The following is a 498,882-nucleotide window of genomic DNA, read 5'->3' as shown; positions in this document are numbered from 1 at the left end:
ATTAACTACTTTCTTATCAAACTCCATTGCTGTAAGCATGTGAAAAATAGGGTATAATTTAGTCAGCACATGTAACATACAGGATACCTCCCTCACTAACATTAGGTAAAACTTACTATGCAAATCATAGTTTTATAAATTTAATTACCCATTTGTACCATAGTACATTTCTTGCTGGACAAAGCTTCTATGATGGAGTGAAATATGTTGGAAGCAGAAAAAAAACTCTGTGCTCTCTTTTTAAAAAATAAAGAGGAAATTTGCACTGAAATAAATGCTTCATAAACATGCATTAAGAGGGATTTACTCAATGAAAAGATTTCTGAGGAAAAAGTTAAGAAATATGAACATGTCTTAATATGTGCTTATTATAATGCATAGTGCACTCCCAGGGTTATAGACACTTGTAATATATAGCATTTGCAAGTATCTAGAAGAAATTACTACATCAAAAGGAATATAATTGGGCAATTACGAAGCATTTTGAAAGACTGAACTTTTATGACACTGTTCCTTTGAATGCTCTTGTGCTGTTCTTGGAATGAACATTTTACAGGTCTTCTTTGACTTTCTAATGCTCCTTTATGAGGCTTCTGAAAAAATCCCTCCACCCTTCAGGTTTCCCCATCTAATCAGAATATCATGCTCTCCCTGCATAGCCAATATTTATTATGAACAGATAACTACAATCACCAAATTTCTCATGGAACAGACAAGTTCAGTTTGACAGGCCACCTCTCATGACTTCAAATGGACAAATACCATTTAGAAAAAAATACACAGGAAGAGACATCAGAGGCTTCCTTCCTTCACCTAATGGGACCATGGTGCCTACGCTCCATGGGGAAGTCTGTAATAGCTTTGAAGGCTTAACTAACAGGCTACTTATTCTATATTTTCCACATCAGCTGCTTAAATATTTAATCTGTTAACACCTCTTAATGATATTGCTGACTGCTGAAGGTTTAGCTTTCTGAAGCACTTACTGCTGCCCAGCACCCTGCTGCACAAGTCCAAGTGGAATCCTGTGGGAAGCCAGCAACCAAGGAGTTAAAGCTGGGGATGAGGAGAGTACACACAATAATTGTAACTAGCTCTCGTTTAGGCCTGCTTAACGAGCACAGCAGATCATTTGTGACACAACCTCAAGCAAGGAAAAAACCCCAAATGAATCTGATGCATTCCTATATGGCATGGCTGAGCAGAGGGGCTTTAGCAAGTTTAAGGCGAAATATGAGAAGGCAAATTGGGTTAAACAGCTTAGATGGCAGCTGTTCTTGTCCCTGAAAAGAAAATGTGTTCAATTATTCATGTACAGCTTAAACTAACAATGAAGCCAGCTTCAACAGAGAAATTCTTCTGCATTATTCATACCATGGAGAGGGCAGAGTCTCTGCAATGAGGTGTTTTTGCAAATGGATGAAGCCTACAAATGGTTCAGAAGTTGGGCTTGTTCATAAACTCAGTGGAGAGAGAGTACGTGTGTGTTATTTAAATATAACAAAAAAAAAATTCCACTGAATACCCCTGGGAGCGAATAGATAAAGCTTACATCATCTGGAAGCTAGAGAGGCTTAGAAACATTATTGAGGCAAATTTGAAACCATCACAGAATGGTTTAGATTGGAAGGGATCTTAAAGCTGATGTGGCTCTAATCCCCTTTCCATGAGCACACCTTACATTAGACCAGATTGCTCAAAATCCAGTCCAACACTTCCAGGGATGTGGCATTGACAACTTCTCTGGACAACCTGTTCCAGTGCCTCTGCACCCTCACCGTAAAAAATTTCTTCCTAATATCTAATCTAAAACAACCTTCTTTCAGTTTAAAGCCATTCCTCCTTGTTCTACCTCCTTGTCCTGCCATTCTGATAGGTTCCTCTTCAGCTCTCTTGCAGTTCCCTTTAGGCACTGGAAGGTGCTGTAAATTCTCCCTGGAGCCTTCTCTTCTCCAGGCTAACAACTGCAATTCTCTCAGCCTTTCCTCATAAGGGAGGTGTTTCATCCCCCTGACCATCTTCATGGCCTTTGGGCTCATTTGAGCAGGTCCATGTCCTTCTAAAGTCGGATGCAGCACTCTGGGCTGTCACCAGGGCAAAGCAGAGGGGCAGAATCCCCTCCCTCCACCTGTCAGCTGCACCTCCTCAGATGCAGCCCAGGATCGTATCAGCAAGCATCACCGGGAGGAAGCAATGAACTTCACACCTCAGGTGTCTGGTCATTGTATCTGTTGTTCTGCAGGACACACCAGAGAAAAATCTATTTAATGTAGTGGTTATTGCCTCACAACAGGTCTTCTGTGGTCACTTAACTGAAGGGCCAGGAGTTCTCAGTTTCTCCAAAGACTCCAGCTAGCCTTCAGGCCAGCTTCAGTGGACAGCTGCACATCTTTGCTATGACTCAAGGAACTCCAACAGCTGAGTTCTTCTAGCTGTCAGCAGCTGGAGAAACTGCTCAGGTCTCTGAACTCAGGGGGTAGTCAAGGTGGTGCACCAGCAAAGTAAATCCTCAGAGGTTATTTTGTGAGTAGGAATTTTAAAGAAGTCTGAAAGCATCACACCACTTGCTCATGACAGCAGAGCAGAGCTGTCCTGCAACAATTACAGGATCCTATTTGATGGGAGCACCACACAATCCTGAGGCCTTCATCACTCCATCACCCAGAGTAGAACCTGCACCTATCACAGTCATCCCTTCCATTCCTCTTTGAACTTGCTGTTCTTCAGAGTAACATCCTACATGGATGCACTCATTAGACCTCAAAGTTCCTGACAAAAGTTGTCTGGTTTAGCCACAGAGTGTAACAGAGAATGGGCTGGAGAAACACAGGAGGACTCTGAGCAGGCCAGATTGAGCTCTGCTCCACAGGCAAATGCTCAGAGTCCTGTCAGCAGAGCTGAGACGACAGTTTTCAGGGAACCCCAGATGATATTCCTCCATGTGGTGTAGACTGAGATGGCTTCCTTTCATTCCATTTTTCCAAACACCATCATAACTCTGCATGAGAAACCCTCCATTTCTAGTCTGATGAAAGCAGCAGTACTACAAAACCTGATCAGTAAATCCCACCACTCTTTGCAAGCCAATACAGCCTCCCTGGGATATGCCATTCCATTTATTTATAACCATAGGTGTGCAAACTCAGCTACAGATATGGATCTGAGACAAGCAAGGAGCTCTGAAGTCCAGAAAGGAAAGAAATGTGGATGAAAACAGACCACTGACTGCAGTCATGTGGGACTGAGCACCAACACAGCCCTCGAGGTGCATGGAGAAATGTGTCCTATCATAAATAGGTATCCAAACCAGTGAGCTCACAAAAGCTTACTTGCCACTCCCACGGAGAGAGAATAGTGACAACCTGTAATGACATATCAGACCACAGATGAGAGCAGCTCCCTTTGGTACTTCATGTTCTATGAAAGACCAGTGCCAGAGACAGTGTAGGCCTGTAATCCAGAGTGGAAATTGTAAGCCGACCTCCTGCAGCCAGTGCATAGCCAAGGCACAGCAGAAACCTTGCACGGCCTCCTCTGCAATACTCAGCTCCAGGGAACACCCTGTGCACGTTTTAGTGACTGGTCACCATGCAAAACCCATTTATCTCATCTCAGCCTCATCCATGTCACACAGTCCCCTACTCCTACTCAGTTCCTGCACAACTACACTTGTACCAACCCTGAAGTTGCTCTTCTAGAATCGCTTTATTTCAGAGGTTGAAGTTCGCCCTCTGCAGAGCAGACCTAAAATGTCTGTAGAAATCTCTGCATCCAGCCCAAGCCCAGTCTTTGGGATGCAAAGCACTCTGAGAGTGAGAGCCAGGATTTTAATCAAGATTTAAGTCCCAGACCTCATGCCCTCCCTGCAATTAGTCACTCCATTAACCAATTATCCTCACTGTTGGGAGCTGGAACTCGACTTTTAGCCAGATTTTGTCTCACTTCAGGTGCCAACCACTGTGCATCATAATTTTCTCTTGGGTTAGAGAGCCATCTAGCAGTGGACTGATCACCTTGCAGATTCCCACAGCACATTAATCCTTTTTCATACAAGCTTACTAAGCATGGATTTTGCTACATACATTTTCCTGAATTAACATCAAACATTTTCTGAACTTTCCTGACCTCCTCCACCACCAGTTATCCTTTTGGAAATGTAGGCAAAACAGACTGATGAAAGAAAAGCATTCAGGGACTTAATAAGAGGTGACAGCATTACTGCTTTACAGGTTATTATTTTACTGACTTGTTAATTGCTGGATTGCTGCTCACTACCCAAACCAATTGACTTTCAGAGCTTTATGCATTTTCACATGATATGTTCCCACCTCACCACACAGTAGATTGATCTTTCACTATGTTCTTCATTGGAATCACAGTATTGTGGATGGGTTTTCAACATTACACCCGAAGTTTGTGCAAGGTATTTTACGGAAAGTGTTATATTGCCAAGAGGAACCCAAGCTAAACATAGCAACATCCTGTCTTTGCTTGTGTAGTGCAGGAAAGAGCACACCCTTCCCTCAAGGGCTTCTGGACCTGATTTCTCCTCCCCACCAGCCTTGGCACAAAGCACAGCACTGAAACACAGTGGCAGAGCATGACGTGTCTGGAACAGAGGTTTTCATCCCCCAGCAGAACACACACTTGTTTTAGCAGCATGACTACAATAGCAGGAGAGTAAGCACCAGAGAAACAGGAAAAGGTGAAGGAAAATAGGTCAGGATCAAGAACAGGGCTGAGCCCTGGTGCAGTAAGAACATGGTCAAATACATGCCAGTTTTGCAGATGTATTTGTCAGACAAGTGGCAGGTCCCATTCTGGCTTTTTTCCCCAATCTTTGAACGTACTGATTGATGCAGGTAACCCCAGACTTACATGAGCCAGCATATGTCCTTGGGCATTTAAGAGCTATTTCTGACAATACACCAGTCCTCAGGCAGGCAGAGACCTGATATGAACAGCAAAGCAGAGGGCAGTGCAGCTCTTCCCCTCCTGGGGCTCCATCCTCTCCCACATCCCTGCTTCCTCCACTACCACAGACAACACGAGCTGGCAACGCTGCCACGGAGGAGAAGGGGACTGCAGAAAAGTAAACTCATTATGGCCCCACAGGCAGAAGGTCAGACTCAGACTTGTGATAAGCACGCAAGGCACAAGTCTGGGCTGCTCTAATTTCAACTTTATTATTTATTTTAACCAAGAAAGATTCTAGGCCTTGAATTTTTTACGGACCAAACTGATATTATGATGGAAGATCACGAAGCTGCTTGTTTTCCCGGATTAGCTCATTGTTTTCCCAGGATTAGCGATCCGGAGGCACCATCTAGTGGTGTCTAGAAAACGCAGTCTCTCGCTTAGTTGCAGGTTCTGAGACTTGCAGAAAACTGGTGTCATCTGCACCCTCCACCTCCTCCAAGACAGGGAAGGAAACCTAGCACAGGATAGACAGGAAGCCCTGCAGAAAGAGGTTTGACAAGCCATTACTCACCAGAGTCACAGACAGGCTCTAGACTAAACTAAGCTTCATAAAAAGATGAATAAAAAGACTCAGCTGTGTGTTCGCTTGAGGGAGCACAGCACAGGGGTGCTGCTCCTGGACCCTGACCTGGCTCCAGAGCCACAAATGGTGCTCCTGGACACAAGATCTCCATTAGGCTTCCAAATAAAGTGACATTTTCATACCAGATCCTGACATCAAAACCCAGGTGGTTTTGTCAGAAGGAGCAACTCCATTTGATAATGTGGCCATTTAATGCAGAATTCAGTATGAAGACCATATGATTCCTACAGTTTTCTCCTTTAACAGCTACTTGTATTCCTCATCCTATCTGTCTTCAGGAAAGCCAAACAAAGCAGATGCTGATAGAAAGTAAGAAACTACGCCTCACCTAATTATTAGTATTTGCAATTTATATTTAGTTATAGGCAGTCAAACAAGTTACCTTTTTCTTGCATTCAAAGCACTCTAGACAATAGGCTTTTTAGTCCCCATTGCATTTGCCTTTTATAGCCATGAGTATTTCACATACAAGCCTTTTTGAGCTGAAGCAAACATACTGCTCTATAATCACATGACCCTGCACAGTACTGGAAACAAAGTTTTCACACATATTTGTTTAGATATGGCGTTCTCATATCACCCAGGGACAATAATGCCCAGCTTCTTTCAGTAATGCTTGAGCCAAGAAAAGGATGAAGAATTTTCTTGCAGGCATTTGCCTCACTTTGTGTCTCATTGCAGAGTTGAGCAGGTTTTGTGTATTTACATCTCTGACTTCACCACTTTTCCCCTCTCAGTGGTTTAACTTTTTCTGGCACTGACATTTTGTACATTGAGCTACCAGCACTGTACTCTGGCCCTTACTCTCCATACAAAGAAGAAAGCAGCTCCTTTACTCCTTATACTGTCTCCCTAGAGACATTTTCATCTTGTAGACATATTTATTTAAAGAATATAAAATAAACAATATTTCCTCACCTGTAACAATGAATATAAATTTTTCATTTATTTTCAGCGTTCTCTGCAGATTCTGCACTCTCCCAGGTTCATCATGCTTTTGTCAAGAGACCTTCCAAAATTACTGAACTATCTGGGAGCCACTACAGCCACACTTTGACCTGTTTTGGGTCAGACTGGCCTCCCTACCAGAGCCTGCAAGGAGCCCTTCAGTGTCAGCCCCTGGGATCAGCAAGGGCAGGATCAGAGCACAGTCAGACTGGGAGGAGCAGAGATTCTGCATGGTGCCAGTGTGAGAGCTGAGCCCAGGGACTGGCTCCAAACTCCAGACAGGAGGAGGACAGACTATGGAATGGGAGCTTACAACTCCATCTTTGGCTTGTTGACAGGTATTAACATGCCTTCATCTCCACTCTAGCAAGGACCATGGTTATACTGGGAGCCCTCTTGTGGTATTAAACTGTGGTCAAAAGCAGGACTACTTCAGTAACTGTGGGTGTCCAAAATAATAAACAGCTATACAGGGCTTAATTGTTAAATTCAGACTGAAAATTACCCTAACCCCAAAACTGAAAAAAAACCCAAATCCTGCAGGTGTTTTCTTTAAGATGGCAAAGAGCAGGTCCAGGATTGCCCCCCACCCCCTGCAAAGGAGTTGAAATAGTTGGGCTGATTCTGTCTGGAGTATATTCAGGAAGAGGCAGGTACCCACAACAGAAAACAGCAGCTTAAACAACCTATTGATGCTGAAAGCAACAGAAGACATGCAGATAGGAACATCAAGAAAACTTAACAATAGCTGTTATTTCCTGCACAACCTGTAATTAGATACTAGGGCAGTACCTTATACATACTTGAGATCCAAGCCAGAATACATTTTGCTTATTTTTCCATCTCTGCATTCCCATTTAGGCTCCTTGTGTTGATGCCTGCCAGCTTTCTGACAAAGCAATATATCTGTGGCTGATAGTGGATAGGAACCATTGTGAAATATATTTGCTTCAAAACCAAAATGCTATTAATTTCTTTCTCTAAATAAGTGCTGAGAACAGTAAGGTTTAATTTCCTGCCTCCCCCTTTTGCTGACTTCTCTTATTAACCTCAATTTATTTTTTCACCTCAGCCTGCAAGAGAGCTTTACAAACCATGGTGTTATTTCAACACTTATTTTTCATTCTGATGCCTGGCTTGGGAAGACATCAAATGGAGTATTCTACATTTGCTTTAAAAACAAAACAAAACAAAACAAAACAAAACAAAACACCCTTTTTTGATGCCTAAGCACATCCTGAGAAGTTTCACTTCAGACAGCCATTTTTGGATACCATCCCCTAGAAAAGTTCAGACTCTTATGTCCAATGGATAACAATGGCCCTTCTTGGATGTCAAGAAACACAGCTCCTGTTTCAGGACATATTTTCAGTCCTGCTGTCCAACCCTGCAGTAGGGAAGCCCCAGAAGGTGAGTGTGGGCAAGGGCTGCTCCTGTGCACAGCCCACAGTGCCCTTGGCATTTGCACATGAGGGCAAAGGGAGAATCTGGCTGGAACGTTCTTGTACCTGCCTATCCCCAGTTGGGATGCTGGGCTGAAAGTGCCTCGGGGACTCCGCACGACATCATATTGCCAGGTTAGTGACAGCAAAATGGCATCAACACTCACAGGCCACTGCTTGGGAAAGCAGCTGGTGTACAGGCTGGGAGGAAACCCCCTCTATATCCCCTCCAAAACAGCAGGCATCAGGCTGTCTCTCATTTCTTCTACATCTTTTAACAACTCACTTTGGGTAACGTAGGCTTGAAAGGGAGAATTTAACCAGCTGATCAAGTGGTACTTCTTGTTGGCTGAAGGCTATCAGATGAGACAAGATAATACAGTGCTATGGTAATGCAAGCACTTATTTTGTGTCTGAGTCATGAAACCATTTTACCTGTCTTGGGTCTCTCAGAGAGTTGGTACAGCAGAAAAATGCTAAAAGGCATCTGAAAAAGTCACTGCACCTAGAAAAAACTGTGGTGCTGTTTTGGGGTAGTAGCAGAGAGCACAGCAGGATCTAACTTGAGATTCAGCTCATATCCTGCTAAAAAGCCAGTGAGCATATACAAGATCTGACTGAGCATTTTCCCTCTTTATGTGACCTAGTGTCAACTACAAAGTTCAGGGAAGCACGCCATGGCAGTGAAGATGGATATTTCCAGACAAGTAATAACAGTACAGAAGAGCCCCTCAGTGCCTTCACTAAAAATCAGTGGATCTGTGCCTACACTGGGCCATAAGCTTTCATGTAACACTAAAAACCCAGAACTACCAAAAGCAAGTGAAGTCTATGTTGAAGGACAACGCTGCTCTCTCCCAATTCTAAGAAAATAAAATCAGTTTTAAAGTTGCTTCACACTTCATGGAACAAATCTGCAGTCAGACTCCGACCCAAGAGCTCTGCATGACCCACAGAGGCCCAGAAGGGCAGAGGGGCAAAGTTTGGAAGTTGCCTCTGCAACAGATTTGTTCAGCCCTCCTGCCCAGACCAGAGCAGAAAAGTTTCTCAGGGCCAGGCTTGATGGGATTTTGAACATCTCAAAGGGTAGAGACTCCACAACCTGTCTGGGCAATCTGTTCCAGTGGCCAACCACCCTCACAACAAAAGAGTAGGGTAGGTTGGGGTGGGGTAGAGTAGAGTAGAGTAGGGAAGAGTAGGGTAGGGTAGGGTAGGGTAGGGTAGAGTAGAGTGTTTTTCTGTTGAATTCTTAAGGTGTTTCTTATTGTGAGGTTATAGCGGTTAGTTCCATGTACCCCATTCAGTTTCCCCAATGGTTTCGCCCTGAAGTTGTTTACTACTGTTTTCCCTCCTAATCTTACCTCAGTCCCCATGTCAATCTCCCTTACACCTCCCTGATTTCCAGACCCTTCCCTGCCAATCCTTGAAGTACTGCCCTCTTCCCTTGTTCATCAAATGTAACCCCACCCCTTTCTCTAGAACCTTCCTTGTCTATCACCTTTCTCTCAAAGTGCCATTGGTGTGCCAAGCCTGATCCCCTCCCATGTTATCCGCTATTGGATACCTAGAATCTGATCCCCACCTACGTTCCTTCCCTGCTGTTTTGCTATGTATTATCCTCTAGTACTCTCCCCTGTTCTTTAATTGCTCTTACCTTGTTGGAGCTTGTCTTGAACTTCCTCGGAGATTAAACCCTCTTGAGAACTTATGCAAGTGGCCCCTTTTGTCTCCTTTGTTCTGGCTTCCTCGGCTCGGGATTCCTATCAGCAGCTGCCCAGAGCAGCTTTGATGCCTCTGGGAATTGGGCAGCCCTGCTGTGCTGCCCCCAGACCGGGCCGAGCGGTGGATAGGGGGCAGCTGCTCTTGGCACGGGCCAGGAGGTGAGGGCTAGCCAGAGGATCACCAAGAGACTGCCCATGTCAGTAGTTTGGAAAGTAGCAATGCTCATGTAGTCCAGTGGCAGGATGTGGGCCATGTGTCTCACCTGACACATGCTGATCTCTGCTGTGATGAAGCAGTTGCAGGGCTGCCTGTAGAAAAGGCTGGGTACAGCCAGAGTAAGCTTTGATGAGACCTCCTGGCAGGCTTCATCTGTGACACAACTTCTGTTGAGGCACCATCACCGAGTTCTGGATGTGATTATTTTGATGAATAACGTTCATACATCACCTCCCTGCTAGAATTTAATGGACATAAGGAACAGAACATGGAAGAAATCTGTGCTGTGCAGTGACCCAAAGATATATGGAGGCCTACTTACAAGCTCAGGTGAAAAATGGAAGAATAATAACACCTATTTCACAAGGTATTTGACTTATAGGCCTATAACTCTTAAATCTTGGCAAACGTGCTCCAGAATGATCTGGAAATATGAGAAATTTACTGCACAGTAAGCATTCTCCCCCTAATGAAAGCAGCAGGGCTTCCCACTCCTCCTATTGCCTCCTCCTGCCATTCATCACTGAGCAGGGAAAAGACAGAACTCCAAAGCTCATAGGTGGAAATACAATCCTCACAGCAGGTTTTACACCTCAATGAACCCCTATTTCAGCAAGGGCTGCTTTACACCATCAGCCTATCCATCAGTCCAGTTCACATGATAGAGGGTGCAAAGAATAGGGATGAGACAGGATGTCAAGAAAGGTCTGTTTCTGAGGAGGTGTGAAGGAGGAGTAATTTGGGTAAAGCAGTTTGTAACTGTGCTGCAGGACTGTTCTTGGCTGGGGGCTGAGGTGACACATACCCCAATTACTCATGCTAGCCTAAAGCACGGGACATGAAGCCCTGTTCCTTTTGCTGCTGCTGCTACCACCACTGGCTCCTCAAAGGGGCTCCAGACACTGCTTAGGGATGGCACCCAACCAGGCTGGCTGGGTCTAGAGAGGACAAAGATCTGTGCTGGGAGATAGCCAAAGAAAGTGGTCTGAAAAAGCTTTCTGCAGGCATTTAGAGATGGAAAAACTATAGGTACCTCTTCGGAAATTGGAACCGGTAAAAGTGAGATGTGAGGCCATAGTGAGAGGAACAGAGCGAAAAGGTGAGTGAGTGCAGGCAGAATGAAGATTTGTTTGCTCTGAATTAATGAAGTATTTTGTCTACACAGAGCCAAAGGACTATAAAGTTTCAGTCTGCACTTGTTTTTAACGCTTATTATTTCTTGCCTTTATAGCAAGAGGCCTTTATAGCTTGACAGCAGAAATAAAGCAGTCTACCAGAAAACAAGCGAGGCGTGAACTGCGATAAGAACAAGGGGAGATCTGTTTACCAGGCAGGATGAAAATATAAGTAATTAGCTTACCAACAGGCAGGGACTGCTCAATCAAAAGGCAACATGATGCACAGAAGACCTTTACTGATGGACACAGAAGAAACTATTTCAAGGAGATCAAATTTAAACTCAGCTAACAGGAATTTAATGATGCTGTCATTAGTAATTCAGATAGCTCTTACAAAAGACATCACTTCCATTATCCAAACTTTTCCAAACCATTTTACTATTCATGAACTATTCATCTGGCCCTTTGCAGTGAACCCCAGGCTGACTGAAGATGCTACTGGTTAATGAACATCCTGTTCAGACTTACTGTGGATGAGAGACGGCCTTAGGCAGAGTCACAAAAGCAACACTGTGATCTTAAAAAGGATTTTTTCAGCTGAAAAAGAAGTGTGGATGAAGGTCAAAACACAGGTCAGGATGTAGAAGTTCAGAGACTCTCTGTTTTGATCTACCAACATTCTGTTTGATGCTCAGTCGAGTATTATCTCCACATGTATTCATTTCAAAGGCTGAAATAATGGTAATAGTTACTTAATTCAAAAGGCCACTGTCATGACTAATCACAAAAAAATGTTTATAGAACACTGTCAAATTCTTGGGCATAACACATCACACAAATGCGAATTATTGTTTATAATCACAGAGAAAAGACTATGTTAAAAATATCAAGGTTGCAAATTCAAGCATTAGAAAGCTGGAGATTTTCAAAACTAAGGGTATAGATAAAATCTTAGTTTGACTTCTCTATTTGCATGTACAATCATAGAATCATTAAGGCCAGAAAAAACCTCCAAAATCATGAAATTCAACCTTTGACTGAATATCATCATGCCAACTAAACCATATTGTGAAGTGCCGCATCTACTCGTTTTTTGAGCACTTCCAGGGATGGTGACACTGCCACTTCCCTGGAGAGCACGTTGCAGTGTTTAATCACTCTTTCAGTGCAGAACCTTTCCTAATTTCTCTAAGCTTGAACCACCCCAGTACAACTTGAGGCCATTTCTCCTTGTTCTGTCAATACTTGCCTGGGAGAAGCCGGCTGCCGCCTGGCTACAACAGCCTCCTTTCAGGGAGCTGTGGAGAGTGATCACATTCCCCTTGAGTCTCCTTTTTCCAGACTAAACACCCCCAGCTCCCTCAGCTGCTCCCCTGAGAAACTGACAAAAGCCTAAATAGCCACAACTCCCAAAGCTTTCAATAGACATTTATTTACGGGTGTGTGATAAAAAACAATGCTAGAATTATCCACCCTGGAGAGTGTAGGTTACACCTATGGAAAACAGCACAACATTCATTCAGTGTTATGTGCAATGACTGGTAGCACTTTGGTGTTCAGCTTTGTTAGAATTTGTTTTTACTACCTCATCCTGATGTTGCTTTTCCTTCTATTGGATCACTTCTTTTGCCTTGTTTGTAGCATCCCGTACTGCTGCTTCTTGATTTCTGTATTTCTGCTTCTACTCCTTTCATCCCTTCTGGTTGTCCTTCCTTCTTTTTCTCTCTGATTTTTCCTCACGCACACTTCCAGTTTTTCCTCAAAAAACCTTTCTCCTCTGTTTTCCTCATATGCATTTAATCATTACTGTGTTATCTTACTGTCATCACTGCAAGAGCCCCATGAATGCCCTTCCACTTCCACAGCCCAATACTTTCAGCTAAAAACCAATTTACTGGCAAGAACTGAGGCAACAGATTAGCATAACTTTGATTACAAACTGCTCCATGAAACTGAGAGAAAATCCAAACTAAGAGAGGCACAAACAACAGATATCAGAGGCCAAGAGAGTTTGTGATTACCACAGTGCTCAGTGAAGCATCTTCCTGCAGCCTAAATGACTCTGTGGCAGCCTGTGCAAACTACAAGGAGGCTGCCCAGAGCTCTGCCTCCTCTTCCTCCTCAATAAGATTTCTGTATGGAATTACCCAGAAGAAAATTAGGCTCCTAGAGAAGAAATACATCTCAAAATTGGGCATGCAGTGAGCGAACTTGATAAGAAATATTGCAGGGGAAATGAAATTTCAAAGAGAGAAATGGATTAGTGATAAACCTCTCACACCTGAGCAAATTTTTCATGTCAATTAAGCTTGGGATAGGTCTATTAGGTTTCATAGGAGTTACAACACTGTACATTAGATCTGAATTGTCCTATGGTATTTTAAATATTATCCCCTCTTCCCTGCCCTGTTCTCCCTACAGCATGAAAGTGTCTGTCTAAAGGACAAGAGTCACATTTGCACGACCCAAGTAAGAGGATTCAAAGTGTGCTAATGATCCAAGCTGTTGCATTTGGCATTTTGAAAGGGCAATGCTAGGATCTGAGATTATGGGCACAAAGACAGATTTAAGCAAATCAAATTCTCACAACTATTCCCATATAGGCCACTTACTTGAATTACAATGTTTCCAGAGGTGACATTTCCCTATAGCATTTGGAGCAAAAGGACATGCCTTCCTAAGACAACTTTTTCTTTGTCATCCTGAAATGATGTGCACGCCCAGGACAGAGGGATAGAGAGCCCACTGTGATAAATGAAGTGAAACTTCAGTTAAAAACATCAGGTGGTTTCACATAGAATTAAACATTCCTGTTTTGAGAAGACTACTGAATTTTGTGCAGGCAGAGAAATCAAACTGGGTCTGAGATAAAGCATTTATTACACTGGGCCACCTGCAGAATTATCCAGGAACAACAAATGCAATTTAGATTCACAGCCTGTCTTGGCTTACTTACTCCAGGCATGCAAGTCACTGGAGAGCAGCACAAAGCATATTTACATTCCCAGTCTTATACGCCCTTCAGCCAAGCCCACTGCAGAACTCTTGTCTTTCAATCATGAGTAAAGTTTCTGTCAATTGCACGAGCTAACCCAGCTGTGCTATGTATAGTTTTATTTGGTCTGGCTGTGGAGATAGGAATTAGTTCATTTGGCTGGTTGAAAATCCTGATTGGCTCAGTCTCCCCAAGAGCATTTCCACAATAACCTGTAAAACATGCGGCAATCACTGCTTAAAGTACCTGTGGCTTTCTGGTGTCTGCAGATAATCCAGCCATCCAAGATGTAAATTATATAAACAGCTTGGGACACCCTGATCTGGAGAGATGTGCTGTTCCTGTGCCACCATGTATGCGAGATGGACACAGGCAGAGGGACCAAACCTGATCCCCTTTACTTTTTGAGCGTGAGGAAACTGAGACAAGGCTCTGCAAAGTCTTCCCTGGTCAGCACATCCCGAACCCCATTTCCAAGTGCTTCCTTATTCCCACAAAAAAGGCTCCAGGGTACTGGTTCTCATAGGACTTGGCCAAAAAAACTCAGTCTTCTTCCTTTGCTCCATCACAAGAAGCAGGAGCACAAACTCCCCTGGTTACCTCATCCCAGAAACATCCTCCTCATCCTGGCACAGAACTTTCCAAAGGTTAGTAGGTATGGGATTGCCACCCCATGGTGGGAACAACTCCCAAAGGCCTTACCATCAGAACTTCTGTCCCCCGGCCCGAGTGAGTGGGGAGTGAAGGAAGCATTGTGCCCTGTGAACTGTCCTGCACAAGCACAAAAGCTCAGAAGCTTATTTCACCACCCCCATGCTCCAGGCCGGGCTTCCCAAGCTACCAGTTAGTTATGTGAGAGAAAGCAGACCCAGGCTCCCAGAGGAACAGATGTTCAGTCCTTGGGTCCTTTGCTAAGGATGTCTCTTGCTTTAATGTTATCTCCAACAATAATGTCAGTCTGACATATTACTGACCCTATTCCAAGTGTTTCCAATGAGTCCTCAGAGATTTTGCTACCTGGTACAGACTTTCACCTTGTTTGAGTTGTTAAACCAGTTGTGACTGCTGTGAGGTAGTCAGGAAGGTGACTGATACTTTCCAGGAGTCTCTAGTGGCAGAACAGTGGCTATAATTAACCAAAACTTGTTTTCCCTCCCTCTGCCTCTTGCCCTCAGAGTGCACACAGCAACACATATCCTAAGTGTGCACTGAAGTGTGACTCCAGATAAAACAATGTTCTCTGCTGAAAACAAAACCAACCCCAAATGTAAAACAGGCAAAAAAAGTTTCAGATAAAACAATCAAAAAAAAAAAGATCAGACCCATGATTTCCCCAACAGCATTATTTTCTGCTCCCCAAGGAACAGCTGTTTTCAGACTAGATTAGGATCACTCTATTGATGACCCTTCAGAATAAAGTTTCAGGGCAGCAGTTTCTCAAGTTGTACACGATTTACCATCTATATTTTTGTTGTTGCCAAGCATCCTTGCAAGTGCAGAATAACACTGCTCATTCTTGCTCAGCCTGAGAGGGATCTCCCATCTCCAGGCATCCTTGTCACACAGACAGTCATGGAAGGGAAGCTAAGCTGAGAGCAGTGCAGAAACAGCAAAATGCAATGCCTGAAATGTAATATGGAAAAAAGCACTAAAGACTCTTCTTAGGGTTGTTTGGGATGTGAGCTTTATTCTTATTTAATGGGATGCCTCTAAAGGCAATGGACCTGTGCTTATCAGGGAATAGTGTCCCAGGAACTTAGGCAAGAGCAGAAAAAGTCATTAACCAGTACACTGTAAGTAAGTGAAACAGGAAAATCTTTCAGGTTACTGATTCTTTCCCTCCAAAGAGCTCCTGCCCTGTTCATCCAGCATTTTACACTGCAGTGCTTAAAATTTGCTAGATGACTTATTAAAAAAACTTGCTAGTATTTCTACACAGTTCCAAAGATGTTCTTTACACAGAGGGGCAATAACTTTTGTATTGAGAGAGGGATGAGGAAGACAAGGCCACAACTACCCCCACAGGAGAAAAGTAAGTGGGAAAAGGTGTCATTTACCAAGGGGTGAAGTTGTACCCTGCCCATCTGCCACCAGAGGAGCAGGAAAGCACAACTGCTCTTAGGCTATGTATCATAAAGAGGGAAGGAGAGACTGAAGAGCAGGACAAGAAAGCTGGCAAAGTCTCCCTGTATGCCCATCATCACCCACGCGGGGCAGCAGCCAGCAGAGGGCAATGCCAGCCCACATACACACCACTCCAAAAGCAAACAGGGTGGCCCTGTCTGCCAACCAGTGTCCCAACACTATCTGAAAAGTGTGAATTAAATAGGATATTTCCCCTTTGCAGACCTGTGGCACTCTAGCAGTGATTGTGCTTGCCCGTTTACTGATGCAGCCCTGAGCAGCTCTGTGTGCCATGGCATGGGGAAACAGGGACCTGAAAGTGCGTGTCTGGCCTATTCAATACAAAACCTTTTTATTTTTCATCAGTCCCACAGCTTTGGGGAGAAATTGGCTTTCCTGAGTCACTTGCTATGTACAATGGTCTGAGCTGTTATCCACTGCCTTTCAGCTGTGAGGCAGGTAAATGATAAGCAGTTTTGTGCTACTTGATTTCTCTGTACTTTAAAGTATGCCTGGTTGAGCCTCTGACACTGGACTGTGCAGCCTGACATCCTCAATGGTGCCAAGCAGAACTGCAGTCCCTGCTAACACAGCACAGAACAGAAGTGGGTGTAACTCACTCACCTAGAAGCTACATCCATGGTCCTTCTTTCAGGCTACTGCCTCTCCTGTCAGCTGTCCCCCAAAGCAAAGCAGTCAAGTTTTGTATTGTTGCAAGGGTTTTCAGGCATTACATAATAAAATATTGCCTGTGTATGACCAGAAGCTTCAGGTCATGGCAATATGGAATGCTTTATGTAGTGACAGGAAGAGAGCACAGCTAGGAGAGACAAGGGCAGGAGAGCTGGGGTGCAGGGAGAGCACGTGGAAGAGCAGGCGAGTGCCTGGGCTTGCTGAACTCTCACAAGGAGCTGGGACTGAGGTGCCAACAGAAAGGAAATTCAGGCAGGTACTTGGGCAGAGTACGGCAGTGATGGGTGAGAGCTGCAGGAATTTCTCTATGAGTTATGCTGCCTTCTCAAGGCGTGGTGACCTGGTTCTTAGTCCGGCATGGTGGCCCTAACCCCAGGGTCCATATGTTCCTGACACCAACGTGGTGGACAGCAAATGGCGTTTATTGAGGGGTCACAAGGGTTTTTATAGCTTGGGCAGTCAGTGTCATTTCCTTCTGCTCACGTCCGGCTGGGTGCGGCCGGGCACGGAGCAGAGGTCTGACTGCAGGGGGGGATGTCCTGACTGACCGTACAGCCCAATTTCTTCTGCATGCAGATCCCTAACTCTCCACAGAGCTGGATGTGTTTAAATGAATCAAATAATTGTTTGGCCTGGAAAGGAGCTTAAAAGGTGTTTAGAATTAGTTCAAACCCCCCTGCCATGGTTTGGCACACCTTCCACTAGATCAGGTTGTTCAAAGCCCCATCCATACTGGCTCTGAACACTTCCAGTGATGGGGCATCCACAGCTTCTCTGTGCAGCCTGTTCCGGTGTCTCACCACCCTCACAGTTTGCAACCAAACCTCAACTTGCTTCAGATAACTCAGCTCTATAATGGGCTAAGCCCTCTTTCCCATTAAGGACTCTGTACAAAGGATGAATGTTCAGAGAACACAAAATACTACAGCCTTTAGCACAGGGTTTCAGCATTTGCTTCTTGTCTTGATCCCATCTGAACTCTGCAGTTGGGATAGGTACAGGAATGAGGGACCTACAAAGTCCCTCTCCACAATACCTCTATCTTGGCAGTCAGCAGACCACTGCTTCTTGGAAAATGTGGCATGGCATCTCTTCCCCAAAAGGAGAGACCCAGTCAAGCATGTCTCATCTTGTCACAACACATGAACATGCACAGCCCTGCACCTCTCTCTTCTAGTCAAAGTCAAGCAAAGATGTGACAGGCTGAAATATTTTCCCTGTCAATAACCAAATGCTCCAGTTCCTTTGCCTTCAGCTTTGCAACAGCTTATAAAGCAAACTGCATTGAGTGCTGGAATCTGCAGTAGAATCCCAGTCAATTTTTTTCCACAAAACAGCTGGGTTAAAAATCTTTGACTAACATGATTTCCCTGCCATACTAATCACTTTTCTGAATCAAACCAATGAACCATCCAATTTAAATCTGTTTCTCATGAAACAGACATTTTACAAAGATTCAGGTGTGATAAATAACCACAAAACTCGAGACGCTGAGCTGAAAGGGGCCTCCAGCTCCCAGTTCCTGCCTTTCCTGACAGCCAGAGATGTGAAGAAAGCAGTCATCCAGCTCAGGGTCAGGGCTGTGACAGCTCCTCAGTGTGCTGGGAAAGGGCAGATAAACTGCTGGGTCTCTGTTGTGTTGTGTTGTAGCTGAGGGGAGTAGATGAAGCACAACAGCAGAAGGACTTTTAAAGGCTGCAGCTGAAAATTAAGCATCTTGTTATTTTAAAGGATGTTTGAAGTTAAAGTTCTGTGCCTCACACTCCGCCGCAATGAACAGAACAGGTGGACTGTTTCTAAAAAACTTCTTCACTGCAGGGGGAATACAATGAAATTAAGCCAGACTACACACAGGCAGATGTTCCTACAGCAAGGCAATTCCCAGACAGAGAAGTTCTGATCCATGAACCGCCTCAATGCATGTACGGTACCAAACCCCCCATCTGTGCTGGAGAAGAAAAGCATCATGCTGCTGTGCTGATGGGTTCACTGGATGGGAACACAGTGACACAGGCTTGTGCCACTGCTCTCTCCCTTCCTAGAAATCCCAGGGAAAACATGGAGCCTCACTGAAATAACCCAAGGTTTTCCACACTCTCTGCCAGCCAGCAGCACCTCAGAGGGACATTGTGTAAAAACCACCTCTGTGAGTGCAGTAGCACACAGAGCAAGGAGGAATTTGCCATGAGAGTTGTCCCCAGCTTGAAATGTCCTGTGGTTTGTAGGCTTGCAGCTTACCCAAATAAGAACACACAGCCTCACCACCTCAGCAGCCACTGCATAATGGGAAACACAAAGAGAAGTGAAGAAAGGCTGAAGACAGTGTCACTAAAACAAGAAATGAGCTCCAAGGCAGAATGCTACTTTAGGCTTGAGAACAGGCAGTGTAAGGTTCAAACAAATTTAATAGAGGAATAAATAAATGCTGTCAGTACAAAGTGACATTTCTGGTCCTTGAAAGCTGTCTCTGCTGTTTGATGGAGCACTGTGGCAGCCCTCTGAGTATGATGCTTATACATTACTACAACTGTTATTTGGAACTGAGCTGACTGATTTGTGTTCGGGGAGCATCTCATCTGTGTTTCCTTTTGCTGACCCTCTGAGGACTGACAGACACACACCTATGATGGGCCTGCAGTCTCAGTCAGTGGTTTGCTTGTCAGTGCCTCAATGTTGCTTTGTTCCTTCAAGATTCCCTTATGGTTAGCCCAGGCAATCCTGATGGACAAACCCAACTTCACAAACTTCCTCCAGATTACTACAAACGAGCACATCAGTAAAATATACAGCAGTAGTACAGATCTCCCAATTTCTTCACCACAAACCTAAGTAAAGGTTTCACACTTGTTGCAAACATTGCCCATCCTGAGAAGGTAATGAGCAGATGTGTGGGTATGCACATGTGCTCCCCCAGAAAAGAGAGAGTAACCAGGTGAAGAAAGGACAAGGACTTGGGTGTCTCTAGGAGCAGTGATGAGACTTAACAGGGCCATAACAGGTGGGCTGCTTCCTGAAAACAACATGAAGGAGCTCTTCTCGGGAAGAAATACATGAGAGCTCTCCAGTGCAAGACAAATCCAAGGGCATGATAAAGGAAAGGCAACTGTATATGGATTCTCACACTTGCCTATGCAGTTCAGGAAAGAGGAACAATTGCTTCTAAGAAATGTTGTTATGCCCTGAAGCAGAGGATGAATTGAACCCATTAGAGTTGTTCAATCTTCTCTCTGGTGGCCACTTCAAAACAGTGGCTTTTGTTTAGCAAAATGTGTACAGCAGTTATAATTGCAAAATTAACCTTCAAAATCAGAAACCAGCATAACTGAAGGAGCTGTATCAGCAAAAGCTTGGAACAAGAACTCTGAGGGGTTGTTGCCATTTACCACCTGAAATTGCCAGCTCTGGAGCCAGACTGGGGGGTAAATGTCAGCAAAATGCTATTTTTTTTCCTGGTATACAAAGACTGATATTCAGTGACCAGCTGATACCTGTGGTTTCACCACAGGCAGTACTTGGGTTTGTACAACTGACATCCCCTTCTCAGCTTTGCTGTGAATAACCTATGCTTTTATTTATGCTGCAACACAAAATTACCAAGGCTCAAGGTTTTAGGACATCCCAGCATCTGGGTTATGAAATCCACACTTTGGTGGGTGAATGAGGTTTTTATTTTCGTTTTCCACGCAGGCTCTGGGTACCTTGCCATACAAGTCAAGGTAGAGCATGTGACTCATACTTACCATGACGCAACATTATTCTTTAGGCATAATTTGGGCAGGGGGAGAAAGGAGGGAAACCGTAGACTCTGCTGCTGTGTGGCAGGAAAATAAAGGAACTGTAATCAGATTTGGTCTGTGAAAACCTGAGATGGAAACTCAAGTGGCAAATTAGGGAGATATATAGCCCTCTTTCATGCCACTTGAATGGCTAAATGTGTGGCAGAATTCTCATCAACATCTCCATCGTCACACCTGGCTCTTGAGCAGCGTAACGTACCCTGAGGCAGCAAGCACACACACATCCCACATCTGTCTGTCCCTCCCAGTCACCAGCTAACTCCTCTTTTAAAACAGCTTGAAGATGAGTGTAGTTACACAAAACCCACCAGAAATCACACAGACAGAGAGAGAACCTGCAGGAGAGTCGGCATGGAATGAATGCCCCATCACTACTTCAGTCTTGGGAACTCAACTTCCTCCTTCTGATGAAATGTAACTTTTGAGCCCAGGCTGAACACACTGTAATCTGCCCTACTGCACCTGTCCTGGATATTAATAACCAACATAAATCCTAAAGGAAGCACTGTTCTTTACTTCTGATTTGTCAGAGGTGGAGGGATTGGAAGGGTTGTGGGTAATATGGAAATGGCATAGGCAGAGGATCCCTTCTGGGAGCCTGATTATTGAAAAGCGGCTGCTATTTACACAGTTAATGCCATTCACTTCCTGCACCTGCTCAATCATTCATTTCCCAGTGCAAGCCAGCTTTGCCTTGCTGCAAAGTCAGGGAATTTAGGGGAGGTACACCTGCAGGTTTTCCTTTTCTCTACAATGACTGCAGAGTTGAGCTTATAAAATTCCCATTTGTACATTTTCAGTCCTTCATCTTCCTTTTTTGCCAATTCTTTTCCCACCCACTTATATGTGTATATGCTTTTCCAAGTATTTATGTTTCTGATAATGAATCCTCTTTTTCTAACTCCTGTTGGACTCGCAGCCCATTCATGTACTCCTAAAATACCTATTTCATTCTGCAGTTGTCCAAAAACACCCTAAAAATTCAGCTAGCTTCCCCACTTACACTAGTTTTTCTTCATATTCTATCCAGTCTTTGAGAGTTGCTCCATGTCCTACATCCAGGGACATCCAATTTTTTATGATGTCCCTATGAATGTAAATTCTGTGTTGTCATCCCCAGCAAACACACTTATAATTGAATCTACTTTAAATTCTGATTTAAAAGAAGACCAGAACAAACCACAAAGAATGATGCAGCTGACCTTTCTTCCCATTCTTGCCCCAGTCTCCTTTCTTGATAATGAATGTCTGCAGAGGCTGTAGGCCACCAAGGAGAAAGGAAGCAGGAAGGGAGAGAGCTGTAGCCCCATGGTTCTGCCTATTAGTGCTTAAGGATACACCAGCTGTAAATCACATTAGGGGAGGGGCAGTTGCAGCTCTGAGCACCTGAAAAGCCCATCAGCAAGGGTTAAGGAAGAAAAGTGAAGGCTTCTGGGTTTTGATTGGTTTTTTTCCATTATCAGGAGAAGGACTCCTATTTAATGTAAAATCCATGCTGCCACACAGCACATAAAGCCTTTGCAATATAAACTGTTAGACTTACTGCCATGCTGGTGGTGAGCTGTCATCCATTGCAGAGGATCCATCTGCTTGTTGTCATGCTTACACAGGAACTGAATAAGCTGCCCCCATCTGCCAAAGTTTTGGCTTTCATTGCAGAGAGACAACAGCAGGAAGGAGGTCAAGGTCAAGTAAAGCAGATAAACATGATTAACTCGGAGCAGATGATGACTCACCTGTCTTCAGTGGGAACAGCCTGGTACTAATGTGTCTGATTGAACCAGGGTTGGTGGGATAAACCAACTTAAAGGGAATGACAGTGCAAAAATTAAAAAGTAATAAAAAGCTTGAAGTTGAAAGCAAAACAGCTCATGACCTCTTTCTTTTTGTTCCCATCTGAAGAAACAACGGTATGCGAAGAAACAACGGTATGCTCTTAAAATCAGCACATGTCAAGTCAGATGCTGGAAAGGAATTGAGAGGATTTTTTCACAATTTTATTGCACAATTGAAAATTAACCTGTTTTTTTTTTCAATATTTACAAGCCATTTACTTTGCACACACAATCTAAACAGCATTTTCCCCAGTAAAATTGTCACCTAGAAAACTTACACACGAACTGAAGTTTATGTGTAAATTAAGTGGTTTGTGTTTAATGCAAATTGCCTCAGTCTGGAGGGGGAGGTGCTTGGGAGATGAGATGGCATAAGGAAAGAAGACACATATTCTTTTCTCTTTCCTGAAACCTTACTTAAAAATCTTTCCCCATGCTGGGGAGAGAAACAGAAGAGTTGAAGCAGAAGGACAGCCAGTCAGGTAATATATTGGGAAATTCAAGGTGCTGAGTTAGAAAGTCAGAATCTTCAATGCCACAAGCCTAGCTCACCCTAAAGGTCATGGCACTCCAGTTTTCCCCTGGAGAATGTAGAATCACCTTGGCCATGAGAGAAAAAGAATGAGGTTTGAGTCTTAAGAAGAAACACACATGGAAAGCCATTGTTGGGGGATTTTACCCCTTTCTGAGTTTCTTACCTGCACTGTTGGAAATGTGCTGGCTGACACACTGCCACAGACCTGGCACAACCCAACCACCAATGCCAGGGGTAATATTTTATCCACCATTATGAAGCCCACGGTTTTGGGCTGAAAATGAGTGCTTTTCTGCTGTTAGCACAAACTGTCTGTCACAACATGCAGCACAGTCTCTGGAGTGCACAAATCACCCTCCTCCCGTGGCTGATCCACCCACACCTTTTCTGTCACATGAATTGTTGTTCTCAAGTTTGTCAGCTAATATTGAGTACAAGGCCTTGTAGCACTTACTGCTTAGTTTCCAGAGGATTTTGACACCTGCAATCTTAAATGAGTATGTGGCAACTCTAAAACTGATGCTCACTACCAGCACTGTAACTCTTTCTGCTACTCACAGAGCAAGGGGTGAAGTGGTGCTGAAGTGAACTGAAATGCCTCTTCTGAAGTCCTGTTCATTCCATTGACTCTCAAAGGAAACAAAGGGGACTGCGAGGGATGTCAGTCACCAGAAAAGGCTGCCCAGGAAGCGTCACCATCCCTGGAAGTATCTAAAAGATGAGTAGGTGTAACACTTAGGGACATGGTTTAGTGGTGGACTTGGCAGTGTTAGGTTAATGGTTGGACTTGGTCATAGATTTCTTTTCCAACCTAAATGATTCCATGACTCTATGGAATCATTTTGGCTTTGACCCATGGCTCCCACACCATGGGTCTCAAGACAGCTGCCAAGTTGTATGGTCTGAATCAGGGCCTGAATGGTTGTAGCTGGGCACCTAAGAACTAAGGATTCTGGCATTGTGAGATTCATCTGGTATTCAGATCACTTTGGCACTACCTTTCATCAGGTTTTGGGTACCCTAGGGAGGAGAAGTGATGAAGTTTTGTTTTTGCATTAATGGCATTTGAAGCCTAAGTATTCTCTCTCCTCTCCCCTCTCTTTTTTTTATGTTATTGATAGTTTAAGGCAGCCAGTAATGGAGAGGTATCTTTTCTCTGTGTAATAGTTATAATCAGATCTCAGCACTGTGGATGTTGTATATATTGTCTTTAAAATGCCTGTCAACACCAACCTAAGGTAGGATTTAGGGCTGCAGCAGATGGGAACAAGGAGAAAAAGTGGAAAATGCAAGAATGGGCTGGCTGAAGAAGGATCCTGAAATGGAACCCTACAGAAATAGGGAAATTTGTAAATACTGGAAACCCGTGCTAAAATTCCTGGCTTGAGTAGATTACTAACCCTCATAGTGCTGCTGATTCCAGCCACACAGGACTATTTACAATTACGCTCTTTCTCTCAAAACAGTATTTTCCTGGAAGGTCCATGGATGTAGTAGACAGAAAACTTTGAACAAAATGAGTATGTTAAAAATAAACCAAAACATAGTGAACCCATTTTTACAGCTTTAAAATGATGAATTTTTTATCAGGTGTAGCTTGAAGATTAAAATTGAAAAAAAAGACCCTGCAGAATAAATTTGTGTGAAGGTTTAGCTGCCATATGAGAAACACTGCTCAGTACTGAAATCATGCAGTGGTCTGGTATGAGCCAGTAGACTTTCATACTTATTGGAAGAGACACAACTAAGGTAGAAATAAAACCTGTGATAGCACAAACTAATAAAAAAATCCCCCAGGCCACAGGAAAGACTTTCCCTGCACTAACATGGAGGACAACTCAATGGCCCCTCAGTTCTGTTCTTCTCCACAGACAATGCTGTAATGTTTTCAAGTCTGTCAGATGCAGAAGAAAGCTGCAACATATTAAAATAAATAAAACAATCACAGAATGTTCTGAGTTGGAAAAGATCCACAAGGATCACCAGGTCCAACTCCTGGCCCTGGACAGGACCATCCCCAAGAGTCACACCTTGTGCCTGAGAATATTGTCGAAATGCTTTTTGATCTTTCTCAGGCTTGGTGCTGTGACCACTTCCCTGGGGAGCTGTTCCAGTGCCCAACCACCCTCTGGGTGAAGAACTTTTCCTGAGATCAAACCTAAACCTCCCCCGACACAAATTCAGGCCATTCCCTGGGTTCTGTCACTGGTCACCAGAGAGACGAGATCAGGGTCTGCCCCTCCTCTTTCCCTCATGAGGAAGTTTTAATTGCAGTGAGGTCTCCCCCCAAGTTCCTTTTTTTCCAGGTTGAAAAAGCCAAATTATCTCAGACACCTCCTCTGGCTTCCCCTCTAAACCCTTCAGCATTTTCTGGACCTTTATTATACTGTGGCTCCCAAGCCTGGCCCCAGCCCTGGAGGCGAGGCAAAGCAGAGCAGGACAATCCCTCCCTGGCCTGGCTGGCTGTGCTGGGCCTGATGCCCCCCAGGACAGGGCTGGCCCTCCTGGCTGCCAGGCACTGCTGGCTCACGTTCAACTTTGAATACAAATATCTAAATTGAATAACATGAATAAAAATATTTTGCAAACTTTTAATTTCACTTATGAAAATGGAAATGAAAGCACTAAAATTTAGAAAAATATTTATGCCTTGAGTGATGTGATTCAGAGTTGTTTTTTAGTACATGTATTTTTTTTTTTGCTCTATGAAGCGTAAAGAGAAAGATGATGATAGTGCCTGTATTCTCTGCATTTACGACAGAAGCTGGAAGGTTAACTTGGTGGATATTTTATATTGATGACTCTCTGTGAATGTCAGTCCTTGTGGGTCTTTACAGTACTCAATAGCTTTTTTATTTTTTTAAATTGCCGTTGCTGTTCTTTGAAGAAGACTTAACAGTGAAAATTACAAGATGTAAACTCTCTGTGAGCCATTTGAACCTGTATGGAAATATTCATTGATGGTATGGATGGAAAACATAATTTTGCTTATCTGTCTATTCTCTTCTCAACACAGCAGAAGCTTACTGCCTGGCCTGAACACTGAGTCTCAGGTCAGCTGGATTAATTGGTGCTAATATAATTAATAAACACTGAGCAAGGTGTCAAGGGAAAATACACACATCTCTTGTTCTCATTCTGGACCAGCAAACTGCTGAGTCCCATCTTTTCCTTACCCCAAGCCGCCTCTGTCACTCACAGCAAGTGTACATGAAAAATGCAGAAGAGCTCGGTGAAATCTGTCATCAGAATAAGAGATTTCATACTGCACCCACTATTGCCATCTACAAACAGTGCCAGGTGGTGGTGCCCCTTCCTTCCTGCTGCTGATGGTGAGGTCTGACTGGATGAAGAGTTCATGGATCAATCTGCATTGGACAGCTCTTCCTTCCCTTACAGCATCACTGGAGAGCACTGCTGGAACAAGAGTTCCACAGGCAGATCGAAAGAAATTCTATGAACCTCACTAACTCTAGATTTGCCCCAACCATTGACCTCAGTGCTGACAATTCAAGAACAGCTGGATAGTCAAGACTCCTACTGTTATCAAGCTTCTATTAGCTTTATTCTTTTTTTCCTTTTTCTTAAGGGCACCAAAAGATCAGTGTGGGAATCCAAAGAATTGGAACAAATTAAATATCTTTGAGCTGTGAAGGGTTACTGTCAGTGCTTTCAAGAACTTTACAATCCATAGAATTTACTGCAGGTGGGATGCATTGGCCAGTGTTTGTTAAGAAATGCCACAAATCCAGAATGGGGTTAGTCCAGCCCACACATCCTATGACCAGATCTTCTGGGACTTCAAAATGCTTCTGTCTTCCTCATTCCTCTGAAAATCTGGCTACTTAAAACAAACCCATCATATCCCCACCTGCAATTATTTATTTCATATTTCTTTGCTTACCTGACAGACTGCTCATAGTCCTTAGAGTGGTCCCAGTGATGGAGCGGACATGCTTGGACAGAGCTGGGATTCATCACTCTTGCAAGTTCAGCTGTTAGGATTTGTAGCCTGGGGGTGAGTGCTACAAGGCCTCTGAATGTGTGATTTCCATCAGCTTCATAGGATACCCTCCACACGAGAAAAGCCTGCAGAACAGAACTGCAGGTGTTCTGCTCTGAGAGCACGGGGGATAATTGATTTTCCTAAATCAGTTTATACCTATCCTTTGGGGAAAGAAAAAAAGTCTGTCTTTGCTCAGAATCAAGACTGCTATCACATTATGAAAACCTCAATGAAAGAAGAAGTAAAAAGGAGTATCATACACCCAGCTGCTTCATTTGCCCAAATATTATGCATTCTCTGCAAAGAAAGAAAGATAACTCCCTCAAAAAAACCTGAATGAAGAATTGTGCACAGACCACATCCTACTATATATGTGTGAGAGGACAGATACAAGTTTTATGAGCAAATCACCAACACCACCACCAACTTGAAATTTCAGATCTTCTAACTTTCATGTGATTGAATTTGCAGCCTTATCACAAGACTTGGGATGTAATTGTTAATGCTGAAAATTCACACTTCCACTGAGTCTCAATTAGGTTGCCATAACACTCACAAATAGGCTAAGCTTGGCTTGAATTACCTGGCCTAATATGTTTGGGGACCTCTTCTTGAACATACCTGGTAAGGGTGTCTAAATCCCTGGTCAGAGAATTACCCTCAGGTCAGAACTGTTTCTTTGGCAATGAAATTTTGTGTCTTGTGGCAGTGGACCATGGAGCTCTCAAATGCAGCCTTTCCTACCTGTGCCTGTGCAGTGACTTCCACAAATTCATGCTGCAGAGATTTAAGACATTTTAACCCTACAGAAATAGTAATGTGCTAGAAGTCAGCAAGCTCCTCTTACAATATGAGGAGAAGCCACACACAATGACTGACCAAATACAGACTCCAAGCCTGAGTTCAGATTGTTTTCATCCTCACACTTTCAGTGACCTAACACTTCCACTGGAGTAGCCACTAACACGTCTGAACAAATATGTTCATATGAATGACCACATAAATAAATATTTGGCTGGCTTTCTAATTCCCAGATTATTTTTTTCAACTCAACATAATAATTCTCTGTAAACAAACCCCAAATCCCAAGTAAGGGTAAGAGGAAAACGTTCCAGCCAACTGACACATACACAGCTCCTTTTGAAATTGTCAAGGACTTCATGTTCTGTTCTGGGAGTGTATAACTACTCATAAAACCAAACTCTTATAAAAGCAAGATTTTTCTAAATCCAGGTTTGTAAGCATTTCCTGAGCAATTATTTGCTGTGCACAGCCAGCAGCTTTTCCAAGCAATTTCATATCGTGAAACAATATACAATCTTCAAATAACCCACAATACACCTAAGTGTTTGGATGTAAACACACCATCTAAATATACATTATTAATTACTAATCCTCAAATGTAAAAATTATTTCATTGGGCTATTAATGCTTCTACATTTTCAGCGCTGCAGTGGAAATACCTGATTATTGGCTGGCATTTTCTACTAGCGACTTATTTGTTCTAGTTTCACCTAGTGGAGTTGCAAAAACTTAGCTGCTTTTTTTTCCCCTAATATTGAAATATGTTTTGAGCTAACAATGATACATTCTCTTTCTAGCACTCCCACCACTGAAAGTGTTAGACCTGGTTGAAGTTCATAAATAATGACACTCACCCCACTTGCTGAGCTTGCTGTGTTCTGCTGCTGCTGCCCTGAAACCTGAGGAACACCCATACAGTATCTGGCAGAGTAGGAGGCAATGTCCTGAGCAATGCCTAAGAGTAATATCTCTGCTGATTTGCCAGGACTCCCAGTGCTTCTGGCCATTAATCTTTCTCAGCTGAAAACAGATGGGGCTATTAGGCAGGCTGGAGTAATGGGGGAAACTGGCAAGACAGAGAAGGAAATGCATTATCTTCTGGGTAGAGCTGCACATAAAAATGAGAACATTAAAAATGTATTTTTCATATTTAATTGGACGATGTATGATTATACCTACCAGAAAATGATGTGCAATGTGCTTTGTGCAGGGCATTTATAAAACTGTTCAGCTGTGCTAGGGCCTTATTTTCCCCTGTGGAGAGAAACAGCAGCTACAGTTTTGATGAGGTTTTTGTGCTTTTCCCTCTAACACACAGCTTACTCTGCTGCCACAGCTACTGCAAATAACACTACAAAGTGCCTCTGCTGGTTGCAGTAAAAGAAAAATGCAGCTTACAATTTACCAACAAACCACATGAAGCCAAGCAGGTAAAAAATCAGTACTTTAGGAGTAATGGGAGCATATGTAAGATTCAGTCTAACTAAGGCGATGGAACTGCAGGTACAGCTGCTGATTCCTTTATGCCATGGCATCTAGGATAATGATTACAAACAGAAAAAATAAAAATAGCAAATTATGAAGTGGGACCAGATTGTTTACATAGGAAAACTAGCAAGGCTGGAAGGAATTACTACAGCTAGGACTTGGGAAAAAACCTAATAGATACTAAGAACTATCCCAGAGAAACAGAGACATTTTCTGTGTAGGCAAATGGTAGATGATCCTTCGAGAGAAAGTGATGTGATGGAAACTACAGCCAAACTTTTGAAGATGTGTGTATATATCTCCATACATAGATATATCTACTGTGACAACAGAGAAAAATCATGGAAACATATCATAAGGGTATGATAAGGTATCAATTTAGTGTTTCATCCAAAACTTGGGCTTGCAGAGCCTGTTACATCACAGGAAGAAGCATGAAAACAAAAATAGGAGGACTAGGTGCCAGGCAGCAGGTTATTATTTGGAATAATAATTATGTCTGATAGTGGTGGGATGTCAAAAGGTGCTGGAAAATGCACAGTTCTGGCTTTGGGATTTGAAAAGTTTACAATGACTCCTAAATGTCAATGTTTTGTAGTGGAGAGGGAAAAGGGAGATACAGAAGGGAGATACAGAGCCCAATTTCTGTAATACTTTATTTCTGATCCCCTAATTAGGAAATTAGAAAAATTTCACATTTAGGAAAGTGAAGAGGAAAATACCCTCAAAACCTAGTAGGGTGACATTCAAGGTAAATTTAAAAAACAAAAGCATGATTTTCTTTTTAAAGAATCAATGGCTCTAAAAAAATGGACTAGAAAAGCTGAAATCCTCAGATTAAAATAGAAAGGGCTCTGATAAGACAGCCATGGAGTATGGTACCCCTTGGATGAATGGAAGACAATGATAAGGAAATGTTGATATGACTAAATGGGTAATTTTAGAAGTTATTCAGGCCAAATAGGAAACTTTCAGAGAATGGTAATAAAACTGTGTAAAGCTGAAAGGAAGGTATGTAACAGTTGAGATGAAGTTTGAGAAAGCTAAGAGGGAATCTGAAGAGCAAACAGTAGGAAGTTAAAACTGAAAATGAACATTTGCTCAGTACACCAAAAGCAGAAAGTAGAGATAATGGGCAGGCCACCCCAAACAAGTAGAAGAAACAATTAAAGACAATAAAGACATTGCCAAGAATCTAAATGATTTATTTGCATCAGTCTTCACTGAGAGGGTGCTGGAGTGGTATCTAAACGAGAGACTCACACTTTCCAAATATCAAAGATAAGGAGAGGTCATAGATTGAAGACTCAAGAGAGAAGTTGCTGGAACAAATCAATAAATCAAAGGCATTACGTTACCAGGTTTATCTGCTACTTCTGGAAGATTTCAGGAGAAAACTGAGAATTAAGTAACAAAGTTCCTAGCAAATACTTACTACAGCAGAGGACTGGAAGACAGCCAGTGTTATAACTGAGTTCGGAATTTTTTTTGTTGTCGGTGGTGGATTTTTTCATGGTGTTGGAGGAGCCCTGTCAGTTACAGACAGATAAAAACCCCCAAGACCCATACGTCTCAAATTATGAAGCACAGAAACAAATATGACATGACAGATACAAGTTAGTATAAGGACAAAAGAAAGGACTCTTTGTACCTACTACCAATCTCTGAGCAGGTTACACCAGCCAGCACACCTAAGCCTGCCCAGGAGGTCCCAAGACTCAACCTACAGGCAAGTAGCAAATCATTACATCCCTGCTCCCCCATCCTTCACCATTGAAAAGAGAATAATGAGAAGAATGCTTATAATGGAACAGCCAAATAATGGTTATGCTGCTGTAGGGCAATCCAGCCTACCCTTGGGCAATGTTGTAAAGCCAAGGAGAAATGTACATCTGGAATGCATATGGAACATAATGGTGGCCACACTGAAGCTCTGACTGGAGATTTCTTGTAGGTACAATGAATGGTAGCCTCTCTTAGATCAGCTTTTGGGATCTTTCTGCACACTGGCTAATCAACAGTCCCTGTGCTGCAGGGTTCTTCTCATTCTCAATCAGTACAATGACCTCTGCATTTAATCGTTATACAGGACTTGGGGAGTTAAGACTTTGATGTTTTTAAAAGAATGTATCTTGGCCAGCACTGAGCACTAATATCACTTCTTCCCAGCTCTCTCCAGCTTTTTATGTAAATCTTTACATAAAGCCATTAAGAACAGAGAAAAAAGCTCTTTGGAAAATTATGCAGAGATATATTCTTATGCAGCCAACACTCCCAGGGGAAAAAGTGAAAACTACACAGAGCCTCCCGCCCCTTTTTATTTCTTGTCAAAGACATTGCCTTTTTTGGCTTTTCTTATATATACACAGAATGATGAACTGATATTTGTAGTTTAAATGTCTGGTTTAACTGCGTGGTTTCCACCGTATCAGAAATCTCTCACAAAATGTCAGGTTAGAAATAAAACCAAGCTCTAGAGGGATGAGGTGGGGAGGAAAGTAGAAGGTCCAGTGGCTGAAAAGCAAAATGGAAAAACGTGAGCAGAACGCAATATGGATCCATTTCCCAGCTCAGGCAGTGGTATTGGTACATGTGGTTGTTTGGGGTTTGGGGCAGGAGACAGACACATTTCTCACTGAGTTGTTTCTGCTTTCTCTATTAACATTGCAACAGAAATTACAAATAGCCCTGAAAGGGGTAGTGCACCTCATCTCTTCCTCCCATGTAAACACAACATTAATACTGAAGATAAAGAAAATGGCAAAAAGTCCAATGTCTTGTTTTCTGCATTTTGCTTGTTAGGTTCCTGTTCGCCCTCCAGCAAATTCCTGTGTGTACCGATGTTGTGAACTTGACCAGTCCACGTTCAAGCAAACACTCACTCAGATTCCCAACACATTCTTTTCTCCCCGTCCAATGGGGAGTTTATTCCTAACAGTTCTGCTCCTTTTAATTATAAACTCCTTTAACGAAGTAGTTCTGAGACCTTGCAGCAGGCAGCAGGAGAGCACCAAGGCTACTAGTTGCCTTTTACTCGTTTATATTCACTGTTCAGCAAAGAAGTCCACTTAAAGCCTAAGGCCCAGAGCCTTCACGGATGGGCAGCACTGAAATGAGCCTACAAATCAGTATTCCCCTGGTACAATGTGCCTTATAGGTAAAATCCAATTCCTGCCTAAAAGAGATAAAGGGTTAGAGCCAGGCCCTTTATCTTATGAGACACATGTGAACAAGTTGCTCTGATGAAAACAGACTTTAAACTGACAAGTTCTGTTCACTTTCTGGCAGAGCTACTGATCTTCTTTACTGGACCACCAAAACAGAAGATGGCAAAGAAACACAAGGGAGATATTTCCTTGGCAAGGAAAGGAGCAGCATTTAGGACTGGGGCCAAGGCAGGGTGGAATATAGGGGATTTTCCTGATAAAACAATTAATTTGAGAAAAAAAAGATCAACCAATATAATGTATACAACTGAGCCAGTAACACACCTTCTCAGGAGTGCAGTATTGTATAAGTGTCCCCTGTGTTTTCAAGGCTAATTCAGACCTTTGGCTCATCCTGCATTAACAAGGTCATCCATTGTTAACAGGGCCCCTGTGAAAGTTCACAGGTGAAAGTTCCCTTTTAAAGTAGTGCAGATTTGAAATTCACAGGACAGCGACCCGAAGATCTTCCTTTACAGATAAAAAGCATGTCAAATTATTAAATAGCAACATGAAATCCTATATTCTGAAGGTCTGTCTGTGCTCTGCAGTCAAGAGAGCGGAGTGCAATCCCAGCCCCTGCCCAGTCCCACCTTGGGTGGCTCAGAGGGCGCCTGGCCGGCCCCGCTCACATGTGCCTCACGAACGCTGAAGCCGACAGAGCCGGGGCAGTCGGGGAAGGGATGAACGAGCATCGTCCGAAGATATGTCACTTCAAATTTCTACTGTTAGAACTTCCAAGTATGATATAAAACCAGAAAGTATTTCTCAGTTTGGAGTTCGAAGGCCAGGCCCCAAACGCGGAGCGGCTCTTGCCTCAGTGTCCCTGTTGGCCAGGCAGGGGCCCCACGCTGCTAACTGTTGTTCTCTGCCGTCAGGTATTTGAGGGCCGCGAAGCCGTAGTGGCGCGACATGTCCTGCTGGAACTCCTCCTTGAGTGTCTTGAGACAGATGCGGTATTGCTTGTTGGAGCGGAACTTGGTGATGTCGAAGCTGGGCGCGTGCGGCATGTGGATCATGTAGGCGTTGGGCAGCACCGTGAACTCGTACTCCTGTGGGACAAAGACACGGCTGTGAGGGGGACCCCAGCCTCCCACAAGGCTCCTCCTCAGCCAAACGTGCTCCAGCGCCGAACGGCGCCGTTTGTGCCTCAGGAACAGCAAACCCATCAGGGATCTCAAACAAACTGCCTTTGTTTTTTCAAGTAGCTTTTTCTTGGTTTTTTGAAAGATCTATGTAATCTTTTTGTGAAATCAGAGTTTTTGGGGTTGGAAGGCACCTTTAAAGACTATCTAGAGCAACCTCCCTGCAACGAGCAGGGACATCTTCAACTAGATCAGGTTGCCAGAGCCCCATGCAATCTGTCCTTGCATGTTTCCAGCAAGGCGGGGTCCATATCCCCTCTGGATAATCTCCTCCAGTGTTTTCCACCCTCATGGTAAAAAAAAAACCCAGCTATTTTAAAACATTTTACCCCATATAAGCCAAATAATGGGGAAATAGTACAAAAGGCACACCTGAAGCCATGTCTGCCACACAGATTTTTCAGCAGTGTGATTGCAACAACACAGCTGCGAGTACACAGCTAGAGTCTTACGTGTCCATGCAAAAACATGGCTTTGCCCCTAAAATTTATTTTGCTTGGGATAATGGAATAAGCTACATTTACAAAGGCAAAACTGCATGGCATATGTTGCTTTGCCTATCTGCTAAGATACTTATGGAGACAAAACTGTCCAAAATTATTTATAAACCTGAAATAAGGGGAGAATATGGTGTCATTTATAGGCAATGTGTGAAAATGAACCCGCTAATTCCATATGCTTTGAGACATTTTTACTCAAATTAAGTTCTTCCTAACAAAGTTTGAGATACTGTGTTAACTCTCCTTCTCCTGTAAAACTACTTCACTTATTCTCTTTATATCTGACCAAGTTCTTTGACAATTTTTGTTATTAAAAAAATGATGGTTGATTTAAGTCTCCATTATTCCTGTAAGATTCTTTCAATTTTTACAGGTAAATATATGAAGATTAGAGCAAAGCTCAAAAGCCTGATTCTTAGACAAGCTGAAAGTTCACTAGTGTAGGATATGCAACAAGCAGGTATCTTCTGCAAGGAACTAGGTAAGAGATATGAACCTTGTTATTCTGTAGCCAAATGAAGTACCCTAATCACTTTTTTCATATGGAATTTCAAGAAGTCAGATTTGTATTGGATGCAAATGATAAAGAAACTTTGAAGCCTGCACAGGCAATTTCCTATTTTCTCACACGGTTTCTATCTGCAGATGTTGTTGGATGGACTCCTTAACCCATTAACAAAAGAAACTAGCCAGGGAAGGAACAGCCACAGAGCATGCTGCCTTTACAGGAAGTGGTGCAAAATACCCCCTGGCTTGTAATTCCCAGTCACTTGTAGATTTAGGACTCCGTAGAGAGACAAAGAATATCTGCTGCAGAAAGGCAGAGTACTCCAAAATATTTTAATAGAGATTTATGGGAAAAAAAACACACGTGTGCTGATAAACCTGAGTGTTTCACCTGTATGTGCAGCTAAGTGCAGATGCAGCTCCTGTTTCCCTATAAGAATTCCTGCACCCTGACAGACAGTGCTAAAGTGGTAAATCTTGGTGCCAATTTACAGTGTTGTCATATACAGGAATGGGATCCTCTGAGATTCTGTTTGGGATGAAAAATGTATAGCAAGAGCAAAATAATCTGATGCTCACATGCAGAATTCATGCACCTGGAAGATGCTTAGGACTAATGGGGAACCAAATGTGAAACCAAAGGCTGGCACCATGGAGTGAGGAGAGCTGATAAATTACAAACTACAGAAAATTACTCTAAAGAACCTTAAAACTACGGGCTGGAGCTGCAGAGGAAGATGCATTCCCCTCATACAACCTTTTCTTTGTTCTCTGTTTGCATCTCAAGGCTGTAATACTGCAGGTCAGGGACTGTCTACACTCTGCAGTGCTAACTCTTCAGCACAGCAGTGTTCTCATTCCTCTGAATGGCCTTCAGACACATAAAGCCTTTCAAAAAACTGGGAGTGTACTGCTAATAATCCCCTTTGAAATATGCTGGGCTAGGGTCCTGGAAAATGGGACACTTACAGTCTAGCACAGTCACTGGAAAGGTAGGGAAAGGTTTCCTAATGACCTCGCCCTACTACATGGAAGCCTCTGTTGAGAAGGCAATGCACTTGCAGGAACCTCCGTCCCTAGCTCCTAGATTACAAATTCTTTAGATGGAGACTAGCATTATCTGTGCATTTGTACAGCATCCAGCTCAGTGGACACCTGCATGCTCCCAGAATAACAATGATGATTATCTCCATGCCATGTCCTGCTCTGAGGGATGGCAGTGGCACAGGTTCTTGGAAAGGGATCTGGAACAGACCTCTTGACAGACACTGCAGTCATGAGGAGCAGCGAAATAACTGAGAAGCTGCTCTGCCTGCTGGTAATGAAGCCAGCCTAGCAGCTGGCAGCAACCTGATCTGTGCACACCCCAAAGCAGAGGAATGCCACAGGGGAGGTAGCTGTGCCATCCCACGTCTCCTCTAGGCTCATTTGTGGGAGAACTTGCCAATATCGAAATTGCTACAGAGGAAAAAGAAGCTTCTTTTAAATATGATACTGTGCTCAAGGCTGGAAGAGTGAGAAGAACAATTTCCCAGAGTTAATTCCAACCCAATAGTCATTTAAAATAATTGCACTATGATCAACTTTGAAAACTGTTTCTATTTCCCATGTGTGAATCTCTGTGCTGAGCAGACACCTCTGAACAGAAGAGTTAAATCCTGAATGCTACATAAGAACTGCCACTGGGAACATAAGCCTTGTTACCCATATTAACAAATAATAAACCATTAGCCTGGCACTCTCCACAACTGATGGTTAATTAATTAGTGCTTGGAAAGTGCACTAGAAAATCACAGTGCTATAGCGAAGTATTATTAACATTGATATAAGGGAAAATGTTTTTTCTAGTCTGTAATAATTTTTTGTCATGTAAGTAGGTAGAAATTTGTTGGGAATGACCTTGGCAAACAGAGGGCAAGTGGCTGCCAGCCCAAGGTGACCATGTGGTTTTGTAAGCAGAAGTAGAAAATATCCTTCCCACACATGCCTGCACACAAATACACTGTAGCCCACACCCCAGAGACACAATCTCCCACTAACTTGCTCCAAGCCTTGAGCTGCTCTGCTTCACATAAACTGGTAAGACTTGAGCAAAGAAGGATCTGCTCTATTCCAGATTGATAGCAGAAGCTATCACAGGAGGATAAAGATCACCAAAACTGATTTTTTTGGTTAGCATGAAATGCTACTAGTTCAAACACTGGGATTGAAACCAAACTGAAAAAAAACTACAACAAACCCAAACTAAAAAGAAATGCCATGACCCAGACCTTACTGATGAGCACAGTGGGTAGCTCCTCATCCAAGAACAGCAGGGGGATGCAAATCCTGCCATTTCAGTGAGCAGCAGCACTGGGCTCCCATGGAGCCATAGTTACTGCCAGTCTCTAAGATTTAGGTTGGCAGCAGGGACCTTGGCAACTCTGAGAGCTCTGGTGCCAGTATGGGACTCCTGAGCTTTCTCTGCATCCTTATTATTATAAATTCTGCCCAGCAGCTTCATCCCAAGTCACAGATCCAAGAAGCAGGTAGCCCAAGGCTCAAGTACCTGGATCCTTTAGAGTGAGCACCACAGCCCCAGACTTTGGAAATGTAAAGACCATCTTTGCAGAAATGTGCTGTAAATTCCAGCCAGAAATTAAAGATGCTTGCCCTGAATTCAACTGAAGATTAGTTTTTGAATTGCAAATTAGCATTTGGGACTCACAAACCTCAATTTAATGGAAAAAATCCAGCTAGGTCTACATGTTCCTCAATAAGTGATGGGATTGGCAACAACTGCTTCAATGCTTTGGTCAGGAGGAAAGCACTACAGGGATTGTGCCTCTGCAAAACAATGGATTTCTTAAAACTGACAAATAAATGAACTCAGACTCAGCTCTTCATTTAATATTTGACAAGCATTAAACAGAGAGTTCCCAACTCAAGAAGTGCTCATTAAGAAGCTCAGTAAGGCCAGATGAACACTTTGGTGATGCAAAGCGTGATGCCTTCCTTCAGGACCCAGCCTTGGTTGGAACAACCCTGCTGCAGAGCCCTAGTGAGATACTCATGTGTCACCTCCTCACCTGTGCATCCAGTTCCATGATGTGAGCTACTTTGTTCCAGCCAAATCCCACAAAGCGCCTGTCATACTCCGGGCAGTCCTTCCTGACGACGACGTATGGCTCAAAGTCTGCTTCCCACTCCACGCGGTAGGGAGTGGTGGCCGTTCGCCACTTGGCAAAATTTGTTGGCGCGTGCCCTTTCGTCCAGACGTGGTACCTGAAACAGACATAAACGGCAGGGACGTGGGGAGGCAATTAGATAGAAAGCATCCTGGCAAGGAAACAAAATATTACCTGTTAGCTCAAAAATAAGGACATTAGCTTACAGTTCACATCATCATTTTCAGGACGCGTCGGAGGCAATTTCTAGGACTATTTCCAGCATGCCTCCCGGAGCTCAATGCTTAAACACATCTAGTTGGTGAAGGATAGTGTGAAAACAGTACCTCATGCTAATGTGAGAAACCATTACACAGTACCCTGTCAGTTCATCTGCACTACAAGGGCTGTGTCTTATTCCTAGCAACCAAGCAGCTGCATCGGTTGGTGCTCTAAAATCGGTGTGGAAATCTGCAGCTCAGACAAAGTCCCTAAAATTAGCTATTTCCCCACCATGGTGGTATTCATGATCTGTTTTATAGGCAATTTTATAATTTGCATGAGAGACACCTGCAGCTCTGGAGAGATGTTCTATGTTATTAATTATGGTTATTACTATGGCAGGAACCAAGCTGCATAATTACATTAATAAGTAAAATATTACATAAAGGCTTTCTGCTCTAAGTTCTACATTGTGGGGAGTACTCCTGTGATCTTCAGTAAGGTAATCAATTTGATTTACAGAAGAAGATCCTTTTATATTTGGCTAATCTAGTTTAGGTCACAGCAGGTCTCCTCCTAGCACAGCTTGAATGCACCCCATTAGTGCCAGGGTCAATGATTCTCTCGCCCACTTATTCTAACACTTTCCAAAAATCAATGAGACAAGCTCTTTCTGCAGAGTCACAGATTAATTAATGAAACAAAGGAATAGCAGGTATCTGTATTACAACACTGAGATAGATAGGCAACAGAAGGGACAAAACAAATATCCTGCCAATTTGTAAAGTAAGGTACATTGAATTCACAGGGATGACTCACATGCTAAAAGTGAAGGGATTTGAGCATTAAATATTGCAAAATTACAGCATGATGTAATGCTTAAATCCCAGAAATTCTCAAAACATTGTAAGCCATTGCTAAAAACAGGAATATAAAATCACAGCCTAGGAGTTTTCTTTTGGACATATTTGTATGGCTTGTAACAGGAGAATCAGAGGTGTTCATCTTTGCTGACTCTCTCTTTAGGGGAAATGCAGGAAGACTGAATTATTAGCATGGCATTGGGGTCACAAGTAATGCATGGTCCTTTGAATGCTGCATTTCTAAACTGTAAATAGGTTTTACTACTCTCAGATATCTCACTTAGGGACCAGGAGAAACAAAACCCTTTTGTATTAAAAAACAGTGAAATAATGACAATGACAGTGAAATAATTCTCCAGAGATTATTAGCAAGCAGTGCCAGATTCACAAAGATGCTTATAACCCTTAATGCTCTTTGGAATCATTGCCAAAAAGCCTATCCCTTTTCTTGGCCTCTTTTGGAGATGAGTGGCTAACCTAGCCAGTCATGAATGTGCAGCTATCTATGCTGGAAATAAACCACAACCCAACAGTCACAATGTGGGGTTTAAAATTACATAAGATTGTGGAGGGTGCTGTATCTTCTAAAATCCTACCTCCGGCATTTTGAAATTAATTATGATAATAATAATAATAATGACTGCTAAACACTTTTGAAGTGATTTGTATCTTCAAAGCCCGTACAAACTTTGGTTAATTGAGAAATTCGTGCAGAGAAGCAGCCAAATGCTGCTGTTATTCTAGTAACACTCTCCCACTGATTTAAACAGGGGGTAACAAGATGCTAACCATAAAAATAATTCAATTTCTTTCCACCCTTTTTGGAAGTATCAGTGTAAGCACCTATAGCAGCTCAAGTATAACCTCTGTAGATCAAGACAGCCAACTAGCAGGGCAAAATAAATAACTGGGAAGAGACAATAAAGGGAAAATATGGAACTGGGGTTGCAGAGACAAAAAAAAAACCCAAAAAAACAACCAACCAAAAAACCAAAAAACCCAGAAAGGAAGGAGTAGATTTGATAGTACAAAACCAAATAACAACAGAAATTTTTTACTTACCTCTTCAGACTGATTGATGTGAGTAGAAGGAAAGAGAAAGGCAAAAGGACAGCTAAGGTCCTGACAAAGAGGTAGATGAATATTGGATGCTCAAATGAGGTGTACACACAATAGTGATGGAGGAGTAATTAGACTGAAAACAATCTAATTGTGAGAACATTAAAAGAATTGTGAGAGCATTATTGGATTACATGTGTACAGACAATATATATGGGTTCATACACAGATAATCTGCTGGAACTAGGTCTTGGTCAATGGCTGATTACATGAGCTGTACTGCAAAGAAAGAGAAGCAGACACCATTCTGTGGAGGTCCATAGAGAGGAAGCTCCCATCAAAGGATGAGTCATTCCAGCAGACTTTACTATCGGTGATGCAGTTGTGAGAAGAGGTTCACTGTCTATATTGGTATTCCATCTCACAGGACAAGTGAATAAATGCAATTTTCTGTTCAGGCCCTTCTCACTCAAGACTTAAATACACATTGAATTTTAAGGCCACACTCAATCTGACAATCCCTGGAGTACTTTATGAAAATTGGGAACAACATATTTTTCACTATGCTTGCATTTTTGACAAATCCAAACCAAGTAATTCAATCTCCCTAAAATCACAATGAGTTTCTTTCCCACGGTTCATGGAAAACAACTCGAACACACCACATCCCCTCCTCCTCCACTTTGGATCCAATGCTTCATTTTACTTGTGTTCCTGATTGCTTTTATTTAAAATAAGATTTCATTTTGCTAAAGTTAACAAAATGAAGTAGTTATTCTTCTCAGATTAGTCTTCCTCCCTGCCTCCTCTAAGTTTCCCGCTTTAGTGAGATGAGTGAAAGAAGAACTTTCCCACTTCTGTTCCCAGATGCTTCAACATTTTGCTGGATTGTGGATGCAATCAGTTAATTAGTTAATCAGTTGTTGGTTTTTATGTTTTCTCACTACGCTGATGTGTCTCCTGCCAGCTGTGGTTTCCCCTGTGCCTGTGTGTGTGTTTGTATTACATTTGTGCCCATCAGCTCCTAGCCAGGCCCTGAGCAGGCACATCCTTGGGAGCACACTCCCAGCCAGCAGCTGCCAGGGGAGCCAGCGAGCTGGCACAGAGCCCCTGCTGTGGCACAGGGCTTCACACAGCACACCTTGCCAGCCACAGATGCTCACTTGCCTTCTCTTTTCTTCTGCTGCTGACTGAGGGATGTAATTGAGAGCCGTTGTGTACTTCTTAGCTGCCCAGAGGTAGAAAAGGTCACCATTTCAAAAAGAGGTGACAAAAGCAATTTCAGTGAGGGAAAGATTGTAATCTACCATGTGGTGTGAGGGACTGGGATGCTGCAGGCACTCTCAGCAATCACTGTCACACCAGTCCTCCCCAGCTCACTCCCACCTGCTCAGCAGCAAATTGCAGCATTATTAAAGCACCTTGAAGGTGGAGGTGGAAATTCTCAGCCCAGAGCTGAGAGCCCAGATGTTTTGTGGCTGTCTACAGATTTGAGCAATGAAATGAGCCAAAACAAACTGTGGAAGCATTTGTAAAATGTATCCTACATTAATATGTACACCAGCTACAGACTGTATGTCCTTCAAGTCTTACTTAACCTTGCTTTGGAAAAACTCCCACTGGTGTTAAAGACATTTTTGCCTGAGTGAGACTTGAGAAAGGATTTGCAAATCCAGCTGTGTATGTAACACACCAACATGCTGTTTAGCTTGGAGATGAAATCTGTAGTGGAAGGCCACCACTGTGCAGCTGACTGCTGACATATGAAAATCCTGAGGGTGTTATTTTCCACTGGAAAGACTTTTTCTCTCAACTATGGAAGAGGAAACTATTTTTTATAAGATCTCTTGTTAATTTTTATGTCTTTTGTATGTTAAAGAATGATGGCAGAGGGAAAAGTACTTGCTTTATCAGTATCCTTAAGTAACTTTCCAGAGGCATGCCTTTCTCAGTCACCTCAAGTCTCTGTTTCAAGGCAGTTACTGGTAGAATTCTGACACTGATCAGAATTATGTTTTTCAGACTCACACAGGCTGTCTGCTATGGTATGTGCATGCAACCACATGAGGGAAGGGTGGCTGCTGCAACAAGAGAGGTGTGTAATACAGGGAATGAGAAAAGTGTGAGGAAAGCTCTAAAGTAAGAGAAGGATGAGAGAGGTATGATATGGAGCTCCTCCAGCCATGGATAGTGCCTAGCTTTTTCATAGCTTTCATCTCAGATCTCAAAATACTGCAAAAAGGAGAGGTGAACATTGTTACCTGTATTTCAGAGAAGGGGAACAGAGATGTAAGAAAGCAAAGTGATTCGTGTGGCACCTCTCAGCAGGGGAGCAGTGGAGCTGAGAAGAGAACGCAAGTCTCCTAAGCCCCCTCTCTGTGCAACATCATAAGGCCATATTGTACTCTTCCCATTGCTGAGATGCTTTACAAATGTCTCCTAATCAGACCTTACCACACACACCCAAGAGATGGTTAACCCCTGCTAGCTGCATTTTAAAACTGAGGAGTCTGGCAGGTAATAGAAGTGACTTGTTCACAGCCACAAAAGAAGTCTGCTTCAGAGAGGAGTTCCAAATTTAGGTGTTCTTTGCTTCTTAGCCTCTAGTCAGAGTACTCTCTTACCCCTGCATGGAGGAACTCTAGGTATTTAAGCAGCTGTTTCACACTTTAAAAGAGCATAAGACAAGCCTGTGTTTGTTTTTCCAGTAAGGAAGAGAACCAATGGGCAGAGATACATTACTTTTGGTCACATGAGAAGACACAGCTACACAGATAGTATTTGGCAGCCAAAAAGTAAATTACACGCACTTGAGTGTAATGGTCACGCTTGATTTTTTGTAGCGCAATAAAAAATGATGAAAATAAAACAAATTCGATTTAACAACTGAAGTCCTTCAGTAGAGGACTGCAATACAAGATAAAATGCTGAGCTTAAAGACAGAATATATCCACATGGTTCTGTTCACTGCCTCTCTTCGAAAAGGGAAAAAAATTCCAATGAGTTTCTTAATGCAGCTGACAGTGAAAGAGAAGAACCAAATATTCAGAAGCACATAAAAACCAGAGGTAATTACCACAGGTTAAAGAGTACTTTCCATTACCTGAATGTAAAGAGGGTTCCCATGTCCAACATAGATAACAGCTCTGCTTTTGACTTGGGGAAGGAGAGGCGGTAGCGCAGGGTCTCAAAGGCAGGTACAATCAGAGCTTTCTTGGTGTTAGCTAGGTCCAGCTGGATGACAGACTTCCTGGCAAAAGAGAAACAACAAATAAAAGCAGGAAAATTTTCAAATGAGCAAATCACTGAGCTTTTCAAGATAAAGTGCAAAAAATGGGTAGTTAGGATACTATAAATGTAACTATGGCCCATATCTTTTCCTACAGGTGTTTCAAATTTTCTCCTTTTGGTCTGCTGCTCTAAGAGCAGGGAGAGCAACAGAATTCCAAATGAGCTTGTGTGTTTGACTGACCAATGCTGATCAGACTGCTAGCAGCAGAGAAGTGCTCTACACTTGAATGGACTGGGATGCCTCTCTTTTTCCTTCTTTTTGCTGCAAGTTGTTCAGTGCAGAGACTGTTTCTGTGTGTGAGTGTGTGTGCACATATGAATTTCACACAGGGCTCTTTTCCAGGCAGGGGCCTTGGGATGACTGTTGCAGCAGAGGAGCAGCTTAGCAATCTCTCATCCTGCCTGCCAGAGGTGTTCAGCCTATTTTCTTCTAACAAACTAAAATTCAAAGAAAAAGAAGTTACTTTTCCATCTCCCAACTGAATCTTACTATACCTGTCATTAGAAATAACTCTGTCTCAATTTTTATTTCATTATCTCCATATTTCATACCAGAAATATGCCTCTCTCTCCCTGTCAAAGTCAGTTCCCTTTAACAGGATTCACTGTCCTGACTTTTATGTTACTGCAACAAGCAATCAAGGAGAATGTTGACAAGCAGCAAACTCTCTACAGCCTTTTAAGTTGAAGGAATTGGGATCACTGTCCTAATAACAGAAGAACCAAACAAACAATTTTTCTAAGCCCAGAATACCTAGAATTCATTTATGCTGCTGTCACAGAAAATGAAGATGAGCACAACTACTTCATAAAATCTGAATTTTAGGAAATTCATACCACCCTATAGGCCTGTTCTATATTAAGCAATCTGTTCTCAGCTCCTTACTGCAAAGTTTGCATTGTTTAAAGAGCCCCTGACACATTCCAGTTAACTTTTCACAAATGAAGGATTTTAACAGCATCTTATCATAAATAGTTTTTTACTTTCTTCTTGTAGCTTCTCCCTCACCATCACTAGAGGCCAAGATACCTGCATGTCAATAGACGCATCCTTCACAACCAGTGGTTGTGACCTTCCAAAGCTGTTAAGCAGTGCCAGTATACAGTCTTTATGATGCTTTCAAATGTTTCTTCTCTTTCACACTTCTGAGAGCAGGGGATACTAATACAGTTTCTTTACCAAAATCTAAGTCTTTCTGGTCTCTGTGCAATCTATCAGCCTTGAGCAGTACAGTTTTGGGGATTCAGTTCTAGGAAGGAGCAGGTAACATTTGTAGTGATGCTCATCCTTTGGGCTCTGCAAGGGAACAGCAGCTTCCATTTATGGCTGTTACTATAACTTTGTTTTATGGAGAGCTCAAAAGGCCCAGGCAAAATTCAAGGCCTTGCTGTGCTTGCACTGAGTAGGAAACAATCCTGCCCACCAAAGTTTACAATCTGAAGCTGACCAAAGCTGCAGCAGGCACAGGTATCAAGCACAAGTAACAGCAGAAACTTTCAGACAGAGCAACTAGTGATGAATGTAGTGCTGAATGTGACTTATTCTCTAATATATGGGATATAACCACAAAAATGCTGTTGATACCAGCGATCCTTTCTGCACATTCTCTGCTGCTCCTGTCACCTCCAAATTTCATACAGTTGTCAATGCCTGAACAATTAGAAGGAAAAAATGATAGTACCTGCATGAAGAAATCAAAAAGCAGAGGGAAAAAACTGACAGAACAGCCTGAAATCACTTGCACTGACAAGAGGTCAACATGAAGAGTGAGGTAAGTGAAGAGAAACAGAGGTCTGGAAACAAGATACTTGAGGTGCGTTCAGGCAACCACAGAGATATGGAGATACTTCCAAAGTGAAAAAAATTAGCAGGATATTCTCTGCAGAAATATTTTCAAGAGATGCATGAAATATTTCATGAAGTGCATGTTGGTAAGGTCGGTTGACCTTGGCTGGACATCAAGTGCCCACCAAGCTGCTCTCAGCCCTCCTTCTCTGCTGGGTATGGGAGAGAAAATAAGATGGAAAACAACTTGTATGTTGAGATAAGGCAGTTTGCTAAAACAAAACCAAAAGGCTGAGTATGCACCAACAAAGAGAGAAATAGAAGATTTTATTTTCTCCTTCCCATCAAGTGATGTCTGGCCACTTCGGGAAGCAGGGCTTCAGCACACATAGTGGTTGTTGCAGAAGGCAAGCATTCTAAAATAACAGATGTCCTGCCTTCCTCTTCCTTTTCTCAGCTTTTATATCTATCTGAGCTGACACCATTTGGCATGGATTCTCTCTGTTCAGTTTGGCTCAGCTGCATTAGTTGTGTCCTCTCCCAGGATCTTGCCCACTCCCAGATGGGGGGCAGAATGAGGGAGAGGCAGCACTTGATGCTGTGCCCGCACTGCTCAGCAGTAGCCAAAACACTGGTGTGTCAGCAGCACCTTCCCAGCTACCAAGGCAAAGCACAGCACTGTGAGGGATGCTACCATCACACGGGGATAGACCTCCAGCTCAGCCACAACCAGTGCAGGTGGTAAGGTCAAAGTGGAGAGCTCTCCAAAATGAAGTTGGGAGTTGAGGCACTCAGACAAGAAGCCCAGCAGCACTGATCTCTGAGTAGAATCACCTGCCCTTGAGGTGGACTCTGTGACATAAAAGACTGATGCAAAGGGAAGAAGAAATCACTGCTGACATCCAGATGTTGAACTTCAGAGACAAAGGACAACAGAAGCCATTTAAACTGTGATAATGGCAGGGAGGACTTGTTAGAGAAAAAAACACCTTCCATTTTCTTCTCATAACTTGGCTAGTGGTCTGCTCCTTGGACAACCAGCTGAAATTCTAACTTCTTCCTACTGAAAGCAAATCTACCTTTTCAATTTTCTGTTGGGTGACTTTTTCTCCTGTTTTGAGTGGAGGTGCTATTTGTTGGTTGGCTGGTTCTGTTACCATTTGGGAATAAGAAAATTTTGTTGATGCTGCCAGATATCTGGAATATAACGTAGGGAATACATTTGCTTATTTTGCAAGCTAGCACTGGGTAAACTAGGTAATTCTTGCACTATCCTGATGAGGACTGTTTTTTTGGATTCAGCAGTATTGATTCAGTATCCACTTTCCTTTATTATCCTTTTCCCCCTAACCCTAAAACAAGGATTTATGACTATGAAGAGCTAGCTCTCTTTGTGCTAGTGTTGTCCAGGAAACCATTTCCCAGCTATCTTTGTGTTCAGACTTATGTGTGTCATTCTGACACGGTGAAGGTTGGGTTAAATTTAAAATCTAATCAACAGTATTTTTCACAAAGCAGTGAAGAAATGAATCCTAAATCACAAGAGTCTCCTCACAGGTTGAATGAACTCCAGCATGCTGATATCAGCCTTCTAATCTGCATTGTTATTTTCAAAAATTAACACAGAATTCTCATCCTCATATAAGTAGACAGAAAGATCATTCCCATTTTTGGAGGATAGAGAAGCTCAGACAGAGAAAAGCAAGCAACCTAATCCTAAAGGACTACACTCAGAAAAAAAAAAGAGTCTATCATCAGGATTTGGAAAGTAGTTGGTTGCAAGTTACAAATATGTCAGTCATTGAACTTGTGGTCAGAACTGGAGAGTTGCCAACCACTGTTTAATTCATTTGAATGCTCTTCCTCTCTGCAGAAAACACAAATTCATAGACTACAAAGGCAACCAAAACAAAAATCCCAACAGACACAATCTGAACTATCTCCCTAGCTGAGATGCTGAAAAATAAGCAGAACTACTTCACAACTCATGATGTCGGGGATGGATACAAAACCCACGGATGGAGCTGGGATGCTGGGTCCCAATTCATGCTAAATGTGTCACTGGAAGCCAAGGGCACATTTTACACAAATGTGTCAGGAAAGAACTTCAATGCTAGCTGTGACAGCTGTAGATAAGCAGCCTGTCTCACTGTGTTGTGTTACAAGTCACTGTAGGATGACCCAAGCACCTTACTTGCAGCAACCAGAAGAAGACTTTACCTCTGGGGCACTGACAAGGTGACCTCAGTAACTACTGGTAAACAGGAAATCTTTAAATGCTACATTTCCTTCTGTACTTCACAGAGGACTAAAGCAGGACTAAAAGGGTGTTTGATGGAGACAAAAACATTGAAATGGTTTTACTTAGCAGCTATGAAAAAGCTCAATTAGCACAAATCTAAGTGCAAAGCAACAGATAAACAAAGGGATAAGTAACCATCAGCTCCATCAGCTTCTCCTTCAAAACTGTTTGTAACCTTTATCATATGACACCTTCAAAATAAGTTGAAAATATTTTTCAAAATTTCTTTCTTTTCGAGAATATATGATCTGCAGAGACATAATATGCAATATATGTAAATCAGCAAACTTTCAGTTGAGTAGGACTTTCCTGGCTTATTCTGTACAGTGATGCCCAAAATACCACACTATTTCCATTTGTTTATGGTTGTTCTATCTGAGGAAATGAGGATAAAAATGTTTTATGTCTCTCTAACAAACAATTGCTGCCATTCAGACAGATAGCACTAATCAGCTATTTGCAGAGGCACTGGGAACAGTCAATGCAGAAACACACAGGGTATCCATATTTAAAATAATCTCAATGCAACTCCCTGCTACTTTGCTTAGAAAAATCGTTACAGAAAAAGCTACAAAAGCATCTAGTCCACATGCAAAAGAAAAAAACAAAAACAAAACAAAACCAAATAACCCATCCAATCACTTTTTTAAGGGCTGCTAGTAGCAGATTAGCAACTTCAGTATTTCCAGGCAAGAGAGACTCTCAGTCAGAGCTGAGGTGGTATAGGCCTTAAAAAAGGTTGGCAGGGTAACACAAAGTCTCAGAGGCAGCAGCCCTCAGAGAGCATCTCTGCTTTTTTCTAAAACATCACCAATGCACCGTCATGGTGCACTTAGTTCTGTAATACAGTATCACCTTATGAGAATTATTTCTATGGTTGTAATATCTGAAGGAAATGGTGGTACTTCATTCTGCCTTCTCTCCTCTCTTCTTTCTTTAATTGCTGGCTCCCATCCGTGCACTGCGAAGCAGCACGAGAGAACAAATTCCTTATCTAGCACTCAATGCCAGTATCAACAGCTGCCATCCTTACTGTGTCCAGCACTGATCTGAAAAAATGTACCACTGTGCAACACTAACAGAAGAATAGAGAAATGACGAATAACTCTTCATCCACATATCTGGAGATAGCTAATGTGGGCAAGGAACAGGATAATTTTGGAGTGCTCCTAGCACAACTTGAAAAGACTTCAACAAAGTAAGAGGAAAGCAAGCTTACACAGTGTGCTAATACTTCACTGACACAACTGAAATTCAGCATCTTGAAAGTCATAGAATAGTTCATCTAGCCCTTTTTTTTTTTTCAAGCAGCTTTTTCTTGGTTTTTTGAAAGATCTTCTTTCTCTTTTTGTAAAATCATAGAATTTTTTGGGTTGGAAGGCACCTTTAGAGATAATCTAGACCAACCTCCCTGCAGTGAGCAGGGACATCTTCAACTAGATCAGGTTGCTCAGAGCCCCATCCAGCCTGACCTTGAAAATTTACAGGGATGTGATACCCACCACCTGTCTGGGCAACCTGTACCAGCATTTTGACATCCTCATTGCAAAAAAACTTACTCCTTGCATCTCATCTAAATCTCCTCTCTGTTAGTTTAAAAACTTATCCTTGTCCTATCTCAAGAGGTTCAGACTAAAAAAGTTTGTCCCCATCTTTCTTATTAAGCTCCCTTGATATACTGGAAGGCCATAATAAGGCCTCCCTGGAGCCTTCACTTCTCCAGGCTGAACACCTTAACTCTCTGACCCCTTCCTCATAGAAGAGGTAGTTCACCTCTCTGAATAGTGAGTTTGGCCCTGTAAATGTCTTACAGAGTTAAGCCTGAAAGAAAGAAACTCCTCCCTAAGTTCATGATACCAGAAGGCATATTTTCCTTTACACTCCAAAGCCCCAGGCTTATGAACTGACAGGGAACACCTACAGGCAGGCCCTCACTGGAACACTTTGATCAACTTTTACCAAATTAGAATGGAGATGAAAAGCTAAACTGGTCAGGATAAAGGAACTGACATCCTCCTGTCTGGCCACAGGGTGTCCTCCTTGCTCTATGCTTTGGCCTCAGATGACCAGCCTCTGCAGGGCAGAAAGGTCTTAATTAAAAAAAGCTGTTAATGGATCAGAAGTCTGTAGTTTGCTCAGCCCAACGTGCTCACATGCAGTATGATACAATACACACTGATGTTACTCCTCCCAGTTTCCTTATGACAATTACTTTGCCTTGACAGGTGCTGGCATTGCAGTCATATTTTTGAGCTGGTTAGACTCTTTTCAAGATAAGGAACTGAATTAAGAGTGTGTCACACAGAGAACAAGTTCAATACTGCTCTGCATGTTTTTCTGTCACTGGCATTAAGAACCAGAGATGTTTAGAGAAACTGCCTGTTTCACATCTCTGCTAATAAGCGACGCTCTTGGACATTTAATAATACTTAACCCATTTCAATTTTCAAATTGGTTCCTCTGCAGCCCTGAGATTATTCTAATGACTAACAAGGCTCACATTCAGACCTGGATTTTTTCTTTCATAACTATTTTGCTTTACTTTCCAGTTACAGTCCCTTCTTCTACTCTAAAAATTCTTGCTCTTTGCTGGGCATTGTCACACTTCGGATCATTATACGCTTTTGTTTTCAGATCTGCTCAAACTGCTTTGTTTTGGGAATATGTGAGAAGGGTAGTGAAGAGGGGGAGTGCAGAGGCTGAAATGGTGGGTGGCAGTGGGAATTCCCTCACTGTCCATTACCTGAGGTACTCGTAGAGTCCATACATGGGCAGGAAGTCGATGTCGGACAGAAACATGTATGGTGTGCTGATGTGCTTCATGGCCACGTTCCTGAGCAGGTTCACAGGGTAGAACTGCCCCTCCTTGTACACGATGTGGTAGCCAACGTTGTGGCGGCTCATCAGGACCTCCGAGCCCTGAGCGTAGCGCAGGAACTGCTGGGCTTCTGCGTCGGAAAGGTACAGTGCCAGGCTGATGGGACCTTCCCAGTGCTTGCAGATGGCTTCAAGCATCTGGAGCCTGGAAGAGGAAGGGTGAGAGTAAGAAAAAGCTATTTCCCTGTCTGGGACTCTGTGTCTGTGTTCACCTGACCAAATGCAGAGATCTTTCTCTAAGTGAGACAGATTGGGGATGCTTTATATGCTGTGGAAAGCAGTAAATATTTCTACAGTGTAATTCATTATTTAAGATCGTAAAGTAGAGGTCTCCTCCTGGACAGATGGACTGCACCCTGGATACACCAATCTCACTAAATCCAATGTAGCCTAAGATGGCCCTAGATCAGATACCTAAAGCACCATCATTTTCTGTCTAAAGCTTTGATGCCACAGGAAAACTCACATGGATAACAGGACTTATCTAGTGGGAGCTTGAGCAATTGCAAGGATCTGTTCATGTGGATCTGCTTATAGGATAGAGGGCTCATAAACTTCAACTCTGTCTGGTGCCCAATTCGCATTTCAGGTCAAGCTACTCCCACACAGTAACACACTACAGTGCTCTTCAACAAGCTTGTGGAGGACAGAGGTGTATGGACCCACAGATCATTTTACCTCCTGTCAGGAAAACCTTCCCCAAATTTTTGCGAGGCAGTTAGTCAGGTCTTAAAGGCTGTTAAAAGAGACAGGTCAATGGGATACTGCCTTAGGTGAAAATGGGCAATAACTAGAAGAAGGCTTGCTGTCAGGAAAAAGGACAGAAGGGGTGACACATTGATAGAAATGGGATTTACTATTAGTAGGGAGTAAGGAGAGGAGGAAGGACAGACATGGCATTGCTGTGGAATATCAAAAGAAGATTTCAGAGAAAACCATCATTAAAAGTACTAACTTGTGTATGTTCACACTGTCTCAAATTTCATTAAATAATTTCTTAAACAGATTGTATTGATGTATATTTTTTAAAAATTCCTGTAGTTACAATACTATTGATGAAAATGACAAGGAAAGATTTCATTTGCAAACATAAATCAAACCCAACTTGGTCAAAATCATTTAAACATTTTGGGTAATTTATTGCCTAGAGATTGAGATGTGTCACCCAAAAGTACCACAAGGACTGATTACAAAGCCTCTTGATTTAATATGGAGGGAAATGACCTATGCAGCGTAGCCAGATATTCTATTAAAATCTGGGAAGAGTAGATGATGCAAAATTAGTATCTTCACTCTGTTTGAAAGCCACATTACTGAATTTTTCCTATTAATATTATACAAAATGAAAGATTTCTGCATTAATAATGCATTTCTGCATTATCATAATCTGAGAAAATATTTTCCCCCTCCTACTATCTCCTGAAGATTTGCAAAAAAAAAAGAATATACTCATACCAGTAAACACAGTCTGCCTTCTGAATGATTGTGATGATACCAATATGATACAATCATTTTTTTTTTAGATATGAGATACTACCTTACTAGTCTACACTTGGTACATAATTTTCTTTTTATCTGTTATTGAAACAAAGGCTATTATCAGCCTGAAACATACAGCTGAATTTGAAACACAAATCAATATAAACATATCTAAAAGGTATGTAAGGGGTCCAGAATTTTGATTACCCAAATAATAAATAGGGGGAAAATACATTTTTTTGCCTCTTTCCAACATAATACAAATCTGCTAATCAGGAGACTCCAATCTGTCAGCAAATTTAGGGCATCAATTTAAAAATGGAAAACTTGCCTAGTAAAAAATGCAGCAAAATGCCTTCTAAGGACTCCATGCAGTGGACTAATGGCATATATAACTTATTTAAACAGCACACCTGCTAATGCAAACCTTTTCATGATACTGAAGTGGAAACTGGCTTCTGGTGGTACAAGTTCCCAGCTGGACACCTTAGTACCCTTCAGAATACTCCATTTTACTGTGTTGTTCTCATTGACAGGCTCTACTTCCATAAATATGCTACAGGGACTGCTAGGTGATCCTCCATAATCTGCTCTCTATAAGTTGTTATGTCTCTTTTGACCACAAAACTTAGAATTATGAGTTTCTAAGCACAACATGACCAATTTATTTTGGTTTTTTTTTTTTTAGTGGACTTGAGGAATGTGTTCTCTTAAGGACTCTAGAGAAAACAAATGTACTGCTGTATTGCATAATAATGAGACCATAATTCAGTTAGTAAATTTTTTAAAGGTCTGTTCAGCTAAGTGAATTTTGCTGGAAATCAATTGTTTTATGAGATTCTTTATTTTTATTTTTCTTCTTAAAAATACTCAACTGATTTCCAGCTCATTCTCAGATTCTCAGATTTCACGCAGTGTATTGCTAATCATGTCTTTCCTTTTCCCTATTCTGACCTCGCATTTTTTTAAGTCCTACTCTGATTTCTGACCCTCAGGTGCACACTGAGCCTTTAAAAAGCCTGCTTAGCCAAAACATGTGCATGAAAATCACACTGAAGCAACCAAGCCATTATTCAAGGAAATGTCACATCACTGCAATAAATGACAACTACCCAATAATGAACAACCCTCAATGAAGTCTGTCTCAAAGTTTCCACCTAAAACAATAATGTTAGCTTGCAGAATGCATCCCTCTCTTCCATTCCTCAAGCCTACAGGACAGGTAAACCTAAATCTGTCATGACAGTCATGTCAGTCTCACCTCCAACAGGACAAGGGGAACTGCTGGAGTTGTTTTTTTGCTTTTCCTCATCTCCAATAATAATTTCAAAGAATAATTCAGGAATGTAGCGTACAGCATGTTGTTTATGTCCATGTCACCTTACATCTGAGACACTCTTCTTAAATGCCTATAGTTGTGCCAGAGGTGTTTAATAAAAGTGGTTTAAAGAAGATGGAAAAAGATAAGGCAGTAACTGAAAGATGTGAAAGGAAACAAAGCAGCTAAGCAGTTCTTTGGTAGGTTATTATTTATTGATTTTAGCTGAAAGAAAGTATTTCCAACTCAAATCAATAATTTATAGCAACACACCAGTGAAGTAGGGAACATTTTTCCTGCACAGAACCAGGACGGCTCTTCTTCCTGAATAAAAATGTGTGGTTCTGTCTATCAATAAAAACATGTGCCCCAGTGAGGATCCAGAAAGGGAAACAGATGCTCAGACGTTGCATCAGTGCCAGTGAATCAGCACTGAGCCCCAGCTCATTCTTTTTAATTAAATTCTGGGGGGAAAAATATACCATGTGCACACACCGGCTTTACTAATTTACTGTGGCACTCACTCAGGGTCTGGTTCAATTTTTTTCTTTATTTTTTTACTCAAAAGTTTGTGAACACTTAAGAAATGTTTCCTCAATTAAAAATCAATAGAACAGACTCTGATGTGCAGAGCACATCATAACACAAAGTGCAGTGCCAAGGCACCACTGGAACAGAATACCCCTTATTCATTTTTGTTTATTTTAAAAACAGGCTGTAAATGTTTTGTTTGTCTCAGTTCCTGTAACCCTCCTGGAAAACTGCTGACCTTCTACTAGTGTAGCAGTGCTGTTATTCACATGCCCTGTCGTATTCTGTATGTGCTCTGCTCAAGGAAATGATGAGTTTCTGAATAATACTCAACGAGTTCTGATTTGTTTTGTAACTCACTATGATGGCAGTAACTACAAAGTTTGGACTAGATTTGAACTGAGAAGCTGGAGAAAAAAAAGAGAGAGCTGGCAATTACAAAATTTCACAAAACTGGCTGATCCAGACTGCACTTCCTGGAAAATTTCTTCTGCAGAAAAAGCTGAAAAATTTCAGCTAATTGCAATGGTGGGAATCAGAAAGGTATATGTGGAACTTGTCATGAAATGGATTTCTTTTTCCCCAAATTAAATACTAAATATCCCAAATTAAATTCCACTTCACCTAAGAACTAAAAGCCCAAATGTTCTTCTGAGAATCAACATTTGGATAAAGATGCAATGACTGCTCAGATGGAAATTCTTTATTTCACACTAGCACAGTAAAAAAAAAAAGGTACAATTTTCAACTTCCTAATTTGAAACTAGAATATTTAGTTCTGATTCTTACTGTAAGAAAAATCAGTAATTGAAATTTTCTGCAAGGAAAATGCCAATGAAAGCAAAGCTAACATCTTCTAGTGCAGAAAAACACACGCAAAAACTTGGGTCAGCTACAACTGCTTGCCTAATTCTATTACAAACATCTGATTTTTCCTAAGTTACTGCAAAACTCCATGGACCAATAAAGCCTGACAATCCCAACAAAGAACAACTTTCTCAGCTCCAGGAGTCACCCTCTCATGAACTCTACTCAGGTAGAGTTCAGCACAGTGTGTGCACTGCACAGACAACATCTAGGTTTCCATGGACATGCATTTTTCCTCTCTCTCCAAAGCACTCCAGAGTCAGATTTCCCTGTAATAAAAAGCTGTCTCACAGTCCCAGATGAAGAAGAGGTGTTCCCCACCTGTCCATGGACAGCTGTGCCACCAGTGTCACATCGGTGTTGTCGGCAGCAGGCTCGTACTCGTAATGCAGAAAGTAGAGATGAGTGCGATGGACGGTGAAGCGCTCCCGACGGAATTCATAGCACAGGTCGTCCTCGTCCAGCTCCGAAAGCTGCTTCTGGAGCTGCAGGCAAAGAGAGGAAGCAACATTGTTTCCTTGCAATTATTTTAGCACATCAGAGAACCAGGAGCCTGGGAAATTGCAGAATGATGCAAAGAGGAATGGAATACACAGAGTAGCAGGGTTTTCCTGAGGTTTCCCTTGTTACTGCACAAGAAATTAGAAGGAAGGGCTTGCAGGTAAATTCATAACGCAGACAGGACACTCTATTATGGTCTATATATTCTCTATATTACCTGTATTACATACTTTCAAGATCCAGTGACCAATCCCAGGTTGAATAATCATCAAGTCCAGGAGTTAATATTCCAATGTTTTGCATAATTTCATCCTTACTAGAAACAGTGTTTTACACCAGTCACAGACATTCTTCACTAGCCAACACTCAGCAGCAGATTCAGCACTGAGAGATTCCCAGTCTGCTGCCTCTGCTGGAGAACAGTAACTGCTGCTACCAGCACGGACGGAGAGCTGGAAATGTAACATCTCTAACTGATCATTACTCCTTCTCTTGAGATTTATGTTCTTTCCACTGCAGAGGTGCCAGAAGTAAGCCTTTAAATGGGATTTATGCTTCTGGACACCTAGTTTGAGAAATCTGGAGGGTGGTAGATAGCTTCCTGGCTCCCTTGGAAACCAAGCCTCTTCAAAGACAAAATGGGCATCTCAAAGCAATCTAATCCCAAGTCTCTTAGACAGGTAGCTTTAAGAGAATAAACTTTAGCTCTAGAGAAAGGTAGAAGTGAAAAACTGACCAATTGTCTATGCACCACTATGACCAATTCCATTCCCAAACTAATTATTTTTGGGGTTGGACTAGATGATCATTGAAAGGTTCCTTCCAAATCAAACTATTCTATGATTATATAATTCTCTGATTTTAAAGCCAAACATCTAGCTAGGATATTGAAAATGCATTAATTTTAAAGAAAAAAACAGTCACACCTGCAATAAAATGTTACGAAGATGAAAATTTTTTATGGCTTTAACATGTGAAATTCAGTTCAGTATCTATTGCTCTAAAATGTAGGTTACAGATAAAGTATCATTTTTGTATCTGATTTCTTAAAAGCATCCTGTGAGAACAATAGCCAATTAGTAAAACATTCATCAGCAAATGAGAAAAATTATATAGCAATTTTACAAATTTTGATAAAAATCACAGTGTACCTCAAAACTATTTAGTTAAAAAGGTTATTGAATTATAGACATCTTTTTCTCTTGCTCAGAATGAATAAAGTAGTAGTTTCCCCATCTTCAAGAAAAAAGAAAAAGGAAAATGTAGGTATTTTCTGTTCTGTGTTAAGAAGAGCTGTTGTTCTTGGAACTATAAGCATAATGGTTGCCATCCACAGCAATACTTACAACTGACTGTTTTCCTGTGAAGGCTGATGGAATAATTCCTGATATTTTCCTGTACATCACTCTATAATCTTCTTCTGAATAATGGAAATACCTACTTTGATTTCAATGAGTTTTGGATAAGGCTGTCATTCTTCTCTGCTATTGTTCTGCACAGATCTTAAAACACCCCTCAAGAGGGACTGCTATTAGAAAGATGAGAGTCTGAATCTTTACAAATCTTTACTCAGGCAAAACTTCTATTGATATCAAGATCTCTTTTAGGTGGAATAGAAATCAGGAGTTCTTTTACGTATCCTCGGAGTTTCATTCTTTCTGCTTTACAAACCATCATTCAGCTGTTCCTGCACTCTGTTTTCAAAATCACATTCAAATAATATTTGAATTAAACTCAATATTTACAACAATGACTAGAAAGCATCTTATATTTTTCTGTTTCTTCCTTGAAAAGGAACATTAGTGTTCCCTTAAAAGAACTATTAAAAAGATTATTGAAATTTTGAAATTTAAATAGTTAAAACAACACAATGCACATTTTAGGGGTACCTTACTATCCTTCTGAATGTACAAATGACCAGGCCAGAAGGTTTTAATTGCACAGCAGTTATTAATCAGGCAGTCACCAAATAATTATCAGATTGCATTTGGCTTGAAAGCTAAGAGGCTAAAATATTTAATTATGAGTTCAAGAATAACATTTGGAGCTAAATTACAGCTTTGTTCACTATTGAACCCTGGGTGAGAGAAGAGGAGGAGACATAGCTTCTGAAAAGTCCCACCTTTTTAATGGTGAAATTCACCAAATCACAAAGTTGGTGATGGAGGTGAAGGAGAGAACATAAAATTTCTCTAATATAGTCTTTTCTACTGCACACATATTATGTGGATCCATTATTTAAAGACAAAGAACTCTTAGCTTGGTTTGAAGTTTGCTCCCACACTGTCTTCTTGAAAAGATGCGTTTATAATAGGAATGCTGACAGATCTATGCAAACAGATGCTTAAATACAGTGCTCAATCAAAATAAGGACTTGAATATCAGCTGGATTTGATAAAATCTATTGTGGATTTTTTCCCATTATGGATGCATCCATTACATTGATAATGATATGCCTAACCCAGCAAAAGTTTCTCAGCTGTAGAGAAACAGCATGTACTCTCATAAGCAAGTACCCTGCTAAGCAAGACTGTGAGCTTCTAGAAGGGTTTCAATGCTAAGGCTACTTGCCACTTAGCATGTGGGAAATGTCACCCCCAGGAAACATTCTCGCAGCTGAAAAATACTGTCAGACTGTGTGGGGTAGATACTGTCCTAGCAAACACTGTTGTGGGAAACAACACCTGCCTTCATTAGCATCATGGTACTACTTGGTTCAGAAATAAAAATGAACTCTGGCTCAGAACTTGGTTCAAAAAATAAAAATTAATTATGATATGCATAAGGCCCAAACAAAGAGACAAATACATAAAAGAAATAAGGGCTATATTATTTCTCTGGGACACCAGATGTGGCAGGGGATCAGGCTCCATCTCAGGAAAAGTAGTCTTTGAAGCTAGGCTAGTCAGACAAATAACTTAGCCTTGATCTTCCAGGTCTACTTGTCTAACACATTTCTATAAGATGAGGTGTTTTGTATCCCTGTGACAGATGGCGGACCTGTATGATACATGGCAACACAACTTGTACCTTTCACTGGCAAACTGGTGACTCTGCTCATGAATCTTCCTTCCTAAGGCTGTTCCTAATGTAAGCAAATCTGTCATTGGCTTAGTTTTTTTCCTAAACTGCTGTGTCACTGAAACAATTCACTTCCCACCAAAACCCAGGACTTCATATCAGATAAGACAGATTAAAAATTCAAGATCAGAAGTATTTTCTGAGGGATTATTTATTAAAAAAAGATCAAAGCCCACCAACAAACAATGTCATGTGTCTACAGGCCAGTTAGATCTTGGGGAAAGGGATAATGTAGGCTCTCTCATCAAGTGTTTAAGTTGAGGTGAGATGACACTAGGCTCAATATCACACTAACACCACAAGAACTGAGCAGCTTAGACAGAAACTCAGAACTTTCAGATCATCTTTCCTTTTCCCAGATGTGTGCAGTTAAGTTTCATAGCACAAAATCAACTCAGCCACTGAAATGAAAACTGACACCAGCCCAGGATGCAACAAAATCCTGGTTATAAACTGCAGCAGTTTCTTTTTCTCCTGTGTAGCTCTCCAGTTCCCACCAGTAGGCAATCTGGATTGCAACATTTAGCATTTTGAAGGGTGTGAATTAACAGTTGCCTTTAGCATGGCATAAACAAAACAGATGATGATGTAGAGAGGAAAAAGCATTCACTGAGAGTTGTTTTGGATGACCTACATAAAGTCCTTCTGGCCTCTCCAATGATCAGTAATAAAAGCCAGACTAATCCCACGTCAATTAAACTTTTATTCCTCCCACACCATAAAATTTTGTACATTTGCTATGGGTCAAATTGAGCCTTCTGTGAAACAAAGCTGTGCTAAAGATAAAGAGGATAGTTCCTGAGCAAACCCACCTGGCAGGAGGAATTTTGCTGCAGTGTGTGAAAACCACTAATACTCCTGCTAAATGGAAGTGATGGCTTATCCTGATTTCAAATATTCAGCACAACTGAGAATGCAATTTTTAGGCATGTGGAGTATCTCAGACAGTTCTGTATATATCAAGTACTGCTCCCCTTGATCTCAGCTGCAGATGTCACATTTGGGAGTACTCTTCATCTCCTTTCCCCAGACTCTTGACAAACATTATTGGCTGAGCTGTTCCCAGACACCCTTGCAGCACACTGTCTTGTCAGGTAGGTCACCTTGCTTTTGTTGACCAGATCAGTCTTTGACCCATTCCTCCTTGTGTGGTAAGTTTTATGGGTCTAAGTCAGTCCCAGTCCTGTGTCTCATCCCATGCTCCCTATTCAAGCAGTCTGCCAGCTCCTTATACCTGTAAGTACCCAACTGTCCTTTCCTCTTCTTGGTACACTCTCCTTTCTGCCTTTGACCTGGGTTACATCTCTTTTGTATGTGAATCTGGATTTTTTCTCCTCCCTACTGTGTGGTCATCGCTGAGGGCAATGGATGTCCCTCAGAGCAGAGACACAATACAGGTCCCTGCTCTCATCTCTACTGTCCAGTCAGAACCTGGCATAGAGGATTCAGAGGAAATAATCACAGAAAACACCACTCTTTGTCCAGGTCACCTGCCTGCAGCATGCCCAACCCTGCTGTGTAACTGGGATATGTATAATCTGGTCAGATGTATCCATGCACATTCCTAATAAAGAGTCTCCAGAGACCTGAGCTTCCTGAAAGTCAAAGAAAACACTACTGGCAATGTGTAAGCCATAATTTTTCTGCATTATAGTTTGCCTAATTTGTCACCAGGCTTGCAAAAGACAGCTCCTTCTCTTAGGTATGGAGTATTTTCATGAAGAGGTCATCAGAACTTTTGGTGTGGACAAACCTCAAAGCTTCCCCCCATGTCAAAAAAAATGTGAGAAAAGAAAAAAAGGGCATAACAACATGACAAAAAAAAAAAAATCCCAGTCCATGTGCTCCTCCCCTTAATAATATTATCAACAGTTGAAAGCAGTATAATGGCAACTTTCAGGCAAGTAACAGGATGCCAGCTCAGCATTTAATAACAATAACAGTTACAATAATAGAAACAACACAGCTGGGGCAGTCAGGATTTCACCTCAAAACTGCCATATACCATCTGTTATTACTAGAGAATATGACATCACAAAATAGTAACTTTAAATTGCGGTTCTACAAATGAGGCTGTACTCTTGAAATTCAGCAGGAGCAAAGGGTACTCAAAGCATCAGTCAGACTGCGAGTTCAGGGCTGTGATACTGACTTGGAAGCTTCATCTGCATGCAATTATAGTCACTCAGAAATTGCTGATTTATTAGTTCTGTTTATACTGTGTGGTACCTTGGTAGAATCTCCCTCTTTTCTGGCGAATACTATTAGTTGGCATGCACAGCCTTTTGCTCATATTAGGAATCTTTGGTTTTGCACAAAAGAAGTAACAAAGTAAAAACACACTTAGTATGTAAGTACACATCTAAGCAAGTGTGTTAAGGGACAGCTGGAGTTTTTTTTACACTGTTTCTTTGTATTGCTGATTTGAAAATTTGAGAAGAAAAACATGCAGACATTTTTTTTTCTCCTGTGTTTCCTGAAAGTCTTCTGTAATGGGATTCTACTGTCTTTTCCTTAAACTGAGCAGAATCAGTGATACACTTCCCACTGATCTTGCCCTGGGGTTTTGGATCAGGACACAGGCTTCACTAACAGGGATGCTCCATTCAACCTTCAGATACTTTGGCAGAAGTACCTGGTGAGAAGCTGTCTGCAGGAAAGAAGTTTTATAAGAATGCTGAAAGGTTGAGTGTGTGCCTTGGTCTAAAATCAGGCTGACAGTAACTATCTCATAGAGTAACTATAGAGATTGGCTGGAAGATCCTGTTGAAATATTCTGGGCTTTACAGTAGGTCCTTTAGAATAAAATGCTGGATATAAGCATTAAAATTCAATTGAAAATGTCCAAATGTGAGATTATTATATTATTATTTGAGATTGCCTTTTTGGATTTCTCAAAAATCTTCCACATTGCATCCAAATAACAAAGAGGGTATGGAAATGGAGAAATAGCATGGAATGAGTAGGATAGAGTGACTACGGACACGCTCTAAGGCCCACTCAAGTCAATGACTGTGCTTACAGGAGGGTTTGGTTCCTATTCTGGATTTTCCACCCAGAATCTGCACAGAAGACAAAGGGATGACTGTAATACCAACTTACAGAGAAGACTCTGCTTTGCATGACCTCACTCAAGCACGTATTGAACAAGGGTACTCTTAGCACATGGCAGGCTCCTGCTCCCAGCCTGCTCCTGCCACACAGAGGTCTTGTAGCTTGACTACTTTCAACAAAGGATGAAGCACTCATGTACACATAGACAAACATACATGCGTTTTTACATAAACAGATATATTATCCCATTCAGTGGGGTTTTTTTTGCCTCCAGTATTTCAGTTTCTGAGCCCTGTCTGCTCTATCCACTCCTTTGCAGTGCTTTGGAACCTAGTAAGAGTCCAGTCTGGTGAAACTGAAGATCAGCATCTGATTAAATCAGAACTATGCAGTACATTATCTGAAGATGGCCTTCAGACCTCTTAAAATTCACTCTGTGGTATTATACTTTCATAGCTAACATTAGAAAAAGAAAATAACTGGTACTTCCACATGTATATAGACATAATATATATTTAAGCATACATGTATTCACATGCATACACAGAGGAAGGGTGAGAGAGATTGAAGTGAGATCCAATTACCTTTTAAAGTAATGCCCCTTTACATCTCTCTGGCCACTGTTAAGAGGCCTTAAAAAGGGATGATATGTAATTTACATTCATTTTAAGGCCATCTCTGTACTGATGAGAAGTGCAAAGGGGCCTTAGAGAAACAGAATCAGCCCAGCGGTCCCCACTGCCACACTTCCTTTTCCTGTTCTACAGATATTTGCATTACAAATGGAATGCCTTAATTACAGGTTGAATTGTAAATAAAACATCACTACAAATATTAAGCTGTACAAAACCAGTGGCTGGTATATTGGAACAAGACCTTAAGGGTATCTTTTGACACAGCCAGACTGTGAGTGAGACTCACACCAAACCATTGCTTCTTCCACAGCAGGGCTCAGTGCATTTAGTGTTCAAGTAATTCTCTCCAATTATAAACAGCAGAGCTGTTTTGACAATTTTTCCACTGCTCCACAGTGCACAGAAGCACAGGCAGCTCAGGGAGCACCTTCTGCCCATGTACACTGCCTAAAGTAAGAAAGATGTGTTGTGTTTGGGGGTGCCAGCCTCAATTCAGGAAAAAAAAAAGGAAAAATAATAGGAAAAGATAACTTAATCAGCAATTCCTGCCTCATACATACCTGACTTAACAAAAACGGTAGCCTTTCATGTAACATACAAGCTTATGAATTCTAATGGAAGTCTATGAATGCATCTTAGACTGAAGGCTCACCTGGACCAGCATCCTCTCTCCAGCTGTGAGCTGGCTGCCTAGGGAGTGTAAAAGTGAGGATTTCTCAAAACTCTAACCTAGACCTCAACTTGTGGCTCAACGACTTCCAGCACCAAAGCTTAAAAGCTCCTGATTGATTTGCTTTCTGAGAAGAGTAACTTTTGAGGACATGTATACTTTTAGAAACATTACTTCCTGCTCAAAGCTTCATCACACTGTGAGTGAAATGTCTTTGTTCTGAACCTGCTACTTGCTGTTTCCACTTCATGCCCCCTAATTCTTGTACAGGGAGAAATGACAGTGCTTTCCTCCTCACCTTACAAGATGCTCTGCTTCTGAAGATAGTCCTGCAATAGATCACAGGAATGTGCTGTATTTAACAGGACACCTGTGACACTGTATATGCTACAGCAGATAGAGCAAGAGTTGTTTCCAAGTGTAATCCTGTTCTTAGGGTCTCAGAACTTCAAAGCTGAAACTTGCTTGCTACGTTCTACAATAAAAGGACATAGTCAAGTCTAGAGGGGAGTTTATATAAAGGGCAGCTAATACAAATGTCTTCTCCTAAGTGAGGACTCTGAAGTCTTCTGAAGTTGGATTTTTTCCTACTTCAGATTGTGTTGATAGAAGGCTGTTAACTTTTTGGTGCCTCTTGGCAAATTGGGAATCACATATATTTGTATGCCTAGCTTGTTCTTTTCCAGTATCTTAAAAAAAAAAATATATATATATATATGATTTATAAATGGAGGAATGAGTTACATTTCTTTTTCAGTCACAAACCATATCATATACCATATTGCATTCTACTTGTCTTGAATAAGAAACAGGCTTGAACAGTTAGTCATTTCCAGTGTCTGTCAACCAGATACAAGTTCAGTAAAATGTGCTGTTTTAAACTTTAGGGACTGCCATTTACAGCAAGGACTTGCATTTGCTCTGCACTGCTCCCAAGGAACTTGTTGTCTGAATAAATCTGTTTATTAAGGATTTATAGAGCTCTGAAAAATACAGCAAGAAGTCTGTGACTGCATTCATGCTCTTTGAACCCACACAACACATTGTGAATTCAGTACAATTTTAACCTGCATTCTCCAAGTGTTATAAGAGGTGTGTATTGTTGTCTTTCTTTTAATGTCTCAGTCAGCTTTTCTCTTCCTGTTCTACCCTCTACCCTGTCTCTTGTATCTTGATGTCTCCAAGGGCGAGGCTCTTAGTGGTCTTTTATCACATTGAGTTCACTTGATTGTCTAAAAGGCTCTTGCAGAGGATTTTCTTCCTCCATGTGCCTTTGCTTTGCTGGTGCACTTGTCCCCCCTCTCTCTCATTCTCTCTCTTGCTCTTCCTCACCTCCTTGTCTCTCCCAGTTAAGCCCCACTCCCTTCACAAGACAATGAGATGGTAAAATAAAGTGTCTGGGAAGCTGTGCCTTGGGTTAAAACATATCTATCCAATCTCTTAGTACTGTATCTAAAAATATGGGAATGGCATCTCCTGTGGTCATTTTATTCACATGCTAAATGGAAACACTACCAGCCTCAATGATGATATTGATTGTCAATTACCTCTTAATTGCTAATGTGCACATGATACTGGCTTTGCTTAATTGATTTTTATGTAGACAACGTTGCATATTTTAAAAATATTTTTTTCCTGAATAAACTGTTACAGATTCCTTTTTATTTCCTTTCAGATTATGTAGGCAAAATTGGCACTTGGTCTACAAATCTCCAGAAACCATATTATACACAAAGAGTTCATATACATCTGGGTATAAACATTTCAGTTAACAGTTTTTTACTTTGGAATTATATGTACTAATGCAGAGGCATACACATACACGTACATCTGTGGGTAAACATCCTTGATTTCAATCATTTTCAAAAGATTTGCTTAGTCTGAAAGGTTCTGATTGCAGATTTTATGCAGACACACATAAATACTGCTTTGATTGGTTAAGGGATATAAAAAACCTGCAGTCTCACAGCCTCTGTGTACCTTGAAGCCTTTGCTCATTCTGCAGTCTGCAGCACAGCAAAAATTCACAGACCTAAATATCAGTCGTCTTGGTATTTTCCTTTCTTCTTCATTATTTGTGCATTAGTATCTACCAGACAAAACTGACATCACTGTATATTGAACAAATATACAGCAAGAAACAAGACCTCCTGGAAAGTTATAGGTCTGCCATACTGAATCCAAAACAGAGCCCTGGCTACGAAGGCAAAAAAATTAACTCTATCCCAGCTGAAATCACGACAGGATTTAAGGGTGAAACTGCCTAATGGAATAAGAGCCCAAATCCTCATTTTCAGCTTGTGATGTTGGGAATTTTAAAAGGGCAAAGAAGACAAAAAAAAGCAGCAAAACCCAGGGTAAAGACGGGATTAATACAATGGTTTTACAGGTGAGGAACTGAGGCACAGAGAGATTAAATGATTTGCACAGTGCCTTTCGGGGTGCTGAGTATTGCCTTTAATTCTCCTGAGTTCCACTGCCCTGCACTACCCCCACAACCAACTCTGAGTCTGCAGAAATCCTGTGCCTCGTCTGAACCACCCTTTGTATCACCAAGCCTTAGACATCCCACTTACATTCTCACTGTTAACATCTGCTTCACTGGGGCAGCCAAAGAGTTCCCGTCTCAGCAAATTCCCATCATATTCCAGGAATGTCAGGTAGAGGTTGCGGAAAAACTCCACATGCTTGTTTTTCACTCGCAGCTTCTTCGGTGAGTTCCAGTGAATCACCTCAGAGGGAAAAAAGAGAAAAGACATCCTGCTGTTAGAATACAGATTTGCTTTATCTGCTCTTTTTATGCGTGTTCAGTGTGCTGCCCTCTTAAAAACAGAAGAAAAAAACCCCCCAAACTACCCACACTTCCTTCTGTCTTTTTATAGGGAAAGCTTTGCTGTGTATTCCACAAGTAATTGTACACTCTGGAGGTGATGTGCTTGCAAACTCTTCTGTGGTATCACCTGCACATTCTCAACATACTCTATGTTGAGAACAGCACCATGTAAGTGCTTCCACAACTCTCATCATGGAGCTGATAGTTTGTGGACTCTGCTGAAGAAGACAGAATGACAAGGAACACAGTGATGTAGGTATTAAACATTAATCTCAGATTTCCACATGACTGTTTCTGCTAATGAAACTGATTCCCTGTTTCAGGCCAGGCAGCCTCTTTCCTAGTTAGATACTGAGAAGAAGCAGCTTGAAATTAATTCCCATACCCATTTAAATAGTTCAAAAAGGACTGAATTTAATCTAACTTCCTTTTTGCCATTGCTTAATTTAAACAAGACTGATCTCTGTTGGATTAACACAACACAGCAATGCAGTAGAACTTCTCACCCTCTGAGTTCCAATTTCTAGCAGATATTTATCCTCTGCTAATGGGAGATGACTGTGGCCTAGACTTAAACTCTAATGCTGGCATAAAGGGCCTGATCCTCATTTGCATTGAGGCAACTTTGCAATGCTGTCAGTGTGAATGGGAATAGGACCCTAAGGAAAAACCAAGAGGGAGTTGATACAGGCTTGCAGGAATGATTTCATTTTACAAGGCTATATTTTAGACGTAAGAAAGAAATCGCGGAATACTTTGTATTCAGTTTTATTCCTGTGACTTCTAAAGAGGTTAAAACCAGGAGTCTCCCTTCGGAATGTTTCCAAGCTCGAAGCTCTGGAAGTTCTCTGAATCCATTAAGTTAATTGTGTGAAGACACCGTGTCACTCACACACAGCACAGAGCTGCAGCACCACGGTCAGCTTTGCTCTGAACATCATGGCTCACGGAGGGACACGCCGAGCTGAGGCCCTGCACACACAGCAGGAGCAGCCTGGGGAAGATGAATGCAGCTCCCTTGGTGTCAGCAACACAGCTCCACAGGAACAGGAGTTCTCTGAAACCATGGTATTTGTTGCCCAGTGAGTGGACTGGATGAGGAAAGAACAGGACACAGCCTGAATTCTGCCTGGACTACAGCAAACAACAGGTCACTCCACTGAGAGTTTATACTGCCCTAAAAGCTATAGCACTCTATTCTACCCACCCAAAACCCACAAAACATCTGCTGATAAGAAAAGCTTTATCCATTACTGGGATTTCACTGCTAAGCCTTAGGATGTCAGAAAACCATACAACTCTTGAAGAAAAACATCTGTAGGGAAAGAAGATAATTTCAGATATTGGCAAATTGCTTTTCCCAGTTATAGGAGCACCTTAAATAAAGATTATGATGCATCCACACACTGCATGAATTTGGGAAATTATTTGGACCAACTTACTTGGTGTAGATATTTGTCCAAGGAATGCTACATTCTTTGCTGGTTTTACACTTGTCCTGATGTTCAGAAGCATAGCATAACTGTGCAGAAACATGTTGCTACATCATGTGATGAAAATACACCACATAAATGAAAAGAGCTTTGGGTAAGTAAGGGCATAAACTTAGGATAACGGACTTTTTCCACTGAAAAATGGATCATCAAAATCTCCTTTCTTTGAAAAGAACTTGACATATTTCCTCCATTGTATTTAACTGCAGCAAAAGGCATTAATGCTTGAAAAAAATCTCTGCAACTGAATCCTACCTCAGGGAAATGGGCACATGTAACAGAAGCACAGGGCTGAAGGAACCTAAAGAGCTATTTAACAGTTTTACAGGGTACCAGCATGCATTTTTACAAGCAGGCATAGAATGGAAACTGTCTGCTGGTAACTTGTACTTATTTAAGAGTGGATCAAAGAAAGCTAAGAAGCTGGCAAATGGGACAAAAATGCTTGCTAGAAAAATCTTTTGTGTGCTTTCCTTACTGCTCCTACTCTTCATGTGTTTCCTTTTGGATACTGTCGTGGTTTGAGAGGAAGTGAGTTTTTTGGGATGCTGTGGTCAAGCCAATAGGTGCTCAGATTTGAATATTGGCACCTGGTGTGGCCACTGGGGACATGGAACACAGGGGTTAAAAGCAGAAAACTCCCAGGAAAACCTCTCTTGGGTTCTGGTAGGGAAAGAATTCCAGCTGCTGGCTGGGCGGGGGCGGGGAAGCCATGTGGCCGGGTGAGGTGGGCCTGGGCCCTGAGGACGGAAGGGTGGAGGGGCACCAAGAGACATCGGGCAGCCACCCCCCCCTCCGCAGGAGAGACAGAGAGAGAGAAAGAGAGAGAGAGAGAGAGAGAGAGAGAGAGCGCCGGTGTCTGTGCCGGTGCCACCTTGAAATTTTATAGCAGGTTGGCTGAGGAGAAGGGGGGAATGCGGCGAGAAGGTGCCCAGCAAGGCAGCCGTGGAAGTTCTGCACAGGCAGAGCCTGAGATTTTTAACCCTTTTCTTGGATGATGGAAACCTTACAAATGCTAATCCTCCTGGAGCTGAATGAGAATAGAGATAGAGATGAGATAAGAGGAAATGAGCCACGAGGGAAGTGGAGAAGTATCTTAGGTGGGAGGAGATGATGGAGTGGCCTTTGGCTGGACTTTCTTGTATAGCCATGGACAGAACCACTTTTCCGGTGACACAGAGACTGCATTTGGGGGGAGGCAATGGCTCGGAGCCAAGAGAGTTCAGTGTTGTTATGTGAAGGAGTATGTGAACAGAGGTGACAGGTGAGGAGGGTGGTTGGTGCCCTCGATCTTCAGTGGAGGAGAAGATCTCTGTTCTTGAGACCCCTCAGCCCCAGGGGGTGAAATTTGCGGGGGACAGGTGTCCCAAAAGTGAGAGACTGGGCTCTTTTTGGAACTGGACAAAGCATCCTTAAAAGAAGCAGCTCTGGTCCATGTGCAGTGGTGAGAGCACTGGGCATGGAAAGAAGATGTCATGACAGCAAATGATCTCTAGGTGGTGCCATGAGTGACATAGAAACACACAAGGTTTCAACTGTGTTTCCTGGGGAAGCCTATGGCACAAGAGGGACTCCTCTCCTCTTGATGAACTGAGAATTGATTATCTGAAGGGTGGTGATGGACTGGAAGTTGGTGATATGAGGGATGGATGTATTAGAAATTTGGTGGGGAGAGGAGGAATGTTTTTGGAAGGTTTTCATTCTTTCTTTGTGTTTCTTTTTACATGTAGCTGTAGGTTAATAAAGTTTTCTCTTCTTTATTCCTAAGCTGAAGCCTACTTTGCTCTATTCCTGGTCACATCTCACAGCAGACACCAGGGAGAATGTACTTTCATGGGGGCACTGGCATTGTGCCAGCGTCAAACTGTGACAGATACTCACAAGCATCCTCATCTTCACAAGCATCCTAATGCTGCTGAGCACTCTGAGCACCCAGAGATCTGGGACCATGAACACAGACATGGCTAATGACAATAACCTCAGAAACTGTCACAGGTACTGCAGGAAATTCCCATCAATACACAGAGTGTGACATCACAGCCAGGCCTTTGCTGATGCCTCTGCCCAGTTTTGTGGGAGATGATTTCAAACCCAGACAACTGCAGTTGTCAGTGCAGAGGCTCTTTGCTGCTCTGCTTCAGGATCTGTTGTGTGCGTAAGCTGGCAAGTGTCAAGGGCTTAGCTGGTGGCTCAGATCTGATCAGATTTGAAATGTGTCAGGGTGCTGCATGTACTCTGATGTCAGGAGCCTGGAGTGAACTGAATGGAGCTGATGACTATCTAAACAAGCTGATTTTTTAATCAAAAAGGACAGCACATGCCAATGTGTGCTAATAGGATGTGCTAAAGAACACCAAGGAACTATCCAACCATCTGGATGACCTGAGGTAGAAAAACCACAAAACAGGTCTAGCAAAAAAGCAGGCTGCTTTTCAAATGTAACACAATTAGACAAATAGTATGTGATATACCAAAGCATAAAAAAGAACAGCAAGTTACAAAAAGCAATAAGACTTTTCACCTTGATATAAAACACTACATCCAAAGACCATATTCTTTTTTATGTCAGCCCACAAACTCACATTCAGTTCTGGCTGTCTGATATGGTCTATTGCACCATCAGCTACAGCAGAATTTGTGCAGGCCAAGACACTCTTGTAGACTGTCATGGGCATCAGTGAGGTATACAATAAAGATTGCACAGGTAAAGCTATGGCTACTGCATTAAAGACTTTATTGTGCACAACAGTAAATTGATTGGAGAAATAAAAAAGATCAGTTGGCAAGAGACTACAGGGAAATCAGAAGGAGAAAAAAACCCACTTTGTTTGAAGACTGTTATCTCCACATTAAAAAGAGAAAGTGAATCTAGAAACTGAGAATCTCATTACTCCAATATCCCTCTTCCAAGACTGAATAGCACCATAATACTGTGTTTATTTCTTCTTCTAGTTTCTAAGTTATTTCAAAGCAAAGGAAGTTGCATCTAGAAATATAAAATTCCACTGCCATTATCTGGGTAGACACCTCAGGAACAATGCTAGCCTTCAGGCTGACCTGCAGAGCCTTCCCACTCTTGATCACAGCCTCCTGAGGACTATGAGAAAATACACTTCCTTAATCTTCATTTAGCAATTTAAGTACTGAAAGATCAGAACTTTAAATTCCACATCTATTTAACACTTGGTTAGTTGTCATTAAGCAATGTGGCACTATCTACATTTCTGTTAATACCACACTAGTTAATCAGCAGCCATTACCACTCCCTGATTACACACAGCCAGCCTCCTGGAACACTTCCATACATTTGTGGCCTAAACCAGGCTAACTACACCCATAGTTCCCATTTATTCCCCAGGTTCTGACCCAAGGCACTCAGTGAATGACTCAGTGGGAGCCTCATGGACTGGCAGTGGGATCTGAGATGGGAGGGAAGAAAGGATGTTATATGCTGGAGGAGTCTAGGAAGGCTCAAAAACAGTTATCTGGATGGAAATACACTGAGAACAAAAATCCCAGCAAACTTCCTTACATTACCATCTGCATTTAGTCTCTGGGAAGATTAAATATTTCAAACACGATGTTCAAACCATGAAACAATAAACACGAATACATTATTTCTATAGGTACCTTTAACCATTTCTTCCCCTGAAGCGTTTTCTCTCTCAAAAAGAAGTATTTAGCCAAATGTTTCCTTAACCACAATCTCTTCCATTATTTCACCCAAAGAGACATCTTGATAATTTCTTGCTCTGCTTCAGCCCTTCCAGAATCAGAGAGCAAAGGATATCCTGTATAATTATATACCTGCTTTCCAGGCTGAAGGGCAAGAAATAAGAATAAATTAAGCTTAAATTTAAGCTTAAAGAAATTAATTTTTCCAAGGCACTGAACAGATATCCTTAATTAAGCCCATGAGCGCTTCACAGTTTAGGTAAACAAGTGGTATTTTGTAAACAGGAAGCTTTTCTGCTAAGAAACTGGACTCCTTACTTAGGCAACCAGACTCTTCTCATTGAATCAATAGGAGTTAAACATTTGGCCAATCTTCACAGTAAAGCCACCTATATATGTCACTTTAATGCCATCTCAATAGGCTTTTTTAGAAGCTTAAATATGACCCAAACCACAGTGCAAATATCCACCACATGTGTAACTTATGCCATGATTAGAAATGTCTGGAAACTTTATTTTTTAAAGTGTGTTTTATCAGAAATAAATGGTTTAATAAAAGAACCAATTTCTTCAGAAAGGTTCATATACTTCATAAGAATGCCATTACAGAGATTTTAATGTAATATTCTAAACCACCTAAGTGGAAGAGACTCGAGTTGGAGTAGCCAGCAACCCTAATTTGGATGTGGGACTCAAATCCCTGACCTGCCTAGTTTGGTGCCCATGGTCCCAGGGATTACTTTAGTCCCCTGCTTACTGCCACTGCTGTATGGCACTAAGCTGACAGACTGCCCCTGCCTTGTGCTTTTCAAAGGTCATTATTTGTCCTCTGAAGGATTCTTCAACTTCTTTTCCTTCAGCTCCTGTGCCAGTGTTTAATGAGAGGCCTCGTGCCTGCAAGAACACCCCTATAAAAAGCCCATGGTGCTTCCTGTGTAACAGGACAGAAACATCTGACTGGCTCCAATGTTCACTCAAAGGAGGGGTTTTGTTTAACCCTCTTGAGCCCTCACTCCTCTCACTGCAGCTCTTCCTGCGTTGGCATTAAAGGGTGCAAGGCTGCAGAATGCCAGAAGTGCTGCAGATTAGAGCAGAAGTGCTTGGACAGCATGGGGCAGCTCAGGGAGTGGAACACAAAGATGTGAAATGGGTCATGTCTGAGGCAGAGCTGAAATGATGTATTACAGTAATGGAAAAGAAGCTGTTTAAACTTCTGTAAGCAATATCACAAAGTCATCCTTGTGTGGAGGACATTCCCAGGGAGGACACAGCAAAACACAGAACACAAGTTCCCAATGAGGAATTTATAAAATTCATGATTTATCTATCTGCTGATTTAGTATCAGCTGTATTCAAAACCAGTTTGAAAAGCCATCAATAGGTTGTAAAGCATTTTTCAATGTTAAAAGTGTGTGTAAATTCTAATAATTTGATACATTCCTATTGAAGAGTCCAGCATCTGATTCCTGTGATTGTGAATTACCAGATTGTCTGCATGTAAATAGCATCTGTATCCTTGACAACCAGACTTTATGACTGACTCATTCAGTGAGGTCATGATTCATTGTCAGAGGTATCAAAATTCAGTACTTTCTTTCACAGTACTTTTCCTGCCATTAGGTTTGTGCCAAATCATAGTAACTGAGATTTCCTTACAGACAGGAACAAAGTACTGACCAAGAAGTAAGCAAAGGCAGGGACTAATCCAGCAAAAGCAATACATAAATGAACCTCAGATTCAGACCAATCCCCCGGGAAAAGGAAAAAAATCAGTAAAATGGATAGAGATGCAATTTAATGTGGTCTAAAAAGAGAAAAAGGTGATCAGAATCCTCTTCAGGCAATATGAAATATTCAGCTGCTCCCTAGGCCTTGCATAAATGTGAGCAAAGCAGCAAAGTGTCTGAACGCACATGCACACAGAGATCCCCGAACAGCCCTGGGGGTCCAAGCTTACTTGACACAATTCTGTGTATAAGAGATGACAAATCCTCAACTCCCATGGCCTTTGAGGCCAGATGGAATCAAATCAGCACCTTTTCAGTCTGACAGGAGGAATGCATTCTGTTTTGGGTGAAGAATCCTTGACTGGGTCAGCTTTACCTTTTGAATTTAAATCTTGTCCGGTTTTCGGCTGTTTGAAGGGCCTGGAAAGGCCCGGGGTGGCCTTGGGGCAGCCCGCGTATCAAAGGACGAGAAGAGGCTTCAGTTCTTCTTTCGGTCTCTGTGTTTATTAATTGTTTATCTAAAAGATTTTCTTTCGGCCCGACCGAGGTCTGCTCAGCAGCCAGCCATGAGCACACTCCCCTCCCCTCCGGACAGTCACCTATCTTTATACCCAAAGTTGCGTGTACAATATTTATCATTTTTCCCCAATACCTTTCACCCTTATTGCCCGGTGCACTTTTAGTAATGACCAATCCCAAAGTGCCACCATCACCACAGAAGATGGAGGAGAAGAAGAAGAAGAAGAAGGACAGGACACGCCCCAATTCCTCCATCTTACTTCTCTAAACCCCCCTGTACAGAAATCCTAAACCCTGTGTTTCACCCTCTAATTAACTAATCCCTTCACCATTCACCCCGGTGAAATCCTCCTATCCTCATACAAGTGTCGTCTCCTGTGTAGGATCAAAGTCCAGCCACCAGACACTTCTGGCAACATTCCAGGACTCCCGAGCCCCCCAGGGGTGGTCTCGGTGATTCGGCACCTCAGTCCTGAGGTGCTGAGATCCCACAAAATCTCTCCATTCACTTCCTTCTTTTCTATGCCATTCTTCTTTATCCTCCAGTGCAAACTTCAAAATCTGTCTTTCTTTCCCTCTTACCCTCAAGGTTTGTTTTACCTTGTTTCTCATTCCAGTCTTAGCATGCAATAAAGAATGTGCCAAATCTGTTGTGTTGTACCATTTATATTAAATGCCATGGAACTGATGAACTCGGGTGATTTTAAGAGTGAAATTTTTAACTTGGAGTAATGACATTTGTTAAGTTTTTGTGAGACTCAGATACCTAACCAGCTGGCTTCTTTACAGAACTAGAATTTTTATTATTTTCATAATGCAAATTCACAACTTTAATTGGTCTATGCCTTTTTTTTTTTAAATTGTATGAAGAATTTTAAACAGTGATGCCTGAGGGTCAGTTCTTTAACTGCTCAATATGGGAAAAGCTTTATTGAAACCATGGGGTTTTATGTGCACTAGATAAGGCTCTGAACTCTCTTTCAAGGCAAAGAATTTCAGCCCTAATTTAGTTTGTAGGGGATAATTTTAGTAGTGTGAATAAGTCCAGTTTAGCTGAAGAAATTGCTTATGTGTCTGCACCCCTTGTTGGGTTAAAATACTTCAGGCCAGAAAATCAGCGGAGAGCATAGCACATCTTAGACTTCACTGCCCATGCTGTAATGGAACTGACAGTGTGACACGATATACAGCAACAATGACCAAGCCTGAATTACAGCTGTAAAGATAAATTTGTTAATTGACAAGAAAGAAAGGATTTAATTTGTTTTTAAAATACTGTCAAATGCTTACTTGTAGGTGTTACATATGAGTTAGATGTCCCACACCTGAAGCAGATGAGTTAACACAGTCACTGGACTCAGAAGATCAGACATCTGCTCTGAGGTGAGCTCCAGCCTCCAAATCCACTCATAAAGATGACACTTTGGCTGCCTACATCCAGATGTACAGCAAGGTGTACATCTCAATCCCTGAAAGCACCTTACAGTTATCCTGCCTGCCCATCAGCTGCCTTGCCAAGAGGATATCTCCTGTAGATCTGTGTTTTATCTGCCACTCCTACATGGATACTGCAGAGTCCCTATGGTGATTCAAAACATGTTTAGGCAATGGAACCAAACTCTTGATCCTTGTTACCAGCTTCAGTATCTTTTCCTCATGTAAATGGTTGTGTCTTTACCTTGTGCTGAGTCCAATCTGAGTGTCTCAATAACATAAATTAATCTCAGCATCTAATTCACACCAAAATACTGTGATATGTCACAGGTGGGAGGTGTATTTTTCCGAAGTACATATTTTAGGAAACATTTTCCCTGTTACACATCTTTCTTTCTGTTTCAGGCCCTGCAATCACTGTCAAACATGATTCTCAACATGAATGCAGTACTAAAATCTCTATCAGTACTTTATTTCAAGGCATAAAACCATGATGCTTTTAAAGTGCCTCTGTTGATCCTGCCCTACAAACAGGTATTATAAACGATTTAGTGACTAGTGTACTGACAGTACAGTGATCTAACTTTAAAAGCTGTCCTTTAAGGATCACACCTGAATAGACAGTTGTGAATAATTTATATATGAAATTCAATCAATGATGGCCAGTTTTGACAGGTCATTTAACCCATGTAGAACTTTTGTCTCTTGGAAGCACATCTTTTGCAAGTGTGTTGAGAGTGATTGATTTTCTATATTCATCCTGCATCTGGTGCTCATATTGAACACTCCTGCTCTTACTCTACAAATTGCTACAAGGGAAAACTTTGTTAGATTTAGGATATATGCTGTACAAAGAGGGTGGCCAAACTCTGCAACATGGGGCCCAGGGAGCATGTGAAACCTCGGTGTTTGGAGACTCGACACTCATCTGTACAAGGTGCTGAGCAGCTGGGTCTATCTATGTTGGTCCTGCATTAAGTGGGGTTTGGATAGTCTCCAGAGAGCCCTTGCAACCTCTTCCATAGTTTTGTGCCTTTGGTTTTTTTTTAAACCTCATTTTCATTCTCATAACTTGAGTCCAAATATGCAAACCTTAACTGAATTCTAAAATCAGTCACTGATACCTAATATTTACTATGTTCTGATGCCACCAGTCTGCTCTGATGGAATCTACTGCTGCACAATCTTACTCTACACCTGGACAAAGCTCAATCAAGCTTCAATTCTGAACTCTGCATGCTACATTTGAATCTCTGAGTTCAGTCTTTCAAAATGGCCAGGACACAATTGATACTTACCATTCACTTACCCATATCTATTAAAATTCATCCTGCTTTAATACTCTACTTGTTAATAGTGAAAAATGTGCTAATAAAATCACACTATAGCTTCATTTAATTAAATCAATAGGTTTTTAATCAGTCTTCTTTTTTTCAGGACAAAACATGGAAAAATGAGTGGCAACATGACTGGGTAAAGTGTGTGCAAAGGCTAAATATGAAGCGAGTAAGGTCTTTACATTTCTCCTAATGCATTTCTAGCTAGGGTCTGCCCAATCCTCTCTGAATTTCACTCTGTTAAATGGTGTTCAGCAAAGAGTTTCAAGCTTGTCCAGTACAAAAAGGAAAGGTTTTGTCTTCTTTGTCTAGGAAGATCTAAGACCTGGGAAAGCAATAAGAATTCAGTAGTAAGCTGCACTGGCACAGGTGGCAGGTGCAAAATGTAAGAAGGCAAAGCACTTCTTTAACACCTTGCCAAACCCCAAAGCAGCATCTATATTTGAATTTTCTAATAGTAGTCAGAATGCACAAAACCAAAGTCACACTTCCTTTCCCCGTTTCGGTGTCTATATAAACCGTATGTGTTAGTTTCCCCCCTACTTAAGGCAGTTCATCTTTCTCTGGCAGCAGTCCTTCATTCTCTGTCCCAGAGGATACCTCCTGTGCAACATACCTTCAGGTCAGACACATCTCTGTAGCACTGCTCAGAACGGGTGTGATCAGAAAGCTGCACATTCCAGAAACATGGGAGCTGGTAGACAAGGAAGGGATTTTGTTTGATGACTGCATTGAAGATATCCTAGCAGAAAAAAAAAACCAGAGAAACATTTGGGTATGTTGTTTCTACTGTGTGAGGTGATCTCAACTCCTCCCCCAGCTGACTCTCCTTCTCCCCTCACAGGCAGAAATTCCATGGGGGTGAAAGGTGAAGTCTGTAAACCTTTCTCCATAATTCTGTTGCCTTGGAGGGCGCTGTTAATCTAAGGGGTGATGTATAGATCCACACAAGAGGAAAAAGCTCTCCTGACACACAGAGCTAAGGCACTCCAGCAAAATTTTCTAACATTCATCTTGTACTGCTGGCATGAGGTGTGGCTGCTGTTCTAGTCACCAGGGAGAGTAACAGGCAGTAAAGACACAGTGCTGCTGGCACTGAATACTGCACCACTTTTTAACAAAGGCCAGGAAAGTGAATCTGGCAGCTATGTTGCTTCAAGGTGAATTAGTAGACATGACTTTAGGTAGAACTTTATTGTTGCAACAAGTACCACAGGTACTTTATGGAGAAGGCATGGAGGACAGGTTGCAGAGCAGCCTACACCATGAGGGACAGAAAGTCTTGCCATAAGCAGTCATTCTGTTGGAGAAGTTAAAAGGACAATCTGAGGGTAAGGTATTAAGGGAAGACTCAAGCAGCCCTTCTCTGTTCTGCAAAATTCTGTCACATGCAGGTATTAGACAGCAACTCAGGACCTGACTCAAAACACTGTGAAATTGCAAGAATCTTTTAAATGAACCTCAGGATCACCCTGCAAAGATGCTGTACAGAGTGCACATCTCCACGAGAGCATGCTTCCTTTGTGGTGACTGGTCAGCAGCCAGAGGTAGCTCAGAAGGAGAACAAATATCTAAATATGATGCTGTATTGAGTTAACATGTTCAAGCTGATGAGCAAGAATAATTGGTTCAAGTCTAGTATTACATCCTGTTTCTGGATCTAAATTGAGAGTTGGCAAGAAGCACAAATTGAAAAACTGTATTTCTATGTTTAGGCACACTGTTTCTTCTCCAGGCCTCAGCCTCCTATCTGTGGCAGGGAGACAGCAGCACTTTTGTCTTTACAGGGCTGTTGTGGCAAGGAGTACATTAAAAGACATCTGGGACTCATCTGCCAGAAACAGTAAAGAAATCTCAGGAGAGTCTTAAAACTAAAATCTGATTAGACAATAACCAGTGGGAAAAGACACAGTTTATTTGGACTTCTGGTGCCTGGAGGGTTCTGTGTTAAAGAAGGGAGGACAGAAAAAGAAAGCTTAAAACCCCCTTTTGTCCCTCATATGAATCATCTGAGCAGAGGAGGTAAAAAGGTCAGTGTAGTAAGAGGAACCAAACCTTGTGACTAAATCTCCATTCTCTTCCACATTTTGCCCAGAATGATTCAACAGATGGTGACTACAGGCACAACAGCTTTCCCTTGCCTTTCCCCACATCTCATCCCCTCTCCCTTTCTTTCCTTCCTCAACCCATGGCTCAGTGGCTGTGCCCCAGTCCTGCAGTGTCCCGCTCACCTGGTCAGCCAGTGAAGTGGACAGCATGCTCATCAGCTCCCGCTCCGCCGTCAGTCTCCACATCTGCTCCCACTTCATCTTCCGCAATTTATCGAGGAGCAGCAAGATCACCCCTGAAGGGAAACACGGGGCAGAGATAAAGGGAACCCATGGTGTCACGTGCCAGCCAAGGCCCACCCTGCCCATGTGCTGATGCACCAGCTAAAACACAACATAAAGTTACCTGACACACCTGACTGCAACCCTTGAAACTTCTCTGAGGAACAAATTATCAATGCTGGTTGCAACCTAGACCTTGAGAAGGCCTGCCATTGAGGCACCAAGTGTGCACAGAACAGGATCCTCAAACTGGAAATTTTAAATTGGAAGAAAGATACCTCAGCATTCATTGTATTCCTCAGTTGCTTTTTGGCTGGCCAGAATTCCTAGTGTACAAGAAGGGAGAACAGCGGAAACAATGAAGCTGGATTGAAACCCCAGCAAAACCTTTCCTACAGTGTCTTAGAAAAATCTGCTTGAGAAATGAATTGGGAAAGGCTCAGATAAGAGTGCTGTCATGGGGAATGAATGCAGACTGAAGGACCACAAAGAAGGAGTACTGATAAACAGCAGGCTGACAGAAACCACCTAGTAAAATCAATGATGGGTTCTGTGTTGTTTCATATCTTCATTAGTGGAGGGAGGAAGTAAACAGAACAGTAATGACATCTGCAAATGACATTTAACAAGAGGCCTTACAAAAGAATATCACGGCAACTGTAGAGAACCATAGCAGCTACACAGAAGAATACGAAATGACAAAAAGCAGGCACAGGGAAATGCTGCCTCAGGAGTCCAAGTTGATAAAACTAAAAGTAATGAGAAAAAGAAAGGAAATGTAGTCTGAATGCTTAAGAAAAACTCTCCTAAAACCGCTGCAGTGAAATAAACTAAAAATGGCAGACAAACTACTTTATTTCACGAGTCTTTCAAATCAGACTATACCAGGATTAGAAAATGTGCCTGGAAAAGTGCTGCTCTGGATGGGAGAGGACATAGGTGTTCCAGTTGCTTCCTATATTTTGTTCCTATGACATGGAAAGTTTCTTTCTAGTAAAACCTGGCACTGCTATGAATAAAAAGAAAATCTCTCCTGGCAGTGCATTTTGTGGCCTATTTCAGTTGTGTTTTCCATTCAGTCCATCTGGTTCCCAAGGATGCTGGAACCCGTGCTGGAGGGATCCCCTTTCATCTTCAGTCAACCTTTCTGCTTCCAGCTGTTGGATTGGGAAGGGATGCATTGTCACAACATGCTACAGTTCATTTATGCCAGTGTGTTCGTCTTCTCTCCAGCATAAGGAAAGCCTATTTTGGAGCATGTAGTGTGCATGCATGAGCTTCTAAGAGAGCCATTATACATTGTCTGAAATTCTACATCAGTGTGAAACAGGTTCCTTGTGCTGCAGCAATAAACTGGGTGGGAGATCTCCTCTCCAGCAAAGGATTTTTTCCAGCTGGCAAGAACCGTCAGCTTTGCAGTTAAATGCAACTGAGAAGGTTTTTTATTAAGAAAAATAAAGAATAATGGTTAGATAACTGTAATAGAATAGTTTATAGACAATAGGCTGATTTTTCTTAATTTCTCTAAGCCTCCAGTCTGAGGAAGAAAAGGGGAAATATTTTAATATGTGCAGTATTCTCTTTTTTTTTTTTTGACTTCCACTCTCATCCTAGCAGCAGATTATGGCATTGCAGCTAACAAGATTATGCTGTCCTGAGGGGCTATCATGGTAGCAGCTGAGAGTAGAAGAGGCAGATGGAGTGAAAAAACTGGAATATATGTGAGAAAGGATGTACTAAATTATAATGCAATTATGGCTACTGAAAATATTCACAAAGTTTTACTGTTTCACCATCAAAACTAATTTCAATGTGATTTCTATTTCAATTCACCTGCAGGCTTGAGTTTAACACCTTTGTACAGTTTCTATTTAGGCTTTTAATTTACTGCTGCCAGAGAATACTTATAGCAAGTTTAAGAATTACTCATTAGTATTAGTGAGAATAAGATATTTCAACTAAGAGGAGAATTTAATACTATTCACTTAGTGTTACTGAGTCCAAAAGCAAAACAAAAGCATGTGTTTTGGGAACTTTTAAAACAGTTCACACAGAGGAAAAATTACTTTTTTCAGAACAGTGAATTTCAGGTTCTTGTCTATATTGTTGTGTTGCCAAAAGCAAACATAACAAATGAACTAACTTCAATCTACACAATTAGTTTGCAGGCAAAGTGTCTGAAATAAGGAAAGGAAAATATTTGCCTCAGGATTTGCTTCCCTCAGAGTCAAATTGAGTGAAATCTCAGACTAAATTCAAGATGACATACAGCTGAACATAAGGGGAAAAGGGACTCGCTCTCATCTGCTGTGCTGGGGGAAGAAGAAACTGGAGGAAAAACAAGAAATGAAAGGAATATTTTATTAACATCTGGCCCCAGGCAGCAGGACTTCTGATCTTTGAGAAGTGCAGCATCTTCCTGCCCTAACCTACCTGAGAAAAACAGAAGGAAAGCTTGGCAGCCAACAAAGAAAAAGAGAGAAGTGGCAACCCAAACATCTCATGAGTATTAAACAAATTATGATTAGCCACAGAGCACCCTATTTTCCTTCTCCTGAGGAAATAGTTCAGGCATATCCAGAGATGTAAATATCTCAAAGATCTAGGAGAAAAAGAATGCTTTATTACTAAATTTGTGGAAAACATCCTAGTCTTGTTATAACTTGAATGGCATTTCTCTCCTGCTGCTTGATGAGATTTTGCTTGAACTACCAAAATTTGACAGATTCTGAACTGCTCAAACAGGCAAACAAACAAGAAAGCAAACAAACAAACAAAGCAGTTTCTCAAAAATGTCATTTAAGGACACACAAAAAACCCAGCTCTAAAACCAAAATAAAAAAACTCCCCCTAAGCATGAAAAAAAAAAAATTGGTGAATAAATTGAATAAAACAGGACAATAAACCTGAATTAACATATTTGGATTAGAATGTTTCAGTTGGAAAACACTGCAAAATATTTTTGGTACATTTTAAAGCTTAATTTACTTGAAAATAAGTTTAATCTCAAAATTGATACAAATTAAAAATCTTATAGAAAATTATTACAAGATCGGAAAAGGAAAATAAATTTTCTATTTTGGGTCTAACCAATCTTTTGGAGTCACCTTTTCCATCCTTATCCCATTTTTTGATTCAATCTAAACCAACTTTTTTGTTCTTCCAATGTTTTCATTAATGGTTTCCAGAGATGCTTTAAGGCATGTCAGCAAATTTGTTCTTCTTTTTTGTTTGCTTTTGTTAATCTGCTCCAGAACAAAATATTTTATTTAATTTTTCTGAACAGTAAATTGAAAGTCTGCAGAAAGATCAGCCATTTCCCTTGGAATACTACCAAGCATCCCCACCTCTTGCTTCTGGAACAAAGACAACAGCTACTCCTGAAATTCAGAGAGGAACATATAGTAGAGCTGGAAGTAATAAACAACATTTTAAGACAAAACAGAATCACTTAGAGATGTTATAGTGAAACTGGACAAGCTTTCAAACTCAATCAATTTATTACAATGGGCCTTTCAAAGTGCCTGAAAAAAACACTCAGTGTTGTGGGGGAAGAAAATGTAACTCCTAAGAAATAATTTTCTGTAGGATCTTGCCTGTTCCTTTTGGGTGGAACAGGATGCCTTTGTGAGCCTTGAGGCAATGCCATCTTATATGAGTAGTACCTCAGAATCCATCCCTGTCAGGTTTTTAAAAATTCTTCTTGAAATCAGGCCTGCAATACTGAACCAGCCAGACAAATAACAAGCAGATATCATCATAATATCCAAAACAGACAGGTAAGACACGCTTCAAAATCTATCATAAAGCAATAGTGAGTTTTAAAAAAATTACTGGGATTTTGCCATAGCTAAGCAGCACACCAACACCAAACCGCTGAGTCTGAGAGAAATAATGAACTTACTGAGTCTGAGAGAAAACATGTTAAACAGGCCTGAAATTATGCAGATTTTGCAATAAATATCTGACCCAGACATTTAGGGCAGTAATTTACCATGTTTTGTGAATCAGATTTGGCACCCAAAATTTGAACTCTGTGTTAAGTGCTGTGGAAGAGCTGTGTAGCTCTGCTGTCCTAGGAGAGGCTCCATGATAGTGCTGATTGCTGAGTACTCTAGCAAATACTTGCAACTTCTTTTCATTCTCATTTATTGTACTTGAAGTCAATGGAAACTGTCCCAGTGTGCAGTGTTAGGGGTGTGACTATGGCTTTGCTGGTCAGGGCTCCAAGGACCAGTTTTGGTAAGGACTGCATTTGGAATCCACTGAGCCACAGCTCCACAGCACTGACTGCGGCCTCTCTTTTCCACCCACAGTGGAAAACAGCAAACAGAAAAACCTAAGTATATGGCTGTTAGGGATTAAAACATTAAATTAAAGTTAGAATTCCAAAACAAGCCACTGCACACGTTTTAAAATGTACATCTTTGTGTGGATGAAATTCACAGCATTTATCTCACTTGGTTTATGGACTATCTGTTGCTCATAATCTGACCAGCCATATCATTACTGTAATAAAGCCGTATTTTTCTATAGCTTTTAACATGATGTGACTGAAAGGACTTGTCATTCTAGCACATTTCTGGAGCATCCTGATACATTATTTAACTATGAATTTCATGCACCAGTCTTTTTTTCTCAAAAAAGCTTTTCACAATCTAAAATACCCAAACTAATAAAAAACTCACACGGATGTACAATGTGTTCATTGAGAATAAATGATGATCCACATTGGAACTTTTCTCTCAGAAAACTGAACAGGGCTGAGAAGCTGTTTTGAAAGGAAGTGAGCGTCCCTCCAGGCACGGTGACAGAATGCAATAGCCCTCGTTTTCTCTGCACATGTATTAAAAGTGAAAGTTGTCATAGAGGGCAATTTGAAATGTTGTGCAGTCACTCTGTTGGGAGGCTGGTTCCTCCTGAAGCATTATAAACATTTTGTTTACACTTCCTGATGACCATTTAATGAAATAGAAAACTTTTACTTTCTTTATTCTCTTCTTCCCAAGTATGCTACTTTTCCTTAGGCCAAATTAAGATGAATGTTTTACTCAAGCATATTTCTAACTTCTTATTATAGAGCTGCTCACTGTAGCTCAGAATGTCCCAGTTTTCTGATTCTTTACTGCTTAGATGCTATTCTTCCTGGGCAATGTGGAAGAAGATAAACATGTTTTCTATCTTCTATTTAATGACTTCCACTTCTGGGGGAATTTCTCCGACTTTCTTTAAGCCCCAAAGCTGCTACAGAGGAATTTCCTTGATTCCAGAGTCCAGAAGGTCTGGAGGAGAGGAAACACGAGCCATAAGACTTTTTGCAGGTCTATGGAGGAATACCTCTGCTACTTAGAGACCATCCTGCTCAGTAACGCTCTATCCTCTTATTTCCCAGAGTCTTGTGAGACGAACTAACAATTCCACAGGCCTTTCAGAGGTCAGCAAAGAAAAATCTTCTCTAGACCTGAAGAAACTGGCCTTCTCTCACACAGATCCCTAGCATATAAAACCCCAAGCAGTAAAAATTCACACACTTAGCAGCCCAAATTGCTGAAAAGATTCACCTAACATGGAAAACAACATGGCTGGAAAATAACAGAAATATTAGAAAAGTAAAAAATGGAAATTAGGGGTTATTCCCAGCTGCTGTACTTGTTTGGGCATCAAGGAAGACATTAAGGATAGTAACCTTTCTCAAAACCCTGTATCTTGAACCTTGTGCAAAGGGTTGTTGGAGACAAAAACCATCTGTGAAGAAGCTCCTTACATGGCTTTTTTTTTGTGATCCTTTGAATATATAGCACAGAGAAATTACATTTTAGAGCCAAAAAAGAAATATTCCAGGGAGTTCTCATTTGGTAAACTATGGAAATGGCTTCTAAGAAGGGAAAAAGCCCTGTAAGAGGCACATCATTAAAATCTCATAAAATGCAAAAGACTGGGAAAGTTTTTGCTGAGCACTTTTACACCTCAGAGAACACATTCTAACCTCAGACCTGCAAAGGGAGAGAGGAGGGAGGTTTCAGCCTTTATACACTGCATCACCATGGCAGTGGCCATAAGAAGTGGAGATCTGTCTCAAGGACATCTCACAGCACAGCCATGCACGAGGATGAGCTGACACATCTCTGCACGTGTCTGAAACACGTCATGAAGGTGCCGAAAGGGGCCACTAGCTAAAAGATGGCCAGGTACACATCTTATTATAAATTATTTTGAAATGTGAGATTTAAAATGAAAAGTGATACTGGGGGGGAGGGGTGTGAATGTCGAAAATTTTTACAAAGTTTTAAAGAACTTTTCTTCTCTTCAATACTAAAGCTGCAGTAAATTCTTACACACAAGATTAACTATGGCTTCATTTGCCTGTGTGCTTAGGTGGCTTCAACAGAAAAAAAACCTCCTGATTCAATATTTATTTAGGTGATAAAGTCAGAAAGGATAATTTTTCATTCTGGCATAACAGAGGTCATAGGATTTTTCAAAATCAGTTATGGGCCTACTAGAGCATAACTTCTAGAAAAAAAAATCAGTCTCTATTTAAAAATTTACAACAATGGACAGTCTACCACAAACTTTGATAAGTTATTCCAATGCGTAATTACCCTGATGCAGGGTGCTTCCCTTATTCTAATTTGAACATCTCTTTGAACCTTCAGTCATTTGATCTTGCTGAACCTTTGCTAAATTGGCAAGCCCTCTATTAAGAAATGTTATTTTCTCCTCTGAATATTAATAACCAAGGATCAAATTATCCTTTGACTTGCTCCCAGATAAGCTCCTGGAACCATTTTTCCAAACTTCATGGGAAATTTTCCAGTATCATTGCTGAATTTTGCAAATTTTTGAGTGGTCATCTTTGACCTGTGAAGCTTAGCCCTGGACAAGTATATTAAAACATATACAGTCCAAGAAGTGATGCCCAGCAGGCAGAGCACCAAAGCCCTTGTTGTAGTGTGTGTGCAGCTGGGGGTGAGCATGCTCTGCTCAGGGCCTGGCTCTGTCCTGAGCACGCCCTGCTGGCCACATCCATCCTGCACAGCACTTGTCTCTGAGGTCTGGTTATGCTCCTTCCGTTGTCAGACAGAATGATAATCCTGTTTGCATTTCTCAGTGTGGATGACATTATGAGAGAGCCATGTCACAGTTTTCTAGACTGCGGTGTTTTTAGCAAGGAACAGAGGGTCTGTGTTGTGTGTGCTGGAGAATGTCATCAGGGCATGTGAAATATTAAGGTTCTGATGCCACACTTGAGGATTAGAAAGAGGTGCCAAATGGAGCGTAGTCCTATCCATGCTACCTTCCAGAAATACTTCCTGAAGTGAACAATGAAAAAAATTCCACTAATTTTTTTTTTTTTTTAATGAAAGACAGTTTGGTTCCTGAGAAAGACAGGGTACAACTAATTTCTGTGTCCTGTGGATAAAGAGGGAGACAAAAGTGAAGAATGAACTGGGCAGCTAAGTTACCTGGCAGTGTAGACATCAGGTGTGACAGGAGTAAGAAGCCTCCATTCCATACAAAACAAATGCCTCTCCTGTACTCATACTTGAAATTACTCTACTTGTACATCCAATGATCACACAAAGTATTTTGTCAATCATAACAAACCTGGAGTTCATCCAATTACCCATCCTGGGTATGGATGATTGTCATGCATCTCTTAATTCTTCCTGAACATAGAATTCTTCATGTCAGAGCCTCAAAACACAGAATTGTGAGTGAGTGAGTGTCACAACTCTACAAAAAGCCAGAGGAACTGGACTTTGGGTGAGCTGTGCTGAAGAGGAATCACAGAATAATACAGATTGTACAGGGTTACTGTGAGGGAGGTCCAGTCATTGCATCTCGGTGTGCAGGCATGTTTCGAAAAAGGGATCACACAAAACTGGTTTTTATGGATAAAAACTGAGGAGGTTTGTTGAAATTTGCTGGCTATTTACCCCGTTGAAAGCAAGTATGTCTTCCAAAAGTAATTTATCTGAGACTCTCCACCAAAGAACCACCCACCTTTAAAAGAAAAAATAATCTGTTTCTTAATCCTTAGCTCTTGAAAATCAGCTTAAGTCTCTTTAATGCAAGAGTCAGGCATTTATATCAGATCTGGACCTTATCCATGATACTTATCTATGTTTTATTCTTCCACAGAAAGCAGCAAAAAGCGAATGGTAACAGAGACCACTGCTTTAAATTATGTTTGGCTTTTTGGTTTTGATCCTCTCAGAGGCATCATATTCAATAGGGGTCAAAATACCAACAATTTTACAAGGTTTCCACCTGGGACTATGTGAAGAGGAAAAATGCACCCTGTACAGGTGCTAATTATTTTGGTTGGCTTTTAATCTTAACAGTATCTGCCTTATACTTTCCATCACGGTGGAGAAGAGCTTGCAAAAGCAGTTTCTAATATTAAGAGTAGTCCACAAGGCTAATTGTAACAATGGGCACAGTGAGCAAGAACCTGTCAGCTTTTCTGGGTCTGGTGTTCACTCAACACCTGACCAACAAAGGAGGAGATGTGGTTCAGGGCTGAATGACCTGAAAGGTATTTCTTTCTATTTCTATAGGATGACAAAGAGGTTTGGAGTTTCATATTCAGGTAAAAGCAGAAAACTTCCTCCTGCCTCCCCCCCCTCCCCTTAATGGGCAGTTTATTGACTGAGTGAGATTCAGGAGGAATAGAACATTCTAAGAAATGGATTAGGGGAATGAAAGCAGCAGCACACAATGAACAAGCCTGGAAATTAACTGCAGCATTTAAAAAAAAAAGCCCAGGAAACATAATCCTTCCTGCACAACCACTTATTTTCTAGTAACAGAGAGAAGGATTAGGTTCCCAACAGAAATACAGGGATTTGCTTAAGGAGCTGTTTATCATGCTCATATAACCAAACTGAGGTACAGTTTGGGTAAGGAGATTGCAAAGTTGGACTGCCAAGCTTGGAGGGTTGTGTTCAGCAATAAAGCACCCAGGTGGTGGCCAGTTACAGAGGGCATTCCACAGGAGCTGGTACTGAGCCTGATACTGTTAAGCATTCAGGATAATGATCTGGAAATGGAACAGAATGTGTCCTAGGCAATGTAACACATGACACCACATGGTGGGCTGTGGCCCAATTCCCTGGGGATGGGCAGCTACACAGGGTCCTTGGCTGGACAAGTGGGTAAAAGAAAGCTCCTAAAATTCAACAGAAAGTCCTGAAAAGGACTATTTCTGAATGGAGAGTACATGCTGGAGGTCAGGTGGATAGAAAGGAGATTTCCAGGAGAAGTTCTAAGGGATTGGGTGGACAGCAAGTTGAACATGAGCCAGCAGTGTGACCTTGGGGCAATATTCCATATGTTGAGCTAGATCAGCCCTCAGGTCATGGGAGGTGATACCACTCTTGGCTCAGCACATTTAAGACACATGTGAAGCACTGTTTTGGATTCCTCAGTCAAATAAATACCCTGATACGCTGAAGTAAATCCATCAGAGAGCAACTCAAATGGTCATAGGCCTGGCACGCATAAGGATAAGCTGGGAGAACTGGCCTTCTTCAGCCTGGGGAAGAGAAGACTGAGGGATCTCCTGTTGCTTTCTAAAACTACTTAATGGAACAATAATTTTCTAACAGATGCACAGAGACAGAATGAGAGATAATAGTCACATACTGCAGGAAAAGAAAATCTAATTACATAATATGAATTTTTACTTTTATTTTTCACTGAATAGAAAAATAGTGGCTAAATACAGGAACAGGCTGCTCTGAGAGGTATCCATGAAGACACTTGAAACTCAGCTGGAAAAGGCCCTGAGCAACCTGAGCTGATTTTCAATGGGAAGAGTACCAAAAGACTTTGGGAGATCTTTTCTGATCTAAATTGCCTATAATTCAAGAATTCTACTTGGGGAAAACTTCTCTTTTCACTGTCTGTGACTTTCTTGAGTACAACTGTATAGAGATGATCTGCATTTGGAGTGTACTGCAGCACTCCTTCCTCCTCTGAGCTCACTTTGACAAAGACTGGTGCAGAAGGGAAGGCAGAGGAGCTACAGCACGAGCAATTAAAGCCAGGACATGGCTGAACATAAAGACAAAACAATGAGGAAAGGCAAGAAATGAGCTGCTTCTTCTGAGATTTGTGTGTAATCCACAAGATTTGCAGATTCTTCTCTTTTGAAGTCTCTTGGTATTTTTTTAAAGAGGAAAGGTTTGTCCTGAACTTAGTTTGCCCAAACACAAAATGCTAGGTTGCCCTAGCACCTAAGAGATCCTAAGAGGATCCAACTATGACCAAATCCAACTGGTTTTGTTAGCACACTATTAGTGGAATGACTTTGACACGCGGTAGAAAGACATCTTAGTCTCTCTGCTCCTTTCTGTGACAAGCTCCCTATTAAGAGTCCAAAGATGGAGTCCAACTGTGATGCCTCTTTTCTTTGTTTCGGGACTGTGGCTAAAACTGCTGCCTCTGTCTCTACAGAAAGGAACTGTCTTTCCACAATCACTTTTATGAGCACAATGAGAACCTGGAAAGTGAACTTGCACTTCAGAAGAAAACGTACTGGTTTTACTATCACTATGCATTTGTCTGGGCTTCTCCCATCATATAATAGAAGGTTTTGTTCTCACTGTAGACACCTCAATGCCTTTACTAAGCTTTTATGTGCAAGTCTTTCATCCAAATTTAACCTGCTAATCATTGTCCCTCTACAATAAAGAGGGCACTTCAGACTGCTGGACAACATAATTACTGATCAAGGTATGTATGTTCACATAAAGAACTGCCTTGATCAAGCTAAAAATAAAACACTTCAAAATGATTTTTTAAATCATTACATTGGAATGGTACATCTAAATGCCTGATTTATGTACATTACATGGAGAACTTTACAGTATGGACTCAGGTCAGATCAATAAAACTCCCAAAACAAAGACAGTTTAATCAACTAAAAAGAAATAAATTTTATTTACTCCTATACAACTAGAATCTGGTATAGACTGTCAAAATGCCATCTTTTTTAATCACAGGTTTCCTACAAGATAAATGTTTTCAGTGTTTCAAAACAAGTCTGGTGGTGTTTTTTAGATACAGTTTTTGCAGGGGCTGAGACATGAAATTGCTAAGGAGTAGAGGAGGTATCTGAGAGAATGCCATGAACAGTAGACTAAGTCAGCCACAGTAATGCCTTTACTACATGGATAGGCCTCTCAAACTAGAGACCTCATTTTCAAAATCAAAGACATACTGACCCTCATTTCAGAAATGTCAAACATGCTGTAAACAAGTTCTCAGTACATCACATGCTTTAGAAAGTGCATGAGAAAGACCTGAAATGAAGATATTCTTTGAGGATAGTCAGCTTTAAGATAGTTTATTTTTAAGTGCAAGCTACAGATTATAGACAACAAAGATAGGCATGTGGTCATCAAAAAGCAGAATTATTGCTTTAGCGTCCCACCTTTGACACAAACAGACTGATATTTCCTGTTGAGACTAAAAGCAACGAGAGGCTGGCATTCCTAAACTGCTACCTGGACAATGTGCACAGTATTTGTACTTCGAAGGCACCTTTACATGTATGAAGCTCATGTGTATCACCATGCTTTGCATTGAGAACAGTATTTACTGAGTAAACTCATGGTGTCTTAAAAGAAGAAAAATCTAATCCAAAAAACTGGCACAGTGTGAACCTAAGTAGATGAAGAAAGTGCTGCTTTTTGACTTGTCATTGGTTTTTTAATCATTAAAATACATTTTTCATCTGTTTGCAAAGGCTCCAAAGGTACTTTGACCCAACCCTAATGACAGCTCTTCTGTTACCACACATGACTTATGTTCGGATTAATGGCAGACAGGAATATTGCAATGGCGTTAGAGGGGGCATGGCTAGGCTTGGTCAGGCCACCATGGTGGGTTTAAAAGGTTCTATAAACCATGACTTTTCTGACTTCTTCATTCACTAAGACAATTTGACAGCATCCTCCTCTCCCAAGCAGCCAACATACTTGAGTACAATTACCACAATGTCATGAGCAGAAGCCTGTGGAGCTTGGTGGAAAGCTGCTACTAGGTTTCTGAAGCAGGACCACAGGCAGTGCCATGACTACCAACAGCCCACTCTGCACTGCTTCCCAGTCATTTGTTTTCTGCACTGAAGATGCACAACATCATCATGAAGGAGCACAAGATGTGATCCAGGCTTATTTCATATAAACAGTCTGTTCTATGCTTGTCTTTCACCATTCAAATTTGTTAAATATAATGCAAAAATGACGTAACATATGCTTTCAATTTCCAATTCCACTGGTTCTTTTTTTCAGGGAAACAATAAAGAAGAGAGATTAATTCTAGCACTCTTCCAGTCATTACAAACACAGGAGTAATAAAGGCACAGTACACATGTAGCCTAGTAATCGTTAGGTGCTAGCCATTCCCTTCTGTTCCCAATCCACAAATCTGGTAATGTCACATTTCCCAGTGTGGGAGTATGAATTCTCAGCTCAAGCTGTTGAGACACATCCTTATAGTTTCTGGTGGCTCCACTGAGCCAGTGCATTTCAGTTGAGCCTCAAATCTTCAGTGTGGGCTTCTGTAGTCGAGGAGTCTGAAATCCCCAGGGCCAAAGTTTTTTAAAATTACCCCCAGCACCCAAATTATAGATTTATCCCAAAGCTCCATTTGGCAGGCATGGGGTCCATTCTCAGCTGAGGGAAGTTGGCTCTGTTGCACTAAAGCCAGAGAAGCCAGGGGTGAATCACCCCCCTGAAGGAGTGGTCAGAAGACTTAACAGTCACCAGAGACTGCTTTTAAAAGCTATTCTCCACCATGATGGAAAGTACAAGATAGACAAAAAGTACTAAAAAATACTAAAAGCTTTTATGTTAGAATTTCTTTTATAAGATGCTTTTTTTCTGAGGACTAAGATGACTGTTACTCCCGAAATGAACATCAAACTACACAGTGCAACTCTGAAGCTGTCAGTTTAACATCTGTACAAAGAAAAATCATAGTGTAGCAATACTTTCAAAAGCACAGTTTAGTCAGTTTAAGATAATATAGTTACATAGCAAGAAATTGTGCTTGAATTAGTGTATGAGGAATCTGGAAGAGTTAACTCAGCGCAGACAATCAGCATGGAGTGGATGATACATGATTAGGGCATTTGATTAAGCAGCTTACTGAGTGTTTGCCAGTGGAGTACAGAAAAAAACTTGGAAGCTTTTGTGGTACAGAAGGAATTGTGTTTAAAATGCTTGAGGAAGAGAACGTTATCACAAATAAAGAATGGTTCTAACTAAGAACACCTTAAACACTAATGAAATCATCTGACTTTGGGTTTGGTCTGGTTTTTCAACAATTATATTATCATCGACTAAAGTATGACTTGGATTATCTGCCTGTGCAAATGAGGAAGAATGAAAAACAACCAAATAAAATCTTTCCTTGAAAATCTGTACTGGCCGTCAGGAGATCTGTCCTGGGCATACAAGGAAGAGAGGAGTGCAAAAGCTTACTGGGTTTAAAGAACCAGCGAAGAAGGAACAAACATATCCTTGCCTTTAATACACCTGCCTTCTGGGACTCTCCCAACCTATATGTTGTCCAGAGAGGCTCAGGCATAGAAAGATAAGAGTGAAAGAGAAATTATCTTCAGAAACTGTGAGGAGCAGTAGAACACTTTTGACTTTGAGAGGTGCTTCAAAATCAAATCTGCCAGGGTTAGGTCTGGCTGAAGAGGCTCACATAAAAATCTCTTTTCTTAGGATTGTATCCTAGGTCTGTAGTAAATACTCTCCCAAGAGCAAGAGCAAAGTCTGTCTGAGAGCCTCCCCATGATCCAGCTCTGTTTAGCTCATTAAAGTTTCAGGGGTTTGGGGGCCCTTTCGGAGTTCCTAAGTACAGCTCTAGGCACTGATTTCCATGCCTTCCCCCTCCTGGACTGCTGCCTTCATGAGTGTTTTGCTTAGAGATACTGCCCCTCTTTTTGGAGTCCCCCTGCTTTAGTTTTCTGAATCCTCCTTGGCCACACCGTTGCGTTCAGTGTCGATTATTTTTATTTACTGAACCCATTACACAAGAGCCAGTCTCATCTTCCCTGAGAAATGTATACCTCCAGTCTCTGCTAGATTACTGAGGCAAACAATTAATTCAATCAAGGAATTTATATTAAAGGGTGTTGATTCTGTCAATAACCTTGTTTCCTACTTCTCAGAGGTTGCTCTGTTTCACTCAGTGACCTCTTGTTCCACATCCTTGAAAAAACAACATTCCACTTCTTATGATCACTTGTCAATCTTCCATACATTATCTACCTTCTGGTTTTCTTTCTAAAAAAAGAGTTTTTATAAGTACAAGGTAAGTTGTGTGAAGAAAGAAATTGTGAGGAAAATAAATCTTGTGCAGGATTATGGGATTTTGCATGGCTTGATAGATATGTATTAATACAAGAATAAACACATGCAGTGTATGTGAAGGACTGCAGATATTTGATTATTTTTGCTTTCAGTGTTAGGTTTATGTGATACTGACATTTGGTATTCCTATAAACCATTTGGACGAGTAAGTTAAGACAACATAAGTTAAAGCCTTACAGATTTTTTTTTAACGTTAGCATTTTAGATATAAATATATGTATTTTATACTACCCACCATACATTACTGCATTATTCTGATCTTATGTGGTTGTGCCAGATTCTCTCTGCCAGCATTAGAATGGCAGAAAGGAAAAAGCAAAAATACAGCAGAAAGAAGGTAGCTATAGAAGGTGGTCATTTCTCAGTAGAACAAAAGATACTGTTTTGTGGTGTAACAGTGAACTGAATTGACACCAACAAGTTCAACTTTGTATAACACAAGCTTTCAGATTTCAGGAAAAATCCATGAAACTTATCTCTGTCTCATGCTTTGAGGGGGCTGGGGAACAGGGATGGGCAGACCTAGCCTTTCTATTTGCAATTCTGCCAAAAAAGAGTTAGGAAACAAACCTATTCTGCCAACATCTTGTTTCCACACCAATCTGTGCTCTGTTAGGCTATTCTTTTGAACATTTCCAGAGAACAGAGATGCTCTGCAGAGGCTAAACTGCACATTCACAAAAACTAGTGGGATTCCCACAAATATACATATGAATATAGAAATACAGATGACCCAACACACAACTTGTTCAATCCTTTTTCTAGTTAGTCTGTTTAATTTAATCCAATCTATTTCTGTGAAGCAAAATCACTTTTATGGTGAGTAATTTCCTGATAGTTCAGGGATATTTAAATGGACTCATCTGTTCCAAATGGAGGCTTCACCATCTGTTCTGCCCTTTTATTACAAAGAGAGAGAGAGAACTGAACTCACTGCATCAGCATTTAAAGGCCTGCAATGAAATGATTTAGGTGTATGTGTGTGTTCTGTATGCACCTGGTATGTTTTCTCACATACCAAACACACAGTGGGAAGATCTGTCTCTTGTAACCTAATAAATTCTCTGATCTAGTGCCTTTATTCCTTTCTCATGGCAGCAGAAACTGAAGGCCAGTAGCTTGCATTTTCTTAGGACAATTATGACCCAGTTGGTGTTCTGCAGGGGTTATTTGGCTCACATTTTGTGATACCATTTATTTCTCTACATAAAACTATCAACTCCTATTCACTCCCTCTTGCTGGGCCTATATACAAGTCACAAGTCATTGTGGACAGAAATCTTGTAGGAGATGTGCTGAGGACCTGTCAGATTGCTGAAAAACTCTGGTCCTCCCCAAGAATATCACACAATCTTTTCTAACACCATTTAGAGAAGACCAGAAATTCCAAAATGCATTACATTGCATCATTTTTCCTTTTCAGAAAGACAAATTTAGCTGTAGCTTAGGAAGGGAGGTGCCAGTTACGGCACCTCATACTCTCTGTACCAGGAGACTGACTGCAGATGTTAATTCAATGCAAACCCTCAGGTCCTACCTGTGTTGTAGCCTCTCCCAAGCGCTGGCCAGGGCCGATGGTTCTTCCAGAGATTGCCCAAATACCAATCACTCTGGTTCTCCACCAAGCCAAGAACTTGCTGCCCTGGAAAATGAGCAAATTGCAAGAATATCATAAGATATAAGACAGTCAATAAATGGAAAAAACACAGGAAATCTGGAGAGGGACAACCAGTGGAAGGAGAAGGCAGAAGATGGGGTGCTGCCTTCCTTCCTTCCATGCCTTCAGAAGAAGCCAGCTTATGTAACAGACAAGCAGGCCTGGAACAGAAATTCAGCATGGCTCATTTCTTCCCTGGCTAGCCTGAGTAATTAAACGCTGTGGGAACCTTTGTCATGCTGACAGAAATATGTCATCCAGACAAATCTGAATGCTGCTTGATTTTGGAATACAATGATGGAGAATTAAGTGTTGGTAAAATGATCATCTAATATGAAGATCTGTTCATACTCTGATGGAGATAACATAATTGAAGAATAAGGCTCAATGTCACAAAAAGTGACTGAGAAAAAAGAGTGACACATCCCTTTTGCTTCAAAAAATACTGGATTTGAAAAGTTTACCTACATAAGAAAGCTGCACTGTTTTAATTTAAGAGAGTAATTTAGAAGTCATTTGGGTGAGCCTGTGTAGAATGCTGCATAGAAATTACGACTTCAGTTTTATTTCAGTTTATCTTGCATTGATTAGCAGCTGGCTTCAGCTAGAGTAAAATGTATTTTAAATCAAATGTGTCTAGAAGGTTTGCACTGCTTAAAAATCAACCGAGAAATGAATGTTTGTATAGATAAGGACTTAATTATGTATCCTAAAATGTGGTGTATAAAATGTAAATAAGAGAAGTGATTGAAAGGATGCTGTGGTAATGGAGGATGGAGGGAAGGGGAGGACTGCATTTGGATCTAGTCAGAGAAAGTAAAAGGAATGGTGCTTTGAAAGAGGGACATGCTCAGTGAGGGCACTGAGACTAGTACTGGAAATTATTTTGCAATCTTTTGAGAAAGCAATTAAGCATCATGCTTTGAAGGCTCATTTTCAAATCCCAGCTAAGCTTGTAAAATTGTGTGTATTGTCACAGCAGTGCACTGCAAGCCTGAAATGACCATTGTATGTTGCTTACATAAAACCACAGCTATTTCAGTATGGTCCAACACAAAGGTTGGGCTGAGAACGAGACACAGAGACAGATATGATTAACTCAATTTTATAACTGGTTTGAAAGGTGATTGCAATACACTCTCCTGTGGTATCTGCAATTCAGTGGAATGTCAGTAACCTCAATGTGTCTTGAATGCTGTTTCAAAGAGTGTAAGCAGCAGTGATTGGTCAATGCATATAAAAAAACCAATCAGAACACTAGGAAATTTTTCAATAAGTGAATGGAAATCAATCTAAAAATAACTTTGAGAGATTAACAAATCCACTCCACACCACTCTAGCATCATCCTAATGACAACATAATACTCCTCACCTTATTTTCCAGTGATGTATCTCCTATTCCCTTACATATTTATTATACAGTATATACAATTTTTCATGTTAGATCCCATAAATAAATTTTAAAGAAGGTGGAAAAGCTAGGAGAGAGCAAAAGGATCATATCAAACCCAATAGTGCTACTGAAAACTGGTAATACTAACAGAGTGCAATGCACAAGCAAGTGAAGGCAATCACAAGCCAGAGGCAAACACATCCTAAGCAGCTCTGTTCATACAGATAAATGACAGCATCTCTCAACCTGTGAGACACATGGGACACTCTGGACAGCACATCAGACTTCACAAGCCATATACTGTGAGGAAATATGAAAGGGATCTCAACTGGCTGAAAGGAGCCTAAGGCAAAAAGAGGCCGAAGGACACAATTTAAGCCAACACTTGCTGACTCCCAGCTGGAAGTCTGCCTGTTTATAGCCACTCCCTTACAGCTGAAGTAGAATAAATCAAGATAAGAAACACTGGCTAATAAGGGATGAAGAGAAATAAAAAACCCAAACCAATAGAAAATACAGGTGCAGCTGGGCTGGAATGGGTTGGCATAGTTGGTAGGAAGAGACTGACCCTGTCCATAATCTAACAGCACATTTCACAACCCAGCAGTCCACCGATCCTTCTCAGGATAGTACAGCTACCAGCAAAAGAAATGTCAGAATTCCATTTGCAACTAGCAGATACCAAACTTCTTTACCACGGAGCATCAATCTGCTTTCATTATTTTAGCCTCATGGATTTCCCAACATGCTACAGACTTCAGCCTTTAAACCAATGGATAAGGAAAAATGAACAAACCTTAATGCTTGTCAATGGTTTTCATTTCCCACGTACCCGTCCAAAATCTCAGTTCCAGTAACTTACCCCTGAAATACTTTTTTCTCAATTATTATTTCTCATGCCAAGATAAACTAAAAAAGGTTCAGGAAATTATGTTGGCATGTATTTACTGTAGCTGTATAATTTCTTTCTGTATTTTCCCTTTATTTTTGATGACACCAGAAAAAACCTCACTTTCACCAGTACTCCTTGAGGTTTCGTATGGGACACAGACAAAGGCAGAAATGAACATCATGTAAGCTTTAAGGCTCAGATACATGGATCAGATAATGCGACTTACTGCGTATCAACTGAGCTGGAAAAACTGCCTGTACATGCCCTCTTAGCTTGTCACAAACACACAGTAAAATGTATGAGCTAACATGCTCTGGTGTGCTCTTGCAATGGCCTGGGAACGTGCACACATTCACACACTGTCCTAGGGTAGAGCATTATGCAACTTGTCAGGCTGTTGTAACTCTTACTGGTGCATAAAAGCCTATTAGGCAGATGTGATAGCTTGTCTCCCAAGCCACCTTGGAGAAAATTATGGAGATATGCTTTCCATCTTCTCTAGTTATATTTCTATTTTCTCTAGGCTGGAATAGTGTTGCTGTCTTGCTAAAGAATAAATTTTATTTCCCTTTACATTGTCTCTGTGATCTTGATTTAAGGCAGAAGTAATCCAGAAAATAGAACTTCAGCTGCATAGTAAATATTAATGTTTCCAAAAAGGTTTTCATTCTGAATCAATACAGAAAAAAAGAAAATCAGAAATATTTTCTGGAAGACATTCCCCAAATATTTTGATCTGAAGATATAAAAATAACATCTAAGAATGTAGAACCATCCTCATGTTACATATAATAAAGATGCATAATATATACTCTATAGACTACATATATAGATACATTATGTGTCTCAAAGTACAAACAAAAAAAAAATCCCAAGTTTCATCCTTCCAATTGCAGCCAACTAAAAATTCACTAAAAAGCTTTCACTCAGTGTTTTAATGCAATTTTGTTCTTTAAAGAGTCATTGTGAGAATATCTGTCCAGTACCAGCTATTTCATTTAGTTATTTACTTTTTCAAGTGCATCACAAAGTTACAGACATGAGGCACGTTGAACAGCTCTCTGAGCACAGCCAGCCTGTCCCTCTGCCACCCTTTGTGCCTCCCCTGCAAGGTGCTCACACTTCTGTAGGAAATATCACCAGGTTCACTTCACCTCTGATCTTACATCAGTCTGAATTCAGCTTTTCTGGGCAGCATAGACTAGAGGTCCCTCCCAGCACGGCCTTTTGGAAAAGGCAAGCATAAAGGAGTTATGTGAGCTATTCTTCCAGCAGATGAGAACACGGTGCCTGCTGTAATGGATTTGAACCTTTCAGCATTCTGAGCTGCTGGTTTCTTCTTCCTAAGAGTTATTATAATAAAATACCACAACTAACAGAAAAAGCTCTATCATTTTCTGTTCTGGTCCTGCAGTTATGATTAAGTGCACTCCTCTCACTCTCTGTTACTCCAGGCACAAGTTAGCTTATGAAAATTAAGCTGTCTTTCTTACTTCTTCATACATCACCACTAACAGCCAGACAAGAGAAAACAAGGCAATGATTCTGGCATGACCACTGTGAAAAATTACCAGGCAGGAAGAATTACAGCTGGATTGCTGGGAATGGGGCTGTGTGCTGCCTGGCCATGGGTTGAGACTTCTCCAGAAAGCAGCTGCAGCTACAGCATTTTGCACAGAACAGCTGCCTGACAGCTCCCTCACAATGAGAAGCTTGGCTGTTGCTGGGAAGAGGTTTCCATGGAAAAACAGACACTTCTGAAGCTGACAACTCAGTGCCATTAATTCTGCTTTTGCTTCACAGATTTTTGGTGGCTAATGGAGGGGAAAGCATTATGCTGTAACTCAGAACCTGAAGGGGACTCCAGACCTTAACTCAGCTCCCAGCTGTGACACCAAATACTTGGGTGACATTGAACAGCCCCTTGCTCAGTTCTTCCTGAAAAAAACTTTACCCCTCTTCCATTTTGCTTGTCTCACATGCTGCAAATGTAAGTCCTCAGAGTTAGTAAGTGTATGCTACTTTCTACAGGAAGGGTAAGAGCAGCAGCACATGGCCAGGCTGAAGCTCCATCCAGCACAGAGCTGTCTCCAGCAGCAGGGAGGAGCAGCTGTGCAACACGGAGCATAACAGCTTCATGGTGCCTCTTCTTAATAGGGGTCCTCTGCATACAGTGACTCATGGCACATGACACATCTGAAGGAGTATCAGCTATTTTCCATGTTGGGTCTGGTATCTGCTGCTTTTTCTTGGTGCCAGTCTCAGTGCCTGTGAATAATATTTTCCTATTCTGCCCTATTTTTTCCCATTTTTAGAGGATTTAATCTTCTTTGCAGTCTATGGTACACAGGACCTTAACCTGAGCTCTTGCATTGATGTATTTTGATATAAAAACCAATAAAAATAGTAGTAAAAAATTACAGTTATTACAGGTACTTTCAACATCTTCCTTAGTGGAAGTTTTGTTTTTCTTTTAAACCTATAGTGGCTTTTACATGACTCCACTGCAATTAAAGTAAGCACTGGACCTACTGCTAACAGTTAAGTGTGAATTGCACTCTCTCAGGACATCAGACTGTTTCCAGAAAGGGGAAAATAAGAAGGCAAAAATAAAGGGGAAGGAAGGGCTGGAGTGTCACCTGATTTCCCATGGCCAAAGGATGAGCTGGTATCACTGAAAAGATTGAGCTCACTTCTCCTGGTTGTTGGATTTGCAGGGTTTATTTGTATTTGGTAGAAGCCTTCAAAGTTAAAATCAAGTGCAAAGTAGTTTTCAGCCTCTAAAAACATAAGTAAGAAATTTCTACACTGTGGAGACTCTTGAAATAGAACAGAGCAGAACTCTGTCTTGCTACTTCTAACTACTCTAACAGCCATGGTTTAGAAAATTAGGAATTTAATACAGACATGAATGCTGGAGCTACAGCCAGATACTGCCAGAGCAGTGCAGGTCTTCAGTGTAAGCTGAAAGAGGAGAAGGACTCAACAAAAATTTAAGATTCAAGCTTGGCAGGATTCAGAACTGCAGCATTCTGCTCCCAAAATGAGACATAGAAATAGAGAATAAAAAACTGACAGAAGGGAAAAGGGGAAAACTTACATCTTCGCAATGCTGGCAATATTCTAAATTGGCCAGTACCAAGCCTGATGAACACTGTCAGGACTAGCTGAATCTATACTGGTTGGATCTATACTGGTGCAATAAAGCAGAGTTATTTTCTGCATGATTCAGAGTTAAAATCTTTGATTAATGCCCTTTGTTTCTTTTCTGCTTCTCCTGATTTCTTTTTCTTTAGCCTTTAAACACCTGCCTAACAAACACTTCCTTTCTGAAATGTGTGAGGCCACATCCTTAGCTGGTTTAAATCAGCATGATTTCAATGAAATTAGTGTATTAAGCTGACCAATAGCGGTTGAAGGTGTTGCACTGCATATTAAATCTTGCCTGAGTGACCCTTTCTTGATGGCCTTCCTGCCCCTGACCATATATTGGTTCATACAAAATAAGTGGCTTCCACAATATTTCACTTCTCCTGCCACATCTCTCATCCACCTCTTCAGAACACTGTCAAGCTCAAGTTCCTCATCCTCACTATCACTGCCCTTTGCAATGCTTGCGCTGTCTATATAAATGCATGTTTTTTCCTGCTTCCAGGCTCATTTCTCTCTTTACTGCCATGTCCTCTCTCATTCCTAAAAGAGACTCTGTCTTCTCATGCAACAAATGCCCTGACTTACCTCTGAAAATTGATTTCAAGCACAAAATCCCTCAGGACTTTCCTCCAAAATTTTCTTTAGAAATTTTATCATGAGTCCAATGTATAATACACACATAAAATTTTGTGGGTGCTCTATAACACAAGTGTGCCAGACCCTAAAAACACAGTCTGACACGGTCTCATACACTTGTATGGTACAGGATACAGTGTGTTCAGCAGAACTGAGTGCTTTAACCTCTGGTGTGCATTTATTTCAGAGGTGTGCAAACATAAGACAGACATATGCATTACATTTGTATGTACATATTCACATGCACATATATAAATACATGCATAAATATGTGCAGATAATTGTGTGCAAATATATAGTCTCTGCTGTGAAGAACTTCATTATTACACATGGAAATGTGAAGTTTTATGGAAAAATTCCCCCTGCAAAAGTTAAACTTTTTTGCTTGATATCTCATTTGCATTTAGTACATTGCTGTCCCCCAGCAACCATTTCTCCTTCTTAGTGGACTAAATAGTCACTGAGAGAAACTGCACGGACAGTTATCAAGGGCCAGGTTGGATGAGAAGGGGGCCAAGGAGAAGCTCATGGAAGGTACAGCAGGACTGGCTCAGAAGGGGAGAGGATGGCTCCACAGGAGCACCATGTGCACACTACACTGGTACCAGGAGGAGAGGATACAGGCAGTGAATACCTGCTAAGAATGGATGGTAGACAAATAAGGCAGATTTAGATACAATAAATCAAGGGCAGAGAAAGTCAAGATGAGCCAGGTTGATTCAATGGAAGAGAAAAGAGCAAGTGAAAGGAATAAAGGCAAACTCTGGCAAGGCAGAAACAAGGATGTAAAGCAATGTTATCAGCTGACTTCTGGGATGTACTCAGAGATGGTGAGGTGACAAGCACAAAAGAAGGGAAAGCAAATCAGACTGGAGAAGAAAAACAACTTGGCAGGAGTCTATACAGAGAGAAACATGACAAACATTTTGTATGTGGTAGGAGGGAGGATTCAATAGGCATACATAAAAGGTGATCAAGAGGATGAAGCATACAGAACTGGATTGAGAAAGGTTGGGGTGAAGACCTAGATCTGATTCATCTTCATAAGGAAAGATGAAAGAATGAAATCAATCAAGAGAAGAAAATATATTGGGTTTCTGCTCATCTTCTAGTGTCCTCCAAGGAGCTTGTTAGAAAAATTAAGAGGACAGTGAGAAGTCCAGCAAACCCCAGCAAAGCTAGTAAATCTATCATTAATGTTTACAGCACTTTCATCTGCAGAATTTCAGTGAAATGGATTCTCAGCAGCTGAGTACAAGAGGGTAAGCATAGGAAAAAAGCCTTTCATTTTGCAACAAAATGTTTTTGAGGTTTTCTGTGGTCCCTTCCAATCTGGACCCATTCCGTGACATGCCCAACTCATTGCCATGAAATGCGCTCTCGAATGGAGTCTGGAGAAGAATGAAATGGTTGTGCAATTGTAAGCTTGAGCAGAAGAGAGACCCATACCAGCTACACGGGCTGCTGAGCCAATCCTTCCTCACCTCTGTTTTTATGTTACTGTTTGTAGTACAAATAGTCCCAGCAGTAAAACTGCCATCTAATTAACAATAGATATCTAACAAGCAATAGGAGACGTCACACAAACCATTTCCAGCTGGTAAATACTTGGATAACCAGGCTGCAGGAGGTCAGCAAGATGTACCCACTGCTCTGACACCTTACTTTTTTTACTAACACCAATGGCTTTTCCTTTATCATGGTCTCCTTTTAATTTTTTTATTTATTCAATGTAAAACTCCACACTCTTGTAAAATTGAAAACTTCTTTCTCTGAAAGCAGCAAAATATCCTTGTGAACAAAGTCAATTCAAATCCACCCCTTCTAATATTCAGGCACTGATTTGAAAGAAAGGGTCCAGAGTTTCAGGAATAGGCAAGGTTTTAAAACCACTGCTTGAACTTGGGCTATGAAGGAATAAGTGATCGCTGAACAAAAAAATGCTTTCTTTTTTGTTTTTGCTGCCAAAGATAACGCAATAAAACTGTGAAGAGCAGGAAAGTAACTATCCATGCACTATGACTCTGCCTGTCTTAAGTGCATCAATTCTATACAGAGGATAAGGTCCTGATAGGCACATTTTTGTTGGCACAAAGCCCATCTGTGAAACGTGTCTCAGTCACGGGGAGCCGAGCAGCAGGACGCAGTGTGTGATCAATAAGGCTCTGATCTGATGCCTTTCAGTAGCAGCACTTCATTAAGGAGAACTTACAGCAGGAGAAACTGAGGCTCATGGTGATGGAATGACACTTCCACGGTCACTGGGGAGGTGAGTGGTGATCTAGGAACAGGTGCCAGGACTTGTGAGACCCAGAGCACCGATTTTAGACACTGAGAAACTGTCCCTAATGAGAGCCTAGTGCCTAAGCTGTCACTGCCAGTAATCACTCAGAAATCCCCACTCAGCTCACCTTCGAGCAGCTGTCAGCTCACTGGGTCCACTGATGGCTGAGTTTTTCCCTGCCACATCTTTGAATGCTACGTGCTGCCCTGACATAGATTTACTTTGGGTACATCCCTTGGGATTCCAGGCATGTCTCATCACTTTCCTCTTGATGTTCAGGCAGCTGCATTTTTCAGTAGTGATGTTAGGTGAATGATCTTAACTCATATTTGCGCCCGGTAACAGAGGTTCAAAGCTGTCTCTTTGTCCCTCATTTTCACCACATCACTGCATCACTACTCTTCATCAGGTTTCAGTGATTGTTGTCTGAAGTTGTTGGAATAGCAAACTTCTTTGCAAGCAAGGAATTAGAGAAAGAGAGTTAGAGCTTCTTAATATTCCAAAAACTGTTCAAAGAAACTGTGCACAGCTTCCTACTTAAATCCTTTTGGGCAGTTATCATGTATCAACAGCAAGATATTAGCCCCCTTTTCTTTTTATTTAAAAGGAATAAATCTTTTAAATTGATTAACACACCAAGAATGTTTTTAAGCAAGAAATTAGTGTATGTATCATAAGTACTTTCCCCAAGAATCAGAAAAATCCAAAATGCAGAAGCAGAGGCAGATGCCCAAGATGTACAATATGAAAAGGGTTGGTTTTCTAGTGACAATTAAAAAAATCAAAACAAATCAGAAAAAAATATAGAAAAGGGCTGTAGCTATCTGCTCAATGTGAAAAAGGTTGCCAAGTTATAATTTGTTGTGTTGAAATCCAACAAGGTTGACATTATTTTTCCCCTCTGTTGGGTTCAGTTCTGTTAAAAAATAAACAAGCTTTGCATTTCCCTTTGGCTATGTGGCTTTATCAACCTCTGCAAATTCTTCTAGATGAAAATTCAGGAGTTGTCCCTTCAGTAGACACAGACTGCAATAAGATGATGCTACCTGCCTAGCACTTCTTGCCAATGATCCAATGATATTAAGCGCACTCACTACACTGACAATTGGTTTGTGTAAACAGCTCACTTTATCCTTTTAATTACTGGCTTCAAGACAGGTTAGAGCTCACAAACACTACTGCTTGGAATTATTTATGCATCAGGAGTATGAGAGAGTAAGGTGAAACAACAAAAATTTGTTCACGCCTAATGATTAAGCACAATTAAACCTGTATCAGAAATAGGACAGAGCTCTGACACCAAACAACAACTTGCTGTTTTGCATCTTGAGCCTGCAGAGTATGAGATGCTTCTGCCAGATGCTATAAAACAGTGGCTGTTTCAGATATTTCATGCTTTAGTGATGAGCTCAGGAGTCTTGGGATCTGTTCCTTGTTCTTATGTTGACTGTCTGTGCAATCAGACAGGTCACCTCTTCAGTGAGCTGCAGCCTCCCTAAATAGGATCCTGCACTCAGGCAGTGGAAAAGAAGAAAACAAACTGGAAAACAGAAGTGTTGTAAGTAATTTTCTGAGCAAGAGATGGACTACTGCAAATAGCTATTAAATGTGCAGAGAATTTGCCTTAAATTTGAAAACAACCATCCTTTCTCTATGTTCTCTCTCTTCCAATCTGTACTCTGGAGAGATCTGGATTTAAAGGGTAAAGTGGTTGAGATGTTCTCTTGCTGAAAATATGTTTACTTGTGAACCCAACTTGAAACCATACATTGCATTGGCTGGCTCAGCTTTGCCAGCATGTCCAATACTACAGAGTCATGATGGGTGCAAAGGTAAAATTACAAAGCCATCTTGAGCTCACATTGAGCTCAGTACCTTCAGCTCTAAGAATAAATTGTGCAGGATGCCTTGTGGATTGCTAGCAAGCATTAGCTAGTTTACTTTCTTAGTTTATGGCTGTTTACTACACATATGACACATTTTGCTTGCATGACTACAAAATGGTCAGTATTCCTGATGCAGAATCTAGTAAGGCTTGGAAAAAACAATAAACCCCCATTCTTCAGTCTTTTGCAGATCACTCTGTGGATAATACCAGTGGTTTTCAGATGTTTAACACTAGTCTGTCTCAGGACTGATATTTCCTTTTTGGCTCTGTTTATTGGCTTAGTAATGAGTGATTCCTGCTGTTCTGAAGAATCTTCAAGCAAAGAGGAAGAAGGCCATCTCAACTAAGTAAAGGGATAAAAATTAGTGTTATGAAAATCAGCTTAAGTTCTCTCTCCCTCTCTGTTGTTTAATTATTTAGTTAGTGCAGGTCAGGGTTTAATTACGACAAACAGATGAAAAATGTGAGGCCAATAGAGCACAGGAAATAAAGAATTTTATCACACAGCCCTGAGTCAGAGAGTCTTTCAAGTGTTGCAAAAGAGTTGAAGTCCAAAGGCAAAGAGGTGAGAGATTAGCAGAAGGCACCAGTTTCACTTAATAGATCTGTTGGTGATAACAGGAAGAAAGGGCAAGACTTTCCACTGAAACACAACAAGTCCCATAATGTATTCTGCACATCATATCGTTCAAGCCTCTAATATTTCATTCATTGATTTTATTGTCAAATGAAAAGGCGCTTGCTCCAAATGGCATTTAGTGAGACAGATGGGGAGAGACCCAGAGTTCATTACTGGGAGTTTGCTCACTGGGTAACGTTGACATTATATGATAAAGAGCAAGAAGAAGGCAGAAGTCTACTGGTCCTGATGTTTAGAAAGGTCTTTCTGGTTCTCCTCCTGGAAGCTGAAGGGCTTTGCACCTGGTCAGACTGCAGACTGCCTCATGTCATCTGCATCCATGAAAATGCATCACTCCAACTTGTCACACAGGCCCTCCCTCCCTCTTCTGGCTGAGTGCTCCTTCCCCTACATTAGTATGGAAAACAGCATACTAGCACTCCACAAACCCCACAAACTCATCCCCTGTAATGAGATCAACTTGTGTGGACCTTCTAAAAGGTTATGTGCAGGAGAGGCAAGATGTATAATGGATTTACGCTGAAAATAGCTAGCATTTGCTGGGCTTCAGCAAAACAACAGCATCTGCAGGCAGGCACAGCAGCAGAACTTTTAAATGCTCGAGTGGTTAAAAATAAGGTGCCTACCAGCATCTTGGAAAAACTTTTGTAAACTTCTTTATTAACCCTGTATAGAAATTCCACCTAGATTTAAATTTAAACAACAGTATCCCTTTTTTAATCCCAGTCTACTTTTACTGTTTTTTTTAAAGTGACTTTTATAGAAAGGTTTAGTACTCGTGTTCATTCAAAAATACTAAAGAATCAAAAGGATCATCTCAATTACTGGAAAACCCTCATATTTCCACAGTAAAATGAGAGTGATGCATGAAAGAGTTATGAATTCTGAGGACATCAAGAAGCAGGAAGCCAAGTGTGCAATGGCAGCAGGAAAGCATGCAAAGGGCAGGGAGCTCTGGTATCCGCTAATCCCCTAAATCCCTACTAATGCATGAAGTGTAAGCAATGTCTGCTTTATGAAGTAGTAAAATGCTGCTATGAATTTTGAATCTATCTTGCATCTCAATAAATTTTGCAATCAAAAGGGTAAAAACATCAAGTCAAACAGCAGTAAATTTCTATTTACTCATTTTCCTGTTCACCTGTTTAAGGATGAGATGGAAAACAAAATTAAAACTGAAATCTCTAAAATGGACATAGCTAACTCTCCCTCATAAGCACAAATGTCAGATAGCACACTGTACCTGCTCTTAAAAAAGGGAATAAATACATGGGGTAAGTATGAGAAAATTATTCACAGCCTATCTGTATCATAAGCCTCTTCTGTGATAAAGAAGAAATAAATTTCAAAACAGAGGGCTTCCCTCTCAGTCTTTCTTGGGTAGGAAAAAAGGAAATCCCTCACGCATCAGATAATCGCATGTCAGACTAGACACTTTATTGGCTCATAGTTCCATGTAGTGGAAACTGATGTCACCTTCTGTCAGTCATGCTGCATAGCCATTAAGCCATAATAAATACAAATTACAATAGAAACATATTAAATATTTTAGCAAATTAAAAATGGATTGCCTTTCAAGTACTAAAAACCAACAAGAAGTTTATATATGCATTTGCAGATTAGAAAGACAGTAAGTAACAAAAAAAAAATACAGCGATATAGAAGATAATTTTGGCTGCATATTAGGAAGATCAGTAAGACCCAGTTAAATGTAGTGATGAAATCTTTACTTCCATTGGATTTAACACTGTGAGGATTCAGACCTAGGTCACATAAATGCTGCAGAAGCAAGCACACTAATTTGAGAAATTACCATCCCACAGCAGGAGTTCCTGCCCACCCAGTTAATTTCAGTGTCCAGCTATCTGGGTTAGCTGCAGCCCTCTCCACTGCTCCTCCACAATGGCTGCATGGAGAGTGAGAGGGACAGTAAGTCCCCATAAAGCCTGCTCATTTAGCTCATGGAAAAATACTGAAGAGATGATAGCAATAATTTCTTAAATCACTCCAAACAAAATTGTCAGGACATCAGTTTATGGCTCCAAAAGCATCCAGTAAATGGGACATTTACAGATAATCTGTTCTAATCTCTAAAAAAGGTAAATCCCTTGGGAGCACTGAGGGCAGATTTGTGCAAGGCTCCCTTCAGTATCTCACTTCAGTTTCCACCTCTGTCCTTTTAGAAGGCAGAACTGATATTTCTTTTCCATGATTCTTTTCTGGAGGTGCACAAACATTGTACTAACTTATAAAATCCAATTGTGTAGTCCCAGACAGACCTGCCTAGGATGTACTCTTCACAAACAACAGATAATGTAGGTGGTTCTGAGTAACTCTTGCAGTATCATCTGTGCACAGATTTATTTCTTTTTCAAGTCTATCCTTATTAACTCATATTTTAATCCATCCAGTTTCAGTCACCTTCTGTTACAGTGTCATAAGTGACCCCCGGGTCATTTCTTAGCCCCACACTTCATTAGCACTACTTTTAGCTTGGACCTACACTTGCTTCCTGTAATTCCCTAAGTGTTTTCAGAAACAAAGTTCTTCTTTACAAGTATGTTTTCTGTCTAATTTGTAATATTTTCTCTCTGTGTTCAATGCTGTAAGATATGGATGGTCAATTGTGCTTGGCAAACTGAAATAAGAAATGCAAGGATCATTTTCAGTGGCACTTACTTACTCAAAGTAACAAAAAGGAGCAGAACACAAGACCCCCTCTATAACACATGAAATGCTAGTTTCTGTCCTTCTAGAGTAAGACATGACTTTATGATTGAATTTAAAGCTCTTAATCTGTCACTTAGCCCATCAGTTGCATGAGGAAACAAACTCCAAGGCATAGATCAGATTCTGGGACAACCTTCCAGTTTTTATCACCACATGAAGAGCAACTGAGCTCCCACCTTTTCCATGAAAGAAAAATAAGAAATTTTGTATTTAAGCTTACAAGATCAATGCTGCAAGGAAGTGAATTGTAAGAGTATGTCTGTGCTAAAAGAAAGAAATATTTATGTGAAATGTGACTTAAGACACAAAAGCATTAAAAAGAGGTCATTATCTGTTTTGGAAGTGGAGAAAAGACTTATATATCATTATCAGATTCTGACCAGCTCTAGAAACTGAAAAGTACTGATGTTATTTCATTTCATGACAGATGGGGAGGTTCACCCCTCAGAAAGATTGGAGGGCTGACTCAAAAGCAATTATAAATTATAACTAATTTGAAGGATTTTTTCCCTCCTCTTTTCCTCCAAGTCGTCTAAGCTAATTTTGTAGCTAACGCAAGGACAGATCTGAGAGAGTAATTATCGAGCAGGTATGACAGGATTAAGTAAACGCTCTATGACAAGACAATACTGAACTTCTCTCACTGAACCACTACACAAATTGTTTGTGGCCAGGATTAAAGTATTTAATTAAATCATCTTTGTGTAGATGAAACATGAAAATAATTTTCTAAATTGCTGCAAGAGAGAAAAACACTTCCCTTCATTTGCTTCTTACAATCTATTGAGTCTGTAGTTCAAAACCAAAATGATCAAAACAGCAGTGACTCACTGGCAAGAGCATTAGGATAATTCGAACTACCTTGAAAGTTATCTCCTTGCATACTTTTCTCCTCCAGCCAAGATGGTTGCAACACCAGGCAAATGCACCACTGGAGAAAAAGACAGCTTCCAGACCAGAAAAGTACTGTCCCTCCACGATATGAGAGGTTTACACACAGGAATTCTTCTTAAAGTAAAGCTGCCAGTCACTTCAATGAGCTCTTACTCAACATTAGCATTCTGCTAGAGGACTCTGAGGGAGAAAAGGGATTGTAATGTTCTTGTTTCACAGAAACAATGGAAAATAAGGAAACCTTCCTTCTTAAGAAAAGACTAAGTTCGTGTAGAACAAAGGATTTTTTGACCCCTGAAATCAACAAGGGGAAAACCCACCAAATTTAAGACATAGATTCTTCCTGAGATGTATTTTCTGCAGTACCAGAAGGGAGAACCAGCCCTGGGGGGTTGCTCAGTTAAGGCCAGAAGGTCCAAAATATTCTCTGTCTCTCAAGGTCTCCATCAGAAACTATGAGACACAGCAAACCTAGGAGAGAGAACTGATAGACAGGTACCTAGTGTTTCTATGGACTGCACTGAAGAACATCTGAAGTCACGGTTGAGCTGGGAGAGAAATTTTAAGGTTTCCATAAAAAAGTGTTTAAAGTCACATTTAGAAAACTGTTTTGAGTAATGAATACCTGAACTTGGTTGCACTTCATTTGGCTGCAGAATTGAATAGAATAATCTACTGGTGGATAAAATGCAAGGATTTGGACTTAATTCTCTAGCCACTGTCAACTAGGATGGAATGACTTCAAGCTATTTCTTTCTATTTCGACCAGTATCTTCGCTGGAAGAAATACCAGTGGGGAAGAACTGTGTTGATTATTAATGCAAATCCTTACTATCTCCCTTCAGAAGAGAAAGGTGTTGTCATTTTTCATACTGGATGTCTACTTCTTACAGCAGAAAGCAAATCAATCCTTTTTCTTTCCTTTTAATTGCAAGACATAACAAAAAAAAATTTACAAAACCATTACAGATGCATCAAAGAATAAAGTATTGTGAGTTGATTTTTAGGTCTAAGAAACCTTGTCATAACTGCTTCAAATGATAACAAAGATGAAAAATCTACCTACTGCTAAACTTTATTATTCCCTGTGCTGCATGGATGGTAAAATAAATAATTTTCTGAAGGGAAAAAGAAGGAAAGTTAGATAAAACAAATATTACAAATTTTTATAATAATTTCTTTTAAACTCTACTGTTTCAGAAACAGCCTATGGATTCTTTGCTCTCAAAAACAGCAAAACCAGTTAATAAATGTGAATAGTCATTAAATGAACAGTCTGTGTGAATATATGTGCAATAAAAAACCAAGACCAACACTCAGTGAGTTTTTGTTCACACAACTATACACATGCATATGTCCTTGCGCAGCAGAAACTAGATCAACCCTTCTGAACAATGTTAACAAACAAGGAGTCTCTTTTAATAATTCTAATAATTTCTGGATTTACTCTATTAGCAAGTCACTGTGAATGAGAGAGAAACTAACACTATAAATATGCCTGTAACAACAACATGTACTAGGGAGCGGGGGGAAATATGGAAACAAGCATATGAAACTGCTAATGGAATAATAATAATATAATTCTACCTAAGAATTATAGAGTGAAGGTCTCTTGTAAGCTCCAAGGTGTATGATACTGCACATATTAAAATATTTCCACAGTATAATCCAAAAATGATTTAAATACTTACAGCAGCTTTCATAAAAAGTCTGATGTATTTCTTCTGGACCACTTAACCATCATGAGCTGCTGCCTAATTTCCTTTCCCATCATTACTTACTGTCAATAAATGCATGTGTGTTAAAATTAATTTTTCTCCTTTGTAATTAGTCTTGGTCTACCTGCCTGACATATTAACTGATTCAAAAATCTCATATTTGTGACATCAAATGATTTCCATGGTGACAGATTGAGACATATTCCTGAATAAGAGTGGTAAGTGGGTCATATTTGACTGGGAAGGGGAGAAAATTTCCTACTTTCCTTTATATATGTTTGCTTTGATTAGGCTAATCAGTAACTACAGGAAGACACGACTGTGGTACAGTTAATTTGCTGGGGAGCTGATAATCACAGAGGCTTGTGAGGAAGTTTTTAAGGTTATTGTGGGTAATAAAGACTTTAAGAATACGTCAATCACTTCTTGAAGATTAACTAATTTGATTCATAACTTCAGGCTTAGTTCAGTACATAACTTAGTTCACTGATTTTTAATTTTTTTTTAGTGGACTGTTCTAAAGAATGTGCCACTTTACAGCCATGTTGCAGTAGCTTTGAACATTAAGTTCAATCTGGACTTGACACTAGAAAATCTCTGGTCCCTGCCTCTTTGCACAAGGAATTTGCTCTCTTCTCAGATTTATTTCCATTTATCAGCTTCAATTTGCACTGTAGACCATACTTGAGCAATGGAACTGTATCTTATGTCTCTGGGTCTGCATTAAAATTTGATGTGTTCTGCTGCACAGATATGTGTGTCCTTGGATGATATCTGTCAAGGGTGCTCCAGTGAACACCAGTACTGTCAAGTCCTCAAAACTTGCCAGCACTTCTGGCTTTAAAGGGCAACTGAATAAAATATACTTAACAGAGTGGTCTTAAACATCAGCAATAGCACCTACTGTGAGTTCTGATAAAGTGATCCAGTGGTGGGACTCTGTGTGACAGGGAATGAAGACCCTCCATTTGACCCTCACAAATTGACCTGAAGGAGTAAATATTCAGACACAGCAAGCAGGCATGACTCTTTCATCTCAAGTGGAGCCATTCCAACTTGCAGCAGGTTAGAATTTGGCTCGGTAAATTTATACTACAGAAGAATGAAGTGTTTTTCATGTATTTTTTGGGTTTTATATATTTTCTCATAAAAACACCAGCTGCTGGTCTTTGCTGCTGATTAGCAACCTCCCACTTTCCCATTCCAGGCAAGTCGGTGAGGAAAGTTGTCAGACCAAGAACAGAATTGCTGGCAAGGCACCCTCTGGCCAAGGCACGCTCCATGGAGCACATGCTGTGTAGGAGAGGCTTTGCCATTTGGGAAGCTGGGCCTCATGAATTCTAATCTAGAATAGCCCAAGTTTAGCTCCTTAGAAGAGCAAGCTAAACTAAAACAAACAACTTTCACTTTTCAAGTGAAAAAGAAACCAACCTGATTTTGGAAATGCTACCAGCATGGATGTATATATTGCTGTTTGATCACTGAGAGTACATCCAATGTGATGTTTTCATGGGGAGGAACTCTGCAAGTAGAAAGCACCAGAATCATGTGTGGCCCTAGATGTTCAATTTCACAGAAAATGGTAGTACTTGTCCTCTAAAAGTGTCTGACAGCAATCATTCAGGTGTAGTGAAAATGGCACCTCAGAAACCACAATGAAACCAAACAGCTATGACTTCACGTATTCACAGTAAATCTTTAGCAATTATTCCACTGAGGATAAACATAAGATAAATCAGAGGGAACTATCAATTCTCAGTGTAAAAAGGGCTCAGTGAGGAAAGTATTTATTCCTGTGAGGAATTTATTTGGACGGGGGAGCTTATCCAGAGCTAGGGCCTCTACACACACATATACCCCTTGGAATGACTAGGCAAGACAGAATGGGATGGAGAAAGGAACCCACAAACAGAACCCAGACTGCAGAGGCAGCAAAGTGCCCACTTATGTCTGTGGCAGAGCTGGGAAACAGAGCTCAGATCCCTGCTGTTCCACTTGGTGAAACTGCTCTTCTCCTACTCAATCCCTCTATGGAGTTTTATCCACTTATTTCACGAGCAACAAAGTTTGCCAATACACTGTGACAATGTTAATGTTTAAAAATCATGAACGTTTTTCCTTGTTTCAACAGAAGAGTCTAAATAGCTGCTAAGATTACAAATTAGTTCATTTCTGCTTAAAGGATTAACTTTTTAGATCTTTTGCATATCAGTGAAGTTAAAAGAAAAAGAAAGACACACAATGCTTTCCCAGAGGGAGTAAAGCCACTCCCCCAGCAAAGCTGCTTTCAACTCCAAGTTCTGGTAACAAAATGGCAAAGAAAAAGCTCTCTGCACCAACTTATTAATGTCAGACAAGACCTTGGGAAGTGTTTTGTAACATGTCAGAACACAAAGAATACAGAATTCAGTAATTAGCAATCATGGAGAGATTATATTGATGTTTTATACATCCTGGTGGGTAGACAGAGGAGGGACAGCAAACAGGAATACTGAAACCACAGCACACTGGACAGTCAGGTTAATGGCAGTAGTTAAGAAGATTAATGTATACTCTAAACTGAACTCCCCTCATTGGTCAGTGCTCCATAATTTAAAAGACAATGCCAGAGCCTTCACTTCAAGGTGACAGAAAATTCTGATGATGAAAAGACACAGCTGAAAACTTACTTTTAATTAAAAAGCAAATAGACTGAAGCTCCCATGTGCCTAAAAGGAAGTAATAGCATTTCAGGAAGAGAGGGGAGGGATTATTATTTAGGTAGTTCATTTTATTAAATAAAAGAATTCAAAGAGAACAGCAACAACTTTTCCACCCTAGTATCCTCATAACATAAGATGATTATTCACTGACTTAATGAGAAAAAGTTTGAGTCTAAAGAGAAAGCAATTAAACTGACAGATTTGCTGCTACCAAGAACAGATATCCACAAAATGCAGAGCTAGGATGCATTAAATGACCAGAATAATTAATGAACGTGAATAAAGATGATGAAGAAATGGATGACAAAATTCACATCTTCCATGCAATAATACAACAGGCAGGCCAGTGACAAGCAAACTGACAGGTGCATGTTCAGATGGACACAGAGGTGACATATTCCTAATATTTATTAAAAATTGGTCAAAACAGTTATACTAACAGTTTATGACATATGAGAGCTCAAAAATTAAAGCAAAAGAGGCCAAAACTAGTTTTATATAGAAACTGGAGATTTCCAGTTAGTTTCCCTTTCTTGCTGCAAACACTTCTAACCTGCTGAAGTTTAGTTATGAAACTATTTTAGTGTTAAGAATTTATGAGTTGTGGGCAGGAGCTGTTTTTCCTAGGGATCACTGAGCTCTGCAGCCTCAGGCATGCAACATCTGCCACAGCATGTGCAGCAGTTCATCATGGTCAACTGTGACATTTTGCTGACTGCTCCATCTTTTTCCCAATTCTGAACTCAATGATCTTAAACTTCAGCCTAAATTTCAGCATCAAAGGCCTAAGAGGAAGCTAGTACTTCACATATCCTCTGCAGCTGGAAAGACCACATTTGGCAGACACTGTTCAATGAGGGGGATAAAAGACAATGCTGGTGGAGAGCAACACTTGGCCCTGAATCCATTAGCCAGGACAGGCTCTGATGTTATCTGCCCTAACTCAATGCTGTATCTCAGTGCATCATCATTTTCAATCTTGCTTAAGTCAATGAGACTACTCATGAGCTTTAACACTTCAGCCTATGATTAAGTACTTCACTAAATAAGGTCATTAAATTTAAATTGTAGATGCTTGCTAGATACTCCTGAAGGTTGTTCTCTCACCTGCAACATAATCCCTGCAGGCTGGCAAAACAAGTGGCTAAATAACATCCAAATCTGCATGTCAGCAATCCTCCCACTAAACTTAAGACACAGGAAATTGATTGATTTAAGAGAGAGCTGTGTTTACCCTACTGCTGATGTAGGGAAGAACAGAAGCATGTTATGGCTTGTAGAAAAGATTGAAACACACAGAAAAGGAAAGGTGGATGAACCTGGCACACCACAGTGTCTGGCAACCTTTTTTACTTAAAAAATCTGTTTAAGTAGCAAAAGCCTTACAACTGTGTAATGTAAGGCTTAATACAGTGTTTTGCCATTGTGTAGTTTTGCCATTTCTCAGCCGAACTATCAGTGCAACATAATATTTTGCCAGTGCAGTTAAATAGCTCAGGTACATGTGCATACATTGGCCCTCACAGAGATATATCCTAAAGGATTCCTAAAGGATTAACACTGCACTTCAAACACTACTGAGCTATTTTCACTTTTCTCTATTCAGTGTGCACACCTCAAAGCAGCCCTCTACCCTGCTTCCTACTCCCAAACAGGCCATCAATCACAATGAAGGGTATGCTAAAGCCATAATGCAGATAACAGACCATTAAAAGCTCAAATGAGACGACTAAACACGTTTCATTAATCATAGCACAATCCAGTCTTGAATCAGGAGCTACAGATTTGGCAGGTCACCAATGGAAGGCTTCTTTCTACCTGATCCTAGTGACTGGGAAAGGGAGTTGCCTTAAACCTTCTGCCCTTCCTCCTCTTCTTTGGGTGCGCATGACCTGTGAGTGTTACATGGTTGGGAAAAGACAATGAGAGAATAGAGAATAAAAAAAAGAGACCTGCTATGAAAAAAGAGTGTGAATGCTCTCCAGAGAGCCTGGACTCTCAAAGGAGCCAAAACACCCACAGCTTACACAAATTTTAGTAACAGCACTTCTGAAAAACTGGCCAAATTGTCTCCTTCTCCCTTGCAAGGGGTCTTTATTTAGGGATTTGACTGAGTATCAGAAAGAGGCGTTATCTTCCTAGGGCTCCAGACCCAGTGCTGATCTTACCAGTTTAAAAGTATAGCAGGTAAATTTTTAAAGAAAATACGGTAAAAAAGAGATGCCCCCTTTGCACCACTTCTTATTTGTACATGTCTAGTTTTCCCAGTAATTTTCTAAGCTCTTTCCAGAAAAAGTCAACAGGTTACCTGCTAGGCAACTGCCAGGTGAACAAAGCTACCTGCTGAACATATCTGGCTCTTTAACCCTCCTGATGCCACATGCCTTTGCATCATGGCTTCCAAGTGGCACATACATTTTTGGTTTGTTTTGACTCCAGAAGCAGGTTGGAAAAGGTGGCCCCAGCAGAGGTAGTTTCCTTCAACAGCAGAGACAGAAGACACTCTCAAAAAGACTCTAAAATTAATTGGAAGAGACAAGATGCCAAAACTAAAGGGCCTAACAGAATGGGCTTCAAGTTTAATCCTAGTGGACGATGTGAATCAACAAACTTCTTGCAAGGAGGCAGGATTTTTTACCTTAGTTGAACCTCACTGTGGTCATGCTGAACTCCAAGGTTTACTCTTAGAAAAGACTTTCAAATGAGCAGAGACATCAGTGGTCAACATTGGTGGATGGGTTTTACTATGGAATGCTAAAAAATGGGAAAGAAGTGTTGAATGCAGAACAAGAGCTTTCATAAGCACAGCAGCAGAGGCTTGATTATGCCAGATATTTGCTACGCTGTTTTTGAGCTCATTCTGTTCACAGAAGCATGTTATCACTTAATGTTATCATCATCACTTAGTTATGTAATCACTTAATTCCTGTATACTAAAACGACATTTTCTATTCTGATAATGTGTGTTTCAGGTAGGATTTTGGAGCACTACCAATTAAAAGTAGATTATAAACATACTTTCATATGTTAATAAACCCCTGACTCCTATTATTTGTTTTTAATGTTGCCTAATATTTTAAGATCTGCAGAACCTACAGCTCCTGCCAAATGAAAATGGGTTTAGAGGACTCAAAATGTCCCTACTGTGAAATTTCTTGAACACACTGTGCTTTGTGGCAAGGGTTGGAAACACTCCTAAGCATTGAAGAAATTAATTTCCGACATTAATTATGTTTCCCCAGTACAGTATCTTCCTTCCTCTGTGGGGTTAGGCACCAGGGCCCCGAAAATACCTTGGGAGTGTTTATTAGTATTGCACATTCTAGAAGTATCTAGTAACAGGGAAAAGTTGGTGATTACTGCTTTTTTTAAAGAGCAGGCGTTTTGCTCTTATGGCTGCTATGAAAAGCAAAGAAGTGTAATATCAATGAACCAGACAACAAACAAGAACTGGATACTTCCTTTTTTTCTTGACATCATCATTTTTAAGTAGGTCTCCTGATCTTTGAGGGTTTTACCATGGTAGACTATTCCATTTACAGCAGATTTCAGGAATTAACCTCTCGAAGTCACTATTTCAGGTTCACATATCCCTTCTTACACAGGTGTTTTTTCTCCTGTGTGCAGAAGGCTATGACGATACCTTTACTTTCTTTGGCACAGCACCTGCATATTTTTCAATGCCAGGGTTTTGCAAGAAAAGTGATATCACTTTGGTAGCCATCAAATGTTCATGCAGCTCACCAGGATACAACAAAGATGAAGAAATACTGGTCCCATACTGAGAGCTAACTGGCAGCACTTCTTGTACCCGTGTTTTGTGTTAACACCAGCGGGCAAAAAAGCACCACACAGTCCATCACTCACTTCTCCTCTCCCTCAGTGGGACTGGGAAGGAGGAAAGGTAGATTAAAAGCAAGAAAACTTGAAGGTTCAGAGTGGAAAAAAAACCAAAACCAACAAGCAATTGTTTGATAAGTGAAGTAGAGGAAGAGGGAAGGGAAGAAAACAAATCAAAATAAGTGATGCCACACAGTTACTCCTATTGGTAACTGATGCCCAGCCAGATCCTAATCAAAAGATGTCTAGTCCCCAAAAGCTGCCTCTCTTCCCTTTTAAAAGAGCATGGTGCTGAATGCCATGGAATAATAACTCTTTTGTTGGTGAGAGTCACCTGCCTGGCTGTGTCCTGTCCCAGCCTATTGAGAGCCCACCAAAGCAGGCACTGTGGGGGCAGAGTGGGAACCAGGGAAGGCCTTGATGCTGTGCAACCACAGCTCAGCAAAAGGCAGAACATGAGTGTGCCACCAGCACGGTTTTGTTACCAAAATCTAAACCCCAACACCATATGTACTGCTATGAAGACAATTATTCCAGACTTTAGAAGAGCTTCCCTGTTGTTACCTGCATACACAGCACAGATTAAATGAGACTGGTAAACAAAGGAGTCCAAGAGATGCTAAATATTTTAGCATGTTTTAAACATTTAAACACACGGGAGTGAGCTTCAGAGTTACCATGTCCTGGACATCTTGTCTTTATTTGGGTTTTGCTGCATCATGACCTCTTCAGGAGACCTGCCAGTGTTCCACGGACACAGCACCTCCTTGCAAGCAGCTGCCTCTCTTTGGAGCTCTGTCACCTTTCTCTGCCTGAGAATCTGCTAGGAGGGATTTACTGCCCTGTTCAGCCATCACAACCTACTGGACATGGGTTTCTTTTGCTTTTGCCAGATATTTCACACACCCTCAGGAAAATGTGACCCAGCTTTTGAGTAAGGAAGTGAAAAGGTTAAAGGGGGGTGGGAAAATGCAGGAAAGTATCTTGCCAGTATAAGACTGCTTGAGTCATGTAAGGTGTATCAATAATTAAACACTAAAAAGAATGAAGCAGAACAACTGTGCATTAGAGGTGCGTCCCAAATACGGGCTGGAACTAATGAGGCTTTTCTTTTTACCACCAGAGAAAGTTTATTACATGTACTTCAAAGGCAGCTGGCTTAGTGAGCAGTGGAGATGGGTCAGATACATCCTTTCCACTGACACTCAGCATAAAAGGAGAAGCATTCATAATGGAATGGCTGAACTGGCTATGAAAATAATAACCCATGACTTTGGAAAATTTTAAAGAGAGGATTAAACCCAAAAATAAAGAGAGGGAAGGGAAGAACAGCATATTAAATAAAAACAGAATCCTGTAGTTATTTCACAGCTACAAAAGGTGTGTGCTGATGCCATGCTCCTCATTCTGACCTCTGGCCAGGTCCACAAAACATGACCTGTGATACACTGGGCTGTTGAAATGCCTCTAATCTCTACAGCTGAGGCTGACCAATTATATGTTAACAAAACTGAAAGTGGGGTAAAAAGCACCTTGATTACCAGTGTAAATGCAATTACATCGAGAGCTATTGCAGACACCACCAGACCAGGAGACCTGTTATACAGGGACAACAGTGCAGATGGGGAAATTAGAAAAAAAATCATCATGCAAAAGTCACAAGTTAATAAGCCTGAGGAATGGAAACCCAGAGAGAAATACTGAACGAGGTGAGAACAGGTGGAAAGCAGTATATTAGACAATAGAGAGCTACAATCTGCTGTGCTTTTCACACGGAACTGAAAGACAGGAAATCCTTGGTTCTTGTTCCACTTGTGAGGCTGCCTGGCACTCAGCCCCTGCTCAAGTCAGACCTTCCTGCCTCTAGTGCTGAGTCTTGCCTGAACTTGTAAGGTGGAAAGTAACATGGAAAGAAAAAGTGCTGGTCCTTGCTGACAGCAGACAGCCACACCACATCTGTGTAGCACCAGATTTCTAAAATGCCCTTGTGACAGAGCTGTACACTCAGACAAATTCAGGTGTTTCTCCTGCACTCCATTGCTAAATCGCCCTGCGATTCTTCACATGAAATCACATCAGCTTGAAAGTGAGCAATTATTAACCTGCCACTGACAGAGCAATGGCATTTCAGGAACAGCACTGTGCCACTCTAACATGGTCTATAGTGTGTGGAATAAACACAGGACATCCTTAAACTACAGTTCAGATGTAAGTACACAAATTCCAAGCTATTCCAAGCTAAATCACAACTTCTCTTGCACAAGAAGTTCTCTCACCAACTTTATCCACATTTCACAATTTCCAAAATTATAGTTCCTTCATTTTTTCTTGATTTTTATCACAATTTCATGCATTTTTATTTTTCAGGAAAAATTAATCTGTTGAGCATAGATGGTACGAGTACTTCTAGCAGACTTCTGCTGGTCACTGAAGTCTCTTGTCTTCAAAAGAAACCCCACTCTATATCCCACACATGGACTGTTTTCTAATTAAAAGATGGATTCTCATGTAATTTTCCCCAATATAAATCCAAGGACAGCTTAAATGAAAGTAATGAAATTGCTCTAGATTCATTCTATGGCAAATGAGACAAGGATCTTGGCCTAATCTCATGAATGTCTCCCTTGAGATCTCCATTAGTAACACTGTTTTTTAAGTGAGAAATGCACCACATTCTTGCAAGATCTCCTGAATGAAAAAATGGTGTTTTTTAATACAACAATTCTACAGAGTTACTGTAAAATTTTGGTGAGATCTGAGGCAAAATAGTTACAACACCCTGCTATCTCAACATACCTCCTCAGCAACAGCACTAGAAATACAACTGTAACATATAATTAAGTAACTTGTTTCAGTTTGTATATATTCTAAGCCTATAAGGGAAAACTGCGATGCAACTGCACCTGTCTTCCTTCTCAAGTATCATTAGTACTAGTTTTTTACAATTTCACTCATGGCAGTTTCTGAATTCAGCTGATTTCAATACATTGCTAAGAGATACTAATCCCACTGGCAGGGCCAGAAATGGGCATTGGAATTGGTAAGGTGCTTCAAGCTTTCAGGCTAATAAAACACTTGTGACATTTCTTTATCCTGACTCATCTGAAGGAGTTTGCCTCCTCTTTGCCCTTTCACAATGGACTATGAACAAGACATCAGAGCTACAAAGCTCCTTGGAACAAGCTCATGTTTTGCCTGACAGCTAGGCCAGACAGAGGCAGTCTCTGGAGAGAGGAACAAAAAGTATCAGCTATTTTGGACATCTAAAGAAGCAAATCCCCAGTGCATTTTTGCAGAGGTGGACATGTAAGCATGATTTTTATTTTTTCTCCCCTGAAAAGCTCTCAGCATTAAATGACAGCTCTCCTATCTCTGCTTTCAACTCTAGTTGCAACTTCCTTCAGAGTTTATCACTGCTTTGTCAAGCACTGGTCACAAGGGGACAAAAATAATGAAAGGTGCTCTCCAGGTCTCAACACACTTTCCAGAGATTACTAAACTAATTTTTAGTTCTTAATTTTGACAACCTGGAAACCTTACATATTGTTAGAGAAATTATTAAACATCTTCCTATTCTACCAAGGGATAAATTAAGACTAATCACAGCTTGGGATAATGAAAATCAAATTTCTTCTACTTTAGAATCTGCCTTCCAAACCTCATCACAAGAAATTTGCATTCCCATCTGCCTTCAGTGTGAAAGCCAGAGCTACATAGCAAGGTACCTTAGGACAATATGTTCCAACCAAGTTCGTCCAAGCCTCAGTCCAGCCATGGCTCCATGCTCATTAGTGCCCAGGTTCTGTTCACGACCCAGTCACCCAGCAGAGCAAGCCTCAGACACAGGCAAATGTGGGCACAGATGACATTTCTATTGCATTAGCCAGAACACATGATTTGGAGCTTGGGCTGACTTTAGGCTTACTGTGGAAAGACGGTGTCTGATCCATGGCAAGGTTTCTCACAATAGTTAATCCATTAGTATTTTAGAAAAAAAAAGAATCAGTGACTTTATATCAGATACCACTTAGTGCTAGGCAGCTATGACATTTCCATCTCTAGTCTTTTATTTATTGTATCACTAAACAGTGACCTTCATTAGTAAGTCTGCACTTCATAATTTTCTGCCTTTTGGGGAAAGGTTTTCTACCTTTTGGGGAAAGTACAGAACTGGCTCTCTGGTGAAGTGTGCCTTCCCGTTTCAGAGAGTGTGTTTGAGCAAGAAACTGCAGATGGACCTCAGAGCTCTGTTAAAAACACATGGTGATAGGAAGACACAAAACAGGTTGTAAACCATAAGAAAGGTGAAAAATAAGGCAGCTCAAACACTGGTGTCACACTCCAATGACAAAACAGCTCTGAAGCACATGAAGAACTCTTGTTACTGAAGCACACTGATATTTAAGTGCCATTTTTGCTGCCCATGCTTAGCCAGTACCAACTGTACTGGTTAGGGCAAGGTGGTGCTGATTCTATGTTCTTTATTGCCAATATCCTGACACTCCCAGGGGAATACAGTGGCTTAGGCCAACATCTGCTTTGTTACAGGGTTTGCAAAGAGCATACTGCAACCTCCAGCCCCTTCCGCACCTTTGCTTCACTTTAAAAGGAAATCTCCCCAAATTCTCCCTCTGCACAGGTACATATGCCAGATCCAGATCTAGATTCCCCCCTAACATGATTCCTGACACTGCAATCTTGCTTCTTTACCTCTGTTTATCTCATACAGCAATTTCAAGCAAGTGAGGGAAAAAAAAGACTAGAAATCATATTGCATGGCGGTAAGTATTCACTAATTTAACTGAAACAGGTACTGATTTCAAGGCGGTACAGAAGTCCCCCTGAAGTCTGGCTACATTTTTTTCATGGAGTAGAAGTCAACATCAATGTTATAAGGAGATAAAGGAAAAGGAGAAGTAAGTATTTACAACATTTAAGCACTGATTTATTCATTTGAAAATTTTTGACTGGAAAAAGGAGTTGAAGAAGAACTAGGAGGAAATAATGTCCAGTAAATCCTGTTTAGATTAGATGGAAGACATCTGATCTGGAAACTTCAATATCATGGAGGGGCTTTCCAATACAATGAAAATTAAGGGTAATAACCATTCTAGGGTATCATTTCTCTGAACATGTTAGAGGGAGGCATACAGAAAGCAGGAAGGATATTGTCTTTCCAACTAATTACTACTCCCAGGGCTGAGTAATTCAGAATGAGGACTGGAGAATGGAGGGTCAAATGAGAGGAAGTAATAGCAGACTTGTCTGGGCTTACAGAGGGGTCAGAAACCATAAAGCATAACTGTAAAGCAATTCCTGCTGTCTCCTTGACCTTGGCAAGGGGAATTCTTGCAACATCCCAGCTGGAAACTTTTCTGTTCTTTAAAACATGCATATCACAAATGAAATTTTTTTCATCATTGATGTAATTGATTACAGGAAACTGATAGACCTGACCCTCCCCATAAAAATAGTGATCAGTAACAATCTCCACAGCTGTCTGACTGTGCTTCTCTATTCTCTTTCCAAAGAAGTTGTGTGGCTTGTCATAAGACTATGAACCTGTACTGTGCACTCTGTTTACTGGGGCAGAGTATATATCTGCAATGGGTCTGCAACTTCAATTTGAAGTTTGATAGCAAAGATGCCCAGTAATCTATCAGACCTTAGGAGAGCTGATATGCTTCAGTGGTCCACTGCTCTGGACAGTTACACAATGAGTAGATGGAGATGCAGATTAGTGGAAGGAAAAGCTCCATTACTATTCCTTTCAAAACCAAGAGGCTCTGAAGAGCACAGCCATTAAAAGTATCACACAGGAAGAGGCAAAAGTCCTCAATATAGAGAGATCACAAACAATTTAGGGACTTGCCAGGTCCCAGCCAGCACCTGAGGCTTGCAGGCCATCAGTATGCAGCCGGAGCCAGCTCTCAGCAGGAATCCCCCTCAGCTTTGTGAGAGGCTGCCTCGTTCTGCAATTCTCACTTCAGCCTCCCAACAGTCTCACGGAGCAGTCCCATGCAGGGAACTTTAAAGAAGTCCCATAATTTCACATCTACAACTATCATGGCAAGCTGTTTTTACACTAATTCCCTGGTACACAATCAAAGCCCTAAGTCCTGTTTTGTTAGGGGTTTTTTGAGTATTTACTCATGTAGACTGATTAGCCAGCCCTGCTTTAAGCTTAATACTTCTGACCTCCAAGTTAAGCAACAGGAATTTGTTTTTACTCTTTTTGTGTTCTCAGTCAACCATGATACCAGACTTTCTTCCTGGGTTTAAGCATATGCTTCATTTTTGTTGCTTCTTATGTCATTCTGACACTTTCTGAAACCTCTGTAGTGTATTGTAATATACCTGCAAAAGGCCAGCATTAAATACATTACATGAAGGAAAAAAAAAGATTCTCATAAAAACTGTCACCCACAACAGCATGTTTCTATGGTAATACAGGACTGCTTTGGGTTGTTATGGCAACTAAACCTTTAAAAGCAATAGCATAAAGCCAAAGCAAAAAAAAAAAAAAAGCCCAGAAACAGAGCTTCATCACTATTCTTCTCAATTTTATAAATAATTCTCAGTTGTCCTTCCCCCCACAAAACCTAGATTGAATGTTACAGTGATCAAAACACTTTAGGAAGATAAAGAAAACCACTTGGCTTCACAGCAATGGGTGTGTGGAGAATCTTACCACTCTTTTAAATAAAACTATGACTAGAGGTGCTTGTACATAAACAAACCTCTGGCACCATAGACAACACAAACAAAAAGGTGGCGGCAGTGACAGTAGACCAATTGCTAAGTGCAGCTAAGAGGAGATGGTAGAAGGGACAGGCCAAAATTACATTGAATTAAATGCTGTGTTAACTCCTTAATGCTACTATGTACTTCATTAGGTCCTCGGCAAGTGGTATTTTTATAGCCAGATGTCACTGCCAAGAAAATGCAGAAAAATTCTAGATATGTGTGCTTGCCTATATATAGCTTCACAGAAATTGACTGTGATATCTGGTGTTCTTAAATAATCGTAGGTTTCAAGATACACCATCTCAACTAACTTGGGATATGTTGCCACCTCTCCCTTCTCCTATTCCTTCTTCCTGCTCAGTATCCTCGCTCTATTCAATCTCCACATTGCTTTCTCCTTTATCTATCAAGTTTTATCCACTTCCCATTACTACATTTGAAAGAATTAAATGAACACAACAGCAGAATTGTCTGTGTGTGAACATCCTCTTCTAAATCTGCTGAGGTGCCTCAAAGCTGATACCCCAGAAGAGCATCCCTTTGCTGCCTTGCTTACCACTTCAGCCCTTGAGCACATCAGACCTGTCTGAGGTCACCCAACTTCTTACTTGTGACCCATAACAGGGGGTTAGAGTTGAAAGGAGAACATATTTAAAGATTGCTCTTCCAAGTATTCATACTTTTATTTAGTTAGTAAAAAAAAAAAGCTGTAAGTTCAAAGCAGGGATGTTTACATAAATCAGGCAATATAGGAACTAGACTTCTTTACTGATAGCAAGTCAGCAGCATCCTGTTCACTCCAATGTTTTATAAAGGTAGTTCTTATCAGATGAGATGCACTCTTTCGGATTTTAGAACACCAGTGCAACAAGATTCATATCATCCCTTCTTAGTAGTATGGAAATGAGCATGAACCTCCAAGTACTGTTAAACATTGGTGCCAGTATGACTGCAGCAGGTTGGCAAAGCCCTAGAGAAGTCACTTTGCACCTGCAATAATGGTATCCTGAAGCACACAGAAAGAAAAAGCATTACTGTCTATTAAGCAGAAAATGTGCAGAAGACAATGCAATGAATTAATGAAATTCAGGAAACCCTGTGCTACTTTCAGAGGCGATGTGCATTTCAGTGAGTTGCTGTGAACACAAACTGGCAGACATTTAGTGCTGATGACAGAAGAGTGGTGGCATTGAGTCAGCCAAGGACAATTCTGAAAGAGAAAAAGTACGATGGCTCACTTTGCTGTAGGGCTTCAGACCTGCTCCAAGTCACACATCTCAGCAGGGCAGAAGCAGTAAGCATGTGCTAGATCCTCAGATGGTTCATGCTCTGACACATTTGTCAACATCAACACTGAACGCTGTATCACCTCCTTTGCTATCCACCTCCACCTCTGTTCCCACCACACAAACTCCCCTGGTGTGTCAGAAAAGTACTTACTTGACAGCTCTCCCAGTCCTTAGGCAGAGAGGAAAAAACCACTGCATCCCCAAACACAAACATAAGTAGCTTCAGGATTTCACTTGGTTGTGCCAGCAGGTAATGGTTTTCAAGAATCTGTTCTGCTGACATGTTCAGTCCCAGCTCCAGAATGAATCCCAGAACCACACACACCAGAAGCAGCTGACACAGGGTTTGTGTTACACCAAAGCAAGAATACCATCAGCTTAGATTTTGAGACTCTTTTAAGTATTTAGGCAGTGCAAAGGAAAAATGAACTGGCCTGGCTTTTCACCAGAAAATGTCTAATGTGCATCTCTTTTTACTGACATGAACTTGGGCAAAATTTACTGCAACTATGGTTTTTGCACTAAAGATCCAAATTCTTTTCAGGACTATGAATTTCACTGTGACTAAATGTAGGAAATAAAATATAAATACAGAAAAGCTGTGGGGACAAAAAGATTTTGTCCCCAACTCATACTGTATGTTTATCAATCACCTTTTGGTATGCATTTAGAAGGACTAGGACAAAATTGTTTTTGTTGTTAGCAGTATCTCAAAGGACAAAAAATATTTACCTTGAGGAGTCAGAGGGAGTAATGCTCCTCTGTTTAACTGAACTGCTTGGCCCACGCTAAAGCAGCTAGAGATTACTGCACAGAACAGGGAGTGGAGCCAGTTTCAAATTCAAGTAAAATAAAGACACTTGAGAGATGCAGAGTGAAGTGGGCCATTACAGACCAAGTTATTTTTTTTCCTTTTAGCTCACTAGGATTAAAATAAGGGGTTCAAACATCCCTGATTCTCTAGATTACTTGGAAAAAAGAAGCATGCGGAGGTTCTACTTTTCCCACTAAACTGGACTGATTATTGATTTCATTTACATGTCTGACTTCTAGTTGATGTAGCTGTTCCCAGGTTTTGCTTGTGGTTCATTTGTACAGAGTCTTAGTGCAGTTATGTAATAAATTGGTTTAATTTTGTACACACATTTTCCTCTTCCCTGGCTGTGCAGAGAGCAATACCATGCACTCACCCTGCTGATGGGATAATCATGCCATTGACCTCTGGGCAATATGTGCTACCTTACAGCTTGAACCTGAGAGACAGATATTCTCTACACCACTTTACCCTATGCAAATCCATGTGCTGCCAAGGACAATATTACAGGCATAATTTGCAGCATAAAACCAAAAAGGTGAAACCTTGAATGAGAGCTTTGTAATTGGAAATGGGGCCTGAGGTCCTTAAAAATATGGATTGCTAATGCAGAACAAGGCAGGTTCAGAGAATGTGCCTGGTTTGGAGAGAGAGAAAACAGAGTATCAAGTTATTACAATGCATGTCACAGAGAGCAGTGAAAAGTGTATGTGCTTGATAGATTGCACGTGATTAGAATGAGGGCCTTAGGCAGGGAAATCTAGCTATTAAATATCATTCTTTCTTTAGTCCTATTAATACAACTATCAAACTCTAGAGTAAACTTCATTTGTTAGGTGAATGACCCATGTGTCTCTTCCGCCTGGCTTTTCCCCACATGCAGAAGTTACTTATTCGACATTAATAACTCCTGGACAGGCTGCTACTCCCTCCATATCCACTGCCTGCTCATGCACTTGCTCTGCTTTACTGTCACCCAGGGAATGCAGTGGCATTAGTATATGGGCATAATTTGCTCCACCCAACAAGACAGGCAAACATTAATGTTTGAGGTTTTTTAATAGCACTCTAAACAAAATATAATTAAATAAGTTGTAAATTGACAAGGCAGGGGTACTGAATGCACTTGAAAGGAAGCAGAAGAATGTGAACACACTAAGGGAGAAAGCAATCAGCCTAAAACATTTAGTGGTGGACAGCAACTCCTGACTGATGTCTCCTTTTTAGTTTGGATGATGGAGTTATTATTTTCCTCCTTGGTTTCTTCCCACCCCTTGTTCTCATATATTTTCCTTTTAGCACAGCCTACTGGCATCTCATTCCCAGAAATACATTTTCCTCTGCCAATAAGGAACATGCAAAGCAAAAATGCTCCTTCTGCAAGTCTGCACCCTGTGGGAGCTGGATTTTCTAGCCTCTGAGGAGGCATAGCTTTTGCTAGTCAAGGGAGATGGGGATATGCACTTTGCTCCTTTGATGCCATGCTCTGCCCTGATTTCTCTCAATAAATATTTGGAAGGCAGTTCAAAAAAGCTCTAGGTCCATTCTCCACAGCTGGAGGACTGGAGATTAATAGAATTAAAGTCTCTTTAAATCCTGAAGAAAGAGCTCAGAAGAGAAACTGTTTTTTTGCTTTAACACTGTGTGAGTCATACAATGTTTAGTTTGGGTGTTTGATACATCACAACATCTAAGCCAAAAAGACAGCTGTAGAATGAGTGGCAGGTTAACAAAGACTGGAGAACAATAATGTAGAAAAAGCACTAGACTGAGGTTGAAAAGGTAGAAAAAAGTCCTCAAAATTACAGTGTTACCAACAAAATTTTATTACAAATCTTGTAGCATGTGGAGGTTTTATTCTAAGATCTCCAGTTGTGGTATCAAAAGAGGACAGAAAATATCAGTTTTCATTTATAATTAAAACATCTCTATCTCCCATGGGAAAAAGCTTGAAAACATGACCAAAGGGCATCCCTTGGAAATCAGAAAATCAGAATGGAAAAATAAAGAACTCAAATCTTTTATTTTATTTTACAATTTACCCCACCATGAGTTATACCCTATTTCTATGCACAGTTGGCCTTTCACCTCTAAATATTTCTGCCTGATGGCAGAAACAGACAAAGAACCATTCAGCTAAAATAGAACTACAGATGTTTCAGAAACTGCAGCCATTCTATTTTGGCAGCAATTCATAATCAGAATTTTCTGATTATGTCCCTTGTCACATTAAAATCCATAAACTAGAATGTGCACATGCTGATCCATATAATAAACTCTCTCCCTTGGAGCTCATTTACTGAGGTCAACCTTCTCACATACTGGCTTCCCAATAAAGGAATATCACAGCAAAGCAAACTGCAATTAGGGGGTAAAAAAAGGAAAAAAAAGAACTTCCATGCACTCAGCTTATTTGACAAGTGTGGAGAGAGAGAAGTGTTCCTCCCTAGACCCACAGAATCAGCAAGTACCACCTCTCTGTTTGATCCCCTCCTAATTACAGTCACCAAAATTAACCCCCAATCACAGTTAAAAACTTGTCTTTTCCCCCCAAATATCCTAATCCCTTACTGTTTTTCTCTCTTTACCTAAATAAATCAGTATTCTCCTAGGTTAGCACACAGATGATGACAGATTTGTGAGACACTGGAGCACAACACCCCTCAACATATCTATCAGCTATAGCTAACTAACAGAATTCTCTATCAATGAAGCTTCAAAGATTCTGTAGCAAAAAAGAAGAATGCACCACAATATAAGAATCAAGAATGGAAATTCTTAAGCAGATAGAGCCTCCACAGGGACCTTTTCAAAGAGAAACTGTATTTCATTTGTCTAATAACCCTAGGATGAGCTATGCACTGTAGTCTAACCAATAAATACTTATACAAATCTTTCAGAAGCTAAGAGATGTTTCTTTTATGAGCAGAGACAAGTGCCATTCGGCCTTTTTAGACACTTATAAAAATTCAGATAATTTTAAGCTATTTTAATAGCTGCCTGACAATTTTATCAATGCACTCTGCTACAATATGATCCTGTTGCCTTCACAAAAAGACTGACTCATACCATGGATTTTATACACACTAAGGTGCATGTTGCTAATGCCATCCTCTTGATTAGTAAGAAAAGAAAGCCTGTTTTACTGACCAGAAGAAACAGAAAGCTCTCTGCAGGATTTAACGTGAGCACTGTGTCAGCCCGCAGAGATCCTGTCTCAAAATCATCTGGAAGCTTTAATGATTTACTCAGTGTAAACTGACAGACTTAAGTACAGAACCTGCCCAGAATCAATTCTGTGTCTCAAATCCTGCCTTGAGCCATAGGTGTCAATGAATTTTAAATTTTAATCTTGGGAACAACCGAGTATTTTACATAATCACAAGAACAGCATACCCATAAAAAGCACAGTCCTTGCAGAAGAGTCAAGGGCTATGACAGGTATAGTTTATTAAAACAGGGCATCACTGATAGAGCCAAATTGAGGGAAATTTATACAGCACCTGCTGACTCTGCCTGCCTCTCACCAGTGCCATCAGCATCTCACTTTCTGGCATGCTAAATTCACATACAAATGAAAAGTTCTGCATGCACTTGACATTACAACCTGATGTATAATACTTCTTGCAGGAATATAACTACTAAAATCCCTACACAAGATGCTTAAATATGTGAGGGTTATGATTTTTCCTTTTTTTTTCTTTTTGTTTGTTTGTTTGTTTGCGCTTTTTCCTGAAGAAGCTGCAAAAATAATATGAACCCAGACTATTACCTCAGGCTTTCTGCAGAGCAATATGCCAAAGCACCCACATGCTGAGTGTTTGCAAATTTTAAGTTTGGGATTGACTATGTGCCAGTCCCTCTTCAGCTCTGGGCACTTGATCCTGCACCAAAATCGCTGCTGACCTTATCTGGTATTTATGATGTCAGTATGGATTTTTATCATTATTTGATCTCCTGCCACAAAGCAAACAGCTTCTATAGCATGTTTTTACTCATGCAAAGTATGAACATGTGAATCTCAGTATTCCTGTCAATTTTGCCATTTCTCCTTCTTGTATGCTTGGTTAATGGAGGTCACCTTCCCAGGGAAGACTTACTTGCACAGATGAACACCAATGGTAGCTTATATTCTCTGGGTGACTTATGAGTAGAGTTATTTGAAATGCAGTAGTTGGGTATTACCCAGTCTCTGTTGTTTAAAAGCACTTAAAACATTCAGTGAGGCTAACATGCAGTAGTAGTAAGACATCACTGTTCAATAAAGCCTCTGAGTTTTGACATGTACTTAGAAATATCATAATGCCCTTTGGTACAGCATTCAATTTAACACAGAGCTCCTCAACACTGATCTCTACAGGGATTATTCAGGTCTCATTTGTGAGTCCCAGCTGTGACTCATGCACAGCAATATCCAAAAGGAACAAGGCAGACACAGGAATTGTCACCTGACAATGTAAAGCAGGAAGCGAGTCTCTTGCTACTTACACGAGGAGCACCCAGCACACAGAGACTGTGATCCAGACTGAAACGGCAACTTGTAAGACATATAATTATGATTACTGTTGTAGTCAGGTCACAAATAAATTCAATCCTGAGAATCCATATTTAACATCCAATAAAATTAAAAATCAAAACCTTGGGAAAAAAGGATCCACACTGCAGGACCAAAAGTTTGGGTGAGTAAGAATAATGAAACAATTAGCAGATGTGGCCTTTAAAAGAACTTTAAGATTGATGGCACAGAACATAGCTTTGGACTAATTTTTTTTTCTCAGAAGAGTTTGCACAGTTTCTGCAATAAAAACACACATTGGTTACTAATCCTTGTTGTCTGAAACACTCTGCAGCACTTCATCCAAGAATATACTATGATCCACAGTCCCACACTTTTGCCCTTAGGCTAGTTACTTTCTCAAGTTTAGAACTGTCAAAATCTAGTGAAAGATGAATAGGAGACATAATCAGTGTCACCTAAGTCACAGAAAATATGCATGACAGGTTATCTTCACCAGACTGGCTGCAGACTCAAACCTTTGAAGTCAATATTTTGGAGGTATATCTCAGTCCTATAGGAAAACATTCTACCTATCTATACAGCAATGGAGAATGAGGCTAAAGCAGAAATGCTCAAAACCCAGCCGAAAAGCTGAATATGACTCTTGAAAGTTATGGGTTTCCAAAGACATATTTATGCATAGAGATTGAAGTTTGTATATAAAACTATTATTAATTACACAATCCCCAACTGGCTCCTAGGAGAAACTGTTAAATGTTACATTGCTTGAGACACTGTTTCAGGCTACCAAAGAGAGGTGTGAATTTCTCCCAAAGCCTAAGGTTGCCATTTCAAAGAAGAGATTTTACATTTCTGCACTCTGCTATGGAACAGCTGGATCACTTATTCTAAGGGCATATGCAAAGTGCTTATCAGGAAAGGGCAGAAGAGCAATAATTTACAAAGAAATCCTACTGCCTTTTTTCCATCTACAGAGCGAATGGAGTAGTACCTTTACCACCTAAAATATTAAATTACTATGTAAGGGTCTGATCTTTCCAGCAACTCTTAAGATAACTGGAATAAGAACCTTTGCAGAACAAGGACTTTGGGTATTGCAGGTGCTGTTTAAAACATACTGTAGGCCCTTCCACACAGCAAATCAGACCTGGTTAGATTACAAGACAGTCCTGAATCTGAGTTTCTTCCAAGCATGGTGTCCAAGAAAAAAGGAATCTGAGCTACTGGTTTCCCTTTATCACTGTTTTTGCTGGGAAGAAAAGTCTTCCCAGGCACAGAAAGAAACACAGACCCTAGTACCTTCCCTCTGTGTGTAGCTGCAATTTGGAAAAGGATATTCTGGACTGCCTCATCAGTTATGTTGCAGCAACCTGGAGACAGAAGTTCTTGCCTTTCCTGCACTGATGTGAAAAATTCTTTAGTTTGCACAAAAAGCATTGTGGTGTAGGCAGGTTTATAATGGTGCCTTCTAGCCAGCAACTGGTTGTTGAAGTATCTCTAGAAGGAGACCCAGTGGGTCTAAAGCTGCCCTCCTAACTGGGGTTGGGTGTCATGAGAGGCTCCTTTGGAGACTAGCATTTCCCTTCATAGGAGTTTTATTGTACTTCTGTTTATGTAACATTTCAACAAACATTCTAGATTGCCCCCAAGAAATCTTCACGAACTTACCAGGGACTTCTATGAGAGAAACAAGGAAGAGATTAAAACATTAGTTTAGTAAAATATCCTTTGGAGGAATATTTGGGGCTTGTGACATGAGACAATCTTTCAATCTTTTGTAATGCAGGCAGGAGAAATAAAAAGACACTTCAGAAAAATTGAGAATCACCACAGAATTAAGCCAAACATTTACAAAGCAGTAAAAGAGTATCATATCACTCCAAATTACTTGCCCTTCCTTCCATTTCCATTGAATGACAGAAAATACAATAATTTAAGTTGAAAAAGACCTTTACATCCTACCATCAAAGTAACACTACCAAGTCCATTCCACTAAACCTCGTCCCTACATGCCACATCTACACAGCTTTGAAATGCAGCCAGGGATGGTGACAACTTCCTGGGCAGTCTGTTCCAATGCTTGTCAACCCTTTCTATTAAGAAATTTTATGCTGCTCTTCTCTGGACATGCTCCAGCACCTCGATGTCATTCTTGCAGTGAAGGGCTCAGAAATGAACATAGGACTTGAGGTGTGGCTTCACCAGTGCTGAGAACAGAGGGACAATCCCTGCCCTGCTCCTGCTGGCCATGCTATTGCAGATACAGGCCGGGATGCCATTGGCCTTCTTTGGCCACCTTGGCCCACACTGGCTCATGTTCAGCTGCTGCTGACAAGCACCCAAAGATCCTTTCCCACTGGATCTTTCCAGCCATTGGGCCCCAAACCTGTAGTGCTGCATAGGGCTGTCGTGACCCAAGTGCAGAACCTGGCACTTTGCCTTGTTGGTCTTAGCCCATAGATTCAGCCTGTCCAGATCCCTCCTGTCCAGAGCTTTCCTGCCCTCCAACAGACCAACACTCCCACTCAACTTGGTGTTGACTAAGTGCGCACCCGATCCCCCCACCCAGATCATTGACAAAGATATTAAATCAAACTGGCCTCAATACTGGGCCCTGGGAGACACCACCGGTGACTGGCTGACAAATGTACTCAGCTCCATTCACCACCACTCTCTGGGCCCAGCCATCCAGCCAGGTTTTTATCCAGAGAACACGTCTAAGCCATGGGAAGCCAGTTACTGTGAGAATGCTGTGGGAAACCATGTCAAAGGCTTTATTAAAGTTTAGGTAGACAACACCCACAGCCCTTCCCTCATCCACTAAGGAGAGCCATGTTTGTCACAGAAGGAGTTCAGGTGGGTCAAGCAGGACCTGTCTTTCACAAACCCATGCTGACAGGGCTTGATTGCCTGGTTATCCGGCACACGCTGCAGGACAGCAATCAAGGTGACCTGTTCCATCATCTTCCCTGGCCCCAAGGTCAGGCCAATAGGCCTTTAATTCCCCAGATTCTCCTTCCGTTCCTTTCTGTAAATGGACATTGCATTTATTCATCTCCAGCCCACTGGGACCTCCCTGGTTAGCAAGATCTGCTGACAGATTCAGCCAGGCACTGCCCTATGACAGTGGTCACAGGGGTCTTCAGGTGAGGGAAGAGATGAGAATGTTGACTCCATGTTCAGAAGGCTGGATTTATTATTTTATGATATATATTACATTAAAACTATACTAAAAAGAACAGAAGGAAAGGTTTCCTCAGAAGCTAGCTAAGAATAGAAAAGAATGAATAACAAAGATCTGTGGCTCAGACAGAGAGTCCAAGCCATCTGGTCTGTGGTTGGCCATTAATTGTAAACATTCAAGATGGCCCAATCACAGACACACCTGATGCATTCCACAGCAGCAGATAACCATTGTTTACATTTTGTTTCTGAGGCCTCAGCTTCTCGGAAGGGAAAAAATCCTAAAGAAAAGGATTTTCACAAAAGATGTCTGTGACACTGCCCCTGGCTGGCTCCCTCACCAGCCGGGTCAGAAAATAATTATCCACACACTCCAGGAACTTCCTGGACTGTTTCCTCTCCCCTGTGGTGTATTTCCAGCAGACCTCTGCTAAGTAAGTTCAACTTACCTCTCTGGTAAGTTCAAGCCCACCACAAGAAGAAGGGCTAGCAACTGTGAGACTTCCCAGCTGCTTACAGAATATTTCTTCTGCCTCCTCATCCCAGGTGAGCGGCCTACAACAGACTCTCACCATGGTATTTATGCTGTTGGCTCTCCCTCTGATTCTTACCCTAAATACTCAACTCTGATGTCACCATCATGGAGGTCACCTTTGCTAATGGAACTGCAGCCTATAACACGGGCTGGAGAACAAGCCTGTGCTTGGACACTTCCTCTCTCCTCTGCATTTAGGATCCTAAGTCTTCTCCCATCCCAGCTCAACGCCTGGAGCTACAACATCTACTCATTGTTTGTGCACAACTGCCTGGGAGATGAGTAGATGTAGACACTGACCAATTTATTGCCAAGATTAAAAAACTTTGGAGAAGCAGGTGATCAGCAGGAATTGAAAAGACACATGGGACAACTTACAAAATCATTCATTTGGGAGTTGTGCTATGTATGTTAAAAGGGCAGCAGCACAGGAATTCTGACTTCATGTGTAAGTTAAAGTTTTTCACAGCTCTGATCAGACAAACATTCTTGCCTAGCTTTATGGAGACTGATTTGCACAGACATTTTACATCCATTAATTATTCTTCTCCATATTTCCATATTTTCTGCCTGTATTTTCTTTCAATCTTACATCTGCCTCTGCTCCATATTCCTCTTTTTACAAGCAGTCTTTATGCTTGGTTTTATCTCCCCTGTAATAAAAGCAAGGGATCTTCATTAAAATTATGACAGAAATTATAAGCAAGGAGACAATACCCCTTATTGTCTCAACTCAGATTTTGTTCTCTTTGACCATGCAGCCCTCTATGTCCAAGTTCTGTTTATCCACATTTATTTTCCTGCTATGACATGCTATTCACTGCAGTCAGTCAAATATGGCTATTAATGGGACAGCTGCACACAGTGAGACAGTACAATAGCCCAGCTTTACTTCCTTATGCATACATTTATATTACTTAAGGTTGTCAGGGTATATGTTTGTTTACATGAAACTCAAGGTTCAGTGGAGGGAAAGGCTTGGTGAAGAGGTCTGAACAATACATGGAGGAAAAATTGTATATTCCTTAATAAAAGAAGCTTGAGAATAATCAAGCAAAAAGGTGACTGCTTCTGGCTTGCTGAAAAGACATCAGTGTATCCACAGAAGGATACACAGAATGGAAACAAATGCATGAAGAAGTAAGCACTGGAACCCAGTCCTTGACATAGAGCTGAAGATAACAGGTCCTGTCCCGGAGCTGGGTACTGAGAAAAGCAGGCCTTGTGGATTTCAGCAGGGGATAAGTACAGTAATCGTGCTCTTTCCTGGCTCCCTCCTGATGCAGTGGTGTATTTTGGCTTCTCTAAATAAATACTCCCATTTGCTTAGGCTGACTTAGCTTGAGATGATTTTGAGAGAGATGATGAAACACATCAAGGCTACACTTTTACAGGGTTGTAAACCTTTCAAGCAGGATGCTGGATTGTCTCTGCACTTACCAGCACTGCAATACATATGCTGAGGGCAAGAGGAGAACAATAGGGTATGTTTCTGACTTTGAACAGCTGGCAACACTGGAACCTGGGAGAATTAAATGGTTTTAGTGGTGTGCTAGCCAGAAAGTGCTCTGCTTTGTGACAGGGTAGTAGGGGAACTTTTTTGTAATCATCTCCTTATAGAGTTACTCTAAAAGTGTTCTTTCTCAGACTGACTATGAAATACATTTTCAAGGAGCTGTGGCAAATGGGAATAGGTAGGGAAAGCTATTTTAGGTGCTTAGAATCCAGACCCCTTTATCAACTTATTAAGAAGACCAAACAGCAACTTATTTCTATTCACATGTGTAATTCTGTTCCCTTCTTCTTCCTCCCTAGTTCAAGAATGATCCCAACTTCATTCATTTTCAGTGTTTACATGGAACAGTTAAATTGAAAGTAATAATTAAGTTTTATTAATTAAAAAAATAATAAAACCCAAGTTCTTCCAAAAGGTATTGAACAGTACATAACTACAGCACGCTCATAATTCTTTATCATCTACTGTATTGTCAGGCTCTCACCTGCCCCAAATAATCAGACCAATAAACCAAACTACATAGATAACCAGTGTTGTCAATTAATCTATACAGAACATCATTGAGAAAAGAGATCACAAAGAGAAAAATTACATTCAAACACCAAAAACTGAAAGAGTGAAAACATTTAACAAAATCTCAGCTAGCCCTTTCACCCACACTGTATTGCTTGCCTCATCATTCTCCCCCCACCCCTCAAACAAGGACAGTAAAAAAATCATTAAAATACCTTTGAACTTGTGAAAGACGGCCCATAGCTCAGCAATGTCAGTGGCAAATGTAATGTCTGTGTCGAGAACAATGACTCGCTCAAGATTGGAAGGTAGAGTCTTAGTCAGAACCAACTTCATCAGCCCGTAAATCCCAGAGTAGTGTTTGTTGGGGATCCAAGACACTTCAGACTTGACAGGAAATGGGAAGTCAGAAAGAGGAAGAAAAAATAATCTTTATTAGAAAGAGAAAATTTTCCTGAAATTAGTTACTTGTCATAGTGGAAGATCTCTGAGGTGGAAAGTAATCTAAAAGCCTGTATTTAAATTTACTTCAGAAGTGCTGAAATACACTAGTTTCTGAAAGCTTGGGGAAAAAAAGCTCTTTCAGGCAACGCCTTCACACAATATAACTACAATTAGTTGAGCCTTTCTGGTCTGGCAGAATTCATTCTGAGACATCCACGTGTCCTTATAAAACTGAAATACATTTTTAGTCTAAAACTTGAGGTGTATCATACACTACTTTAATTTCAACCAAAAAAGAAGTTGTCATCTCAAAATTTTCTCTGCATGATCTTTTCCTTACATTTTTTATAGATTTGGTGGTCAGAATTTCAAAAGGCTAATCATTTGAAATAATGGGCCAGAAAACTGCAAAAAAATTGTTTCTTACAAATGCAAATTTTCCTTATGCCTTTAAGTTTTAATCTTTAACTTAAAACTACTGTGATCACACAGACATGCTCAAAAGTAGACAAATTTACAGAAAATTGTCAACCACACTTTTTGGTTTTATGTATTGAATGTGGTAAACTCAAACATTTTCATTTCTTCACTAAGAGCTAAAAAAAATATTTGTAAAACTTGTAAAATAAAAGTTGGGAGGCTAAGTTCCGTAATGCATTGTACTCTTGACACTGGGATATTCCATGAACTGTGTTTAGTTTTCTTTCTGTGAGACTCAAGTCCTCAAATTTCAAAAGTTTCTGCTTAAAGTGGGATATTAGAAGTTTTTGAGAAGTTCCTGTTTCCCTGTCTGAAACTCCTTGTTTGTTTTAAGAGGCATGCACTACAATTCCCAGATTTTATGTTTTCCCTGGAGTAGTGCTCTCAATAACTTAAATTAGTATTTTGTCTACAAAATCTTGAGTGAAACAGATTTCAGGATTTGTCCTGGCATGTTACGCTTTGGAGAAAGTAGGCAGAAACTCAGTGTCTTCATAAAACTGAGGAGATTTATTCTGTTGCTTAACTATCTTATATCTATTCACTGCCATTGTAAATTTTATTCTATGAAATAACATTTGCACAAAAAAAAAAAATTTCCCCCAAAATCCTTAGAGAAAACCTTCTGTAAGAGAGTGAGTTCCTACATTTCAAAGCTGGAAGCAGGGTTGAAGAACGGCTAATAATAGGTGCTTAGAGCACATTTCTTTTTGAATATAAAGTAACAAGGCCTCTGATGATGTAAGCTGACCTCCTCTATTCCCTTTTAAATGGCACACAACTTTTCTCTGTATTCTCAGAATTCCTGTACCAGGGCAGAGCTCTCTCCCACTACAAAGTTCATTAAAAAGACAGAGGGAAGTAGAACACACCTTTAAGGAGAAAGACAAGAATTTCAGGGGAAAGGCGGGAAAAGCAGATTCTCATAGAATAAAACCAGAAAGTCCAAACTGAAGCATGAAGTTTTGGCTGGTTTATTGCAAACTCAATGTTTCCCAGAAATATCTTCTGTGTGTAACAGAGATAATTTCAAGTTCACACCCTCACAACTCTACTTTTTTGTGGTCCCTGCTTTCCCACTTCATGGCTTTTGGAATGGACCATCACATCATGTTGTATTTAATTTATACAAAACAGTATCTACTTTGCTTCTGCAAACCATACTCTTCTGAATCTGCCACTTGATATCCTTGTGCTAGACCAGTCATACCTGACATATTAAAAGTGTTAGACATTTACAGACTTGAGCTTGCCTTTACCCATGGCTATGTTATCTTTTTGGATGGCACGCCCTTCATTTTATTAGCTGAAATATTTCTCCAGAAAAACACCCACTGTGCTTATGCAAATAAGTTTAATAAGGTAGAGGTTCATATGTTGCATGAATAGCCTGACACAAGCAGGGAAGGTAAAAGGTGGCTGGAAAAGCAAATCACCTTCAAAGTGCAGTTATTTTCTTTGCTCTCAGGATCCCCAATTTCTAACACCATGTATCTGGTGTTAGAAACTGGGAATCCTGAGAGCAAAGGATTGCTCTCCATGTACCACCACAGGGAAGAAACCCATGCCTGGCAGTTCATTCTGATCTGGCACACAGAAGGCAAAAGCCTGCCATCCTGAATGCTGATGTCTGAAGGTACCACTTTTAAAAATGAAAGGGGCAGCCCTATTCCAAATGGTCCATCACAGCTGGCCATTGGATTTGAGGATATGTTGAAGCCTGGACACTCAATCAGTCCAATTTATCCCCAGTTTCCTCTCCTGTGATATAGAGTTGACTAAGACGCAAACAGAGATCCTAATTAGCCCCCAGCATAATTTCTTCATGGCTTTGCTATTCAAGAATAATGTAACAGTTCCAAATTCACGGTAAGGAAAACTCCTTGCGCTACAAAAGAGCTGTGAAGGCTCATTCTCTGGCTCCAACACAGGCACACTGTTGGAGCAAGTGCTTAGTCCTTATCTTGGTTTTGGCCACAACCTGGAGGTTATTCTGTACCATGTCAAAACCTTGCAGGGAGCAGGAGGAAGGGACTCTGCCTTCTGAGAAGAAGAGTGTGGCTTCTGGTCAAAAAACCCCATTTTTCTAAATATTGTCTAAATACTTTCTGTAACTTTTAATACAATTTTGTTTGCCTAGCGCAGCTAAAATGGCCCATATATGGCATGTTTGTGAATCATATGCTAACAAGCCAGATCAGAGCTGCCTTCAGAGAACAAATATTCCGAGAAGATACATCAGCAACATTAAAAAATAGAGTTAGTAAAAGAGAGTGAAACAAAACAGTGTGACATACTTTGCCATTTGTGTAATTCCTAGTTCAGCAGAAATACCACATCTTGGATCTCTAGCTCTCAAGATCTGTGATTTTGTTCATGAGAGAAAAGAAAAGCATTTTCTGACACTGATTCTTTTAAGTGAAATAGTCTACTCACTAAATGTCCTTCATCAGAATCATCTTTATTATTTTCATAATTGAAGACTGAAAACAAACTAAAATATCTAAATTTTTTGAATATAAAAATCACAAGCCCACGAGTCTGCATGCAGCATGTAACTGATCACCTGATAAATGCCAGAGAGGTGGGAGCAACAGTCCCTATATTCAGGTGTACCTCACCAGCAAGTTCTCTTCCCTAATTGTGCTGAATCTCTGGGAAAAGCTGACCAAATCACAGTTGCTGTGCACAGCCTGACTCAGCTTTCTCACACTAGCTACCACTGTATAAATGCTCATTAAGTTAGCAAAAGTGTCATTTTTAACAGAGAAGTCTCATACATGGAGCTTAAAATGTCCCCTTGACTGAGAGAGGGGAGAATGGCAGCCCATTCTCTGTGAATGAATTGTATGGTGACTACATTCCTAAGCATTTAGGTATTTTCATTTTTTAAAACACTTGAGTCAAATTGTTCACACATTACGATCACCAAGCACAACACTTGTACCAAGTCATCACAAATATACCGAGCCAGACTTTGACTCTTACACTGTACTTCTTTATGGAACTGCATGACTTTTTTATATGTTCTTTTTTTTCCCAAAAAAAGATGATGGGGAAACTTGCCCAAGCTTCCCCGGTGAATACTGACTGCTCCACAGATGTAAGTGAAGTATCTGTACAAGGACAGGTCACCTGAGCCTCTTTGAAAGGGATGGAGGCTTAGACTTGTACACTTAGCATGAACCAAGTCTGGAAAACAGGACCAGCATGAACAGAACGATAGTGACCAACACAGAAGGACAAAAACCTTTGGAGCTTCTGACACAATACTTTCTGTATTGTGTCAGATCAATTACCCACTGAGCTCAGTAGCTGGCACCATACAGTAGATGGTGGCAGGTGCCTACTGAAGAATATAAACCCAGGGGAATTCTATACCAATACTGCTCCCATATATATTTTCATCCAGCAGTGAGTTGCACCACATTTTGGAGCTACCGGTGGTATTAATGTCAGTTAATAAATTTTGGTGGGTTTTTCATCTGTGAATTAGATCAAATTAGGATACACTTTCATATTTGGCGAAAGTCCAATTCATTATACTGAATTATTATTACATTTCGATTTAAATCTCATGCTCTTAAAGGTCTTGCATACCAAGACACTTTGCAAATATGACTTTGCTGCACTCACCCTTCTCTTTTCCACATTACTAAAATCACTATAAACAGAGCAGTGAGATGAAGCACAAGGAAAGAAATTATGTATTTGCTGTCTTATCTTAATGCATGTTTACATGTACACAAAGTGAAGCATCAAAACAGTAGCCAGAGGAAAAATAAACTAAGGCTATATGGGACTGCAGGACTGTGTATGTTTCTCTTATAGTTTACCAGCTTCTCTGAAGCACTAGAGGTTGACAGAAAGCCTAATAGCCTGATTTGCTACATGCTACTTGGATTGGAAGGTGATACATAATAGTACCATTAAAAAAGGCTCTCAAAATTTTTAGCTAGCAACTGCATAAACTTAAGACTGCATTTCCTTTCTATAAATAGAAGTTTCCCCATTAAAGACTTCTGATTACTTTCCTACCAGAAGAAAATTCTATCCTAAATTTTCCTGATGAATAGGTTGTACCCAATGCATCACAAAATCACAGAACAAACTTGGAAGGTACCTCTGGGAGTCATTTGGTCCAACTTCCCCCTGACAAGCATGGCCACCCAGAGCCAGTGGCCATGTTCAGATGGCTTTTGACTATGTCCAAGGATAGGGACTCCACAGTCTCACTGAGCATCCTGAGCCACTGCTTGGTTACCCTCACAGTAAAATAATGTTTCCTGATGTTCAGAGGGCTCCTCCTGTATCTCAGTTTGTGCCCAGTGCCCCAGTGCCTGTTGTTTTGTCTCTGGGCACTCTGACAAGAGCTTGGCTCTGTCCTTTTCACACCCTCCCTCCAAGTATTTATGTACAATGATAAGATCCCCCTCCAAGCCTTCTCTTGTCTGGATGAACAGTCCCAGCTCTCTCACCTTCCCTTGCATGTGAGGTGGTTCAATTCCTTCATCATCTCAGTAGCCCTTGGCTGGATTCTCCATTATTTTCATGTCTCTCTTGTGCTAAGGTGCCCAGAACTCAGCCTGGACCCAGCCCTCCTTCTGTGGCCTCAGCAGTGCTGAGGGAAAAAGGGTCAAGTCCCTTGACCTGGTGTCAACGTTGTAACTAATGCTGTCATTGCTGCAAGAGCAAACTGGCTCTTGTTTGACCTGGTGTCCCCCAGATTCTTTTCTACTAAGCTGCTTTCCAGCAGGGAACCCTCAGCATGTCATGGCACATGGATTAGTTCCCATATGCAAAATTTTGCACTTTTTGTTGATCTTCATGACGTTCCTGTCAGATTCCCTTCTCTGTTAAATAGTATTTTTTTGCGATTTACTTAATGAAATTCCTCACTATCCCACAGAATATATAGCACCACAGAACACTCTGAGGTACAAGAAATGCCCCTTGTTCAGCGTGGTAAGATGGAATTTTGGCTGATAAAGTGCTTCCCTGGCAGCATGTCCTTAAACACTTTACCCTGGAAAAATGCAACCTCCAATACCATATTGATTTTGTCACTACATTCACTGCATCTTCCTAGGTATGCCTGGGGAAAAAAAAATCGATCAAAATAATGCAGAGCTATGACAGAGTATCCCCTTGCCCGCTCCAAACCAAAGACACCCGTGCTGCTTGCGGCCTCCACAGAAGCACCACCAGGTCAGTGCCTTGCAGGAGGAGCTGTGGGTCAGGCTGGCTGGGGGGAGGCACCAGGCTGACAATCAGCAGCCCTGAGGTGCCCCTTGCATGCCTCCTTCCTGTCTCAGAGGTGGGCTCATAAATGGCATCAAACACAACCCAATTCCATCACCATCCTGACTAATGGCTGCAGATTCCCTGTGCTGGGGAAACAGCCAGCAGCAAACAGAAGAACTAAAAAAAAAACAGAAAAGGCAGAGGGAAGAAGAAAATACAGTCTGTAGATTTTGCCTCTCCAGAGCCTTCATGCCAGGTTTTACCATTAAAAATACCTAGCATCTAGAAACAGACTGATTAAAATAAAGAGAAATGTGAATCAGGTTTTGTAATAAATGACTCAATGGAAACATGGATATCCAAAAGTAATTGGCATCTACTTGCTCTTAAACAACTTCAATACAGGCACTATCTTCCTTGAAAATTGCATCAGTCAGATGATAAACTAAGTTTGAAATCTTAAAAGAAGGCAAACAGAGTAAAACTTCCAGGCCACAGCAAAATCACAGAGTGTTTTAAATCTGCACAAGTTGTAGCTGAATTGTATCTGACACTGATCTGAAAAGCAGCGCAATCTACATGGTGAAAGAACTTGCAGCAGGAGGGATCTCTGTGAAGCAAAACCAGCCAAAGTCTTTTGTAGCTGCTGGCTACAGGCAGCCCTTACAACTAGGCATGGGGAACCATCCTGAAATTCTGATGTGTGAATCAGGTAACAATAAAAATTGTTATTTCCTCCGACTGGATAAATAACTTTCTAGACACAGCTGACAACTTGTTTTTCACAGCTTTTTCATTACTTGCTTTCATTATTTTAGTAGCTTTGCTGCTACTATGAACACTACAAGTGGCAAGATATTGGTTTTTAAATCATGTGGCCTTCATTTAAGACAAAGCTAACAGAACTGGGGCTTTCATGTCACTTCTAAACTGGAGGAAAATACTGCCACCACTTTAATGATGATCATATTCTGTGATTTGTAACATAAAGCATAAAAAGAGGGGGTAAAAAACCAATATTGATTTGCTGGCAGAGGACAGGAAGTTTTCTTTATGCATGGTTTTTCGCATCACTGTTTTTCACACAGGGAGATCTTCATCCTGCTGTGAATATATGTCATACCTCTTCCCACATTCCTGAAACTTGAGTCACAATTCCAGCAGCACTAGCAGGGCTCAGGATTAGTTCCAGGATAATCCTCCCCATTTTACATTGACTATACCTCACAATATCTAACCTCTTTGCTGGGACATGAGCAGTATCAACACCTTGTTGCAGAGACTGGGTTAGCTGGGAATCACTGAGGAAGGAGACAAATAGGTTACCATTTAAATTTGGGTAAACATTCATGCCTGTCTTTAGCACATTTTTTTTTTACAGATAACCACAATAACAATAATAAAAGAAAGAACTTAGATTGAGAAATTCTAAATCCTCATAGATCCTGAGAGGAAGAAGACTGCTGTCACCACCAATAGTTTTCTTAGAAGGAAAGCCAAAAGGAATCTCCTCGCATCTTACCTTCAGAAAATCACTGCAATTGCTCCATCCTTGTCAGGCATCCAGCAAACATTATCAGAAGAGCCTTATTTGAACAAAACCAGACTCTTCTATTAATGTTTGCTGGATAACTTGTAGCTTCCACATTGAATTTAGTTTTTTCCTGGGTGATTCACATGTTTTGATTATACTGATATTCCCCCCAATAACAAGTCCTTACTATTTATATGAATGGTTGTCAAGGAAACCAAAAATACAGCAAAGCTGGGTAACTCTTCTGGATTCAGAATTTCTGGTTTCTGGGTATTTTAAGAAATAATAACTTGCTCTAAGAAACAACTGTAAGGAGAAAGGAATTTATACATCTTTGCTAAAATTATTTTTCTATTTCTGCTGGCCTTTGAGGCTGTTCTTGCTCATCACAGAAGCACTGGTGACTTTAATAGGATTCTGCCTCATCTTTCACTTTAAGAAACAGATGGTATCTTCCACACATGTGTGCAACAAGTCTGGATACAAATAGCAGTGAGCAAAAAGGTTGAGATAGAAATGGATGATTATTTGAACCTCTGGGTCCTGGATAATGTAGAGCAAATGCAGAAACCGTGGAGCAAGCCACAACTGGAAAGGAAGATTAGATATTAAAAAGGAAGAACAAACAAAACCTCCAAAATCAGCATCAGCATACAGCAAAGGAAAATAACTGCAAATTAATTTTCATCTCTGTAGCAAAGTCCATAACACAGTCTGACTGATGTTGAGGACTTCTTTTCTTTTCTTTTCTTTTTTTATATTTTCCTTCCTAATCTCTCACCAATACACACATGCACACAAAGAGCAGACAAGTGGGAAAAACCTGATTCAAGGATGCTTCTTCAAAACAACTTCCTTAACAACAAAATTAAATGAGGGTGCCAAGAGCTAATCCATGTTTTATACGGATACAACTGCAGACATAAACTAAAACTGATGTAGGATTTTTTTTGGTCTCTGCCACTTAGGCAACAAAACTTTCAGCCATACAGCTTCTTCAGAAAAGAAAGGGCCAAAAGGTAATTCACCTACTGGGATCTTTAGGACTATCTCCCTTCGCTTAGGTATTTAGCTGGCTTTTCTCACACTTTATTTAGCCCCACAAAACTCAAATGACCAGTTTCTATTTGAGTCCTTTTCTTTACTCTCATTTGAGACTTTCTAATTTTTTTCATTGTTTCTTGCTATCTCCAAAATGCTGAATGCTCTCTTTGTTTTCCTTTCTTCATTTGTGCAAAATGAGACTGCAGAATGAAAAAGTCTGGCCGGTCTCAGTTAGTGCTGTTTCTTTGTTTCTTGTTCCTTTGAGGCCCCTGGCCTCAACCACAGCTGTTTTCAGTGCAGCAGTCAAGGGTGGAGGACCTAAAAGAGTCTGAGCATCCCGAGAGAGGTCAGTGAGAACCAGCCAAACACCAGCCTCCAGCCCCACCTCTCCAGAAGAGGGAAAAGAACAAATCTTCCCTAGAAGATAAGATAAAGCCTTTTTTTCTTGTTATTTTCTGTCAGTGAATGAGTGAAAAGAGACAAACAAGCTGAAGCAGATAAAATGGCAGGAAGCCAGAGCTTTCTGCTAAAAGCTGACTGACAGGTAGATCTGGCCAGAACTCGCCCAGTGGTGAAAACTCAGGGCTGCCCTTCTTGCTTCATCTGTATGGAAAGATAAGAAAGATCAATTGCCCGCTTTAATTGCCAGTGAACTCAATCAACAAGCTCTTTGTGCTAATTCATCAGGGAAGATACTAATCCATGAAAATATTATCACTGTCTGATGTGCTGAAGCTTTTCCACTTCAGTAACTATGCAAGTACATACACACTGGCTGCAGCCATTCCATGTTCTACACATTTCTATGCAGCTCTTGGGGTCAAAGCCCAGCAACACAACCTGCATTCTGCACATCAGGATAACAAACAGGTTTCACCAAAATGCACTATGCAGGATAAAATGCAACAGCATATCCTGCATAAACATGTTTTGATGGATAGACAAAAGCTCCAACTCAGTGACAAAAACTTACCTGAAGAGGGATTCTCTCCCTACTGAAAAATCTTTTTGTAAGGATTATCAGAGAAGGTTGCAGAAGTTACAGTGACTATTGCTAACCAAGTAATATCTGAGAAAGGAGATTGCAGGTGTAAAATACTAGTTATCATGCACAAAAACATTCCCAACAAGACACCAAGAATGTTGAGGGACTTACTTCCCACCCTTTTAAGCCTGAAAGATTCCCATCCAGTTTGTATCCATACAAAACTGTGTTTGACAGCCAGCGTTGCAAAATAAAGAATCATAGAATATATCAAGTTAGATGGGACCCATAAGAATCATTGAGTGCAACTCTCTTCTCCTCACAGGACTACCTAAAACTAATCCCTATGACTAACAGGTTCATCCATGGTCAGGCTTGAAGCCATGACCAGAGCTCACGAGCTTGGTGACACGACCCTGGGGAGCCTGGTCCAGTGACTGACCATCCTCTCAGTGAAGAACTTTCCTGATGTCCTACTGTGGTTTGTGGAAAGGATGTGGGAATGCAGCTTCCACCAGATATCTGATATCTTAACACAAAGTCAAAACACAGCAAATGCTTATGAGGAAAAGGATCCATTCTTGTATTCAGAAGAAAATCCCTACTTACTATTGGGCATCTCACCAGTAAAATCGCCTTCCTCCAGACCTAAACTTACACTGTTTCTGCCTAAAGAGTAAGAACAATAGAACTTCAACAGCTGAAAATGCTGCACCAAAAAAAGGCCATTAGTTGGTGGAACATACATCCAACTAGTGGAATAAATGCTATATCCCATAAAGAACTCTTATGTCTCTTTTTTCACCAAAAGTAAAGAATTTCCAGGAAAACAAATCAACCTCCACCCTGCAGAGTTGGAGGCCAAGTGAGTGCAACTTCTTATATAGCAATTATTGCTTCATGGGAATAAAAATTACATAAAACAATGTTCTTTTCTCTAGTGCTAAGTATTACCATCTCTCAAAACTCCTAGGGACTAAAATGCTTCAGGAATACATCTAGAATAAAAAGAATAATAAAGGATAAAAGGTATTACAATTATGAACAAGCAAAACTAACAATCACCTAGTGCAAGAAGCAGTGAATGTGATAGGGTGAAAAAGTGTTCTTTTTCTTTTTTATTAGAAAGAGCTACATTGTCTCTCCAACAATGCAGCACTAACTAGATAAACAACCTGAAGAAAATAAAGACATTGGGAAAACTGGGCTCCTTCAAAAACAAGAAACTCTGAAGTTCATGCCATCAGTCTAGTTAACTGCCCTGCTTCTGGTTAAATATCATAAAATACTTCAGATAACAGTTTGCATTAAGTGTCCATATAGCAGGCATGTTACTCTTACAACCTCCTGAAACATCTGAGGGCTAAGTCCACCAGTGGCACTCTAATTCCACGTAATCTTGGAGTTTCACCCCAAAGACCATCAGATAAAATTGCAATCAGACAGGTTAACACAGGTTCCAAATGTCTCAATAAAACAATACAGATGAAACTATTTTAAAGGCTTTCATCTGCGTCAGCTAAAAACTGTGGAATCCATCCAGCTGTGAAAGGGGTCGGATCTCAAGTAATGGAGGAATATATGGGAAAATTAACAGGGGATCAAAATACTACTCAGTTTTCATCTTTTTTTCTGAAAGGGTGAGACCTAGACACTATCAACTTAAGCTCAAAGAATGAAACTTCCACAGGATTTAAAAATTTGATCGGAACAGAGCAGAAATTACTCAAGTCAAATTACCATCAGTGGCATCTCATTAATAACCTTACTATGTATCTCAAAAAATTAATCTTTGTAGGACTGCAGATTGACCTGAAAAGTGATAACTTCACTAAAAGAAACAAAATTTCTCAATTTACAAGTCCAAATGTTCTCATACTAAGTTGACTCAAAAAAGAGGTGATGTAAATAGCATTTCATTAACAATGTTATTACCTATCCCCCCTTTAAAGCAAGTATTGAGACTAAAATCAGTCTGTACACCCTTACCTGGACTGAGATAGTTTCAGACCTATGAGAAGAGTGACTCCAGCATATGCTTGTGCTGTGCCAGGCACACAGCACGACTTTGTAATTTTCACTCCTGTGAAAACTTGTCACACAAAAAGGTGTGCCCAGACAAGGTGAACACCATTTCTGTCCACAAGTATGACTATTTCAGCCCCAGTCCTTCAGAAGACTTGGTTCCTACACTGCCTGCTGAACTGCTCCTTAGGAAGTAGCTCACATCAGATCTATTGCCCAACACTTCCCTGAATCTCAGTTGTTTCTCAGTAATAAGCCAACACCACAAATAAGCCAACATCATTTACAAATGAGGAAATCTAACCATTTCAGCTCCCAGGTTGTGAATCAAGAATATTCTTGGAGTCCTTGCAGCCTCCTGTATTTTTCAGCTTATCAATCAGACATGGAAATACATTTACTTCAGTTCTTTGTAAATCTAGAAGCAAGGCTCATTAAACATTGTGATAAAACGCTCACATCAATACTGATCGCCACTAGGAATGCCTTGAGCAGTCACTGCTTCTCTTCTGTGAGTAACTGAATGCCCTTTGACAGGGAGGTGTCCCTGTGAGCAAGTGAAGAGCCATTAAGAGCTAAGACCATCTAACAATAGCCATTATGTCTTCCCAGCTTTCTATCTGCAGGTGCCAAAGAAAGAAATTGTGCTGGAGCACAGGATGACCATTAATTCTCCCCAGCAAGCACAGGGGATATACAACCTACACCCCTCATGCAGATCAAAGTGTTCAAATAACTTCTGTATATCCAAGGTTAGGTCAGCAAAATGCTCTCATTTCTCAAAGGTGAATGATAATGCTCTGAGAAAGCAGCTGCTGTAATGGGAATGCATGGAACAAACAACAGCTGCCCAAGTTAGTTTGAGACATGTCTTTTTTAGGCTTTTCCAGGGCATGCTTTTTAATTTCTGTCAAATTGAGTAATTTTTGGAAAATCTCATGTGAAGTTATTCATCTTTTTCTCATTCTCTGCTAAAATTGCCTTCCCTGGAGGTGCAGCACATGTTGCTGCAATGAGCAATGTTGAGGAAGCTGAATGCCAAACAAAAATCCTTGCTATTGAAATGTCACAGTCAGCTACTATGATACAAATGTGGGTGATTTTAGGAGGAAGAGAGCTGGCTCCTTAGTTCTCACTCCACATATGTTACACAGAGCAGCTACACCATCTTCCTGGTGGACACAGAACAGAACGACTGTACTGCTTTTCGCTAGAATCAAGAAAAAGGTGGCACTACAGAGAGGCCCACAGCAATTAGAACTAAATTATAAAACTAAAAAAGAGCTCCAATGTTTTTTCAAAGCATCAGCAGCAGTAGGAAAGTACAAGGGGTTTACAAAGTCAGACATGAAGCTTTCTTCTCCAATAGTAGTGGAAGCACTGCACAATGTAACACAGGAGGCAGACTTCACAAAGGTTCCACTGTGCTGGGGAGTTTGAATTGCTATCTGTTTCCTGGTGAATAGTAATTTCCTCCCAAACAGTCTGAAGGAAAATATCTTGGCTTACAAAACCAAGTCTGTTAATTTCCAGTCATCTTTACTGAAAATTATTGATAAAAGACTGTTCTTTAGATGGCAGTACTGCGTTACAACCACAAGAATCTTTCATCACCTGAGACTTCAGGCCTCTAGTATTCAATATGTCCATTAGCAAAGACACAAAATCTCAATTATAAAGTAGAAATTCAAATCTAAATATAAGTCATAAAAGTTATAGAAATCTGTAAAATGTTTTGATTAGAGACTTCATTTTCCAGTATCTTGGGTTTGCATATTTAAAAAAAATAAAGAGAAGGGGACACAACAGGAAGCAGCAGCAGTTAATGCCTATCATTTCACTGACATGTGCAGTGGGCCAGTTTACAGGAAGACAGAAGGCTGGTGAAATGCAGGAGCACTGCAAACCCCCCATAACATGTGAGGGTTTTAGATCAAAACCTCAGTGCCATAGAAACACTTTACTGCTGCGTGAATGAATGTAAACATTAACAGGTGCTGGGTTTCTCTTTCTGAGTTGCATTAATAGCAATTAGATCTTGCATATGAAGTGGAAAAGAAATGAAGGAAAGTAACATACTTCTCCTTTATAACTTTGTGTGTTTGCCTCTGAGGCACACAGTGAACTTCTTAACAGATAAACAATCCTGTACTGCCCTTAAGAATACATAATCTGCAAGCAGTGCAATGCAAATACAGTCAAACCCTCACAGTCCATGATAGTTTAGGGGTCAGTCACTATTACTGTGATTATTATAGGTGGCTGCAACATTCAGTGGAACTTCTTGACTAGGAAGATGATGGAAGGCAGGAGAATGCTGACCAATTTTATTGTTCAAGGCTTTATCAACACTGCTATAGTTGTCACCCTCTTAAAATGATGTGAAAACCACCAAGCTAATAATCTGTTCACCAAATAGACTCTTATATTTTCCCAACTGCCAATCAGAATTCCTCTCTCCCATGCTCAGAAAGTGGTAGCTGCTATTCTGTTGAAATACTTGCTTGATTGTGCTTCCAACAATGGTATATTGCAATACTGCAATACATACAGCCTCATCACTACTATCACTCAATGGAAGAGCTTCTGCTGGTATCCAAAGATTTCATGGCATTTGAGTTGCTTTTAGTGGAATTTGCTGCAAAGACATTTACATACGGAGCATACTTTAAAACAACTAACTTTATTGGGATTTTGACCTACAGTAATGTTTGCATGGACAATACAATGTGTCAGACAGGACTTGCTTGCTGTCTAGATGGCAAAGGGAGTCTCCATAGCAAGGGTTCTTACAGGGTCATCTTAGCTGGATTGGCTGAGACTCCCTAAAACATGTTTCTGTACAATTTTTGTAACCCAGCTGACCCATGGTCCTACCTGACCACTGCAAGATATATTATGTGTATAGATCACCTTACCCTATGTACAAAACATTTCCCAACTATCTTAAGTATGTACAATAGACTGTCCTACATGATCATTTCTACACATGCAGGAACTGTTCCTATTGATTGTCTTACTCTTGTACAATTGATTAACTTTGCAGCAGGAACTGCCTGTGAATATCTGGGACAGCCAGATTCTTTGCCCAGGATGTTAATCGACATGCTTAAGCATACAAATTGGTCTAGCCACAGCAGGGTCTGCCTGGGGAATCTCAACAACTGTCTGAAATTCCCACCGGGACCACTCCTGGTAACAAGCTGTCAAATACTTCTTGTGCCAGCTGTTCCATCAATCACCTAGCTTCAGCTTGGGCTGCTGTCTCAAACCAGTCCTTTATCTCATCTGTGCAGAAATCAAGCCTGGGAGTTGCTGGACCACTGAGGGTATTTAAGTGCACTAGGGGTGCACACAGGCACAGCCCTGAGAACCAACTATGCTACAATCATAATTAAAGAATTAAACTTTATTTTTCTGCTTAAGTCTCATAGCCCTTGCCCATTAGCTCAGCTGGCTGGAGCATGGTGCTAATGACACCAAGGTCGTGGGTTCAATCTCTCTACAGAGCCTTCACTTAAGAGCTTGACTCAATGATCCTTGTGCATCCCTTCTAACTCAGAGTATTTTGTGATGCCTGTCTAAATGATGTCAATATCTGACCTAGTGAACTGGCTTCAAAGTTGATGAAAGTGGCTAAGAAGTAATTCACCTCATACTGCAGCAAATGCCCAAAGATAGGTGATCTTCATGCCATGCTTTACCTGAGTTTGGTTGTGCCGTATCAGACTACTGATTTTGACTGAGAGTGCAGATGTCAACATTTCTGATGGGAAATCACCTAATGCAGCACTGGTACTCAGATTTGTGGTCTGTTGTTTCGGGGAACAGTAAAAGCTGCAATATTATCTATATGTATAGCAAAGAATGGAGCTTTCCATATTTCTCTTTCAGATCAAATGTTCATCTCTTACAAAACCCTCTTCACCATCCCTTCAAGTTCATAAATCAATTGCAGCACATGTGGGCTAAACTATTTAAAGGAGATGGCTTTTCTGCTCTATCAGTGATTAAAGGACTGTGTATCTGGGCCATTTACTCACAGCAGAGCAGGCAACTGATCATTCTACATTCTGCCTTCTTTAGTTCACCTGACGTTGTCACCAGTGTGTCAAGCAACATGTGGGAAAACAAACTCACCTCATCTGTATTCCACCTATCACATACAGTACTGCCTTATCAGCTGTTCCTTCTGCTCTGGGACAGTGCAGATCACAATGAATTTAATGCCTCCATTTCCCTTGGAGTGAACTGACACAAGATTCCATGTTTAACAATGAAGTGCAGAAGCCAAGTGCTCAAACTGCACACCTTCAATAGTTTGTTCTGGAGCTTCTTCATGTAAGACTGAACTGAAAAAACCACAATACTCTGCAGCCACATATGTGCAAATCACAGCTATAATAGATGAATGTTTCACAAGTTTTTTTTGCCTTTTATTTAATGCTCAAAGACCATTTTCAGTTTCCAATTATTTTGTGGCATGCATTGTTGTATTAGATGCATCTACACATTAGGACCAAAGCTGACTAACACAACTAAAGGGATCATATAAAGTGAATTTACACTGCCAAGTAACTTTCCAGTTTGCAGTCACAGCCATATATGGCCACATAAATTCGGAAGAGTTTTGTGTGGGCCATACTGAGTAGTGCAAGAATGAAGAATGCAGCTGTGGAATAGTTCAATTTTACTGGCACCATTATCAGCAGCCCACACTTCAAGGACGCTTACTGCTGATTACTGACTGCACGTAGCAGGTTTAGTTAATGGGAGAGAGTTCCAAATCCTAACAGCTAGTGAGTTGAGGGAGAGCTTTTAAGCACCCATCCATGTTCCTTGAGGTTATTGGCAAGGCAGTGAGGAGACAGGCCAAGTTATGTTGGGGAAGGTTACAAGCATCTTAGTACAACTGGCTGTTAAAATCTTCAAACTAACTGGTTTAAAGAAATATATCCAGCAAGCTGCCATCTCAACTGTGTCTGACCCTGCTCCTGGAAATGCTGTTATTTTGGCTCAGCTCCACAGCTAAGTTTCCTCCTCTTCTATCCCATCCCTTATAACGCACCCCAAGCAAAGATATATCTTTCCTTGGCCATTCTTTCCTGTGCTCCATCTCTCTTCCAAGCAGGCTGCTGGTAATTTGGCAGCATCTGCTTCTAGGGAGAGAATGAACCTAGCCTCTTTGTGGTGCACCAGCAAGGCGAATAGCTGTGTCACCTTGCAAAAGCAAAAATAAGTCTTCTGACATGCTTAATTCACAGCAGCAAAGCAGATATGTTGGTTTGCTGGCCCTAGAAATTCTGATATAATCCATAATACCTTGTCTTCCCTTTCTTGCAGTGAAGTGTCCAGTTTTCCTCTAAAACCTGAGAGAAAACAACAGCCACAGCCAAGACTAATTTTCTGTGCCTTTCCTCAGGACACTGGTATCTCTAAGCTACACAGCATGTATTTTAAGAGCTGCAGGATATGTTAAGAAACACTGCCAAATACCAAATACTTTAGTCTCCAAATTCTGCCTTTTAAAAAATTAATATGCTACTGGAAACTGTTGCCTGAATTCTAAATAGCTACTTGAAAACAAAAAAGCATCCATATTATTTATGGAGGATCTAATATTATGTGCTCTCTTCCACTGAGCAGGAACAGGAGTAGAAGCAGGACTCTTCCCAGGTCTTAAGGGCTTAATCTAACATGCCAGCTCTGCTGCATTAGAAGGAAGAGGCTGGAAGCTCATACATATCCAATGGGAAAAAAACAAACATGAAATGAAATGTTTTCTGCAGCAGCTAAAATACGTTCCAAAACAACTGAACATCAGTGAATGAAAGCTAAGCAGAAAGTTCTCATGCCATTACTCAGTTTAAATCCTTTTAAAAGTCAGAAATTGGTATTGATTGCAGGCTTAAAAAAGAACTATGGAGGGTCATTTAAACTGAAACACAGCATATACTGTAACAGTGAATCCATAGATCACTTCAGAGAAAGACAAGCTTTCTAGTAAACATCCAGCATCAGCTCTATGTTTTCTTAACACCAGGCAGCAAAATACAGCTCCCAAGAGTGCAGGTGAAATACATGAACCTAAACCAATCATTAAATCCTCTCTAGGGGCTACATAAGAAACAAATGAGATGAGCTTCTACAGCTGTCTGTAAACAGCTCCTCTGTCGTCTTTGCTAAAACCTGCAGAATGATCTGGATATGAGCCAGCATCATTCCTGTTTTTTTTAAAACTCTGTTTATATTTATAACTCTTTGCTCTCCTTTGCCAGTGTCTATCACATTCTCCTATGCTCAGTACTATATATTGTGGTTTTTTGGCCACTGAAACCAGGGAAATTGCTTGGTATGGAAAATGATGAACTCTGAACAAGAGGGGCAAACCTGGAAAGACCTATTTAGGCATCAATACCTGCATTCAGCTAGACACTTGTCCTCAACCTAAAGCCTATGGGTTGCATGCAAGATAATCTAGTGTGGATGTAGGTCACCGGTCATATAAAAAATCAAGGCTGAGTGAAGAGGGAGGGACAAAACAGTTTTGCTCTGTAGCCTCATATCTACTCAGTGCTTTGCCTATAAATCAGAAATTGGGGATCACTGAAGTAAGCTCTCTTGATTATTATTTACTTAACTAGATTGGACCATACCCAAATGACCAGAAGGAAAACACTAAGAGGTCTGTCTTCCCCAGCTGAGAGACTAATTAAAAACCCTACAATTTGCAGAAAAGCACATGTAACATAGACACGTACAGGATTGATAGGAAAAAACCTCCTCCTTGCTATAAAGCTATAAAGAACAGAAGGGGGATCTCTGGCTAATTAGGTTAATATCACCTTATGGCTTCATGTAAAAGAAACAATGAAAAATAAAAACAGAAACAAAGTCTTTTTCTCAAGAATCACTTTTTTTCCCTTTTCCATCTCTTTCTAAAGCTTTCTGTATTCAGTATTTCACAACGCGGTGTGCTTTGAATTTCCCCTCTAGTAAGTACAGCAATTTGCTAAATTTAGGGGTTTTTTCCTTGTTTCAGGGTCCTGTTCAGAACAATCTGCTAAGTAATACAAATTACTGCCACCAACTTCAAATGCTAAAGTCTGAATATTTCATTCTACCTCAACAGGTAAAAAAAACATACAGCTCCAAATCGATGCTGTGCCTCCATGTTCTGATTTAAACTTTTTAAGTATGAAAATATAATTACTTTGAGTAAGTGATTCCCAACCCCCCCACCCCATTGACTGAACTCTTTTAACAATAATTTCTTTTGGAAGGGCATCCATACAAAAAAGATAGCCATTGTACTAATGCTACCTTGTCGAAGTGTGTGTACTTAGAGTTTCACACACCTGTGCTTGAGGAATGCAAGGCAGTTAGGTGTTTCCAGTAACAGACTTGGGTTTATTGAGCAAGATTCTTAAGATTTCACCATTGCTACTAGGAAGAAGTATCCTTAAAAAAACATAGTGTGATCAGATGGACAGCCAGAATCCTCTTGCTAGCAAGTGAAATTCTAAGCTGCTACACAAAACATTTCATTAGCTGCTCTCATTCCAGAGAACTGCACTGATTTTAGCCATTTAGCATCTTCCAGTTACGTGTAATTTGGGTTACAACCACGTCAGCTAGAATTAGTTGTCATCAGGGAGAATATTTTTAGGCAGTAGTTCCCCTGCAATTCACCAGTCAAGAGAGATGAGGAAAAAAGGGTGACATGAAATCACAAGGATATGACTGACACCTGTGTCTGTGTCTGTACCTTGAGCTCATCTGCATCATAGAAGTCTATGCGCACGGCCGGGACCATCCACGTCTGGAACAGAGTGGCCAGGATCTGTTTGGCAATTGCATCTGCGATGAGGTGGAAGTGGAGCGGGTTCCGCCTGATACAAGGAGGGAGAGGAACGCGTTAGTTCAAAGGTTTCTAATTCCTGTTCTTAAAGGACAACATCAGAATTTACGAAGTTTTATCTGTGTCTACCATGTCAAGTTTTGTGTTTGCAGCATGTCTGGTGGAGTCCTGCTCTGTGGCCAAAATGCTGAGACGCAATTTGAATACACATGACCACAACACAATACTCAATCAGTTTCTGGGTGGCTATGAACTCACAGAACCTTTGACTCCAGCAGAATGTCATGATTTATAACACCTAAGAGTCTTGTCCCATGCACCAGCTCCTTAAAAAAAGGCCAAGTTAATATGCCTTTGGGGACTTGAGCTTTAGAAATGATTGTTTCAGTTCCTAGGTGAACCTGATAATTTATCTTTGTAGTAAGAAGACTGTCCTAGGTTAAATACAACAATTTAAATTAAGTTCAATTCTGGGACCCTTGAGTTTACATAGAACTTTTCTACAAAACAATCTTGGGGAACCAACAGCTGTCCCATAGGAGCCCAAAATTAGATGTTTCATGTGAGTGCCTTCTAGCTATTCACTGGCATAGTGAACAGAATGGAAATTGCAAATCTTACCATATCCTTTTTTCCTACTGGTTAAAGAAAGGCACCAGAGTGCCTTTTACTTCAAAACACCAGATCTGGGTTCACCTCTCAAAACACCAGATCTGGGTTCACCTCTGTAATCACATGACTTAGGCTAACTGAAAAGCTTCAAAACAAGACGGGTGAAGCCAGTATCAGCAAGACTGGCAAGCTCTGACAAAGTGTATGGGTTTTTCTATACTAATGTGAACTTAGACATTATAAATACCTTGTTTAATTCCCTTAACCTCCCTCCCTTTTTGGGGGAAAATAAGCAACAAAATTTGATCTTAACTTCTGCGGTAGGAAACCTACCAGTGGAAATTACTCACTAATCTTCCATGTTTAGCCCTAGCTTAGCAACTTTCTCTGTCAGCAAAAAAGGACAGACTTTGAAAGAACTACTAAGAGGAAAATATGCTTGTTTAGACTTCAGCATGGGATCAACCTTTCTTTGATCCCTAGAGTGGAATAGTGGATTCTCATTCCTATGGAATTTGTAAAGCTAAATGAGTGTACTTGCTAATTGGTATTTTTCATCTAACAAGAGAAGTATTTAGTTTCAGATGTTGATTAAAGCAGAAGATGAGTGATGCTACTACATTCTTCAGTGTCAATGAAAAGTGAGGAAAACTATGTTAGCTCAAGCCAATATACTTCCATTACATTTTTGGGCTTACCCCAAAAAATGAAGGTTATTTTTTCTCCATTTTCTACATTAATAAAAAATGTGTGCCTTCCTTTTAATGTTTCTCTTCTTGCTTTGATGAGTAATACTGCTTCCCACTGAACAAAGTCCACAGGAAAATGTAAAAATACATATATTTGTTCATATTATTTTAACAGACCCCTCAGCAGAAAGAGGAGATTGTAGTGAGAAGCAGTGTATGACTAGATTTTGCAGATCCAACCCAGCACTCGGGGCTGCGAGTGAAGCTGCTGTATTGGCTTCAAGGACACTGTGGATCACATTATGTGCTTACAGGAAAAGCAGAAAAGGGCTGGGTAGAAGCCTTATATATGAGATAATCATGATGGCAGAATAAACCCACAGCTGATCTGCCTTAAACAATATCCAAAACACTAAGCCACAACACGCTTTTCAGAAGACAAAGGTCTCTCAATCTCCAGCTTGTCCTGGAGGGAGGAGGGGAGGGGGAAAGGCACAAGCTGCCAGGTGCTGAGTGTCCCATTACCAAGCTAAAGGGATCACAGCAATTACATTTGCTTCACTAGCCCAGCAGGAGAGTAGAAGAGGACATCCTGGCTCATGCAGATTCCGCAGTAACCAGGCACCTTGCCAAGAAAAAAATCAGGAAATAGCAGTGATCAGGAGATACATCTCATTAGTAGAGACAAGGCCAAGAGAAACAAAGTACAACACCGGTGGCTTTGGGTACTGGCAGAGCAGTATCTCAAGACAAATAAATGTTCAATATCAACATACACATCCCACATAGCTCCCTCTGCTATGGAGGGGCTGAGTCTGCGTTCTGGTAGGACTATTTCCCAGCTGGCGTTCTTCAGCAATTTCCTTCCCTTTTTTATTCTGGGTTATTTATCTTATATTCTAAAGCAGAATAAGAAGAGTAAAAATTCAGTTAAAAAAAAGGAAGCTCCGTCTTCTTTCAAATGATCATTTAGTTAAATGGAATTTATATAAAATATTTCAAGATGAAACACACTAGTTGAAAAGAAAAAATCTGACACAAAGACACTCAGATGTTCAGTAGCAGTTTATACTTATCTGAATGACCCAGAGTGTATGAAACTTATATGGGAACAAGTGGGTGACATTTACTTTAGTTCATCTCCTGCTGGGAGAAAGAAAAAAGGATAGCTGTACTCCCACACAGAAATCTCTTTCAAGTTGTTAGCCTCATGGTAAAGATTCAGCTGGAAGGAAAGTGTGTGTCAGAGGCAAGGCAAAAGATTATCACTTACAAAAATATATCCCCAAAACAGTATAGTGACCTGATGACATCTGCAACTAAATGTGCATCAGCCACAGAAAATTTTACTCCAGATGAGATTTCAGTTCTGTGAAATGTGAGGCTTAGCACGGTGCTGGATGCCAACAGTACACAGCCTCAAAGCTGGAAGACCTCCTGAAGGTAACCGGACTGGCATACACACAGATGACATCTTTCACCTCTTCTGCTGTCTGCAATATGTGAAGCCTAAAAGATATGGATTGTTTCAAAGTGTTTAAGAAACAAGTTTAGAAGCTTGAAGATCAACCAACATTCATTATAACAGAAACAGAAGAGATTCTGAAAGATGAGAAATCTTTCTCAACAGATGTATGAAAGGGATGTCATGATTATCTGACAACATGATTGAATCAGTGGCTATAAGAATTGGGGATGACGATCAGGATATTGTGAAGGATTTCCACTGAAAGCTGAATTTCATTAAACTGGGACATTTTGCTCATTTTCCACAGGGCACATCAAGAAAAATAAAACAACCACACACATAAAGGCTGGTTGTATCTTATACTGATAGAAATCCCTATACTGTACTGGGGACAGTATATTCAACTATGGAATAACATGGGTCAATAAAAGGCAACTGTGATAAACTTCTAACACAAAACTAACAGGTTTTGGAAAATCCTCAGTATTCATGTGAATTAATCTGTTTAGGAATAAAGGTTTCTAGCATCCTAGGTTTCAGAACAATGAGCCCCAGGTCTTCCAGATTCCTTACTGCAGAAGCAGGTATTGAAACAGCCATAGAATTTCTCACAAGGTCCAGAAATACTTAATCTTATTTAATTCAATTATTTTGAACATTTGAATTTCTACCAAATACAACTTTTCACAGTTTCTGCTACATGGAAAATGCTGATGCAATAATGTCTTAATTTGGTAAAATATAGTTCCAAAATATGGCTATTTCCCATTAAGTGGAAACTTAAGGTTCTAAGTACTCTGTTCAAAAACTGCAAATCTTCCTATATTAACTTATTTCCACTTATCTTAAGATCAGAACACTATATGATGAAGTAAACCATATGTAAAAAGCACACATTTACTTTCCTAAATTACTTTCCTCAAAAGTGAACAAAGGGAAATTCTAGCCAAGATTTTCAAGCATGGATGCTTAAGTATAGGTTCTTAAGCCTAAATATAGGAGTTTGAATGAATGCCCTCATTTTGAAAATTGCTGAGGTCCTATAAAATTAGGAAAATGAAAAGATGACAATTTTTTAAAAGTCAGGCCATGAATTTAGAAGTCTATTCCAAGGTACCCATTTCTCTACATTTTTTTCTTATCATGATGTCTTATTCTTGCATTTCAAAACCTCTTATTCTTCATCAGATTTATGATCTGCTTGCTCAAGCATTTGTGGTCCTTTCTTTTCAAATAGCCACTGCCATAGAGTTAAATACAGAAATCTACAATTGAGAAAGGGAGTAGTGAACCAAGGCTCACTCTTCCCTTCTGCACTATTCCACAGCTCAATTGTTAGTAATTCAAAAGGCAGCTCCTTGGCTGCTTGGTTACACAGTTCTCTCTCTGAAACAGAGAAATTTTATTTTCTAAGAATACAAAAAGGTCCGTAGTCCAGGGGGTTTATTTCCAAAACCTATACTTTATTAAGGGAAGCACAACAAGGTAATACCTCTTATATCTCTAACAAATGGTTACAAGAACTTCAAACAGGAATTATAAAAGGCAGTTTGGGAAACTTTTTCTCCTAATGCCCATATGACAATCCCGCTCTCATATGAGAAAAATTTTAATGTGAAAATCTTCAAGATGTTTTTATACCACTTCACACCCAGTATTGATGAAAATGCTCCCCAAACTATTGGAGAGAGACTAAATACACACTTGCTGCATCACTCATGGATCTTCTTGTTTAGTGTTTACTTACAGAACTTCTTTGAGAAGTACTAAGAGTAAATCATGAGCAGATTTTTTTAAACATTGCTTTCTCCATTATGCTTCTATTGTTAGGACAGCTAGAAAAAACAAAAAGTGTGTATTGTTGATGCATTCATATGGATCAGAGAAACCAGGCCACACTTTATGTGTTTTGCCAGAATAACCTCACACAAAATAGACTGACACATTAGAAAAGTTGGAAACACTGTCAGAGGCTTTGAATTCTCAAATTAACTCCATTAAGGCAAAGTGGTCTCAATGGAATATAGCCATTAGATTATATAAGCTTTAATTACCAGCCAGTGTTGACTTGTGACTTTTACTTGGAAATTACATGTCATCCTTTTAATTTAATTTAGATTTTCATTTGCTTTGTCTTATTCTACTTGTTCTGAGAAAAAAAAAAAAAGAGTTCATTATTCTTACAGCATTCTGTAACACAGCTTCATATCCTTATCTTAAAAATGCTCAGACATACACTTTAAGGTTACAAGCAGCCTTCTTAAAGCAGAGAGGCGACTTTATATTAAAAAGCATTTGTCTGGCTGTCTGGTTTTGTTTACATTTCTTCCAAAGCCCCCACACTCCTATGCCACTACTGCTGTAGTATAAATGGAGAGTTCAGCCAAAGGAGTAAATGCAGTGTCTCCTATGAAGAGGGGAAGTTAATTGTTTACAGATTGTCAGGCTGACCTAACTGCCAGAAACATGCTATAATTGTGTAAGTTTGTTTTTTATTTTGCTTCCAAATGAAACATAGTGTTAGGCACGTCTTTGAAAAAGGACACATTAAAAACCATTTTAGCTCTTACTCAAGTTAAGACTTACCCGAACCGAGAAATTATCTTTTTAACATGTAACTAGGATTGTGGGCTGTTTCTGTAGCACTCTAGGATTTGCAATTTTTAGAAATGGAGTAAAACATTGAAAAAATCACCAATATAACTTGGACCAATAGTTGCAAAAGATTCAAGGAACATTATCAACCACAGAAAACTGCTTCAATTTTGAAAAAGAAATGCAGGTGCTTTTTAGCTTACCACTATAATCACTGTTTCCAAAAGTATTTGCATTTCATTCTGCCTATTTGACCCAATATAATACATTTTTAGTGTTTAGTCTTTTGGTTTGGAACAACTAAAGTGAGGCTGCTCTAAGGACATGGTGATATGCTTGTGTTAAACTCAGATAATTTTTTTTTACCCCTGCAATGACTTTATAAAATCTGTCATAATTGGGAACTGGATGTGCAAGAAAGGAAAGTGGCAAAGTTGCAGAGTAGGACTGAGTATTCATTCTACCAGCCTCCCTCTGTGCAGTGCTGCCAATGCATATTTATCAGACTGCAAGCCCTGCACTATCCCAGCTCTGCTGAGTCTCCTCCTGAGAAGAGACTGTCAGTTATGTCAAACTGGGTGTTAAAAGCTGCTGGATTTTGTGGCTGGAGCATACATTTTTGAAAGACAAAACTGGAATCAAGCTCCTTTATCACTGGGAATGAAACACATTTCTGAATTATGGTGTTCTTATGTGGAATCAATCACACTACACCTTTCCTCTCCTTTTCCCACTCTGGAATCTGAAGATAGATGTGGTTTCTCAAATGGTCTGAACAAGTAGCTTGCCTAAGTCTCATAATATATATGGTATGACTCAAATCTTGGTGTTTTAGGCCTGTGGAGAGCTGAAATGTTCAATATGCAGGATTTGCTGTACATTCCTGCAAGAGAGGAGAGACAGCACACTCCATCTATAGAAAATCCTGTAGCTTTTATCCTTAATGACCCAGCACTCCTGCTGTTTTGAGTCTCTATTTAGTACTCTAGCTAAAGTTGGGGGTATAACAAATATGTTAATGCTCCCTGGGATTAGACTGACATGGCCTCCTTTTCTCAGAGCTTTTCTATTAGAGAAGTAGAGATTTCCTATGGAAGTAGGGAATTTAGATATATAGGTTTGTATCAAAATGCATGCTAACACATTACTAACCTGTACAGAAATGCCAAATTACTTAAATAATAACCTGTACAGAAATGCCAAAAGAAGGACATGACATCTTCATGAATTCCAGATAGATTCAGTGACATCATTGTCTTACAACAAACACCAACTGAGGTGCAGGAAGACAGGTGAGGACATTAAGCCTGGTTGCTTTGAGGGGTCAGTTGTTTCATCAGTAGATTGAATTCAGGGTGTGTCGAAGGAAAAACAAAATCTCTATGACAATAAGCTTGACAGCATATTTTTTCTGTTCTTGCAAAACTGTTAAAATTGAATGTGGTGATACTGGAAATGAAGGACCAGTAGCCTAACTTACAGATTAGGATAACAAACTTCTTGTTAAGCAAACTTCTCCATTGGAAGCATATAGATCTTTCAAACAATGGCTTTTTCGACAATGCCAGCTAGCATGTACCCCCTGGTGCATATTTAGGATTAGAAGAAGGGACATCTCCATGCCTGTTCTCACTGACGACCCTCAAGTCAGAGGTAAACTTGATGCTGACATCATGAAGCACTGACTACCTGAACCAACCACTTCCAACTCTCCTAATTCAATCCTCCTAAATGCACTATCATGACCTGTCTTCATTCTTCATTCCTATAACTAAACAGATCATACCAACCAAAAGACGCCTTTGCAATCATCACCATTTCTGAATTGCATAGTGGTCTCCCCAAGAACATCATTTGCACATGGCAACCAAAGCAAAGAAACTTAGTTCTAAATCAATATTCAGCTTAATTTGTTGTTTCTTTTTGCTTATTCTGCATCCTTCTACAGAACTGCCATTCCAAAGATAAAGATCCAAGAAAGGAGTGCTACTGAAGCATGGCCATGGAGTCATAGCATCAATTGATGCTTAAGAAGTCTGTGTTTTCTAGAAGATAAAGAAATGTCTGTCTCTGTCTCTTTTCTGAGAATATCTTCTCTTTCTAGCAAACAATTTAATACCTAGTGAGAAACCCTAGTTCTAGGCAGGAATGGACTTAGACTTGTCTTTAAGTATGTTCTGAGCAAACAAGGGAGATAGGTTATCTGGAATGTGCTCAGGTTTCATTAGCTATACTGGACTTTATCTTGACCACCTCTGCTGAGTTCAACAAATCCTTTTACATGAGCAGCAGTGCAAGCCAAAACCACTATGTTCTTGACAGAGGCAGAATCCATCAGACTTAGAAATACCAATATTAATTACCTTTTTTTGTTTAAACATTCTAATTTTTATTATTTAATAATTTAATTACATGACAGTATTGTTTATAAATTTGCTAATTGCTCAGAGGAGTGCCTTAAGTAAAACAGGGACATTTCCTTCAAAGAACAGAGAGAGGTTGTTTAAACCTTTGAGCTGTGAGATGCCTATTATTTACAGAACATTTGGAAACAGAGAGATTAAAGCCTTCTCAAAATGGATGCAAGTATTAGAATAGACAAACAGGGAGAAGCTTACCAATAGGATAACTAGTGTCACCAGAAAAATATGATTTTCCATTAAATCCCTTAGAAACAACAAAAAAAAAATACAAAACCTCCCCATATCCTTGCAATATAAACCCAGTTTACACTGAACAATTCAAACTTCTAATTGGAAATAGATACAGTTTTACCATTTACCAGAATTTTAATGTTTAGTAAAATCCCCCAAAGAGAATGACATGGATATTTACTGTATTTTTGCTTTGTTGTGTTTTTTAGCATTGTTCTTCTGGTGCTACCCCCATCTAACATGAACATGCTACTTCCCAAAAGACTTCCAAAGATTGTGTGTTGATAATGGAAGCTGCTCTCCTATTTTGATTAAACAATACTTGTGGAGTTTTTTTTCATACTGGACAAGGTGAGCATTTATATTATTTTAGGAAGCCTACCAAAAATGACAAAATGGTGTACTAAAAAAATTGTCAGGGAGTGACTACTAAGGCTTCCAGCAGGAGACTGGAGGCAAATATAAGGAGTAAAGTGTGGGAGTGGAATGCCCCACTCATGATAGACACAAGAAGATATTACCACATGACATGAACAAAAGTAATTCACTCTTGCACAAAACTGTCTTTCAAAAAAAAACAGCATATTGAAACTACCTCCCTCAATAAGTTGCTTGTACTGCAAGCATATTTTACTAGTCTATTTATCCTGTTCAAATCAAACAGTCTGATCACTTCCCCAATTTTAATCCACTTTTGGCAACATCGTGGGAAAGCATTTCTGAGAGAATTTCTAAACTGGACAATGGATACACACATATGCCCACACAGAGTTTAATGTGAATTCTCTTTTCCCGGAGTTGCTGTCTATTAAGGGAATTGGTTATTTGGTTTTCATTGTACATTTATGCCTCTCAGCTTTAGGAGCTAACTGTGCTAAAACCAGGCTGCAAAACCTTCTGTGGGACTGTCAGCAGCCATTCCAAAGCCAGAATAAAGCACCTGAATTTAATGAAACAGTGTATATACTGACTGTAACAGCAGGTTTACTTCGAAAACAAATATCAAAATTGGAATCTGGGACAGTTAAGCAACCAATGTGAATTTATCATCTACACCTGTGCCATAAACTGATACCAGAAATAGGCTAAATGAATACAACACTGTTATTACCATTATCACTATTTTACAGCATTCAGGAGTGTGTAGATGCTTTACAGTGAAGATAGATACAATCCCTATTCCCACAATGGAACAGGAGCAGCAGGTGGATCTCTGATCCCTCTTACTCACTGCAGAAAATCTTCAAGCAGGTGAAATCTATTTGAGATGATCATGAATTAAATGTTTCATTCCTTAAAAAGAGAAAGGAACCAGGGAAGGGAATCTGACCTTCTTTTGAAGTAACACAGTAAACCTACAAAAAGCTCACGTAGTAATAATCAGATACACAATATACAGGAAAAGAAAACTTCCTTTACCTGTGAAATAAGACAGACTTGACAAGTGTGACAACATCCCGACTGGCATTGTACCCTGCACAGACAATGGCAACGTGGATAGTCTGTGGGAGAAAAGGAACAAAAAGAACAAAATTAAAGCCTGCTCCTGTGCTTGTCACTTGTTAAGGAGAGCACACACATGACACTGCTGTTGTTCAGTGCTGCAATTGTTAGGGATTTGAGTGGGTGTTTTGCAGCTGTTTGCAGCCCACTTGAGGCAGTTTGCTAAAAACATCTTAATTGAGTTATAGCACCATCATCATTCCAAAGTCATTACTACCACTACATTTCATCAGATGTTTGAGTAGAATTGCATTTATTAGCTAAGACACATGTGTGCATGTATGTACACACACCCTCCCCAAGTAAGCAGCACACAAAATCCTGAGTGTGCAAACATACAGATATTTTTAATCTCCTGAACTAAAGTTTAAAATTGTATCTGATAATTAGAAGCAGGTATGATCTCAGAAGTTTTGAATTATTTCTGTCTTATGCACAGCCCCTATGGAGAGGGTGAGCAAGCTCTCATGGATGAAAGTGACTGTGACCATTGGTTTGCCAGGGTTGGATGGATCCCAGTGATGCGATGGGACTCAGGCTGCGACTACCAGCATGGGCTGTTCTGGCAGCATTAATGCCCCACAAACACATTCTTTCCACCTCATGACTCTGGTAAATTATAATTTATTCTGTGCTTTTTTACCTCCCTTTTAACATGAGGCAGAGGTTTCCTCATCTCTTCAGGAGGAAAGGGAAAATTGAAAAGGCGCTACGAGTCATTATTTAGCAGTAAGTACTAATCTGAAAAATGTTATCACATTACTCTGCTATGCTTTTAAAAAGTAGCCATTTCTGCTCCCTAGGGACAAAAAAAATTAATCCTATCAAGTTTTGACTCCAGGTTCTGTGATCTTCTGTTTCTTAGTGGTCACAGAAATGAAGCAGAGTTCACCATGCTGTCAGCACAAAGCTGCCATTGGAGACACAGCTGTGAAACTGCAGGGAAGCCTCATTTGGCTTCCATTTGAAGCTTGGTTAGCTGGTTTCTCACACACACAGCTCTCATTTTCCACAGAATGCCCACTATGCTGAGAACAAATGAGGAATTCTGTCTCCTCACGTAGCCACAGATTCCCAAAGCCTGGCTTGTAACAGAAGCACATTTACACAAGAAGTGCCATGTGCTGGGCACATCTGAAGAGCCCACAGCCCCATCCATTAAGATCCCCTGGTACAAGGCACAATTTGAATCATACAAGTGCCAAGTGGCTGTGCCACAGTGGAACATCCACATGAATCACAGCTCCCTCCAGCCCTGCTGTGCTTGACAAGCTCAGGCATATTTAAGATCTGATGTTTTAAGAGGACTTGAATTAATAAGACAACTGTCTGTCCAGAGAGGTGTGAGAAAGAATGTACTGTAGTACATTTTGGCAGCCACTCTGTGAGGTATTAGCACTTTATGTTAAAGTCAATGGGAGCCGAGCACACTCAACACTTGGTAAAAATTGATTGTGTTCCTCTCTTGTGATAAGAGGGGGGAACAGAGACTGCTTATTAATGACTTTTATTACAGCAGGAGTCTGTAATGTACTCATTGGCATGGGTTGCTGTGGGTGCACTGATTCCTGATCCTACATGAACTGCCTCCTCTCTCATTGTCACCTGGTTCCCCTCCCAGGCTTCTGGAAGACCTAAAATCCTTCCCCTCAGGAAGGCTCTATTGCCAATTAAAATCAAATTAACAGACAACAGTTTCACCCTTGCTTTAAACATTCACCTGAAAGCACTAGACCAGAAACAAACATTTTAGGGGTTTCCACAGAATAGCACTGTCATATACAGTCATCATTGTTTTATACCACCTACACTTACCAGAAAAGCTCTCAAAGCCACTCTCTCTACCTTACAACTTCCCTCCAAATCAGAATTTATTCTGTCAAGTTCTTGCCCACATCTGTTGTCCTTTTATAAATCAGTTTGTTTCAGAATTGAAAGCATGCATTCCTTGCTGTCTTCTAGTAGCTGCTGTTGCCTTGGATGCTGCTTCAGCCAGGACACAGTGAGAGCAGCACACTACGCTTCTGAATGCTCTCTTCCAGCACAGAGACACAGGCATCCATGTACCTTCTGCTCAGCCTCTCTGTGGTGTTTGATATTACATATCACTTCTATTCCTGCCTGCAATCAGTTAAACAACAGAGCAATAATCCTCAAAGAGAAGAGAAATCAAGACCTTTTCTTTCCAAGTTTTTTTTCCTGCAGCATGCTTCAAGGCTCAGTCTATTCCTCTCCTTTCCTTGATCAACTTTCCTCTCTCTTGTTGTTTAACTGTTAAACAAAGTCAGTGGAAAAACAGATAAGCCAAATGAAGTTATCAGCCGGAACTGCCTGCAGATGTTTGCATCTCAAGGGGAAAAACATTATTTCCAGTTTTCTCCACTCTTGTTCCAAATGCATGTTTGGATTGAGAGCAGCTGGCTGTACCCAGATTCTGGCAAGATATGGCTGTAATAAGCACTTGAAAGAACTTGCACCCTCCTGAGCATACTACTGTAAGCATCACCTCTCAGATTTTGAAAATTGACACTTCTCCCAAACTCCTTTTATCCATCAGCAGATGGCTGGAAGAGTGTATCCCCCATCCCACCAGAGCTGGCCACTGTGATTCACACAACCTCCAGACTGCAGCTAACACCAAGGACTAAAGCCACAGGACCAAAGAATGCTCCAACTTCCACTGCAAGTGTCAGCCTGCCTGTTTGGCTCAACATGTCCCACCAAACTTCTCACACAAGGCTCTGCATGTTACACTTGCCCCTTTACTGTTGGCATTCCATGGCAGTTTTAGATAACACTAGTTACACTCTAGCCTGGATATTTCAAAATCACTGCAGGACCAAACTGACCATTCAAAGTGTCCATCTTCCTACAATGCTCTCTTCTAAGTGAGTGATGGATGTGCTCACCATTTGTTGCAGCAGTTTGGACTCAGGTCATTCACTGGAGATGCTTTTGGATAATGTAACTCACTGCAGCAACAAATGAAATGATGATACGCCTGACGATACAGAGTCAATGAATTCTTCCTCTGTTTATACACAGAGATATGAAGAGGTAATCAAAACACTGTGGAAGTGCATCACAACATTCTCCCTACAGGCTGAGGATCAGGGACATCAACTGAACTATTTTTAATTGTAAATAGTTTAGGAAGCACTCAGGCGTAGGTGCTTCAAGGTACTTAAGGAAGCTAAGCTTCTTTAGGAAAGGGAGTTTAAGTCATAGCAAGGTATACGCTAATGTAGCTCAAAACTCTTACCTCAGCCACTACACACCAGGAAAAGCCTGCCTCTAAATGCAGTACTTCATGTTCTGGCATAATATTAATGTGAAGAAAATATCCAAAACCCAGTTCTTCTACATGAAGAACTGGGCCCCAGATCCATACTGATGAGGAGTATACAGTGCGTAGATAAGCATGCATAACTATTTTTTCTCCTTGGGCTACTTTTTGGAATGTTGAAATATTGAGTTTAAAAAACCTGTATTAGTCCTTTTAGTTAAAAATAATCTTTGGTAAGACATTTCATACCTCAGTAATTTTCCAGTAGACTTTCCATTGTAGATATTTAATCCTTCATAAATAACTGTTGAATGTGATTAAGAGATATTACAAGTATGTTACAAAATACTTGTGTTTGTTTCCAGGGGTTTTTTTCCCCAGTGGCAGATAAAATCTGCTTTACATGTGTTACACTGCTGATGTTGGTGAGGATCTGTTTTTGATGGCTGTGGAGCACTACACACTTAACCCTACTGAACAATACTGTTGAGAACAGGAACAATACAAATATGCCTCTAAAATGCTTTAAATGTTAAGTATCTTGCTAAGCCATTAAATGCTATACTGCTAATTATCAATTTCCTAATATATAACATCTTTCAAAAATATTTAGAAATACACAATTCAAGTAAATGCTCAGTTTAGGGACGCACAAGCTGGAAAGACAGTGGGATAACACTGTAAGGAAAAGGCATACAATTCTGTTAACTTCCACTGGCATTATGCTCTCCTTCTGAAGCCTGTTGTTACTTCTGACATCTGTGTAAGGACTATGCTTACTCATATTTCCAAGGTTTGTGTTCAAATGGTCTGCTCCTGGGAAGGCATGATGGGCATCTGCTCGCTCAAGGGAGAAGTCCCTTGTCTGGGGGTCTGATATTTTTTTGCAGTATAATGCTGGTCCATTTTAAAGTATCAGAAGAACTCTCCTGTGATGCAAGAGTTGAAAGCTGTGGCTGGAATGCAACAAAACCACAGCTATTTGATATAGATCACAATTACCATCACATAGATGATGCTTTATCAGAGATTTAATGTTCATTCATTGTAACTGCATTTTCAAATGTTTTAATCACCATTAAAGACCTTCCCAAATTAGATTGTGAAATGTTATCACCAGTAAATCTCTAAGAACAGACTCAATGAAATGAACAACCCATTCCTGGCACTCGTAGTCTCCACCAGAGCAAGAGTCTTCTTCCTAAGAACCTTTGTTTTTCACTACCCAATTTGTCAACTCTTGCTGTGATCTATTCCAGGGTCAGAACCTAAAAAACCCCTTTGTTTACACATCTGAAACACAGAAAAGAACCAGAGAATGAAAGGCATCAAGATGCCCCTCACACAAACAAGACAAGAATCTACACTAACAGGATAAATGATGAGACCCTTGGCAAATCTGGCAATAGGGAAGTTTCATTTTCACTTCCATTGCTATAACTGAGTTACTGACTGAATTCCTTAAGAGAAGAGTAAGAAGTTGAGATCAAAACAGCATGCAGTGAAATAGGGGGATGGCAAATAATGTGAGATTTCATATTTTATACAAGCATTGCCTCCAGCAGAGTGCTAAACCCCACTGAGCAAGCAAACTCATTGGCAAAACACATTATAAACTGTAAGGCCTCTTAAACTATCCCTACTTTAAGCTACTGTTTTTGTGTCCTAGATTGGTTGGTACATTGAACAACCAAGAACTGAGATTCAGCTCATCACTCCTTAATATAATGATAAGGGAAAAGTGAGGTTTGCTGATTGATGGTCTGATTAAAAGAAATGCCAAAAATCTCACACTGAGGAAATCAGGCCCTCATTATGTGGAGGAGGGAAAATGAAAAACAAAAACCTCCTCTTCCCTCTCCTTACAATAACATTGTTTCCTTTTTTCTACACTGTTGGACAAAGATATCCAACTGGAAAGCAGCAGTTCATTTTCAAACTGTGTTTGATATTTTCTCATTGAACAGAATTTATATTAAGTTAGGATTTCTTTTTCCTTTTGCACCAATTTTCTTTCAACTTTTATCTTCCAAGTGGCAGCAAGCAAGACAGAAGGTGATATGGTATTACCCTCTTTGTAGAAATAAACGGAGGAAGTCATTTTTGATAACTTTATCAGCTGAGATTGGCACAAGGCCTTTAAGCGAGACTTTCTGTTTTGGATCTATTCATATTTGGACCTGTCATCATTCAGACATCTCACAACTAAGTATCTGGATGACATCCACAGAAGCACTGCCATAAAATGGGGGAAACCAAACCAGACCAACCACACCAAAACGGTCTCAGAAGCAGATTGCCTGTTCCTGCAGCCAAGCACAGCACAAGTGCACGGCTCACACAAAGGACCTGCTCCCACAGCAACATCCAGATACACTCCTCAAAGTGAGTCAAAAGCACAGGCTGGCTCCGTGAACCCTGAACTGTTTCAATATAGGCACAGAAACAAAGAAATAAGGCTTTTCTAAGCACTCTGGACTCATTATTATTTAAAATACACAGGGTCAGTTCGCCACAGGTCTCTATCTGCAGAGCTGTAGCGAAGTCAGCTAGAAGCAAGGCTTTGATTTTTATATCAGGTTCGGGGACACAAGAACGAAAAAGACAAAACGCTGTGATGAAATAATAACTCAGAAGATATTCTGATGACAAATGCATTAAAGGCTTTTTTAAAAAGAATAATAAAAAATTATCCGAAAAGTTGCACGCAGCAGACTTTAAGACACTGGTTTTGGAGGAAAATGTTTCAGAGGAAGGAAATGGGGATCTGCAATGTCCTTAAGGGACCACATCTACCAAGCTTTGCTTCTGGCACGTTCCTTTGGCATATTTACCTCACACTTCTCCACCACGGGCTGCTGGCCGCACTCGGAGCTGTTCCCCGCCACAATGCCAGCCCGCAGGCTCTCGCTGTCGCCCGTGCCCTCCTCCATGGAGTAGGTCTTTGAGTGGTTGGCGCGGCGGTGCACGGGGCCCCGGGCCTGGGCCAGGCTGAGCTGCTTGCGCAGCGCGCGGTTCTCCTCCTCCACCTCCCGCACGCGCACCTCCAGGCTCGACGCCGTGTACCGAGGGCTGTGCGGCTGCGACTCCAGCGGGGACAGCGACACCGGCTTCCCATCTGCACCGCAAGGAAACAGAGCATTCTGTCAGAACACGCCAGCTGCATCTTCCTCTAACACTGGTGTTGTGAGGCAGAGATGCGCTTCACATACAGCCATGTTTTATGCACACTTGGCACTCCCAAGCCATGCTTAAGTGCACGGTAAACTTGGACAAATGCTGAATTCCACGAGCTACAGGTCCTACTAATTTTCAAATCACACCAAAAGATAAGCATGTGTTTCTTTGTTCTCATAGGGCTGCCTGCCAGTCTCTAGTCTGGGAAGACAGTCAAGAACATTAGGATTTAATTCAAAAGCAATTAATATACAGTTAAATATATTTTAGAAATGTATGCAAGATGAAATAATTTTGCTATTCCCACTTCCTCCGCAGTCAAATGACAGCATTTTGGCAACCATTTTGTGCCAAACAGTAGCCCCAGCTGATTCACATGTGTGAAACAGATGGGTTTTATTCACCAACATAGTATTATGTGCTTGCTGAAAAATAAGAGGTTCAAGGTAAAAATGTTCAATACACATGTGGCCCAAATTCTGGAAAGTATTCTGGCTTAAAAAGACTCAGTGGAATTTTCAAAAAAAAATTAAAAAGGTTCAATTCAACACCTTCAAGTAAAGTGTCTCAAAAATGTTTAATGAAAATCAAATTGAAGCAAAGCAAAACACAGTGAGAGTTATCCACAGTGTCACAATTAGGAAGAAATTCCTTTGCAGTGATGATATGTGTCTTACACTAAAGTATTTCTCTGATGTAACTTTCTACTTGCATGTATTAAATCACAAAATTATAGAACTGTAAGATTGAAAAAAATCTCTAAGGTCAATGAGTCCAACTGCTAATCCAGCACCAACATGTTCACCATTAAACCAGGCCCATATCCACATACACATTTTTTGAACACTTCCAGGGATTGTGCTTTTACCATTTGCCTGAACAGCCTATTCCAATGCCTGACCATTAGGTCATTTTTTCCTAACATTCAATAAAATCTTCTGTGGCACAACTTGAAGTCATTTCATCTCATCCTGCCACTTGTTGCCTGTAAGAAGAGGACAACCCTCACATGCCTACACTCTCATTTAAGGCAGTTTTAGAGAGCAAAAGGTCTCCCCTAAGCCTCCACATCTCCAGGGTAAGCCCCTCCAGCTCCCTCAGTGTCTCCTCATGGGACTTGTGCTCCAGACCCTTCCCCAGCTACACAGCTCTTCTCTGGATATGCTCCAGCACCTCAATACCCAGAACTGAAAGCAGGATTCAAGGTGTGACCTCATCAGTGCCAAGTACAGGGACACGACTGGTATTTAATGATTTTTCCAGCGCATACAGTCTCATTGGTTTTATCAAACAAGTAACAGCCTGAGTGGTGTATAAAATGGAAACCATGCAGTTATTGTTTATAAATTCTCCCTAAAAAGTATATTTTTTCACCTACCGACTCAAAACTATCTCCCTACTATAAAGACCTGTTCATTGCTTGTTCTTTTTCATTGTTTCACATTAACATGAATGATGAGCAGTCCTCTGAATTGACTTCATGAAAAAACTGGTAAGGAAATCAAATCCTCAATTCTAATTCACATTGTTGAGTTATAGAGGTGTACACACTTCCTGTTATGTATATAAATCATTATCTTGATTTTCATCATCATCGGGATAGAATATCTTGCATTTCTTGCAGGCTATCTTCTACAAAAATATTGTAATTTATTAATTTATCATTAGCAACGGTTATGGATAAATCTGAGACTGAAAAACAATTTGTCTCAAGACAAATTCTGGAGTTTGGCCACTGACATGTTGAAACTTGAATGCTCCAGCAAATAGTTAATTCAAAATTTAATGAGATACTTGATAAGTCTGAAAATAATGGGTGCATCAACAGAGAAATGTCAACATAAAGAACAGAGCCATGCTACAATTAGACATGCAATAGAATACTGAGTTATCTTTCTCCAGCAAGTTTGGAGGGCCTGGAACTGAAATTGTGTTATTTCTCAGCTGCTGATACTCAAATTAAGGCAACTAAGGCTCATTTGGTTGTGATTCTATTGCATCCCCATTACTGGGCAGCAAGAGTGTATTCTGTAGACACTCTCAGATAAAAAGAAAAACAGCACCTTTTCTCACCCACAGAACAACCAACCTGTGTTATCACCAGATACACAACTACACTGCAAATCTAGCCAGCCAAGGACTTCACTGGCTATCTTAACTCCTCACTTGGTGAACATCCAGCCAACACAGATACTAACTCATTGCTTCCTGCCTTAGTCACTGAATTCTGCTAGCTTCAAATAATTACCAGAAAAGGCAGCAAGGTATGGAAGTGAATCTCAGAACAACATTCATCAACATTTCAAAATATGGAAAAAAATTAAATATATATTTACCTATTCTAGAGACATAAATCATTAGATCATAAATGCTGCTTTCCCAAAATTAAAACTTTTAAAATTTTTATCTTTTAGAAAAGGATACCATTTTATACATCTGAACAATTGCAGATATAGTGACCAGAAAAGTTCAACTGTTTCTACATAGTATTTAGAAGAAATAGCATAGACTGAGAAAGGGACTGAAAGAAAATATCACCTTGCTGCCTCAGACTGAAGTTGCAGCAGCTATGAGGCCAGCCCAGTGTTTATGCAGCCTTGGCTTTAAGCGCCAGTAACTCCACTACTTTTCTCTCAGTAGCAAATATTTCTGCTGGTATGTAAAAGGAGTAAGGAAATCCTCTCAGGAATTAGCTAGCTAGACTCTTCATCTGAAATGTACAACTGTTGAAATGCACTGATTTACTACATAAATTATCTGTGTTTTATTACAAGTTGCTAAGTCCAAGATATTTTCTGAAATTATCTCTTCTGAGTTCGTACAACTGGACAAGTCATGTTTTGTTATTAATACTGCTCACTGTTCTCAGGTGTATCATGTACTAGGTATATTTTCACATCCTAGCTCTCTGCTGCAAAAGACAACATGACAATTCCAGGACCCATGTGAAATAAAATTATAAAGCCAGAAGTGAACAGAGTTTGATCTTAATACTCAGAAATAAAGTAATATTTTTAATAAATTCAGAGATCGCATAACTCATAATTTTTGCACATCTGAGGCTGGCAAGGCTGGTGGCAAGATACTATTTGATTTAGTTCTGTGTGTTTCATCTCATCTCTGAAGAAGGAGTAAGTGGATTAATGTTAGGGACCACTGACGTTTGATTGTATGTGTTGCTTGGTAGAAGAGTTAAACTGATAGCACTGCACTTCAATTTTATAGTTTTTAGCAACTGGCAGAATGCTCTGAGCTGATGTCTAGGCACTTTTTATCTAATCTAAATCAAAATAAAATAACATAACACATAACGAGGTCTGTGTGACTTTGGGACTGAAGATGTCCCAGGGTGCACTACAAGGAACATTACTGTGCTCTGAAGCAAGTAGTGTACTTTTAAATGGTGTAATAAATAATAATACAGCTATTATTTTTATTATTCATTTGGGGTTATTGCTCTATTTTTGAACTTTGGCAGTTTCAGTTTTCAACTTTAGTTGTTTTTTTTCCTGTGTCAAGACTTTTACTTCAGACTTGTGCTAATGCAACAGTACCTACAAAGAACTGCAAAATTCCACTGTCGACAAAACAAACCCAAACACAAAGTGAATAATTATTTCATGGTTGACAGCAGTCAATGACTTATTCTCACACTAGGTCCAACAATTCAGAAAACTTGACAATATGTAAGTTGTGAATTCTGTGGATTATTGAATCTTTCTACATATAGGAAATCACTTGAATTTAAGGTAACAGATTTCATTTAATACTAACTTAAGCAGAATGCCTAGGACACTGGACAAAATAAAGCAATCAGAAAGCAATCCAGCAAAATTAATTTGAAAGGAGAAGGACTGAACTGGTGGCATTTTCTTTCTTACATAGAGAACTTAAAGGACAGGCATTAAAGCCAAGTTCCTTGTTTTGTAGTTACCAGACTTGGGAGAGGTGATAGTTCTGAAAAGGACCCAGTGGCATTGGAAAGTCGCCAAGGGAAGAGGCACAGAGAAAAAAAAAACATTTATCCAAGGGTTACCTGGTTAATAGAGAAAGAAGCAGAGTGTAGGAAAGTAAAATTTTCTCAGATTCAGAGAAGAAAAATGCAGAAGCAGGCATCCCAAGTTTTCCAGACAACCCTGATATGAATTAAAATGCTTACAATTGTGTTAGGAACTGAGGCCCATAAAATTATGGAGCATGTTTTGGGAGGGGTTTTAAAAACTATACATTTTGTTTGTTAGAAGGCACAAACTACGTGTGTTTTGACATCTTGACAAGGTGTAGAGGTTTCTATATGTTTCAGCCATTACTCATACCCTGCCTAGTGGAATCCAATGCCTTTAAAACAAACTAATGGCACTGAACTCTAGGCTGCTCCTTAGGTAAGAGGAAGTTATGATGCCCAGAGACAGTGTTTCAGTCTGACTATAGATACAAGATATGCTTCCATTTCACATTTGTCAACATTTGAAAATTCACATTATCTCTGCCCACTCTGAAGCATAAGAATTTTAACCAAAAGCCAGTATTTTGCAGAAAGAAATGGGATAGCAGGCAACCATGCTCATTACTCTCCCCCTGATAAGGGCTCAAAATCATTTCAAGTTCATTGCACCATTATTTTTTGGAGAGTGGAGTGTAGAACTCCATGGACTCTAATGTAAAAAAAAAAATAAGACTGCAGTCAGGCTACAGAGACATAAAAGCCTGGTGTAAGCAGATAAACTATCCTTTCTATTCTGGAGTTCTAGCTCAGCTTTAATCACCCAACATCTTAGTACTCCATGCACTGCTGCTCAGCTGGCTGCTCTGGTAGGTCCTGGCTATCTGGGCAGCTATGAATGAAGTTCTTTCTGCTGACACTTTGGTACTTTAGATATGTGCCTCCATGAGTAGGTGCTAAGGCATCCCAAAGTACCTATTCTCACACTTATCAATTTTTTCTCTAACAACTTTTTGTGGAACACTGCAGTGTGATCTCAGCTGGAAGTAGAAAACCTTGCCTGAACAACCATTTTAACAGGGAAACATAGTCCAAGCAATTTACTTCAGGTCTGTAAGCACAGAACTTCTTCATCCTAACATGATATGAACCAATGAAAAGCTCCTGCTTTTCACATGTCAGAGGCAGAAACTTGTAACACTGAAAGATGTCACAGTAAGTGCACTGAAGGCTGATGTCCACTTGACAGATCACAAGAAGTAACAAGAAGCCTTTTCATACAGTCCAAACAAGTTTCCTCAGCTCCAAGAGAAGAACTTCTCCCCATCACTATTAAGTCCTTCTCAGGATCTGGCATGGACAACACGTGTTAAGTTACCTGTTATTACTTAGGAGAGGCTGCTTGCACTGGAGATGCCAATCAACCCATCAGGCTTGGACTCAGTCAATACTAATTGCACTTAAGAACTTCAACAATTCTTGAAGTACTAAATTTGTGTTCAATTCCACTGCTGTTAAGGGTACTTAAGAATACATTAACATGGTTTATTGAACCCAAACCTGAACCAGTCAATTCCACTGAAGGTGAGCCTTACTTAAAGAATCACGTTATTGTCTGCTATTCATATACAGGGAAATGACTTTCTGAGTGTCCTTTCCTTGAACAAAATAGCCCTCTACAAGCAGTGGATTCAGAAATTAAACATATCATACAAAAAAACCTTCACCCACAGAACACCAGACTTGCCAAGTGCATTGACTTTGCTTGGCCAATTTTGGCAGCAGAGGGGTTCCACGGGCAGCCTCTGTGTGAAGCTCCTGGAAGCTTTCCCCATGTCCTGGAGAGCCAATGCTGGATGGCTCCAACATGGACCTGTTGCTGGCCAAGGCTGAGCCCATCACAAGCAGTGGTTGCCTAAGGGCTGACCACAAAGAAGGGTAAGAAGTCACCACGCAGAAGCAATCGTAGCCAGAGGAGAGGAGTGAGAATACAGGACAGGAACAACTTTGCAGGTACCAAGGTCAGTGCAGAAGGGAGGTGCTCCAGGTTCAGAGCTAAGATCTCCCTGCAGCTGTGGGAAGACCGTGGTGAGGCTGATGTGCCACTGCAGTTCATGGAGGTCCACAGGAGGACCATATGCCAGAGCAAGTGGATGCCCAAGGGAGGCTGTAACCTTGTGGGGAAGCCCACCCTGGAGCACGCTTGCTGGTGGGACTTGTGACGCCTCCAGGGTAGGGGCATCACCCTGGAGCAGTGTGTTCCTGAAGGACTGTATCCCATGGGACAGATCCATGCTGTAGCAATTTATGAACAACTGCAGCCTATGGGAAGGACTCTCTTGAAAGAACTTTGTGGAGGGCTATGTCCCATGGGAGGGACTCCACATTGAAGTAGGGGAACAGTGTGAGGAGCAAGGAGATCACATGTGGTGAACTGACCGCAAGCCTCATTCCCTGTTTTCCTGCACCATTACAAGAAAAAAGGGAGAGAAAATCAGGAGTAAATTTAATTTGGGAAGAAGGTGGAAAATTAAGTGGGCTTTTTAGATTGAGTTTTATTTCTCACTACCCTATCTCATTTGATTGGTAATAAAAAAAATTAATTTTCCTGAGTTGAGCTCTGTTTTGCCTGTGACAGTAATTGGTGACTGACCTCCTTCTGTTCTTGTCTTGACCCATGAACTCTTCATTATATTTTCTCTCCCTGTGGAGCTGAAGAGGGAAAATGACAGTGCAGCTTTGGTACTTGGTGTCCAGCCAGGGTCAAGCATCTTCTGAAGTCAAACACTTACAAGTTTGGAAATGTGAGAATGATGGTCTCCTGTTCAATCTTTGCTGTCATTCCCTTGTGTTTGCTGACAGGATCCTGCATGATCACCACTTTATTTCCAAAGAATATCAGCATCATTGTGTGCAGAGGATGGATGGTGATCATAGCTATTTAGCAGGTTGTTTCAGCTCATCATTCTGTTTATGACCACACATACCTATCATCCTGTTATGAAAAAAAGACTTATTTATTCCCTCACTTGCCTATGATGTTCATTACTATCCATCTTAGCACAGCACAGGGATCAGTGATGTCTTTTAAAAAGTTTTTAAAGGAAAGGTGGTACTGTCAGTCCCTCTTTTACAGTCAAGCAAGAAGTTGTGGAGTCCTTAACACTCACAGAAAATAGCATTTTCGGATGCACAGCTGAGATGGGTCTGATACAGTTTTTCAACAAATAATCACCTTTTCTGCATTCCAATTTTTCAGAGGACAGCTACATATACAACAGTTATAAGCTTAACATTTCTGTAATGAAGGAGTCTGCAAGTTGGAAATCCAGGAAATGTGGGGAAAAGTACTTAGCAGCCACTTGCAATATCATTGTTTTATGAACACCATGTAATGAAGTCGGTGGTAGAGACAGAAACAATTCCTCAGGGCAAATTTGACTTCATAAATTACAAAGTTGTCCCCTGCCTTGTTCATGACACAACTTCCAGTCTCTTAAATTAACTAAATGGAGGGGTTCAAGAACCACTTTTTCTGCACTGCTGCATTTGCTCTGCACGCAAAATGGGGAAGGGGTTGTGCTGCAGAAAGGCTTTGCAGTTGTACCATCAGTGATGGCATCATGCTGCAGAACTGCAGAGAGCTGCTTATGTGCCGGCTGAGCAAATGCAATTCTGATAGGGATTCTCTAATAGGGATGGTAAAGAGTAAAAGATACCAGGTAAAGAAAAAGCATGAAGCAACAGAATGCAGGAAGAAGATCTAAACATAAACATCCTTCTTGGAAACAGATCTGACTTTTTAAAAATAGTTTGTTTTTGCAAAAGAAATACAGGCTCATTAGCTAGTTATTAATGTTGGTTTATTAGCATATTCAAAACAAGGGCCCATAAGTCTTAAAATATTTGCTCATTTCCTTGTCTAGAATAAAGTAACATTTTTTGTTTGTTCTTCTCATTCTTTCTTTCCCTGTTTTGCATTGCCTTGGCAATATATATGCCTCTTCAAGAAAAGGACTAAAAATAACATTTCTCTCCCTTCCACTGGCAGCAGAGATGTAAGAAAATAATATCTTATCAGAGTGAGCACTGAGGGAAAATAAGATTTTATCAGGGACTTGGCTTGACAAAGATAACATGTTATCAAGAGGGGAACTTGGCAAAGATAACGCATTATCAATATCAGGAGTAAAGCCTGGGGAAAATAATGTCTTAATACCTATTAGATTCTAAATAAGCCATCTGTGCTCTTGACAAATTGTTATTTTCTCCAAGTCCCATTCCTGTAAAGATGCTGATTTTTTTGGCAAACCACTTCTTTAGCAGTTGGGAAGCGAGGGAGAAAGAGCAGAAAAGAAACTCCATCTCCCCAAAGGTAGAGGGGTATTCTCTTTCTGATCAAAAGCTTTGCAGCAGGTCAAGACTGCCAACGTGACAGCCAGAAAGACTCGTATGTGTGGACCCTGAAGTCATATTGCAGGGAAATCCCCTACAACAACACTCAGCAAACACCCTGCAGAGCACCCTGTGACAGGAGGAGAGGGTCAGTGCCCCTTCTGTCCTCTGACCATGCTACCAGGCCTGAGGTGTTGCCTGTAAGGTTTTTGGCAAACACACTTCTCCACAGAAGCAATGACCCTAAGGCTATCCCTTAGCAGTGACTTTTTGTCATAAACAACCTCATCACAATTAGCAGTATACACGTGGGGTACAAATAAATGAGCTCTTTTAGGTCAGTTACAGACACAAATCCCCGTTCAGTTAGAGGTTACCATTCCCACAGCTTAAGCTGACCCAGAGGGTCACAGAGAGCTTCTCACCTCCTGCAGTGCAACACATCCAACTCAGCTTTAGCTGGCCTGAGCCAGCCCAATTGCCTCTGCCCTGAAGCACTGCCCTCTACCACCTCCACCACAACCACTGCCTGGTGGATGCCTGTGCCCTGAAGCTGAAACCTTCTGCAACTCAATTATAAATTTTTAGAGTTTCAGTCTGGATGAATTTAAATAAATTGTGGCACCTCCTGGAAAATGAGAAATCCAATTCATAGTAGGATGGACTACTAAACGTCTTAAATGGCAGAATGTGGGTGAATGCCACTGGTTATTCATAGGAATGGGCAAGCAGGGAATAATTAGAAGGGAAGCTGTGGAGGGCCTGTAGGAGTGTGATGTGAATAATAAAGCACACTTAGGAAAAGGCATATGAATGATATCTGCAGGGTAAGTATTTGTAGCCAGCTGAATTTCCCTGGTGTACAGCACAAGTGGGAGAGAAAACAATGGGATTCGTTAATCTGAAAATTTCCTATGGAAAAGCAGCATCTCTTTTTTCATTAACCATTTGGACTTCTTACACCCAGGTATTCCCTGCTCGGGTGTGAGCTTTGTCTTAAGGTGACTACTGGCCCTGATACAGCAGAATGTATAATCAGCAGCAGGCAGCCATTACAGCTCTCTGAGGTAAAGCATGTGCCCAAATGTGTCACTGCAGCTGTACACACTACTGTGACTATCATTCATGGCATGGGATGTAAAAGACTGGAGCTATTCTATGTTGGCTCCTGCTCAGTAATAAACTGTGGAAGAAACAGGAAGGGGAAAAGCCATCATTTTACAGTGTTTTTTAAGAGGACAGAAAGTACAAGAAATAAGTACATATAAGCTTAGAAAATGTATGTATCTATGTTTCTACAATTGCCACAGTAACCACAAGCTAGAGACAAGCATGCTCAAAGCAAGCCTAGTAGCAGTTAATTCCAATTCTGTTGCTGGTAATTAGCCTCAGCTGCTCATCAATAGAGGCTCCAGCTGATAATTATTAAGTTAAACTTCTGAGCAGTATTTGCCTATGTAAAGCACGCTTTCCCTGCTGAAGCAACAATGGATGCTATAATGCATTTCCTGATTGTACAGCTCTTGGATTTGGGGAACCTGGGCAAGAGAGTCTGCTTTGCATATCCTTCCTCACCCTCATCAGGCCAACCATTCAGAAGAAATGCACTTGCACACACTGGCATCTACAAGCTACAGTGGAAAACAATCCTAACCCTGCACAAGAGGGAAAAATTAATTTCAACCAGAATATTACAAAAGACAGTTCTGCACCTTCCTCTAAACATTTACCTTAACTTCCTTACAACCTAAAAACATGCAACAACTTGTCTGTGACAAGGTAGCCTGGTCACCTTAAAAGACACACAGTAACTCCGGATTTGGTCCATTAGCTCCCAGTGACCACCTTTCAGATGCGGTGGAAAATTCAGCATCATTATGTGATTCTCTGTTAAGCTTTTTCTGATATTACTTCCTGCAGGTCAGAACTTCATTTCCTGAATGTGATACTTGGTCATCAGTAACAGCCATGACCCCCTGATTAACTGCAGTGTCAAGAACACAGATAAACACACACCATGCCTGGATTACATGTATCTCTTCAGTTCTCCACGTTTTCATAATTCCATGACTGATAACACATGCCCAGATCTGCTTAATACCCAAAGAGTTCAGAGGCACAGTCCCTTTAGGGATAAGGAAACATGAAAAGGAATAGGGAAGACTTTTGTGGAATCCATAAGAAAACTCCTTGTGCCTCCATGTAGCTACCCTATCACTTTGGTTTGAGTCGATTGTAGGCTTAACAGACCTGAATTGTCGATTAACCTGTTAATTGTCAATTAGCAGACCTGAATGCTTTTTTTATCAGACAACAAGGAATAGTAAAGCAAAAGATTTATTTATTTGATAATAAAAAATATCAAGCAAAAGTAAATCAAAAGTTTGGCTTTAGGTAAACATGGGAGATGGGTAGAAAAAGGCAGGTCTAAGGTAATGCAGGTGGTCAGCCTCTAGGAAAGCCCCTCTCTTTTAAGTAATGGTTTAGAACTTAGTAAAATTTGTGTGCCTTGCTGGAAGTCACCTGGTAGCAGTGTTACACATCATCTCAAAAACTGACTTTAGGCACATAAACAGAAATGCTGCAGTATTAGTTCAGGCTGGTTGGTGATGCTGAAACCTGCTCAAAAGCTTGTTATATCCCTTAATCTCCCTTGGCACAGAGATGCCATCAGAGAACCATGTGCTCGTATTTTGATTGAGGCTACTGAAAAAGGAACTGAACACTCACTGAGCATCAAGGATTGTTCAAGGATAAATAAGTAAGCAAAAAAATCCAAATTCTGCACCACAGCATTTCTTCCTTAGTAGTACCAAGATCTGTAAAAACCTTCAAATCTTATAGAGCACAAGCCAACAACAACAGATATGAGCATACATACATAAAGTCAAGTAGCACAGAAAAAATTTACAGATCAGTGATTGTTCTTCTTTATAAATATATCTGAAGATTACACAAGCAAATTAGTATCTTTCAGTATTGAGTCTTCTTTTCTCCCCACACATTCTCAGCACTTCATTTGCTGTGACTGTCATTTCAGCCACTTCAGTCCCAAAGAAAAGTGAAGGGAAAATGCAAATAACTGCACATTCAGGACACATGAAGGCTGATCAGTGTTATGACATTTATCTTCACTTATGACAAGAGATAAAATAACTCTGGAGTTAGTTTCCTGTCCTCCTCATGAAGAAAAATGTCATACCAGATCATCATGTACTATATACAGCAAAATTGCTAACACACTTTGCAGAGGAAAGAAACATCTCAGCAGTGATACAGATGGTAGGTTACATGTCATGGCTATGACATCAGAAATGGAACACACATAATTTTAAAACAGTAGATGTAAAAATCAGTCATGGCAGAAGAAATACACCTACAACAAGAGTACATAAATTAGCTAAGGGCAGCTAGTTACTTGCAGAAGTTAAAGTTGTGTTAAATAGCTATGAGTTGTTCATGGAAGTCAACAGTACTTTCAGAATTAGCTTCTGTCGCAGACATTTCTTCATAGAAATCCTTTCTTTGGGATTTCTCCTTCTTCTGGGAAGCAAAGGGCCCCAGAAGAAGAATGTAAACAATTGTTATCAGCTGTTGTGAAATGTAGCAGGTGTCCCTGTGATTGGCTCATCTTCCTTGTGTACCATTAAAGGCCAATCACAGGAGCAGCTCAGGGACAGATTCCCTGGGCAAAGAACTTTGTTATTCATTCTTTCTATGCTATTCTTGGGATAGCTGCTCTCTGCAACCTCTCTTCTTATTCTTTTTAGTATAGTTTATATGTATTATATATCTTATATCAATAAATCAGCCTTCTGATCAAGAAACAAGATTCTCGTCCTTCTCTCACCACAGTGACCGTCTAAGGTCGCTGTAATATCTGGTGACCCCTCGTGTCAGGGCAAAAATTAATTTGATAAAGACCAGAGGAGCAAAATTGCTGCACTGGGAAAAATCCTGTATGTGTAGCAAGTGATGGTTGCTTTGAAGTGACCACAGAAGTGGATTCAAGCCAGGAGCTGAAGAACTGAAGATCCTGATTTGGACAGAGTTCACAGCCAAGGCTGACCACAAAGAGAACCTTCTTCTGGAACACCTTCAGGAAGATGTTCGCAGAGCTGGCCAGAGCAAGCTGGACATTTTCACAAGGTAATTTTGTCTTTTCCCTTCCTGATGAACCAGCCCTTCGTAGTTTGTGGCGGTTGGTATGGCGAACACATGCCTTGGAAGAAGAGGTTCAGTTCTCCCCTTCAGAGGAGAAACTTATTGCCCTCTGGCAAAAATGGTGTAGAGAAGATGGGATTTTTCTGTCAGCAACAGATCTCTATGAGTTCTTTCGATGGGCAAAGCTTTTTGAGTTCTTTACTCATGTCCTGTATGCCTTGGATGTTTTTGTCTGGGAGTGCATGAACTCCATTTTTCAGTTTGTCTGGGGCCAGGAACGTGTTTTGCCTTTTATCTACCCAGCATTTCTAAAGCTCTTCCCAGTTTTGAAACGGAGAGCAGCTGTTTTTCAATGGATTTCTAACTGTTATGGACAGGCTCCGTTTCCACCGTCCCCGGTGGGAGAAGACCCGGCGGGGGATGAGTGGGGGCTTCCCAGCCCCCTGTCCTCAGCGGGAGAAGACCCGGCGGGGGATGAGTGGGGGCTGCCCGGCCCCCCCTGCTTCGCGGCGGGGGGGGGCGAAACTGCGCCGAGCGAAGAAGTTTTTTTTTACTCTTTCCCCGGAGCCTGCGCAGACGGAACCTTCTCCCCCCCCTCCTTCTCTCTCTCCGGGGGGATGGGAATGGGCGGTCCCGCTCGAACCAGTGCCGTTGGTGCCGCCCCTGCCAGCGCTGCGTCCGCCTTCAAGACCCGCCTCACCGGCGCGGCCGCCACTCCAGGCGATCCCGTCTCCGCCTCTCCAGGCAGTCCCGCCCATGGATTCACAGGCCTCCCCGCCCCTGCCAGCGCCTGCGTCTGAGAATGCAGAAGAGGCACTTCCTGTGGCTGCTGAGTTGCTAAGCGACGACGACGCGTCTCCAGCTTCCGGCTCAGCGGAGGAGTTGTTCTCTCCGGTCCCTCCGGCCCCTCTGCCGCTTCCATCGGCCTCCTCGCCACCTCAAGCCGAGACGGTCCCTGTTCAGGATGGTGCTGGAGACGGCGCCGAACCTGCGGGACCCTCGGAAAAGCCCGCGGCCACTCCTACATCCAGCGAGATTCCCTCCCCGGTTCCGGCTTCCCCCCCGCTGCCTGCACAGGCTGCCCCAGCAGTCCTGCCGTTGTCGGAGGCTGTGTCCTCCGTGTCGGCGTCAGAGACTGCCCTGGAACCGGCGGCTTGTTCGAGCTCGGACCATCCCGGACCGGTTGCTGTAGCAGGGGCCCCGGCGGCTGGTCTTCCCTTCCGTGGAGCGGGGGCTGCACGCCAGCTGACTGGGGGCACAGCCCGTCTCCCTGCTTTTAAGATCAGCATTCTCGGCGGGTTCGGGGGTGTTTTTTCGGGGATTGTCCCATGGAGGCTGCCATCTCTGCCGCCTCTCTTGCGCCCTAGTGGCGGGGGGCAGGTGCATCCCGAGAGCTCTGCCTCTGATCTCCAGCCCGGAGGGGGTGGGAATGATGCCATGGGGCGGATGAGACACAAACCCAATGCATTGCAGGGGAAGAGGGCACAGATGGAGGAGACCATAGCTGGTTTGCTGTGGGAAACAAACATCTCCAGACCCCAGATGGGATCTCTGGGGGAGGCTTCTATTTCCCTGCTGCTGGCATGCCTCAGTGGTTTTGGGGAAAGGAAGCGTGTCCCCACTCGTGCTGCCATTGTACTGGCAGCAGGGTGCAGGCCTGTGGGAGTGCAGAGCCTGCCTCATGGGTTTGGCCTGGGCCGTTGGGCTCAGGAAGTTTTTGGGCCAGGGCCAGCATTTGGCCTCTTGGTGTTACTGGGGGTTGAGGTTTCTCCTACTGGTCCTGGTCCCCCTTTGTGGGCCAGTTTTGGGGTTCCTGGTCCATCATGGGCCAGGGCCCCCAGGGCCTTTCCTTCTCTGGCACTGCTCTGCTCTGCTGCTGCTCTTTTCTTTTTCGATCACAAAAAAAAAAAAAAAAAAAAAAAAAAAAAATAAATAAATAAAAAAGATTGAAAACAGTGGGCAGCAGTTTTGAAGCACTGAAGCATTGAAGGGCCAGAAAAGGACATTCTAAAAGTTGTTCAAGTTGTTTGAAATAGTTGTAAGATTGTCAATGGTTTGTGATAACTGTTGATGGGACTTTTGCAGCAAGCCTGTTTTCAGGACCGAAAAGGACTCTCAGATATCCAAGAGAAACAACTTCAGCTCTTGGACTGTTCCTGAAACCCAGCTGCTTGGACTTGAATTCTCTTTGCATTGTTTTTTGCATTTTTTTAGATTGTAGGATTGTTTTAGTGATTTATTAGTATTGTATATTTTACAGTTGAAGAAATCTCCTGTTCATTTCACATCAGCATTTTTCTTTTAATTTATACAATTTAGAAGGGTGAGATGTCGCAGACATTTCTTCATAGAAATCCTTTCTTTGGGATTTCTCCTTCTTCTGGGAAGCAAAGGGCCCCAGAAGAAGAATGTAAACAATTGTTATCAGCTGTTGTGAAATGTAGCAGGTGTCCCTGTGATTGGCTCATCTTCCTTGTGTACCATTAAAGGCCAATCACAGGAGCAGCTCAGGGACAGATTCCCTGGGCAAAGAACTTTGTTATTCATTCTTTCTATGCTATTCTTAGCATAGCTGCTCTCTGCAACCTCTCTTCTTATTCTTTTTAGTATAGTTATAATGTATTATATATCTTATATCAATAAATCAGCCTTCTGATCAAGAAACAAGATTCTCGTCCTTCTCTCACCACAGTGACCGTCTAAGGTCGCTGTAATAAGCTTCAGTATGGCCAAATATCTATCCAAGGCTACAACAAATTTTTGGTGATCAGACTCTATTGATATGTAATATGGAACCTCCTTTTCACACTAACTTACTCAACTTTTACCTTTTAAAAAGTACTTAGCTTTAATATGGAAATGCTCCTTCTACAAAGATATGGTAAGTTTCTAAGAACTGATTTTTTATCAGATGTATCTGATTGCTATATCACCTAAACAGAGATTTAACTTCTATCAGTGATTTAAGTTTCCTATAATACATGAGGAAAATACTCTTTTTTATTATATTGTTATTTTGTTACAAAACTGAAGACTGTATAAGAAACATAATCCTCTTTCAAGTAAGCAAAAGGCAAAACTTGGTGACTGACGAAAACAAGTGTAGGTCTAATGCTGCATGATATGTGCATGCGTACAGCACGGTGGTGTTACTCATTTTTATCTTGCACCACAAATACACCCAGTGCTGTACTGCTTTAGGTTAGAATGTGGGCTATGTCCCCTGTGCCCCATCACAAACCTGCTGAGCTTCCTGTGAAGCAAGCAAAAGAGATTTTTCATTTTCAAGCAGCCAAAAGTTTATTAAGGTTAAAACCAGCGAACTGGGAGCAAGACTTAGCTGTTCTGCTTACTAAGGGTTTGTCTTGAAACAGATGAGGGGGATCTTGGAGACTAATTCACATTTCTGCTGTGCTGCACAGAAACATCTTAATGCGCACTTAGGATCCTCAACTAGATTTCTGAAGAATATGCCTCCTCTTGTGTGTGGCAACACTGAGGTTAAGCCCTACTGACACACTTATTTACTAATATAAAAGAAAGTTGCTTTACTCAGAGCAGTAGTGCTCAATATTGACAGGATTTGCATGCTTTTAAGTAAACATTTCTTTTTTTTTTTTTTTTTCTCAAATAGATGTCTAGTTTCCCAAGTTTTCATTACCTCCAGGTGTTCCCCTCAAAAGCAGTATGACACCTCTTTAGTAAGTACAAACAACACAGGATTTTTAAGGATGCTCTTGTGAGGTGAGACTGGATACAGGGCCAATGGCCATCATCTTTCTACACTGATATATGCTACAAACTAATTGATGTCTAGGGCAAGTTTCTGTGTTGGAGTAACGGGAAGATGAAGGCAGAGGCATTTACGAAAACTACTGTATTGTGTTGTGTCTAGAGGTCAATTACAGTCCTACAATTGTTCTTTATTCTGTTGACAGATTTGCACTAAATGTATTTCTCCATCTTCCTTTGTTAGTGTAATTATAGGTTTATTCACTTCTACCATTTGAAATATCTTTTATCTTAACATCTTTGCGGAATAGACAGAGACTTGACCAAAATTGTTGCATATTGAAAAAATACAAATTAACATACCTTATGCCTAAAGAACAATCAGACGTGTTAAAAACCAATAGATCAGCTACATAACAAAAATGCTGCAACCTTAAAAATCCTTTAAAGGTCAAGCAAAAGAAGAAACAACATGATTGGAAAAGAACAACAGAGAAAAAGGTGGCTTCGTTTCTCACCTGCTCCCATCTTGTTTCAGGAAAAGGGAAGGATCTTAGTATTTTTAATTATATATTCCATATAAATTTGAGCTAAACTAGACATGGAAATTAGCTGTTAAGAAGTGACACTGGATAAAGCTGAGGACTGAAAGCTAAAGAACATTGCTTCCATCACCTATATTTTCTCTCAAACATACCCTTACAGAAAGTAAGGAATCTCCATCTACAACATGGACTTCTCCCTTCTAAATTACAACCATCTACCCAGGAAAAACTGAGGCAGGCAAAAGACTAAGAACACTTTATAGTCCTATTACTACAAAGTTTACTTTCTAAATTATGCCTTCTTCTGGTTTTAACTATCACTAAAACAGTACAGATACTGAGTTGTACCACTCCTGACTTTATGCTTTCCTCTGAAGAAGATCCCTTATGTCTAACATTATATATGTATCCTGTCCCTTATGGTAAAATTCCAATAGACAAGACATTCCAGTGTGACTTCTCCTGTTTGGAGAGAGTCTTTTCTCTCTTGAGAAATTGTAACTTCAGCAGGTACACATTTAAAATTCACACTAACACCTTACCCTAGCACATTCTATGGAAATTATTTGGTTTCTTATTTGATGAGCACAAATGTTTATTGTGAATTCCATCAGACAATGCTTTTCTTTCTTTTCTTGAATAATCTGACTGCATCAAATCAACAAGGAAAGCTGTATTAAAACTGTATTTAAAGTCTTGAAATATTTTAGATTTATTGGAAAGTCAAATTTTGGACCTACATGAGAAAATATCAATGCTATTTGCTTGCTTCTTTTGCACTAAGATCTCGCTTTCATCCCTGCAGCAGAAGCTGAAAAAACACCACCTATCATGATGAAAAAAATCAGAAGACAAAGCTTTTAAAACTTATCATTTTAGATATAGTAAATTATGCCCTTTGAACTAGCAGTGCAAAATTTTTCTTAGGATTGTTCAAATGCCTTATGCTTTACCATGACAGCAGATACATCAGGTAGGCTGGGTAAACAGAAGGGCCAGCACCTGTGACAAGTCTGCGACAGTTATGGGAAATCCCTCAATTCAGCCTAAAGACAATTATGAGAATCCTCACAGTTGTCAGGCATTTAAAGGAATCTAAATACCCTTTAGTAATCTTCAGTAAAACTTGAAAGACTACAGAATTATACCTAATAAAATAATACACAAAATTAACAAGTATTTATCATGATTTTGAATTACTGAGGGTGTGTTTATTTTGGTTGGAACTATCCTTGAGAGGGCTCTGCAGGCAAAGTTTCGTACTGAAAAATGTTATTTTCACTGATCTCTCCCCAGTACATGTTATGGGGTTCTCTCCTTCTCCAAAGGAGAAGCATTCAAAAGATATCCAGATTGCAGGAAAGAATGATCAAATAAAGGTAAAATGCCATCATTTCTACTGTGTCCCACTATAGTACTTAAAAAGCTGAAGTTTAACTCTGCCAAGCATATAAACCTCCAAATCTGTTAGACAGCAATTACCATGTATTTAATTTCACAGCTGTGCCTTTTCCCTTTTTGATTCAGCTCCACAACCTTTTCCTGCTTCTCTTGTTCAATCCTCTTGCATCTGGTTCATAATCAGGTCCTGATGATCCTTAATGCCTTGCTTTCAGAGCCCAGCATTCTCCCAGTTCCTTTCTCCATTTTGAAATTTCTGCAAATTCTATCTCCATCCTCTGTGTGGCTGTGCAGAGTGTAATCCCTCCTAATAGGCTGATGCTGATCCTGCTCTGTGGATTAAGCAGTGTAAAATGCCTATGTAATGAATTCATACCTTCCAAACTGAGCAGCCCAGGTATATCTAATCTAACCAACTGGCTTTTATCAGCTGCATACAAGAGATGTGAAAATAAGCTTAATTTCAAGCCTCAGTCACATAGCCACAACCATGTTATTATTTTTTGTATTTCACAGAATGAGCACTTGTGAGGAATTCTAAAGTGCACTCTGTAGTTATACATCTCTAGATTTGGTATGGCTCAAGATTCTTTGAAAACTGTGAAATGACAATATTTTCATGCCTAGTTTTGATTATTTCTCTTAAAAAGAGAAAGGGAAGAAATATTACTGAACTTCAAGTGCAATTTTGCTGCTTTCTTCTTGTGAAATCTGTATTCCCATGCCAGATGGTGTCTGAGTTATCAAAGTTATTACCCTAAACTCAATTAGGGAAGAATGAAAGTAATTAAGTAGGGGGTGAAGTGACAGAAATATTCAAGATATAAAGCATCTAATATGGGTGAGGACTCTCTAAATTAGATTGAAATTCATCTATAAATGCAACCTAAAACAGAACAGCTTGAGCCTTCACTTTTAAATATTCTAAGACATTGTGCAAAATTCAGTACTTGCTCAAGTGGGCACAAATCCCAGTGACACAGTGGATGTAGAAGGTGGGAGTAATTTTTTTTTTCTTCTGGAGAGCCTATTAGTAGCAGTCACCAAAAACACTCTGAAACAGTTACAGCTCAAAATGCTCCTCTATCTGTTGTGGAAAGGTTTTTCAGGCTGTTTTGTCAACTCAGGAATGCTTGTTTCCTCTCTTAATCCTGGCTGGTTTGTACTCACCACAGCAAAAAACCAATTACAGCAAATACATTTTACCATAAAACCTGTGAAGTAGACACCACAGAGGTACTGTTAACACTTTACATTTCTTTTTTCTCTCCCTGTTTGCTTTTCCTTCCATGAATCAAATCAAAAGTTGTCACTGAGCTACAGGTATGACCAAGAACTGTGGCTACAGGTTTTAAGATGAAACAGCCAAAAATTATTTCTAACCTACTGACGATGGTCTACTTATAGGAGAAATATGTAAGAAAATCCAATGAAAACAAATCTTTTTTACTTACCAGCAGCCACTTCTGCATAGCTTCAACTGACAAGAATCATGTTCATAGATAAAACTAATCAGGATTATTTGCTAGTGCTCTGCAGGCTGTTCATTCATTTTCTCTTTAACAGATAGATATATAACCAAATTCTCAAGATAAGTGCAGATGAAGGATGGTAAGGAAAATACTGTTTTGTTCTGGAATGCTCGGAACTGGAGCTGCATAACTGAGAGAAGAGGAACACACACTGCTTTAGAGAACAGGGATGTAGATGGTGCTACTGCCACAGGTAAAATCCCTGTCCAGAAAGGAAACAAATTAAATCCTAATCATGCTTGTAGCTCTTGCTCCCCCACATACCATAACAAAGCAATACCATACGATGCCATGCCATACCTAAAAGTGCAATATGGAGCAAATACAAGAATTTCAAGGATAAGCAAGTGTAAGTTACAAAATACCAGAAGTACTTCTGCCTTCATTTAGCTCATGTGTGTATAGCAGAAATAAAAGAAATAAAAGCAAAAAGCACTACTGCATGTACTACCAGGAGAGATGCAAGCCTTAATAATGGTTCCAGTTTGCAGGGCACTGAGCTGGCAAACTGCAGTGCCATGATACATGTGCTTAAGAAAGCTCTTTTCCCATCACCATAAAGAAAGGACTATTTTTAATGTACACTATTTAAATGTTGGTCTTAGCACAATGTCACAAAGGTTACAAACCTCTGTAGGAAGGGACTGCAGCAGCTCCTTAGAAGGAAGAGTAGAAGCACAGGCAATGAGTATGAACTTCCTAAATGAGCTGGGGCACAGCCTAAGGGAATCTGCCTTCAGCTACATCCTTTCAACAACAGTGGCACACACATTTCCTGAGCAGGGCTGCTCTCAAAGGCTATGCTGGGACCAAAAGCAGAAATATTCTAAAGACTAATTTCTGCAGCTCAAGAAAGAGAAAGAAGGCTTTGGAGTACAGTCATAGCAGAGCTGCCACTTGCAAGTCTTAGGAAATATGATCCCTGACAAGTAAAGCTGACTTATGCCACTGGGAACATGAAAAAATGGATCAGGAAGAAATGGAGAAAAATTCATGACTGGAGACTTTTGTCTCTCTCAGGAACTGATCCACCAGGGTCAAAACAGGACACTACGGAGCATAAGGGACTGCTGCATGTACGGTATAGTCATGTCTATCAAATGCTTCTAGAGGGAAACAAAAACATCCATCTGGAATTGCTATCAGTTCAGCTGCAACATTTCTGGAAATGCAGTAACATGATGGCTTCATGAGCACTGCAGTTTAGGACAGCTACAGCAATGGCACTTCCAAGTGGTGTATGAGAACTTTCCTTCTGTGCCACAAGGGCAGCATAAAGGGCAGTCTGCAAATTGTTCCCTTTCTGACCCCCAATAAAGATACCAATAAATCACTACGAGTGTATCTTGCCAACTGAATTTCAGTGCTTGGAAGATTTTGAACCCAGGGCACAGTACAGTGATGGGCTTATATATGTCTTCAGGAAAAAGAGCTTAAACTATTAGTGCAATGGAGTATGCAGAGAGCACTGAAGCGCTGCTCCGAGAAACATGAAAATCAGTAACTTGAGGTCACATTTCATATCTGGCTTTGTAAAATGGAAATAGCAAGAAGGAGGCACAAATCCAATTTAAAATAGAGAACATGAACCAGAAAAATAAAAAAAAAAAACATAATGAAACCCAGAGATGGAGCCGTTAAGACAAAGATGTCAAAAACACCTATTGGGTCTGAGATAAGCATAGCATATGCTGGCAGATGCTGACCCTAATTTCAAATTTACTAAAGAAAAGCATCTGATAGACTTTTGGTTAATTTGTTGGAAAAAGAAAAAAAAAAAAAAAAGAGCACACAAACTCTTTAGACTTCTCAATTTTAGGGAAACCTAAAAATCAATGTATTACTAAACTCACCTATCCTAGTTTCAGGGGACAATGAAATCCTAGTAAACTACTCCCTCAAGCTTCTGTAATGTTGACTTACTCAGAGATTTAAGAAATAAATCTAAACCAATGGATATATTTATAGAAGAGCAATTCTCCATAGCAGTGACATATTCATCAGCACTTTCTTTGAGAGAAAAAGAAAACTACTAACGTCAGTAAAAAGAGTGGTGACTCCCTTTATAATTCAGATGAGGGAGAATCCTACCACGCATCTAGTAGGCCAAAATTATTAAGACAGTGATTAAGAACTCTTTCCCAGAACAGCTTGCTCTGCCAAACCTATATTTTTATCTTTTTTTGAAAATAATTTATTCCCCAGCTGTCAAGAAAAGTCTAGCAATGAAAAACTTTTAAATTTTCTTTTTTTTTTTTTTTTCTTGTTTCTCATTCCTAATTCCAGTGTAGACTGAGAGAAGGAAGAATGAGGAGCTGGAAAAGCACTCATAATTGTTTTTCTTTAGGTGATAGAGAAGATAAATATTATTTAATTTTTAAAATCCCCCATATTGGTACTTTACAATGAAATTATATTATCTGGAATTTTTTAATGTCTTTATACCATTTTGTAAAAAAATAAGATCTTGAAGATCACGTAGATGACTTAGAACCACATACCATTAAAATTAATAGCCACTGAGGAGCCTGAGAGGCACAGATTGCAGGTAGGTACACTTTTAGGAATATATCCTTATTCAAATTGCTTAAATGGCTTTAAAAATAAAGTCATAACAGCCTAACTTTGTTCTTGAACGTGGGATTTAATATTGTTTTGAACATGCTGTCCGAGGACTTACTACAAATCCATTCTGATGGGCAGGCACCTGCCAATGCTCTGTAAGTACACAAGCCTCAGGAAATGCAAGGGCTGCTGAAGGAAGGGGGAGAAAACCCACAAACCTGAAACAAGGTTTTTATGCCCATGGCTCCTACTGAAGGGTTTGACCATATCCAGTTTTTATTTTGGTGTGTACTGCAACAATTTGACTTGGAAGATGTTAACTTCTGTCTTACATCTATTATACTGATAATGAAAATCATGCCAAAATTCAAATTTGAACACTCTTTACTATTTTAATAAATGAGACAGGCTAGTGCCCTGTCCTACTAGTGATCATTTGCTTTGTGCAGGTAACAGACCAAAGTATTTCAGTCAGCTCTTAAGTGTGAGTTTTGATAAATGTAGCCTAGTTTTAGGCTGCTCCATTCATCACAGTGGCTCTGAGGCTGCCCGTGCTCAGAAACCTCAGAATCAGAACAGAACTTCTTGTGCTACCATTCAGCAGTTAAGTCACATTTTAGAGAAGAATAACAAGCAGCCTCAAAAATGGAACATCTTTATGTGGTGGTACACTGTGAATATGAAATACTAACAACAAGATTTTTGGAAAAACAGTTCATTAATTTTTCTTAAGTAAGACTACCGATTAAAAAGAAAACAGTCCCTGTTCACTTCACTAGCTCCAAATAAAAGAGGAGGTCCTTAGAGTACCTTTTTTCCCCAGCAGAGCTCAGGAAAATTAAAAACAAAACAACACTCTTTACTCATTTTATATTATTATACTAAAAGTCCTCTTATTTGGTAACAAGCTAACAACCAAATCCTTGTTCAAGGGATTTTCAGGCTTTCCGGCAGCCTACCTGAGCTTCCAGAGAAAGTTCCTGAGCCATGAAATGGGGTATGAAAATGTTTAATCCCTGACTGAACTGCTATCCTTGTGGAAGCACTGTGAGTACATACAATTACATCAGAAAAAAATTCATGTTCACCAGCAGCACATTCCATTGTAGGGAAGCAGCTTATTATATCAATACAGAGAGGTTTTTTCACTGGTGCACTTGCCTCTGTGCTGGAAATGCTTCACCAGTACAAGATACAAATTATTGTCTGCTGGGGAGGTGCTCTGAGAAAATACACTCCTTAGACCACTGCAGTATTTTACACTTTCCTTCCTTTGGATTTCTATAAATAGCATTTTTTAATCACCAGCAATTTACATATGAATAAAGCTTGGGAGATGGTGTGGGATTTTTAGAATGGCAGTCATCAGTTACAAGAACAAATAGGCTGTGCTCATCTTCCTAAATCTCTCAGATACTTTTGAACCTGTGATGTGGGCCTATTTCCCCAGCTCCTAAATCACCTGGGTACAAGTGAAAAGCACATTCTTAGTCAAAATAAATAGTCTTCAAGACTTTCAAAATAGGATGGTCAGGATTGTGCTTTTTTAATTAATACTCAAATTCTAACACAAATTAGATAGTTATTCCAAATTGTTCAGCTAGTTTAGCTTTCTAAGTATTTTTCAGAATAATAGATTTATTTTTGATATTAACAGCATTTAATCCAAGCACAAAAACTACTGCATACCCAAAATCACTGATTTGCTTTTTTCTTCAAGCTATGTATTTTCCAAAATATTTTGTTGAATTTTTAGATTTTTTCCAAGTTTTTGAAAGCATAAGGACAATTTTTCACCAAAGTTAAAAAGACACTGATATTAAATCATGAATATTTTTTGGTTTTGGTTTGTTTTTTTTTTAAGAGCAATTATCAGAAAGAAATACGTAGATACTGCCTGGATTTGGTAAAAATGATAGAGACAAAGATCACTCTCATCAGAAAACAGCATGGCTTTCTGGCATTTATTGCTATTACTTATACGAACATATTTTATAAACAAAACTACAAATGCTACAGAGATAGAAAATTCTGTACGTCTCAGGTTAGCACTAAAAAAATATAAATTGGACATCTTCTGTACTGTCCTTCTTTTACTGTTTTTTCTCAGTAAGTTCCATGAAGACCAGCAGTTCAAACTCATATGAGAATTCTAGTTATCAATATAGAAGAAAAGCTAGAGGAGAGACTACATTAAGCACTTGCTATTTTGCAGCAAAAATTATATTTAAAAAGTTATCACAGATGGCATGTACTCCTGCAATGTGGTATTGTTTTCATCATGGGGTCAGCTGCCAAAATAAAGATTTGGACACACAGTTTTACAAAAAACAGATTAGGAACTGTGGGTCCAAAATTTCCTCGGCTGTGATCCACTTAAAAAAGTTACCCTAGGAGCTATGGCAAATATAGGAAATCTGCCTTTGGTATCACTGAAGAATACAACTGAACTTTTCTCACTTTTGCATGACCATGGTGCTGGGCTGTGGAGAGGAGGCTATGTAATAATCTGAATTCTCATCAGTACTTGTGAAATTCACAACTTATAAAATCAAAATACAAGAAATTTCACTTTCTTGCAATGAATCAGCTCCAAGTACAATACTCTATCTTTTTTAGTTTAAACGAATTTCATGGCAGAATTGGACAAAGCCATCTGCTGCCAATTGTCTTGGCAAGCGGCAGCATTGCTGCTGGCCGCTGCCAAAGCACAGCACATTGCCATACATCTGTTAGAGCTGCTACAAACCAGCAAGCTTCAGAGCTCCTCTGCATTGCTTCCCCCTCCCAAATCCCTGAAGGCTGAACATGGCCAAAGTACCACTGGCATGGCAAAGGTGGGAGACCTCATCCAGAATCCTGGCTGTACTGGGGAGCAGGGAGCATCTCTCTCCTGGCTTTGTCCCTCCCTCCTGGACACTGTGAAAGCTGAGAAAAACTGACTGTGTCCAGTAGACAAAGCCTCCCTCCTCACTTAACTACTCGTGATGTGCCTAGAAAGGCTCTGGTAGCCCTGGGCTGGTTCAGAGATAGCCAGTGCCTGCTGGTAGCAATGGGCTGGTTCAGAGATAGATAGCCAGTGCCTCTGGTAGCCATGGGCTGGTTCAGAGATAGCAAGTGCCTCTGGTAGCCATGGGCTGGTTCAGAGATCTAGCCAGTGCCTGCTGGTAGCCATGGGCTAGTTCAGAGATAGCCAGTGCCTGCTGGTAGCCATGGGCTAGTTCAGAGATAGCCAGTGCCTCTGGTAGCCATGGGCTGGTTCAGAGATAGATAGCCAGTGCCTGCTGGTAGCCATGGGCTAGTTCAGAGATAGCCAGTGCCTCTGGTACCCATGGGCTGGTTCAGAGATAGCCAGTGCCTCTGGTAGTCATGGGCTGGTTCAGAGATAGATAGCCAGTGCCTGCTGGTAGCCATGGGCTAGTTCAGAGACAGCCAGTGCCTCTGGTAGCCATGGGCTGGTTCAGAGATAGCCAGTGCCTGCTGGTAGCCATGGGCTGGTTCAGAGATAGCCAGTGCCTGCTGGTAGCCATGGGCTGGTTCAGATTGCCAATGGCAATGCACTGATTTCAGCTAAGCCATCCTCCTCCTAGAAGCTCACAGGAACTGAGGTCAGGCTGACAGACAGAAGATGGCCTGAGTTGTTCATCTCCCCCTTTAACCTAGGGGTTGCCATTTAGGGTCCTAGGCAGCTCATGTGAACTTAGCTCATGTTTTGATGGAGGATTTTGATCACTGTATTGTGAAGCATGCTGAGAAGAACCTTGAAAGCTTCTCCAAGAACACACTGATGAAATTTTACTTCACAGCGGAGTTGAGAGCACAAAGACACAATATCCAGTCCTTGTGTCAACCACTGCCAACCATTCAGGAGAAGCAGATAATAATGAACTCTCTTAACAGGAAACAATGGTGAAGCACCTAGACATCACTACTACTGATGTGAAACTCACATAATTGGTGATATTCTCCAGGCTCTCACAGCTGCCATAGTGCAGTTATGTAAGATCTCAGGTAATGTGTGAGAGCAAAAATATACTTAGTCCAGCTAATGGAAGGGAAAAAGTGACAAGTAGTTCCCTAAAGGTTTAAAAATAAAAGAGTAAATAATCCTTCGGCCTCACCACCCACCAAGATTTTCTGAAACAAGCCCACTGATACCAATGGTAAAACTCAGATTTTCTGATACGGTCTCTTTCAGCCTCTGTTAAATCAGAAAAATAATTATAATAAAATAACAATCATTATATCACAAATATAATTATATTTTTATCTTTTATTTTTTAAAATATTATTTTTTAAAAAGGCAACATGCTGTCACAGCTATTTCTTAAATTACCACGTTCAGCAAATATAGGCAAAGAGGCCAGACTACGTTCCCTGATTTTTCCTGATCTGGTGTGTTCTTAGAGGTGTCATATCAAAACAAGCATCAGAAGAAAGGCCTCAAAATACACACTGAAATACTGATATGTTCTCAAAAGAAACTTGTTTCAAAACAGAGAAATTACTTCTTACTGATTAGTCTGACTTGATGGATTAGAAGAAAATTATTTACAAACTAGCACCCTAAAACACGTCAGAAATTAACACAACAATATGTAGACCCAATACTTAACAAAGAATAAATCAATCCAAGTGGACACAAATAATTTTACTATACAGACTCCCTGAGCAATCAAGGGATGAATAGTGGGTTAAGGAGAGAGCAAAAAGCTGAAAACATACTCTCTTTTATTACCAACTACTATGAATAGAGCCAACAACCACTACTAGCAGAGACACCAGTCCTATATGATTTACAGGCCATAAAGACACTTAGACAGCATTAAATGAATTAAGTTGATTCTCAGCCAGTATTAACTACTACCTAAAAGCAAAAGCATCCAGTCAAGGAGAATCCCTGATCTCTGCTGCTCAAGGTGGGGAGTTCAGGAAGCTGAAGCCAAACTGACAGACCAGCAAGTATCTTAACCTAGGTGCCCTTCCTCAGAAAATGCACTTTGTGTAACATTTTGTGTTCGTTCTCATTTCTTGGTTTGCATTGTTTCTAGGATGACAGTAACTAACGTGTACATGCATGTGAACCACTATGAAGAAGTTCCAGCAGGCAGTGTGGTTACTTAGATGACTGAATTTATGTAAACACTTAAGTTTATGCAGAATCAGGGTCTTGTATTTTAGAACAGGATGTAACTCATTTTGTATCTTACATATTCAGTGGGAAACAAGCTGTGAGAGCAGGATTGGGGTTCCATATTTAAAGTCCAGAAATTCAAATTCATCCATGGTTCTCACAGTATCCACTGCTCTCTCCACTTGCACATATGTAGTGCTTTGCATTGCTGTTTATGGTAAAAAATTTGTGCTCTGAAGTGTATGTAAACATTACCAACTTATGCTTCCCACAGATGCTGTAACTCTAAAGCTCTTGGTTTCTGTGCTTTTAAATTAACAGTCATATCAATATACCAAAGCTGCTTCTTGCACTGAAATCCAATTCTAAGTAATTGTTTTACAGTATATAACCAAAATATTCATATTGATCTCCTGCTCAGAGAGCTTACCTTCTCAGAACATTCCGAAATAGCAGTGGCAGGTCACTTAGTGCTACTCTTGCACAGCATCTCATCTTCATACCTATCATTTTCTCAAAATCATGGGGTTTTTTTCAATGTTATGGACACCTGCCCTTGTGAAAGCTCCTATTCATAATACCTATGAAGTTTTCAAGTTAAGTCTCATTGAAATCACTCACTCACAGAAAAAAAATCCAAACAAGACAGATGACATTGTTTCATCCCCTATCCTTTGTAAATCTCTACAGCATTGAAATTAATATCTTTGTACCTGTCCCCTCCTCATCATGTAGTAAATGAACTTTCAAGCAAAGTGCTAGATACCTCATCTCAATGGGTACCTTAAAGTCAGAATTGGCAAAAATGGATACAAAGAACAAAATAATTTCCCGTTACAGTCAAACAGTAATTGAATAATAGTTGCAAGGAAAATATTTTTCTCCTGGAAAATAAGCAATTTTCTCAAATAATTAAAAAGTCTTGCACAGGGTGTTCATCAAAATGTAAAATTCAATCCTGAATAGTCACAGTCTGTGAACAACTGTAAGCCTCTTAAAAAGGACATTTAGAATAGAAACATTTTGTCAATCTCAATTCTTTATAAAAACACTTCAATATTTTCATATGTGTATTTGTACAATATAGATAACTGGAGAATATGGAATACTGCTCTGTTCTGGTCATCTTTATTTAACAAGGAATTCAGTAAGGTGAATTATGTGAAGACCTACAGAATGGCCTAAGCGCTGGAAAACCTATTTCAGATTGAACTGCTGAAGGACAGAAATCTACTCAGATAAACAGAAGTACGGCTAATAGGCAATTTGCTCATATCCTTTAGGGAAATAGTAAAGTTCAGTCCAACAAGACTTCCAATTTTAAGAGAATGGTACAGGAACCAGAAATTGATAATTGAATTTTCAAAAATGAAAGACAGAAAAACAGTCCAAATTTTGAGCAAACAAAGTAATTAAGCATTGACATAACTCACCAAAAATCACCAATAATTTTCTGTCTCTGAGTATTTTAAAATCAAGAACAAGTTTTTGTACAAGGCAATATAAAATCCTGTGGCCTATGTCATGCAGAAGACTCCAACTGCATCTTTTTACCTGGCACACTAGTAATTTCCTTAATGTCAATGATTTTGGTGAAGGACTAAGAGAGCACAATCAGATAAGAAAAAAATTGTGGACAAGCTAAATAATGTGCATCCCAGAGTTCAGTGATAGCCCCTGCCTGGAGAACCATATTTCTAAAATTTCAAAGAGGAATCTGGAAGTGCAGGAATCCAAATGTTTAGGATATGTGAACTAATGAAGTACTACCACCAGTGTGAAGCCAGCCAAAGCCAAACTTCATTAATCTGCTGCCATACCTCATGGCACCAAAATCTACAAAATCACACAAAACTTAGACTTGAGTATTACTGGCTGAAAACAAAGTAAAAAAGAAGTAATATAAATGTTAATGAGATGATGTCTGTTTCACTTTATTTAAAAGCCAGACTAATCCCATAATCCTAACAAACAAAAATATTAGGCTCTCCACAATTACAACATAACAATGTCCAGATGGTCCTGTCTGTGGGGAACAAGAAGAACAAGAGGCTTTACAAGTTAAATTCCAGAGAAAAAATCCAAGTCCCAAGGAAAACTAAGATAGAGCTACTTTTGGAGGTGTTGAAACAGTGACTTCACTGCAGTAAGTAGCAGCAATTGCTTATAAAGGTATTCCATTTAATTTTTAAAGGGGAGTCAGGTGTATATACTCCAACATTACTGAAGAAAGTTTGTGTAAGGTAGATTGAACATTTTTCAGTTTCCCTTTTTAAATTTGTGTGGTTTATTTAAGAGCTATGAAAACTATAAATCAGCCATTGATTTCTGCACTAACAAAATAGACAAATAGAGAATTAGAAAGACAGGGAGGAGATTGGAAAGTTCATAATTTTTCCCTTGTGAAGCCTCATTGTGGTGAATAGTTGGAAGAGCCATTTTAGTCACACTGACGTAGAGCTACTGTGCAGGGATACACACATTCAGTTCCTTGGACTGCAGTGCCCCTTTGTGTAAACTCAGCCCGTGATGCTCCAACACAGGCTTAAAATGGTGCTTCAGAAAAATTTCAAAAGGGGTCTTGTAGCCAGATGATTCAAGCTAGAAGGGTAGTCCCTCAAGAAAAGCTTTTGATACTTGACTAAAAAAAATGAAGGAAGCTAATATGCGGACAAGAAAAGATCAGAAATATGTCTACTCAGCACATACCAACATCATGGAAAACAGTGCATGTTTGGCAGACTAAATGAACTGAATGGCACCTTCTCTCTTATTTAGAGACTTTAGAAAGTCTGTAATTTTTGAACACAGTAAGTACTGTGATTTCACATAATATGATTAGTTGCACTGCAGACAACTTTAAGACTTGACTTTTGTTAACAGGAACGTAAACCAGGATATCTTCTATCCAGTGGTCCATACTAATAACTGCAGGAAGACAGTGTGCTCAAAAATAAAGGAAGGAATTTGTGCCAGGAACAGCCAAAACCACTACCTAAGACCTATCAGAAAGGACAGGCTGTTTTATTGATTTCAGTATTTACTCAGTGTCAGTACTCAAAAAGGAGAAACAAAATGATCATGATGATTCTTGGGCCTGTTGCACTGATGCCAAATGCACTAAGTGCACTTAAAGTAATGAAAAAATTCAACCAGAAGTCAGAACATAGAAAATTAATTGATAGGAAAATAATTAGACAGCCTTTTTTTATAAATATCAATTTGGTAAGACTGATTTTATCTTTACATCTGATTGAAGTTGGCAACTAAATATTATGCACAGAGGTACAAATTACCATAGCAAGGTGTCTGATCAAGTAACATATTTTCTTGTTAAAAAGAAACAATACCAGGACATTCCACATTAAGAACTAAAACCTGGCTACTTAACCAGACTGCAAGCACCAAGCTTACTGAAACAGGAATACCTGCTGGGATCTCAAAGTACTCACTAATATAGTGGTTCCTATTTAGTATTTACTGATGTTTGAGAAATTAAAAAAAAAAAAAACAAAACCCCAAAAAACCAAACCAAAAAACAACCCAACACTTTACACACAGCACCAAGTTAATAGTGAGAATTATGCCAAAGACAGGGCAGTCCTGCCCACTCAGACAAAATGCAGTTCATTATGTCCAACTGCACAGGAATATTTTTGAGAACAAATAATGCAGACTGTATCTATAAAATAGAATCATGTATTTTGGAAAATATTGGTGATGGAAGGGACTTAAAACCAGCATAGGTAAGAAGATAATTAAAAAGCGTTTTAAGAAGCAGGAGTGTAAGTCATTTGGTACTTGGAAGTACAATTGGGGAGTAAAGAATAGGAAGTGATAAATATAAGTAGTATCTCTATGTAAGGGTGATGAGAATGCTATTTCATACCACCATGACTTCTGTCATGTGCATTTTTTAAAGTATGTTGAAAATCTTGAGAGGGTTTAGAAGAGAGCCAGCAAAAAAGTTAAAACTAGAGCTAATGCCCCACAATTGAAAGAGAGCAAACTGTTCATCTTGCAAGAAGAAAACTGAGAAGTGAGTTGACTGAACGATGTTAGTTCCTCCACATGAAGAAAAGAGCAGGAATATAAGAGCCCTTTAATCTTTCGGAAAATGATTTAGCAAGAACCACCAACTTGAAGACAAATTTTGAATGAGAAATGGGGTACACATTTTAGTAGTTGAAAATGACTAATGATTACACAAGCTTCCCATCCAAGACCAGTTCAGACAACTGGGATGTCCTTAATGGCTTTGAACTCAATTAACCTAAGACTTCCATTGAAGTTCAGAACTGGTCCTGAGAACTGCACACTGACAGAGTTCATTGAAGCTGCTGCTGCTGACAAGATCAGGCCCCACACTTCCTATCCCACCTCTGCACACAAGGTCTAACCAAGCATATTCCCTGCTCTGCATCCACAAGGGTCTCTCTCGCCATATTTTACCTGAAGGCAACCCATCAAAGAGGAAGCAGCCATCTCCCAACTCTCTTCCTAAGTAAGCACACAGGAAATTGCCACGAGCACGGGTGGCCAAGTTCCATGAATCCTACTGAGCTGCCCAGAGGCAGTGTGACCATTGGTAGCTGCACATTACAGTGCAAACTGCTGTGGATTATGACAGAATTTCCCAAAAGCTGCTGTGCCCTGGGCTGTTCTTCTGGAAACTAATGATTCTTGTGTCTTGGAGTCAGAAACAGCACTCAGCACTCCTACACTGCAAGTAGTAAAGACAGAGAACAGGAAAATAAGATGCACCTCCTAAGTACTACTTGAGATGTCATAATTCTTCAATGAATCTTCCTTAGAACTTTAGACAGATATAAGAAAATAACACAGAATTCACTTAGATGAAAATCCCATGTACGTGCCTTAATGTACAGTTTAGCTTTTACAGTCTTAATGTGAATGCACATGTGAACTGCTACTCAAAGTTTCTTTTCTATAGCAAGAAGATGGTTTATTCCTTAGAATGCCAAAGAAAAACTTGAAATTATTATCTAGTTATAAATTCTGATCTAATAATTCATAATCTAAATGGTAGCTAATGAGGACTTATTTTTAGGAGAACAGATGCAGAGTCACTTTAGAAACAAAACTAGAATTTCAATGTCATGATTTTTGTGATTCAGAATGCAGGATATTAAGATATTTGGGATTGACAAGACTGTATGGGATATTTTTTTCCAGCCAAAGAGACACCATCAGTCAAATTAAATTTTGTTAAATATTTAAAAACTGAGAGTGTTTAAAATATTTAAAGTTTTGAGGAATTATATCAATTCTTTCCTCTTTTTGCCTATTTTTGTGGTTTTACTACTACATTTTCTTGTTTTACAGACTAAGAAAGAGAAGGATTCTGTTCACATCACAATAGATAAAATCTTTCTTTTATTTTTCTGACATTGAAAATAGGTACATAATGAAGCTTTACTATGGATGAATTTAATTCATTCATGACAGTTATATATCACCTTGTTGTGCAATTTTTTTAACATATTCCCACTTTTTAAAAAACATAATTAAAAGAAAAAAACATTTAAATTGCCAGAGATAACATTTATTAGCTACAGGCTAGGACTCACCAAGAAGCCTGAAGCTTAGTTAAGTATCCATCTTCTTATAATTAATCTGTTTTTTCTTTTTTTTTTTTAAGGAAGAAAAATATCTACACAATGGAAAGAATGGACAAGACTTAGAGAATAATTACTCTTGAAGGTTAAAGATTTTCAAATACTCATTAAAGAAATGAATGGAAAAAAAAAAAAAAAGCAGAGTTTTCTTTTTTGATAAATTTCAAGAAAATTGAGAGGTCCACTTTGATTTGTCTGCTAGAATGTATCTTAGTGTCCTCCCTTCCTTGTCTCCAATGAGCTGATAACTCATTCCCTTCCTTAATACTCATTTGAGTTTTATACACATTTGATGGCACAGACTTGGAAATGAACAACAAACCACACCTCATTTTTACAGACAGTGACTTGTGAAAACTTTAGTTGTGAATACAGAGATATCAGGCGTCTTCTGTCCACAAGCTGCTGTCTCACTACATGTCTGTTTCTGGTTCAACATCTCAAAAAGCCAAAAGAAAGCCATCAGGGAGGGTTCAGAGGGAAGGATGGGCAGCCCATGTCAGGCTCTGCAGTAAAGCAGCTGCATTTCACATCCCAGTGTGCAGCTGGCAGGAGGAATTCCCACTATAACCAAACCAAGCTCGGAGCACACTATCTCCTGCCATTTCATATACAGTGCTGTCATGGTTTAGGAATGGTATTCCCCAACTTAGTTCTTCCACCCACCTCCAATTGGAGGCACAAAAGGCAAAGATCATGGGTTGTGATAAAAACAATTTACTGAAAATGGCAATGAGATAAGAAAACAAACAGTAACAGTAACAAGATTAATTGAAAAAACTACAACAAATTATTCACAGAGAAAAATTCCCTGATAATGGACAGCACCACATGGCTCACTCCACGTTTTCTCAATCAGGAAGGAAGCCTTTCTCCTGGAGAGTCCCTTTCTCTGCCCCAGCAATGACATGAGGTAGTACAGAATAAACTGCTCATGCCCTCTCTCTTGGCTACCACAAAATCTCACCCTGTATTGGCCACAACAAGGAAAAGCATGTTTAGGCTTCCTACCTGTGTGCAGTATCTCCCCATTTGCAGCTGTGGCATAACACAAGCACAGTTTTGCCATTTAGCAAGCCCAAACTGCTCTTCATTCCTCTAGTAATATGGGCTTCTGCTCTAGACTTTTGTCACACAGGCAAATTCAAATTTACTGGAAATTCAAACAACCCAGGAGTCAAGGAAAGCATTAGAGACAGGGAATAACATTTCTTTCCCTTTCAAACTCTGCTTCCAAAGTAAAATGCACTTCAAACTTTAATGATCTATTCAAACCTTCATTATGTAAAAATATATTCTTTTGTCACTGTAGAAAAATGGACATGCCTTTAGGTATGCCACTCATAATAGTCCTTTAAATATCTTCTAAATCAAGTTGCATTTCAGACAGTGGAAGTTCTACTTTGACTACAAAGATATATTAAAATAATATCCCATAATTACTAACAGTGGTTGCTCCAATAACAACTAATTAATAATTTGGGAGTTTTGATTATTATTTTGCCCCAAGGTTTTGTGAACTTCTAATAGGGGGAAGTAGGGGAGAAATTGCCCTCTGTGCCTACCAGTGGCAGATACAAACCCTGCTAGGAAGCAAGCAGGTGCCAGCTGAGAGACGAGACAGAACAGGATGGATCAGCCATGCAGATCACTTGGAATGGCCTCTGGTCTCCTCCAGTGCTTTTTCAGTCCCTCTACTGTTAGGGTTCCCTTCTTGCCTCTGCTTCTATCAGGCTGACCATTACCTCTGTAACTTTGGTGATGGGTACTGGCAGCTTTGAATGCAGACACACCAGAGATGTTTCCATTAACTAATTCAGACACTGACACCAGTAAGGCTAGATCACTTCAGGCTGTACACAGACTCCCAAAATATCCATATTCCACCTTACCTACAGCAGTGGATACTGCATATGTGACAGCAATTCTTCAACTGTACTTCTAAAATGCAATGTAGACATACATTGAGTTTTGATATTCTGTCACAATTGCTTTATTTGAATTGCTTTATTTCTATAAAACATCTGAAAATCTCCCTCCTAGGACCCCTTTTCCCTTTTATCATAAATGACTGAAAAAGAGACAGCTTCTTCTCCCTGTAAAGGAAAATCATGTATTATCTTTTATTTATTCTTTGCTGCAGTGAAATAACATCTGGCAACTAGCTGAAACTAAGGACAAACACCCTCCACTAATAGTTCAATACAGAATCAGAGAATGATTTGAGTTAGAAGAGACCTTTAAAGGTCATCTAGTCCCATACCCTTGCAGTGGGCTGGGACATCAATCACTAGGTTCAGGTTGCTTCAAAGCCCTATCCGACCTGGCCCTGAATGCTTCTGAATATGGGGCATGCACAACTTCTCTGGGAAACCTGTTCCAGCAGGAAAAAGACTAAAAGTAAGTAGAGAGAAGCAGGACATAGATTTGTGAACAAATTTTTAACTATCTGAAAATCTTGTTTTCTCGTTTCTCTTAACAGGCCATATGATTTCTCATCACATTTTATTCCGTGAAAGCCCTAAATACAAGCATGTAAGTTTGTGCAAATAAAACAGATACAAAAACCCCACATAGCTGAGCAGTAGGAAAAAAAGAACAGAAAGCTAAATTGGTAAGGAGAAGTTTACCCATAAAGAGGATAATTAAGAACAAGAAAGTGTCCCAAAACAAAAAACATAAAACGTAGTCAGTGGTTTTGGTTTTTTGGGTTTTCTCTAGTTTTGTTTTTTTTATGTTAAGCAAAGCTAAGCTGATATTTAGAGAGCAGAATATGCAGCATAGGAAAGCATTAGACAGGCTGAACTATGCCCATCTGACTTGCATGGATTCTCAAGTCTGAAATGTCTTCCTTGTATAGAAAGGAAAATCTGAGCCATATTGGATCTTATCTGTTTTAACTGGGGGGATGCAACACTCTTCTTTTAGTTTCATTTCCAGGCTCCTTGGGTCCTTCAGACAGAACACATTATAACTTTGCTGAACAATGTTGCTTGGTTTTACATCTCAAAAATAACCCCTTTTTTTTCTAGTGAAAATCAATTTTAAAAAAAGAAAGCAAATGATGCTATTTTTTTAAAGAGAGGGAGAAAAAAGTAATGATGTACATGTGCAGGGAAACTAGCAGTGGTTAAAATTTTCTGGTCACATCATCATTGGCGCTGAACAAGGAACACAAACACTACCAGAGATATAGTAGAATACCAGCCCCTACTCCCACTAGGCAGCACTGTAGATATGTCCCCAGGAATCCAGTAATGGAACAGAGAAAATTGAACATGTGTGACAGAGAGAGAGTGAAATGAAGCACAAAAAAGAAGTGCCACACAAAAGGCCTCAAGGTGTGAAACACTGAGGAAGAAGTCAGAGCATCAGGCATGTGTGAAGCAGCGCAAGAGGAAGCAGAAAACAGGTACAGGATTGTGGCATTCATATTCCCTGAAAAAAATCCCTTCACCCAGGATTTTACTCCTGGGAAGCTGAGAAGCCTCAGAGAAAAGGAAAACAATTCTTATCTCATTTGCTTCTCCTGTGTTTTGCTCCTTTGGAATGTGTTTGGAGATGGTTTACCCACAGGTGATTGTTTCATTGGCTTCTGGTGTGAGTTGTTTTGACTCATTGGCCAATTGGGGCCAAGCTGTGTCAAGACCCTGGAAAGAGTCATGAGTTTTCATTAGTATCTTTTTAGCATTCACTAACTATCCTTTCTGTAGTCTTTAGTGTAGTATAGTATAGTATTCTTTAATATAATTCTTTATTATAATATAGTATTAGAAAGTAATAAATTAGCCTTCTGAGAACACGGAGTCAGATTCATCATTCCTGCCTTCGTTGGGGCATTCCCTGCAAATACAATACAAAATTTTGAGCAAGCGAGGCTGAAAGTGATAGAGAGCAAGCGAGCACAAATGTAAAAGAGAAACCAGGGGTGCAGGTGAGCATGCAAGTGAGCAACAGAGCACAGCAGTGACAGGCTGTGATGCAGTAAGAAATGGTGAAAGTAGTTAAACTGAAAACAGTTCCAATTAATTTCTTTTTTGTTGCTGCTTTTACCCTCATCACTGATCAGAAAAGAGAGTTTTATATGAAAACACTACAGACAACCCTGTGAGAAAGAAACAAAAGCCACAGTGATCACTAAGAATTATCAATAAACAAGGCACTGGGAAATTGCCTTCAATTGTGTCCAGTAAGCTGAGGTAGTCCGAATGACCATTCAGTGTGTTCTTTGGAAAAGAGGAGAGCAGACGAAAGGGCAACAAGTAACTTCAAAAGAGCAACTGAGCACTTAATTCTCCCTTCTCTGATGAACTGCTCTTGTCACAGTCTACTATGAAGCCAAACATATATATAGAATCACAATAAAGCCTTCAGCAAGGAATTAGAAGCAGAGGAATTAGGGACTAGAGCCATCAGGTACAACTATCTGTAAGGCATGACTAAATAAGAGGTCTACCACTGTATTGGGTTTGTATGACAAGGTTTTAGTAGTGGGGTGACTCATGAGCCTTTTGTTATGTTTTCTTTCCCCTGTGTTCAGCTGAGGAGAAGAGTGAAGGTGACTTCAGTGGGCAGTCAGTGAAGGTTACCCCACCACAACACAGCTGCAGTTACATAAAAGTATGAAACCAGGAAATATTTCCCTATTCAAAAGAATTCAAGTTTCAAAAGAAACTTTAAAGAAACAGAGGTATTCCAGTACTTATCTGGATAACAACAGTTATGGTGGTCAAATTACTCCGTTTATTCTGGTAACAGTCTTGATGCACCACCTCTTTCTTTCCCTCTTTATCACACAGACTACAGGATAGCTTTTTTAAACTGGTACTATTTCCAAGAGTTTCAAGAAAATTCCCACCTATGTAAGATGTCAAGTAGAAAAAAGAGGAAGCTATTTCATTTCATGGGGTTAATGGCAGAGAAACTGCTTGTTATGGTTTTCTGAAAACAGCCTCAAGTTCATTAGATTTTAAGAGTATTAAAGCCAAGAGGCTAGATGACTTCCCCATGGGCACTCAAACTCTCAAAAAAGAGTTATTTCATTTAACCTTTTGACAGTCATATTTATTTTACACAATAAATGTAATTTGTCATATTCACAAAAAACTGTAATAAAAGTTTTCCATGAATTCATTTATATCTTGAAGGTAAATGAAGGTCTACATGGTGAACAAATAACTCATTAGTGCTTATCTAGTCTCAAATTTGGATTTCATGAACCAGGTTTCATCAACATCAAGTTTTATCAAAAACTACATACAGAATATATTATAAATAATATGTAGCATAGCAGGTTGCTAATGATTTCCTCTGGGGTTATGAAGGTTTCATTCTCCTCCCCATCTGTCTTCCTCTCACATATTCTCTGTCCTCTCTCCAGCTGCTCTTTCTATGGCGGTTTGGGTTTTTTTCCCTTCTTAATTTTTAATTCTGTTATCCTAGAGGTGCTACCACTGTGGCTGATGGGCTCAGCCTTGGCCAGGGGCAGGTTCTTCCTGGAGCTGGCTGGCACAGGCTCTGTTGGACATAAGGGGAGCTCCTCAGGGAAGTCACCCCTGTAACTCCCCACACTACCAAAACTTCATCTCACACACACACACACACACACTCCCCAAATAAACCCTGAACCACCCACTTCGAAAGAAATCCATTTTCTCACACAAGTGCACCCAAGAGCTTTGAGTAGTTCATGTTACACAGTGAGACTTGTCACTCAAAAAAGCACTCCTAAAGCTTAACAGCATTCATTTTTCTCCATCAACACTTCTTTGCTTTTGCCTAAAAAGGCTGGTGAGACTAATTAGTTCCCAACACTCCACTATTGTTAACAATAATATTACCTAGCCTATAGAGCGTTTTTCATCAGTAGATGAAAAAGTGCTTAGGAAATAAGCCAAGTGTCATTACCTCATCAAGTAATAACCACTAAATAATCAGCTCTGCTGCTGCTTTAATCCTTAAAAATGGTGTTTTAAAATCATGAAGAAGCCAAAACATAATCTCCAAATAATATACCTTCTCTAGCAAAGGAGATTATTTATTTCCTGTTCAGTGGAACCCAAGAGAGCTCCATGAAGCAAATAGTGAATATATTTGCAAAGATATCACATAGGATTAGAAGGGACCTTTGCAGTTATTGAGCTCAGGCCCAGTTGTCCCAGGCTGAAATACCATATAAGCCCTTTCTTAAACAGCTGGAGTTTTGCATGAAAACTAGCAAGAGTTATTTTTCATTAATACCACAGAGAGACTGTGTCAGAAACACACTGATCTGATGAACAGATATTTTCTTCCTATTTGCATTCCTGAATGCATTATTGATCTAATAAAACACATTTGTCTTGGTATTAACAGTATCTGCTCGTGTGAAAAGCTCTGTCCTGTCTTGTGTATTTAGAAAGTTCTCAATCTGGTAAAGGAAAGGAAAAAACAATTAAGTCTCCCATCCTAATATCTAGCAAAGCCTTTCAAGTTGTGCCTGTGGCTACTGACATCATATATACATCACCAACTATCCCCCAGTATCAAATCCAACTTTACTACAAATATTTATTCAAAGTCCAAAATTCAGTTCCAGATGGTCACCTAAGAATCCACTATAGTGTATTAAGACTACTCTTTTCTATGGTGCCTTACATTACACTTACCAACATTGATCTTAATTTGCCACTGTACTGCTCTCCTCTAAAAACATCTGCGGTGATGATTCCACAACTCCTGTTCACAATCTGTCAGGACACAGAACTCTCTTCTGTTTAGAGCTACTTCTCCTCTTGTCCAATTCCACCTAAATCTCCCATTGCTACAATTTCAGGCTGTAACTTGCTATGTTCTGATCAAATCCACTTTTGTATGCAATGAAAAGTCTAGTCAGCTTGCAGCATTGAATACAAATGTGCAGTCCTTGTCTTCCTGAGAATTTCACTATTTATCAACCTTTCTCTCTTTGAACAGCTAGAGAAGAGGATTGACCTTCTACCATATGCTTTAGGACTGTACTAAGAGAACCTTCTCAAAAAACATCCTCAGAAATAATAATTCAAATATCTTTCATTACTGCTTATGTGAAGTTCTGATCTGTTTTACCCTACCTTTCCTATCTGAATAAACAAAGATCTTCACACTTACATTTTTTCTCCCATACCCATAAGCTGGCAATTTGGTAACAACATTCTGCTGCTATCTTTAGACACAATCTACAGTATTAAAGAGGAATGTGGTTTTTCCCATAGTCTGGGATCTCAAAGCCATTCTTTCATTGAACAGGACATCCTGAAACAATATTGATTCTCTCAGTTCCGTCTCTTTTTGACTTTTCTTCTGTTCCAGTATCCAGAAATGTACTTTGCCTTTTATATGAATAGAAAATAATTAACCAAAACTCGAGTGTCGTAGTTATTTTTTCAGGTTTTTTTTTGTAGTACACTGGAACTGCTCATTAGAGTACACAGGCAGAATATGAACTCCTTATCAAGTTGCAGTCATTGTCTTTTCATTATTCTTCATATTATTTTTAACCACATAGCCATCAGTAGCCTTACTAGAAGGTTGATGTATAGCCCCTGCTCTTGAGTTAGACTAATAATAGAAAGTACTAGGAGGTCTAAAGAGACTTGGATTAGCCTTAAATAGTCCTTCCACTATCAGCCACCACCAAAAATGCCTGACTTACAGGATCACTTTTCTCTTTTCTCTTTAATATATTGCTCATCCAAGGTTGTACTTGCTCTTGAGAGGGCCAAATAAGATGGTTATCCATATTCCTTGTAACATCAAATTCTCTCTTAATGAATATTGATAATTTCCTACAGTTTTAAAACATTGATTCAGTTAAATCCATAAACACTTGATGACTACCAAATATAAATCATCAATTTGCAAGTTTGACTGGTAGCTTTTATGTTCTGAATAAGTTTCACATTGAAAAATTTCCTGTAATTTCAAAAGATACAAACCTAATGAATAATTTTGAAGGTCCACATTTTCATGGTACTAATCTTTTCACACATACATGATGGTCAAATACAAGAATTGTTTGCAGCCCAGCGAGGCTGCTTTTAGTGATCCTGCAAATGGTGCTTTCAGAACAAAACTCCATGTCTTCCTGACTCCTCAAGGTAATACCTTCTCTTTTCCATATGAATCCACTTTTTTACTTCATTCCACTACTTGCAATGCATGCATATCTTGTCCTTTGTCTTGTCTTCCTTCCTGGATTATTACTAAAAAAAGCTAGCTTGCAACTCCATTCAGCTTGGAGTTTATGACAAGTGACAGTAACACCTGAGAACTGTTCCTTCCTCACTCTCATTCATTAGCTCCTCTATTCCTAATTAAGGTCTCACTTTCTCAGTTTTCACCATACCATTAGAACTTCTTCTCTGTGAGATCCATTAAAAACAGGTTCCAACTCAACAATTATGTTTGTGATTCCTACTCTCACTTACTGCAAATGATTCTTCCAACAAGCGCCACATGAAATTACCACAGATGATTTTTCCACCAGTGGAAGTCTTCCATTACTTGTCCGCCTCTAACCAGAGGCTATTTCACCACAGCTCCTAGATCAAGCCCCTTACTTTAGTGCAATCAAACAGTAATTAGCAGGAAAACAATCCCTGTCCAGGAATGGTTAAGATTATTCCAATCTTACATGCAGCCAAACAATGTGCCAGGACCTTAGTGGAGTATTTCTAAACATGATTCAAATAATATAAGGTCTTTCTGTTCGTTGTACTGTAATGATGGATATGCAAGGTAAACAACTATTAGCTATTAAATATATAAGTCTATTTAAATATGCAAATGTTTTTTCCAAACAATTTGTTTGCAAGGACAATACCTTTTCCTTAATAAAACAATTAAAGAAATTGCAAGTCTTATCCTCCTCTACACATCAGATGTATTCATAGATTGCTGTATGGTGTAAATATTTTTTTCCCCCAAAATTACCATTATGCTTTGCTTCAGGCTGACAATGCCATTCTAGATATGCCTCCCCTGAATCAACCTGCAAATTAAAGAAAAACAGTAGTACTGATGTAGATTTGTTGGTGGAAAGGCTTCTGCCTTTTCTTTGGTGGTAGCAATTGCAATGTGTAAATTTTTTTTTTAAGCTAATAGCTAGACTTACTGGCCTATTGTGTGTGTAGTTTCCAAGATGAAAAAGTGGCTACTAGCAGCAAAAAACTTCTTTTAAAAAGGACAATTTCTAATGCAGCTCAGCAAGTTTCTGTGACTTGAAAACTTAAGAGGCCTGCTGAAGTTCCACGATTCATTCCAAGTGACCAATATAGATAGAGGCCTTTTAGGAAGCTAAAATAGCGCAGCTACACAAGAGTCTTCCTGGCAAGACAGAATTAATCAATACATCCAGTACAGAAAAGTACCAGGCTGGGAAGCCAGATTTTCTAAGAGATTTTAAAAGGCAGTGAGAGATTCTGGATTAAAGATCTCAGGTGCTCAGCCTGAGCCTCTTCAAGTTTGAAGGGGCCTGTTTTTCAAACAGGAGAAACACTGACTCAAAACCAGAGTCAAAACCTGGCAGCCAGAGCCAGAAATGCAAGAATGGCAGCATCCACAATTGCAACCTGCTTAAAATGCTACTTGAGTGATTTCACATCATGTGCTATTCAAATTAAACTGCAACCTCATTGTTCAACCAACAAATCCACACGTCCACACATCCACAACCTCATACATAAGGTCTATCTGAAGACCACAGAAAAGAATAACCATTTTTCTTTTGTGCTGTGTGCTGCTTTATCTTCGTCTGATCTGCCCTTTTCTAACTTATAAAACTGTAATATCCTGCTGCTCCTAATGGAGATCCTCTCCTTCTAAAACCTCTTAGAAGCTGATAAAACTCCAGAAATATGGGGGTATGTAGACTGCACATTATCACCTATCAATACTTCACTGTCTGGTTGTAGTTAACAGGTGACAGGAGTAGCATCATCTCAGAGAAGAATTTTAATTAAGTTTAGGGCTTCTCTGTAAGGTAAGTTTGTGCCAGTCTGAGACATGCCATTTTGAACAGCAACTGCTATGTCAACTAGTTGACTACCCCACATGAGTGCTTTTAGCAGTACAGATGGCATTTTGGAAGCTGTTTTATGAAGTTTTCAACGTGGACTCTTTCTTGTCATTCCCTAATTCAGTGGGCTCCACATCATCCATGCTGCACCACAAATCTAACCACACTTCTCAGGCACAAATATATGCATATAAACAGGAGGTGAGGACAAGGAGGATATGGAATATTTTAAGGGGAGCAGGTAGTCACATACCAAAACAACAATTCCCATAGTTTTCAGTATCTTGACTTAACCCTCCTGAATACAGTAAAAACCATAAGTCCCTTAAGTAGCTTTGTTCAAGAAATAACTTTCTTCTCTCCATCTCCTCATAGTGGTCTTCAATTAAAGCCTAAAATGATGAAATTCTCTGAGATTGACAGAGGAAATAAAAGGAGAGAAACCACTGAAATGCATCTTCAGAAGCAGGTTATTAAATGTCCCACAGACATTGGTGCAAGTGGCAGCCACCAGAGCTTAGTGGAAAAAAGAGAGCAGAAAATTAAACTTCTCATTGGGCCTGATGATGATTAATCTCTTCTCTGGTGAGCTGAAACTGCTTAATCTTTGCTATTAATATCATATCACTGAGGCACCCGTATGGCAGCTGAAAGGGAGCATATGCAAACAGTTAAAACTGGGGAGAGGAAATAAAGACCGCAAATAACAACAGGGGGATGTTCTGCTCTTAAGTCTCTTAAAAGCAAGAAGCTCAGTATGAAGCAGAGAGTCACCATCAGCAACTCTGAAGTCAGGTTACTATGAGGCAGCTCATGGGCAAACAAAGTCATGCAATTTAAAGCAGATAAATAGTAGGTTTCAATCATTTGGTTAAATGACTGCATTTGCATTCTACAGGAAAGATCACTTAATGCATCACATCTCCACTCAAGTGTACACGAACAAGCAACTAACGCCTTCACCCAACTCAAGTCAGATAATTGTTATTTTCAAACTTACTAACCTCTGTGTATATTGGCAAAGCTTTGAAGAAAGTTAGCTGGAGTTCCCTGGAAACCAGCAATTATGTGTAGCTGTGCAGATGGATTTGTAAACTTGGTTCCTATAAGAATAGTATGGAAAATGTAACCTCACTGTTGAGATTTTTACCTTAAACCCTTCGGGGTTTGTAAAGCACTGAAGCAAGAGGTGAAACAGCTAAATCCATTATAGTTAATACTGCTAGAAAACATTCTGTGCGTATTACATTTCAGACCAAAAGAATCCTTTGTTAAAGTCAGTGTGGATCCCTTGAGATACACATTATAACAGTTTGATTAGTAGAGAATAAAAAGCAGACTTTCATAGCATTCATTCACCCGAAAACATTATTCCTGCTAAAGTTAACAAGCAAAATCACAGAGTTGGGTTAAATGAAATCCAATGACAGGCAGGAAATATAGTGATGGTGAAATATTAAAGTGGCAATATGATTCCAATACAATTCTAGAATGCTGAATGCCTTAACATTGGAAAAGAAATGGATGAGAAATCTTCCATGTTTTAATGCTCTAAAGGTAAATTGTAAACACTACAGTGATTTTATGTTTTATTTGGAAAATTAAGAATACAATACTGATAGATTTTAAGTTTATAAGCCTTGATCCCATGAATAATTGGTTGCCAAATTAGTGCTGAAATACATCTTTCTTCCTAAATTTAATAACCATGCTTAACCTGCAATTGAAACTGTGATTTGATCCTTTCTGAAGGGTTATTTTTCACAACTGAAAAAGTACACTAACCTGGAGCCCAAAACAAATATTTTGCTTGGGAAATTAGTTTTTCTGGACTGGGGTGGCAACTGATCGTCCTGATAACTAGCTTCTACTAGCTATGGGAAGATTAGCAATTATCCTATGAATTTATCTCTATTTTTAAACAGCTATAAGTTGTGAGAGCTGTAGCACTGTAGCACTCATCTATAGTCCTCAAGGTGATATTTTTGCAGCGCACTTTATGTACTGCTATATCTCAGAATCATGATTATTCACTTTACATGAAACTGAAACTGTTAAAATGATCCTTTTCTGTTTTTTTCCCTATCATCTACTTCTTGTCTCTCACGTCTTACCTTGAAGCCAGAAATATCTGGACAGAAATTAAAGCATGTATTTTTTAACAAGACAGAATAATTTATTCAGAGAAGTGCTAGAATCCTCCACCAGCTTTAAAATCAATTGCAGAAATCTGGCCAGAAGAACAGCTCTGGTGCATCTGGAACACATGGGTCAGATGCAGGAATTACCAGCCAGCATTATTCTATCAATTCTACAACATAAAACAGCCTGTGCAATGTGAGAGACATTGACTGTTAACAGTCACTATGATGGTAAAAACCTACAAATCTTCAAGCAGTAACTGTTCTGTGTAATTTTGAGAACAATCTACAAATTTGTCTGTCCATTTTGAAACAAATTAAACAAAGACTGTTGTAACTAGTCTAGGAGAGATGCAATGACACATAAATAACAAAAGGTGAATGATAAAGTAGGAAAAATTGTAGGGAAACAAAATGTTGGGGAGAAACACAACAATTTTGGGGTAATTTTTTTCACCCTACTTAATCACATAAGAAACTGATAACTTTCACACTTCTTTATTCCAGCAATTCCCCCAAGTGCTTTTCAACATATAAGAATAATACCATCTTATCAGCTATGGCTTTATTTCAGCTCCAGAAATAATCTATATATTACAGAAATGGTATGCAACATTCTTTGATTTTAAACTACATTATGACAACCCCAATCCTGTGTCTATGAGCCAAATGAAGACCCTAGTGTAGCACCAACAGCTATAACTGCACTGGGTTTAAACTGCTTAGGAAGAACGATAATCACTAGGAAGATGTAGGGGCCCAGGCTTCAGGGGCCAGATAAGAGTCCACAAGCTGCCCAGGCTTCCCCTGCTGCTCATGGTGATCCAGGCATCTCCACCCCTGACAGGGCCTGTGCTTGCTCAACAACAGCCAGCACAAGCAGGGCTGACTCGGCTAGAATCACACTTTCAGTTCATTCTCTAGATACACATTTTTGGTTTTCTAATCAGGACCCTGGTGTGTTACTAACTTAGAGCTTGTAAGCTGCTCCAGGTGCTTAAAAGCTTTCATTGGCGGTGGTGATTTCACTGGGCATTTCAGAAGTTCGGGAAGCACTATGCAAAGAACAAACTACACACCTCTTCTCTATAATAGGTACAGACATTATTACAAGTTCATTGGAAAATGTATCTCATTGTGAAACACTTCATTTATACAGTAGAATATTTTAACTGGGTCTATAATTATTCTTTAAAGTAAATATATACCAAACAAGCACAGTCTCCTTTGTATTGTGAATTTAATTTAGGAAAATGCGATGATTCTATAATTTTCTTTTTGCAATTTTAACTTCACTACGTTCAGCTCTCCACCCCAATTCCTCATCTCTGAAAACTCTGACATCCAGCAATTTGAAAGACAAACAGCATTATAAAATTAAAAATAAAAAAAAAAAGGTTTAAAACCTTGATGTTTACATCCTGGACTTCGACCATTTCACAGAATTATAGAGAATGTCAGTCATACCACAGGTTAGAAAGAATTATTGTCACAGGATGGCTCAAATAGCTTGAACAGGGTTAAACTGGAAGAGAATCTCAGGCTAAAAATGTATCAGTCTCCAGGTCACCAACTTTTCCTCTTTCTGTTGGTATGCACAAAGCTGAGTGAACCAGGATGACTGCTGTCAGGCTATGGTTTTGAATGTAGTTGTGCATGTCACTCAGTAGTTCAAGGACATCTAGATAGATTTAAAAAAGTCTCTTTCAAGTCTAGAAACAAGAACTGCAAAGCAACACATGAGAAGTAAAACTCTAAGGGAAGGAAAAAATTAATCAGCTGAGCAATTCAATGGCTGTCATGTCTGAAAAACATTTAAAAAGGGTACAAAAAGTTTAAATAAAAGAAATGTGTTGAAGACACTGGTATTGTTACGCTAAGCATACCTAACACAGATCCACCCAAAAACAGGGTATCAACCTTCCCACCTAGTTGCTTTTAAATCATTCCAGAGCATAATCTGCAGAACATAAGTATGACCATACACAGTGTACGAAGTAATTATTTGAAATTTTTTTTTAACCAGACTCCTCCTCCTTCTAGTATTATATACATTTTAAAAAATATTCAAAATATGAGTTTCAAAAGTACTGGAAGGCACTTCAGATACTATTTGCTGTCTAACAAGACAGATTTTTATTTCAAACTTTTTCTTGATTTGAAAAACACCCCACAAATTGTAAATACAAAAAATTCAGAAAAATTGAACAGCCCAGATTAATTGTTTTGAGAATCAAAAAGAAAATTTTCATTTCAATCTTTTAAAGTATCTCTTTTTCAGATTTTTTTTCATCTTATGCTTATACATTTGCTGACCTGCTTGCCCCCAAAGCTCATTGATTAATTTCAAATTACTTTTTTAGAGGAAAAGAAGTCAGAGGTAATGAAGCTTCTACAATTGCCAGGAACACAGAGAGAGACAGAGAGATATGAGAGATGCCAAACATTTTACCATTGAGAAATACACTGCAGCAGGAGCTCAGGATTTATTTAGACACCAAGAGATCCATATGGGAGCTAGATTATATAAATTGTAGGAAAAGCAACTTCAACATCAATCAGCTGCATGGTATCAATCATAGCAAGTCAGGCTACATTAGTTCCACCACACAAAGGAGTTCTGATGTACTTAAAATTGCACACTTTTTTTCAGAAAGCCAAGTGTTGCTTCTTGGGGTTTGTTTTTCTGTTTATTTTTATCAAGACATTTAAGCTCACCTTGCTTTTCTGTTTTTATACTAAAAAACATGTTTTGACGATGAAGTGAGTAACTATTCATCTTTGAAACATAGAAGGAATGATCAGGAGATAGCAGTCCTACTTTTAAGTCTTCCACACAGCCCTAACAGAATTTGGGCATCCAGATGTCCCTTCTTCTTGGGAGAAATTTGCTCCCTTTTGTGTAATGCAACTTTTATAGATGGCAGTTTTCCCAAAAGTTTGTTCAAAGAAGGAGAAAGACCAAGATAAAACAAAACTCTTGAGAAATCCCACAGATTATATTCATTTATCTGCTGTTCCACAGAAGCTGGCCCCTCACGCCTGTCAAAGAATTCCTTTTCATTCTGACCTTAATGTTTCTGCCAGAAATGACAAATTAAGAGCTGCTGAGGAAAAGAAAGCCAAGAGAAAACTGGTGTTTAGAAGCAAAGAAACATTCCATCCAACCATGAGATTGTACAGAGAACAAAGAAGGTAAACCCACAGCTTACTTTGCTTTTATGAAAGCATGTACTTAAAAATATGAGCATCAAAAGAAAACGTGTGCCCTGTCTACTGCAATTCCAAAAAGAAATGCAGGCTTGCTTTCCCTTGGCACAGCACACTGACAGAAGAAGTGGCCATTGCAAGATTCAAGGCTTCTCCTGGGGTGACAGGGTATTGGTTTAAGAATGTGAACTCCTGGCAAGGTGAAAACACCCCAAAATTGACTTCAACATTCAACTTCAGCATTCCAGTGGGAATGGACATTATTAGCTAAGGATAAAATTGTATTGCAGAATTCTAAGTTTAATCAGAAAAAGGTTGAGAAGGAAAAAAAAAAGTCCATGTTCCTCACTAACTCCACCATTTGACCTCCAAAAGCTTCTCAAGGCCATGGTGTATTTTGGCTTACACTCCTGGTGCAAGGCCATTCTTGTTTTGGTACAGAAACTACTTCAAATTTCCTGTCACTGCTCACAAGAAGGCTATTTATTTATAAAATGGGGAGTCAAATTCTTTCAATATTCACCTAATTTTATTTTCTTAGTCATGGACATATAAGGCTTCTCCAGTCTGTAAAAAAAAAAAACATAGGATCACTGACTCCTCAGTTAAAGATGATGAGCAGAGAACGGGCTCTCCAGCTTTCATAGCATGGACCTTCTGGTCCTTTATCAGCATTCTGTATAGCCAAATCACCAGGGTTTCCTAGAAGGACAAGTTTTCCAGGAGCAACAAAACTCCTCGTAAGCCTAAGGTCTTTGCTATCATACTTGATGGTACTCTGGTAGGATCCCCAAACATATTTAAGAAGGTATAGAGATTGCGCTAGAGACAGAGGTGCTTAAGTGGTAATTCTCTATCACCTGGAATAAATGTAACCAGAGAGGAGTCAGCCAGCACTATTTACTCCAGAATGGAAAGGAAGGGGTGGCTTTTTGACTACGGAGAGCCAACATTCACTAAATCCACCTCCTGTACACCTGTTCAGGCACTCCACACAGAAGCACCCTTACATGCAGAGGCACCCTTCCAGGATTTCTCCTCCCAGAACTTTATTAAAAAGACAGTATCAATACAAAGGTGGAAGCTTCTGTTTCAAATGGACATTGGATTAAGTTTTCATGTTTAATTCTGTTGAGACACGTTACAGATAAAATTCAGGCCAACTGAAGGAAACATAGTAAAAAAAGCAATTGTATGTTTTGTGTCTTTTTGATTACATTGTCTGTGAGAGAATTATTTTCTGATGTTTCTTCATCAGTTGCAAGTGTCTGATAGACATTTTAGTAATTACTTATTTGTTTGCCTTTTTCTACGAGCCACTTAATGCAAGCATTAAAAGTTTGGGTGGTTTTCATCATGCACACAGATCACGTGATAAACTTTTGGCACTTAACTGAAAAAAGCTGAACCCCCAGAATCAGTTTTTTGATTCAAGTATTCACAAATATGATTTCAAAATCTACTTCCCATGAATATTAAAACTGGATATTCATTGTTTCCATAGACAGTCTTCTCAATTAACATATTCACGAGGATATTTATGGAAACATACATAAAAAGAGTGTGAACAGCATTAAAGTGAATCCATTTAAATACAAAGATGAGTATTTGCAGCCTTCCTTCAATTTATTTTATTGTATTTTATGAGGTGTTTGCCCAACTCTGGCTTCAATCATGTCTCTACATATGACTTTGACTGAAATGAATTGTTAGGGAATGATAGTTGCCCAACACTGGAGTGAAAAGAGGACAACCAAGGAAAGCAAGTCCCAGGAAAGAAGGCAGGCTCTATTTTTTAAAATGCTACCCGAGCAGTTAAAAGAAAACAAAGTCAACTATTCCTTTACAGAGTCCCTACCAGATCTCGCATAACTTTCAATTTTTCATCTTAAGGTTACATTACTGGCTCTGTCTTTCCTGGGAAATATATTCCACACAGGAGCCCTACACACATCCTGTAGGATTTCAGCCTCAAGCGGATCCACCTCACAGGGACTGGTAACATGAGTGTATTTTCATCCTGTCAAAACGGAGGTGACTGTAAATCTGCTGAGGTCACACAGCCACAGTGAACTTTTTTTTCCTTTTTTTTTTTGAGGAATCAGTAATCCAGAAAGCATGGTGAAATTACAGATCCAAATCTCCATTTTACATGACCTTCATGGTAAGGGGGAGAAGAAACTGCTTCATATGGCTTGGAAAATTAAGCTATTTATGGAGCTACCACTAGTTAGTGAAACTACTATTTTTTTTCTAATGAAAATTCATCATGTATTATTTGATTATTTTCTCTTCCCTGTTTTAAATGCACTCCACCCTTCCTACTCTATTACTTTGTCTTTTGAATAAATTCTAAGAATGTTGGAATAATTAGCTTTTTCATTCAAAGTAACAGATAACTGAAATTATGCTGTCCTTGTGCATTATTAAAAACAACAGTAACCAGGTATATACAAAAGCCACAGAATATTCAATATCATCTTTAATATTCTTCTTCATAACCTTAATAGACATTTATCCATGATTAATGAGGCTTTTAGTAGCTACTGCTGTCACAGCTTGGGTAACACCACCTCCAATGAATATCCTAAAGGAAGGGTCTTACTGCAAGTGTCGAGTGACAACTGTGAAGTAGCAGGCTGCCATGCACTTTCTGACAAGAGAACAAAATCCAAAATAAAACAAAACCGTCTTAAGGAATTTGAAACTATTCAAAAAGCAGGACATGGGAACAGACTGCAGCAAGGCATATTTTATATTACAGATTGACTAACAAGGTTTTTTAAGGGTTTCTAATGTGATCCCACTCCCATGCTATGGCAAACGAATAACTTAAGTTCTTAGATATAAACACGTGGATGAGTAATGTAATTTCTAATTACATCAAGAACTTATGATGCAGACACAGCACTACAGATGTCATATCAGAGATTTGAGTCTAGAGCCCTGAAACATACAAAAAAAGAAAAAAATGCAGAAGAACAAAAAAATCCCCACAAAATTTTCTGCTATGGCAACTCAGCTAGGTCAATCTTTTTACTTAGTGAATAAAAGCCCACAGTGATTTTACTACTGTATTTAGGTATCTCCAAACAGAAACATTCCCAGGCCTGGCATGGCAGTTGGATTCACCAAGGGTAAATCATGCTTGACCAACCTGACTGCCTGCTGTGATGAAATGACTGTGAATATATGACCAGTTGGTGCAATCTTCCTTGAATTTAAGCACAGTATTCCTGTATCCAAGCGGGGATTTTACCCTGTATATGAGTGGACTACTAGATGTGTGAAAAATTATCCAGAATGTTGGGCTCAAATAGAGGGGGCACTCATTCATGGTGCGTCTGCAAGTCCATGTCTTCCCTGTCCTTGGACGTTTTCAAGACACTGTTGAATCCAGGCCTAAAAAATGTTGCCTGATTCCAAAATCCACATTGATTTGAGCAAGAGTTTAATTAGAGAACTCTTGAGGTCCCTCCCACACTGAATAATTAAATGAACCTATGACGATACCAGGTATTGATGATTTCTTTAATTTGGTGGAGAAAAGTCTAACAAGAATCATTTACTCAAAACTAAAACTAGATGTACGGAAAAGAAAATTTCTAGCCCTGTGATTAACAAAAGAAACAAGCGCCAGGAGGCAGAGACGATTCTACATTTGTGATGCTTTCAAATCAAGACACAATGCTGTTGTGAGGCATTTTCTACTCAGTCCACAATCAATCACAGAATGATGCAATTGTTTATGATGGAAAAGGCCTTTATGACCATTGAGTCCATTAGCCCAGCACTGCCATGTCCACCACTAAACTGAACCCCCAGAATCAGTTTTATGATTCAAGTATTCACAAATATGATTTCAAAATCTACTTCCCATGAATATTAAAATGTTCCTAAGTGCCACATATACACATATTTTAAACATCTCCAGGGGTGGTCACCCAAACACTTTCCTGGGTAGCCTGTTCTAATGTTTGTCAACCCCTTCCATTAAGAAATTTTTCCCAATATCCAATCTAAACCTCCTGTGGGGCAACCTGAGGCCATTTCCTCTTGTTCTACTGCTTGTTACTTGGGAGAAGAAAGCCACCCCCACCTCACTACAACATTCACAGAGAGCTCAAACATGAGTAAATTGTGGGGACCACTGTGGAGAAAAAAAACCCAAGAAGTCATGTAGAACTTCAAAATGGCATTAACTTTTTGTCTTAATATCTATACACTAAGGAAAATGTGAGCTGTTATTTGCCTAAATAAGTAATCAATCTTAGTTTTTTAACCAAGAAAATAATCCCCATCCAAAACTAAGAAAAAAGAAAACAGACACAAAAAAAAAGAACTGATAGTTCTGCACATAATTTCCAGTCCTTTTCCAGTGCAAGGCTTTGTAATAGGTAATGGGCTTTGTTCCCTAGCTTGCATTTAAGATTAATTCACAGTGAGAGCTTTAAGTCACTTCAAATACCCCGTAGCACTGAATTTCAAGATTTGTATTGAGTTCTCTGTAAAAACAAAGGATTCTACTCACAGGGGAATTTAAAACATCGTGGCATTACCAACTGTGGACACAATTAAAATAGTCATTACGATAAAGCAGCATAATATTCTTCTAAAAGCAAAAAAGTGAGGCCTGCATTTGCTCAGCTTTTAAAAATCAAACAAAATCAGTACTGTTCTGCCTGCCAGATCATTATTTTTAAGTATGCAGCTAGCACCCCTCGTATTTCCAATTTAACATGAATCCCACAAGTGTTTCGTTCTAGAATGAGCTCATGGAGTTACTGCACATTAAGGTAGAATTTTAAGTATTTGAATAAATTTGCATAATCAAATATTTGTACATGGAATATAACTAATTCAGAATCGTATGCAACACACAGAGAAAATCTTTACATACTCTTACTTGTGATTTAACATGGAAACCTCTTTTGTTTCCAAACACGGCACTGATTTGTCAGCCAAGAATACATGAAAGAAGCTTGACATTTTAAACAATGCCTTTTTAAAATTATCAGACTGTAAAGTAGTGACTGAACAGTTTTACAAAGTTGGAACACCTTTCCTCATGCTAATGCAACTACAAAGGCTGAACAACTTTTTTTTACTCTTGCCAAAATAACAGACCTGTTGTCCAATATAAAATGCTTCACCTCCACAATAAACAAAACAAACAAATTTTAAAAAGTTACAAAGTAGGAAAGAGCAGGAGAGCCAGAATCCTTGATCCTCCCCTAACTGAAGTATTACTGTTGAACGTCTGTAAGGCCAGGAAAGAAACTTCACCAGACAGGTAATTTAAAAGACAAAGTAGTGATTATTCCCTGTCTCGTTATAAAAAGTGCTCATTACATAGCTGTAAGTCAATGTACCTATAAGCTGGAGGATTTCCATCTAAAAAAAGAAGGGGACAGAAAGATATTCCAACTAAAACAATCCACTGTCAGGTGGATGTGGATCCAAACTACTTTTATGCAAAGAAACCTTATATAGATATGCATTGATTTTCTGTGTTCAGCGTATCTGAAATGAGATGCTAAAAATCTTACAGGGCATAGGATAGACCTACTTTTAAAAATCAGAAAATACAGAGAAAGATTAGTGGACTGGGCAGGGGGGGAGTTGTTGCACATTTTCAAAGTTCAAAGATGAGTGGAAAACCAAGTAATTGTGGCCAGTAATTAACTGAGCATCCTCAGTATCGAGAACATGGTAAGGAAGGCCTTTTGTTGAAATCTGCACTTTGGGAACTATTTCATATGCAAGCCAAACAAAATTTATTTAAATAAAACCAATAATGACTAATCTACATTTGTCTGCCCAGCTACAAATCATCCGATACCCCACCACCCTCCCCTCAGCCATTATTCCTCTCCTACCTTCAAAACTCCCAGCAAACAGATAAATCCACGTAATTGCTGGGACAAAAAGGATGGTCAGAGAGGCAGCCAGGAATTTCCGTCGCCCTCTGCAGATTCCCAGCATTCTCTCAGGAGTGCAGAATCCCAACCCAAGGCTGTTCCTATGTCGGAAGCAAATAGTCCACAGCCTCCCACATATTACTCCCTGAAAAGGAAAGGAAAAAATATTTCAACAGTTTATCACTCTACAGAAAGTTATAGACTATGCCAGTGTTTCAAAAGACTTAAAAAACAGGGCTAAATAAGGGCTGCTGCAATTGCAAGGTGGTACCCATTTCAAAATTATCCACAACTACTTAATAATAAAGCAAGTTTTAGAAGTCAAATTAAGACAGTAAGTCAATAAAGCACATCATATCACCTAAATACACACTAAGCTCCACCTCACCAAGAGATGTCAGCTTTATTTATTTATTTTTATTTGTCCTCATTTTACTTTACAGGAACTCTGAGATCTTTGATGCCCATGTGTGTTGGGGTCCCATGGCAGATAAGAGAAAGCCACCCACATTCCTTCACCAGCTCTCAAAGAGCAGAAGTCACACCACTGCATCAGCGATGCATTGCAATTGGTCATGAACTCAAGAGAGTGAACCAAGGGAACCAAAAAAAGGAAAGCTGAAGTTTAGGGGTAGAGAGATGTTACTGAAATTACCCACTTTGCACACCAAAAAGCAATGCTGATGAGCTGCTGTGTAAAAGAGGAGAAGAGAAAGTGCAAAATGGGCAAGGAAATACTCATATCCACATAGGGTATATCAGGAGCTTTCAGACTGTATGCCATGAGAAAAATTGACTCTACTGAATAACACAGTTTTTTATTAGGAAAAAAAAAAATCTGATCCTAATTTGAAATAATTGTTCTGCATTTCAGAGCGGCCAAGAAAAAAATATATGATGATTTTTATTCACAGGAAAACAAATATTCCCACACCAGTGCAGGCATGCAGAGCATAAAAATTATGTTTCATTTTGATAGCATGTTTTTTTGAAAGGGAAGGAAAGGCTAGTAGCAGACAAGTTAGAAAAGGAAAGAGAAGTATTCAGTCCATGCAAATCTACTTCAGGTTTTCTGTGAAAGGGCTTAGGTTTTTCAATTCTAAGAACAGCGTAGTCTACAAGAACGGTAGGGAAAGAAAGAGACTCTGGTAGTACAAGGTGTTTAATAACGGTGCCCTTTGACTTATGCTTCAACCAGCAGTCGAGCTGATACAAGCAATGTATCATTTCTACAGTGACACGTTAACAATGAGAGTGTCTTAGCTCTACAACTCCATATATATTGCAGCAAAAATCAATTCTGAAATTAAATTACAGCAAAAATGAGAATGTAGACAAGAGAAATAGGTTCAGACAAAAAGTCTCTTTCTTGTGCTGGAAATACCTGGCTGCAATAATCAGGCAAACTTACAGCTGTTCCTTGAACATTCAATAGAGTCCACTTTACTACACTACAGTTTAAGAGCCATGATAGTACTCTGACCTTGGAACTGATAAAATGGACTATAATTTGTCCAGAGCCAGCACAAAAAGCATTCCATTGTGTCAGCTTTTCAAGGCAATGAATGCCTCACCACTGAGATTTTGCACAAAATATGTGGGCAGACTTAATATTACAACTGTGGTATTAGAGTCACTCTGTGTTAGACGGAGACACACATTTGGTAGATAAATTGTGGAAAGCTCTTATCTTTACTCACTGTATTTGGATAATGATTACATTTCATTTCTTTTCCTTATAGCACATAGCTTGTACAACTCTGAAGAGAGTCCTTTACGTGCCTACTTGACAAACACTGATAATTTTCCAGGCTTCTGTGTTTATAAGCATGTATATTATAAAATGCACAGAAACACTTATTTTAAGTAGGAATTCCTTTTTTTCCTTAAATGTACTGGCATGTGCCACTGATGTCAGTCTGTGCAAAGAAAAATAAACCTCTGAAAATATACACTCTCAGGCACATTCATTGGCAAATAGCCACATTTTGCACTGAAACACGCACTGGCTGGACACTGCTCCTATCAAAGACACCTGTAAAACTTACAGGTAACAAATTAGGAGTCAACACCACAGTTTCTGAAATCAAACTGTTACAAGTGTGCTGATACAAATTTCCAGGGCAAGGACATACAGACTCTGAGTTACAGCGCTGCTAGTAGATTAATTCATCCTGGGGTGGCGTATTTAAGAAATAATTTGATTTTTCCTATACATTCTTTTAAATATCCATGCAAGTTAAGTTTCTGAACAGGTTAATATGGAGGATGGAATCCAGCTTTTCTGCTCTATGAACATAAATTACTCTAACAAATCAAAAAGGTATAAGGCACAACACCAGTTCAGCTGCAAAGGAAAGACAGAAATGTGGCAAATTCAGTTTTCTACAAATTGTCATCCTTCAGCGAAATCATTTTGCACATTCATGCGCATCTTTTATCTAACTAGAAAAACATTTGGGAAAATCCTAAATAGACAAGTTAGCTTATGATGGATCACCCTAGGAAATGTTAAGATACATCTTTTAACAGTGCTTTAAAAGAGCCATATAGCCACTTTAAATCACACTTCTACAATATCCCCACCTTCCCAAAAATGTGAATAGCTTCCCTTGGGTCCTAAATATTCATTTTTCGTGTATAAAAACACAGCCCCTGCTGAGTACTTTTTTTCGAAGTAGACGATGCATCATGTGCAACCCTTACACAAGCGATTACATAAAAGGTCCATGAATGGTAATGAAGATCCTTGGCTTACAGGAAGAGATTTGGACTCAATCATGTATTCACTATTGGCTTTACTCAGAAACAATGTTACCTAATATACCACTGTCAAATAAATTGAAAGAAGACATTGCAGCTCTTTTGACTTGATTTTCTTTTCAACAGTGCCAGATTGACATCCACCACGGAAGGAAAGGGATTTGACACTGGCTGGATCAAGGGCTGAGCACAAAACACAGTTGCACATTTCTGCCATATGAGCCTGCAAATACCTTTCAGAATTCTCCTACAGACTCCACCACTCCTCAGTAGGACTGCCACAGTCCCACTGAATCAGACTGTCACCTGCCTAAAAGCTCCTCAAAAGCAGTTTCATGGTACAAGCTAAAACTGAAGCTACTTCAGATGTGACATTGCTAGGCACATTGATCTTTTCAGTAAAATGGTTCACTTCATTTGCACAAAGCCATGCAGTGCTCCTCCTGACAGTTTTCAGTCTCAACAGCTATGCTAACTGAACACCTGTACCCAGAAACACACGGCATGAAACATATCAGAAACTGTAAAACAAAGCATGAAGGAATAACCCAGCCAATTTAACCACAGCATCCAGGTGTGGTATTCTGATGAAAAAACAGCCAGTGGTTGCTCCTTTCCTGTTGCTCAATGTTAGCATTTTTAGATCTGAGCCACAAAAAGCATCTGCAACTTTATCAATCCTTATTGCGTTTATCTCAAAGCAAGGGAGACCAAAATTGGACCCAGAGAGAAAGGGAGCATTTATGTTTGCAGTTTCAAACACAGTCTCAGCTACACCCCTCCAGCCACAATCAGATTTTCTGCTTGAGCCACAGATACTAAAAAGTGCATGCATTGCAAGATATTGTTCTATCTTCCTCTTTAATTGTGCTCCAAGAGCACCATATAATCATATTTTAGAAATATGATTCAGTAAATACTACCAACAAAAGCTAGCTGCATGTACATCATATGCATTATGCCTTGCTGTCAGTGTGCCAGGTGCTCTACACTTCTAGGACACACCAGTTCAGGATTTATAAAACCTACTGCACAGAAGCAGCTCCACAGACTGTGCTGTGACCAGGGGCCAGCTCACCCCTCCCAGGCTGCTGCTAACCATGTTCCAAAAGCCTTGGACAATGCCAGCGTGCAGGGTCACAGTGGGAACTAAAATTATTTGGGGTTCTCATTACTAAGACTTACTCATGACTTTCCCACTGGACCAGAATGACCTTTCTTACCTTCACGTATAGTCAAGCACTTCCATTAACTACACTAACTTACCAGAGGGGTTTCTTTGTTTTAAATTGTGGATTATCTCCTCAGCTAAGCATGAAGCAGCTAACCAGTATGAGCAGCACATATATTAAAGTATGTAACACAACACTAATCACATTGGTATTCAGTTTCTATATATTTATTTCTTTTAATTACGGCATGAGAACTCGACTATGTCAGACATTCAGCAGGAGTTCTGTGAAACAATGGAAGTAATTATGAAAACAAAAATCAAACACAATTAACTAGATTTAACTGCTCTACTATAAAAAGCTTTTCTAACTGCTTCAAACATTTCCTTGCATTTGTTACAGTTAATCTTTTCCCAGTAATCTTCCATTTGTTTTCAGAGCCACTGGAAATAAATATATACAGTTAAAGCTGTTTACACAGCAATACTGTGCCATGGCTTTGTTGTGTTTTTAAAATTAATGTTATCTAATTCTTTTTGCTCTTGCAGTCTCTCTGCTCTCTTTCTGCACACTTGCAGTCACAGAGTCAATGAACAATTTCTGCTGCAAAGCTTTTCCCTTGACTCTATATCAATGTGGCATTCATCCCTCATGGGAAATTTTTCAGATTTATGTCAAAAACATAAATAACAAAGTAAAAAAGCAGTATCTTATGCAGTATTTTTCTGGGTTTTTTCACATGTTGGTAATGAGGGTTTATAATGAGTTTACTCCTTGACAGATTTTATCTTGCAGCTTTGCAGTCTTCCCATTATGGGAGCCGGTTGTCATGTGACATGGTAATATTAAAGTTTGGCACCATAAAGGCAGGGTGCAGAGTAAACTCAATATGAAAAAATTAAATGATAAATCTTTATTTAATTAAACATTTCTCTGTTAATTTTCATGGTTTAAGCCCAGACAGGAACTAAATACAACACAGCCACTTGCTCCCCACACATCCTTCCAAAAGAATGGGGAGGAGAATCAGAAAAGGGGAAAACTCATGGGATGCGACAAGAACAGCCTAATAATTCAAATTAGGTATAACATTATTATTATAAACACCATTATTATTACATCAACAGCAACAGTAACTGTAATGAAAAGGAGACAGAGAAAGGAATAAAACCCAAGAAAAAGCACATGATGCCCAATACAGTTGCTCACTGCCTGCTGACCAATGCCCAGCCCATTCCCAAGCAGCAGCCAGCCCCTTCCAGATAACTCTCCCAGTTTGTATACTGGGCATGCTGTCATATGTATGGAAGATCTCTGGCCTTTGGGTCAGCTGTCCTGGCCATGCTTCCTCCTGGCTTCTTGTGCAGCTCTCATTGGCAGAGCATGGGAAACTGAAAAAACATTTTATTTGAATAAGTATGACTTAGCAACAGCCAAAATATCAGGGTGTTATCAACATTATTCTCATATACAAAACACAGCACTGTTCCAGCTACTAAGAAGAAAATTAACTCTATTCCAGTCAAAACCAGGATAGTGAATATATTCCACTTCTCAACGTTTTAGAAGAGAAACAGCATATCAGCATATTGAAAGAAAATGCCATCTCTTCTCTCATCAATCTCTTCTTCTTCCACCCAGAAGAAATTAATGCAGAAACAAATCTAAGGCCCCTTTTGTTCCCACACTCCAAATTTCCTTGGCACTGGAGAACCTCAAAATCAGACTTCTTAATCCTACAGTACCATGACTTTAAAGAAGTGAAGCCACTTTAAAGTAAAAGATTACAGCAGAGTTCCAAACGCTACCAAATGCACTCTTTCTCAACTAGTTACAAGGAAGCAGTCCTATCTGTAAGAGAGAAAATAGCCACTAAGTTGACAGCACAAATGAGTTCTGCCTTGGAACCGTGCTAACTGCTCTGAGGGCACACAGGATTGACATCTTTTATATCTTCACTCAGTACATGCTGTGGCTTAAGGAAAATTCTATTAGTGCCTTGTTAATCAAAGTTTTCTAGAAGGTTCCAGCTGTAAGAAACACCACCACAGGAATGAAATGTCTCTCGACAGTAGTCACAGACAGAGAGAAGCAAATAAATAACATGCTTTCACATTTTTCTGCTTTCATTTCCATGTACCACTTTATGCATGTACATATATATATTTACATATGCACTTGTAATGGTATTCTTTTTTTCTTTCAAGCATACACTTTCATTCAAAAGAATGAAAGCCTGCAACTTCCAAAATTATTACTAAGGAATAAAACAATCTAAGATTAACAGGATAAGAATATTTTCCTAAGTCTCCAATCAAATGTCACTGTTAATATGAGGGGGGGGAAAATGCAATCAGTTGAGAACAAAGAGAAGCAACAAAATACAATCATGTCAGAAAGATTTATCTTACCTGTAACATTTCATTTGCAACCAAAGAATTATACTTACTTTTAAAGCAGCTACTGACCTCTTTTCTCTCAAGGAGTTCTCCAAACCCCATCTTTATTCCACTTTCTCAGCTATATGGGCATACAGCATCAGTATTTCCTGACTCCCCATCTCATCTAAGGACTCAGCACAACTCAAAGAAAGTGAAATAGAGCCTGGCTTGGTTTGTGTATGGCAGAATTCTAACAAGGCCCTACATACACCTATTAGGAGTACCTTAGAATTTGAGATTCCAATGCCCCTGAATTATGAACATACTGGAGACCATGACCAGCCATCAGGATCACATACCTGTGGATACAGGACCTGGCAACAGAAAAGCAGCTCTCCTTCAATCGCAGTCTAGACTCAGGCCACAGCATTACTACATGTATGAATTCCAGACTTACAAAAAGGACATAGCTTTCCAAATCCAAGCATCTCTACCTAAAGTAGTGGCAGAAGGCAATTAAGAAAAAAAAATCAAACCAAAAATAGGTAATATGCTATCTGTTTTAATCTCAAAGAAAACATCAGTTTGTTGGTGCATCACTGCTCTGCCAACCTCTACACCAGAGCCTCCTTCAACTGCATAATCAGAGAGACAAGCCATGAGTTTTGTCCATCCACCTTGTGCACATACAGCCACATAGAAAAGAAAATGCTCTTTAAAACAGGAGTAGGGCACTATGTGCATCACACATAACCCTTCTCTGCAATTTTTATGCTAATACTTGCTTCTCAGCTGAAGTTCTTGGATGCTTGTTCAAAAGCAGTGTTTACCTCCATTAGAATCCACTATGTATAAAGCTGCTCTAACAAGGAAATTGATTAAAGATTCATTAGAAAGTTTTGCTCATGAGAGAACAATTTTTTTCTTGAACTGTTCCTCCCTGACAAAAAAAAAAAAAATCCATCTCTCTATGAAGCAAAGTCCTACTATAAAAAATTCTAAAAAGCATGACAAAACCCCCCCTAACTTTTATTTTACTGCATAGATCTCAAACTACAAGTTTGTTTTACATGAGAATTTATAACATGCTTACATATTCATAGCATGTTTACAGCAGCTACTTACTTGGCAGATGGAAGTAAAAGCTGGCATCATACTTATAAACTGATCTTTATTAAATATTTATATTAAATTAGGCAAATTAATTTTTTTTAAAAATAAAGGAAGAGAGAAATGGGCCCAGGTGGCTCTCTCCTCAATCCTGACAGTAAGAAGGAAGGAAATGAGAAGTGCATAGATTCCATGGGTCAAAAATTTCCTATTTGAATAATTAAGAACCACCAAATAGGTAATGAAGTGTAGTGTATGGAAATATGTGACCATAAAGCAGAAGACAAATCTTGCTACAATCACAGTGCTGCTTTACCAAGCACACTACAGAGTCTCAATCGCTCTTTGATGCTACTATAGAACATAAAATAGCAGCAAGAATTGTTAGCAACCCTTTGTTTGTAAGTTTCCTGCAGAAATCCCTGTGTTTCAAGGTCCAATATTTACTATTTCTTAAATATTATACCATCCAAGTGGGCTATAAGCATCTTTTATTTCAGTAGGCTTTCTGAAGGCTGAGTGGGTTCTCTATGAATTAATGGGAAAAGTTCTTACACTCCACACTCCATTTTACCTGACAGAAAAACAAAGCTCTTGCAGAATAATTTGGTGCCAGACACTTTAAGTAGGAAAGGCAGCTGTGGATTTACGTTGTTTCACATAGGACACGTTCTTGAACACTGGAACACAACTTGAGACACTGGAATTTATAAACAGGGATGTCTCATGGCTTTGTATTCAGTAAAGCACAGATCTATATGGGTATTAGACAATGACACAGGAGTTCCAATTACAAAAGGGCCATGAAAGGTGTTACCAAAGCTAAACAAAGCTGTAGAAACCAGCCTCAAGAGGAGATCCTGGCAAAAATACTTTCTAAAGAATCCAAATTTTCCATGTGTGGAGTCAGCATTTCAATAGAATCATAGAAAAGTTCAGGTTGGAAGGGACCCCTAGAGGTCATTTAGTCCAATCCTCTACAAAGCAGGTTGAATAATGCTCCTTCAAACCAATGTATTGTTTGCAGAGCTCTTTACTCTTCATTTAAAAACTACTGTCTGAGGGAGGGTGGTTTGCCTGGAAAAAAGGGCAGTGGACTCTGTGCTCCTATGTTCTCTCTATTTCCAGAAATGACAATGATTTTCACAAAACATTTCATTATATCTCTGTGTGAAAACTTCACTGTTTGTAATTTCTACTGATCTCATTATCATCACCATTGTTTTTGGAAGTTCCTATAATTCTGCAATTAGATGAAGGTACAGAAATAATAAATATAAAATATTTAGTAAGTCTCTTAAAAAGAAAATTAATACAGTGAAAAGAATTACCTTATTCAAATGCACATAATTAACAAATCCACGTTAAATCTGATTATAATTCATAATTTTCAGGGCAAAGGGGAGGCTGCCAGACCCTTTCTAATGAAATAAAAAGAAGATAAAGATGATGTTGAGGATCATGAAAGGATGTAGAGGAATGTAAAGGCATGGCCATGTTACATAAGACAAAAGCATGCTTTGCACTGGCTGGTGGAGATAAGGAGAGAGACAGAGGATGAACACCACTTATTCTCTCTCCTACCTGCTTCTATATTCCAGTATCTTTTAAGACAATTTGACTCTTTCTGTGTCTGGCAATCATTAAGAGAGCAGAAGTTAAGCTACCCTGTAGGACTTCAATAGCAAGTCTCATGAGAGCAGGACAAAGACTGGGTAAGAGTCTCAGAAGAATTTAGATGAAAGAGATCTTAACTCTCAAGTCTAAGATTGTTGTCAACTGGATGAAAGTATTTCACCCAAGTGAAACAGTCAAGCAGAAATGACTGAAAGTTTTATTATGAATATTCACAGCTGCAAAGCAAATGCTGAAAGACTCTTCAGCTTTCTATACTGAAGTTTGATTCCTGGAACATTCCCCATATTAGATCTTTATAGTTTAAAACCAAGAAATCCTTAAATATGTCTTTATACAAAAAAACTTAAGAATACGCATATATAAATATTACTTAAACTGATACCAAAGCCAAAACAATACTTTTGAAATACATTTTTTAAGAAGTTAGTCTAAGCAATGGAGCTGCAGTTAAACTAATCCCATGAGTACCAATATTTTAAAAACTTGGCTCCCCTGCTCGTTCCAGATCTGTGATTTGCTAAGGTTCTCCACGTATCCCTTAGTTCCTGGGCTTCCTTTCAGGGTGAGACAGGGAGGTTCTTCTGACACAACAGCAGGAGAATTTTTGAACAGCATTTCCCACAGGGGCTATTCCCTACAGACAGCATAGATAAGATTGCTCCGGGTGCACTGTAACACTCCCCCAGTACTGCCTCAGCAGGTTTGCTGCCTTCAGGCACTGCCATTGTGAAATACAACACACCCCCCTCTGCATCATGACGTGACTTGGGTGAGCTGTGGCAGTTTCTGTGGATCATACAAAGACACAAAAATAGCGCTCCCTTGGGATCCAAGCAGAGGATGTTACACAATGCAGATGCAGGCAGTCTGTCCCACAGGGGCCAGGCCCTCACACCTCTTGGCCTGCAAACCAGGACACCTTCTCGAGGCAATGCCTTTTGCAGTACAACTCTCATAGTTATAATGTCAGTTTTGTTACCTACAGATGGTCTACTCTATTCGTGTATCACGAGCATTACATTATCTGTTGCCATAACACTACAGGACACAGGGACACAATATTTTGAATCTATGGGCCATGTAAACTGCAGATTAAACGATCATAAAGTAAATGAGGTCAATTCAGTTATAACTGTACAGAGACTGGGATCACAATACTGACCCCAAGGCCAATGCTTCACCATCAAGATGAGCTATACCTCAATATGTACTGCAACAGAGAGCAGTAACCACTACAGATCACTGACTGCACTTTCAGCAGAGCAGCTTTCTCACTTGCTCAAGGGAACCTGTCAGTGAGACAGCATGAAAATATAATGGTTGGGAAAACAATTCCAGCACACTTCTAAAAATAAAACTTTTTGAAACTTTTTATGTTGCTAGGAGATGCAAAAATATAGGACAGAACAATGCAGTTATTTGAAGAGCAAGAAAAGTAGTCCAGAGTTTTATTATTATTATTATTATTAGCTAATGTGATGCAGACAGATAGGTTGGTTTTGACAACAAATTACATAATACTGTTTTTCCAAAATTCACCCACAGCTATGAGGACATAGTTTGGTAGGACAAATTTTGTTTATTGCCAAGCTTCTATTAACTACTTTTTCAATTGATGAAGAAGATTTTTTTGAAAAAGACTAAAAAGGGCTTGGATGCCTTTGGATTTTTGGCTGCTGTGGATGAGACCTATGGATATAGAAAATACGTGCAGTGATTATGTGTTTTATTACAGAGCTGAAAGAGAAGGTAAATCCTTTATTTCTAACAATGAAACTGCATTGAGAATATTTGAACAAATTAAATGGTCCAAATTTTTAAAAGCTGTCATCATTTGCAGAACATAGTACTAATGTTAAGTCTGGGATGCACAAGTTAATAGAAAACTAGAGTATTTTTTTCACCACTAATTCCTGGGAAAATATGAGCTGCACATATTTTACAGGCAACTCAGAATTTGGTATTGAAGTCCTGAAGTTCAACTTTCAATTATTTCTCCTCATTTGCCACAAAAGGTTCAAAATTGTAAAACTCATTTTGTTTGACTTGTTTTATGGAAATGTCAAGGTATACCTTGTGGTGACTACATTTGTTATACTGTGCTACTGAGAGACACTTAAAATGTATTTAGTTATTAGAAGGAGCTCTGGTACATAAAGTGAAGCCAGCCCAAAAGTATGCTTTGAGTGTGTTAAGAATGACAAGGCTGGAAATTTCAACAGTAAGGCTGCTGAAACACCTCTTCTATAACATGTTAAAATGCCCTGTGCAGTCTTCAGACATTTACTGGCATTTAGACATAATTTTGTAGTTAAAGGGTAAATTATGTTCTAAGTGGTTGATTCTTTGGCCACAACTTTTAAAATTATTTATCTAACAAAAAAAGCCCCATAAAAGCAGGAAAAAAAAAAAAAAAAAAAAAAGAAAAATGCTTGTGCCAATAACAAGCATTACCTCCAAAATGCATACCCATTGGCTTTGTATTTCAATGTCATAAAGCAAGATGATCTACATTTGATTCAATTTCTCTAAAAGAAAATATTCTTTTAAAAGGAAAACAGATTTATTCCTGAAAGGGTTCAACTTGATGAAATACTTATATGGATGTTCATTGTTTGTATTTTGTACAGTTTATGTACTCTCTTATTGAATAAAGTCTCACATTTGCAAACTTGTAATATATATTAGTTTCTAGCTCACATACAGCAGTTGGAAGAATACTTTACTTTTTTAAACAGACTTTGAGAGATTAAAGAAACCAGTTAGTATTTATTGATATGGCTGACCTTAAACTTACAGCATCTCTACTGCCAAAGACTTTTACAAACTGATTTTGAGAGACAGTGAAATATACTGAAAGCAACAATGAGCACCATTTTAAATGAGAAAATGAAGCTGTAGATTACTGGATAGCAGGGTTAATGACTACTAAAAAGTTGTACAGTGAAAAATATGCTAAAGAAAATGGTGTTCCTGTAAAATGTCCCCTAAACTAAGGTAATATATCTTCTTTCTGCCTAAGTGGCCATTTCAACAACATGCATTAGCAGCCTGACAACCTTGGGTGTCTCAGAACTGAACAGAGTTCCCATCAGCTGTGGATGGGAAGAAGGGACTGCTCTTCTCATTTTCTTAAACAGTACCTTCAGATTGGAAAGCTTTGAAAGCTAGTATCTCAAATCATTTCTGCAACTACAATAACATGAACTTTTCCTTTTTAAAGAAAATGCTGTAGTTTTATTAGAACTTCAAGAACTGATCTTGAAACAAAATGTCACCTCCTCCTGGCTTCTGAGAAAATCAGAGGGGTTAGCACTACTGTTGGAGGCATCACTGGAAATGCATAGATCTGCTGGGCACGAGTGCCAACCATTACTTGATACTGATTTCATTTCAGGCTCTTATCATGCAGCTTTTGGAATTTCTGAGTCCGATTCAGGCAGAACGCATCTGCTGCATATAAGTGACTTTCAAACCACATACTATGCTGACAAAATGTTTATAAACTCTAACAAACAGATGCCTGGAGTAGTTTGTAACCAATCAAGGTAGAGGTTCTTGAATATTTTAACTATTGAGAAGACCTTACCAATTATACACATACAGATGAGAATATATGTTAAGACATTTACAGATGAATATTATAAACCAGTTCTATGAAGTAAAGCAAAATGGTAAAGGTTGACTCATGTCTTCTTAGTGTCTAAAAACACTTTGGAAGAAGCAATGTTGAATTGCAACACAGCTTGAGGTATTTTTTTGTCACCTTCAAAGCTATATTCCATGATATGATCAAACACTGTATGTGTCATTCTTCTAATACTTAAAGTGATAGCAAATAATTGCATGAAAGAATTTGGGGGAAAACTGCCTTTTGAACAAAAACAAACACAGGGGTTTATCAGCTGAAAAACTATGAAACACTACAACAGTTCTTTTGAAGAATATTTTACTACTTTTGATGCTAAAATACTTGAGCAGTAGAAATAGAATTGTTTTAGCTGTTCTCATCCCTCCTTTGAGGTTCTCAAATTTTCTAGTATTTCCAACATTCCTGTAACATATATTGATATAAAGATTCCTGGATCTTTAAATTAAATGCCATAATATTTAAATATCTTTGGGTTTCCTTGCGTCTTAAAGGTAAAAAATTTAGGAGTTTGAGGAAAATTCATTACCCAGCAAGTCAATGGTAAAGTTAAGAAAAGAAGCCAAAGAGCCCAACTGCAGTGAAAATCTCATCTAAGCAAGACCTCAATCCTCATTAATATTTTACCACAGTAGCTCAATATATTGTCTAAGTGCCACTAACAAAGATTAATGAATGAGATCTACACATTTCGTGTATTTTTTAAGTTTTTTTTTCTTATAACATGGTGGATTTTCTGTTTAGTTTTTATTGCCATCTGTGAGGTTAGAGATATTGGATAAGAACATCTAAAATTGTTTTGCTACATCAGGAATATAAATGACTTGGAGGTATAAAAATTCTAAAGTTTATGGGGGAAAAAGTTCAATCTGCATGCTAATAGCAGTAATATTATCAATTGAAACCCTACAGCTACCATGACATATGTCTCACAAATTCAACCTCTATTCCTTTTGGTGAATCAATGTGGAAAAACACAGGGAAGCAGGCAGTTTCAGCTACAGCTGAGAAATAATTCAATAAGTCATTTTACATCAGCATTCTAATTCAGAGGAGGAACACTTTCATCCCTTCTGACACAATCTCCCCAAGCATTCCTTCTCATGCTAGACTGAGCTACATGACTGAGGAGTCTGAGAGGGGACAGACTGGATACCCTTAGGATGGGAAAAAAACCAGAAGATACATTCCAGAGGGTATGCTAAAGGATGCTCAGCTGCTGGAACAAGACTGCAACTAGACCACTGTAAAAACCTTGAATGAATGCAGCCTGTGTATCTGGTCCTCTGCACTATTTCACTCTACAAACCCACTCCTGCTGGGCCTCAGCAATTGTTAACATGGACAAATCTGTACCACATCAAGCTGCAGAAAATGCTGAAGCCACACCAAATAAGAGGTAAAGTGGAAAAGAACAGTTTCATATAGCTGTATTAATGAGGAACAAGTCACAAGCTGTGGAGCTGTCAGAAAAATCAACAGCTGTGATCAAATGCAAGTTTTTTCTTCATCTAAAAATTAGGCTATAAAAGAATTCCCTTTTTTATCATCCCAGTCATAACCTGTCTTGGGCTGAAACAGAACAGCTCAGCTAATTAGATACTTGATAAAGATAGCTTATTTGGGGCATTTTCCTGCGTTTGCATTTACAGCAGGCAAAGGAGGCAAATTACTTACTTAGCATCAACACTTTTCCACTTCAAACCTAAAATTCTAGACCAGTTAATTCCTCAAAGGTAGCAACGAACGAGACACATTCCAACTCCCAGTACTTCAAAGAAACTTTTAAACTGAGACATACAGAAATTACCCAGGCTGCTGCCGCCGTCCTAAACGCTTCCAAGCAAACACCGAGTTTTTTCCAGGCAGGAGGGTGACACACCGAGATGACACCCGCGATGCTGCCCTCCTAGAGGTTTTGAGCGTGTAGGCGAGCCGCAGCAGGAGGGAGCAGACCGAAGGCAGCCGTGCCACGGCAGCAGGCGGCGGGACGCGCTGCGGGCAGGAGCGACAATCGCGACAATCCATTCCCCGCAGCCAGGGTAAGGAACACCGCAGCTGCGGGACGCACACAGCAGCCAGGCCGTGGGGAAATCGCCCACCGAATGCTAGAAGCGAGCGCCTGGCTTACCCACGTAGTGCAAACAAAAGTAATACTGTGCAAACAGAACTTAGTCACAGTCAAAATGGCAACATTTTTACATTTTTCCTCTTCCCAGCGCAGAAACTCCTTCTTGTGCGACTAAGCCTATGGAGCGCAGCATAGGAGGATCATATCCAATAAGTGATGTGCAAACAGAGCAAGTCCTTGTCCCTACAGACCTTCAGTCTAAAAGCATCCAGACAAAAAAATACTCTGCTCTTCCATAGTGCAGCATAACAAGGCAGACTGAGGTGCCTTGTCTGTTATCAGCCTAAACCTGAAACGTGACCTTAAAAATGGATTCCAAAGGTGAAGTTCACCACCATAACTGCAAATTATTCCTCTTTAAAAGCATTATTACCACAGAGCCATGCATGCTCTTTTCCATTTCACCACCTAAGAGAACCTATCTGCTCAGACTCTCTCACTCATCAACAAATTATAAAGCAACACAGTTGGACATCACACACATTCTAAAATTAACAATTAAGAAAGCCCCTCAATTCTCCTTTAGGGCTTTTTGCATCTAATTTTTTTTAAGACATGATTATTTTTTGGGGATGAATTTTTTTTAGGAAGTTCTCAGTGTCAAACTTCAACAGTCACTAGTTTTGTTTTCTTCAAACATTTTAAAACAAAAGAAATTGTAAGGATTATTTCCAGAAATCTGTTTTGCAGTCCTATAACTTGGCATGTGCCCAGTATTTAGTGTTGAATTACAGCTCTGGAAAATAAATGAAACATCATTTCCAAAAGAAATGGCATTTTTCACAGCAGTTTATAAATGTATTGAGGGATAAATTCCATTTTTAACAAACCAGTCAGAACTGATCTCACACAGGAAACTCCAACACAATCTTTAAAAAAGAAAAGAAAAAAAAAGACAGAAAACACTTGCAAAACAGTTCTGCATGATGCTACTCAAAAAGCAAATAAAGTATGCTCTTCCTGGGGGCTGACAGGGCTCAGGGCCACTGGTCAGACACCATCCAGCCTAGGGACCATGAAGGTCTCACCTTTTCCTGTCCATCCCTACTCAGTGTTACCTAAGAACCCAATGCAGACCTAGATTTTGCCTACCCTTTCCACTGACAATGCACATTCTTACTGTATTTAAAAACTGGCATTACAATAATCATCTTGTTCTTTCATTCCAAGCTTCCATGGGTTGTTTTAATTTAACACTGGCCACCTTGTGCACATGCACAGGAACACAAGCAGGTGTCTCGTGCTACGTGCACAAAGAATTTAGAGAACTAACCTGAAACAATTTGGGTTTACATTTCTGCTTTACAGACAGGGAAGTGGATGCTCCTTTGTACGAGTTGTGGGGCTGATTTTCACAATCTAGACTTTAGGAAAAACCACACATTTTCTTGTTTAGTTAACAGTATTGTGGTTTTAAGGCACAGCGCCAGAGCTGTACATGGGACTGCGGTCACAGAGGGGAAAAAGCAGTCTCATAGGGGAGCTATGCACAATAATAAACACTTGAGCTAACATCACTTCTCCTGGGACCGCATTTGACTTTGCTCTGCAGAGAATCAGAAAAAGGGAGGTTACAGCCTGAATAGGTGTTTTGCAAACAAAACACAAGAAAAAGCTTAGCACATTTCCATACCCAAATAGGATGACAGCAAAAGCAAAAAGGACACCAACAAAGCTGACAGGAATGCCTTTACAAGGTGCTGCCAAGTAAAAAAAATAAATTTCTGTAATGCTCACATATTGCCAACAATCATTGCTTCCCTTGATACCTGGCAACTGCAAAACAGGGACACCTCCTTCCAAACATGCTTAGTTCATAGTTTTCCCACACTCACACTAAAGCCTGACACGACAATTATTAGTTTAGACCTCCAAAATTCTCACATTTAGACAGCATGAAAATCTTATCAGAACCTGTGGGAGCATCATTATCCTCCAAATTCTTCACAGATGGAAAGCAGTGGCTGAGAGATATCCTACTGCTTTTTAGGAAGGCAGCAAAAAAATCAAAATGCAAAACAAAGAAATAGAAGATGGAAGCCTAGACCCAAATAATGGACAACAGACTATTAGTTATTTTTTGAAGACAATCTTCTCATTAACCTTTATCAAATCCTTAAAAGATAATACCTTAAAAAAGGCCCATTGACTTTTTTGTCATGATTTAGCTTTGCAGAAATGGAAGGTAACAATCATTGTTTAGGGAAAAAAAGAACTATTTTTACAAAGGCTTTTTTGAGGATCTAGAGGCCAATAATGTAGGAAGTCCAAAAATAAATAAATTTTCAAGTATGCTTTGCCATTGTGGGAAGTCTTCCATTTAATAAATCCACTTCTGTAAAGACTGAAGAAGACACGCCTGCACAGAGTAAAGATATCCAAATCTAGGCCCCCTTTTCCATAAAACATTGGAGCAAATGACCTTTTCAGCCCTTCCTAACCTGGACTCTTCTCTGATTTTATGAAAAAAATGCTCATTTTGTATTAAAGGTCACAAGTTCTAGATTTAGAGACTTTCAAGGAAGTTATATGCACTCAAAACAAGGTCTTACAAAGTCTCAAATTCAGAAATAAAATTAATACAGATAGAATTAGCAACTAGTTTCATATATGTAGGTTTTAAGAAGTTATGACCTACATTATAATGCAAAAATAAGCCCCAGAATGGAAAGGTCAAGTCACCCCTTCGGTTGCTAAAAAGAAGACAGGGCTTGTAGAAGTATTAAAAATATCTTTTACCATTTTATTTTAATTTTAGTGGGGTTTTTTTACACATTACTTTGAATCATCTTCATATTGTTTGGCAAATACCAAGATTTTGGAAAGGAAATGAAAGACCTTTTCTCCATCTGAGCTCAAATAAAAGCAAGGTTGCTTCATCACTCACTAGCTGTGATCTTAGTCCTGGAAAAGCAAGAGCTAATCATAATATACAAGAATCTGTAAAAAGGAAAGACACAAAATCTGCAATCACTCATATATATTAGCAAGAAACAAAAATCTTCTATAAAAGATTAGCTGTTACTGCAGAATAGGTATTCTGACTCACGTTTCTATCACTGATAATGCCTCTTAGGAAAATAAATAAACATTTCCCAACCTCTTCACAGAAGCAATTTCTCCCATATAATACATTATCTCTTCTGGTTATTATGAATGTAATGTATGCACATTCTTCCTCTCTTTCAGATAATTTGTTTACAATATAAGCTAATGAATTCAGTATCTTCTCTTTTTCTTAGTCCAGGGTGCTTTCATAGGGAGCATAAAAGTGTAATTTTTCAGGCAAAGATTTCAATTAATAAAGGACCAGAAAAAGCTCAGAAAGCCAATCATACCGTGGGCAGGGTAAGGGAAGTGCCCAGCACAGGAAGGACATTGACCTGGCATAAGTCCATCCATGAACGATGATTAGAGGGATGGAACACCTCTCCTACATGGAAAGGCTGAGACAACTGGGTTTGTTCTGCCTGGAGAAGGCCTCAGGGTGACCTGATAGGAACCCTTTGATACCTGAAGGGAGCCTACAGGAAAGATGGAGAGGGATTTTTTAAAAGGACATGCGGTGACACGACAAGGGAGAACGGCTTCAAACTGAGATCAGGTTTAGATGAAATATAGGAAGAAATTCTTTACTGCGACAGTGCTTAGGCACTGAAACCGGTTGCCCAGAAAAGTTGTGGGTGCTCCATCCCTGGAAGAGTTCATGGCTAGGCTGGATGGGGCTTTGAGCAACCTGGTCTAGTAAAAGACGTCCCTGCTCATGGCTGTGAGAGAATAAAACCGAGGATATACCTACAGCTTTTACAATGAAGCTCCTCCTTCCCAGAACTAGAGAGATCAAAGGGATTACAGAACTCACTTGCACATAGCAAAGGATGCTTTTTTCATCCCATCAATCAATTAAATGGGGAGAGAGCAGGACTATGAAAAAGTGTTTGGATGAAGGATGAATGGAAACATTGTGAAAGGATCAAAAGAAACGAATCAGTAAGAGATATCACATGCTGATGGGCACACCCAAATACACCAGTTATCAACTGCACTTCCATATGCAGCTTCTCAAGAGGTCTGGTTTTAGAAAATAAAGGACAAAATTAAATCATTAAGAGAAGGTGACAGGAAGAACAGGATAAGAGCTATAAACCACCCAGACAAGGACAGTACAGAAATCAGCAGCATTGCCTATTGACTTACAGAAATGCTACAAAATGAAAGGGCCAAGATTGCAATCACTGTCAACTCCCGAAGAGTACAAAAGGTACCATCAAAAAACCCCATGTGATCACCAATCAAGAAGAAAAATGCAGAAGATATGATGAGGACTTAATAGCCAACATCTTCTATCCTTCCTGTGCCTGTAAGTAATCCCAGCCCATCACCTGATCCCACATCTAGGTGCTTCTGAATATGCAATAAGAAAGTGAAATCAGTGAAAGATTAAGTATGAGAAGAAAAAATGTGTTTTGTTGAAGTAAAATCACCTGTCCTTTCTATAGGCCTTCCCCTATTATATTTTGTCACACTAGTTGCTAAACCTGTGATCACTTGTGCTCCCAGGCCAGGGCACTGAAAAAAGCCATACCGTGCCTTCTTCACAGCAGGAAACTTCCTACTTGCTGCAGAAGCCAACATGCTTGGGGATGCTGAATCATAGGACCCCATTCACAAATGCATGCTTACTGCATAGTCTCATGTGAAAACATATGCCACACAATCAAATAACTATCCCTAAGCATCTTACATGCTGGGATTTTAATAATTAGGGAAATCTGTTCATAAACGGGAAAACGAGCTATGTGTCACTCAAGTATAAACACCCTTGTCACACAAGCCTTTTCTCACTGACTTTTACAAAATGAATGACCAGGAAAGGATACAGCAACTAAATGTTGTACAGTCAATAAAAACTAGTAGCAGCTACTGCTATTACTTGTACTAATGCAGTAATTAATTCCCTTCTCTCACACTTGGTAGCTTCCTCTAATGGAGCTCCACCCACGAACACCAAACCAGGCAGAGTCCTTCCTCCAGCAGCAACAGGCCAAGGTCTGTGATGTGTGCAGAGCCAAGTCCTGCCCCTGCTGGCACTGTGAAATTCTCTACAGCCATGGTAAAGACAGAGACAACCACGAAGCAGCTACACATTTGTTACAGCTCAGACACTGGTTATCAGTGATCCAAGAAGCATTTTTGCTCCCCCTTCCTGTTCCACAAATGGAACCGTGCTTACAAGCACAGCATCACATATACAATCAATTATATTATTTAGCTTCTTGCAGCTGTAAGCAAATGAATGGACTCCCCATTGCATTTGATGGAGAAGTAACAACTTCTAAACAAACAATAGCATGGGCCACAAAGAGTTTAAAAGCTGAAAGGCAAAACAAAGGGAGTCGATTTCCCACAAAGTTCTAGTATGCAAAATTGTGCAAGCATTGGTAAGTAAAGCATGTTACTACAGAAGTAGCCTTATATACTGTAAACACTCGGTGTGGGTAGTGCTTTAGCAACATGCACATTAGGTATTACTGTTTGAAGCTTTAACTGAATAAATTACAACTCCACTACACTGCCTCTAAAATAAGGTTTTTTCCTTTGAAATCTATCACAACATAGGATAAGGCAACATTTCATTAACATGCAAGTGTTGAAAATAATGAGCCCACACAGTCATAGTTCACAACACAGATAGACATTTTTACTTTATTTAAACAAAACAAAAAGAAGTTGGCCAGGGAAAAGAAGAGCCTTAAGAGAAAAGAAGCAGACTATGTTTGCTCTAATGGGAGGTAAAGAAAGAACAAAGAAACTTCTGACCTCAGGCACAGCCAAAAATAAAAGGAGTAATGTGGCTTCTTTCCTCATACAATTGCTGACTCTGTATTCGCTTATTCCCATTACATACCATTCAGATATGCAAAGGAGCTGGTAATTTCTTCAGGGGAAGATTTTTGCCATGTTATTTATTAGCTAGGAAATAATTCCTGACACATGCTGAATTTTTGACAGACTTGCTCAGTTTTGACTCAGTCTTTTGACAATTATACAGCAGCAGTGCCTATGAATAAAAGTAATTTCTCTTTGCTTCCTATGCTGTGATTATTCAAGTCCTCCTGATAGCACTTATTGAGTAATTTCAAATACTATTCATTTTCTAAAGCTTCTACCTATTCATATTACTTGTGAATTTAAGCCTGTTTGTTTTGTGTTTGTCTCAAATAATGGTTAGATATTTAACATCCTTAAAATGTCTGTGTAGTGATGAATGGTACTGTACAGACCCTCTGTAAGCAGGAATTGTATGTATGTCTTCAAGTGTTATACCTCAACTGGCATACCTCTGTTGAACCTTCAATATTGTCTGCCACTTCATTCCATAATAGAGATACACAGTTCCTAAGGTGGCAAAGCTTTTTGAATCATTGCTTTTGAGAATCTAATTTAAGACATCCTAGTGAGAGGTCCCACTTTCATAAAGTAGAATTCAGTATTCCATGAAAATCAGGCTTCTTTTAGTTAAGCTAATATGCCTCACAGGCCAAAAATAAGTGCAAGAAAATCAGAGTTTTCTGCAGAGGAAAACTCTTGCATCACTGCTGACATAAGAAAACTGGCCCCTGAAACATGTTATGCCACCAAGCCTCAACTGTGGTCATGAAATATTGAGCCTAAGGCCTATCCATGGTAACTCTGAGTTGGTACATCATGGACCTTCTTTGACCTCTGCATACTTCCTTTTGAATCAAAATTTAATTTATTGAAAAGCTTCATAGGCACAAGTATTAAAACACAACAGCAGAGTGCAAGTTTCTTTACAAAGCATCCCTGAGAACTCAGCATGAAAACTCAAAGGAACATTAGGTATACTAGCAAGCAGTTAGGTAATTGAAAGGTTAGGAAGTGACTAAAAAAGCTGCAGCCATCTGATCATTTGCTTGAGAACAACTTTATCCACAACCTTCTCCCCCCATAATCAAATATAATTTAACATAATCAAACATTCTCAGAGTCTCCTAGCTACTGTGGTGCAAATAAGTGGAAGGTGAAAAAGCAGTAAAGGAAAATGGAGCAGGAACTGAAGAGGAGCAGGACATTGAGAAGCTTGCTTGACAGATGCTCTAGCCCTTTGTCAGGACTTCCACTCAAGCACAGAGACTGAGGGGTCAGGACACCCTAGGCACCACACACAAGGACTGCAGCCAGCCAGAGCATGGATAGAGGGATTCTTCCAACAGTCAGTCTCCTGTGATCCCCCAGCAAATGAGAGATTGTTACCAAAGGCAGCTCAGCTCCCTGCAACAGAGAAGCACTGAGACACCAGAGCCATAAGGATCCCATTCTAGCTGCCTTTATGGCAATAGCATATAGGCATATGCCACTGCCACACTGCACACTGGAAGAACACACTGCAACAGACAAGGGTATTTCTCATTCTTATACACTGACTTAAAGGATTAACTGTTCCTCTTATCACTGGTGAAACTTCTGCAACAGTGGCATGCAAAAAACTTCTTTAATGTTATAGAAATTATAGAACAGTATCTCCCAGTGTTCAGCCATCCACACACAGTTTCTGCATTTCTTACTCTAACTTCATCTCCTTCCAGCCTAAGCAAAGGAAGAAATATCATACTCTTCCACAGTGCTCACAGTGATGTTCAGCATTTGTAAGATGCTGACAGAAGATTGTAACCATCTCAAAGGGCAAATAAAATTATGTTATGGTGGTGGCAGAAATTGCAGAAATTCACATCTAAAAGCAACAATTGCATTTCTACACTCTGGGGCTCACTTGCAAGATTTTTTTATTTTTAGAAAGCTAGCTGCATCATGGACATCAGAGCAGCCCCACCTAGTACGACAGAATTCCAGACAGTTATTTTCAATTCGTTCCAAGTGCCTTTTTAAGTGATGGGAAGAGGAAGACGTGATACAAGTAGTTGTTCACACTTGCTGTACCATCTTTCCCGTTATACCAAGTGCAGTGGGACCACCAGGAAGCTTTCTGCACCGAGGACAGCCTCCACTCCCGTTCTCTGCACAAGCTCTGTGTGCTGAGAAGATGTTGCATTCTGCAGCTGGCAGTTTCTGGAACAAATTGACTGCTGCTTTGTGTGGGATGGCAGACAGTGCAACTACCATGGAGATAGCAAAACACTGATGCCACTACTTTAGCTACTGAAGTCAGATCCCTATGATTAAAAAAAAAAAAAGGGTTGGTAACCGCAAAGAACTCTTTTTAGGTCTAGTTTTTGGCTCATTTCCATCTCAGTTCAATAATTGCTGGAAGGCCATAATTCCAACAGCTGTTAAGATGTTGGGGTTTTTCTTTTCTCTTTAACAAAACTTTCCAATGGTATAATTCCTCCCATGAGCATTCTGACTGATGTGCCATTACATTCTGGGAAGCATCTTCACTAACAAAGCTCAGTGACTGCAGCTATAGCAGCGTGCATCAGAACAACACGTCCATTATTATTCCATGTTTTCTGTGCTTTATCTCTTTGCTCTTGCAAGTAGCAGTAATAAAAGTTGTAGCCATAACTCTCCATGACAGCACCGTATTTAAGGCTGCACCCTTTCAAAATGTCTTGAAGAGATGATATATTAAACAAAGTACTTCAGGCATGGATGGAGCTGTCCTGTCCTTCTGTGTCAAGGGAATAGAACAATATGTGAAACAAGCCCCTCTGAGCACTGAAAAACCTTGTTTGTGTATTCCATGATGAGACATGAAGTATGAACAATGAAGTGCATAATCCAAGTTGTTCTAATACTGGTGTGATGAATGGGGCTGATATTACAACATGCAAGAACACAGGCTGTTACAGCAGAGACATTTGTATTAGTATCTTTAATGTTAATGTAATATCTTTAATCTAAATACTGCCTAAATACCACACTGTTCTACTAAATGGTGTATCTCCCATATGAGGTCCTGAACCTTGCATTTTCAAAATGTTCCAGTCTGTCTGCTATGGTCATTTCTACCTTTTAGGGGAAGAAAAGCAACTACCTCATGAATGCTGTCAACATAGTTCACAGTATTGGCCTTGAACCTGTAAATAAAACTCTGCATGTGTTTTCTACATCTCCTAGTTAAATAATAGGCTCAGTATTACCTAGAGTGTCAGTGCAATCCTTTTCACAGTCTCTGAAAGAAGAGGAGAGCAGAACTTGCCAAGGATAAGCAAAACAAGCCTGCAAATACACTAGACCTGGCTTTACACATCTCTGCTTTCCAGCAATGCAACTACAGGCTGAGGCCAGTACTTGAGAAAATGCTTTTTTACCACTGCGGTGATTTCGCTCCTTTAGTAAAGCCAAGTTAAAAACAGAGCAGGGGAGAATGAGGAGGGATGACGGACAATGTGAGAACAACTTGGGGGAACAACTTTACTAAACACAAATCATGTTGTGGTTTAACCCCAAACTACTCTAACATTATATATGGTTTTTTACCACCAAGTTGCAGTAGAATTTAAAATTCACTTTTTCCTTATGGTTTCAAACCTCAATTTCAGCCTTGCTAAGAAAGCTATCAATTCTAGAAATGCAGTTAGAAGGAGATACACCCAACCCAGTATCTCTAAGCATCAGGTAGAAAGATAATGAGCTGGGTGACTCCTTCAGAATCTTGGAATAGCAACAGTTACCAGAATGTTATTTTCTTCATTTTCTACAAGGTCTTATCAATTCTGACACTAAGAAACAACAAATGTGATTTTAAGAATAAAATCACAATTCCATCCCAGTTTCAATCCACTGGAACTAAGAGACAAATTGCTGATGGCTTGACCAGATTGTCAGCACATATATAAAACGCACACAGAGCTCAAGAAATGTATTTGTTTCCATCTTCAAGAAAGTAGAAAGTAGCCTTACGATAAAGCCCTGATCTTGGCCTCATCACCCGAGCGATGCAGGATGGTCTGGGAACTCGATGCCTCTGGGAGACAGAGTGCCCAAATACCCAGCTCGTTGCTGCAGGCTACCCTTAGCAAACTTGGTGATTGTCAGCTCTTTAGTGATCATCAGCTCTCTTAGGATTTCAGCTCTATGCTTGCTTGCTAGGACGCCTTTGGCCAAAGCAGAAGCAGAAGCAGATGCGAGAGAGGAGAAGGAGAGGTCCTGGCATTCCACAGCAATGGTTTATTGGGGAGTCTGTGAAGAGTTCAGCAACAGCTCTTCTTCTGTCAAATGGGCTAAAACAGCCCCTTTTTATAGAGTATGGGGGATCCAAACATGTCCAGTAGTAAGGGTCAAGGAGAAGTGGCCTATGAGGTAACAGAGATAAGCTATGGGGGCGAGGGGCAGAAGACAGGAGCTTATTTTGCTGTCTCATCCTGACTCAGCAGTTCCTACTGATAAGTCTCAATCCTCCATGGAGCTCTCGCAAGCTCTGTGGAGTCTGCTACAAAGCCTCATGCACTTTCCAAGACAAAACTGATTTACTTAATATAAATCACATATCCTAACTATTGATATGTGGCCACAAGATTGGGCAAGGGTCTAATCATATGAATAAATGCTGCAGTTGTCTCCATATCTGACAACCAGATCAAACAGGATAAAAGGTATTGGTAATTAAGTGGTGAAACCATTTACATGGGAATTCAGTGTGGATTACATGGGAATTCAGTCTGGAAAGACTAAAAACCACTTTCCTTGGCACAGGGTTTTGTAAGGTCCCAAACCCATGCTGTTAGCAAGGCACAACTAACGGAGATGGGAAAACAGAAGCCCTCTGAGACAACAAGATAGTTTTTCAGGTTTTCTTCTTGTAAATCCTTTTTTCCAGTCAGGAAACATGGATTCATATTGATGAAATCCTTTGCATGACACATAATTAAATCAGGACTATAATTTACCTGATTAAATTTATTTCTACAGAACCTTTTAAAAATAAATATATATAATACATACATTGAAATTTATTAACATTCATTTACCATTAACAGATGTTCTTTGGTTTGTAATAGAACAATTCCTTCCCACATCCAAATGCCAGGACACTACTGGGGATGGGGAAGGAGCAACCTCCTTCAAAAGGGTAACATCCAGGACAGGGGATGTTAATAAGGGGATAACAGAAGAAGAGGTGTAAAGCAGCCACCTTCAGCTCACTCCTATTCCTGTCACCTCTGCACCTTGTCCTAATGACAGACAGCTTTGATTTTCACATGTTCTACACTGCAGTCACATTTGGGCCCTGTAAATACCAAGCCAGAACTGAAATTCAGCAGCTTTGGCTTAAGCAGGAGGTACTCAGAGCTGCAGGATACAGTAACATTCCCTGAGAGTCCAGGGGCTTCTCCAGTAGCAGCTAATGAACAGCTGAAAGAGCAGCAGCTGCCCAAGAGTTATTCTGGGGGTTAACTGAGATTGTTTACCATATGTGGAGACCGATAAAGACCATCCCACTGCCCTTTCAGTCACCTGCTTTCAAAGCTCTCATTATTACCATGTTTCCTACAAATCACTCATTACAGCCCTTACCAGTTGCTATCACAGTGGTCTGAATACTAGTAACTCAAAAAGCTCTAATCAAGTAAGGAGCAGCCAAACTGACAATGTATATAAAGCACCAGGATTCCTTTGAGATGCGGTTGTACATGGAAGATGACATATTGTAAGGTTTAGAAGACAGTCTGTGTAGTTACTCTCTTCTCAGTCCAGTCCTCTGCCCTGGTGACCCACAAATTAAGGCCTAAGAGGAGAATGAAAGGGCTGCCTACTTTACTGCCAACCCTAACTCCAGTAGTATAATAATTCCTACTGTAGAAGCTAGGAGGATCCATATTCCTACTACCTTTCCTCTTAAAAAAAAAAAGAAATCAAGTAAGCTATTTACATTTTTCTGATCACTACTGAATTATGTACACATGTCTGCAATGTCTGAAGTTACTGGGAAATCCAATAATATTATTTACATCTAATCAAAGTAAACAATCAATGTCTACTTAAAATCTCCTATTACACTGCAACGATGCTCAACATTTTGAAAAACATTCAAAAAACCCTGAAAAATTAATATTTTCATATCATGCTTGCAAGAAAATTGATATACACGACCTAGTGAGAGAATAGCTCTTTGTTGACAATTTCTGAGAGAAAGTAATTTCACAGCCATTTGATTTGCTCTTTATGCTTGTAGTCTATCAACAGATAAGAATTTTAACCAGTTTAAGAGCACAAAAGAATGAGCATCAATATTAAGTAGGAGAACAAACCCTTGTACATATAGTTACACATATATAATTTTTGTACTAAACACCTCTCACATTTCAATGTGAGCATGAGCTCGCCTCTGGCATTAGAGTATAGATGATGTGCTTTTTTAAATATTTATTCCAACTGAGGGTCATTATTAAAAAGTCTGGTTGCACAAACAATTAGGTCTCTGGGCAGTCCAAGGGGTTTATAAGCACATAAACATAACACACATTTCAGTCCACAGGGACAAGAGAAGATGGAATAGAACAAATGCAGCCAGTTTTAGCTAATTGATAAAAACGGAAAAGAATTCTAAAGGGGAAAAAAAACCTGTGGTGGAGAAAAGTTCAATAAACAGAAAAAGAATGCTTCCAGAACACAAAACAGAACTAGAGTAACACTGTTACAAAAGTATTACAATGTTCTCATTCTGAAAAAACACGTGCCCTGAGTAAAATGCATGCTACTACCTTGTTAAAGCCAAACTTCACCTGTGTTTTTAATTAAGTTTCCTAGGGAAACAAAGCTTGTGTAATTACTTTGTTGCCAGTAATAACTTCAGTACCTGTTGGGCATCTTGTATCAATTTGAAATCCTTCCTTCATTCTTGTATCACCATTCAAAAGCAAGAACCATCAAGAAAGTGCAGGTCCCTGCAGCAGAGGTCTTCTTACCTGCCTCTAAAATTGTCTGTTTAAAGGTTCTGTAGGCCACTAGTTTTTAATTTTTGGACCATCTACCCCATGATTTTAAGGAGATGATACTAGGGAAGGTTTTGTGCTGTACCTCTGTAGTTGGCACACACTTCTCAGGGTACAAAGATTCAATAGCACTGTGAAGCAGGTAGGGAAGAACACCAAAAACAAAACTGGATATGGCCAACACACACTTTGTACAAATCCTTGCTTACAGTGCACAAAACCTACCGTAACTTTTTCAATTTTAGACATCTGAAGTCTTACAAAAATTCATCTGAGACTTTGTAAACCGGTTCACTGCAAACTTGACATCCAAAACAAGGTGCACAGGATCAGCTAAGCGTGATGTGAGAAGCTGGCAGCACTACACTGACAGAGTAAAGGTTATCCCAGTAACCTTCATTGTATTTGGCCAGTTTCCCAAAGATAAAAAGACAGGGTTGGTTTGTTTAATCTTTGTGTGAAAATCTTCCATTTCCACTCTAGTATTTCTTCAGGCAACATATAAAATTGAGATCTCTAGAAATGCTCAGTAAAAGCCCAGCTATACTCTCGCTAAATAGGATAAAAGTTTTGCTACTGACCTAGAGGAAAACAAAACAAGCTCTCAGTTTTATTCTGATGGGTATCTGAATTCTAATCTTAATGTTCAAGTGAAGTTTTCTATTAGAACATGAAGTAGCATCATAGTTGAACAACCATTTTTAGCAATCCTATGGAGAAAAGCACCTTTACCACTTAACTCTGCTTCTTCCAAGAATCATTCATACAGAGCTGTCTGTGAAACCAAAGCAAAGGGAAAGGATGAAAAAGCCTGTAAGAATCAAAATGCATGTATAAACATCCTTTATAGTTACACAGTTTAATTTAATCCCTTCATAAAAATGAACACTTCCAAATAAAAGTAGACTGAGTTAAAGTCTATGCCTATTCTTTTTTACATGTTTCAGCAAAGTAAACAGAAGCAAAATCCCAAGTCTAAATTGTAAACAATTGTACTATTCTAGAGGTACCTACACTCAAGACTGATAATCTTGCCTGGTCCTTAAAAGCAAATGAATTTTTGAAAATTAGTCTTCTGCAACAGTTGTTTTATACTTGTCCAGGACTACAGAACATAGATTCCTGCCCTTTGCAACATATACATTGCTTAAAAAATGAAGTTTCAATTCCCCGGCTTATCCACAGGCCCTCTCCTGACTGCTGCTCATCGCATCTTGAAAGCAGTGTCATCCACCAAACAGAAGGGAAACCTGAGGCAGAGATCATTTAGGATCATCAGCAAATCTACAGACAAGGTGAGATGAGAATTTAGGAGGAGAAGGAGAATTGTATCATATATTGTACTAAGCCACAGCTTCTCTCTTTACAGCCAAAAAACAACACCAGAAACAGCAGCTGTATGAAATCTATAGCTAAGTGAAGAAGACCAGTAGGAACTCCTCCCCTTGTTCAATTGTTTGGCATCCAGCCTCTGCCCAGCCAAAAGGGTGAAAGGATTCACATCCTCTCTGTTCCATTTCCCATTTTCCTTATTCTGGCTGTGAAAAGCACTTGGGGCCAAAAATATACTCAAACTGTCCCAGTTAGTACAAGTTACTTGGTAATTTCAATAAAATCAAAGCACATAGAAAAAGGAAGATTCAGTTGCTGTTGTAACTGGTTTCTACTAACATGCAAAGTTTGTGGTCTGCAAACATCAAGTAACCAAAATTTATCCTAAATATTTTCACTTTCACATAATCCAGAACTTCAAAAATAGGAGCTTTGTTAACAGCATCCCATTATTTGGAAGCATAAAACAAAATTTTGTTTGTGTCTCAGCACCTCCAAATCCATCCAACCCACCTATGGAATCATGGAATTATGCACAGACATACATACACACTTCTTACTCTGTGTATACATAGTTTGCATTTGGATTAAATGGAATATACACAATCTGTTTAAATCTACAGTGTTCACATTTGTGTCAATAAATAGGCAGACATTTTAAAATATACACACTATACATGCAGTATTTTTAGAAGCAGGAAATAAATTTCCTAAAAAACATCAGATGTTTCATGTATCATAAGGACTTTTAAAAGAAAATCAACAGCTTGTCCACTTTGATGGTAAAAAGGAGAGAGCAAGCCTCCTGAGCCAAATTATCTCAAAATGTGTCCTCTTTCATCCAGTTCTATCATGTAGTTAGCTTAGACAAAGATGGGTCAGTTGACCAGGATGGTGAAAACTAAGAATCAGATACTGTTTAACCAAATACAGAGTAGATCCAGTGGAATCTGTCAACTCAGTGTTATACAGCAACAATGTCAGTAAGCAAAGATCCAGATCCTGACTATATAACTCAGACTTAGGGGAAAAAGAACAAGTCCTTTATGATTCTCCAGGATCTCCTCTGCTTTTACCAATCATCTAGAAATACCTACAAGGCTGCCAGTCCTTTATTCCTATTGTCTGAAATCAGATTCAAATAAGCTGCATACCTCAATGTCTCAACAAAAGAAATGCTTTTGTTGCCTGCAAGTATCTAGCACATAGGATTGAGATAGAGAGACATAATCAGAACTTGTTTCTCCTGCACCGCACAACTTTCTGCATCACCTTTTTTTCCCCTCACAAGACTTTTCTGAGCTGTATTTTTTAAATCATTTGTGAAGGAAAACATATAGAGACTTTCACCTCTTCTATTAGGTATGATTGAGATCTGAAATGACTGTATATTTGTTTCCTCTGAAGGTCTTCAACTTCTTTTCTTGTAAAAAGGAATGCTTGTCTCTCTAGGTATTTCCTATTCATAACTTCTGGATAATTTCATCTAAATTTGACAGTGTCGACATCTTCAATAGATGAAATTCTTGCTAGTTTTCTGAAAATTGGCAACTAAGAGAGCACAAAAAGAAGAAAAAAGTGAGCACTGCCAGGGAAGGAAGGTAATTACACCTCAATCTTTATCCAACACTTTAGCATGTAAATGGGTTTGCACTAACCACCCTGTCTGTTGTTAATTCTCCAAGTAAGTAGGTGATATGAGTGGGATCTGTGAATGTTTTGTAGAGAGGTAAATTAGGATAACAGGATATATTTCAATAGAAAATCAGTCCTCATTAGTTCAGCTGTTTATGAAGCATCCTGTTTTACATTTAAATTCCATATTCAGTGTACTATTGAGCACTGTGGTTAGCAGAACAAATAGTGTTTTGACATTAGAAGAGATTGAAAACTGAACAATCAAAAAAAGAGGGAGAAATTTAGTCAGAGTTATGACAACTTTTTACTGATATAAAACCCAGAAGATCTGTAAAGAGGTATCAGACAGAAGTCTGAAAAGCAACTAGTTGAGGGTGTCATGAAAGCAGAGATCTGAGCTTCCCTGCCATCCTGAATGAACGCCAAATCAGAATGTCAGGGAGAGGGGATTCAAAAACTCTCTCAGTTCTGTTTATAATTCAGAGTTTAAAAGAGGTTCCTTCAATAAATAATGCAAGCATCCAGATAACGCCCTCAACATCTACTTTGTGCATTTCAAGCCAAGGAACATTCTAACTTTGCAACTGTAATTTTTCCTGCCACCAGGTCAAATGAGAAAGAGTAGAAACACCCTGTTCTCCAAGAGCAGCAATGCTGTCCATTCTAAGATAACAGGCAAACTTACCAGGGGCTCTAACACAGCAGTCCTTTTAACACACTTAAATATTATCTTCAATATTATAAAATATTTATATAAAATATTTAAATATTATATTTATTAATACAGATATAATAATATATACTATATACTGTATAAATATAATAGAAATGTAATAATATATAAAATTATATCTTCTCATAATCCAGAAAATTATTTTTGGCAATGTGTTTTAGACCTCAAGGTTGGCACTGTACCTCCTTTCAGCAGACACAGCTCTTCACAGAGCTCTGCTGTTCTCTCCACAAGGCAGTCATAGAAGGCAGCATACCACTCCTCTGCCACTACCTCAACAACCAGACAAGCCAAAGAAATACCTCCCCTCTGCTCATTTTCCACATTACAATCACCTTTTCTGAACACAGTATGTAGTGTTCTGGATGTACAGCATTACAGGGAAGCTACAGAAGTACAACAGTTTCAGTACTTCCCAACTTTGCAAAAACACCTGTCCTGCCTGATTCTTTTTAATATCATATTTGCTCTCCTTTAGGATTGCATCACATACACAGTTCATAACCACCTTGCAGCTGACAACCCAATTCCATTCTTTCCCTTCATTGGTCATTCTCAAACAACTGCATTTCCAACACATAAATGGGGGCTTTACATTTGCATGCTATCCATATAATTCATCTCTTCTCCTGTCCAGCACTTCTGTCTACTATTCCAGTGTTCCACATCATCAGTCATTTCTCTCGCCACCTTTCACTCTTTATTTTAAACTTGAATGTTTTCATCTTCAGTAGCATTTACCCACGTAACAGGGCATCACATTCTGAAATCCAAATAAAGACTCCTGCTCCTTTTTAAAAAATTAGTTGCCATTTTAGATAGCAGATTAGTGTGGTATTAGCACCTCCCTTGCTAAACTCCTGATGCATTTTTTATCATTTGTTGTTCACCTCCATGTCTCTAAGCACTCCCTTCCTCGAAGTATGTTCTAAACTAATGCACTGAGATCTAAATAAAAAGTGGAATGCAGTCAAGGGAATATCTGTGCTCTGGTTTAAAAGAGAGACACCACAGCTACCCTTTTCTAGCCACATAAAACAACCCCTTATCTGGCAATTCTAAAAAAATCCTAACCAGCAGATTTACAATTTCATGGGCTGGTTACTTCAATATTCTGAGGTAGGGATTTTCAGGTCTGTGCAGTTCCAACACATTAAATTCTTTGCAGTTAGCTTTCACCTCAGAAATGGTAATTTTCGTGTCTATACATACAGCCCTTCCCAAGAGCTAGCCTGCCTTCCCTACACACCCTGCATTATCATCTCTACTGTAAACAACAGCAGAGCATTCATTAAGGTTTCAGGCCAGATGTAGATTACACTTTAATCACCACCTAATCATTTCTGTATGGTGTTTTCATGTTTCCCTTCTCATCCTCTCATTACACTAAGAGTTACAGAGTAGACAGCTCTGTATTTTCACTTTCTTTAAAAAGAGATCTACTCTTCTGCATTGGTCACAAACTTCAGAACTGAGCGTGTGTTGAAGGCTATTCTATAAATAGGAACAATCTCATTCACCATGGGAATCACTGAATTAATCCCAAAAAAGAGAAGAAGGTTTAAGAACTCCTGAAAGTGGTACACCTTCAACCTGAAAACTGGGCTATGGAGACTGACCAAAACTATGTGTAAAGAAGTAAAAGAGATGTCCAGGCAGCAGCTGTGGAGCTTTTAAATATACTGCATATTTTCATAAATAAAACTGGATCTTCTGTCTCTGAGTAGATTTTGGTCATTCATTCACAGCAGTGAACATATGAGGTAAGTACTACTGTGAACTTGATTCAGAATGATTCAGAAAGTAGCTGTGCTGCTGCAAGGTACAACAAAATAGGTTAATTTTCACCTGTGATGTGTGCACAGGTTACCAGGAGGCAGGCAGTTAACTTTTACCAACTGCTGAGAAACAACAAGTATCCACATTTGTACCCTAGAGTGAAACACAGCAGGGTGAGGCACTCCAGTCCTCAGCTGACAGAGAAGCTGCCTCCCAGACGCTGCTCTGGAGTCCGGGTGAGCATGTACACAATCAGCACAGGTAGCTGGGATACAGAATCCTGTTATTCATATTAATCTGCTTAAGTCTCAGAATCCTCCAAATCTACTCAAAGGTTATCAGTAGCTCACCACTACACACATGCAAGTCTGGAAAAGTTTTTTCTGTGCTGTGGAGCCCCAAGTTGGGCCCAATACTGTACTCACAGACTCAGGAACACTGAACAGAGGGGAATCATCATCTACCTCACCCTGCTGGCTACACTCTTGCTTATACAACCCAGTATGTAACTGTCCTTCTTTGCTTTGAGGACATCAGCTGACTGATGTCCAACTTGTCATCAAGCAGGGTTCCCAGGTCATCTTGTGCACAGCTACTTTCCATCCAGTCTGCCCCCATCCTGTAGTTACTTCTGAGTTAATTCCATGTCAGGCACAGGACTTCATGCTTGCCTTCCGTTCCCTCCTTTGATTTGGGCTCTTTCTTATTCCTCCTCTGTATCCAAGTTGAGAGACACAGGTAAATGTGATAGGGATCCAGAATTTCTCCAGGAGAGAGATCAAGGTGTGAGTCTCCTTTCTCAGCTGTGTAATCAAGGAATTCTTAGTCACAACATGACTATTCTACACCAAAAAAAAAAAAAAAGGCATATAGCATAACAAAACGTCTTTCAAACTCTCCAGCTATCAGCACACTACCCTGTAAACCACCTTCACCAATCATACATTTTTCTTTTCAGAAACTCTCAGACTTTGCTGCAAAATCTTGAAGTCCTGTTTCAAAAGAAAAAAAGAAAACCCTGTGTTCCTCCCCTATCTTCTTGGTACCCTCTAGTCTTCTTGGAAATTAAGTCACCCTTATTTCTTTTTTCTTTATCTACTAGATGATAGCTAGTAATCTAACTTCTTGTCAAGAAGTGGAAATATATTTTTCCTTTATCTCAGACAGCAATTCTAGATTGCCACAAGTGCTGAAATTTCCTCCTGCTTTTTGTTCCAAAATTAAACAGCTACATTACCTTGATTTCATACTAATGGGGGTGGGAGATGTCCTATTTCTGAACATGTGCTATTTACAGAACAGTCTCATGTCAGTGCTAAAACAGAGAACGAGTGAGTCATCTGAACATGAAAAACTAAAATGATTGCATCAATACTTACAAACCCCTTGACCACCTCTCCTATTCTAGCAACACACCAAGAGCAGCACAGCACAGTTATGCATTGAGTAAGGAGAGAATTCTCATCCTACCAGGCATGCCATATGTAGAGCATTAACTTAAACTGGGGCAAAGAGGATTTACATAATAGCTTTATACACTAATCATGTCATCTTCGGACCTCTACAGTTGGCAAATAAAAAAATGGTGCCCTATTTATCAGGATAATTACTCAAGGGATCTACAACACAAGAGAAAACCTATATAAAATCAGTACAACACAACTTTTTTCCCCATTCCCTAAATACTTTCAGTCTAAAAAGAACAATTATGCAAAAGTCTTATGTCCTTCTCAGTCATCCAAATACCCTATAGCAACACCGCAGGAACACGTGGACTAATTTGAAGCAGTTCAAAGGAGGTAACTCAGAAAAATGGATATGTTATCAACAGACTTAAATTTGCTTGTTTCAGATTACTTTTCTGGGGAGGAAAGGTACTGTCGGTGAGGAATACAGCAGTGCTAATATAACACAATATTAGTAAGCCAGATCAAAAGCAGTACAGAATCTCCAGTAAATACTCATCACAATTATTCCAAACACAATGCTGCAATTGCCAATACTTACAATTTTACTTATTTATCCTTACATTGATTTGTAAGTTTCACAAAATGAGGAAACTGCAGCATTGACAGAAGAAAAGCCTGCAGTATGCTAATCTCACCCAGCTTTGCCAAGCCACTCCTCTCTTGATCAGCAATAACTCTTCATTTTAGTTACTGATCTCCCTTGAAAATGGGTTCTAGATTATGGCAGACAGATTAGAGTCGAGAAAAGTTGTCCAGCAGCATAAGAAGAACTAACTATTTCACTTGGAGGTGAATACTGTGGTATTGACCCCTTCTGTAAGTCAGTTACAGGATCAAAGGCAACTAACAACCACTGAAAGAGATGACCTCTGCCCAAACAAACTTAAAATATACAACAAAAAGAGGGAACATTAACTAGTTACTCAGTACAGAACAGGCAATGAAACTGATAGATTTTAGTTTAATATATATTAACATTGCAAGTAATTCTTCAGCTGAATTAACACAACCCCTACATGTGTTCAGTCAAAAACAAAGCAAAAATCTGTCAAAGTCTTGCACAAACTGTCTCCATATAAAGCCAGAAGTTATTCTTTATTCAGGTAGATTCTCTTACCCTTATCTGTAGCACTGTTTCTTTCAGATTAGAGTATATATCTTCAGAGAATCATAACCCAAATCTGCACGACTCCATTTGTGTAATTTAACTTCCAGATCACAACTATGAGACTCCTACATCCTAGCTGTAAGCTACTCTAGAGGAAACTCTGACTGGAACACACAAGACATGGATAGTGAGGCATGCCACTGTTTAATCCCCATCACTTTTTATTCAGTCTTGCTGTGGTAGCAGGTCTCGCTCCAAGGAGCTGCCTTTATATAAATAGAATCATTTGACTTCCCAGCCCAGAAGAGTCACTGTCCATCTTCTCCAAGGAAAAGGTGGGAGGATGAATGGAAGGAATCATGCTACAGGCCAGAATGGCCCATGAACTGTAATTTGGACCAAGCTGCTGTAAATCATATAGAACAGAGTCACAGACAAGATGGAAATTTTGGCACTGAACATGTTTGACATATTTCTCCTGTCCACTGATGGTGGAAAACAAAGCTCTAGACAACTACACTTCTATTCTAAAGAGCACTTCAACCACATGAAACAAGCTGCATATACAGGATATTCACCTTAAGGGGACTTCCTTCTCATCCTTTGGGATTTTCTTTCCCATTTTCACAGATCTCATGTCCAACACTTGCTAGAAAGCTAACTTTTCTTCTAAAATTCTTAGGGTAGAACAGAGCAGGAACATGTTGAGTTAGTCTGTGCAAGAATTATGGTCTAAAAGAAGGCTAAAATGGGGTCTTAAACCAAATACCTTAAAAATTTTGAGCTGGAGGAGGCTACTGACTCAGTTTGGGTAGCCTGTACTTCTTCTTCATGGAACAAATAAAAAAAAAAATCAACCTCTAATTGATACTTCTGAAGTCTGTATTTATTGTTTTATTAAATAATTCATTCAATATTTCATGCAAGCTATGCAGGTAATGAAGTTTTACTCACTAGAAGGCATAGAAGTAAAGTCTCTCAAACTACAGAAACTAAAACCTACAAATAAGCAAACCCATTTTTTACCTTTTCTCATTATATCCTTTCTTTGCAAGAAGGGTTATGAGGTATATACACAGTTATATGCACAGACTTCAACCAGAACCAACTTCATGCCAATGTCTATCCTCTCTTTGTTACCCACACAGAAAATATGAGAATATATTGTTCTTTCCACAAAGTTATCTAGTGCCTAGAGCAGTCACCTAAGACAGTCACATAAACATTTTAAGAACCTAACAAGAAGCAATGAAGAACAAAACATGTTTTCCTGAAAATGTATGAGTAAATTACCTTGTTATCTTATGCTTTACTGATAATGCTATCATGGATGCAATAGTACTTCGAAACAAAATTATTAGAGACTTTATATAGCAGTACAGCATAAACCTAAATATCACAATGTATTGCCACATAAATCAACAGTAACAAGAAATCTCCATGCCCAGCTTTTTGCTTAAAAATCAATCTCCATTATAAAAGAATTTGGATAATGTGCTAAACATGGAGAATGTGCTATATTGACTATCCTCATTAAAAACACAAATAGCAGACGTACAAAACACCAACAGCAGTAATTGACTAGACAGTTTCAAACAAATTGAGTGCACACTAGAAAATCCCCCTGAAAGGAATACAGGACTCCTAGATCCAGAATCTGGCAGGGAAAGCCAAGACACAAGAGAAAGTCAAATTGCTAAACGCAATATGACAAAACTGGCGATAAATAAGTAAGCTCTGTTTTGCAAATTATCAAATGCAATGTAAAGTACTGGGGGCATGTCCCACAGTGGTTTACATCACACTTCACTGACTATGTTGATTACCATTTTATGAGCAGAGACAAGTCCTTTGCTTGTCCAGAGATCTTTTTCCAGAATCATTCTGCTTCTCACTCCAAGACAGAGCTGAGATCCTAGCTGCTGTTGTGCATTATAGTCTCTTTTAATAGCTATGTACTATATAGTTTTGTGGGTATCAAAACAGCAGGACTTTCTAGAGATTGCTACTTCTCCCGAGGTCAAAATAAAAACCATACCTGCAGCATTAGGAGAAATGGCAAATTTCCCTAGGAATCCTGGACGGACTGAACATGCCAAGCTGTGGTATAATCAAGTAGCAAGTTAAGTAATGAAGACCTTACATAGGTCAGTTAATTATCTTCTCACCTTGCTATCCAGAATCATGCTGTTTCCCAGATCCAATTCCTATCCTGAAATACAAATTTCTGAATGGAAAATTGTCACAGCATACGTCACAGCTGCAGCAGCCACAATACACAGAGTATCACCATACAATTGCAGAAAGCTTTAAGCATTTGCCCAGACAGAGTAACACCACATCACATCAGAAGGCTTCAGGTGCCTGCCCATCCAGAATAACAGCATGTCACTCCACAAGGCTGCAAGCATCTGCTCCTGTTGTTCTTTAGCCCAACCCTTCATACCCGTCATGTCCATGCACTGCACCTGTGTGCCCTCTGCTCCCTTTGGTGATGGGTCAGTGCCCCTGGGCACTCCCTGGCTCCTTGCTGTCAGTGCTGCTCACCTGCTGCTCACAGCTGCACCCATTGGGGAGGAGGCTCAGCCACAGCCCCACTCCCAATCACCACAAGCTGTGAACCTCCAGAAAATCATCCAGGCACAAGAGAAAATTTAGATTTTTCCCATTTGTCCAGTTTTTCCAGAAAGCCTTCAATGAACAAATATCCATTTTGCTATTCATCTCTTTTGCTCTCAACATAGCGTTTTTCTTGTGTTTGTAAACAATGAACAAGTAGAAGTATTCACTTCCTTTTTTTCTGACCCATCAAAAAAAAAAAATAAAAAGGAAAAAGAAAAAAAAATACTATGGGAGCCTGCCACCTGACTAATCAAGGGCCCTTCTATCACACACAATATTCTCATGCACTGAAAAAACTAACACATATTCCTCAAGAGGAGATGGGAATGGTGCTGTTTAACTTTTTCAAAGGCAAGGATACTGGAAATGTGCATGAAGCTGCCCTGCTACCATATGCTTCTGGGCATAATTAGTCAACCAGAAACTTTCCCTTGAGAATGACAAGGCAAGAAGAGAATGCAATCACTGCATCAAATAGAAATGAACAGGTCATGCTGGTGAAGTAAGGAAATAACTACGCACCAGCCTTCCAGGCAGTTTTGCTCTGCAAGGTAACAGGTAACACGTCAGAAAGAGATGTGCAAGACCAACACTTAATGATGCACCTGTTTTCTATCACAACTATAAAATCCTAACTACAAAAGTTCCTTTGGGCTGAAACACAAGAAATGGTTTAGGTAATTAAATAAACCCCCTAGGTGGTTGTATTTCCACAACATTTCTGAAGTTTTTGAAACATTTTCTGAAGTTTTCCACAACATTTCTGAAGTCTTTTCTGAGTCTGTTTCTTCTAGGGTAAGAAATCATACAAGGTTAAAATATGAAAAACAAAACACATTTCTGACAAACAGTAATTAGAGCTTGGATACTCCATGAGCTGCACTACTTGTCACACCTCTGGCTGCTCCAAATTTTTCAGCTATTTCAACCATAGCAAGGCCCCTTGCACTTCCCCCTGCGATTGCTGGTAGTTCTCTCAGCTTTGTACAGAGGATGGCTGACAACTGGTCTATCATGTAGCCTGGCCTCTTTTACTAGAAACACTCACTGCTGCCTGCAAGGGCACTTGGTTCTCCAGCATGGGAGGTAACTCTTGTAGCTGGGATTTCAGCACAGTGCATCTCAAAAAAAGTGCCATGACAGAGACAAGTGGTCCTGGTTTGATTGACAAAGTTGAATCCAAAACTGGCAATAAACTGCTGCCTCAGCCACCTGCTGTGGAAGCTGGCATTTAATCATGTGAGTATCAAGGCAAATAGGTCAAAACGCCTTTCCACACTTACCCAGCATCTACCAGGATACTACAACAAACTTGAAAAATAAAAGAATCCAAATTTTCAGCTATTCATGGATCAGGTTTACAGCTCAAATACAAGTAGTTATTTCTCCTACCACTTTTATTGTCTTATTTTTGACACAGTTACTTTTCTCCCTAGTATCTGTAATAAAAATTGAAATTAACACAGCTAAATTTTATGTAGTTCCTCATTCACATTTTACCAAAATCCTTCTATCAAATACAGGAGAATAAATGTCTACATCTTCCCATGAACGGTACTGCTCTAGAATCTCCATTTGTTAAATGTGCCAGCAGAAAGAACATACTGTGTGAATGCTACAGCAAGCTTTCTTTTCTGTGAGTCAATAAAAATATTTTTCAACAACTGATATCTAGTAAAGAAAAATATATATACATTATTTCTATACATACACACACATGAATATGCACCTGAACATCTGATATGGAATTCAAAGAGTATCTGGATTCATAATAATTCATCAGTAATAGCCACTGACAGTATTTAGCAGCCTTTTATAACTTTTTAAGAACTGATAAATATTTCTTGCTCTTCTTATACTTTCAAAACAGGTTCCATGACACTGCAGACCTTGTTTCTTTCTATTAAAATTCTGCTGTTTTAATTCAGCCATTTTTAATATAGAAATGGCTACTTTATTTATATTAATGCAATTTAATTTCTGTGTAACATTTTATTATGACCACCACCTATGATTCAGCAACCCTTTACTGTTCAAAACAAGGTGATTCCTAAAACAAAGGATCCCATTCCAGCATCATGTTTTATTTACCTCATTAAAACAAACCACATACTCAGTTGTGTTAATGAAGAAATTTTCTTAAAGCAATTTGAATATGCCAGTCTTCAATTCACCCTGTTCTTTACTGCTGTACTGCACAAAGAGTGACTGATGAAGAATTCACCTATCCTAGCACAATCTAACAGTTGGACCTCTAAAACCAGCTGAATGTAGGAAAAATGAATGACAGCTGCATCAAGCGCCAAAGGAATAAAGAGCAAGAGAGGTCTGCAGATCAGACATTTTTCTCAAAAATCTTTTATAGGTGGCAGAAAGAAGCATGGTGATTTGTTAACTTAAAAATGCCTTCTCTTTGCCCTTTTCTGTCCTTCTCCTTTCCTGTTTTCTTTTGCTGCCTAGTCTACTTTTTCATCATCTTCTTTCCTTCTCCCATTAAATCTTTGGTTTTTTATGGTCTCCCTGAGTCCTTCTGTGACTACATCAACAAGCCTGCTAGAAGTACTTAATACCAACAGTGTTTTCTCACTCCTGAGAAGCATCAGCACTTCATTTATTCCAGCTCAGAAACCTCAAAAATCCAGGAGTCTTTATTCCCTTTCCCCCTCCCACTTTCAACCTCTCTTGGACTCAAAGCATGAGCCTGAATCAGAAACCTCCTTACTGGTATCACAAGGAAGAGCCACAATAGAAACAAAGAAGCACCTACAGTTCAAAGATCACACTGTTACTTGCCATAACCAATGCTGCACTTAGAGAAGCATTTCTATTATGCCAAGTCTTCTGGGTGATGAAGACTTTTAACCCTGACCCCCAGTCTCCAGCAATCACACAGACTCTGAACAAAACCACTGAATGAAGAGCTATACTTTTATTTAAAAGTAACTTTCAGTTTTAACTACAGCAGGGAAAAATAAAATCATAGAAGATGAAGTACTTAAATAATAAAGGCCCAGTACTTATTTCCATGGGTCTGAATCTCATAACTGCTTTTTGGAGGGAAAGCAGGTTTATAATATGCAATTCTGGAACTGACAGTAGCACTGTAAAAGGAAACATTTTACTCTTCTGCTCATCATGATTACTGTAGACTTGCAGGAAGCATTATGTTTGCATTCTTAGGTGATGGGGAAAATTATTCTGCAGCAAACCAGATTCTTGTTCAACTCAAGGCAGAGAGAGACAGGTACATGGAATACCCTTCCTCTAGTGTGGAATCACCCATGCAGTTTGTGGAAGGATGAGAGCTTTGGTTTCAATTGATGAATTTAGAAAACTGAAAAGAATTCCTAGTTACATATGAACCAGGAAGAACACAGCCTGAGTATGGAGATCCCACCTGCAATTTTTTTGTGTTTTACACTGGCTAACCTCCAAGCTCAAGAAAACGAAATCACAGAACATCTTGAGCTGGAAGGGATCCATAAGGATCATCAAGTCTAACTTTTGGCTCTGCCCAGGGCAGCCCAAGAGTAACACCATGTACCTGAGAGCCTCATTCAAATGCTTCTAGAACTCTGTCAGGCTTGCTGCTGTGACCACTTCCCTGGGGAGCCCATTCCACAACCGAAACATTGGAAGAACCTTTTCCTAATGTCTTTTCCAAAATCTCTCCTGACCTGCCTTCTTGCTGTACCCTGGGGTCCTGTCACTGGTGAGCAGAGAAGAGATCAGCATCAGGACTTGTCTGCAGTTTGCCACATCTCCCATTCAGATTTCCTCCTCCAGATTTATACATTCTGTAATAGATTATTGTTTAACAGCTCTCCTGGACTCTCTCAAGCCAAATATTGGACCTCACGTACTCCTTAAATGACAATAGGTCTCCTGTGAGTTCAGAGTAAACTAAATTGTCAGTATCTTAAAGAAACACCCAAAAGCCCTTGAAACGAAGAAAGCTACAGCTTTGATCCTGGCAACATGCTTTCAGATGCTTAACTTCAACACCAAGAATTGTCCACTCTCTACAGCATTGCTTGATTTACTGAAGCGAAGGCATGGTTCATGTATTTACAGAATTAGGGCCTTAGTGAAGAGGGACTGCATTCTGAATATTTTGTTATCTCAGTGTTGCAGCTCTTGCAATTACTACAAGTTGCCTGATATTTGTTTTTCTTCTTCCAAATCACAAGAGCTTTAAGAGCTTGAAGAATTGAACCATAACAGCTCAAAAACCCACATGTAAATAAGAAGAATCTATTTAAAAATGCTACTTTTTTTTAGCAACCTTCTGATTTTAAAAATTACATGAGTGTGCTGCAAGGACTGATCTCATGTCTCAGTTCACACATGGATTCTGATAGCAGCTGGGGAACTTCCATGAAGTGCAGCATTGAATAATTTCCCCCAACTCCCAATAACCCTTTAAATAAATGCAACACAACAAAACCTTGAGCAGAATCTCCTAGAATGATGGGAAGTTGAGGGTTTTTTTGAGTTGAAGAAGGGAAAAAAGATACCCTCCTTGAACAGAAGGAAGGCCACTGTGGATTAAAGTAGTATTTCTTCAAACTTTTATTTTTTCTTTTTTCATTGAAAAATGTAAATACAGATATTACACTATTTTTCACGTCTGTTATCAATAGATACAGACAAAATATTGATTTTCCTTTTTCTTCTTCACTCCAATACTGTCCCACTTTTTTTACACTCCCACAGCTCTTTGAGCATGTGGAAACAACAACTGCTCTTGACACCATATGAAATTCAAACAGCTCTTTCAGACTTTAAGAGGTGGAATCCTCCACAGAAGAAACAAAAATACTGAGATCTCATTGTAAACTACCATACTTGTCAAATCAAGTATTCAGTAACAAAATACCACATACAGTTAATCTAGACTGTTTCTGTTAAGCATTCTTTGACCAGTCAAGTCTAGAAAAAGTCAGCAAGAGTGTGAACTGATTCAAGGCAAATTCTCCCAAGGCTTCCTACTAGTCTTAAAACTAGAATTCAGACCATACTTAATCAAAGGTATTCAAAATTTAGCACTGTGTGGACTTAGAGCTGTTCACTAAGGTTGCAGTTGCCGATGCTCCAATAAAAACTTAAATATTGACAGGGGTACTACTCAGAACAGATTTTTGAAGACAACTGATGAGATATTAAGAATGAATGACGATTTTGGTGCATAGTTTTTGCCCAGCCTACATTCGCAAACCACAGAAGAATGGCACCATTCCCAATTCTTGAACTCCAAAGAAAGAAATACAAATGCACATCATATTTTAGGTGAGAAAACAAGAATGGGCAAAGAACCCTGATTCCTTCTGTAGGTGCTTTTTTTCATATCAGTTACAGCCTTAAGACAAGGTCCCCTGAAACCCAAATAGATAGGACCAACACACCATAAGCCTTCCCATCACTGCAGACACTGTCAGTGCTCCAGAAACAGATTTCAACTCTGGACAACTTTTCCCTTCCTCCCAGCAATCTCCTCTGCACTACTACTGAACCCCCTGTATTTGAAATAGATTTAGAATCTACTTTTTGAATTCCCCTGTGGTAGGAAGAAAATAAAAACCCATTCTACGAATCTTTAACTGAGTATTGCTATGGCAACAATCATAATTCAGAACTTTTAAAGCAATTTCTAATGGGAAGTATTTATACAGACAAATTAGTACATGGCTTTAAAACAAACAGAAATGTGTAATCAATCAGGCGGAATTACTGACAAAAAAGATGAAAATAATTTCAAATATAACACTATAAGGTTTAAACCATGACTGTTTGACCCGGTATTTATATAGGACAACAATGAGTATAGAAATGCTTCCTTGACCAGGTTAGTGAAAAAGCACATATTTGGGCACTGAAGTATAGAAATTCTTATGATGATCAAGCAATAAATTCAAATATAAGAGTTGAAAAACAGCACTTCCTCCTCTGCTTTGATCTCCCATAGAGTTTACAATTACACTTCAGTGCAGTTTTCAGTGGCACAGAAACTCCTCATTAACTTTCTTAACTGACAGATTAGGATCAAAAGCAATTCTGATTTTCTAGAAAAATACAATGGGCTGTGACTTAAGAGGTAAGAGTTCTACCTATAACTCTGGATCAAGACCTACACAATTTGGTCATATTACAGTTGTTTGCATTTCCCATTTACACCATGAGGTAACACTAGCTTTCCCCTAACCCTATGTCCAACTTTCCTTTTTGTTAGGTCATTAACTTTTCCAAGAAGGACTGCTCTCATGATGTGGTTACAGAGGCACAGGGCACAGATTTTTGGTTGGCATTTCTGACTGTCATGACCTGCAGGTTTCAAAATGTGTACCACAGCTACAAGACTGGTAGTAAAATTAAGCCTTTACTGTGGCCCTAATGATCCAAAACAATCTGTGACTGCAATAATATAAATAACATTTAGAGTAGCACCAAAAGAAAAAGGTGGCAACATATAATCACAACTGCTTTTGATTGCTAAGCTTCATCTGTGTTAGACAGAGAACAGTGACCACGTGTCCACAACCTGCTTATAATTGGGGAAGCTGAGAAATAATCTGTGCTATTACTATTTTGAGGGGCTTTTTTGTTCACTCCCTCTTTCCCTTTCTATTTTCAGGAGAGCCAAGTCTAAAAATAAGGTGAGAGGCACAAAGCACAGCACTGCTTAAATGGGATTTTGTTTTGAGACACTTTGCCTCAACAAAGAGTCAGAGAAATTCTAATAAAGAGTTTCCACAAGCTACCTTGAGATCACCATGGTTTTATAGTATATATTGTATATATTACTATATATATATAACTGTGTTTGATTCAATAACATACTTACTTTTAGAAGACCTAAAAGTTGATGTATTCTATTATGCTTTCAACAGCAATAGTAACCTTTCAAAGGATGTATCAAATTCTGACTAAAGCCAGATATCAACATCTACATGTGAGAAAACAAGCTCCACAGCAAGGCAATTCCAATACTACTATATCAGCAGGATGAAGAAAATGCAGTCCTTAGAGGAATGCAAGGCACTGAGACTCTAAGCCCAGTTAGCAGTATATGGAGGATAGGATTTGTATCAATTCATCAGCTGCCTTGCTGTAGCACCCTCTACTAACCTTACCTAAAATTCACACCATGAAATAGCTCAAAGAACAGCATCTGCCTCAGGAAAACACTGTACTATAAGCAATTATTTTCTTAACTACCAAAATTATTACATTTCCACCATTAATCTAACCAAGATGACAATTAAAGCACGCACAGTGCTTCAATTACAGCAAGTCTAACTCATTCTGCTCCAAATCTGCAGTACTGGGAACTTTCTCAGGTGCATTTGATAGCACTACTTGTTATGGCAGTCACTGATGAAGTTTTCCCTTTCACAATTAATAAAGCAAGCACTGGTTAAAATACTGTCTTCTAAATGGCACAAATAATAGCTGTAAAGAAGTGGCAACAGGAAAAATTTTCCAGTCTTGAGAAATCTGCTTCTAAGATAAAATAATTCTCATATGTTGTAACAGATGCTGAGAAATGATTTTTTTAAAAAGCCCGTTTACATAGGACACACGAAAATACATTTATTTTTTTACTTCCTCTGCAGCTGCAGCTAAGAAACTATTCCCAGATCTTTGCTGAGATAGTTGGTGATTATCACGTGCAAATAAAAGAAACAAACATCAACACATTGTATGTCACATTCAGTTCCATTCCTGATAAAACCATTAGGGGACAGCAACACAGTCAAATGAGTGGTGAAAAGACACAATGAGCTGAAATGAGTGAGGAAATTTTACACTATTGAAAAGACATTACAAATGAAGCCCAGTGAGGACAGTGTCAATTACATGCTTCTGCCACTGTTCACGGTTCTCTTCTCAATTCTATACAATCAACATTCATCGCTGCAAAGTTCTGGCTTTCAGCATCTCATCACTGTTATTTTAGAAAACTTAGTATAAATGGATGCACATTTAACAATTTTATGCAATTCTGATTCTAAATTTCTGTTCTGACCTCATTGTATGAAGTGAAATAATATTCTTTACATTTTATATTTAAAAATAAAACCAATTGTCAGTTTAAGAAACAACTGCAAAGATGACTTGATGAAGTATAGAATGAAGCATGAAGTTTAGAACTACCACAGAAGAAAAAGCCCAAATTGGGAATAGAAGAAGCCTAACAGTAAAAAACACCATGCAGTATTTGCAAAAATAGCCCGGGCTGTTCTTACCCCCTACTTCCATATGGGAGGTCTTAAGTCCCAGAGCAATCAGGTATTGAGTAGGCTGCAAATCATACTTCTGTAAATACAAATATGATTTTGTTTCTCTTTATGCTTCAAAGATTCTCTCACATTCATGTTGTTTATCTTTAAAGCATGGGCCTGCACTTACATAAAATTCATTAAGGAGATTGTTACTCAATAGGTGCATTTATTTTGGAGTTATTTTTACTTTGAATCTTCCATTTCGCCCTTCACCACCCATCTTTATCCTGGTAAGCTGATGAGGAAAGGTCAGTGAGCATAGGAGCAAATGTGGTATTCGGCTGAGCGTCACATTAAAGATAAAACTGACAGCTGTAAGAAGATAAAGGGTAACTCATTTTCACTTGGTTAACTTCTGTGGACAAAGTTGGTACAGCGCACAGAAGAAACACTGACTTTCCTCAGTATGAGTTAGACAGGCTTTCAGAAATCAGTGCTAGCAGTAAACAGATAAAAGTCAATGAGACTGGTTTGTCTACCTGGGGACATTGAGAAAAATCAATCAATTCGTGTTAACTACACGTGTGGAATTTGAGTAGAATAACTGGCCTACATTTAGGGACTGTGTGAACATGCTTGCTCAGAATCACAAGATCTGCTTGGTTTGAAACAATTCAACTGGAAAAAGAAAGTACCCACAGAATAGATTTAATCAAGTTAAACTCACTTCTTAAGAAGTGACATGTTTAACAACACAGCTCTATTTTCCAGAGTCGCCATCCTTGACTTCACACATAAAATTTTTACAGAAGCCTCGGCTCAAGGATTGCTTACCCTTTACTGCTCACTGCTTCAGGACATGGAATTGGAACTCATGGAATAAGAGCAAAATTCACATCACAGAATCATTAAAGGTGGAAAAGACCTTCAAGATCATCAAGTCCAAGCTCTGACCAGACATTACCATGCTACTAAGTGCCACGTGCACTTCCCTGGGCAGCCTGTTCCACTGCTTGACAGCCTTTCAGTGAAGAAATTATTTTTGATTTCCAAACTGAACTTTCCCAGGTGCCATTTGGAGGCCATTTCCTCTTGTCACTGGCTGCATGGGAAAAGAGGCCAATCCTCATCAGGACACAGCCTTTCAGGCAGCTGTAAAGCAATAAGGTCACCCCTGAGCCTGCTCTTCTCCAGACTAAACACCTCCAGCTCCCTCAGCTGCCTCTCATACAGCTCATTCCCCAACCCCACTGCCCTTCTCTGCACACACTCCATCACCTCAATGTCCTCCTTGCAGTGAGGGAACCAGAACTGAACACAGAATAGGAGGTACAGCCTCCCCACTACTTAGGACAGGGGGGATATCACTGCTCTGGTTCTCCTGGCCACACTGCAGCTGATACAGGCCAGGATGCCACTGGCCTTCTGGGCCACCTGAGCACACCTGACTCGTGTTCAGCTGCCACTGACCAGCACCCCCACTCCTTTTCTATCTGGCCTGCTTTCCAGCCACTCTACCTCCAGCTTGCAGCACTCCCTGAGGTTGTTGTGATCATAGACTGGTTTGGATTGGAATGGAACCTTGAAAATCATCCAGTTCCAACCTCCCTGCTGTGGGCAGAGACACCATCAAATAGAGCAGATTGCTCAGAGTACAGGACCCAGAACTTGGCCTTATTGAACCTCATACTATTAGTCCTTGGCCCATGGATCCAGCCTGTCCAGATCCCTCTGCAGAGCCTTCCAGCCCCCAGCAGATCAACAATCCTGCCCAACTTAGTGTCATCTGTGCATCTGGTGAGAGTACACTCGATCCCCTCATCCAGATCCCTGATAAAGATACTGAGCAGGACTGGACCCAGTACTGAGCTCTGGGGAACACTATGAGTGACCGGAAGCCAAGTGGATGCGACATCATCCATCCCCACTCTCTAGGCCAGTTTTCAACCCAGGGAAGAGCATATCTGCCTAAGCTATGGACTGCCAGCTTCTCCAAAATGCTGTGGGAGACCGTATCAAAGTCCAAGCAGTGTACAACCACAGGCTTTCCCTCATCCACTTGGCAGGTCCCCTGGTCATAAAAGTAACAATCAGTCACTGTGCTTAGCTAGAATATACCAGCAAGGCTTGTCCTTCCAGAAGAAAAAAAATGCACCCAAAAATCTCCTTGTGGGTTGCAACATCTGTCCTGAACCAACAGATGTAACACGCCTGTAGAACGCATCTGACGTGCACTGGGTACATGCACATTCAGGTTTCAGTGGCCAAGTACACAACAATCAGGTGCTCTGGACTAGTCAGCACCATTGCTGATGAAACCTGCAGACCACCCTCTGCTTGTTCCTACACTCACTAAATCTGGGCTGTGTTTATTCGCAGAAGCTGTGATCACACCTCCTAACAGTGGCTTTTATCTGCCATAGTTTTGCATAATTTCACACATGCAATTACTTACATGGGTTTCAGATTCCTTGGCTCTGCACAGCAACTTCCATATAAAGTCAGAAGAGCCAAATTATGTCCTCACATGTTGATTTGGATGTGAAAGACTGTACATACTTCAGTTTTATCTATTTATAGATGTATGTGAGCTTGTGAGGATATGCACATAATTAAAGGCATTGCACCACAGTGACACCTCCAGTTGAATCTTTTTTCTCAGAGAGATTTCAAGCCTCACAATATGGAGTCTAGGTGACAAATGAACCCTGTATTTCTCTCAAATATACCTATGGCTTTGAGACTCATATGCAATGCCAATTACAGACAAGCAGAGGGCAAGAATGTGGATTTAACCAAACTGCCCTTCCAACAGCTTGGATTTTTCTTCTGCTATGGTAATAAAAGGACAAGGAATACCTTATTTCCAACTACCAGACTGACAGTTGCCTATTTGATTATTCATTATCCTCCTTCATTGTCTTAAAGAACGCCTGCTTCAGTGATTTATCATGTTTTTTTAATTAAGCTCAATAGTTTAGAAAAACTTCATTGATGAAGCACTGAACTTCTCAGATTGAAGGGGGGGATTTTCAAATGCACAGATATAAATCAGGAATTAAATTCCTTCTGAAAGCCACTGGGAGTTAGCCTACTGTCTGGGGCCTGTATCTTCAGTGAAGAGGTTTCAGCAAGAACCTAAGACAACATCAGTCTGAGCACTAGTCCAGCTTAGACAGCCTTAGCCTAGGCGTGAAAGGTCCTATCTGGAGCACTGACTGCACTTGCTGACTTAGCTGTCATTACTGCTTTAGCAGTGCCCCTGAAAGAAAGGAGCTGGGGTTCATGCACTCACTGTCTAGTGCTGTCAGGTCATGGCTTAAGCAGTCAGTGAGAGAAGTAAAGGTATCTCCTCAGTTTAAACACAGATCTCACGTGTATGAAATGCAGGCCTTCCACACAGGGCAAAGAAACTCAGACCTGCAAAAATTTCTGCTGCACAAGAAGACACATTTGAATTTGACTCATTTAAGAAGTCATATATCACCATTCTTCCAAAAGGATCCTCCCCATCTAAACCAGTTTTGGAGCTTCTGTTAAGACATACCTGTTGTAGATCACAGAATCATGAGAGAGTCTGGGTTGGAAGGGACCTTGAAGATGACATCTAGTTCCACTCCTCTGCCATGGACAGGGACACCTTCCACTACACCAAGTTGCTCAGAGCACCATCCAACCCAGCCTTGAACACTTCCAGGGATGGAGCATCCACTGCTTCTCTGGGCAACCTGTTCCAGTGCCTCACAACGGGCACAGTAAAAGGTTTTGAGTAATACATAAAATGTAGGCTGAAAACTCCCCCAAAATCTTAACAGTCCTAGTACCATTCTCCTATTAACATTCTACTAAAAACATGGCATTTACATACATCTCCAGAAGGGACACATTATTAGGGGTGCATCCCTCAATTCCTATGCACAACAGTTGCTATTCTTCAAAAATTCATCTGTGGCTGAAGAAAGGCATTTTTATTTCTTCCTGCTCTTCCTGTTCCACTGAATTCAGACTTTCAGAGTATTATCAGAAAAAGACCAAATTCCTCTCTTCTTCCCAGCAGTTTCCAGCCCCTCTATAATGAAGGCATGCTTTTGAGGAAAAGAAGGGAAAAGGTCAGTATGGGATAACTTGGATTCACTAACAAAGAATTAATAGTCATATTAATGTGGAATAAACCTCTATCAAAAGAAAATTCTGTAACAAACCTCCATATCAATACTGCTGGTAGAAACTGGACAGTAAGCTCAAGTGAACTGCTAAACCAAAATACAATTAATCTAAAACCTTCTTTTTACAGTAAAATAAGGAATAGTAGCACAGCAGAATGGCCAAGACCACAATGTAAGACCATTTATGAAGGCATATAAGTATTCTGAGGTACAAAACACCCAGGCACAGGTACAAAACACCATTTTCCTAGGCACCTCTCAAATCCTAAATTAGGAATAATTAAAGATTAGATTTTCCTCTTCTAGGAGTAGCTCAGAATGAGCCAATCTACTTACTGCCTACTGTGTCTACTCATGTGACTAAATTATAAAGCTCACCAAGATATCACAGGTGAAAAGATCACATACCCCTTGCTTTTGACACCTATGGCATGGTAAAACAACATACTAAAATAATTCCTAACCGTTTCTGGCTGGACAGCACAGAGTTAAGTTTTATCACTTCAAATACTCTGATGCCCTCCTGTAGCAAGGAATAAACACAAAATCTTCATGTTAATGAAAAAGAATTGCAATATGTGACTGTCTGATTATCTGCAGACAATCATATTTGATAGGAATACAAGATAGGATATTCTGGTTTATGAGACAATTCCTTGGTATTATACACCGTCTTTATAAATAATTTCCCCTGAAAGAAGTTATGGTAAACAGCTTCTACAGCACAGGCAGACTGCAGCTATGTACATATGCATAGGACAAAGAAAAGACAAGGTTGCCAGCTTCAAAGATGAGAGGGCAGAAATGGAAGCTTACTCACAAGTCATACATACTGGAGGTGTGAGGTAGGAGGGAAGAAGAACAGGCTCATCCTGAAAACAAGGATCACTGCACATTCCCAGAATTAATTTGGCACTGAATATGACAATAATAATAAATACATATATATAAATATCTAAAAATAAGAGCTCCAGAAAGATGTCTTTGATCTGAATAAAAAAGGTTACATCATGAACTGCTAAGACAAGGCAAGATAGAAAGGCAGATCAAAATCTTTCACATAAAGGGATCAGGATAAATAGTTTCAGTGATGGAAAGACCAATGTATTGCACCATCAGTAAAATGAGTATCTAGTAACAGTTACAACCATGTCAACTCCCAGACAGGGAAACCAATCTTGGCAAAATCTCCAGCCTAAACTAAGTGCATTTCTTTTAAAACTTTTAGTACTGGGAAACATTCTAGAAAGTTGGATTACAATATCACTTTCTTTAAAACAATTGTATATTATAGATTCAACAGGCTCTGCCAGTAACAAATACACTCACCCACTCACCAACTGTGGATAAGAAACTCTGCAAGGCGAATGGACACAAGATTTATTGCCTTCTGCAAATCTCAGATTTTCATCTACATACATACATATATGTATCTACATATATCAAATACTCAAAGCCCTGCTGTAGGACTGTCACTCCCTGGAGAAAAAAAGGCAGCCTGAGACAACAGAAAGGGGTGTGAGGGATTATTTCTTCTTTTTGAAGCAGCCTAACTTCATCTTCAAAAAATCAGACACAGGCCTCCTTCCACAAACTCCCCTTTTTATCTCCTGAATTAGAGTATTTAACAGAATGACCACCAGTACTTGATGAAGTTTCCACTTCCTAAGGGAGCTCAACTTGGCTGGCTATAGAACAGAATTTCAGAACTCACATCAGACATAAAAGGGATGAAAGGACCTACCCCACGGTACTCTGTCAAAAATGCTACACAAGTATCTCCCATTGCATCAATATTTCATGTCTCCTGGCCCCTGAGAGAAGGGAGGTTGCATAGCATCCCCAACAGAGGAAAAAAACACTGTTGTTTTTTTTCTTTTCTGCTTAAACAAATGGAACACTACTTTTAGAATCCATATATATCAGAAAGCTTCCCAGAACTACCGCCTTCGTTTCCTATCTTTTGCTCCTGCCATGAATCATACATACAATACCAGTTAAACCTTCCCTTTAGGTGTCACATACTGCTCCAAGACTAGCAATTATTTCTGTTATGTTTGCTTTACTATAAAGCTTCACAGAATGCTATGCATATACAGGTAATAATTTCCCTTCAGCTTAGCTGATGAAATTCTGAAACTATTTCACTGACAAACATCACTTCAATGGTACACAAGATAAGACAAGTTCCTTGTTTTTTCTTTTAAGCTTCTGTGGAAGCAGTTTCTTTCCCATGAACACTGGCTAATTTGTTTTGTGTGGTAATTGAAATAGTACAACATCTTGCTTAGTTTCCTCTAAAGCACAACTATGTTTTAATGCTCATAAAACAGGCAGCAGTACTGAAAAACCTAAGTAAACTAAGAGATCAGGCTTGCTCACAGACACTTAAAATTGTTAGTAACTTTCATTCCCCAACAACAACAAAAAACCCACCTTTTTAGGGAATGGCCAGGTGTCCCATAGCTGGTAGTACTTCCCCTTCCCTCGCTGCTGGAGTTACCCTCCTCAAGCTGTGGTGCTGCATGTCCAACTCTCTAATCTTACAGGCTGTTTGCATGCTGCCAGCCAACACCATTGAGTGTGATTCTCCCAAACACATTTTGAAAAGGCACCCTAACACACTGCAATGATACTGAACACGGTTCTGTATCTCCTGTCTCCTTTCTCCGTTTCACTCTCCACACTGAGTCTCCCCTCCCAGTGTTTGACCACACTGGCAGAGAAAGACAGCCATGGTTCCAGCTGCCTGCAACTTAATAAAAGTCATTAAGCAAAAGCATGTATTTCCATTGCTGCAAACAGAACACTCAGGAAAGTACTGCTTGAAAGGAGAGAAAATTAAGAGGCTCATAAAGTACAACCAAGGAAAAGGAAAACATCTATAAAATGTGTTTTTAGGCATTTGTAGGGATTTTGCTGTAAAAATGTTCCTTAAGTCTAATACTGTCTTAATAGTTAATCAGCAAAAAAGCTGATCTGACTTGCTTAATCTAAGTTGAATCATGAGCAAGAGATTAGAACTAGATGATTTCCAAAGGTTCCTTCCAACCCAAATTATTTGACAAATCCACAAAAAACATTAAGGGAGTCTTAGGATTGCTGTTGGACATCTAGAAACCTGGGAGTAAGGGACAATCAGCATTTCCATGAAGACTTCAAAATGGCACTGCAGAAGGAAGGGAAGACTAGAGAGTTCTGGGGAAGCTCTTGCAGGAGTCTCACCAGATGGATGAAGATCCATACAGCTTGGTAGATAAAGTTGTATCAATCTAGACATGATGCTTAAGAACAATAAAGGAGCTTGTAGACAACTTGCTACTCTAAAACTACTTTTTTCCTTCTATTTTTGTTCTACTCTGAAAACTGTTTAAGATGGCATTACATACACCACTGGACATGTATTTCTAAAAGAGAAAATAATCAAAGTACAAGAACTTAGCTAAAACCAATGGCTGGTTAGAGGCACTAACTCTAACCAGCCACCTAGGATTAAGTACCAGGACTTAGGATTCTGAAATTCCACCATTGGTTAAGACATTGCACTGAATCTTTGAGATAATAAAGGCTACATATGTCCCCCACACCATGAAATCCAGCTTTCAGGAAGGACAGTAGAAATGTGAGCCACAGTAAGTATATTGAAATACAATACAAAACTGTGGTATATAGGTTCTTTCTCTCTCTCTTTTGTCTTTGTTTTGTTTTTTTGTTTTTTTTTTTTTTACAAACAGCATTGCTCTGTTTATATTCAGTAAGTCATAAGGACTTAAAAGAATCAGCATTACTACTGACATGTCTCTCTAACTAAAATGATGAGGTTCTGTTCCAAAGAAATTTATTAACATAAGGCAAATTAAGAGGACTTTAAGTACCTTAGAAATCCATTTCTTGTTTTCTGCTCGTCTCTGAAGAAGAGATAGATAATGAAACTCAGTCAAGTCAGACTAAATTTCATATTGTCAGTGTGGCAGTATTTGGGTTTCAGACAGTAAGAATTTTGTCATCCTCTAAAATAAGTTTATTATCAGCACTTTTTTTTACAACTCTATGCACTTTTGTACTTCTTATTTTAAGGAAAAAAGCTTCTTTTCCAGCACTTATATAGAGGCTCATTTTAAAGCTTACATATTCTCTTGGCGTACTTTAAGGATAGATGAAGCTGGCAGCTGTCCACTGAGAGAGTTAGGGGCAGTAAAAAACCCACAACTTAGTGTTCATTATTCACTAAACAAAGTTATCACCCACCAGTAAATGGGAAAACTGGCAGGAATGATGACACTAATTCCTTACCAGCCTGCTGGAGATGAAAGGAGCACTCCTCCCTGCTCCAGGAAGTAAAGTTAAAACCTTTTGGTGCTTTCTCTTATTACGAGAAATGCTGTCAAAAGCTGCAAATAATTCCAGTTAAGACTGCCCAGGAAAAAAAAGTAAAGATGGCATGATGCCTACTGATTCTTATGAATGGGAAAAGTACAAATGCTGGCAAAGTCCACTTTTTGGTATCATACACTTAAGATCCTGGCACAGCTGACAGAAACCCCTGGTATACAGACCCCAAAGAACTGGAGTTCTTGTATATCTGCAGGGCCTACTTTTTCCAAGCTGTGCACTTCAGCTTTGTAGTCTTCAATTATGAACAAAATCTTCAAACATATCTCTAGAGTAATAGATATCATCCCAGACTTCTGCCCCCACAAAAATTCTAGACAATATTTTACATGGAAAAATGATTTTGAAGGTGGAACTTGAAAGCATTTACATTCATATTTTTGTAAGGTATGAATACAGGGACCAAGTGGAACTCAACTTTTTCTCTCTAAATGCACTCCACTGCTAACCATGCCTCCTCCAGCAGAACTCAAAATGTTACAGTGCATTGAATACTGCAGAACAGCTCAGCTCTTCACTGCAGGCCTATAAATCAAGACAATGACAAACCTCAGCCCTTCTTAAAGAACTTCTTGCCTTTCATTTTACCACTTCTACTACTGCTCTTGCCACTGACACATCACCACTATCCCCAAAAATTCCACCACTTCAATCTAGTAGGGAACATGGTTTATGTATCTCTCATAGAAGAAAATTGTATGTACAAATTACCATGATGGTGTTACTCAGCTCTTCCCAGTGTTAGTAATATATTCTGCCCAATTACATTTCATTTAAGTGGCTCAGGATAACAAGCAGAATGAGAACTTCTCCTATTATAACAGGCCCACAAAGAGGCATGAGTCTGGAGTGACTAGTCAGGACCAGCCTGTATTCCAATTCTGTATTTAAACCGTTTTGAAAACTGTATGAAAAAGGAGAAAGTGTAACAAATATAATAACTTTTTTTCTGGAAAAGACAGCAATAAAGGTTTGCTTATCCAATATTAGAGAGCACACATGGTAACTCAGGTTGGAAAACAAACACAACCATTAACACAAGGTCCTGTTTCCATTCATTTCTAGCTCTGCTAAAATCCCAAATCTGAGGGGTTTTCAACGCTACCTGTCTCCCCACCCTCTGAGTTTTTTCACATTTTTACACCATGCTTTGCAATTTTAAATCTGGCATAAGGAGATCACTTGTATAATTTCATCGCTGCTGATGGAGCTTTACACGTTTTCTGTCCTAAATCACTGGGTAACAAGTGTTTGTATGACCACTTCTCACACAATCCAGTCCAACCTGTGAGCTCAATCAACATGTCAACCTTTCAGGTGCTATAGGAAAAAAACATGGATTAGAGTCACGCCCACCCAAACGCCCCAAACAAAATATTTCAGCCTGTAAAATAGAAAATTTAATTTCTGACTGTGAAGTACCACAGAAATTGATTGGGTCAAAATGTTCTTCAGAATAATATGCTCATTAAAGTTCCAAGATGTCAAGTCAAATCATATTGTAAGGTAAAATACCTGCTTACAATCTCCTCCAGGAAATGCCTGCACAACATGTTTAACCAGCAGGCACACAGGCAACTTTAATTCTGACATGTCTTAAAGTGCTTTGGTTTTGATTTTTCAGTCTTTCACATTTTTTAATGTGACACATCTCTGAGCAACTTGACAGTTCAACAGTTAAGATGCAGTACCTCTATTGCTACTGCATTCCCAAATACCAATGTTTATTGTTCCATTATTCTTCTTTTAGTGGCACCAAAATATTAAAAAAAAAAAGAAGAGAACTTAACCATTCTAAACTCAGCATAAACACTCCAGGGGTAATGTCCTTTTTTTCTCAATTTTGTATAAATTTCAGTACATGTTAATTTTAAAAACCCCTGAAAAAAGACAGAATAACATCCAAGAAATTTCAACACTGATTACCCTCTTTCATTTAACTGATTTTTCCTCTGACATAGTTTGACATTGGTTGGTTTTTTCAACAGCAGTTTTTAGCAGTAGAGCACATTTCTGGCACAGACTGTCAGCCACAAACCTGGGATCTCAGGTGTCCATAACATTGACCCAGATTATTTCTGAAGTAGTGTCCCCTGTGTGGAAATCTGGAGAGAAACAAGCTGAGGAGCACACACTTTCTTGTTCAACATGCAGGTGGGTAAGTAACATAACATGAAATGCAAGGGGGTAGAGATCCTGGAGCTGCTTTTAGCCCCATGGCCCAACCAGGGCTTTTTCTTGCAATGCCTAAAAGAAAGAATAATTGCTATAGGTTTATTTCTCCATCATCTGTGCCTGCATTTCCAAAGGAATAAACTACAAAAATTTTGAGAAAGAATATGCTGAAACTACTGCAAAGTATAAAAACATTTGGCAAAAAACCCTTACTTTCTACAGCAATGGGTACCATGTTCTGGAAAGGTAAAATTTCTAAAGAAATACAAGTCAAACACACATGCCATCAGAAACCTTTTCTACAACCTCCAGCCTACAAGGAAACAGCTTTTTTCTCTCAGATGAGAACATGGCCACCTCACATTGATCCCAGCATCAGCCACTTCCAGGCAAAATTACCATAATTAATTGTAATTTGGTCAGAAAATGGAAACAATTTCTTCCAAATCTCTATTCCAGCTTGGCAGAACACAGCATTTTCCTGCCTACTGTCAGTTCACAGCCCAATTGCAAGGGAGTGTCTCAGAGTTCCCCAAACCCACCTCTGCTGCTTCCTCCAGGTCCCAGCAGGAATAAAATATACATTCATGGGTATCTGCTGTGCACTAGCCATCTGAAGGAGACAGCACTGATTTTGCCTTTATGCCACGCCATTAGGAACCACAACATTTAGAACACCTGACAAGAAGACCAAAAAAGGGATTGCAAATGTACAGTAACATACTCAAGAGCCAAAAAGTCCAAAAAAAAAAAAATTTTCCCCAACCAACACAAGAAAAAGGCACAAAATTCTAGAAAGGCTCTTGAGGACTTTACACAGATGCGTCACCCTCAAGAATGGCCACATATGACAGTGACTGAAACTACAAAGAGTCCGAAGATTAGTTAAACATCTTGAGTGACACAAACAAAATGTACAAAAGGAAGATGTTCAACAAAGCAAGGCCCTGTCCACCAGACTTCTGGCTTGCATACTATGGATAGTCAAGAGTTCACAAACAGCTGGATTGATTACAAAGATCAAGAAAACAAAGAAAACTTAAATGTCTCTAAAAGGAAAAGAATTTTATTTTCTGATGAAATCAGCAAGAGCATCCAAAGCCAATCTCAAGACAACAGCACACAGGGAAATTCATTGTTTCCATGCTTTTAACTGCTTTGCTTGGTCCAGATAGCGCTTTTGCACACACACATTACCACTCATATTAAACTCATAAAATGTTAGTATTTCTTTTACAATCCTCTACTTGTATGCCAGCAGTGGTCAAGCACATCTAACAGTGCTGTTATCTACCACTTTCTTGATGTGCACTGACACCAGACTCGATAGAGGGATCTCGGGTTTTAAAGAGCCTGAAATCATCATAAAGGCAGTCTGGCCATGATTTCAAAATAATATAATCTGAAGAGTAGGAAGACAATATCACTTCATTTTGTCCTCCACTGGGCATGAAAATATATCTTCAAACTCTTGCTTTTTCCCCTGCAGTAGTCCCGGTATTTTGTGTAAATTAGTAAGGACAGTTTATTCAAGAGGACAATACCTCAGTCATTCAAGCAGGATCATAAAATTTACAGCCTGAAATTTGACAGCACAGCTATCCACTTTATGAAACTTTTATTATCAGTAGTTGAAAAATGCACCGTTAACTAAACATACCCTTTCTTTTGTGCTTTACAAGAATCCTTTACATGCTCCCATGTAGGAACATAAGGAATATTTACACACTTGGTGTCCAGGCCAGTGTCACCCCAACAGACCACCCTTCTTTAAACTATGGTGCTTATTAACTTGGTTCTAGCTCTCGCTCACAAGGGAACTACTGTCATGAACTATCCCTGGCTTCTAATATCAACTAGAAACAAACAGAATCCATGAGATGAAGGCAGTACTTTAGTTGCGAACCTTTACCAATACACCAGGGAGTGGGCTGCTGAACTTGTGGCTAATTACCAATTGTTATGCTGGTTCTGCATGTAAAAATTGCTGTTACTTTGGCATGGACAGTGACAGCTCCAATTAATAGATACAAAAACAATTCTTGGCAAAAGAAAGCAAAACATGGCCAAACATGCTAATGCAGCAGTCTGTTCTTGAATTTCCAAGTCTGGACTAGGTAAATATTTTTAGGCCTCTATGAGGTGAAAAGAAGGACAAAAAAAAAATTCAGTTTTTGCAGCCACTGAGGTTCTCAGCTTCTTTTAATGTGAAGCTTTTAAGGACAAGTAACTAATCTACCCTGCTCCCTATTTGTGTTTGTAAATGTAATGGAAAGATGCAAAGCAATCCTTGTTCTGTAAGTTAGTGAACCATCTCTTGCAACAGAGGTAATAAATGGAATGGCTCTAGCACACAACATATGAGCACAAAATACATGTCAAAGAGTAATTCTGGCTTGGTCCAAGAGTTACCTCCATCTATGAAACAAACTTAATTCTTCATCAGCCCTCTGAAGTTTTAAACACGAAACATAAACCAGCTCAGTATTTTTCACATGCAGATGAAACTAAACACAAATTTTTAGAACATGAACAGTGCAATTGTTTAGAGCAGAAAGAGATCAATTTTGAAGAAAAAATTCTCCATTAGAGATCCACTGTCATTCCTAGGAAAACCATCTCACAAATACAACCAAAAGTCACGAGTGTGCTCCCAGGACAGAAGGGCAAAAGATTTCCATAACAGACCTTTGAATGAAAAGCTCAGGGAGGAACTAGTGTGGTTTTTAATCCACTCTGAATTTTTTAACAGTGCTAAGAAGTAGTTGATGTGGAGCTGAAGGGAATTCCACACAAATGTGCCTTAGTGAAGTTTTGCCCACTAATAAACCTCTTGAGGGTAACAGAGAATAGTACTGATCTTCTGAACCTGATACTGACCGTGACCTCTGCTTCCACAGTGAATTTCAGGGATGGCTGAAAGCTGATCACACTCTCCCCAGGTATCAGCTGAGAATGGCCCTAGTCAGATGCCTACCCCAATAACAGAACATTTAAATCTGAGTTGCTTTGGGATTTAGCCAGTCTTGTAGCCTTCCTTTCTCTTGTCCTCCTCTCATTTCTCTCATGCTCTTATAAAGATTACTCAGGCAACCATACTAAAAATCCATACAAAGTGACCAATTATCACAAAGCACCTGAGAAAACTCGCATTATAAAGGAAGTTTTTTTGAGGAAAACTCAAATTATAAAGGATTTTCTATTGTAACCAGAAAAGGACCTGTGCTGCAACTTAATGCTCTAATGCAGGAGAGCAACAGTAGACTATGTGGTTATAAAGGGAGCAGAATGTCCAAGTTCAGTTATTGATTTTTACTTTTTTCAAAAACATATCAGGCTAATTCTTGGATTAGAGAATAAAGGGTAAGCCTTACAGGGAAAAAGAATTTGCTTCTTTCTAGACAGGACAGGTTCATTTAAATCTCAATAAATGGATTTTAAGAACTCTTACTGAAACATTAACTGTGCTTTTTCTTCAATTTTAAGTCATCATGTGGGATGATAATGTTCTTTTACTGGTAATACTAAGTCTTGGGCCAGCGAGAAAGCAAAAAGGAATTTTAGAAGGGTGGTGGGAAAGAGGAATTTCATGTTCCGTACAGCATTTAATCTTGCTAGAGAAGTTAATTTGAAACTTTAGCTAGCTCCCATTCTCCCAATATCTGCTGGATATAGTTACCTTTTGTTTTGTTGAGAAATGTGAAGTCTTTTCTTATTCCAACTGACCTATTTTATTCCAAGAGCTACTAATAAAATGTGCTGCCATATTCTTAAGCTTCTTCAAAAAATCATGACAGTTGTGCCATTCAGTATTTGCTACCACTAACCTCAGAACAGGTACAGCTGTCCCTCCAGTCTTTTGAGCTTCCATAGTTTGTTATTAGATTAATGGCCTTTTAGCATTTTCTCTAGGTCAGTCTGGCATTTGTGCACTGTTTTCTGAATGGTCTGTGCTTCTAGCCAATACTGCTCAATTGGCTTTCCTACAGAAACTCCTGGGGAAAAAACAGGAAACACAACTGATAACCCAAGACAAAACCATCAGTGATCAAACCTTAAAATGTGAGACCTTCTTTGACTCAAAATCTTAAAAGATGAAAAACTCAGCATTAGATTTAGCTTAAACCTTTATTTATGGACTCCAAAATTCTTGTAATGGGGAATAGCTGTTGGAATTCTACAGCCTGAATCATCAGGCCAGATAATCAGATTGATGTTTTTGACATTAGCAAACATCTCATTATGGAAAACACCCCCCCCCCCCCCCAAAAAAAAAAAAAAAACAGAAAAAAGAAAAACATGAAAAATGAAAGCACTAAGAAATGCAGAACACCCTACACTCCTAAACAGTGAAACAAAACAAAAATACCAAGCATGTCCTCTATTATATCTCAACAGGATATCCATCTGGAAAGTCTTACCTTCCAGATGCTTTCCCCTACTATTTCATGGTCCTGCTAATCTCTGAAACTACCCCTAGGGGGAAAACAAAACATTACACAATTTATTGTCATGCTGTTGTTTTCAAATTGGACAATATACAGGGAAATAGATCCTGGACAACAATCAGTGTCAATATTACAACTGAAGGAGCAGAAAACCAGAACTGGATCAAATTGAAATAAAATTGAATACAAACCCTGTATCAAAATACATTAATAAAAGCAAAAAAGCATCTTACAGCAACACAACAGTAAGTGCATATGTAAAGAATAAAAATCCTAAATAAATTAGGAAGCCTACCTATCTCTTCTCGTCAAACAATCAGAGTGAAATCACCTGTCTATGGCCAAACCTTTATACAACTTTCTTCCTTTTTTTTAACATAGAAGCATGAAGTCAGTTAAGCCAAACTACTACTAAAGCAGCTTGGAGAAGTCCACAAAATGTTCTCCCCAGGCTTTGGCACAATGATAAGGTTTCCTCTTACAGAAATCATCTCTACCCTAAAGAATCTCATAAGCCTGTCAGTGAAGCAAGGCAGAGGTATTTTATTCAATTACAGGGAGTTTGAAATCAAGTCCTTTGAATCTGAAAGTGACACTTCCTAGCCAGATACATAAATATTTGGGCTTTAGTCTATTTGGACTACTTTTGATACCACTGGAGTTCTGTGGCCAGAAGCCCTACTGCCCATTGTGAGTGATTAGAACACACTGAATAGGGCATTCCCACACAGAAAGTACCTCCACAAGGAACTGACAAAGTACTCACAAAAAATAAATATCTCAGGTAGCTAAAAAAGGATGAGTTTTATTGCTCTGATTTTCTTTTGCTGGATTGCTTTTAAGTGTGATTGAATTTACATAATACCTCTTTCCAACTCAAGGTGCAACAGTACAAGCAAGCAAAGAGCTGGTTCCAAATACAAATAGAGTGGTAACAAACTTCTGGCATATCAGTGCAAAGAGACACACAGTGAGGAACAAGTATTTGGTTTGACACTGCTGCCATTCTCTGTAGCATTACTAGCAAAAGATTTGGGGGTGTTTTGAGAACATACTATTTCATTCTTTCCAGGTGTGTTATCTAAAAATCCTCCTCCTATCAGCAAGTAACAATTAAAATCACTGCAGCAAGTTCACATAAAAAAGTAAAAGTAGGGGTTTACACACCTTTATGCTCCCAAGCTGAAAGCACCGAGACACACATGTTCCAAATAATAAAGCAATACATGCATCCTGCACTTACAGAAAACAACTCCTAAAATTACTATGAATGTCTGCCCACCATCAGTCTTTCTTCAGGATACAGAAAGTATTTCAGTCATCATTTCCATGTGCAAATATAAAAAGTATGCCATTTTAAAAAGAAAGCACAACACAGTTATAATCCTCAGCTGGAAAACATCCTCCTTTACATTGGCATTCAAATAGTTCAAAAGACAGAACACATTCATGAAATGACAGAAAAAGAAAAGCATCTTCTAACTTATATGAGGGAATATCAGCCAAATTTCCTGCATTGTTTTTTAAGTTGTAACAGTTAGAAGAAGAGAGATGCTGTATTTCAGTTGAGCTAGAGAAGACAGGTTCATTTGCTGTAGTAACATTTACTACAGAAATATTTTTATTTGCCATAGCATCACCCTCTATTGCACAAGCAGCTATCTAGTACGGCAGAAGTGCTTGCCTTTCTCACCACTGCTAGTTTGTCTCAGAGGTTTTTCAAATATTTCTGCTCATAAAATCTTTGTCAAAATGCACTTGCACATAGCACAAGGCAAAGAGGAGATGAGAGACAGATGCTTCTGCATGGTAGTGGGTGGGATGGGAGAGAAGCTGGGGAAGCAGCTTTGCATCCAACCCATTACAGCTATTTTCCTTTTAACCATCTAACAGCAAGTCACAAATTCACCCTAAACACATGAAGTCCTCTGAACTTGGAAATGATGCATTATTGAAGTCACGGCAGGGAAGCCAACTCAGTTTAGAGGACATAAAAGACTAACACTAGAACAACCTTTTTCATCACAAGGTTATGGATTAAAAACAAAGGCAATGTTTTAATGTAGTGAGAAGATGCACAGTCAGAGAAAAAGCAAGGTAAAAGTGTCATTTGTACTTCTTTCCAGAATAAACTCCTTCCTAGAAAAATTCCTCTCAGACAGATTTCCTCCCTCAAAAACAGCACTACAATCTCGTGATTCCCTGCTCCAGCATGTAACCTTCCTTCCACATACATTTTCCTCAGCTACTTGAGTGTACATCTCTCGGAATAAGCTGGGTGTCTAAGATCTGAAACTCATTTCCATCCCCTATAGTTTCTGCTAATGCATCATTTACTACTGTAAAACTGCAGCTGCAGTAAAGTTGAAAAAAAGAAAGAGAAATTTCTTTACTTTCCTTTCTGCTTTTGATTGCTTATCTTAATATAGGCCTTTAAAGGTTGCAATATTTGTTAAAATACACAAAGTTGCAAATTTTACCAACTTATATTCACATATGCCAACTACACATAACACATACTGCTAGTACAGCACATGAGTATCTTACTAAAGTCCCCATACATCAAAGCACAAAATGGAAGACATTTCTATGTAGTACCACCATGGAACAGAGCTAAGTGAGCAGAAAGTCCTTATCTAGCTTGATCTAAGCTATTGAAAGTGAAATCAAAGGTGAAATGCATACAGCAAGGATGACTAAACCCCTAAGTGGTCCAAAATTATTTGGTTTATTACATGAATTCAAGAGACTACAATCATTGTGAACAGGCTATTATCAAATCCCTTCAGTGACAAAGCTTTCTGTCCAAGATAACAAATAAAGCAAGTACATAAATCACAGGGATATGTGACTTAAGGCCATTTTCCCAGAGGATTACAGGCTGGTTTTTGCATTGTCCCTCTTTGCTTTTAGTACCTTCATCTCTGTTTCCATATTGTAGCTGTTACGACCACTGCTATCTGAAGGCTAGAGTCCCCTATAGTTATGAATGGCAAACAGAAAAAACACTCTCACAGGTTCAGATAAGAGTCTAGAGTAAGATTTAAAGGTACACTCAGTAAACTTGATTTAGTGGTGTGCTTTTAATGAGCTCTGCCAGTCTTGTCCAACTGTGTATGCTTCAATTACAGAGCACCATGCTCAGCACCACAGACTGTGGTTGCCAGGCACCACCAAAGACCCACGGCTCTTGTGCTCACCATGGTGCAAACATCTAATGAAGAAACTACGCTTGTTTAAGAGATGCTCACAAAATCCAAAGGTAAGGAAAACAAGTGGCTAAACCAGGGAAATATATATCTGTAGACTAAACAGGCAAGTACAGCAATCAGCAGCCACCACACATTTGGGGATGCAGCAAAGGAGTAATCAATCACCTCTCAAACAAGACCACCACTGTCATTGACACATTTAGAATATTCATTACACACACTGTGTAAACTTCTAACCGTCTGAGTCAAAATGAAGACTTTAAAAATATGCTGGAATTATACAGCACACAAATTCAGATTTTAACCTGGAACTCCAGATACAATGAGAAATCAATGGTCTGCGCAACCCTAAGCAGACAAAAGATTTCATCAAGTAGCGTACAAACCTTATACAGGTCATCATACCACCTCACCTCGTTAAAATTACAGACATCACTACAGACACATACACTGCTCAATTTTTAAGAATACTTTTCAGAACACATAAATAAAAACATCCCAAACACTTATATTACCATCAACCTCTTTTTTTTTTTTCCCCAGTAAGAAAGTGAAAACTTCGTCTCAAGGCAAGCCGTCTTTCCTACAGCCACATAAACACATGTGATCCAAAATGTGGATCAAAACCTGATCAGTAAAAACATGAGGCAGTATAGTGAAAGCTGGGGTACAAAAACTAGAAGCAAAATCAGAAGTGAGAGTGCCAGTTAGGAGGTGAAGAAGAAATACAAGCATGCTGTTCTAATCTACTAATACGGGAAAACTTGAATACTATTTACAAAACCAGAATGCTCTTCTTCCTGACTACTAAGCCACTAGTCTTGTAACGATGAGGAAGAAAGAAATTGGTTGGAAATCTTCACTCCTAAATTCCTGCTTCAAAATTATGGTACTTTTCAGCAAGGCAGTTGCTGACTAAAGTAAAATAGCAAAGCTAAGCAGTAATTAAGAGATTTCATTTACAACACAATTTCACATTTGTACAGGAGGCAATATGCTTCTTAAAACATGAAATTCCCCATAAAACACATGGAGATATAACTCCATCTAAGCCTTGAAGTTGTCCTGTGAAATATTCCATCACCTCCTTTGGTAAATAAATATGCACTCTGTCCTGATTTCAGCCAGGACAGGGTTAATTTTTGCAATAGCCAGGAGTGGCATGACTGGGACTGGAGGTTACTCTGCATCACCTCAGGTCATCTTCTGGGGATGGAGCAAAGGGTCCTTCCCAGGGAACCACAGCATGGCAGAGGGAACAGCTGGGTACATTCACCTCTTCTTTGGACACTCCATCATTAGGATTGTTACTGTTCATTTCCAGTCATTGCTGTTTCCAATAAATCGTTCACATCTCAACCTCTTTTGTGCCTCCCATTGTCCTCCCCAGCCCGTCAGATGGGGACAAGAAAAGGCAAAGTCAGCAAGCAGTGTGTGGTTTGGAGTGTTTCAGTGAGAACTTCATTGGGGAACACCATTTCTAAACCAAGACACACTTGAATAAAGACAACTACTGAAGGCAAAATTTAAGAGGTAATGATAATACTCAAAGAGCACAGTTATTGCAACTTTTGAAGACCATGTATTCAAGTCCTGCTCCAAAATTTAAATTGACAGACATCATGCTGTTACATTTCTACATAGCTAGAGCAAGCCTCCATGGATTTGCAATACAACTAATAAAAATTTTTAAGCTGTATTTACAGAAATAAGACCTGTATCAGTTTACACTTTGTTTAAAATCATTCATTTCAGTTTGTCAATTCCTGAATGTTTTAGATGCACATGTAAATAAAAATAACATAGATGAGTCTGCATTTCCTAGCCAATTGAGAACAACTTGAAAATTGCCTGCAGATCACCATTCATTCTAAATAATTTCATTGGAGTTAATGACCTTACAGATGAGAATTTTGACTATGTAACACTCCATACTTATCTTCACCTCAAAGGAAGATATTCCTAAAAGACCCGGAGCATTCACTACTTTTCAGTTTAATATATAAACATGGGACAGGCAGTTAGACATGTCAGCATTCTAATTCGATTTCTGTAGAATTTCTTCCTCTCATATGTAGTCTCACAATGGCAACAAATTTTACAGTAACTGTTCCAAGTCTGGTTAGAAAATCTCTATTTTATTTGAATGTTCTGTTTTTTAAAGAAATAAATACACACAAAACCAAAACTTCAGTCTACCTGTTAGCTACAGATATGCAGGGAGAGAAAAGAAAAAACCCCACTAAGCAAAACAGCACCTTGGACATCCAGCGATGCTTAAAGAGATTAATTTAATGCATCAAGCACAGCCCATTTTGCATTCTGATAAAACAAACAATCTCAGATACACTCCTATGACAGCCCTTAGCAAAGCAGCTTCTACAATACAGATCTTTGCCTGCATCAAAAAGATCCTCCTGAGCCACAGTGTTAGAGCAAAAGCTCTGCTCTCCATAAGTCCAAAATTTTTAGAATCACTGCATCCTCTCCAGTTTTCACACAAAGTATAAGCCATGACAAGAACACCTCGAAGGAAAATTAGTTATAAATGAAACTAAGAATACTTAGCACCTTTCTTGTGCATTTCAGCTTCCTAAAACACTTTGCAATTATTAACATACCAAGATATAAAAGCACCATTGTTTCAGCCAAAGGCAGCAAGAACAGAGGATGCAGAAGTTGGTAGCAAAATGGATGGATGGCTGATATGTTAATTTTGTAAACTGTGATTCCATTTCCATCATAGTGATGCATTGAAACACATTCTGCACTACTAGAACAAGGATGTATTATTTTACTGAATATTGAGAGATTCTGGCAGACCTGGCTTAATTTCAATTTGAATACTTCTTCCACTGAAATTCCTGTTGCTTTTCTCAAATTAAACCCGCAACACCTTTTTTTATTCTACACCACCATGAAAAAAGCTTTTACAATCTTATTAAGAACTGTGTTTTTCCTCTGCAGTTCCCATTACTGCCTTTCCAAAGGCACACCTGTCCAGTAGAGTCAAGATGATAGATACAAAGACGTCATTTGTTAAAGTTTTGCTCAGTGCATGCTCTGAATTCCATTCTCTTTTTATAGGGTACTGTGTAGCTCTTTAGCCTCTAATAGGAAAGACTTATGCAAAAAGATTCATCACAAAGCATCATCTGCTACATTCGTATTAATTTGGTGTGTCACACACTACTAATGTAGATCACTGTTGGGATCTCTTCAGAGAACTCCATGCAATCCCAAGCATCACTGCATGCATGCCAGTATTCCCCCACAGAAAACACTGGAGTTGATGGACAGCCAGTTAATCCCAAACACCAGGACTCAGACAGGTCCTCATCTGCATTGGTTAGTACCTCACTCCCTCCATCAGCAGCACTGATTTGAGTGAGACAGATCATAGAAAAAGTAAGGCAAGAATGGCCAAGTTTTTCACTTCAGTATTTAATGTCCAGCTCATTAAGGGTACAGCCTGAAGCCCTGTGAACCTGGCAGAAACATTCCCACTCAGGTGTTGAGGAGGGCTTTGAACAATTTAGAGCTCGAACTTGATACTGATAAAGGAACAGAAGCTAGCTAAGAGCAAGAGGCACAGGTTTCACGTCCTCCCACTGTTCAGCCCAGTTCAGCAGGCTTGATTACTAGTGGGAATTTGCACTGGGTTACCTCAGCCAACTCAGATGAAAGGTCCAGTCAGCAGAAAAAGCATGGAAATTGGCTCCAGGTTAGCATTTGACAGGACTATCTAACTGAAAACATCCTAGGGTATCATGTAGCAATCTCCTTGGGTAGAAGTAATGAGGATTTGAAAATGGATCTGAGAAAATTAGAACAATTAGAGCCATTTCTCACTAGAATGACAAACAGATCCTGAAGATGTTTCTGTCTTAATATTTTTATCGCTGACCTGCTGCAAAATCAGCGCTCAATCCACTAAAACTCCACCAGAAATACCACTTTGTTCTGATTAATCAAAGACACCAAGTCCTAAAAAAATCTCAGTACCTGACTCAAAACAGACCAAATGGAACGAGTTTGTGGTGATCAGTACAATTGTATCACAAACTCAGATATGCATGGTGAATATAGGTAAAGACACAAAAAGTACAAGGAGACTTACATTTCTTTCTATCTGTGATGAATGACTCAGTTCCTGCCATGTTAGATGCATTTCATCTTCATAAATTACCATCACATGGCAGGTGCAGTGGGATCTTTCTCAATCCTGTTAAAGGTTTTTTGTTTAGATAACACAAAAATGGTATTAAATACTACTCTAGTATTTTATTTTAGCACTTTCAAACTGAATATAAAAATATACTTAAAATACCGTATCAGTGTAAAAAAATGCAGTCTAACAGAGAAAATCAGTTGCATCCTAGAACTAAAGTGATTTTTTTCAGAATCATCCCATGTTGCTGCTTTCAGTAGATCTCAATACAGGAATACAAACTGTATTTTTTCCAAAGGCATTTTAACAAACTAAGCCACCAACAAATAAGCATGCATTACTGAAACAACAATTACTGAGATTAAAAGTACAGTCCAAGAAATCTGAAAAAGGGGAAAGTACAAACTACCAGTTTTCAAACACTTCAGTATACTCCGCTGTATTTTCTAAGCACTTTTGGGCAGGAATGCTTTCTTGTGTTAGGAATTTCTGTCACTCCAGCTATGTTGGTTGATGGTGTGAAGAGTGACTGCTGATTGATGTCACTTGGCTAGCAGAAGCTGCCACACTAGTCACAGTTATACTGGCAAAAACAGTGCTTTCAGTTGAATTGCTTCCCTCCATTGTGGAATTTATTTTTTGCATGAATAAACATCAATATTGTAAACACAAGGAATTCAAGATTTACATGCAGTTTCATGATCACAATTTTGCTGGGATGAACGGAGACACATTGCAATAGCTTGCATGAGTAGAGTGCTGCAAAGGAGGGATACAAGCTTATTGGGAAGGGCGTGTCAGAAGGACCTGGAGGTGGAGACACCTCTCCTGAGAGAGGCATCAGAATGCATGGGGCTTAGTCTGGGCATGGATGATGAGCTAAGTGAGAGCTTAGAGGCACGGATTAGAGAGCAGACCAGTATGGGTGACACTGTAGCGAGAGAGCATCTCCTACAGGGCACCTGGCCAGGAAATCAAGTGGATAAGGCCCTCTACAGACAGGGAGCAGCAACCTCACAATCACAGGCCCTGTCCTCATGGGGGAGGACTTCAACCACTCTGGTATCTGCAGGAAGGACAACACTAGATGCTTATCCAGGGATAAGCAAGCATCTAGAGCATTCCTGGAGAGCACTGACAGATTCCTGACCCACGTGATGGCAGAGGAGCCAACGAGACACACGGTGCTGGACCTCTTACTTACTAAAAAGGAAGGGCTCCTCAGAGACATGAAGGTCACAGGCAGCCTTAAGCTGCAGTGACCCTGGTGGCATTCACAACACCAATAGGAGGGAGAAGGGCAAAAAACCAAGATCACAGTCCTGGCATTCAGGATAGCAGACTTTGGTCTCTCTGGGGACCTGCTTGAAAATAGCCCACGGAACAGGGCCCTGGAAGGAAAGACGGATCAGAGAAAGCTGCTTGATACCCAAGGATCCAAACTCAAGAAACATTCATCCCAAAGAGCAGAGAGTCACACAAAAATGGCAGGAGGCCTATAGAGATGGAAAAGGAGATCCTGGCAAAACTCAAACACAAAAAGAAAGCATACAAAATGACGAAGCAGGAAGAGGCAGACTGAAAGGAGTACAGAGACACTGTCTAAGCATGCAGAAATGCAGTCAGGAAAGCCCACCTGGAGCTAAAACTAGTGAGGAATGTCAAGAATAAGTATCTGAATGGAGGGCAGAGCCAGATCCTTCTCAGTGATCCTGTTCAGTGACAGCAAAAGAAGCAATACGCACAAACTGAAACACAGGAGTCCCTCTGAACATCAGGAAACACTTTTTAACTGTGCAGGTGAGCCCTGGCACAGGTTTCCCAGAGAGATTGTGGAGTCTCGATCCTTGAAAATACTCAAGAGTATCTGGATTTCATCCTAGGCATCTGGCTCTAGGTGGCCCTGCTTGAGCAAGGGTGATGGGCCAGATGGTCTCCAGCAGCCCCTTCCAACCTCAACCATTACCTGACTCTTTCAAAGCACTGCTGTTACAGAAAACTTCCAGCCACAAACCAGTGTTTGGCTGCTGGCTTACACCAGCCTTCCTGATCACACAGTATCCTTCAGGTACACTCAGAGTACTTGTGCTTCACCCAGCATGCAATGAGCCCTCTCTCAACCAGAGCCCCTAGGCATTTTAATAAAATTAATAAACAGCTGCTTTCTGTATTGCATTCACAATTTGAATGTAATAGATCTTTTCTCAGACCATATTATTTTCATATACAGCAACTTAAAGTATGAAGTTAAGGACAAAAGGAAAATAAAAAATCTTAACAGAAGCAAAACTTGGGCCTTTCTTAATATATCAGTGTCCAATAGCAGAACAGATTAAACTGAGGAACAAAACTCAAAACACATTGAATAAAATATGTTGTAAAATTAATTATTAAAAAAATCTTGATACTAACCTCAGATCCAGAAATCTTTACTACTGATGCATAATACAGCATTTTTATAACTGAGAACAGAAAGGGAAGAAACTCACCGTGAAAAATTTGAAGAGCTTTAGGATGTTTGAAAAAATTGTTCTCTATCAAATTTTATCACCTTCAGACACCTGTCAAACATGGATTTACCTCAATGCTGTTTCTCTCATTATCCCTACCCTTGCCCCCTTAACAAACGTGCCCAGCAACACGGCACTAGCTTTCTGTTCAGACAAATGCTGTGTCTGCCCCTGCTCATCATGGGTCAAAGAGGATATAAAATGATGCAATCAATAAAGCTGCCATATTTTTAGTCCAGTTAACATATGTCAATAATCCAGTGGAAATTCTGGCTTCCTTACTGTTCATTTATGGCAGCTTTTCTTCTAAATGGCAGTGGCCTTTTTCAGTTACACTCTCTAGGTTGTTAGCACCACCTGACCATAAACAAACTCCATATATTTAAAGAACAATAACCTACAACTTTTAAATACCAAGACATATATTAATTTACACCTTTAAGCATTTTCCTATTTCCTTCTTTTCCATCTTTGAGATGTAAAACACACTCCTTTCTTCCCCTGGTCACAGCACTGCCTCTATATCAACAAAAAAAGTATTTGTAAATTCCACTTTGATCCATTTATTTTGTCTGTTTTCCATTTGTCAATTAACTTTCACTTGTTTGTTTTAAGATGAACATAAATTCTGAATATTTACACAACATAATTATTATATGCCAAGTATCATTAGGGACTTGGTTTCACCATCTAAGGCACAACTATATTAAGCACTGGTTCTTGCCAAAGACAAGAACTATTCACATAGTCCACATATTTAAGGCACGGGACAGTGACTCTTTCAGAAAACCAGAGTTCTGCTCTTTGTTTTTTTGATTAACCACTAAGAAAACTTTGCTCAAATCACTTCACCCGCAGTGCATCAGTTTGTTGTCATAGAATGGGTTTATCTTTCTATACTGTCATTTTCCTCACTCTAAGCAGCTCTGTAAAGCATTCAGGAGCCTACTATTGATTTATTTCCACAACACGTCTAAGACTAGAAAATTGGCAAAGTTATTCTGCATATGAAAAATACTGTCGTCAGTTTCCGTTCCTTACATACTAGTGGCACAATATTACTATTTTTGCTCATCTTAATAAAGAATAAATGTTAGGAACATATTTCTTCTCAACCCATTCACCAACTGTGCACAGTTAATTCACATTGCAACAGTAATATAAGTCAAGATCTAAGCTTACTAAAAAGCACCTCAGATGCTTTTAGTATATGATGCAGTTGGATATACCTCAGGTGCCAGGCTGAGAGTAGTGGAAACTGGCAGTATGACTAAGTTGAGATTTTAAGTCCAACTTCCCCAGCACAGCACACAAAAGCAAGGGGCAAGACTCCAGATAGCAACAGTAGAAATGTAAATCCCAAAACTGATAACCACATTGCAAGACATTAGTATGCATGGTTCTCCACTCTCAAACCAGCTGGAAAGCATCCTGATTTTGGCTGTGCAGGAATCATTCCCAAAGCAAGGCCTTCAGGTGGAAAGGAAGTGTTCCAGCAATAAAGGATTACATGGCTAACCTGAACAGTGTAAGAGTGAATGACCTCAGAATTTGCTAGAAGCTACTATTTTAGTCTAGCAGCCTTTAAGCTGCAGTAGCATTATAGTGGGAACAAGGGAAAAGGTGGGCAGACTGTAACATTTGGAAGGAAAGGTAGGAATTTAAGCTACTGTGGCTATACTCCCTTCTACACATCTGAGTTCTGAGAGCAACTATGTAACAATGAGAATTTATTCCAATACACATTTCTTCTTTCTCAAAGTTCCTGCTCATCACCAAATGGTTTGGCTTAGCCACTAGCACATCCCATAGTCCAATACACTCACTATCAGCACTGATTTTTTTCCCCTCCTTTCTTCATTTGTAGCACCTCCATCTTCACAACACAAATCTCAAGGAGGAAGACATCACCAACTAAAAGCTTCTACCATTTCTTAAACTGATCATTTTTGCTTTGTGGAAGTTAAGGCCAACATGCAGCTCTTCTAGTACTAAAAATGGTTCACAACATCATCATCTACTGATTTCTACTACTTGGAATAGTTCCTCTGAAGAGGAACAGATTTCTCATAATGCAGTTGATATTAAAGACTTCTGGAAGATCAAGATCAAGAATGTAAGTTATAACTTTCCAATAACAGCAACAAAAACATGTCCACCTTTACAGGGACCTCACCTACTTCAATGCTCCAATTCTCTACTTTGATAAAAAAGCATCTAATTGTAGGGTATGCTCAATATGGAAGAATCCAAAAATACAGACAATTGCACCTTTTCAAAGCAGTAGGAGCCATCTTTATCTCATTTCAGAATTCCCAAGCATGCCAGCCAATATTTTATCTTTGAAAATCTGTCTTACATGAATGACAACTTACAGCTTTAAATCTGAGTCACATTCTTGAACCAGTCTTAGGACTGAAAATCGATGAGACTACAGAAATACAGAATTTAACTAATGCTTGAAGAGCCTCAAGGTGAATGTCAGTTCATTTTATATAAAAATACCAGGAAGCCTCATGCATCCCTTCTGCTAACAAAACAATGAAAGCTAATACTATTAAGAACAACATCATACATTTGGGTATTTAATAATGCTAAAATTATAGGGTTTCATTTCTTATTTCTATCCAATGGCATACATTTTTCTAGAACCTTTGACATGAAAAATATTGAATTAAGCAGATTCATACAGTGAAGTCCAGTAATTTTTAAACATAAAATCCCATTTGCAGTACTGATTAGAAGCAGCATTAACTGAAGACAGAAGGGAAAACAATCACCAAGAAAATTTAGTACTGAGGGGTTCAGGGGCACAGCAGGGAAATCAGAAAGAGGAAGACAATGAAACCTCACCAGAAGAAGATGGATTGGGAAATCTAAGTATCAACTGAAAACATAATCTCACTTGACTAGTTCTCAATTCTTCTTGCTCACCCCACTCCACCATTCAGTGACACTTGACATCCCACAATGAGAAATACTCAGTTCTCCAAGCTAACAATTTAAATTCATTCCCAAATCTATCTATAAATTGTAAGCAGTTTCATATTTCAGTTAATAAATAAAACTCTACAACTCCTTCCCTTCATTTCTCTCCCCTTTCTCTTGTGTCCTACTAAAACAAAATCCTTCATTCTTCTTTGTATTTAAATGAAGATTGCTCAGTAACAATTTCTAGTTTTCTCCCAGTCTTAAGTCTTAGCTGCCAAGTGCCTATCACTACATAAAATCTAAAAGCTAATGGTAGAAATGAAATGTTGATACTCTGTATGTTAATATTTAATTCTGGGATAAACTGTAGAGGAGCTATTGAGAGATGCATGTCAACAACTTAACTTCTCTGGAAGTTTTAAGCAGCAGAACATTTTTTGTGAAGGAAGCAGAGGGTTGCTTAAATTTTTTTTTTTTCCTTAACACATGTTTTCTTAACACATGTAACTCTCAGCACAGCTGAGTGAAAGCAGGTTAACACTGACATGGGTGGTGTCCTTATTTAAGAAACCTCTGGTTCTGGTATTACCACTGCTAGTGGCAGTTTGGTCCAACAACAGCAGATGAGAAATTGCTATGATTTCTCTAATTTTCACAGATTTCTGGGAAAACAGAAAATCAAGCCACTCTTCCTTGATCTGACCCTTGACAAGCTGCCTCTCAGCCAGCACATACAGTCTTGGTCAACTAGTGCAACTATTCCCTGAGGATTAAAAATTGGTATAGACATGGAGTAACAGAAATGACTCATCAATACACAAAAATGCATGCAAGAAGAGTAGAGTGGTGATGGCACCGCTCTTCTAGCATTCACTAGTCAAGCAACCAGAGCCACGAGGACAGGGAACTCCAGCCTTAAAAAAGAATCTATTTCTTTTTATTATTCTCAGGCATACCTATCTTACGTGGGGATTAGGAATGAAGGCTGCACTCTGCCTGCACCGGCTGAGATTTCCAACTTCTTCCACCACTAGGGTTACATTATCAGATCTGACTTTTTGCTACAGTACAAGCTGGACATTGCTGGGGCTCTTTTCAATAATTTTAAGTGTAGCTTCTACCCAGTTAACTCCATGTTGTGGAAATATTAGCAAAAGCTGAGAAAGGTGATGTGGATACTACTATAAACATTATCAGACCTGGTCAGATCTGCAAATTAGTATGAGTAATGGAACTATTTTGCACAGTTTGCTTCTAATTCTGACACAGATGGCACTTAAACAAGGATTCCAGACTTGGCAGATTTCTTCAAAGTCAGTGCCAAGGCCAGGATAATCCTTTCTAGCAATTTTCTCCTTGATTTCTGAGCTACCAACTTCCAAATAAAATAGAATTTCTTATCTGCTGCTCCCTTTCTACAGCCATGCACTGAACAAGCTCTGACAAATACAAGACCTTCAAATACTGAACCAAGCAACACCAAAAGAGTAATGAATCCCTACAAGGCACAACCCCCATTTCTTAACCTTTATCTTCAGGTAGGTGTATCACAAGGAAGACAAAAATTAGTGATTCAACGAAAAGGAAACTAAAAAGAAGTAAAAATATCTTCCTTGAGGTAGTTCTGACTCTCCAGCTCTTAAATTATGCCAAGTGTGGCATAATGAACAATGACTGTTTTTAAGGCCAGCATTAATCAACAATGGCTGTTTTCTAAAGTTAGCATTCACTTCCAAAAGGAAGATGAGCCAAACCCAGACAACAGAACAAAAACAGTGCAAGGGACACGTGTGTACATTTCCCTGCAATGGACACGTGTGTACATTTCCTCACACAAAACTACTTTTGAGAAAGTTCTTTAGTCACAGCATTAGGCAAATAACCAACAGAGCCAACTCGGAAGAGAATGGAGACACACTCATGAAGAATAACCAACTGCAAATTTGCACTGACCATTATATTCTATTCTGAGATGACTCTTAATGTTATCAGCACAGACACATTACAGGAGAAGAAGATACACTAGAAATCTCATATCATTAAAACAGACATTTTGTTGATTTATTCTAATAAAGATGATGAAAAGTCTTCAAAGCTGACAAGAGCTCATTAACATAGGCTTTCACACAAGACAGGGAAAAAGGACAGACACACATTTTTAAAAAAATTAATTGCTGTTCAGGGTCTAGATAAACACCTCCGTCAATATCAATATGAGTTTGCATATAGAGACAGTTTAGCATACAGTGCAAAGACTCTGTAGTCAGATTATGAATTTTACCAATTATAAGCCTTTATAAACATCAGGCAAAAAACAAGAGCTTGTTTTTTGTTGGTTTTGTGTCTGTGTTTGTTTTTTAAGATTGCTCTTATAAGGCCACATAAAAACTTTAAAATAATCAGACAAAGGATAAAAGAGGAGACTATTCCAGTAAGGGTCTATTAACAACTGATTGTTTATCCCAGGTAAAAACAAAAGCCACACATTTGAGCAGAAAGTAGTCTCACGAGTTCAAAATCATTGTTTTTAAGAACACTTCAGTTCAGTGAGTTAAGTGCACTTGGGAGATACCTAATTTTACAGTTTTCTAAAATAATTAATTCAGAAGCAATACTACTTTTACTAATATTAAAGTCCTACGCACTGAAATTTCAGATCAAGCCTCTGACAGATCTTAATGTTTCCAACAGGCATGCAGTCATTCATTCCAGCTCTGCACTCTGGCTTTCTGAGGACTGTACTCCAGAATTTCTGCAGATTGAGTAGCTGGCACAGAGAACGCAAGATATAAGTAATACTATTTTCAGTGCTCCTTTATAGAAAACCAGTGCATATCTCTTCAGACCTGAGAAAACTTACAGTCTTCTCACGTCATCCAAACAACAAAGAAAATAAGTTGTCATGTATATTTCAGACATTTAAAAAAAAAGTATCTTGCTCCATACTGCCGGTGAAATACCTCCAAGCTATGCTTCACCTACCAGCAACTGAGAAGAGGGTACATACTTCAAACACAAAAGATGCCACACACAACATAACCCAAAAATCATGAGAATTAAACATCAACAGGATGGAAAATAGGCACCAGCTACTACTGCAGGCAATTAAAAGACAAAAAAAAAAATCAAAACCAACCTACCAATCCAGTTATCCATCAGAGACTCTGCAGCTACTGCGGCTCTTACATGACTTGCAGCCTTTCTGATCAAGGGCCGTCACAGGACACCTAAGTGGTAAGAATTTCACATTTCAAACTTGGAATACCTACCAGCAATTGCCAGTTTTCAAGAAGCACAGGGATACCTCTTCCACTTTTTTCCATTTTAAAATACTGAAACACAGTGAAGACATTCAATGTAAGGGTTTTTTTTTCATTTGTCCTATTCCTGTAAGTAAACTAACCTCTGATTGTCTATCTCCTTTGCGGCAGGGAGCAAAACGACTTTGTTAGAAGACCCCTGCCCTTAACTCATCACCTAAGTTTCTATATATGATTTCTCCTCTAAGCTTACAGTATTACGATGAAGCTCCACAAGGGCAGAAAAAAGAACATTTCATAGGTATCATCACAACAGTCTGTGCATTTTCACCACTGAATGAGGAGAAGAAGCCCATCCAAACCAGTCCCCCTAGCGACTCAGTGGGAGTCTGAAGAGATGTGGCAAATCACTACTCTGTCTTTTTGTGTGTGAGGCTAGCTTTCTATTTTTGCTTTGGGGTTTTTCCCTGGTAGAAGACATAACCCCTTACAGAAACTAGGCAACATTTTAACCCATTCATCAAATTTCCCTCTACTTCTGAAAAAGTTTTAAAATATTTTGTACACAGAAAATTAAATCTGTATCCAGCAGATACCGTTAAAATATGCTGACCTGTTGGCAATTGCCAGGTCTGATTTTAACACAGAACTTTGTTTAGCCTGGTGCTTTCTAGTCTTTCCAGCCTTTCCAGCACTGATACTGTCTAAAAAGAGGCTAAGAATATTTAAAAGACATTTGATTTATTGCCATTTCCAACCTGGCATCCATACATTCCAGAATACATGCATAACAGTCAGTGCTGTGAAAATGTTTCCAGTCGTATTTTTAAGAGTGCTATGTGAAATACACACAGAAAAAGGTAAGACCTAACAACTGTTCAAATGCCTCCACTGGCTAATTTCAATTTCAAAATGCATGTAGGGAAAAAGTAGTCTTTATATGCTGTGTACCAGTAGCCTTGTTCTAAGCTGAACAAAGCAGGAGACACCGTACTCAGGTGAAAACACAAAAATCGCTTGTCTGATGTTCTACAAAGAAGAAAAACCACTTGCTTGCTAAAACTGGGCACAGGAGAAAAACTAGGAATCTCTCCAAAAAGTGTTACATAAGGCATTGTCAAACTTCACGTCACCTCCACAGGGCCCCAAGTTGCTATTTTCCCCCATCCCCCGGTGCGCAGGGATTAATGATCTAAATGACACACTTCTCGGATAGGAGGTAATAGCGGAAGCTTTCCCAAAGGAGCGCTTCCCGGGCTGGAGGCTTGCAGGGGAGGCTGGCGGGTGATGGGCAAATCACCCTGCTCGGCTCAGCGTCCCAGCCCAACTCCGGCTCCCGTTCGGTCGGGCAGAGCGCTCACGCCCCGCGGCTCGACTCCCTCCGTCCCAGCGCGGCCGCCAGCGCCGGCTCTCCCGGCCGCGGAGCAGCGGCACTCGGCGGGGCCGGAGCCGGAGCGCAGCCCGGCCGGAGCAGAGGGCGTGCGGCGCCGAGCCAGCGAGCGGAGCGGAGAACCCTCCCTCGCCCGGGGGGACGTGCCCCTTTGTGCCGGGAAGCGACACGCGCGCCTCCGCCTGAGCATCTCTTAAATTCCGGATCTGACGGGGATTAAAATCCAGCACATAAAGATGCCAGCCCGGCCCTCCGGACTCGGGTGCTCCCTCCCCGGGCTGCTGGAAGGGAGACACTCACCGATTGTTTCTTGCCCTCCCCCGCCCCTCGCCTCCAAAAGCAGCAGACACTCGACGAGAAGGTGCTTACCTTCCCCGGGTGGCTCCCGGGCCGGGCGCTCAGCGCCAGCCGCTCCGCGCAAGCAAGCGCTCTTTCCCCCTCCTGCGCTCCAGGCGGGCAGCTCCGGCTCCGTCCCCGCAGCCCGGCGCTCCGGAGATGTCAGCCAGTGGGTCCCAGCTGGGGCGGCAGAGGCAGCTCCACTCTCCGCGGGACGAGAAGCCGCTAACGGTGGGAGGAGGAGGAGGGCGGTGGCGAGGTCCCGACTCTTCTCGGGATGCGCCGCCGAGGTGGCCGCCTCCTCCGCCGCCCAGCTCAGCTCTCTCCGGGGCCTGCCCGCCCCGCGCTGTCCCGAGGTGCAGCCCGGCCGCGTCCGTCCGTCCGTCCCGCTCGCCTTCCCCCGCCCTCTCCCCGGCGGCGAACCGCGCGGCGCACAGGCCCCGCCGGCGGCCAGGAGGACCCGGGGGCAACGGGGGATTCCGGCCCAGCCTCCTGCCCGCTCCCCGGGGCCTGGTGCACACTCTCCGCGGGGAGAGGAGGCCCTGCCCCGGCCTGGCGATCAGCTCCAGGAAGGTCACCAGCACGGCGGAGCCGAGCACGGAGAGGCTCCCTCCGGAACCGCCGCGGTCGCTGCTATTGCTGCCGGCCCGGAGTCAGCGACCGCTGGGTGCCGCGCTCCGACCGGGTTCGCTCCGTGCCCGTGCCTGGAGACCGCCCCCGAGTCTGAGTGCCAGGCTGCCCCCTTCCCCTTCCTTCCTTCCTTCCTCGCCTCCCGCCCCTTCCCCGCTGTCAGCCTTCCCCCGCCGGCTCGCTCCGGCGCCCGGTGCCAGGCTGCCCCCTGCGGGTGCCGGGGCCGCGGCTGCCCGCCCAGCGGGCCGAGGCGGAGCCGGGAGCGGCCGCCGCTGCCCTCGGTGGGTGCCGGGAGCCGCACGCCAGCCGCCGCGCTACCCCGGGCTGGCTCAGCGGCGGCTGCAGCGCCCGTGTGTCTGTGTCATGTCTGTGCATGGGCGGGCGGAGGCGCGGGCCGAGGCGGGGCCAGCCCGCTCTCACGCCGCCCAGCGACAGGCGCCGAGCGCCCAACCAGCAGCGGCGGCCGCCGCCGCGCAGCGCCCGCCCGCGCAGCGGGGCACCCCGGGCCGCTACACCTGGGCAGCGCCGAGGGGGCCCCGCCGCCGTGACAGGGAGCCCGGGCCGCGGGCGCAGCGCCGGTCCCGAGCGCCGCCCAGCGCGGGTAAGTGCGGGCAGGGCGCGGAGCGGCCCGGCCCGGCCCGGCCCCCGCCTCGGGCGCCGGCGGCGCTGGAAGACCCAACTCCGAGCGCCGGTACCGCGTCAGGAATGAATAAATATGACGGCTTCTGGCTTACATGTGTGTTTGTAAGGAGCGTGTCCCTGTGATGTGTCCTTTCGTGCTGGCAGCTGCTGAGAGTCGAGTGATAAGCGCACCTTTTGTTATTTCTTTTTTTTTTCCCCCGTGAGCATAGAGCAACCATCAACGCGGTTTTTTTAATTCATAATTGTACTTCATGAGCAGTGTAAAATGGATTTTTGCAATACATCAGCATTCTCAGAGTACTGTATGATAAGCTGTGTGTATGGATGTATAGTGTGCCTGAAATTCCAGTAGGAATATGCAAGGAGAACAGAAATGAACAAATGTGCATACAATCCCATTTTAGAAAGGCATTGATCCATTCTTAGAATGGAAGATGAAGCAAAGTATACATGTGCTTTGAGTAGCAATGTAAATAATCAAAAGTATGAGTAATTGGGTTAGTAATCAGGATTTAACTGCTTTCTTATAGAAAGATAAGGGAATAGTTTAGTGTTCTCTAAAAAGATACCGTGAATGCTAATTTCTCTCATTACATCAGCTGCTTGAATGCTGTAACTCATGCAGAAGTTTCTTTATTGGGCAAAAATTATGTTTTGCAGTATACTGTACCAAAGTATTGTGAACTTTGGAACAGATTATTCATAGCAAGATAGTATTTGGCAGACTTGATTAAGGTATTGGTTCATCAAGCTTATTATTCTACCACCAGCAGCATCCTTTTCCTGATGCTTTAGTCAAGAATGATATCAGATGAACTGAAGTAAATCATGATGTTGGATATGCCACTGATAACACAAAGCTGTTTAGTTTACTAACTGAAAATTTTGACATACTGTGGTAACTAGGAGAACATTTTGCAGGGGGGAAAAACCCAACTCTGCTCATCTGTAAAAATAATTTAGTTCTTTTAGGAAGGATATTCTAGAATAGCTGTGGTTGCATACAGATTGGCGTCTATGTGCTTATTTTCATGAGCAAATCAAAGCCAGAAATGAGCTGTACTGAACTGACTAATTTTCTCCTTTCTCCTATATGAAGCTAAAGGATTAGCCTTAAAGTAATAATGTTCTCTTGCACTGTGGAAGGATTGCAACTGCTTTGGTGACAGTCAATGAATGAATTTCTGGGGATGTAGGGAGGATGAAGCAGGGCTATGTGTACAGCTTCATTATTAAGAAAGTCAGGCTGTCCCCTCTCTGTTACTATAATTTTCAGCAGTTCCATAGTTTCCAGCCTCATGCTATGTTTTCAAAACTACTAACTTGCCAGAGTCAGATCCTACATAATATTGAACAATTTCTGGAGGTTCTTAATGTTCTTATCTTCTGTTTAGAACAGGGAACTCTCAGAACCCACAGGAATTCTTAGGGTTTAGGAGCAGCATGGATTATTAGGATTATCTAATATGCTACCATACATGACAGATGATAGAACATCATACTGGGACAAAATGTCTTGCTTCCAATTGCTCTCTATCTGTCAGGTTGGTGACCTACCCACAAAAGGACAACAGTTGTCCAAACCCAGAGCAATGTTTGTCAGAGGCTCCAGCTGAGAATGCTTACCACGAGGTTACAAAACCTGACAGGGACAGGAGGAATGCCTACCTATGAAGATAGACTTTTTCAGAAATTGTGTTTATAAGCAAGTAATCTTTTTCATAGTCACAATAAAATTGCTCTATCAGTCTTTGTCCTTGAGAATCCTGAAGTTGCAATTGCTTTGGACATTGAGTAAACAAGTAGTGCAGAAGGATACTTGTGCCAAGGACAGGTAGAAGAAATTAGATGCAAATATTTGCACTTCAGATGTCATTCAGCCAGGAGGAAGGTTTCTCTAGAAACTACACAGGTTCTGGAGTGAGATGTCTATTTGCATGTTAAAGAAATAAACAAAAAAGCAAAACCTATAGTAATGTCAAGCATATAACTTTTTTTTGTAATGATCGTTTCATTAGGTAAAAATCTCAAAGCTTCAATAGTCCTATTATTTAAAAATTTTATAAACCAGATGTTTATCTTTAAATAGAAATGTGTCAATTTTGTAATGTTGTTAAAGCATTGATTTATAGTGATGTAAAATTATAATGTGAGTATTTGGTCTCATTTTTTCTTTACTGGAACAAAAGATAAGGCACAACAGTTCAGAAGATCAAACAGATTATAATGTTACTACACCAGAACATCAGTAAATAAAATTATAATGTCTGATCATAAGACCCTGCACACTTACAGATTATCTGTTTTTTGATTAAAAGAATAAAATTAGTTTCCATTTTACCATTTCTTGTGAAAGGGAGGTGTTAGGCCCACAAGTATTCAAACTTATAAAAGTGCATGAAGTTCATCTCCCATTTAACACCAATGAAGTCCTTTTTACATTCTTACAGTTGCTTCATTGTTCTAGCTGAATTCAACCACTATGAGGTCTTTTGAGAAAAAAAGACAGTGCTTTGTTCAGAAGGCGACTGAAAAGTGCATTACTACTTTAAATAGTGCAATTTGTGCCAGTTGAAATAGAAGCTAAAATATGCCTGAAAACCGGGAGGTTATTTTGTCCCCATTCCTACACACACTCTTGTGGCTGATCAGCATTTTGAATACCTAGTGAGGTAGATGCTGCTCTGGCACACTCAGGATATGGGATATGCACGGGCAAAGCCGAGTTCTCCATTGCCTTCTTTTATGTGGAGTTGATGAAATAGCTACTTTTCATAAAATCAACCATTCAGAGTCTTGTCAGAGCGAACAGAAAGTCAAATCTGACTTAGCGGGCTAGTTGGATTGTGCTAACTGATCCACAGAAGGTTGTGACTCTTTGTTTGTGGATTGCTTTTCTTCTAAATGCTAAAATGTGCATCTTGCTGATAGTATCAGAGCATGGAGAGCAAGACCAAAAGTCTGAAGCAAGTTCTAACCCTTGAGATGCTTGTTACCATCTGCTGCTGCAATGAGTACAGCACTACTGCAGAACAGGCTGCCCGGCATGTCGTGTGGTAGGAAAAGGCATTTAGACAAGAAATAAGTGAAATTTAATCTACTTGGGAAAAATAAATTCCCAGTTCTTGAGCATGAAGTAGAAGCTCTGTTAAATATGCTGTCCACAATGGGCAGTAAATTAAAATTTAATGGAGATTTTCCTGTTACAGAAAAAAAAATCCAAAAGCCAAAAAAATCAAAACAATAAAAGCCAAGAAAGAGCAAGATTCAGATTGCCTGGGATGATAGGAACTGGAGAAAAATAAACACTGATAAACTGAATGCCTTTAAATAGCCAAAAAACATCATAAAAGCCTAAAACTTTAAGAATGCAAAGGAAATTTACTTATTTATTCAGAAATTACTTCTCTTATACCAAAATAGCATTTAGACAATAGTTTAGATTAGAAACAGTTAACCCAGATTGTTCTGTTTCTCTCATTATATCAGGTGCTGCTACATCAGAAGATGTCATTTTCATGTTGGTTTCTCCCAGATTTCAATTGTGCTTCTAGTTGTAAAATGGTAAACACCCATAACTAGAGGCTTACCTAGCATTATGCCTTATAAGAAAAATATTGTGAAGGAAATATGTTGCTTTATATTTCTGACAGAACTCTCTGCATACTTTTCTTTCATTGTTGCCATTTACTACTTTCCATTTGTTGTGATTCAGTCATTTAGAGAAGAGTTGGGGGGTTTTGTTCTTTTGGTTGTTCTTTTGGTTGGTCTTTTTTAAGGTTAGTGATTTTAAACCAATAAAAACTAATGAAGATATGCAGAATAAATATGATGCAAATTTAAATTTGTGAAGATAATCTGATTTCATGTTGATAGTACTTCTATAAATTTTGACCTACCATGATGATGTGTTTTCCCTTACAGAAATAATTGTTACTATTTTGATAATATGTTGTACATAATTTAGAAAACAATTTCATACACTATTTATTTTTTCACTTTTTTTTATGCCAAGGAATCTTAACCCCTATGCTATTTGCGGCAAAATTCTGGATAATTTGCAATACCTTAATTGTTCTGTGCTAACACGTGTCATTGCCTTTACAGAGTCACCTGGGAAAAAAAAGTATCACTGGACAAACTTTAAAATAATTTCAAATTTCACTGGCTAGGAAGGGGACAGTGACCCAGGCACTCTTAAGCCTAAATCAAGGTATGTCAAGGTCCGTGGAGCAGCTGCATTGATTTCACTGCTATTCAAGCAGAAATATCCTTGATATCCTAGTCTGTGTTCTGGGAAAACATATATACACACACACACTTCTATGAGGTTTTTTTAAATAATTGTTTCTATTTGACTGCTTCACCTCACTGCCTAGCTAACAGTGGATCTAGTGTTTCTTTCTTTTTACTGTGTTTCCTTTGTTACACTTGGCCATTTATTTCCCTGCACTGTGAATGCTGAGACTAAGAAAAGCCTTAACTGAATTGTAGACATGTATAATTAATATCTGCCAGCCTTTCTAGAAATATTAAAGCACAGTGTGTATTATTCCTCCAGTCTTAGCCTTATACATTTAGATTTTAATTCATCTGAGGACACCTTTCACTGGTGAAAAAGAGGATACTCTATCTGATCCCAAGAAGACCTTTTTTTCCATTAGCAATACCTGTTTTATACATGGAAGGTTTAATTGTTTCCAGAACAGCTTCATTAACTTCTGAAAGTGTTACCAATACAGGCCTCCCCAGAGCCAGGGTTCTAATTGGAAAGAAAACTGGCCTTAGATTAGTTTGAAGAGTGGTGTCTTTTTTTTTGGAGAGAACAGGAAAGCTCATTCCATCATTGACAGAGTGTTTCTTCCAAAATGTAGGAATAACTGCCAGTTGTATGAACTCAGAAAATACCTGTGAGAAGTGAATGATTCCCACAATAAAACAACCTCTTCAGACAACCAAAAATAGTAAGCCTAATAATGATTATGTAAATAATGTTGAGATGTGCATTTAAGGTCTGTGCAGTTCAAGCAATGTCCTTTATGACCAACACTCTGTGTCAGCTCCAAGGTCCCTGCCTCAGTGAGTTGGGCATGTTTGGAGGTTGCCTTATGAGTGCTTGGGTTGCTTCCTCGGGTACCCAGACTGTCAGTAGTAATCTGGCCTTTGTCACATTTACACTGATTCTATATTAAACGTGCTTTAAGTCTGACCAAAAAAAAAAATCTATACAGGACTAAAGAGTGAGTGTAAATATAAAATGTAAACTAAATTAAAATAGATGGATGAATAATAAAAACACAGATCCTATTACAAGTTAAAGCATGATATCAAGACTTGTTAAAATAATTTGAAGTTTTGTATTGATGGTCAGACCTTTAAAATCTGTATGAAAAAAGTACCTGGATTGAAAATAGGTACTAAGGGAAAAGAAATTACCCCCAACTTTTTTTATAAGGATCACTGCCTGGTATATCAAATGGGAAAGTTTCTGGCCAAGAATAAAAGACAGTAACCATCAGTTAAACCCTGGAACTTCCGTATTTTTTCCCCATGAAGGTTGTGTTTTAAATATTTTCTAGGAGGATTTCTCTAGAAAGCAGAAGTGCATTATAGCTGCTACTTTCGAGTGAAGAGAGAGTAAAATAAACCCCAGATCCTGAGTAATGACTCAGGCTTATTTGCTTTTTGACCATTGCAACAATAGGAATGCCCAGTATGAAAATGTTCTGGCAGTTTAACAAAATTTGTAGAAGAAAGTCCACTTTCATGTCCTTGTCAGACAAAAGCACACTGAAAATGTGTGTACATGGTTCTGAATATAAACAGGGAGCATAGTCTGAGCAGCTAACATGGACTTATTTAAGTGGTCACAACTGATTGTGTATCTTAGAAATGTACTGTGATTAAACTAAAATGTTCTTTTTCTGGGGGTGAGGTGTGACTGTGAGCTTCATCCTGCTCTCTGTGCAGGACTGTCAGTGCTGAAGAAAGTTTCTGTGTTCTTGCTGACATTTCAGAAGTTGTGAGCTACGATCTGTACTTGCTACATTGGCAAAAGAATAGGACAGGTCACGCCATCTCAGCAGTGAAACTGTCAGTAACAAGGATAATCCTCAGTCTCAACAGCAGTTACAGGGAAGTTGATGCTAAGGTCAGGCAACAAGGCAAGACCAATACTAGTGCCAATGAACCTGTCAACATTAAACATCTCTTTTTCAGAGTGGTACTTCAAGGCTTCAATAGTCTGTGCTTCAGACTGTGTCTTGACATGGTAGGGGGTTTTCCTTTCATTTGGGTGAAGCTAAAGCTGTCAGACCTACTAGAGGCCAAGCAGACAAGGCCAGAAACAGGACAGACCTTTAGAGTCTGAAGGTGACATTGAAGGAATCCAACATCAGACACAAAAAATGCCCAAGAAATTTAAGATATTTTACACTCTGTGCATGTACTTGTCTTACAGAGCTTGGCAGCCACAGGGGTGCTAGCATTGCTGCTTCCTCTGAAATTGCAGTCTCTATCAGATTGTGTACTGAGGAAAGGCATAAGCTTATACTTACACCATGGATGGTGTCAGAATTCACAGTTCCTGCATCACCTGAAAGAAATGACAAGACCAAGCAAATTTTCTAGTGAAATCAACACATGTTTAAGTCCATTAAGGGAAGAATTTCATCTACAGAGAAAATAATTTTTAACAACAGTTTTCCAATCAACCTACAAGAGCTCAGTGCTGGAAAACAAAAAAACTATCCTGTCACTGTGCCCTTTGCCCATTTTGAAAATATTTCCAAGTGTGATACTTTATTGTTCGTATGTCAGCTTGACATTGCAACAGTTCCAGTGAGAGGTTATAACTTGAGAGATTTCTCCCGTACCAGACTTGATGCCAATGGCCTTTGGAAACTTTTGCCCACCTTCTTCCACTCAGCATAACTAGGTGCAAAATAGTTGCAGCCAAGACAAGTGATCATCAGGAGGAGGAACTGTATTTCCTTGCCTTCTCCCAGATCTAGGTGAAAAAGCAGCCACTCCTTGGCAATGGGCTTTATGCCAAGTGCAGCAGTAGCTTTGTTAGGGCAATCACTCAGCTTCATTATTACCTCATTTTTATCAATTAGCTGATTGAAAGGAAGGATTAGTGCAAGTTCTCTTTCTGCGCTGTAATCTGTGATAAATTTGAGAGGTGTTGGAATATTTACTACTGGGTGATTGGCAGCTGGAGCCTCAGAACTAGTGATGGTTTATAAATCCTTTCCGAACTCTGCTAGGGAACAATGATACCAGTCTGGGAACATTAAAGGAAAAAAAAAAATTTAACCGAGCCTTTAGAAATCTGTATGTGCTTAGTAGAAAGTTGATAAAAGGGAACAGCTGCATCATAAAGAATCTATACCCATAAAGTAAGCTCAGACCTCTGCTTCTTTCTTGACTAACTCACCACCTAAGAAAGCTCACTCTCCTTAGAATCATTTTCAGACTTTACATCTGCTGATCCCTGACAGCAAATGATTAAAAAAAAAAATTCTCTTCACTGCTTCAAGAGAAAAACTGAGTTTTTGTAAACTGGATATCTCTCTCTAATCAAGCCCGGGTAGGGATGGTTACTAGAATTAACAATGGTGAGTTTACTTCTTCAATAGGAGAGAGAAAGAGAACAAAAGATATTTGATGGGGTGTTGGGATACAAAATGAAAAGCAGGATTGTCTGGGTGAAGAAATCACATGTTGCTAAGATAGAAACGGGTGTCTTAAGAGTTCTGTGAAGTTGGCACCTGATCCTTTTGCACATCAAATAAAGTAAGGGTCTGGTGGAAATCACTCTGCCATCATGTAATTAATAATCATGTTATAATCTGAAAAAAATCTGTTTGCATGTGAGAACTTAGTTGTCTAATTTTATATACTTGAGTTTGCAACCACAGCAATGTTCTGTTAAGGTAGCTTTGGTGTGTAAGGCTGGATATTGCAGGAATGGAGAAGATGGAGTCTTAATAAAGATTTTGTTGCTTCAAGCTTGTACTGACTGCATTGTTCACAAGTGCCTATATGAACAGGAGCATTTTTTTTTCATAGTTTCCTTCTAATGATGGTACCTGTGGTAAAAAAATCCCCAAAACCTACTAATAGGCACAAGTAAAGGTCGCATGCCAAGATATCATTGAAGGTCTCAGAATATTATGATAGTCCAAACTGTTTGTACTTGTTGTGGGCTACAGTTAGAATAGAATTATGCCGTTAGATTTGGGATTTGATCCCTGAAATAATACAACAGATATTTTCCTTTCTAAGCATTTTTTAAGAAACCAGCTCATTAATAAATGACAGTTTTTGAAGGATATTTTGACAGGATTGGTGTAACAGGGCATGAGCAGAAAGACAGTCCTAGAAACCAGCATTCACATGGTTAAAGGCTTACATGCAAGTGACACCTGCATGACAAACTGGATGCTGGAAGATGCAGCTGCTACTGCTTAACTTCCATCCATCTGCCCCATTACCTCAGCAGATCAGTTGTTATATGTGCTAGTAACCAGGTGCACACAATGATTAATTTGATAAACTCTTTTTCTACTGTTGAACAAATTTAGGCTCCGAACAAAGAAAGTTGTGGCCTACCTATCCTGTAACTGATAGCAGAATGTCCGAAACACACAATCCAAAACACAGAACCATTTAGGCTGGAAAAACCTCTAAATAACTAACTTTGGGTCAGAAAATGTGAAAGAGGTGCCAACAGAGAATACTGTCTTAAGACATTAAAAGGCTGATTTTAAAGAGGAATTATACCACCTGAATTGATGTTAGGTTCCAGTTGATTTTCTAGATGTATTCCTTCTGCTGGGAAAGGAGGCAGCCTTTCAGAAAATATGAATTTTTAGTTTCCTCTGCTGCAAAGAATAGTTTTAGAAGAAGGACATGCTTGAAGCTATTTGCTACAAAATGTTTAGGTTGGCCAGAGAGCTTGAGACTTCACAAATATGCCTCAAATATGCAGTGCAATGGAGTTTCAGCATAGTGTACATCCCTGATATAACTGATGCTTAACATGCTGTTTCAAAGGCATCCTTTCAAGAAAATTTCAGTAGACCCAATCTCCAGCCTGTCCACAGGGTAATTGTGCAGATCCACACCATATTTAGTGAGAAAATGACACTTTCTATGTTAGAACCTTAACATATATTGGTCTGATCAACATTCTTTGAATGACACGATTGCACAACAAAGTCAGTAGCCCCACAACTCTGTTCTTGCCAGTTAATTTTGGTGGAAACATGTAGATACTGTTTTTTGGTTGTGGGTTTTTTTTTTTTTTTTTTGGTTTTTTTTTTTTTTTGTTAGCAGGGCTGTTCCTGTTAGGAGTCTGATAGCAGCAATATACTTTCCATTTTGTGTGTGTCATTTCATCAGGGACAGAAAGATATCGATGAAGTACGAAGAACAAATGCGGAAGGACAAGTGGTTAGTAGAAATCACTAAACTCCAATGCTAAAAATATCCTGTCCCCACCAGTTTAAATTCACACCTACTCCTCTGAGTAGGTAAGAAAAAAAAGAAAATTTCCATCTGCAGCTTTTGAAACTCCATTTGTCTCCTGAGTACTGAGCACCAGATCTTCAGCTGGTAGTGCTGAAACCCTACCATGTTTCTGGCAGATCCATTCTTCAACACCAGAGTGCCAACTTGAGTGTCTAAATTCCATATGACCTCAGCAGTACTTGAGGGCAAACAACAATTGCCTGGGGATCTCACAGGATATTGTCAGCCTGACTGGGCTAAGCTGGGTAGTAGAATAGAGCATTTTACAGTTGGGTATAATGTGCAATTCATTCCTTAGCCTCTTCCTGACTGTTCCCAGCTCTGCCTCTAGCACTGCTGCTCAAACATACTGCTTTTCTAGAGCTAGGCACTAGCTCCTAATGAAGCCCATCAGCAGTACATTCGCTATTCAAAACGGGGGGATGACCATCTCAAAGCAAACCAGACACCAGAAATAACACTGCAGTGTGGACTTGGACTGGGCAGTGAGCAAAAAGGATGGCATCAAAGAGCTGCATCATGCATTTACAAAGTCTAGGTACAATGAGCACAATAGTACTCCAGGCTGGAATGTAGTTGCTGGAAATGTGGTCACAAAGGTCTTTTTGACTGGTTAAGGCTGTTAATGAGAAAAATTACATCGCTTCTAATTGGTATGCATGTTAAAAGCTGTGCCCCAAACAAATGGAAATCAGATAGGATTCTGAACAGACTGTGTAAAAGAAGTCCCAAGGAGTGGAACTCAGAGAAAAGGCACTTGCTGGTAAAACAAGTTAATTTTACCAGTCACTGCAAATAATCTCAAACAGATTCTTTATACTTGCATATTTTTGTGATGTCAAGCTGTAAGAGCCCAGAAATTTTCCAGAGCTTGTTGCAAATGCTATGGTTCAGTGGAGGTCTGAGACTCTTTGGGACAAGACTGAAGATCCCCTCTCTAGCCTCAGCGAGTCACCAAAGGCTATGGGTACTGAGACTACAGCTGTGGAAAAGATATACAGATATGCTGAGTACTGCATATTGTCAGTTTTCACAGGGAAATCAAGGAGGCTTTTATAGGATTGTGTAAACCTTTGCAACAGAGCAGCACCATAGCACCGTGTGTGGACCAGGTGAGCCGTGGACCAGCAGGCTGCGTTCTCTATACCAGGGCTGTGGAAAACCAGCTGTGATTGCAGCTATCATCACTGAGAAAACAGCCAGGATGAAGAGAATTAAACAGTCTGAAACAATTATTGCATAAGAAATTGTTCCAGAGGGAATCAAAAGGTGCAGTAGGAAAAAAGAACTAGTTTGGTGGAATCTACTACTGCTGTTATGAAAATATTGATTTGGAAAATAAGTTCTGAGGTAGTAATCTCTATATGATACAAAGGTAATTTTCCAGTTGACACACGTTTTTTCAGAGGGGAAGAAAATCAGCCTGACTTCTGTACTTCTGTAGTTATAGGAATCCCTTTTCCAAATTTCTCATCTATTCATATATTTCCATATTCCCTGGATTTTTTAAAAGCAGTTATTCATGGCTGCAAGTGCAAACATCTGGTCAGTGGGAGGGAGTAAAAGGTAGCCAGAATAAAGAACAGTTGTCTGGAGCACAGACAAATCACTGAAGAACTTTGCTGCTTATTTCTTGATTTCTTCTTTTTTTTTTTTTTTTCCCTTTTTATGGCTTGCGTTGGTGGGATTTACAGTCTAAGAGCTAACTCATTGTTAATGCTGGTTCTCATCTGGGAATAGACACATTTAAATGCTCATACTGTTGTAGGCACTGAAATTTAGCAAGCCTTTTTTTAACAGTGCTATTCTATAAAAAGCATAGGGAATGCCCATAAGAGGATCTTTTCCTTTAGCAAAAAGACACAACCTGATTAGAACATTACATAATCTTAATATATCTTTGGTATTTAATGCAGAACTCACACCCTAAGGTGCTGGGGATAACAGCATGCTGGAAAATGGAAAACTGCCAGTCTGGTGACTTTTTCATGGTTTGCCCAGAACTGATGGCAATTGCTAGATGAGAAGAAACACATGAGAGGAAAAGAAGGATGGCTGCCAACACTAAAAGTCACTGTTGCTCTTTCTTCTTCAGCGAAGACAAGAAGCCAATGCTCCAGCCATAAGCAGGAAGGGGTTGGTGGAGGATTAAGGAGCAGTGACAGATACTTGGCCTCTGGAAGAGGTTGAGAATGTCTGAGTGAAAAGATGGTCCTTGAATGCAGATCTCCAAAACTGAACGAAAATAAGTATTAAAAACACATGAAGGGGGGGAAAAAAGGAGGTTGAGAGAGGAATAGGTCAGAAAGAAGAAATTGCAGCATGATAAAAGAAAAGGTGGGGGTGAACAATGGAGCCAGAGACCTATGAAAATAAATGAAAATAATGAAGGAAAAACACCAGCTGCTGTTTCAGTGAGCTGAAGCAAGTAAATAAGATGAAATCTGGGAGAAAGTCACAGAGAATAAACATGGAAGGCTACAAACCTCATTGCAGCTCACAGCTTTCCCAGTGTGCTGAATGACTAACTCCACCATCTCATCCAACTTGTGAAATATTCAAAATACCATTAGTTAATTTTGTAACCTCCTCCCTGGAAATGCAGTACACTTTTTATACCACTGAAGATGTGCCTCACAAGTGGAAATAGTGGTTAATTTGACTAGTTATTAACTGTTGAGCCCAACTGTCCCATCAGTAACCAGCTTGAAAAGGAAGACCAGTAAATGTGATGGCAGTGGAACATTAGTGTGTAAAACAGTGATCATTCTGTAGAGGTTAAATGGAAATGGCAAAACATCTATGCTGGCTCTTGCCCACTCTGAGCTTGTGCAGTATCTAAAGTCGGTCTCCAAATGTTACATACAAGAATGAAGTCAAGATAAAAGATTTGAGCCTCTCCCTGATCTGATCTCTCATGAAAAGGAGAGGACAGTTTAGGAATATCATCAAATGTTGATGAACACAGAATATAAGCAGGGACTGATATATTTTATTTATGAACACAGTATAGAAAACAACCCCCAATTTCCTGGAGTTCTTGGCTTCTTGCTAGGACTCTTTTCCCTTTTAGTATTCAGTATGGATTATGTTCAAAGTAAATTCCTCTGTTAAATGTCAGCAAATCCAATAAATGCATTAGCATCTTATCTAAGCAGATTGTTCCAAGTGCTTTTACAATGGTTAGTACATTTTATATGCAGCAAAAATCTTTAGCAATATCTGTTTTCATTAGTTTCCTGTTAATTTGGCAAGGACTGTCACACCAGGCTTCATCACAGACCAAGACTGCATCAGGCAGGATGAACTCCTGATGAACATTGACCACTGAGACTAATAATACCTAGTTATGGCAAAAGTTTCTCCTGTGTGGGCACTCGCAATTCTCCTCAAAGCAGATTGTGAGAATATTTGCAATATTTGCAGCAGCTTTTGTCTCTCCCTGTAAGCTGGTGAAGCCCCCACCAAAATGCAAATGAAAATGCTGCTTTAGTCATACCACCAAGGTCTCATAGTTTCTGCTTCCAATTTTAATAGAAAGATTGTTAAAAAAAAAAAAAAACAAAAACCCTAAACACATCAATGACCAAACCACCAAGACAAACTAACTCAGGGTACGAACTTAGACTCAGCTGTTGCCAGACAGAATTCCTTTTATCAGAACTTTATCCCAAATATTCAAAGTCTAACAGTCCACATCTGCCTCCAGCAGGCAGCAGGAGATTCTGGCAAATTCAGTTATGAGTCTGGGCCAGCAAGAGGTTTCTGCTCATTTGTAAAGTACAATTTGAGTTACAGTTAGATTTTTGTGTTGTGAGAGTTTCACAGAATGCAGTGCAGATGAAACATTTGAGTTAGCAAAATGACAGTCCAGAGTTTGCAATGCAAAATTAGACCAGATAAAATTGTAGAGGGAGCATTTTAAAGAGAAAGATAAGCAAATGTCACATTGGGGTTAGGGTCCTCAGGAAGTTAGAAGTGAAATTCAGTGGCTTCAAGGGTCTTTGGAAAATGGTAGCTTATTCCTTGGACAATGCAGTAACACACCAGCTGGTAGGGAGGGGTGATGCCAGATGCTTCAATGTGTGCAGTGAGGTAGGGGGGGAGAAGATGAAGTAAAAGGAATTTTCTCCAATCTAATAGGCAGCTAGAGGAAAATTATTTCAGGAATCAAAAGCATAAGGAGAAAAAATACAGTGGCCCAGCATACTGAAAACTGGAGATGAATGTAGAGCTCTCTTGTCTCCCAAAGACAGACATAATTTTCTCTTATTGGGAATTTTATTGTTCATGGCCATCTCCAAGACACAGGAGGATCATGGCTCTGGAATCTCACAAAGTTACAGCCAGACAACCATTTCCCCAGAAAGTGACAGAGGAAAAAGATTTGTAGCACTGGAAAGAGTGTTTCTAAAAGAGAAAAATCTGCTTTGAAGATGTTGTACACAATCATGTAAAGTCTCAAGCTGGAACTGATGTAAATCTCACATGGAGAAAGAGGGATGACAGAGCTGGTGTGGGACTTGCAGCCAGCTGTGGACCACCCCAAGAAGACTGTTTTTCACTTCCACATTAACTTCACAATATGCAGTTTTCAGTCCTGTTGATGTTGATGCATCCTTCTGTTTCTAGCAGCTGCCTGTGCACAGTATGTATTGTGGTAGAGGAATAATGAATCAGAGAATGCTTTCTCATGAGACTAAGCTAAGCAAGATGCCTGTCTGGTGGTAGCCAGCTTCTTTACTAATAAAAAATTCAAACCATTACATCTTCTTCACTCTAGGGCTGGCTCCAGCACTCAGTCAGCCTCTTCCTCACAGAAAGCTGACAGTTAGACCAATTTTAAAGCATAAAAATCTCCTCATCTTGTCTTCTTCTTTCCCAAAAGAAGCTGAACTGAGCTTAAAAAACTAAAACCACGTAACCTAAACCCATAGTTTTAAGAGGTACTTGTCCCCAGACAGGTACCTGATAAAGCAGCATTTTAAACCACTTTTCCCTGGCATTCTTTTCACCTATTACTCTTGACCTGTAAATCAGCTCTCAGGAGCAATGTAGTGACTGAAGCAACAAGTCCTGAGCCCTTTGTCGGACAAACACAACTGAAGGGACAGCTGAGAACATGCTTTGTAGAGGTAGAGGCAGCAATACTGAAAGCATTCATTGCCTTAGCAACTAGGACAACCTCTTCTTTAATTAGCACATCATGGTCTGAACTTTGCTAATAGAACCTGCCCACACTGCATGCTAACCATGGGTTAGGTAATCTCGCGCTTGCCAACACAGGCAGCCTACCACGCTTCTGCTTCCTGACATTCTCCACATGAGCACCCTGTTCTCAGGTCCCACATCTGCAGGCAGGCTGTGGGTGGTGTTAATGAATGATACATCCTTGTGGTTTCTCACCCTGGACTCATGATCTCCTATCCCATCACATATTTGTCTGGGCTGGCAGGCACAGGGTGCTATGGAACAGCTCCTGTGTGCTCTCTTAGGATTTGGGAGGTTACTGTCCATGACAAAGGAATTATTTCCTGGCATTAGCTTAGCAGATATGGCAGAGAAATAAGAGGGCTACCTCACTGCCCAAGCAACCCCCCTTGGCCTATCCTCCCCAGTTCTCTCCCTGCCACCCTCTTTTGGAGTTTCTTCACCTGTGGCATTACTGATGACTATATGCAATTTCTAAGATCCAATGGCACCAGCAATTCTGGAATACACTCTTCCAGAAGATATGCCATATAGGTTTGTAGTGCAGTTATTTTCTGTTCCTTCCCTAAAATTGCAGGGAAAAAAATGCTTATTAAAAACCTGATCAAAAGAAAATAGATATCTGGATGAAAACAAGCTTTGAGGGGAAAAAATTAGGGTTTACAAAGTCATTGTCATAGCTCTGACTACCTCTCATTGAAATTGTATCAACATAGCAATAGTAGCACTAAGTTAAGAGCAGAAAGTGAAACTGGTCTGAGTTAACACTGCTCAAATATTCTGGGCTGAATTCTGTACTGCCATTGGCATTAGAGAAGGAGGGTCCAAAGCTAGCATGGGTCTATGTATGGGAAATCCTACCAAAGCAGTAGAACATATCATGCTCTGAGACAACAGGTCTCACTAAGTGGGAAAAATACAGCATTCAACAGAAGAGAAAACTACATTTTGATTGTTTTAAATGCTTTATTTAATAACACTCTGAACTAAGGAAGCGAACTCTTCTCTTTTTCCTCCTGCTATATTTAATTAATCCTGGGATTTAGGGAAAGAACACAAGATCTTATGCTGGGTTTGGAACGCCTGCTCAGCAAAGCAGTGAATGACACTGACTACTTGTGGGATCACCTTCAGGGTACTTTCACCCACGATTTCTGTAAAACTGCACAACAAGATGTTTCTTAATTAAAATATTTACATGTTAAAAATGTTGAAGGAGAGGTTTTCACAATAATGTGGGGATGGCTTCTGTAGATATTTATTTAGGGTTTTGGTGTGGTATGTTTTGTTTGTTTCTAATGTTGAACAAGATAAGCAGAAAGAGAAAGCTGCTGCATCCTACAAAAGCAGAGATATGTATTCAAGATACCAGATATTCCTGATAAAGGTACACTCTTAGAAGCAAGAAATTGCACCTCAAAATCAGTAAATTCTCTGTGCACACATGCATACCATACAGCATCAATCACACATAAAATATCAACCTTGCTTTATCAAATGCTTGGAATGCTTGGAATGCTGGCAAGAGGATGCTTTTCTTCTGTTCTTTAAAATGTCAAACTTTTAACAGATCATTGCCCCAACAGAATCAGAGATTCAGAGAAGTGCCGTGATCAAAGACACCCACCATTCTTCTGAAGAGGAATTCAGGAAATGCAAGTTCAGCTAGTATATAGAACTATCACCTCTTTGCTCTGGTTATGTGCATCTTTAAATTAGCCATTAGATAATTCTGCCACTTCACTGAACTTTCTGCATTGAGGATATTTATTCTTCCTTGTCCAGGAGGAATGACGTTAGTGGTAGTTATGGAAATAAAAGAGACAATAAAGCTCCCATGCAAATCTTATGTTTGGTGTATTTTCTTATTTGACTATAAAGTGATATTCCCAAAGGTGTGGAGTCAGGAATGTTTTAAAACTGCTGATGAGCATCACCCATTGCTATCTTAATTAAATAGTAGTGATTTACCCATCACAAAATACTTTGTTCCATTACAAAATCCTTTCCTACTGTATGGAGGCATAAAAAGAGTGTAATATCAACTGCATAAACCATTTCTATGGAATAGAAACAGTGAAGTTGACTTCCTCTTGTGAAGTGTTTTGAGATCTACTCATGGAAAGTGCAGTGGGACAGGTAATTTCATTATTACTCTAAAAGACTCTTGCCCTTCTCTACACTGGCAGGTACTTGCTCAAGCAATTCAGATATAGGATGCTATCAATTCAGGGTGTTCCTTCCTTTAGCTGGAACAGTAATAGGACCTTGGAAACCACATAATAAAATTACCTTTCAAATGAAATCCGACATACTTGCACACTGCCACTTGTTTGTATGCACTGATCCCTCCACCTTTGGAGAGATCTTGCTGAGAGTTCCTGTTGCATTCCCAGGATAGTGATGATGATGATACTGCATTGAACATCTCCTTGGAAGCCAGCAAGCCTCTATTGCTTCTGTAAACATCTCTGGCAAGCAGAGCTTGTGCTTCTCTTCCTGTGCCACCGAACCATGGGGAAGCAAGAATGAAAGCAAGAATCCCTCAATCCATTAAAACCTGGAATTTCGGCAATATTCAACCTTCCAAGATTATTTGCTTCTAGAATAGGAGAGCCTTCCCACATGGTGATGTTTGGTGGGAGAGTAGAAGAAAAGCAACAGAAATTTCCTGTGAAAAGTTTTTCTTTTCATATTTTCTGTTGTGTAAAGATAGCCAGGAGAGGGTTTTCATAATTGTCCTTATTCTTTATGTCTCTCTTATCCTTTCAGAAAAGTCTGCAAGGTGTCAGCATCCCACACCCAAGGAATTTTTGTTCACTAATGCCCAGATTAGGGTACTCATGAAGATTCAGAAGAGATTTTATGATGTTTGTTTGCCAGAGCACATAGCTTTGAGAGGGGAAAAAAAAAGATAAAACCAAAATAGGTGTTTGGATTAAAAATACTTTTAAACTGTAAACTTTAGCATGAGAACTCCTGTCATCAATTTGCTTTTGCACATAGAGTGGGTTAAACCAGGGAACTTCCAATAGGTTTCCTGAATAGCAGGCAGATCACGTGTATGTTAAAGGTTTTCCTTTACCTGAGAGAATGGAGCCAGACTTCCTGGAGAAAGAGCACTGTGCATTCAATTCTGATTTGCCATTATCATGAAACACTCTTTAATGACAATGTATAGTGTGGGGAAAAACTGGTGAGAAATGCTAAAAGAAACTCATGTCAGTGCTATGATTTGTTGACATGTTTAAAACTCATCCCTGAAATGGATTGCTTTGAGTGATGCACTGACTATACAATGACCACGACTCTTGTCAGGAACCTCTTTTTTGCCAAAATGGAAGCTGAAGTCCCCAAAATCATGTTTGACATACACCGGCAACATGGTGTGAGCAGGAGTGCCTCTGTTTCACACACATTTGGCCAGTCAGGGGGACTCTTGGGTTCAGCATTCTTAATCACTTTATTATTGGATTGTTTTTTGGGCCACCCTGTGTGCATTAATCAAAAAAGTCCAGATCAAGAGAGGTCAAAAGAATGCCTCCCCAAATTTGCCACTGCCCTTTCCACAATTGAGATCACTCCTTTAAACTTTGGACCAACATTTTTCTTTATGGCATCAGTGGACTAGGGTAACATTTACTTCAAATGAAATGTATTTCCATAAGAGTGACAGAGGGCCTTTGTAGCCTTGCTTGCCTGCAGGAGCAGGGCAAGAGGAAATGCCAAGGGCAAGTCTTGCTCAGACTTGCAGTCTTGTTCCCTTTGGAGCCAGAATGTGTTTCTTTTTTTATTCTTCCCTTCAGCAATGAATTGAGTTCCTGTAGCAGAAGGAAGGATTGTTGACCTATACATTCACAGTGGAAAGGTTACTTCAATCAGAGGGGAAAAAAGTCAAAAACAAGAGAAAATGGTCCCCAATTTGTGTGTGTGCATCTGGGAAAGAAAGCTCTTCTGCTCTTAAACAGAGGTGTCAGAAGAGACCTCCTTTATGGTACTTCCAGCAATCATTCCAGATGTCATTTCTTACTGTTTTTAGTATTAACATGAGCCCACTTGAAAGCTCCACTCCTAAGTCAGAACACACTGTTAGCAATTGTACAAATAATTTCACACTTTCCCTTCATGGGAGATCTTAACAACTCTTCAGGAGACTATACAGAGCAATTATCAGGCCAAAAAACTTGGTTTTAGTTAACAAACAAGTCAATGAAAAAGCATATTCCTTGACTAGACACAGAATAAGAAACTATTAACCCCTTAACAAAGGATTGTTTGGAGGTTTTTTGTTTTGTTTTTGTTTTTGTTTTTTTTTTATTTATTTATGCAGAAGGTGCCTCCCTGTTATCTCCAAAAATGCCAGTGAAAATGCCATGTGAGGATGAGGAATAGATCTTATTTCCTCAATATGAATATGCACTGCCCTCTGGCTCTGGGCAGAGCTCAACTGTGAAGAGTCACAGGGACAGCACAGGTCCCTGGTAATTACTTCTGTGGATGGGGACAAATATAATAAAAAGCAGGGCATTAATGGACTTCAGAAGCCTCCATGGTCAAAGTATGTGAACCTTGTATCAGCCAGAGGTTGGGAGGGCTAAAGCAATTTCACCAGCTGTGTGATCTTTCTGTGAGTGGAGCAAGAGGCTCATGAGAGCAAAGCAGAGCCTTTGTGTACACAAGTGAACACAAAAGCTTGATGCTGTTCCAAAGCAAGGACAGGGGAAGCAGTTAGTGTGAACCCTCTGATTCAAGAACAGGTACCTTAGGACATGACAGTAACAAGCACATCCTGCATGAAATCAGGTGTCTGCAATGTTTCTAAAGGGTGTAGGGGACCTGTGTGTATCTGGGGGGTGTGGGGTGGGTGAGGTTAGGCAAAAGAGGAAACAAGAAAATGAAGTTTTTTAGTTAGTTCTTAAAATTACTGAGGCTAAAATATTTCCTAGCAACCCTGACAGCTCATTTCTGACTTCTTGTCCTTTGAGCCAGCCACAGCACTAGTTTTTAAATTCCAGCAAGAAATTCAAAGCAGTTCAACAAGTCCTCAAACCATAATAAAACAATCACGTTTTCTGTATATAAGTTTGTACACAAGACAGTATGTATAATTAGTCATGCACAATCACCTGTATTTACTGGAATCTGAGTTTTCCAAGACAAATGCATCCTCCTGTTTACAACATTTTTTTCCTCAGAGACTGCACAGCGATTGCTTTTCACATAATAAAGGTGATTTATTTTCATTGTTGCATCACTTCGAAAATGTGGCTGCTTCTGGAATGATACTGAGCCAAATGGTTTAGGTATCTGGCCAAGAGTAAGTCTGTGAAGTTGGAGCAAGTAAGAGTTCAGTTCAGCTCAGTGCCAGCTCCCCAAATTGCTATACTGTACCAGTTTCCCTAAGGCCCTTTCTTTACAGGCCAGCATCTCTCCTTTTGACCTTGGACCTTTTAGTCTCATGTCCTTGTGACAGTGCCTTGTAATATGCTAAAGGTATGGCACATTTCACCTGTGGTTTTGCACCAGGCCACGATGCAACATTTTACTCAAAATCAGCCTGTGGCTGCACAGAGGTAAGCAAAATTTGCAGTGTCTATAGTGAACACAGCTGTACCTTGAAATATCCATCCACAGATATACTGAAAACCTGACTAGACAAGGCTTTAATGAACTCGGTGTAAATTTGAAGTCAGTTTAAAGCATGAAGGTTGAACTTGATGTCCAGCTGAGACCCCTTCCCGGCTTAAGTGTTCTGTGGTTTTTCACAGAAGCCAGGCATGACAAGGAGTATGATGTGAAGTTGAATTAAAGTCAGACTGCCCTGATTCACTAGAGCTGGTGTAGAAGTGACCAGATCACCAACAAAAGTCATCCCAGCTCACTCACAGAGATGTTTGGTGAAAGGTGGAGTGCTATGGAGCGAGGCCACTAACTGAGTGCTGATCTCAGCTCTGGAGCAAGCAGCAGTCACCTACATTCAGACAAACAAAAGCATCTCCTTCCTGTAGATTTCAAAGTTTCCTCAGTCCTACCTCAGGTGCTGAAAGGAGTAGTAGTTCCCTGCTCATGACAGACTCTTAAGTGTACACAAGAAAGACTTGTTGTTGTGAAAGAAGTCTTTTGGCTCTAGATCTTGTCTTACTGTCCAAATTCAGTATTGCTGTCCCACCAAACTGCCTTTGGAACTGATTTTAGGGCTTCTGTCAGAAAAGTCAGCAGCAGAAAGACTCTCTTATTTCTAAGTAACATAGCTATGCTAGAGACTCCAAAGGTGCCTCTGATTCTTGTTGCTTGCTGGAGAACTTTCCTGGGGGTGCTCTATCTTGAGGAAATTAGAGCAGCTCCCAGAAACTCTGCTTCAGTTTCAACAGGAGTCCAGAGCGATATAGAAACGAGGGGTATGATTCACTTCTCCAGATTCATCTTGTCTTAGTGTAGGTGTCTAAAATAGGTCAAATGAATCACAGCCTAAAATTCCTGCTTAAAAGACAGTCTACTTGCCTTACTCAGATACGTTTTCATTCCAAATGATTCTCACGGACAGTTCTGACACTCACACCACAATGGGAATTGTAGATGTATGTTCAGCTATATTGACATATCAAGTAATCAGTATAATGAAATTACATATTTCAATGCATTTGAAATAATTGTAACTCTTTTATGAACATTACCCAAATGGTAATTTCATAATTTCTGGGTTCCAGAGTGAAGGCAGGAATGTTAGGCTTACTGACCAAATGGTGAATATTTCTCTAGAGAGCTCCAAACATCAGTCACTCACAGATCAACAAAGACTTCTCCATCTTCCAAATCCCAAGACCTCTCTTCTACCTTTATATTCACCATGACAGGAGATGCATTATTTATATCCAGGAAAAGACAGTTTAAAAAAATGAGAGGAGGGACTATCTGCCAATCTTCTAAATTGAGTAAATTCTGCCACTAATATGGTAACAGCCTCTTTTTCTTATGAGAGAAAGAATTAATTCAGTTTACTCAAGAGAAATAGCCGTTAGATTTTCACAGCGTTCAAAGGTCCTATGGTTCATATTAACTTCATTCATAGGTCTGGCTCAACAAATTGAATCACACTGCACTGGTCTCTCATTCTACCTCATTATTTTAGCTTATTTCATTTCTTTGCTAGCATTCTTTTAAAGGCAGGGAATAACAGCCAACACACATATGCAGAGTCCATCTCCCTTGAAAGAAAATGACATTATGACTTACAAGCAAAGTTTTACTCCTTGCATGGACTATCATAGTCTACAAAAATCACAGATATAACATTGATCCAAACATATCCCTGCTCTTGCCCACAAGTTATTATGCCATTGCCTCAGCACTCTGAAACACATCTATATAGGAACTAGAATAATTTGTGAATTCTGCTGAGTAGATTCTATCAGAACAGAATTCTCTACCTGGAATCCCATTCTGGATGCTTCAGTTATCCAACTTGAAAACAATCCAGAGTCAGGTGGGTGAAACATTTATGGCGCACACACACACATGTGTGTGGTGTGTGTGTGTGTGTATTTTTATACATATATATATATATATATATATATATATATACATAATGGATATGTATATCTGGAAAGATTCAGATGAGATAAAACAATGCCATAAAACAGGGGTACAAATTATCATATCTCCATAATAGTTTAATAGTTTCTGGAGGAGCAGATAAACACCAATGGTCTCTCTCACTGATCCTCAATGATCATCTGTGTTTCACCATTTCTAACACCCATCACAAAGGTTCTCTAAGTTTGAATAAATACACTCTCTGCCATGATCCCTTTAAGGTATTTTAAACTAATGCAACCAAAAAAAAAAAAAACCAATCACAGTATATCTTGTATGACTATTCATTATTTCATTTATTTTTGCCACAAGCTTGTAATTTTCACTATTAAACACCTAGATAAGTACCAAGAAATCACTATTCACTGGCCAAATGTGTCTCCATTAAACAGAGTTTATGCTAATACTATCTCAGTTAAGTAACAGTTATTCATTATCCTCAGGCTAAATTGTTTCACTGGCAGATGTCTCATCAAAACAGCTGTTCTGAGCAACCACAACCATACAAACCAGGGGATTTTCTATTGTCATTATTGTTGTTGTTATTATTAACAATAAGCATTTACATAAACACTTCAGATATATGCAACTCGCAATTACTCTCTAGGAGTTCCTTGCCCTGAAAGTTTGGTAATTCAAAGATGATTTATCACAGTGGAAGCAATTGCTAATTGGTGATAACACAATACAGCACATGCTATTTGATATTACTGTTATCCTGGAGCAAGTGTTTGAACTTATCTCCTGCTACTTTGGAAATTTTCCTTGACAACCTAAAGAGAAGCAAATTTAAAAAGACTGCATTCTCAGCAGGCAGAACTGGACTGGAGAGTTTTCTCATCTTTCCTCTTTCTCCATTTCCTTCTTCTCTCTCTTTGTCTTTTGGACTTCTCTGTGCATTTGTTCTCACCAAGAGCCCTATTCCCCTCCCACCAGCACAATGTGCTGTACTGTCCTTCCTTCTCCCTTTTGGAGGAATCTCCGTGCTGAGAAAGGCAGGAAAAGCAGGTTTCAGCCCTCTGCTTTCCTGTCTGCCTGCCTGGAGTGCTGCCTGGCCTCTCCTGCCTGGAGAGAGTTCACTCAGGCCCTCCTCAAGGGCAATGCTTGCACAACAGAGCTGGCTGCATAGACATCTCAAACATTTAGCACCCAAGTTCTAACAAGGCTGTAATGAGCACAAATTAAATGTCTCAAATGCTCAACCTTGAATATAAATAAAAAATAAAAGCAGTTTTCCATAGGAGCAGTAGAAGGGGGAAAGGCCACCTCTACCAGGTACTGTGTCCATCCTCCAAAGAATGGGGCCACCACACTTTTGACAATAAATTTTTACCTACTTGCTGTCATGGCAAAACAGTGGTTTCACCCCTTACCCTCATTCCAGGGAGTTTTTCAACCATTTTTGTCAAACCTTAAAAAAGTGCATTTGCTTATTCTGAGATAAAAATCCCACATAGGAAACATCAGTGCAGTTGAAATGAGTAGAAGTTGAAAACAAAGACCTACAAAGGGAAGTGACAGGAAACCTGGGTAAGTGACATTTTTAAAGGGCCTTGCAAAAAATCAGTAATTGGGAAAGAAACAGGAATGTTAGCCTGTGCTTCCAGTCTCCCTAGTGGAGTAGAGAATGCTTAAGCAGCTCAGATGCTCTGTGACAGGACCCAGGAGAGTGTGGACTGTGGGGGGATCGAGCTGGAGTCAGGACAGAAGCACAGGAATGGGATAATCCAGCGTGGCCGCCTGGGCTGCACAGGGAGGAGCAGGATGGCAACGCGAGCCAGCCCACAGCGCCCTGGAGAGGAGCAGAGCTCTCCTGCTCTGTGTCAATGGCCGCTCAGGCCCAAATGGCAGCTTGGGCCCCAAATGGCAGCTCAGGCCCCAAATGGCAGCTGAGGCCCAAATGGCAGCTCGGGCCCCAATGGCAGCTCAGGCCCCAATGGCAGCATCTCCACTCAGCAGAGAGGCAGGCGGGTGCAGCATTGCCTGGGATCCAGGAGGCTGCGTGTGGCAGCAGCATTGCCGCCTCACCTCCAATGAACTGACACAGCGGTGAACGCAGCTCCCCTTGCAAAGATCTTGTTTCACCTGTTGAATTAAGCTTGTTACACAAACCCCAGAGAGATTTGGTTGGAGTTGTTTTTTTTTTCCTTTTTCATAATCTGTGAAAGTTAAAAGCTTGTATTCTTCCACACAGTCATACCCTTGCCTTTTCTCTATTTTATGAATGCATATTTTGACTGCCTGAAATCACCAGTAGTTCCAATGTGAATGCAAGAAACTCTCAGAGGATGGTTAATCAAGACCATTAGCAAGGTCCCATGTAGAGTGTTAAATACCAGTTTGGGTAAATGTCGAAGTGAGGGAGCGACCACCATTGTTGATTTTTCGCATCTGACTCCGGTTTATTCATCAATCAATCACTTTTTATAACCATGTTAATTAAGTTCATGCATATTGCAAAATCTGAGCTCCTGACAGGCTGTAGAGAAAACTTCAGCTCCTCCTTTTGTTTACAATACCTGAAGTTAGTTTACTGAGACCAAGATCAGTGTTCCCACCATGATATGAAGAGTTCTCAAAACTTTCATCTCTGTTCTCAGACTGACTGTCTGCTCCCAGTAGCAGCCAAGGACAGAACGGTTTGAGAATCTTGTTGTTTATATAGAAGGTGGCTGAGAACCTAATTATTTACAGGGTCAAGCCTGGGAAAGGCTGCTTTTACAGCAGGCTTCTATATTTCTTTAAGGCATACTTGAACCAGGCTCTTCACAGGTAAATTTAACTGTGTGACAGTAAATGGAATAAGTAGAATCACCATGTTGCTAGTCTGGTCAGAGCAAGCAGAGGTATTCAAAGTTTATGTTGCCCAAACTACATGAGCCAAGCAGTTCTACTTTGTTGTTTTTAATGATGTTGAGTGGGAGACACTCCAAGCCCCAAAAAGTTTTTTTTAATTTTAGATTTATTCTTAACCTAGGCAAAAATAAAAAAAAATTAATCTCTTAAAGTGTTCACTGTGAGAAACCCTCCCCAGACACAAAAACTAGTTCAAGTAAGAGAGATCTATTTCATTTCAATAATTTTAAAATATTTTGATTTGATTTTCACTATCTCTTATGTATCCCTGATATTTTGATCCTTCTCCTTCTCTGAGAATTTCATAAAACTCTTTTTAACTCACAGCTTTTGTTTCAAAAAGAAGAAAAATCTGAAAATTATCAGTTCAATATGTTTAATTGTAACATCCTCATCCCTCATTACAGCCATTAAGAATTTGCATTCTTAAAATAGGACAGGGAGCCCTGGAGTCAGATCCCATCTCCTTTGTCAGGAACTGTGAATCTTATCTACATCCATGGTGAGCTAGATGCCGCTGACAAGATCTAAAGAAGCTTTTAAGCTAATAATTCCTCAGATAGCTTGGAATCTGGGTGAGAGCCAGTGGGAGTCTGGCATGCAGTCTGATAAATTTTGCTAGCAATATAGTGGCTTTTCAAGCTTTGATGAACCTTGTGTCAGAGTATCTCTAAGAGATAGCATCTTCATCTTTACACACAGATTCCTCCAGAAAATCAGTGCCCATAGCACAATCAGCATGCAGCAGTTGCTAGTGCCCAATCCTAACTATTTGTCATTTTACTGAGTTATTTAATTTTTTCTTCAGAGGATACTTAGGTTATTTTGCAGAAGTATGATTCCACTGGCAGATAGAGAAACTGGGGGAAGGGAGAAGGTCTTGTGATGAGTACGGCACAAATTATATCCATCTGTGCCTATTGGGAGCAGGAGGTGCCCATCAAGGGCACCAAGGTGCTGTAAAGCATTTTCTTGAATCTTCTGATGACTAAAAATATTTTCAAATCCATTCCCAGTTCTTTCCTTAAATAAGTGAAAGATAAGTTTAACTTTATGTTTAGTGTGCTCCAAAACTGAGGCATCGTGACTCATGATGAATCATGAGTACACTGGTTCTCAAAAGTTTCTTCGTCTTTTTCATTGACTGAAAAGGAAAATGCTTTTTAGGAAGAAGTGGGCTTCAGGAGCTGTGTATGTGGTATGTAAAAACACATCAGGAGGCCAGAAGGCAATATTCCAAAGTTTGGGAGGTTTTAGTCCTTGCAAATCAAGAAGTCGCATAGAGCTTAAATTCTTGGATAAACACTTATCTTATTTTCTTCATCACCGAGGAGTAAAAATAGACAAAATGAGAACAACTGCCCTTGCCAGAGTGGGTCAGACAGCTCTTGCACAGTTCAGCACAGAAACACAACATACTTATGTATTCCTTTAGACCAGCTCAGCAAATAGCCTGATTTGTGCCTGCTTTTTGCAATTATTTTTTGGGGAAAAAATCTTCCACAGTCTTCCCATAAATAATTCATGAGAATATTTATCTTAAACTCCTTGTCCCTTGGCCCCATAACTACTTGCTCTTTAAATAATACCTGTGGTTTGTGTACATGTAACTGACTGTGCCTCAATTGCCTATAACAATACAGGTAATTTTCTTTGGCTGCAACACTCTATCATTACTTTGGCTCTCTGCTTAATATGTCACAGTAATGAATGCATAACAATGCCTGGTAACTTTTCCCCTGCTTGTCTCCAAGTTATTTAAAGTGAAGGGAGGAGGGGCAGAGGCTGGCATCTAATTAACAATTTGTTCATTTCAGCTTTGTAATGAGAAAGGAAAAAATATGAGGATGGCTGTTTATTACTTAAGCCAATATAATGTCAATCCATGACTGTGGCTGGCAGTGTGACTTTCCGAGGCTATTTCTTTGTGGGTATGTAAAAAACTGCAAAGAAAATGAAGTGTAAAAAAACCAGACAAGCATCAGGAGGAAAATATTTCATCTTGTACACAACTAAATGGGAAAAGAGACAAGCAGGCAACAGATGACAGATGAATGGGCCTATGATGGACTGCATTTTTTGTGTCAAAACAGAGCCAACTGTCTAACAGTCATTGAGATGGTAGGAGAGGCACCACATAGCATGATTTCCAGTTCAGCTGGCACTTAGGGGTTTAATTATGTACATGGTAAATATTCTGCAATGATGATATCCTGACTTCACATATAGGCACCCAAAGCCAAGGCTTCTTTCTAGTTCTGCCTCTCCTACTGTTCTTAGTTTTCACTTTGAACTGATATAAAACTGTGCTGCGAATTCCCAGGGATGAGGGAAGCTGTCACAAATGCCACATCACCTGTTTCCATCCCTGCCTCACAGAGAACATTAATTCCTCTGTTCGTTCATGGCAGGGGTCCTGTGCTCTGACATGACTCCTGCTCTCTGACATGAAGTGGTTTGAAAAGACAAATAAGGCTGGCTCAGGGTTTATTTTTACATTGACAGGTGGATATAACCTGCACAGTCCACTTGTTTTCTGCTCTTCTCTTCGACTATCCTGTAGCTCCAGCAGTGTAGCTCAACACAGGTGCTTTCCTTAAAACTGAAATGACACTGAGGATATCAAATACAGCTTACAGATAAGCAAAAAGGATTTCTGACCAGTCAGCTTTCCAGAACTGACCAGAAAGTTTCAACCTGGAAGGAAAAGCAAGAGGCTTTTTTTGCAAAGTACAGCAAGAAATAATTGCTTATTTATGAATACTTAAATAATAGAGCATAACTACTTCTGTATGCTCGTAATAAATGGTTTTGTTAACTATGGAGCATTCATTCCTGTGCACACAACTGCCATTGGTGGGCGGAAGTCCACCAATGATGGATTGAGCTGTCCCTTCTCTTTGGTGATTTCTTTCACACTGCCTCCAGCTTCACTTTTGCTGGTGTAAAACCAGAAGTAACTTCACTTAAGTCACAGAATGAGAGAATGGGTCAGGTTGGAAGGGATCACCATCAGTGATGTGGTCCAGCCTCCCTGTGCCTCGTCTCTCTTGTACTGGACACAGCACAGAACTGGACACAGCACCCCAGACGTGCCTCACTAGGGTTAATAGAGGGGCAGGATCATCTCCCTTGACCTGCTGGAAATTCCCTTCCTAATGCACCCCAGGACACCACAGACCTCCTTGGCCCCAGAGCTCACTGCTGGCTCATGGGCAGCTTGTTGTCCAGCAGGACCTCCAGGTCCTTCTCCACAGAGCTGCTTTCCAGCAGGTGGGGCCCCAGCCTGTACTGGTGCAGGACCCTACGTTTATTTTTGCAGAATTTCAGACAGTTCCTCTCTGCCCAACTCTCTAACCTGTCAAGGACTTTCTGAAGGACTGCACAGCCCTCTGGGGTATTGGCCACTCCTCCCAGCTTGGTGTCATCACTGCCCTTCATCCAAGTCATTGATGAACAAGTTAAACAATACTGGGCTCAGTTCTGGACCTCGTGGGACAAGACTAGTGACAGGCTACAACTGGACCCTGTGCCACTGATTATGGCTGCCTGCTAACTCTGTTGTGGTTGTCAGAGGAAATGAAAAATCCCTTCTGTACTTTTGCAGCTTTGTCACAGCTTTTAGGAACACTTTGAGAGGCTGTCTCTGATTTACAAAGCCCTTCCAGCTGCAGGCTGTGGTTTCCCTTCCTAAGGCTGTTTCTGTTCATTACAGCAATTGAAAAAAGCTGGGGCTTCTCTCCATTTAATGTCCACACGGGAGATCTGCCTATTCTGTCTGCATGATACTTTTCCTTGATGCTCCTAAACCTCAGAAATTTCTCCTCTGCTACCCTAATAGAAGAAAAATATATTGACTCTCACAGCATGTGGCCATCCCAGAGGGTCACAGGTAAATGAACTTTTAATTTGCCTTCTGTTTGTGTGTGTTATTGGGGATTCAAGGGCATGGGAAGATGCAAAGTACTTGTCAAATAAGTGGTTAATTATTCAGCAATAGCAGAGATGAGCTAAATGAGGAGAAATTGATCTTGCAGGATATAATTGGAGCTGATTTTTTTAAGGGGAGCCAAACACCTGTTTGTGACCCTAGGTTATGCAGAGGTCCTGAGATCTAACTAGGGTAAGGCAGATACCTCTGTATGTCTTCCAATATTTGGTGAAGGAGTAAAGCAGGGAGGCCCAGCTGTGCTGTCATTTACCCTGGGCTTCCTCTTAGGACCCTTGCCTATTCTGTGTTGAGGAACACAGCTGCCAGTTTCCCTGTAAGCATCTGGGAAGTATTCCATGGCATATTCCCTTAGTTACAGAGTCTTCCTTCTTTATACTGTAAAAGATGAGACACAGAGAGAGAGCAAGAGACCTGTGTACCTTCAATGGACTCTGCTTTATAACTGAACTGCATTATCCAAGCTTCCCAGATGGAATATGCAATTTCAGTGAATTCACAACCAGTGATTTCTCTTTATTTGTCAGTTGTTTTCCTGCAGTGTGATACTAAGAAGGTATGAAAGTTGCCGAGGTGTCAGCAGTAGAGGAAACAAATATGCTGATAAAATGACTTATTAGGTTGCAGTAACAAAAACTGTCTAAATTCCTTGCTAACAAAATCTGGTCATGATAAATTACATCTCTCCATTTGAAAGCACCCCCAGTTCCCTAATAACAACCTCTCCAGATGAATCCATGCAGCACCGGCTGTTTCAGTTTATGGGATACTCACGCCATGTCTGTTTGAAGAATTGATGACCCTCTGTAGCTGTTTCAAAACCAATTTGTCCACATACTGTGAGATAAAGATTTTCACTTCTGTTGAGTGTTAACCCAGAGACTGCTGAACTTCTGCAGCCCTCCCAGAAAATGAAACCTGCGGAGGAAAGGGATGTAGAGCTCTGTCTGATGACAGCAGAGTGGAGATACAGAAACATGAACTCTTTAGAAGTGCTGTACACATTTTGATAATGTCTTTATAAATCCCATATTAAAAGGAAATCATAAGTGAATATACTATTCTATAGAAAATACTAATGGTTTAGAAGACTAGGAAATTCTGAGCCAATTCTGTTCTCCTACATTACTAGGACTATGGAAACCATTACATGTGCAAGGGAGTTTTCAACATATTAGATCTTTCTAAAGGATAAAGGAAATCTAATATATGGAAACTTCTTCAGAAAGTTTTTAACTCTCTCTTGGCTTAAACAGAAGAGTCTAGGCTAAGACATGCAATTGTGCCTGTGACTTTTGATTATCAGAGAATTACAGAATGGGTGAGATTGGAAGTGGCCTCTGGAGGTCATATTGTCTCTGCTTTGGTTCAAACAGGGCCACCCACCTACATCAAGTTCTTCAGGACCATCTCCAGATGAGTTTCAAAAATCTCCATTGCTGGAGACTCCACAGTCTCCCCGGACAATCTGTGCCAGTGCTTGGTCACCCTCATAGCAAAAAAGTATTTTCTGATGCTTACAGAGAACCTCCTGTGTTTCAGTTTGTGCCCATTGTCCCTCGTCCTGTCACTAAAACCCCCTGAAGGGCATGTGGCTCTATCTTCTTTGCACCCTCCTTGTAGAAATTTATATAAAATAGTAAGATCCTCCTCCAAGCCCTCTCTTACCTGTGCTGAGCAGTGTCAGCTCTCCCAGCCTTTCCTTATATGTGTGGCACTCCAGTCCCTTCATCATCTTATTGGACTTCACTGGACTCTCTCCAATGTGTCCATGTTTCTCTTATATTGGGGAGCCCAAAACTGGACCCAGCACTCCAGATGTGATCTCCCCAGTGGTGAGTGGAGGGGAACAATCCCCTCCCTGGACCTGCTGGCAGCATTGCTCCTAATGCAGCCCAGGATGTCACTGGCCTTCTTTGTTGTAAGGGCATGCTGCTGGCATATTCTCAATGTCCAACAGGATCCCAGGGGCTTTTCCCTTGTGTTGTTTTCCAGCAAGACAATATTCAGCATTTACTGGTGCCTGGGTTCCCCTGTAGAATTTAATGAGGTTTCTGCCAGGTCATTTCTGCCAGAGTATCAACCCCTAGCCCCAGTTTTGTGTCACTGGCAAACCTGCAGACGGTACCCTCTGCCTCATTATCCAAATAATTAATGAAGATGTTAATCAGAGTCAGACTCAGTATTGCCCTCTGGGGCACACTGCTACTTACTGGCCTCCACGTATACTTTGTGCCAGAGGATCACCACCCTCTGGCCCAGCTGTTCAGACAGTTTTTGATCCAGCTCACCGTCTGCTCATCCAACACATACTGCAACAACTTGTCTATGAGGAGGATTTTACAGGATTAAGCCTTCCTTGATAGCCTTAGGAAAGTCCAGGTAGACAATGCCCACTGCTTTCCCTCTCATCTACCAAGCCTATTCTTTCATCACAATTTGGTCAGGTACCAGGCTGGAAATGTTTTGAACACTGAACTAGAAATGATTAAAGTAGAACAGATTTGCAGAAAGCATCTGCTTAATACTTCCTGCAAGTCAGTCTTTTATAGGCATCTAAGATTGCACATTTAAATTAAGCAGTTTAAATTTTATCTTAAATGAAGCTGGAAGAAAATAGCAATTCAAGATATATGCCTGACTACTGCAGGCAACATCTTTACTGTTATGCTTAACAATCAGGGGAAAAAAGGAGCTGTTTAAGAAAAATTCTTCAATTTATGGTTTTTCTTATTAGCACAGATCTGAAAATTATGCCTTTCTGTGTGCTATTAAGTGCTGATTTTTAAGTGTTAGAGGTCTCCATGAGGTCTGATTTAATTATTTAGTATTCCATAAAGGCCTAGTTTCAGCTCCTCCATAAGTCATTGGAAATGTTCCCTTGATCTCAGCGTGTAGGTCCCTCTGAGTGCCGCTCAGGCTGAGTGTTCAGCCTCTGGAAGGAAGAATTACTGCCTGCTGTGCATCGCTGGAGCTCTCCCAGCCACCCCCGGTGACCTGCCACAGCCTCTCCAAAAGGAGCAATTGGTCCAGTGAGGAAAACAGAGGAGACAGACCCATAGGGGAGGAATCTCTCCTGCCATTGTGGCCATATTTTAAGTTGCCTTTTCACTGAGTAAATCTACAGGCTGCAAGATCCTGGTTTTTTGGTAACATCTCTTTTTCAGCTTCTTCAGTTACCCTTGTCTCCTTTATCTATCAAACCCCTTAACCACCTGTCAGCAACATTTGAGAAGGACTGTGAATAACACTCAAGCTTCTGTTTGTACTTCTCTGTGACCTTCTCCAGATCAAAGTCCTTCCCACACTGGGAGTATCTGCTATGTCCTGGCTCTGTAGGAGACCAGATCAACGCTGTGCTTCCTCTGTATTCAGAGCCCACCTACTGACTCCAAAAAATTGTGAGGGTTGAATGATATCTCCTCTAAGAAGAAGGAAGGGTAAAAAGGGATGGGCTTCAAAGTTTAAAGGCCAGCTTAAATCTTCAAACGTCTTCCATGTCTGCCCGACACCTTGCCTAGAACTGCAAGACAAACCAGTGGGATACAAACATGAGGGAGGAGACTATAGCAGATGTCAAAGCTCATTTTATTCCCACAAAAAAGATGAATACCCTGTTTTAGACCTGTGTGATTATGTCTGTATACATATTGGACTATCTGTACACATGAATTGTAGAGCTATAGTCACAAATTTTTGAGTTTTTGAGATGAAAGGTTCAAGTTTTTAGAACTGACAGAATGTTGTTGTTTGGAGTTTCTGCAGAGTTGATAATATAAGAGATACAGTAAGTTCTACTGGTTTATTTGGACACCAAATATCAGACCAGAACCAAAAACTGCTTCAATACCTCTAAAAATCTAAGTAGCTGCTTAATATATCTATTCTGGAAAGCACTTAATTGAGCACTTACATTTATGCACATTTAAGTCCTATTGATTTTAAAATGGAATTTAAGCACACACCTAAATGCTTCACTGATTTTTTATATGGGGAACAAAAGAATTGCATAGGGGAGCAGATTAAAGGTCCTTCTAATAAGGTGTCCAATACTCATCAATGCTCAATAATGCATTTTACTTTTTAGTGCTATACCATGAAGAAATTTCTTCCTGACCTCAGCAGGTAACCATGCCCTGAAGCATGAGAATTGATAGCCCTTGTAATTGTATTTAGCTGGTGTCCTTGCAGATGTTCTTTTTATTTATATAAATGCTGAACCCCTTGAACATGGGGTGTGATCATTCTCAATACTTAGACCAGTGAATATTATGGTTTAATTATACCTTTTGTAAACATTGCCTTTCATCCACTCACAATGTGTTGCTTTGTAATTTCATTCAATGGCCACCAATTTCTCTTTTATTATCAAAAAGGCTGACTAGTAGTGCTTCCTTTGCCTTCCTTTCATCATTTATAATTCTCCATACCTTTATCGTAGCTACCTTCAGTTCTCAAGTTATTACTTTTCTTCTTCTGAAATGTCTTAAAGTGAACTACCTTGCAGTCACATCTTTGGCATAAACTCCAGCTCAGCAGCAATGCATGGGGAGGAAAATAGCAGGCCTTTGTTGTCAATTATTCCATGTTTTTGTGAGCAGGTGGCACAGAGTAATAAAAGGATACTATTTCTTTCCTGTCTTATTTTTTGGTAAGTGTGGAGAATGACCACGTCTTCTTTGCCTGAGGCTGATTTCTGACATTCTCTCACATATGTTATTACACACGTAGGTTTACTGAAGTCAGTGGAGATCTAATCTTGTGGAAGCATCTAAAATTCTCTGTGAGACATTTTCTGCATCTGGCCCCATATGGATTCATCATGTAATGAAGGTACAAAAAGACAGAAGGATAGGAAAGGAGAAAATCAGATGATCAGATCCTGCAGTAACTTTTGAAATGGCTAAAAGGCAACACGAGGCATTTCCAATTCTTTACTCACTTCCTCTAGTTTTTAAAACAGTAAAATGAGACTGTTCTGTTCGATGCTGGTATTGTGATAATAGAGACTGTGGCTCTTTCTTAGGGGAATGATTGGAGTAGAGAAATACCAACAGCTGGAGAACTTGCTCTGAAAAGGCTCCTGTGCTGGAAGGAGCTGCTCACACACAAAGAAAGGAGACAGGCTGGAGCTGGGTCAGAGCAGGGATTGCTGATGAAGTCTGGTCAAGGTCACTGGATGCAAGAAAAGCTTCTTCACATTCAAGGGGTGCTGTCTAGTGGATGAGCCCAAGAGATGAATGGGCTGAGATACTGGGAGACAGGTCTGGGGAAAAAACTTGAAGACGCAGGCACAAAACAGATGGGCAAGGAAAAGTGCAGATGCCAGTGGGGATACCAGGTTATGGGTCAAGGGAATAGGGAAGAAACTGATTCAGAAAAGAGAAAGGAAAAGCATTTAAAAGGGGAAATAAGTGGCTTCTTTCTGCTGTGTCCAATATGACCAAATTAAATAATCTTAAGCATTTCTAATCTTCCTTTCAATGGAAACTCTCCAAGGCTTCCCGGCCTCAGTAGGCAATCACTTTAGGCTCTGAAGCACGAGATATGATTACCATTATAATTATCTTAGCTTGTATAGATACAAATGTTACTAACGGTCATGAAATTATCCAGTGTGGGCTCTTTTTCCTCCTTCCTTTTAGACAGTCTTTGCATTAGTGTCCTTAGCTTCCTAGGATTGTGAATTTGTGAAGAGTAGTACATGCTGCACAAGTCAGTCCACTCCTCAGATTTGTTCTAAATATTCAGCCTTTTACAATCCCTGGCCAACAGCTTCCCTTAGGTTTCTAAAGGATTTTGAATAATGAGAAGTGAATTGGGAAATGAACTATTGTAATGGGTGAATTTTATCAGATAGTTTTATGGAAATTGGTGGATTATTTATATATGCTATAATTGTAACATCATTCACTAAATACATTTCAGTGCTAAATGTACTGCTTATTAATTTACATTTGAAGAGTCCCCTTGTTCTTGCACTATGTGACAATATGAAAAGCACAGACTGATTAGTTTTCACTGTTTCTCGTGTAATTATGAATACCTCAATAAAATCTCTCCTAACTCCTTTCTCCTTTCAGGCAAAATAGAATAAGGTCCTTTAAATTTACAGGTTTGACTTTTGACAAGTAGATAAGTTTGCCGCATTATCTGAAATATTGCCCTATACTTTCCTAAATGGTTACTGGAAATTTCAACACACTGTTTAACTGCACAGGGTTGCTTTGATACTCAGGGCACACCACTCAGGGCTGTGTGGGGTATTTAGCACAATACCACCTCACTCCTCACTTCACTGCACAGGTCTTTGTACAACCGGACACACAGCCTGGGACCTGATTTGGAAAACAGTCCAGATGAAGCCAAGGGTTTTCTTTAAATGATTTTGATGGGTGATAAGCTTAAATGAAAGAAGGCTTAAATGTATTGAAAGAAGACCAAAATGACTCCACAAAAAATGGCCAGGAAGCTTTTGGTGAGCAGTCCTTTGGGGGAGGGACTGTGTTTTAGTCAGTCTTATGACTGACCAGCTCCTATGGCTGGGGTTGGGGTGTAGCTAGTGCTGCTGATACCACCACAAATACCATGCTCTGGAAGTAGCAGGATTAGCAATCCTTGCCTTAATACCCCCCTTCTATACAAGCCCCCAACTCTCTGTTCCCCAATTCCTGTACAATGTTATTGCTTACAGGACTTTTCATAGCCTGTCCACTTCCTCCGCTGCATCATGAGACTTGCATCCTCCTCCTGTGCCCCTAATTCAGGAGAGAAAATTGTTGGGCAACAGACCTGCATGAGCAGGCTGAGTAAAGCAGGCAACCACAGAGCTCACTCTGAAACCTGTCCTCCTATGATGACATTGATTTGGATCTTTCCTCTGTTCAGACCTGGTTCTTACAAGGCACAGGTGTTTCAAATCTCTGAAACGTCCTGAAAGGTTGGTTGAAAATGGGAAATGACTTTAGGATGTAGGAAAGCAGCAGGCAGAATAATGATTTAATGAGGCTTGTTTCCTCAGGAAATGAGGGTAACAAATAAATAGTCAAGAGTCAAGCTGCAGGTATATGGGTGATAATGGTAGAAAGCTTAATATATTTTTTTTTTCCCCGTAGTAGTACTCATTGTAAGACCCTTGGTCTGGGCTTCTCAGAGGGCTGGAAGTATTTATTAAAATCTGTCTATCATAAGAATAGGGAGTTATCCTGGCAACTCTTGGATTTCTGCTTGCTATTTCTGTGGTCTTTCCCTCTTCATGTAGCAAGGAAGCCTAGTTCTGGAGAGGGGAAATAAACAGAGTATGTGTGCCCAGCAGGGTGGAAATGCCAATGGTCTTTCACACACCTGTGATTCACAGTGTGGGTCATGAATGCTGCATGCCAGATCAACGATCTTTCTTTCTCAGCAGAGACTTATTCCCTTTGGTCCATCAGACCCTCTTGGCTGATAAAGAGTGTCTTGGGGTGACGTTATGATGCTTGTATCCCCATTCATCTGTTCTGTGCCTTTAAGACCAGCTCTGAAGAGTGGAAGTTTTGTTTGGGTTTCTCTTTTCAGGGACACAGAGATGGGCAGTACATAGGGCTGTTTTGGCTTCTTGCTTTCAGCTTGCTGCTTTGCTTGCTCTCTTTTCTGCTCTTGCTTCTGCTCTGCTTTGGCCTCTGCTTATTAGCTAGTTCTAGCAAAACAGTCCAAATTCTTTCCTGGACTGTTTCTCCCCTCCTGTTTCTGTGACCATCTCGAACTCTGGACTGGGACCTGGGAACACCGAGGGTTTGCACCGTTTGGCTTCAGCAGCTGCCCCAGTGCCGGAGGGACTGAGAACAGAGCAACCACTCCTGAAAGAGACTTTCTGATTTTGTCATCTTTCTCAGAGTCATCTTTCTCAATCTGGTATTGTTCATTTTGTGTGCTGGGGGTGCTGTGTCTGTCAATTAAACAGGTTCTTTCCACCTCTCTCCGAGGAATTCTTCCTGAACCAGTTGGGAGGAGGGGCTGTGTGGGTTTGCTTTTCTGAAGGGGCCCTCCTTTGCAGATTCTTTAACAAATTTGCCCTAAACCAGGACAAAGAGGAAATATTATTCCTGGAGTAATACAGCAGATTTCTGCTGAGGAAACTCCACCATTGGTTTAGAGAAAGTGCTACAGGTGAGAATGGGCCTAGACGGGGAACCATCTGTGTGTGTTGTCCAGCTGGGCAGATGGAGACCCTGCTTTTGGCTCCTTCTGCTTTTAGCTTTTTTCTGGTTTCATCCACCCCTGTGAATATCTGTGTGGATAGAGAAGATCAGTTTTCACCATGATACTCATTAAAGCTGAAACTCTGACTGTAGCAAATAGGCTGTGAAGGGCTAAAGTTACAGCACTTGTGCCTATTACACAGGTCTTGCTGCTTTCCTCCTCCCTTCTGCTAACCCTTTCAGAAGACAAGACAGGCTCTGTGTGTGTGTGTGTGTGTGTGTGTGTACAAGAGAGATGGACACCTTGAACTGGACTCATCCCTGCTGCTGACACCACACTTCTCACTCAGCAAGATGCTGCCCTGGCAGGAGCTGCCAGCCTTCCAGCAAAGCATCATCTGTCAGGTGGAGCATTAAGCTGCTCTCTGTGGAAGCCAGGCCTATTAAAATACAACCCATTTCAGGGATATAGTGGGAGATGCATTGACCAGTCTCAACATAAAGAATAGGAGCAGACTTCCTGTGCTCAGCATTTCCACCTGAAAACGAGCTTGGTAAATGATTCCTTTGCATGCTCCTTACCTTGTCTCCACAGGCATCTCAGGCGGGTGTGTTTACTGTAACTCTTTTTTGCATCCTTAGTCAATTCTTCCACTTGTTATAAAAGAAATAAAAGTTTACCAAACAGATGAATAATTCTGATTAACTATAAATGGCTGGATGCCAGGGGTGTCCCTATGGTGCAATTATCCACTCCCTCTTTGCTGTAGCAGAAGAGCAGCTCTCTAAAATATCTGTCAGATGATGCTGCTGCAGTAATGTAGTGCTCTGCAGGCAAAACCCATGGCTCTGCCTCACCCACCTCCATGCAAACTACTGTGGGGATCCACCTCACAGCTGGGATCTTAGGGCAAAGCATTATAAGCTATTTCCCCACATTGTTTGGTGAGCAAATCAGCAATTCCTACACTGGATTCAACTCAGAAATACCTCCCTGAAGCTGTTGAGTCTCATAAAGCCCAGGATATGTATGTAGAGCCACAGTAGCTATGTTTCAGCACGTGAATTTTTAATGATGATGCTCTGCTGGAGTGGTGCTGCTTACAGCTCACACTGCATCCCTGGCCAGCAATTTTCCTGCAAGCCAAAGGGTTTATGAGCATGAGGTAACCACAACCCGGCTCCAGTCTCCATTCCCCTATCTCCAGTGCCCATTTCCTCTATCAAGAGCTTGACTGTCTTTTTTTGCCATGCAAAGGCAGCTTTGCTGGCTCTTCCATCCTGTATTATTCACCACTAACAAATTTTCAGGAGAAAGTTGTTACTGATGTCTCTGCTATAGCAAAAGCTTCATTTGATTAACAATTTCTCTTCCTGTAGGCTCAGATTCTTCTTTTTAGTTTCTTATCTTTCATAGAGGGGCATTTCTAAAGGAAATTAATCACAGGAACCTTTTCCACCCCCTCCTCAGATCAGGAGGTTCAGCCCAGCCCTTATCCCTGGGTTACAGGATACTCAAGAATTATACTCCCTCAAGACCTCCTCTTGATTTGCTTCCTTCACTAGGATTTAAATATTCACCAGAGAAAGATAACTCTCTGTTGTGCAAGCCAGGAGCAATTGGAGTTTAGGTTTCTGCTTCAGTGAGTTTTTACATGAAGCTCAGGTGAGAAAGAGAAAGCACAAAACAGAGTATAAGCCTGAAAAGCATAAAAAAAACCATATATAAGAGCAATCATCAGTCCTTATGCTCAACCATAAAAACGCACATGCTGTCTCTGTCCCAAACCCCCAGAATTAATTTCAGTAAAAATGGTCACAGAAGCAAACTTCAGCATTTGACTTCTTCCATTCTCCCCAAAAAAATATTAGCTCCCCAGGAGTTACATGGGGGCTTTAAATAAAACCCTCCATTAAAAAGTTTCATGGAAATCCAGGAGCAGAGATTCTCTTCCTTCCCCCAAAATGCTTATTCAAGCTTTTAATTTGAGGAAATTTTAATCTTTAAATTTATTTTGTTCTTAATGCAAGTTTAGTACATTTTAACAAAAACCCTTTTGTCTAACTATTCAGAAAAGTAGGCCGTGTTTCTTCTTAAAAATCCCACGGACCTCAAATTAACTCTGGAGTGTTGTAGGAGGTTAAATTTAATACCATCCCTCTGACTTGCATCGATTGGCAATGCAGCTATTTCTGCTGTACATTTTCCTTCTTTCCAATGTCATTATTATTTGTTTATTTTTGAAATGTGGGAGGATCTATCCATCCTACCTAATTCTGAGCCAGGACTCTGCTGTGCTAAGCGTTACACAAACACAAAAGAAACCCATGGCTCCTTCCCTGAGCACGCAGGGCTGTGAGACAGTGATGAGGAGCTCAGTAACCACGGCCAGAGCACCTGCAGCAGCTGCTCGGCCAGACTCAAGGTTTTTGGGGGGGTGTCAACAGCTTTGATGGCCTTAATGTGACTCTGGAAGAAAACAATGCAAAAGTAATTGTGGGTTTTAATGGGAGCCCATTGAAAAGTGAAGGTGCCATGCAGAGTAAAAACTGCAAAGGTGTTTATCAGAAATAGTAACATAAGCAGAAAAAGCCCAGTGTCACTGAAATAGCAGGGACTGTTACCATGCTGCTTGTTTCACTTTAACTCTGCTACTGCTGAAGGGAATGTTGTTCCTCTGCTTAACTCTGGCATGTTGTAATTATTCCAAGAGTGTCCATGAGGATGCAACATCAGCACATTATGAATCTGACACATTATCTGAACCAGTATGGATAAGATAAATCTCAATATCTAGAGATCATAATCACTACTAGTAGTAATAGCTGAAGCTTTCTCTACATCAGAGAGTCAGCACAGGCTCAGCAAAATCCCAGTTAAACCTTTGGATTATACTGATGACGTGTAACTACGAAGTGTAGGTGTCCTCTAGGTGATTTTCATGCAAGTGTGTTTAATTCTGAATATATTAGCTCTCTGGGCTGTCAGTGTCCCAACATGTACTCTGCTTTCCTTGCTGATAAGCTGAGAAGCTACTCTGATACCGCAGACAGCAGAAGGGCTGTATTTATATCCTGCTGGAGTACTACTTCAGAGGTTGTGGGAATGCCTGCAAAATTTGCAGGTCAGCATTTCACAGTAATAAGTAGATGGAAACTGTAAATCACTTCCCACACTCAAGTTATGAGAGCTGCCCTCCACAACAGTTAATAGTCATCTTTTTTAAAAAGAAAAACAAAGCAAAAAACCACCAAAGAAAAACAAAGCTACAGGAGGCTTTTACTTCATAGCTGCATGTGTGCAATCCATTGATGCTTTCCCAAATTTGTAAAGGATGCTAAGGTTCAAGGGAGCAGATTGGAACAAATATCTGCTGGGAGATAGCAGCAAGTCTCCATTCAAAAGGATGTGAGGAATAAACAGCAAAATAATAACACAATGGGTAAAGTCAATACTGACCTTTTTGAAATGGAGACTGTGGTAATTTATTCAATGATGCATGGAAATACCATTAGACACCCAGTGCTGGACATTGCTCTGCAACAACAGACTTATGAAATCCTTTGCTCTTCTTCCACACTTGTGCTCCTGGCCATGGATGCTTCCTAAACTGGAGAAGCAGTCGACAATGGAAGGTCCTCTCTGTTGCTTAGAAGACACTCGGATTCCTAGTGCTTCCAATTGATCCCAACAGGATGTTCCAAAGATAGACTACTACCAAAAATCAAAAACCAAAAAAGCAGTCAAACAAAACCAAAACACAAACAAACCCCCCAACAAACAAACAAAAAAAAAATTTAAAAAAATATAGCTATACTCACTTTGTAAGGCAAAGTAAGCTGTTTCAAGTGATGATCCCAAAAGAAATGCTAAAACAAGAGGAAACACTTGGGAGCTTCATATGATGCCTTAATCCTGGTGAATCAGGCCCAGTCTGTTTGTTTATTTATTCCCCTGATTTATAGACCATCTACTGCCATGGCAGCAGGGTGTTTATTTACACATACAAGAACATAAATTCTGATGAATTCCATCAAAGCTGGAGAACAAACAAAGCTTAAGAAAAAACCCCAAACCTCTACCTAATGCTAAACATCTTGACTTGTGCTCTGAATTACTACACAGGAACTATTTTGAGCTCTGGGGTTTTTCACAGAGATGACTGATAAAAATAAAGAACTACAAGCATTTTTGAAGGCATTGAAATAAAGGTCGATGGACAATTTTTCAAAAGCTCATATGTGATTTAGAAAATAAAGTCTTATTTTGAAAGACACCTAGGTACTGAATATTATCAGCATTTAGCATCTCATTCTAGTGAAAACACTGAAGATTAAATTTCTTGTCTTTGGGGAGTCTAGGTCTATAAAGGTCTTGTGGCCTTTCAAAGTCTTTTCTCTAGTTTTAAAGCTTTAGGTTTAAAATAATTTTATAATTAAGTTTTAGGTTCCTCAATCATTTGGATTGTGTAAGACTACTGGAGAGCCTAAATGCCTTTGCGAAGCTTTACGAATGTCTCTTGACACTGGATGAGACTGCAGGCCTGCAGGCCACATTCACTGAGACTGAAGCAAGGGAAGTGCTTCAGCTCTGCTAAGGGCCTCAGGACCCCTTGTGCAAGCAAGAAATTTTCAAAGGCACAGAGAATTCCAAGATCCTCAGTGTTGTCTGATATGGGTTAGGAGGAGAATTTCAAAGAGTATATTAATATGAAACTTAGCTTTCTCAAAGGTGACAGAGGCTTCCAAATCAGACAAACTGTGTCTTCCAACTTCAGTCTGTTGTTAAGAAAGAATTTTAACTATGAGTTTACTCAGCCCTCAGTAAAGTTATTGGAGAGTTCTCTCCAAATCTGTTGGAGAACAGAATAGTTCTGTGGCCACTTGCAGTAAAGGAGGAAATCTATTGCAATGCTTTGCTACCCTTACTGCTAAAACTTCTCTAACACTACCTTGCTTTCAGTTTTTCCTCATTATTTCCCACCTTAACCACCATGGACATGAACAAAACTTGATTCTTTCCTTTGCAGCAGTTTTGTATTTATTTCTAGAGACAGTTATATTTTTGTTCATTTCTCTCTTCTTTACAATACATAAATCCAATTGTTGCAATGTATCCTTGAAGAAATTTAACTTTTTCACCTTACCTGTTCATCAGATGGTGGATACAAATCAGTTATAGCAGTTGTTGAAGATGGATGTCCTCTGCACTGGCTTGGGTTAACAACGTCCCTCAAAAAGTCCAGTAGAAAACTGAAATGCAGACTGAGTGAGACTCAGTGGCAGAGGTAGAGCATTATTGATCCTTTAGGCAGGTCTGCATGCCCAACCAGGCAGCAACACTTTTTGTAAACTTGCAAGTAGGGTTAACCTGCGAGACCTAATCTTTTTTGTAAAGGGAACAAAGATAAGCAATGGATTTAATTTTTTTGCCCTGAGACTACAGAAAAGTGGGAGCTTGTTCCCAGTTTCTTCACAAGCTGAACCTTGCTGACTAAAAAACAGTGTGTCTGATTCCATGAATATCATTTTCAGACTGATTGTGTCAAAAGGGATGGAGTGGAGGCAAATCAGCGCTCACTATACAAGAGAGATGCAGTATGAGCTGTGTGCAAACCTTCAGGGAGGGTTTTGGTGAGGAGCTCTGCACTGTGAACTTGTGCTCAGGGGTGAACAGCTGATTGTTCTGCCTGTGGGCTGGATGACATTGTCAACAACAACCGCAGTAATCTTGGGGCTTCAGAAATGTGATTCAGTTTCAGCCTTCTGGTAAGCAGGGAAGTATACTTGAATGCAGTGTCTGAGAGACGTGCTAGCTTTGAACCTGATCTAGTCAAACAACTGATGAAGAACAGAAAAATATTCATCATCATTTCAGGAAAGATGTGAAGTAAGAAGAGGACAATTAATGTATTGCTTGAAATATGGATTCAAAGTTTTTAAAGCATGCATATGTTTTAGCAAAGAGAAAATATTATGTTCCATGATTATGATACATTTGAACAGGGAACATAATTTGTTAGATGCCTTGCATTAAACTCTTATTTTGGCTAATAAATACATAATGCTTATGTAAAATGTTATAGCACAAAAATATATTTATTGCTAGTGGGGAGGCTGTTTGTATTAGGAACAAAATTACTACTTCTAAGCTGCCATTCAATGAAGGTTATCAAATCTAAACAAAGTCTATGGTCCTGGAGATTTTCTAAAGCACTGCTGGAATTTGGCACCTAGGGTGGAACACGTAGCTGCAGCTCTTGAGGCTGGCTCATGGACACCTCTGAGTGAAGTGGCAGGATTATTTCGTGGACTTGGCAAACGATTCTTCTGTTTATACAGCTCAACAGGATATTTGCTTTCTCCACAACAGCAGGACACTGTGGATTCACGTTCAGTTCGTGATCTGCTGTAACTCCCACCTCCTTTCCTACAGAGCTGTTGGATTTCTCTGTTCTGTAGTCATTCATACTCCACACATGGCTGTTCACTTTCATGCGGTTTCCTCCCTCATATCCTGTTCTTGTTCATTTGTGATTTTGCCATGTGTTCACTGATCTATTGGACACTGTGCCTTCCTAGCAAAATGCACCAGGATACTGTGAAGAACTGTGGAGTTCTCAGGTATCATCAATTTTTTTTCCTCCTCCTGCCCTAAAAAATAGACTGTCTGATTGGGCAGAAGTGAGATCAGGAGAGAAGAGATGTCTTCCTTTATTGTCAGGACTGGACTACATATGGCCCTTAAGAAAGTCCACAGAAGAGGCTCAGGATAGGAAGAATCAGAAAGATATCTTTGTTCACATGTGATGTGGGCAGAGTCAAAGCACGAGGTGGTTTCCTGCCACAGACAACAATGGCTATTGCCTGTGGCCTCTCTGTTTGCTTTAGCAGGTCCAGAGATCTGCAAATCTGATCTGGCATTTCTGGTGCCTTTTTAACCTGATAGTTTTGTAATTTACCTGCCCACTAGACAGAGATCTGCTACCACAACAGAAATCACTAGGGGGAGAAAAAAAGAAAACAAAATAAATCCCCCAACAGCCCGTCAACCTTAAATTTTTCTGAGGAACACTGGAAAGGGTTAGAGGCCTCTAACCCCCTCTAACCATTCCATCCAAATGATTTCCTTGTTTTTTCAGTTCACTTATCCACACTTTTTCAGGCTCAGAAGACACTTGTTAGGGAAGTACAGAAAATCACACTGTCAGATGGGTTTGGCATGAAAAAATTACCCAGAAAGATAAGCATCCCCAAGTGTCTTGAGACAGCACTGAAATGGAAAGAGGTTATAAATAAGGAAACTGGCGAGAGTGGCTTATTAAGAATTCTGTCCTGTGCTTCCATGTAGAAGGACCATATTCCTGGCACCAAGGGGATGGCTTGCCTGCTGCTACCATACCTCTTCACTAAATGTGTGATCACTTCTGCAAAGACATGCAGCCCGGCAAGCACTCAGTGCCATGTTGCCATCCACACCAAATGTGCATCTGAGATGCAGCAGATTATGGGCTCACCACTGGTGACAAAACCACCTGCAAACATTTTTTTCTTTTTAAGAATGAAAGTTTCATCTCAGATCAAGCAGAATGTTACATTGTGGAGTAAAATCTGTGCCTTTTTAGAAAAAAAAAAAAAAAAGCTAGGGCTTTCCAAACAAGAGAGTTTGGGGGGGGGAAGTCAAGAGTTTGATTCACAAATTGCCAAAACAGACTGCTTCAACTTTCCACTTTCAGTTAATTTTCTCAAGTTATTTGGTGGACAGTGAGTCAACTGAATCAAATCAACAGGGAAAAATAAGAGACAGTAGAAATGAAAAATAACTCTTTCCTGCTCCAAAAGTAAGAAGATATTTTCTACCTGTAAACTTACCTTGAACTTACCTTGGGGCAGACAGCAGTTTCCCTGGCAGGCCCAGCTCACTTCAAGTGTTTTACTCCTAAGATGCCATTTTATCTTTCCCTGCTGCTCTCAAACACCTGTCTTGGGGCAAAATTTTAGAGTAGATGCGATCCTAAACCACCATAGGTCTTACTGTTCTCTTTCTATCTGTCCTTTTCACTGATTTGTCTTCCACTGCAAGTATTTTCTACGTACATACATTTTTTTCACACGTTACAAGAACACTTTCCTTCTCTCTTCCCCTCTGTATCTGCTTTTTTTCTTTTTCTTTTCCTGGTCATCTTTCCTACAGTCCTGTTGTTTTGTACAAGGAAGTGTCTGTACTACATCTTTTAATGGTGCAGCCATTCTATTCTCTCTTAAGTTCTTCCAGCAGCTCACTGCAAAACAGTGAGGGTGATAAAGAGCCTCACCACCTTTTTATACAGTGGCAGAAGCATTTCTCTCTCCTTACTGGGGATGTATCCCACAACCACATTGATTAGGCATGGTTACCCTGTGACTGATTTATCACATAGGTCCGTGTCATTTGCCATTGTTCCCAAGTGAGGCATTCCTACCTCACAGGAGATATTCCTCAATGATACTAAGCTGGGAAATGCTGTCAATGTACAGGAGAAGAAAGCAATGCTAGAGGGACAAGTGGCCAATGTTCCTGAAATAACAGGAACAGGATGACAGCCACTACCTTAAACTACACCATCATGAGCCTGGGGACTAATAAGAATTTCTGCTTCAGAGACGAGTTTGTCATTGGAAGCAATGCATTAAAGGCAACCTAAAATAAAAGATTTTCATAAAAGAAAAAGGAACATATTTTTCTCTGGACAAGATAGTTTATTAGCTTGGTAACTTGTATTTCTTGTTAAGAGGATTTGATTAACAGTGATTCTCTAGGCAAATATTCTGATTGCAGTGAAAATAGTGCTTTCCATCAAAAGTTTTCAATTATAAAGTTATCCTTCTCTATATGTAGCTACTACTTACAGCCTATTTTTTACCAGACTGGTAGATGTCATTACATCATTAAATCAACTATTTAGCTCATTTTATTCGAAAAGGGTCAAAATATCTTTTCTAACTGCCAGTAAGTTTCTGGCCACAAAGAACATGATGATGGGTAATGGAAGGCTCCTCCAAAAGCTTCTCAAAGAGTTCTGTCCTGACTTCAAGACCAGAGATTAGTGACTTTAGCAAAACTATCCCTGAGCCCAAAAAGCCAGTTCCCAAGGAGGGTTTGGGATGAGCTCTGTGCAAAAGCAGCTTTTTCCATTTCCACCACACAGATGCTCATTTCTTTCTTAAACTCTCAAAATCCTGGTTTTTTCTTAACGTTTTAGTTTTTTCTTTCTTTTTTTTTTGCCCTATAAAGATTTGTCTGCTAGTGTGCAGCTCACTCTTTTCCTTAAAATCCTCTTAATTTTCATTCCTTATGCCAAAGGAAAGAGCATAGTGTCCCGGGCAACAGAAGGAGTAGTTTCTGTGGCTGTTCTGTTAAGCAGCCCATGGGAGATGGGTCAGTTCCATTGATCTTGCAAACTGTACTGCAGAATTTTGTTAAGTCCTGACACACATAACGGCTCACAGAGGGCCAGGGGTGCAGAAGGGTACATCAAAAGCAGCTCAGAGGTGGGTGGTTCACAGGGCATCCCTCCATTTCTTTGTGGGTAGTGAACTGGATCCCAGGTAGACCAGTGATAGTGGCTTCATTTTCCTGTGCTCCCTTCAGATAATCCACTAGCCAGACTCCATGGTTCTCCCTTCTACCTCTCCCTGTAAGTCATGTCATATATCCCTGCCCAAGACCTGTTTGAACTACTTGTGAACAGCACATTGCTCAAGGTCAACCAATTCACCACACTTGACTGATTCTGCCTAGCAGCTCTTTGAACTGTAAGGTTAGAGAAGGAAATTTTGGACTGGAAAGGTCTCAGATGAATGAGTTGTGGTACAGATGAAATCTGTCTGAGTAAAAGGTACTATTTGCATGCCCCTCTGAACTCTTCAGCCCTTATTGAATTTTCTCCCTTGAGGCTCTTTCACTTTGGTGCTGAATTCCAGAAATTCAATAGCCAAGCCATTCCCATTAATATACTGTCTCTCTCCTTAACTGTGTTTCCTACACATCTCTATAAATAGATTTAGGCACTACACTTTCACTGTGTTCTTTAAAGCTGTGAACTTCTGTTACCATAGAGATTTTTTAAAAAATATTTAGCCATGAAAGTACCAATATTAGACTGTAGGTTCTTTGGGCAGGGAATTCCTTTCTGTCTGTGTATTGTCCTTTTCCAGACATATTATAAACATTACATATTCTATAGGTAGATCTGTTTTACAAGCTTTTTCATGGATATGAATCTTTTCCATCCTCTGAGCTTCTCTGAGGTAAATGAATCCTTTCTATATGTAACGGATAAACAGGTGGTTAGCTTTGCATCTTTGCTTTTTCACCTGGCCCTTCTCTTATTGGAAGAACTGAGCCTTTGTCTGCATGGATCTTTTCTTTGCTTCTGTGAGAATTAGGTCCAGAAGAAACCATTTTGCTTCTACTTAGCGAAAGTCTAATCTGAATGATGTAGGGATTTGCATACATTTACCACTGGTGCTGTGAAAACCGCCGCTATCATCTGCCTCTAGTACGGCAGGTTTCAAGGGAACTGGAAGAGTCTGCATTATTAGGACTAAATTAAACATTGACTTCAATTGCTTCATCTTAATAAACCCTCCACTAAGCACGAGGAGAGCCTTTATCAAGCTTGAGTATGCCCTTAACTTCTGGAAACAAAAGAAATAACTATTTTCACCCCTTTTTTACCCTCCTCCCTTTGAGGGGATGATGGGAGGGTATCTACATAAGCTTTCAGACAACTCAGAAGTTAAATGAATCATTCTGTGGGCGTAAAGTTGGAAATCAGCCTGTGTTTTAGAAGAAAATATAATCGACAGGGTTTTAAACAAAAGAGATGCCACAGAAGCAAAGCTTGTCACACCATGTCAGCATCTGACTGGGCTCATGTGTTGTGACTTGAAATGCTCTGAGGCTCGGGCAGTGGATAGGGAAAGGACAAGTGAAAGAATAACTCTGCTGCTCCACTAGGCTTAGTGACTCTAATGAAGCATTTTGTTGAAAGGATGGAGCTGTTGAAGAGGAAATATGGAAGATGTACAATACCCAAACTTAGTGGCATTGGTAGCAGCTACCAATTTCTTCACAGCTGGAAAAGTGCTTAAATCCTAAGCAAGATCAGAAAGCATAGGGGAATGACTTTCTTTCTCCTAGCTCCATTTGCAGCTCTCCTGCCACAGCAGAGTTGGGTGTATGTGGCCTTCTCTGGCTCTAGAGAAGCCTTGAGTGGTTTTACCTGGAGAGTGTTTAAGGATGCATCATGAATTGGAGATTTAGGTTGCTCAGAGAATCACCACCAAAGGTATCAGCAAAAGCAGGTTTAATATGAAAGTTAAAGCACAAGAAAGTTATCTTGGTTTGAGTTCCAAGGGTCTCACTTAGGACTGCTGTTTATAGGTTTGCAAGAGAATTGGCTTAGTTGTAGCAATTTTCCATCCTGGTCACAACTCAGGTCAGTAACTTTCTTTAAAAGTTCAAAATTGTTGTTCCACTTGGATTATTACTCAGGCAAGAAAAGTAAGTTTCCAAGGCTGTTAAAAAACAAGCTCATGAAATAGCACAAGTTCCTGGGAACAGACACTGTTTTTGATAAGCTCAAGAGGAGCTGGCCCAAGTGCTGTTCCTCAAGGCTGAGGTCTAAGGAACATTTCTGAGATCATAGTGTAGTGTGGGGGATGCGCTGCCACAGGTTGTGACTGACATGTATCAGCAGATCCACCTACTGAAATGTTATATTTCTTCACAAAAGAGGTTCAACAGAGGCAGTGGCAGCATGCACTGCTCCCCCATGCCCTGGCAAAGGACTGTGAAGCAGCCTTTGCTCTGAGAATGAGAAATTGCTGTGAGTGTGCAGATTAGGGCTCTATACATAAATAAATTGAGGGACACAGACATTAAGGCTTGTGGGGTAGTAAGGAAGATTGTTTGAGAGGTAGGCACAGGACTGAGACCTGGCTTCTCGTCACCTTGGAGTCCTTCCAGTCAAAAGCGAGAGATGGATTTGTCTGAATTCCCTCCTGGAGGTACTGTCTTGCTAGTCATTGATTACAGAGGGATTTTAAGGCAATAATATTCCAGGCTTTAGGGAGCACAGTCAGGCATCTAAATACCAGCAGGATGAATCTGTGCCTAGGAGGGAAGAAAAGCGTCAGTCCAATCTTACCCTTTTGTCTTCCAATTTGCCTGTTTTACGAGGAACCAATTTTAGTTGTTCTGCACTGCAAAACAATAAAAAAGTGATGTTCTTTTTCTGTCTCAATGGCTTTAGGTCTTTCTTTTCCTTCCCCTTGCTTTTTTCCCGTTCTTTATATCTGTTGCCATTATATTCTATACAATTTCTTTCATATTGTACTGTTATTGTATTTAATCTGATTTCCCTGTGATACAATACTGTTTGAACACGTTTGTGTCAATATCTTACATCTAGCAACCTGCCTCATTGGGCTGATTTTTTGTTGTCTTCTGCACTTTCTATTTCCAGCTCTCCTTTGCTGCTCTGTTGTCTATTGCCTTTGTTTACTCTACTTCACCAGTTTCACCTGCAGTTCAGACCTACACCTCAATAAAAACAAAAATCCCTTTTCTTGACTGGCATCATACATGTTTATAAATACATGCAGGAAAGCGTGAGGGGCAATTTTACAAAATCATGCAATCAAGACCCTTCAGCTGAGATGACTGACACTCTGCTTCCCAGCTTCAGAGAAATGAATGTGATGGACCTTTTCATCACAACGCTTTACTCCTTTCCCCCAAGTCCAGAGAGCACTCAGGGAAACCTGGCAAATGATGGTAAGGTCTCCTGAGAGATGTGAGCCATTCTGCAGGAACAGATGGTGTTTCCCACAGTTAATCAGTGTTAAGGAGAGCAGAACAATCTCCTCTCCACAAGCCTGCCATCCCAAGGTAACAGTGTGACTGCAGGACCACTGGATATGGTTAGTTCCTGTGACTGAACCCAAGACTTAGCTGACATATGGACAGAAGGGAGGAAAATGCGAGTCTTCATCCCAGGTGATGTGGATTCTGGGCACCTTCTCCTCCTTGTTCTGGTTTCTTGAGGACAAGTGTGCCGCAGGGTCCATCTGGTTCTGTAATAAAGGATAAATTATTAAAATAAATAAAATATTGATGAGATGTTCTATAAAACAGAGGGCCTTTAAAGTATTGATTAAGAATTGAGAAAGTCATAATGAGTTTTATCTGCAGAAATGATTAGGCAATAATTTTTGTGTAGTACCTCTCTTCATGGAGCAGGTAAAAGGCAATACTTAATCCCCAGACTTGACTGTCAACTCTATAGTTTATACACCATCCAAACACGAATCTTTACAAGGTCATTGTCTTGTCCACCCAAGAACCTTGTGGCACCTCACCCAAAGTAATAAAATTTCACAATAGCATTAAGAAACAACTAATCAGCATTATAGTAAGTGTAGCACCAAGTAGAAAGATCAACTTTCCACATCCTGCAATGTATGTTTCACCTGATAGCTTTCAAAACCACATGGAATCAAGAGAGAAAGATTTATAAAGGCAAAAATATGGATCTCTTAAATAGTTAAAAGAACTAAATAGTTCTTCCTTAAATAAAGAATAAATACTAATTATTGGTTTTGGATTAGAAAGGTACCAACCTATTCTAAGTTGGTTCTTCAGAGTCAGCTGGAACACACGTGCTTAGTAATAGCTATAAAATTGCCAAATGTACATCACAATTTTGGCATTCATGCAATTCTTGTAATCTGCTCCTAGTGGGGAGCATCAGGGTGGTTGTTAAGGTATCTGCAAACTGACATCATATGCTTCCCTCTGTTGGGATGTAACTTCCGTGAAGTTTCCCTTATCATGACTTTCTCTCACAGGAAAGCACCAAATTCTCTGACTCAGCACCTGCACAAACCCTTTCCCAGACTCCCATCATGCAGGCAACTTGTTGTCAGGCTCAGCTGTTTGGGACAGGTTGCAGTGAAAATCAGTTGTGGGTTTACCCAGTCCTTCCAGCTGTCTTTTAGCCCCTTCTAAAAGACAGAAGGGTCTCTCTACTGCTTTTGGAGAAAGGCACCTTCAGGGAGTGAGTCAGTCTTACCTAAGATCTAAATCAAAAGCTTGGCACTTCTAGAGGGTGAATCAGACCTTAGCTGGGCTGAATCACTCCCTGCAGCTGTCCATCAATCTGATCAGCTGGCTAAGTCTCCCAACTATGGTGCCTCTGAACTGCCTCCAGACTGGTTTCTTTTGAGCTTGGTAAGTCCCACAGTTAATCAAAATTTCACCTACAAAATCCTGCATTTCTCCTTTCTGTCTCACCCAAAGCTTAGTGGTCTGCCTCTGAAGCACTTGACTTTGTATATCTCACCATGAATTCCTGATTCTTTACTGCTGAGGTCTTCCAGCTGCCTCCTCCACCTGCAGAGCCATGAAGGAACTAGTTCTCCAGTAAGTTTCAGTCAATTAATTCTATTAAGGTATTTCCAGTTGAATAGGTTAATGACTCACTCTTGACCTATCTGGTAGATCCTTGGCAGGCCCTGCCAATTTTTGGTATCTTTCTACATATTGTGGTTCTTTACTATGACCCACAAAATAAGCAGAGCCCTAACCTATGACTGATTTAAAACTGACTTTCTATGAACCTGATGTCACTGCATCCATTTATAACATGTCAGAATTTACTTCACCCTCTTCTCTTCATAATTCCCTAGCTCGTGTCTGTGGGTCACTATCTAGAAATCTATTCGATCTGTTAACAATGGTATTAAATACCGTCTCTATAACTTGAAATGGAAAGTCCATAAAGCAAGGTCTCAGATTTAGAGGAAAGGAATGCAGAGGTAATACAGCACTCCTGAAATATTGGTGTGGAAATGTCAAGATCCACATAGGATAAGTATGGTATAGTTAGGGTCTTCGTTTCTTAGGGTTGCAAAGCCTGGGGCACAGATCAAGGAAAGTATTTCCATTGCAAACACTGAACATTGCAGTGCCTGGCTTTCAAGCCCTTCATTCCTGATTTAACAACACTTTGGAGGGTTGGGTGCTAAGGAACAGAATTCACTAGAGCCAGCATGCTGAGAAGAGAGCTACTTAAATTAGCCAATAGGAGAAAACAACAGGAGGGATGAGTTTTAAATCACGTCTCTCTTGGGGATTGAATGCCTTAATTTGACTTCATGGAGATTAGTTTGCAGGCTGCATTGCCTATGCAGGGAGGAAAGCGTTTGAAGGCTCTTTAGCAAAGGCATGACGAAGCCCAATCGTTAGAAAACAGGAGTAAAAAAATCAAATTGGAAGAACAGAGCATGTTTTAAAGAATCAGGATAATTAACTGCTGAATTAGCTTATCAAAAGATATAACACATTTTCCACCTACTGAGTGGCATCTTGCACTCTGAATTTCTCCATCAATACTGAAAACAACTAAAATGCATGTGTATGGTTCAGGAATTACTGGGTGATAATATTTGTCAGGAGCTTAGTGCACATAATCTACCATCTCCGGTCTTTTAAACAGATTAATCTGCTTTTACCAGGGCTAAATTTGGCCTCGCTCCTGTTCCTGTGTGCTCAGTGATATTTTGATATAGAATAATGTGAGTTAAAGATTGTATCATCTTGTCTTGTCATCTCTCTGCAGCCATTGCAGGATTGTCCTTTATTTTTCTGTTCATTAGTACTTTGACCAGGGCTTTTTTAATGTGTGAACTGCTTCTGTCGTTTCCCCTGGGATTATTCAGCAGCCTATTAGAGCTCATTACTAGAACATTTTAAACGTATAAATTGTCCTTCAAATCCTCTGCTCTCTTACTTGTCATTTCTTTAAAGTCATACCCCCTATGGATCCAGTTCTCCCTCTCTTTTTGCAGATTATGACTAGATAGTCAACCTGTGTGGTGGCAAGAAACCTACATACACCTTTTACGCAATTCAAATTTATCTCTCATTCTGGATCTGGGAGCCTGGTCTACTTCCATTTTTGGCCTTGCAGTGCCACAACAGGATCCCTGGGAAAACCCCATCACCAGCTGTGCCTGGTCCACTCTCAGTACTTCCCCATTGTGTGCTCTGCAAGGTACAAGTGCTGCTGACTGTGATCCTCTGAAGCTTTGAGTGAAGTTTTATAGAGGATCAGCAAAATTAACCATGCTTGGTGGATGCTACTTCCCCCCCCCCCCCCCCCCCAGTTTAATCAAACTCTGTAAGCTGGGACATGCATTTGGGACAAAATGAACCCCATCAAAAGCAACAACCTGATTTTGGCTGAGTTAGATCTTTTAATCTTTCCTGCATGATTGTATAACCTCAGGTGGAAGAAACTTATAATCACATTGGCTTTTCTCTTCAGTGCATTGCATTGCAGACTTGTAACTCATTTATTCATTCCCACCATCCATCTCTTACCAGTCAGCTCTTCAAGTATTTCCCTTTCCTCAAAAAAAATTTAGTTTCAGAAGAGTTTTCCCCTGTGTGAATTTTCCCAGGCTGAATCTAATTTTGTTTTATTTTCAAACTCTATTTCTTTCCCAGCTTTGACAGTTACCGGGCAAATACAAGAAGCTACACGGAATTAAATGCAATCCACACTACTTCTCTGTTCTCCTTGGGATTTGCAACAATTCCTGGTTTTGTATCACCTGTGAATGTAATTAACTCAATCTTCATTTTGGATAAGGGTTGTAACTGCTCAGTGAAGAAGTGGCCATGGTGAGATCTGAATAGATTCAATCTCTCAACTAAGGGAGGGATTATCTTTCTAATAGGAAATTATTTTAGCAGTGTGTTTATTTAAGTAAGAATCTTATGTCTGTTTTTATGTCACACAACAACATTTTCTATGTGAGCTGAGAGCAAACTTTCTTCACCTTTTTTTCACTAATTTTGCCTTGAAGTGAGAAGTTATTTAATTTGCAAGCCTGATGCACGCTCTAAAATGCTGTAATGATGATTGCTTCTGAGTTTTTTACCAGATCTGTGCTTTCAGGGTCGCTGGTTTGTTGGTTTTGGGTTTTTTATTTCTCCCTGAAGGGGTGGGTACAATGTCAGCGATGCCAGCAGCTACTCCTGCGGCCATTCCCTGAGACAGCAGCTGTACTGAGCCCTGCGCCCAGAGCCGCCAGCAGCTGGCTTTGGCAAAGAGGCGCTGCTGAGCTGCCGTGTCAGAGCCAGCAGAGGGAGCAAAAAACATTGTGTTCAGGGGCAGCATTAGGGTTTTGTTCATTAAGTATCATCTGTTTAAGTGAAAAGTTTTCTTTTTTAGTCTCAAACAGGGTTTTTTTCCTTGCTTTTATACTTACACTAGAACTGTCTCACCTAAAAACTTCCTGCTCCTTCCATAGGACTGTCAAAACCTTTAAGGCTCTCATAGAAAATGAGAGTCACCTGTCCCGTCTTAGGTCTGTGGGAGCAACATGAAATGGAAGAAGTGCTGCAGTACCAGTGGTAAATATTATAATGCAGCTGCTATGGAGCAAAAATACGTGGAGATTGGGAAGCATGAAGACTGAGTGTATTGCAATGTACAGCACCACCTCTCACATCCTCTTTGAAGTTTCTTAGAACTTTGTGTACATCAGCATAACAACTGAGCTGAGCAGTGCTGAAGCTTGCTGAGACTCCTTCTCCACACTGGACTTTGAGTAGCTGGGGGCAGAGGCAGCCACCAGGGCAGCACTGGGCAGCACCAGCAAGCTGAGCAGAGGTCCTGTGTTTGTGCCTGCTCACGTAGCCTGGATTTGATCTTGTGCTCCCTATTGTGAATGTTGCAGCTGCTTTTTAACATCTTAGAGAGCTCTTTGAGCAAAGGGTCACCTTGTTGCCTTAATGGGTAGTGCTGAAGGCAGCAGGATCCCTATACCTAATGGGGAAATAATTATTATAATTAAAGCATCCAATCACCAGTTTTGTTACCTTATCAGTAGGTCAGCCTCTGAGCCCAAGAGTCAGGATGGTCTTGCTACTAAGTATACTCATATACTCAATTAATATCTGCCCTTTGTTCTTCTACCCATTATGCAGCTTGAGGCAAACACAAATATTTTTCCTCTAAACTTTTCGAAAAGTTCATTTAAGAAGCATGAAGTTAAGCCTGATAAAGTGCAGTGTAGAACTCTGTGAATAATTACTTTGAAGTTTGTTATTTCTCATTCAGAATTCTGGATGCAAATGCTGTGTATATACTTTAAATTTATCTCCTTTCTACTAAATGCCATATGCTATTGATTTGAGCCATAAACATAATAATTGGTCTAAACAGAACTGAACAGGCCATTGGGATTCCCTTGCAAATGCAATTGCAGATTTTTTTTCCACAGAATTAAGAAAAGCCAAACATTTGATCAATAATTTAAGAGGCCATTTTGTGCCTGAATATGTTCACGATGGAAGGATTTCTGGTAGAATTTAGGAAAGCTGACATTGGTTCAAATAGATATGCCTTAGAAAGGTATCCAGTAGAAAACCTGGCCTTCTATATAAAAGGAGAAGGATAGGATGTCATAATAGCACAATACCGAAAAAGCTGTTTGCTTTCTGGTCACGATTTCCACTGTTCAAATGAATTTCTAAACCCTTAATGAAGTCAGCAAGGATGCTGAAAGAAGACTTCTGAAACCAAAGTGCTAGGTCCTGACTGCAAATCCAGGTACCTAAGCAAGGTAAATGCCTATTTGATTAAGGATCACCATCATCATCCCCAAAAGGATTCTTTTCTACATCTTCAAGGCTCTACAAAATGGCCCAGAAGAAGGTAAGATGAGGTAGAGATCTCTATATTTAGTTTGAATTTCTCTGGTTTTCACTGCTTTTCTATTTTTCTCAGGATGACCCTCTTCTCCTTTGCTGAAAAGGTGTGTAAGATGGAGTATAATATGAAGAATGCAAGGTGCTGAGAGAGAAGAGTGGTAATTGCCAGTCAAGCATGGCAGATAGACATTACTGACACAGAAACTGTATGGAATAACATCATCCCTGAACCGAGAGACAGCGACAGAAATAGCAAATGGGAAGCAAAATCCAAATGCAATAAAACTTTTGGCATCCTTCTTGTATGTGGGCTTTAAAAAATGTGCGTATGCCCCACTTCAATGAAAAGCTACATTAAGTATGTCACAACCTTCAGCTTTCCAGCACACATTTAAAGGATGAAACTGAATGAACATGGTGAAAGCACAGAGTGCTTGACACAGAAGCAATTAAGGTAGGTTTTTCTTAGTTTCTGAAAATGTGAAGTGTGTGAGAAAACAGGAAAATTAACACTTGAACCTCCACAGTCCACCTGGAAAGCAATGCAAAAATTTTAGGTGTATTATTAATAAAATTGTTCTAAGCTAGATCATGAGCAGACAAAATCAAATGAATGAGATAAAGATTTGTCCAGATAGTCTGAACTCGGCATTTATAGAAAACTGGACGGAGAAGGTTGAGGATCAATGCAATCATCTCTAAAACAGCTAGAAATCTTGGCAGAGTAACTGGAAAGAGAACAAAAGAGAAAGCTTCAGCTGTAGCTTTCAGTCTTTGCCAAACATACCCAAAACTTGATTCTTAACGTCATGTATTCCTGGTTACTGCTTAGAGATAAATAACACAGGAGAAAAGCAATAATAAAACCATGGACTCATAGAATAGTTGTGTTTGGAAGGGACCATCAATGGTCACCTAGTCCAATGCTCCTGCAATGACCAGGAATATCTTCAGCTAGACCAGGTTTCTCAGAGCCCCACCCAACCTGACCTTGAATGTTTCCAGGGTGGGGTATCCATCCCTCTCTCTGGGCAACCTGTTTTAGTTCAGCTCCACTAAAACTTGGAGCTTCTGGATTCAGAAATTATCAAATTCGAAGCCAGCAAATCACTTCCTGTGGCTCTGAGTGTGGAACTGCATGATCTGACCAAAGCCATTAGTTCTTGAAAGTTTTCTGGGTTGCTGCCTGTCACCTTTCACAGTGTTGTACTATGGACTGGTGATAGTGAGATTTAAAAACCTGTGGTATGGACTATGACATGGAATCCAATGGGATGAGGATTTCATGCACCAGTCTGCATGGTGTTTACAAGCCTGACAAGTGCTGAGCTTTCTTGAGCAAGCTTTGGTAGTGGGTGTCAGAAATGACCTTGCCAAATAAACACACATCTTTGTGGTGACTGCTTCACACAGATGCATTCTAGCAACGAGAGTCTCACTGCCTGATTCCCCAAGGTATTTAAGTGCCTTATTCCCATTGATGTCAATGGGAATCAGGTACTTATGAATGGACAGGGCTCTCCCGTCTTACCGTTGTGTAAGATGGAAAAAGATGGAAAGGATCTGGCAATGATGACTTCAAAATAATTTCCTGTGCCCTGTATCTGTAAAACTACTGAAGGTCTTCCTGAGGCTCTGCTCTGTGATAGAGCAGATCTGTGTCTGCCCTTGCCTTCCCAGACAGAGACCATGAGACACAGGGAAGAGCTTTAGCACACAGTGGGCCACCCCCATTCCCTGACACTCAGGCTGGCAAACCCCCTTTCATGTGAGCTTCAGGATACTTGCCAGGAAGTGTGTTCAGATTCCTGAGATCTGGAAGGTCAAAGCCATTCAGTGCAGGTGAGAACCAGGCTGCAGTGTGACAGGGGCTTATCTCTGAATGGGCAACCAGGTGCAGCTCTGGGCTGCAAAGTCTGATTTTTGAATCTAAACTATTCAATATTTGAAATATGTCTTTGTACCCCAATACCTAGCACAATTCTGGCACTGATTAACCTTTCCACTTGATTTTGGATGTTTATATCCCTGCGGGGTGTCACTTTTATGATTATTTTCCTGTGCAAGCCTTTTCCCCTTTCACCAATAAGTCTCTCACCATGCCAAACCCTTGGGCTGCCTGTGTGTGTTGGACAATTAAAATCCCTGTCATTCTCCTGCCTTCTAGCCTTTGCTTTGGAGTGTCACAACAGCCAAGCTACAGCTCCTGTGATTTAAGCTTTATCACTTGCTTAAAATTCACATGGGCTAAAGCTAGCCACAATGAAAGGTTTTGTCTTCAAATATATTAAAATATTTAAAGCCACCATTGCTGCTAAACTTCTCAAATTTCTGGAATATGTAATTCCAGTTGAATGAAATGATTTAAATAGACTGGGCTTTGGGAATATGGCCCATAGGCTTTTAAAGAATTAGAAATCACTACAAAGCCATGGGCTTTCACAGGGATGCACACACACACATCAGCTCACACACATGCTCAACCAAGCCTATGCTACCAAGGGAAAGGAAAATTTGAAAAAGCTTTAAAAGCTTGTTCTTGGAGCTGGTATGGAAGGTCATGAATGGGAGGAAAACCAGGAAGCCTGTGGCAGAGCTTTCAGTTCGTTGTAAAACCTGCCTTTGATTCCTGCAAGAGGCCCAAAGCACATCACCATCCACTGCTCAGCTACTCTCTCATGAGCTGAAAACCAAGTACTCTAAAGCCAGGAGGAAGCAGGAGGCTACAAGGATTATTTACCTTAACTAGACTTTCTAATTTCCATAATTTCTGCTGCTTAGAGAACCGACCCCTGACTCTTTTTCTGTACCAGGATTCAGAGTCATTATCTCTGCAATTAAAGCAGTTACAGAGGTACATTTGGAATCCAGGTTCCTTTGAATTATTGCTAATAGAAATATTGAGGAGCTCTGTTAGCTTTGATCTCTTATCACATTGTGCACAGAGCTCATTCTTTTCTCTTTCTCCCTCTCTCTCCCTCTCCAAGCATGGCTGCTCCCAGCATCTCTGTGTGTAATCAGACATGTCACACCTCCACAGAGGTAAATTGGGTTTATGTAAAAAGGAAAATTAAATTAAAACTGGTTAGGAATTAATTGTAACTGCCTTGGATTAATCTATCATATTAGACTATTGTTGGCACATCAGGGCAGAAGATCAGCTAACCCAGTTTTTGGAGTGTTCAGGGGAGGAAGCACATTAATCTGCAGCTAAAGAGGCAGCAGTAACTTCTTGGAGAGCTGTTATTTACTTTTATGAAGTTTTAATTCTTTTGACATAGTGAAATATGTAGCATCAGCTGATCCTTTTAACAGCAAAATCTGTCTTTTCACTTATGGAAGGACACACTACATTTCGTCTATGTCAGCAAAAGGACTTTATAAATTGCATACCTGAAAAACCCATGTGAACTTAGACAAAGTGGTTAACACACCTAAGCTAAGGAGTTAACTCTCTCCACTAAAAGCCAAAACCACCAAATCATAGGCTATAATAAATGGGCATAAGAGAAATAATGTTCTATCAAAGTAGTTTGAAGGCAAAACCCTGTTATTTCTGACAACACAGTTGCTGCAAAAGAAAAATATTTTATCCTCATAAAGGCATCTTCTTTTTATGCCATAGCCAGGGTCTTTATGACATGCTTTTTAATGACAAATGAAAAATTGTCACCTAATGTCACCTGGATTTAATGGGGAAATGTAACAACTCAAGGGAAACTTATATTCACTGCTAGATATCAAAATATTTGGTGAAATAATGAGAAAACGAAGTCAATAAATTGTTCTTAGGGTAGAAATTCTTAAAACTTAAGATCAGCCTTACTGCTTTAATTTGAACATCATCTGTTCAATGTATCCCAGTTTTGAAACTCAGAATCATACAGGAAGAAAGTCATAGGCACTTGGTTAAACATATTTTCCAGAGTCTAATCCCTTTGACCTAGTTTGTGTGGTCTTAAATAAGTCACCTTTCCAGGTATCAATTTCCACACCTGAAAAGCAGGTTTGATGTGCTTGCAGTGACACCACAAGTATGAATTCACTGCTGTGTCCCTGGCTCACTCCAGATATCACTGCCACATAAATGCAGAGCTCTGCCTGAAATACTGATGCTACTCTGGAAATGACAACACAAGCCACTTCCTCAAGTCACTTGTATCCATAAGCACCTGGATGAGAGCAGGGATTTTAGGGTAGTGTAACAGCCCCTTACTCAGTGACCAGCTGCTGAGCAATGATTTGGAAGGACTGTCTCAATTACAGCTGAAGCACAGCCTTCATCACCTCCAGGTGACAGAATTACCAGAGCATGGTGAGTGGCAGAATATCAGCACAGCACTTTTCTGTTATTAGTGAGGATATATTAGAATAAAGCTGCCTTTATTCATGACAGACAATAGGCAGACACTTTTGTTCTAGGGAGAGGATGAGTCTCTTTTTTTTTTCACATAGGAAAATGACACTGTAGCTGCAGCCTTTAGTCTGGAAACAATAGTCTACAGCAATGAGAAATAAGAAAATTATTCTCTGGAATGGTTTCAAAATTCTCTGCAGCCCAAGTGAAATTGTTATATAAAGCTTGGGAAAGCAAGACAGGAAGAGGCCACTGGAAAGAAAGAAAATAATTTAATGCCATTTAGAGCAAACGTAAGAAGTCATGGTGTAGATACTCACTCATGTAGTCCCAGCTACTGATAATCTATAGCTCTCTAATAGTTGGGTGTGGAAGTACCCACACAGCCCACCTTTGGAAAATTAATTCTGTGCGTGTATATTAGTGGGATTAGAAGTTTTGGACTAGTTGTAAAAAATGTTTAGAAATGTGTAGGTGTACAAAGGTCTAGAGTGTAAGAGTTTGGTCTTGTGGTTTATCAGCTGGTTTATTGCTGACATTATGCCTCAAATGTTTATTTTGCTGGCTGACATTTAAGTACCTGTCATTAATAAATCAACAAAGCACTTCCATCCTGATCTGTCTTAACAATTCAAACTGTGCAATTCTTCCCTGCTACAACAGATGTCTTGTGATTGGGGCATTTATTACAGACCAAAATTACTATCTGTGTAGATAAATAAGGATTAGTTCTTGCAACAAGAGAATTTTTGTCTTTAGAGAAAATCGGGCAATTAATCTGAATAAACTGAACCACAAAAAGAATGGAATGAGCCTGTTAATAAAGTCTAGATGTACATTGATGTAGTTATCCAAATTTAAAAGAATATTATAAACTTTGCTTTTAATCTGACTGAGCTAAACTTGAATGTGACTGTGACAAATTAACTTTGGATACAGTCCCAGAAAAGAGTCAAAATTGAATTAGGGTCTCATACCTGATTAAAATGGATTTAATGTCACCCTTGAAAAGAAGATAACAAAAGCTGGCCTCTGTGGTTAGCTGAAAGAGATGAAGATACTTACCCATCTATGGGCCTCAGTAACCTCAAACTAAACTTCTTCATATTTTCAAAAGAATGCAGACCAACAGAGTTAGCGAGTGCTCCCCTTTAAAATACCAGCTGTGTTATATTCTTGGTCCTCTGCCACGTCAGGTCACACGAGATGTTGATCTTGGCCAAGAGCAATAAGTAGAAAGAATGGCTGAAATTAGAAGGGGCTAATGACACAACTCATTTTGAGATCAGTTCAGATCAGCTGAGGGGACTGGATCAGCATTTTTTGACCAGAGGCAATCAGGATATCTGCTAGAAAAAGGTAATTAGACATCCTAGAATCATGAGTTGCCCAGCTGGAAGCTAATGAGTTATGGAACCCAAATGAAGGAGAAACAGAGCCTAATTAGGCTAAATAGGAATTCCTGGAGGAGCACGGAAATGTCAAGGAGTAGAAAAACTTTTTCCAGTGCTTTTTAACCAATTTTAAAAAGAAAAATAATTGGGGTTTCTTTTAGCATAATTATTTCTACTTTTATTGCAAAATTGAAATCACCTTCTCTTTCTGTTTCCCTCAGCTTCTCTGTCCAAGTCAGTGCTCTCTTCTTAATACAGAAGGTTTGGCAGTAGTTTTCCAGGTGGAGAACACACTCTCTTACCATGGAGGTTTACTGCACAGGGTATGGGCGCAGGAATGAGAACATTGCTGGCAGTATCAGCAAGGTGTGACTCTCCTTGAGCACGCAAATCTGAACTTTATTATCCCTGAAGGGGTCCCATACTAAACAATGAAAGACATCCTACTTGGAAGTAGAATTCTGCCTCCACACTTACAGTGTCTTGGACTCCTATCACACCTGCTCCATCACTGTTCACTGTATACATCTAGAAACCTGGAGGAATTTTGATCCAAATGGCTTTAAAAGGAGAAGCAGAGGTCCAAATAAATCTTCCAGATGCATATTGTGTTTTGGATTTGGATCAAATTTACCTCCAGTCCATGTATATATTTAAATAAAGAAGCCTAAAGCAAAAGCTGCAGTCTTTGGGAATACACCCACCTCTTCTCAAGCAACAGCTTTTAGGCACAGTGTCACCAATCCATGCACAATGGTTACATGGGCTATGCATGGGAGAAAAGAGGGGAGCTGAGAAGCCTCTTACAATGCCTCCAGAGATGCTTTCAACTGTGTTGTTGTCGTGTATCAGGCTGAAAGGAGAGACAATGGCAAGAGAGCAGCCGCTGTGTCAACAGACAACACTTGTATTCAAGGATGCTGAGGTTTTCAAACTGGTTGTTTAAAGTGAAAAATGTATATATAAGTGGCCTTGATTCACCTTCATTAACAGATGTTCTCTCCTATGTGACCTATTTATTTTGTTAGAGTGACTGGAATTAAGAGCTAAAATTTGGTCACAGGCTTTTGAGAGGGGTAGATTTTCCCTGTAAGACAGTATGGCAGAGCAAATGAGGGTATCTGGTATTCTGTGTGTTACAGCCTCTCTCACTGAAGCAGAATCAGGGAACAACCTAGGTCAGGAGCGACTCTTGGATACTGCCTGGTACAAGACTCTGCTGAAGGAAGAGCTGGTGTCCAAAGCAGAGCAGGCTGGATCAAACACAAGCCATAAAGGGGTGGCTTCCCCTTGCCCACAGACACACGTGCATTTCATGTGGACACAGTGCAGTGCCATGGCTGCTGCCCTGATTTGCAAGGACCTGGAAGAGAGCTTGACTTTTTCAGTGAAACTTGGTGAACAGCACAGACAAATGGCAAAATGACAAAGCTTGCATACAAGAGAAGACAAATCCTTTCTCAGAGCTGACCTTGCTAAAAACACAGACATAACACAGCCCAAACTGTGAGAATATCACGTTGCATATACACCTCCAGATGATTCTTTAGACATTTGTGACAACAAAGAAAAAAAAACCAAAACAAAGCTGCCAAGAAAGTATTTTGAAATCCACAATGCCCTTGGGGAATAATGAGGGAAGAAAGGACAAGAGAGAAAACTGAGATCATAATTCCCTAACAGGTAAAGCCCATACTGGCAGCCAGTGCCTTCCTCCAAAATGTTACAGCCAAACTAGATAAGACTGACCAATCCTGGACTGCCCTTTCAGTATTTCCTCCCACCAAGTGGAAATATTTGGCCAGGCTACTCTTATGGCTACCCTTGGACAGATATTTTGGTATTTCTGCTTTCTGTTCCACAGGTTCAAAACTGGAGGAGAAGTGATTGCATCTCTTGGGCCTACCCATGTACAGACTCCCACTGAATAAAAGAAGAAAGGAGTGTTTCTATTTTCCATTTTACAGGGGGTAGATGGCAACCAAAGGAAACTCCACAGCTTTCAGCAGACTTGGGTACTCAGCCTATCCTCCTGGATTAGCAGCACAGTGACTTAAATTCAGGGTCAGTTATCCTCTTGGTGGGATAGTGTTAAGACAGTGGATACTTGTATCACTGAACTTTTGGGGAAGACCTGCAGTAAATATTAGACCTATGCAATAAGCGTTCTGTTAGACAGTTTAGGAAGAGTGAAAAGAATCTCCTGATGGAGCCAGGAAAGAGATTTGCTCTGCTCTGAGAATGTGCAAGCTCAAAAGGCTGTTCTTCTTTATGGGGATGCTAGTGATGAAAGCATGAAAGTCAAATGTAATTTCTTTCCTTGGGGTGGTAAGGAGGAACGGCAAAGCTCACTGCAGTCATTTTTGGTAAGGAAGATACTCTTTTGTGGTTTTTCTTTGTTCTTCTTCCTTGAATTCTCCTGCTAATTTAATGTCTCTCTTTTCCCATGGCTGTTCAATCTGTTCATCTTTCTTTGCCTTCCCTTCATGCATCTCAGTGATCCCATGCACCGAATTCAAACTCTTGACTGGCCAGATTGCCTCCTCAAGGCTCATGGGCTGAAGCCTATTTTGGTTGCTCCTCAGCCTAGCAAATTCATTCTGTCTTCTGCCTTCCCTTGTGAGATATCATCAGTATTTCTTGGATGCCTCTACGCAGTGTGTGTACAAACCTGTCAACCCCCTGACATGGCTCAGTCACAACGCCCCGCTGGAGTTTCCAAACAGCAAGGTAGCTGTCCATGAGCAGCTATGAGAAGAAATGTCAGCCTGGCAGTGGGCTGCTGGAAATCACACGTGGGAAGGAAAAAGTCAAAGCTGAGCTCAGGGCTGTAGTCTGAACTGCAGAACTGTTCCTAAACTTACCCAGCAGGCACCAGCTGTCTCCTGTGGGAGCAATAACACTTCCATGTCTGCCTGGGCTTATATACTTATATCTGCCCCATCACCAGTCTGCTAAGTGACTATTTGAACACTATTTGCTCCCTAGGAATCCCTGCCTTATCTTACAGAGAGGTCCCTAGATGTCATTTGCCAGATGGGAACGTTGCACAAATTGAGCTTCTCCCCTATGGATGAACCAGCACCGAGACTGACTTAACATCAGTAATGTAGATAAATACCTCTCATATTCCAACCTGCAACCTGCTTAATTACTTGGTCTAATCAGCCTGGGGCAAAGGAGACTGAGGAGAGACCTTGCTGCAGTTACAACTTCCTTGTGAGGGATTGAGGAGGGGGCACACCCTGATCTATTCTCTGTGGTGACCAGTGACAGGGCATAGCCTGAAATTGTATCAGGGGAGGTTTAGGTTGGATATTAGGAAAAGGTTCCTCACCCAGAGGGTGACTGGGCTCTGTAACAGCTCCCCAGGGAAGGGGTCACAGCATCAAGCCTGACAGAGTTCAAGAAGCATTTGGACAATGCTCTTGGGCACATGGTGTGACTCTTGGGGATGGTGCTGTGCAGGGCGAGGAGTTGGACTCGATGGTCTTTATGGCTCCTTTCCACCTCAGCATATTCTGTGATTCTGTGATTTTGTAAATGGAAAGATGCACTTCCTTTGCAAAAAGCAAATGCTGATAGGTCAAATGTGGACCTGAATAATTTTGGGAAAGCTCAGGTAACTTCTGCTATCAGATTTGCTGTATGTAGATGATTTTCTCTGTGTCTCGCCATCATCAAATGTAGACATGCCCATAACCAAACATTAGTTTATTTTTGGTCACTCCTTTATCCTACTTCATTTTTCCTGCATATGCTACAAAAGAAAAAAAAAAGGAAAAGAAAAAGAGTGAAAATGCTGTAGAAAGACAGAGATAAAAAGGGAAGGAAGGGAAGCAATTACAGAAGGTGTGACACATTGGAGTCCATTTCCTCAATGAGAAGTTGATTTGGACCTATTTTTGTCAGGACAAAAGATAACAGCAAAGGAAACATGACCTACTAAATTTGAAATAAAACTCTGGCAATTGAATGTCAGTAAGCAGTCAAAACAATAACAGTAAGCAAACATGCAGGGATATCCCCGGCTTCATAGTAAGTAAAAAACCCCCTGGAACTACTCACATTTCATATGGCACTCTGTCTCCCTCTCATGGTATGCCTTTCTTTCTAATCAGAGAAATCCATGAAGCGGCTGCCATAAGGGATCCATTGCTTCCAGTGTCATGTCCCTGGAAGGATTGGAAGGACCAGGGACCAGAATAGCACCAGCTCAGCTGCCCAGGTTAACACACTGAGGTGGTATCCCAGGTTATGTTGGGTCCAGCACCATCTTAACTGCACACAGGAGCTGCTGCTAGAGGTGCTCTGAGCAGCACCAGGACCTATTGGCATTGTGTGGGGCACACATCTTCTTTTTCTGTGAACTCTGCAGAACGCTGAAGTCATATTCTCCCTACCCAGCTTTATCCACATCTTCAGTACCCCTATTCCTCAGGATAAGGATAATGTGATTTTGCACAGCTTTTCTACCTTTTTCAATTAAAGATAGCAAATGCAACATCAAACATTTTCATTCCTACTGCTTTTTCCATCCTTTCTTTCCCTATCTGTACTCTACCTTCCCTCTTTTCTTTCTTCCTCAGGTAAAGCCTGCTCTTTCATCTTCAGTGTCATAATAAGAATCCAAAGTAAAACTGCACTCAGTGAGCAATAGATGTACAGTACACAGGGTCTGTAGGACAGAGCCTCACTTCTACATATACATATAAGCTTTATATCAAAGTTTAAAGTGCAACCACATAGGTAAGCCAGTGAATCTGCTAAGCTGAAGATGTGAGGATCCTTTCTTAGTTATTTTTTCTTAAGCATACAGACTTCCCACCAGAGTCATTATACAATTTCCCTGGGGTGGTCCTTCTAACAAAAATTCAGGAACAACCTCTACATATTTTGAAAAAAGTCTCATGAAACTTTGAATTTTATGCTCTGCATGTTAAGGGATAAAGGTATTAATGCAAGTCATTTACGGATTTTGAACATGGAACATTGTTTTTCCATTCTCAATTGAAAAGATGAGCCTAATGCATGCAAAGAGCAGCAACATTTCCCCACTCAAGCTGTATGAATATTTAACCATAAGAGGTTTCTTTTTGCCTAATCTGGAAAAGCGATAGGGGCGGGGGGGAATCTACAAGGACTTGAGACTCCTGAGCACAATGATGCAGTGCATTCACTCACAGGATACTCTTCCTACCTATTCCTTGAGAATTATCCCTGCAGATGCCAACCTGGGTGCAGGTCTGGGGAGAGTCAGTTGTGTGCTGAGCACAGAGAGACTGAGGCGTGAAGTGGCAGCTCTACAGTTATTCCAGAACTGCATTGAACACAAAGTGACATTGAACAGGTTATCTGCTGAAATTGCCAACACTGTATGAAGTTTTAGTATTGCTCAGGATATCCTGACCACATTCACAGAAACAGTCTGTTCCTACCTGTGCTGGCCACTGGCTGGGAAGCGTGGAAATACGAGCCTAGCCACCTCTGCTGTTTTACAGAGTTTCTCTTCCTCTATTCTAATTCCTGCAGCTACCTCTGTCATTTTCATCCTTCTCCTCAAGCCCTGCAAAAGGGCCCAAAGGCTTTGGAAGTATGTCCTGTTGGGTGGTGAAGAACACGACTCAAAATACAAAATGCATTAGAGAGAGTGTGGAGTTGGAAAGCTTCCCTCCCTGTCAGGCCACAAGCAGCTGTTGTGAACCAACTCTCAGACCCAGATTTTCCTGCTGTTTGATGACACTGACAGCTAATGCTGATGACACAGGGACTGGTTATTATTGGAAAACAAGGGGTGAGGCTACTGCTGTGGGCCAAACAATTAACACCTCAGAGGGCTCCAGGGAGCAAGCAAGCTTGCTAAAGTACCAGGGAACCAGGAGTGGTGGCAGTGGCACACACAGACATCACGTGAAGCTTGCACAGTCCTTGATAAAGTCTGAAAGATGTAATCTTAGGTTGGGCATGTTCATTTTTTTAACCACACAGGCTATCTTTGATTTTCCCTGTGTTTTATACCAGCTGATATGGTTCAGCTGTGACAGTTCATCTTAATTCAAAATACCAGAACTTCATTTGGTTTGGCCTCTAATTTATTGTTCTCTATCTGATATTAAGTTGCTTATGCCATGCCAGTCTGGTGTCTCTTCTGTGTGTAGCACTGTTCCTGAAGCTCCTCAAGTTCAAGTGCCAGAGACAACTGCACTCCAGAGACCTTGTTAATAAATATCTGTCCCTTTGCTATTCTAATCTTCTGTCTCTGTCAAACAAAATTGCTGATTGCACAAAACAATTTTGTGATTTGTTCTAGTGTTTGAAACTTTGGAATGAAACTTTTGGAATGAAACTTTTGATTCTGTAATTGAAAGGAGGAGATTACAGAGGATAATAGCTTGAAACTAATAAAGAAAATATTCTTGTCAAAACATACTTGAAATTTTCCTCTGCACCAAGACAAAAAATTCAATAATGATGATTTTATTTAACACTGAAATGGAAAATAGGGAAATAATAAAAATTTTGTTCCACTTGATTTCAAAGCACTCTTCAAGATTAAAACAAACAAAAATCAATCTTTCGTTAAAAACGTGGAATTGAAACATTCCTCCCCCTTACCACCCTCCCCCTTACATATTTCTTTTATTCATTTTGGCTAAAGCAGTCTGCAAATCCAACCTGGATTTGCAAAAACTGTAAGTAATTTTCAAACTGCAATTTTAGTTATCAAATAATTACCCATTTGAGAAATGTGTATGGCTCGGGCTTTGTAAAGAAAAGCTAAATAGGAGACACCAAATTCATGTTTATTTATGACAAAAATCTCTTTGGGATTCTTGGCTGCTGTGGTCAGTATGCTTCTCTGTGTCTTCTTTACTATTTTGCCTTTCCTGGCTACTTCTGGATGAAAGAAAAAGGGAAAAATAAGCCTTTTAGTGAATTGGAGGCTCTTGTTGCACATTCTTTTTGTGTTGATGACCACACTCTGTTCTCAGGATTCCTTGCTGCTTCTGTTTCTCAGCCTATCAGTCTCTTTTATTTGCCTCAGCATTAGAAACGTTTGGTGCCTTTTTTAAAGGATAAAAAGGAAATAAACCCTGGAGTATAAAGTAAGAACAGTGTTGGGAAGATAGGAATATTCAGTTTAAATATTATGAATTTAAGCATTTGATTAAAAACCATCAAAATCTCCCAAAGGAGATGGGGCTGGGAAGGGGAATGCAAAAGCAATGGCTTCCATCCATGGTGCCAGTGGGGAAAGAGGCAGGCACAGATGGGAATTCATCCTGGGAGGTGGCAGAGAAGCAGTAGCCTGCCATTCAGTGTGGACGAGGCCGCTGTGTGCAGCGCTGGTGCAGGAGGGCTGTGGTGCCTGCACGCAGTGCTGGGGGCTCTGCAGCAGCGATGTGGGAGCAGGCACTGTTTTGGCAGGGTCAAAGCCCACCTGAAGCAGAATGGGAGCCAGGAAACTGCAATACCATCCTTGTTAGGCACAAGAGCACATCTTAATTATCCTTTTTGTGTGTGTGTGTCAGTGTACTCAAGGATATAGGCAACGTTTTAATAGATCTGAAAAACATCTGCAGGTCAAGCTAAAACAAGGAGATTTGCCTTGGCCTCTGGACCACAGAAGGGTCCCTACTGTACCTGACCGAAGGCCTGATGGTCCCAGCACTTTTTCACAGTAACAGCTAGTGGGTGTTAAATAGATGGACCAGCAGTGATTATCACATCAGATTGGGCACAATCAAATCCTCATAACTGGTTAAGGAGGTTTACATGCTGGATTAAACACAAAAGCTTTTTAATTTGTTGATCTGCCTCTAAAAATGACCTGAGAGAGATGAGTGGATGTCTCTAGAGCAGGTGGAATATCATCTTGGTACCAGCCTAACATTCAAACAACTAGACAGAGCTAATGCTGGAGTGTACAAGGCGGTTTGGGCACAGTAATTTAGGACCTGAGCTGTTCCAGAATAATTTTCTTACAGAGCCATTCCCATTTAACAATTATAAGCCGGGAAGGGAGGCAGGTGGTGAAATTTACACTCCATTTTGCATCTAAAATGATATCTCTGCCTTGTCTGGGTCAGGCAAGCACAAGATGAAATATATATAAAACACACTGATAGAAGTTTGAGTTTCTAAAGCCCAGTTTGTGAGGACTTAAAAAACAAATATGACCTTTTCAACCCATCTTGTGATAGAATTAAAACAAAGCTGTCCAGAGTGACTGTCAAAACAAGAAAAGACTGATTACCTGACAAAAAGTGAGTAGAAATTCATAACAGAATAAACCATGCAAGAACAAGATTATGCTGGGATGCAAATTGGTGTTTTAATATAATGGTTGGTCTTCTTTGTAACACTGATTTGTCATCTGCTGTACCACATATTTAAAAGCTTGCAAATCCTCTATGATCATGTAATCAGTATAGCACATTGATGGGGTTTTTTTTCTCGACGACCAAAATGTTCAATTTTGATGCTGAATCCTGGAAGCAGTGCTTTGGTATAGCTGCCAAACCTAAATCCAGAAGAATAAATAGAGCCCACAAGGGGTAATGGGCTCAGCTGCAGTGCTGCTGCAAAAAGGCTGACACTGACAACTGTTTTGCTGCTTAATTTTTTCCTGTCAACAAAGGGGAGCTACCTTAGCTCTCCAACCCTCAGCATAATGCAGTGGGTACACAGGTTAATATTCATTACACATTCAAGGGACGTAGAGTATAGCAAGCTCAGGTCTGGAAGCTTCTGGGAACAGGGTTTGTCTTTCTGTTGTGTGGCAGCACAACACACAGCAGCAGCAGAACTCCTGGAACAGGGCTGGGTTGCTAGGCAGTGTGTCCACATAAATATTAAGTCCTAATGATATATCAGCAACATATGTCTCTGCACATTTAGAATGCATTTGCTTCAGTGTGCTCTTAAGTGCTTTGCTGAACTGAAGCCATAACTGCTAAATGGTGAATTTGAACAGGAAAATGCCACAGGAGAATGGTCTACAAAGAATAAAATCAAATTATTCTTGGGAATGATAAACAAGCATATATAAAATGAGCCACAAAACTAGTTGTTTTAATGCTGTGAGTGGAGTGCAGATAAAGGCTAGGAAGTTATAAACACTGATGCAGCTCTACTAAATTCAGTGGATATGAATTTATTTGCCATGAGGATTTGCTTAAATCTAGACTTCCTTTCCCACTGGTATAAATGATTCAAGACTCACAGGGCATCAGATACCCCACTGCTGAGAGCAGCAACAGAAATCCATCCCTTTCTGAGCTGAGTACAGAATGCAGAGCTGCTAGGATGGGAATCTGAGTTTAACCAGGATGGTCAGGAATAACTAAGGGAAAGTCCAGAGACCTGAGCCTGGCTGTGTGTCTCATGGATAATTAATTATTGTGAGGAAGGTAAATCCGATTTTCACTTCTGTTTCCATTAAATGTTGCTCTACCAAGGGGTGGGGGGATAGAATGGGGGATGCAGAGCTACTGTTCAGGATAAAAAAAGAAGCAAAGTAAAAGACAGCTCCAAATGAAATTGACAAGCAGCAGCAAAATCCTGACTCTGACATCACTGGCAAAGACCTGTAGAAATTGCCTACACCAAATCAATCTTTCAAATCCGTGAGTGAAAAAATAAGTAATATTAAATTATAGATAGTAATTCATTCTTAATATGCGTTTTAAACCAACTCTTCTTTCCGTCTTCTTGTCTCTTCCATCTTTTTTTTCACCTTTTCATCAACACTGGAAACTCAAAGAGGGGTTGCTTCTTCTGAAAATCAATCAGAATAGAAAGGAGATCTAATATAAACAAAAAAGTCTCTTAACCCTTACCATCCCCACCCAGTTCTAGGCTTATTCATTGTTCCAGTCTGAAAATTAATTGCAAAATTTAATGAAGCAAAATAAAAAAAAAAGAAAGATTATGGAGATGACTGAAGTCTCTTCACGAACCAAAAAATAATCTCTAGAAAGTGGGGTTTTGACAGTGATTGAACCTGCAAAAATGAAAAAGCTGAAAGGCTCATAGGAAGTTGTTAACTTAATCCTAATTACAGTATAAATCTCTATCTCAAGCTTAGTAGGAGGTCAGGAAAAAAAAGTCAAATGCTTATTATTTTGATTAAATTCTTAGGAAAAAAAAGCCAAACATCTGATGTTTGTGCTTTTATTGGACCAGGACAAGAAGTGAGAGCAGTGAATTCCGAAGCAGATTGCAATTAGCAGCCAAGGAACTGCCTTCAGTGGGTTACCCTCCGTGCCCTGCAGCATCACCAGACGTGTTTAAGCACAGGTATGCTGTAGAATGCCTTGCATGAAACTGCTGACCGTCTGAATGGACAAAAGGCAAGGGAGGTAACACTGATAATGATAACTGTAAAAAGTCACAAAAGCCAGTGACATCTCCCAAGAATGTGGCTAGAATTTCAAGATCTAGTCCTTTAGATCTGTTTCCCTGCCAACCTGCTTGCCTGTTGAAGCAAGTGGTAGGAGAACAGATATCAGGCTTACTTGTTCTTGGATCTCAGGCCCTAATGAGTAAGAAATAGCCAGAGTGGATGACACAGAGTTTTGGAACTGCATTGTAAAATCACATGTCAGGAAGGAATGGAAGTCAGAGAAATGTAGAATTTGTTCCTATGCCTTGAGTCTCAGTCATATTCTAAAATCAGGAAATAATTCGATATTGAACAGCTTTTTAAAAGAATTTTGAAACTTATCTAAAATTAATTTATATTAATTTTACTTCATAGATAGCAGTGCACTAGAACTTACGAGGTATTAGCTTTACATTTTTGTTGAAGTACACAAAACTGGTCCATTTTTGTGGGATCTCAGCACCCCAGGACTGAGGTGCCGAGCCACCGAGACCACCCTTGGGGGGCTCGGGAGTCCTGGAATGTTGCCAGAAGTGTCTGGTGGCTGGACTTTGATCCTACACGGGAGACGACACCTGTATGAGGATAGGAGGACTTCACCGGGGTGAATGGTGAAGGGATTAGTTAATTAGAGGGTGAGACACAGGGTTTAGGATTTATGTACAGGGGGGTTTAGAGAAGTAAGATGGAGGAATTGGGGCGTGTCCTGTCCTTCTTCTTCTTCTTCTTCTCCTCCATCTTCTTTGGTGATGGTGGCGCTTTGGGATTGGTCATTACTGAAAGTACACCGGACAATAAAAATAAAAAGGATTGGGGAGAAATGATAAATATTGTACACGTAACCATGGGTATAAAGATAGGTGACTGTCCGGAGGGCTACACAGTGTGCTCATGGCTGGCTGCTGAGCAGACCTCTGTCGGGCCGAAAGAAAATCTTTTAGATAAACAATTAATAAACATAAAGACCGAAAGAAGAACTGAAGCCTCTTCTCGTCCTTTGATACGCGGGCTGCCCCAAGGCCACTCCGGGCCCTTCCAGGCCCTTCAAACAGCCGAAAACCGGACACATTTTTGTAGCACTTCTGCAGAATGTATATTTTCCCTGGGAACTGGCAACAATATGTAGAAAATAGATGATTTCTTCTAAGATGGTTAGCAGAATTTTCTCTCAGATACACTGTATTATGAATTGTCAAACACTTATGCCACTAAGATACATTAATTATATTGTATTTTTGTGAATCTTTTACTTTGACCCTACACAGAAGAAACTCCAAATTGGAGGTGGCCGCTGGGGCAGGGGTCATTCTCTGTTCCACACTGGAAGGCAATGGCAGTGCATGTTTTTCTCTCTCAAATTTCACCTTACATGCATCCTCAATTCAGTCTATCTGCTTTCTGCCATTTAGAGGGCTCTCCACAACCTTTGCTGATACTTCTATTTCTATGGAAACAGTCTTTCTTACTTATTCTGTGGCAAATTTCAAGCTGTCTTTTCACATATTTTTCTTTTCTTTTTTTTTTTTTTTTTATTTTAGGTCTCCTTTCCTTTGCCTTTTCTCTCTGCTTCTTCTGTACTTTCCTACCTTCCTTTTCCCTCACATCTATATGTCTTTTTATTTGCTACTCTTTGTGGCCCCTGAATAATCTGTGCTATAATTTTTCCTTCCACTCCTTTTTCTTTCCAGTCTCTTTCTATTCCATTTTGTCTTCACCCTTTCTATTGTTTCGTTGTACCCTCTTGTCTCTCAGATGTTTTCCTATATCATTAATTTGAAGATTTTTTTACTTTAACATGTCCCTTTCCCAACACATGCATATGTCTATTCCTTAATTTCATCTTCCACATTTCTGTGAGGTCCCAGACATTCACTTCCCTCTGTCCGCAGCCTCACTGCCAGTCTTTGCAAAAGGGTGAAAAACCTTTCTAAATTCAGTTGTGGGTTAAAAAACTGCAAAGAATGTCCCACAGAGATCAGCAGAAGAATGTCCCACAGAGATTAATGAGCGCAGTTTATGGAGGGGCAGAGGTGCTATGGGCTTCTTGGGGATATCTCTGTAAATCCAGGAGTTAGGCTAGCAGGTGGGGCTGATGCTCAGTGCTGCAAACTAAAAATTTATGTTAACAAAACTTTAAAATCCTGTGTGTCATGGTGTCATCCTGTCCATTTTGGCCACAGCAGTGGGTTAGTGACAGATATTGTAAACCTTAATATCTTTTCTGAACCCCAGAAAATTTTAGCCCAATCTGCCTCTTCACCTATTCTAATAAGGGACTTACTCTTCTTTCTAGTAAGGCACTTACAGAGCATTCCTGCAGTTGTTTTGAGACCCTCCTGTAAATGACAGTCATTATCATTAATTGATAATTAGAACATAAATACTCTTGCTGTAATTTCATCCTGCATCCCAGGGCATTGCAGGCTATTTTATGAATGATCATGGTATCATAGAATCATTAAGGTTGGAAAAGATCTTTTAGATCTTTCAGTCCAAAGATTGGCCAGTACTTCCAAGTCCACCACTAAACCATGTCCCTAAGTACCACATCCTTTGAAAGCTTCCTGGGATGGTGATCATGTCACTTCACTGGGCAGCCCATTCCAATGCTGATCACCTTTTCAGTGAAGAATTTTTTACTGATAACCCATCTAATGATATTTCATTGTGTTCTTTTAGAACATTCTTTGAGTATACCTACATTAGAGAAAAGTTGAGACAGTTTAATATACTTAATTTTCTAATTATTCAGTATTTTGGAGAGCTCTCTCCTATCTGTGATATTGTTGGCGGGGATAGACAACTTTCTTCACAGCAGCTGGTATTGGTCTCTGCTTTAGTTTTGTGCTGGAAACAGTGTTGATAATTCAGGGATGTTTTAGTTACTGCTGAGCAGTGCTTACACAGAGTCAAGGCCTTTTCTGCTTCATCCCACCAGTGAGGAGGAGGCTGAGGGTGCACAAGGAGCTGGGAGGTGACACAGCCAGGACAGCTGACCCAAGGGATATTACACAGCACACTGGCACCATGTTCAGCATATAAAGCTGAAGAAAAAAGGAAGAAGGGCATTTGGAACGAGTGATTGTGTTTGTCTTCCTAAATCACTGTTATACATTCTGGACCCTTGCATTCCTGGGGTTGGCTGTACACCTTCCTGCCCATGGGAAGTGGTGAATGAATTTCTTGTTTTGCTTTCCTTGTGTGTGTGCAAGCCTTTTGCTTTACCTATTTAGCTGTCTTCGTCTCAGCCCATGAGCTTTTTCACCTTTACTCTCTCACCATCCCACTGGGGAGGAATGAGCAACTGACTGTGTGGGGCTGAGTCGCCAGCTGGAGTTAAACCACAGCATTATCACTTTCCTCCTCATCAAATCAATGGATCTAGCTCTCTTCTGTTTCGTTCCTATTTGAAATACTCTGCTGTGATTCTAATAAGTTTCACTTCCCTTTCTCAAAATACTGTTTTTCTCATGGTCTCTTTAACTGAATTGACCAAAAGTAAATGTAGTATTCAAAGTAAGGGCATGCTGTAGAACCAATTGTATACAATGGCATTTTATATAACTTTGTCTTTGCTATTCACGATCTCCTTTCCAGTGCAGCCAAACATCTTATTTGCTACTTCTTCATGCACAGCAGATGTCTTCACTGAATAATCTGTAATGATGCCTGGAACTATTTTCCTAAGAAATAACAACTTATTCTGAATCCATCAGTATATATCAGTATTTTAAATGGTTCCTTCCAGTGCTGGTTACCTTGCACTTGTCTAAAATAAATCTGTTATTGTGTTGCAAATTTCTCTAATTTGATTAATCTTAGAATTTCTCCCCTCATTTCCACTGAAAGATTTTATTCCTCTTGGCAATACTACAGCTTTCTTCGGTCACACTCTGTTCCTATTATTTAATATTATTTAATATTTACTCAGTAGGATTGATCCGTCCACTGATCAACTCCTGATATACAAAGACCTGTTTGGAGATGTTGTAAGAAGTAAACCCATCTTTTCTGCCACCCTGGAGAGTGAAGGAATGTCTGTAGCCACACAAAGAGTGTGCAGCTGCCTCAGGAAGTGTAATTATGGGGCAATTCTCTAATTAATTTCTCCTCCTAATTGAACTGTTCCTGCATTATCTTCATGAAATCCAGAGCAGCTCTGCCCTGGAGCAACTGTGCTCACCAGGAGCAGATGTCCCTCTGGGCTGAGAGTGTGATGGAGCTGCAGTAACGTCAGCCTGGCTCTCTCTGTGCTGTGCCATTTCCTGAGAGTGTTGACAATCCAGGGCTTCTGATTTTCTTCTGCTTTTGACCCCCAGCTGGACTCTGCTTAACAGCAATTGTCTTCTCATTTCCTCATGTGAAAATCAAAATAGGCCAACGAAGAGTTGGAAGAGCTTCATCCCCAAGATAGTATTGATCCCATCCTCTTACACTGGGCATCAATAACAGGACAAGCACATGTGGAGATGGGTTTTACCTGTGAGACCCTGTGGATAGCACAGGCATAAGGCAGCACAGTCCTGGCTGCCAGGGCCCATCCACAGCTCCAGCCAGGGAGCAGGACACTGGGCACGGTCCCAAGCATTTGGCATCAGCCAGGGATCGGGGATGGGCCATGGGCAAGGGTGGGCACTCAAATGGGGTACAAAACTATGTTTGGGGCTAGATTCTGGTACAGTTGTAGCCTAAAAGCACTCAAAAAGTACCCACATAGGCAATAGGATTGTACATTGCTAAATGATGGAGAATAAAAAAATGCATTATTTTGTAACTAAGCAAGTTCCTGACACTGGGATTTTTTACAGGAGAATTATGGCAGTAGGAAAGTCTTGATGTTCTATTACCTGGGACATTTAAAATTAAGCTGATCACAACATCAGCACATGCACTGTGGGAAACACTCCAAAGATAGATAGGTAATGCAGTGGATAAAAGGGGTTTTCAATCTCTTATTATGATGAAATTATAGCTTGAATTGTTCAGCAAGAAAAAGTTGCATAGATTCATTACATGCAATTTAAATCTTTCAGTTTTGTTACATATGCAAGGAACAAACTAAATCCCAACAGGATATCACCATACTGTGCCCGTGCCATCCAGGTAAGGATGTATGAACAGCATGTAGTGATGTTCATAATGAATAAGAAATGAAACCAAAGCCTGTCACTTTTGCTACACTGGCCTTTCTGCCAGTGAGAATGACATATGCCATTATTGCTTTAGACATTTTAACCAGTTTATCCACAAGAAAGAAAGGGGAAAAAAGTACTCTTGATGAACTATTAATTACAAATGGGCTTAAAATACTAATTATCACTGGAAATATAGGGCAAAACCTTGCCCTGGGACATGCAGCAAAAATCCTGTTGTCTTCAGAGTGACTTGCAAGTGCATATCCAAGGGCAATGATTAGACTATTATTATTTGCTCAAAGAAATAAGCCAGGTAATAATGAAGAAGGACATTCTTAGTGTTTCATCCATAACACTGCAACCTCGAGCCACATATATTTTCAGATTCAACCTGGAATCTTTTACAGCATGCAATTAGCCTGACAAAATACTGTTTCAAGTCTCATTCATTAAGAGATTCCTGAGGGTCTAAAAAAAAAAACAACATTATTTCAGAAAGTACAAAGCAACTTTTCAACTGAGACTAGACCCCGAAAAATGAGAGGGAAGGGAGGGAGGGAGGGAGGAAGACAAAACAATTATGTGCATTGAAGTTTATAACATTGAAAAGACATCTTTGTTCATATCTGCATCTGTGAAATGCCCTCTTAAAGTCGCACATGAATTATACAGAGAAACTAGAAGGTTCTTATTTCTAGAATGATCTCTTGGGTTCATTTAGTGGAAGAAGCATCCCAGATCTACTTGAAGACTTTGTGAACCAAGAAATTTGTGGACTATGAAACTTACAAGGATTTTGAAACACTAATGTAAAACAGGTATTGAGTCTTAAGAAATGCGAAGCTTTTAAAATGCATTCTAATCCCTGAATAAACAAACTTAGCTCTTGGAATCTGGTATTGTATTTTCAGAAGTAAGACATCTTAAAGCATTTCTGATAAAGACCTGAGCGCTGGTCATTTGGAAAACTGGGCCCTTTGAATGATATTAAATGGGACACACATTGTGATTCTCCTGTTGAAAATTTATTCTTGATGTCTTGGTGCTTGCTTGAAGTTTACACTGCTAAGAATACTGAAGACAGTGCAAATACATTAATTTTCAGCAACATCCTTCGTGGACAAGTGCTTATAAAGTAATTGAAAAAGCTCAATTGGATACTTATAGTGGCATTGATTATTATTTAATAATTATTAAATATTATTGTTAATATTAATATTTAATTAAATATAAACAAATTAATATTATTATAAATAATAATATTAATTTATTAATATTATTATAGATTGCTTTATTATATATTATTATAAAATGTTTGTTTATATTGTATATTGATTTATTAATATTATAATGAATTAATATTATTATAATTGATAATGTTGATTAACAATTAATATTATTATTTATAATAATAGTCTCAATTTATTTGTTTGGAATAGCTTTTTTGGTGTTCTGCCCAGATCTGCTGAACAAGAATGCCAGCAGGCTCTGGCATGCTTTAACATCAGGTCCAGCATTCCTGGCCTGAACTATAAAACTGCTCTTGTCTTCAAGGGATGAGGAGACTATTTCCACAGTACACAAAAATATCTCTGGCAACAATAGGAGCTGTCACTCCTTTGCTCATCTGCAAGATAAAATGTTCTTCTGTAAAACAGCAGGTAATGGTAATGCAGCTTTTGACCTTCAGCGGGGAAACTCATTGCTGAGTCTTGATCTTGGGTCTACATGCTCTATTTCCTTTGAGAATGCCTAGATAGTTACTGGAAGCTATCACCCCAATAACTGCTTTGAATATGAGACAGCTGAACTCCTGCTAATAGCTCTGCCCTGCTGCAGTTCCCTCACATATGGTTTTTCCTATGCAGAATTACTATCAGCAAGAAATCTGGCCTCATTGTCTCAGGTAGATTGCATTTGCCTGTTCAGTTTTCATTGCCATCTGATTTTTTTTTAACCTGTTATCTCGTGTTCTGTTGTATTCAAAATATTCTAATAGCTGTTGCCGGAAAGCCACAATGGAATATTAGATAATCACTCATTACATTTTATGAAACATGTCTAAATTACTACAAAATATTTCTCTGCTATGCAACCTACTTGAATTCTACTACTGTGAGGATTTGCTTACATGCTAATTAATGCCTAGTGGTTTGAAGTTTTGAAGTTTCTAAAAAAAGAAAGCAAAAAACCCAACCCCCCCATACCCCCCCAAAACCCCCCAACAAAAGAAAACAAAAACCCCAAACAAACAAACAAACAACAAAAAACCCCAAATCAAGCCTATCTTAAGTATTTCCAGAAGGGCATCAAGAAACAGAGGAACTTCAAATCACAGAGGAACTTATTAATCTTTTTTTTCTCTTCTTTAATGTTAAAAGACCTGATTCCTGAGGGATCAGTAAAGTACTTGCTTAACTCTGTTTAAGTCTGTCAGACCTGTCCTTAGCACATGAAGTAAAGTTAGAGACAGCTGTGGTGTCAGTATCAACCAATGATACAGAGTATCAAAATAAAAAAAAAATTTAAAAAGTATCCTATAGACTACAGAAAAAACTAGTAATTTCCTAATTACCTCTGAAATCTGAGCTTGACAAGAAAATACATCACACAGGTCTTTGTTGAATGTGGAAAAAGACAGCCTTCATATGAAAACATCATGCAGCATCTTCCCATCTTTCTGTCCTCAGCTATAAATGTTACATTGTTATAGATGACCAGATCTTACATCATTTATTAGAGAGCTGCATAGTAGATGCCATTTGCCAGATGTGTAAGCCTTAATAGTCCTTTAAACCCTAAGGAAGATTCTAAATCTTCTGGACTTCACTATCCTTGACTTGTACAAGAATCTGTTATGTCTGAAAAGCCCCAATCCCAGCTTCACCAACTCTGGATTTTACCTGTAAAACCTCATGGCTCAGACTGAGATATATTGACAGAACAAAAAATACAAAGAGCAATATGCCCATTATCAGCTTTTCATCAAAATTATTTTTTCTAATTTTGTTCTCTTTTTGCAGTAATACTTTGGAAAAGTCACAGACTCTCCTTTCCCCTTCTGACTTCAAACGTTTGTTTTTGGCCAACATAACCCTACCTCTCTTTTTGTGAGTTTTTCAAGGCAGACCTGTCACATACACAGGTCACAATGAATGATGAAAATTGATGCATAGACACCATATGGAAAATCTTCAATAGGGGAATTGTATGACACTTCAAACGCCGTACTCTAAATAATCCCATCCTGCTTCCTGGCTGGAGGTGTTTCTGAGACATCAGGCAGGCGAGGGCATAAGTATAGTGAGGGATTCCAAGTCTAAAGAGTATTTTGAATCTTAAAACCATTTAACTGTCTGAAGCTATTTCATCTCCTCACAACCTTGTGAATTTTGCAATTTCTTGATTTCCCCCAATCTTAGTGAGCTAAGAGATAATGAATAGGAAAGTTTTCCCTCAGGCTGCTGCTGGGGTTATGTTTTCACACCCCCCATTCCTGATGAAGTGCTCATGAAGCTTATCATGAGCCATTGCAGTTTACAGCTTGATTTTGCTCTGCAATAAAATGTCAGGCTTAAGGCTGTGCCTATAAATGACAGGAGCAGTTCAGCTGTCCACTCTGCCAGGCCAGAGCAGGAACCTTGGCAGCCCCTCAAGTGTTAGAAACATAGTTTCTCATAATTTTGTTTTCTGGAGCAAAGCTGGAAAAGATAATGTCAGGGTACCCCAAAGGCTTCAAGAACCTAAAATGACTCAAAAGGTGTAAAGAGCATATCAGGATTTATGAGATAACCATGCTGTTTTAGTTTGTATTTTTTTTGATTTGTGGGACTGGCAGCTCAGGTTAGACACACTTTGCATATGGGACTCCGACTGATTTCACAGACACAGGAGAATCCAGTGTTTCTGGGGTTTGGTTGTATGTACCTGGCAGGATTCTGCACAGACAGAGGCACTGTTTTCTTTGGGCAGGTGAGGACCCCTAATTAAGCCTTGTTGTTTTTCTGGGGCTGGGCTTACATACCTACAAGCTGGTTTGCAGCGCTAGCAGCTGTGAAGACAGCACTGATGGAGGCTTGTTTTCCAGCGGCAGCAAAGTGCCTTGGCTCAGATTCCTGCTGTCCCAGTGGAGTGGTTATAAAGCACTTTCATGCTTTGTTTCTGGTTCAGATAGCCCCTGGCATCGATGTGAGCACCCCCCAGGGCAGGATGAGCTGCTGTGACCCTGTTCTCACATGCAAGCCAGCATGTGAGAGGCAGTCAGGAGCTGTGTCTGTGGGAAAAGTCAGCTTGCCTTTCCAAGGGGAGGTTCCAGGGTTTTCTTAATTTTAAATGCAAGCACTAATGCATAAAGGGAAGTGGTGGGGAGAGCAAAACTAAACATCAATGCACTCTGCTGAATATAAGAGAGAGAGCTGTGGATAGCACCTTTAAACCTGGAAGATTAAGACCATTAGAGTAAGGGTAATTTCACAGTGGAAAACCTATTTTATTTTACCTTCTGTTAAGAGAAGTAAAATTGCAATGCAGTTTTCACTGCACAGTTAGGGACTGGCAGCCTTTATACACTGTACAGCCTATGGGATAGCAGAAGTAAAGGTGCTTGCTTTCTTCTGAGGTTTCAGAAAATAATTTTGAAACAAATTAACAAGAATGAGACTTTGTGACATCAATTACTTATCTCCAAAAAAGATATGTTCTGGCAGAAAGCTAGCTATCTAAAAGGCTAGGGGAGGTCACAAAGACATATAACTTATACAGACTTGCTGATGAAATATGTAATGAACCTTGTCCACAGAATTATTGGATATTACAAAACAGTTTTGAGATGCCTTTTTTTGGCAACTTAACTTTTAAGACTTACGGTTAGTGTGAACGTTCTTTGATGACCATAATGACTTGTTGAAATGTTGGCTTTTTAAGGAAATATGACTGAAATCTATGTCCATCCACCTCTTTGCTTGCTCTTTGCTCTCTCACCCTCTTGACCAAGCTGGTTGGTGCTACCAGAATCAGCAAAAGGGCACAGTATCTCCAAGTTACAAAGGTCTGACAAGTTCTTGAAAAAATTGACAGCTGAGGAAAAATGGAAGCCTCAGATTAATACTGTCATTGGGGCAAAAGCTTCATCACAAACACAAGCATGGGCTGAACTAACCACTGTAGATGAAAAATATAAAGTTATAGACCTGAAGTTTGGTTGCATGGGAGGGACTTGGGGTAGGCAGAGGACTAGCTGAGGTAATCCTGGTAGGGGCAGGCAGAAAGATGAACAGATGTCGGATGCAAGTAAATAGAAATCCAGTAATTATTAATTCTGTTGTTACCATAACTTTTTTTTTTTTTTTAACCACAAATTAGAATTCCAAATAGTCACAAACATCCAGGAGCTGCAGAATAAAGTCAGACACCAGGTTTCACAATAATTGCTGTGCTAGATCTGCTAACATTGCAGCACCAGAGCTCATTCTTACCTTTCCACAGGGTCAACCAAATGCTGGGTGATAACGCTGACCTCATTAAAAGCAATTTTCATAAGCAGTCTCTATGCTTGGTGTAAGGACCTCATTAAAGAAAACACAGCTTAATAATATAAGGGTTCATTGGAGGTTAGATTTGTCAGCAGAAAATGGCCAACTTTAGTAATTCTGTGACACAAACACGTCTTTCAGAGATGAGGGAAAGGACAATCTAAAATGCCAGTGATTTGTAAGAGGTATCTCAGATAAACCCAAAATTGAGTTCCTAGCTTCCAAATACTTAGGGCAGAATGTTTTAGAATTAGAAGTATCTATTGTTTTCTTTTCTAACATGGATGTCACTTCTGGAGGACCTGTGATGCCTAAGGATTTTTAGTTTTTTAATATATATTTTTATAGTTTCTAACACCTTCTTACCCTTTTCCCACCTTCTAGGCCTTTTTCACACTGTAGAACTATAGCTAACCCTTTCTAACAGATTATGTCACACTCTTGAAATTTTGTTTAGTGTTATTTCCAAGAAAATAATTTCTAACAAGGACATCTTGTTTTGCATCAGCATTTGAGAGACAAAACAAGACATAAAGCAAAAAACTTCCTGGAGACACTCCAAGGGGCAGGCCCAAGGCTGGGTCACCAGGGCAACTGCTCTCCTATTGGATGTACCTGCTAGATAGACTAATTCGTTAACTTTATAAAAATTGTAGAAATCCTATGCCATGCATGCTCATAGCTATTTTTGTGTACCCGAAAGCTTTAATTAAATAACAGCTCTTTATAAATACCACTTTAATATTGTTTGGAAAATTTTTCTTTTGATTCCAGGCAACAGTAGCTGCTTTGAAAATTAATATGTTGATACAGAATCCCACAAAGGATGTGTTTTTCACCATCCTTCAATCTCACATATCTACCAAATATCTCAGCAGCCTGGGAAGAGAGTCAGCTGCTTATATTCAGGAAGGATCTCAGACATAATCCTTGTTTGTCAGAAGATACAAGGTAGAAGGGAGCTTTTCCTCAGTAATTTTTGGGTTGTTTCCCCACAGAGTGCAGTGGAGTGGTCAAAATGGCGGCGCAGGCACCTGAGAGGAGCTGAGCTCAGCGGAGCGGCCATGGAACCCAGCTCAGCCAACCTGCCTTCCAGGGGTTTGTTTGTCACTGCTGTCCTTTGTTCTGGGCTGGGGGGGGATGCTGCCTGTGGGAGTCCCTCACCATCTCGTCTTTGCCCCTGCCAGCCATGTGCTGTGGCCTGTGGGGACAGTCGCCATCTCACCTCTCTCTGGGAAGCCGGGGATGCGGCCTGTGGGGCGCGGCCACCATTTTGTGTTTGTTCCTGATGGTCAATGCCTTGTGGTGGGTAAAACATCTTCTTTTGAACACTTTAGTTAGTAATATTGCTGTTGTTACTGTGCATTTCTTATTCCATTGCTCTGTGCTTTCCAAAAGTTAATATCTCAACCCATAGTTTCTGCTTTTGTCCCTCCCTTACCAGAAGGGGTAGAGGTAGCAGAGTGGCTTTATTTTGTATTTAAGTTCCTGCTGGTGTTTAACCACTACACATGCACACACACAAACTTCTGACTGTGTCCCTTCTTGGTGCAGCTGTTTATGTATTCTTTGTCTTAAGACAAACTGACTTGATGGGGTTTTTTGGTGTACCATAATCCCAAATTGTCCACTCTCATCCTGCTTTTGGCTGCCTGGTACTGAGGATCATGACTATGCCTAAAGGCAGAGATGTCCTCTCTATTGAAGCAGAAGTGTAGCTGATCAAGTTATTCCTTGCCTCATCCTTTTTCCCACTGTTTATTATTGAATTGACTGTCTTCCAGGTGTTATTTCTCCCTCAGCTCCCTGAGCTGTGCCAATAGCCCACACTGCCTTCAGTCACAATTTAGGGTAAACTAGCTGATTTTGTACTGAAGCAGGCTATAAACACTCATACAACCTCATGATGCAGGTTGGCTACAAAGACAGGCAGGGGCTTATGATGGATAGCCAGTAGGCAGAAAAATCTTAATCCACTACAAGATATATCCAATGGGATTTTACGTCTGTATCAGTATATATATATTATAAATAGTCACAGAGACTGAGGCCAGAACTACAAAGTATTTTAAAGGGAAGCAAAGCTCCAATCTATCTCTTAAATCACAACCTGTGTGGCTTCCTTAAAGACACACAGGGAATCTATGATGGAACAGGAAATTGAATTAAGATTCACAGGTAGCAAGTCTAAATTGCATTTTTTTTCAAAGTTAGAAGTCAAGTTAGAAAAACAATTTTCAACTAAGCACTGCACAGCAGTGGAATAGGAAAGTTTTACTTTATTTAAAGTATAGCAACTTCTGTGAATTGCAGGTGTTACAGATTAACACTTTAATGGGAGCCACACGCATTGCATCCTTGATGTCTGACTACTAACTCAGGTTTAAGAGATAAAATTGTTTTGACATCTAAGGAGGACATGATGTTCTTTCTGAATATAGATCAAGCTGTCTGTGACATGTAAATGAAACTCTTAGGAGTTGTTTTTTTTTTAAAGAAATGTGATCAAAAAGAAAAGGTAGAGAATTTTTCATCCTTATATGCTATCCTGGGAGTCCATTTCTAATTACAGAGTCTCTTTGGACAATGGCAATATTTTAATCTTGTTTTGCTGAAACACTTAAGCATGTACTTAGGTAAGGTTGTTTTCAGAACTGCATGTAAGTAATACTTAGGTCACAATGCTTTTCCATGGTGCTGACTGTAATTTCCATTCATTGATTCTGATTGTCTAGCTTAATTTTTGGAACATGTTTACATATATATTCATATACGTTGCCATTAGTGTACACTGGTTTTCCCCTTGTCTGCTTAAATGTGTGCCACAGACCTCCTGTATGTCTCATGAAATATTTCTTAAACTGGTTTCACACTGCTTCTATTTTTTCTAGAATAATCCAATTTTTCAGTTTTTCTTTTTATTCTGTTCTTTCATCTGAGGAAAAATCATTCTGTACTCTGAAGTTTTGTGTTGGAGACAGCCACACTAAACTCTATAAGGAAGCAGAAGATGACGTGTCATGCAAATGGACCCAAACTCCACTTCCTTTCAACAAACAGGACATTGGACATTCCCTTAATGGCACTGCCACTTCACAGAATTACAGAATCAAAGAATCATGGAATCGTTTATGTTGGAAAACACCTCTAAGATCACTGAGTCCAATCATTACCTGATCACTACTTTGGCTACCACTAAACTGTATCTCTTAGTGACCTGTCTACATGTTTTGAACATGTAGAGGGATGGCCTCAGACTCTGCAAACCTCTGCAGAGTTATGTAATGTTCTGTCTCTGTGCTCCCTCTCCCTTTCACATCAGAATGGTTTGCTTTCCATCTTTATCTTCTATGGTAACATGCCTCTTCTTCTCAGTGTCATGCTCTGTCTCATGCTCTTGCACAGGTTGTCCCCTCATTAATCACTATTTGCTCCTATCCATGCTTTTTCCCCCTCTATTGCAACAGTCTGTAACTGCATGGACTCAGATGCTCACATCTACTTGCACTGCATTCTCTCTTTGGCTTATACAAATCCCTACTTATTCAGTATTTATGTATTTTCCCTTGTGTGCTTGATTTCTACAATTTCTACAAAAAACAAAGTATTTATTTACACAGAGGCCCCATGGAGGAAGTTATGGAGGAAGTTTGCCAAAGATTTTGTCTACATTCACTAATTCAGTTTCACATGAGACAGAGTGCAAGAAGTAGCAGCACGGGAAGCTTTCTTTGAAGAGATATTGTAACTTTTCCACTCATAGTTTAGTGGTGCCATCCTTGGACATGTGGCCTTGATTCAGGATGCCATGCATAAAGAGAGGCCCTTTGTTTTGTGCTACTTCATGGAGGAGAGGATGGAGCATGAACACATTCCAGAACTTGGTGAGACACAGATGTTTGATTTGAATGGTACCTTTCAGGTGATCCAGAAAAAGAAATATCTGTGCCCTGTTTTTCTGAGTCCTGATGCTGTGGTTTTTCTATGAGTATCTGGCATCTAATTCCAGGAGTATTGTGTTTTCTGTGGCTTTCTTTTCTTTTTCCTTTCTGTCCCACTTACAAGGGAGCTACAATAGCTCCAACAGGATATTCCAGATTTTCTGAAACAGAAATGCAAAGGGATATACAACATTCAACATTTAACAGAGTTGTTTTGCCTTCTAATTTCTGTTTAAAGAAGAAATAAACCCTTAAAGCAAGACTGCCATGCTCATTATTCTCTGCTTTCCCTCAGGCACATGCTGTGTGAGTGGGAAAAATTACATCTCACAGTCTGATGCTGGCTACTTTCTCTCCCTTAGCTTGCCTCCATCCTTTTTCAGGGTTTTATCAGACCAAGGTGATAAATCAGGTAGAATGATCCTGCCATCAACTTTACTCTGGAAATCTAAATTAGGTGACAAGGAGAGAGATAGAAAGAGTTTGTGGAGAAAGCACCAGTGATCATGGAGATTTCAATAACAGATTCTTCATTCTGTGTGGGAAAAGTGTCTTCCAGAATTGATATAATGTGCCATTGTGCACCCTTCAGTCCCTACCAGCACATGGAAGCCGTGTCATTATGGCATAAAGCAATTTCCATTCAAAGTATCTAAAAATCCTGGCAAAAGAAGAGATTATGATTTACCCTGTCTTCCCTTTTTTCCTTTGACAGTCTGCTAAGTGCATAACTATGCTCATGGCATTCAGGACAGTCTGACCCACTCATGCCAAATCAGTAGATGATACCTTCTCCAGGTAAGAAGGAATGAGAAAATGGCCTCATGTTGCACCAGGGGAGGTTTAATTGGATATTAGGAAAAATTCTCTCGCTGAACGATCAGTCAAGTATTGAAACAGAATGCTCAGAGATGTGACGAAATCACCATTTCTTGGAACTGTTCAAAAAGTGCCTAGTTGTGGCAGCTGGGGACATGATTTAGTGGTGAAGATGGTTGGACTTCATGATCTTGAAGTTCTTTTCCAACCTTAACATTTCTATGACTCTAAGACATAGTGGAGAACAAACGAGGTCAAGGCCTCATTGTATCCATGAAATGGAGAGCTCTGCTGATGGTAGCAACCACTTAACATGCAAGATCATGCTAAAATAAGGAATATTTGTCACCAGGCATAGATAGAGATGCATCTGAAAATGTTTAATTTTCAGAAAATTAAACAGAAAATAGATGAGAAAAATTTGAATTACTGTTGGTAGGTTTAAACCCCTTCTTTGGACTTTCAAAACAGGAGAAAGTATGCACCCAGTTTGTATCCTACGCTCTTCTCTTCAGATAAAGAGGGCATGGACTGTCTAAGGTACTTGTGATTTGTCTAACAGTCTGCTGCTGTTAGGCATATCCTCTTACTTTCTACATCTGCAAATAGGTGATTCTGGGAGGTGAACACCATTATGTCAATGACCAAGGATAACTCTGTGAATCTGTGTCACACTTACAGGAGACAGACTCTGCAAAGAAACAGCTGTGGAAAGTCAGCGGGTATCACCAGTCCTAAGCCTTCTTTGAATATCTTGCAGCTGAATTTTGGGACCAAAATAAGGTGAGGTTTCCTTTTATTTGACTTTCTGGCACTTAGATTTCATAAGGATAATTTTTAATCTTTTGTTTGCAAGCTACCTAAGATGACAAGAAACCAGACTGTGAAACTTATAAAATCTTGAAACTGGGCAGTGCAATATTCAGCCTTAATGTCACCCTGTTAACTGGGGACAAGGTAGCTTTTTTGTATAAAAAACGAAAATCCAAAAAACCAACAAAACCAAACCAAACCAGAACCAAACCCAAAACCAACAAAAAACCCCAAACCAAAAAAACCAACAACAAAACCCAGATTATAGGAGAATTGTGTCCGATAGGATAATAAGAAGCAAGGACCCTCAGAATAGCCATCATCTCTGAAGAATTTCGTTCTTGTTCCTGCTTAGCTCAAGCCAAATCCATGTAAGGGTTTGTCCCAATTCCAATTAGTCCATCGTAGGTCAGTATATCTGGAAAGTCCTAAAAAGATCTGTGCAGTTATTTCAGGAGACTGAGCAGCCCAATTTCTGTTCAGTTAAATGTCAGCTGAGCATACCTGGCACTGTGCAAGTATTTCTTCCCTGAAAAAGATGAAGGCTGACTCTTACAGAGAAGTAGAAGGTGAGAATGGAGAGATGCAAGTAGCTGAATGTCTTAAATGTTCCTGAGCATCATTAAAAATAAGGGTGACCAAGGAATGTAAATGTAAAAGACACCTAGGTCAAAACTTGAAGTGTGATTTTGGTGCAGCATCTCTGGCTACATTAACTGGATATAGTCTGAAACAAAAGAATTTGAAAAGTATTTACAGTATCCTGAAGGTATTTTGACATCTGTGCATTTGGATCTTTTAGTTTTGTACTGAGGGGATAAGGGCAGAATAATTCCTGCTTGAACTTTATTCACTGGAAAAGTAAAATCATTGCTTTTGCCAATGAGAAAGAATAACTGAACAAGTTCTGGCTAAGTTTGTACCAAAGGTGCTGAACCCTTCTCTTTGAAGGGGTATCATGTAGCAGAGATAATTTTTTACTGCATGCTGATATTTCCTTCAAATTAACTTAAACTGGCATTCTGCCTCAAAAGCTGAAAAATATTGAACCTGACACTCTGCTTGTTTGTTCTCCATTCAGAATGTCTACAGCTACCCTTTTTGTGACTTTTCTATTGCTGCTGGGTTTCCACTTAGATTGCTTAGATGTCCTGTCTCACTATTCTCAAAATCTCTGCTGGCCCCCAAGTGACTCCTACACTGTGACTCATGGGCCTCTTTCATCAGGAGGCAAAATAATGGTCTCCTTCGACACATGCTGGATGTGTTCTGCACAGCTCCAGGGTTTCTGCTGCTGCTAATGAGATTTTTCTGGAGGGTTGGGAAAGATCATTAAGGAATGATTTCTGCAAGCCCAATATTAGTTTTTCAGTGTTTAACTAGGGGTGCCTCCTCACAGCTCAATGCTAATAATGGCAGAATGATTGCTTTGGTAGCAGGGTGGTCAAGGATCATCTCACTGATGTCAACACACAGGTCCATCTGCTAGACTAGGTGTTTTTGAACTTTTGGAGTGATGAAAAAAAGCACCAATATTTTCAGGCTTATAGTAAGGTGAGTTGTGGAGCTGAATGCTAAGTGAAAGACTTGTCACAAGGCTAATGGTGACAGGCCAGGTATAACCTGGCTGCACATAGAGGGAATTCCTACCTTAGTTAGGTATCCAGTCCAGTGAAGAAAAGAGAGAAAAATATCAGAAATACTTAGTTTGAGAGCAATCTCTGTCCTTGAAGACAAACAGGATGGTACTAGGTGGTGGTGGGTTGAGGAAAATGAAAACTGTCCTTGGAAGACAGCCTTGTCAGCTGCAGATTGTGGACTTGGTTAGAGAATGGGAATAATGGGGAAGAAAACATTGGGATAGGAACTGTGGATAGCATAAAATAGTTATAAGAATAGCTAGAAGCTAGAAGAGCTATGGGACAGACAACACATAAGAATTTGGAAAAGAGAAAGAGAAAGCTCCCTGAGATGCTATTCATTAGTATTGTCAGAAAGGATTCAAGAAGATTGTGGATAAATATTTGAAGGAGAAGGTACAAGTAGTGCAGGGAGACAGAAAAATGAGTAATTAAACATTCTTCAGTTGCTCTAGACAACATCCTTTACTCCCAGACCTGAGCTGACAAAGGCCTTAGGTTTCCCTATTTGCTACTTTGGAAGATAGCATGACAACCCTTAATTCTTGGATCTTGGAATGCTGAGATACAGGGTTTAAACACCACAGAAGTAGCTGAAAAATTGAAGAAAGGAGAGAGGCTGAAAGGCATCACTGATGTGGCATGCTTCATAGATTTTGCAAGAGCAGGAGAAAAGATCACCCTGATGGGGACACCATGTCTTTAAAAGGACCTTGGCAGGAAAAAAGTGCATTGAAGAGGAAGCATAGGTTTGGGCATGCTGATATATTAAGCTTGAAAAACACTTACTCAGGTCATAGAGCTTTCCTGGAACAGTAGCAGAACTGTCCAAAGGCTTAGTGCCAAGGGATTTCTGAATACCACATCTAAAACAAAGCAGTGTCCTTCTTTGTGAAGTGCAGCAGGTAAAACCACTGCAGAACTAAACCACTGAGATCATACATGAAAGCCACAAGAAGTTTGAATTCTGCTCTGCTTTACATGCAGTGGTGGGCAAAAGATGATAAAATTTACATGGTTGCTGTATTTTTGACATTCTGTCTGTTGTCAAACATTTATTGCTTCTAAAATTTTAGTTGAAGGGATGGCTAATTATTAAACTATAACAAAGATGTATATTTTCTCATAGTAAAAATAAAATGGATAACTGTAGGTTTTACTAAAAATACAACAAACAGGTGAAAGATTTCAAGAGGATCCAGGGTTAGAGAGTTATTTTTACAGTTTCTGGGAATTAATGATGTTCCTGTTAAGATACCAGATCATAATTATCTACTAACAGTGATAAATGTATAAACAATCATACTGGCAATAGCAGGAGGGCAGTAGTGACACATGGGGGTGTCTTTAGGGAACTGCAAAGCTCTGGGTGTAGATTAGATTTGAAGGATCCCAAATTCCCCATCATTATTGGTCTTGAGGCTGTTTTCTTTCCTCCTGTAAAGCCAAACAGTCCTGGAAGGGTTTTAAACTCAGGTCAACAAAACTGCTGACAGAAAAGCTATATTCACATTAGCCAAGGGAGGAGTAAGTCTCTTCTTTGGGATTTACATCTGCACAAGAAGCAAATTTCCATTAAAATGGAAACACTTCCCAAGTTAGAGATCTTTTTTCTTGCTGACATCAAATATTTTCTTGTCTGCTTGCTGCGTTCGCTCTGTTTCTGGCTGGAATTTCTCAGGGCACTTAGATTTACCTAAATTTAATTCTTGCCTTAGGGTATGGTTTTGGCAAACTGTCAGTTGGCATGTGCTGGGGAGTCAGGGCATTTCCCTGGGAAACATACTCTCCAGTAAAATCTGTTCCACACTGATAACATTTAAATCTGAGGAAAAAACAGCAGAAAAGTATGGCCAAGGGCCTTTGGCAACTTCAGAGAGAGCCAGAGTTCCTGCCTACAGCTGCTCAAAAAAGCCTAAATTTACTAGAAAAGAGGGAGCCTTTCTGGAAGCCATTAGGCTTGCAGGAAAGCTAAAGCAGCAAGATATGCACAGCTACTTTGCATCACATGCAAACCTGCAAAGGCAGAAAAGGTAGAAAGTGAGACAGTTGCCACAGGGAAACTCATCTTTAGCCTGGGTACATTAATCAGCAATTTGAGAGTGATGCTATATGTGCACAACAGAGTAGAGATGCAAATATAAGGGGCAGAGAAGGGCTGGAGAAGCTGAATTGTTTAGACTCTTTCCATACCTCCACAGGTAAGCAAAGCTGAAACTGCCTTCAGCAAGTCTTCCTGTGAGTGGCAGATCAAAGGCAGTCTGGTTACCCATAAAACTTTCTGGATTGGTTTTTAAAGGCGTGCATGTCAATTGACTTTTACTCTTTAGAAATTATACCATTCAAATTTCTCTCCTTTCATGGATACCAACAATATAGTCTTCTTCCAGGTTATCAACAGCAGTTTAAATGAACTTAAAATAATTCAGGTGACTGTTCCTCTGGTAATTTAGCTGAAATCAGCCAGAGTTCAAAAGTTAGGAATGCAAGATGCATGGAGAGAATAAAAAAGTTGACGTGCCGAGTGCAATTGCACAGGTACGGCTGTCTTCAGTTCAGAAAGCAGCCTAAAAGCTGTTTATTGGCACATAAAAGGCAGACAGTGATTGTTACCACTGCTGCTCAGGATGAAATCCTGGAAACCGTAAGAATGGCTATTAGAATGAGGAGGCTTCAACAAGACATGGCCTGTTTCTTTCAGCAGTGTAGAACACAGCTTGCAGAAGTGAGATTCCTAAGGTCATATAGATTATTCAGGGCTCATAATCAGTGACACTGAAAAAACACTGATATGTTTCTCTCTTCATCTCTGAAACAGCCTTTCTTTACTCACTGCACTTTCATCATCAGCTAAACTGTGTTTCTCTGTTCCGTGTGTTTAGAAATTGCAAATATTTAAGAATTTGATGGGGCTCTGTGAGTGGGTAGCTCAACTGCAGATATTATGTACAATTTATATTTTCTCAGATTAGAGTATTAAATATAAATCTCTTAAGACAAAGAAAAGGCTGTGTGCTGTTCCAGTCCAAACTCCCAACCAATTGAATAGTTAACCATGTATTTTAGGCCAATGGTAGTTAATGGGTAAAACTTACTGGAAGTGTAACTTAGACCATGGCTAAATGGCAGTAGGAGTAAGAATTGCATGCGTAAAAAATCAGGATTTTTGTGCTGATCATAAGCATAGAAATTCTGTAGAAGTCCTCAACTAAATCAATATCCAGTCATCCTGAATCCTTATGATAATTAATTTGGAGAAAATAGGACCTTCCTTCACAATACACTTACCTTTTCCCTAAAGGTATAGGTAGTTCAAAAATAAGAAAATAAGAATAAGAAATAATCATGGATTTTTGAGGCTTTTTGATGTTGCTGGATTAAGCTTAACCATTCTGCAGCAGGTGGAAGCTTATTGAGTTATTTCTGAATACAATTTAGAACCTGTAGCAAAAAAGTTTTTAAATTGGAATATTAATGAAAACTCCATGTAATTTAAAAGGCTGAAAAGTTCAACAAACTGATAAAGTCATTATTGTGGGGAGAAGAAAATGAAAAATGTCTAAGAAACCTGAACCATCTCTTCTAGGCAGAAGCTGGTCCCTAAAGTGCTATGACCATTGCCCAGAAGTGGCACTCAGTTCCCTATGATTGCTTTTCCTAAGGCTTTGGACAGTAGTGTGGGGAGTGGATGCTCATTTTGAGGGCAGCCAAATTACTTCTAAACTGCATCATGAGGCCTTTCTTTTGACTATAGCGTTTTAGCATTTCATGGAAGTGGTCTTCCCTGCAGCCTGTGGATGGGGCTCACTACCCAGGCAGCCCCAGCCTGCCACATCTCTCAGGGCTTTTCCAGAGACAGTTGATTCTGTCCAGGGAGTGAGTTGAGTGTTAGTAATGTTTCTTTCCCTCAAAAAGTGCAAGAGTGAACCCCTTGGGCCCAGTAGGAGACAAGTGCCTGAGTCTGTTAGCAGTGTTCAGCAGCATGAGGCCTGGCTGTGTACAGCCATGGACTGTTAGATTTTGAATTAAATATAACAAAGGCAATGGGAAAACAGAACAAACTGGATAAAGGGGCATCATTCCATTACTCTAGACTTCAAAATCAAGTGTGTATTGCAAACATTTAAACAAAGAGCATGTGAATTCATGTTATGCAGATACAGAAATACAGCAGCTGCAACAAATGATCTTATAAGTCTCTGTAACTGCTAGGAAACTGTCTGGACGACAAAGCCCCCTACATGTCTCTGAGTTTTGCCCAGGGGACCACAGACTGACTAATGAACTTGTCAGTAAGGCTGACAGGGCTTTAGAATTACAGCAGAGGAAGAGTTCCTATCCAGAATGCTGTAATGAGAGTGTTTTGTGCTGGCTGGATAATACCTGTATGGATCACTCCTTTTATTTCCATGCCCTTTGCAGCCTTTTGTGTTGATCAAAAATCTTGTATCTCCAAAACTGCCCATCAGACAGGCCCTATTAGCTTTTTTCTCTTGCAAAGTCCCTTTATGGATGAAGACAGCTCAGGCTGCATTAGGGGTTCAATGTAGATCTTTCACCTTGTAAATTGCTTTAGCTGACGTCGGTTGATGCATTTCAAATCAAATGTCATGTTCTCAGTGTTGCCTGTAACTTCTACACCACACTTCCCTCCCATGCCCAGAGTAGGCCCATGAATCCTGGTCTCCAATATCTTCCTGCTGCCTAGCACATTATAATTTATTTTACTACTGGTGAGACAAATCTCTATTTGACAGCTGTTTCCTGGTGAAAGCAGCTGTTTTGTCAGCAATTCAGTGGCAGAAACCTCTTCCTGGGACAAAAATCCTTGACTTCCACATTTCAAAATATCTACTCTGAAGACAGTGGAAATTCTATTCTCTATAACTCACGTGACCTATTTTCCTATGAGAGGGGGAAAACAAAGCAAAATTAATTCATTAAGTAGAGATTATGAGGAAAAGTAGACTTTGTAAGGAAACACTGCAGCTGGCAGGTATCTAGTCATTGTCATTCAATGGAGGCACCCTACGTTTTCAACACTGCTGCCCTGTGCTGACAGGTTCCAGGGTCCAGTGGCATCTTAGTCATAGGCACCAGTGGGCAGCCCCAAGCACAGGAAGGCAGATGGCACTGCAAAGCCTGCCTCTGTTTGAAGCTAGAACAAAAACCAAATCCATGCCTAGAAAAGCTATGTATTCCGTCTTCATTATGGGGCTGAATCACAAAGCTCTAACCCCGGGTGCCTGTTGCTGCCTGAAATCAGTGTGTCACCAGGGGATGTCCTGTCTCTTGTGACAACTGTCATCTTGACTGGCACACTGTAAACAGAACCAGGGAATCCCTGCCCCTAAACCCACAAGTTATCACAGTTTGTGTTGGTGCATCAGCACCAAGCAGGTCTGTGTCCTGAGAGGAGCTGCTGCTCTATAATCCCCCTCTGAGCCAGGGGCTGCAGAATCTACAAGGAAATCTTTTATTTCATGCAGTGTCAGGGAAGCTGGGAAATAGGTGGGAAAAGGTCAGCTCTGAAAAGATGCTTTTACAGACTCAGGCTTGCAAATCTTGAAGAAACTGCACAGTCTGAGACACTGAATTGTCAGAAGTTCCATTTGTACTTTTAAAGGTACTGGCTCTGTGGGAGGTGTGAGTTCATTCAGCTGGCCACTGCACAGCCTGCAGCGTGTTTGAACTCCTGATCTGAAATGTCCTGCAGATACCTGGCTAGAGGGGCCGTGCTGGGAAACGTCAGTCCTGGCTAAAATAGGAAAAAAAGGAGGTGCTGTGGGAGAAATTATGACTAAAAATAGAATGTTTTCCCCCTCATTACAAAATACAGGTAAAAATAAAATTCAACACTTCCAGTCTTTCTGCATCTCTGAATGATAGCCAGGTATGAATTCATGGCACTTGTCTCACTGCTAAATAATGCAAAACAAAGGCAACTTCCACATTTATTTTTATTTCAGTTTGTTAAATTACAATGCTTACAACAGGGTTAAATTTGGTCCTAAAAACTGGTTTGTCCTGGGAAGTCTGCTGTAACTAATAACCCATTTATGTTCCCATTACTTGTTTTAAAATGCATAAGGGATTAGTGGGTCTTCATTGTGAAGTTTTTCCAATGAAAAGTGATTTTTTTATCCAAACAAGGATTTTCCTTTTTGAATAAATATAATAATAATAATAATAATACATTTTTATTGTTTTTCATAAGGAAAAATTTGATATAACCTTCTGGCAATAAAATATCTCTTTCTTTATAAATTCATTTGGTCTTATTCAGTTTTGAAAATTGAATGCATATCTTTTTTTCTTGCAGAGGTCTCCAATAATAGTGTTTCAGGTTTGTTTGTTTGTATGGTTGGTTTTTTGGTTTGGTTGGTTTTTCTTTTTTTATTTCTAAAACATGCCGATGAAGAAATTTTAAAAGTCCCAGTAAGTGAGTATTATTCCTTCTATGCTTTGAACAGAATACAATCGCTGGCTCTTTTGTTTCATAAATTCCCCATACAAATATGCATTGTACCCAGTTTAGGTTCCTGAAAGATACAGGGATTAGAAACCTCTTTAGCCTGACTAAATCCTTTGGAAATTTAAAATGGAAAATATTATCATGGTTTGAGTGTTAAATCTACCAAAATTTTGTGTAACCAGTTAATTATTTGCTTGAGAGGATCCCTAAATCTTGTGAAAGCAGGGAGCTTTGGCAATGATGCAATACCCAAACCAGAAAGGGAAGCACACAGTTGTCATGCGGAATGGGGGGAAATGCCAAGCAGCTGAGGAATTTCGAAGGTTTTTTGTTGGAAAGGCTTTGCTGAGAGGACAGGTACACCCGTGTAATTAGAAGGAACAGTTTAAGAAGAGAGACTTAAGGAAAACTCCAGGGAACTGATCAAGTACAAACAGTTGGTATAAAAAATGCATCTAAAGAACAGGTAAAATGCCTCCAGAAAACATGAAAGGGAAGAGGGAGAGAGTGCATTGTGAGCCGGTGCACAAATGGCAGGAGCAGCTGAGCAGATAAACACTGACTGCTCACTTCCTCCTGCCTCTAAAACAGCAGGACTGTGATGCATCCCACTGTAGTTACAGGAGTGCGTCCAAAGACCCTCATCATCCAAATGTTTCATTTCTGACAGCAAGAACCTGCAAAACTCTGATATTTTGGACTGGCTGCTGAGGCCAGGAAGTCATGTTATTTTGTGATAGGAGTATCAAACCATGGTGGTAACTTTGCAGGAGGAGCTGGGAAAGGGTAGATCCTTTTTAATAAAAACAAATCTGTGCTGCCAAGATATAAATAGGATGGATAAATTTTCTGCTCATCTGACTTTGTAAGAAGCTCTCTAGAACTCCTCAATCAGCAAAAAAATGTGATAGAAAGGAATTCCAGAGAGTTCAGGCTTTAGAAGTGACCATTCAAATTACTTTTAAGGTGTTAAAGTTGCTCGGCACTATTATGGTTTCTTGATGATCGTATAGATTTAACTTTTTTTAAGTGACTCTTTTCTTTTATCTGAAATGGGACCCTGGTAGCTAATTTTAGTTCATTATGGCTACCTTGATTTGTCTGGCAGCAAGGTGGGGGTCAAGCAGATTCTGAAAGTAGGGTCTTTTTAGGTCAGACAGTAAAGGGCACGGGTGTGGAAGCCAAAAGACTGAAGAAGAAAGAGCGGAAGGATAAAGAACAGTTAGAATAAGAGGTGTGAAGACATCACAGCTATTTACCTATCTGTCACAGCACACCTTCCTGTCACCTCTGCAGGACCACTGATATCTAAAATATGTGAAGCAAAAGTAATTATCCTGTCTCAGGGGCTCTGGCTTTTTATAGAAGTCAGTTAGTTTGAGGCATTTTCTGTTCAAAATTAAATTAGAAGCAGGCTTTTCAAAACAGCTGAGCTACTGAATGTCTCAGTATGACGTTTCCACACACATGCCTGTGTTTTTGCCATGCAGCTGGCATTTTTCCCAGCTTCCTGAGACAAATGGCCTACTTCTGGGAACCTTTTCCCTTCAAAATCCCACCTCGATACATGGTAGTGTTTTGAATTTCCAATTAATTTTCTTTCCTTTTTTTTTTTTTTTTTTTTTTTTAGGTAGGTATCTGAATTTATAATACAACCAAGTATTCCAGAAACAAAAACATTTACATGCTGAGGGGAATGATGCATTGAGCCAGCATGGGTTATTGTTTTTGAAATTGGGGAATATCTTAATGTAATACAACAAGCTTCAATGAGGGAAGATCCTTATTACATAGCTTTCATCAGAATGGAATAAAGGACTAGCAGGAGACAAATGTATAAAGAAGAGCAGAGGAAAGTAAAGAAATACATGGGTATCTTCTCTGTATGTGCTTTTCAGCTCTATGTATTTTGTAGTTCTGAGTCTATTTAACTATCAAAAAGCATGCTCAGAATTATGGACTGACAAAATATGCAACTCCTTTTCTTCTCTCTCAGTTCTGGCATGATGGAAGGATTTCAGGTGTGTGAAGGCCTCCTTGAAAAAAAAAAATGAAGTACCAGGGCATTGTTTTGGAAATGGAAATGCACCCAGCAGTAGGTAGAAACCCAAATTCCTTTGCTCTGCAGTTTCCATCACAGAAAAAACAGAGTTCTGCATTCAGGATGTCTTTGCGTGCTAGCATGGCAAGCATCTGATGTATTTCAAGCTTATAATTTTGCTTTTCAAGTGTTTGGTTTTTCATTTCTCTATGTTTTTCCTTCTCTGTTGGGCAGATGATGGTCCTTATGAAGGTCATCAGCATTACTGGGAATGGATTCACCGGGGTAGAATAAAAATGGGATGTAGATTCTCTCTTTCCCTGCCAGTGCTGCCTGATTAAATAAGTGTGCTTCTGATTGTGAAACAGGAGAGGTATTGCACTGCCATGCAGCCAAAACCTCCACAGTAGGGCTATGTCTGGCCCAGTTTATGAATTGCTCTTATTTTAAAGAAAATCCTTTGCTAGCCCCTTATTTTTCAGATGCATCACAGCAGATGCAAAAAGATAGATTATGTCTCGATTTTTGCAGTAGGGTTTCCTCTCTGCTCCTTTGCTGAGGTAGAGTAAAAGTATTCTTCCCTTTTTTAAATAAAAGCACCGTACATGACAATATTCCATGTTTCTGAAATATTTGTGAAACTTTTGCAGAAAAATGTGGAAGGCCACTATATATTCTTTTTTTTTAACCTACTCAGATGAACAAGAAAGGCAGGAAGAGGACAGGAAATGGGACAATTGCTCTTTCTTTACAATCTAGAAGTCACTACTGATGGAGGTAATTACTGGGAGAGTCTTTTCTGACTTCTCCACAAGTGGAGGTAGTAAAATCAGGCATCAATACTTGAGGGGATGCTAGCAAGGAATAAGAACTGACATTTGGATTGAGGGCTCCGTAAATGGCAGTTTGATGTGCATTGTTAAAAATTTTTTATATGCTTCCAGAGGCTGAATATTCGACATATTTGTAGTAATGAGTGAGCCTTCCAAAGTGGATTATACAAAGTACAACATTTCAGGCTAATTTTGAGCACTGTGTTTACTTTGGAAGCCCTTTAAATCCACTCTAAAATGGTTAAACCAGAACTGTCTGCTGAAGCATTTTAGGCTTTCTGAAACAGAATTACAAGAGAAATTGCTTTTACAAAAAGTCAACAAAAATGTTTTGCCTTGCACAGGGCAAAAGTAGAAATACTTACTGCAGAAACAGGAAACAGAAACAATTTCATCGTTCAGACAGCAGATACATAGATTTTCCTCAGCACCTTCTTTCAGGAGAGATCATCCCAGGAATTCAGTACCACTTTCTAACTGAGAACTCAAGAAAAATAGAGTATTTCTTGTTATAGTGTTACACTGCCAGCTGTGACTGATAACCAGTCATTAAACCAGGGACTCCAGGTAAAGGCACTGAGACTCCTGAACTTCCTTAGCAGCTCAGAGGAATTGCTTCTTTTAATTTCCAGGTTGTATAATTATTTCCTTTCATTTTTTTTCTCGCTCCTCTACCCTGCCCATCAATAAAGGTTAGACAAATACTTCACTGAAAATGTTAGGACATGAAAAAACTTTGGATCAGGATTATTGCTGGCTGCATAGCAATGGGGCAGAGATCAGGGCAGCTGGTGCTGCACACCAGCAACCAGGGGTCCTGGCAAAGGCTGTGTACAGAAAACCCACTCATTGCCTCCTGATGTCAGGCAGGCTTTTGTCAGTGCTGACAGCCTGTCCCCTTCACGAGCATCAAATTATTTCCAGCACTAAAATAAATCTCAAATCGAGCCATGGCTGATAAAGAACCCACAGCATGTCCTTGTTACCTTCTACGTGTGCCTGTCTCCTGCCTCTGCTGGAAGGGCTCCTTAACCAGCTCTGCATGAGCAAACAGATGGGAAGCAAGCGAATCTTTCCCTCTGCTACCTCAGCCACTCTAGACTGTGACACATGGAGGCTCCCAATGGTGGGATTTACATAACAATTTAATTTTAAAGAAAGAGGACATATATTTTTCTGGCAGCTGTGAAATTAGTGTAGTTCCTCAGCAGACTCACCACTGCTCCTTATGCTTTTTACGAGAAAGTTAGAGATGCCAGACAGGTTTTAGCAGACAGTGGTTTTCTAGAGTGAAAGCCAAAGCCCTTGCTGGAGTGGGTAAAAACTGATCCAAAATATGACTTCAGCTTCATTCCCTGCCTTCAATCTTACATGTCCTTTGATTTCCAAGCACAGAATTTGGATGTGTTTTAAGGACAACCCCAGGGTGCAAAGATAAAGATGGGAATGTGATCTGGAGGCTTTATTTGTGGATTGGCCTACATATTGATCATACTTATGCAAGGTTCTGTTTTAAGTTGTATTATCTCTGTTTTCATCTCAAAGCTTTATGCCTTTATGGTATTGATCTCATAAATACAAATACTTCAGAATAATTGCAGAAAACTTGAGAGAGGAGAAGAAAAGGCCTTGCATAATTTAAAATCTCTTCTAATTTTTTCTCTTCTTTATGCCATGGTTTTTGAGGAATTCTGGACAGGGTGGGAAAGATCTTCATCTCAACCTTTGAAGACAGGCAAGGGTAAAATGAGAATTTAAGCAATAAGACAGTAAAAGTATCTACACTAATTTTGTAAAATTGACAGAATAACAAGAGTTACATCTTTGCTTTTAGTTTGCAGTAGGTTTACCTTCTCTAAAGTCATGGTGATGAGTACTGACAAGCACCAACCCCCTTTGAGAGGAGTAAACACTTTGTATTTCAGAGGCTCGTGGCCATGGAAGACATGGTACACTGAATATTATCAGCTCCCTAGTGCTCACCCCAGACTGATGGTGAAGTGTTTTGCTGGCCTGGAAGGACCATATATGGCAAAAAATTACACATTCATTCCATCCATTTTGTGCCTGAGAAATCCTTTTGGGGAGGCTAAATAGAAAACAGAGAAGTGTCTTTGTGTGCAAATGCTTTCATTGTACTTCAAACTGACAAAACTCCATTTATTTAGCCAGGTCATAGTTCAGACTATCCTGAACTATCCTTGTTTCTATCTGATTCCATTGGAAGAATTATAGGGCAGAGGGTAAAGTCTGGCTACAGGTGGAGCAGGTTTCTTTCTGCTGTTCCTGCTTTCATGCTTTATTCCTTCACCCATCTTTTTTTTTTTTTTTTAATTGAATTCTATGTTGAGACTATCTGCCTCTCTGCCTCTTTTATCTTCCACTTGGAATTCATTTGCAATGTGATAGATCGAGTTTGTGTTTCAGGAGGTGTCAATGGGACCATGATAATGCATCTCAAATGGTAAAGTCTGCATCTTAATTGAGTACCCATGTTCCTCCTTGGCCATGTCCTCTGCCACAAATTCAGTATAAGGGGCCACAGGGAGAAGGGGCTGGCGTTGAGGAGGGGGAAGGGAAAAGAGAAGGAACTGAAGAGTTTTAAAAGGATTTGTGTTAATTCCTTCAAGACATCCCAATGTGATATTTCTCAGTCAATAGGAGATTAGATTGAAGAGAGGATAGCCACTGTTAAGCCTCTTCTATCCATTCCCACAATGGGTATTAATATAGGAACAAAACACAAACAAAGTTGCAGAGGATTTTTTTTTTTGTTCATTTTTTCCTTTCACTGCATGTCAAGAAGAGCACTGAAGATCAGAGTCTTTGGTCTCATTTTTCCCAGGAAGGCAGTAGTCAAGTGGGATTGTCACATGTACTGGACTGATTACTCAGGCTCTGTCTGCAGCTGCAGACCTCTCAGCCCAGAGCAGTAACTGTAGCCAGGCAGAATAAGCATTTCTCCTTCCAGCAAGGTTGGAGGGAAAGGGCAGTGATTCAGGGTCCATGTTTCCTTTAAGTGAGACCATGTGATTCAAACTTTGTCATTACCATGAACCTTCTGCGTTTCTTACCACACTTTTTAGGAAGAAATTTCCTTTGCATTCACTCCGTATCAGCATGAATGCTAAAGAGTGTTTCCAGTCAGCCAGAACCAGGGGAGCTGTGAGCCATTTCAATTCCAGTGTGTCCACCTGGCCCATTCTCTCTCCTACCCCTTTATTAAGGCATATCTGGTTTATTTACATGCTACAAAGAAAGGTATGCACTAGTGATTAATTACTGTTTCCCTCCTCATGCACTGATCAGACAATTATTAAGTACCTTCATGCCTTGTTTGAAATGACTTTAGAGACCTTCTGTATTGCTGCTGCCTTCTGCATCTCCCCCAGAGTAAGAATATATGTGTTAAAATAGGTCAATGTGCTCACCTTTCCTTAGAGAGCAGACTGGCAGTAAATATGGGAGCAAATGAAGAGGACATTGAGGTGGGGAAAAAGAAGAGTCTTTCTTCATTCAACCACCTCCTATTTTTTTCCCTATTGATAGAAGAAGACAAAAAAAAAAAGATAAGTTAATGAAAAATTAATGCAAGATACAAGCCTGATCTTTAAATAGTCTCTGCCTAAATATGAACATCCTGACTCTTGATGGCAAGTATGTTCTGCCAGTATTAACCTTTGGGGAAGACTGAGGTTATGATCATAAGCATTTCAATAGTAACTTTCATCATAAGGTACTGAAGTGATTCACCAGCACTAACCTTGGAATAACCTTCTGGATCAGTTAGTTACCAGTTCTCCTCTTTCACATACAGAAAAACAGTGTTGCAGAGCATTGAAGCAAATTTCCCAACGTAGTTCATAGCCTGTGGCATAACTCTGGACTAAGGCACAGGTCTCGAGGCTCCAACATTGCGGCCTTGAGCACAGGGTGACACTCCTCAAGGCAGCCCATTGCCAGACAAAGTGGGACTTGATTCCTCATTTCCAGTCAGCACTGTAGCAGCAGAGAACTTCTGCTTCCTTTGCTTTTGGTTAAGCCTTTTCCCTACAGAGAAATAAATAATCCATTTACTGTTTCTGCCTGACATATCATCGAACATGCACAGCTCAGACAACTAAAACACAGGTGAACAGAAATAGAATCTGTTTTAATATATAATTGTCCAGTTTATTTTAGGATTCTGGAAAAAAGAATGTTCCCTATTACACACAGGAGCTTTAAGTAGGTTTCTTAGGTATCACCTGCCATTTTCAAGCAGAAGATTGATAAGGCTTGGCATCAATTTTATCCATGGTCTCTGCTTCCCTCTTCTCTCCTTAAATATGTTTTTATTCTTTACCCCAGTATCTGATTTTGATGAGCTTTCTGTCACTCTCCAGACCAGACTGTCCAACACAGGATGTCAACTAGCAGCAGAACACAGATATGCCATTCTTCCCATGGAGCATGTGAAGAGTAGAGCACCTCAGGGATTGTTCCAGCCCATCAGACCTAGCCCTGCTCTGCTCCTGTTCTCTAGTAGGAGCTGTGGGGTGTGAAGGAAACATGGACAGCCTCAGCCTACCAACCTATAGAGGCTGGGCTCCAGCTGCTCCTTTGATTAATTGCAACTTGGCTGGACTTACTGGTTAGCTCAAGCATAAAAAAAGAATCCCTCCCCATGCAATAAATAACAGTGGCTTATTTTTTTTTTCCCCTGGTACATCTGTGTCAGCCACAGTTGGGCAATTCTTCATCATGAAAGTATCAGCCAAGCCTTGAAATCCAAGCCTTTTTTACTGTATGCAGTGATGTGCTTTCGGAGACTCAGCAGCTCAGGTTCTCCAGAGAAGAAGGAGGAAATCACTCAAAACACTAAATAATATCCTGACTGAAAGAAAATGAGGGCCCAGAAGGTCTCTGACCTTCTTTGGCATTTTACTTTGACAAACCTCATAGCACCCAAAACAGCCTTCCCAAAAGTCCTGGAGCTCTTGGAAAAATCAGCAGACTGCACTTGCTGTAATTATTTGGGGTTGTTCTAGTATGCATGCTCAATTCTCACTTCTTTCCTTTGCCCTGTTACAGTTTTTATCTCTTCCTTGTTTAATCTGGTATAGTTACCACTTTGCTCCAGAGCGCTCAGATATATTTCCTTTCAGGTGTAGCTTTAGTGAACAATAAATTTGACTCCAGTCACTCATAACACTCTTAACCAATTTAAGCTCTCTCTTCCCTAAATTCAGGGGCTACTCAAGGAAAAAACTCTCCTCCATATTTCCCCTCTCTCCCAAACCAAGGTCTCTTCCACACTGATTGATTCACCATCACCTCTCACATGCCAGCTGCAGCTGAAAAGCTCCACCTGCCGCTATTACTCAGCAGTAATTGCACTGCACTTTTGTGCAGGCTACAGGCATTCATCATCAGGATGACTCAATAAGGCAGCCCTGAATTGATGAAAGGCCTTAAAGCCTCCATTTCTCTTGTACATGCAATAGCCACCTTCTGGACAAACTCTGGTGTGTGTTGGGTGCATGGAAGAATGCCTTTTATGATGAGTAATTTACTTGCCAAAATTTGTCTCATCTCCTCCCTGTTCTCAGGCAGTGTGAGGACTAATCCTTGCAGTCATACATTATTCCCTAAATATTTCCTGTGAGCGATGTTGCATGTGTAGCTTATCCTCAGGCAGTCCCCTAGAGAGTGTTCAAAACCAAAGCTGTGTGACAGATGCATCCAGTTTGCAAGCCAGGACCTTAGTGCCTCCCAGGAGACCCAAATCTTTTGTGCCTGCTTATTCTGCTGCTGGCTGTGCATGGCCCTTTGCCTGGGCTTGAGCTCTCAGCACGGCCACAGTCCCACTTAGGCTTCCACATGATATGTTCCAACTCCTTCCCAGCTGCAGCCCCATCGCTGGCCAGGCACACAGGGAAATCTCTTCCTTCACTTCCTCATTTGTTTGAAAGCAGCCAAAGGGCCAGGTGTCACCGGTCACTGATTCCCCACAGGGGCAAACAAGAGGGCAGGAGAGAGCTGCTGGTGAAATGTCCGCTTGTTTCTCTCCAAAGCCATTTCCCCTGCTGCTTCAGGACTGACCATGCACACGTGGTGTGGAAGGATTCACAGGAACATTAACTTTAGTGGAGGTATTTCTTTGCCTGTGCTGGGCAAATGTAACACTGGGATGAAGGTCTCTAGAGAGTTCAAAATTCACTTTTCATAACCATTATGTAATATTCCCTTGCAGCTGTCTGGCAGAACATTTCTGCTAACTAAATCACCAGAACAGACCTGGAAAGCAAGCAGAGCGTATACCTGCAGGGTCATACAATATTTATTTACCACTTGCAGGGTTCTTTCATTTTGCTGTGGAATACCATTTATGCAGCTTTGGAAAGATGCAACAGCTGTGTCAGGAGGCAAACCTAAGTCAAGAAAACTGGCACTACTCTTGGCACTATTATAAACTCTGTCGTATCCCAGCAGCTCCTCCAGTGCCTCTGGTCACCCTGACCTGTGCAGCAGAAGCATTTCTGTTTGCTGTGGTGTGATGAGTGTGAGCATATTGGTGGATGAGGAATGTCAGATATTATGCAGGAGCTGCTGAACAGGCTTTCCACCTTCATTTCTGTGGGTTTTCTTTGATTTCCCTTGTGCAGGTTGTGGAATGCATTCCTATGTATTTTACATCTCTACACCCACATACATATGGATCTAAAAGAGTCTCTGTATATATATGCATCTCTATATGGCACCATATTGATAATCATTACCAGTATGAGGGGAGAGTTACAAATCTGAAATACAGCAGACATGCATTGCTGGTGCTGTCACAGGGACTGCATCAAAGCTGACTGAGAATATTAACAGGCTTCTTTTCCCCCCAAGTATCAACTCTTTGAAAATTCAGCCTATTTGACAATTGGTCCAAAATGAAAGGAAAAAAAGAGAGTTGCCAAATCTTTCAGTTTGAAAAAGGTTAAAGATTTTTTTCTCTCCTTTCAAATTTAAAAATGTGGTTGAAAATGTGATAAATTTTATCTTCTTTGGTAGGGAAACATGGTTCTCTCCAAACTATTTCTGTCCCACACTTTCCAGCATTCTTAGAAGTTAATTAGTCTAGAGTTTTAAAGGTGTTGCATATCAAATGTGTCTGAAGATGCAGACAAGTGTACACAGTTCTAAAAAACTAAAACTAAATTTCATTATGCATTGTTAGGTACCAAAGTATCGTGACAAACCTGGCCTGTATTTCTTCTGTAGGTGGGTGTCACAAGTGTTAGAGTGACCAATGATTCATTGCAGATGTTATCCTTGGGACACACAATTGCTTAGTATTACCTTCTTCAGGACTCCTCAGAGCTCTGGTCCTGATTTCCAGAGAGAGAAAAAAACTCATCCTCCAGTCCTCCTGTTTTGCAATTTTATGTGCTTTAATTGCGAAATCAAGTAATTAGGAAGTGTAACATAAAATAAATATTAACCCAATTTATTTTAATTTATGTTGATACAAACAAAACCAATTAATCTAATTATCAGGATAATTAATCCATTCTTAATAAATCAACAACCTTATAAGCTTTATCTAACACACTGGAGGACAGCAGTTAGCTGCCAGGCATAAGCACAACACAGCATTATCAACACCAGCTGGAACAATTTATTTCATTCTGAATGCCAGATATAGCAAGGTGTCAGTCACTCCCAGATCAAAGGTGATAGTGGTGTTCATTTAGATAGTCTGTTCAAATTACAGATGGTCAGACAGTAGCCAATGTCTCTGCTTTGCCAAGGGAGGCCACATAAAAACATTGTGGTGTGTATCATAATGATGCAGCTTGTTACATTCAAAATTCAGATGAAAATGTACTGAGAAATGCTTTCAGAATTAATCACACAACATTCCCAATCTAAAATTTTGTGCATGCATGATTCTTTAAGTTAGAGATGGCTTAGACATGCAGAATATATTAGTTAGCTGTCATTAATAAGAAAATCCCCATATTATCTGCAAACACACACGTGTACACACACAGAGAAAACCACATTAAGTGTCAGAATTCCCCTTTTACTGACACTAGAACTACCCTTCTAAGAAAAGGATCACAGAAAGACAAAGGTTTTATGTTTAGCTGATATGATTTCTGTGACTTTTTTCTGAGAGTTTCAGGAAGATAACACATTGTTCAGAAAATTAATTAGCCGTTTCCTTGAACTACCTGTTTTACACTGATAATTTTTCTGTCCAATCATCCTGTGTATTGCAGCACATCTGCCCACTTTTTGTGGCTTTCTGGGAAGGTAGAGAGAACATGGAATTGTTTAGGTGTGGTGGTAATGTGATGGCAGCAGCAGGCAGACCCAGTTTCAGTGGCTAGGAAAGAGCAACATAGATTTTTTGATTTTTCAGAAGGGATGATGCAGCTTATCCCACTTCTTCCTAACTTCTGCTTACCAGTTGCTTGGCAAATTCAAATGAGATGCTTCTGAATTCACTAGCATTGCTTGATATATCTCGCTTCTCCCTTTAAAAGACAATCCTATATCATCACAAGGAAAAAAAAAGTCATCCTATCAGACAGAGAATATATAGATTTTTTTTTAATATTTCAGATCATGGCTCAATGGATAGATGTCACTTATTCTATTCCACAAGAGTTCTGGCTCAAAAATTACTTGGAAGTAGAGAGATAGCAAAACACTGGTGCTAAAGATAGTAATTCTGTCAACTCGACACAGCAGTTGCTAATCTGCAAGGACCCACAGAACTGCTTCTTGACAGCTAGTTTCCAGCTCCACTTTGATCCAGGCAAATTTAAGAGCAAATATCACCATTTGTCACCAAAAAACCAAGGGATGTTCCCTGTACTAACTTGGATTTTTAATCAAAGTTCCCTAGACACAGGCCTGTTTTTTCCCTCTCAGTACAGCCTCTAGAACAGACAAGCCTGATCCTAGTTAGGTCGCCTTACTGTAACTGGATTTAAATGTGTATTGCAAATAAATTAATTTAGTAACAATAGTAATAGTAATAGTAATAGTAATAGTAATAGTAATAGTAATAGTAATAGTAATAGCAATAGTAATAATAATAATAATAATAGCTCAGGTTTCATTGTAAAAGGGTAGTATTTTGCAACACAAGACACAAGCTACAAACTCCCAAGAAAAGCAGATGTGTGAACTAGGGAGGAGTTAAGTTTTGTACGGTGGTGATTTCTTGCATTTTCTAAGGCAGACCACTTGAATTTCAAGTCTTATAATTCTGAATGGTGGTGGTGTTGGTTAATTTTGTTGTTGCTGCTGTTATTATTATTTCTCTCTGTGCTTGGAAAGCCCTGCAGGGCTAGCAGGAGATAAGAGCTGCTTGTGGGTTTCACGGGTACTTGCAGGCACTCTGAAATAGTGAGACAGATTTTTGAATTCCAGTTGCAGGGGGCAAGTTGTGGGGACAGGGCTTGTCTCAAGCCCTTCAAATTTCATTGTCACAGTGTTATTTTGTCTGTCCTAGTCTACCGCTGTCTTCCCAACTCAGTGGTTCCCAGTTTTCCCTTTTCTGATCAAACATTAGAACAGGCTACCTAGGGCAAATGATTCTATGGCTCTATTGGGAAAAACCTCCTGCAACCAACAGCATCTTTTGTTCTTCTCACTAATGGAACTGGGGCCCAATGGGTCCTGTATCATAAAGCCCTCCCTCTCCTTCCTCCACAGAAGATAAACCTGACTCATGACAGAACAGGGCTTAGTTGCTTCATTTAAAGGCTACAATGGTCCCTTCTGTACATCCTGATGCAGCATGTTACGTCAAGTGGCAGAAAAGGTTCAGAGGCACATTCTGCAGCGCAAGAAATGCCGCTGCTGGAGCAGACTGGGAAAGTGTCAAACAGTAGGGATGGGGCATGGGGGGTGTTGCACAGGGTGTGCAAAGATCACCTGGGCTTTTCTGGCAATGCTGCAGCTGTTCACAGTAAACAAAAGGCAATGTCCCTCTGAAATATAAGGAACAGCTGGACTATAGCAGTGCTCTCTGTTGAGTTTTCTTCAGCATTGTCTCCAGTTTGCTTTCTGCTCTTGGCTGCCTTTGGCACTGCAAGGTCTTAAGGTCTTTCTTGTGTGAAACTTTCCCAACCCGATTGTGACGCTGGTCAGGTTCCTCCTGCTTCCTCCCACCCTGGAAATGTTTGTTCATCAAGAGAAAGCACCTTCGTATATGCATTACAGTTCCTGATTGACAGGCTGGGCAGAAAGTGTAATTTGTAATGTTGAAGTGAGGTTGACAGGAATAAACTAGCGGTCTGATTTTTTTGCTTTGCTACTATGTTGAGATAAATTGATCTTGCTTCTCCATTGTTTTAGCTATGCAAGAAGAAGGACTTCTCTGTTTTTCCACACTAGGCAGTTGCAGCAGGCAGGAGGAGGTTCCACTAGCCAGCAGCCAAAGATACAAGATACATATGCAGAGAAGATTAACAAGGTTTTAAAAAGTAAGAATCTTTTTAAAATAGCCTTTAGGAAGATTAGTGTATGTGTACTTGAGCCCTTATCCCAGCCAAGGGGAAGGACTGACAGTAATTTATGATTAGTTTGAAACCTTTATCTGCAGCCTAAGATTTGCTTACGGTTTAAGACAAGAAAAGATATGCAGTGATTAAAGGCCAGGACTGGGAATCCAGGGCTCCAGGGTCTTACACTCATTTATACTGAATTACATTAATTTAGGGTGTATTCTTTAGCCTCCCAATACATCTCTCTTCTTCTGCATCCCCTTTCCCATTAAAACAATTCGCTTTCTGACACCATTGTCTGAATTACTTATGCCTTTCTTTGAGAGTACGCTTAAAAATATATTATAGCCTGGAAAGCACCCAGAAAAAGGGAAAAGAAAAAACCTGATAGCAAGGGCTGGATAAACTACATTTCTGAAAAATCTCATACTCTGAATATCAAACCCCTGTATCATTCTTGAAATCCTTCTAAGATTAGACTTGGTCTCTCAGGCTTTGAAGACTAAAAGGAGCTTTTCTGTGTGGCACCTTTTGTATGGACTTTGCAGAGTGCAAGGGCCACCTAAAAATGTCAGAGAGAGCTAAGCTCCTTCTGCAACTATGTGGGTGTAGGCAAAGAGTGGGTATGAAGGCAAGGGGAGAGGAGTTGGGTTCATGCCTACAAAGACATGACAGCAGGGGAATATTTGACTGGAAGGAGAGCATCATGTGCAGGAGCTACTGAGGTGTGTCCCTCATGGGAAAGCTGTGCGCTCAGGACACAGCACAGGACTCACAGCCCTGGAGGATGACTGTGTCCCCAGCTTTTGCCGTCAGAAGGAATGCTTCAAGAAAAGAAATCTTGGTGTGATGATCTTCCTGTGACCCTGCAGAGATGCCCTCCACATTACCTCCTCTTGGAAAGAGCTCTCTAAAGGGATCTTTTCACCCTGCAGAATATTAACACATTCACCAGACTTGTCTCACAGCTCCTTCTCATTTTTACACCAACATAGTGCATTCTTTGCTCCCTCCCTGGCTTTTTCTGCCTTTGGAGCATATCAGAGAGACAGAGGAACATGACTGGGAGCTGATCTTGACAGCAGGAGTTCAGTAGAGATGTGGAGAGTGAAAGGTGGACGACTGAGAGTGTGCCATCAGTGTTCTCTCGGTCTGCCCATGCTCTGGGATGGACCACACAAGAAACCAAGTTTATCTTAAAGTAGTGGGATCCATATAAAGAAATCTGAAGTTCTTGACCAATTTTAGTTGAACAAAAAAGGTAGCTGCTTGAGGCATTTGAGAAGATAAAATGAGAAAAGATCTGGGCTATGATGTGTTACAAGGAACTCATGGCTCTTCCTTTTATTTCATCCCTTCTCTTCCCTCCCCCCTCAGCTGGACATGAAAAAATTGTCTTTAATAATTCTGTCTGCCTCTCAGTTTTTTAGAATTTTTTGCTCCAGTTTATAAATAAGCCTCACTTCCCAGTTACATGAAGGCTCCTGATTTTGGCTAGAGAACCGGGATACTTACCCAGGAACTGCCAATTCCCCCTCTCTCTGTATAACCCCCCAGACAGGGAGCATAATAATTACATGTGAGGTCAGGCAGAGAAAGTGAACAATGCAACTGAAGATAGTGATGACTAAATAGAAGAAAGAAAGGAAAGAAGAGTGAAGCAGTGGATCATGCCCAGGTGAACAGTGATGGGGTAGGACAGATCACTGCACTCCTCCAGAGACTTTTGCGCAAGCAACATATCTAAATGACACTCTGAATGGGTCTCCTGTTACCAACACATTGATTTCCTCTTGACAGGGAAATTAGGCATCAGAGTTTAAATGAAATGGAGTCCTGCTGTTTCCATGGCATTCTCCCATGTCAGAGTAATGGAGGGAACACTGTGATTTGTATAAAAGTAAACAAAATAAGGCTGCTGCAAAGGCAGTAAGTTTTTTTTTCCATTCAGACTAAAAACCCAAATGTTCTCCTCATAGATTCTCTCTTTCCCCACCTCTGATTCAGCAGAGAGACCCTTGTCCTACATACAGCCTTTATTTCAGTTGACTGGATCCCACAGAGAGCCTTATTCCTGGATAAATAGCATTAAATACATAACAGATAAATTAAAGGACTGATAGCTTAATCATGTATAACAAACTACATGTTTCTTTGATATATCCAGCTTTTCTGTATCAATTTTGGGGTTTTTTCCTGTCCTATAATCTTCTCCACTAGTTACAGGATCCTTGTGTGGCTCAGTTAAGATGGTGTTTTGGTATTTCATATCATATCCTTCCACCCTCCCAAGGAAATCAGTCTGCTCCTGAAGCTGAAATCTTAAGATGTGAAAAATGAGCAACCAAATATCAGCTTAGCATGTAGCCCCCACTGCAGCCTGTCAGTGGAAATGGAAAGGTTAATCTCTGGGCAGCATGGGCAAGGAGAGAGTTGGGTGTAGTTCTCTTCTTTGCATCAGCACCAGTCATCTCACCTGACAAAACAAAAGGCCATTCATCAGGCTCTATCCCATCAACATTAGTAATTTTTTACCTCCCAAGCACTTGAAATAGTTTGCATAAATATTTGGGTAACACAAGTTACCACGGCATGAGAGGTTTCCTACCTCAAGCAAAGAGATAACATAAAGAAGGCATTAGCCCACCTGGCATTAGCTCTGTGGTACCACAGTTGGATCACTTCCCTCCCTGAAACAGCTTGGATATGACTGTGTTCCCCCACATTGTACAGGGTGGGCATTCTCTGCAAAGATCTAAACCTGCAGCTGCCTCAAGTTTGTCCTTCCAACCACACAGCAAAATATCACCTCCCAGAAACAGAATCTTGAGTTTGCTTTGGCAGTGACAGCAGCTCTTCCTCCCTTCCTTCTGGCCTGGAACATAAGCAGGGGTCACATTTGTGGTCTCAGGCAAAATTCAAAGTCACAGAAGATGAAAAAAAAAGCAGATTTACTCCTTTTTAAACTTATACACATAAGGGAGCTACAAACCTAGTTGTTTCTTTCCCAGCCCATTTTATCATCTAAGCAGCATCAAGTTGGCGTGCAACCAAACACTGTGATTTTACCACTACGGTCATAGATTTCAGCAAATTTGTTTTCCCCAGACAAACAGAGACAGGCTAATAAATGCAGATGAAAGATAAAATGCAGCAGAAAGTGAAGGGATAGGAAAAAAGAATGAGCACTCTTGTCAGAGTGTGGTGATGAATAGGTAGCTATTATTTTCAGACTCAGACATGTACTGGGAATTGACTTTGGACAAGTCGAAGTTGCAGGTCAAGGTCAATACCTGAGTCAAGCTTATGATTCAAAGTCTGGATCGTGTTTCCTCCTCACTCTTCACAGCTGGGGCAGTAAGGCAATACTAAATATTAATATTTCACCTTAGAAACTAGGACTGTTTTTAAAGGGATCCACACACATTTAAACTCTAAGAAACAAAGTGAAGCTACACCTTAATGAGCTTGAAGGAGGGTGTCCAACTGACCACCAAGGATTTACCAGGGCTGGATCCCTAGCATCATTGTCCTAGGAATGTGTTATAGCTGGAAAAGAGAAAGCTAAAACCAACAGTGAGAGCAAAAGACTACGTTGCTTGTGACTTACAACCATAGGAGCAATGTTGCTGCATGGGTACCAAGGTGGGGGGGACAATTGCTGTAAGGTTAAACACAAAAATTGTGGGCTTATGCTTTAGCTTTTAAACTCACTACCAACACAGACTAAGCTCCCCACTGTAACTTTCAGCCATAGAGTTCAAACTTGGAATAAAATATTTTAAAAGTCTGAGAAAATGACAGACAGAAAATGAATAAGAACTATGATGAACCATCCTCTGCTGTCTGCTAACTTACTTTGTTTTATGCATTTTATCATACTGGGAAAAAACTGTTGGTTGTTTTACAGTCCTCTACACCTTGACTTAAGATCACTAAAAAGAAATGTTCCACAAGCAATGAACTGTCCATGGGACAGTTTTAAGACTTCCTTAGAGTTTCATGATAGTAATCCATAGTCATAAATCCATCTCAATTTCTGCTGACTTGCTAGATGAGGTGCATCTGCATGAATGATCTTACTATCACAAGAATTTTCTGAACTTCTATCCATGGAAAAAAACCAGAGCATAACTTTCAAGTTTTCATCTTCCATTTAAAAGTTTGAAAAAATGAATGGCACTGAAGATTCCCCTGTATTTGCACGGGAAGTGGGTCAAGCTACTCAACAGTGTACAAGTCTGAAGCAAATTTTCAGAGTAGTGAAGGAAATGTGTATATTCGTGAAATGAGAAAAAGACTAAGTGAAAGCTTAATAAACTCCCAAAGGGAACAGGAAAAGAAAATATGTTAATGCAATTACTGCTGATAACATTTTGAAAGAGTGTGCGTTTGTGAGAGAGAGAGAGAGAGAGAGAGGGAAATTAGTACATCAACTTGGAATCCTTAATTACCAGCATGTTAATTACACAACAAAGCTATCCTCTTATAATGAAAGAAATGAACAAATATCAGAAGTGTTGTTCCATTTAATCCAGAAAAGGAGTGCTGAGATCCAAAGTTGTGTGATGTAAATCTGGAAGAACTCCAAAGAAGTCAAGAGAGTTAGCCAGTCTCCAGCACAAGACAGCAGAGATGTGATGCAGTAAAGAACTACACAAAGTGCTGTCTGATTTCTCTCTCAGGAGAGAGGCTATGAGGTTGGTTCCCTTTGCTCCCTGCATGTGACTGAATGCTGACTAATGTGTGGTTCAACTAATGAGGTTCCTTGGCTTGGATCATTGGCCTCTTCCTAATGGGCTGCTGTGTGAGCAGCCTTTACAGAGGTTATAACTTTTCTGTTAATTGGGAACCAGAGGTAATTAGGAGAATGAAATCACTTCAGTGTTCTGTTACTAACAGAGATTAATCAAAAAAGTAAATATTTCACTCAGATATACGTTAGGCTATTTACTAGGCTGCTGTTGCCTGCACTGTTGCTTCTGTTTAACCTGTTGGTAAGACTTGTGCTTCAAACCCTTCACCAGCTTCATTGTCCTTCGCCGGACATTCTCCAGCACCTCAATGTCCTTCTTGTGGTGAGGTGTGCAAAACTCAACATAGGATGTGATGTGTGACTCACCGGGACCCAGTACATTCCTGACACAGGCCAGGATGACAGTGGCAAAACCAGAGGAAAGGGATCAATTTATCTTTTACATTCTCTGTTGGATAAGGTTGCCACTTTGCAACATACCAGTCATGAACAAGCCTTATCTGAGGTTTTCATCACATTCAGAGCCACAACAGAGTAAAACAGACTTTTCTGTACTTCAGAGAAATTATTGGGCAAATATGCCCTCATTTGCCTTACATCCAACTTCTTAGAATTCATACAGAGACCTAGCATAGGGTGGCTGGATTTCGTCAAAGGTTTCTTTCGCTTAAGGGTTTATTCTTCCCCTGATGAGCTCTTGTGATTCCCACAGCCACTAATGGGAAGCAACGCATGCCTGGGAGGAGAGCTCTGTCCCCCCTCAGTGACAAAGGAAAGTGTCCCCCCTCAGTGACAAAGGAAAGAGTGGTTTTATCAGAGTGAGATGGGGAAGAACAGAAGGAAAAGAAAAGCTTTGAAAACTGTCTAATTATAGGCTGGTGTTTTAACTGCTCCACCAGCCAGTGCATATACCAAGCATTTAGCACAGTACAGGTTTGTTTTTCTTGATTAGAGAGGAGCATTTGAAAGATTGGTGAATGTGTAGGAAATAGAAAAGAGAAAAGCTCACACCACCGGTGAAATCCTGATGTGGCTGCAGAAGGGAATGCAGAGGTGTATTAGCAGCAATGAGGATGATGCTGCTGCTCTTCTTGTGCATGGGACCCTTTTCCAGACAGCACTCTTGACTTCATTTGACTGAGTAAGCATTCAAGTACAGGAATTTCCATAAAGGAACCTGAAGAATCCAATGATGATCACTTATGAGAAAATGGGTCCCTGTGCTGGCAACTCTTACTGAACAGGGACAGCCTTTGCCTTTCCCCACTGGTAGCCTAAACAGGAGATTAACATTAACCCCAGAGGTACCTTAGCTCCTAATCAATAATAGATTCACTCATCATTTTTGTTATGGGAGATCCAAATTCAGCCCTCCTGGGAAATTCAGTAGGAGGACAAGAATGGTTGTATATGAAAGTAGAAGAAAAAATAAATTACTAAGAGTATTCTGTGTAATGTAGGTGAGTGTTCGTGTGCCCGTAGTGCTATGGTGTTCCATTCTTCCAGCTCATACCTAAGCAGCTCTGCCCACTTCCAGGAGCCCTCCTTCCCAGCCAATTATATTGTAGGCACAACCTCCACATAACAGAGTACAGAGTCAGAAAACTCTGCAGATAGGTCTTTTCTTGCCTTTAAGTAAATAAATCATTCTCTCTCTCTTCTTCTGTATAACTCTGTAACCAGTTTCAGCTTGACTAAAATGCACATCAGTTCAAAGAACAGCTGTTTAAAAACAGCTTCTTAAAATAGATTTTATTCTCACTTCAGTGCTGATGCTAGTCCTCCTTCCTGGGTTCTGCCTCAGAGTTCCAGTCAGACCTTTCCCTACTCCTTGTATATTTGCTTAATCTCTTCACTGCCATCCACAATTGCAAAGTAATCTTCCAAGAGATTTTCTCAGCTACTTACTGCAAGGACACTTCATTCCATGCAGAAAAGACCCCAAATTGGCCAGCAGGGAAGAAAAGAGTAACAAAGTCTTTTATAAGATGCACCTACCTGTCAGCTCATTCCTCTGCTTGCAACGACACAGAAAAAAAAAAAAAAGAATAGACTCCTAAACTGATGATGCAGCTGTTTTAACCAATTTTGCCATAATGTCAGCAAGAGATTTAAATGGCACATTAATTTCTACCATAGAGGCAGAACAATAAGAAATGTGCATATTACAGTAAATATTGTGCCTGAGATCTCATGGGAAACTGCAGAGCTCATATGCTTGACCTGGCATAGGTTTGTGTACCTGAATTTGCATAGCAAAACCTGGAAAAGAAACATGAATTATGAATTATGAACCCTGGGAGAGGTGTCTCACAGTGCACCAGGGTTCAGACCCCTATGGAAGTTCTCACATCTCAGTGGATTGAATGAGCCTAACAATACAGTGACTCCACATTTAGTAAAAGATGTTTTAAAATTTTTGGAGGGCAACATTAGTCTGCTTCCATGTGACTGAAGAGACTGAAAGGCCTGAGGAGCATGTGCAGGTTGCTGAGAGGTATCTGCTAGAGAATCCCACTCAGGCCCTCTGCCAGCACAGCAGGGCTAGCTCTCTTCTGCCACCTCCCTAAAGGTGACTGCAAAATGTATAGAAAAAAGGAAACTTCACAAACTCATGAATTTGTTTCCAGTGAAAGGTACTGTCTTAATAGCTCTGGAGAATTATTTACCTTCAGTGGGTAGCAAACTGTACTGTGTCTTCTCTGTTTCCATTTCCCATCAGAGGGCAAGTGGGAAATTAAATCCCTGGAGATGAGGCAGTATCTGGCCTCCCTATTAAAATAAAAGCAGTAAAAATACTTTCTCATTGAATTTAAGAAGACCCAAACAAGTAAAAGCAATTCTGTAGATAGATATAATAGGTTTTTTTCTTTGGCAATCTATAGTCTGAATATAACACAGGAAGGAAAGGCATGAGAGAAGTCAGGACCTGAACAGAGAGTGTTCTGAACTGCCTCTGCAGTTTTTAATTTCTCTGCATGTTTGATGCTCTGTGCAGGTTCCCTTTGCTGTGTGTGGTTCTCATGGAAAATCCCTATAGAGTTCAGCTTCACAACGGTGGGGATTGCTGTGATGCACATCATCTTTGGTCTTTTAAGCACTGAATGAAGAGCTACAGTTTCTTTCCATGCAGTGATGCGGTTATGAAAATACTCTGTTTCCATCTGCCAATTTTCCACTTTTACTGCTGGCTCAAAGAATTTCAAGCCTCCTGACTGTTCTGCTTTGTGACAAAATATTAAGCACTGAATTTCCACTATCTGCATTAATGGGATGTGCAGGTACTACATGTAAATAGCAAGTGCCAGCATGGAGACACCTCTCCTTTGAAATTTCAAAGAGGTACTTTTTTAGCTCTAAAATGGTTTTGGAAGTTTCTCAAATGCTGTTATTTGGACTTGGGTTTTTTTTCAGTAAAGAAAGCTATTTCTGCATCCTCCCATTTATCTCCCACTCCTTTTGCTTCCTGCAAGATAGTTGGAATGCTATGGTTCAAACTCAAAGTATGCCTTGCTACTTAGCGATGGTGAAGTTTTCCTATGCACTCCCTGGGGCTGTCAGGGGTCAGGCTGCAGCTTGTCTTTTCCCAGCAAGACTTTCCAGGAAGACAAGTTCACTACAGAAACCTGGGAAACCTGGAGGAGCTGCTAGCACAGATGTCAGAGCAACACCCGAGGAGTTTTTCTCCATAGGGGATAAATCTTCAGGACCTGAAGAAGTCTTTTAAGAATTTAAGAATGCCTTTAGCCTCTTCTTCTTTCAGTTTCTTGTTGATGCTGTATGCCAAGAAGGCTGTATTCCTAATTAATGTAAATGTAATGCTATCCAAGAGCCTCATGGGCTTTAACCATTCTCAGGGGTAAACACAGGGACGTGCTGTACAGTGAGCTGCTAAGCAGTCTGTCCTCACACCTGCCTCTGCTGTCACAGAAAGTGTGCCCTGCAGAGCTCTGCTTCCTACTCATCTCTGCCTGAAGTCTGCACATCCTTGTCTCAGTGCTGACCATCACCCCAACTCCCACTGGGATTTAAAAGAAATCAAGTGGGCAGGTGGAGAATAACTAATGTGTCATAATTGAAGTAAATCAGCAGACATAGTTCAGCCATCATTTGCTCTCCTATGGCAGCAAATATGCTGGAGAGAAATTTTTTACTGTGCAGCTGTCACACACATGAGTCTAGGAGAATCTTTGCTCCTTGTCTTATTTTACCTATGCTAGAATGGTGTCCTGCTAATATTCCACTCTTGATTTTACCTTGTAGGTTGCAACACTGATTGAACTGTGCATATGCAACTTGTTTCTCATCCATGTGCTTTGTAAAGCTGAGAGAAGCACATGAATCTAATATATATACTGTGGAATTTTTTTCTTTATGAAAAGAATTCATTTTTAAAAAGTAGTCATGAGCCAATCCAGATGGTAAGATTGGCCCTGTTTCATTAAAGTCAATAGTACTGCAGCAGTTTAAAAGAGGTAGAGAGGTGAGTCTGCAGAGTCAGGAGGTTAAATGACAGATCTGTCCAAGCAGTTTGTCAAAAAACCCTGTTGGAGACTAAATAATTACCCAGAACATCTTCCTAATGTAGAGCTGTTCTTGGTTCATTAACTAAGACTTTATTCAAGTAGTTCCAAGTGATAGGGTTCTACCATTTTCCTCATAATTTCCTCACAATTAAAACAAAAAAATCCTAATATAATCCTGGTCTTCCGTACAGGCTCAGTTCCTTCCTGGTTTCTACCAGGGCATTCTAATTATAAAGAGGCCTTGAGCTCTATGTGTGATCTTGCATCTCTCCTCAGATATCTCCAACTCTTATCATACAATTCTTTCATGGTTTGGACAGACTTTCCAATTCTAGTACTAAGTGAAGGAAACAAACTCTAAAATGAATGTTGAACCTCTCCATTGAAAGGCAGTTTGAAAAAGAGAATAAATGCTAGACCATCTTCTGAGATGCAGGGTGCCCAGTGAACCTGGGCAGCAGCAGAAGTACTCTGTTAACAGCACCAGACCTGATTCCAGTACAGGGCACTTTTCCTCTTCACCATTGAGTTTCTTTTGGTCCATCAGCATTTTAAAGTGCCTTCCTTGCTAGCATGCTGATTTCACCCACATCCCACTGTCCCTTCTAAGCTTTCCTTGCCATTAGCATTACTGTTACCCTGATTTCTGGTTTCCAATACTTTTCCAGTATTCCAGATGATTCACTGCCCAACCATCATCACCTGAGTTTCCTTGAGTCAGATCTAATATTGCATTGTGATTGCTTGACTATTCTTCTCATTCTTCCTCAACAAATACTGAGGCTCCTAAGCCCACAGCAATAAGAAAAGAAAGCAAACAAAACCATATTGAATGAAGCTTCTTTCCCAAGGCTTAGGGACATGCTTGGAGATGTCTCAATTCCCTTTTCCGGCTTTATAAACTGCTAGACACAGTCATTATCATCTCAGAGCTGAATCTATTGTGAAGCTATGGAAACTGCTTTAAAGTATGCCTTAACTGTGCTACCCTGCACATTCCCTTCCTTTCCTGACCCTTCACACCCACCAGGAGCTGAAGAAGGAGGTGATGATGGGTGCTGAGGACTGGGAGAATCACCACTGGCTCTTTGCCAGCTGCTATGCAGAAAGCACTGCCAGCTTTTCCCACCATTCCCCTCTGTCACTGCTTATCCTCTCTGGTGTTTATAACCTGTGTGACTTTGAAAATGAAGGTGAGAGATTCTCTTCCATGGGAGGCACAGTACGGGGCTGATCTTAGTTAGAGACCACAGAAGGGTGAGCTGGGGACCCAATCCACCAAAGTACCTGCAGCCTGAGTTATATTTGCTGCAGTCTTATGAGTGAAAGACAGAAAGCAGGACCCTATTACAGTCCTCATTCCTTTTCTACTGTTGGCTGTAAATGTTTATCATGTAGCTCAATGCATCCTGTCAGTAAGAAGAGAAAACCAAATAAAGCAAAGTAAGGTTTAATTAATGTCTCTCTGATCAGAATGGGTTTATGGTAGTAAAAGGACCCAGACACAGGGTCTTGCTTGAGTTAAAAATAAGATATTTAATATCCTTATATAAGACAGGTGAGAGGAATATTTATACAAATATAAGAAAGGAAAGAAGGATGGCGGGAATCTCTAGTCTTGATCAGGTATGTGAAGGTATGGAGAGAAAGAGTGACTGGGAAATACATACCTTCTGGGAAAATGAATTCTTTTTTATAATAGGAGAGTTCTATTCTTGTAGGCTTTGAAGCAACTTCCTTTTTTTTTTGTCTTTGTCAAGGCATCATGTTTGGCCACTTGAGTGTAGTCTGTCATTCTAGCTTAAACAAGAGGAGAACTTTGCCTTGTGCATTGTGATGCTGCGGTTTGATGGATCCAGATGAGGCTCAGGAGATGACAGCATTGCTTTCAGCTCTGTCACTGGCTTGCAGGTTGACCCGGCCCAGTCATGTAATCAATCTTTGTCTCATTTACCTGCCTTAAAGTGAGACTAGTGGGAATAATCTATCAATTTTTAAGCTTCTATTAGGTATTCCTAGTAAAAATATTGGATTCAAGCTTGTGTGAAAAGGACTAGAGATACGTTGTCACTTATATTCAAATATTTATTTTAATGTAAATAAGCCAATAGAGAGACTCCTCTTTGTCCTGATCACTTGGAGGAAAATTTAAGAATATTCCTGTAGATTATAGAATTGCTTGAAAAGGAATATTCCCATGGTGCTTTCAGAGGGTCTCAGTCTTTGCTCCCTGCTCTATTGAGGATAGGTGAATTGCAAGCATGCAGTTGCATTTTTGACAAGGGACCAAAACATTGAAACCACCACGGAGCACAGCACAGTGCAGCTCAGAAGTGCCCACACTGGCTCTGACACTCATCCCAATAAGAGTTCTACTTGACCTTATTTTCCCTGCCTTTTTAACATGAGCACAGCTAATGCCCCTGAAATTTTTCCAATACTTGCACTCAGAGATTTTGCACAGTGCCCTTGGCGTTTCCCAAGCACGCCAGATGCTCCACAGCTCTGAATGGTTATATTTATATTGTATTTTCATCCTAGACTTGAGCCCTGGGCTTTGGCTTCACACAGTTTGCTATTTTGCCGAAACGGATCTCAGCTGTCAAGAAGGGGTTCAGATCATCCTGCCTGAGTGTGGAAGGAGCTGCACCTTGTGCTCTCTCTTCCCCCTCCACCCCATACCTCACACCTCGTTTGCTGAAGCAGGACTGACCTGAGAGGTTTAGGCTGCCTGTGCAAGAGACAGGACACTCAATCCTGTACTGAGGCTAAGAATAGGAGATAAATCAAAGTTCTGATCTCATCTTGTGTAAGAATCTGTGTCTGGGCAGGCTGTTCGGGTCCAATCTGGCTAGCTATGAACCCAAGCCCACATGATCTTACATAGGACAAAAGGCAAAAGATAAGAAGTGCTCTTCTCCACGTGAGGTCAAAGTCCTAAATTTATTTCCTTGATAGGACACCCGATCATCCAGGTTACCCCCCAAGTAAGAAAAAGAAGAGACCAGATGCCTCATCGCAAGAGACTTTTACACCCAGGGAATGGGGGGCGGAGGAAGAGGACCACAGCCAATGGGATACAAGTGAGGAGGGGGCTCAGGGAGGAGTAAACCTAGGACAAACCATCACCACAGGTCTTCTGGGGCAGGGAAAAGCCATGTGATAGAAAACAGGAATTCCATGAGAATACAAACATACTATTCTGTGCAATAATACAGAACCCAGTGCAGAACAACTAAATAGCTATTTAATGCAATACAAAAATCTTGCACTGCATTGCTCTTTTCAGCAGCTGCTACACAGAAGGAGCCAGTCAAGAACAGAGCCTTTTCCAGGCATACTTGCTCCCATAAGCACATTAGCCCTGGAAACATAAACAGAAGGCAGAAGAATATCTTGGGATTATGTTTTCCTTTCCTTGTACTGTGTGTCTCTACTTTTTCTCTCTTCCTCTCTCTCTCATCCCTCTCTCTCAGGTGACTGCTGTTTCTCTTTGCAATGCCATGCAAGAGCAGCCCACATGCTGGGCATCAAATGGAGATGATATGGATCCACATTTCAGCAATTTATCTTTTGCTGGCTTGTTTGAGACTCAAAGTACCAATCTGCCTTTTAATACCTCAGGTACTACTAAATTTGAAGTGACTCTGAGGAATAGCTACACAGATTCATAAAGCTTTTTACATAGCCTCAGCTTCAATATAGACGGATGTTTTTATTTCTTTATTCCTTCCTGCAAAAACAGTAAAGTATGTAGGTGGACATCTAGTCAGACTTTCGGGATGCCTGTCTGAGATCTGTCCCATTCCTCAAAGGCTTGTCACCTGCAGAGAAGTAAATGCAGTCTAGGATGGATTTTGTACATAGTCGAAGCTATTGGGCAAAAAACAACAACAAAAATTTCAAGACTACACATTACCAAGCTAGATATTAATTTCAGCTGGTTTTATTATGAGAAGTCCTGAGCTAAATACTCCACTTTTAAAATTTGAAGCAGCGTTTAATCACCTCATTTGTGCAGTCAGCAACCGAACACATATTCCCTGTCTTAAAAACTGTTGGAAAGGGAAGGGGGTGACAATGGTGTGATTTGCTGGAGACACCAATAAAAAGTATGTAACAAAACTAAACTTCAAGAGTTGGTAAAAGATGGTGGCACCAAACCAATGTTCATTTGGTGCCTGAATCACCTATCTAGACATAGACATAAAGTGCCTTGTATAGGCAGCTGCTCTCCCACTGCTCAACAGAGGCCCAGCCGGGCACAAGGGGAAGCTGAAATTTCACTACCCTTGTTTGACAGTCTGTAGCTGATGGCTTTAAACAGTCCTAAATCCTGTCCTATAAAAATACTCTTTAAAATATGCTTGAGAGTGTGAGGAAAGTAAAATTTTGTGGGTTTTTTTTTTAATTTATTTTTTTTTTATTTCCTGGCTCTTTCGTAGTTATAGACACAGAGTGTGTATGCAGGCACACAGTCACATGCTTTCCCCTTAAAATGAGGAAATATAAAGTACGTGAAGGTCTCCTGGTGCATGAAAACTGAAAAAGTAAACAAAACTTTAGCATTTAAGAACAGCAGGGCTGTGTTCTCTCTGTTGCTTACAGCTTGGACCCCAGTGCAACAGGAATTTAAATAACTGCTTAAGAATCAAGCACAGTTTTTCTGTTTTGCTACTTGGTCATTTTTTGGGTGCAGGTGGATGGGACAGTGGGTGACTTGTCCTCATCACTGATCCCTGGACTTCCTCCACTGAAAATGATTAGTCTCCAGTGCTGGAATGCTGTCTGGACCAACACTGGAGGAGATGGATGTCTCCCTAGATGTTGCCAGGCTGGCTTTGCTTGTTGTGACATATTCCAAACAGATAACTTCACATTTTGGGCATGGACTAAAGCCTGAGCTGAAAAAGGATGGGTTTAGGTATGTGCTGAGTGATTTCCCTAGTTAGAGCTGGAACAACTAGCAGATCACACTCTGTAAAGCACCAACGTCTGAAAAAAGCAGCACATCCTAGATCCCTAATTACTGGTGTTCCAGTGGGAACTTCTTTTAATTTGGTTTTCTGACCTGAGAGACTTTTTACAGGGGCATGTGTGATATGTGATAGAACCAAGGATTATGGTTCCAAACTGAAAAAGAGTAGGTATAAATCAGTTATTAGGAGGAAACTCTTTGCAGTGAGGGTAGTGAGACACTGGAAGAGGTTTCTCAGAAAAGCTGTGGGTGCCCCATCCCTGGAAGTGTTCAAGGCCAGGCTGGACAGGGCTTCAAGTAACCTGGTCTAGTGGTACAGTGGATGGAGCTTGATGATCCCTTCCAACACAAACCATTCTCTGATTCCATGCTAACTAGTCAGCAGATACCTATGAGGAATTAGACCCTCCGGAATACTTTCCTGGATCCTTAACCCAGGTGGGCCACATCAACTTCTAGTTCAGAGAAGCCTTTACATATTCTCCATGTGGCCCCGGTTGAATCCCTTCAGCTGCACAGCTGCTATAACAGAACTGCCCCATTTACCTGCATGACCAAAGTTGTCCCAGGCTGCTTTCATTGCCAAAGGACAGAGCTATAGAGCTAAGCCTCTCTAGCCCATGGTTTCGGGTGGAGCAGAATGGACCACAGAGGGCAATGGGTGCAAACAGCACTCCAGACTGCAGAACCCAGCAGCTCTTCTTCTGCACCTGTTGACAGATGAATTTTGGGAGGATAAATCCAACCCCAGCAGTAGATTAGCTCTGATTTGTGTGCATATTATAATTCTGTGAGGGCACTGCTGTGTAGATTTCCTTTCCTGAGGCTATTTAACAGAAGTTTCATTATGGAAGGAGATGATACAGGCCCATGTAATTTCAAAGGAGAACAAAGCTTGCTGTAGAGGTGTGAGTAGAATCCTGGAAGCTATCTGGAGTCAGGCTGATTAGATAACATTTCCCAGACAGTTTTCATTAGAAAATAAGTCTTTAATTAAGTCTTATAGTTTTTTTGCAAAACCATATGAATTTCTGTGGAATTCCTGCAGGAGAAAACATTTTAAAAATAAAAATAGATTTAGGATCCCATTTCAAAATTTTGGTTTGAAACAGGGAAATTGTATTGGTACTACTTTTCCATGCATTTTGCATATTTCTGTTTTGTGTATGCCTTCTTTCATGAGATCACTGTTGAAATGTTCTCATTTTAATTTTTGTACAAAAAAAGCAATCTCTTGGATATTAATGAAGCCAGGATTTAATCCAATTCACAAAAAGAGCTAAGACACTCCAATTAGCTCAATGTGATTGCCCTCAATAATTGAAGGCAGACAAATACCAGGATATTTCAATGACCACTGGCATTCACTTTGATGTACCATCAGCAGTAGAAACAAATGTTATATGGTCTTAATTAAAATGATTTTTTAAAACCCACACAAATTTTGGAATTATTTTTGAAAGCCAGGTAAGAAATATTGGAAGATTTAAAAAAAAATCTTTTGGAAGTCTGATTCTTTTTCTATTCTTTCTGGAATTCTAATTCCATATTTGAAATTGAGCTTGCTAGTGAGTAACCTACAGTAAATTTGGCGTTAATGGTTTAAAATGATGCTAGCCCAGCTGCATTGTTTCTACTGACTGAGTTAACCAGCCTCAGAGTAAGGTTCAATGAACTTTGTGCAGCCCCCTAATTGCTTTCCTCAAAAGGGACATTTACCTAAAGGTGCCAGACTTGAAAAAGAAGGGGCTGGGACAGGTTCTGACTTTGCATCCTGTCTTTCAGTCTGTCTCAGAAGCAGTGGCTTCCAGCAGGGTAAAATGGCAATTTGCTGGAGGCAGAGCATTTTATCTGGTCCTGGATGCTCACCCACCCCTGCCAGGTAGCCAGCATCCCATAGCATCTGCAGGCAGATCTCACCCTGCCTTTGTCTTAATTCCTCCTTCTGTAAAGAATGTAAGTAATAATGCAACTACCTACCTCAAAGCAATGCAGGAATTAATTACTGTTAGTAAAGTCCTTTGAAGATAAGATCTAAGTATTATTATTAATAATTTACCTGCAATTTGCTCTGTGCCTTAAAAGACAGAAATAATTTACCATGAAATTATGTGATACTACCTAGGGCTAAATTAAGGTCTTGAATGGATGCGAAGGGCTTACATTACTGCTAATGTAAACTACTGCGTAGAGCTGCCAAAAGACAGAACTGGGCTTTATATAAATACCCAGCCAGGACCTCATTATATCACACAAAATTAGCACTTATAGGATACAAAGGTTGTATAAGTTGTAAATTACCCATTTCCTGAGATATATACAGAGGTGCAGATCTTCAAAGACAGCCTCTTCAAGAGAAGTAAAAATTATTTAGTATATGCATTTAAAGATAATAACACAAAAGGCTAAAGATTTATTAGTCGAAGAGTCAACATATGAGGCTTTCCTTGGTTTCTTCAGACTGACACAATAACCCTCTTTGCATAATTTATCTCCCATTGTTTACCTCATTCATTATCCTAATGAGATACTTAAGCATAATCTCCATCAGAAATACTTGCTTTGCCATAGGAGTGAAGGTTTAAGCTTCAGGGGAATGAGATTCAGTGCTGAAAAACCAAGAGACCTGTGAACAGAAATGGAGAGACCAAGTGACCCATGACAGCTCCTCCTGTCAGAGGGAGCAGAGAGCCACATTCTCCCCTGGCATTCTTGGTATTTAGGAGAGAAAATGATGCAGTTCCAGTCCTTCCTACACCTTGAGAGCAAAGGGATGCTTCCAAGCAGAGTTGTGCATTACTCATATACCCCTGCTTAGCTACAATCCATGCTGCAGTAACTTGCCATGAAGTCAACTTTCCTTTGTGTGATAAATGATGATAAGCCACCTGCAACACTTCATGAATCTCTCCTTTAAACCTTTTCCAGGGATGAAGCCACACTTTACTTCTATAGTTTATGAACACACACCCAGAGATATGAAAGGGGAGAGAAATATACCCATTTGAATGTAGGATTCTTGGCAGCCACCACAGCCATGAGACAAAACAGGTTGATTGTGGTGTCAGTAGAGAATATCTTCTCTCCCAGTCTGAGGACCAGGCTCTGGGCAAATTTTATGCACAGAGCATAGCAAGCAACATGAGGAAGGCTTAATATTTTGTAATAGATAAGCTTTGGCCAAGTTTTCATCATATCTGCGAGATATCTTCCTGAAGCCATATCAAATTTATATATCCAAGATTAACAAAATATAATACTAATGAGGATGAAATAGCAGGGATGATAAACTCTAGCTGCTGAGGAGGTGAAAATACAAATAATTTTCCTGTGAGCGAGAAGTGGTAGTGTTGGTGTAACAGCAGTGCAATGAGGAGCGGGAATGGATGGCCTAAAGATACCATAATGTATGTCCAATACTTGGTGATAACAGAGTCCTGATTTTTCCTGCCTGGAGACAGAGTTATCCTCTCTATTCTTTGCTTAGCAAGCCAAAGCAGTGGAAAAACCTTCTCTGTTTTTAGTCTGTATTTGAGCAACTGAATCATGATGGAGAATTTAGGTCAAGCTAAGCAGATTTATCTTAAGGACCTGACCATTGTTCTCAAGCTGTATTTGCCCCAGTGTTTGGATGTGAGTGGTAACATGAGTCCCTCTCACAGCAGTACAGCTTATGTGGTAGGAGACAACAAAAAAGTATCATATCCTCTCCTAAAACAAGAATACTATTACAGCTATTTCACAGAGTCATTAGCTACTATTTATAGGGATTCTGAAGCAAGTTTTCAACTACAGAATTTAAAATTGTCATTAATGCCTTGCTTTGCAGAGCTTTCATGGCTCACTTTTGGATCTGCACAGATCAAAGTGCTCAGGAGAAAGTTGATTTTCAGTTAACAATACTATGTTTGTACATGTTATTTGTGCAGTTCCAGTTTTAGCCAGGAGACAGCGGTGGTGCTTAAAGCAATCCATGACTTTGTCAGTTTCTCAGAAAATATTCTGACAACTCAAATTTCCCCCAGAACACCAACAATCAAGTCCTCTGCTTTTACCAGTTCAGAGTATGGATGTGAAACTAACCCAGGAAAATACGCGGCTAATGACAGTAGGAAATCAGACCCTGTTTTTTAATGTGTTCTACTTTGTGTGGATATTAAAAATTCATGAGGAAAAATTCATGGTTTGGAGACTTGCCCGTAAAAAAATCATCAAATATCAAAGATTGACATTTTGTTTCCTCATCTGCATCGGGATAAAACTGCTGGCTCTGTTTCTGGCTGTGACCTAAAGTCCTACCCTGGGCTTAGGAAACCTTTCTGACAAAAATTTCATAGAGATGCCGATGTTCTTACTATGACAACTTCAGTTTGAACAGAAAAGTATTTTTCTGTTAATCCTCAGTTTTTGGCAAAACTGGTAGTTTAAGACAGCTCCAAGTATAAAACTTGATTCAGAATATGATCCAGCTTAATTTCATTGTCATCTGTGGTCCTCATTCCTCATCTTTATTTAATGGTTAAGTGCCTTTTTGAATTTGCCAAGATGGTGCATCTCTCAGTTTCTAGAACTGTGGCATCCACATTCTCTGAACAGAGAGAGACATAATTCTCTCTCTCAGGATTTTTCCTGGAGAAGCGCAGAGAGAAGAAGAGGAAACAATTCTTATCTCTGCTTGCTGCTCCTGTTGTTTTGCACATGTGGAATGTATTAGGAAGATTGTTTACCTGAAGTGCTTTGTCAGTAGGATTCTGCTGAGGATTGTTTTGTTTCCTTGGCCAATTGGGTCGAAGAAGTGTCCTGACAGTCTCAGACAGTCATGGATTTTTCTTTACTAGTATCTTTTGTATAGTTTAGTATAGTATAGTATAGTATAGTATAGTATAGTATAGTATAGTATAGTATAGTACAGTGTAGTGTAGTATAGCATAGTATCTCTTTAGTATAGTTATGAAATAGTATTAATGTAATATAGTATAGTTTTAATAAAGCAATTGTTCAGCATTCTGAATCATGGAGTCAGATGCCAATCATTCCCAGATGTTGGGTTCTCCTGAATTCGATATAGAACCCTACTTAGAGCTCATAGGTACCACAGGTGTCAATTGCCTTTGTTACTTCTCAAATCCACATGCAGCCATTTGGTGATCACAGAGGACCAGGTCTGCTACCAGATTGGAGATATTTCTTCAGCTGTTAACACTTACGACTATGCTACCACCAAGGTCAAGTGCCGACTGTATTTTCAAACAGTTCTTTGCATGTTGGCTCCAGAAAGACAGGTACTAGTTAATAAATTGGATATTTTTGTTGTATTTGTAGCAAATTACAGTAGCAGGTGTCACAGGAATTGAATGCACACATCCAAGACTCACCACTTCAGCTGATACTGTAGGCATATTTTTAGATGCCTCTTGTACTAAACTGACCTATACTGACATTTGTGATTTGTTTTCAGTAATATTTTCTGGGTAGCAGAATCTGTCTGGCCCTCATGGTCAGTGAACCACGGCCTCAGTCATTCACACTTCCATTACATTGCACTGGATCTCAGCCACCTCATATGCTGAGTTCTTAGCTGCAGAGGCTGCTGTCAGCCCCTCAGATTGGCCTCCACCCTTTTCAGAGACTTTCCAGAGTCAATTGAATCAACTGTCTTCTGGTGCTGTCTTCAGCATAATGGACCCTGGATGCCTAACACATACCAGACAAAGGAAAACAGAAAAATCTGTCATTTAGCAGAGGGCAATAAGTCTCTACATGGTAGCATGTGGCCTACTTTTCAAACGCTAAAGTTGACATGGAGATGAAAACCAAAGCTTAGACAGATATGAGAAAAAGAAGAATTAAGGCAGCGGAATGAAAAACCCATTACTCAGACCCACAGAGCAAAGTCTGAAGGGAGAGAAAATGTTCTTCACAAGAGGAAGTGGCAGCAAAGTAAAATTGTTCTCAGACCCAGATGAATGACTTTTTGAGGCTTCTCTGTTCCTACTGTACTAACTTTTCTGATGTGTTGAATCGGATTTGCAATTTACTTCCATTATAAACTTCTACTGTCAGCCCTATGTCCAAACTCAGTCTTCTCAAATGTTTCATTATGTCTCAGTCTTTGTTATATTGAAATACTTGCTGTCAGGGACATAACTTGGTTTGTCACTACATAATCAGTATTCATGGCAGCCATCTCTGAAATTGTCTTGAGCAATCAACCTCATGCAAGCAGTGATATCGGCAAGGCTGGAATTCTCAAGTTGTCCATAGATGCAGGTGCCTTAGGGGCTACTGGCATGGAATCAAGTAGAAATAGCAAAGCCTTTCTTGTTTCAGCTGTTTTGCTTGGTGTGGTTGCACTTTTATATTGATTTGATTACACTTTTATAGGTACAGATATTTCCTCTGGATCCATTACAGAATTGAAAATGGACCTTCCATTATGGAAGAAACATTTTTCTGCATAATACAGATGACACCATGACATCTTTCAAGCAAGGTGGCCCTCCGGGGAATGTTCATTGTTCCTATGTTTATCTCTGATCCTCATGATTTTCATTTAAGGGTAGCTTTTCAGTAATTAGGGTAATACTCTCTAGATACATCTGAGCTTTCTGCTGTTGTTAACTGACCTAGTGGAGAGGAGCCTTGCTTAAGCAGTAATAACACTACATTTAACAGCACAGTGATAGCAAAGAAAAAGAAATTAGGATAAAATAAAATAGCCCCATAAGTAATTGTAAAGCCTGTGGCGTCCTTCATAAGTTGTGCAATTGCAATAAGTATGTGCTGTGACAAAAATTAATGCAAAATAATATCCTTGCAAGATTCACAATGAATCATTTATTGGTTAAATAACTGTAGTTTCTGAAAGGAATTCTGTCTTCTTTAAACAGATGAGTATGACTATTTTTATAATTATCATGGGGCAGTAATGCTTCTAAAAACTGTAACTGACAGGTTGTAGACTTCTACCCAAGAGAGGTTCTGGGAGTTTGTATTGTTTATTTACAAAGGATACTAGTAGGTGGAACTCTACACGAAAATTTTATGCCAGGGTTTGACTGGTGTCTTCATTTTAAACCTAGAAAATCAAAAGTTTTCAAATTCATGAGGTAAGTGAGAACAATCCCACTTCTACTGAAATCCGACTTCTTCTGGGGAGGAGAAACAAGAAATTATTCATGGTATCTGCTCAATAAGGAGCCTCCAGGTTCTCAGTTCCTTGTCAGCTCCAGTTCTTAGCTGCAATCCAGCATTCCTAAAGTCCAGGAGTAATGAAAGCCTAAATGCCTTATGACAGGCAGGAGGTGGGGAGCTGGGGACTTTGAAGCTTGTAAACTCAGTATCCCACAGGGTCTGGGCTTTCCATCCCATATCAGCTTGACAGGAGAGTGAACTGTCAAGCGGAGAGGAGTCCAAAACATGGAGTTTCTTGTCCTCCAGTTGGAAAGGCAGGCTGGTAGCAGGCCAGGTGAAATTTCCAGTCAGGTTTGGAAGCCTGTCAGTGATTTTGCAGCAACTTCATTTGCAATTAAACTGTCTCAAAGAAGAATTTTATTTTTGGTGAATAAGCAGTTCTTCTACAGGAGGGAAAAACTAAACTAAACAGGGAATTTCCAATTAGCTACAATAATAGGCCTGTTGCTCACTGAGTGTGGCACTTGAAGAAAATATATTCCAGAAAGCATAGTCATGGGGGTGGGAGGAGGAGTCTGTCTATGGGTAGGTAATAGGTAACCAACAATTTACTGGTGGCTGTGTTGGAAATATGCACTGATGATGCTTTGCTATTAGTGCAGCCAGGGGTTTGCAATGAAGATGTAGTAGGCAAAAATGCCTGTGCTGACTGTATGACTTCTGCTGAAGTGATTATCCTGCTCATCCCTGCCCATCCTCTACTTTGTGTTCTCTCCAGCTCTCCTCCAAATCATTAGGAACCTGATTCATCTCAATGAACTGACAAAAGGATAGTTACTTCCTTTTCTTCTCAATGTGTTTTCTGCCATCATTAGGATAGCCTCAGAGTTGGAAGCTGGAGTAGGGGAAAAAGGGAAAAGGAGGAAAGCAGGATCTCTTTTCTAGCTCCCTTTGCCAGGGTCAGTAAGCCCTCTGAGCCATATCCCTTATGGCCAGTCATGCATAGACGCATCAGACTGTCTGTGCAGAGTCCGTGCTTCAACATAAATTTCTAAACCTGTCTTCAGGTGGCTTCTTTGAAATGAACCTCTCCTTGCCAATTCTTCTCAATGTACTGTACTTGTTATAATTGTCCTCATAATTCTTGGAAAATCTGTAGTATAGATCTGTAATGTAGAAGTTACTGGCAGGTCCTATTTTCACATGCCTTGGTCCTGCCTGAGCATTTTTGAGGGTACTGTTGTTGACTCTGGTAAAATTAGACAATTGTAGAAGGCAAATGTATGGCACACGAAAGTTATATCCTATGGCAGCCCACTGACTGCAATGAGATGTTTGTCCATAGGAAACCAATGGACTTTCTGTAAGATCTCTGACACATTAAACATATGGATTATAGAATTTTTCTCATTAGTCTCATTTTCTAAGACACAAGCAATTTAGTCTATCTCAGCTCAGATGGCAAGATTCAATTTCCCACCACTGCCACAAAACTTGAGTAAGCTTGGGTTATTCTTTGACAACAAAATAAAGGAACAAAGGTATTACATTATTTTTCTCTTTAAAAATCTTAGGAAGTTTTTAATACAATCAAAGATTTTGGAGCTTCCCAAGATTTCAAGGTTGATTGAATTTGGCAATACCAAGTTTCCAACAATGCAGGAAACATTTTGCTTGATGGAGAATGAAATCATACCTGGAGTTTCACTCTCACCCAAACTCCTTAAAAAGGTTTTCAGGATGGTGACATTACAACTCTAAGCAGTGGGAGCTGATTTCAGTAATTTCACCAGGTGCTTCACCAAGGAAACATGGTCATCACTTAAAAAACCTATAATGACTATTTGTTTGGAATCAGCAAGGGATTTTGTACTAATTCCTAAGGTTTCAGGAGAGCAGTGAATTTTATGCTAAATTTATTCATAGACTAGATGTACCTTTTTATAAAGTGCATAATAACTCTGATTTGTGTGTTCAGATAATACTATCTGCTCAGACTTGCGAAGGAAAAGGCAGGTTCTACTCCTGTATCCCTAGAGAGGACCTCGGCCTCCTGCACTTTTTTAAAAATTTAATTCATTTGAGGGGAGGGGGAATATGGAGAAGAGAGGTTAAAAGTTGTATAGCAGTTCCAAAACATTGAAGAAAATTCAGCCACCTTTTGCTTGATGCAGTTACAAAGCAGTTCAATTTGTAAAAAGGCACATCTACAAGAAAAAAAATTAAGCCAAAACTGAAGGGAACATTTGTCTCCTGGAGAAACTGTGAAATTCAGTGTAATATTTTTAATTATTTTTTTTAATTAGCACAGGTGTTCTCAAGCTTTGGCAGTAAGAGAGGCCATTTTGCAGTGACATGATGTGTAATACTGACAGAATCAATTGCCCAGCATCCCAGAACACTGGCCTGCTTCTCAAGCTGGGTCATTCATGGAATAAAACAGCATTTCATGTCCTGGAAGATCATATTTTGCTGTAGCATATCTGTCACATAAACTAGCAAGACTGGAAGTAAGACAGATACAAGGTGCTTTTTAGAGCACCTTGTACCTTCAAATTTCAAGGCACTTTGCAGGGACAGGGTTTAAAAGGCAAACATGAGAGGACTCATTAGTGCCGCATGCTCTTCCTGCCCCTCTGCTGCTTCTGCTGCAAAATGCACCTGGTGCTGATTTCCTCTGTAATGCACCTTGGGGAAAAGGGAAACACATTGTCTGAGTGGGATAGCATTCTGATAGAAATAACTGCAAGGAGAAAGGTCCTGCCCCAGAGTGTCTCTGGCCTCAGGCTCCACTCACACAATGCATTCAGCATGCAGCGTGCTTCGTGCTCTGTGAGCAGTTCAGCTGACTTCAGTGCTGCCTGAAGTGCACCTTCACAGTGCCTAAAGTAAATACATACAGGTAAGACTTTGACAAGTCATAGGCCAAGTGCTGCAGCCTTGTGAAATTCCCTTTGCTATGGATCTCTGTATCTGTGGAGAGCTCCCCTGAAACACATACCACTTCTGACTCCAAGTTCTACCTGGTGAGAAAAAGCAAGATATGAAGGAAAAATATGCAACGGAGAGAGAAGGAAGGAGTAAAGCATGTGGGAACATGACTGTTGGGAAAAGAGGGATGTGGGATAGCTTAAAGGTTGTAGGTATCTCTGGGCACCTTCATATAGGCAGATGTGGAGAGGCTGAGCTTGCCATACCCACAGGTATGGATGCAATCTCGCTCCAGTTTAGAAACCACATGGCTGTAATAATGAGGCTTGGGTTTGATCTCTGCAGACTTAGCCTGCACACAACTGTTAGCTGAGATATGGGGGCCAGCCAAGTACAGTGGTACTTGGTACATGGGTACCAAATCCTCTTTCCAATCATTCCTCTCTGGGGGGCAATTCACTTGCAGATTGCTAAATATCTTGCATTCACACCGGGTCTTGTCCAGCAGGGCTTTGTTCCTACTTCCTGCTTGTGATTCAAAGAAACATAAACGAGGAAATTATTGTTTTCAGATGTGAGATTTATTTATTTTTTGGTGGTGGGGGGGTAATCTCATGGTTTCGGGGAACGGACCTGATTTATCTGAATGTTTTGGACTGGCAGTGTTGCATCTAGATTAGCCTTTCCTTTTGTGAAGTTGCTAGTTAAAAGCCCTAAGGACCTCAATCCAGATCCACATTTACCCAGATAGCTAAACTGAATGCTGTACAATTTTAGTGCATGTGAGTATTCCAGAGAAAACTTTAGCAGGAATCAGATTCTCCTTTTAAATTTTTCTTCTCACACGTTTCTGACTTTTGAGCTTAATTAAATCCCACAGATGGTTGGCATTATGGCAGGAACAAGCAATATCTATTGAAAATCCCTCCTAAAGAGAAACCCTTTTGCTTGGCCCATTTCTGCACACAGAACTGAGTGGTGTGAGCTATTGCCTTTCCAAGAGCAGCCATATTGGTGTGATCCAAATGGATTTAGGCACAAGTCTTGGCACATGATATTAGTATCTCTTTGCTGCATGGAAAAATGTATTCAGATCATCAGGAACACTCCTGATACTACAATGGGAGAAGTTACTAACCAGCAAAGAAGTAGAACTTCTGAAGAATTTTTCCACCATTCTGTCAATGGAGCTAGAAGGAAAAGATAAATATTAGTAGATATGGAAAAGAGTAGGTAAGGGAGAGGGAAAAAGAACCAGAACCAGATGGAGAAAAAATGAAGAAGATAAAAGGAAGGAAAATTAAAGAAAAGGGGGGAAATGTGGAACATAGGTACCCAAAGAGAATTTGGGTCTTTCTAGAGAACTATTTTTTATTTTTTTTTGCACAATGTCTGTTGTCTGTAGCATGTTTCACAGGCACTGAAATAAAGATGTGGAGGAAATGGATTATTATTTAATTTCTGAAGTTGTTTGTGCATCTACTTGACCTGATAGGTATCTATAAGCCAAATAGCTGAAAACCACTACTCTAGATATTGGACATGAAAACATTTATTTTGCTATCCATGCAGCTGTAGAAGTGATAAATGAGAGATGGAAAGTAACAGGCAGTTCTGTAAGAATGCAGATTATCTCTGACAGGGAAAAGACAATGTACTGGCAACTCAGTAGTAGCTGAAGCAAATGACAGAAACAAAGAGACAAAATAGGTCTTAAAGGAGGCAAAAATAAGTTGGCACAATAATTTTTTCTCGATCTGTGACTTTCATAATAGGGCAGTTTGGCAACTCAGCCATCTCTGAGCACCTAGAAAGAGAGTTCAATAATGAGGCAGCCCTGGCCCCAGCAGCAGCAGCCAGCAGCTGAGGATGGCAGTGATCATTTGCTGGCACTTGAAACTCAGATCAATGCATCCTGCTCTGGGTGAGCTACAGGGGGATGGAGGGAGCAGAATCTTGATTGAAGCTCACAAAAAGAGTGAAATACCCCAGCTAGAGTTACAAGTTTTTCTCATTACTGTTAAAAGTTGGAACAGTAAAAAAATAATGTTCCCTCCTCTGTCTCTACCTGTGGAGGAAGAGGGAACATCCACAGAAAGTCTCCTCTGGAGCATCCCTCAGCCCCTCCACATGCTTCCTGAGCACAAGCCCTTAGCATGGGTTTCCAGGGGAGCAGTTAAGTGTCTCCTGAGTATTTATTTCTGCTGCTTAGTTGAAAGTTAAATACAAATCTTAGTTCTTTTTCAGACTCCTGAACTGCCACACTCCTGTCTTACCCCCAGAGCTGAAGAAGCAATTTAAAAGACTTAACTACATTTTATCATCATTTCTGTTTTGATGTGTTATTGCTAATTTGCATCCTCATTCCCTTCAAATCTAATAGAAGACAAGAGCTGTTCCCTTTTATCCCATTTTCTTTTATTTCTCCTCTTATTTTTTTTAATAAGGAGAAAGACATAAAGAAAGCAAGAAAATAAATACAAATACTGAAACACTGAAACAGCTCTAGATGAAAGGCAGTGAAATGACTGCCTGCTGCTCCCTCTTGAACTGACTGGCAGCAACTCAGAATTTCTCGTGTTAGAAACTGTGGGCCTCCTCTCTTTGCACTGCTGGATCCTTTTAACTCCATCAGGTCTGGCCAGGAGACAGGGTTGCAGCAGCAGCAGGTTTCTCAAGAGACTTGGAGACAGAGCAAGATGAGAAAGAGGTGTTCCTTGAACTTTTCCAGGAGTATAATAAGTCCAACCCAGCTGCTGTCTCACCTTCCCTGACTTGGAAGGACTTTAGCTGCCATGAAAGGACTGAGAGGGTCTCATCTATTTTTTCCTCATCACCTTCCTGCTCTGTTTCTTCAATCCTTTTCCAAGAAATCTAAGACAGAACAAGCTGGCCTTTGAAAGATGGTACCAAGGAAAAGTAGCAGCAGAATTGAGAATAGAATAAAAAACTACACTTCATATCTCCTGAAGTGTCCTGAGCCGTGCAGTACATTTTGTAGGTGCTTGTGTCTGGGGTCTTCCTTCTTGGAAAAATACAATCTGTGTGAGATGTGAGCTATAAAACCCTGTAATGGGGGCAAACGTTCACATGGCTCCCAGGAGAGGCCTCAGCATCCAGGCCTTGAAGCTGCTTGGTCAGTCCCGCTCCAACCGCATCTTTCCTGTCTCTGCATGGCAGTGTGAGTGCAGCCAGAAAAGAGTTGGAAGCTGAGCACACTAAGCTGGGCTTAAGTAATGTCTCTTCATCACCTGTGGGGTGTTTAAAAGCCAGGAGAAAGTTCACACTAGTCAGGCTGCTGCTTCAGCCTGTAAAACCAGCCACAGCACAGGTTGTATTTGTGGGAGACCATGAAGGTTTCTGAGGAGCTGTCTCCCCTTAGCATGGTCTGGTCTCCTGGGGTGCAAAGACAAGGGAGTAGCTGCACATCCCCTGCTCTGGTCTCGTGACAGACCTGTTTCTGGGCTGACACCAGTGGTACCCACATCAGAGACATCTCCACTTAAACAGCGATGGCCTCTCCCTCCCCTGCCTTTGGATTTGACCCTCCTGCTGCCTGGGCTGGCTGTGCTGCCCTCCATGCTCCGTCCATGAGGGATGTGTGATTCCCACTGCATTCTGGGGTCTGCCTCCACCCCAGAGAGCTTCAGAGGCCAGTGACACAAGCGCTCTGTGACCTCGCTTGTGTCAGCGGGGTGCAAATCAAACAAAGCAGAGCTGCTCTTTGCTGAGTGTTAACTCTCTAGGTGCTGGACTAACATATGAGGGAGAGAAGAGATAGCAACCCCCAGCCACAGCCCTGCATTGCAGGCTAAGCCAGGCTCAAATCAGAGAGGTAGTGAGAGCACCTCTGCCTTGGAATCGAATCCTCCCTGCCTGTGCCATCTCTCCATGCAGAGTCCAGCTTTCACGCCAATGAAACAGAGCCCTGTTTAAAAACGCAGCTGCAACCATCACTGGGGTTTTTCCCTGAGCACAAATATTCCTTTGACAGTATGTCTGTATCAAGTTAACTGGCAACAGAACTGCTGTTCCCTTCAGTCTAAGTGAAACATGTGAGTCCCTTCATTTAGGGCTTTGAGTCACAGAAGGAGCCCTGCTCCCCCATGGTTTCCAGTCTGCATTCCCATCCCCAGGTCATGCCGTTCCCTTTCCCTTTTGCCCCCATGTGGACAGAGTCCTCCCCTCCCTTCCCTTTCCCAAAACCTCTGGGTCCCCTGTTTCACATTTTCCCAGGTCAATCCCTGTGCCCTCGCACAGCATCTTCCATTGTCCTTTTCCTTTGTGGCTAATAAAGGAGATTTGACTGACTGCCTTTGCTACCTATTGAAAATCATGTATTACTGCTACAATGAGTTTTTTTTTTGTTTGATTTGTTTTGTTTTGTTTTGTTTTTTTAATTGACCTAATGGAAAAGAGAAGAAACCAAAATATTAATTTGCTCACTAAGACCTCAGGAAATCTAAACCTCAGGAATCCTTAAAGCACCAGGAGATGAGACATAAATTAAACAAATTACTCCAAACTCTTTCCTGACGCAACTGTAAGTCTGATGCACACAAAGGAAGAAAATTGAGGGATGACAGCATCTCTATTTTCTTTGCCTTGTATAACCACTGTCGAAAGCAGAAAGGATGTTCCAGCAGAAACTTCCTCAACAAAGAAACAACCCTGAAGTATTCCTCCACACTGTTCTCCAAATATCTCTAATGCTTTCCCTTAAGATGGGGGAACGAGGAAGGTGTTATCCAAGAAGGAAGACACACTGGTGCCTGCAACAAAATAAAACTCCCAGACTTGTCTCTGCTGGCCTTCTATAAGTTCTTGCTTGTTTATAAAAATGGAGCTGTGTTTATTGTCTGATGGGCCTTGGGAACCTTTCCTGAGCTAACTCCAGAGCAACTTAAAGCCCCACTATATAAAAGTGCTTGTGTCCCACAGGTGGTGGTATCAGTGAAAGCAGAGCTCCAAGCCTCAGGAATCCAGCTGGCAGCAGCCAGCTTAGGAGATGTGGAAAACGGTTTGGAAGAGCAGGCGGGAGCTGTTTTAACTCTTGCAGCCAGTGAAGGATCTGGGTGGCTCCAGCAAACCAACTGTTCCTTTCATAATGCCTTCTTTTCTTTCAGGTTGTGGTTGACACACACCGGGTATCTTTGTTTGACTTGTTGATCCTGGTGCGCCTGAGTGCCTGCTAATGAGCTTAGAGGCCTTGTCCCATCATTTTCCTCTTTGTGACATTGTACTACTCAAAGGCATTTTTCTGAATAGGGGATGCAAACATTGAATAAAGCCACAAAATGCCAGTCTTCAGTTAGGGAGGAAGATGGTTCTAAATGGTGTGCAAGAGCTGCCTTCCCTGCAGACACTAACCAAGCAATGTTGGGTCATGGTCCCTCCTATTCTCTGGGAAGTTGCAGACTGGGAACAGCAACTGCACTGCTGCTCCCTCCTGGCAATTCAGTGTGCTGAACCCTTGACCACCACTTGATTTAAGTGATGCTTTCTACTCTCTGTTTGCTCATTAATTATTTATTTCTTAAATCATGTAATGACTGTGTTGATCATTAACAAATCCATCTGGGGCTAATGTGCATGTCATATCCACTGCGACAGGAGACAGTAAAGCAAAGCAAACCAACCAGACAACCAATTTCTTTCTCTCTTTTATTTATCTATTTGTATGTAATTGATTTGCAGTTAGTTGATTTTTCAATTTGGCTTTTTGAGGTTGGTTTACAAGTACTGATTTTTTTTCTTTTGTGTTTTGTTTCTTTTCTTTTTAAAAAGGATTCTAATTTACATCTGTCTGCAACTCCCTGCTGGGGATTCATCAGGCAAATAAACCTTTTCTTTCCTTTTTTTTTTAAGTACAGTTTTTTCCAACAGCCAGAATCAAAGACTCAAAGGACTAAATCTTTAGGACTAGATTTTTTCCAAAGTTGGTTATCTCCAATTGAAGTACTACAACAAACAGCAGAACTTCACAACACTGAAGTACACAGACACCCAGACTCCTTTAGAAATGTGGCAGTCTCTTGGTAGTCATATGCTGGTGAAGATGTCAGACTAATTGCTGTGTCCATAGAGTACTTTCTATTATGCAGCACAAGAATCCTTTTGTCAGCACTCCCCAGCAATATCTGATTGATCAGACCATTTCTCAGAATGAGAAGCTACAAAAACAACTTATTTTTGATGGAAACTCCACAGAAATGCAATCTATATCAGTGTTTTGTCATAAAGTTGTCTACGAGTTTGACCAGGGCAATGCAAACCAGTGTTAACTGGCATGGTCTCCTAGTCTTTGCAGCACTTAGCTGCTTAAAAATGGTAACAAATCAAAACTAAGTGGAGGTAAAAGGTTTGGCATTATATAGCAATTCCCCAAGTTATTATCTGTCTCTGTTTATTCTGATACATGTTTCAGAACATTTCACTGAATATGTGCTGCTAGTTTAACTGAAGTGGGGCAAGGTGTTTGGTTTGTTTGTTTTTATAGTCTGCCCCCTTAATTTTATGAAACATTTTCTCCACATTTTCCTAATGGGAGTGGAACTCTGCTCCATTCTCTTTTTCAGCCTCTTCTCACTATGGAAATGGTGGCTGGCTGGATGTGCTGGGTGGAGAGACCTGTGAATGAGCATCTCCCAGTGATGAGTGAGTGGACAATAAAAACTGAGCCCATAGTTTTAGAGGAAAATGGAAACAGAAGCACATGGAACCTCAACACTGACAAGGGCAAAGCTCAGACTTAATCCTTCATGCTAAGGTTGTGCCATCCACACACAGCAGGCAGCCAACCCGTGGTTCAGCTCTGTGGAACACTACCTGGTGATGGATGTTGTGTGTTTGGGTGCCAGGAATGGTTCTGCCCTGTGCCTGAGGCAAGCTCAGAGCTTTGCAGTGCTTCCTTGAGCTTGATCTGTGCTGCAAAGGCCAGATGATGCAGGGCAAATTGGTTACCAGCAAGTGGCTAACCCTGAAAGTCACAGCATTAGACCTGAATCTCACAACTGCCCAACAGGTCAGTCCCTTATGCACATAATTTCTTCTTTCCCTTGTAAAACTGGGAGTGAATCCATGAGAACTCTGCCTTAAGCAAGGCAATGTGGCTCTCCAAAGTTAGCTGAGATTTAGGGTTGGGTTGTTTTCTCAGTGGTCCTTTCTGTTCAAAATTCCAGCTTGGCAGGGATTAAGAGTCATTGCCAAGAAATCCAGTCCCGTTTGACACCCATTAGGTCCCCAAAATACAGCCTCCAGTCTGAACAGAGCAAGCAGAACAACAATAAAAGATACAAGCATCATAACATTGAACTGCTTTTCCCGTTGTGTGGGTGTAAGGAAATCCCCATGGAGTAGCTGAAGTTTTTGCAAAAATACTCTCAGCAATACATTGCTGGTAAAGAGCTTTCTGTGATATAGAGGGTATGTGAGGCTGCAGCACAGTGGACATAATTCACTACTTCTGCTTGAAAATAAATCCTACTCCAAGTGGCATGAAATGAAGGTAGGAAAAGGCAGGGAGAGTGGAGATATTTCAAGGAACAGAAAAGGGATAATTGCACTGCAGGCCTGATTTTGTCTTAATTCAGCTTGTATTTTACAGACTCAGAAAATCCTCCTTCACTGACCCTGTTGGGTTGCAAGGTGTTAGATTTCTTGCAGACAAGATAAAGGAGATATTGCAAAAGTACCCTACAAAAGGAGAGTCTGAACTGTGTTCCTACTCTCTGTATTCTGAGGATGTGAATTTGTGGTGCTTTTTCTGCAGCAGATCACTTGTGTAAGTTTGGGCAAGGCATGTTGCTTTTTGCCCCTCATCCTTTTAGGTCAGGGACTATTTCTCATTAGCTTTGTGTAGAGCTCCTGGCACACAGACACTGATTTTGGTGAAGGTCCTTAACTGCAGAATAAGAGATGTGAGAGGAGCATACAAATAGTAAATGTCATTGTTCTGAGTGAGTGATGTGATCATAGATATTGAACACTTAATTGACTCCCTCCAAGCATAAACATTAGGAACATTTGAAATACCCCAGGAGTAAGTGAAACATTCCCAGAGGTCTGACAGACATGGCCCAGGACCTGTGGGACACCCTGAAGCAGCATCTAGAAGCCAGGGAGAATGCTGCAGGGCATCCCAGATGGCTTTAGATGCCTGCAGTGAGAGAGATGAACAGAGCTCTGGAGCCTTTCCTCATTAAGCTGGTTTGGAGGCCTCTGTACAAGGAATTGGCATAGACTTCTTTCCCTCCCTGCAGCACCTTTTTCTCCATTCCAGGGCCCCACACTGTGAACAAGGGTATAATTTGCAGTGCTAGCTCACCTTTGTTGTAGGGGATTACTGCAACCTAGGGCCAGGGTGAAGGGGTACCAGAGGGGGCCCCAGATGGAACAGTAGTGGTGAGCACTCATTCTCTCTGCAGTGGCTTGTCCATGGACTTTTGGGTCATGTTAACCAGGATGCTTTAGACACAAACACTCTTGTTTTTTCCCATTCACTGAACCAAAAGAAACAATGCTGCTCTTTCAGCCCAACCAGCAGAATAGAATATACATGAAGAAAAAAAGTCAGTCTATTCTTTATCCTGTAAAAACAAAGGTGGAGAAAAATCATCCAGATTTGCCATCATCTCTGTGTGATTGGTTAATCTTATGTCTAGGCTCAATAAGGAAAAGAAAAAAGTCTGTATAAAATGCAGATGTCATTTGACATATTTATATGAAATTAATTAAGGATCAATAATCCTTAAGGGGAAGAAACGAAGAGAGAAAGGGATTTAAGAGTCTACGTTTATAATAAAGCCTCTTATCTGGCCTTATTATCAAGCAGCACAAGTTAGCCCGGGAGCTCAGTCCCCAGGGGGACAGGGTGCCCAAAGCTAAGCCAGCTCGGGCCGATCGCAGAGGACAAACCCCCATAGCAAGCTTGGTGATTATCGGCTCTTACAGTCATTGCAACTCTTAGGATTTCAGCTCTTGCTTGCTAGGTAGGGGTGCCCTCGGGCTGAGGCTGCAGCAGACGGAGAAAGAGGAGAAGGCGTGCTGGCTGGTTCCACAGAGACGGCTTTATCGGGGAACTCTGTGAAGGGTCCCAGCGACAGCTCTTCTTCTGCCGAATGGGCTAAAGTATGTCTCTTTTATAGGGTTGAGGGGAATCCAGATTTGACCAATAGTAAGGGTTAAGTAACATGGCCTATAGGGTTACAGAGATAAGCTATGGAGCGTGGGGGGGGGGGGGGGGGGGCAGGGAGACAGGGATTTATGCTGCTGTGTCAGCATTCCTATTGTTCAGATTCTCCATGGTGCTTTTACTGTTTACTACATACCTTGACCTCCAAGTAAGAAATGAAAGAAATGATTAGGCATAAAATCTAACATATTTTTGCAGCTATGTCCTATAAATATAAGTTAAGGTGTAGATTGACCCCAAGGACTGTTTCCCTAACCATGTGGGTTTAAAAAAAAGTTTAGATTTCATCTTGGGATAAATAGATCGAATACAGTTTTCTTTCCATTTTGTCACCCATGTCTATATATCTCTTTCTAACTAAGGTCTCCCATGGGTTTTGTAAATAAATATTTTTAATTTGCTTTTGCCTTCAAGGCCTGCTTTGAGTGTAAGCAATGCATAGTGTGGTCTGCTCCAAGAGATGGTGTGAGTCATGCACACTAGTTCCTTGTGCAGCCTCAGAGTTCCTAGTACCCTAGTTGAAAGCCTTGCACATCAGAGAGAATTCCTTGCAGCATGACAAGAGGGAGAAAAAAAAAAAAAAGAAACCATGGAGCTGGAATCTCTCTCCTTTTTGGTTGTAATTTTTCCTTTCTTCCTTGTGTTTTTTTTAATACCTGTGAGGCATTATTTGCAGCTTTGAAATCATATACAAATATTTCCCAATAAAAATTAATGATCTATAGAGTTAGTTTACTGCCAGACAAGGTCATCAAACCAAATGCAGTAGATTTAAAAGTGAATGAATGATTCTTGGAGCATTGAAAACATTTCTAGTTTTATTAACCCAATGTGAGGGAGGTTGAATTTCACTTGCACAGGATCACGAAGGGTTCTGGCCTTTCATACACACAAAAATACAAACTTTCAAGTGCTTTAAGTTGCTTCCAGGACCATGTGACTGAAGCTATTGGGTCACTGTGAAAATCAGTGTATTCCCATAAAGTTACACAGATCTGCTTTTTCAGTGATAAAAATAAAATAAATTCCTTCTTGCATTGCATATTGATGAGCAGAACTCAAAAGAACTGACTTGTGTTTTTCTTACTGTGGCAAAAAGAGCGTGACTGTAATGAATAGCAGGTAGAGTTTAACCATTTGTTTGATCCCTTGAACAAAGACCTTAACTCCAGAGCTTTTAGCCTTTCTTAGCTGTTAATGAAAGACCTGCTTTTCAGTTGGGTAACTGCTATGTGTGAATCATCCCAGGACAAATACATGAGACAGATCAGATGTTTCAGTAAACTGCTCATATTAATTCATTTGTAAGCCTGTAGTCTGAAGCTGAGATACAACACTATGTTAATGAGAAAATATCACAAGTAAATAATTTTGTATGATGATGATTTCAGTCACCTTTTTAGAAATTCCACCCTAAAATGTAGTGTTTTGGCATGCAAGAAAATAATGGAGGAATGGACCATTCTAATCTCATCTCCCATTCTAATCTTTGCATTATAAGTACTGCATTTTCCAGAAAATTTTAAACTATTTCAGTTATTTTCATTTCTGACATATTACATGGTAGGCAACAGCACCACCTTTCCCCCCCCCCCCCCCAGGATTTTAGAATAGAAATGCACTGGATGTTGTATCTGGTGTTCCACATATCACTGTGGTTAGTTTATGAAGATTTAAAGCTACCCTGTGCATGGAATTGCTTGACAAACCCAATTCTGCAATTTCCAAACAGCTCTGTATTTGGACATTTGTGATGGAATTAATGTTTCTTACCTCTGCCTTCTAAACAGTAAATGATTTCTGCAGCTTGGCTGCCTAGATTTCTCTCCAGCCGATAGAGACTCTTAAATGCTGTGTTCGAAGAGGATGAATTGCCTTCTGGCATGTTATATCTCTCCACCACTTTTATGGGCTGTAGAAGAACCCTAAGTTTCCAGACGCCTGGCTGAACTGCCTGGTTTTACCTGAAAGACTGATTTAGGTACAGACATACTCAAGAGTAACAGTGTGCCACTTCACTTTAATGTGGTCTGCTTGGACAGTGAATTTAGTGGAATGAAAGAAAAACACTGAGTAAGCTTGCCCACATACAGATTATGGGGGAAAAAGTACTAATTTTCATATTATCAGATGATGCTCCATGTTAAACCTCATTGCCTTTCAAGTAGCAAGTGCACAAACTGCCCCATTGGAGTGTTAGTGTGACTACAAGTCAACAGTTTGTTAAAATACCACCAGTTGCTGGTGGTGGATCATACATTTTTATTCACAGATTTGTTCCAGAATATTCCTTACACTTCAAATGTACATTCTAGTTGAATACGGTTTAATTTTTAGCTGGAGATACGTCCATAATGCTAGAGTGACATTTTCACATGTACTTGCTTAGAATTAGAGTTCATATTATCAAAGGTATTTCCATTCAAATGACCAGAAGCTACAGGACTGAATATCTTTGAGGATCTGGAGTTAAGTCCCATGTTCACAATAAGAGGCCCTTAAGAGATTATTGAGAGTAAGTGGAATAGAGGTTCCTGAATTCTCTTGATAAAGATGTCTGGGTTATAAAATTTGTGCTGGCATGCTGAAATATGTTTTTAAAATTTGTTTTAGCCAATTCATGAAGCATAAATTCAAGGAGTGAAGAAGACATGCACCTCCTTTCTCTACCATTTAATATATTGTCCTATGCAATTATAACTTATCTGGAGGTAACGACTCATTCTAGGAATAAGTGTAGAGTGTCCTCTCAAAATACCATCTATGGGTATGGAGTTTGTGTCTGATATTACACTCTTCCATAAGGCAGCTGTAATTCCAGTTATATATGTATACACACACAAATATAGCCATATGCCTTTTCAGTTCTTAACACTTTTCAAGCTAGATTGCTGTCATTTGAGCTTATTACTATGAATGCAAATATGAATGTAAAATTTACTTTGTTTAAGCTCACCTCCATCAGCATGAAACTCAGGAAAGAAATTTTTTGGCTCTATCCAAAAAAAGGTGGGATAGCCAACTTTACTTATATTCCTACTCCTGTTTGCTGATTTTTATGAAAGATGAATCAACAGTGTTGAAAAACAAAAAGTCAATTTGATGCTTTTCCTGCCAAGTTTCAGAGAGGATTCTCTAAGGCACATCCTATCTTCACTGTAGAAAAAAATACCCTCTTAGTGGGATATATCTGATGATCATGTGGGTGGTTATTGTCATTCAAATTTAAAAACAAATTAACCTTGCCAAGACTTATGAGCAATGTCTTACATTCCTTTCTGATTTTTATCTTCCTTATCCCTCTCAGATATTCAGGTCTCATGGATTAAAAGGCCATTAGGAATCATCAGGACATCTTGTCTTACCTTCTGTGTAAGCAATTTTACTTCCTCTACAGACATGCAGCAACATCCTGTCTTTTCTTCATTGTTCTACTCACATTTTGCATATTTGCAAATGGAGGCAAAATTTGCACCTAAGCCTGATGGGAATACTCTTGGAATAAGACCTAGTCTGTGCAAAGTAACAGCAGTAATCACAAATTAGAGTAGATTCCCCCTAAATCTTATTTTCAGACACATGATCAACCTCTGCTGACCAACTGAATTGTGAAATTTCTGGAACTCTCTGTGTGCGTCTCCATACCTTATTTTAAAAAACCCACCGTGACAGACCTCAGTCTACTGTCATTGCATTAACCAGAGTTTAAATGTGCAAGTGTGGACCATCTGCCATGCCACAATATTTTTACACTGCTTAAATGTGACCATTTGCATGAGCCATCAATGTGTTTTGCTGGAAAGAAACAGTATTTGTATTTTGTATTTTTCCATGAAACATTTTGATGTATGCTTGGCCCTGCAAGAAAGGTGATCTGAAGGTCTGGCTGCATCTCTCCACAGTTAGTGATGCATTGCACACTTTCCTTCAGAATTCTGTTCCAAATAATGCAATTTCACATCCCCCTGATGCTCCCTGGTTTAAATTTAATTTGTATGCAGTTTGTGTCACTTAGGAACAAGGGGAAAGAAATAGCACAGTTGTAGTACATGATAATAATGCTTTTCTCCCACTTTTTTTCTGTCTTGACTAACCAAACTAGAAATACTCCAGGAAAAGTAATGATTCTTAGCATGTTTGTTCACACTAGTCAATACCCTAGACAACACAGGTTCTGGGACTACCAGAAAATATTCTGTGAAAAGCTGGGAAAAGGAAGAATTGCTGTCTAGTCTCTACTGGCTATAGTGATGAGGTCTCATTTAGCTATGAAGGGAAGGCAAGGTCATTCATTCAGATATATCCAACTGCATCACAGCCACTGGTCTTTAGTCACATGGAAGTTAGGTGAGATTAATCTGTCCATAATGTCTCCTTCCCCACTATTTAGATATAAACCAGCAGATTTTGTGCTTGGCTGGTCTTTCAAATTTGCAGTGGGAACTTTTTCCCTCTAAAGCTATTCACTGTGTCTTGTGGTGGAAACTGACAGCTCATCTGGATCCTGTGTGGAATTAAAAGTAGCATGACATTCCCCAAGGTTATAACAAAGCCTCTATGAAAACACAAACACATCATCAGGGCTGGCACAAAACTAAGGCCTTATTTGATCCTTTTGTGTAATTTCTGCTTTGTCTGTGAATCTAGCTATTTCTGGACAGCCATGCTTGAGGTTGTGCCACAAAATGTCAGACAGAGGACATGGAGACCTGGGCCATGGTAGTGGGAAAAGTATACTGAACTGCTGGGTCCACTGATGCTGTTGTTTCTATCTAACCACACAGTCAACCAGGTCTCACTTTTTCTTCTTATCTGACCTATGATTGTATAGGTACAATCTTTTGCCTTTCTTTGATAAGTAGCCATCTCTGGGTGTGGAACTGAAGGAGCTGAGCTGGTGAAGTGCCATTCAGCAGATAATTTGCTTTTTCACTTCACTTTAAACCTTGTCCTGTTTGCCTTGTTAAATATTTTATGATGTTCCTGGTCTCCTTTTGAAAGGAGATTTGCTGCTTTATTTATTTGCATGCGACTGATCAGTGCTCAGGTTTGTAAAACTTAGCTTATCTCAAAAAGTCTCCTTCAAGAGTGGGTCCTTGATATGCAGTGGGTACTTGATACTGTAGCTGTTTATCCCAAGATAACTGAACTTCAATCTTCCTTTGTGTCCTGTAGTGCCAGACTCACAGTTCTGTACTAAATCTTGTTTGTGTCCATCACAGAATTAAAGTACTTAAAGCAAAACAGAGAGACATTGTCTGTCCATGAAAAGTCCAGTAAGTGCCCTGCTGTGAGTGCATTTTGTACATTCTTGTGTGAGATACTGGCCACTAATGCTAAGTCTAGTTCAAGTGTCAGGCAAACAACAGCATTGAATTAATTTTATAGAAGTTTCCTGGGTGATGCTTCTCAACTTGGAAGAGATCTTTTCCACCTGCAATCTTCTGCAGACAAATCTGCTCTATCAACCCATACTCTGTGATCAGGGGTATTTTCTGTTCATTTTATCCATGTACCATATTTTTCTGATGAAAAAGGGGTGTGGAATGCATGAGGAAGAAAGTCTACTTTATTGCATCCTAAGTCAGTTCCATTTCAAATAGCATTTTTTTGTCTCCACAGCAATTTAGAGCTTTCAAAGATTAAGATAGCAAATATGCTTCTGCAAATTTTACAGTGAACATCTGTATACTCCTCCATAATCAGATTGCCAAAGGAAGAGAAGACAAGGAAGGAATACCGTCAAGCAAACTCTGAGCAAGCAAATGAGACCATAATCAGGCAGTGACCAGCACTTTTCCTTCTTTTCCTATGTCTGCAACTGTGCCTGATGACTCTGATGATACACCTCATTTCTGACCTGGGAAACCATCTGCAATTATGCCAGTTTAGGTCTGTTTCAAAAACATCTTTCTTCATGCACCACCTGCAGTGTTCTTTGGGAATCTTTATTTCACTTGCATTTTTTGTCAAAGCCATAATTCTTGTAAAATCACTAGTGAGATATTGAGATAATGCTCATCTGTACCTACTGAATGTTTGCAGACCAGATATAAAGGACAACAAAGGAAAAGTTTTGACAAAGTAAAATCCATGTCTTGAGGCAAATGCAGACAAACATCACCTGGCACAATTTGCCAAACAAGATACTGTGTAAGAAATAATAAAAAGAGAGGTAAAAAAATCGACCACTTTCACTTGATAATCTATTACCCTCTCTAGGTCTTTCCAGGTCAGTCAGCAAAGTCTGGAAACTGAGATCCCTCTGCAATAGCAACAGCTTTGTAGGAATCAGATGAGCAGTTCCAGGGTGGATGCATTAGGCTCTCGAGTCTGTCTGCGGAAAAAGCAGGGTACAGCAAATCAGGGTATAAACTTACAGCAGGTGATATACTTTGTGCTGACACTTATAGGAATATTGTCCATATAGTAATATTCAGAAAAAAAAAAAAGTAAAGCCCATTTGACTCCATTCAAACCTTGTGATGGATGCTTCTTCAGAACAAATGTAGCTTTTATTCAGTTCAGTTTATTTCCATTTTCCAGAGGCTGTGCAAGGATTTAATGCAGTTTATCTAATCCATTATAAATGCACTTGGTTTTTAAAGCTGGATTTAACCTTCCTCAATGTCACTGTGTCAATAAATGCTCCAGCCATAGGGGTATTTACGAGAATAATGATAATATGGGGCAGGCCAGCCTCACTTTACAGCCTGTGGAGAGATAATGGTTACATACGTAATGTTAAATGCCGTGAGCTGGACTGCTTAGAAGAACTCTCTCACTTCATTGACTATGGAAAAAGACTGGGCAGGCTGATTTTCTTTATTTTTACCTAAATTAGCCTTTAGGAGTACCCTTCAGCCTGCATGCTCATATCTTAATGTACACACATAGGTTACTTCATTTGGAAAGTAAATAGTCTCTCTATGGATCTGTTTGCACTAGTATAATAAAATAAAACAACTCACAACTGCATTGAATGAAAGAGTATAGCTACTGAAGAGATAAACAAATTATTCTGTGCTCTCTGGAAATGTAATAGCTCTCAGGACTCCAGCTGAAAACCTTTTAAGATGTTTGGCAACAATATTTTCTGCTCCTATTTACCCTAAGCCCATTAGCTGCATTAATAATGAAAGAGAAGAAAATAGAAACTAAGACAGTCTTTGCCTTCCTGAAGACATTGATTGCAATTCTGGAACAGTTGATTCTTGACCTTAGACAAACTTGTCCTGTCCTGAGGGTTGGAATCTGAAGATTAGGGAAAGTTGACATTTCTGTACAAAATATCAACTAGTTCAGTCTTCACTGATGTGGAGAAGAAAAGATGATCTGATCACTCTAGGCACTGGGTGACTGACTCTTAGAGGTAGAGCACATCTTCCTTGGCTCACCAGCTTGTAATTACATTTATATGGCTGTGACTGCTTAGGAGCATATGGACACCTTTCTGAGACTTCATGGATTTCTGCCCAGAATTACAGTGGAAAGCCATTTCTAGCACTGGTTAGGAAACCTACTCAGAAGCATACAAAGAAATTCATTGTTGGGGCACGCTACCAATCAGTGGTGATTACTGCAAAATATTTCTTAGATTATCTTTGACTGTTTTTCTCCTGCAGTGTTGCTGAATCCCCATGATTTCTATTTTGTGACTCCTGTTTTCTCTGACACACATTTATATACTGAGTAAGAAGTTCATGCTTATTATAAACGTTAGGATATTATTGCGTTGATGTCATCACTGCAGGGACTTGTCCTTGCCTCTTGCCATCATATAATCTGAGATTTTAACTCACATCCAGGAAGAGCAAACAGGAAACAGCTATATGCATATTCTTGAAACTCTGAGCTATAAAGTAAAACATATATAAAATTGGACAAGTGAATATTTATTCCAGCCAAGATCTAAAATTTTCCTTCCAAAAATGCAGTAGTTCATAAGCTAAGTGACACCAGGAAATCTGTGTATTGCTGCACCTTAGACACTTTCCTGACATATTACTTTCTAGCTCCTAAAAAGCTTAAGTTCAATGGCCTCTGCTGTTCCCTCTCAACTTGCATCTGGCTGACTTTCTTGTCTAGCATGCAAAAGACCCTTCAGATCCTGCCAGACACAATATTTGGCCAGGTCTCACACCAGAGCTTTGAAAAGGGAACATGACTTTCTTACTTCCACAGAATGAGACTAGCTTAACGGGGAGAAGATGGTGGCAAGATCTACTTGGTGAAGCTTTCCTCATATTTCAGCAGGTAAATATTTTCTAGCTACTGATACAACCTTCTGGTCAGTGAGGTGTGACTTGACTATTGTGGCAAGACTTAAAGACTACCTCTCCCTTAAAAGAGAAACTGGACTTGTCTGAGCCTTCGGTGATGATGCCTTGTGGGGTGTGTGGGATGCTTTGTGGAGTGTGTACCTGATGCTGTGAGGGACTCTGGGATTCCAGATGTGATGTCCCTGGGAGCTGAAGGTAGCAGAACCCAGATGCACCTCTCCAGGGCTGGGAGATGTGAGTGCTCAGAGAGTGGTGTGACTGCAGTCACCAGTCCCAGGTGCACGGGGGATCCCAACACCACATCACAGAGCCCTTCTCCCCAGGGCACTGGGAATATACCAGAGAAATCACTGATACTAACTGCATACTTGGTCACTGGTGCCCTCCCTCGCCCCCTCAGGACCTTCCAGTGCCTTGTCCACTTGGTCTCCAATGGCTTTCACACTTCACTGCACCGCTGGGACAGACCAGAACGACCCAGTGCCTCCACTTAGAGGAAGCATTTTTTGGGGGCTTTCCCAGGCTTCTTACTCTGTCCAATGCCCTCTCACAAAGAAGTCCATAGGGGGCACCAAGCTACCCTAAGGCCCTGGTGACTGGAAACCAGGCTGGTGGTTTTGGTGCCATCCATGACTCTCCAGCTGCCTGCTCTCCTACCTCTCCGTATCTGGCAGAGTGTGCACTCTGCAGCAGGTTACTCACAGCACAGCATGATTAACGTGGCTGGGAGCTCTCTGGCACAATGTCCTGAGAGATTTTAAGTGCCAGAGAGTCTAATACCTGCAAATATATTTATCTTCCTTTGAATATTTCATCAACTTTTAATTCATGAACTGGATCTTTTACACAGGAGTTTTATGAATTATGTACCAGAATCGATGATTCTTCCTACTTTGCCCATATTTTACTTCGTCTCAAAGCCACAGTGGGGATCACAGCCCATCAAAGCTGCTGCAGCAATTAGAGATCAAATGGCATTGAAGGAGGCAGGCATGTGAGGCCCAGAGTACTCCCCCGATTTGTGGCCCAGGAAAAAAGCTTTTCTTAGCTGTAGTTTCCCATCTCATTTTTCTGTATTTCAGCTCCCTCTCCTGCCTGTCTCACAGTTGTGGTGAACATGGGAGCTGACTCACCACTGCTACTCATCAAACACACCTATCTGGCCTTTACCTCTCACCTGTGACACTGACAGGGATGCCAGCTGTTCCTGTTGGGAAATGGCTCTTGTATCTTCCCTGCTGGCACTAACTAAGCTGGTAGCTTTCTATAGGTTAGTTTTTAGTGTTTTTCAACAGAAAAATAAGTGCTGTGGGTGAAGATCACTTATGTTATGCTGGGTTATGTTATGTCATATTATATTACATTGCCAGAATGCTTCTGGCTTAGCCATTAACAACCCACCATCTTCAGTATCAGGAACTGAAGATCTACAAACTTCTAGTTCTGCATTTAAAGTGTTTAGTTGAAACCACAATCCCCCTGTGCACAGTGGAGGTGGGAGGGAAGAGAAAGAGGCAGAGTTACAAGATGCTAATTGTGCAGCTTCTTGTGCTAGTGGAAGGCATCCTGGTACTGTGCTGATGAGAGCAGTATAAAAATAGCCCAGATAGAAGTGAGACTTCCATCATTCTCCTGCTCCTCACCTCTCAACTGAATCACTTTTGCAGGCTGTTGCATTGCCTCTTATGAGAACCACTATGTGAGTGGAGTTTAATTAAAACTGAGATCAGAGGCATGAGAAGCTCTTGCAGGCTGGCACATAAAGAAGCTTGTGCCAAGTGATTTGTAGCAAAGTGAAAGAAAACTTTCCCTCTAGATATTATTTTTTTGCATCCCAGGTTTTGCTGTTGGGAACTCAAATGTTCTTTCCATACATCCCCCAAATATCCAAGTCAAACACAGTGAAATCCAGATTATAGTTAAAGAGTAAATGGATTCCTTATAAATATTTCTTCCCATATTCTTCTTTCTTCCTAGAGCTATGCTACTCATTTAATCCCTTCCAGCTCAAGGGGAGCTTGCTGACTTTTTCAACTATCTGCCTAAGTCCTGTTTCTGACAGGGGACATCTCTTTAAATCCCAGGGATTCCTTTCTCCTCCAAACTCTAATGTGGAATTCTGACTTCCTGCAGTGCTAGACCAGTAATCATAGGAAGGCAACTTCATTGCAGCTTCAGACCAATCACTTTACAAGAAAGTGGACTTTTCTGGATGTTGCACTGCCTCACAGGCCTGAAAATCAGCTTAAGCAAAAAGATGCTCTAGTACTGAGCCATAATATCTCATTGGAGCTCGGGACTGTCAGCAGAGACTTCTCTGCTTTTAGGATTGAGTTGAGGATCTCAGCATGGATTTCATATTTCTGCAAATGCTGTACTATTACTAGCATTACTAGCATTACTACCTAACTTCTGTTCTCTTGCTACTGACTTGGCTACAACAAAGGAGAGAGGATGATCACAGGTGGAGGTGGGTGTTTTTTTTACTGAAAATGCAACACTTTTCTTCCTAGAACAAGTCTTTGAACAAAGAATGACAAAAGTGCAATCCATCTGCAGTTACAATACTAATGAGTCTTGTAGGAATTGGTTCTTAGATGGCCAAAGTCAAGCCACCTCTGAGTAATGACTGTGAATAGGCGAAATCTATTTACTTAAATAAAACTTTAAAAAAAGCACTAAAACTTGAGTCCAATAACAATAATATGACACTGAATCTCTTCCCTAGGTGATGATGCAGCAAGCAGATCAGTTAAAGTCTCCAAGCTTCTGCTTGGCTGCTGCAGTGAGCACCCACACTGAAGAATATCAGAGACTCATGGCAGAGTATGTTACCTGGTCAGCTTTTCAGACAAGCCTCGAGTTAGGGTGTGCTTCAGTTAAAACATTTGACAGCCTGTCCCCAGAGCCTGGACAGTTTTTTTCAAATGTAACTTAAATTACTGGTGTGGCACTGATTGCACTGCAAAAATTTCCTCTGGCTATTTTATATGTGCTTTCTGCCTTGAGCTTGGGGTGTCTGCTTGGCAGGCAGCCCCTGTTGTGCTGTAGCGTGCCATGGGAAAATACATGCAGAACATGTACTTCCAGAATATTATTGCCCTGTAGTCCTACACTACTGCCCAAACCAAGTTCCTAAAATTTGATGGATGAGGCTATGTGAGCACATAGTTCCCAGCTCCCCAGTTCTTCCACAGACAGCTTTAAGTCATAGTCCATGTGCGTCTTGTGCTGCAAAAAGCCCTGAGCAGCAAGATGAACAGCAGTTTTAAATGTACATGAGCAACATAAGCAAAGTAAAAAATAATAGCATAAAACATTGTCTTAATAAAATGCAACCCAGCAGTTGACATTAAGCTAGTCAGAAAGATGAGGAATGTAAAGTCTTTGTCATTGCAAATGCCACTTTGTGTCTCAAATCTGGTGGCTTCAGAACTATATCAGCAACACCAGTGCCAAAGAGACCTTCTAGGCTGCTAATAAACAGACAGCATAAGATATCTTCCCTTCTTTTTACTGTCATTATGAGAGAACAGTGAATATAAATTTCAGCTGGTGTGTATAATAAAGGAACCTGAGTGCCACCACTGAGAAACCCCAAAGAAGAGAACAGCCAATAATAAATAGCTCTAAAGATAAAACCAACCAGAAGGCAAATAAATACCAGACTTAAAGACTGGAGTTCATAATGCTTTGTCTAAGTCTTCTTATACTCAGAGGAACAAAGTTATACACCAAAAAAGGAGGGGAAAAACCCCAACCCAATGTAAAAATATATTACCTGATTCTGAGATAGATGGAAGAAAGGTGAGAGTACTGGTAGTGATATCTTTGAGAAAAGACAAAAGAAAAGTGTTCAAAAGGAAAGAAGGAAGAAAATATAATGAATTCTGAAAAGCAATATTTTGGAAGAAAAGCAGCAGGTCTGGGGATAGTTAACAATAAGTTATCATAAGGTTTCTTGCAGACTCAGCCTTGTGTCTCTTTCTGCAGCTCTACATGTGATCAGAGCTGGAATAGCAAACAATTCTTGTCTTTTCACCAATTTAGAGATCATAAAATTACACTTATGACTAAATAATAAACTGTGCTTCCTTTCTTTATACCTAAGGCATATGCTGAATGTGGTAAACTGCTGACAACACAGGAGTAGATAGGTTAAGAGGCAAGCATCCAGAACACAGATAACTCATCTTCTTGCTTCCTGTGAAGAAAGGATGTTGTTCAATACCTTACAGAGGGTTCCTCTTCTGGATCACAGCAACCCTGAGAAACCTTTCCTCCCAGCCATACACTGCTTGCCATGGTTTCTGACAGATGCACTTGTTGCTGCTGTTTCAGTATTTTAGGATAACTTTTCCTTCTGCAGGAGGGCAAAGTAGAGCTCCAGAGCTGGACTTCTTTTTTAAACTTTGCAAGAGCACATTATCTACCTGTCCAGAGCGGGAGGTAGATAATAGCTCCAATAGCAACATATTGCTCCAATAGCCTTGAAGTTCAACACTGGCCAACATACTAGAATGGAATGCTTAACATAGAGAGTGGAGAATACCTGTAGTTTGTTTATATCATAAAACATGTTCCTTCTTGAATGAATGGAATTTACTAAAAAGCACCACAAGAGGCAAAAAACGCAGAAAGGTTTCTGCACAGCATGAGTTCCAGCTTCTTTTTTCTTTTCCTATTTGAAGGTTTTTTTACCTAGGGACTATGCCCTATCTGGAGCTTTGCAAGGCACAAAGGGACATCTAATGGTTTGTTCATACATTGCAAACAACCCAGTGCTAGAATGGGTGTCTTGTGATGAATTTTTGAACTCAACCAGGTTCTGCTTGCCAGGTACTTACGTCTTTTCCATAGAGCTTTCACTCTATCAGCTAATTTCTTTTGGCTTCCCATTCCGGAGAAGAAGAGAAACTTGTATCTTGGAGTTTTATGTATTTACCCCTTTCTCAAAACAGGGTTATAAAGTGAGAGATGCTGAAATTTGGTGGTGCTGTGATAGAGACAAACCAACTGGGTCTTCATTCCTCAGCCCAGAAGTAATAGACCATTCTGCCTTCAAGCCCTAAGCTCCTACTTTGATCAGTAAAGATTGTACAGTCAGCTGAATTTGTGTCTGATTTCCAATCCTCTTAGTACAAGGGAAGGAAGCCGTAATTAAACCTGTGCCCACCTTCATCTCAGAACAATGGATAATATTTTACATTCTGTTCAAAGGTGATTAAGAGGGTTCTGTAAGGGCAAATTATCTTTTCATTAGTGCGACTAGTAGCAGGATCAGCTAATGGATATTGTGACACATGCAGGTTATTGCACCCTGAACAGTTGTGTATAGTTACAGCACACACACAATCATGAGGTCAATCAATTCATGACAGAGTTGTCCTACGTGCAAAGGACTTATGGGCATTTCAGCTCTGTTGGAGAATTGCATGGTTGTGAGTGCTCAGCACCTCTCCACACATGGCCTTTGCTCCCACTTCAAACACAACTTTCATAAAGGTTCTTCTAAGACCCATTATTCTTTATATCCATCCTGCTCCTGTGACGTGTGATAGGCTGCTAGAGAGCATGGGCTCTATAGGGCATCCAGAGTGAGTTTGAACCTCCTGGGAACAGAAGGTGTTGGCTGAAAGTGCTGAACAATGTGTGTTTGATTTGTCCTTTGTCAAGGTCACACCTGGCTGACTGCCTCTGCAAGAATCCTGGGTATCAGTAATTAACAACATCCTCCTCTTCTCTGCAGATGAGTTTTTGTTCTTCCTTTGAAAGTTCTCTTGTCTGCTATGAACTACATGGAGAGAAAGTGAGTGACGGGCCTCATTATTTTAAATGGAGCTTGACAGAACCTAACAAAGAGCATAAAACAGAGCAACTTTCACACACAATAGCACCAAGGCACTTACAGCAAGGCTGAGAACTCAATTACAGCCCATTACTGTCGGAACTGTCTCCTGCTCTCTTGTTCTGTCCCTGTCCATTGGTTTCCACAAAATGAATTTGCTTTTGGCAAAGGTCAATCTCTTCAGCTGTGGTGTTTTGGCTAGTGATTCCTATTAGCACGAGTCAGTGCTGATTCCAGCCTTCCCACAAATATCAGGAGGAAAACAACTGAAGGAAAAATGTGTTTTCCTCTTTGATAATTCTGTAGAATGGCAAAACTCAGTCAACTACAAGGTAAAAAGCAGTATGTTGTTATGAAGTGTTCTTGCAGAAAGGTTATGACATGAGCCTGTAATGCATCATGAATACACGCACACACACATCTCCAAACAATGCATGCATATAGCCTGGTTGCACTTTTTTTTACTGTTATTCAGACTTTTTTCATTTATCAGACCTTTTGCGGTTTATCCAAGGTCTCTCTCACATGATTTTATAATGTTTTCATAATTCTTCTAGTGAAGAATCAGTGAGAACTAGATTAAAATCATTGCACTGGCTACAGTGGCTTAAAACCTGCCCGATTTCTGCCTGCCCGTGAACAGCTCCACGTGGTCATCAAGACACACTGCCATATGTGTCAGTGTAAGTGAGGCACTGAGATGGCAGGACTCCTGCAGACAGGACTGCTGTAGAATGAAAAACAGATCCTTGGAAGCAACAGATTGGTATTGGACAGCCTGCCAACAGGCACTCCAGGGTGTAAGAAACAGACCCATTTTAAAGTGCATTAAAATGCTTTTTGAAAGAAATGTATTAAAAGATGGTTGAGGTTGAAATGACAATCAAGTTAAGAGTCAAAGTGAGTTGCACAACATAATCAACCTTTCCTGTATATATCCATTATTGCTACACTTTTATCCATCGTCCTGTACAAAGGGGGCAGCTGAATTTGAAATAAAGCTCAGCCAACCAGCTTTTGAAACAGAGAACATCCCTTCTGTCCTCGTCAGCTCCTATCTCCTGCATTATCCACTCTGTGTATTGAACAAGAATCCTGGAGTAGAGGGCAATGTATGCTTGTTTCTGCCATTTCCTCAGCTTCACGATCTGCCTCTTCAGACTTTTAATATTGGCATGCCAGCTTATTTTTTCACTGAGCTTGCACCCTGGCTTTTCCACAAAAACTGCTGGGAGGCTGGGTGCCAACAGGAACCCCTGTTTTTTCAGCTAATGGAGTAACTGATATCGTCAGTAGACCTTTGTTGTCTATGAAACCTAAGTACCGAAGGGGAAGCGAACATGCATTTCACAACTGTGGCCTAAAAATATTTGTTGGAGGGGCAAGGTCTCTGCAGTGGGGGATTTCACACCTCTGGATGCTGCTTCATATTTCTGGCAGGAGGGAAGGCTTAGTGTTATGAGAGTCAAAATACATAGAAGAGATGATTTAGGGGAGCTTAGAAACAGGAACAATAGATAGGGAAAATGTAAAGTGAGTTTGGTAGCTACAGAGATTTTTTAATGAGTGTAAAAATTCTGACTTACAATACAAAATGTATTAAATTTTGTCAGCCATAACAAAGAGCTTTTTTTTATTTCCCAGTTCCCCCAGCAAGCAAATGTCATGTCTGTGTTTAGCATTAGAAAATTTGTTTTCAAAAAATAAAAATGGAACTAATTAATTAATGAAAAACAAAGGAATAGAGTATTTTCCCTTTTCACCTTCCTTAAAAGGATTGAAACACCTTTTGCTGCAATTAGAGAAAATATGTAATTGACTTTGAGCATATTACTCTACATGGATAAATTCTTACACAGAAAATAAAAGGCATATTTAGCATAGTAACTGGTGCACAGTGTATAGCAATGAGCATTACTGCTCTCTCTGGCTGTTATATAATGATATTACTGTTACTCCAAGGGCATTAGTACCTGCTTTGTATACCAGTTTCCCTGTTAATAGTTAAACCTTAGAATCAGCTGTTATTTGCTTATTCACCCTTCTCCTCATTGGCTTTCTTAGAGATTCTAACATATGCATTAAAAAAGTTTGCCAGAATTTTCTGAGAAAACAAGAGTTTTCCTTCAGGTTTTCAGACAAATATGTTTGCATATGAGGGCTAAATGTTCCCGGAAAAATGCTTAAAAATTCCAGTGAGCAAGTATAATCCTCATTTTTCAAAAGTCAGGTGAGTAGAGCTGAACTCTGACCAGCTGCCTGGAAAGACCAACGTGCTATGTGAGATGTGATCCTTGCACAGCTGCTGGCAGATGCTTGGTCTTTCCTCCTGCCTTTATGAAAAGCTGGACTCCAGTTGCACAAACCCTCTCCTCCAGCAGCTGCACACACATTCCCAGGGTATGGCATATCACAGTCCAAGATCCCAAGTAGCTGGGGGACAAAAAGCTCAAAGAATTTGTTTCAAAATTTCTTTCATTCTGCTTGTTCAAAGCAGGCTTGGTTTTGATTTTGTCATGCTAGCATATCACACAATGGTAAAATACATCCTTTAGACTAGCCTGATTTCATCTCTCAAATAGTTGCTGATGCCTGAAAATATTTTACAGTTCTGCAGTTAGGTTTTGGTATGCTGGGTCCCGGCAACCAAAAGATGTTTTGTGCAATTGAGCACATCGAAAGTTATTTTCAGTAAGGACAATTTTTTCCTTGTCTTTTGATGGTGTTGAAAGATGTCTTGCAGGACCTGGGTGTTGTTGAAATCTGTGTGGGTTTGACTAAGAAGCTGTACAGTTCTCTTTTATTATATCCATTCCCTATAGCATGTTTTGTTGCTACCAGCATTTTCAGACCTCTGACAGTAAATCTGGTTCCCCTGTTTGCAGGATTTGTTTATTTTTACACTCCCAGGGTAACGGCTATATTTTTGTGATGTTTGAAATAATGGTGTGCAGAAGGGTACACAAACAAAATGGGACCTTCAGGCCATGCCACAGTGTAACAAATGTCAGTATTTTTCTTGCTGCTTTTTTCTCCTTCCGCTCCATTTTTTTCCCTCTGCACGACCTCTCTGTATTCTGTATTTAATCTTGAAAAATGTTCCATTTCTCTCTCCTGTGAAGGTGGGAGAATAGTGGGCTGAGGGGAACTGATGAGAAACTGTCCAGCACACTTCTGTCCTTCCCATTCCTATCTTTCCAACACAGTTTCTTTTGTTCACACAGACTGAGTAAATTGGGAGTTTCCGCCAAAACTTTGGCCCATCTTGTCTTAGATGCTCCCTGCTCTGCAGACAGCTAGTGGTAGGAAAAGGAAAAGAGCTAATGAGGATGGATGACCTGATATCCTTCAATGTGTGTGATAGCCAGCCCAGCTATGGGACTTCTATGGTAAAACAGATTTTAGTCTTCTTTCCCATACCTACATATCAATAACTTCTTTTCCTGGAACAATATTCTCTGCTTTTAGGCACTCTTCCTCTTGTCAAGCTCTAAATTAGATTGCTTTGGGAATACCACATCTGAAAGCCCAAAATCTGACCTTATCTTCATGTAGATGGATGAGAGTAACCAATAATCTCCACTCAAGCTATATTTTACCTCTCGCTGAAAACAATGAGGATCTTTAAGTTCTCTAAGAACTACAGAAATGATGCATCAGGCAAGACTGCATCAGCAAGACAACCAAGCAATTTTCTGATACTCAGAACAAAAAGGAACTCAAGGCAAAAAGATATGGGCTTCTGTGTCTTTAAACTCAAAGACACTATTAATGACTTCTCAGAGAGTTCCAACAAAAAGCTGCACTACCAGCTCTTTTTTTCCACCCCTGTTCCCTACATCTTTCTATACATTTCTCAATAATGATGAATACTGGAACTCAGGTAGCTGCATCACAAACAACCACAGTTGTAATAGAAGTCGGATACATAGAATGTTTGTGTCAGTTTTTTTACTCAGATAGCATTTTTTTCTCTCAGACAAACTATACCTCAAAAATTTCTCGCATAAAACCTCCCTAATCATTCAGAGTATATCCATGCATTTTACCAGGATCCTCTACCATCAATCTCACATTGAAGAACACAGCAGCATGCAGATTTTAAAACTGGACATAATGCAAAATAGCTCATTTATTTGTCACTCACTTGGAGTGTCACCAATTCCCATGGAAAGATACAAGCAGTTATTCTTGAAGGAATAATAATCAGAAAAAAATCACAGTTTAAGAGGTTTGTGAGAAGTTGTATATAGCAGGACATCTTTGTTGTATGAGGATAATTTCTTCACCTGACCTAAAACCTAAGAATCCTATAGCAATTTTCTTCAACAATTTATTAACAACCACCAGACCATTAGAGTGTCCATGGATTTCATCAACCTCAACTTTCTAATTATCATGATTAACATTACGAAATAAATGTATTTTGAACAATCGTGTTCAAAACCCCCAGCACAGCCACATATTCCTCCACAAACCAGTCACCTATAAAGAACACTGAGTGTGGCAAATAACAATAAATAGTGCTAAAGAAACAATCACATTGTGCTAGAGAAACAAATGTAGAAACAACTGGTTTCTTAGATTTGTAAGATTTTCAGAGATCCTGCAGTAGAAATAATGAAATACATGAATCTCTGCTTTTCTCAGACTGAAATGAATACCATGCAGTGGACTGTAACAAGCACCCCACAGCACAACAAATTCCTGGATCAGACTAGGACCCAGTTTTGAATGGAAGGACCTTCCTAACAAAGCAGTCATTCCAAGTGTGATCACCCAAAAAATCTTTGTTGCTAACACTCAGAACTCTTGGACTCACCAGATGTTCACCAGCAGCCCTCCTTTAATTTTACCTCTTACCGACCTATTTCAAAATGCAACCTGCATCCTTCCTTCTCTCTCTTTCCTTCCAGACTCATAGCTCTCCCTTTTCCACGTCTTTTCTGAATTTGTTTGAGGGAGCAAAAAAACTGTATCAAATGAAAAGCAATTATTTCTAGTCTGTATTTCAGCTTGGGCTTCAGCGATCATCTTGTCTAACAAAAAGACTGTGACAAAATTTTCTGTGCTTTCCAGCTCTTTACAGAGTGGCAGGGTTCTTTATTAGACAAGCTGACAAGCTTCATTAAACTTTTCATTGCATTTTTGCTGGACATGTCTTAAGACAGCACGTTTACAGTCACACAGATTTTGTGTTATAATTCAGTGAGCATTATGTACCATCCAGCTGCATTTAATGGAGTCTCATGGGTGTGAGCAGGTCCATAACCTCTTAATTAAAAACGCTGTAGCACAAACAGACCCAAAAGACTGCAATAGTACCTGATAGACAATTAAAACAAAGCTCTAATAGCTTTGTTGCTTGCCTCTAGTGATAAAATAGAACAATCAGAAAACTCAATAAAAATCTATCAGTCTGTGTGGAGAAACATGTTTTGTGTAAGACTGGAAAATGCTGCTCTACTTGTGAGCAGTGTTACAAATTTGGTGTTTTTTTCATGTTAAAAACCCTTTGGTGGCAGAGCTACTTTAAGTGAACTACATCCTGACAAAAGTTACTCTTTCACTTCCTTCCATCCTACTACTTGTGTGGGATTGTTTGAAAGATATGGAAAATCTGTTTCACACACATGTGTACACAAACATCTGTGTTTTTAACCAAAAACTCTCTCTCTGTAAGAGATTCCTTTCTGTTAAAGAAAACTGTACCCATAGATGCAATATGGAGCAGAGCAGCGGTAAGGCACTGATAAACACCAAGAGAGTGCTGGAGATGAGGGAGGAAGGAAAGCAGGCAGTGGGTAGAAAGATCTTAAGCCATCTTTTGTGCTGAAGGCTATCACATGGTGTACTGCTCTTGGTATTTGCAGAACATTTTCCTTTACTAAGTGATCTGAAGTATCTGTTGAAAACACCTAGAACCTTTGTACCTCTCTAGAAAAAAAACAAAAAAACCTATAAAAGTGTATGTTCTGCATTCTTTTTTCCTCTTTGTTTCGTGATCAAAAGTGTATCACTATTTGAAGAGAAAGTTAAGGATTAGCTGTTCTGACTTTCACTAAAACCAGAAGTGACGAGATGTCATTACAGACCCTGTTTTCATTCTAAGATACGTAGATCCCATTGCTGTAGATAACCATTGTAACTTTTAACTGCACAGTCTTCAAATCTTTTAAATATGAGGCTGTCAGGTCTCATCCTACCATCAGACCCTGGCTTTGATCAAGGTAGACTTGAGCCATTGTGATTGCTACCCAGAAGACATACTTAGTTTGCATAGAGTATTATTCTTATAGAACCTGTGTCAGATACCATTTCTGTGTTTCCATCAACTTTGGGGACATTTTGGACAAATTATTTAATGTTTCTTAGACTTTACCTCTGGCAGAATGTTAATGCAAAAAAAAAAAAAGAAGCAATTAAGTCCACTTTGTCTTAGCATGTTTTGTCATAGAGCTGTTGAGCTTGGGATACATTTCTAATTGCCTGACCAGGCCATTCACCTAAATTATGTAAGAGCTGATTTAATTATCCTTAAAAGCTTCCCTCTAAATGAAATTCCATCTTATCCTTATATATCTCTCAGTGTAAAGCATGCCTAGAATTTTCTACTGTCCTTAAAATAGCAAAACCATGTTATGGGAATGATTTACACTAAAGTGAGGCTTCTCACTCTTTTTTTACATCAGGGAGTCAACAAGTGCCACAGTCTTGTAAAGTTTTGTACCTGTTACCCATTCCCCCTAAGGGTGCAGAATAACCTCCACACCAGCTTTCATGTTAAGCCTTCTCATTGCTGAAAACTCCTGTGTATGAGCTCACATTTACTAGACATGTTATTGTTTTCTAAAGAATTAAGTGAATATTATTTTTGCTTCCTGAAGTAAGCAAAGTATTTGTGAAAAATTAAACCCCATATATTCTGGTGCAAAAATTGTTTGTCTCAGAGGTGCATTAAACAGAGCCATACCACAGCATTATAGAGCTATTTGCCTGTGGAATGCCTCCCAGTCTCTTACAAGACTTGAAATTATACATTTTCTCCAGGGAACTTCAAACTAATAAAGAGATTTTGAACTTCAACAAACCAGACTCTGTCCCACAATGCATCTTTATGGTTATTGATGTATGGCAGAACCAAAATTCAGTCTATTTAGATGTAGATGTGGATAGAGATTTATAGACGTGTTCTGCTTTAAGGAGCTTTGTTTTTCTACAGAATCAGCATTTTTCCAGATCAAAATATTTATGTGCACACATTTGGCAGAGATATTTGTCTTCGAAAAACAGTCCCAATGGAAACTTTTCAAATAGCAGAATTTTGAATCTATGCTGCTAGATCCCTGCCTTTCATCACCTTCACACTGTACCTAATGTTTGCTTGTGGGCTCTACTGTGTGACGCTCATTTCATGAGGCATCCTTAGGGTTAAGAGAAGCTTCTTGTATTTGGTACAAAATGTCCCTAAAACAAGCATACACATATGTTCCCAAGAGGAAGGAAGGAAATTATGGATCAAAGCACTCTCTTATCAGCTTTATTATCTTTATTCTGATGTGCCTGCTAAACACTCTTTTATTACCTGCTCAGAATTTGCTAAAATAAAGGTGAAGTTGGATATCATTTGTACCTTTTAAGATACGTAATATGTAGAATATTGCAAAAAGTGCTAAGAATGTTGCATCAAGGTTCTTTGAATAGCAGAGGACAATGCCTCTCTCTTGTCTCCCAGAGAAGCTATCTGCTTGACATTTGTCTCTAAATGTCAGCAAGACCAGAATGGGTGAAATGAGTCACTGAACTTTTCTTGCTGTTGGCTAGGGAGCAAGGATGGCTAGTTTAAAATAAGAGTAGGGAAAGGAGAGAGAACATCTGTAGTCAGAGGAGAGTAGGTTGCTTTTTCCTGTTGTTGTCTGTCCATATAAGGTTATGGTCACAAAGCAGCGGTTAGTTCACTCTTAACTAGACAAACCAGAACCTGAATGGGTGTTTGTAATGTGACAACTGGTTTATCCAGGAAAGACTAGGAATGATGCTCAACCCCTGAGGGTGGTTTGGAAGCAGGTTATAGTGGAGGCTGTGGCTCAAACTCATGGAGGAGTCCTTCATTGAATACTACCTGGTGACAAGTAGAAGATGCAGAATACACGGCACATGTTTTGCATCTGAGAAGAGTGAAAATTATATCAGCAGAAAACTGATAAGGCTTCAGATCTATGCTCTTAGAGCAAGTGGTAGGAAGAAAAAGCACGATTTGGCAGCCTTGGACAATTCCAGGCTGTCTCTTTCTCCATCCAGGCTCCACACAGCTTACTTCTCTCTTTGCCCTGCTTTTGCAGATTTCCAAAAATGGTTTTAAGTGGAGCTCTCACTGAATTCTAACTGAGAGAATCATTCCAGGACTCTTCAAGGAATTCTGGCAATACCTCCAAAATTACTTTCCTTGATCATTTCTCTTTTAAGCTCCCTAGTTTATCCACTTCTTCTACCTTCCCTCCAATTTTCATCTTCTTTTTGGCTTCTTCTTTACCACCTCTATGTCTTGTGGTTTTCACCACTGTGTGGTGAAAAATGAACATTGACCAAAGAACTCTCATCCTCCCCTGGGGAAGTAGAGGAATTGAAGATAAATTGTTCCGCTCCATTTTTTTTGTTTGTTTTGTTTTTCCTTCCCCCAATTATCATTTATTCTTATTCCTTTTCTCCTTCTCTTCTTTAGTTCTATGAACTCTCTTTCTTACTGTCTGTTTTCTGTATTAATGACAGATCTCTGACAGAGTAACTTGCTGCAGGTCAGTGGAAATTAGGAGAATTTTTTTTTCTATTATTGCTACAGCTTTGCACAACACAAGTTAATGTAGCATTGCAGTTGTGATGATCTTGACAAGCTTGGAAATGACATTTCAATTCTAAATCACAGTCATTTATAACTTTCTTAAAAAAATATTACCTTTGGGGCTCACATTTTTCCTGCTCAGTCTCAGTTCAAGACTCAATTGGTTTTAGAAACTTTCATAAACATCAATCCAGTTGTTTATATTTTTTTTCAAAGTTATCCAATGAAGAGGAGGGGAAAAATTGTTTTCACCATTTAAGGCATTTTTCATATGCTTTTCAGCCCCAGCAACTCAAAACAACTTTGTTTTGAAACTTCACCCTTGAAAATGCACGTATTCCTGAATGATGCACTGCTGTGTTTGAAGAAATTTGGTTTGGAAATTACATACTTATAAATGTTAGAACAGTGTGTGCTGAGCATGTACAAAACATTATATCCCTTCTTTGATTTAGACCTCTACCCAACAGTGATTAATGTTCCCAGGCATGAATATTTGTTTGTGCACTCATGAAAAATAGAGATGAATAAGATCTATTGCATCATCTAGTTTATCTTACCTCCAAAGGCTTAAGGCTGCACTCTCTATTTGTACCAGTGACAGAAGCTGAGAGTCACAGAAAGGTCCTTTCTTGAAAATTTTCTGCAGAGTTTTAGTGGAACAGGGTCAGCAATTATAACTCCAAAGAACATTTCTTCGTTTTTAACTTGCCTTTGCCATCTAAAACATTTTCTGGAATTTCTTGATATGAAATTCAAGAAATGGTAAAACATATACTCAACGGGTTTAACTATTGCCCAGTCTAGCCTAAGGCACTCAGCTCCTTTGACCTGCATTGTAATTTTGAACAACCTGAAGATCTTGTCAGGAAGTTTCCCTTGTTATTATTTGCATTGTGAAGATCTTCAGGTTATGGCAATAGTCAAGTCATAACCAGTTATGTCCCTCTAAACAGTACTCTTCTCTCTTTATTGTTTGTTCTTTATTATGAATACATATAGCAGATTATGCCAATGACCATTTTTTTTTTTTAGACAACCTAGTTGTGCCAAGCTTCCTTCATCTTTGTCTGTAAACCAGTTCATGGGGTCATTCAGTTATCCAAAAGATCCTTGACTCTCATTGCACTCATTACACTCATCCCCAGCTCTCCTATTTTCCCAGCATATCTGCTTTTTTGCACTTCTTCATATTTTTCATTAAGTTTTTGATTTTAATAGCAAGGCCTGGAATGGAAAGCAGTTCTCAATGGTACTTAACAGCATCCCATGGCAGGGCTACTCTAGGAAAACATTTGGCTGGCTAGGAAATAGTAAATATTTATCCTGAAAGAAAAAATTATCTTAGTTCTTAACTAAACATTGGATATTTCTGTGGCATTAAAAAAAAAAAAAAAAAAAAAAAAAGAAGAAGAAGCCAAAGAAGAAGAAAAAAGCAAGGGAAACAAAAAATAATCCACAAAATGTTTGATGTCACTGAAAAATATTTTGAACTGGGACATTTAAGACTGTCAGCAATGTTTTTAAGGCAGACTAGCTAATACACTTACATAACAGAATTTTAAATCTAGATTTGTATCTCTGCAGGAAAAGGAAAGAGGATATTTGCAATTGTGTTAGCATACCGTAGTTAGTCCATCATTCCTCCGAAGAATTACTGTCACAAGATGGCACATTTGAAGGAAAATACCAAAAGACACCAAATACTTCTTCTTAACTCCCTGACTTGCTACTTCTGGAAAGCTTATGCAATTTTAAAAAATTGCAAAGTTTTTCAAAACAGCTGTTTGTTTCAGGGACCTGTATTTTCTGAGACATTGAGCTGGAATCTCATTTTCAGAAAGAGCTAAGTACTGCAACTTTGAAAAATGGGCTTTTTTTAGTTGTCCCAAATTGGAAGTTGAAAAAGGAGATTCCCAGAACTAATATTTCTTTTTGAATACATGTTCTAAATTACTGGAACACAGGCAGTAGCACAGCAGAGACAGCACAATATATTTCTCTTTGTCTGGTAGAGAAATGCCACATTCCTTTAAAAAACCCATGTATTTTAATGGAACTAAAATGAAAATTTGGCTGTAATTGGCAGATTTGAAGAAGTTATTTTATTCTAACTTATTTATGCAAAAACCAATAAACTGTTTGACATATAATTACTTATGAGACATCTATGGCAAGAAACTAGTTTTCATATTTCTTCCAAAAATGAACAGGAAGGGAAAATTTCCTTCTCAAGAGAATTTTAAATAATCTCAAAACCAGGACATGCTATTAAAAGTGTAAGTTGTCATAATACGGACTTTTTACAATTAGCTGGTTTCAGAAATGTAATTTGACAATGTTCCTTTAATCCTTTTACATTTTGTTCTCTCTTTCTTGGCTAATTAGAATGATTTGCCCTTGTCATTTTTATTAAATCTCTTTATATATTTAAAGTGTACTGTCATCCCATGCCATGATCTAACTATGATCATTTTGACTCTGGATAAGTAGATAAAACTGCTAAAAACTCTCTCAAACACTTACCTGATGTGTATATCTTCTTAATTTCTGTGCACATAAATAGGAATACACCAATGCACTATAGGGTGAAATTTTATTTGAAGTAGTTTTTTGCAGGACAAAGGAATAAGGAATAGGAATTTTCATGAAGCTTCAAACTATTATATCGTGATTTGAAAAACTAAACATACCCCAAACATTCTTTATTACTTTTTTAACGTGTGAGTTTTTTTCATAGCCCTTCTGTTGTGGTACCTTGAAATTGTATCATCTGGGACCTACTACAATTATATGATTTTCATGCTGACTTTGTGGACAAAATAGCATTTTGGAGTGAGAACATTGAAAATTGCTTCACTCTTGGCCAAAGTCAGGGATACTGCAGACAGAAGTGGTAGAAAGGTGGGATGAATGTTGTCAGCTTTCACAAATCTCACCAACATATTCTTCCTCAAAAGGAAGAAGTATAGGACACACTTCAGAGGAAATATTAGCAGTTAATATTCTAATGTGGTGGTTTGGTAGTCCAGGCACAACAATATAGAAATTCTTCTCTACTGTGCTAATGTCATGGCAACCTTTTCTGATGGTTGCAGTAAACTTTCAGCAGAATGAAGTGTGTGGCACAGTTGGAGAAGCTAGGCTGACCCACGGTAAAGAAGTTTAAATGGAGGATTCTTCTTCTTTCAATTCATATTCATTGACTTCTCAAAAGACTGACTCATGGATGTCCATTCCCAGACATCCTTTCAGGAGAAACAAGGCTGAAAATGATTGCATTTGTGTTGTTTGCAAATGATTGCAACTATGTTTTGCAGTGTTTTTTTCTGGGAGGTTCCTTATTTCACTTTTTCAGAGCCCAGCTATGCGATGGCAGAGTTACTGACCTTGTGGTCAATGTAATAATCCTCAGCTGCCCTACCACAATTATTTCTCTCACATATATTTATATCACTGCTGCTGAAGCTTCAGGATATTGCTGCAGTACCAATAATAAATATTAATATTTCTACAGCAATCAATTGCTCTTAATTACTTTCACTCCCGGAGCCAAGTGAGAGAGGAGCCAAGTTCTGAAGAAGAGAGATCCTTATTCAGTGCCTTATTTCCAAAGGAGAGAAGCAATGCAGAGAGAACGGGAAATCTGCCAGCAAAAGGAGACACCTGAAGGAGGAAAAGATAAATATTTAGCCACCGAGATCTGTTAAAGTACAAAACATCATCTATAATTCAGATTCAAAATTACTTTATTTAAATAATATCACAACTGTACTACAAATAGTCCTCCTATGCTGTCAAGTTACAAGGTAAATGTGAGACACGTACCTCAGTCTTAACTTACTTCCTCTCCTCTGAAAGTGGGGCTGTCGCTGGAACTCTTTTTTGAACTGTTACTATATTTGTACTTTTTCATGCTATAGTTAGATCGTTATCACAACTCCAAGGTTGAACAGTGGAAAAATTGGACAAAATATTACTCCAGAATGATTAATCCATTGGAGACCTTGATCCAAATTTTGTGCAGAAGGGCTGAGCATTGAGTATCCAGTGAAAGGTGGCAGAGAGAAGTTCCCATGGCCCCCCAGCAGAGGCAGTGCATGCTGTGCTTGTGGAGGCTTTGCCAAGGGGAGCTTCACACCAACCATGCCTAAAGCTTTCAAATCTATCCAGCCTGTCCATGCCAGCATCACCACCTGGTACCAGGGAATGGAGCAACCCCCAGGTTTTACAGACCTTTGTTGCTACAACAGGACTTGGGAATAACTGGCTCAGGGGCAATTTGATTCCTTATGAATAACATAAGGAAAAGTCATGGGAAGAGCTGGAACTCAACTTCTCATCCTCTGGCTTCCTACAGAGACTCAGTGACCTGTCAGCTAGCAGTTCATCAGGAGTTTAGACAGGGAAAAGTCATCCAGGAATGTTGTCCTCTGAGAAGAGGAAAGAGGGAAATTCAAGAGCACAGGAAAGCAGCCCATGTGGAATGAACAAGGAAATGAGACTACAGAGAGAAGGGAGGTCCAGAGAGGCTTTTGAAAGAGTCTTCATTCCTGTAGAGGATTGCATAATATAGTATTTGTTTTTACATAAAACAGAGTAAATAATTTTGCAGTACTGACAAATCTCTCACTCTCTCTCAACTGTTCTCCATCTTTTGTTGTTCTGATTATTATGGTTCAGATATCACAGAGAATCACTTTCCTTTTTTCCTTCTTAGGAATGAAATAACTACTTTTTCATGTAGGTGGTGAGAGAAATAGGGAGAAATTGATTTTAATGCTTCCAAAAATTCTTCACTGTGTCAGTAATTTCCTTGTCCAGCGATGGTCTGCATTCACAAGAAACATAATTTCCATTGTATCACTGCACTGTCAGTGTGGGATGTGTCACAGAAGAGCATCTTAGCTTCAGGCCCTGAGAGAGGTCTCTAGGCATGGTTTGGGAAGGCATGTACACAGAATAAAAGCTGCTTCCAAAGACTGTGAAGCTGAGAGCCTGGAGGTGTTTGTACCTGGAGCTTTGACTATCAGTGGAGATAAAAGGCATCTATGGAAAAGTCTGGAATTTTGCAGCCAGTATTTGGCCACCAGAGAGAAAGAGGCTGACCAAGGCTACAAAAAACACTAGGAATATGCTGAAAGTTCTTAGGACATACAGAAAAGTTTCCATTTGTGCTCTGGATATAATGCAGGTTTTATGTGAAAGACTGCTTTTATAAGCACTGCAGTGTAGAGAGGTGGATAAATTCAGATCTGTCTGGAAAGAAAACCGGATGTGATATTTATCTGAGATTAGCAATCATACAAAGGTGAAGTATCTCCATAGAGAGAGCTTTTGCTTCTCTGTCATGATCTTTCAGAATCTTCCAGTCACTGTGGGTGGTTCAGATGATAGCACTTTCTCAGTCTTTACCAGGTAAGAAACATGGGTAAGAATATTTGGATGCTGAATCAGAAGTATGGGAATATGGAGGGCTCTCACAGGAGGTTATGAAAAAGGAAAAGAAATGGAGTTATTGTCTCTCAACAGTTTGTCAAAATAAAGTTTCCAGAAACTAAATCTTCTTTGCAGCACTTTGGTAGAGGTTGCTGGGCAGCACAACACTGGGGTCCTCACCCTGGGGCCAGGCAGGAGGATGGGTGGTTTTGCCATGCGTGCAGAAGTCCCCACATCTTTTGCATTGCTGGGCTTCTTCCAGCTGGCACTTTTTCAGCTAAATTCAAAAATTATGTTTGGTTGTCATCAAGTGTTTAGTTGTTAAAAACAAGCTGTCATCCTAGTAGCCTACAAATATGATGTATAACTAAGTGTATTCTGTCCTATGTTTCCAAAGCAGTGTTACAATAATGTCAAGATATGGTAATCTAGAAAAAGGCAGTTGGAAACAGGAGTAGCCAGACATGTAGGATGTTTCTGTGTCTCCAACATGTTCATTAATTTTGGGGACTATGGCCTTACACCCCAGACTGCACATTGCAACATCCACCCCAAGAACAGGGGCAGCAACAGTGGAGCTCAATAAAAAGCAAGTGTTGAGATTTATGTGGGAGCAGGTGGAGAATAGGATGAAAGAGTGCAGGTTTCTCACTTTTCTTTCTGTTCTTCTTACTAACATTGATGGTGTCAGGACTTCACCCCTCCTCTTTGTAACAGCACTGTGAGTGTGGAAGCAGACTCCCTTAGGGAAGCTGGAGGACTGCATCCATTCCTCACAGCACATCTCGGGGGGTATGTGCTCCACTCACATGGTGCAACATCCATCTCATGGCAGGGTGCTCTCCTTTTTTCCCACTCACACAGGTGCCATCCGCAGGACCCCTAGCAGAGGCCAGGTGGTGCTGGTATCACCTGCCTGTGGATACTTTCCCAAAGTCACTGTCCTGCTGGAGCTTCTGGCAGACCTAGAAATGCAGCATGTGTTCCTGTTTGTGTGCTTAGCTTCTCATGGGAGAAAAACCACCAAGTCATACAGGACTTCCAAAAAGGAAGATTAGAAAGCACCAGTGAGCCAAGCACCCGTACCCATTTCATGTGTGATATAATTAAATTATTATTTACAATGGGGTTTTTTAAACCATCATTGTTTTGGACTCTCTCTACCCTATTTATTATATTATAATTTCACTATATATTTTGGTAAGCATTGGCAGCCATTTACTTTTATTACACTGCTGTATCTATGCCTCTCCTGAGCACTTTAATTGCATTAGGTGCACTGAACATATCTGTTTTACAGTTGCATAGCAGAGGAGTGATGTCTCTGGATATTTATAAAGTCTCTTTTTATAAATGATTTGGAAGCAACACATGGCTTTTGAAATTATATCTCAGACTTTCTTTTCAGGACTGCATGTCTAATGTGGGTAAATAGTTACTGCTTGTAAGAGGAACCAATATGAGAAAGGGAAAGAACCATCTCAATTTGACATTTAGTGCAAAATTTCGGGTTTTATAAAGTGCCTTCTACACCAAGAAACATCTGAAAAAATTTACAGATCTTTTCAGCCTATCTCCCTTCCCCATCTCATCTTCAAATTTTGTTCTATAATGAAAAACTCTTCTTTTTTCCTTTTTTTGCTTGTCTCACTCTCTCCAATTACAAGTGCAGGGGCCAAGAAAAGAGGAAAATTATCCCTGGTCAGCAAGAGGATCTCCTTACACTGATGAGCTAAGGACAGGAGCAGTTTAGCTGAAGGGAGTACAAAACCTTTTTCAGCGCTATTAAGCAAAGCATATGGGCGAGGAGCTGATACAACATATTTTCAGTTGGGTTTCCTTTGCCAGCTCTGCAACCTGTTTTGTCTTTTCTTGCAGAGTGATTAGTTTCCTTCTTAAATGCAACAGCTTCAGAACGACCCGAGTATCCTAAGGAGTACATCCAATGGAAAGTCAGTCAAGCTGACATTCCTGAGTGCCCGTGGTACTTCTGGGAGATTTGACCAACAGAGCTAAGAAAACCCAGAGGAAATGTCTTGACTAGTGGAATTTTGAAGTTTTCCCATATGTCAACAGCTCTTGCACTAGGGACATGCAGTCTCAGAAGTGCCAGGCAGAATGGAATATTCACTTCCCTCTGCCTGCTGATTACCCTTTTTGTAAAACCTCCCAGTGCTTATTTGGCTGCCTTTGCTACAAGGAAACACTGTGGAGGCATGTTCAGCTCTCTCAGTCTTTTTATGCAAAGCTGCTTTCCAGCCCTTCAGTCTCTGGCCTGCACTGTTGCATGGGGTTATTCCACCCCTCATGCAGAACTTGGTATTTGCCTCTCTAGAATTTCATGGTCCTGTAAATTTTACTGCCTGTCTATGTCCCTCTGAGTAGCGATTGTAGAAGTGAAGGGAGACGACCCATCCTTTGATCAGCATCGAACTCCAATTTATTGATCCAACATGCACATTTTATAACCATGTTAATTAAGTTCATACAGATTGCAAAACCCGAGCTCATCATTGGCTACAGATCACACAGGAACCCCTCCTTTTGTTTTCAATACCTGTGGTTTGTTATTGAGACCAAGACTTGTTTTTCTCATCCTATTATGAACAGTTCTCAAGGCCTCCATGTTTGTCACTTTGCTTTCCCATACTACCCAAGGACAAGGCATTTACTTGTTATTAAAAGACAAGCCTGAGAACTCTTGCTGTTTACAGAAACGTGCCTGAGAATTTTGTTGTTTACAGGATCAGGCTTGAGAATTTGCTGCTTACAGCTGCCTTTTACTTTTCCATCAGCTGTATATTTCCATGGCCTTTTTTCCTTCAAGCCATGTCTGAGTAAAATTCTCCAACAAGCGATCACACCCTCTTTCATGAAAACTGCTCCCCTTGGTTTGGTATCATCTGCAGCCGTGCCAGGAGTGAGCTCTCTCTCATCACTCTGGTTGTTAACAATCATAATAAATTATTGTGCCCCAGTACTAGTTCCTATGGGATGCCACTGATAAGACTATCATCTGGACTTGTTACAGTGGATTGCTACTGTTGGAGCCCCACAAGTTTTCCACACTCTCATCAACTCAGTCCATAGTTCTCCAGTTTGTTTATGGATAATACATAGCCTCTCTGGTCCCCTGTTCCAATGCTTAACCACTCTCAACAGTGAGGGTTTTTCCCTTATTTCCAGTCAGATTTACTTTTTCTGAGACTTTTGATCATTGATTTTTTGTTTTTTGTTGTGTACCTCAGAGATGGGTTCCATCTTCCCTATAAATCTACTTTCAGTTGTAGCAGATAGAAATTAAATCTCTTTCCGCCATCCTTTCTCCAGCATGAAGAAATGCAGCTACATCCATCTTTCCTCACAGAGTGTGTTCTCCAGCCATCTATCCATCTTCATAACACTCTGGAAAACTTGATGTAGTTATCACTCTCCCTCCAACAGGGATCTGAACTGGACAGAATGCTGTCCTGTACATGCAGGCTCAGGCCAAGGAAAGGGGAATGCTCCCTTAAAGCTCCTGGCTATGCCTGAGGTGGTCTCTACCTCCAAAGCAGAAGAGGCAGTGAGAAGGCTGTGCAGGAGAGGCTCTGCAGGGAACTGTGTTATGTCCTGGAATCCCAGTGTCCCCATCCCCTTTCTTGGAGAGCTGGCTGATGTGTACCCCAGATTTCATTTGGACAATGTGAGTGGTTTTCATTTCTGAAGACATCAGGACACAGAGGTAAGGATGTGTGTGTGCCCCCAGACTCGCTCCTGTGTGATGTTTGGAAGCATCTGGTGCTGGATATTCTCAAAGAGCTTCTAGGTCCTGCAGGCTGTGCTATAGTCTAGAAGATGGCTCAGACTGGAAGGAGGCGATGCCTGCCCTGTATAAACAGTACAGGAGGGGTATGGCTGAGGAGACAGGGGCCTCAGAGTCTTGTTTTGACACACACAGCCCATGCCTGTGGGACTTGTATGGTAGTTGTAAATTTGATTTGGCTGTGTATGACAAATCTTATCTGTATATTGTGGTCTTGCTTGTGAACAGAACAGCCCCACTGGGGCCCAGATTAGATTTGTATGGGAAGCATAGTCAAAACTAGGCAATTTTCCTTTGGGAAAATATGTGTGCTTTGTGCAGACATCTGTGGGAAAGATAAACAAGTAGAATAGTCATCCATTGGGTGCAAAGAGAAGAGATAATTAATAGTACTACTTTTCCCTGGATAAAGTTAATTTCCTAGTAGCTTGTGGGGTGCTGTATTCTGGATTTGTGCATTGACAACACCCCAATGCTTTAGCTATTTCTGGACAGCCCTTTAAAGCATCATGGCTGTTTCTGCTTCTCACACTGGCCTGCCAGGGAGGAGGCTGGGCATGCACAGGAAGGTGGGAGGAGAAACAGCTGGGACAGCTGAACCCAATGGAAAAAAATTGAGATTTTTTAACTTACAACACACGACATTTTGCTCTTCAATAAAAGCTGTGGGGAAAAGCGGGAAGACTGAATGTTTTCAGTAACAGCAGGGCCAGAAGCTGGGCTTTGATGATCCTTCCAACTCAGAATATTCCATGATTCTTCCCAAGCCACCTTTTCTTCCCAAGTCACCACTACATATGATGGAGTCCTGCTTTCCTGTGGTGGGCTTACACCTGCCTGTTGAGGGGAAATGATGAACAAATCCCGTAGGCAAATTCTGCTTTATCTAATGTGCAGCTTTTGCTTTACCTATTAACCTGTGTTTATATCAACCCATGAGTTTTCACACTCTTGCCCTTCTGATTCTCTTCCCCATCCCACAAAGAGGAGTGAGAGGGCCTGTAGGACTTATTTGCCTACTGGGGTTAAACCACAACATAAGTATTTGTGATCCATTCCATGGACAGCATGTGAAAGACTGATGCAAGATAGCCAGTCTTTTTTCTTGCCTCAGTTAAGTATCTTGACCTTCACTTTTCAGTCTCCGGGAGAATTCTAAGAACCCTTTCCTTTTAAAAGTACGAAGTTGATAGCTGTTACAGGAGGGCTGCCACTGAGCTTGCATACTACTGAAGCAGGGCATGAAAACAAGAGCTGAGTTCTAGAATAAACATCAGACCAGGAATGGTGATGTTTTTGCAGCAATTCATTGAGTAGTCACCCCAAGGTACTGGTCATGCCTGGTTTATTACTTTTAGATTGGTATTTGTGCATGTTTTTAAAAATAGAATTAAGATGAGGAATTTTCTGCCATTTGGAGGCGGGGTGAGGGTAGGGCAGGTGTTCAGCTTTCTTCCTTTTGTTTTTCATTATGTATTCTATGTGGTCCCACACTGATACCTTAATAAAATATTCTTACCTCTCATATAGAAGATTGATTGTTGTTTTTAATTAAGAAATCATCAGCTAGCATTTGACAGGCCATTTTCAGGCTCATTACAAATGTGTTCTTGATTAAATTTCTGGTATATTCAATATCCTGTAAATCAGAGAAGAGTGCTTTCTCTTTTCTACTATTCTATAGTAAACATGACAGATATGATGTCAATAGCATGTGCTTAGCATAAAGTACAATAATGGTAATGGGGAGTTGAAAACCATGTAAATCTGACTCCTCAGAGTGGAACTGAATTCAGTAACTTACTCATCTGGAGATCAGTTAGGAAAGTGTTGTCTGGCCCATCTAGAAGATTTCTTCTTATACAGAAATAAAATAAAAGTTGGAAGACCCTAGTCTATGGTCTTCTCAGGAGTGGGTCTTCAGAGTTGGGGAGACAAAGGAAGATGGAAAAATACTAGAAATCAAAGCTGAGCAGGAACTTAGTGCTGCATGCTCTGTGAAGGAGGTGTCAGTGCAAAGCAAAAGTAGATCAAAAAGGTGTGTGGGGGGGTTAGTATGTGTGTCAGAGACAAAAGATGAAACAAAGATAGTATGTAAGAAGGGGAAAAGTAAGAAGCACTCAGAGTTTTGCACGTCAACAAAAGTGAAAATATATATCTAAAAATTAAGAAGTAAAATCAAAACTTGATGACAGGAAGGATGAAACTCATTAATGGGCCTCGCAGGACCTGCCTAAATGCCCTGCCAGATATGGCTTAAAAGAAAAATAACACATATCACCAAAACAAAAAAAAAAAAAAAAACACCTACAAGAATAGTTCTTCTCTTTTGGAAGATGCATCTTTCTTCTCTCCACTAAACTGAGAGAGTCTGACCTTCACCTCAGTAGTCTGACCTTCTCAAATAAAATGTCTAGGGCAGGTTACTTCCCACAGAACATTTCTATGCTGACATCTCCTCTTTCTCCTTTCTTGATAAACCAAGTTTAAGTTAGACTGGCTGGCGTTTGTCTTAAGGTAGCTAAAAGATGCCCTGCACTTTGGTTGTCACTAGACAGAAACTCTTTTCTGCGTCTTCTCTCCCACCATTATCTGTCTGATGATGTCTGGGAAAGCACCTGAAAGCCAAGGATAAGTACTGGGTAGAAGGTGTACAGGTGACAGTAACTGTCATAGACATCTGTTTTTCACTCTGTATTTTTATCAATTTTAGGTCTTACAGAAGAACTTGAGGTACCTTGGAAATTGTCTGGTGTTCTCTGTAATAATTCTGCTGGTCTGGTCTGGAGTGACTTCTGAAATATTAATAGTACTACTTAACTGCATTTAGGTGATGCTTCATGTGTTTACCACCTCCAGGCTACCTTCTCCACCCCTTTTACAGAGCCTAGTACAATTTCTAAGTGGTGAATATTTTAAATAAGGTTGAACCACCCTGGAACTGATGTTCGTTTTGCTGATGCCTGACAAAAAGGAGAGTACAAGCTGAAAAACACAAAATTGATTTCACATTTGTTTGCAGCAGCACAACATAAAATTGCAGTGGATTGGAAACAAAAGGAAGTTCTATGTCTAGAAGAAAGAGGCTGAAAGGATGTTTGGAACGGATGATAATGGAAAAGTTAACTGATGTCAGAAGTGATTACACAGGAGGCTTCTATGCACTATAGCTGCCTCTCTACAACTATATTCAGCAAAGTTCACCAATACCCATTGCTTGATGTCCCCAGCTGCCACTGCATTCTTTCACACTTTTGCAAAGGCTGGTTAATATAACATTTTCCTGCTCTGCTGCTTAAAGGACATATATCAAAAAGATGGCTTAATTTCCAAAACGCTCTGATGTGTAATATGGAAATAGTGCCACATGGTAAGCTCACTAATAATACTGCGTCCAGTGCATTTTGCTTGAACATGCTTTAATCTGACAGCTTTTATTCCTGCTCTGTGCTAGAGTTACATTTTTCCTTTGATCAAAATAAAAATAATGAGAAATGCAAAACACAGGCTTGGTAGAAATATTAATTCATATTTTTATTGGGACACATAATCCTAAAATACCTTCTCTTTACTGAACCAGAATCCTAAACCACACTGTAAATAGAATTAAATTGGTGGGGTTATATTTAATTTTTTTCTCACTCCTCCATCTCTTGCCTGCCTGACTCATTACCCTCTGTTAAATTCCCCAGCAAGATAAAACTGAATACCAGAGGTCGGTAAACATCTTCGTTTTCAAATGACAAAAACTGAACTGTGCGCATGAAAGTCTAATCAACAGAGCTGAGCAGAAATTTTGTAATCCAATGTTTTCTCATAAGAAAATGCAGATTTGAACATCATCTAAGGGGACAGAGGGAAAGACAGGACAGAAAAGGTATTTTTATAAGGTAAAAAATTTCTGTTTAAAAGTACTTATGCAGTAACATTCCAATAGTTCATTTTGAAACAAGTTATAATTTGCTTATTATTTGGGGTAGAAATTTAAGCTGTGATAATCATAAAATAGCTCTAGAGCATTTCACTTTTATATTTTAAACATTGATTATAAGCTTGGAATATTCTTTTACAGTCACAGAATCACAGAATGACTTGTGTTGGAAGGGACCTTAAGGATCATCCAGTTCTAACCACCCTGGCAGAGAAGCTTCCATTAGACCAGGTTGCTCAAAGCCCAGTCCAACCTGGCCTTGAACACTTCCAGAGATGGGGCATCCACAACCTCTCTGGGCAACCTGTTCAACTGCTTCACTACTCTCACAAGAAATATTTTTTTCCTGAAATCTAACCTAAATTTCTCCTCTTTCAGTTCCAAGTCTTTACCTATCTCCTCTCCAGCTCTCCTGCAGGCTTGTTTTAGTTACTGACGGCTGAATAATATCTCCCTGCAGCCTTCTCTTCCCCAGGCTGAACAGCCCCAACTGCCTCAATGTGTCTTCACAGGAGAGGAGCTCCAGCCTTCTAATCAACTAACTGGTCCCCTCTGGACTTGCTCTAACAGGTCCACATCTTTCCAGTGCTGAAAACCCCAGACCTGGATGCAGAACTCTGGGTGGGGTCTCACAAGGGCAAAGCAGAGGGGGAGAACGACCTGATGCTGAATATTTAGAAATATGTATAAATATTCAGCATCAGAAATGAAACTTTCTGATGCCTGAAATCTGAAATTCTGATATGAAGAAAAGCTTTGACTAAGCAAAAATTGAAGCTTTGAATTTGTATTATGTAGCACTTCAAATGTTTTTCAGTTTCCTTAATTTTAAGCAAACAAACAAACATCACAAAAATAATGTGAAATAACTTCTGGCATGTCCAGTTTTATTCTGGGCCAGCATTTTTTATTGGTGAAATTTACCCACAGAGCTTCCTGAAACAACAAAAATCATTGGAATTACTGGTGGATTAAATAGGATTTACTTTTCTCAATTACAAAAATACCATGTGACCTCAATGAAAAGTTTAATCCTAAGACTTCAAACTTTGATGCTCAAAATTATCTGAACTGTGTAGAATGAGTTTACTTTTAAAAATTTTACTTTACAAGGAAATGATCAGTTTATGGAAATCAGACAAAATGGCAGGCAGCAGAACCTGGCTGACTGCAGTCAGAAATATGAGCCTTTGAATTTCTGGGCCACTTGAATTTCAGTCTTTTCCTTTCTTGAATCCCTGGTGTCATTTTTGGGGTCCTATGCAGCCTCTGTAGCACAGAATATTCGTTGTTGCTAACCTGGGCAATGAGGACATGGCCTGCAAGAACCAGCTGCTGCACAGCTGGCCAGACTCCTCCTCCTCCAGACCTTCCTTAACTTAGGGGGCATTTGGGAGCATTAAGGGTGATGGTAAGGAAGAAGACAGGGAGAATGCAATTTTCTATATAAAGCTGCCCTAAGTTAGCATAATTAGATGGAACATAACTAAGCCTGGGGCTGATTTATACTAATGTGATGCTCATGTGAAAGGTGCCCTGGGTCAGGATGTGCAAAGACAGCAGTAAGCAGATCTCGAAATTTAAAATCCAGTCTGCAGTACTGTAACAGATAAAACATTGCATTAGGACCCCACACAAAGCACTCTGGTTTAGACCAGGTTGATTGAATTGAATTAAACTGAGCTAAACTGCATTTTGAAAACAAATCATGATTTCACACACTGCAATTTGACTCTTAAAAGATAAAGAAATTAATCTATATTTTGAGAACATAATGTAGGTTTTGCTGAGCTATTTCTGCACACAGATTACACTGTACATTTTTACAAACCATTAATGGGAATTCAGAGCCCTCAGAGCTTTCTGTATTGAATCTCCATCTGACATTAGCACAAGATCTGTCCAACTCTCACAGCAGCAAGGAGGGCCTTGGTCTCAAGGAGACCTGGAGGGACAGAATCTGAAAGAATAATATCTTTAACCTTAGGGTACCAGGGATGGATCTAATAGCCCTGGTGATTGTGCTAGCTTCAGACCTTAAATCATCCCTTTCAGTTGATATATAAGGCCAGATTCTCTTGTGTCCTCTGGCTGCTTTGAGCTGTTACTGTAAGAGAACAAGCCATAAGCTGAAGTTGTCTCACTGATTAAACCAAATTTATAGTTGTTTTTCCACTGCAAGAAAGACAGAGATATCTGAACCATGATTTACAAAGACTGAGAGAAGAATATCACAACATTATCAACCTTTAATGATGATGGAAACTGTAAGCTCTCATAAGCATTTTCCTGAGACATGTAGAAATAGAAAGGTTCAGGTCCAGCAGTTACCCCTCTATAGACTAGGGATCTTTTGTACATAAAATATTTGGCAAAGATATGTTTCTCTGATACTGCATTCTGTTCACAACAACCAAATCCTGCAGATGGTGGGTGGGGGCAAAACATTTCTCTTTCCCTTAACTTCCTAGCATATTCTGAGGAAAGCAGCTCTGCATTTTCAGGGCTATCTCACATGTAAAAAAACTTATACCCAAGACTTCAAATCAATAACAATTCTCAAAAATATTTTCCCAGGCAAGTAACTGAATCTTCTCTAAAATATCAGCAAGACCAGAGATTGTCCATAGGGCCAGGTAATACCTGCCAATTCCCTTTCACTCTGATACAGCATGCACTTATCTTGTCCTTCTGTTTATCACTGTTTGGAAAAAGAGATGTTCCTGGTGTTACTTTAGAGTCTATTTTAAACTGTGGTGAGGTCATAATCTTGGGTTTTAAGTCTACTAATATAATATTACTAAATGTTTTTTAGCCAAGCACTTCCACTTTGCCAGTGACAGACCCTGTCTTGAGAACTGGTGGGCTTTTGCCCACTGTGGCATACTTCAAATTCTGGGGGAAATCTGCAGGATAAGAATACAGCTTAGAGACTGGCGCTTTAATTAGCTAACTGAGCTAGACTCTGTTGTGCCTGGCATTTCCTAAGGCTGTCAAAAGGAACTGGTTACACCCTTCTCCCCTTACCCTGGAAAAAGGGTTACACCATGCTGTTTCCCAGCCTTGGGGAGCTTTGGTAGCCAATTGCAACTGAAATAAAAGTTCAGCAATTTAAAAGTATCCCAAATGCAACGTGTAGTTCTGCCATTACGTGGCTTCAGAGGTGGCAGAAGACAATAAAAGTTGATCTCTACTGTGTGGCTCTTGTGAGCACAAGGAATCAATCTCTTGTCAGAGAGACTCATCAGTCTCTCACCCTTGAGATACTGCAAAGTACAAAGTACTTCAGATATGTCCTTTTGGTTAGTGTTGCCCACTAAAATCCTGAAAACCCTGTTTGTTCCTACATTCCTTTTCCCATTGCATGGCTTTAAGCAAATACTCCATCCCTTTGATTGCAAGACAACAGAAATGGCCAAAAATGGCCAAGAGGCTCAATGGAGTTTCCTGCTTCTCTGAGCACAAAAATAAATCAATGCATCTGGAGACAGCGAGCCACAATTAAGTCTTCTGCCTTATTTGTAAGATTTGCCTGTGAATATTAAGATTCTTTGTCTGGTGTTTTTATAATGACTCAATTATCTTTTTTATCTGATGCATTTTCAAGAAAGGTATTAATGTATTTTAAAAAATAGTATTATAGCTCGTCCTCTCTGAAGTAAGATATTAACTTGTGGTACCAATAGGACTTTGTGGGTAGAGGGTGGGGGAATAACACTACAGTTAAATCAAGCATTATAAAATACCCATACTTGCAACTTAGTTCTCATCATGAATGAGCTGGAGGATATTTTTTATCTGCAGCATTTGCTTCAATCCATGCAGCTGATGAGGCCAGGTCTTCTTATGAACATGGCACATTCACCCACAGGTATTGCTAGTTTCCTTTGCAGAGCAAGGCAGGCTGGCATTCCTAGTTGTATCTTATTGACAGAAAAGGTTCCCAGGGGATGAGGATCAATTACCAAACCCATGGTACCAAATCCATGCTTGTTTTGGAAAAACAAAGAGAGGAGTCGTAAATGGCATACAATGGAGAGAGAAACTAGCAGGCTTTCCCAGGTGAAAACTTTAATGAATTTTGAATGTCGCAGTGCAAAGGAGAAAGCAGTGCAATATGGTTTGTATTTAGAAAGGAGGTTTCAATGATGTGTTTAATGCAGCATCTTCTTTTACTACAAAATTATCCAAATGTTCTGTTTCACATGAAAGTATTTTTGCCTTCAAGTTTCCAGCTTTTTGCATCATTGATACTGCTACTGTTCAAAATACTGCATCATTGACACTACTACTGTTCAAAATACCTTTTTTTTTTTTTTTTCCAGGAACTTCCAGTTCTCAAAGGACAACAACTCTGGAAGATCAGTGAAGAATGAGAGTTGAGGGACTATGAGGACTGTGCAGGAATTAATCTTAGTCATGAAAACATATGGATGTGAGGGAGGGTAGACATTATTTTGCCAGTGGCTGGAGAACACAAATGCAAAACAACTGTCCAGCTTGTCAGAATTACTACGCATGAATATCCATGAGTGGATATTTATTATAAAACATTGCTATGTTTAGGGTTGCCAATTCCAGCAGGAAGGCTTCAGAAAATGTTGTGTTTTGAAACAATGCTGATGGTATTTGCTATTCAGTAGCCCACTGCTCTATCAAACATAGCTATCAGATATTTTAAAGGGTCCAGTGGACGTAAGAGATCAAGGTGGAAACTGGTGTGTGGTGCCCTGTAAATTCACAGTTTCTCACAATGTACTTTGACTTTCATAGGAACATGAATGCAGACATCAACCTGCTCACAAGAAACATTTCAAGTGGTACTGATGGGAAATACGGATTCTGTGATTCTACTCAAATGGGTCAATTTAAAGGAGAGTTTATTTTTTAAGTGTGAGAAGTGTTCCCCTGGCTCTTTCCTCAGGGAACATTAAAATTTTCCATTTGATATTGTTTTTATTTGGCATTTAGTGTCAATATTTGGCTGAATAATTCTACATATTGCAAAAGTCAGTACAAGAGTGGTTTAATTTTCACTGGTTCTTGGCTTTCTGTAAAGTAAAAGCAGTATTGTAGGAACGTCCGTGGGAGTGATGGGGGGTCAAGCACGGTCAGGACGGACGGAGACGAGAGATCTCTGCAGCCAGGTGGTGGAACTATCGGTTTATTGCAAAGGGCGTGGGTGCAGGGCCCTGCTGGGAGCTGCCAGCCGCAGCTCGGAGCAGGCCTGAGAGAAGAGAGGCTTAAAGCGTAAGAGAGTTAAAGGCAAAGGTTTAAGAGTGGAGAGCATGTAGAAAGGAGGGGGTGAAGAAGTGCAGAGGAGAAGATGAAGTGAGTGAGAAAAGAGAAAAAAGAGAGCAAAGTTCCTGTTACAATGCAATAAATCATCTTCAGTGTTGAATATTCAGATTCTCATCAACCAATCTACTACAGCATGCATATCCTATAACATTTCCATACAACCTATAAGAATCACTACATTACCATACTGTGTTACATTTTAAACCCTAAATCTTACTCTTTGGGCCCTATCTGCCAAGCTGCAGGGTCTGCTCTGACCCTTGGACCTGCCTGCTTGCAGAGGGCATTGTTTCATGAAGAGGGGATTACCTTCGGCTGGCCACACCATTGTTTTCCAGTTGTTCAGTAACTAAGGGATCTCAAAACTTGCTTTCATTTCAATCTCGCTTATAGTTTCTATATTCTCAAAATCTTTTGCCAGGCAGTCATATTTATAAGGCTTTCCTGTTCCATCCTCCCCAACACAGTATGTCTTGTTTTGCATGAAATTTTGAAAGTTGAGTTATTCAGGTTCAGCTATGGTTATTGTTGTAAAATCAGTTTTTCCTAGGTTTGGTGGCAACAGAATTCTCTGACTTGGAAAAAGTATTCAATGCACAAGAAACACTCCTAGGGAAGAGTCCAACAGGGACTGCAGGAATAAGAACACAGCTTTGAGCGATGGCTACATATGTCCTTGTGGCTACTTCTGTTATTCCAGTACAGCCCTCAACTAGAGTGCAAAAAGCGCCAGGATTCAGGCCTCGTTCTGCTTAAGCACTAGTAGATGACCTCATATAACAAGGCTGGGACCCCTGTGTGGTATTGGAGTACAAACCTACATTTACCTGTTGGCCTAATTTGAAGTTTTAATGGTGCTGGGTATGGAGCTGGGATGATCTCAGGACAAGAAGTTACCCCAGGAGTTCACTGTGTCAGCTGGAAACAGAGGCATGTTGTGGGTTTGCACAGTCTGCATGCAGTTTGGTCCAGTCATCTTGCAGCAGGAGAAGCCCCTAGTTTGGAAGACAAAGACAGAAAGTGAAGGACAAGCAATGGCACAGCATGTCTGGCGAAAGGAACTATTTTATCTTTGCAGGAAGAGCTCAGGGAGAGGTGAAGAGAGCAAGACAAATCTGATGAGCAGAGGAACTGTGAGAGCAGGCAAGGAGAATGAGAGATAGCACACAGACAGTTTGAGAAGGAGACAAGGTGCAGATAAGGAGCTGTATCTATCTAATAGATATTCTTCCCTTAATTCTAATGGAAATTCTATCTCCCAGAGCCTGTCAGTGGAAACCTAATCCACCTCTAAGGGATACACAGCGCTGCTCAAAGCAGAATTCAGATGATGACAAGGTCATTTTCATCTCATCTGCTCTAACAGCCCAGCACCTTCCTTCCCCCCTCGCTTCCCCTTCCTTGCACAAGCTGAGAAAGGAGAAGAGATGCTGAATGACAAGTAAGATTTCTAAAACACCCAGCATAATTCAGGGATGGCTCTGCAGCTGCTGAGGAGCGTTTAACTTTGTTTTTCTGAAGAGCAGCTACTTTGTTGTTTGTTTGGGGCTCTACAGGTGACCAAGGAGTTGCACTGAACAAATAGTTGCTGAAAATGCAAAGTTTACAGAGCTGGCACATGAGCTACCCTTTTCTGTCTTCTGAATGGAAAACTGAGGATGTATTACAACCTGGCCTCAGTTCAATGCTAACCCTACTTAAAAGGTGGACCAGATGACCTTCTGAAGTACCTTCAAACTCAATAAAACTGTGATCTCCTTAGCTATGTGAGATAGATAAATAGATATATGCACATATGCATGTGGACACATATATACTATAAGTTCTTTGGCTAGAAAATAGACACACATATGAAGACCAAGCACATGAATAAAGAGTTTCTCCTTGTCTTTAACTTTCTTGCCACAAACCAAATCCTAAGAAACAGTGGTCACATTTCCCAGCATGACTCATTAACTCATAGAATAAGTCTGAAATGTCTGTCTTCACTTATTTAATCAGTTTTATGGAATTTAAATATTTCCCAGATTTGTTGCATGTTTATTTCTTCTTGTCTTCTTTCACAGGGTTACAATCTTTCAAAAAAGTGACCAGTTGCTCAGCTGTGCTGCTGAAATAGGCACCTCTATATGAAGGAGATACTTGCTTATGAAGAGTGTTTAAGCTCCAGCACATGCTCATGAGAAGCAGGTGGATTAACCTCCAGTTGCATCCAAAGTGCAAACACAGTGGCTCATCTTTTCAAGGGACTTGAGGCTGGCACTAACTTTTGTGACACATATCCCAGGCATCTACCATTGCAACCTGAAAACTTTCCTGGAACTGGTTTACAGTCTATTCCCGGAGAACTTGCTTTTTTTTGTTCAGTGTCAGAAACAAAAGTGATTTCATCCTGCCACTCCCATCACTGAAGATCTTACTATGTAGATTTCACTGCTTTCTTTTCCACCTGAGGGCCAGCAGTCAGCTTTGTCAGGCAAATGGTTCTTGATTATTTATGAAACATTTCTGCAGCGGAACAAAAAGTCTGCCTCTGATAAAGACCAGCATTTCCAAAGAAGGAAAAGCATCCTAATCTTGAATAGCTGTGACAAGTAAAAGCTCTGCTATTTGCTTCTAGACTCATATTCATATCTAAATTGTTGCACTTGTTCTTTCCTCAGCTTTACTGTAAGTACACTTACATGGATCTTCATATCTTGCTAATCCTGACCTTGATGTGCTGAATTATCTTCTTGGTTTGGTTTTGGACCTGGCTTGTCACTACAGTTGCTGAGCTGGAGGATGATCCTGGTTACCCTCACTAGACTTGCTCTGCTTGCTTTGCTTCACTACTGGGGGACTGTGATCTTGCTGTGAGGCCACTGTCCCTTCTGCTCTGCTCCCACCACTTCTGGCTCCCCTTCTCTTTAAGAGCAGCCTGCTCATGCTGGACATGGATTACACTCAAAGTGCAGAGATGACCTTACAACAAAAGACTGACAAATATTCTAAATGTGTGTGGTCAGAACAAAGCCTATTTGGTCAAGCAGTTTGCAACGAACAGGACACTGCACTGTAGCTCTTCAGCCACACAGTCTTGCTGCACCCCAATAGGGGTTTGGACCAGCAGACACTGCACTCTCTCTCCCCCTGAAAAACTTTGAACTCCTAACTTGTCTGGTGCATGTCTACTTCCATTTAATAGTCACATATGGCCATAGATCATTAATGCACAACCTGATTACACAGCTGTTTCCCTTTGCTAATGACCTCCAGGATCCAGCTCAGTTTGACAGATGCAGAAGTACTAACCACAGTGATGAAAGAGCACTTGGTCCTGGCAATCTGAGTGTGGGGGAGAAGGAGAGGATATTGCACAATTTTTTTTAGATTATTAATAAGATGTCACAGATCTGTAACCATCATGTTAATGAATAGATCCATCTGTCTTGTTAGGGAATCTGCTACTGAAAGAGTTCTTGCCAATAGCTCAGGGAAGTGAGGTGAGAATGCTTTGTAGTTTTCTCAGTAATCCTCTAATACCAACCTCAATGAGGCTGCAAGGAAGCACCAGTGTAGTCTGAAGAATTGATGTACCCACTAAAGCATTACAGCCCGAGTATTGTGTGACTAATAAGGGTTTGACAAGGACACGGGTGTGCCTTCATTTTTGAATGGTCTAGTAGAAGCTAAATAAGTACTAAGTGTCCGAAAAATCCCTATAACATTTCAGGCCTGTAGGGGATGATCTTACTTCTCTGAGTGCTGTCCATGTTAAGACGGGGTTGTTTTTATAGCTCCATTTTATCTAGAGACACCTCAAGGGTGGCATTTAGGGTTAATGAGGGGTTTCTTCAGGCATCCTTAAGATGCCCCATTCCATGACCCTGTGTGCAGAATGCCATGGTTGAGTGAAGAGACCAAGGGTGTTCCTGAGGGTAGCTGTGCCTCATCTGCCCTCACTGCTAAACAGCTGGAACTGCAGCTGCCTGGGAAACCTGCAGGTGTCAAGGGGAACACTGAAAACTGTTGAACTAGGGGCTGAAGGGCTGGTAGAAGTCCTGGCTTACCCTCAGTCAAAGCCCTACTGTCTTATTGAAAAAGAGCAGAATAGAAATAATAAAGATCTATCCTTTGCATTTTGATAATCACAGAGTGCTCCAGCTGGGATTTTGCAGGGACTCTGGATCTCTCTGATAGTCATGCAGAGAGCTTATAGCCTGTGGTGCCTTATAATCTGTGGTATCCAGAGCAGAGCTCTCTCTAAAGAACTATGTGTGAATAGTGTGGCATCAACCTGACCTAGTCACTCAGAGCAGTGATTGCAGTAATTTGCGCTTATGACTCTGTGTCAATGTTAAAAGACTAAAATTGAAAGTATCAGTACTTCTATCTTTTACTATTCCCCTCCTCAATTATTATTTTCGTGCTCATACTAACAGTTAGCATGGAGGTCAGAGAGATCATTTCCATAACTCATTTTTCATACAGCTTTTGCCCTGTATCTTAACTCAAGGCACTCCAGATCACACAATATTCTCCATGAAAAAAGTACTGATATTGGCCATAAACCAGGAATCACTACTTTCCTTTTGTAGTAACTGTCCCCACAGTCATAATGAAAGATGCAGTTATGACAGTGTCCTCCTTGCTTCCTCCTGTGCTCTCCCTCTCTGAGTCCTCCTCTAGGATAATGAGCCCTGTAATGTGTCCTTGGGGAATTCACAAGCTCCAAAAGGAACAGACTGGATATGGACTGTGTCCCCATGGAGGGTGGTGCTCACCCCACTGACAAATACAATTCTGAATGAAGCAGCTTGGAGCTGCTCTCACTCACAACACTTCGCAGCCAGCACAGCAGCATGTGGGAGCTGGGTGCTCTGTTCCAGCTCATCATGATCTCTTTCTCTGAATATTCTGGTGTAGAAAGAAAATTCAGGGACATAGCTCCATCTGCATGGATGAGGTGGAGACATCATTCTCTTTTCAAGGTGATTTTGGGTCATACCACTATAGTGGTGAAAATACCTGGGTGCAGAGCCAGAATTGCCTGTCAGTCTCCCTCAAAAAGCGAGACAGCAGGCTGGTTGTTTCAGCTCTCTGCTTCACTCAGGGAAGCTTCGTATTCCTCTGAGAGTGATCAGCTTAGCTAGTAAGAACAGAAGCACAACTATAATTAATAGAAATCACTGCTTAGTAAAAGACCCAAAGAGTGAGCCATGCCAATAACTTATAACTTAGAAGACTCATCAACAGTTAATTAACAATGGAGACATTGAAAAATTAAGTATATTTACAGCTGCAAGAGGAAGTGTCAATGCAAATCTGGGCCTATCTGAATTTACCCTTAGTTCTAGTGGGAGTATTGGAATGTTTCATGCAAGAGATTTGAATTAAACCAATCCAAAGCTTGACCCAGTCCCATACCTTTAATTATACTATATAAATATACATGAAAGGTGCACTTAAGATACTATGTTCTGTTGTTATGGCAACTGATATTTTAAAAAGGGATGATGAGAAATAAGCAAAGGAAGGCTATATGGAAACAAATGCATCGTGTTGTTATAGCAACCTTTTAATTTCAAAGAGGCTGGGAATTACCTGTGGAGTAAGCATTGCTGGGAACCTGCTCCCAGGTGTGGTTGAGGTGGGCCAGAGAAAATCATGTTATATTGAAGACTGTATTTTGGTTGAAGTTTAAGTCTTGGAATTACAGGGTACCTTCTATATCAGACGATCAGTAACTTAAATCAGAAACAATGGGTTTATCTCAGTCTTGTCAATTTACCAGGTTGCTATTCTGTAACATTTGTAATATTTCCAAACTGATTTGCTTTCTGTGTCAGTCTTTCAGAAGCATATTAACATGTAGGGTCCACAAGATTTGTCTTAAAATCATGAGATTCCCTGGAAAGAAACATGTAAATATATATGCCTGGAAGAGTTTAAGGCCAGGTTGAATGCAGCTCTGAGCAACCTGGTCTAGTGGAATGTGTCCCTTCTCCATGGCAGGGACATTGCAACTAGAGCATCTTTAAGGTCCCTTCAACCCAAACGATACTATAAGTCTATGGTTCTATTATACACACACACAGATATAAATATATATATATGTACGTATGTATGTATGTGTTCCTGTCTTCCTCATTCTTGTTTTAACTGGTCCCATGTGCCAATCAGTTTGTGTCACCTCTTCCCTCATTAGTCTTACACTCTCTTGGTTGTTTCTTACCCTCCATTCTCCCAGGGTCCTACTCAACCTGAGCTAACAAGCAATTTCATACCTGGGAGGGGTGAAGCTAAATTTACAGGAATCTTGAGCTCCAAAGGGCTATTGCACAGCTAGTAACAATTCTAGCCTCTTGCTGATTTTGCTTAGCAAACGTGACAAAACAGAATGGGAGAAATGCAGTCCTGAGGAGAGATATTGTGTGAGAATGGAACCAAGGCAGTAATTGCACTTAAATATATAATGAGACTTCAGCCACTGTATACAAGAACACACTGAAATCACCCCATTAGCTATGAAGTGATAAAAAAAGAATCCTCGCAGAGCACTGCTCATTCACAAGCCACAGGACTAGTACTGCAACCAAAAATAACTTCGCCATCCTGTAAAGTTGCTGTGAGAGGAAAATTAGGGCCCAGTGCCTTCTCTTGCTTCATGCACCTGCTGGGCACAGATGTGTTGGGAGAAAGGCGAGCATGGGGGGCTGTTGCTTCCCATTGGCTCTGCCCAGCTCACCAGCAGTGCTTGCAGGATGTTTATGACCCAGTCACAGCCAAGCAATACCTTTTATTTGTGCTTTTAGCTGGACAACAGAAGCTTCTGCCTGCTATTGACATAGCAGGAAAGTGGTTATTCTTCTTATGTAAATAGGAGCTTGCCTCAAAGCTGCAGCCTGTCTTCTTGCTCTTGGGAATGGGGAGTGATTTTCAGCTTTCTGAGGGAGGTCACAGCTGGTAAGCATGCATTTCAAACCTGGCCCTTCCAGGCTGGTGGGTCACTTGGGAGCAGAGGAGGAGCAGGAATATGGCATGCACCGGTTGGGTGTAGCAAGTGTAACATCTAACCTGCCTTATTTACAAAAAACAGAGTTAATTCTAATTCTGGAAGTCAGCAGAGGCACGTGAACATTTGCAAATCCAACCTGTATGCATGAACAAGGCCCTACAACACAAAGGGACAGGGATGACAGCTTATCTGCAGAGATGGCCAAAAGGCTGTGTCTATTGCACAGGTGTGTGGTGGAGCTGCAGAGCTGGGGAAGGATGCTCTGGGCTCCTGGAGGTTGGGAACTCTGTCAATCACAGAATCACAGAATATGCTGGGTTGGAAGGGACCCACAAGGATCATCGAGTCCAGCTGCACAGGGCAACCCCAGGAATCACACCAAATGCCTGAGAATATTGTCCAAATGCTTCTTGAACTCTGTCAGGCTTGGTGCTGGGACCACTTCCCTGGGAAG

General features: G+C 40.2%; 2 protein-coding genes across 3 annotated transcripts; one reads left to right on the top strand and one right to left on the bottom strand.

The window, feature by feature from the left end:
• Positions 1–30,470: 30,470 nt before the first annotated feature.
• On the bottom strand, positions 30,471–306,700 carry LARGE1 (LARGE xylosyl- and glucuronyltransferase 1). 2 transcript variants are annotated; one of them, XM_064702500.1, is made up of 17 exons: positions 306,598–306,700; positions 305,267–305,458; positions 303,388–303,474; positions 225,534–225,720; positions 170,875–171,158; positions 164,671–164,753; positions 155,141–155,264; positions 135,832–136,003; positions 93,611–93,715; positions 77,576–77,688; positions 75,961–76,086; positions 64,903–65,058; positions 54,707–54,870; positions 50,057–50,335; positions 43,038–43,184; positions 37,713–37,908; positions 30,471–33,544 (listed from the first exon to the last, which is right to left on the bottom strand). In XM_064702500.1, the coding sequence occupies exons 4-17, from the start codon at positions 225,637–225,639 to the stop codon at positions 33,347–33,349; spliced, it is 2,253 nt and encodes a 750-aa protein (XP_064558570.1). In that variant the 5' UTR covers positions 225,640–225,720; positions 303,388–303,474; positions 305,267–305,458; positions 306,598–306,700; the 3' UTR covers positions 30,471–33,346. The 2 variants fall into 2 exon arrangements, with proteins under 2 accessions (XP_064558570.1, XP_064558569.1); XM_064702499.1 differs by lacking the exon at positions 306,598–306,700 and having other exon boundaries at positions 305,267–306,095.
• Positions 183,370–185,670, top strand: LOC135457620 (uncharacterized). The gene is made up of 2 exons (XM_064732327.1): positions 183,370–183,704; positions 184,097–185,670. Exon 2 carries the CDS (start codon positions 184,140–184,142, stop codon positions 185,649–185,651), a length of 1,512 nt encoding a protein of 503 aa, XP_064588397.1. The 5' UTR covers positions 183,370–183,704; positions 184,097–184,139; the 3' UTR covers positions 185,652–185,670.
• Positions 306,701–498,882: the final 192,182 nt, after the last annotated feature.

Source organism: Zonotrichia leucophrys, chromosome 1A, assembly GCF_028769735.1.
Source record: "Zonotrichia leucophrys gambelii isolate GWCS_2022_RI chromosome 1A, RI_Zleu_2.0, whole genome shotgun sequence".
In the NCBI taxonomy this organism is placed as follows: Eukaryota; Metazoa; Chordata; class Aves; order Passeriformes; family Passerellidae; genus Zonotrichia; species Zonotrichia leucophrys.
Note: the sequence above shows the minus strand (reverse complement) of the source record. Positions and strands in the feature narration are given on the sequence as shown.

Bases quoted from the DNA above. Each gene is read 5' to 3' on its own strand.
- LOC135457620 (XM_064732327.1), top strand. From the start codon at position 184,140: ATGAGTGGGGGCTTCCCAGCCCCCTGTCCTCAGCGGGAGAAGACCCGG.
- LARGE1 (XM_064702500.1), bottom strand. From the start codon at position 225,639: ATGCTGGGAATCTGCAGAGGGCGACGGAAATTCCTGGCTGCCTCTCTG. The intron at 171,159-225,533 runs GTAGGAGAGGAA...CTTGCGGTGCAG, and splicing joins GTTTGCTGGGAGTTTTGAAG to ATGGGAAGCCGGTGTCGCTG. The intron at 136,004-155,140 runs GTACAGACACAG...TTTCCTGTCAAG, and splicing joins ATGATGCAGATGAGCTCAAG to TCTGAAGTGTCTTGGATCCC.